A 499,013-nucleotide genomic window follows, 5' to 3' on the forward strand; every position below is an offset into this window, starting at 1 on the left:
TTACAATAGTATCTTAATCACATCTCTTCATACAACTAGGGGTTTGGATCATTTAGTGCTCCTTGGGTACCGCTGTATGACGGTATTTGTCCAGCGGTTGTCTAGTTGCCGAGTGACATATCTAGTCCATTAGCATTTCATCTGCTTTGCGACCAGTATCCCATCGCGTACTCTTGTATGCCTCCTTGTCCATTAGCTTATTTTGTGGTCTTTCAGCGTTATACCCATCATGTACATTTATATGGCATATTGGGAAACTAGTAATTTTTTGAATTTCATTTTCATACGAATACATGAGTACTAGTAGCACACAATTGTTGAACATTTTATACAAACGACAACAATGGGAAGTATATTTTGAAGAAATTATTCAGGCTCCATGTGGGTCATATTTTATTATCTTATTTTTATCGTGCCGTCCCCTAGCGAAGGTTGGTCACTACCAGGTCAAATCGCCTGCTACCCGAACAGTTCGGTGAAGCTGCACACTGCACGAATCACGGATGTTCTTAAGACGGTACTCCAGTGAAACGGCAAATAATTTTCAACTTACTATAGGTGCGACGAAATTTTGGACTCGCTGGCAATCGGAGTGCGAACGTCGAGCTGTGAACACGTCAATTTGTTTCGTGATGGCGACGGGGATATTAATTCTTAAATCGTGTAAAGATGACTAAAAAACGTTACCCATTTACTTGAAAAAGAAAACATGTCAATGATAATATTATTATTGTTACTAATAGAACAATAAACAGAACATTAAATGGACGCATGTTGGATTTATATAATTATATTTCGTTCGGCAACGTCATTTGCACAATCCGCGCATCGCCTAGCCACAATCTTTTTAGACCATGCCTCAACTGAAGTATAACCCTAATAAATATCGAATGGCCAATTAATGAGGGCACAACAGCTGTGCCGTCAGCGGTGAAAAAGTTTAAGCCACGAAATACGCCATCATCATCTGATATATTTACGATTGATCTAATCTCGGGTGACAAGTTAGAGAATGCTGTAGTTTTGTTATCTCATAATGTGGCATTGGTTTTTTTTTTTTTGTTTTACTATAAAAATAAACAACTAATCGGATTCAATTAGAATGGAACTTTATTCAGTTGATTTGACTCAATATTGATAGTTATTTTCTGACAATATAGATCTATAGTTTTAAAATAATTTAAGATACGAGCAATACAAAAATAAACAATGCAAAGTTAATATAAACTTGGTACCACACTGCTCATACTAGATAAGATATATGATCGTTTTACGTTGACATATTTACGTTTTTACTTGAAAGGCCGAGCTTTCCAACTAGGTGAGCTTCTACTGGGATATTATTAACATTAGAATTCTTGACCATATTCTCTCGCGTTCATGCCTCCCACACATAATCACTTCGTATGTATTTCACCAAAGATATATTTTTTGTATTTTATTACATTAAAGTTAAACCTTTTTCTTTAAAAACACGCAAATTCAATTTAATCTTTTATATTTCACGCCACAATAGATTTATTTTTTATTTACAATGGTATTAGGATTATTACTGACATTGTGAAATTTGTAAAACGGAGCACAATACCCCAATGTAATTATGATATAATGTAATTTTTATTTTATTACTAAACTTTTGTATTTATCTCCTAATAATAATAACTAGTGAATTGGATTGAATAAGAAGAATAATAATCGTATATTTAATTTATTTTATTAACGGTGCATGTACATAAGAAAGAAAATTTATGACATACATAAACTGTAAGACACAATAATAATAGCATATTACAGTCAGATAAAATATAATGTAAGTACAATAAAAAATAATTATAAATGTCATTAAATTAGAAATAAAAAAACGAAAAAAGTAAAATAAAATCAGCATAATATATAAAACCAATTATTTAGGTATCTACACCAAAATACAGTTAGTTTACTGCAGTGCCTGAACAGATGTATTGAATAATATGTTAATATAGTTCAGTTGCTGAGACATACTATGAGAGATGCAGCGTATTCTGTGGTTCGTTTACCTGAGACGATAGTATACACGAAAAAGTCACACAGACGATTATGTAGAATCCAAGGCGCCACCAAGTTATGGATCTGAAGAATGGGAGCCCCGGTAATTTTCCAGCATGTAACCGTAACTTTTCGTGTGTAATATTGTCTCAGGTAGACAAATCATAAAATAAACCGTGTTTCTAATAATATATAATATACGAAAAAAGTTACAGCATCTGTTCTAACAGAATAACTATTTGAAAAATAATAAATCCTTGGTTTTGAAGAATGATTAAAAAAGAAAAATCAACGTCAACTGCGTTATAGTATTTGTCGTCTATCTAATTAGGACACAAAGCTGGATCATGCTTAATAGTTTGGGATAATCGAATATTCAATGTACGGTTTTAAATACAACCAAAAGATCAGCTGTCGTTTTCTGTCTTGATTTTAGCACGGATAAATTAATTATATCTAACAAATTACTGTAGAATATAGATTCAGCCGAAATAACAAGCTTAAAATTAACACAATATAAATATATAAATATTTATGTTGAAGTATTGTATATTGTAGAAATACATAGAAATCTAATTGTTATGATGTTATTAAATTCCCAAGAGTACGCATGATAAAACCAATCATTTTATTAGCTTTAGAGGAAGTTGGGATATAATGTTATTTAAGAGATAGTTTCTGATTATATAAGAACGGTGATAGAGGGTCTTTATTAATGGAAAAGTTAAGCGTATAATTTTATTTAAACACATCTTAGATAAATAACAACTAGAAAAAATCTTGTTGAAAAAATACGAAGCCCCACGTCAAAATACTGTAACAATTGAGCTATGTGCGTCGGATTTACTTACAATGAAATTAACTATAGATCTACCATCATAAATTGGCATTTCAGCGAGGGCGCTAGTATGACATTGAAAATATTACCATAACTAACAAAAAAACGGTAATTTATAATTTTTTATTGGTAGTAGATTTCTGTACATATATTATGCAATCCATAATTCGAGAAACATGTTGTAAAATTAAATGGCATTTGTAACAAATTTATCCTCAATAGACAATTTTAGTTTCGAATTCGACCGGCTGCCAACTTACGATGGTAGATCTTTAGCTGTTTATTTTATCTTGCTTTACAAATCATATTATACCATATACACAGTATTTTCAATTCCCACATATAATCTAATAAATGAATAATTTTATAAAAAAAAATCATACTACAATATAATATATTATTACGAAATAATATTTTCAGAATGAACTACTTATAAATAAAACAAGAATACTTTCAACGTCGAGGATACACATTTCTAGATTTTTCTCTGAATTTATTTTAGTTTTACAACTTTAAAATAGATTTTCTCTCTGTGCTTGTTTTTCGGTAAAATAAGCCTTCGACCTAAGCTTTGAATAAGTTAGTAGCAGGGTTTTTTTATTTAGAAAAAAGCATACATCCTGTTGACAAAAGTCAGAAATATTCAGGGCTGATCTCAGATATTATATGTACAAAGGAGAAAGATATACGAAATGACATGGTGTTTTGTTTATTGATAAAAACAATATTAAAATATGTTATTTAATATAAAAATAAAACTTGACTGTAGAGCAACACTGTTTTGTTCATATTGTATTAGCATATTTTAAAAAAATGGTAAACTTGTAATACATTACATTTTATGAAGAACAAACTTCACAAATAAAAATATTTACGTTCGTAATCTAAACCAACACAATCAGCGTTAGCATATTTTCCATAATTTATGGGTCTATGTCTTGTTTCTACAAGCTTAGAGCCTGTGTTCACCTCATTACACGCACAATCATTTTCTTCTTCTGACAGTAGAATTTCTTTAGTACTTACTACTAATACAAATCGATCATTAACTTTTTGTGGCTTTCTTTTGTTGCTTATATTTTACTATTTAACTTACGTATGTCGACTAACCCTTTCATTATATATCGACTGTAGAAAAGCAAAAAGATTTAACCCTCAGTTTTTTTCAAAATATGTTTGTTAGATAATAACATTGCAAACGACTAAATACACGTAGTGTCCAAAGAATGTAAGCTGCTAAAGTCGAATTATTACCTTGATTTAGCTCGTATTTAAAAAAAAGAAAGAAGTGAAGTAAGAAAAAAGAATTAACTATCAATTTGTTGGTTTTACTTTAATTTACTCAATAATTAATATCAGAATGGGAAAATAAACGACAACATTATTAACTATTGAGCACTTGTATATTTTTAACTTTCACCAAAACATTTTTATGCCTCCAGTGAAATTGTAAGGGTTACGTCCTTTTGCCTTTTAACAGTCAAATGTGGGGGGGCATGCTCAGCGTAGATCAAAATGGAGCTTTTATTCTATTTTCAAAGCATGCTCCTGGACATTCCTTAAACGTTGTAGATAATCTATTTATATAATTTTTGAAGCTTTATTATCTATATTAAATAATAAAATGGCTAATTCTTGTCAAATTTGGGATCACAGAGATTATCAATATAATTTTTATCGTAAATATTTTACTATAATAATATCGATATAAATTATACTGATGGTTTTATAAATGCGTTTAAAAATTAATATATGTTAAACATTTTAACACCACTGCACATTTATGTACTGAAATATGACTATATTCTAAAACATTAGAGCGAGAGATTTAAAAGAATACTATTTTATGTAATAAAAATACTTTATGCAGTCATCAAATGTTTAAAATAAATATAAATGATAATAAGGCTTCAAAATTATATAAATAGATTATCTACAACGTTTAACGAATGTCCAGGATCATGCTTTGAAAAAAGAATAAAAGCTCCATTTTGACCTACGCTAAGCACGTCCGCCCTTAAGAATTTTTAATAATTAGACACCAATAAGGAGTATTATAAAAGAGCTACGTAAACTGCTCTTTATTCGCACCTATGTGCTCTTCATCTTCGTAAATTAACATTCTAAAATTATGGGCATTATTTGTTAAATAAAAAAAATAGTTTATTACATTATAAGCAAGTACAAGAAACGTTATAACAAAAAAATGAGTGATCCAGACACCTGTTAATAATTAAGGTAATTCAGTACTTTGATTTAAAATACAAAAAGCAGATCTTCAATAACTAACGCGATTTAGAATCCTTTTCAGAGAGTATTGCAAATACATTAGTTAACTTCGTCGCAATTACATTAGGTATGTATAGTTTAGTGGTCAGTGCACATGGGCGGGAATCCCATGGTATCGTATTTTTATAGATTTTTATTATTGTTTATATATTTCTCAGACGTATTTTCAAATTACGTATGCTACATATTTTTATTTTATAACATGTAATATATTATGGAATGTATTTTTTTAACAAAAAGAAGCAACAAAAAATATTTTTGTTTAAAAATCTTTCTACTACACAATGCTCTCCCGTACAGCGCTGTTTCGAGTAAAGTAAATGTTGGTAAGTATTTGAATTATGTGGCACGGATTGTTTCTGAACAAGTTGGAATATAATCGACTGCACCACTTTGGCAGTAGAGCAAAAGTAAATAGGTTCATAAAAAATATTTGCATTAAGAAAAAATATTTTTGATTTGATTTTTCTATAATATATATATAAGTACATTACCCACCGTAAATTCTCTGTTTAATTTTATGTTTTGGTGTTTAAGCTCTAAAACTAACTGATTATAAATGAGGTCAGAAATACCTTCATTTATTATGTCTATAATTGACTTTGAGGTTTGGTCGCCTACAGGAAATTTCGCTATTAGTAAGCAGTCTTCAGCACCGTAGATTGTATAAATTATTATAGTACCTAAATAAGAATTAAAATGTATAACATAATATAATGTTTTCGCTACAATTTTGTATCTTGTTCAATGTTGTCTGTATTAAACATAAGTAATGGTTTTACAGTCTGCGTGAAACTTTTGCGGAAATAAAGTGATAGATCTTTGAGTCGCTTATGATCAAATAATATGTAGATGATTTGAGATGATTTTCCTTATTATAATTTTAATTGTATATTATTATTATATGTATATTTGAAATTTTAGTATAGAGTTAACTGAAAATTATTTTCAATATATTGGTCGTTATATATCATAAAATCTAGAGAAACAGTTTTTGGATTCAGAAAAAGCAAAGAAGAAGAAAAGCGTCTGGGCGTGGATTGACCAAGCGAAAGACCTTACTGGGAGCAGATTTCAATCTAATCTATAGTAAAGGACCATAAAGTGACTGCTTTTCAAAATTGTCACAATCCTAAGCCACGAGGTAATGATCGAAAAGAAAATACTTGTATGTATTATAGGAAACTACAATATTTTATTTAAATGCATTTACAAAAACCAAATGTCTCTCATTTACATTAAAAAGTTTTTTTTTTTGGTGAACAGTCTTTTAAATTATTGGATAAATGCTGAATTGTTTAATATTTGACACCCTGTCTCAATTGCGTGAAACTTCTTTGCGACCTTCTCTTCAAATATATTTCCTTCATAATTGCTAGAACCATTCGTACACCTACCAAAATGTATATCTCTGTAAAGTAAGAGTCATTTCCAAAAGTATTATTTCTTGAAATCTTGTTCCTGGCAAGGTACTATGTAGGTACCTACTTGATCTTGACTTAATTATTCTCAGTAAAAAGCTTAACAGAAACTTTCACCATTCACTTTCCTTTGTGCAGTAAATGTTTAAACTTAGTTAGATTATAACAAAAATACATAATGCTCTAGTTCAGCGTTTCTTTAACATTTCCCCCGTGACCTGGTTGTTTTATACTTTCCTTCGTGACCCACGATTTTTATCGTCTATATTGGACATATAGTTAAAATAAAACAGATATAAGTATTTATACCTGGCGGCTCTCGTGGTGCAGTGCGTTAGGCACTTGCCTTCCACCCGGGAGTTCTGGGCTCAATTCCCGGTCAGGACACAATATTTATGTGTATTTATCAAAGCCTGGGTGTTTGTGATTGTTCAAAATTACTAACAACCACCTTGTACGAAAAAGCAAGGATATGGTTATTAATAATTAAAAAAAAAAAAAAAAGAAAGTATTTATACCGCGAAAGAGTGCAACCAGCCTGAAGAGACCTTCATCCAGAAAACGATAAATCCAGGTTGATGATGATGATGGTAAATGGTAATTCGTAGTAATTTACTTGTATTGATGTGGTCGTGGCACAATTTGGGTTACAATAACCGGTGGCGGCTCGTCCATATGCACTGCGGAACTGCAGCACCCCCAAGCAAATTGAGAAAAATGTAAAATTATAATATACATAAATCTATGTATATTATATGAAAATATAAATATTTTTATATAAATTATTAATATAAATTATTTAAGAGTCTATTAAGCTCGCTCGCGCACCGATACATCCAATAATTGTCATACATCTTGGTACTAACATCAGAAAGTGACGTATCGCGTAATTTTGTGCAGTACCTACCGTTTTCGATGGAATATACTCGAGTGGGCAAAGAAGGGGCGCGGGGAGCGGAGCTCACATATAGGAGCTCGGTCTGGTAGTGCCACTTTGGCAGTATTTCGTGTTGCGTGTGGGTGCAGGGGCTCTGAGCGCGATGCGGCGCGACAGCTGTCGAGAGCAAAGGAAAGATGAAAGGTTTCAAGGAAAAAAGACAGAAGAATCAATTTTATATAATTTTGATGTTATAATGAAATACAATCCAAATAAACATTTTTTTTATTTTTAATCAACCCCAGCACCCCCAGATATCATAAAAAGAAGAATATTATTATCTGGTAGTCAGTATTTCTTTATTATTTATTTAAAAATTGCCAATTTATTTTCAGTTATTTTGATTACAACCCACTACAACATTATTCTAATATTATCTTTAACAAAGTAAACGGACAGAGGTTAATAGTAAATTAGGATTATATAGTAATTATATAGTAATAATAGTTATTACAATACTCGTAAAATATATGAATATGTATAGTATAAAGAAATACAGAATTGCATTGAGATTTTGGCAAAATGTGTATAAATAAAAAACGGATTAATTGGATAAGAAAACAAACGTAAACAATTTATTAACATGTGCAATTACGTAAAAACTAAGTTTCGGAGGGATCTTGATGCCGGTTAACAAGTAAGGTAAATCACTATTATTGGTACTTTCCCATAAAAACTGATTGACAAAATTAATGTGATAATTGTTAAGCACTTCGAATATATACGATACCTACTAGTTATTTTCATTGTAATTAGATAAGTCGTGCGTGATTCAATTGGTAAATTAGATTAAAGCAAATCCAGTTGATGCGTGTTGGAATCCAGCTGGTCACTGTAATTTTTCAAAGATTTTTATATATCTGAGGTGTTTTCAAACTATGTATCTTCAATATCTTAAAATCTAACAAATCTTATGAATTAATCATTGCATAAAATTGTAATATTGTGTACCTATTTATAATACCCGATTAATATTTCAATTTCAAATTATGTATGATATGCTATGTATACATTAAATATAAATAAGCAGGATACCTTGCTCTAAAAGGAGACCGTCGCTCGAGTAACCTAGTAATCCAATGGTTCTTAAGTATAAAAGCCATTCACATAACCGAAATGACTGGAATCAACCTGCAGAGGTTTCATCAAATAGTGAAATGCTTATGATGGTGATATAAATAATGGGACGAAAATTTTTGGTGTATGGCCTCTCAGAAAAGATTTTTGGGCTTCCACGATAAAATCTTCTATTCAATGAGATTAATATCTGCCGTAAAGCCAATGGTGATGATGAAATTTTATATAATATAACTGGCCCTTGTCTTTTACCACCAATATAATACACTCCTTCATTTTTTATTGACACCTCTTACCGTTCCAGTATTCTGAGAAATCAATCTTAGTTTTAGTTCAGAAATTAATTATTTGATGAGTGATGTGCGGTTAATAGTTAAAACAGCTGTCAACATTCTCCGTTCGTCACCGTAGAATCAATCACAATGTTGGTTTCTTGCTATTTCTTAGCTTTAAACTCGTATTATAAATTATTATATATTAATAAATATATATATATAGCAATCATTCAAACACAAAAATAGTATGGGATATGATAATTTCAAGTAAATAACGTTGAAATTTTTCTGAGAAAATACATAAACCAGTGATCTTTTTTATTATTGTTATAACACTATTAGACTTATTCGCATCGCACATTGTAACATTATGAAAATATTTATTTAACTGGCTTGGGTTACGTATAGTAACGGTGTAATTGTACCAACATACCCAGCCATTAACGTTAACATCCGTCTAGCTCAGAACAAAGATGAAACGGCAAAGCACATGAAAAACCCCCTGTAGGAAACAAACCTTATTATTGTTGCTGGGTCGTGAGAACCGTTGTATGCGTTCATAACGTCATCAAGCTTCCAGTACACCTTTTAGAAAATAGTTATTCAGAGCAAAGAGTAAAGGGCGCCATTGCCCTGACTTCTCCAACGGAGTGTACCTGACACTGGGGAACAATCAAGGCAAAATGAAATTAAATAAAAAGATTAGTTTAGATAGAATCCAAGTCCGGAATCACAGATTTATTAAAACAATGAAATAGCAATGACACGTGGCACAAGCCAGCAAATATACTAAAAAGTGTTACAAAGGAAAATGAACAATGCCAGACAAATGATACATGTTCAAATACCAGGAGAGAATCGTCGTCCATTGTTGTGCGGCGTCCGATGGCCGACACAGCCGTCTCGTGCAAACTCGACTTCACTTGTTGCCGTCCAGATCTAGACTCACGGTCGATATTGACGGACGTGTTCGCGTCACGTCCCAGTAATACCAACGTACAAAAGTATGCCGCTCCAGTCTGGCATGTCAACGATGTTAAATTTCTGTGGCAAAATGTTGCCATTCTGTTCATAACGTATTTATTCCAGGGTACGAGAATAAATTACGTTACAACATATTATTTTTAAACAATATTACGTAAAATTTCCAGATTGATTTATTGAATTAAAAATATACATAAACATATTATATTATGTACGAGTAACATTTCCATATGTGGGATTTATTTAACAGTTAAAAAATATACATGCATGAGGCCATTGTGCCAAATAATGAAAATAGTATAATGAAACAGTTGTGTAGTAGTAGTAGATGTGAAAAAATCACAATTATATAAGCTTTGGTAAAATCCCGTAGATATATCAGGTACTTCACCTTACTTAGATTAAACCCAAAATGATTATTTTTCTGTTTTGAAATCGAGGGTATACTTGCAGAACGCATTAAGTGAGTTTTTGCTGTTTTTCTGTTTTAAATGCCAAAATTCTTAGAATTTTACGCTCTACGTTCTGGTAAAACGCACTTAGTCATAGGATATACTGGTAAGAAAATAGAAACTGCATTAAGTCATATTGTTATTTTTTTATACTGACAGAAAGCATTATATGACCTATAATGCGTTCTGTGTGTACAAAATACAGGACTTGTAACATGGCATATGCATTAAGTGTGACATAATGCATTCTGTCAGTACAAATTTTGTCAATAGATGTCACCATAGGGCATAGGCCATACCTTTGCAATTTTAATTCATCTGTCTTTAGTGATTAGTGAAACAATACAATGAACCATTTGAAGAATTTATTAGAATGGCTTTGTATCAAAGAGCAAAACATAATATATTAAAGATGTGTTGGAGTTGTTCTTATGATTGCAAAAAAGATTACATTCTAAAAAATGTTGAGATTGAAATCCCCGTTGATAGAAAACCAAGGAATGAAAAAAGGAAATCCAGACAAAACTAAAGTGTTATTTCTTTTTCAAGAGTGGACAAAAAGTCAGAGTCTGAAATTTTTTTTTAGAGTACTTTACACATTTCAAATAGATCAGTAATTCGCGCATTTAAAGGACAAGAAGACGTGGGAGTACAGTTTACGTTACACGATCGTAGACGTAAACATCCCCCTATTCACAAAACAAGCAATGAGAATTTAATCCATATAAAGTCTCACATAGAATCCTTCCCGTTTATGGAGTCACTACACGAGAAAGGACATATATATATATATAAGGTAATATTTAGACAGTAAATTAACAATTTGCAAAATGTATAGAATGTGTAAAGACTATTGCACAGAAAAAGGCGTATCACCATTGACACAGATAACCTATCATAGAGTGTTCTGCAAAAATTATAATTTATCGTTTTTCAAACCAAAAAAGGACCAGTGCACATTTTGTAATAAATACAAAGTAAGTTGCCCCGAAGACAACATCATAATGGAAGAGGATTTTCAGAGTCATTTGAAAAGGAAAAATGAATGTCATTCTGAAAAAGATAAGGATATGTCCAATAATGATTCCTTATTCATGACTGTAACATACGATCTTCAGAGTGTGTTACATATACCATATACAGAGGTTTCACTGCTCTATTATAAAAGAAAATTAAATATGTTTAACTTAACTATTTACGAAGGTCCAAAGCCGAATAAAGGATTTTGTTTGGCTTGGACCGAAATAAATGGAAAGCGAGGGAGTTGCGAAATAGGAAGTTGTCTCATGTGGTATCTCAAGCAGCTTCCATCGAGTGTAACTGAAATATCTTTCTTCTCCGATACATGCAGAGGCCATAATAGTATCTGCTCTTTTCTTGAATCTATGGAATGCAATTCTATGCATAGTGCCATAGAAAACAGGCAAAAGTGTGCGTCGATTTATTGTGCCAATGACTAAATGATTTTTGAATGTCTCGTTTCATTTCGAAAAAGAAACCATACGAAGCAAGCGAGCTAAAATATACTGACTTTTATGACCTCAAAATCAGTTAATAAAAAATAAAAACTTGGCGTAAATTGGCTAAAAATGAAATGTCTTAAATATGAAAAGGAAAAACCATTTACCATTCAATATAAATATAATTTTAGTGATGTGTACGAAACAATAAACGTTTTAAAAATTAGAAATGCTTCGCGTATCAACCAAATTTGTTTTGTAGAAATCTAAAACATTCCACAATTATAATATAAAAATCCATTAAAAATAAGTTGTGCCAAAAAAAAGGATTTGTGTGAAAAAAGTGTAATACTGGACATTTTTCATTGGTGGTTTCAACAATTATCTGCCGAGAATAACAGCCATCCAGACTTACTTCCGGAGCCCGATATAAATGATTCCGATGCCGAAAACGACGAATTATAATGAACATTCTTTTTTTTAAATATTAATACCGATACTAATCTAATTGTTTTCATGAATAAGTGCAATGTGCAAGTGCAAGGAAATGCAAAGAATGTCAATCAGAATTAAGGCTAGTCGTAATATGTAGCATACAATGCAATCTGCATACCCTTCAGAGAAATGTTATTGTAGTTTACGGTAAATAATTTAATTTAAAAAAAATCTGTTTAAAAATTATTGTGATTTACTATTATTTTCATTGTAGTTTTTCTATATTTCTCTAATTTGAAATAAATAATGTTATTTTCACTAAAAATATTATTTTTATTTGTATTATTATGTACCAATCTAATCATTAACATAAAAAATATAACAATAATGCATTGTCATTTATCTAATAATATGTCAAAGTTAGCGAATAGTTACTGACAGAATGCATTATGTCAGCGGTCACATTACATTTACATTTTTTAAAAAATATCCATACAACTTATCAACATCAAATCTTATGTTTTGTATGCCAAAAAGGTTATTCTTTATAATGTAGAAAAAAAATATGTAAAACATATAACATTCTACGTGGGAGAAAGCTTTGAAAAAAAAATTAAGCTATTAATGCGATTATCTCAGAACTTGTTTTAATGACTTAATGCTTTCTGTCAGTATACCCTCGAAATGATAGCAACGAGAAGAATAAACATATTTGTGGTGTAAAATTTCACCAGTATTTTTGTTGTCTGATCCTAATAAGATCATAATATATGCATCTACAGAGTTGAGGTTGGTATTAACAGATTTTTGTTTTTATGAACAATGAATGTTAGCCATTTGCTCAACATATTAGGTCCGTCATACTTTGGCTTCAAACACAAGTTAAAAAAGCAATAATTATTGTATTTTCCAAATCCAGCATTCAAACTTGGGATCCACGACATTATAATCTGACGCATAAGCCGCTCGGTCATCGTGTACACACACTGTAAAAATTATAACTAGTAATTTATAACCTCTTTAAACTATACCCACGAAACGAACATTTTAGCACCTGTCCATCGCAGACGCAAACACCCAGACAGTGTTAAATAAAAAACAAACAAATAATTAGAATTAATTGTATGTATTGTAATAATATAAGAAGTATATAAAAAACCCTGCCATTGTGTTGACTTTTTTTTTTTTTTATATTTTTGTTTCCCTTATTATTTTGTTTTCAAATAATATACGAATTATCGATAGTTTATAAACTACAATAAATCTATTTTTTGTCGTTATAATTATTGTTTTATTACAACACAACTTTCCCGGTATAGTATAATTATAATCAAGCAATAATGCCTGCAATGCCCAGTAATGAGTTTAATGTAATAAAATATTAGATCAACGTTACAATAATTTCTATAGCTTCCATTCCTGTAAATTAATTCAACACTATCATATTATTAGAAATGTTGAAAACTGTTTCAGAAAACAAACAAACAACATTAAATTAAATTTAATACTTTACATAAGCAATAAGTTGCAGCAACTTAGATAAGCGAGGCATGTGAATAATTTATAAAATATTACGAGATAGTACAATATGAAACGAGGGTTGCTCTACTGCAGCAATGGTGAACCTTATCCTTGAGGTGGGCCAATTCAATACAAAGTTTTGTACCAAATATCTAGTAAAATATTTAATTTGAAAAATTAAATAATAATAGTAAACTTGTCTTATTTAACTTTTCAATATAATTATATGGGCTAATTATGGCAGTTCAAATCCCATACAATACATACCTCTAGTTCGTCCAGGCATGTTATAAACAAGGAGTCATTCTTCAACCGTCTTAGCCTACGCACCTATAACCTGTAGAACATCAAGAAGTCATTACCAGCACTGGTTTTGAGGCGTTAATCGCCGCAACACAGAGTGACTCAACAAGAAGTAATCGTATGACCTTCATTACCACTAACGTTGTGCCTATCATCGATCATAAACTCACCTTCATCCCAAGATCAAGTGGAACGGCGACAGTGATAGTACTACTGGGGAGTGCTGGATCACGGTGCCAGCCCAGCTCGCCTGTCTTATCAACATTACAGGCTAGTGCCTGGAATCTCTCCATAACCACCCCCCCCAGCATCAACAATATCCCCTTCTTATTGCAATTTACTTAAAAGCGCCGCCATTAATATATAAACGAAATTACTATAAACTCAATATAAATTAAACAAATAATAATTATGTGATTGTTGCGGAAACAATTATTTTTTTAGAGGTAATAAAATACTGTGTATTTGATTATAGTCTATATACTTCATAACTTGTGGTTTTTGAACTTACACACGTAGCAGTAAATTTGTTTTTAAATCATTTTCGGAGAACATCCCCTTTTCATTCAGGCACTATATTCAAATTTAAAATTAATATCCGTTATTTAGATATTTATTTTTAGTGACTGTTTGTAAGTGTTGGGTATAGGGATAAACAACACAATCCATGCCAGCATATTGATCGGCGATATTAAATAACTGACCGCAATTATAAATTCCTTAATATCCATTTTCCGTATTGTCCAATTATGGCAAACTCAGTAAATAGCTGATTGCAATGATAATTTTGGCATATTTGTTTTTACACACATAGTTATTTCCTAAATATAATATTAATTTGATTGTGAGTACGTCAATAAATGGCGGATCATAATTCATTGGACATGTCACTTGAATATAAGTTCCCGGTCTGTTAGTGTCTCTGTATCGGTCCGCACAATAATTCATTCTACTGAGACTCGGACCTCGGAATAGTATCATAAGCATTCTAACATAACTACTGTAACATACTCTTGTACCGAATGTTTACGGTGCAAATAAAACTCGCTCCTCCATCCATCAAATCTCGACTTCTTCATCCACAAGACTAAGAGTCCCACAAGTATTTATAGAAAGGTTCGGAAGCAGAATAAACATATAAATAGGGATATATTATCATGACATTACATAATCAATATTAAGAGAGAGATTGAGTGTAAACACCTAGTGACACAGAACTCAGAAGAGAGATTTATGGAGAATATTTGTAAAATCGTTCATGGACCGTAATGAACTATGACGCCCACTCAAGTAGTTAAGTAAGTTTGTATAGTTGAACGGTTCTGAGCACGAGTTTATACACTGTAAACATCAATAATTGAAACAAAATTATGTCATCAGCTATTTAGGCCATTCTTCAAACGTAATTGATTTCTTTAATATTCAATAATAAACTATTTTTTTATCTACATGATTTAAGAATGTAACATTCTTTATTTACGCGTTTCAGTTAGTAAATTTCATTATAATTAGGTAGGATGGAGATGAATATACTGGTAAAGCACATTGGCCGAAATCCGATGAATGCTAGTTCGAGTCCCGCCCGGCAGAATATTTTGTTTACAAGGTTTTTTCTAATTTGTATTTGTACGTATTTTCAAATTATTCTTCATTTATTAATTATTTTTTATGCTATTTTCAATTCAGTAAAGTTTCAAAATATTTCTGCACATATGGGAAATGTGGCATTTCTTTAGAATCCGAATTATTTATATATACAATATCAAGTTTTGACAGCATGAATTTTTATGAATTGTTAATATAATTTACCCACATCAGAGAAGTTTTGTTCAGTTCTGTAAAATGGTGTGTGATATTTCATATTTATATTGAGTTTGAAAGTCATTCAAAATATGTAAATGAAGGTAAATTGTTGTCTCTTTATCTTAATCTTTTATGTAAAATGAGTCGTATTCTAGAAAGCAATAGTTATTAAACAATAGGCAATCAGAACGATTTATGTTATTTAAATTGCATCAGAAAAATTTTGCCAGATAGTCCAAAATAACAAAGCAGGCAAAGACATTGTTCAATAAAGTTTTTCATATTTTCATATTTAGATGTTTGGTAGGTAGATACCTACTAATATTAATGCTGAGCGTTGCAATTGGTAGAATTGATCAAATACATTGTAAGGCTGCAATAAAAGTGTATTTATTATACAAACGAAACTATTGGATCGGTAAAATAATACCATACAAATATTTATAATATAGTGTTGTGTTCGGCAACGGAAATCCTTACCAACGAGCTTCAATCTTTCACGTGGTCTAGTGGAAGATTTATCGAGTTTATCGAGTCATCGAGTCACCAATAAGACTGGATAGATGTTCATCTTGAGTGATATTTATTCGTCAATTAATTTCTAAGTATAGTTACTTGCTATAAATAAAAGGGAAAAAACTCGGGTGAGTTCAACCAGCTGTGAAACAACTCGGAGAGTAGAGCTGAGTTAAGTTTGAACAAGTTGAATGGTCCGAGTTAAATGATATTATAATCATTTACAGTATTATAAATATGAAATATGTAGTAAGGAAGTTATGTTAGTGATGCTTAGTTCATGTACAATGGTTTATAATTATGTGTGTAGTAACACAGCTATATAGAGGATAAATTGGGGTTAATCAATAATATAATATTGAGTAGGTACAATGCAATGGTCGAAGTACTGATCGAATATTTTTAACAACAGGTAGACTCATTTTTAAGAAGGTTTTGTGTAGAACGGCTCAAAATAATAGTTTAAACTAAAAGATTAAATACAAAAAAATTTAATTAAAATAACTGATAATACTGACTATTTATATCGGCCAATGGGTAGCCAGACTGCACTTATACATATAAAGAAAATTCTATCAGATAACAAATATTATGTTGGTGTTATTGACTGGCTTAAATGTTAAATTCACCTCTACTTAATTATTTACTTAGGGTGTTGATGAATTATTAAACAAAATACAATTTATTATCATTGGGGAGATATCATAGAGAGGGAAGTTATGGATACATAACAATAAGAAGGGCGATATATATCAGTAGTGTAGCTGCAGAATAATAGCGATCAAATATCTATTGTTTAAGATATCAAATTACTCTGCAGTAACATATTCCCAGCGAATTAATTTCCAGCAATCAATCTTAGCTAAATCAGCAAGTTGTTTGGTGACATTAGATACGGTATATTATTACATCATATCACAGCACATTATACCATTACGGTGTATTAGTCGAATAATCATTTTTCATGGTATCATATTTTCTTACAACTGTAATAACAAATAATATTTCATTTCACTACTCGATTTAAAACGCTGATTCTATAATTAGTCCAATATGATTATGTACCAGAATGTAATGTTAATGTGTTACTTTTTATTGTATAAATAACGAAGAATAATTGATCTAAATGTCACTCGAATCCAAGTACTCAGCTCGTAACTATCATGTATAATATACTATTGTACCGATACGCTGCTAATAAATCTCACCCTGCTACATAGTAGACTTCATTATCATCAATCTACACATCGAACACCATACTAGTGACCCAACAGTAGAAATACATAAACGTCAGAAAGTAAATCCCTGGCGAAGCTGGGTACAAATGCCAGAAATTTATAGAAACCTAATACTTTCTAAATGTATAGTGTGGGTAGATTGAAATCGTCACGCATGTTGCTGCATAGCCATGTAGGGATAATAGTTTGGCTATCGCTGCCCATCGTCTATATTTTATATCAGCTTATTATAATCTTTTAAATACACTGAATAAATGTTTCATTACATATTGTTTCCTTACATGCCACTCAAATTTTACACAAACACAACGTAAAATTTTGAGTAAAAGCTTAAAAGCAAGCTTAGCTATAGGGGAGGGGGTAGATTTAGGACCAATGTTATTTCCGTAGTTAAATAACAAAACGTATCACTAATATAATAGTCGATTTCAGTCGTCATAATTAGAAGTAAACCTTATGCTGGAATGCTATTGGTTAGTTGATCAGAGAACACAACTTTATTTTTGCCCATACTGCAATCATATAAACAATATAACTTATACATTACACACATCACCATGGCCCCCATATCCTGAAGCGGGCCACCAGGCCAGAATCTTTTTCGCTCCCTTACCTATCGCTAGGGTTAAAACCAGTGTAACACTCTACAGAAACGTTTTCCAAATGGTGTTCCAGTTAAAATTAAGGGTATTCAGTGTATTTTTTTAGCGAGTTTTTATATTTTTACGAAGTTTTCGAATATCGACACACAATAATTAAAATTTTCATCAGACAATCACATATTTTAAAATGTTAATATTTTACATGTAAGCAAATTTGTGTGTTTATCTCAATTATAAGGTAGAAGCGCCACGCGGACCCCCCCAGAGCCCGGACCCCCAGGCTAGAGCCCTGTTAGCCCCTCCTTGTGGGGGCCATGCACATCACCATGGTCTATCAATCAATCATTTTTTTCCGGTTCGGGCGTATCCGTCAGCACGAACATACCCAAATATGACCGACATGTCTACTACCTACTATTTCCTAACAGCGGAGTGAGAATTTAAATGGGATTCGCACCTTCTCTTTCTGTCATTCCTGCAGTAGGCCGTGAGTGATGCAATACGAATCAAGGCGTTGTGACCAGGTAATGCAGGTATCCTCATGGTTAGTTTTAAAACGAATTCTTTTGCAAACTAATCCTCAGTAATATATTATAGTCATTTTATATATTATAAATAAATTTTACAATGCATATTCAAAGCCTTCTTTTAAGGTTATCATCTCCAAAATTTTGTATAATTGCCATTAACTCTTTAATTTTATTTTTCTTATGAAATTTCTTTACATTTTATGTTATTCTTACTTTCTTTCTTTCTATCTTGTTAGGTTTAACTATGTTATAATTTATATATGAAAACTTTGCTGGTTGAAATATCTTTTCCCTAATGTATTTTTATATATTATATTTGTTATCAACTGTTTGTTTTCCTTAATAAATAAATATTAAAAAAATATTTGCGTAAAGCTTACTGCGCGATGGTATGGGTCAGTTTAATCCAATGGTAAGCATAAACACATTAATATATTGTATCATCATAATAATAATATTGATTATTTACCTACTTCTATTGTTTGTTTAGTGTTACAAATATAATTTCGGAGTGGTTACATGAAATCTAATTTAATCTTTACAATTAAAATTTATTGCTTTCATTCAAAATACACAGGTATCTTGTAACTGAAATATACACACAATAAAGATACAATAGACTCTGAAGGCCTAAGTATCTACCGATGATTGTAGGTCGAAATGTTTACAGGCTTCTGAAAGTAAGGTAATTTGACGCCATTGTATTCTGTTATCATGAGTCGTGATTTAAGTAAGTTAATTTTCAAAATGACCTCATTCCAATGGTGCTTCATAATAATGTAACCTAGTAAAGGTTAAAATAGCTGCACACCCTTACTTGTACACTGAGATTAAAATAGCATTTAATAAATTTTCTGCATGGGTTTATACTAATTAAACCATAATTAACGCTTACTGAAAGTTCTAAGGAAAACATTTTAATATGTTTTCTGATTATTTCTCAAGAATTCTCGAGACGAGATTTCTCTATAACAATTTCTAACTAGAATGCGGCCACTATGGATAAAAAAAATGGATAGCTGTTGGAGGAAGCCAGAACCCACTCCCGGTTATCGCCTTTTTTATCAACATTCAAAGAAAAGTATTTACTACAATTTGACGCAACTGTATCTTTTAATGTATTATGCGTTTATTTGTGTCGGTCATTTTTATTGCCATTTCTAACACTATATTGAAAATATAATTAATATTCTTGTCTGAGGTCTGTCAGTATTTAGAATATTGTCGAAGTTCATTTTGAATTCTACTTTGGCACTACACTTACGCCAGTAATTAATTTATATTATTAACTTCATTTGGGACTATTTATACCTATATATGATATGTAATAATATACTAGCTGCTCCGTACTACTCCCCATTAGAGTTAATGTGATGTGGTGTAAGACTGGTAATGAAAATAACATTAGAATACTGGAATCTAGTAAGCAGTATTAATTCTGCTGCCCACTAAATCTGCTATTTTTTATTGTTAGCGAGAAGCAACAGCCAATATTTTCTGTACTTATGGATGTGAATCCATGTAAGAGAGTTAGATTACGGATTACTTTATTTCAAAGACAAACACTTGACACTCATAAAAAAGTACAAACAACTCGGGTTTTGGCTAAATTTAATGTAATTGACCTAAGCTAGTTTATGGCCAAATCGACAGACTAAGGCCCCGTCCAGCGTAAGCGCGTACGGCGGAGCGTTGAGCGGCGCGCACAACTCAAACGTATAACCGTATAACCAAAAAAAGACATTGTCTGCGAACATTTTCACACACGGTTATACGTTTGAGTTGCGCGCGCCGCTCAACGCTTCGCCGAACACGCGTACGCTGGACGAGCGCTAAGTACGTTTTAGAAATATTGCTTTCTTCCTTTAATAGTAAATGGATTTGTTTTGAATATTTATCAGCAAGAATTGTTGAAGAAACATAATATATTTCGCGATAATATTAGATGATACGATAGTTTTTTTAAACTTGTATAAAATGAGTATTTTGGAACAATAAATTTTAAATTTGGAATATACAATGTAGAAGAAGTGGTTACATATATTTTAAACAATGGCATATAATAATTTGTTTCACCGAAATGAGCAAATAGCTCAGTTGTCGTTAGTCATTTAACACTACTAATGTCAGGTACAAAATTATTATATCCCACAGAAATTCCATAATTACTTGCACCGACAGCTCATTTTGAAGCCACAATACATCATGCATGTTAGTAATAATATTTTAACTTGTATTCTGGGACCTGTCCAAATCATTTAATAATTTTCAACAAGTATTATAAGCATGAAAAATCTTTTATATGTCTGTAACTGTAACCTTTATTTTATTTTCCTCGACGATCAAAAAAGTTTTGTTCTTTTTTGCAAGTTTTATCTGTGATAAATCAAGTTGAAACAATAAACTTTCGTAGCTTCCGTAGTAAAATAAAAGCATTTTCATTAACATGAGACAAGGTTAAATTTTAAAGCTCAGGAAAAGTTTAGCGTACCGTACCTTAAGATTAAAACTTTTGAAATGTTACAGACAATTTACACTTGAGTTACCTACATAAAATGTTTTACTGTGTACTAACATACTACATATTACATACTATGAATCATCGTCATCATCAGCCTGAATCTATCCACTGCTGGGTGAAGGCCTCTCCAAGCAGATTCTCTCGGTCCTGTGCGTTGACTTCCGCAGAATATGAATATGAATATTATATTATTGAATAAAATGTAGAAATATATAAATATATCATTAAATAATCGATTTTTAGGGGCTCATATTATTGCAAATTCTTTTAAGATATCGAGAATAAAGATAAAATCTAATAAATTAGTAGCAACAATATAGTCTACATACTAAAATAGATTCACTAATATTAGTCCAATATTTTACAATGTTTTTCTTAGGTTATATTCTTATTTGTTTGGTACAAATCTTGCAATCGATTTTTAACTAACTTCCCGACTAGCTAGACATTTGAAACTTTTAGAATATATCAGAACACGATGCCAATACATTTTTTTTTAAATATTTTTAGCCATCTTTAAGTAGAATTGAATTCATTATTAGTTAATTCTGTTTTTGTATGAAAAGTTATTTCGATACCATTATTGGTTGCTAAGGGGTCCTAGCAACTAAATTATTAAATAATATATACGTGCGTTACTATGGAAATTTATATGAAATGACATTTCATTATTCAGTATTTCTATCAAGTACAATTTTTTTTGATCGTTTAAGCTAGTCAAGTCAAGTTTATATTATGATTCAACAGACAATTTAAAAACGTTGTATATAAAAAGTTCTTTTTATCTTGTAATTATTTTAAGTTATAACCAAACAAATGGACAGGGAGACAGATACTACAATTTAATTATTAAGCCAATAAATGTTTATATCAAAATTGTGTATTATTTTTCAATATATGCACAGTTTCAATATAAGACAAAGATGCACTCAACGAGAATGCGGGTTGCTAAAAACAAATATATTCAAAAAAGTTTATTAAGATAAGAATCACTCTATACCTACTAAAAAGTCTACATGTACTATTTAGGGTTGGTTTATGACTAAGTAGCATTTTATTGTTGTTAGACAATATAATGTTAATGATATTTATGAATAACAATGTATATATTCGAACTTCAAGCATCAAAAGTAATGTATAAATAATTACAAGATAAAACTTTTTTTAAAGGACTTTTAATATACCAAGTTTTTAAATTTTCTGTTGAATCATATAAACTTGACAATACTATGTATTAATAAATACTTTTTTTGTACTTGATAGAAATACTGAATAAATATAGAAAACTGAAATGTCATTTTGACATTTCATATTGATTTCCATAGTAACGCACGTATATATTAATAATTTAGTTGCTAGGACCCCCTTAGCAACCAATAATAGTGTTTTACTTTTTACGAATATCTTCCGAGATAACTTTCCATACAAAACAGAATTAACTGATAATGAATTCAATTCTGCTTTAAAATGGCTAAAAGTATTAAAATAATGCATTGTCGTCGTGTTCTGATATAATCTAAAAGTTTCAAATGTCTAGCTAGTCGGAAAGTTAGTTAAAAATCTTCAATCGTCCAATACAAATCTTGGACAAACAAGAAAAAAATTGTAGTGGACAAACAAGAATACGAGCTAATAAAAACGTGGTAAAAAGTGCATTTAAAAATGTTGTCATTAAAATTTGTGAAAAACAAAAAAGACCGAAATATTTTGAAAATATCTCAGACATTAAAATAAAATCTTTCAAAAAATATGACACTGGGCAGGACACTCATTGGATTCGCGCCAATTTGTTTGAACGTTAAAATGGAGTTATAGTGTACGTTATATAAAAGATAGTTCAATGAATATTAAAATGAAATGATTAAAGTTTTGGCAAATTACTTTCACACATATTTTGAAAATTAGTGTGGGCGTTGTATGTATATTGAACATTAATAAAGCACCAAAGGGTATGTCAAATTAATAATAAATTCAGCAAAATAATACGCTGGTCATAATAATGTTACGTCTATTAGGTGGATTTTGGTAGACATCTAAACGAAGTTTGATTCAAAGTAATAATTTATTCATAATTCGGAAAGTGTGTTAGGAGTTTGGGTCGTCAATCAAAATTACGATAACATGAAATATGGGTATGCTTATACTAATATATATTATATTAAGTGTGATCGTTCAGCGGTAAATTAGTTATGGTAATATTGTACCTGAATAATTGAGGGATGTGCCTACCACAAAATATTAATTATTAAATTATCCGAAAAAAAAGAAAGAAAATATCAGGATTTTCAATATTGTTCCGAATTTTTTTAGATAATATAAAAGATAAATACGCTTTGCGACAATGGTTAGTCATTATTTTAAATTTACGTTTTAGTGAATTATTTGATTATAAAGATAACATTAAAGTGTTATAAAATCAATTATTGCCTGTAAAGTCGTGTATTTTTAGAATTTTTTTTTCGTCATTCCATATCGTCATTTTTTAAGTACGTGGTGGCGCTTTTAACAGTGAACTGTATAATTTGAATGTACTCGTGGATGGTAAATTACGGATCTAGGAAGGGGTGGAGTTTTAAAAGGATGACAGACACTAACTTTCGATGTTGAGAGGGCTGGCGCGCACTGAAACTGGTTCGATGTTCACGCAGTCACGCACTGGCAAACTGACGGTACACTTATGGATAGATGATATCGTATGAGATTGATGAATGATGATGATAAGTTCAGGATGGATGATTTCGACGCGACGTTCACTCAAACCGTAACAGATTTAGTGCAACGAAGGTCGAACAGATATGTTTTGAATCGCTCGGTAGTTTACGCGGCGCGACAATACGCACCCGTTCGTATCGTTGAGCTGACTCTTGAATCACTCTGTGGTGAACACGGCCTCGTTCGTATCGTAATGTTCTTCGCAACTACGATAGATTCCTGACCGGTAACTGTCGGTCACTTGGTCTTGTGACAACAATAAATAAGGGGATTTGAGTAGGTGGGGAATAAGGATGACGGCCTCCGCAATCGGCTTAACCATTACATTTTTATTCAATTAATTTAATCAACTCATTTAGTGCTCACACCATGACTAGCGCGTTAGCGTTACTTGGCCATTAGATATAATTAACATGCTATTTAAATGTGGTAATTAAATATTAAATAACAGGTCAGCAGTGATTGTGTTGCTAAATAAAGCAAAGATAAACAATATATGATCGTTTAAATATTTAAGGCTATTTTTCGTGATACAATTAAAATATTACAGACATGTGTCTTCTTATTTATTAAATTATTTTTAATTCATTTCGCATGAGTATAATATAGGACCTACGAATGAACTATGAAAATATTCGGCGCAAAAACAAAATACGGACCTCAATGCAGTTTAATTGCATTACGTGTACCGTGAAATTGAATTGAGATTCTAAGGTCAGCATACAAATAAAAAAAACACGACATCAAAATCTCTTCGGACAAAACCTGATTGATTTTTACAAAATTTCCGCTTTTACAACATAAATATCGATTACGTAAAGCCAGACTCGAAAAACAATAAATCAAGTAGGTATTCACAGTAGCACGAATATTTACCATTCCGACCGGTCATTCTTTTTTATTTGAGTTCAATATAAATTGAAAACAAAGGTTTTTTAGTAGGTACTTAATATATTTGTTTTAACAAAAAAATGGTCTATTAACTTTATTTCGCAGGTAGGTACATTTAATAGAATTAAAGTTCATCAGAATCGGTCCAATAAAATTTAGATTAAAATATTTTTATCTTATTAAAAAGTTGTAATTTATATGAATCAGGAAAATTATTAATAAAGCTTATTGAAAATATGAAAGAATACAGGACGCATTTTAAATAAAATAATTGGGTACCTAATACCTATGGATAAATTTTTTATTAATTTTTTAATATATTGTGATAAACAGACTTTTAGTATCGTTTGAGGTTGCTTTTAACCAAAGCTTTTAACATGTTTTTTTATGTAAACATATTTATATAAGTTTTCAACTCTATACATTAAGTTAAGTAGAATTAACAAAAATATCTTTGTTTCAAATCATTATAATGGAGCTCTAATACGTTAACGTCAGTTTAATTAATATGTAGATTGTAGATATTTTACTGTAGTTTATGAACATATCTCCGTATTATGACTATATTAATAAATTAAAATCTTGGAACCCATTTATTTCGATAAACGAGATAATGTTGATGATGTAAAATTGTAAATAAGCCTGAAAATAATATCATGAAATATAAAAAATAAATATCAGAAAAAATCATAGCTTACAAGGGCCGATAGTCTTGGCAAGAAATCAAGTCAACTTGGGGTTTATAAATCACGGCAACTCATTAATAGGTATCTCACGATTTGAATATTATAGTTTAAAAAACGATACATTATCTTGTTTATATATATATTACCATCTCCGATCCTAATAAGATCATGTGGGCCTCCACAGCGTGGAGGTTTTGTATTAACAGATTTTGTTTATATGAGAAATGGATGTTAGCCAATTGGGTCCAACCTATTAGGTCCATACTCTGACTAATATACAAATTGAAAAATAATATATACACTTGCTAAACCTTGGACTCACAATGTTGTAGGTTGACGCTTAAGCCACGCGGCCATCGTGGGCGTTAATGTATATATTATAATAACATGCTATTACAATAATTAATGGAATATTATTATACTATTGCAAAATAAAATATCTAATCGATTTTTTCATATCCAAATTTGAATCTATTATCAAGATTTACGTAGGTTTACATATAATATTGGACTGCAGGTAAATTATGAATCATGTGATATCAGTATAATACGACATAGGTGAGAAAGCTTTTTCAAAAAAAAAAATGCGACCAAGTTTTACGTCATTTTTTCTCTTCGTCTTACAACTTTGAGTTATCTGTACGAAAGTTTCCGGTCTTCGGAACCGATTCAGCAATAAAACAGATTTTGATTTTGATACACCGTTTGAATGCAAAGAGCAATTTTGAAAAGAAATATTAGTTGAGTGTTCAAATGTTTTTTTATTATAGATTTTCTCAAAAATATTAGAACTGAACTGATAATCTTTCATCATATAATATGAATATATACGAATAAGTCTTTTCCTAACCTCAGTAAGTAGTAAAGATATCTTCTTTCACCCTGTCACGACCCAATATTGGGGCATAGGGCAAACACAAGTTCACACCATTTCCCTCGATGCATCGTTAACCCTTGCGTCTCTCGCTATGCCAGACATGCAGCGCGTAGATTGTTTTTGTAGTACCGCTACAGGGTGAGGTAGGCCAGCCACTACGATGGAACTCTCGAGGCTGTGCCACACGTGTAAGAAGTGTCGCACTTTTTGGCGGTATCCGGAATACATGTCCCAGCCAGATAGAGCGTCTCTTCGTAATTACCTCAATCACCGAAGTTTACTGTGTCCGCTCACGAACTCGGGTGTTTATAACGCGGTTGTACCAATGTACCCCTAAGATTCGGTGGAGACATCGATTTCCAAAGCTCAAAAGCCGAGACCTTTGAAGCTTAGTAAGTCAAAACAGCCAAACAGGAGCTCAGGTAGCACGCACGCGTTACTAAAATACGTAATTAAAAATTAACATCAGCACATAGTTATGTAATGAAAAGATAATGAAAAAAAATGTATTTTTAAAAAACATTATAATATATACTAATATAGGTACCAGAATTTCTTTCGAATTCACGCACGTCTAATAATCAAGGTTTGGTTAATACATTGATTGAAAATTATAAAAGATTTTAATGCGATTTAAAATAACACCTCAGTTGCATATAGATAGAAAATTTTGTTGATAGCTTAATAGCTCCAGGCATGCGATAGTTATGGATTTATTCCATTTGATGAAAATAATTTTTATGTAGGTACATATTTTGTAAACAATCTTAGTGCCGAGCCACACCGGGCGACTCTGGTCGCCAGACCAGTCGCCGAGACCAGACCGATGCATGCAGTTATATGGAGCATGCCACACCTGGTCGCCCAGTAGTCGCGCAAGTAATAAAGTCGGGCGATCAGTAAAATCACGTTCTTGTGCTCGGTCTGGTCTAGCAGTCTCTCTGGTTGGGCAACCGGTAGCGATGTATGAAAACATATAGTTATGTATTAAGTGCTGCTACACTGGGCGATTAGTCGCGAGCAGCTACGCCGCGGAGAGGACGTATTTTTTGCATAACTTGCGTGTACATTCATTATCAGCCATGGCGTTCGATACGGATATGTTCATTATAGAGATACAAATGGGACGTATAGACTTCCGTAGGATAGTATCTTTGGTTAGTTCATTCTTGCACAGAGTCAATAATTAATCAAATGATGATATCGACATTCTAACGTAGTTGAAAAATTTGCCAGAGTATTTTCTTAAATCATCATACAACGTGATAAACACTCCAGACAGAAAGCGAGCTGCGACGAAAGGATGAGTCCAGATCCTTTTTTTCTTCTTCTTTTCCAAAAATCTTTTATGCCGCAAATACAGCACGAGTGCAACGTCTTTGACGTCTATCTTAAAAGTGAGCGGCAGTGTTGCCAAGTCAAAATCTAAAATTTCAGTAGATTTTGACAAAAAATTCAGTAGATTTCATAAAATATCAGTAGATTTTGGAAAATGTAGTATATTAGATATAATTTAAGACTAATAAGGATAAAAATAACTAATAATATTAATTTATTGTAAACAATGATGATATTAATGGGTAAAATGGCGCTCTTGGGTAGAGTTACAATGCTTTCTTCGTCAATTTAGAAGTGTAACACATTAAAATAGATCGTGCGTAAATCATTTCAAGTTTATTATTAAAATAATCATCAGTAAACTTACAATTATGGAGAAACACAAATATCAGTAGATTTCTTGAATTTCGAAAAAAAATCAAAAATTCAGTATATTGGCAAAAAATATCAGTAGATCTACTGAAATTTCAGTAGACATGGCAACACTGGTGAGCGGATTATTGGCTGCCTCCCGGTTGCCACGCGCGGAGAGAACGTATTTTTTGCATACTTGCGTAGGTACGTACATTCATTATTATTATTATTATTATTATTTATTGGCTGCCTCTCTGGTCGCCTGCAAGTCGCCCGAGTAAATCGCCCAGGAAGACCAGTCGCGCGACTGGTCTCGAGATCAGAGTCGCCCGGTGTGGCTCGGCTCTTAATCTCAAGTTGAATTATATCATAATATAATACATTCATTTCTTTAAACTATCGTCATTAACCAGGGTAGATTAATTATCAATCTCCCAGAATTAATCATCGATCGCTTAATTTTAGAATAGCCTGTACCTTTGGGCATCATTCTATTTATCCAGATAAATTATTTATTCTCAGAAATTTATCCAACGCATTGACACGTAAAGATTTCGGTGACATCTGACATACAAATATGTTTATTATTACATTTTAGTGACATTTTTTATTCTTCTGTATGTCCAACATGAATACGTCATTCAAGTTCGTCGAGCATAGCTCTTATATAAAATGAGGGATTCAAGTGCTATTTCAATAATATATATCTAAATCCTGTGACCACATATTGTAAGCTTAGTATTTTATTCTAACATATGTGCAGATAAATCTAGCTAGATAGACACCAGACTAGAAACCATTACCGCTAGTGTTAACATGTGCGTCCTTTCCAACTATTTAATACATCAAAAGCATCAGTAAAGATGTTTAATTTTTTTCAAAAGGGATGGTAACATATAATATGTGTTCGGCCAAATGTATTTATATATCAAAACTTCATAAATTGCATTTGATATGTGTACTTTATTTCATAAATTGTCAACACTGATTCACTATATCTTAATATTATAAAGATTTTTAATATTAGACATACAGACATATATTTTTTTCATATTCAATGAAACAATTATTGGTGCTGAAGTACTTGTCATTTTGGGTCATGTGCGGCCCGCGGGCCACAAATTATTTATGACGGCTTTAAACTCTCTGCACATCACGATTAGAGTTGGGTATTTCCCGAGAAAATCTCAATCTCGAGATTCGGGATTTCCCGAAATGATGAAATTTTGAATTCTCGAGATTCGGGATTTCCAGAAAATAATTCTTGATAATTCTCGAGACATCGAAGAAATTTTAAAAAAAAAACCTGTAATCCTAAAATCAGTGTAAAAACAGACGAATTAAAAAAAAGTGTTTTTTAAATTTAAGTAAGAAGACAAACAAATAGAAGTAGGAAAACAAAAATAATTCAAAATATTACTTATTAAAATAGAATTTCAAAAAACATAGACCGTCTATGGCTGCATCTGACAATCGCGTAGGCTTTTGAGACACAAAATTCCCTGATATTGGAAAATTGCGCTCATTTTGAGTCGACGTTGACTTAATAGTGTTAAATGCCCCGACTAGTCTTTGAACGTTTTGTGTTTCTGGCCACTTTTTTCATATACATTTAGTTCGTAATCGTATATCAATTTATGTAACTAAAATCACACGATTACACACTTGCACACACTCGAACTCAAATTTTGTTAATTTATTTCAATTAAATAAAATCGTTTTTTCAATTAATATTGGTAATAAAGAAATCTCGAATCTTGAGAAAAGATCCGGGATTTCCCGAAATGTTAAAAATTTAAATTCTCGAGATTCGGGATGGAAAATCTTGAAAAATTCTCCAGGATTCCCGTCGGGAAATTACAGAAACCCAACTCTAATCACGATGGCTAGCAAGATGTTACCAAAAATAACAGTAAGTCGTAAGTTTGCTGACCAATGTAGGGACATTTTGAACATGAATAAACTGGGTAAGGTAATGGTAGAGTATTGCACGCTTTTCATAATAGTATCAGGGGTTTCACCGACTAAAATTTGCATCTACGTACGAATACCCCGCCCAATATCTTCAAGTCTAAACCATTTCTATATTGAAAATCCAACCTGTGTCTCTGCTTTTTATGTCTGGCCATTGAAATGTGTATAGAGAGAAAAGCCAAAAACAGATTATTATCACGTGACGTGGGATCATATTTAAGAATCCTTGGAACATTTAAAAATAACACTGACAACCTATAAAAATATTGTATTAATAATTGCAATTTGTAACTCCCTTCCTATTCAGTTTTATTTAGTACAGATTTTACATACAAATAAAATGACGCTGCGCACTTCAATGACTTGAGCATACGTCAATTAGCGTGACGTGATAATAATCTGTTTATTAATGCACGATTTTTAACGCAAACGATGCAACAGATACCTGTTAATTCATCAGTCATAAAAAACACAGGTATATATTATAATTTGTAAAAAAGTAGTCTATTTACGCGAATAAAATTTATTAAATGTGATTATTTATGTATATAAAATAAAAATAGTAAATTGTTGGAATACACGGATTTATTTGGAAAGGTAGGGGGGTCTCAAAATCAGCGGGTGAGTGAGGCATTTACGTCACCTAAACGTGCCACTGCTGTTTCTGGCATTATACTTTGTCAAGTCATGTAGTGAAAGTGTTGAATTTATAATTTGAAATATTTAATCATGTTGGCATACTCAGTTAGAAATAGATCGGAACGCATCGGAGCACAGGTCCTGTGAAATCCCTGGGATTATCGCTCCGTCTCGTAGAAATATTAAATATTGCATTCCGTTTCGTGAATAATAAAAAAGTAATCTACTTTGTATAGGTATTTTTTTTTTTAAGTTTAAACGTAACTTGTTGGACTCATAGTAAAAAGAAAATATTAATGACATGACACTTTATATTGGTTTGCGGCACCGACAAAATTATGCCCAAATCTTGCATGCCATACGTTTAAATACAGTTATATCGAGATATAGAATTACAAATTAAATACCTATTTTCCATAGTATCAAATTATAGCAAACTCGGTTAGGAGCTGACCGAAATAATAACTAATTTTTCACTAAGTCAGTCATCCATTGACGCAAACGCCAGATAATAAATAGCTGACTCGATTATTTCAATAAAAAAATATTATTTTGATTGTATAAATAGCGAATAATAATTCATCGGAAATGTCACTCGAATTTAAGTGCCTGGTGCGTTACTATCTCAGTCTATGTACATACTATGTTTTTATATAATTGTACCAATTATACTCTTGTACTTATATAAACATTTATAAACTCTCACTCCTCCATCATCACGAATAACCACGATCGTCTTTCATCTAAAACACCATCGACTCCCACATCGAAGACTCCTACTTACAGTTATAATGCATTTATGGTTTTAAAGTTATCTAATATTTTCAAACACAAAATTAATACAGTCCATTAACTTTTGACTTACCTAGTTTTATCATTTTGTAGAGAAGGATATGTAGAATCATATTCAATAGCTATCTCAAAAACAGTGAAAATCAAGTTATCTAGTTATAGTATTGAGGTGATGATATGTAAGTATTTTCGGAAAATTATTGATGGCTGCTCCGGTTTGTAAAACCGTTCATTTCTAGCGTATCTAGGTACGATATCTTTACATACTGATGTCTGAAGATTTTTTGTTTCAAGAAAGTATTTTTATTTTATATTTTAAAAATATCATCTGAGCTGAATGATATTAGTTTTCGATACAGATTTATGATATTGGCCCTACCCTTGTCGTGTTTTCAGTAGTGTACGACCGAAAATTTCGAGATGCGCGAGCAGCCAGTAAATCAGACTCACTTTCAACGAAAAAACTCTAACAAATCCTACGCTGACATGTTTTTTGATTCAAAAAAATCTCAAAAGTAGGTGTGCCTACTTTATTACGTGCATTAATTTTTGAGGCGACAGGATTTGTTGGAAAAAGTAGCTTCGCATAAATATATCGAAACTATTTTTTGTGTGTTTTCTTTACTTTTTTACCTCTTTGATAAATAATAAGCTTCCAACTGTCAACAAATATTGATAGTCATATATAAAATTAATAATTTTGTATATATTAGGAACAATATAACTTAACAACATCAACAACTTTTATTAAAGCCGTATTACATTAATGCTATGTGAGTAATTTAAGCTTATTTTTAAAAATAGACGTCTATATTAATATTCAATAAGTATTTTTGGTACAACGTATTTATATGTTAAGAAGCGTAACTAATTGGTTATAACGTTATCATTTTTACATGGTATTAAATTTTGAAAAAAGAAAAATATCCTTACTCATTATAATAAGCTTTATTGAAATGCTCTAAGCAAATAAATAATTGGTTTATGTAAGTCATTAAGTATTTTCCCCCACGTTTTTGGCAACTTTTGGAATATATTATCGATATCCTATTTTAATAAGGAAACAACTCAAAATTTCAAGGTTTTGAGTTAATAATGGCATTTAATATACAAAAATATTTTCTTTATAATTCAGTAAAAAAACGAGTCGAAAATTTCTTCAATGTGTCTTAAATTCGAATACCTCTTTCTGAGATTAATCATCAATTCAATTATACACTGAAATATTTGGGTAATTAATTATTAGACTGTAAAATGTTATTGTGCATCGATTAAAAAAACATCCATTTTCCTCTTTTTGAAGGGTTTAAAATTAAAATAAGAATTCCTGTAAAAATTTCAAACGCCATTATGTTGGAACAAAGTTTTTTGAGTAGTGTTCCTATTAAAATGTGGTATCGTTATGTACATATATTTTATAGGTACACTGAATATGTACTATGTGTATTTATCACTTTTTAACAATCGATTGAAATTTACTATAAAATTATAGAAATTGATATAATAACGGTAGATAGAATCGGGATACTTAAGTATACTTATATGCGTTTTGGTGATTTAAGCAATGTTATGCATTATACAATCATTGTAGTTACAAATAAACAGAATTTATATAAATATTTTTTTTATATATAAAAACAACATCGTCTCAACATGTGTCTGAACTATGTATATATATTACAATATGTGAAAATCGGAAAACGTTCACAAAGTAATAGTAAAACGTTACGAGATCTTTTTTTATTTTCTTACAAGATGCGCCATATTTTCTTACATTATCGAAACGATTTCTTCACGATATTGTCGGTTTATTTGCAAATAAAATGACTGCGGAAATTGAAGATTTCACCGAACTTAGCTACGTTTCATAAGAATATTTTTAAACATAAATTCAGTGACATTTTTTTTACTATGCTTTACTAAATCAAAAAAAAGATTATCTCTGCAAATGCAATGACCTTAATGCAAAAAACATGTTTAGGTTTATTTATCTACTCATGAATAAAGTGTTTTCATTTCTTTTTTTCAACAATAGTCAATCTCTTTTAACTTAAGAAGATCTTTTCAATCTGTTTTAATATACCATTTTTTAAAGTAGGATACAAGTGGCTCAATTAGTAAAGCAAATTGGCGGCCGGAATCCAATGGGTACAGGTTCGAAGATTTTTTCTGGTTAGTAAGTCATTTTTTTTTGTTTAATTTATTGATCATAATATTTTTAATATGATATTTTTTTTCATCTGGTTATAGATTTATTCAGTCGTAATTTTTAGTGATGTTGTCAATTTAGCAGTTTATTTAATTTGCAACTGCTTTTTATAGATATTATATACTGTTCGTGCGGCTGTAGCCTATCCAACTAATAAAAATTTAATTAAAAATCTATTTTATCAATATAATTAATAGTCTTACCAATATGTTCTATTTCTCATACAGTATATAATTAATTTACTTACCTATTTATTAAATTTATCGATTACTGAAGTCTATGGCCGACTTCATAACCATTCCTCAGGATCTTTATCCACAAGTCTCTCTTTCAGTTGATCATATTCAGCATGGACGAACCGTCATGATGTTGTTCGCCCATCTTCTCCGAGAGCAGCATACTAAGTAAAGGGTTTCTTAATGAAACCATAATTTTATATGAAATTTTTCATTACCTAATTTTAATGAGTTCCAAACACTTAAGCCTAGTTCCATTTTTTGATCGCATATTACTACGGTTGTTGAACGTATTGATTAGTTGTGGGTAGTTTATTATAAATATTTACTAAGGTGTTTATGAACACAGAAAATTTTCAACACTAGTTTTTAGACTTACTTTATACTTAGTATGTTTTATGAACTTATTTTATGAATTTGTTATAGATAAAAGAAATAAATGTATTCTGTGTCGATGTGTATTTTTCATAGTGTATATAGTGCCTGAAGATGCAAAAAGCGAAACCCGGGTCACACGAAATTACTTAAATGGAATGGTACAAAAATTAAATCAATTAGCATTTAAATACTTTTATAATAACACATGTATATTTAATGACTTATCTTAATAATTTTAGGCTGTTTTCATTCACTTACACGTGCTCACATACACAATAAAACAAACCCGTTCACCAGTTCCGTTATAATATATAAATGGTTTTGGCTCAACGACCACCTGCAGATTATTGCTGCCAGATGGTAGTTTTTAATTTTAAACTCTTTCTTCGGAGATTTTTATTAAAAGCTTACTTGAAAAGTAAACTTGATTGTTGAAAAATCAAGGGCATTTTAATTTTCAGACGTTTTGTATATTTTAAATAATATATTAATATAATATGTCAAAAAAAGTTTTTCCAGTGAAAAAAAAACCCGTAAATGTAAGTTACAACTTCATAATAAATTCAAGCCAGCCAATACACAATTATAACAAGGAAGCTGGTATTTATTTAAAACGACGCTATAATTAAGTAAAAGTGGCAACAAAAACTTTTAAAGATAAAAAAGTTTGAAATTTTTGTCATTTTCTTACAAATCTTTTCCTTTTGCGGTTGAAAAACATTTTCTTAAATAAAAATATTGTTTCAAATTATATGCATAATTATATTATATGAACTAACTTTTTCTCTTATTAACAAATTTTCTTTTATCTATTTGATAAACAGCCTTGAATACAATTGGTTTTTTTCATTGTAAAAATTCGTGAATGACTGATATGATTGAAATTATAATATGGTTAATCATCCATGATTTGAAACACAATTAATCAATAATGTTTAGATTAAACGTGTTTTAAAATGAAAACAAAACAATATATGTAGTGCCCATAATAATATGAAGATGAAGTACAACTAGTAAGTACTAAATTTAGTAACCAAAGATTATTTAATTCAATAGTTACGACTATATACTTATTCTATTTTAATTGATAATACATAACTTCGATTAGTATTTGAAATATCTTCTTTTTTCTTTTATGATCATGTCTACTCCTTATTTATAGCCCATAGACACGACAAGCACCTCAAACAAGCCCTGTCACTCGCTAGCCTTCTTGTGTATTCCTCTTGTGGATGGTGTTTAGCAGGTTTGCAGGACGCTATGACTTTCAGGGTATCAGAAACATTAGAAATTAAGTACCTGGTGTTTTTTTCTTTAACGGTGTTAACTGTCAATTCTTAGTCAAAATATAATGTATTAAGTAATTTAATTAAGTCATAATATAATATACTTTTTGCTACTACCTACTTTTTCTACGTTCCAGGACTGCTATCGCCCACTTCAACAATACGTTTTTAACTGAAAAAAAAATTTAAAATAATACATCCAAATATTTATACTAGTAAATTTTAATACCAAAATTATTTATTGAAGATGCTATGCAAAATAATTAATAGTACTTCAAATAAATTCTCCATTTAAAAATAAATCAATTAAATTTACTTTTAAGAAAATGTAGTAAAATGATTTTAGTGTTACTATGTGAAGGTTCAGATCCATAACTAAATAATATTTATATATTATATAATTACAAGAAATTTATTTATGTATTTTTCGTGATGGGCCACTATACAATATTACAGAGAGCAGTCGGGAGGGGTGATGGCAGGTTGTTAAGATTTGACACATATAGTGTACACGAAACTTTGTCAGTCATACTTATTTGTTTTAATTGAACTGAGAATATAATTTGCAGGTGGTGATGGTTAGTTTTTAAAATTCAATTAAACCCTGCCTAAAACCAAACCATAATAGTTTATGTGTGCTATGGGCGATCCGATGAAATTGTGCATACTTTTTAGTCATACTCATTTTGTCTTCATTGAATTAAGAATACATAATACGAGATTACAGATAGTGTACAAGTAGGTTTATTAAATTAATTAGGCCCTGCATAACATCATATTCAATAAAAAATATTCTTCTATCTATAATATATCTGAAATTATGTATGGTTTAATGGCACAGATTATTTTAAATATTTTATAGATGAACGAATATTTTTTAATATTATCTACTATGGTTTGGATTAGGCAAGGTTTATTGAATTTTAGAAACTACCAAACACTATCTACACATTATAGTTTTAGTACAATGAAAACAAATGTATATGACTGACAAGTTTAGTGTGCACTATTTATGTAGAAGCTTAACAGCCTACCTCCATCCTTCGCCACTGACAGTGACTGATAGTCGGTATCTCAAGATATAATACACACATTAACCTTGTCTTAACCAGTTAGTACGTCTCAAGTGAGGTAATATACTAGACACCAAGCATAATGTTATGCTTATCTGTCTTCGTACCGAAGTCAACTGCAATATGGAGAACAAGGCAATCTAAACTACAATGTCTTGGTGAGAAATGATGTTTCCGGACACGTTAGGTAAGATTTAATTGAATTGTAGTCTCACGTAACAGTATATTCTCTGGGTGGTTCAGTTACTTGTATATTCAAGTCCAATTATCCAAAACGTCGCAAATATGATTTTTGCATTTTATATTCTCATGCATTTAATTTTTTCTCGTAGACGATCTCAAGGTGAGGTTCCTGCTTGAGTTTATTTATGAATATTTAAGAACAGGACTTGTCTGCCTAAAATTTAATAGAAATTAACCGATTTATTTTGCTAATTAATATTTTAAAAGCCTGATTTATATTGTTGGACTACCAATTACAATTCTTTAAAACTCAGATACGAAAGTTTGAAAAACATGTTTTTATTTTTAAACGTTTTGAAAAGAATAAAAAAACAATGTTCAAGGACGGAGAGTTTTATCATAGGATAGAAAAATAATTACTTTTTTATTAACCAGCGCAAGGCTTTCTTAATATCTGAATTTTTTTAATTATTTCTCACTGATCATTTTTTGAAGGCGAGTAACTGCCATTTGAATGCTTACTGCGGTCGTTTTATTAGAAACTCACTATATCTCGAATAAAAAAACTGATAGGTAATATCATAAATTAAATATTTTTATACATGTAATATACATACTGATACTTATATTATATTATCAAAGCAAATTTTGAAATAATTAAAAAATATGTAACTACTTTCATAAAGCTGATTGAAGCAGGCCAACAATAGCCGATAACTTACGAGAAATAGCGACGCAATAAAAAAAATCAGGGCATCACGGAAGATTTACTTTGGTCATTATAACGTACCCATATAATATAATGTTAACGTTCAAATTTTGCTACAAATTGATTACCAGCCCGCCCCACCATTCTTTTTCGCCAGACTAGCCTGCTTCACCATACTTTCATTATAACCTGCCCCCCCTAGTACGTGAGTACTACTACACATAATTCACATACCTCTTTAGTATTAATCATTATGTATATAAATAAACAAAATATTGCGTGTAATATAATATAATAATACATATTATATTCTTTAGTATAGAAATAGAGAAACCATTGTTATATGCGTTAAACTATGATTAAGTAATTACATTTCCAATATTATTAATGAAACTGAAGATAAGCATGTAGCGGGTACTCTGCTACAAGTAGAATACCTAACACAATCGTTGTATAGTACCTTAGTATATTCAAGAGTAGTGCATTGAATATTTAAATCTCCATAATAATCCGCTGACTCAGATACCTGAACGACACTCTTCAATTATTAGTTGTTGTCGTCATTTTTTTTTGATGGATCACTGTTTTAGTGATTGGATACGAAAACTTAAATAATTATCTCCACTATTTGAAAACAAAATACGCCTTGGGCTTCAATTAAACAATTATTTTTAAACCTAATGCAATTTTGTGATGATTTATTTTATACATCAAGCATTGCAGAGTTTTATTTTGTTCCTTTAATTTGAATTTGATTTTTGATGTCATTGGATATTAAAAATAAAAATATTATTCTTCTTGAATTGTTTCTAAATATATATACCATCATAAATCAGGAGGTGTTTAAATTTAGAACTAAACTCATTACAGTATAAAAAGTATTGAATTATATGTCAAATGTTAGCATGTGGCGCCCTTACTCAGCAGAAAAATTATACTGGTGGATCTATATTCTAAAGTATTTTATTCGTTAAAGCCCTTGCGGTCATTACTTCATTAAAAGCACACAATATATACACTGAGATAAATATTTTCATGAAGGTTTTAATAACCTTTACTTACCAATCAACAGTGCCATATGTTAACCGCAGCGCTACGGTGGATGGCTTTGCCTATTTTTAGTTTTTTTGCTGGTGACTTTTTAATAATAAATCGAATTTCTACTTCCTTTGAATTTCGATAAAGTAATGATTCAATACCATTAGGGATTGCAATACCGGTATTTTAAAACCGGTATTCCAGTATTTATAAATACCGAAATACCTTTTTTGAAAATCCAAAATACCGGAATTTTCGGTATTAAGAAAGCACACTCGTTTTCGTTTTTGAAAATGAATTATAAGTTATGTGCTGCTAAAATGCAAATATATTGAGTGAATCCAACATAGGTGAAAAAATAATGAAACAAATTTCATCAAATATATTTATATAAGTAATTGTCGCGATGAATCATCATAATATTATTTCGAAATAGAAAACATCCGTGACAAAAATTTTCAATAATTCTATAATTATTGATGACTGTACAAGTGTGGAATTTAAGAAGCTTTTCCTGCAGCTGGACTTATTTGCACTTTATGAATTTTTGAGGGCTTTTGTTATAAGTAATTATCAATATATTCAAATTATTTGTAAAAAATCACTAGTTCTACAATAATTATGATCAATACATATTTTTAAATGTCAACATAATAAATGTAGGTATGTAGGTTTTTGCTATAAAATAATATTTTTAAAAGATTTTAATAGCTATATTTTTATTGATAAGCACTTACTTCTTTTTTTAAGTTTAAGAAATACCGGTATTCAATAAGAAATACCGAAAAACCGGTATTGACATTTTAATTCGGTATTGCAATCCCTAGATACCATTATAGTAGTATGGCAAATGTAGTAGAGTCAACTTGGTTCTACCTTACTATAAGTAAATATTACTATAATATTATAATATTAAGTTATTTCAATATTATTTTAACTCAAGTTTATTTCTCTAAAAAATGTGTTGTAGATTTCTAACTTAGAAGTTATATAATTATTATGTAGATGTGTAATTTATAATAGAATGGCAAAATAATTCGTAAGTAAATATTATTAGAGATTAGGCCACAGGTGGCAAACCTGCGGGATTATAATATGCTATCAAGCGCGGTTTTTTTAGATGGATGCAAGTTATGCATAACTAATCCTTCTATTTTCATAAATATGTTTGAGGTCTTCTTTAATTATTTTCATTTTAAAATATCAACTAAACATGTTATATAAAATAAAAATATGCTTTTCAATCACTAATTGCGAATCTATGTTTTTATGCATTACCCAAAATAAAATACCCTTAATGTGGTAAATGGTAAAGGATGAAATTAATGAAATTGCAGAATATTAACCATACTGCTATATGTTCAAATTCTCCCCGAATAGCAGTCACAATAATTCGTAAAAGAGCTAGCTAACTTTGAAAATTTGCATTTCTTAATGTATATAAATTTGTCAAAATAAATGATTGGGTATAAAAATGTGATTATCAAAATGTAGCCAATAAAACCAAATTTGCTTACCTATTTATTGTTCCCAAATCGAATTACATCAAATTTTTTTTTTCGATTTAAAAAAAGTTTTAAGTGAATCTATTTTTTTTTTTACCATGTCCGATCCTAAGAGGATCATATGGTCCTAACAGAGTGGAAGTTTGTATTAACAGATTTTATTTTTACAAGAAATAGATGTCAGCCACTTGCTCAACCTGTTAGGTCTATACTCTGACTTATACACAAATTGAAAAACAATATGTGTACTTGCCAGACCCAGGATTCGAACCTGGGACCCTCGACACTATAGACCGGCGCTTAAGCCACGCGGTCATCGTGTGTGTCTAATTAAACTAAGAAAAAAGTGTGAATCTAATTAAAGTTTCTTAAATGCCACCTTACTAGGTTAGAGATAACTAAATATGGCTTACCACCGAGAAACATTTCCTCACTCCTGGACTAGACTAAAAATATAAGAATAAATAAATGTGTCCATGAAGCCATTATATCAATTTAGTAACCACCTGTTGAAAATGCGATAGAAATTATAAATAGAAATCTGGAGACTCATAATTTGTTGGATTAAATTCAACACAAAATGCTGTTGTTATTTTGTGATAAACGTGACGGTTATAACATAAAATTGATTCTCCGCGCGTTGTTAGTCATAAAAAAAAACTTTTGAATATATTTTTAAAACTTTAACGGTTAGATATATTTTTATTTAAAACAAATATTTTTTCTCAGGTTAATGCAAAATTAATCAATAAAAATAATAATTACTCAGAGACTTAAACTAACGAATCGAAATCGAATAACTTTTGTAAATGATAGATCTTTTCTTGGTGAAGACTTTTTTTAAATCATTTGTTTTTATTATTTTTCTTATATATTTTCATAAAGTCTGAATTTACTATAACAAAACCGTTACTATAACATTTATTAGGATTTAAATCCGTCACGATAGACTGGGAAATGTATTTAAATTGCATTTTTATTGCTTTCGCACAGAGATGTCTATCAAAGCGTTCCTTGTATTGGATTTAATATGGTTTGTCCATCAGTTAGTTGCTATTTGGAAAATTCAGTGCTCAATTTAACAAATTCCATCAAAGTTAAATCAGATTTAATTCCGTTATAAAGATTATTTGACTTTTCGTTCACACGCACAAATATATTAACATGTCTGTCAAATAGTAAAAAAATTCACTGATATTATATTCTTAGTCACATTAAATATAGTTACTATGCATATTACATTGAAACCATTGGACTTTAACATGAATGGTATATTGGTAATTTTAAGTTATAAAAGACAATTCGATGGTGGTGTAGTCAACCGCGGATTTCAATGGTCTGTAGTAGGGATTCCAATCCGGAGATCCCGAGCTATTTTCTACCTATGAATCCCGGGATTGATAAACATAATCCTGAAACTTTCGGGATTCATTTTTTTATCAATTTTTATGGAAAATAAAATAAAAACGAAAATATAACAGAAAAAATACTTTTAATAACACTAGAAATAAACTGAGTTTGAATGAAGTTTGATTTATACCCATATGTAAGTTGCCGATTCATTTTATTTTTTCACATAAATTAATAAAAATGAGAAAAATTGGGAAAATAAACAATGCTTGGCACTATTAACAAAGTAATTCCACCATGATCTCATACGTTTTACGGCAGTTTCATATTTGGCTGACTAATTAGATTTATGAAGCGGAAAGGCTATAAGTACACCATGATTTGCTTTACTATTTTAAATCTCGCTAACCCATTCATTAAGTGTTTACTATCAGAAGCAGCAATCTCATATTAAATTCACATTATTATTTATATTACAATATTATTTACTCCATTAAACTTATGTATTTCCAAGATTGAACTTATACAATATTAACAATAAATGTCTTAAATTGTATAAATTATACTAGATTTATTTTTGACCGATTTTATCAATGTTATTTGTAAATACAAAAATTTTATATTAACAATGGAAAAAAATGTCAATCCCGGGACCAGTCCTGGGATCCCGGGATTGTCAAATTGTAATCCCGAAATCCCGGGATCAGAATTTTGGTTAGGGATTGGATTCTCTAGTCTGAAGCACACGATTAAGAAAAAATACAATACGACTAGAAGCTAAGTAGATTAATATAGCTATATAATAGATGATTGAACTACTACATAGTACGGCTCTTGGTAGTTACCCTTTTGATCTGTGACCTAATTTAGGTTATTTTTAATCGATTTGGTTCGGGACCAAGGTAAAATAAATAAAGCTCATCAAAGTTTTATGCTATATTAGATAGGCTGCATCTTAGGTCTTCTTCTGGCTGCAGTCTAAAACAAAATTTGGATTTCAATACACTCAAAGCAGAAAATCCTGATTCGCAAATGTATGTTGTTGCAAAAGGCAGTAGTACAGAGTAGTAAGCAGAGAAGAGAACGTTGTCCCGAAAGAAATTATTAGATTTGACCACTGCGATCGTGTGAAACGTATACATTAAACAGTGTTGCCAGAATATTGTATTCAATACAACGTTCTTGCCAGCATGTATACTATAAATGCTGGCAAGAATATTTCGCGACTCACTAAATATACCAATCAATACAATTTTGGGTCGCGACCCATTGGTTAAGAAACCGTGTAAGTATGAGGAAATAAGTAACCAAGTCGAGTAAATATAGAATTCACCAATTATGCAACTGTTTGTATTAGATTATGTTATTAGATTATTATGTCTTATAATACTTATAATGTTGTTACACGTTTGAATTCCGCTTCATGTAAAAAAAGTCATGTTGTGATTTGAAAACAACTCCTGAATGATTTTTAAATTATATGTTCCTTGTAGTTGTTTAATAATCCAATACATTAATTATTTGTATTATAAAAAAGAATGGATAAATAATTAAAAATACATAATATTATGTTCTTAAAATTTTTATTAAGGTTTTTTATAAGAAAATAGTTTTCCTGGTGAATAGCAAAACATAATGATAAAAATAAATCTAGTTACATCTCCATGGTATCCGTATAAGGAATATTCAATTACATAATTTTATTCTTAGATTAAAATAAATTTTATATTGTCAATAGATCATATAATTGTATAATTCGATATGATAATTACAAGAGACTAATAATATATTTTTATAGCAATGAATAATTTTCAGGTAGGTACCAAAGATTAAAAGAAAAAAATAAAAAAATATTTAACTAAAGAAATATATATGTATTTATAAACAATGATAGAAAATACTAATTATAATACACATATTTATTTTTCAGCATTATTCAATACATAATAATGAAATTTTTCAAAGTTTTACATATTTTTATTCAATTTATAAGATATGGATTTACGCATAAAATGCTTTTACAATTTTAAATTTTATACGTAAATTAATCAATTTTAATTATAACTACACCACTCGTAATTATAGAAATACCTTATTTAAATAACATTGATAGGTTTTCATTCGATAATTGTTTTAGTCTAGACATACATCGTTGAAAGTTATAGGTGGAGTAATATATATATCCACACTATAATAAAACTGTAAAGTATCAGATTGTGATAATTTCGTTTCAGAATACATTTCATTGAATTTTTCAATTACAATCTAAAGAATAGCGCATGCGATATGGTAATCAATTAATGTATTTCTGTGAATATTTTTTGCGAACAAACATCTTTTCGTGTTAGTTAATGAAAATACAAAATTATTAAAAAGAAAGACGTTCTAAAAATAATAAAAAAATAATATGATTTTTTAGATACACATACTAGGTATATTATTTGTTACTAAAAGTATATTATAATAACTTAATAATATGGAAATTGTAATTAATTTAATATTTATTTCATTGTCTTTTTTATTTGAATGTTTATTTATTTAAATAACACTGCTATTTTTGGCACTTATTATCACAAGAAAAAAAACATATTAAAGCAATTTGGCAAGCACACGTTTTAAAAATATTATTAATTTATAATATATACTGTTTATCTATATTGGGTTTGTCAGTTTTCTTCAATTGAAAAGTTTACTCTTAACTTACACTTTGATAACTTTCAAGTATCTTCCCCATTCGTTGCATGTGTGACAGAGCTACACGGAGCCCTCGTAGACCTCGTAGAGCTACGGTGTAGCATTGACATTTGTTGATTACCCGACTGCTGGTTTGATAAAAGATTACCACTCTGCTTTTTTTTGCCTTTACAAGTACAAAATATAAGCTCTCTCGTACCTTTGCGAAAGTTGCGCGACAGGAAGGCGTACAAGAAGGGGTTAATTCCGGAGTTGAAATAAGTTATGAGAAACGTCAGTGGGGTGAAAAGGGTACTGAAGTCACTTTCACCCTGGTAGTTAGTAGACCAGTACTGCCACATTTTTCTTGCGTGGAATGGGAGATTGCAAACTGCAAATGTAAGAACTACGACAATTAACATTCGAATTACTCCTCGGCGAGCTCGCAGAACATTTTGCGATAGGTGTCCGAGATGGGTATTATTGGAGTTAGCTGTGCTACGTGACCGCCAAGTAGTCGTCACTACGTGAGTGCTACTGCTTCCAGAGTCGTTGGTTACCTATATCAAGAGAAAATAATCAACCATCAAAGTTTTATAGCATTAAAAATGTTTTGTCAAATGTCGTAGATTATAATATATACATAAATGATTATAATATTTTCCGAATATTCCAATAGGTACTTAATATGATTTAAAAACAAATTGTGATTATTGATTAAATCTTATTATCTGGTGATACCCAAAATATATAAAAATAATACCTAAAGGGAAACCAAGAGCCCGTTTGATCGATTAAATAATTAAGTTTAATTAAAAGGCTAAGGGTGGTTAAGAGGTGAAGGCATCAAGTGAAAGCTTTCAATGATCATGATGATGACACGTATTTGGTTTACGATAAAATTTCGCGTGGACTTGGTCACCTTCCAACTAGGTTTCTATAGTCATTCACTTAATCTATTTGTTAAATGCTATAAATCTTGCACCCACGCTCTCCTGGTTTGTAACGAGGTTACCTCTAAAGCTGTGAACCACAGTTTAAATCCCGCAATTGGGTACTGCAACTTCTACTCTGTGGATACTCATATTTTTCACTTAACTCGTTGCCCATCAGGTGTCCATTGGATATAATTAGCATGTTATTTAAATGTGGTAAATAAATATTAAAGGAAAGGTCGGCAGTGAATGGGTTTTAATGCCTAATATATATACAAATAACACTATGACTTTTATTTTTGATATTGTAAAAATAAAAATATTCAATTAACATAGGTAGGTACCCAATTGAAATAGTATTTGTTATTTCTTTTAACTATCATGATTTTTACCACGAAACAGCAGTGCCTAAATAAAATAATTATTATTTTTATTGGTTAAATACAACAGCCAAAATATTATTACAAGACTATTTTTTTTATTCAACGAATTTTCAAATTGAATTGCCTAGAGTCACAACTCACATATTCCTAAAACCGAGTATTGAAATAATCGCAAAAAATAGTACTCAGGTGGTTTTTAATAACTATTATTTTTAACTATTTTTCTTTATATATTGTTAATGCATTTAGAATCATTTAATTCAAAAATGACAAAATCGCAAAATGTGATTTATGATTATGACAAATTTAAAAAAAGACCTTTTCTCTTGGTTATATATTTCTCACATGTATTTTCAAATTATGTATGTTCAAAATGATTACGTTGATAGCTATATTGTCTTAAAATATACTTTAACCGTAGACTAGATAATTATTAGTATTACTAATAAACAATAATAAATAGATAGTAATTTATTTATATTCATATAAATTTTATAAACTGTTATAGTATAGCAGGCAAGAATATCTGTATCCAAAATACATAGCTACCTAAGTGATTAGGTAGTTAATTGAAAATGTGTTTTTTCGTTCAATCACTCGCGAGACATCTGGGTGTCTGTAAAACTCATTTGCTATACAGATAAGCCATAATTATTTAACTTGTGTTCGCACGCAAAACGGTCATAGATTTATCTTTGAAATAAATTGAAACAATGTTGTTCCAGACTAAAATGACGTCATCATAAAGACTAAACCGTAATATTATCAGCAAATCGAAAAACATCCTATTCTATAATATAAATTTTGAGTGTTTAATAATGTTTAATGAAAATTTATTTTATTTTATTAACTGTCAATTCACAGTGAACATACATTGTATTATTAATTTAATAAAAACGCAACATTATTATAGTACTTAGTCCACTTATAATAAATAAATTTGGACCAGCTTCGTCCACCTCAGAGGGACATTTTCAAGTAAATAATCTTTATACAACAGGCATTTATCAAAACAAATTCAAAATGTGACACAAATAATCTACTAATACATTAAAATATCCATCCAATAATATTTTGTCAAGAACAATTAAATTAAAATTAATGAAATTGGATATTAATATTGCATAATACATCATTATGGACACTAAACCAAATATTATAAATTATTAACATAAAACAAAATATGAAGCAATAGGCACTTAAAATAACACTGACTTAAGTTTTGCACTATTCCATTCCATTCAAATGGAATAGTACAAAACTTAATCCATTAGAATTTAAATTAAAATTCTATCAAGTACCTTTGGCCAATAGTATTAATATTATAAATATTTATGATTAATCAATATTTAATAACACAATACATTTGATTAATAATTCGTTTATAAAATTTACAATATTACTAATTGATAGAGAAATGAATATAAATACGAATAAAATGAAAATATAGCCTGGATTATTACATATATGATTGATGAGTTAAACATCTATGGAATGTGATGGTGATGTAAAAAATAATCCCGCTATTTGGAAAAAAAACCTAAGTTTATAGTGTGGAGCTTACCGCATAACCAGAGAAACAAAACCGTATGATTGTGAAAACAGAATTAAGTATATGAAAATAATATTCTGTCGATATTTATTTATATATTTAAATATAATAAAAAAAAAAAATTAACTATAGAAAACAAAAAATTCTGTACATAAATCAAAATTTAGGACATTCACAACATGCGATTTGCATTTTAATAAATATTATCCCCACAAGAGAGAAAAGGAAAAAATAAAAACAAACAATTTTGTACAGTAAAATAAAATTGTCTACACATCACATAAATTTATATCTTACGGGAGCTCGTTGACTACTCTTGCACCCCTCGCTAATGGTGCCTGATAAGCTTGACACGAGGAAACAGTTCTGACCCAGAATGGGTCATGGTTGCGACCACATAGACATTTGACAGGCGCGTATAAATAAAAAAATCTGTAGGAAACCAGGATTGGAAACCATTCCTCGTGATAGCAGGCAAACATTTCTCAAGACTTGAAGTGACTTACAAGATTCAAGAGAGTAAAAAGTGAGCATGCCTTGTAGAATGGCAGTCGGAAAGTGATCATTTGAAGAATTATTGGAAGGAAAATAATACTTAAAATAATGACACAGAAGATTTTTTTCTGATCGCGCTATAAAAGAAGCTTGTGGAAAACTTCATTAAGACTAAAGATAATTGACCCATATTCAAGAATACTGCGCACTAATGAGGCGTAAAGTGTACATATTAGATTTTTGAATAGTTTTGTATGTCTCATGATGAATTCTAGAAGCTTATTAGTTAGAATTAGCTAGAAGTTATATGCGAATGAAAAAATAATCAAGAGTCAACAATTATTATGCCACGATATTATGCCTCAGATTGGTGCTTTAATGAACTCTTTGCCATATATGACACATATATATATAATTCTATTTAAACGAAATTCTTATCTAGAAAAATTAATACAAAATTACTTGTGAGTATTAAATTCTAGTTTATTCTCCTATATTTATATTCCGATGTTAACATTTGGTTTGCGAATATAATTATTTACAATTAATATGCAAATAATATGTATACTTAAATTTATATGTATATGTATGTTTTTTCGGTTACCCATCGCTTACTTTTCTCGAACAGATACTCTTCGCTCACTTTATAATAATATAATATACGTAATGTAAAAATATATCATTCCATTTTTAATTCTCAGTGACCTATTGTATAAATAAAATAATATTAGATAAACAAGTATTATAGAAATCATCTTTGCAGCCTCTCACTAATTACGTAAGGGTTATAATTTTGTGCCTACGAGTGAATGAATGATTTTCTTCAAAAATATTTTGTATGTTTTTTAACAGTTATTTGAAAGTACTACTTTGTGTACTTATATCAGAGATTTTTTTTCAAATAAATGTTTCTTTTACTGCAAAGTATTCTTTTTTTCATCAGTGGGATTTTGCTTTGGGATTTCTTATTTTATGACTTCAACGTGATTTATTTGGTGTAACTTGTGCTCATCCTAATAAATTTTACAGCGGGTCAAACATTTCCGACGTGTCCGGAAAATTTTCGTACAATCCCAGAGGGCGTTGTATGAATGAGTGTTTTCCCTTTATCATGGTAATATTATATATTCATGTATTGCTCATCATAACGACGCATATTTTGTGAGGTAATTTCATTTATTTATAATAAAAACATAATAAGATTGTTACACTTATGAGTATACGACATTCAAATTTTATCCCAATAATCGAATTATTGGCAATGGGCATATTGAATTAGAATAAAAATAGCAACACGAGTGGGTCTATTCTGTACTTATCGATCGCTAAAGTGATAAATATTTAAGATAGGTTTGTATCAAAGTATTAGCACTTATTGTAACAATTAAAATACGTTGGTTGTAATTGTTGCAATAAGCGCTACATTTTAACAGCACATCTCTTGCTGCTGTTAAAATATAGCAGTTATTACAACAATTACAAGTATTACAACCGACTTATTATAATTGTTACAATAAGTGCTAATACTTTGATACAAACCTACCCTAAGTTTGATATCATTTATCACTTTATCACTTTTAGCGGTCGATAAGTATAGAATAGACCCAGAGGAAGGAAGAATTTTTTAAAGACACTAACATATAAAAAAAACAGTTGGTTTCACTACACTATTATCATAAAGAATATAATATATGTATTTGGGGATGATGAAGAGTGATGGGGATAAGGTCGTTGTTGCTTGGATGTTAGGAGGAGAAAGTTTATTTATCGATAAAAGAATAAATAAATACAATGAAAAAGATGATAAGATGAGAGTAATGTTATAATCGTGTGTACGTGTGTACTGATAAAATTGACTATATTATTGAATTGACTGGCGATGTATCGAGATATATATCCAAGAGACTGGACTCGAGTGGAATGACGATTGACTGTGTCGAGTGATGTGAGTGAGGATTTATGGATTTTCCTTGGTATTTATACAAATGCATTTCATGCAATTAAATCAATCATAATAGACCCCACTAATCTAGTTATGATTAAGGAAATAGTGACAATCGTTTCGCTCCATTGTTTTGTTTTGACAACAAAACATACATATTATTAAAGTGTGTCATCCTTATAACGCTGAGTAGTATGATTGCTACATATATAATATATATATATATATATTATTAGTACTTAAATACTTAAACATATAAAAAGTTCATATTAAAAATAATATGAACTATATTTTTTTTGCTAATTATAATTAATAATTATATGAAACCAAATAAAGCGATGATACATTAAACTAAAACATTTTTTTTTCAAAATGAAATAGGCATTCCCAACTTCTTTTTTATCAAGAAAAATAAATATTGTTTTAGTGGTTACATTTTATTGAAATGTCCATATTAATTGTTAATTATCCTGGTTCTTATGACTATCGATTTTTTTCTAAATGATTTTAACATCAAATCGTTTTTCATGACAACTATTTTCAATTAAAATAAATATAGGTTAAGTTTTCTCTTGCCAAACTTTCGAAATTTATTCCATGAAATTTTTTTTAGAAAATTAATAAATACCGAATAAATTTGCGTGTCCTTTTCAGTATTGAAGTGTGATATTATCATAAACATAAAATTGAATGAATAATTATTCATATATCAAAAATGTTTTAAAAATCATTCAATAATCTATATTAAACCGATTAATTTTGGTATTACTATACCAATAAAAGCAGATGAAGAAAAATAAAAAATATAATCGGTATATTTGCAGAAATACAACTTTAATCATTAACACAAGTGAAATCATAATATTAACGGAACCCATATGGATAAATATTGAATTTTCACAATTTATAATACGGCAGTTTTGTACACTATTCGTAAATGCGAAACATAAATGAAATTGTCAAACATGTTAAATTTATAGGTTCACACACGTTCTAATATTTTCGAAATGTTAGAATTCTCGTTATCACGTTAACAGTTTAAACAAATAGCGTCATAGGCGGGAGATAAACTTATTTATTACCTGTGTATCGATGGGGGTGAAATGGTGAGAACAATCCTGCCCCACACATGGAGTTGAAGGGGTGGATGCAGCCTTAGTCATCGCCACCCTCTCAATGCTGCGGGAGCTGCGCCAGAGAGCAACCGCTATGCGAGTGTATAGCAACTGTCAGTACAGTAAAATATTAGATTCAATCCACAAATCATATCTGTTACACTAAAAACATTTCTTATTATATTATACATACAAATATAGACCGGGAATTGTCGCCGGCTTTATATAAAGGCGTAACGTTAGGCTTTTGTATTTTGGAGTCAGTTCTTGGCGGTAGCATTTTCTTTGTTCGATATCAACGCCGCAAAATTCGTTTTCTGCGAAAGACATTACTCTACTCCTTTGTGTCTTCTATTTTGATCGTTATATTTTATTAGTTTTTCTGTACTTGCTATATTATTTAAAAATAGGTGAAATACAAATAAATAAGTAAATAAAAGCAAGTGTAATTGATTGAATATACATAATTTGAAAACATCTCATGCATATATACACGCTAGAAAAAATCATTTTGTAGAAAACAAATACGACACCCGACGGGACTTGTACCTGTATCTGCTGGATAGACGCCAATATGCCTTTAAATTTAAGCTACGGGCATCTTAGTTAATTAAGACGATTTTAACTAGTAGTTGTTACATGAAATGCTTATCGATCTGCGTTATATTGTTATAAATTAATAAGTAATGTTATATATTTGTTAATATCTAGATACATATTGATATTGTCTGCAATATGTTTTCATATTAATGATCAATATAAGTCATCAAAATCTTTTTAATATACAGCTAAGTAAAATAGTCTTTGTTTAAATTTTGTTAAAATAGTCATTGTTTGAATTACGTCTGTAATATTTGGAGAATACGTATATTATACATAATTTTGAATGTAGATTTTTTAATAACAAAAAAAATCTTTTATCCCAAAATAATATATTGGTCTGCTAACCTTTGTAAGAACTTAAACGTCATTGTCTCTTACTTAAATTTTAATTCAAATTGAACGAAATATCAGTAATAAAAAAAACATTATATATTTAGGGAGATATTTTGAAGGTCAATAAATGTGTACACGTTAATCCAAAAAACTATTAGTATTGGAAATAAGAGTCTTGATGTATTCTGTAAATATGCTCTAAAAATACTGGTTGAGTCGGATCTTAGATTAAATGTGCAAAAAATAGCTGTTTAAAAGTACAACGATACATTCATGAAATCGGAAAGATATCTTGGCAAGACAACAGCATCAAAGCGTCATCATACTGCAGCATAATAATGCGAGACCACTGCAAAATACAACCCAAGAAAATATGAAGCATGTTGACTGTAACTATTACCCTATTTACCATATTGGAATATTCTTTCAAATATGAAATATTTTGAAATGTCAAAAATGACAAAAATGTGTTAAAGTTCACCTCGGTAAAATGTACAGTAGCGAAGGGTGGAGATAAATGTTGTTAAGATCCGACATAAATATTGCATACAAATCTTTGTTAGTCAAATGTATTTGGTTTCATTGAACTAAGACTACAATGTGTACATAGTGTTTGTAAGTATTTAAAATTCAATTAAGTCCTGTCTAAACAAAAGCATAATAGTTTAAGTATGCTACGAGTGATCCGACAAAATAGTGCACATTTTTTCAGTCATACTTATTTATTTTCATTTTGCCCTGCATATATCATATGTCGATGTATTTCTTATGGCATACTTTTAGATATTATGTAGATAAACGAATATTATTTAACTATTATTTATCTATGAGTTAGATTAGGCAGTGTTTAATTAAATTTTAAAAACAAATACACACTATCTATATGTTGTTGTCTTAGTTCAATGAAAACAAATACGGTTGACTGACAAAGTTTAGTGTGCGCAATTTATGTCGCACCTTAGCAACCTACCTCCACTCTTTGTTACTGAATTATTTATATATATAGACTATTAGAAAGATGATTGAATTATTAAAATAACATTGATTAAAAAGTAAACAATCGATTCTAATGCCAATCAAAACATTTTTATTTATATATTATGCCGTAGATATTTTTTTCGCAGGGCTCATATAATTTCATCAGAAAAAATCATAACAACTCTCACTTTCGATTCTTTTTTCAAAACAACTTGTCATTATTATTAAAAGGAATATGAATACATTACAAGTAAATTATTTGTTATTTATAACTCTTGTTGTGGTCGGTACAACCTTCAAATGTAATTTTAGGGAAATAATTAAATGGTTATTTTGATTCGATTTCCTTAAAAAAATCGATTATTTTGTTTCGTAAAGTCGCCCACGGGTAAATTTCTGTACATGTTATTTTGTCTATGAGAAATGGGTGTTCGTTGATTGCTAAATTAATTTGATCAATGCTCTGGGTTCAAATACAAAAAATAAGATGTGAATTTTCCATACACGAGATTAGAATCCGTAACGCACGGCTTTTAATAGGAGCGGCTAGTTTATCACTCGTCCATTGCTAATAATATACCTAAATAATTGATTTGATAAGTAATCTATGTAGGTAAATTATTAATTTCTCCAAATTACTACGTTCAATTTGTTTTAGCCAAAATTCAGCACATTATGCGTCGAAAGTTAATTTGAATATATCATACCAACTAATATAACTACAAAGTTAATTTGATTGTGTTATTTGATATACTTGTACAGTATTGCAGAAAAACCACACGGTTGTAATTTATTGCATTTTGGTTATCAGAATTCAATATTGTGCTCGATATCTGAAATAAAATATTTAAATATCTGCAACACAATTGTTTGATTGGCTAAATAAATTGGAATGAGAAACCATGATTTATAACGGATGCAATAATAGTACATTTAATTGAAAATTTTGCAGGTGGTATTTAAATGTCAATATTGACATATTGGTGCAGTCAGATAATTAATGATAAGTGGTTAATTTTTGTATTTTAGGGACAATAGTTTGTAACAAATGCATAATTATTTAAAAATACCATTTTATAATTAAAATTGATTATAAAATAATAGTTATCCTTTCCTGCGGGAGTAATTACAAATTGGCGCTTTTGAGCTATTATTTACTATTTCAATTTATTAAAAAAATGATTGTTTGAAATTCCGTTTAATATTATGTATTGATTTTGATTATTTTTGAAGATTGTTGATTATTATGAATTGATTGAGTCGAATTTGTTTTCACTTAATAATAAAATTGAGGTCATCAGATTATATCACCATCGTTTTTCTATTTTTTGTAACGGAAAATGATCTTAAATCGTTTGTGATAAAAATGTATGTAATATTTACCTCTCTTCAGTAAAATCTATCATATTTATACAATTGGCCTAAGTATTTGCTAGCCAAAAGTCTACAGTATATATTATTTACCTACCAAAATCGCGTATATTTGGATTTACTCATCACAATAGATTAACGCAAAACTAATAAATCGCATTTATTTAATTAGTGTGACTAAATAAATAGAGGTCTCTAAATGGCAACAAATGAATATACTGTTTGTTACGAATTGTTTTGTTTCTCACTACCTATATTTTTTAGTTATAAGATACCACTAAAGTATTTTATATGTGAACGACAACCGAGATTTAACCTAGTCTTAAAACGTTGGGGTTTTATTGGATTTGATATATTATTTGGCAATGGCTGGCATTGGCAAAGGAAGTGAAACAAAGCCAGTCGTAACATGTGACTACTTACTTACAGCTTTATAAATAAATCACCCCTTAGACGTGCTTTCAGCGCGATTCAAATTTGGGTTTTTAAGAGAAAATACCCACCAAATATGAAAAAAAACTTAACAAAAGAATTTTATTGTTTAAGATAGGTTAAAAATATATTATGTTTTATCATAAACAATTAATAAATATAAATAATACAATCTCTATTTTATTTATATTATTATCAGTAACTCTTTTAGAATTACCATTGTCATAATAATATTATTATTATATATTTTAGTTACTTGGTAATGGTATTACGTATAATATTGTACAATACGGATTGTTACAAGGTTAACGAAAAAAAAATTCTATTGAAAAGGTGTTTCAATTAAAATATAAAGTTATCGTAAGGGATGGATGATGGGGGTAGGTTGATTTCAATGAATATAAGAATTTTGTGCGAATAGAGACACGTAATATGATATTTGAGTGATTTTTGACAGTTAATAATTACGGAGATGCGTCGTGAGAAAATTACTAATCGTTAGATCGTAGATTTGTCTGGATGTTAGAATGATTTGACGACTTGTGTTATTAGGTGTCTCGCTTTCTGAGTTTTTATACTGATTTTAGACAACGGAAATGCTATGTTAACTTTGCATTTCCGCGAACGACTTAAAGATGCATGTCATTGTTTACTGCATGACCGATGCAGAGTTCATACTCTGGTAAACAATTTACAGAAAACGACTCTTTTTGTATTACGAAATCGCGTTATAAAATAATTAATAATACATTTTATTATACAAAGTTGCAAGAAGTGCATTCTTCCACGATCGGACAAGTAATTTTCTTGTAATAACAATGATTCGATATTATCATGTTCGCATTCCGAATTATTATAAACAGTTGATTAAGCAAGAAAAATGTTGTGTGTTAATATGAAATCATCGTTGAGGCGATCTGCTTAATGAGTTTACTAACCGCAGAACGTGCCATTGAAAATGATTTGTAACTGTTATTAAAAGACATACATAACAACTAGCTTTCTTACAAAGTAACATAGGATCTAAGGTACTTAAACAAATTATGATGATAACTTAAATATACACTATGATTGAAGATCCATGGAGTTCCCACAAAGTTAATAGAATATAATATAAATATTATGAATACAATGTTAGGTAGTAATTAAATAAAATTTTATGTGTTTCAAAAGGTTATTAAAACTCAAATCAATTGAAGTTATGGTATTTTGTTAAAATTTCGATCAAGTCTCTTGGGCTTTAAGGGCTATAACTGAGATTAAAGTTACTCTATTTAAACTAAGTAGGTACTAAGAGTTTAAACGATTACGGTGAGCCTCGTAGAATAACTTTAATAATCGTATTATAGTAATAGTATAATATATTCACTACACGTAACAGAAGTTAATATTGTAGCTTTGGTTTACTATAACACTATATTATTATGATTCATTTGCATTGTGTCTGTAAAACAACATTATACTATATCAAATTTAATTTAACATTGTCAGTCAAACGTATTTGTTTTCATTGAACTAAAACTAAAATGTGTAGATAGTGTTTGTTAGATTTTTAAATTCAATTAAATCCTGCTTAATCCAAGCCATAGTAAAAAAATACTCATTTATCTATAAAATATCTAAAATTATGCCAATAAACTAAACATAATTTTAGATATAAGAATATGTTTTATCTATTATGGTTTGGTTAGGCAGGGCTTAATTGAATTTTAAAAACTTACTAGGACCATCTGCAAATTGTATTCAATGAAAACGAATAAGTATGACTGAGAAATTTTTGTATGCACTATATTTATGTCGAATCTTAAAAGCCCACCCCTACCTCTCACCACTGTAATTTATATTATTTATGAACGATAAGAACTAGTTTCATTCACTTAAAGACATATTCTAAATTAAACAAAATGTGAATAAATGCCACCCCGAGCAAAGTTATATTATAAATGTTTGAAATTTAGGTTATCATTATTATCTGATGGTATAATAAATAATGTTAATTAGGTATGCATTTAGTATAATCATAAAACATTTAGTATAATCATTTTTTTTTTAATATTAATTTATTTAGAAAGCAAACTTTAGTGAAGAAAAAATACACGTTATAAGTACGTACCTATTTAAAAAAATATATAAAATTGAAATTTTCACCATTCTCAGCAGACTAATTTAAAAGAAAACAACTATTTGAAGTGTAAATTGGTCAAATTAAATGTGAAAAACCACTTAATTTACAAATAGAGATATTGAGTGTTAAGAACAACAGGGTATGAAAATTTCATTTACACGTTTACTGTTTTAGAAGTCTTAGTTTCGGCGGCTGGGTTAGACAGTTGTTAAATTTATTCAATATCTGTCTGAAACACAGTCAACAGGATAATAATTATTGTGTAACATATAAAATAACTCAGTTTTTTCAATTACGATTTAATGCATCAAGATATTTTCATGGTGTATAAAATATTTAATCAATAAATAAAAACAATATTTTTTATGTCTAATTAAATAATAGTTATATTATATTCCAGATATTAACACATAAATACATTAAGATGTTCTATAATAGTGGTGCACAAGCTTTTTGAAAGAAGGGCCAATTTATCCAATTTCTAATTTTTCACGGGCCGCGAAGGGTAAAAGTGTTGAAAAATAATGATATATTATACTAGATGAAATATACATTTCATGTTTAATTTTCAATTTAATAGTTACATAATTTTATCAGCAACTTTAATCACACTCCGCATTACGTGCATATTTGCACGAATAGAATTAGTTCAGACACGATTAATTTGTTAGAAAACAATATAAGTACATAAAGAACTTTATATATGCACTATACATACATAATAATTATGTACACAAACAAATGTTTCTTAACCGAACTGTATTTTTTCTGTTAAGACAAACACTAAAATGCGCGTTTTGAAAACAATAATCTAAACATAGACTGCACCTGCACCACAGACTTGTGACTCATTGTAAAAAGATGAATTTCAGTCGAAAATCTATACCCGTGAAAATATAATCGTATTAAATAATAAAAAATAGCATTAAGTTTTCTATCAGTGACGAGTCAGACTATATACCGTTACTACTGCATAATTTGTTCACACATTGAATACAGATTTTTATCGTATTCAACGAAAAATTTGGTGATGAATACTTTTTATTTTGGGCCGCAATAAAATGCCATTTTGGGCCGCGTTTGTGCACCACAGTTCTATACTAACGGAATTTATCTTTGATAAAAGATACCAACAGAAAGAAGTTTTTATCATACTAGTTTATAAAATAAAATAAATTATTTTTATACGTCATTTTTGTAAAAAGTTTAGTAAATACGAATACTGAATTTTTAAACTCATTGGATCTGCCTGGCTTGCCACCGCACAATTTACAACTGAATGTTGGCTCAGTAGCCATCATGATTTGAAATCTAAACCAACCAAAACTATATAACGGAACGCGTTTGGTGGTGAGAAAACTCATGGGAAATGTGATTCACGCGACGATAATCAAAGGAATGTTCAAAGGTGAGGAAGTTCTCATTCTGAGAATTTAGATGATCCCAACCAATATGCCATTTGAGTTTAAACGAATTCAATTTCCAATTTGTCTTGCATTCGGCATGACGATCAAAAAATTACAAGGCCAATCCTTGAGTGTTTGTGGCCTGAATCTATAAAATGAATGTTTCTCTCACGGTCAATTGTACGTAGCAATATTCATGTGCTAACCATCATCTGACAACAAAACAAAAAATGTCGTATATCATAAGGTGCTTCAATGAAGGGAATCGACCCGAGTGCAACCCATCCAGCAAATAGTTTAACAGAAAGTAGTGCAACAATGCTACGCGAATCATTTCGATTCGCTTCAATAAAACAAATGCTTTGCTGCCACATGAATTACATTCTTTTTCTTTTGATCATGTCCGATCCTAATATGATCATATGGGCCTCCACAGTGTAGAGGTTTGTATTAACAGATTTTATTTTTACGAAAAATGGATGTCAGCCACTTTTTCAACCTATTAGGACCATACTCTGACTCATGCACAAATTGAAAAACAATATGTGAACTTGCCAGACCCAGGATTCGAACCTAAGACCCTCGATACTATAGACCGGCGCTTAATCCACGCGGTCATCGTGGGTGTACAGTTCAATGTAATTAAAATACTTTTCATTTTAATTTGATTTTTGCACATTTATTGAACTTATTCATTTTGAGTATTCATTTTAACTAAATAAAAAACTGAATTTAATTCAGCTAATAAGTTAATACAAGATTATTGATTCTGAGGCGGTAAGAAGTTCGCCGGGTCAGTGAGTATATAAATATTTTTATGTTAAAGTAACCAAAAAAATATAAAGAATGCCAAAATAAACACAATATATGTTTAATTACCCATAAATAACGGATAATGTAAGTTGGTAACATGTACCTACCTACAAACCTCCAGAATAATAACTTATCGTTACTATTTTTAAACATAAAAAGAACGTTTTATCGAGCGAAGATATTCAGATGAAATACTGTTTTCACTTGGGTTACTTTTCTTTCTTTTCAACTGTATAATTTTATTTATCTATTTTTTCTATTTTTTCAAGCTTTTCAGAATGGATAGATTTCGAAAAGTGTGAATTTTTATTATGAAAGTCTGTTCTTCTATAAATTTGATATTGATGAATATATAATAAATTATAAATACCTACTTGTTGTCGGAAAAATAAGTTTCAGCCAATGTGATTATTTTCTGCGGCTCAAAAAATATTGTAGAATAAATGAGATTCTATGGTTTTGTAAAAATATTCTTATTGTATAATTATATGAAAAATACATATGATTATATATGCAGCCATCAAGAAGAAAAGTTACTCATCTACCTAATTGTTTTGTTCTGACCATATCCGATCATAATAAGATCATATATAGGCCTCTAAAGAGTGGAGGTTTTTATTAAGAGATTTTGTTTTTACGAGAAATGGATGTTAGCCACTTGCTCAACCTATTAGATCCATACTATGACTGATACATAAATTGAAAAACGATATGTGTACTTGCCAGACCCAAGATTTAAACCTGGGACCCATGACACCATAGGCCGACGCTTAAACCACGCGGCCACTTAATTAACAAAATTATTACGTGAAAAATAATGCCAAGTTTATGATAATGTATATTGTATATAGTACGAGTAGGCTAAAAAAATATTTTATTCATAGTAACAAAACTTGATCATTTAAAACATATAGTAATCAACCAATGACATTAATATATGGACGAATCATCTGGAAAAGAAAATGACACTCACTTTATTGTCGGGTCTGCCGAATGGCATAATCTGTTCTAACACCATTACAATAAAGGTGATATTGCTATAAATTCCAGATGCTTTTTGTTGGGTCTGCCGAAAGTTTCGGCTCGAACGGGTTCGCTCAAATAAACATTGACATTAGAAACACTGCTCTGACGCCATCACAATAAAGGTCATATTGCTATAAATTCCCGATGCGTGATATCGCGTAATGGAATTGCGTGACGTCTTCGTAAACATGCGAATGCGCGAGTTTACTTGCTAGCTACTGTATTGAATGCGTCGTCCATTTAATAATGTCATTGTAATCAACACACATAGGTATACAATAAAACACATAGGTAATCTATGTAAAATATAAAAAAATGTAAAATTTAAAATAAAATATATCTATAAATATAAAACACATAGGTATCAACCAAAGGACATGTGTCAGCGTTGTGGCCAAAGCAAACTCTAGGCGGACTACATAGAAAATTGATTGTTCAAATTGTTATAAAAACTAATTTAAGTAAACCTCAAGATGGCAAAAGGGCGAAAATTTTAAGCGTCTACAATTTGGAAAAGTGTAGCTTGTGCTAAATGTGATATTTAATTTGTCCGTTTTTAATAAAAAAAACTTATTTTGATATGTAACAAAATTTTAAACTAGGTGTACTAAAACCATTCTCACTTATTTTTTTTAAAGAGGCTTCAGAAAGTTTAATCGTACGTATGTAGTATATAAGGAAATGTTAAAATTACTTTTCTTATAATGATATTCGTGTGGTTACTGCCAACAGTTGGTAAGTCTCGAAATCATGTTATGGAGTAATTGCAATTTTAAATTTGATAATATGCCCTCTAATATCAGGCATACTGCTAATTTCTTTTTGCTTTATGTTCATGTTCTACATATCGGATGAGCATGACTTTTTTTCAAACATTCATATTTATGTATAGACACATAATCATTTGTTAACTCTAAATACCTGAATTATCGACTTTAGTTTACTTACAAACTTTAGGCAGCAAATCTCACAATGTAATAATTGTGAAAACGGTGAAACTTTTTAAGCTCACTTTTTCACAGAAATATTACACTCAAAAGTAGGCCACAGGCAAAAAAAGGTTGAGAAACAAAAATACATTATATCCTATTAAATAAAACATAGGTCGAGATGCAAAACCATCTGAATAAATTTAAATAAAATAGACTAGCTGGTAAATTGCTAATTTAGCTCAGTAATTTTTTTGGTTAGGCATGTCTTGGTCGTATTTTAAATGGTTTCGTTCTGAGCCACTACTTTTTCCATAGATTGAATACCTGTCATATGACGTATTATTATGGATGGATACCTACTGTGGTTGACGCAATCTATGTTGCCGATATTGACCTTTTAATAATAGGCGCGAATTCTGGGGATTTACGCGTATCATTGAAATGATAGATGTATGGTGGTTATTATTTTAAATTTAATTAAACCTAACATTTAATTGTATGAATACATGTTTAATGAGTCATTTGACAATCAGCTTTGAATAAATTGTATTAAAGTATAATTAGTAATAATAATTTAATATATGAGTTGTATGGTAATTTATGTTTTAACTAACAGAATAATATATTGAATATACATAATTTAAAAAACCTCAGATATCTACTAGAAAAAATCTTTTTGTGAATAAATGCGACGTCCAATGGGGCTTGAATCTGTAGCCACTAGATTGAAGTCCCGTGTGACGTCGTATTTAAACATTTTTTTATAGTAAGTTTATTTGAGGTGTTTTTAAATTATGTATATTCAATATAAAGAATGTTACATTATCAAATATTGTAAAATATTCGTTGAATAAAAGAAATAGTTTAACAAAAAATATAGTTACTTTTAGAATTCTTTACCCATTTCGGTATCATTATGTCACGTATGTACGCTACTTGCGTACATATTGTCATATAATATATATTATATTATACTCTTTACTTGCATAAATACATTATTTGGTACACTATAAATTTGTCAGACATGTCTACAAGAAAACATCACCAGATATTAATCATCCTTATCACATTCGCAGACGTTTCGCGTTTGGATACTTTGAAAACTCTTTCAAGGAGGAGTCAAAAGTTGCAGTAAAAAGTCTGTAAGTGGATACGTAATGCGACTAAGTCGATTGAAAGCGTTTTATTTTTATTATAGTGACGTATGGAATAATGCAGAAGTAGTACGGAGATACGTGAACTGAATAATAAAATGGATGTTTTCTGAAAACACGATAGTTTTCTTTGTGAGGTATTTCAAGAGAACTTTTCAATTTATTTATAGTATGTACCTGAAGTAAGTACTTACGTATCTTAAATTATATCAACAATTACATTTATATTAACATTAGATAATTTATATATTTTTTTGCGATTATCATAATAATATCTACTAATATATGATAATAGTATATATAATACTATATAATATGTCGAATTTATTTTATTTTGTTAACTGTCAATTCATGGTGGAACTGCATTGTATTGTTGTTTTTATTTAATAAAACGCAATTTTTTTGAAAATTGAAAATAAAGAAGTTGAAAATGTCCCTCTGAGGCAGACGAAACCGGTCCTAATCTATTGTATAAAAGTGGAATAAGTACTACAAAAAAAATGCGTTTTATTAAATAAAAACAACAATAATATGTCGAAATTATTTCAAATGATTATGGAAATAAAATAAAAATATTTAGAATATTTATTAACAACAGTTACTTAATTTTAAATGTATTTTTTTAAAATTTTAACACTAATTAACAATGATATATTATTTTGATATAATCCAATTTTATATAGGCAGTTTTGTTATTGTACTCGTATTATTTATTTTAAATATTACTTAATTTTGCCTTTTTTTAAATTTGAATTTACTTATTACCTATGATAATAATCTTTAATGCTAAGTGCAGTGAGACTCTAGATTTACTGGATGTGTCAAATATCAAAATATGATGCAACTTAATACATTTTATTATTAATTTACATTTTAAAGATAATATTATAAAGAATGAATACATATTATGTGCCAGTAGCGTGCTGTGACGATTAGGCATGCTTTTCAGAATAAGTTTTTTTATCCATCAAAATAGCCATTTTTAGTTATCTATTCAATATTCATTATTTTAACTGTGAAAAGTTATTACAAAATGAATGAAAATTATACACAAAAATACTGAAATTACTATCAATTAAAGATATTCCACAGCGCACGCCACTAATATGTACCTATATATAAAGTTAAACAAGTAATAAATAATATATTTGTTCTATAATTAGGATTCTTTTGTCAAAAGTGTTAAATTTTGTTTATGAAAATCAGTACCTTCACCCACCTACAATTAACATTATAATGTATAAATACTAGATAGGGTTAAAAAATTGTAAATCTTTTAATTATAAAGAAATATTCCGATCACCTTCTGATCTATAGAAAAGTTTTTTAAACTATTTATAAAATTAAATTGATTTTCCCAAGCATCTAAAACCTAATCGCTATTACCCGATGTTTAACACCATTGTCATAAACGGTTTTTTAAAACTATCTTCAAATGATATAGGTTGCAGATTGATTATAAAGTTGAAAAGTATAATAGCATATTTTTGTCAATTCGTCGAAGGTCAAAATTGAGTTTTTATTGTATTTTCAAACCAATATCCTGGACACTCCTTAAACGTTGTAGATAATCTATTTATATAATTTTGAAGCCTTATTATCTTTTATAGTTATTTTAAACATTTGATGACTGCATAAAGTATTTTTGTTACATAAAATAGTATTCTTTTAAACCTCTCGCTCTAATGTTTTAGAATATAGTCATATTTTGGTACATAACTGTGCAGTGGTGTTTAGATTTTTTACATTTATTAATTTTTAGACACATTTATAAAACCATGAGTATAATTTATTACGAGATAATTTTTGTAAAATATTCACGATAAAAAATTATATTGATAATCTCTGTGATCCCAAATTTGACAAGAATTAGGCATTTTATTATTCAAAAAATCGGCATAATTAACACATTTGAAGATGATTCTAAAGATATTTATTATAAGCTATGTCTTTGACCATTTAAGTGTGATAAACATTTAATGAATAATGATTGCTTTATAATAATTATTGACCTAAGAATAAGGTAGTGTTTTTTTGAAATACGCCATTTATTTTGGCATTCCCCAGTGGTTAAGCTACAACATACGGCTGTAGCCATAAATTGACAAACTATAATTAAAGTAGGGAGTAAAATGATATTGACGCGCGTGTTTGAACATGTACCGTTTAAAAAAAAATAAAAAAAAATTCGGTTAGGTACATGTTCAAACACGCGCGTTAACATAATTACTACTAACTACTTTAATTATAGTTTGTCAATTTATGGCTACGGCCGTATGTTGTAGCAAAACCACTGGGGAATGCCAAAAGAAATGGCGTATTTCAAAAAAACACTACCTTATTCTTAGGTCAATAATTATTATAAAGCAATCATTATTCATAAGATGTTTATCACACTTGAATGGTCAAAAACATAGCTTATAATAAATGTCTTTAGAATTATCTTCAAATGTGTTAATTATGCCGATTTTTTGAATAATAAAATGCCTAATTCTTGTCAAAATTGGGATCACAGAGATTATCAATATAATTTTTATCGTAAATATTTTACAAAAATTATCTCTTAATAAATTATACTAATGGTTTTATAAATGCGTTTAAAAATTAATAAACGTAAAAAATCTTAACACCACTGCACAGTTATGTACCGAAATATGACCATATTCTAAAACATTAGAGCGAGAGGTTTAAAAGAATACTATTTTATGTAACAAAAATACTTTATGCAGTCATCAAATAATTAAAATAACTATAAAGGATAATAAAGCTTCAAAATTATATAAAAAGATTATCTACAACGTTTAAGGAGTGTCCAGGATCATGGTTTGAAAATACAATAAAAACTCAATTTTGACCTACGACGAGCACGTGGGCCGTTAAGCAAAGCATATTTTTGCAAAATCCATTATTTAAAAGGTTTTTTTTATATTGAACATAATATGAAGGTGTGTGTAAATAGTAAACAAGAATCAAAAAACAAAAATGTACTCACCGTCATTACACATAGTGGGGCAACATACAGTAGAGCAAAGTTTATCATATCGAAAACTTCAGAGTCATATTTCTTCCTGTGGGAGATGCAAATTGTTTCCAACTGACCATCCGCTAAAGCGTTTGTTATGGTTTGTACCCAAATAAACTTTGGGGCACTGTAAATGGCACTTGTTATCCACACCCCAATTATTACAAGCTGAAATAAAAGCATACATTTTGATTGTTTGCATATCGTTAATCTAAAATATATTAAGCATATTTATATAATACATTGTACAGTATATTTCAATGAATAATGTTGAGTACATGCACAAAATAAATATATAATGCACATAATTTATATTGAAATGATTTCGTCGGTTATTATATTGACTTAATAGTATTTGTTTCTTCCAGTCTAAAAAGAATACTTAAGGCCATGCATTAGTTGAGGCACGGTCTAAAAAGATCGTTGCTAGGCGATGCGCGGACTGCGGGTCGCGGGTGCAAATGACACCTGTCAAACGAAATATTATTTTTCATATAAATCCAAAATACGTTCATTTTATGTTCTGTTTATTGTTCTATTAGTAACGTCCTGTGGGACTGTCCACTTATGGGCCCCGAACGAGCGGAGTTGTTTGCCCGGGTCCGACCCCATTCGGACCCAATAGGACACGCGGACATGGTGGCAACCGAGGCCAATTTTGCGGCCTTTACTAAATTCGCCAGAGCGTACGGGGGGCGGGACACTCTCGACTCCCCTTGCGACTCTTCAAACTAAAGTCACTCTGATAGTTGCCATATAAATTAACATCATGCATTCGCACTTCGGTGCAAGGTTGCATCACCAGTCCCGTGCGGCTCTGCTCGGGACAAAATGAGGGCTTAAATTCTTTGATCTGGCACACGTAAGGGTTATGTTAGCCGGCCGCGTATGACGTGGCTGCATATACATAACGGGAGCGGAGGTGGGAATTTTACACACCATGTTCTATTAGTAACAATAATAATATATTCATTGACATGTTTTCTTTTTAAAGTAAATGGGTAACGTTTTTAGTCATCTTTACACGATTTTAGAATTAATTGACCCGTCGCCATCACGCAGCAAAGTGACGTGCTTCTGGCTCGAGATTCTCTCAGTGAATGGCAGCGAGCCCAAAATTTCGTCGCGCCTACAGTTGGAAATTAATTGGCGTTTCACTGATGCGTCACCTTAAGAAAATCACGCCATCGAAGATAACATTTAATATTTTAGAGAGTTACAACATTTAATTGTACTTTACCATTTTCCGGAAAAACCGTACTTATGATCGATACTTAAATACTGATTCTAAAGTACGGGTATTTATACGATTTATTAAATACTTATATACTAAATTAAATAATACTATTTCATTTTTGAACATAGAAATATGGCAAAGATAGTATAAGTACATAGATTTTTTTAGATAAATTCTATTTTTATAACCATTTTTATGATTCTTTTTAACATAACTGAGAACGCAAAAGATGCATTTGAGTCATTGATTGTTAAATTATTAATTTTTATCACAAATATTGTAAATATGCTTACCCTGAGACGTGTTGGAGTAAGTATTTGTTTGCACGTGATAGGATGAATAATTGCAAAATATCTTTCAGTACAAATAACAACCAGAATGAATATTGAAGCTGTGTAACTTAGTGAATGTATAAATTGATACATTTTACACAGAAAATCGCCAAAAATCCAACTGAAAAAAAAAATATATATACATGACAAATGTTTATATACACCATAATAATTTCAATGTATGGCAACAGTAGAATAACAAATAATACTGACTACATGTGCATTTTATCTTAGAGACTTAGCGTAAAGTCAGTTATTAATGTGGTGAAACATGCAGTCTTAGGCCTACCACGCATGGACGATTACATAACCGGCCAGTAGCATTAGGACAATCGTTGGTTTGCTCGCGCATGATCCAAATTATTACCGGCCAGTATGTTTGAGCGCGCATGGTGTGATATAGATCGGAGGCAATGCGCGCGCACTGAAGATATGCGTCCGCACCGAAAAATGGCGGACGCAATATAAGAAACGTCAAAATGGATTTTGTAGAGCTTATATTATATAATATATAGAGGTTTTGTATAGATTATCAAACTGTTTTAAAATGTGGGTGTATATATTATTAATTTATGAAGAAAAAAATTGAAAAAATGGGACTAGTACGCGCATGCAAAGCCAATAGGTACGCATCGATGAACTGTCAAGTCAAATGTGGATCTCATAACGGTTTGATGTATGCGTGCGCTCCATATGACCGCGTAACTTGTGCGTGCATGTATGAGTGCACTCTCGGCCGGCCATGACTTGTCATGCGTGGACTCTCATTTACAAGCATTGCCAATAGGACCCCGGCCGGTTCGAATCAGTGTAAAATTTTGTGTCTGAACACAGATTTTCAATTCGGCCGTTCGCTTGATCGTCCATGCGCGGGGTTGCATTGCAATACGATGGTTACAACTTCTCGATTGTTGACCGTACGATAGTAAATCGTTCATGCGCGGTAGGCCTTATGGTAATATGCCAAGCAGGGAATGGGACGACTGGCCTCCGGACAATTGGACGCCGCACTGTCGTAGACACGTGTAGACGAGGTATTTTAATCAGTTTCTGTCTACTATTTAGTAGTTTGAATTCATTTTACTCTTAACATAATGTATTCTTTATCGCGGATTGAGAATTACCATGCCTAAGGCTTTATATAAAATAAAAAACTCTTTTTTCGTTGGAACTTAAACATATGCACGATTAAATCATTGTTTACGTCTGCATATTTACATTCTCACCAACTATTAAATCATAATATCATCATTGAAATATAAATAATAATATTGAATATTTTTTTAAGTACCTATAAGTACCTAACATCTATTTATTTTCGAATTCCGTGGCGTCCAGTTGTCCGGTGCCAAATCGTCCTAGACCCGCCAAGCATGTTTAGTCAATATTTTAAACATTTACTTATATGAAAACACAGCTGTTTTTCATATATATTTTTGACAGGCATATTAATTGATCACATTACATACTACTGACTTCATAAGAGGTGTGCTATGGTTGCAACTAATCATTTCGACCAAAATGACGAATGATACTTAAACATGTAATAGTTTCCTTCTTTAAAATTTTCACTATTTATTAAAATTATTAGAATATAAAAATTTTAAGTAATAATTCCACCTAGTTTAATAAAAATCAGGACCATTTTCGTCCGCTTCAAAGAGACAATATTATCGACTGGTAGGTACAGAATATGCAAAATTATATATATTTTTTTAGTTTTAATATCTGTATTATTATATGTTCTGTACCAGTTGATAATATTTCTTTGAAACAAACGAAACAGGTCTAAATTACTATTATACTAACTGAAATTAGTACTATATATTGTGTTTTATTTTAATTAATACAATATAGGTATTTACACCAAGAGTTGAAAGTTAACACCAAAAGATAAAGAAAACTAGGTATTTATCTATAACATTGATAATGTTTTTTGAATTAAATTTCTGTTTTAAGCCTACATATTCAATATGACTGTAATTGAATCGATAATTTAAAAATAGTATTATTATGTTAGCGTATATACCGGTTAAAATATCGTTTGGTGATATTTTCGGAGTTATGTGGTACGAGATTAAATTAATCTAATTATTCATGTAAATATATTTAATAAAATATATACTTTAGGTAAATATTTTCTTACTTTTAAGAGGAATTACATTACTATTAAACATCGACATAAAAACTTTTGTAATGGATAGATAAGTGGAAAGCTTCATCAGATAAAATGCATCATGGATGTGAAAATAAACTATTTTTTGTATAATGCCTAAGTACATATTTTTGCTTTTAAGATATCTAATATTCACTGATAAAAACTGATAAAAGTTATCAAGAAACTTTTGTAAATGATAAAAAGAGCAAAAAACTTTTTTATAATACTTGCAAAAACTATTTTTCTGCTTTCGCTATGGTGTTAGTTCAAACAATACAATCTGAAATAGATTTTTTTGCCAACTGTTACATTTTTCTTTATTAGACGTGACGAAATGATAAAAGTTTCAAACTAGATCGTCCGATATTACCCACGTTTATGATATTATTATTACGACACGTAAAATATGAACCGATAATTTCAAAAGTTTATTTAATTTTTAATCATATATATCAGACATGTCCAATGTCGATTGCTCTATAATAGACTTTAAAAAAAAGTGTAGATGTATTATATTGTAATACAATATTATAATTTTATTGAGCTGATGTTAAAGAGTAAGCATTAACCATTCCTAATTTTATTTCTTTAACAAGCTTACGTGAGAATCCTTTCGAAATAGAGAAGTCCGAGTGATATCGTCATGTTACTTGATTTGTATTGCATCACTCATGGCCGCAAGATTGACAGTGAGAGGAGATACGAATCTCAATGCTTTAAACTGAAACATAGTTCCCCTTACCGTCTCGCAGTAGGCTCTTTGCATGGAAGGAAAATATTTTAATGATGGGTACAATATGTGTGTAAAAGAAGACTAAAACTTATAATTTTGAAATGGGAAGTTGAGTATTTCCATATGGTGAAGTGTTATCGTATAATTATTATTGTACTCAACCAAATCAAATGCGTTTGTTCAAGTTGAAAAATTACAAAGGATTGTGTTAGATCACTGCCAGTTTTTACACTGGATAGTAAATCACAGTCTATTTGAAGTTAGACATCCTTGATATAAATGATAAAAAAAAACTGTTCATTGGTCTATTGACTTACCAAACTAAGTTGAGTTGTCAAATAATGACGTCATGATTTTCTAACACGATTTTTTATTTGCAGTTTTGATTAGAAATATAACAAAGAGCAGGCCTTCCACTAGACGTATAAATAATTTTACATTGTTGAAACATTTAGCGTTTTGAAAATAATATGATGAGTAAATATTATCGTTTAATATTAATCGCCAAATTTTAGGTCGTTTACGAAAATGTGAATGTCGTATTAGATACCTACAGTTTTTTGCCGCCTATTTTACAGTTTTTTTTTTAAATTGAATAATATATTATTTTATTTATAATACAATATAGATTTTATAAATTCTGTCGATTTATTGTGTAAAATTGGAAATGACTTACTCTTTAGAATTTGACACAAAATTGTACATTTATTTTCACTTAAAACCTATCGAAAGGTCGGCCGTATTCAGTCGACCGAAATGAAAAAAATCAATTTGTTTAGATAAACGTACCTTGGCATAAGATAAATGGATAAGTTTTGGAAGACACAGAAAACCCCCACACAAAAGTCAGCCAGTGCCAAGTTAGCAAGGAAAAAATTCGTGATTGATCGTAATCTCCTGGAGAGCGTTACGACTAAAATGACCAAGAGATTTCCTGAAACACACTTAACACATTAGTATATTATATTCAAAAGTGACACGTAACTCTAACGATAACGCTATTTTCTTATTTTGAGATAGTTTTATATTTCAGAATACTGTTTTTTGTCATAAACATTATGATTTATTGTAATTTTATGTAGGTACCTATTTTTAATATCTAAAAATGAATTTATATTTAAAAAAAAATTGAATTATACTACTATTGACTTTTCTTTGTATGTGAATATTTGAATTATGATTTGCAATATAAAAATATATTCATTCTTTTAAAATAGCCTTTTGCAATTTACCGAACTTCAAAAATACGTTTCAAATGAAAAAAAAAACAATGTATTTATAGTTTTTTTGTTGATTTATTGAATGACACAGTCTAGTGCTGTCATAAAAGAAAAAATTTCTCTAATGAAATTCATGATTTAAGAGACAGTTTATGCGACATTATTTTTCAAAATAATTGTGTAATATTTCGTTGATATTTTAAATAGTTTATTAAAGTCAATATAATTTTTCTTACCAAAAAAGCAGCAACAAAAAACTAATGTATATAATGTTATAAATATCCCTCTGATATCTGTTCTATCAAATATATACTCCATCGGTATACTGGTAGCATTTTCTATCAATGAATACGACTCATTTCTATCATTCATCTGAGTTGGAGTCGTGGGTAATGCTGACGCTTCATGAAAATGCTTACTTCCGTTGTGTTCCATTCTTTCGGAAATGATTTCCGGCATTCTTGACACATCTGTGCTTGTTACAGAAGCATATGCATCTGCCCATGGCGACGTGTACATTTCCGCTTTCCTGTTCTAGTAATGCTGACAAATGAAAAACTCTCGGTGCAATGTCACGCCAATTGTCGGCGGTGACCATTACATTGACGCATTTTCAATTAACACCCTTTTGTTGCCAACGTGGTACAGCTGAAACAAAAAAAAAATGCACCATTTAATACTCACTGCTATTATACAAGTACATATTTATTTTATAAAGCTTTAGTTTGAATCTATCCATTTTTTCTTTAACGGTCAATTTTTAATGGAATGAATTAATTCTATTACAACAAAATATGTATAACTTATTCTACATCGTTTAATAATTATCAGAACCTATTTCATCCACGTCAATGGGATTAATTGATGATATTTTGACAATTTCCTACTGAAATGGACAGAAGTAGCCCTAGTGATTACAATACTTATTGATATTTTTCAATCGTAATTAATATTATCTGACTTTGTAAAACTTTTACATTAGATAGATTATCGTTTTAACCCAGATTTATCGTTTGATATTATTTTTATGTATATATTAATAGGTACTGCATTACTTCACAGTTTATTAGAATAGGGTCTACTTGAGTGACTCAGTGAACATCTCACTAGTGTTAGTATTTTTACAGATACACGTATTTCAATATTCACATGTTTTTTATTTAAAAAATCACTGAATACGCCAAATACCATGTTTTCTATAAATATTTAAAATTTATTAAATCATGTAAATATTCATTACGAATTTTAATATGTATACTTAAAAACAGCATAATTATATACTTAAAAAAATGAAAAATATGTAAGTAGGTATTGTTTTATTTAACTTAACTCAAGTCTGTACTACCTATTTCATTAAAACATAATAAAATACTATATAATAATATATAACCGTACAAAACAAAATAATGTCGACATAAATTATACTGATGGTTTTATAAATGCGTTTAAAAATTAATAAACGTAAAAAATCTTAACACCACTGCACATTTATGTACCGAAAAATGACTATATTCTTTAAAAGAATACTATTTTATGTGATAAAAATACTTTATGCAGTCATCAAAATGTTTAAAATAAATATAAGAGATAATAAGGCTTCAAAATTATGTAAATAGATTATCTATAACGTTTAAGGAATGTCCAGGATTATGCTTTGAAAATGCAATAAAAGTTCCATTTTGACCTACGTTGAGTCCCCCCAAAAAATCAATATTCACCAAAAGCACGAATTCAGAAGAGTTTTTGTTAATAAAATATCATATTTTATAATTATTAAATGTTAAAAAAATATAGTTTTTGTTTACCCTTTTTATTACTAAGTAAATGCTCGTATGTTTATCTAGTATTACCTATTTTCGATTCTATGTAGATTTATAATATACATATTTGGGGTGAATCATGTTTCGATTTTCATTCTATTAATCAAACATATTACGGGTAAGCTTTTAAATTGGAGAAGACAAGCATTAGGATTAAATACAGAAATAGACTACCGTAGGAGGTGTATTAGGGATGCTTTCAGTAAATTAAAAGATATCGTGTACCCTGATCTACCGCAATACCTCAAAACTAGGGTCTTCAATCAATTTGTGATCCCCGTGATGACATAAACATCGGATACATGGGCACTGACAGCTGGTTTAATAAATAAATTGAGACTGGCACAGGAAGCAACGAATAAATTTAGGGGGATAATAAAAAATTAAGATATTCTATCGGCAAACAAAATTTATAAGCTACAGATATATTATCTTATATTTATTTTAATGTAAATTGATTGTTAAAGATAGTAGAACGGATGAATAGTAAAGAATTAAGAATCTGAAATGGAACCATTGAACGGGACATTGAAGTATTGGAACACCCCCTGATAAATATACGTGTGACGTTATAAGAGTCAAAGGATTGAGTTGAATTAGGAAAGCAGAGTGCCAGACTGAATCGAAGTTAGGTGGTGGATGGATTCTACATGCTGAAGAAAACAACTAGAATTATAATAGTAAAACTATATTATTTAAATAAACATCCCTGAAAACTAATCAGGCATAAGAACCTTCTCGAATATAATTTAAACTCTAGCGGTTAGATAATAACAATGTTATAAACCTTTTTAGTCTTCCATTAATTAAAAGAAAATATCCAGTAGAATAATAGATTACAAATTCATTTGCACTAGCTTTTCAAATAGGTACATTAACATTGTGAATGATTTTTGGCTCGCATATGGTGTTTAAATTGTATTGTAATTAATTACCTTTTGCGTTCTTAATATACGGTTTTGGTATTTTTCCATTTTTTTATTGTAATACATGCTTCCTTCGATAAATTATTGTATAGACACTCACTTTCTTTGAATTATTTTTGGAGTAAACTGATGTTTTTCGTGTATTGTGGAATAAGATTAGTAATTTTAAAGTAAGTACCTAATGCTACATGCTCTTCACAACAATGAAAGTTATTTGATTATTAAAATGATTTTATTGACATGGTGTACAAATATTTATGTAATAATATTTGTATAATTATTAAAAAGTGTTTAGTATGGCAACCCTAACCTAGCTATCTCTTGCACTTGAATGTCAGTTGAACACATCAAGAGACTGCATGTTCTTTTCTACTTCATCCAGCCACTGGAGTGGTGGTTAATTATCTAACCCTGACTGTTCCGATGTCAAGCGCTTCATTATTTCTACAACTTTAATTCAACAAAGTTTATGGGATTTTATAAATTTCACGATATCCAGCTCATTGTAGACCCCATACAGTTCACTTTATCTCAGCTTTGTATGACAGTGTCGGTTTTAAGGCCTGAACAAAAATGAACCATAAGTGCGAGTGAGAAAGCATTCGGTACTGTTATATCTCTGCAATATGCGCTAGAGTTAGAAAATTTTTTACGGCTAAATTAAATATTGATTTGAATGACTAGTCATTTAAAAACTGCGAGCACGTGTTGCTGAAATTTATTGTTCTTATGTTAAATAAAAAATAAGTGATAATTATTTTTAGTTAATTTAGATTAGTTCAACTTTGGTAGCCGTACTGAGAAGCAACATGATGGTATAATGATTAATAGTTAAGTTAATAATAATAAAAAAGACTGTACGTCATATGCAAAAAGCACGGCTTAATTTTGCAGAACAATACACACTTTCTTTATATTATTACTCTGAGGTCGGTTACACGACAATTGTGTACAGCTGCATTATCACGTTTTGTTTATGTGGATATTGGTTTTTATTTATTTAATTTTAGTAAATCGTAGAAATGAAAATTCCAATTATGGATGATTACTTTGTGATATATTTATTTATTCTAAATATTTAAAAAAAAATCACAACGCGTATTAATGTATTATTCACTCATAAGTGAGGCCAAATACGTTGATGAGAAAAAGGAGCTATTGTGATTTTGGTAAAATTCAAAGCATACTATTGTAGGCAGGCTACCATGGATCAAAAACCAATCACCTTATTTTAAAGAAAAGTTATGGTTCATAAAATATTTTGATTTATTATCTATTTTAACGCCAGTCATAAAAATGTATGAGATGAAAAGAAATCAAAAAGGAGCGTTCCCCAGTCAACGTATTTAGGTACTTACGCTAACTTAAATATAAAAAAAATGTTTGATACGGAAAAATGATCTAGTCTTAGGATAATACTACCAACGTTATTTAGAGTATTTTCTCTTCTGTTTTTTTCAAAGAGTGTCGTAATAATTTCAAAGATAATTTTGTATATATACGAATGTGTACGCAGTACTGTGCAAATTAAATGGTAGGTACAAATACCATGTTATCTTTAAAATACTTTACCGCTTATAACTGCATACACATAAATACCTACCAAATTTTACGTGGGTTTGGCAAGTCGGTTTTAAATTTTTAACTATAAAACCGGACTAATAAAACACATTATTAATATTATGTAGATTAATAAAATGCAATCCACATTTAGCCTAAAAGTTTTCTATCGGATTTAGATCAGTGGGTCTAATCTATACTTATCGACCGTTAAAGTGATAAAGTGATAAATATTATCAAACTTAGGGTAGGCTTGTATCAAAATATTAGCACTTATTGTAAAAATTACACGAAGTTGGTTTTTATTGTTGCAATAAGTGCTATATTTTAACAGCACCTATCTTGCTGCTGTTAAAATATCGCACTTATTGCAACAATAAAAACCAACTTCGTGTACTTGTTACAATAAGTGCTAATATTTTGATACAAACCTACCCTAAGTTTGATACTATTTATCACTTTAGTGTTAGATAAGTATATAATAGACCCACAGGTCAGTATTCTATATTTATCAGTTTTTTAAGATTACATATTATATTTTTCATTTAATTTACACAGTTACAGAAATGGATGTTCGATATTTGCACAATCTATTAAATCGGCCATCGCGGGCGTATATAAGAATTTGTTGTTTATAATTCACTCTACCTTTATTTAGGAACATAGAGAAAAATGAGTAAATCCATTTCCTAAACCAAAATAAACACTCTCTCTATCAGTGTACTATAATATCCATAGCGGTCAATTTTTAGTTCATTTCATCAAGTTTACGGAAGTCATTGATAGCTCCAAGTAGCTTGTCACTACTTCTGCGTCCTATTGGATTACCCGAGATTACTCTAGTTACTATTGTTCATACGGTGTACATAACCTGGCCAGCGCAGACTTTTCATTTTAATTGATTACACGATACCATTGACGTATGCCCGCAGCTGCACAGATTTAGTAAATATTGTCCCACTGCTGCGGGCATCGGATATCTGCATCCCATCAAGCATATTCCAGTGTAACATTATAGAGTACACGCGCCAGGGTATCACTCTGTATAAGGCCATTTAATGTTTGCTGATGTAGGGTAGAATTCATGACTGACGCTCAACCCAGCATTGTACCGGTGTCATTGTCATCTTTAAGTAAAGTTTTATAATTACGATAACTATTGTTTGAAGGGATGCTTTTGAAATATACACATAGAAAATCCACCTCTTTTACTATTATCAAACCATTAGACAAAATATAGTTAAATTAAATTAACTATAGCATTGCCGGATAAATACACAATAATATTTCATTAATTATTTTAAGGCATGTTCCACATTTCCAGCGTCTATGAACAACACGTCAATAATATAATATAAAGCTGACTTCTTACAATACAATTATAATATAGTTATTAAGTACTTAGTGATGGCGTAACGTATGTTAAAAATCAGGAGAACAAAACAATCGTTCTCAATCACTACGATGATTCATAGTCATATAAAGTCAAGACATCGGACGACAGTACCACATAGAATTTTGTATATGTGAATGTGTGGTAGTGAACCTATAATAACTACAATACTGTTATAAGCTGCCATTTTCTTCATCGCGTCGGGTCTTCAATAGCTACAATGTGTCGCTTGAGAAGTAGCCGAAGGCAACACCATTTTCTTCGGCTTCTAGGATCTCGTCAAAATTTCAGCTTAATGGGCAAGGCTTGCATGAAAATGGATGTTCCATGCTTTTGTATTTTACCGCATTCGCAGGTTTAGTCATCGAAGAACCCGGATATCACCATGCTGTCTTGAATGCACTCAACCATGGTTCTCAGTCTGTTTAGGCCTTTTCATGTATGGTATCCGAGGCTAGCTCCGAGTGGGAACTACCTTGAAGTCGATGAACAGATTGTAGGTATGTGTTGATTAGATAATTCGTTACCGGTTTACCGATAGATATGGTTAAATTTCATTAGCGAATTATCGGTAAATTTATTTCTCATTATCAGTTAAAATTTGGTATTAATTATTAATGAAATTATTTGTAGCTGAAACGTCAGAGTTGTAAAGTTTTGATAATAGTCATGGCGTTTGGTTAAGAATAAGTTAATAGTCAAGATTTAACATCTTATATATATTTCAGCGTCTACATAACAGTCGGACTAGAAATTTTTACTCATTCTATAAATGGATATTCTCATTAGCAGGAGCAATCTACACAAACATTAGACACATTAAATTTGCCCTATTATTAGATTTTAAGGGCTTTTTCAATATCTGTTCATAAAAAGAATTATATAATTTAATTCCAATTATATGATAATATAATAGTTTTCATAATAGCATTAAAATTACTATATTAAAATTTATTCTAATAGTTTTTTACCTATTTTTACCCCTTCCACCCGAGAGTTCTGGGTTCGATTCCCGGTCATGACAAAAAAATTTATGTGTTTTTCTCAAAGCCTGGGTGTTTGTGATTGTTCAAAATTACCAACAACCACCTTGTACAAAAAAGCAAGGACATGGTTATTAATAATTCTAAAAAAAAAAATATTTTTATCACCTTAATAATTACCAGTAAAATACCGGTAAATCGATATTTTACCGTTTTATCGGTAATGGTGTTTTTCGGTAATTTTGTAAACTCTAATAATAGTGTAATGGATTTGGGTCATATTATTAAGAAACTAACTCAGTCTCATTTTTATGTGACATAAACTCGTTCGCCAAAGCCACATTTATAGTGTCAGAGTATTCTTTCTATAAATTAATCGGTACCTAGCTGGAATATTAAAATCAACAGCAGTTTGTATTACGACTTCAAGAGACTCTCTAAGTTTTCTATATTTACTCCACTGCAGTTGGTCTTATTTATTCATATCAATCATTCCCTCTGTTCCTTTGTCATCAAATTTTGCGAAGATTAGAGGATTAGACCATGCCATCATTATAAGTTTGCTCTACGGGTTATCTATTCCATGCATTGTGGTGATTTTTATCCTTGAGAGCGTACATAAATGAAACTGCAAATAATTTTCAACACTATATGGAACGACATTTCGGCCGCGTTGCCATTCGGAGAAGGATAGTCAATCTGTTCGCATGTCAATTTCTTTTGTGATTGTGTGGAGTTGGATGAATATATTCTTAAATCGTGTAAAGATGATTTAAAAACGTTCCGCATGTACTTGAAAAAGAAAACATGTCAATGAATATACTATTATTATTACGAATATAATATTAAACATAACATAAAAAGGACGCATGTTGAATTTTTATGACAAATTATATTTCGTTCGGTTCGCGTCATTTGCACCCGCGACCCGCAATCCGCGCATCGCCAAGTGACGATCTTTTTAGACCATGCCTCAGTTGAGGTATAGCCTTAAGGTGACACATTTTACTTTAATTATTGTCATTGGTTTTTTGTTAATGCCAGGGATCACGTAACGTACTGGGGTTCGTTTTTCAGTAATAATATTTCCTGCGAAACTGTGGGAAGTATTTAAATTTGGTCAAAAAGGTGGATATCGTTCTTTTCTTTAAGTACCATTCCATTGTTATGTTTATACATCGTGACACGATTCGTGAAACCCTTTATATCATTGTTTATTTTTCTGTAGAACCACAAAACTTTTTTGGGCTTTATCATAGTGAAGTCGGTTTATTTTTTTAGGTGGGTATCTACCTAATTACGTTTATTTTCGCTTAGTTTTTTTCTTTACGCCTGATCTTTTTCACTAGTCATCTAACGCTCGAGTTTTCATTTACAGTACCATTAAGTAAGATATAATAATAATATGAAATACCACTTATTGAATAAAGAAACTGAAGTATTTCACACGCCCAGCAGAATATATTTTTTGAGAGGATGTTTTTATATCTTTAGTATAGTATAATACTCAACTAGAGTATACTTGAATCATTCATGGATTAATTATACCGTCATAATTTATTAAAATTGATTAGTAATGGTTCATAAGCTAGTGTTGCCTATATTAATCACTTGTATATAATAAGAGTAGGCTTGTAAAAAAAGGAATTTGTTCTGGAATATTAAGCAATACAATTTGAATTATGTACTGAGAAAGCCTGCTAAACCCAATTGCTTCAAAACCTAATGTGGCTTATCTTTATGACATTTAAAGTATCTAAGTAGGTATTAACTAGAGCCGGAGAACAAAGAACCAAAACAACTTCATAGTGCTTTCGTGAAAGCACTCGCCCACATGATGAAAGTCCCTTCAATTATGGTTGTTTCCATGGAAATATCTTTGTAGTAGAGTAAAAAATATAAACACGGTGTATATAAAAGCTTCTGAATCAGTTTAAAGAGGTAAAGAAAATTAATAAAAGTTTCTGTAAGCTTTCTACCAAAAACTAATTATTTAGTAGTTATAGAATGTTTATTAATTTTTCCCATTGATCCCATTTCCCATCCGACTACAACTTTATATTTATAAGTGAGTACAAGTACCTATCGTCTGAAATAATAGTCAAAAAGCAATTAAACGCAATTTATTAAGATAGGAAGTTAATTGAAATTTAACTAAATACTACAAAGTTCTTTATGACAGGCTGTCAAACGTTTCACTACATCCTATAAAATATATATTATGAATTTTCCCCGTCATCACCTATCGGAGGTTGACCATTTTCATTTTATCGTCTGGTACCTGGAATAGTTTAATAAAGTTACACTCGTAAAAATCGCGGATGTTGTAAAGCTAAAATATGCGATGTTTTCTTGTGCTGCGTTTACCATTTTTTTTTTAGACAGTGAGTTGGTCAATGCTGTACTTTTGATATTATAACTTCTTTAATCGATCTGTTTTGCCTTACATCATGATTAAACGATTATAATAAACAAAATGAAATATTATATTTTATATAATATGTGTGGCGGTTAACAACCTTTAATTGATCAAATATTCATTTATTTAAATAGTGAGTCATAATTAATGAAATATCTGATGCAGAATCAGTATCTCAGTAGCAGTGCACTTTACAATCGTGCCTGGGACTCTAGCTTTCCTTCCACCGAGCCCCGGACCGCTAACATCTGCCTATCTCTCTTGCATATATTATTCTTGTACCACCTGTATCATTTACGCAGCCATAAATTTTCGCTCATTCATCCGAGCATCTCCAAAAACATCAACACCGCCAGACATGTAATATTTTTATCTGTGAGTAAATTGTTAAATAAAAAATTTAATATGTCAAATATACTGTTATAAAAACATTTTTTTCGCTTTCCAACTTTACGTTATTCTCTAACTCACAACAAAGTACCTGTGATTATCTCTAACATTGTCATATTCCTTCTTGTTCTCTTTGAATTTGAATATAAAAATTTTGTGCCGTGTCCTAAAAAAAACAATTCGGCACTTTTATTTTGTGAATACAACCTCCAGTTCTGACGATAAATACATATACTTAAATTTTATTCAGAACCACTTTTCTCATAAAATACATTTATAGCGATTTCCACTTCAATTTTTGTTCCAGTAAAGACAATTTTTTGTTTCTCTAAAAAAAAGCTTTTGTATATTATTTAATTTTGAGTAACAAAGTGGTAAAAATTGGCACATATGTAAAAAATGAGTTAAAGCAGTTATCACGTCACCAATCACCATGTCATATGTAACTGCTTTATATGAAAAGTTATAAGGTTTTTTAAAATTATCTCCTAAGCAATAATTGTGTCAAAAAGACTAACTTTTGATTGTAATAAACTTTGCAGTTATTTATCATCTTTCGAATAATTCAAAATTATTGCAAATTGAAATATTGTTATTGCTATTGTGTTATTGCTAACTTTAAGATTCAATATGTTAAAATTTTTGAAAGTAAACGACAAATGTTATCGACATATTCTTCTTGGTCGTGCACTCATGGCTGAGGATCGTGACCACATTAAAATTTTGCCATCCTTTGAGCGACCAAGACATTATTATCGACATATAGGTACCTACAAATAAAATATTTGGTTAACAAGATATAGGAATTATATATTTACTTAAAAATAAAATTCTGTCAGATTAAAAAGGATGTACTATTACCCACAGTAGCCGCGCGGCTTGAGCGTTGGACTATCTTGCCGTGGGTCTCAGGTTCGAATCGTGGGTCTGGCAAGTATACATATTGTTTTTCAATTTGTGTGTGAGTCAGGGTATGGACCTATGAGGTTAAGCAAGTGGCTGATATCCATTTCTCGTAAAAAACAAAATCTGTTAATACAAACCTCTACTCTGTGGAGGCCCATAAATGATCCTATTAGGATCGGACATGGTCGGAATTACAAGAGGTTTTTAGTGACAAAATATATGCATTTTGATACGTTTTATTGATAATTTACATATTAAGATGCTTTTAATGATCAATACCCATCTAAAAACATGAAAAAATATATTTCTACTTGGTTGTGTTGAAAAGATTTTGAGTAATTCGTAGTGTTAATGTTTTAATTTTTAATTTATTTTATTTTGTTTGAAAATGTCCATCTGAGGCGGACAAAACCGGTCAAATTTATTTATTAAAGTGGAATAAGTACTCTACAAAAAAACTTTGCGTTTTATTAAATCAAACAACAATTTTTATTCCAGAGTTAATAACGATCCATTAAATTACTATTATACGTAAGTTTTCTATCAATATAGCTTCCACTCTGTAGTGTCCCATATGCTCACTCGTAATTTACTTTTTTTTATTAAAATACTAAGCGTAGGTAGGTACTCATAGATACTAGTATGATAAATTAATTATGAATATAGAAATACGTTTTATTTTTCTGAGTGATCTATCTAACACTCAATTTCATCTGAAGTAATCTGACACCTGTCCAACAAGATAAATATAATATTTTTTTATCGCAAATAATTTCTTTGTTTAGGTAAAAATATTACCACGTACAAAATCAGTTGTTGCTTGATATCTACTCTCATACTTATAACTCCACATTGTTAGTATGTTCATAATAAGTAAAATACTTTTTTTTGGGTAATATGTAGTTTTATTAATTTTTGTATCTACCTACTAAAAATTATGAAAAATATTGTTTTTGTGTATTTGTTGAAACATTTATTAATAAAAAAATAAATGAATACTTAAAATAATAAAAAAAACATTGTCAACTATCAAAAATGATAAAAGTTATTACGACGCTAAATTACATCCCATGATGGCCGCATGGCTTAAGCGTCATGGGTCCAAGGTTCAAATCCTGCGTCTGACAAGAACACAATATTGTTTTTCAATTTGTGTATGAGTCAGAGTATGGGCCTAAGAGGTTGAGCAAGTGGCTGACATCCATTTCTCGTAAAAACAAAATCTGTTAATGCAAACCTCCACACTGTGGAGGCCCATTTTATCTTATTAGGATCAGACATGATCGAAAAAAAATTGCATACATAATAATATGTGCTATAGTAGTATCAATACAAGTTTAAAAGTCTACCTAGATCAAAATTCAATAAATGAGGCATATCTACTTGTGTATTTTATTTTACTTTTTACATAATGCAAAAAGACTTTATATTGATCTTACATAAAAATCCAATGTATACTAACAGGTATATACGTCTTATTTAAATTTAGTTGCCAATTGGTATTTAATAATGGTTTGTACCGAACAATTGATCGCATGTACAAACATACTCACAGGGATAATTTTACAAGTATAATTAAATAAAATTATTATCTAGTTACTGCGATATTGAATTTTTTAATGACTTATGATATAACAAAACACCAATTATTTTTGTCTACCATTTGAGTAATTTGATTCACTTCGAATACCGTTTAATTAAATAAATATTAATAATAAATAGAATGTTTCTTTTATAATAATTATTGTCGTACGTATTAAGCGTACGTATATCCAATTAAATAGGTTAAATACATTACCTAGTATTTTTTTCTATTTTTCTCTTCATGAATAACGAAGCAACCATGAAGTAAACAAAAATTACGGTAGGAAAATATCATGCACTTAAGTCGATCAATGTTCCGTGATCTGCGGGTAGTGGGGAAGACTCCTCACTAAACAGTGGCGATCACTCAAAAATAAACGAGTAGGTATTCAACAATAAATACATATCTTTAATTGTAAAAAAAATATTAACTATTCAAATATAACTAGTAGTAAAAAAAGTAATATCGATTTAAATTATAATTTGTACTATTCCATCCGAGTCATGTTTTGCGACCCGGGTTTCGGTGATTTCATTGAAATTAGGCAGTGACATCTCTTGCAAAAAACACGTTAATCGTTGCCCAATCCACGCTACAGAATCTAAATAAACACCCCTATGTCGCGGTCGTGACAAATAATATTCAAAATTGTATGAGTAAATTAGATGAATTTACACAAGCTTATGGCATACCGGAAGAATAAAGCTGTATATTTGAAAAGAAAGGTATGATAACAATTTGCTGACGGTGATTTTATCTTTCTCGACATTTTTATAGTTTTGGCTTTTATCTCACGTGCTTTTTATAGAACTCGCTGTAGTCGAGTTGATACAACTGCTATCTATGTAGTTGTGGGTCGCATATTTCGATCCAGAGGCTATACAAACGAAACTGTATACTATTGTCTTTCTGTAAAACAATATTTATTTAAAGAATATAAAATAAATTATTTTTATGCTCTGATCATGTCCAATCCTAATAGGATCATAATATGGGGAAGGAGGCGAGCAGAAGATTTGAACCTGGCACCCACGACGACCCACGACCCGAGAGGCCGTCGTGGGTATCATTTTTATGCTCAGTAAATTATATCTGTAAAATACTGAAAATGAAACAAATTTCAACTTCAAGTGCCATAAGTATGACTGATCTAGCCCTTCTCTTACCTCCTTGAAACAGGCATTCTTTTTCACTGGCTGGTGGTACTACTATTTTTTTCAAGGACTTTGAACGATAAGAAATATTTTAAAATGAGAAATTGAATTCGTTGGAAGAAATTTATAAATCCTCATCTAATGAAACAATGCGCCATTCACATGTCTAGATAATTGCAGTGTCTTCCGTTTCATCGCACAGTCGGATTCTTACACGATTTCATTAAAGTTTTTATTACATCCAAGCCGTAAGAAAATTTGTCTAGTATTACTTTTTACAGGTTTACGCTTTGTTTATATAATGGATACAGTGTTAAAATCTAAACATCCGCCTGAGCATAAAAAGCACCAGCCTATCTATAAATAATAAGCAAACATTTATTGCTGGTAAATATGTAAACAGTCAACAGTCGTATCGGATTTGCTCTCCTGATCATTTATTTTTCGCTAGTGATGCGTTGAATACCTACTTAAAATGTTTTTTTTTTTACCAAAGTAAAGCAAAGCGTTTGATGTTATCGCTACTTAAAAACTCTTTATAAACAGAACGGTTGCCTATAAACTTAATTAGTATATCATCTGAATATACTAGGTTTGATATTAAGCATTTTTATTTATCATCAGCTGTCAAGAAAATGAATTCCATGCTACCAATGTTGAAATAAATATTTGTATTCGCCGCGTGTATTTTATCAAAACTTAAAAAAAAACAGGAATGTCAATCATTCTCGTTTATAGCGAAAATGTTTAGATTTATATTAAATCCTGTTAAAACTTTCGACTTACTGACTATTATTCTATAATGTATATTTGAAAACTTAGTGATTGATGATGATGGGTTTTATGTATTGACTCATTTTCGGGTTATGTATATTTTGTTAACCATTTATAAAACAAGATAAACCAAATTTATTCCTGAATGCCAAATAATTCTTAAATTATGAATTAAATAATTAAATAAACAAATAAATACATAAATAAAAATTAGTTATTCTATTAATTGAATCACCGATTTATAAGATACCTACTTAAGTCCAAAAAAGTATATTCCGAGATAATCAAAGAAAAGTGTTTATTTCCCTAAAAATATGATAAAAAATTGTGAACTAATTATCTACTATAAATGAGCTGTTTAAAAATGCCAGACATAAGGTTTTTTAATTATCAAGCAAAAATATACTAAAATAAAAACATTAATTTTACCTACATATCTAGAAAAACTACTTTTACTATCATTTTTAATAAATTTGGTAACACATTTAATCTAAAACTTCGATTTCGTGTCTTTCTTCACTTTTTATCGTTTTTCAGTTGATTATTTCACTGTAAAAATCAAATACTGTTGAATCAATATGTTTCATTAAGCTTTTTATGTCATTATTTTATTTTCTTGTGTATTTGTACATAACCTAGAGGATAGGCCTTAGAAGTAGGCATTGTTTCTGGAATTATGCCATCCCGCAAACAAAATGTATGTTTTACAGGAATTCCAATAAATAGTCGAGTCCAGGACTTGTGTTGTGACTTATTTGCTTGGTTTTATACTAAAGATATGTTTAGCTGAAGTGATTTAATCTAGAATGCTAGATATTTATTGAAAATAATTTTTTAGAATATATTCCGAAATTTTGAATTTTGTGGCTTATGTTCTTTTAATTATAAGTGATTCAATTAATGAAATAGTGGTACTGTAATATAATATAGTGAACTTAAATTATTCTACAGTGACACCATGTGTACTTACAACAAAAGCAGTAGTTACCTATATTGGTATTGTTTGCTATAATGCCTGTTTCAATATTTGCAACTGCGTATTGGTTTTATCGTATCCATGTACCTACACTGCAGAATGATTCCAGTATGTATACTATATTATTGCTCCGAGTAAAATGTAAAATAAATAAGGTACTCGTAAATATACTGTAATTTTAAGCCAAAATAGTTAAAAAATACAATAGATACTTTTGAATGATTCAATACGGATAAATAGTTTATTCAGAAATAATATGTAATATTAAAAAGAAAAAATTGCATCACCTGATAGGAAAGTCTGTTAGAAACAACGATATGAGATTAATAAACCAAATAGAATGCTCGACGGGATTTAAGCCCGTATATCCAATGGTATCGCGCCAATATGGTTTAACCAATTATGCTACGAGCCTTCTACCTAATTGCGATAATTTAAACTAGTATGTCTTACATGAAAAGTGTATCAAATTGCATTATTATTGCGTATAGGTTTTTAATATTAATTAATTTAATGACTAACCGAGGTCCGGCTCTCGCCAAATATTTAATTAAAATGTCTACTTGAACTTGCTAACAATTTTATGTAGATATACGGATTAAAATCCCGTCGAGCATCGTATTTTATTCAAATGTGATTTTTTCTTGTGAGTATATCTGAAGTGTTTTCAAGTTATGTATATTCGATATAATATTAATCTACGTGCTGCACACTGTAGTTGCTCAATACTCAGATTCTTTGATATAACAAATAGAGTAATTTGATGGTTTATATTGAAAATAAATATTTGTTTTAAACATTTATTAAATAGCAAATTATAATTTATTAAAATGTCATATTCTATGAAAGATAATAAACAAATAATTACATGTTTTAATAAACACTTTTTTTGTATTTGATAGAAATACTGAATAAATATAGAATACTGAAATGTTATTTTGAAATTTCATATTGATTTCTATAGTAACGCACGTATATATTAATAATTTAGTTGCTAGGACCCCCTTAGCAACTAATAATAATGTTTTACTTTCTACAAATTTCTTCCGGTAATAACTTTCCATACAAAACAGAATTAACTGAAAATGAATTCAATTCTGCTTCAAAATGGCTAAAAGTATTAAAAGAATGCATTGTCATCGTGTTCTGATATATTCTAAAAGTTTCAAATGTCTAGCTAGTCGGAAAGTTAGTTAAAAATCTTCAATCGTCCAATATAAATCTTGGGCAAACAAGAAAAAATCTGTACTGGACAAACAAGAATACGAGCTAATAAAAACGTAATAAAAACACAATTTAGTTTAAACACTTGCAATTTTCATAAAATTATAATTTTGAACAGGATTGTTATTGAACCTAAGGCATTTTATAAATGAATCATAATATCATAACAAACAAGATTACCTGCATGAAATATTAAATATTATTATTTTTAATTTACAGCAACAATATTTCTTTCGCTTTCAATTTAAAAAGTAATTAGTCTTTCTAATTAAAAAAATCAACACATAATCAGTTACGAAATGAAATGAAAACATAAATTCGTTTTCAGTTGCACTAGAAAATAAATGAAATAAAAAACATCAGTGCAATAATTCTTATATAAGTATTTTAAATTATAGTACGTTGGAGAAATTCTATTAAACCTCTAATAGTCAAGAAAAACAATCTTAATTGTTACAATTTGGAAATAATTTACAGCTTAACTGAGGTTTGCAACATTCACAGAAAAATAAAAATATTCGTTGTCTTTAAGAAAAAGTATATCGTTCTAAAACAATTTAAATAAACTCTTACATATTAGTCAATTCATTTTTTTTATATATTTAGTATACACAATATTATTCTACTTATTAATTTTACCTCGATTTTATTAAAATAATATTTTTGTTTACGTTAATCGCTAAAACTTAATTGGTGTGATTTTTTAAACGTTTCATTATTATTAATAGTTTATTCATAACAATATCGATATTTATAAAACTAAAATTAAGTTCTAACATATTTAGAGAATTGTAAACCTAATACGAAAACATCTGTGAATATTGGTCGAGTATTAGAAAATTGTCATGGGTAATTAATAATTATAAAAATGTATCATTTTATTTTGATTTTTTAAAACTGGATTTACAACCAGACTTGTATATTGGCCGCCATACGAAGAGGTTTCGCAACAGACTTTTGTTTTGCGAGGAATGGATGTTAGCCATTTGCTAAGTCTATTAGTGAATGCAAGCTTTTATAAGCTGACACGTTAGCGCTCATTCAACATGAGCGGGTCATTTATATGAACGAAAAAAGGACGAGTCTGGAAATCAATCAAATTATATTTCTTGTCATTGATACCTTAGTACTTTTTATACTTATATGCTCTTTTTACTTTCTTTATATTCTGTTATTTTTAATAAATAAATAAATTAATTATCCGAATACCTCGAACAATGTGTTCAATATGTGCTATTATTGCCATTGCCGGCTGATCTTATCGTATTTTATTATTCGTCATATACCTAATCAAAACGCTATACATTATTAAGATTAGAAATAAAACTGTTTCTCTCATAACAAACACATATATATTGTAGTGAGTGTTTAAATATGTTTTGGGTGATGACTTGAACTATTTTTGCACTTATAAAAAATATTTTTAGCTACGCCACTAATCTTTTGACGATAGTGGAATAATAATTGGGCAATTTCCCTTGCTAACAAATTTAAAAATTGTTGTATTCTGTATTCCAGTATTAACGGTTTTAACAAACAAGATAATATTTTATATTTAGGTTTAATGAAATTTAAAAAAAGATAAAACTTATTATTCAAGGGATGATTTTGGGAAGCGAGGCCCCAACAGACGAATATCGTCCTAGTACAAGAATCTCATAGACTGGTTTGTGATCAGCAATACACCTCTGTTTGGGAAAAGATAGCCGAAAATCATCGCCGACATCCAATAATAGATAATATAGCACAGAAAGAAGAAAATACTGGTGCGCAATATAAAAAAATTAAAAAATTAAATTCAACAAAAATGTTTAATAAAATAAGAATACGATTAGTAATATTATAAAATTAAAAATAAATAAATTTTGATAAAATAGCATGATGATTAAAAGTATATAAAATACTAAGACATGCTGAATCCATCAGATAATCAAGTACATATTATAAGTACGTGGCAATTAAATTGAAAAAATAGGCAAATTAGGTAGAGACCTTCATCCAGTAGTAAGTCGAGAGTCGCATCGATAAAGATATAAAAACTCTTTATTTGTTTAACTCGTTAGATAAAAATATAGTTTAATAATACTGCTAATTGTTATTTTAATATATTAATAACATCACATTATACGTATAATGTCTCACAAACACTTTTATCAACCCTACAAACATCAATCAATTCTGTCATGAGAGTGAGAAAAAAACTTACCCCAAAACTAAAACTTGTATTAAAACAGTTTTATTATACGTATGATAAAAACTTTTTGGGAATTAACCCTTTAAAGATTATTTCACCATTAATTTATTAATTAGATCAATAATGAGAAAATTAATATCACAAGGACATAGTTATATTTCATTGAGATGAATTACCTATATAGAGACATCGAAATCTTTTCTAATATTTTAATATTGATAATTTAATTCATGAAATACATCAAATTATGTCATGAAATTGTTTAAAATTATATTGTAATACATACCTTCGAATAATAATTGTAGTTCTATTTTATTTATATAAATAACAACAAAAACTTTGCATAATGTCAATAGTTTAGGTTCAGTTAATTTATTATAAAAATATATTTTATAATTCACAAAACAAATTAAACTTAAAAAATAATATTGACGATATATTTTTGATTAAAAATTATTTTAAAACTATTAGTTATTTTGTTTATATGATTATAGACATTTGTTTCACTTATAATTTATGGTTTTCGGCCCCGTTTGGCATGCGCAGAATAAATTCGAAAATTTTCTAACAGAGCGCGCTGGTTGTCGTGTTTACCGTCGCGACGCCAATTCATAACTGAGGCGTCCACAGCAGCACCTCAGCGTCGATCCATACCCTATAAAACCAAATGCTGCCTCTAAATAACATTCGAACTTCGTATATGGTTGCAATAAACAAATGCACTAGGTACTCATAAATACATAAGAAGTTAGAACAATATTGACCAAATAAAATAACTCAGGCATACACGTATATATTTATTATTAATATGTATAATATATCGGAAAACTTTTAAATACAAATCTTACACTCTATTAATATGACTGTATATTACACGAAATTTTACTATGCTTATAATAACGTTAAAGGTATACAGAAAATAATACTTAACTTTTCGAGATATCAAGTCCTTACTAGGTATTTTGAAATTTATTTATTTATTAATATTGGTAATCATTCAAAATTATTAAACAAACGTATATAATACAATGTTTGTAAAATTATGTATAAGTATATTTAAGTACACCAAGTGAGATACCTACACAACATAATTTTATACATACACATTTTATTACATTTATAAAATGGTGTCCATTGAAATATGTGCTTACGCAAGTGGAATATATTCAAACTTCAAGCGATTTTATGTTTAAATACGGTACTTGCAGCGTTGCCAAATTACCGTTGTTCTTTGGCAGATCTACCATTTTTTCATCTGATGTAAAATTTAAGTATTTTGACACCGCAAACAACTCATCAATTTTCATAAAAATGTATCAGGTTTGCTTTAACCTTTTTGTTTTTTAATGATAGGCTTTTATGCCTTGTATTATCTCACCGATAAAATAACCTACAATATTTAAATGCTGATCAAATATCGTACCTGTATTATTTTTGGGCGTATAACTAATTTATCAGTTGTCGAATAATAAAGTTTTTTCATTTTTTTTCTCGTGAAAACAATGTTGATAGTTATAACCTGTTTTTTTTTTTTTTTTTAAATCCATGGAGTTTTGTTTCTTTTATTATCGTATCTGGTAGATATTTGTGAATAACAGTTGACATTATTGGGTACTTGCCCTTACAAATTGGTATTTTTTAAATCTCTATTCTATTTAACACATGTAAAAGGACTTATGATTGATTTTTCTTTTCAATATCTAGAGCGGCCGCCATCTTACATTCAAGATGCTACTAATGTCTAAAATGATTTTAGTATACCAATTTATTTATTTATAAAATACTATAACGGTATTAAAGCAATTGACTAATGCGCTATAATAAATCATAAAATATAATACAAAATTATAAATGGAATGATATTATAAATGGTCATAAAATGAATGACAATTAACAACCAAAGTAAAAAAAAGAAATCAAGTTCTTACATAACGTTAAAGTAAAACAATAAAAAAAGTAAAATAAAAACAATTATAAATTTAACATATAAACACGTCCACGAACATTATAACATAGTTTAAAAAAAAATCAACATTCAATTATCAATTAGAATCGCACGATATACAACATAATGAAATATAACATCTGTCCTACGACGAGGTATTATGAATATTGAATAGTTACGAGTGATATTGGCAGGAATGTGAAAATTAATACTTGCCAGGATAGATGGATTATAAATGAACCTCCAAAGAAGAAAAAAGAAATGCCTTAAAAGAGAAATCATTCTTCGATTTAAAGCAAAACACCGGATAAACCATGATTGTAGAGTATATAAGGAATGTATTTCAGGTACCATTCAATTTCTTCATATACAATCTTACAAAGTAAGTTTTGATTTTATTATAAATAATCAGTAAACAACTAAATTTTATTTTTTAAATTACCATTGCGATCATCATGATCATCAGCTGGATTAGATTCAATCCACTGCTTTATGAAGGCCGCCCCATAGCTCCCTAAATTTATCTCGGTCTCTAGTTTTTTGCTACCACGTACATCCATCAAACTTTATGAGTTCGTCTATCCAGCGGATTTTAAGGCATCCTCGTGGGCATTTAGTGCCCCTTGGGTACCATTGTATGACGGAATTTGTCCACTCGCCGAGCAAAATGTCCAGCCCATTGCATATTGTTATTATACCATTGCTATATTATTTAAAAAATGAGGTAACCGGTTATATATAAACATTGGTTTTAATTTTATAATATTGTGCAACCCTTTTCAAAAAATAGTTCAATTTTAATTAAATCAAATACCATTCGGTGCTATTTTGAGCAACATTTCATTTGCTTCTATGGTAGTCGATTGTCAAGTTTATTATGTTACCTTTTATACTTATAAGCTACCGAATCTCGTTCTCAAAGAAATCTTTAATCCCACAATTTGTCGCATTTATTTTTAGCCACTAATCCGAAAACTCTGTAGCCGTCCGTGACTATAATTTCAAGTGAAACTAAACAATACGGAAAATAGACAATTATTAACAAGAAGTGTTAGTCATATAGTTACATTTTTTTGTATTAAATAAGATGCTTGTTTTTATTATTGTTTGATAATATACAACATTGATATTGAATATTGAAAGGTTTTACACTAATCAAATACAAATTTCTACGTTTAAGAGCTAATAATATGCTACATTTAATACATAAAATAGACCTAAACATATTACACTTGGTAGTTTTTTTTCGTTTTGAAAGATAAATATATTTTTTTAAAATGCGATATTAAACCACGCTGTTTTAGTCAATAGTGAAAGAATATCTCTGCTGTTAACTAATAGCAAAGTAGCTATGTAATTAATACCTTCAAATTACCATATTAAAACGTTAATGTTAGCGATAAAGTAGTTACCAACGAATATTTGCTTCAAAAAAATAATATGTCATTCGACATATGAAAAAACCAAATTATTTATTAATTTAACTTATTAATTTAATCATTTATTTATCTTATACCGATAATAAATAACCACGAAAAGCCCAAGAAACATACATATTAAAATATCATAGAAAAAAATCTTGGACCAAGTGAGATTCAAATACGCGTAAATTTTTTTTACTGCCGAACTACTTGGGTTTACTGTAAAATCCTTTTCTCAAAAATCTAACGATATGTATGTGTATTCAAATCCCATTCAAATATTTCTAATATAATGTATATATATATTAATTGTTATAGGAAGATAATATTTTTTTATATTGAAAACATTTATTTGAATTGATAATATCAGTAATAATATAATAATTGAATCCTACTAATATGTATTTTCTTGCATATCACAATTTACTGTTTCTGAGGTATGAGAAATTTAAAAAATTATGAAAATATAAAAAAGGTACGAGGGTGGGTCAATAATTCCTTAGAAAAAAAGCATTAAAACAGTTTTTATATTTGTATTTTTTTTTATTTCTCAACATAATCTTCTTGGAGCTCAATACACTTGGTAAGACGTTTCTCATTTTTTTTAAACCGTCAGAAAAATAAGTTTTCGGAAGGTCCTCAAAATAAGCATTTGTCCGATCGATGACTTCTTCATTTGAAAAAAAACGTTGTCCACTTAGCCATTTTTTTAAGTTTGGGAAAAGGAAAAAGTCACTGGGGGCTAAATCTGGCGAATACGGTGGGTGGTCGACCAATTCGAACTTCAATTCTTCAATTTTAGCCATTGATCGTAAACATGTGTGAACACGGGCATTGTCTTGATGAAAGAGGATTTTTTTCCTGTTTAAATGAGGCCGTTTTTCTTCAATTTTGTTTTTTAGCTGGTCCAATAAAGATGCATAATAATCCCCTGTTATTGTTTTTCCTTTTTCCAAATAGTCAACGAAAATAATTCCACGTGCATCCCAAAATACAGTAGCCATAACCTTACCAGCTGATTTTACGGTTTTCGCCTTCTTTGGTCATGGTTTGCCTTCGCAATCCACAGCTTTGACTGTTCTTTCGTCTCGGGAGTATAGTGGTGTATCCATGTTTCATCTACAGTCACAAAGCGACGAAAAAATTCATCCGGATTGCGTTGCATGAGCGACAACAGGGCTTTAGAGGCCACCAACCTATTGCGTTTATTGTCGACTGTGAGCAAACGCGGCACCCATCTTGCAGAAATATTTTTCATGCCCAATTTGTCATGTAAAATAGAAATGACGCTACCTTTTGAGATCCCTGTAACCTCAATTATCTCACTCAACTTTAATCTTCGGTCATTTAACACCATATCGTAGATTTTATTGATCATTTCTGGTGTAGTCACCTCTACAAGACGTCCTGAGCGTGGTTCATCCTTTGTTGATGTACGACCACGTTTAAATTCATTTAACCAGTTATAAATAGTTGCAAGTGAAGGAGCAGATATGCCGTGAACTAAATCCAACTCATTTTTTATTTCCTTTGCTGTTAACCCTTTTATATTAAAATGTTTAATAACAGCTCTAAACTCAATTTTCTCCATTTTCCATTTTTCCATTTTCCACAAGCAAATTTTTTTTTTAATGTACGAGAAACACACAACAACCCGACCAATCTGATTGAAACTTCGCAGCATACTGAATCGGTAGTGCCGCTGCATGAAAACAAACCGCTTACAGTACTAGTCGCGCCACCTGTCGGCTTTTCTAAGGACTTATTGACCCACCCTCGTATTAAGAAAGCATACACGTATATGCTATTTTTTCATTACTTCATACTGCATTCTATATTAAATTAAGTTTCATCCTGCCTAAACGCAAATATATTGACCGGAAACCAATAAAAGTCAAATAATATTAAAACAAAATCCCTCAAATATACTTATAGGATTGTCGCGATGAATTAACATATTCCGAAAAAGAAAACATTAATGGCAAATATTTCCATTTATTGTAACCGATACTTCTAGTATTTGTAAAAAAATGCAGTTCTAAAGGTCATGGTAGGTACTTTATTAGGTTTCGATAAAATGGTGTTTTAAATAAATTGTAATAATTATATTTATTCATAGGTATGTACTTCTTTTTTCAATAATATTTTGACGAATACCGGTATTAAAACCAGTATTCGATAAGAAATACCGGTATTGATTATTCATTCGGTATTGCAATCCCCACTCTTATGTATCTGCTTACAATATCTTTGTTAACGATGGGTGACTAAAGTATTGTATCCCCTTCAGGCTATATGGCCAAAAAACTGCCGAACTCTTAGCATACACATTTAGAGAGTCGACCTTTCAATTTTTATTTTCCAGAATAGAGACATTTATTTCTTTGAAATCCATGTAAATCGAACACCACTTGTTAAAGGCATTAATCTTGACTAATTTTTCTTTTTAAGAACCATTTCAATACCATAAATAACTATATATAATAAGACATGATCTTGATGGCCAATTTTGATATGGCACAATTTTTTCTATGGCCGCGCATTTTTTCCGACTTATACGCGGTAAAAATGAGAACTCTACCATTCTTGGTAGTATTGACCTGTGTGTCCCTGATAACTGTCTAAGAAATAAGAAGCATCAGTTGTTTATTCTCCCAAGGTGCAGAATTAACCTGCCATTGGTAATGCCAATTGGGAGGGCAATAACTCTGTTCAACCAAATCACTTCAGATACTGACTAATTCCACCTGCACGAGGATGAGTATAGGTGGGCATTGTTTTATAAATTCATAAAATAGGTTTGCTTGGCTCATTCGGTGGACTTCCTTGTATCTTTTTTATTGTATTTACTCTTTTCTACTATTTGATAACTTTTATATAATATTTTTTTGTTTTTAAATGTCATGTTGTGAACGTCTTAAATCAATAATGTGTAATGTTGACTACATGTAAACAAACAATAAATAAAATTTTAATTTGAAATGTTTGGTTGGAAATTTTTTTTTATTTTACTTAAATATTCGATGGGTCGTTTTAAATGTCATAAAATGTATTTATTATTTTATTGAATGCATCGTGCGCTTGGAATTCTGCAGCTGAGTCAAATTAATATGTGATTTTTTCTATCATTATATGCGTATTTTGATTTTATATTCGGTGAAAAATTATAATTATGCTCAATTTTTAATTTAACCTTTCTCGTATCTTTATTGATAAATTAAAATTTCATTCATAATTACTTTCCAATGTTATTATAGTATTTCTCTAAAAAATGTTTAAACAGCTTTAGAGTTATTTCTGACGTAAATAAGGTAAAGCGTCAATTACATTGAGCTTTTTTACGAGCTGATTATTGGCAAATTTATAATCTGCCTGTAAATTCGCCCAGTGTAATCATCGAACAAGCTAATAAGCAGGTTGTAAACACTCCACCGAGAAAAGTTGAAAGCCGGTCAACTTTATAAGCTACACGCCGGCTTGTGGGCGTATCGCGTCTGCGCAGTAGAGCGATGGTGGTGGAAAAACGAACTACTCATTTTGAAATTTACCTTTTTGACGTTTAATGGAAACATTATTATGGAGCGTAGCGACCTCCCGGCAAAAAAACGAACTACGTTCCGTCAAAATCGCTCGCTGGCTTGTGGCTTATCAGCGAATGGAAAATTTTGTGTGTAATCATGAAATCGCAGTAGCTGAACCGCCCGCTTTTAAATTTGCCAATAATCAGCTCATAAAAAAGCTCAATGTAATTGACGCTTAAATGGCTAAATGGATATTTAAATCGGAAGTGTGTTTCAGGCATGCTATTTTGTTGGCGTGACAGCTTTTGTATGCCCACAACACGAACCGTAGAACAAAAAACTCAACACGGCGTTGTGTTTCTAGTAATGTAAAAAAAAATCGAAGCAAAATAAAATCATCGAAAGGTAAAAAATTTAAAGGAAAAGCTTACTAACAGTACTGCGGTAGCCAAAAAAAATGAGAGGGAAACAAGTTGTTTAAGCAGGTAAAAAATAAATGTACCTACAGTTCTAATTACAAGCCAAGCTAATTAATTTTTTTTGTGCAAATGAAGTATTCTTTTAAAACAAAAACAATACATTTTTTTCCAAAGTAGGTATTATAAACATAAAATACGAATATTATATAATAAAATACCGTATTTACTGAACAAGTTAATGCATTATAAGACATTATTAATCATTTAAAATTTTGATAAAACCACTTTCCTAAAATAAATTGTACTTACATTTTTTTAAAGCTTTGAACGTTTGCTATGTTTTTTATTTAAAATATAAACCTATACGCTATCATTCATATTTTGAAATAAATTAATAGAATATAACTATTTTTAAATAGTACAACAATTTTATTAGCTCGTATTCTTATTAGTCCGGTAGTTGTTTGTCCGGTAAAAATCTTGAAATCGATTTTTAACTAACTTTCCGTCTAGCTAGACATTTGAAATTTTTAGAATATATTAGAACACGATGCCAATGCATTTTTTAAATACTTTTAGCCATCATTAAGTATAATTGAATTAATTTTCAGTTAATTCTGTTTTATATGAAACGTTATTTCGGAAGAAATCCGTAATCCAATCCACTATTATTGGTTGCTAAGTGGGTGGTCCTAGCAACTAAATTATTAATATATACGTGCGTTACTATGGAAATCAAAATGACATTTCAGTATTCTATATCAGTTTGTTTTTTATTTACTTCATATCAAGTACAAGTTTGAGCATATTGAGCATAATAATTCAACAGAGAATTTAAAAACGTTGTATATAAAAAGTTCATTTTATCTTGTAGTTATTTTATATGAAATTACTAAACAATATTTAAATAATAAAAAAGTATAATAAATTGAACATTTACATATTTTCAAGATGAGATGATATAGAAAATCAATATTGTTGATGAGTTAATTTACCACCTACTTGATAATGTTTTTTTTTTTAATTTTCCAAGAATAAAAATAATTGACAATCCGTCTTTTCAAATTTTATTTTATTTACACGGATCCATCACAGAAACTAAGTTTGTTTTTAATATATTTTTGAGATTCTACACTTCTTAGTCATATAAACTGCTACATTTTTTTAAAAATTTGTGATTTTATATACCTACCTATTTATATCGTCATTATCATCATCAACCTGTATCAATCCACTGCAGGATGAAGGCTTCTTTAAGCTGATTCCACATTTTTAGGTTTTAATTCCTATTATTATCAAAATTGGTCTATTCCTCTCAGATATAATATGTATTTCTTTCTTATTTATCAACATTTGTCACAATATAAAAGTCCCGCACAGGGAAACTATGTTAGTTAAGGTTAAATTTGAATTAAAAATTTGATTTTTAAATATTATTCTATGGCTGCAGGCATTTATTTTTTATAGACAATGCAACAAAACAATGTTTAAATTTGTTTTTAATGCTACTAACCTTTTTTTATTATGTAAATGGTACCCGAAAGAGATTATTATTTGGATATATTGGATCGCTTTTAATGATATACACACAATATTGTTGTATATTCGAATGAATGAGATGTATAATTATTTATCATATTTAAATGCACATACCTACACATATATTGTATTAAAATTAAAATGTCATTGGTAGCAATCGGCGATTCTGCTAGGCCTAGCAGCCTGAAGTGGTGTCAGACGATATTGTGAAGGCCAGACTCCAGAATAGACTACGCATGTGACTCCAAATTTGTATTGACAGTGACGACATGCAAATCGTTAAACTGACAAATCAGCGAAATGTCAAAATGTCTGACGTAAATGAAAATCCATCCCAAAGGGAAAACTATGGCGCTGCCTATACATACTTTACAATTATATTAAAATCCAACACCATGTCATTATGACGAAAAGCTGTCTGCAAGACCTAGCGAGACAGACTGGCGAGAGCCATCTGGCTCAGCTAGTAATAATTATTGTTGATGTAATTGGTTTTTAGGTTGGTACCATGTATTCTTCCTTCTCTTTTCTTTGATGTGCTGGGCTTGTTAGAGAGACCACTTAAAAATACTGCGATGGAACACATGGCACTAATCATGTTTTGTAAAATAAACAATCAAAATATGCGTAACCTTATTGATATAAAAACGATGGGCGATGTTTGAAAACATTATAATATTTTGGCTCTTTCAGCAAAATACAATATCTGATCTGGCATATATATAATCTCAGTATAGTAAACTATCACTTGTACTAGGAGATAGAATACCACTCAGCTAACCTCACTACGTTTGCATTCACTTGACAGCATAGTTTAGTAAGATATCTCTTGAGAATAGTCTATGCAATGAGCTCAAAACGTTGAAAAAAGAAGGCGACACTGAAACAGCTTAAAATCTGAATTCGACAATAAGCATCCGTTAATATCTCAAGCAATATGTAATTGATGAAATTATATGCCAACATGTATTTTTAACATTTCTCATAAAGACGAGTTTTTTTTTCTAAAACTATTAAGTAAAACTAAATTTAATAATTTAGTATTTTCAGTAAATCTGAATTAATGGAAATATTTTTTTTTGGTATTTAAGTTGCTAATTTTTGTAATTTTGCCAACAAGGTTTCCACAGAATATTTGGCAAGCGAACGAATTTCCGCTCAAAAATATATCCGGCAAACAGTGCCTTAATAAGTAACAGAATTAGAATTTTCGTAATTCGAAAGTTTTGGCTTATTTTGGCCAAAGCCTAGAAAAATAATACTGATGCAAAATTATAAAGGTCCCAAATTCATATAGAGTAGACTTATGAAAACTTGTTATAGTAGAATAACATTGTCTATTTGCACAAACCAAATGTTAGCACCCGAGGTACAAAACAATGCATTTGCATAACATAAACAAAGTGGTCTGAACAATGTAAGTTCTTTTAAATAACATCCCTGATTGGAAATATGAATGGAATGGAATTCGTTACAAACATAAATCGATACAGTCTGAACTGTGTTTATTTTTAAAATAAGATAATTTCTAAATATTAATTATTAACAATGCAAATATACGGCTGTAAAATTACATGATATTATTATAATTACGGTATGGAATACCGGCATTTCAAAACCGGTATCCCAGTATTTTTCCATACCAAAATACTGGTTTTAAAAATCAGATAATACTGATGTATTCGGTAGGTATTGAAAGTGGAAAAAAATGTAATAATTAACGTAGAAGATTTACCATGACTGTATTTTTTGTCGGGTTACGTGACGTCTGGTTTACTTCGTTGCCCTTCAACGTCCTTGGAGACCAGCAATTTATATATATATATATTTATTGGTAGACACTTTTTGTTTTTTTTCCCATATATTTCACGAATACCGGTATTAATACTGGTATTTAATAAGAAATATCGAAATACCGGTATACGTGTTTTCACTCGGTATTGCCATCCCTAATTATAATATAATTTCAATACTATTAATTTTTCCTCGACTAAATAGAAACTTATTGTAGCGTTACATTGTTATTATTTTCAATATTCAATATAATGATTTAATTTCCAAGAAAAATATTGAAGTTTTAAATTATTATTTTACTAAGTAATTTTCCGTTTATAACAATTACTATCCCGCGCGTAAAATGTACCTATATTGCAGAATCTATATCATTCCACCTAGCCAAAGCGTAGCATGACTAATGGATCTCATAGAAATTGTATTGGATATACGTTTTGCGGAGTATTGTTATAAGTGACCGAAATAGTCCCGGCGTATGCAGTAAATCTATGCGTGGCGTGAATATGTTGATAAGTCTCAATATATCAATTTTCAGGGAAGCTATTTGTAAGGTTGGTTTTCTATGATAAATCAAAAATATTTTTAAATTTTAGTTTGCCGACAATTTACAAATATTTTACTAAAATTTATAAACAAATATAACCTGATTTACCACAGAAAGCCAAACGTCCTGATAATAGATGTTTTTAGACATATCAACATATTCACGCCATATTATACAAAAATTATGTTTTATCAATCTAGTGACAAAATATCTTTTCAATAGTAGGTAGTCAAATATTGTTACTTTTTAGTGGGTATACAAACCAGATGATTGCCGTTGTTATATCTTCTATATTTCGACGCAAAGTCTTAAAGTTTTGTTCCATTAATCTCAGAAAATTGGATAGTATAATCTATTTTTTGAAAGAATCATAATAATATATTAGTCTTATTAATAAGATGTCTGTTATGTATGTTGAAAACTTTTTGTGTTTCACTCATGTATCCTCTTAAGATTTTACGAATACTATCAATTTTAACATAAAAAACACAGCGTAACATATTTATTAAAACATCTGTGTGCTTGATAAAAACTTTTAAGCAAACAATCTAATTTGTAACAATTTAATAATATTTGAAAAAATAAATAATATTTCAGTTTTCAGCATTTTATTCACTTATATACGAACATTGTCATGTTGTTTTTATATGATCAATATTTATATTTGGGTCCTCGGCACGCTCTTGATTGATTGAGTGAATGACTAAGACCCCACGTACCGTACATAAGTCAAACATGAAGAAGTTGGGGTATTCTTGGGATATTTTTATATTATATTTAAATATTTTTTGTATGCTATTATAGTACCGTCAAATGGGGCGACATTGAAATCGAGGGGCTACTTTGATACTTTGAAAATGATTTTGAAATTGGCAACACAGTACCCACCGGAACGGTATAATTATAAGTTACCGGTCTATTTTAAAAGATATATCTATGGTCTACCTGTCAAACTACAAATACGGTAATTAAGTGTCCGATTTGTTGTATATCGGAATCCGTAAACATCAAGGTGAATTTGGTGTCTTATTTGAAGAGCTATAAAATGTGAGTACCCTTTTATTATCATCGTAGTAATCCAATGATTATTTAAATACTATAGTGATATCACTATTTCTTTTTCATATTTTAAATTCAAATTTATTGAGGTGAAGTACACTTTTGTGTAACATACTGATTTAGAGTATGGGGCGTCATTGATACAGGGTATCAAAGTCGCCCCCACACCTAATACCTATACTGAAGATGGTGTAGTTGCTAAATTTTAAGAATATTCTTGTGATTTTTTTTTAATTTCCATGTTTTTAATTTCAGAATAAGATGGTGCGACAGTACAAAAGAAAACTAAGTTCAAATTGTACAATTTTAAGTTTTATTGGTTATTTTGTATTGTAATTTTGGTCTCGTATAAAATTTTTCCTAGATATTTGTTGTTTACCCTGTACTTTTTTGATAACATGATGAATAAATGCTATAATGCAAATCTGTACATTTTTTTGTTTATTTTTTTGATTGAAAATACGTTTTCACATTTTTATTTTATTTAATGTAGCTTATAACTCCTGAAAAAAAATTGAATATTATTATTCGGTTGGTATTTATAATGCAATATTTAAATTATTTTTTCAGTCTATTCCTATAGTCGGTTTTCAAAATATCGTAAATATAAAATCAAAATCGATCAAAGTCACCCCACTTTACGGTACTCTATCTTTCCTCATCCTAGGAATCGATATTTCATGATTGTATTATAAAATATATTATTACCTAAACAAAAATACTACTTTATTTGCCATGATGGCTTAATTGTCCATTTTTTTCGTATTCAATTTAAAATTTCATTCATCGTATCTGCCTCCCAATGGAGTTAAATAAAATTATCATCATCAGTCAGGGTGGATGTATTGCTAGACAAAGGTTTCCACATATTTACGTCCATTTACCTCGGTCCCTACTTCTTGTACTTCCCTACTCAATCTCTTCCACCGAACTTGAAGTTTGTCGATTTAGTTTATTTTAATGTGGTCCTGTGATAGTTAAGGGTCCGTCTCTTGGGTACAATTCTGTATGAAAATCTTGTCTGGTAAATTGTAGGTATGAAATTTGCCTAAGACATTATCGCCGTATACCTTTGTAGCAAGAACAGTTGGTAGAATAACATTTAAACTAAATTTGTTGTTAACATTGTTCGTGGAGCATAGATTTAATTTTAATATAGCATTTGGTTTCAATGTTATACTGCCATTTATTACCGGTACCAAAGCTTACGGCATTTACGTATTCGGCGAACTGCATATGCACAATTTACATATAACAATAAAAAGGTGACGAGATGCCTGCGTCAACATAATAATTTTATTTTCGAACCAGCGTGATAGCGGAATACTGTAAATAATGTAAAAAATATTAATCAATTATTTAACTAAGACTACACTCAAATGAAAAAATAAAAAAAAACATTTGAGAGCATTTTCTATTACAATATATCATAATAAATTTGATTTATAAATAAAACGAATTATTATGATTCTATTGAAATAAAGATATATTGCCTCAACAACAATAACATTAAAGTATATGTTTTTCGAATTTCATTTTAGTTATAAAATATTAAAAGGTTACTTAAAACCCCTGTCAAATAAAATATCAAAGGTTTTGGTCTAGATATCGGAAAATGAAAGTGGTTTTGTTTTTTTATGTAGTAATAATATATATATATATATATATATATATATATATATATATATATATATATATATATTCTTAACTCTTTTGTTTTTTGATTCACATAAAAATTAGATTGCTAAAACATTAAAGAAGGCTGATGTTTTTGAACAACAAAGGATAATATTACATAGCCACGACTCAAACCATGAAATGAAAATTATTATAGGATAGGTAATGTCTTTTTACTCCTACTATAATATGTAGTAGATACGTGGGAAATCACACATACGAGGCTTTAAAAACTTTAACCTTTCGAAATGTGGTCAAACACATGTTCCGTGTCAGCTGGTAAAGAAAGTTATGAATGTTGAAATGATTGAAAAGAAAAAAGCTAAATACATAATAATGTAAGTAAAAATAGGGCAATATTTCTGGTAAGCAAGGCCATGAAAGACAAAGGTTATGACACAAGAATTTTAGAAACTGGTTTAAATTCAGAACTACATATCTATTTAAATCAGCGAACACGGAACTTTTACCGATATATTCAGCATTGAAGAAAGTGGAAACAAAATGTATTATATACATAAAAGACTTAACAAGACTCTAATATTTTTGTCGGTTTACGCGATGTCTGGTTTACTTCCGTGGTCTTTCATTGTCCTTGGTGACCAACAATTACACTTGCTATGTATTTTATTTATTGGTAGATACTTCTGTTTTTTTCAATTATTTTATGAATACCGGTATTGGTATTTTTATTCGGTATTGCAATCCTTACTCAAGCTATGTGTTGCATTTTTTTTATTAATTTGATTAGAAAAAATATCAATATTAAACTTACAAAATCATGAATAATAATTTATTTTAATTCTTCTGTGGGTTATTTCACACTACATATTATACGCTTTTAACAGTTGGGAAAAAAATCGAACGGTAAAATCCGAATTGGCAACAAGTTCATCACGTTATTTTCATACTATATGGTTTATACACGGTTTTCCGTCGCAAGCTCGATTTGTGGTTGAGTATTATGCTGGTCGTACGATTTAAAACCGTCTAATGTGAAAGCGTGTATTAGATTACGTACGCCACTGAGCTATCGGTGGTCGTCCGGGTGCCGTGAATACAGTGGAATCAACTGCTACTATACGGCGCTGTTACGGTTTTTAACTGTCGCCGTGTAATGTGAAAAAAGACATGCTCTGCTTCACGCCACTAAAAGAGTGTCGCCGTTCGATTTTTATCCGTACCGTCAAAACCGAATAATGTGAAAGTAGCGACGATTAGAAACGATGACTCGTTTGGATTTTATACATAAAAATATTTGCCACCACTTTGTACAGATATTTTGCAGATAGAAAACAAACTGAAAACCTTAATATAATAATATTATGTAGAAACTACACTTGAAAGTTGTATCATATTATTATTTTTTACGTCATAACTGTGTTACTAAGCACTTACTTATAGGTTTGTTTCTGAGTAAGCACACACTTGATACGTACGTACCTAATGATAATCTACACGCTCCTGATAATATAATTGTTTGTGCATTACTTGCATTTTTAATGGAAACTAAAAACTCTACCCAAGATAATAATATATTTTTTTTATAATCAACTGAATATGGCGTAGTCAATATTTTGCGTCACGGGCGTTAAAACTTTTTGGAGTTGAGAGCCATTAAAATTGAATAACCACCGCAGGTGAATATTTTCTGCAAAATATGTTAATACTTCTGTGTTGATTTTATTACTACCATAAAAATATACTTGTTGATAGTTAGGTACTATTGAATTAACTTATTTTCTCATAATATGTATTTACATTGAAAAAAATATTTGAATAATCGGTGTGGAGTTGAAATTGTACTCGTTGGATTCCGTCTAATGTGTTTAACCAGTGCAATACTAAAAACGGTATTTTTTTTAAAATATCGTCGTTGCGCCTGCAAAATCCGACAAACATTTTTTTTGCGTTTTTACATTTTTACGCTATGTGATAGAACGAGACGTGACGGAGGGGCCTGTAAAACCCGTTTTCTAATATCAACGCTAGTTTAGAAAAATGCAAAATAAGCTATGTATTTTCACTTAAAAATTGCTTGCAAAATACGCTATGAATATTCCGGTCACATATCGCATTTTAAAGTTAAAAAGATTACTATTAATTGCGCCTGTTAATGACACATGACGGAGTTTGCACTGACCTTTGCTTCAGAATGCGCTTTTTACTACCAGCGCTAGTGCACATAGCGGATTATTTACGTTTGTCGACAAATAATATTTAAGCAATAAAAAAGTGTAAAATTGCATTACATTGCACAATCATTTGTGTTTACTTAAAGAAGAGTGTTAATTTTAAAAGCCCGGTAAGTAGGTAGGTTATACAACTGTTTATTATAATCTAATGTAACTTTCTTGATGTGCTATAATAAAATTGTTTAATTATTTATCCATTTTTATTTCCCCTTCACTCGATAATTATTACTTATTGATATGTCAAATTTTGGCTGAAAAGATAAAGGTTTGTTTGATACAGACTATTGGCTTGGTTAAAGATGTTTTACGCATAGAATTAATATCATTAAATTATGCAATTATCATTTTTTACCCGGGGCAAAATCCGTTATGTCTAAAATACGCGTTAATTTAAATCCGCTATGTGCTGCCTCAACCACAAAACGGATTTAAAGACCCAAATAAAACAAGCTATGTGCCTACAAAAAAAAATATTACGACTAAAGTATTAAATATTGTGTTATGAAATATCATTTATACTGAATCCGAAGTAATTATCAAATTATCAGTTTATTTTCTTTGTAAAAAACGTGACGCATTGTTGAGTAAATCAGTTTTTTCCTTCTCCTGAAAAGTTGTGTTTTATTACATAGCGGATTTTGCAAGCGCGTCAACGATATGCTGTAATGATATAAGTATGCTTCTGAAGTGTTATTTTAAATTCCGTTAGTATATGCTACCGTGGTTTTTAATTTTGATTCAACATTATAGGTACTGTCCTCGATTTCAGGACTGCAAGTTAAATGTACTTGCTTTTTAAAATTATTATAATTTTTCTATGTATCTTTTAACTTTGCACTGTATGGTAGAAACTGTTACTAATGTGATGCAGTTATTAAAAGTTATACTTACGTCTAACTTAGGCTACTGAAATTGGCGACTTCTTTAATGCGAGAAAAATAAGTGATGTATTATTATTATCAGGATTTTTTAGTTGAGGTTTTCAGATTCACTGGAAATCGCTTTGCGATCGACCGTCTGAACACCCGTTTTTTACGTCTAATAAACACAATGTTTGCAGGCTTAGTAGTGAAAATTAGATTGCTAACAATATCGAAGAGCCCACGCTTGTTTCTATATTAGTAAAATGATAAAAAAGTTATCTAATGAAATCAATGGGAGGTGTATTTTTAGGAATTTTTGAAAGCCAACTAAGCGTAAATATTTATGAAACAATGTATATATTATTTTATGATTCTAATGAAAGTTAATAAAAATGATTTTAAAGACCGATCGTATAACAATAATTTGTCTGTTTTTTCATTCCGTTGAATTTAATTGACGTAGGTAGGCGTTATAAATTTAAAAGAAGTTTTAAATTTTCAGCTAATTTTATTTATGTAGCAAATTTAAAATAAGTTTTAATGCATTTGGTTTCATGCCATGAATGTTTAAGATAAACAATCATTTGTTATGTAAAATCTTGCTGATGTTAAGAGTGTGGCATTTTTTATAAACTCAGAATTGAGTATAAATACCAGAATATTACATCGTATTATTTAGTCGTCAGTGATATAACGGGCATGCGAAAATTCTAATCTATGTAAATAACTGAGACATATTTACGATCGACTTGTTGTTTTACAATTGAAATATATATTATTAATGATTTATCCTCTGCGGTTGTAATAATGCATATCAATATTATATTGGACAAGCTATTATTTTAACCAAAAGTTAAATTATAAGAAAGAATTTCAATCAATCGAACCATGAGTAGGCAAAAGGTGTGTTCACGTGTTGTAATTGCATTAAACCGATTTTGACTAATTTTTGGTTTGTTTTGGTTTTGGTCACAACTTGTATATTATAGTAGTACCAATAAATAGTTTGTATTTTGTTACTTAACTGTATTGAATAGTCAATTATACAGCATAGTTTTTCCACCTATCTATAGCAAGTTTTATTTAAAAGTTACGTTTAAAAATAAATAAGATGAAATGTATTATTAGTATATTATCACATTTATTGAATTGTATAAAATAGATTTCTTTGAAAATACCTCTTATTGAGATTTGTCTTTATGAAGGTATATTCAATGTTTCCTCTCTCTAATTTTAAACTCATATAATCTCGACTATGTTATATAATATATATATATATATATATATATATATTTAATAACATAAGAAGAGTGTAAATATATATGGTGGTGGTCCAAAAACTAACCAAAATATTATGTAAATTTAATTATATTCGTATTACATTTTGAGCCTGTCAGATAAGTTAGATATTCAAAGATGATAAAAATGTGTAGAAAATACCTTTTTAAAAATTTAACCGTGACCAATGTAAACTATTCAAAATTATAATAGGTACCAATGAATTAAACTTTCACTTACAAAATTTGTTCATGGTTTATATCATTGGAATTATTTCCTCTTGTTGATATTTTATTTTTAGTTATAAAACAACTCACCAAAGTGGTTTACATTGAGCGTGTGATTGTAAGATGATACGATTAGAGAGTATGGAGCAATATGCGATAAACTTAAATCGGTGTTAAAAATATATTATTTTTAATTAAGCATTAAAGTTTGCTAGATAAACGAACCATGTATTCAATATTGGTAATACTTAGGGTCTTTGTATTTATTGCGTTTAATGACCTAACTGGTATCATAAACCAGATCTGCTTTGAAAATCTTTGCTTTCGTATTTGTAAAGGGTTATCAAATAAGAGATAATATAATATATACTTAAGTTTTATCTCAATAAGCTGCTTGTATCATGAGCTGTATAGCATATTGCACCATTTTTTTGGAACCATATTCATCCAGATCAAAATCATTTAATTCATGTAACAAAAAATCAGTAACTATTATGTTTCTGTATCGTTCTTCATTGAAGATAACTGCATTGCCATTTGTGTCTCAAAAAAAACGGTCCAATTACACATCCATAACATAAACTACACCAAACTGTTAATTTTTATAGATGTAAAGGTGTTTCAGAAATAGCATATAGGTTTTCATTACTCCAAATGCAACAATTGTGCTAGTTACGAAACCATTTAATCTAAATCAAGCTTCATCGCTTAAGATGACTTTTTTATGTAATGGTGGGTCTGTATCAGTTGCTCTAAAGCCCAATCAGCAAAATTTTATCACCAAATCATTATTCGGCTCAAGTTCTTGTATTATTTGTATTTTATACGTCTTAAAATGCAAATCCTAATAAAGAATGTTCTATGTAGTGCCATAAGAATGTTTCAGTTCTTGAGAGCTTCGTGTACTTATTTCATTGTTCTGGATTTTCATCCACAATTTGATTCACAATATCTATATTTTCAGCAGTAAGTTTTTAACTGGTTGGATTTTTAACATTACAAATATTACCATTTGACTCAAATTTCCCAACTAAATTACGAATAGTAAGCTCTGGAGGCCAATTATTTTGACCATAAATTTCACGTAATACCTGAAACGTAGCTCTAATAGATTAATTATTGTTGTACGAGTAATGAAGTTAAAAAAATATTTGTATATACTGTACAACTTGTGTATATTTTCATGTTGATTTGTCAAACAATACTGAACGCAAATATCAATTTTGGTAGAAAATAGAAAAACAATATGACTACTATGACGTATTAAAAATCTATAGTACTAATTTTATGACTCTTTATTAAAGGCGGACGTGCTCAGCGTGGGTCAAAATGGAGCTTTTTTTCTATTTTTATAGCATTATCCTGGACATACCTTAAACGTTGTAGATATTCTATTTACATAATTTTGAAGCCTTATTATCCGTTATATTTATTTTAAACATTTGATGACTGCATCAAGTATTTTTATTACATAAAATAGTATTCTTTTAAGCCTCTTGCTCTAATGTTTTAGAATATAGTCATATTTCAGTACATAAATGTGCATTGATGTCAAAATTTTTTACATTTATTAATTTTTAAACGCATTTATAAAACTATCAGTATAATTTATATTTACATTATTGTAGTGAAATATTTACGATAAAAAATTATATTGATAATCTCTGTGATCCCAAATTTGACAAGAATTAGGCATTTTATTATTCAAAAAATGGGTAAGATTAACACATTTGAAGATGATTCTAAAGATATTCATTATAAGCTATGTCTTTGAACATTCAAGTGTGATAAACATACTACGAATAATGATTGCTTTATAATAAATATTGACCTAAGAATAAGGTAGTGTTTTTTTGAAATACGCCATTTATTTTGGCATTACCCAGTGGTTAAGCTACAACATACGGCCGTAGCCATAAATTGACAACCTATATGTGAAACACGCGCGTGTTTGAACATGTACCTAACCGATTTTTTTTTAAACGGTACATGTTCAATTAAATATAAAGGATAATAAGGCTTTGAAATTATATAAATAGATTATCTACAACGCTTAAGGTATGTCCAGGATCATGCTTTGAAAATAGAACAAAAGCTCTATTTCGACCTACGCTGAGCATGTCCCCCCTTAAGCTGTTCTGTGATAATTGCCAATTTAATCTATCACTTTCGTCATGAAACAGTTAGTTTGAAATATATGTGAAACTTTAATAATATGCACAGGAGAGCGTTTAAGAAGGTTAATACTTTCATAATAATAAAATTTCAAGTTTTATACTGCGGAAATAAAAAAGGAAAAACGATTAATTTTTCGTCATGCAGGTGTACTAAATTTTCAAGTCATATTTATATACCTACGATATATAGATGTAAATATGGATTTTTTTTTTAATAAAATAAGAGTAATGAAAAGTATGATAATACCTACTTAATAAAAGATTTTACAGTCTAGACACTTATTGAGGTTGATAATATTATCATAATTTGGTTTGAAATTGGCTTATCATTTAATTACCTATCCCGATTATTATAATAAATCTCAAATTCACTGAGAATTATTATACTGACTTGACAATATCACGCGTCCTTTTCTTTATATTCAAATGATTAATTTGATATTCATTTTATCTCGTTTGGTGATATGCTGACGGCACCTGATTTTGCCGTAATATTTGAAATATTATTTTACGTCAAAGTTATTTCTGAATTTGAAAGTATGAATCGTTTTAGAATGCTTTACATGATTCTTGTCCATAAAAATATTGAACACGCTATTTTTATTTAAATCTAAAACCGTTGTTTTTTTGTCATGACTCAGTGAAAATAAATTTAAACAGGTGAATAGTAAACTAGCTGTTTACGAATATTTATCTATTTTTATGTGAAATGAACAATTTATTAGTTAATATAATTTATTAATTGTAAATTGAAACACTAATAATAAAAACTCAACCGATGTTTTTCTACAATTCAATAATCATGGTAAGTTATGTGTACTTTGATTTCTTTGAAAACGAAACTTTTTTTTATTATGTAATGAATAATAAACAAAATTTATTAATGTAGTATTAGTTATTGAACACACATACTTTGTAATATCCCAGCAGTATATCTGGTTGCGATTTTCATAGTGGATTGTAATTGACTGGTGGAATGATTGTGATAGTGGATGCAGATGCTAGGGAAAGGAAGACGGTTACAAGGGAGTTAGTCCAGGCACTGACCTGATTGATGTTCAAATATCTGGCTGAAGCTGGTCCCTGGTGCATGCCTTCACGTCCTAATAGGCACTCGTGTGGTACAATTTTGATGAATGATATTATAAATGAGGAGACACCCTGTGCTGGTAACAGGACACAGGTGGTTTGATTAACAGAGTTTGCATGGAGACTCGGATAGAATTATGCTATATAATCACGACGGTTGCACTGTACACGCTTGTGGTATGCACTTTTTCAATAAGTCTGTATGCGCTTAGAATTACTCGTTAAACAATGGTCTAGCTGTAACAAGCTTACGTGCGCCTATTGTCTTGATGTAACTGAATGTTATTCAATCACGGTCGACTGATGACCCGTAGCTGCTGATCGCATAGACTCGCGACAAAAACTAAGGATTTGAGGTAGGAGAGAAATATAGGGCTACAATAATTGGCCCAACCAATACCTATTAGAAATAAAATAAATAGTGATACCGACTGGGATTCAAACCCACATTTATCGAATTCCGACAAATGTACACATACCTAATAACTACTTCCACTATATTACACATAATCACGCTGGAATGTACTAAAAATTATACTCGCGAGGCATAACCGCTCCATACCAATATTTTATGTTATGTTACATTATGCAATACCCACCTCCATTTAAGGGTTTCAGTGTACTTAATTACGCCACATAGTTCCGTTTGCTCCATTGTTCATCTGAAATCCTTATTGTTTTTATGATGCGTAATATAAATTGTCAATACCACGTGGTGTAACTCTTTATTTATAATTTTTTTCGTTATTAAGAAATCAAGTTAATTAGTTCAACAGCCGGCGCATGATGTACAATTAGAGGATATTCTTGAAAATTACATCCATGCGACCGAATGCTCTCCACGGAAATTTTGTTCAGTAGATAATTTCATTATGTACTTATATCATTATTTGTGGAAGCTTGTACGAGTATTATGATAATTTATTAGTAGGTACATGATAATATCGCCACTGTTCTGGCAGAAGACACTAATTTGAAAAAATGACATATTGAGTTAGTACCAAAATGTTCCTTATTTCAAACTTTACCGTCTGGAAACCTTCTTAATAAATAAACAGTCTTTATTTAAAAGTCATTCTTTTTACGATTACTTAATAAACTCACATGATAGACCATTATTTCAAATATTTTAACAACTTCAAAGTCAAAGTACTCAAAACTAGTATTCTCCAGTTAGTGTGTTCTGCCAGAACAGAGACGATTTAATATACAGTCAAAATTAAAATTTAAAAAGTATGTAATCTATTTAACTGACCAAACCAGTAAATACAATAATGTGTGAATATTAAACACAAAATTGTAGAAACTAAAGTTTAATTAAATTTTATTAGTTTGCTGACTTACTGCACAATATTTCACTTTATAAAGTATCATTACAACGTGTGAAGAATGATTTTTGTTAAGGTTTTGTGTAAACGAGCAATAGTACTTTTGTAATAAAAAATAATTTGCAAACGAAAAGCAAAATTTTAATAGTACTATTACCCAAAAATAAAACACAACCAGCATTATTATTTTAATATAATTTTAGCTTAATAACTTTTTAATTACCACGTATGAATTTAATTATGACAATATATATATATATATATAGGTACTTGTATATTATATGCCACATATTATAGAGCTAAGTTTACCGCATTATTCATAGAAAATTTAACAACCACATAATTTGGATATATTATTACAAATCCTGTATTTCTATTTACTATGTTGCACTTTTCTTTTACTCTATTCCGCATTTATTTTACCTAATATAATTCCAAACATAATATATTTTTATACACACACTTGATAATGTCATAGATGAGAATGAAATGAAAACGAGTTTAGTAATGGAACATAAAAAAAATATTTAATTAACCACGACTTATCATAAAGTGTATTTTAAATCAATTAATCAGATTGAAATTTTGATGAAAATAATATATTATATCGTCACCGTTTAGGCAAAAATCACTAACCCCAAAAACATCATTTCGAGATATCGCAATTTGATAGTTTGGAGATGAAGGAAAAATAAGATTTTAATGTTTTTAAAGTTTTATTTAAATTACATAATTTTCTCATGTATTTTAAATTTATTAGGCTACTTTTACTTTTTGATGCTAATAGTTAATATATCTGGAAGGTTTTGAAGGAGGCAAGGTGGCTAAATTGTGTTTAGGTGACTTTTCTTGTTAAGAATCTGTACCAAAGCGATCTCATTATGACAAGCTATTATTTATTAGTTTGACTAATTATTCCTATTTAGTTATTGTTGCCTGTTTCAGATAAGCATTAGAAGTTTTCAAATGACAAATCAGTAAAAGTCACCATACATAGTATATTAACGTTTGCTTAACTTGCTATAACGAAGAATTTATTTTTTATAATGTCAATAATATCTATCCGCCTATAATGACTTATAGTTGTTAAGAGTTTATCGAAAGTCATTTAGTGAAAAACAAATAATTCAGATTTAAGCAACATTTTACTAAGTAATGTACCGTGGTCACTTTTTCATCTAAAAGAACAAAATTTTACGCTTCGGTTAACATACTCCAATCAAAACTGCCTTTTTGGTGGTTGGTGACTTTTACCTGAACGGTGACGATATATATATATATGTTTTCTACATTTCTCAAATATATAATATAATACGAGTACTTTAAATTTATATAGATACTATTGCTAAATGTGTATATTTATCATACACTTCAATGGTATACTATTTTTAAGCTTTTCCGAGAACAAATAAATAAAAGGTATCTCAGTATTTATTCAGTTTAAACTTTATATGTCAAACATAAATAAAAATACACGCATAGCTTTCAAAAAACAGCAATATAATTTATCATATTATTTTATACATATTATATAAATATATACCTACTCTTTTCACATTTTTCTTTAATATTTTACTTTTTATCTTTCTAATACAATGACCAATCGATTACAGTTGCGTGTTACTAAAAAAAAATGTATATTGTGGAAAATGGCCAAGCCAATATATTTTTCTCAGTAGCTTTTGTCGATAAGTCGATTGTAATAAGTACACATTTATATTATAATCTTTTGTAACCAGAGAGAATTTAATGATTCGATAAAATAAATCACATTTAAAGCCATTAAAAGAATAGGTATAACTACATGTAATTTGACCTTATGTATAAAAACTACCTTCTGTATTCATTATTATAATAATTTTAAAGCCCATTAGTGTAAATTTAGTGGATGCGGGTTGGAGTCCCGTTAAGAGTCGTATTTTTTTATTTTATTTTTGTGTTTAAGTGTTTTCAAATTATATATCAAACTTGAAAAATGACTTGTCTACTAAGGGGGATCAATAAATTCTCTTTCAAATTTCTTGTGAAAACAATGTGCATAGTAATGATTTTGAGATGTTATTATTATCATTTTAAAAATGAGAAAATTTAACAGTTTTTCGTTAAATTATTTTTTATTTTATTACTCTATTTGGCATGTTTTTATCAATAGCGATTGGCAACAATACCTAACATATCTCCCCAAAAAAAGATAATACCTTTTTCAGGATAATCCTTAATAACTGAAATTGACGATGATTACAGTGAACATTGAAAAAAAATCAAGCTAAAAGATGGTCTCCTTTCAGAATTATGTATATATTTACATAATATAATATTATCGTCATCATCATTATCAGCCTGGATCATTCCACTTATAGATAAAGGCCTATCTCGATGTTGATTTTACCACAGATTTCAGGTATGTATATTTTAAGTTCTCCCTTATTTTTTTAAAGTTTAATTGAGTCACCAAATTGGGTGGCATAAGGTAAGCTTTTCTTAATAATACAACTTCAGCGTTTTAATATGACTTTGCATTTGGCACAAAGTCTCGGAATTTTTCTTATATTACGTTTATACTTGTTAAACATTTTGCGTTTTAGTAACAATAAAAAGTGATTCAAAAACCACTCCAGCTCCAAGCCCTATATTAAGTAATATTTAACAGAAAATTTATAAATTAAAATACATATATTAAATAACTTTCCTTAAATTTTCCGACAGATTTTTTCCTACCTCTCCCGTTTATCCACTATCTAGATACTTTTCATTACTCATCATATTATTGTCCACTAAATATAATATTATAAGAATATAAGGCTTCAAAATGAATATTAAATTCATAATTTATTACTTACAACTGCCCAGAATCTTATATCATATTTTGTCATCCACTGATGGAATGAGCAATGAAAGAGTCTCATATAGTACGTCGTAATGACAATGGGCTTACTGTTATAATGTATCTTAATCTTGATACAATAATATAATCTCTTACTTGGTATTTACCGTAGATACATGAGAAATGTAAACTAAATATACGTCGGTAAATTGAATGCGAATTAAAAAAAAAGCAAATAAACTGTGAATAATATATATATGAGTAGAAAACAAGTTAGATCTTATTCTGAAAAATCTCAGGATCTAATGAGTAATTTTTTTTAGTTTAGTAACGTATAACTTATTTATATATTTTCTAAACATAAATAAAATAAAATACAAAGCAAACATAGTTATTTGCACAGTTTATTAACAAACCTAGAAAATGTTGTTTTTTTTAAACTAATTGATGAGTACCTAAAATAACAAACCATTTTTTTGCCTGTAAAAATATATCATTTCCATTGTGATTTTTTTCCAATAAAAAATGGTATATGGCTTTTGTCAATAATAATAATATAAACGCTATTCTTCAGTCGTATCAATCGAAAAAAATTCCCAGAAATGTTTGCAATAACGAAGATATCGAAGAGAGAATTTTTCGGCATTTTTTTATAAAAATAATCATTGTTAAAATATTTTATACCTCACAATGAAAAATATCTATATAAATAATTATGTAAATCGTGGAATCAAGGAGCAATAAAGATTTTTTATTATTGTTGATACGTATTAAATCGGAAGTTTGCATTTATAATAATTGGGTTATTTTATTTAAATATTGTCTAGACTTCTAGTCTAGATTTAGTAACTACAATTTATAAAATGTGAAAAATTTATATGTGAATACACAAACACATCAACATAATAATTATCATTATTAATATTGCGGCATAACTAATTTATTATTAACACAAAAATAAAGCAAATGTTAAGCAGTAATAAAAACATGGTGTTAAGTCTGAGGATTTATTACTTCATTGTTATTTACCATCTTAGTCACACAACGATTCATAATTTAAAAAAAAACGGTACTGTTCGGTTATACCGGAGCCAGCGGAAAACGCATTTTGAAAATAGCCGATAAACTGGATTATTTGTTAGGTTAACCTAACCAAACCTAACCTAACCTAACCTAACCCAACCTAACCGAACCTAAACTAACCCAAACTAACAAATAATCCAGTTTATCGACTATTTTCAAAATGCGTTTTCCGCTGGCTCCGGTATAACCGAACAGTACCAAAAAAACTTCTCAAAAATAACATAATTGTTTTCACAATTATAGGTAAGGCAGTGGTAGAGAAGCGAGCGCATAGAAATTGAACAATGCTAATAATAATATGAATCAGCCTATTTTCTTCGTTTATCGCTGTCAACTTCATTTTTCCAGACATCACACAGACGAAGTCACTAGTCCACGTAGATAATATTTCATCGATTTCAAAAAAATATTTTTCTTGTTGTTTACTTATTTTATTTTAATTTTTATAGATGTTTCCAGGTTGAATACCTGCTCAACATGTTTTATGGTACACAAAAAATGATTAAGTATTTTCATACTAATTGAGTGCTTCAGATACTCTACCAAACGATGCTCACTAGTTTTCCTGCTAAATAATGGCCAATTTTACTCCAAAAGGCACGATATAATATTGGAGGGTTAGAGCCTAATATTTTTTAAATTTTATACACCTCGCCAAGTAAGCTGGTGATGCGGATGTGGTATAGCTCAGGTGAATGTGCCAACCATGGTTGCAATCCATTGTATACAGCTCCTTCTGATGTATAATCTTTCCACCGTGACAAGAAATTCCTAAGAGTTCAAGTACTGATGGTGTCGCTAGAGATATCAATAAATAACACAGCAAAGTATGGACTGCAGAATATACATAATATGTAGGCATTCCTGAGATAACTCAAACCATGGTACCAAAAGCAATTCACTAGTCTCTTGAAATAGCACACGTGATCATGATAATATACTAGAGAGCAGCAAGAGACACACAAGGTATCGTTCAAAAAAGTTACTTACTTATACAATCAATTAGTATATTTTTGATAATAATATTTTAACTTCACTCAGCTAATTGCTTGTTTATGAATATATCACATTTAAATTGTCAACGTCTTTTTTCATCTATTTTTATGTATCTATCTACTATAAGGAAAAAAAACTATAAAGCATTGTCATGAAAGAAACTACTTATTTTTAAGTTTTTATTAGGCCAAAATTAAGTCAATATGCTTATAATATGTCAAATATTGTATTACGCCCTCCATGTTACAAAGGTTGCTGACATCTGACCTAAAGATTTCAAATTTAGTATATAGAAACTAATGCGGTGACAATACACTTTCTAAACAAATAGGAAAAGTCTAGGGCTCTAAACATAGGATCCCCACATCGTAAAAAATAACATTTTTTTAATGATGCTACAATTTGTATCCTTCACCGATAGACACCTCAAAGGATTGAGTAATTTTGTTTACTTTTGAGTTAAATAAAAATAATATTACCTGAAATAATGTTAAGTTAACAATGATGCAAAAATAAAAGCCTTTTTCAATGATGATAACATATTATTTGAAATGGCGTTACATTTAATCGTATCCATTAATTCAATGAGCGTGTTAGTTGATTATCTTTCTATTTTACGAAACATTTGCCAATTTAGTTTATTGTTTTGAAAATATTTTTTTTATCTTGCATTTTACTATTTCTCAATGCTGTAAACCGAGTATAGAATGAAAAATCTGCACATAGAAGAGAATCCGATTGAATCCATCGGAAAATAATCAAATTAAAAATGCCAGCGTGCTCGGTTAGCAAAATATCTGAATAATTAGGGCTTTGGCGGATTTAATGGGTAGTTAGCATGCAAAAAGTGTATTTTTGTTCAGAATGGTCAGATTTTTTTAATAAAAATTCATAAGCAATCACATTACAAATAACGATGAAAAGTTATGAACAATACGGAAAAAATACAGAACTCTTTTGTTTAGTGTATATTTGTTACGTTATGTTTCGTATTTAAAGTTCATCATAATAATATATTATTTGATACTTCATTTAGTTGATGTAATCGTGATATTTTTTAAACTGATATCCTACCGTTATACATTCAAATCAATTTAATCTAAAATTAAATCTTTTAAAAGATATTGTTTTAATCAACAACTATAATTAAAGAGAAAGAGTGACCACTAAATGTGTTCTATGAATGGCAACACTAAAATATTGAAATTATTAAATTAAAATAAAAAAATAAATATATTTAAAAAAATCGATTACATATGAAACCGATTATGATTTAAAAACTATTACTCATTGACATAGTTGTTGGTATTTCTCTTAACCTTCATTTTTTTAAACTGTTGCATACTGTTTTAAATATTATATTACTATTTGCATGCATGCTGAACATAAAATGGTTGCACTTTCTAATCAAGTACAGATAAAAAACAAAAGTTTTGAGATTAACGAATTCAAAACAAGGATTTTAATAAAAAATCAAAACTATCAGTTGTTTGACAACGAAGATTAGAAAAACGAGAATATTCCCAGAATAAGTATCGTGAAGGAGATAAAAGAACGCACCAAACAGGCTCTCATCAAGCTGACAGCGAACAGACGACGTTGGACCTGGCTCGGCTACGTGCTGCGGATGCCAGAAGAGAACTTCAACCTGGCTTGCCGCTAAATACTATATTATGTAGAGTGTACACGGCGGACCTACGGGGTGCTGGTTTCACCTGGAACCTGGATGCAATAAAACTGCCGAGCAACAGAGATTCTTGGAGGCGCCGCGTGGTATCTATATACTTCAACTAAGGGGTGGATATGGCCAAAGAGAAAAAGTAGAGTCCATAATGATAACACTGTTTGTGGAGTTCTATAACCGTTTCCAGTAAAACTCACAAAACTTATTTAATAGTTTTTCGAGATAATAGCTATCAAAGGCTTTCTTTTATTTTTGATATGCTCAGGATTTTGTTGTACTGTACAATTTTGCTTTTGATGGTTATTTATTTGACCTCAGAATGACCACTCCTGAAATCGTTGGTCGCGGGCTCGAATCAAATGCCTGGAAAACTTGTATGTTATTTTTCAATATGCGTTTAGAACCAAAACAGGACATTAATACGTTTCGTGAATGGTGAATAACCATTTTATGTAAAAAGTATGAATTTACACCTCTCAATAAGCGGTGGCCAAACAATGGCACGGGACTCAATCCGGAAGAAAAATATGCCGGAATTTTAAACGGAAATGACAAGTCTCCGTAAAATCTCCAATTCAGGAAATATATTTTTCCGCTGAATAATCTGATGAAACGGATTTTTTTTTTGGAATGAATGAAAACAGAAAAAAAATTGAAAGAATTCTTAAAAAAAACTCTTATATTGCATTAGGGCGGATAAGCTGTTATTTTGAAAAAAAACACCGAGTACAGAAAAAATTAGTAAAAAAGTTAAATAAATTGATCGCCACCCACACGTGTGCGGTTTTTTTCTATGGATTAAGCGTAAAAAACTTGTATGGAAAAGAAAGGTCAAAAAACGTTGAAATTTACTCGATTGAAAAAAAAAACAGGACAGATTTTTTAAAGAAAATCAATCAGACATTAAAACGATAAAAAATGGGGTAGTTTTTGTTTTTTATTTGCATCTAAGCATAAAATGGTTTGCAACCAATGCTATATGCAGAGAAAAAAACACACCAGATTTAATATACCACCACCTAGAGTTGATAAATACTAAGAAAATCTGCAATACTATTCCAACATTATTTAAAATTAAAAAAATAAGCATTTTCATTAAAGTATGTATTTTTGATTATCTTCGTTTCAGGTCAAGAATGTTTGTTTGATTGCTGTAACGGAAAATTAAACATTTCCAAATACACGTTAGCATTTTTGATGTTTGGCCATAACTCATGTCACTTAAATTACACTCTTGGTAGATTTCTTTATTGAGCAATTTTTCATTTCAAAGAATTACAATATACCATTATTACACGCATACATAAGAGCTGTGGTATTCAGCATTCCCCCCATATTGGGTAAAAATATACCAAGTGCCACTCATATTATTGCGTACAATCGTGCGAATACATTAATTATTAACAGTTTGACCCAGAAGTAATAAAAAAAATAATCATTTTCATTATAATATTTCTAAAAAAAATCGTTTTTCACACAGGTACTCCACACCCACCGTGTAAAAATGGAACATTGTGTAGGTTTCAATTTATAAGTATTCCACGTCGACATTAGTTCATCAACATGATTTAATATAAAGGAGATTTTTTTTAACCGGTGTTCCGTAACTTTACGAGGTTACTTTTAGTTTACGTATCTATCTCTTGATTTATACAGACTACACAAGGTCACGTCTCATCAAATTAGCCATAATGAAAAGTTTATTTATTATGGTTTCTATAGTATATTTCCACTAAATCGGGATACTAAAGCTTGGAGATTGAATATTATTATGAATCCAGTTAAATGTTTAATATATTACTGGGAGTATTGAATGAAATAGGACGCTAGGGTATGAGTCTTTCATATGGAAGGTCATTAACAAGAGCGACTAAATGACTGAAAACTATAATAGATGGCTCAAACTTTGTCATCGTACCTATATGATATATAAATGAAAAAAAACCATGTTGAATGAAATCGCTTCGAATATTGATATATTCCACTTACGTGAGGTGAATTTAGGTGGACGTTGTTTTATAAGTTTTTAAGATAGAGTCTATCAACAGTTCACTATGTGTGCTTCATTCTACTTGTTATTTAATTTTTTATTTTATTATTTGTTGTATTATTAACTCACATTGCTCTGTATTTTTATTTGAAAAATTCTTTTCTTTATTAATTATAATTTATATTAATATTATATTTATAATTTGTTATATTCATCATATGTAAAATAAATAAATTTGAATTTGAAATAAAACAGACGTTCCAAAACGGCAAGTTCTAGAGCGGTAATTTTTACTAAAGATTCCTTGGTCGATTTTTAGATCAACGCAAATAGTTCGAGGTTATTATTAACATAGTGGTTGATATATGGGATTTTTTCTTTTTTCTTATATTAACAATAATTTAAAAAAGAGAAAACAATGAAAATGGAAATAAAAATGAAAATTTTAATTTATCGACTTGATAATATAATTATATGGAATAGTAAAAATACAGACACCTGAGAAAAAAACCTCGACAAATATGTTACTTATAAATATAGATTTTTTTTCAGTATACCTAATACCTATATAGGCAAATGATACTGAATGATGCTTGATGGAAATTGATTGAATTATGGGCGACCATTATAAATTGAATTTGTGACTATAAATCTGAGAAATATTTTGTTTTTTACGGCGTTGTTTTTCTCTTTTTTGTATATTCAATATCTTCGAGTGTTGAGATACAAAATCTAAATCTAAAGTGGAAATATGTACGAATAAAAAATGCTTTCTAAAAGTTCCATTGTAAACAGTTCAAATTGAATTCTATATATTCTTAATGCTTTTAACAAAATGATGCTTTTAAGAAACTGTCTTTTTAAATATATCACAAATATATCTACCAAATAACAGGGCCAAATATATCATTGTGTAAATATTTATTTGTGTGGAATATTTTTTGTTTATTAAAATAAAGTATGTTTACTTACTGTCATTTCATATGTATCATCAGGTTATTTAATAAATATGTTTATTTGTCAAAATTTATTTTTCTAAAATTTGTGAAGAAGAATTTTTATGTAATTGTACGTCTAGTAAACTGCGATACTTATTAATTATCGTAATACTATATTTCTTTTGGCCAGTCCGATCTTAATAGGATTATCATATTATGTTATGGACCAAAGAGTGGAGATTTTTGTTTTTACGATTAGTGGGTATTAGCCACTTGCTCAACCTATTAGGTTCATACTCTGACTCCAAACACAATGTATTTAGTCATGCACCTGGTCTCCAATCAATACATGACAACTTCCATGGCAGTCGAGGTAGTCGGCATCGATCAATCCATGACCATGGGATCCGACCGACCGGAGCTGTTTGCCAGGGTCCGTCCATACACGGGCCCGATTGGCCACGCTGACTTGATATCAACCAAGGTCATCTTTGAGGCATTCGAAAAATTTACTGCATCATATGGAGGACGGAATAATTCCGATTCCTCATTTGATTCATCTCTTTCAACTCTCGAATCCTCTGTTTCGGCAGAGTTTTAGTTTTAGACACTTCATGTCATTAAAGATAAATGACGGAAGAGCAAGTCAAGATTCTTTTTATTTTGTAAAACCCTTTCTTTAAGCACTAATGTGTATGGTTGCTATATCAGTCCCGTGCAGCATCGCTTCGGAACAAGGAAGTGTGGCACTAAAATCTTTTCATTCTGAAACGTTTATAGCGTCATGGAAGGCGGCCGTGCACAAACCGCGGCTGCATATACATGGCGGATGGAGATGGGGGAAACTCAAATCATTATTCTTATTAGTATTTTGAAGAAGATGCATTTCAAGTGTCGGTGCATTGTCATATATTAGGTATAAAGTGTTAAAATATAAAAAATTAATAGACAAATAATTATAGAATCACGAGTCTAGCAAATGTACAATGTATTTTTTCCATTAAGTGATTGAATATTTTTTAATTGGATTGAATGAAAACAAGTCATTTATTAATTTGGAAGTATCAAATTATTAGTTAAGTTGTGGTTTTACCTTTCTTACCATATTATTTATGGATTCAGAAACCATTCTTAAAAAATAATCATTCTTTCAAAGATACTTGGCTTTATCTCATATTTTTTGATACGGATTAGCACTCCAATCCCTATGTCCAAATATAGGACTAATGAGGATGTTCATTAATTGACTTTATTTTAGTTTCCTTTGAGATACGTTTTCATCTGAAATGTATCTGTAGACTATGGTAGAATTTGTTTATGTAATGCATACATGTTATGTATAATATACAAAAATGCTCTGAATTGGCAATGAAATATACGTTATATATTATATACAACAATATTAGAAGATATTGTTAAACTAAATTCAGAATGCGTTTACTTATCGTTAGTTACTTTGATAACAATTTTTAAAACTGCGAGTTTAATTATTAAAAGGTTCTTACCAATGAAATATAATACGAATTTTAATTAAAACTCCTTCTTTTTTTTTACAATAACGCATTTTCCGGCATCACAGAGTGAAGAAACTATAAAATCATGCACTAACCAGATTCAACCATATGATTCCTGACAAACGCTAACCTTCGTAAACTTCGAAAATACATACTTTTAGCTTCCGTTGATTATCAAGAAATCGAAAGAGTATTGCGTATTATTATTAATATTATAATAACTATCAAAATATCATACAAAATAAGATACGTCAGTGTTCAAACAAACATTTTTAACGAATACATTTCGTGCTTACTGTGAAGAAGTGTAATTTTTTTTCTGTACAAACATAATATTATATATTTAAAATAAAGTGAACATAATAGGCTTTTCATAGAGGTTTGTCATTTAAGGCTAAGAGTAAAATTTCTAGCAAAACCTGCATTATACTGATAACTTTCATTTTAAATAATTAATATGCATAGAAAAACATCAAAATATATTTTTTTAAGTACAAGAAATGCAGATGGTATGTGTACTTCGGACCTTATGAATAATGTAAAGGTTACAATGTCGTATGATAAGTTCTTTAAAAAGTCACACAGCGATTTTGGAAAGTCACAGTTTTAACGTATTCTCGTTTTAATTAAACAATATCGATTTTCATAAAAAATAAAAATGTGTAGGTACCTACCTTTATCTTGATTTTATCAAAGCTCAAATCGATATAAATTAAAAGAGTTTTAAGCTATGTTCATTCATATTTTACAGATAAATCGATATTGTAAAATTATAAACAATATAATATGTTAAAACTATGCATTTTTCAAAAACGTTTTTACACCTTCTAAAAAACTTATTAAACTACATTTTAATGATAAAAATATTCATAAAATAATACGTGATGATAAAAATCTATCTTGAAAATAATGCACAATTTTTTCATAATCGTAAGTTTATTTTTTATTAAATAAATCTTTTAATTGTTTTTAGATACGTACTTATTAATTATTTAAAGTGAAATAGCTATAACAATATTTTTTTTAAATTAAAGGTTTCAAATTCACTCGAAGAGAAATTGATATCGTTATTCGGAATTAATTTAAGATAACATAAAAGTTCTAACCCAGCTTAAGCAATTATAAGTTAGAGTCTTAGCAACTATACGTTTTCTATATTATAAATTAACTCATTTACTACCCACACCACAAAGTATTAAAAATAATAGTTATTTATTTAAAAACAAATAATGCTGCATATAATTAAACTAGGGATTGCAGTACCAAATGAAATTATCAATACCGGTATTTCGGTATTTTCTATTTAATACCGGTATTAATACCGGAATTCGTGAAATATATGGAAAATATATCTACCAATAAATATACCTATATATTATAAAGATCTCTTTAAAAATAATTAATATTTTATGGCAAAAATATATGAACATGTACAAATATAAACCTTTAAAAATAGGTAAAGAGATGCTGATGTTTACAAATACGTAGTATTTGAACTATTGGCAATTTCTTCATCACCAATCCAAATACAATATTGCCCACTGCTTTGTACAAAAAATATATATTTCTCCATTATTGTATAAGCTACCTATCCGTAGAAAACATCATAAAATATAAATATATATACTTACGCAAGTCTATTATTATTATGGTGTATAATTATCATTTCATAGTGAAATCTGACTACTTTCAATACTGAATATATCGGTATTGTCTGATTTTTCTGAAAGTTTGCCATGTGAGAAAAATACAATCTTTAGATGTGGTGAATACGAAGTAATAAAACCATTTCATATAAAAAAATAATAAGATTTAGTTTTTCCGATTTTTAAATAATTAGTAGGTACCTACTATCTTTTGTAAGTACCCATACTATTATACCATATTGATTTCTGTTTCAATGATTATTGTTATACTTTTTGTTTATCTGCTTTCAACGATAAGTCTTCTTCACTCATACATAGGACAGTTAGATCAGAAATAAAGACAAATAAGTTATGTACACTTAATAAAGTATACACTCGACATACATACATAGAGATAAAATAATACGCTATATTTTTAATATACTCCCGCTCTTTGTTTCTGTTTTTTCTCAAATATATTCAATAACATGTTTTTATTCTTTTATTATATAGTTGGAAATTGGATCACGAAAAGCACTTACCTTCTTTATTAAAACAACCTACGCTTTATTGTTATTTTTTAAATGAAATCGCAAAAAAAAACTTTGAACTCAAAAATAAGTTTGTAGTTTTCTTATAATTAATTTTATAAAACATACCTGGAATACAAGGTGTCAAATAAGTGATGAGACGAAAAACATTGTTTTTAATTACAAAAATACTCGGAAAATTATTTTCAGTTTTCGTTTATACGTTTGGAATCAAATTTATAAGATCAGTAAAATTATATTTATTAATTTAATACAGTTACTATCACAGTGTTCTAAAGTCACCGACTTTTTCCATAGATTGATAAATTCATAAATTTCTAAATTCCATTAAGATTACATAGATCCATTATCTGGAGTCCTTGTGAGGTTTCCTATAAGCTTGTTTTAGAGCGTGTTCAGAAGATTTTTATTCGACTTCTTTATTTTAATGAATATAAATATTTTCCTTTCAACAGTTTCACAAACGAGTATTGTTTGACCAGTTGTCTTCAAACTATCCTCGTCTTTCTTTCTCTCGAAGCTCGTAGGTCACTTCTGCTCCAAAAGAATTTTTCTCTGCTCTCACATGGTATAGTTTTAAATCCTGATATTCTGGAAAATTTGAATTTCTATGCACCCGTCAATTACATGCATGGGTGCAGCGCAGCCATGAGATGTTTTGGGTGAAAACTGTTTCTTCATGCCAGGCTCGCTAGGTACTAATAAGCGAGATTTATGCGGCTAGTCAATGCACTACCTAGATATGTAGACATTTTTAGCGATGTAATATATATGTATATATATACATTCTATTTTATTGTTTAATCTGTATATTTATTGAATTATTGTAGATTTTATTTTATTTCTTTTGCTATAAAATTATTTTTGGTTTAATTTTTTCTCTACAAATTTGCCCACGATGACCAAGCGGCTTAAACGATGGTTTATAATGTCGTTGGTCCCTGGTTCGAATCCTGGGTCTGACAAATACACATATTGTTTTTCAATTTGTGTTTGAAGTCAGAGTATGGACCTATTAGGTTGAGCAAGTGGCTAGCATCGATTTCTCATAAAAAATCTGTAAAAACAACCTCCACTCTGTGGAGGCCCATCCATAGGGTTTAACATGGTGAAGTAGTAGTAATTTGATTTACCTGTAATTTTTTATTCTAAATGTCATCTTGTGAACGCCTTGAATTAATAATTTGTTATGTGCTCAATGTGTCTTTTTTAAATATATTAAAAATTATAAAATTAAAAATAGAAATTAAAAAAAAAATATTGTCAAAGTAAACGTTGAATGTGGAAAAATATGAAATAAAGAATTTTTTTAATTGTTGATTTATATATGTATACCTATAAAATATAAAAAAAAACAAAAATCATATTTATTATATTTTATTTAATTATACTCGTACAATTTGTTAATTTCCTATTGATATTAATAGATAAATAGCATAAAAGGTTATCAAACGTATGTATCGGTTATTATTTAATTATGTTCTATCGTATCTTTGACACTTTTATTACAACTTTTACCATGACATTTTGTTTGGCCTATTTATTTTTACGTCGATCAAACTAAGAAAATTTATTGACACGTTTTCTCGACCAAACTTCGTAATTATGTAATACGTGTGACGTTATAAAGAAAAACAAATCACAACTCTTTTGCCGCAAATTGGGTTAAATATACAAAAACATTTTTATTTTAAAGTAGGTACCTACCTAAAATAACATTGTTTTTTTTACAAAAAAACGTAGATAGGTATATTTGAAATATCTCAGAAATTAATTGATGCCAATTTTTCAATTTGCATCAGACTAAAGATAATAAATTAGAGCACACTCATAATATAATATCATATCATGTGGAAATAGCCGCATGGATAAGATTACTAAAATACCAAAAAAATAAAGTTTTAGCTTTCATATTGTTTGTTTCAATCAATATAACTTTCACAGAATTATTTAATAACGTGTTTTATATTTATAAATTATGAAAGTACCAACATTATTAATATAGTAACTAAAAAAAAGTAGAAAGATGCATTGTTTCTTGTGTGTTTAATTTATTTTATATTGATGATTCTGGAATAGGTACTGCTGAATTTTGGATCAGCTGTCTCCGACTTGACCTATCTTTTGAAAGCCTTGTAGTGAATACGAATTCTAGTCACTCCACCTCGTCGGCATTATATTACATATTATTTCAGTTTACTATTTATTTCATTAAAATAAATGATCCACAAAATAAAAAAATATAATATCCTTCATTAAATACACATATTTTTTTATAAAAATTCACAAGTAAGCAATGTGGCCCCCAGGATGTGACGGTTATTGGTTCAGATCGGCTACATTCGGCATCATTCCTCTCAAAATTTTGTATTTAAAAATATAATTCACAACTAATGATATGGAACAAGTTTTGTGCATTTATACGCCGAAAATTGAAGAGTTTTTCTTTTAACCTTTAATTATAACTATGGTGTTATAAGGTGGTTGGTGGTTATATGGTGTTAGTTTATAATATTATTAAACATTAAATGTGATCGATTAGAACATAAATAATATATACCTATATTAAAGTGTTGCCATTATGCAATTAGGGATAACTAGCTTTTAACCATTGTATTATCGAATTATACAAGTTTTTCAATCATGCAAACATAGATTGAAATACAACATAAACTAATGTATATAATTTACTTTTTAGTATTTTGTGTCTGCCTCTATTAAATGATCTAACCATGATCTTCTATAAGGGTTGAATTTAAGTTGGTTACACTTTTTAAATTTTTAAGTAGTTCCCTACGTTAAGTAGGTAAGTATAACTTTAATCGGTAAATGTCAAACTGTGTTCTTGAGAAATGAATAAAAATACGTGACCAGGTGAAGAGGTTGACTGATGAAAATAAAGGCATTGCCTACAAAAAAAAACATTGCAAACGTTTACAAAAAATCAAAAAATAAAATATAGCTTTCAAAAAAATTCATAAATAATTATATAACATACTAAAAGACACTTATTAAAATTTTTATTCAACGTGTTTTTTTACCAATAATTTACCAACGAGGTGACATACTAATGACGACAAATTTTAACTTTAAAGTCTGTCGTCATTAGTATTTCACCTCGTAATATAGGGGATAATGCGCGGATTGGGGCGTAAACCCAGGAGATGCAGGTTCGATTCCTGCCGGGTGTCTTACTCAAAAAGTTTTTTCTATTGGTTATAATATATTTTCTCAGAAGTGTTTTTCAAAATTATATATGTTCAACAATTAGAATGGTACATTCTTAAATCTTGTGAATTATTCGTTGAATAAAAGAAATAGTTAAATATTTTTTTTATATAACATTGTTTAATGGAAAATATATACATAGAAAACCAAGAAACTTATATACCAAATATACGATTGATAAGAATCTATCACATTCAAATTTTGTAAGCAAAATATATTATTCAGTATTGAATTCAAATTTAAATTTAATCAATCCTTCAAAACAGTTTATTAAAATAATTTAAAGTGAATGACATAGCATATTATGAAAGTAAGCATTAAAACGATTCTTATTATTCAAATTGTATCTGAATATTATTATTATATTCAAATAATTTTACACAATATTAAACGTTTTAAGCATTATTAATTTTTAGTGATTAGAAAAAAGAGTCTTTAGATTTGAATTTAATTGATACTGCTTTCAGTTTTTAGTATAATAATAATTAAATAACTGATATTGTACTGAAAGTAATACTTCATTTTAAATGGCGGAAGTTTGAAAATGCCGCTAACTTGTAGACAGATTGATGTGTTTTACACTGTTATTTTTTTATTACGTTAATACTCTATGGTAAGGGAATGGATGATGGGAAAGGTTGTTTCCAATGAATAGAAGGAATATGCGTGATAAAGTAAGACCCAATTTATTTCTCTTAACCATAAATGATATAATTTTTAATACAGACACGATATTATAATATTTAAGTGATTTTTACAGTTAATAATTACGGAGATGCGTTGTGAGAAAATTATTAATCGTTGGATCGTGGACTCGACTGAATATTAGAATGACTTGATTACTTGTTTTGTTAGATCTCTCGCCCGCTTGAATTTTATAGTGATTTGAGACAAAGGAAATACTATGTTAGCTTGGGGCGAACGACCTGGGGATGCATGTAATTTTTTACTGCATGAGCGATATAGAATCCATGCCCTGGTAAACAATTCGTGGAAAAATGACTCTGTTTGCATTACTAAATCACGTTATAAATTAATAAATAATATATTTTATTATACAAAGTTGCACTATTCGCATTCTTTCACGATCGGACATATTATATGTTATTGTGAAATTACTGTCGAGGCGGTTTGCTCATCCGAGTTTGCTGACCGCAGAGTGTGCCGTTGACAAATGATTATTTGTAACTGATATTGAAAGACATACTTAATACTAGCTTTCTTACAAAGTAACATAGGTTCTAGGGTACTTAAACAAACTATAATGCTAACTTAAATACGCACTCTGCTTGTAGATCCGTGAAGTACCCACAACTCTAACATGGTGGCTTTACTCTTAAAACGCTAATGATATTATGTGGAACGCTTGGTGTTAACCAATTAGCCATTCATCACGCAGACATCTATAAATGTTTATATTTATTAAAATATGTGCAATGTTATTCAGGAAAAGATCAACGGTAAGCGTAGCAGAAGCTCGTGATTGGGTACGAGTGTAGATCTACGGAACTATGCTGAGTAGCAGACGATGCAGATAGAGCTTCCAATACTGAATGAAAATATTACCGGTATTTTGGTATGTCTTATTGAATACCGGTATCAATACCACTATTCGTTAAAATATATAGAAAAAAAAACAATAGTATCTATCAATAAATCTATATACCTACATAAATATTTTTGAAACATATATTTTATATCAAAAATATCTAAACACTTAATTTAAAATATGTATAAATTTGGCAAAGTTTTTGGTTTTTATAAATATTTTGATTTTATTGATAATTTGAATTAAAATACAAAGCTAGTTCGTCTTAGTGGAGTCTGCTAGTTTTGGCATTATCTTCGTGAAAATATGTCCGGCAGCAGGAAAAACTGTCTCAGATTCAATGCTTGTTGGAAGTATGATCACCGAATAACAACATTATAGAATATTTGCATATATGTGCTGTAAATGTTTTTCAATGTTGTATCACGAACAATTTTATACGGAAATTCGATGATTTTATTTTACTATTATTTCATTTTTAATGGATTTTGTAATTTTAGTTAAACATGTTTGTATTTTTAATACCAAGAAGATCCAATGTTTTGGAATTTTAAACCGGTATCTCAGTTTCCATAAATACTGAAATCACTGTTTAAAAAAACTGGTATTTCAATCTGTAGATACAAAATCCTACGATAAGCAATAGTATGAAAGCAGTCATTTAAACTAAAAAGTACTTTTTAAGATATATCTCACAATAGAAGAATACTATGTTCCTGTAATACAACTCTATAATATATACACACATATTAAGTATCTTCCCATTTAAGTATGTATTTTATTAGAGATGTAGGGATATGAAATTTGGTATCTACACATCAAAACATTGATTGGAAGCATATGGTATGTCAATAGTTCACAAAAAGCGTTACTTATGCCATTTCCATTTTATTAGTAGTAATATAATATAAATATTCTAAACCAGGGGTGGCAAACCTTTTCCTGTTAGAAGACCGCATTCATTCATCTTAAATCTTATTAGATTTTTAAGAAGCATACCTAAAAATACATCCCTCAATTTACGCGGTAGATGGGTTTCAAACAATTTTTTAAGAATAGTTTTTTTTATTTTATCTCGATCGCGTAAACCGAGGGATGATTAAACATTATTTTTTAAACGAAGGAAAACAATTCATTTTATTAATAATTTATTTATTTACGGGTTTATCCTTAAAAATGTATACATATGCGGATATAGTACATATTTAAAATTAATGAAAACTATTTATTAATTTCACTGCTTTTAATGACTGGGCTGTGTCTGCCTTTTCCTTGACAGCATTGGAATATTTGCTTACAGCGTACAGGTTCTCAGTTTCAGTTATTCCTCTAAATGGGATTTAATGAGTCTCAAAATAGGTAAATCTTTCATTGTATTCTACAATTATTAATACGTCAATAACAGCTGCATATTCTTCAAATGACTCGAATATAATATTATTATTTTGCTCATCAATGATCTTCGCTAACTAGGGGAAACGTTCATCGGAAATTACTTTTTGAAGAAGAAGTGTTTATAAAATAGATTGCTTTTTACGAAATGCCTGGATTTTTTTCCATATATTATCATATATAAACATAGTTTTATCTTGCAAGGAAATATTCAAGTAAAATTCATTAAACATGGTTTCACACACAATGCAACACAAATTCAACTATCTGTTCTCGGAGAGACAACATTTTGGCTAATACCTGTCCCTGCGATAGCCAACGTAATTTATAATGATATGGTAAATCCACACAGAATATCTCATCGTTCGACTTCAGTATATTACAAAACTGTCAATGCCGTGTTGCATGTGCACGAATATAAAAATAAAAGGGTTTATTTTATAAAATTTGGATTCAGTCAAAAGGCCACACTTCAGACCCTAATAGGCCGCAAGCTCGTCACCCCTGTTCTAAAATAAAGATACTAAAAGTCTAAACGATTTTTATATAAGCAATCAGATAGGAAATAGTTTTCCTGTAGCAAATAAATCGTTTTTCTTTAAGTAATCGTTTCATGTAAACTGTCAATAAAATTTCTTATAGCTGACACACAGACTTTCAATACACAGTAACAGTGAAAGGATCTTGATAGATACGAAAATATTTCGGTAGAATTTTACCTCATATTTATTTTTATTTTTCAACGCATCCATCATTCACCGTGTGTTATTTTTAAAACACTTGCTGGAAAAGTGTTTCGCAAATATGTATGTATATTTTACCAATTTGAAAAATGTTTGTTCATTTAGGTTGATGGGGGTTCCTGTGATACTTGTGTAAATATTTTCAGTAATTGCTTAAAACATTTTCCCGATATTTAGGTAATAATATATTATGTTGATGATGGTTTAGGATTTTGAATATATAAATGTACTAATTTTTTTTTTCAAAACACATACGTTTTTAATGAGATTTTTGTATAAATATATATCAGGATAAAATTTAGATTTTTTTTTTAAATTGTCAGTAAAAAATTTGCTTTTGAATATAATATTATAAGTATATAGTTACTGATATTTATACACGATTCCATAGAAAAAGTAAACACAAATACAGATCTATAAAAACATTTTTAGCCATTTCTTTACAATAATATCTGTCAGCGGCATACATTGAGAATCATTCAAGATGATGCCCACTTAGGGTAAAATGAATTCATCGGGTCTAAATTGAAAAGTCAATAAATTTTCCTCCATGAGGTACTAGAAGCCGTTAGAGATTTTCCCCAATGACAATCGCAATGGATGATACATAATAATATTATTGCTAGAAGTATTGTTGATATCAGACATGTGTTATGGATGTAGAGACAAGTAGACCGCCAGACCAACAAGTGAATGAGAGGGTAGTCTACGTAAGGTATTAATGACTGTGTTAAAGAAATTTTAGGATCTAAGGAGTAAGCTTGCCGAGTTGTACAAAATCAACTTAGCAACAGAAGAAAAATATTTTTTAAAGAACAAAGTACAATTTTCAAACCAAGATATTGAAACCGGAATTTGAATGACAACAACATTTTATAATGAAGCAGCTTGCATTCTATTAATATGATAAGTATTTATACGACGCTATTTTTTAATATAATATCTTTATTTTTTTAATTCTGTATCACTATAACGCAGTGGCGAATGGTGGAGGTAGGCTGTTAGGATCCGACATAAATAGTGCACACTAAACTTTGTCAGTCAATCGTATTTGTTTTCATTGGACTAAGACTACAATGTGTATATATAGTATTTGTTCAGATGTATATAATGTTTGTTCAGTGTATGAGTCAGATTATGAATCTAATATATTAAGCAAGTGCCCGACATCCATTTCTCGTAAAAACTAAATCTGTTAAGGGGGTACATGCTCGTCGTAGGTCAAAATTGAGTTTTTTTTGTATTTTAAAACCATGATCCTGGACATTCCTTAAACGTTGTAGATAATCTATTTATATAATTTTGAAGCCTAATTATCCTTTATATTTATTTTAAATATTTGATGACTGCATAAAGTATTTTTATTACATAAAATAGTATTCTTTTAAACCTCTCGCTCTAATATTTTAGAATATAGTTATATTTCGGTACATGAATGTGCAGTGGTGTTAAGATTTTTTTATATTTATTAATTATTAAACGTATTTATAAAACCATTATTATATGTTCAAATAAGCGCGTTAACATTATTTTACTCCCTACTTTAATTATAGTTTGTCAATTTATGGCTACGGCCGTATGTTATAGCTTAACCACTGGGGAATGCCAAAAGAAATGGCGTATTTCAAAAAAATACTACCTTATTCTTAGGTCAATAATTATTATAAAGCAATCAATATTCGTAGGATGTTTATCACACTTGAATGGCCAAAGACATAGCTTATAATTAGTATCTGTACAATTATCTTCAAATGTGTTAATCTTGCCGATCTTTTGAATAATAAAATGCCTAATTCTTGTAAAATTTGGGATCACAGAGATTATCAATATAATTTTTTATCGTAAATATTTTACTAAAATTATGTCGTCATTAATTATACTAATGGTTTTATAAATGAGTTTAAAAAATAATAAATGTTAAAAATCTTAACACCACTGCACATTCATGAACCGAAATATGACTATATTCTAAAACATTAGAGCGAGAGGTTTAAAAGAATACTATTTTATGTACTAAAAATACTTTATGCAGTCATCAAATGTTTAAAATAAATATAAAGGATAATAAGGCTTTAAAATTATATAAATAGATTATCTACAACGTTTAAGGAATGTCCAGGATCATGGTTTGAAAATACAAAAAAAACTAAATTTTGACCTACGACGAGCATGTCCCTCCATTTTGTGGAGGCCCACATTATTATGATCTTATTAGGATCGGACATGTGGTCGAAAAAAATATCTAAAACTATGCCATTAAACAATACATAATTTTTGATATTTTATAGATAGAAGAATATTTTTTATTGATTATAGGTTAATTTATGCAGGGATTAATGAAATTTATAAAACTTACCAACACCATCCGTAGTATATATTTTTAATTCGATGAAAACAAATAAGTATGACTAAAAAAGTATGCAAAATTGTTGTCGGATCACCCATAAAGTATCTAAACTATTATGGTTTGATTAGGTAGGGTTTATTTGAATTTTAAAAACTAACCAGCACCATATGAAAATTTAATTCTTAGTTTATAACATCACTAAGGTGTATGTTTTTTGTAAAACAGAATCATATGTCACGAGCATTCATACATGGTAAAAGGTGAAATACATTTTACTTTGCTTGTATTGAAAATTCTGTTAATATTTATTTTATAGTTATGTGACATACTTTATTTTTTTGTTTATTAAGTCGTAATTTTATTGTTCAATAAAAAAACAATATCGCACATTTTAATATATAAATACTATTATAAATTAACTATACTGTTTGTTATCTGGCACTGTCTCTTACTTGTAACTTTTAAAATAGTGATTGTATGTATGATATAAGAATGAAATCTGATTAGTGATATAATATTCATTGATTCGCCAAAGCGTTCGATAAAGTGATTTTATAAAATTCATAATGTTTTAAATAATTTTAACGTTAGTGAAATTTAATTATTTAAAACCAGTACTTTTTAAAACTTTAGTACAATGCCAGAACTGATGATTACCGAAAATCAAAAAAAAAATCCGTAAATTAGACACGTCTTGTAAAAAAATATCGACGGGTGATCTTGAATAATTACCATTAATAATTAACTGAATGTGACCTTCATTTAGAAGATTAAGGTTAGACAATTTACCTCAGTTAAGATGTTAATTAAATTATGTTAAAATTGATTGAGAATGTGCTCATTAAAATGGTATTGAAAATTTCAAGCTATAATACCAAAATTTTGGTGTCTTTGAAAATACTTTATATATATGTGTATATAAAATAAACGCCTGAGACAGACATTATTTTATAATATTTATTATTTCTTTAAGTAATTTTGGGTGAAATACAATATTATTCTTTTACCACCGGTTAAAGTTTGTCAAATGAATCTTTAATTATTCAAAAAAAAAAAGTATTTTTTTCTCAAATAACTTTGAAAGGTATATTCTATTAAGCAATATTTAATTCTTATAGAGTTACATTATTAAGCATAGATATTAATAATAATTTTAATGTACAATTAGAGTTATACAGAAATAAAATACGACTGCTTTTATTTCAACATCATATATAATTTAAATTAAAACACTTAAATAAAATAAGTAGACATTATTATAAACCTAATTTACCCGGTTACCATTATAAGCTTTGGGTAGTAACCAGGATTTTAATATTTAATTTGGTGAAATGAACAAATCCTTACAATTTACACGTTGATTTAATGACTAAGAAATGTTAAATAAATACAAAATGTTAAAATATTATAGTCTGCTTAAGCTTTGGTGAATTACTGAAATAATAATATTACGGAATTTTTGGTTTAAAAAACTAATTTCTATTGACTGGTGTTTATTCTTTGATTTTTATATAAGTATAAACGACGGATATTTAAATACATTAGCAAAGCTGTCTGTCTCTCTAGATAGTTGGATTAAATTGGAGTCCTAACCAGTAGTGTAGGGGTAGTAGTGGAGTTAAATATCGGTAATAATGAAATAAATATATAAAATAATGATAAGCCTTGGGGGAGTTCTTGGAATGCCTGGATTACTTTGTGTGTTTATGCTCCATTCTAAAAAGTTGTGTATAATTTGTTGAAGAAAAATAGTTTCATCAATACAAAATATAAATTGTATTAAAACTCTATTCTTATGTAGGTATTTTTTTGAAAGAATGAAAGTGAAAAAGTATTTTTATATAAAATTTAAGATATTTCAATTTCTTTCTGATCCTATTTTGGAACGAAACAAGTTTCAATATGAAGCTTGGAGAAAAATTTGTTTATATGAAAAAGTTTATTTTTGGTTCCATCTACTTTCTTATTATATTACTTTTCGATTGAACAAGCTTTATGACAAATTTCTAAATTTTTGTTTTAACACCATAATTTAATCACCAAGTTTAAAATTACTATAGTATCAATTTTATATTATTGTATATATAATAGTGTGAAGGGTTGCCAAGAGAAGAAAAAACAGAAAGTGGAATGAGACAAAGAAAAATGATGCAATATAGTGTAGGTACTTCTAATAGACATACCTACTTATGTTGTACTATAACTATTATAGTATGGTCGGAAACACTGGTGGACATTTTTATTTATTGAACTGTAGTTATTTAATACATTTTATTTTGAATTTTTATTACAAGTCTGCATAAATAAAATATATTAAGACTGTTAGGTGTAACAATATCTGCATAACAATATATTCACTGTAATATATTATTTACATTATCTTTTAATATCTGTAAAATTCACGTATGTAATAAAAAAGCATACCGCATAAGATAAGATATATCTTTGTTGTAGTATTGTAGGAATCATTGTCTTAAAAGTGCCTCACGAAAAATTCACGTCTAAATTTTACGTGCAACAATTCTTCCGTATTGTGATACTAATATTAAGAGACGGAAACATTTCACCAGGAATATGTAGAAAAATGTATGATTAAAATTTAAAATATCAAATAATTATTTCATGAAGTCAAACTATATTTATTTAACGACTCCGTTTGTTTAATTTTTGCAATTTGGTAAATCAATACATTAGATTATACTGACTATAAAAAGTATTTTATATTTCGAGTAGGTAATGAAACAAACAGTGTTTTTTCATGCCAATAATGATTTGAAACAACTACTGCCAGCATATACACTTGGCGCGCTTTTCAGTGGACTGTAATTGAGGTACATACTGGATGCTGGGGGAGAGCGGTTACACAGAGATTCAATCCAGGCACTAACTTTTAATGTTGATATGGCTGGCGCGCTGTTCTGGATCCATATTCATGTACTAGTAAACTGTTGGTGGTTTGCCACAATCATGATTACCCTTGTGGGATGAACGATGATGACAAGTTATCCACAAACCATATCAGATTTAGCGCAACGAAAGTCGAACAGTTACGTGATGGATGAGTCATTCGGTGTTATTAACGTGCATTCGGACATATTGTAGTAGATCACGGCGCGATGAAGGTCAAAAGAGTACTAGATAGATGAGTCACCTTTAAAACTTTACATGTGTTGAATTAACGGAGTTTGTAGTGTAACTAACTGCCATTTATTTATTAATGTATCTGGTATTACAGCGTCTGGATGGCGATAATGATTATGATACATAGGTATGAAATATTGGATCAGGTTAGGGATCGGATTAGGACCATAATTGGCCCAAACAATACTTTAAAACGAATTTCTTAGTTCTATTACTACCATCAACCATAATAAATATATTGAAAGATAATTATTTGTTCTCACAGATAATTTTTGACATTTTAAACATAGAGATTGTGGTAAGGTAGAGTATAATAGATTCTATGTGGTGATACTCCGAAGTAAAACAGCCCTGACGTGACTTCGTTGATTCGATTATATTAATTAATATGTGAAGATTGATGATGATGATGATGTCATAAGAATTGAAAGCTTCGAGTCGTAAAAACAACAATGGGTTGGATAGAAAACGGCGAGATTTGTTTACAACAAGATTGTAACAAATTACGGTGTGTTGCAATTGATAATATTCGATTATAATTATTCGGCGGCTATCTGAAATACAGCCGCGAGTGATTTTCACAATCCGAGATCCCTGTGGCAAGTACCTTTTCCATCCTAACGAGCAAAATAGGATTTTTTGCGAGTACTGAGCATGTAGTAGGGCTATTATAGTTAGACACATAGTCTCGCCCTGGAAACAAAATGTTTCTTTGTCAAAACTCACAATATTTTGCAACCGGCTGGGCTAATAAATAATAATATTTATAATATAGAAACAGCGCGCTTCTAAAGGAATTGTTGTATGATGAACTAAACAATACAATCTCAATACTACATGTTCTATTTTTATAACATCTTATGATTAACTTAATAGGTACTAAGGACAACAAATAGCTTGAATCTATCGACTTTAACCGTTAACATAGGGATTTTAATGCTGCAAGACGAATTGTTGAATGCAGATAATTAAAAAAAATGATACTATTTAATATTTTATCTATGGATTTATGCTGACACATTACGATTAGTTAGAACATACAGAAGGCTGCTTGCTGAATATCTACAATTCATTTATATTTATTATTGTAGGCTAATGTTTTATATACTGAAATGCTTACTTTAAGTTATAGAATAAGATACTAGTTTTAGAATTACGACTTATTTTTATGATTAACTATAACTTATATGGATGCTTGATTTTATAAGGCTTGTTTATAGAATTATTAATAACAAAAAATACAGGAAATTATATACATTAATGGTTCAACTCTACTAAACTGTTAATGACGTTACAAGTTGTCAAAGAGTGACTATAATATTACTGAAGTGTTAGATATTACTATGTCTCGTAGTATTTCTATAAGTCAGCTCGATAAAAAGTCTGGCTTTTTGATGACACTTTTGAAGGTGTTAGTGCAATCAAAAAATACTCGTTTCATTCTTCAATTCTAGTTTTATTTTTGGATATAGTAGTTAAAGTTTATATATATATACTATAAATTTATATATATAATAATCTAAATGGTGCGAGAATATAGAATAATAAATGTTCCAAAATTAAAGATGTGTTTCTTTTGATTGATATTCTCCCTAATTACAACTGTTACATCTATCGTATATTCATATGCAATGAATTATGAATCAAAATGAAAAAAATGATATATTAATTAAAAATTAAAAGAATAGTTTTATAATAATAATAATATACGCTATTTTAAAACCTTCATTGTCGAAATTTAAATAAGTGCCTATGATGTATGCCTGTCAATGATAATGTGTTTCTTAGTTTATTGTGTAGCATGTCTATAGTTTCCTTGAAACTTTTTAAAAAAATCGTTAAAACTTTATCTTTAAGAGAATGTTGGAAGCTACATTTTTTATAGAACAATTTAATGTCGTAAACTTAATAAATTAGCGATTGGTACGGTTTGTTCGCTTATATACAATTTATTCTGGGTAAAATGTTACAAAGTATCCTACAAGTATTTTTCTGTATAACACCACTCGACATTTCAGGTACAACAATGTCATAAAAAGAAAATCATTTTCCTTGGTAGGAAAATTTGGCGAACTATCCAACGAAAGAATGCGCATCATACTATGGAAATTTGCCTGTATTACATACTGAAAATACTTGAGGGTAGAGAAAACAACGAACGTGACTTGAGTGTGAAAATGTCGGTCTTGTGATCAGTCGTGGATATTGAAAAAAGAAAATCTTCGAATTGAACCCAGAGACAATATTCTGATCTTACTTCTTTCATTCGAATAACGCGACGTCCCATTTCAAACTACTTAAATTTAGTATCAAATAAAAATATGGCGCACTTGATACTGAAATTTACTTATAGTTATTTTTTTCATTGCAAACCTTAAATCTTATTTGATATCAAACTTTTATGCTATTTAAAAATATATTAAGAGATACTCAATATTATTATTAATAAGATGACTTACCTACTTATTTTTAAACATAAACTCTTTTGGTTTAATCAGGTCTCTAGGTCTACTTTGCGGACATTTTGTACCTCTTGGGTACCACTGGATAACTAAATTTGTCCAACGATTATCCCTTCATCAAACTATATGTCCAACCTATTTCAATCTAGCGAACCCTATTACATCGCAAACACCTGTCTATTTTCTTTTCCAATCATTCCGCTTTTTGTCCTTTCGCGTTATGCCCAGCATGCACTTCTCCACACCACGCTGTGCTACTGTAGGTTTATGGATCTCTCTTTTACTTAGGGTCCATGTTTCATACACATATGTTATTACAGTAAGCACACACTGGCTGAACACTTTGCGCTTTAGGCACAATGGGACGTCACTTTTGAAGAAATTATTCAGGTGGCCAAAAGCACTCCAACCGAGCTGTATTATGCGAATAATTTCATCAACTATACATCCATCTATAGACACGCTCGAGCTGATGTGGATCTCTTTTTGGCCCGCTAAGTACCTAAGTAGTTGACCATGACTTTCGTCTTTATTACATTTATTTTCAAGCCTACTTTGTTGCTAGCTTCAGCGAGCTCCTGCATTCTGCTTTGAAGGTCTTTTGAGTCTTGCGAGAAAATTAATATGTCATCGCCAAAGTTGTCAAGTTGTCTGAATAAGTTTCAAGGGTAACTGTAAATAGTTTAGGTGAGATTGTATCACCTTGTCGGACTCCTTTTCTGATAGGAAATCTGCGCGATAGTTTATGGATATTGACAGATGCTGTTGCGCTAGCGTATATTATATTATCTATGGGATTGGAAAACATTTTTACAAATTCGCACCTACTATTAATATCATTTATATGAAAATGCTGCAGCTCAACCTTATCACTATATATAATTATGTTGTAGATATTGTTAAATTATAAGTATTTAATAAAAAAAATAAAATATATACATAGGTACCTCATAGTACATAATACAATTTCATCAAAAAATTTAGCAGCACAATTTAAAAGAGAATTAAAAAAATATTTTATCGTTTTACTAATTAAAATAGTAAAAAGCTAATTTTCGTAGTGAAGGATCAAATTTTTAAGTAAAATAATTAAACGTAGCTATCTTGGATCTAAAAACTTTTCACTGTTTTATCTTCTCATTTAGAACAGTTTTTGCATTAGTGGGGCAAATGGTGATATTTTTACTTTCGCTGGCGTATTTGAAGCAATGAAATAAAACTGTTGAGTTACTTTATTACGTAAGTTTAAATGTCTCAAGTTAAAAATTGATCAACTCTAATTAAGAAAATTCGCGAAAAGTGAAAAATATACGGAATAGATTTTATTCAAAATTAATAATTATGACTCTTTTTAGTTTTACGTTTATTGTTTTTCATTACAGAATAACTACAAGAAATACAGTTTTTGTACAATTACATTTTGTTTATGCACCAACTTCATAATAATTATATCATAACGTTTCTTTAATTTTAATATAATGAAATACTTCGATGACTTGACATCAGTATTCAGTAGTCAGTATATAGTTTAGTGAGGATATCATAGGAATTGTAATTGATGAAAAATGTGAATTATAAGAATGATTAAATGAAAATGAAAATTATTTGTAAGCAGAAGTAAAATAATATTATGTTGTTTGAATTCGTAGCAATGGTATTGTTCGATTGTAATGTATTAAAAATTAATTCAAAAGGAAACGAGCTTCTGTACAGTTTTATGTCACTAATATACCATTTATTGTATTAATACTATCGACCGAGGGTACTTGATGAAATTTGAATTTAAATTCTAATATATTTAAGTTTTGTACTATTCCATTTGAGTCGTTTTTTTGTGTAAATTGCTATTGTTTTTCCCAGTATTTACGATTTTACACCTCTTGAATGTAATAATAGAATGTAGTGTAATTGATTATTATCTAATGATTTATTATTAGGGGTTTAACGATGTATACGCTTATTGATTGTATTATCAGCGTCGACGAGTTTTTTTACAAACACTTCAACTATTCATAATTTGTTTGTTATATTTTTTATTGTGATCCTTGACTTAATAGGTATGTGATAAAGTTTTTACCCACTTTATTGTATTAATTAACTATATTCGTTGTCAGTGGCTATTTACCTCTTAGTGAGTGCACATAGTGCCAAAAGGCAAAACCTGGGTTGCAAAGAACGACTCAATAATTGGAATAGCACTTATTATGGACTTAAAATAGCATTTATTATTATGGAAATTGTCACTGGTTAAATAAATTAGGTATTAATTCTTGTGAATAAGGTAAATGATTAAATTAGTAATCTATACACTGTGAGAAGTGAGGTATTATTTAAATCGGACATGATGTCCATATCTTTATACGCATATAACATTACATACTTGCACATCTTTGACGTTTGTCACTTTTACATAAATCAGGTAAATACGTAATTTAACTATAAATTCATGACACCATCCTAATATTATATGTTTGTATTATTACCTTATTGATGGCATTATCAGAACGCAATGCATTTATAAAATTTTTACATCGTATTCACAAAGTTCATAATAAATACCACGTGTGACTGCGTTAAATTATATTGGTCACTGCGTGAGAGAAATGTAAAAGCGTGACAGTATAAATAATATTCCAGTTACTCTAATTGGGATAGATAATTATTATTATTCTTAATTAAATTGTTTTTTTTATTAAAAAATATGAAATATCAGCATACTACTTTATTTTTTAAATAATTACCTTTAATATATTATGTTAGCTTAAGATGGCCGTGCGGTAAAATGTCAGCTTATAATATCGTGAATCCCGGGTTAGAATCCCGAGTCTGGCAATAAATTACATGATGATTTTTTCAGTGTTTATTTGGACCCACAGTATGGGGCTAATTGGTGAAACAAGACGTTGTGTTGACAAAAAAATGTTCGTGAGGCGGTCAATATCCACATCGAATTGTAGAGCTTGAGGCAACCAACGAGTTCTGTAAAAACCAAGCTTTGTCAGCATATAATTCCACGACATAGAAGGCGATATAAAATATATTATTATAAAATTATTTCAATGTACATTTTCACAGGTCTTCAAGTTTTCACTGGTCAATTTCAACAGTAATTATAATATTGTTTATTACATGGATTTAACATATAATTTCACACGCATCCAGTTAGTACTTACTTATAAAAAAGATCTCAATTAATATTTATTAAGTATTTTTAATATGCTTTTCTCACGCGGTCAGCCAATACCCAATAATGTGGTTCATCGAAATTCATTGGATATTCAGTGTTAGCATTATTCTAGTGAGAGGGTTTCAATAAATAGTCCATCTTGATTGAATGGAGATGCCATTGAGTATCGCCACGCCTCGGACTGAATATCTCACTTTGCTTTTATCTTGAATTATGTACGTCTTGTATAAACCAGTAAATAAACTCAATCTCAATCCACACTGCAAGTCTTCATATTACATCATCATCAACATAACACACACCTTGCATCCCAAAGTCGTCGAATCCCAAAAACCAATTATTTAAAAAAAAACTATATTAGTGTGGGTGTCAGTGTGAAAACATATTTATGAAACCATTATTCATGATAATAATATTATTATAAAGTAATGTTTCGGTAAGTCGTGCTAGGCTTAGTAATTTTATGTTTGTATCACTATTTTGTTTGCTTCAACTTTGCCAAAGTAAAGGCATCAATTTGATTACATTTTCTCTGGAGGGCATTGTAACAAATCACAACTTTCTGAATCACTCTTTGCCAGAGGCGCACGTACATTTTAGTGTTTTATTGTTGTGGGGTTTCTCCGAACTCGGGTATTAAAACATTCGTAGAGATCATTGGATAGGATCTACGAACCAGAGTAAAGTGCAATGGTATGCCACTGCTGCAATTAATAGTGATGGGTTACAGACTACACTGATATGCTTTTCCGGATTAAGTTATTTCAGAGTTTTCGAAGGTTTGCAATCCCACAAAATCCGTCGCCAGCAGCGTTAATAATATATTCATTGTGTACCCTCGCCTCATCAATTAGTTCGAGCACCTAACATACAACGATACATTTTTATACTTAACTACTAATTTTTTTATCGTTTTTCATTGTATATTATCTTCATTTTGCCTTTCATCAAAAACCATCGGTAAGTACCTAAGTAAAATACATTTTAAGAGATCCTGACGCCGTCTAGGAATTAATTGTTAATTAAAACCTTGATTATTCAATAACGGTATAAATATTTTTATAACAGAATTTAAGATAATAACTCGGCCGTATAATTGAAATAATATGTATGTTTCTAAGGTGCGATACAATTATGTTCAAATGCATAAACGTAATTAATCAAGTCAGTTTTATAATCAGTTTTTTATAATATTTTTATGTTCGTGACGTAAAGGAGGGCCTCCTTCATCCTGCAGCGGTACAAAAGCGCTACAAAAGCGATCTACGCGCTGCATATGTCGCATGGCGGGAGGCTCGAGGGTTGACGATGTACCAAAGGAAGTGGCGAAGGGTGAATGAAGAAGAAGACGTTTATAATATATTTTTCTTATATTTAAAACTACTTTATATTTTCCGTGTTACAAGCACTAATGTGCAACTCTGATTTTGAATTGGAATTAAACATATTAAAGAAAACGACGGATATCACAAAAAACTTAGTGAATATTATTGAGGAACAATAATAAAAACCCAATATTAATTTTATTTATTCAAAACTTGAGTCACCCAATGATAAGTTCTACAAATCCATTATTTTATAGGTAGGTACAATTTCAGAAAAAAATAGGTACCTTTTAAAGCATCACGATTTAAAAATACTTGGGCACGCATTTTAAAAAACACACCACATAGATCCACTATAAAAAGCAGTATTTATTTGTTGTGGTGTGAAAACTGTCCAGCAATTTATTTTGGTCAAATAGGAAGAAGTTTTGTTACCAAGGATGACGAGCACATGCAGCCATAGAGAATAGGTAAGGCCGATTTTCAGTTTCCAGGAACCAATTAGAGAATAGCCATATTATAGATCTAATCCATGGTCCTATACCAATTAATAAATTTATGTAATAAGGATCTTAAACCTTATGGAGCAAGTTAAGAAAAGCAAATACAATATGAAAACAGGTCCAGAGATATTGTTATTTGATTTACCTCAAAATATAACATTGAGAATATAAATATGTATTAAAATAGATGAGGACCACCGCACTGATATTAATATATCTACCCTCTTGTTATATTACAAGTGTCTGTAATTGGAAGAAGGTTGTCCGAATCTCCAACATCGGTAAAGTTGTATTCAACCGCCATGAAGACGGGTCCATGGTCCGAATTAGCTGTCGATAAAAACGTAGTATATTGTAATTAAATTTCTATTATTTTTATTGCTTTAATTTTAAAGATAAATATAAATTTTGTCTTAATCTGAACATATATTACCTAAAACAAATCATACAGATTTGATGATATGCTACTACTATATGATACTCCGATATGATGACTGCCTTCTGATGAAATTATCACATATGATAAATGTAATTAATGAACTGTAAAATATTTAGTTTACTGTCATAAATTTTAAGAGTTTTTCGATATAATAATACAAATTATATTAATTATCATATTGAATTATCTTGAATGAATTTTGTTTCAATTTACTGTATTTTTTCAAGACTAATCAAGGGTATATTGTTATTTTGAATTGCTATTAAAATGGAATATTTCATGATCATTCAACGTCTTCAGAATAATTTTGTATTTTTATTGTTCAATGAACAATTTAATGAAATTAATACATATTTTTTATTTCATAGATACAATTTTATTAACAAAGCATTTTACAAAATAAAATCAATACATATTTTTTTATGTTGCAAGCATACATTTTTAAGGTCTATTTTCTATCTATTATATTATCTTTTGGTATAGTCTACATTATTTACCTAATATTATCTACATCTACATTCAATAATTTTCTTTATTTTTTTGATATACACAGACATTTATCGCAGAATGTATGTTAAATTATTTTTATCGTTTTGCCTAACTTTTGTGACAACGAATACATAGAAATCACCCAGTCAAATCGTATTATATTAAAAAGAAAATGACGTAGGTAAAAAATATGCAAGGTTAATAAATATAATATCTTTCTCTACGTATTTTCTTTCGCATGATAAGTATTTGGAATTGGTTGGCTTAGCTGGTAATAAAAGAAAATGAAACTTGCTTTTTTTATAAGAAAACGTTTGACACAAATATATATTTCCAACGTATTCATTCAAATGGTTCATTTTACCAGCATACAAAGTGTTCACATCATTTATTGCATGTAAAGTCAAATAAAATACCATGTGAAAATAATAAATCCATTTCATTTAAGACTCAGCAATACAAAAAACATAAAATTCTGACACAATAATATTTTATGTGTAAACTTATAAAAGATATTTGTATTTTACTGGAGCTTTATTTCTAGAACATTTTTAACTAAATAATGTAGAAAATTGAAATAAATAAAAAGTATGTAAATTGCAAATGTAGGAAAGTGACAGATATAAATATATTAATCTGTGACTTTCCTTCATTCAGCATATTTTTTTTTTAATTCACTTCCCATTGTGTAGTATAATGAAGCAGAGATAGGAGAGTCGAATTTGCAATCAATGAGTTTCCTGTAAAAATCCAAATTGCTGAGTAAAAGTTATGTGTTTAATTGTCAATTAACATGTATAATTTAAGTATGTATAGTGGGCGTTTTTTGATAATTGACGAAATTTAATGATGATTTTCAAGTCGAATAACAATGCATATTTATATATTATTATTATGTATTAAATACTGAATATAATAATTACATATGGTTAAAAAATCTTTGATTCTTTAATATCTTTGAAAAACAACTTTGACTTTCCGGATAAGAGCTTTCGCTTCTAAGATCTCGATCTGTTAACGATTCATGCGATTTATTTATCGTAAAAGTAGATGGAAGCACACAGAACGAACTATTGATAGATCCTATCTTAAAAACTTATAAAACAACGTCCACCTAAATTTACCCTCACGTAAGTGGAATATATCAATATTCGAAGCAATTTCATTAAACATAGTTATTGCTCTCCTAATTGGCATCACTAATGGCAGGTTAGTTCTGCACCTTGCGAGAACAAACAACGGATACCCTTGATTCAAAAGGTAATTATCAGATACACAGAGACCAACACCACCAAGAATGGCAGAGTTCACATTTACGGCGCATATAAGTCGGAAAACATATGTAACTAAATAAAGATTCCTTATAAATTTTAAGCTACAGTAAGTATACCTAAGAGAAAGTCAGTCGGATAGAGCCACGGATAATATCCATACAGCCGAAAGAAAAAGAGTCTAAAAAATTTCTTTTAGACTCTCTCCACCATAAAGCCGTACTTCAACTGATGCGGGGCCCAAACAATAGACCCACTCTCAAGTCTGATTCTAACTACGGAGTTATAGAGAACTCTTATGTAGTAATACATAAAGAAATAGATAATATAGGGTAAAAAAAACTCTAGAATATGTTTATTTATATAAATATTATAATTGTGTCAAGTGATTTATAAGAAATGAAATAGGTACCTAAGTTATTTGCTTATCAGTGGAAACTTATTAATACTTAGTATATAAATTTTAGTCTTGCTTATGTGTCTTTGTTTGTTCTTACGTATATATTCGACCTGTCTTGTAAATACATATTATATATATTATACATATACGTTTAATTATAATAATATGGGATATGAATATCGTATCGTCAATTTAGTTATACTTTGAATGACATCAGATCAGCCAATGAAAAGGGGACTTTTGTCAATCTCTATTATTATTGACATTCATGGGTCTCTGAATTATTAATGGTATTTGATTTTCAATATTAATATATGCTTATTAAAATATCCCTTTAATATCACTTTAATCAAAGACTTATTCAATGTAATACCGTATGTTCATCACCATGACACCATTACCCAGAATATTGATAGTATTCAATTAATTAATTTAACGAATAATTAATAAAGCATTCAATTTAAATTTTAGGCATTGGCATAATATATTTAATACACGGTTTCTTACGAATATTTAACAAGATTTGAACATGTAACATTCTATATTTATTGAATAATTAAATTATTTTAAAACACATAGATATAATAGGTATATTTATACTAACTAAAAAAATACTACGCCCGATAGGATTTACTGGATTCGTGCCTAAGCAAAAGAAATTGTTTAAGGGGGAGGGTTGTACCTACAGAGGCACCTAGCAAAAAATATAAAGCTTGCAATTTGAGACATTTTTTTGATAATTTAACTGTATTAATTGTAATATGTATCTGAAAACGTCATTAAAAAGAAAAATATATTTTTTATAAGATACACTTACAATTATAAAAAAATGTTATAAAATGTGAATTTGTCACAGGACCACATCTTATTACTTATTACATTATATTTGATGGTCATATTTATTACTAAAGTTTAGTTTATTAAGTTTTCTATTTTTTATAGTACAGATTTTTGACTAATTCATAGTTTTAATATTTTTTATATTTATTTTAAAAAAACATCGATTGTTATAACAATATAAATGTCTATAGCTTGAATTCCTTTTTATTTATATCAAATCGAGCTTAAATATTGTGACCATACCTAAATAAGATCCAACGTTGGTCAAAATAGAGTTTTATGGTATTTTCAAAGCATTAGCCTGAACATTCCTTAAAGGTTGTAGATAATATATTTATATAATTTTGAAGCCTTATTATCCTATATATTTATTTTAAACATTTGATGACTGCATAAAGTATTTTTATTACATAAAATAGTATTCTTTTAAACCTCTCGATATTATGTTTTAGAATATAGTCATATTTCAGTACGTCCATGTGCAGTGGTGTTAAGATTTTTTAGATTTATTAACTTTTAAATGCATTTATAAAACCATTAGTAAAATTTATGTTGACATTATTATAGTGAAATATTTACGATAAAAAAATATATTTATAATCTCTGTGATCCCAAATTTTACAAGAATTAGGCATTTTATTATTCAAAAAATGGGCAAGATTTAAAAAAGAAAAGAATACTATTTTATGTAATAAAAATACTTTATGCAGTCATAAAATGTTTAAAAAAATATAAGGATAATAAGGCTTCAAAATTATATAAATAAATGATCTACAACGTTTAAGGAATGTTCAGGCTAATGCTTTGAAAATACCATAAAATCTCCAATTTGACCTTCGTTGGGCATGTGGGCCCTTAAGTATTGTATATTATACAACATAATAAAAAAAGAAAACATATTACCCACTGTATTACCGTACGATTAAACGAAGCTTAAAAGCTCCCCGAATTGAAATTAACGAAGTACATATGGAATGTAGTTTAAATGTTATTTGGAATGATATTTATTGATGATCATTGCATAATATAGTAGATAAAATAGGCCAATATCTTTTGTTTAAGGAATTTGTGAGGCGATACTGAACTTTAATCATAAATACTGTAATTGATTTTAAATGATAAACCACTAAAATCAGTATAAACTAGAGTATTTAGGATACTATTTCTCAAAGAGTATCTTATCTGAGCAGAGTTCATAATACTTTAAATTATTGGTTTCATCTTCCTAGGTAATAAATCTCAAAAACCCACAGCCACTCCTTTGGGACAAAACCGTAAGTCATTGATGTAATGGGTAAGCTATTCGATACTTTACAATTACAGTCTTAATATAGAAACACATGAGTATACAACGAGGTCGATACCGATCCGAAAAAATACGACCGTTATCTTATTCATACGACTCATACGGTCATGATTTTCTAGTTCGTTCTAGGCCTATTTATACACACATATATTATATATATATTAAATATAGAAGAATGAAAGCATCAATGGTGTATGAATTGATAAACGGGTTGTGGATAAACGAATAATTGGTCGTGTGTAGTCAAAAATCATGTTGCAAAGATATTGAAAAAAAATTCTATAGAAATGGAGCCTAAATGTATGAAATTGAAGTGAAAAGAGACCTCTGATCTACTGATTAAGTAAGTTGCAAGTGACTTTGTACTTGTAACTTGGTTAATTTGAAGATAACTTCACCTTTCTGCTATAATTTTAGATACACTAAATTTATTAAATGCATACATTATTGTAAGGTCTACAATTAAATTAAACATTAAAATTTCATGCATCTCATATATGAGGCGCCGAGCGCCAAAGGAGCTCAAGCGCCAACTTTACGATTTTTGACATTTGAATGTAGGTTTATTCTATAAATCGATATGTATCATGCCACAAAGTCTTATCGCTCAAATAATTATAGATATTTTACAATAGAGATTTATTTTCTGTGGCATAATTGTTTTGGTCGTTATGTCGGCACGCCACAGAAGCTTATCCGCCATTATACTATAGAGAGCGCGAGACCAAAACAGCTGTCAGATTTGTCTTATTGAACATACGTTCTCAACAGTGAAAAAAACTAAAAATGAGCTCAAGAAGGATTAGAAAAATAGTTTCCATGTGTGTTAAATCTGTAAACGAGGAAAATCGCGGTAAATTTAACATGTTTTATCCGTTTTTCTTTCACATACGCTGTTGTTTAAAATATTTTAGATTACTTTTGAAATATGGTTATTAACGTCATTTTAGTAATTATGTCTACTAAACTTTTACTTCCACGAAGGAAAATAACTCTTATTTCGAATTTCATCTTCTTTTATATCAAATTACGATTGATATACACTAAAAAAAGTATTTAAAAATCACCCGAATCCTTGAGAAAAAATGATGGTGTTAAATTTGAATAATGATTTTGTTATTTTGGCCAGTTTGGAGTAACGATTTAATTCAGTATTATTAATAATATTGGGTATATAGACGGTTATTACGAAAAAAACAATCCAAAGGCTTTGAAATCATTGCTGTAATGGCAAAAACGTATTCAATATTATAAGGCAAATTTTATGCCAAACAAACTCATGTAACAATCATAACAAATTTGACCATTTTTTCAGTGTTTATTTGGCATAATAAAATTTGTTTATATCAAAATGTTTTTTTATTGCAATCCAAACCCTAACATTAAAACATTTTTTATAAATGATTTATTTTTTTAATTAATGCCATTATTTGAATTTGAAAATGTTTATGCCACAGAAGCTTATGCAACAAAAAAAAGTATCAAGTGCCACCTTTTTTCATTTTTCTATATGCCAAAGGAGCTCAAACACCATTTTTTTTGGAATCCAATAGATATTTTTCATTAAATATTATTGCAAATAATACTTTGATTTTTTTAAATTTGCTTTGCTTAAAAAATAATTGTCCATTTCAACAATCAAGTTTAAAATTAAAAAACTAAATTCACTGAAAACTTGTCGGCCATTTTGTAGCACTTTTGTAAAATGGTGCTTGAGCTCCTTTGGCGCTCGGCGCCTCATATAACTGTATCACAGCAAACATTTTAATATAAATTTTAGCTATGTGTTCTGTTGAAAGATATTTTCTAGTAAATTATAGTATGTAGGCTACCAAAATCAATACATTTACGATTATTAGTAAAATTCATAATCACACAAATGTCGTAAATCACCGGAAATGTGTACGTAGGTTTTTTTTATTAAGCAACAGATTTCAAACCAGAACGCACCTTGCTATTTCGTTTTTAGGGTTGCTAATAGAAGAAAAAAATAATGAACTATCAATACGACCACGTGTATAATCGTTCGATTTGAAAATCAAACTGCCTACAAAATTCCAAATACAGCATGCGTGCGTGTATCTAGGGTAAATCTTTTTGACAGTTTTCGATCCAGTGCAAGGACATAATGAGTTGGGCGAACGGCTATCAACTATGGCTAATTTTTCGAATAGTGCACTAAAAAATAATTGTATAAATACCTAGCTAAAAAACAAACTAAAATATTAACACATTTGTTCCCTAAATAAAGTTCCAATAGAAGTGATAAAATTCTAAAACCTATACCCCGAATCCAGATAAGTATATAATATACAATTTCAAAAACAACATAATTAGATTTTTATGGTGTATTTCACCCATAGAGAAGAATTTTAAATAAAAAGCAATAATTATTGATAATTTACTTCTTTAGAAGTAAAATGTTTTGATTTGATGCTACGATATTTTGGCTAAAATGATTATTTTCAATGCAAATGGTTTATCACAAAAAGCAAATAATGATTCGAAAGGAAACTTTTCCTGGCATTAAAAATCTTTTTTCATTTTAGTCATCACACTTTCTATTTTTGTATGAAACTTTTTCTGCCATTAACCCTACCGTGTTATAGATTTTGTTTACAAAATATCTTATGCTATCATCAAACTTTTCAGAGTTCACATAACCAGGAATAAAATTTGAATAAACATAAAATAAATGTCCTGTTAGTAGCTCACCTTCTTACACATTATGTATAATATATCTATGAACTACATGTAAAAGTTTTATAGAATATCTCAACAATGAAATGTATATAATCGAATTTTCTGGTATTAAAAATTATTTAAATACTATACGCAATATCTGGGGTGGTTCCTTATTAATCCGTAAAAAAATATTGGGCGTTGCTAAAATTTATTAGGAATTAAATAATAAAAAAACCCATTTCCTTGAAACAATAAGATTTTTAAATTGAAAAGACAATTTGTAAAATCATTTAAAGGGCAATTCATTATCTTTGATAAAGGTTTTTTAATTGTTTCTATGTTGAATCGCAATGTCTTAATAGCACAAAATGTTGCCATAGTAGAGTATTCTCATTATAAAGAAATATTATTTCAATAAAATAAATATCTACCCAAATTAAAAATTGTTCCTAAAAATAAAATAGAACACATTTTAGCAGTGGGTATGTATTTATTTTTGTGTTATAATATAATCTTACGTTACTATGTCTATAAGATATATTATATTCTAAATAAAGATAAAGATAATGCTACTGATGTGTGCGAGAGATATTATGTACCCGTTCATTCTATCATGATTATCTGACAGAGTATTTGAAATCATTATACTGCAAACTATTATAGAATATTTGAAATTAACATATGGCAAAAATAATGCCGTATGGTTTTATGTGGGGATATTTTGCATGCATAATATATGATGGCAAAAACATACAATGATGGGCGTTTTCAGCTTGATTCCGCTATCAAAATGAGCAGGTTATGTCAAAGAAAAGGTAAGTAGGCTCATAATTCATCTACATTATTCAGGAACTTTAGGAGAGACAAAGGAAATCTACTTTCTAAAATCTAAAGTCTTGTAGTTAGACCACTAGAATTTAAATTATATAACTACCTAGTCAATACGCTACAATGAAAATCTCCTGTATGAAAACTTTAACCAACTTGAATATATAAAATCACAAACTAATAGTTATATCTTAAATACATAACAATTATTATATATCAGATTTATAAATAAGGCCGAGATGCATAGAATGTCGTGTAACGTCAATAAGTCATACATTGAAAAAAAATGAAATGTTTCAAATTCACATTCAAATTAATTTATTTACATATAATCAATATTACAAATAATAAATTAAAAACGTTAACTATATGACATAAAAAAAATTGTTAAAACAGTTTGGTTATTAAAAAAATAATAGTAAAATAGTAAATACAAAAATTATGAAGTACCTACATGGAATGCCGAATGACCTAAGTGGACCCGTTTTAAAAAATTTATAAAACAACATCAATAATATAATATTATCATCACCTCAATACTATAACTAGATAACTTGATTTTCACTGTATTTGAGATAGTTATTGAATATTATTCTACATTTCCCTCAATATAAAATCATAAAACTAGGCATGTCAGAAGTTAATGGGAACTGTATTAATTTTGTGTTTGAAAATCTTGAATAACTTTAAAACTATAAATGCATTAAATACATAAACTAATATATTATCTACAATATTTTTTCATTGGACATTATTTAATTGTTCCCAATTGTTTTTAATTGTTCCCACAATTTTCTATTTTTATTTTAAATAATAATTATAGCCTAGATTCATGTTAATCAAGTAAAGTGTAAATTTCATTTTCCCAACAATGACCAAACAGTTATTAGTTAATTGTAGTATTGAGGTGACGATATGATATTTTAAGTGACTTGGTTGAACACAGTTATTATTCACCCAATCTGCGTTATCAATGACAGGTTTGTTATGCACCTTGAAAGAACAAACAACTCATGTTCCCAACTTCTAATATAGTTCTCAGGGACATAAAGTGTCCCAAAATTCACGCAAGAAGTAATGTTGATAGAAAACATAGGTTTTCAATTAAAAATTGTAATTTTTTTATTGATTCATAAAGTATACAGTATAATATGTTATGTATGGAGTAGATTGGCCTCTACGGCTTTGCTGGCACATACGCACTCGTCATACTTGTCGAAATTTTCCATGACCGTTTTGCATAAATGTGGCTGAATTTCTTTGATACATCGCTCAATTTTCTCCTTCAACGCGTGGGTGGTCGTGGGCTTGTTGGCATAAACCTTAGGCATAAAACCCACCAAGAAAGCGCTCGGTGCGCTCACTACTGAGTAGACCCCCTCCAACCCGCGCATTACCCTTCACCTATGTAATAAGTGGCTCAAGCAGCACAAAATAATTATTATTATCAGCGTCTCTCATAACAAAGCAATAAAAATATTATTAAATTTCTCGGGGCTTGTAATTAAAATCGGACACGCAATAACTAAAGAAAGAGTTCGCTGTCCTTCATTATTGGCTTCTCGCCCGTCGCATCGACGACGTTTCGAGGAGCGTGATTTTGCTCGCCGTTTTCAATGAATGGATACGTTGTATTTTCGTTAATTCGTATCGCCGAGAAGCCAAAAAACGATGACTCATGGAGCAGGCGGGCATAATGCGTCGTCAAATTCAGTGTGCGCTGGCGTATTTGATTACGTTGTATTTTTGTTGATTTACGCGCCACTTGTAAAATTTTGCGCGAGAACCCCACTTGCTGCGTTAAGTGGGTTTTACGCCTTAGACTTCAAAAAACCCAAAAGAAAAAAGTCCGACCGGCCAATTCTGATCACCAGGTACACGGGAAATTACACGACCAGGAAATGACTCATGCAGTTATTGTATATGGTTGTGTGGTATATGGCTCCGTCTTGTTGAAATCACAATGACGTCCACATCCATATCTTGCAATTTAGGCACAAAAAACTGGATTATCATGTCGCGATAGCGAGCACCATTAACTGTTTTTGCTTGACCAGCCGCATTTTGGAAGAAGAATGGTCCAATGATGCCTCCAGCTAAAAATCCGCACCAAAAAGTGACACGTTGTGGATGCATTCTTTTCCCAACAATCATTCGTGGATTTTCTGAACCCCACATGTGACAATTTTGTCGATTAACGAAGCTATCAAGATGAAAATGAGCATCATCGCTAAAGATGATTTTCTTGAAAAAATCAGCGTCTACTTGTTGTTGTTTCATAAATTTATGGGCACCCGACATGCTACTCCATACATAACCCTAGACTATACTTTATGAATCACTCAAATTTTTGCAATTTTTGAGTAAAAATGTGTGTTTTCAATCAAAATTACTTCTTGCGTGAATTTTGGGACACCTATAATTATAGTACTAATAAAGGCAAAATTCGCATTTATACCACATACAAGTAAGAAAAAGAAAGTAGCCAAATATAGATCTCTTCTGACTTTGAGATTACAGTATGTCAGTGTGATCATTACAGCATGATCCTGGACATTCCATAAACGTTGTAGATAATTTATTTAAGTCATTTTGAAGAATTTTGATTTATATAATGTTAACGCGCGTGTTTGAACATGTACCGTTTAAAAAAAAAAGATTTTTTTTCGGTTAAGTATATGTTCAAACACGCGCGTTAACATGATCTTACTCCCTACTTCATTCATCGTTTGTCAATTTATGGCTACGGCCGTATATTGTAGCTTAACAACTGAGAAATGCCAATAGAGATGGCGTATTAAAAAAAAATACCACCTTATTCTTAGGTCAATAATTATTATAAAATAATCATTATTCGTAGGATGCTTATCATATTTGAATGGTCAAAAACATAGCTTATAATCAGTATCTTTATAATTATCTTGAAATGTGTTAATTGTGCCCATTTTTTGAATAATAAAATACCTAATTCTTGTCAAATTTGGGATCACAGAGATTATAAAATATAATTTTTTATCGTACATATTTCACTATATAATGTTAACATTAATTTTAGTAATAGTTTTATAAATGCGTTTAAAAATTAATAAACCTAAAAAATCTTAACACCACTGCACATGGATGTACTGAAATATGCATATATTCTAAAACATTAGATCCAGAGGTTTAAAAGAATACTGTTTTATTTAATAAAAATACTTTATGCAGTCTTCAAATGTATAAAATAAATATAAAGGATAATAAGGCTTCAAAATTATATAAATAGATTATCTACAACGTTTAAGGAATGCCCATGATCATGCTCTGAAAATACCATAAAATCTCCATTTTGACCTACGCGGCGCACGTGGACCCTTAAAAAGTCAATTGGATAAAGCCACATATAATATCTATACAACTTCAAATACATTAATCCCAAGGTTATTTATTATTCTGAGCCCTGTAATAAGGCTTATGATCAACTGATGCGGTGCTCAAGAAATAAACCCATATAGATGAATCCCAACATTATAAAAGTGCGAAAATAGTGAGTTTTTAATAGACTTCTTATTCATACTCGTTATAATACTCATGACTGAGAATTATTACTACTATGACATGCTGAATTAGCCCACACTAGTATACCTTATATTCTTCAAATTGATTGACTTTTCATTGACAAACAATGATAAAAGTATGTATACTGCAAAATAAAATCAAATAACCATACATTACAGGTTAATAATAAACTGTAAGTATTTAAATTGTTACTATATCATAGTTGTTAAAATGTAAATGCATTTAGGATCATTCGATTGATATCGTAAAAAAATCATATACTTACCTACTAAATTATAATTCCAGAATGGCTGTGTTTACGCAAATATTTGTCTATAATGTTGATAATATAATAAGTCAATAAGACATCTTTAATACTGCAGGTATTTTTGATTGATATTCAAAATAATTTTACGTTGTCTGAGACTATTACCTACACGACTATAAAAACTATATATTTTCGGTAATGTGACAGGTTTGCAGATTATTGGTTCCACGCGAAAATTGTTATATTATGCATGTTTCCTCTAACGCTTACCGATAATCATTAGAAAAACGGTCAATTAGTGTTTAGTGATTTCTGACATTACATGCATCTTAACCAAGATGTAAGTTGTTCTTGGTTTAAAAAAAATATACTTTTAATGCCTTTCGTGGGTAAGAGAAATCCAATATCTAAGGTATGGGCTAACGGTTTGAGAAAGTGGCATTCCGCTAACCCCTGTCAGAATAAATTGAAAAGAAAGTTTACCTGACATTATCGAATATATATTTTTATTCTATTCATCATGGTTTTCATTTAGGTACCAAGTATTATTATGTTATTATCAACCTTTTGGGGTTGACATGGATAGAGGCGCTGTACTAAAGGAATTGCCTGAATTTATCCTAATCTTATGCTATATATAGTTGAAGCGAGATTAAAGTGGACTAAGTAAGTATTATAGTTATTATAGGACCTATATTGTTTGATGATAAATTATCTTATACAAAAAAATACATCTACCTTTAAGCAGCATTTCTAAACCCGGTTCATGGTGCACTATTCAAATTACAAAAATTGTACCCAACACTTTTTTCGAACTTTAAAAAAAGTTTCTTATATATGCATCGTTATTAGAAAAAACCGCATGATGCATAGATGGGTCAATAGATTGAAGTATAGAACATTCACCCGGAAAGTGAAAAATGTTAGTTTGAGTTTTACTGGGTCCAAATTTTTTACGATTTGTCTCTCTGAGATTTTTCAAAAATATGTATTTTCTATAATATTGACTATAACATCCTTACACCTTATGTATTCCCGTATTTATTTTAAAAAAATAACTTAACATATTACAGTGAGATATTTACGTTTAGTGAGATATATGCGCGAAGATTTTTTTTATACCTGGCTCGATGCTTAAAAGACCATCTTATCAAGGAATTATAAAGATTAACTTTTTTTAATTCGTAATAGTAAAAAATATTGTTTAGTTGTAAATTCATCGTAAAAGAGTTTCTACTGTCCTTTTTCTAATAGAAGTTAATTTTTCCTTTCCGGTCAATCAGAAATTATACAACTGAATAACATTAAACTACGAGGGTTTGATTATTCCTAAAATTAAAGGGTTTTTATTTCATTAAAATATCAAAGTTTCCAACGTTTTGGAATATTGATCCAATCGGATTTTGATTTATACCGAACTTACGAGTGTCGATAAAATAATAATAGTCCTTCCCGTAAATCAAATGATGCTAAGATGTTTCTTTGACTCTTGTGCTTTTAATAGATTGCCAGTATTGGAATTAAAATACCCATTAAACATTTAAAAATAACTTGTATAACTTAATTTTTATCTTTTATACAAAAGTTTAATAAAAAATTTACTTTATGATACTTTCACACATTTTAATTTGCATTTTCATCAAATCCAACGAATTGCGCGACAATAAATTATTAATAAACGCTTTAGTTTTACTTAACGCATCAATATATTCACGGAACATTACTGTGGCACAGTATCTTGGTTGGTTAACTTTTCCACTTGTTTTTATATAAATCTTTAAAATATATGAGATTCATTTTATAAGCTAAAATCACACATATTATTAAAGTTATATTAATCATATAATTTGCCTGTTTGCCTGCTCGTTTATTTTTCATCAAGACTAACACTAAAGATTATAAGATTTCCACGAATAATAAAGAATAAAATAATAAAGGATTTCTATATATTCAAAAAAAAAATATATTTGTTGTAGATCATAGGATATAATATAAATTAGGCATATAAATAACTCCATCCAATAATTGAATTGTGTATATAGTTTCTTTCAAAAATAAATAAAGAATTGAATAATATTCTTCATTCTTTTTTTCTATTATGACACGTCTGATTGTAATGTAAGGGTCATAGTATTATGGAGCATAGAGTAGCGGTTTGTATTAATGGATTACGAGAAATAGGTCCATACTCTGATTCCAAACACAAATTGAAATACAATATGTATATATTTTAAAGACTCAAGATTCTAACCTGGGACCCACAAAATTATAAGGCGTCGCGCAAACTACTCGAATATCGTAGACTTGAATAATATACCAATGTGTATCTGATTAAATAAAGAAAATATTATCGCAAGCTAATCATCATTGAAAATAATTATGTAATTTAGCACGTTAAGTGCTAAAATTCTAGAGCGCCGTTTATCTCACAGAGCTTAAAATATTTTCCGCTTATCTAAGGTTAACAAGAAAATGTTTTAAGCTTGAATAATATTTCCTTTTCACCTCGTGATCTTTCAAGAAGTTTTAAACTCGTTCTTTACAAGGAAGTAAACTTTATATTTTTAAAGAATTAAGTAGTTCTTTAGGATATTATGTTTATTTAATTAATATATTCACTAAACTATCGACGTTAACTATTCTATAAAATTATATTTTGTTTTTCAGTAACATTCACGGTAATAAATGAGAAATATAATATCAACACTGATGTTTAAATTATACTCAACATTGACTATAATCAAACAATGTTACTCACATCTAGGGATTGCAATACCGGTATTTCAAAACCGGTATTCCAGTATTTTTCGATACCAAAATACCGGTTTTTAAGGAAGGGGGAAACAAAATGTTGTAATTAGCATAACAAGTTTAACAGGAATGTATTTTTTGTCAAGTACGCGATGTATTGTTTACTCACGTTGCCCATCGACGTTCTTGGTGACCAGCAATGACAAGTGCAGATTTGCGAAATACATTTACATTATAGATAGGTGCTTCCCTAATTTTTAATTAATAAATGTCACTCGAGAGTTTTCGAAGTTGTCAGGTGTATTTTTGACAGGTGAGAAGAGCACGTAGACTGAAAATAAAAAAAATGTTGTTAGTGACAACATTCTAAGTAGAGAGATCCTCATGTTAGCAATATGACAAAAGTGGCCTTTATGGCGACCAGGTCGGATAGTTCGATGTGCCCAATACCTGGTTAAGTGGTTAAGTGTCAGCAACAAAAGAAAGTTTTTTCTAATAATATTATTTTATATAATGTTAGAAGATTTTACAGTTATTTGCTATCGTAATAGATTTTTGGGTTATCACTGCGTGGAAAGAAAGAGAAAAACTCGTGGTGATAATCCATAAATTTATGACGATCATAATATTATATTGATTATTTAATGTTTTCGACGATTTTTTTTTATTATGATAGCAGTTATGTCATTTTGCCTACCGTTAGCTGTTTTAAATAATTGAAAATACATTCATTAAAAAAATCCAATTAAATAATATACCTAATTAAAACCAATTTTAACAAAACAAATTAATAAAAAGATATTGTGCTGTTTTTATTGAATCAATTTTCTGTTGACATAACTAGAATATTAAAACTATTAACCCAGAAAATGTAATGACGACGTTAGAGAGAATGGCACTTTTCAAAATTAAATTCTCTCAATTATTTTTTATTGAAGACCGTCCACTAAAAAGTCGTTTTTGGGCTTGAATTTTCTTTAAAAATATGTTTAGATTTCATGAAAGTAAACAAGTTTATTATTAAGGTAATTTAAATTTTTGTTACATTGCCTTACGTAACTTAATTGAAAAATTTTGTTATACATAATATATAATAATATTATGTATGTATATTATACATGTATTGAACAGATACTGGAAGCTTATTTAAACTTTATTAGTATTTTATCTGACAGAAATCTAAAGAAATATTCTTTTTCTTTGATTTATTAATTAAAAATAATAATGTGAATAAAATATGTTTTTGAATATAATATTTTTATTAATTTTAAGATGAAATTCAACTGTCGTCTGGACGTTATACGCAGACTCGTCAGTCTATCATTTTTCAGAAAGATTATTTTTCTTCTCAATTATTATAACAAATGATATCATTTTCTTTAATAAAAAAATATTTCTCTCTTTGTGAAATTTACAATATTATAAATACATCAGTGTGAAATATGTCTAAACTTATGTTTCATCACAATATTATCGTTTATAATATATTTTTGTTTATTAAAATAAAGGTTATTGTGTGGGTAGGTACCTATTCGCATTCATGTATAAACATTTTTCGAAGAATGAAGAAATCATTTCGATATTGGATTTTATTGGGATGAGTTATTAAAAAGATAAAATATTAATAGTTTTCCAAAATATTTCTTTTATTATTATTATTATTATTAAGCCGACTTATACAGATACCTATGTCATTTCACAAACTTAAATTATTATCAGATTCTATTGCAAATAGGGTTTTCTGAAAAGTTCAATAATTATTTTAATTATATCGTAGGTACGTCTTAATATTCTTATGCAAATACAATTATAACGAGCAATATCATAGAAATGTCAGATGATAATTTAACTTCTTCCAAAAGAAAGTTAAATAATAATAAAGAATATATAACACCAACACAAGCGCCTCGGAACACCGAACCCCTGGGAAAGGAGCGTGTGGAGGAAAATAATTGTAAAGGAGGCCAAATCCCGCCCCGGGATGTAGTGCCAAGAAAGAAGAAGAAGAAGAAGATATACCAAAGATACTTCTATGAGCTAGAGCTTTAACTAGAGCTTTCTATGATTTTTTTTGAAGGCAATTTCAATTTGATTTAAGCGCCACTTTGTATTAAAAAAATAAATATCTCTTCATATTTTCATTATGTGCATTAAAATTAGTGGTACTAATTTATAAGTGTACTACATAATTTAATATTTATTGCCATCGCTTTCATATGTTCCTATCTGTATCTATACAAAAAGGTATTCAACGTTTTTGAACAGTGTGAAGTGACTGTAGAAATCATAGTTTTTTTTACTGTAATATACATAATTATCACAAATTATTATAAGCAACGTTTACTATCATCCAGACCAGATATTTTTTTAACTCATACACATATTTTTTTACCAGTGTTAGCATTACAACAACTAAAATTCCACACGTAGGTAACACATGAGCTTTTGATAGTAATATCAACAATTGAAGCACCTAGTTTCAAATCCCCCTAAAACAGTCTGAAATTTTTTGTGTTAATATGTATTTTTTTCGACCATGTCCGATCCTAGTAGGATCATATGGGCCTCTACAGAGTAGTTTGTATTAACATATTTTATATTTTTTTACGAGAAACTCTAACCCACTTGCCACAAAGCCACTTGCTCAACCTTGGTTAAGTCCATACCCTGACACACACTAATTGAAAAACAATATGTGCACTTGCCAGACCCAGGATTTGAACATGAGACCCACAGCTTGATAGTCGAATGCTTAAGCCACACGGCCACCGTGGGTGTATGTATTTAGATGGAAATTTTTGTTATTTATATGATGGCCAAAGATTGAACTTAAAAAAATGCCAAAAACCGTCAATACGTATGATACAAAATTAGAGTAAATTTTAAAACCCGCTAAAATAATTAGGTGTGCTTTTCAAATACCCCTGAAATGGATAGCCAAAATACTCTTTAGAATATAACGAATTAAAAATAAAGTTTTCATCATTTTTCTTAAAACTACCTAAAATCGTTTTAGGGGCTTTTGAAACTAGGCGCTTCAATTAGACCATATCATTGATTTTTTGGTTGGTCCTGAAAAATATATTATAAATAAACGAGAAACTAAGTGAATAATAATTATTATTCTTTTACTTTCTGATATTAAAATCTCAAGTGGGTCTTGACCTTTTTCAGTATATTATGTCTCTATTCAGATCTTTCTCCCAATTTTGGCCATCCAGTAACTTTTAATTCTCCTCAACAATATGAATTCATCTTGGATTAAGTCGAGTAGGTTTTTATTTGTCTCCTGGCTTCCTGAATGTCAAATTATAAAAAAAATATTTTTTTTATTGAATTTATCAATGACGATTGCAAAGATACCGCGCAATATATTCCGCTCAAAAATGAGCCCAGCACTTTTAATATATTTCCAAGCCATGTCCAAAAAATAGTCTTATTAGTGTTTTTGTTGAAGATGATTTTCAAATATTGGTTTAATGTCTTAGAAAATAGTATCTTGATTAGGTTAGGGTTAGACCAAAGTAACGTTTAATGCGTAGCACAATACAATTATCCTGTTTATTCCATTTTTTACGCTCCTATTAATGTTCATGGATAAGTGATACTTTAAAAGCGCATAACACTGTTTCGTAGGTACTGTATATGAAAAAGAGATGCTCCACAATAAATTTAGTTATAATTAAACATATATTATCAAGAAATTCATCAGTAACTTGATGGTATCATTTGGCATTCAACCTATAGAAAAAAATACGTTTCGTATTTCGCTCACGTTTAAAGTTTTAGCAAGTATGAAGTAGAAATAAATTAAATATTAATAGCAACAATACGGCATATAATAATATATTTTTAAACCCTAATTAAGTCCATTTATATTTAAGGATTACCTGGAAATAATTCCCAAAAAAGAGGAGACTTTGGATATCTATATTTAGTGCGAATACCAAAATCAACTCTCGTGCACGCTATACTACGGTCACAAAAAAAATGTTGATGGTTGGAAAATGGCAGATGATTTTTGGTTTTTCAGCAATATCTCATTAATAGCTGAAAATAATGAAAAATATTTCAAACAGAAGTTGAAGAGAATTAACCAACAGCCAGATTTAATTTTGTTGTTAATTTTATAAGAGTGTACTGACATTATTTCAGCTTGTTTATTATTATATTATATTCAATATTTTTTGATAAAATGTTTGGTTATTGAAACATGTTGCTTTATAATTGAATCACTGATTATTAAAATATATTTAAGTGTATAAAAGCATATTCTAAGATAATCAAGAAAAACTGTTTAATTGACTTACAATTGTAAAAGAAATGAAATAATTGTGAGTTAATACAAAATAATTACAAGATAAAAAGAACGTTTTTATATATATTTTTTTAACGTTTTTAAATTTTCTGTTGAATCATATAACCTTGACACTATGTATTAATAAATACTTTTTTGTACTTGATAGAAATACTGAATAAATATAGAATATTGAAATGTCATTTTGAAATTTCATATGGATTTCCATAGTAACGCACGTATATATTAATAATTTATTGCTAGGACCCCCTTAGCAACGAATTTACTTTTTACAAATTTTTTCCGAAATAACTTTCCACACAAAACAGAATTAACTGAAAATGAATTCAATTCTGCTTAAAGATGGCTAAAAGTATTAAAAGTAAGCATTGTCGTCGTGTTCTGATATATTCTACAATCTTCAAATAGTAGGGAAGTTAGTTAAACATCGATTCCAAGATTTGTATTTGATAAACAAGAAAAAATTTGTACTGTACAAACATGAATACGATCTAATATAAACGTGGTAAAAAATATAAAAAATAATTGTACATAAAAAAAACAAATCGATGTTCGAATTAAATATATCAAATATCAATCTATAATTTGTGAATATAATTTTTAAATTATTTCGTAGATCTTATAGCTGGTGAATATAATTAATATAATAACTGAATCTTTTTGTTAGGTTTCAAGAGGTCTGTATTAATTTATATACACAAAATAATATGGAATATACTTTAAGCACATACAGTGTATATATTTCGCAATTGACTCACCGACCGTTGCAATTCAATGTGTCTCATTCTACAATCGTTTCTCATCTCCAGGATTCCAATTCTGCGCCACATTTATGAGATCTCATGAAATATTTTATTTATTTACTTCGAAGTAAGACGAAACGCTGCAACGTTTTCAATAATATTTCTTGGAGTTAACTTCGAGAAACGTACGTTCCTCTAGAGTCTAGAGTCTAAAAGATGAAAAGTAATATGTCGTAGGTACATTGAGAATATTAAAATCCGAAAAACAGTTTTAAAATGAAACCCGCAATAAGGTATTTTAACTTCAATATCATAAAACACACTTGAATAGTATTTATAACATCTTACATATTACTAACAAAGGAAAATTTCCGAATATTATATCATTTTAATTTTAACAATCAAACAAAATTTTAAATACATAGATACTAAAATTCTGAAGAAGGTGTGATAACTATTTGAGATTTTTTTTAATTTTATTTGAATTTTTATAGATGCTTGTGCTACGTTCATTATATCAATTATTTATTGATGCATCCTATTCATAACCGTTCTGAAAAACTTGTTAATTTCAATACTGAGATTTTGTATTTATATGTATCGTGGTATATCAATGGAGATGATATGGTTTAAAATGTTGGGAATATCCATTACACTGTAGAAAATAAATCACAAATAAACACATATAATCTATAATGATTGTTATACTCTATTTACTACAAGTTATTTATGCTATAATCCACATATTCTTATTAAACAGGTTAGAGATCTGCGAGGTTATTCTAATATATGACTTAATATCCAAAAAGAGCTAGATACATGTTATAAATGTATCACATTTATCACTTTACGTATTCAGGCAGTTAATTATGTAAATAAGTTAACAGCCTAAACTGTCAAAAAGTGCTAACAGTCCCTCTCTTAGCTATGTTAACTTTTAGGGCGAAATAGTACGTCATATTTACATAATATTGAGAATTGAGTTGCAAGATCCGACTGTTTTGAAATATAATTACGTCACGGCCGCCATCTTAATTTATAGTTCCCCGCGAGCTGTCAAATATCGAGTTACTAGAGTAGTAGCTAGTAGTAATATAATATTAGTTTCACTGCAATTATATTTGTGATTGCAGACGGATTGCCTTCCCGCGTTAATTTAGACCAATGAAAATAACGGAGACTTGCTAAATTAATAACTATTAAAAATAGCTAGCTGCGCTGATATGGCAAAACACGCTGACATCAGAGAGAAATGGCCCGACCCTGTGATTGCCCCTTACTTTAATGTTGGAACGAGAAAAATGTGGAAATAGTAAAATAAAGAATAACGATCAAAATAAAGTATTTAATATTTGATTTTTAGTGTTTTAGTTTATTATCCACTAAGAAATAAGTGTGATTAAATTAAGATGAAGATTAAACATAGTTTACGTACATACCTAAAGCTTTTATTACTAAACACTAAAGTTTTAGTGAAATTTTGAAATATAATTTAATAATAACATGTAGTAATTTAGTATATGAACTGACATAATAATGTTTAATATAACATTATTTTTTATGTTAATATTTCCATTGGACATTTTCTAGATTTTCAAGAAGGCGTTAGGGTATCTAGTAAAAATAATAATTCTGAAAAACAATTTTCTATCAAAAACCATAAAAGTTACACTATTAGCTGTTATCGGAATATAATCAGATCGTTTTTATCATGTATAACGCTAATACTAAAAAATATTGTCTCTAGATTTTAGACTAAATTTTAGAAGGTCAATTTACCGAAGAAGTATACATAAATTATTTGAAATTCATTGAAAGGATTCCCAAAAAAAGAACAATATAAATATTTATTTTAATATATTATGATATAGGTTTTCCGCTTAACAAGTCAACCTTTGTTATTACTTCAGGTATATTGAATAAACATACAAAGAATAAAAATATATTTTCTCTTGATCTTTCTTTGAAATTAAAAACTTTACAATTCTAGTCCTAAAAAAAATAAAATTTACAATTGTACGAATTTATGAAGATATATAAGAAAATTTTATTTAAAATTCAAAAAGCATATCCATTCAAAATAGTAAATAGAGATCGCCAAAACCATCACCGAAACATATTAAAATATTTTTTTTCCTTGACTTCAACGTGGATCTTGGCTGACTCACGAAGAGGCTATGAAAGTTACCCATTTGCTCAACTTACTAATTCCATGCGTTAGATTCGAACATACATTGAAAAACAACAAGTATCCTTAACCGATACGAGATCCGAGCCCGACATCCACGACTTCATAAGTAGACAAGTTGCCACTCCTTTATCACGTGCGCTAAAATAAAAAAAACAACGATAATATAACAAAATATACCTACTATCAATTTGATTTTCAGTAATATATTTCGTAATATAGTCGTGATCAGAGCCACGGGTTTTTGCCACCCTAAAACAATCGAAGAGCTGAAAATTAAGAAGATCAAGTCTAATTAACGTGTGACTACAAATTATGTATTTTTCTCATATTTTTTTCTTTTTATTTACTAGTGTTTGAAGGCGTAAGTACTGGTTGGGCCATTTATAGTCCCATTCCACTCCTTATCTCCTCACCCACCTCCTAATCCCCAGTGTTATTGTTACCAGACAATCAAAAGGCAATTAAGGGTCATGAGAGATGGTGTTACAAAGAACATTCAGTTGCATCTCGATAGCGGGCGTGTGCAGGCTTCTAATAGCTTTCCGTCGCTTAAGTGATTGACTCAATAGATACAGCTTCATTCAGAATCTATCATCATCATTCATACACCCTCACATATAATCCATAAAACTGTGTCACAAGTGCGTGAGTGTACGAACCGGGTGACCCAAAACAACAAAACCGCGCGAGCGAAAGTTGAAACCAGACCACGGAGCCATCATCCATCATCACAAAGGTCATTATCTGGCATTCTATTCCATTGCCACCACTCCTAGATCCGACCTTCTCATCTTCCCTTAAAATAATTACAGTCCACTTAAAGCTCAACCAAGTACACGACGTCAGGCAAAGTATTCAAATAAGTTTCATTGGTATAAAAATAATAGTATAAGTATGCTCGTAAGTAGACTTGGATAACGCAGGATTAATGAAAAAGTTAATTTCTGTATACGTGGTAACGCAATTTACAGGACCGAGAGGAATTGAAACGCCATGAAAAAACCTTCTTTTATATTTTGATGATAATTATAAAGGAAGTCTATGGGTGTATTATTATAAAAAAATACTAATTATAACTTTTATACAACACAGTTATTATGTTATTGAATTATTTGGTTATGTGAAAACTGTTTTTGACACATATGTACTTACATAATAATATCACTTTTTGTACTCCTTTACCTCAATTATATAATATAATACGATTTTCATAGAAAAAATATTATTAAACATACCAAAAATTTGTAACTAAATTTTCAACGTTAATTATTTATTCGTAGCCATGAATGGCTACATTACAATGGCTACGATTTTATATAAAAAATAAGAATGACAGGTTAACAATGAAATGGATCACTCTGGTAACAAAATGAGGTTTATTTTGCATATAAATAGCAAGTTGAAAAAATAATTCTTCGAGTATTTTAAATGTTGTTTGAATGAAAATACTGATGCAAAACGAAATAAATACTGTTAAATAGCTGTTTTCAATGTAATTATATGATTAAATAAAATATTCTACTTATCCATGAGATTGACAGGATTGAATTTATTTCTATTTATTTTGATACACAAAGGCCCCTGTACTAAAAAAGAATTATATTATTTGAATAAAAATATTTCCTCTTTAAAAAATCAATATAAAAAAGATTTTGTTTGCAGATCAGTATGATGATCTATGTTTTTTTAAAGTCATAAATACTGACGGATCACAAAAAAATAGATAGGTATAGTATTATATAATATAAAAGATAAGTAATCCATGAAGTACTTTTTTAAATAAATTTCCACAAAAATAAGTTGCGCAAAAAACACTGACGCAGGGAACACATACATAAAATCACTTAGTCAAGATAGTTCCAAACTAAAATTTACCACAATCTTTGTAGTATATAGACTGGTTGATATGATGGTTGTCTCTAAAGTGGTAATTTGTATGTGCGATCCCGCAACTGGACAAAAAATGCACGTTGTTCAATATATTAAAAGTGTGTGAGCCAGTTATAGATTCTGATGGTGCTAAGTTAAAGGCTAATAACAATTCATCGTACATGCCTTGATATGTATGGGTTTATATTGGGGGTTTATTTATACTTTATTACTGTTACGTAGGTGTATTACGCTTTTAAAACAAGTCACATGAATTAATTATTATCAACATTTTTTTACGTTCACGCACACTTTGGCGCAAAAAAGTGGCAAATTGTATTCAGGCGTGATGGTCAAGGCTCGAGAGTAGGTTCCCGACTAGCCGTACCTACTCTCGGTCCTTCATCTGCGCAGAAACAAACAACGGTATTTTTCTTTTTGTTTGTTTCGCTGTGCATCCTGGTCTAACCTCGACTCATTTACAGTAAAGTTACAATAATATTATTATCTTCCAATCTCTGTCAATTATTGAAGGATTTTTGATGAGGGATTTAGTTATTGTGATATTTGGTATCAAGCCCCCCATTTTATTTTGCCTTTAATCCATTATCGAGAATCAGACATAGTTGAGGGCAAAAACACACACAGACAAACGTATTGACTATTTATGGGTTCTAACGGTTCGCAGAGGGTTAGGGCAATTTATTAAACTGATTTGCGTCACTGATGGTTCTCAGCGTGGTTAGCCCCTTCAGCCGTGGGAGTGCCATGACTGCCAAGTTACGTCCTGCGAGGAGTTACCTCAGCCGGCACCGGTAGTATTGAAATTGGAGCTCTTAGTCAATGCTATATACCTACTTACAATTTAATAAAAAAAAATCAATCTAAAATGAGCGTTCATTGAAAGTCGGACTTCTGATATTGACATATTGTTCCACTTGCGTGAGGATGAGTATATTAATAGTAGGTGGGCATTATTTAATAAATTCTTAAAACACGGTCTGCTTTGCTCGTTTGATGTATTTCCTTGTATCTAATTTATGATTTTTGTATTTATACTTTTCTACTGTTTAATAATTTAATACTGACATATTATTTTTTCATATAATACAGTTTTAATAATATTTCTTTGTTTCTATTTGTCATGTTATGAACGTCTTAAATCAATAGTTTGTAAAATTAAAAGTCTAAAATAAAGTTATTTCGAAGGTTATGTAAAGATTTTTGAATAGTTAGTTCATTTAAAGTATTACTTTTGATTTTTAAAAACAAAATAAAAATCTGTGTAAAAAGAAACGGGACTCTAAACTCATATCTTTCTCTGTTGAGTTGGGTGAGTGCTTTTATCATTTGAGCTATCGGCCCGCCCATGCATCATGTGAATTAAATCTAATATCGTTGTCATCAATAGTGTTTCAAACTTCGCCGAGGTAATCAAGGTAATGATGATAGAATTACTAACACGATGTCATGATGGCGCCAGGAATTAGCCAAATATATTTATGATGTATTTATGCTTGCAATAAATTATTAAATTATAATTATTTCATATTCAATGCTGAATACAAGCAAGACGTATTGAAACATTACTATTGACACTACATAATTTTATTTTGAAAGACTTGGACGATAATTAGACATCTGACATAATAAAAAATGTCATAATATTAAAATAATTAGGTAATTAAATCTACATTGATTAAAATATTAACGTAAAGAAAAAGAAAAATGTGTCGTGATTTTCATTTACATTTTTACAATACGGATTACAATCAGGAATATACGAGAGAAATATTACACAAACTACTTACGAAAGAAAACGAAAACTTTTAGTCATTCGAAAGGTTTAGAAAACTTTATATGTAAAGAGAGATGTTTCATAGAAAATTTCACTTGAAATAAATGAAAATAGAACACATTGCTTCAGGAAGTACACTTTGCAAGAGCGTCAGAATTTAGAAAACTCATTTCCAATATGCGTAACACTACTGAGCCCTTTTCCAGTATCAAGTTGAAATCTACGGGGAATAAAATTGAGTGACACTTTTCACGTACCGAAAGCTACGGTAACTCAATAGCCCAGGATTTACGACGTGTTTACCTTAAAACTCTTTTTTATCGAAAGTTTTTATGACATTTTTCTCTGGAGAAAAATAATACACCGAACTTGATTAGAGTATTAAATTTCTCCATTTAACCTGAAATAGAAACGTGACCAAACCTAAGAACCATTATTTATTTGATTTAATAATCAATTTATTTGTTACTCAAGTAGGTACTGACGTCAAGCTGTGAGTAGTATATTTATAATATGTGTCTTGGTCTAATTTTCGCTAGTATTAAGAGCCCACGTACCGTATTTATAAATGTCGAATATGAAGAATTTTGGATATATATGCTAAGTCTGTACAATCTTTAGTCTTTATACGAGATTTATTAATCTGTTTATATCAGTATGATGCCCTCTGCCTTTTTATCGACCATCACATTTATTAATTACATAGAATATATTTATAACATCACGGAGTATTATTTCAAAAATTATTGTTTTTTAATTTAATTAAAAATCGATGTACCTACCTATATATTATCTAAAGGTTCATTTATACACAGTGTAAAAATCTAAGTCTAATCTAAAGTCTCGTAAATTATTTATTGAATCAAAAATAGTTTACCAAAAAGATATTTACAAATGCAAGTACGTTAAAACTTAAATCTGGAAAGATTCCGACACCGTTTATGAATCAAAGTTAATACATTGATACTAATTTACAAAGGATATGTAGATAGTCGCCAATATTAACAGACTATGAAATTACAGCTCGTCTGCATGTCGTTAGCAAATGACGTGATTAATGATTTAAGGTTTATTGATTAAACATAGCATCTGTATTTATATGTAGTTATATGTAGAAGTTCCAAATAATTTATGGATCGTAATATTGAGGGAATATGCCAAAAAAGTCAAACGTACCGTTACCAAATAGTACTCAGCAACCATATTAATATTGTCATGGAAATGTAGTATTATACTTTTTACTTGGCTATTAGGTCAATTTTTGCCTTAGAGCATAAAATAATGAATAGCACTTGTCATCGGTTAGACATGGATTGTAATCTCACTTATTTTACTAAGTACTTAATTCACTCTGTCACGCTTCAGGATTTGAGTATTTCCGTCATGACCCACCTGTAACTATACCCGATGGCGGCCGGTGGTCTTCAGAATAGCATTTTCTGGTAGTGCGCAATGGTTTACTTTCTATACCCAGCATTAGAGCATAGAGCAAGCACAAGTTCGCACCACTTCCCTCGGTCTAACGCCAACTCTTGCGCCTCCCGCCATGTCAGACCTGCAGCACGTAGGTTGCTTTTGTAGCACCGTTTCAGGGTAAGGAAGGGCCGGCCATGGCAACGGGATCCTTGAGGCTGTGCCATAAGAGTATGAAGTGTCACACTCTTTGGCAGCATCAGGAACACTTGTCTTAGCCACGTAAAGATCGTAAAGCGTCTCTTCATGATTACCTTAATCACCGAAGGCTGCCGTGTCAATAATCTAAGATAATATCTTAGTGTATAATGACTGAAATGTCGAACTTCTCAGAAGGTAAATTAAATATGCCTTTGTTTATTTATTCTATTTCTTAAAAAAGTTTTTAAACTGAATGATTTAATATCAATAAAGAAAAATAAATGTCACGGTTTATGGCTTTAAGCTCCGAACAATGAATGCGTCAGCCAAATATGAACCGTCGTAAAAACGGAGACGTACACTGGGTCACTTTGTTAATAGTGCATAGCAGTATGTTTATTTCTTAAATTTCACATTATTATTAATTTATGTGAAATTATAAAATTAACTAACATTGCGTGGGTAATATTTATATTGTAAATCAGCGTTCCTTCGAACTCAGATTTATTTATAATGTATTTATATGTCAATAAAAGTATGTTTCTCTTATATTATCGTTCTTATTTATTATTCAGCTACGACCTACTACTCATGTAGTGCTGCTGTGTTTTTTTATTATATAGAATGTATTTGAGTGGCTTAGAAATAAATGCGGCAGTTTGTATTTTTGTAAAAGTTTGGCGATTCATTAAATCTTAAATGTGAAATTGTTAAAAATTAACTCGCCAACATTGTTACAAAATAGAAACTGGCGTTTTTGTTTCTAGAGTCCTAATTTCATGCGCCGATCATAAAATGTGTAAAAAATGCTACACAAAACACTACCACAGGAACATTGAACTACCGTTTAAGAAGTATACAATGGCATTGTAATCCTGTGCAAACTGAGAATCCATTTGGATCGCAATCGCTTTGCGCACATGAACGGAGTACTGTTCATAATACTGCTACATGTTCTACTTCGCGAAGTGAGTGATACACATATGAATAACAATGAAAAGTTGAGTGATGTCTTCAAAAATGCAGGCAGTGCGTAGCACTTGGATGGTATTAGAGGAGCCGCCGCTGACTATATCATAAGAATGCGAAATATTGTCGTAGGCAAATAGGCACATACGTTCGTCTGCTCATGAACTCCAATATTTGTGATGCATCAATGTTTGTGATGTACTAATGTATCGCCTATGATAGTGTTTCTCAAACTTTTTTATACCACGGCTCCCTAAATCAGAAAAAAATCCAAGGCTCCCCTCCCCAAAATTTTTAGTCTTTAGTGACCAACAGTACAGCAAAAATAAAAAATAAATTAACTTGCAATTTATTACAGCTGCATATTTTTACATAATAAATCAATATACGGTACAATGTTTGAAATGCTAATTCGCAGGGTTTGCTCCAAAGTCTCCATTGAAAGACACGATCTGTGTTTATTTTTTATTACTATTACAAATTAATAAGCTAAAAAATCTAAATATTAGTACTTGAATTATCCATGGATAAAGTATTTTGATCGTGTGAAAATTCGACTTCGAGATTTTGACTGATTTGTATCAGGTATCGTCCGTCGATCACGTTTTTATGTTTTTTTTTCAAATACTGATATATTTCGCGGCTCTCTGGTAGGAGTTCCAAGAGGGGGTCACGTCTCCCAGTTTGAGAAGTACTGACCTATGCGACAAAAATATTCTCAAAATAAAAAAATATAGGTACAGTTATAAATAGGTAACGCGTTCTCACAGAATACGGCAAAGAATACATACAATTTATTTTTTATTTATTTATTTATTTGAAAAAGACACGTTGAGTACATAACAAATTATTAATTCAGGACGTTCACAACATGACATTTAGAATAAAAATTACAAGTAATTACAATAATTGAATCTAATCATATTGATGTGAGCTGGATAATATATAATATAAGTATTACTAAAGATACCATGATGCAATGCATGTTATTCTAATATTAGATTTTTTCTAATATTAAAGTTTATTAGAGAATATTGGAGTTTTTATGTTTATGCGATTTTATGAGAAAAAGATTTTTCTCCCTAATTATTTATTAAATGATGGCGTAATGAAACACAGAACAAAATACAATTTATCATTAAATTTGAAATCAAAAAAGTTTTTCTGCACATACATTGCTTATTGTGTCAGTCATGCGATTTAAGTGTGAAAATTTTGTTTGACTACGATTTTATTATTAAAAATCCCATCTTGGGTATTAACAGTCAAATTCAATGAACAAACAAACAAAATAAATCCCATAACAAAAACAAAGAACTAATGGAAAATTCATTATCTTAGTCTCTGAAATGGTTTCGCTGAAACGGTATAGGATACACGACCCGGCGGCTGAAAAGATTAATCACCTCAAGAACACCTGGAAATATAATATAACTATTTTACAAAGTTAGTACAAACTATTAATGCTTTATAAATTCTCATAACATTTATCTAGTGATAATGGATTCAGAATGATTACCTATTTAATAGTAATGTAAAATAATAATATTAATATTAAGTAGAGTAGCTACATTTAGTCTGGGAATTCTCGGTAAAATGCGAGTGTTTTGCAACCTTTGACAAAAGAGCGGGATTTGCAAAAAAATAAATCAACTTATGTTATCTACCTGCATTATTATCTATCTTAATTAGTAGCGAGGGTTGGAGGTAAGCTGTTGAGCACTAATGCACAATCGAATTTTTAGATCTTAAGGTGACGCATCAGTGAAACGCCAAATAATGTTCAACTGTACGCGCGACGAAAATTTGTACTTGCTTCGCATTCATTGAGAAAACGTGGAGTCGGACGCACGTCACTTTGCTGCGTGATGGCGACGGGCCAATTAATTCTAAAATCGTGTAAAGATGACTAAAAACTTTACCCATTTACTTTAAAAAGCAAACATGTCAATGAATATATTATTATTGATACTAATAGAATAATAAACAGAACATAAAATGGACGTATGTTGGATTTATATGAGAAATAATATTTCGTTTGACAGGCGTCATTTTCACCCGCGACCCGCAATCCGCACATCGCCTAGCAACGATCTTTTTAGACCGTGCCTCAACTAATGCATGGCCTTAAGGATAAGTTGCCGAAAAGGATGACTTACCCATATACTATACTGACTATAGAGTTAAGGAATCCTTAACCATAGACTACTTTTGTTATGAACACGCCCCCTTCTATATTACCACTGACAGAATAATATGTCAAAATAAATTTGCGTGTCTATAAAACAGTCCATAAACACAAATTGATTTTAAAAAATATCTCGATATGTATATTGATAGTGTTAATTCGTTTGGCATGCACATGAAGAATATGCATATACAGTTTGCACATATGCAGAAATACGAAAACGCCAAAGATAGAAATGATTTCGTTCAGCAGCTTGACGCTAGTGTTACCACGTTAAAAAAATATCTTGCGGGGCCTGTGAAATTACGTATAACGGAAACTCATGAGAATTATAATAAAATATTAATTGTGTATTTATAGTTATTGCATTTATAAAGTGCAGTTGTCATATTTTTGTCACCGTTTAACAATTACAAAATAATTTACCTAAACTATAGGAAAGAGAATTTTTAAATATGGTATTATTTTCAATAGAAAAAGCAAACGAAGCTTTTAGGACAAGGTGAACCATAGACTCATAACTAAGGACGGTGTTTCCGCATAGTGTTTTGTGCTAAGGAAATTTTAATTATGACAGATTTTTCTGCATTCTGCATTTCTGTATTGGTTAGTTTTTAAGTTAAATTAAACCCTGTCTAGAGCAAATCATTATGGAAGAGGTAGGGTGTGGAGCTCCGACAACAATAATGCACATTTTTTTAGTCATAGTTATTTGTTTTTATTGAGCTAAGAATATAAATTGCAGATAATGTTGGTTAGTTTTTAAAATTTAATTAAATCCTAACAAATCATAATGGATAAAAAAAAATACTTTTAAAAGTCTAAAGTTATGTGTCATTTAGGCATAATTTAGGATATTTTATAGATAGAGAATTATTTTTAACCTCAAATCTATTACGATTTGCTTTTTATATCAAGTATCTGCATGATTGACTGATTTGTCATATGCTCAATCCAAAAAAACACGAAATATTCGACGCTAGCTAATATTTTATTTCGAAGGCATAAATTTCCTTACGTTTTCTTTTTCTCAGAGTCCGTGACTACTTTACAAAAATATGGAGAACACTAATATTTGAACAGACAATGTTTTGTAGTAAAATAAGATAATTCAACAGTACTAAATTTTATTGTTAGCATTGTGTCGTAAAATTTATTAATGTTAAATGGGTGATAAATTAACGAAAAAGTTACATTATGAAATATACGAATATACGTATTAATTTTTCAACCGAGGTTTTTAGAAAGAGGATTGGTACATTTTATCTACATTTAGTTTATTATCCATTCTAGTATAGTCAACATGATATTTTTCAACTACCTACGTGAAATTGTTACGTAACATTTAAAGGACACCTCGATATTTATTTCGGTTGTAAAACACTATTATCAACAATAAAAAATCAAACTAACTTTGTACCCATAAGTATAATTAACTATTTTTTTATTCATCGAATAATTCACAAGATTTAAGAATGTAACATTATTTTTATAGAACATACATAATTTGAAAACACTTCTGAGAAATATATAATCAATAGAAAAAATCTTTTTGAAAAATATATGACACCCAGAAAGAATCGAACCTGCGTCTCTAGGGATTCACGCCCCCGCGCATTGACCACAATTCTATAGGCATCTTATCTAATTGCGATGAATTTCAACTAATGGTTCTTACAATACTCTCTGAAGCTCTTTCTAAATCGAGTTACTATGGGCAATCGGCTTTTGTATTTTAAATCAAAGTAGGTATTAATTACCTTAATTTCTAACCGACGTCACGGATCACTCCAAGATTTTTTGTTGTAACTTACTTGAACTTGCTAATAATTTAATTAACTATTTATTTATTCAACAAATAATTCACAAGATTTAAGAATGTAACCTTTTCTGCAGGGTATCGTATTTTTTCAAAAAAGATTTTTTCTATTGGTTATATATTTATCAGAAATAGTTTAAACTTTACCAATTAAGTTACGGATTTCCTATCTTATAACGACAAAATAAACTAGTAGTTTTTGAAATACTTATCTATTAATTTTATTTCTAGCTATCAGGTTTTCTATCTTAAATCAAGGTATCAATTGACTGTCCTAATTACTCACCGTTGCTCGTATCACTACAAATTTTATTTAAAACTTCGTTGCATTTGATAATAATTTAATAAACTATTTTTAGCATGGAACATGCTTTTGGCTTGTCCACCCGGGCGGATTCGTTACGAAAACATCGCACAGGCAGCGGTAACGAAAACAAAATAATAAAATCACGAAAGTAGCGCGGCGCCGGCCGGAGTGGCTTCAGTCGGCCGCAAACGGCGCTTCGGGAATGACATGTGACCCGCGACCCGCAATTTATTTTATTTTCCTTCAAATTTGGACAACCAGCATTCCAGAGAATCAGTAGGCAATGCATTTTCCATGTTTAATAATTTTAGCCATCAAGGTTTAAGTAACCATCGTTTGAAGGGCTCAGGGGCGTAAAGTTTCCCCCCCCACGAGGCGCAAAGCGCCGAGTTTTATTCAACAAAAATGATTCACAAGATTTAAGAATATCACATTATTTATATTGATAATTTGAAAACAATTCAGATATATACCTATTAGAAAAAATCAGAACATTCAGGACTTGAACCTATATTATACTGGATTTGCGCCAAAGTAAAAGAAATAGTGTAATAATATTGATATTAAATTGTATAAGTACTAAATTAAAAAAGCAACGCGTGGAAAATGAGGTATTCATTTATTATCTTAAATGAAATAGTATTCAAGAAAAATTATGTATTTTCTTTAAAAAACTAATTGCTTACTTTTCACTACATGCGCATTAAAATACATTTTTCGCGTGGTATTAGTTTTCTCACATGTGATCAAGATAATATTGTTAACAACTTAGAAAGAATAGCAAAAGAAAGCAAAACGAATAATTGGATTATCTTTAAGAGGATACGTTTTTCTTCTGACCACTTTCGATATCTATAACAAACATTTAATGAAAGAAATATATTACCATTATCTTATATTCCAATGATTTTATTATAAATTATTTTGTCGAAGTTATCAAACAAAATATTTTCAAGGGAGAGGGGGTTTGAAAACGTTGCTAAATATATATATTTTTTTTTACTAAATATCGAATAAATTGAAGCGGTATGTAATCGTATGTTTATGTATAATCTTGTTCTATTATTGAACAATACAATATATACAATTATTTCGTTTTTTTATTCACTTAGATATATTGCTCACATATTATATTTTTTCATTCCATTGCATTCAACGTAGAACTAAGTGATTTTAGTAACCGCTAACTTATCAAAGATATTTTTTTCAGCGCTAATTCTCCAATTTCAGCAAAAAATCAATCTTTATCTCACTCAACAGTACAGTGTAAAAATTCATTCGAAATAACTTAAAAATATAAAATTATAAAAATGAAATTGTTTTTTTTACATAAAATTTTATTTATATTAAATTGCACACGATTATTAGTGTGCAAGACAGTATCATTTTATCCAAATAATAATTAGTCATATTATGGTGGCGCTTTTAGCAATGGACTATAATTTGAAAGTGATGGTAGATTACGGATCAAGAGGGGGGTTTGCACATGATGCCAGACACTCACCTTAATGTTGAGAGGGCTGGCGCGCACTGGGGCCGAATCCGTGTCACGCACTCACCCACTGACGGTAAACGGACGGTTCAGAATGTCACACTCGCGGTTTTACTTAGTTTTGGGATGAATGATGACGACAAGTTCATGATGGATGATAGACGCGATGTTTGCTCAAACCGTATCAGGCTTAGCGCAACGAAGGTCGAACATAATATGTTATGCACATATTATGTGTTTTGATTTACTCTGTTGTTAAAGCGGCCTCATTTATATCGTATCTGTCTGTCAGGCTGTCTTGAAATAACTAAATAATATTCTTTTATCACGGTCGCTCATGACCCGTGACTGGTGGTCTTGTGACAATAATTGGGGATTTAAGGTAGGTGGAAAGTATTAATGCGAATATAATTGGTTTGTATAATTAACTGTAATTAATATAATTAATTTATAAATCGATGCAATTGAAAAAGGTTATCCCGGAAATACGAGTATAATGGGTTATTTAATTTTTTTTTCGCTGTTAGAATTTTATTTATAATTAATTATCTGAATTACTCTCATTTCAATTATTTCGGATAGTTGACGTTTTAATATGCATAGTTTTTGTAATAATTTTATCGTACGTTATTACTACCCATAAAAGAAGGTCGCTTATAATAGTATATTATATACCCCTTCTTTACTCTTATTTCTTGTTCAATGTTCAAGCCTGTTTTTTTTATTGTTGACAAAAACGCAGGTGATATTCTCATTTCTTTAGACACACTTGATTTACTTCTTACTAATAAATAATATATGCATATTACCTGTATCCTGTAGATCAGTGCTTCCTAACCGCTGATTCGCGGATCAGTACCGGTCCGCAAATAGTTTAAAAATTTGAAGCAAATCCTTATTCAAAAAAACTAATCTCTTCATGGAAAATGACAATCAATGCGCAATTATTGATAGTCAAGAATAAGAAAATCTAATCGAGTTGTCTTCTGATGCCAATTTGGTATATACACATTTTTTCATAACAAACCTATTAAATTATTGTCCACATTTTCGACTAGATACTATTCAGGTGAGAAGATTTTTTCAGTTATGCCAGTAAAAAAAAACGAAACGGAGATACAGAATGGATGACAATTTCTCCGAAACAACACTGAAACCATAGTGATCAACTATTCCAGCAATGATGCAGCTGTAGATTTCGCATTTTTTTAATACTAAATTTCTAGAAGTAAGTACTATTATACCAATTTATTTATTGATTGGTTTCCGATTATTTTAATTAATAATAGAATTTTCATGCAAAATTATTTGTGTTTACGAACAAACTATTTTATAATATGCCATGTATGTATATATGTTAATAAATAGAAACGAATAAATGAAATACTATATTAATAAAAGATTTATTTACGTCAACGGTCCATAAAGTATTTATCCTATTTTTACCGGTCCGCAGGTATCAAAAGGTTGGATAACACTGCTGCAGCTGACAAAGTTAATACCCAATATATATCTGTGTGGAAATTGGACGCCTGGAAACTTCATCATTGGTTCTATGGCCAGATGAGAGTTCCTCACTCCACGTGCCTTCCATTTACGGTGACAGATGTTTATAATGTAATTGTATTTATTGAATAAGTCGGAGTTTGGTATAAAAAAAATAAGAAAATATTATTTCGTCTTATATTTAAAACCACCAATCTCATTGTCACAAAAATCATTCATCGTTCTTTGATATGAGCTTGTGTAACACATGTGATTATAGAGGGTGGGTCAATAATTCCTTAGAAAAAAGCATTAAAACAGTTTTTATTTTTGTATTTTTATTTTATTTCTCAACATAATCTCCTTGGAGCTCAATACACTTGGTTAGACGTTTCTCAATTTTTTTTAAACCGTCAGAAAAATAAGTTTTCGGAAAGTCCTCAAAATAAGCATTTGTCCGATCGATGACTTCTTCATTTGAAAAAAAACGTTGTCCACTTAGCCATTTTTTTAAGTTTGGGAAAAGGAAAAAGTCACTGGGGGCTAAATCTGGCGAATACGGTGGGTGGTCGACCAATTCGAACTTCAATTCTTCAATTTTAGCCATTGATCGTAAACATGTGTGAACACGGGCATTGTCCTGATAAAAGAGGATTTTTTTCCTGTTTAAATGAGGCCGTTTTTCTTCAATTTCGTTTTTTAGCTGGTCCAATAAAAATGCATAATAATCCCCTGTTATTGTTTTTCCTTTTTCCAAATAGTCAACGAAAATAATTCCACGTGCATCCCAAAATACAGTAGCCATAACCTTACCAGCTGATTTTACGGTTTTTGCCTTCTTTGGACATGGTTCGCCTTTCGTAATCCACTGCTTTGACTGTTCTTTCGTCTCGGAAGTATAGTGGTGTATCCATGTTTCATCTACAGTCACAAAGCGACGAAAAAATTCATCCGGATTGCGTTGCATGAGCGACAACAGGGCTTTAGAGGCCACCACCCTATTGCGTTTATTGTCGACTGTGAGAAAACGCGGCACCCATCTTGCAGAAACTTTTTTCATGCCCAATTTGTCATGTAAAATAGAAATGACGCTACCTTTTGAGATCCCTGTAACCTCAATTATCTCACTCAACTTTAATCTTCGGTCACTTAACACCATATCGTGGATTTTATTGATCATTTCTGGTGTAGTCACCTCTACAGGACGTCCTGAGCGTGGTTCATCCTTTGTTGATGTACGACCACGTTTAAATTCATTTAACCAGTTATAAATAGTTGCAAGTGAAGGAGCAGATATGCCGTGAACTAAATCCAACTCATTTTTTATTTCCTTTGCTGTTTACCCTTTTATATTAAAATGTTTAATAACAGCTCTAAACTCAATTTTCTCCATTTTTGTAAACAAGCAATTTTTTTTTTTAAATGTACAAAAATAAAAACCAACAACCCGACCAATCTGATTGAAACTTCGCAGCATACTGAATCGGTAGTGCCGCTGCATGAAAACAAACCGCTTACAGTACTAGTCGCGCCACCTGTCGGCTTTTCTAAGGACTTATTGACCCACCCTCGTATATAGATATTGAAAGATTTATTATTTTATTTTATTTTATTTGAAAATATATTTTTAGATTGATTTAAACCACATACGAATATATTGAATGTTTAGAAGAAATAGATAAGGTTAAGGTTTATTGTTTTGTTGTCAGCGATAACGTTTGCCAGCAAAAATATATTACAACATGTCTACCAGTATAATACTTCCACACATTTTATTAGACCAAAATAAAATGAAAATAAAAGGTTTTTTTGTGATTTGAGATGTACAAACAAGTTACAATAGTTCAAGTAAGTTACTTTAATAGACAATAAGAAAAGTTATATCAAACAAAATATTTGAATCACATTGGCTTTCAATCCAAGCGAGGAATTCGTAAAATATTTTTAGATATTCCTGTTTTGAATTTATAAAGTATCTAAGGATATATTTTTTGTCGAATATTTGAAATATTTTTGAATAAGCTAAATAATAAGTATATTTTTGTTTTCAAGATTTGTGAGGAAAAAAATATTACTCATAATACTAGTGAATAAAGAAAAAAACTGCAGAATAGTCATGGAAATATATTTTTTAGTTTTGCAATAACTGCATATTTCAAAATAAAAATTCTATGATTTTTAAAAACAATTTATTTGAATAATTCGATTCGAATGAGCCTCTGTTTTGAGAATTTTTGCTGGAATCGGTCATCGCTTTTCTGACAGAACATGTGAGTATCTGATAAAGCAAATAGGCATAAAAATCCAAAGAGGTAATACAATCAATGTTTTAGGTATTGTTGAAGTTAACAAGGGACGGGTGGAACTAATTTAATATAGGTACTATTAAAGAATTTTTTATTAATATGTTTTTGTATTTATCCTTATAATAATTTGACTGTAACCCATTGCTATTTTGCTATATTGCTTTATTATTTTTTATATAACTATTTTGTCATATTATTATATGCTAATAAATAATTTGTAAATACTAAGGAATAAGCTTATTTGAAAAAAAATAGTATTTCTACCTCTCAATAAGAATATAGATGTTAACAGCGCGTAAAAATATTATTTATAATTTCTATGATGATTGATTGTGAGGTAGGTATTTGAGGCTTTTAGTTTCAATGTCGGTAATCTCCATATTCCACAATTTCGGAATGATCGCAAAAACGGTTATGCAAACTTTGGACTGCGCATATTTATTTTTATTTTTGCAAACATAATATTATTAAATAATTATAAAATGCGAATATTAAAATTGTATGTTGCCAATTTTATAGGAAATCATAAAAAAATGTTAAAAGTTAGTCGTAAAGTATAATAAATGGTGGCTGGAAAATGTACTTACAGAATCAGAGCCAAGAAAAATATCTAAACAGTAAAAATTGACGTTGCCAACTTTGAAACTAATAGCTTCATTTGTTCAGTCCTTTTGAAACTATTGAAATAAATTAAGTAAAAAGTATAGAAATTATTTGAAACAGTAGGATTTAAACCAGTGATCAAAATATGCTGAAATTTGTGCGTTAGTCAATATTAATAAATACTAATTATTGTGTTTTGAATAAATCACTCAAAATAATAAAATAATATGATTTAAATCCGAAACAAGTACTATAAATATTTTGTAGACTTATAATGTAACATACCAAACATGTATATACATATTTGATAGTACTCGTAAAGCATTTTTCCTAAGCGATATTGTTTGCCAATTTATACGTGCTACTTATCAAAGCGAGTCATTTATTCAATACTGAACTGATATCAAATATTCAATAATGTGTCAATTCAGTATGCTAAACAAATACAACTGCTCAATAACTATGTTATTTTTATTTTAGGAATATATCAAATTGTTATTTTTTCAGCTTTGTTTAGTAAGTACTCAATTATTTAGGCAAAGAATGATGATTGCTTAGCTTGGACCAATAAAAGTTGCAACACTGAGAAATTAATTTGTTTCAATTATTTACATTATATTATTATATACTTACCTACTTCTTCTTTTTTCTTCTGAAGCATTCAATTTATTTCAATTTTTTTTTTAACATATTGTGGACATTACCAATTATAAGTTTAAGACGTTCACAACATGATATTTAGAAATAAAGATATATAAATATAACAGTTTTACATAAAAAAAGAGATAGATCGGTAGATAAATTAGATAGGTACAAGGAAGTACACCGGATGAGTTAAGCAGACCATATTTTAAGAATTTATAAAACAACGTCTACCTTAACTCATTCTCACGTAGGTGGAATATATCAACACCCGAAGCAATTTCGTTGAACATAGTTATCGCCCTCCCAATTGGCATTACCAGTGGCAGGTTGGTTCTGCACCTTGGGAGAATAAACAACTGATGGTCTCTATTTCCAAGATAGTTATCAGGGACACACAGGTCAACACTGCCCAGAATGGCAGAGTTCTCATTATTTTATACCTCGCATAAGTCAAAAAAAATACGTAGCTTAATAAAGATTTCTTCTAAATTGCAGACTGCAGTATGTAAGCATGCCTAAGAGAAAGTCAGTTGGATAAAGCCACCAATAGTATCCATACAACCTCAAGTAAAGGAGCATGATTCTACATAGTCATGAATATTTAAATAATTAATCTATGTGAATCTCACTTGAATAATAATATTAAACGATTAATATTATGTAAAATATTCATCACTATATCCTGTAAAAATATTTAATAAATGGTGATGCATTTAAAAGAAAACAAACTATATAATATTTATTATAGTATTTACGAGTACCTACCGGAGGTTGGTTACTATCAGGATGATTTTTGTTTTATAATCCGCTATGCGGAATAATGTAGTAGACTTGCATTCCTAACAATTGCGGAAGTTTTAAAACACGAAATGGGGCATTTTATTAATTGACTTTACATGACATTTACTTGGTAGAATTCCATTTTACAAGAAATGAACATATAAATAACATTAAAATCTACAGATTTTTTAAAAAAAATTTTGTCGATAGCTATTTCGGTTGTAACACCATTATTAAGACTATTCAGATAGGCCGTTTGCCTTTGCCTAAATACTATACGTATAGATACAGTCAGAATACATTTTCTTATTTCAGGACGTTTTACTTTGCTACATTGAAGTTAAAGTCCCTCCACCAAACCCGCCCCGTACCACCCTCGGTCTTAATCGAGAGTATCACGGGACCCATCAATTGGTGATGTGAAGCATCTAAGAATTGGCCTGGGAGTGTCCTGGGAGAAGATGCCCAAGACTTAGATTGCTACGCTCAAAGTGAGCTCTGACTGAGTTTACTGAGTTTACTCTAATGCAAAGTGCCAGGGAGAGAAAAAGCACATGGAAATTACTAAAAAGAAAATGAACCTACTTGTTTATTAAATTAAAGAACGAAGCTAATCATACAGGCAGCAAAATTTATGTGAAGAGATCTTCACGCCCGTAGTAAGACGCCGCAAATTTTTTGAAAGCAAGATAATTGGCCTTAGTAGCAACCAGGTCGGACGGGCCGATGGGTCCAACAGCTGGTTGGACCGACCTGAGCATTTCCTCCCGTTCGGAGCACATACTCAGACACTCCCATAGGATGTGGTTGGCATCCTGTATTTCCCCTCCGCATGGACATGTCGGACGGCTTACAAGTCCAAGCTCGAAGAGCTTGCCAGCGAATCCACCATGACCAGTCACAAATTGACTGGTGTAATGGTCTGGAGTCAGATATTTGGTTATCTCCATTCGCCACTGTATGTTTGGAAAAAACGTATATGTGTGCCGGCCCTTGGTCGATTCGTCCCACTTTCGCTGCCAGGTCGTAATGGCCGCGTTAAGCGACATGAGTCTAATTCTGCGCCTCAATAATGCTACTCCTTCGCCAGCTAGCCGAGGGGGAGGGACGAGGTGAAAATCACCAACGTCGGCCTCCTCGCCCTTGAGGAGCAATATTGAAGCGCCGCTGACCTGAATATGCAGGTCAAGTGGGAGAATGCCGGCCAGGACCGGGAGCGCGTCAGTTGAGGTAGTACGGTAGGCCTTGGTAATGGACAGAAGCGCGATGCGCTGTCCTCTTAAAAGAGAGATTCTAAGTTTGACACTTTTGGGAATGCGCGGGCACCAAGCACTGGCGGCATAAGCCGCGATTCCCATAAAAATGGCGCCGTAGGCGATCTTGAGCGCCCTTACTTTTAAGCCCCATCCTTCACCAGCCATGCGGCCGATCCTCTGGAAGGCCACCCCAGCCTTGTGGACTTGGGTTTCGGCATGGTGTAGGAAATTTAACATTGTGTCCATTTTGACGCCTAGATAGGTGACGATCTTCGACACTTTCACTCTCGTGTCACCGAATCGGACTGTGGGTAGTCTCGAACAGCTAAGTCGTCTCGGTCCTTTAAGGACAATGGCTTCTGTCTTGGAAGGTGCGAATGATAGTCTAGTTAATCTACCCCAAGCCTCAATTGATGCTAAAGCTTCGCCAACGGTGCTCTCAATCTTCGCCCTGCTGTCGGCCTCGACCAGCAGCAGCGCATCGTCTGCGTAGGCAATGACAGTACAGTCGGTTGGAAGCGGAATTCTAAGGAGATCGTCGAAGAGTACGTTCCAGAGAAGGGGCCCGAGGACTGAGCCCTGGGGACATCCCATGCTGGTGTTCCTCTTTATTGTGGTTGAACCAACTCGAAACTCGATCGATCTATTGGTGAAATAACTTTGAATTGACGCGAACAAATTTCCTGGTAGTCTCTTCAGCCGGAGCTTTCGGAGTATAAGAGGCCAAGACGCACTATCAAACGCACCTGAAATGTCCAGGAAAACTCCTAGGACGTATTTACGGCGAGAATTTTCAGCAATGGCAATCACGTTCCTTATGGCGTCGACTGTTGATTTGCCTCTTCTGAATCCAAATTGCTTATCGGAAAGCGGCGAGTGTGTCTCCAGGTGGGCTTCAATCCTGTGGCACAGTAGCTTCTCCAGCACTTTGCCCAGAGCGGGCAGAAGTGTTAGAGGGCGGTAGGTTTTGGGGCTAGACGGTTCTCGGCTGCCAGTTTTGGGGATTACCTTAAGTAAGCCCCTCTTCCAGCAGTCGGGGAACGTGCCGCTTCTGATGCAGTCACTGAGGAGGGCTGTAATCTCTGGCGCGGCGATGGCCCATGTGCGTTTGACAAGTAAATTGTCAATGCAGTCCGGGCCCGGGGCCTTGCCAGCAATCAACGTGCGTATGATGTGGTTGATCTCCTGTTCGGAAGGCAACGATGAGTGATCCGTGTCGATGGGAAGAGAAGCCTCAAAGCGGGCCATCCTCATGGCGTTATCATCCCTGGATTCGTCATCCAGGGGGATGAGGGCCTCGAGTAGGACCGCAGCCGTTTCAGACTCGGTACTGGTGAATCCGCCACCCGGTTTCTCGATGCCGCACAAGAGGCTCGTCGGTCTGAGTCCCAGCCTCAGTGCACGGTATGGAGGACCCCAGGGGTCCGAACCTCCCTCAATGGTGACGAAGTTACGCCAGTAGTCTTTCTTGGCTTGAGTAATCGCTTTCTTGTATTCCATTCGGGTGGATTTGGCCATGGTTGCAAGGGGATCGATGGAGGCAGGTGGTTGCTTGCGCAGGCGTGCACGTTGATGGGCCTTGCGTGCTTTTCTGAAAAGGTCACGCAGGCGCGAAACATGCTGCGTCCACCACGGCGACTGGCTTGGTGGCTTGGGCTTGCAGCGTCCGAGTGAAGCTTCGGCTGATCCGGTGATGTCTTCAGTCAGTCGTGAGGCGGCCGAGTGTAGGTCCGGAAATCGGGTTCTAGATGTCCTGTCAAGCTTTTTGGAAAGCACCTCTTCAAACTTTTCCCAATTCCCGTCGCGTGTTCTAAATCGCGTGGGCGGGGGTGGGGATACGTCAGAGACGCCATCGTGCGAGGAGTCAGAGGCCAGCTCAAAAGTGATCAACCGGTGATCACTCATGGAAGCGCTCTCATGGACTCTCCAGCCGCTGATTCGTCTCGCGACGGACTCAGTGGCCAGGGTGATGTCGATGTGGGTGCTTCCGGAGTTTGCGTGCGACACAAAAGTCGGCATGCTGTTGGGGTCGTTGAGGACGACCAGGTTGTGCTGGTGAACCAACTCCTCGATGACGTCCGCGTCGCACAGGGGGATATCCACGGGCGCCCAGAGGGGGGATTGCGAGTTTGCATCCGCACAGATGATGACATCCCTGCCACCAACTGCGCGTAAGATGCCGTCGAGCACTGATGCCACGTGTTCCTTTGTGCTCTTAAAGCTGAAGTAGGCGGAGATAACCACCACGCTGCCTCCTCCGGGAAAGCTTATATCTGCATACGCGACTAGCTCAGTTGACAGGTGCGAGAGCGACAGCACGCCAAGGCGAGGGTCAAGAGCGAAGACGCAGGCTTTTGGCTCTAAACATCTGGCGCTGACGACAAGGCCCGCGCACCCGAGTCCCTTTTCAGTGACCTTGGGGCCCTTTTCAGAGCCCCAGTGGTACGGTTCCTGCACCAGTGCCAGAGACAAGCCTGTGGCCCGCATAGTCTCAATTAGCTCCGCCGAGCCGGCGTCGCTCAGGTTGACGTTCAACTGAGCGAAGGCAATCATCGCGTGGCAGTGTAGTCCACCATCGCCCTCTCGCGCAGCTCAGCGTGTAGCCTTGCTGGGCAATCGAGACTGCCGGTGGAATGGTCAGACGGCTGACAATTTCCATTCATGCTTTAATAAATTGGGAAAAACTGTAGTTTTGTCCTCGCATAATGTGGCCGATATATTATGATAATATTATCCGCCACCTGTAGCTTTAAATGATTTTGATTGCAATTATTATTTAAGTTTTATAAGATGATCTCTCTTGGTATTTTTCTACGTAAGCTATCAATTAGCGAAACAAGTTGCTCTCTCAGCTGTGCTGTATTTGTTTGCTGAACTGTGAAAAACAATTCGTTGAGACACGAGTATTTTGTCAAGCCTGGTATATAGCGGAGTGCAAAAAATGGCCACAGTTAAAAGAACTTGTCTCAAAGATTTGTCTGCGGCTTCAATTTTGACCTTGAGGTTATTTTTAAAACGGTTTACGTGCTTTAGCGTAATTCGCGAAAAGCTTTGAAGGAAACCTCGGCATTATGCTGAGTATCGTGACAATGGTACAGAAACATACAAACAACTTCAGAAAACTTTTTCCTAAAAAACAATTCAATAATAATAAAAACTTTGAAAAGGTGAAGTTATTAAAATATCATTATTACGCAACAATTACGTGCTTGGTAAAATAATAATATGCCTTCGTAAATAAAAAAAACTTTTCATAACATTTCGTTGTGTATTATATATATCTCGATAGATTTAAAAACAAAAGGGTACTTTTACGACAATAAGAGAAAAAGATTTCACTGTAGCCTCAAATTATGATTTAATAATATGTACCTAAGTGTTATTCAAATACCTACGTTTATTTTCATTATACATTATATCACATCAAAAAGATCATTAGGGCTTCCACAGAATGGAAGTTGTTTTATGATGTTTGTTTTTACAATAAATATAATGTTAGTCACTTACGTCTTTTTTTATTCTGACTCTAAACACGCATTGAAAAACAGTATGTAAATGATAAGGAACCCATAAAATTATAAGCCAACACTTTAATCTACATATTATATTTAAAATGTTGCTCTTCAGAACTTTGATAATTTTCAGAAGATTATTACAATAACAACTATAGAATATTAGCGGTATTTCTCAGTGTAAAAGAGAAGAAAATATTTTTTGGAGAATTGGCAGACTGGGATGTACTATAAGTATTATCAAAGAAGGTAAGAAACAGAACATGTGTTTGTATTATCACCATCAACATCAGCTTAAATCTATCGACTACTGGACAAAGGTCTGCCCAAACTGATTCTATTTCTCTCAGTATTTTCATGTATATACTCTTGCAGAACTATAATATTTACTTTAGATCTTCCATTAAGTATTTTTTTACTTCTTGAGTACCAGTAAATGGTCCAGCAATCCTAAAAATGTCCAGCAATTTTGGTTTTGAGAAATTTTTATATTCATTGCTAAATGGCAGTTTATTTGCACTCCTTAATTTTTTCATCATCAGCTGCCAGTGTTGGAAACACAAATAGTTAGGACATTAAAACTAACAATTATGTAGCAATTTAATAATTTATGTATGTTTATTATATACGCACATATAAAAAATAATAATTTTAAATTATCAAAGAAGCAAAGAACAACTATGTTTTTTTGGTCTCTATTCACGGATACGCTGTCATCCACTTTTCAGGAGATTCTTGGAATTTTTATATCATTATGTGGTATATTTGAAGGTTTTTTTTTTACTATACTTTTTTGATCTTTGTACGGAATATTTTATCATAATAATTGATTCGGCAAAACTCATTAGTTTTACTTGCATATCACAAAATTCACAACTTACATGATGTAAAAAACTGCAGATATGACATAAAGCCTACGGATGTAGTTATTAACACAAAGTATAAAAGCACGTTTATACATATTAGTACAGTGTAGTATAATATACTATTATATTATATTATAATATCTACGTAGTCAATATCTTGAGGGTGCGAAGACTCAGATGGGTCAGTCACGTTGTTAGGTACGATAGATTTAGAGCACTCTTATAAAGGTTTATGGAGAAACATCTTTAAGCATTTGGCCTCTGAGGAGCGAGGTGGGATATGGATGAGATTGGCAGGTAACGTCAAGAAGAACGAATGGCTTATTATAGAGATTGAGTGTGATACATAGAGATGCCTGGGTGAGAATTACATGGATAGAAAACGGATATTGATATTAATTTTTCATTTCGGTGTTCTCTTCAGCGGGAATCACTCTAAGAGTGTAAAAAGCTTTACTTTTAATCAATAATATTACCGCTACAAGTATACCACGCTGCATAATAAATTATACAGCGCAGTTCAAGTAAACACTTTAGGTATAAATAATTTCAAAAAGCTCACTGTGGCTCATTTTTATTTAAGCAACAAACAAAAGCGTGTTGTACAAATTTCAAGTCGGTACATATTTTATTTCTTCTAAGTTTCTGAAAGCTCGTAGGTATTGAATGATTTTAAACTTTTGAGACTTGAATGAAAGTTAAATGGTTTTCGTACAAGTATTCGAGTTTGGGTACTTGCTCATTAGTTTTGCTATTGTTTTATTTAAGTTCGTTTTTGATATATATGGTACATAAGATTACCATTATTTCTCAGAAACTGTCAATTTAATATTCTTAAAGATAAATATATAGTACAACTCAAATCTACTCACATAATGTTCAATACCAGCATTTATTTTTCTCTTTTTGCAATAAAAATGTACTGCAATGGTGATTTTTAAAGTAATATCTGAGTACAAAAATCTACATTGATTTTTTTAAAATAATGATCAACAACATGAACAACAAATTGTCATTCAAATTGAAAATACAAAATAATATTTTATGAAATACAAAATAATACACGATGGCGTTCTTACTAGCAATAATTAGCACGACTTGTAGATAGATCATAAGTTGTTAGTTAGGTAATGCATGAGATCGCTCGTCCTAACAGTGCACAATGTAAAAATCCTAGTTGATCCTTTTTTTCTATAAAATTTTCTTATTGGGATATTTCTAAGATTTTTAAAAATTGCGTATAGTAATAAGTTGATCGTAACAATGACTGGATACTTTAATGACACCCTGACCGTAAAAACCAATTATAATTTTCTATGTTAAATACCCAAACTTTTAATCCTGGACCATTTTGTGGCCATTATCGAAGATCAAAGATTCGGTAGATTATTAGATTTTTTTTAAGAATTCGGTTTTCAAGAAATGGCAAGCTAGATATAAAATACCACATAATCATATATTTCGATAGTTTCGACAAAAAAAATATGACGTAGTTAGACCGGCGCCGAGCGAGAGGAAATGATGCAATAGGCTTAAGACGCTAATTCAGTTATATTATAATTATCAACTATAGGTGCGACTGGCTGGCAATCGGAGAGCAAAAGTCGAGCTGTGAACACGTCAATTACTTTTGTGATGGCGACGAGGGAATTAATTCTTAAATCGTTTAAAGATGACTAAAAAACTTTACCCATTTACTTGAAAAAGAAAACATGTCAATGAATATATTATTATTATTAGTATTATTATAACAATAAACATAACATTAAATGGACGCATGTTGACTTTTTATGACAAATTATGTTTTGTTCTGCATGCGTCATTTGCACTATCTTCGTGTCGCGTAGTCACGATCGTTTTAGACCGTGCCCCAGCTGAAATATAGCCTTAATGTAAGATCAGTTGGAAATGATAATTAAATTTACTATATATTATTATTTAATTCGTGCGCAGTAGAAAAAATCGTAATCTGTGCAATTTTAAGGTTTCCACTATAGTAATAAAATTGCGTATTTACTTTCATATTTCCTGAAACAATGAGATCGAATCATTTTGCTTAATTAAAAGTAAAAACGTAAAATAGCGTTGTTAAAAAAATTAAACTACCTAATTCAAGTGTCATTTTTTCTTAACAAGTCTTATATATAAAATAGGGATGAGATTGGTTGAAAAAAATTAAAAACTACTAGCTGATAATTAATATTATTACCGAGTTTGCAACCAACCTCTGGTTGTAATACTATTCAACTAAAAATGGATCTAGATTTAATATTAATGCATTTATATACCACTAAAAGTGTTTTGACAACCAACATCATAAAAATATCAAAAAGGTGGAGATAACTGAATTTAAAATCAAATGACTCATAATGACTCACTTGAAAAACTATTCATACATTGTTGTTATTTACTTTGTTCATACATTCACTGAATAGCGGTGGATAAATGATACCAATTTCAATATTTGGTTTGATGCAATGTACTTTAATAGGGTTGATATGTTTTAATGTGTTGTGTATAACAATATTTGAGTTGAGATTTTGTCAATATACATTTGAACTTCGTTTAATAAAGCATATGGTACAAATCGTTTTTGAAATTTTAAAATTTTGCAAATAAAGTGTCAGTACCGAGAAATTCCACACTATTTTTATTTACACTTGTTAAAAAATGGTTACTCGAATAATAATAATATTTTATTTTAATTTATACGATTTAATTATTTTTTAATTACGTACTGAACACACAACATACAAAATATTTTTATTTTTATAATGCGTTCTATTTCCTATGAGGCTATAATATATAATATAATCTAATTTTAACAAGTTTGGATGTTTCTGTGATTGATATGTATTTTGAGACCTACTATAGTGTATAATTAACTATTCCTTTTATTCAAACGAATAATTCACAAGATTTATGAATATATCATTTGGATTATTGAACATTATATAATTTAGAAAAATACTTTCTGAGAGAGTATAATTATTATCACCAATAGAAAAAATCATAGATATCATAGATATCATAGAATCATAGAATCAAAAAATCAGTGATAATATACTCTCTCAGAAAGTGTTTTTATAAATTATATAATGACCTATTACATATTGGACCTATTACATAACTCTTGGTCGGGAAATCCCGTACAGACCTCAAACGAGTCCCAAAACCCAAAAGGACGGTCAGACTCGATGTGGAAAAACTGAAAAGTACCCGTGTGCGTGCAACCTATGAGCTGGAGCTGCAGAAGCGCTTATATGATGCTAGAACTCTCACGTCTTCCATCGACTCGGATCCCTTAGAAGGAAAATGGATATTATTCCGGGATGCTATAATGAGCTCCGCAACTACTGCATTAGGAGAGCGGCATATGCACAGACCGGACTGGATGTCACCTCATACATGGGAGATGATTGAGAAGAGGAAGCTCCTGAAAGAATTGCGAGACAATGGTACATACGACCCACAGCGCAGCGCGGAATACCAGACAATGGACCGCGTGGTAAAGCGTTCTGCCCGCCGCGATAAGCGCCGATGCCTGGATGACCTCATTCGGGATGCGGAATCTGCTGCCTGCAAGAATAATCCAAGTGCTCTCTTCCGCATCACCAGAGCAATTTGCGGTAAAAAACGTCCAGTGGTCACTGCATTACGCAACTCTGACGGAGTGACAGTCACCGAACCTGCAAAGGTCCAGGAGCTATGGCGCCAACATTTCAGTGATGTCCTGAATCGCCCACCTCCATTGCATCCCTTCGATATTCCGTCGGAGATCACTGCCCTCGGAATCACTACTGCATCGGGATTCTGCGAAGATCCTCCGACAACTGCTGAAGTTAAAGAGGCTGTCAAAAGACTGAAGCGCAGGAAAGCTCCTGGAGATGATGGCATCCATGCAGAATTTCTGCTATGCGGACTGAGCGCTGTATTGCCGTCCTTGTGTGACCTTCTGCACGAGGTGTGGGAAAGGGAGCAGTGCCCCAAAGCCTGGAGAGATGGTACCGTTGTTACTCTGCACAAAAAGGGTAACCCACAAGACTGTAATAATTACAGAGGAATCACTCTCCTCAGCGTTCCCGGGAAGGTGTTGGCGCAGATTCTCCTGTACAGGATTAGAAGTCCCATGCTGGACGTTTTGCGTGCGCAGCAGAGTGGATTTGTCCCGGGGAAGTCCTGCTCAGAGCATATTTCAACTCTCCGAAGCCTTCTGCAACAGTACCAAGAGATGAATATACCTGTCGCCTGCTGCTTCGTGGACTATGAAAAGGCATTTGACAGTCCTCATCGTGAATCTCTGTGGCAAATTCTGCTAGGATATGGTGTCCCACGGAAACTGGTCGCCGTGATAAGTGCTCTCTACACCAATACAGAGTGTCGCGTGAGAGCAGCCGGAACATCCTCTGACCTCTTTGAAATCACGTCAGGAGTCAAGCAAGGATGTGTACTTGCGCCCTTTCTTTTTATCATCATGATGGATTTCATAATGCGTAAGACGGTTTGCCCCGACAGTGGGATACGCCTACATCATGATGACACAAGCGATCTATGCGAAGAAAGACTGTGCGACTTGGAGTATGCAGACGACGCAGTCGTGTTTGACTCGACGATCGAGAGGTTGGAGGTGACCGTGAACAGGCTAGCCGCGAACTCGATGCGTGTGGGTCTTCATCTGAATGCCGCTAAGACCAAATCCATGTGCAGTGCTGCTTGCATCGACGCCGACACTCCTCTGCGGGTTTCTGGTCTGCCCGTCGAGCTGGTGTCCAGATTCAAGTACTTGGGTGCCACGGTTGCCGATGATGGTGGTATTTCTAGTGAGCTTGGAATCCGCATGGGTGTGGTGGGCTCTGCGTTCAACCAACTTGGATTCGCATGGAGGTCAAGGCTGTATTCTGTGAGGACCAAATGTCGTTTGTTTAACGCGTGCGTGCTACCTGTGCTCCTGTATGGCTGTGAGACATGGCATCTTACTAAGCTTCAAGAGTCACGGCTTTTGAGCTTTGAGAATCGATGTCTCCGCAGAATCTTAGGGGTACATTGGTACGACCGCGTTACAAATATCCGAGTTCGTGAGCAGACACAACAGCCTTCGGTGATTGAAGTTATCACGAAGAGACGATTCACGTGGCTGGGACATGTATTCCGGATGCCGCCAAAGAGTGCGGCACTTCGTACCCTTGTGGCACAGCCTCAAGGGTTCCGTCGACGTGGCCGGCCCTCCCTCACCCTGCAGCGATGCTACAAAAGCGACCTACGTGCTGCAGGTCTGACATGGCGGGAGGCACAGGAGTTGGCGATGGACCGAGGGAAGTGGCGCCAACTTGTGCTTGCCCTATGCCCCAATGTTGGGACGTGACAGGGTGAAAGAAGAAGAAGAAGAAGAATTACATATTAAACGTATAGTTTATTTTTTTTTCTACTATCGAACCAAAGATCAAGTCTACTGTCTTATTCTTGTCTTGATTGCGATACATCCACAAAATATTTTTTTATCAAAATACATTTTTCACGACGTTATCGATTGTATATATTCATTTAATTTTATTTTTTTTTTTATTCAAGTAATACTTCACAAGATTTAAGAATATAATATTATTTATAGAACATACATAATTCTCAGAAACACACCTATTTTTCTTAACAAATAACGGTAAAGCACATTGACCGGAATCCGTTGAAAAAGTGTCTCGTCGAGTCTTGTCCAGCACCTATATTGTTAAAGATATTTTCTATAATGAGCGTTTCCGAATTATTTATGTCCCTCATTCATCAATGCGTAAGGTACTAACCTTTTATCTGTAGGCTCCGAGTTTATTTCCCGGTGATATCACGATATATTATTATTTATGTGATTTTTTGAAAGATGTTGAACACATGCTTTGGAATTGCCCGCTTATGGAACTCGAATGAGCGGAGCTGTTTGCCAGGGTCCGTCCTTACACGGGACATGGAGATCTGATAGCAACCGAGGCCAACTTTGCGGCATTCGAGAAATTTGCAGGGTCGTATGGGGAGCAGTATAGTCCCGACTCCTCTGTAAACTCAACCATTTTAATTCGTGACACTCAGTATACGGGTACACAAGACAGCAAAGCCAGTCCAAAAACAAAAAAAAATCTTTCTTTACTTTCCTTTTTTAAGCACTACGGTGCATAGTTGCAGCATCAGTCTCGTACGGCTCCGTCTCGGGACGGAATGAGCACTTAAAATCACTTCTTTCAGACACGTTTAAAGCGTCATGGAAAGCGACCGTGCATATCCACGGCTGTGCATATATGACGGGTGGTGGTGGGAATTTTATAAGTCTAAGTGTTTGTGATTGTTTCACTTCTAACACTAACCAGACTATTGAATTACAACACTACTATCATATGACCCCGTAGCCTGTTGCAGTATTAAAACGAATATATATTTTTTAAACTCATAAACCTTTTGAATTTCAGTTAAATAAAAAAAATAGTAGAATAATATATTTTTAAAAATTCACATTTCTATTCGTAGTAAACAAGTTATCATCTTTTTTAATGCACGAATAATAATTTCTTGAAAAAAAAATGATAATAATATATTGAAAACAAGTAAAATTGGTAAACCATTATCTTTTGATAGCTTAGAAAAAAAAACGTCGACTGTTTACAATGAACAAAGAAAATGCGGTTCTTTGATCGTACAACTTTTTTAATCTCTTACACGAAGCGATGGTAATGTAGAATATTATAGCAGAAACTGTTTGTTTTTAAGCGCATGCAGCACTTCCGATTTCGTAATAATGTACCCATACCATTTCTCACAACCGCGTAATCAAAAGAATTTCATTAGATAGGCAGAAATTTATTAGGTAGGTATATAATGATATATATTATATACGTAGCTGTTTATTGCCGAGAAAAAATATTTTACACACAAATAATATTCAAATCTTATTACCACCATCAACCGGGGTCGATCCACTGCTGGATGAAAACATTCTCTAGTTCCCTTTACTTTTATCTAGTTCTTTACTGCTACAAACATCTAGCGTATAGGTAAATCGTTTTACAGTGGCACCATGGGTACGGAAAATACGGCTTGCAGTTGTAGTAGTATTGTTTGCTAGCATTGAAACAGGCATTGTCGCAAGCAATTCTATACACGCACGAATCGCCTACGGTGTCACTGTAGAATGATTTACCTATACTTTAGGAGTTCGTCGGTTAGGCAGGTTTTATGGCGTAACTGTGGTCGTTTGGTGCCTATTTTACCAGCAGTTATTCACTTGCCGAGCGATTTGTTCAATCCATTGCCATTTTATCTGCTTGGTGGCTTCTAATGTATAATATAACATACTCTAGTCTGCTTCATTATTCTTTTGTGGTGTTTCCAAGTTATGTTCAGCATGCACATTTCAATGCTATTTTTTATTTCTATTAGATTAAGGGTCCATGCAGCACACATTGGTTGAACACTTTATACAAGACACTATAGGAGGTCACTTTTTAAGATAATATTCAGGCGCCTTAATGCACTCCATGTCATTTTTGTCCTTCAATCAATCTCATCACACATGTTGGCATTCATAATTGACATCCGAAATAGACGTAGTTGTTGAGTTGCTCGACTTGAGTACTATTGATGGGGATCGCTTTTCGTTCAGAAAAGCAGTTTATCATTTATCCTATAGTCGAGATATATTATCTTTATCATCTCATCATCATCTGCATCCGGAAGGTCTTCGGGACACTTCGCAATACAAAAAACCTACTGTATTATACAGGTGACAGCGGTATTAAAAGTAATACATATCACACTTAATAAAACATCCTGCATATTTAATAATTTGTTAAGCAACCAACAAACCCAAAATATGAACACTTTTGATTTATGTAAAACTTTACGTGATACAATTTAACCCAATTACCTAAGGTCACGGTAAAATATTAATTTATTCACAAAGGGGTGTACAAAATAAGAACCGTATAAAACAAGTTAGTGACCTAATTGGTAAGTGGATCGCTGTACCAAGTAGATTAAATATTATTTATATTAATAATGTATTTTGGAAGATAATTAATTTTCATACAGTTCATTTATTAGGCATCTTTATGAAGTAAATTATACTTTCTGGCTTTGAACGGAATTGCGGTTTTACGATGAGCATTAAGAAAATAAAATAACAATTTGTGTTACTTAAGAATAAAAGAATTAATTCTTTGCATTGATATTGTTACGCAGGCAAATGTTTACATAAAGGAATTATTATAACGTATCTTGAGGACGAATTGTTATACCATCTCTTTCAAAGTTTAAATCTTCAAAATTATTATTATATCTTATACAGAGTAATACAAGGAAATGGTAAACACTAACTTTCTGTTTTCATAGTATAACTTTATCCATATTTCGAAAGGGGTATAAGAAATTGTAGCATTAAAACTTTTTAATGAAAATTTTGTGACATAGTCTTAAAAGTTTTTTAAAATCAGTTTTATCGTTTAAATATACTTTTTAATACATATAATTAAACAATATAAAAATAATTTGTTTATTCACTTGAATAGTGATAGAATGAATAAGATAGTGTTATTAAAAAAGTATACTCACAGTAACACAAAATCACACATTCACTACACAAAACGTCAATGACAGCACGTTTTTATCAGCTCGGTGGACGGTGAGTCCCTAACGTTTAATAACAAAACCATTGATATGTACAACAATACATAATATATATATATGTTTTTACCATGCCCGATCCTAATATGGTAATATGGGCATCCACAGAGTGAAGGTTTTATATTAACAGATCTTGTTTTTACGAGAAATGGATGTTAGCCACTTGCTCAACTTATTAGGTCCATACTCTGACTCATACACAACTTGAAAAACAATATGTGTATTTGCCAGACTCAGGATTCAAACCTGGGATCCACGACGTTATAGGCTGACACTTGAGCCGCGCGGACCATCGTGGGCGTCAAAATTATAAAATTAACCAATATAATATATATAACGAGAAAGATTTAAAATATACTCATAAAATAACAAGTAATACAGTTTTTCATTACTAGTATAATATAAAACAAAATTAATTGAGCAAATACCAGAAAAAGCGTTAACGCTTAACAATGGCCATAGATTTAGCAGTATGCATATTCATCTCATCGTAAAAAAGAGAATTCACAAGTTAATGTGACAACTACATATCTAACCATGTTACTCATCCGTAAATAATTCACAAGATTGATGCACTAAAATGCGTCATTTGAGAATATTTTACCTTCACAATTTGTTTATATAATATGGAGAAAGAGATAAAAAGAACGACAGAAGACAGCTGTGTGAAAAAATGTTGCTAGAGGCGGATGCTGAAAGTCTTGTGCTAAAACTAAACTAAACGGAAAAACGAGTCAATAATTAACAAACTCTCGATTCGAGACATGAATTAGTAATGCTACGGGTTTTCAATTGACATAAGCCCTGCATACCTCTAGATGCCAAGAAAGACGTAGATAAAGCTAAGAAAAAACTGTCCGCTAGTCAAATAATCTAGGTCAAGAAGAATAATATGTAAATAAGTGTGTGTATTAGACCAGTAGCGTGTTATACAATAATGCATGTCGGGCGTTTCGCACGGGAATCGCAAGTAAAATAAATGGGCCGGAAGAAAACTACTGTGATGTCAAAATATAATAAAAAGAAAACTACTGTTTGAGTCTGTAAATAATATTTTAAATAGAGGTAAAGTGGCTCTGAAAAATATGTTAGCCTGAGGTCTAAAAACTTAACTTACCTTTGCGCTACATAATACCGAGGCTCTCTCCCTATAGGTAGCGAAAAACTGGATAAGTCAAGAATGATAACTCTCTGTAGTAGAAGAAAATTGTCAGATAACGTTACTTATTTCGACATCTTCGTGGATAAAAAACAAACTTTCATTTTTAGAACACGCAAAAAAGTTGTGGGAAGGGTAGTTACAGCTTACCTCCGCATCGCCTGACTAGCCGCGACAATACTTTTGTGTTGAAAAAATCTTAAAGTTATGGTATTTCTAAAAAAGTATCATTATCATTATCAGCCATTATTTTCCTACTTTAAAATGTAGTAATTGTAATAAAATTATTGTTCTTTTAACAATTTTATATATCACCATAAAAATAAGTAGGTACCTACTACATAGTTTTTCTACTAACCAAACCATCCCGGCACCATACCAAGTATTAATCTGATATATGACGAGGTACGTACTTAGTTTTGATATGAGGGATTTTGAGTTCTTCATACCTAGGAATGTTTCAGGTGCATTTAGCCAAGACTAAGGTCACAATGCATTACTATGTTTTTTGACTGAGTTTCTAAGATTTTAGAGTCTCCATAGAAGAGTGGAGTGCATTAAATTACAACAATATTCGATCCTAAAAGGATATACCTATGTACTCGTATTAACAAATTATTACGAGGAATGAATATTAGTCACTCATTTAAGCTCAACCAAAGTTAATATTAGCCAAACTATGAATCCTGCATAGTATGGAAAGGATCTTCTTGGGATGATTCGAATTACAAATTTTCTTCATCACAGTACGATATAGTTCTGAAAGAGTATGATGGTAGAAGGATAGCGTAAATGTAATGAAAGAGCCGATGATCTGGCAAAGGAATTTGGCCATTCAGGGGTGCCATATCAGTCGATACCAGAAAACCTGGACTGGAATGAGGCTATAAACAAAATGTGCTAAAGTATGTGGATCGATTTTCACCGTAGGGTTTCATTAGACAAAGGGAAATGGAGTAAGTCTATTCTACCATCACCACGGTTGGTGCCCTGGTTTGTAGAGTCTTCTTTGACGAGAAACGAGCTTAAGTTAATACTGAGGCTGAAAATAGGGCACACAATCGGCAAAAGATTTGATGTCCTTATGGAAATAAGCGAATCGCAGCTCTGCGATGAATGTCATGCTTTAGAGGACATTATATATAAAGCACTACAATGCCCTAAATATGAATTTCAATGAGTACAGCTGCGAATTGCGGATATCTATGAGAATGTCGATGAATTCAAAGGTGCCCTGGCAGTGGGTAAGACGGAAGAGCTAGGCAAAATTGTAAAGTTCTTTAACAGAATATGAGTGAGGACCTGATCGGCGGATCCCATTCTAGAAGAGAAGAGGCGATATGACAGCCAGTTGCAGTCAAAGCCTCGGTAAAATCACAAAAAAAGGATAGCGTATATCAAAGCATACGATGCTAAGTGAAATTGGTCAAGACATACTGGTTAGAAGTTCTTCGCTAGACCATACCTACCACCATTCAATGGCATGCAACTGATGCTAACTAGAGTATAGATTGATGGCATACACATAATATTATGTTTGAATATGTTCATGGATATTATGTATATGTAGTGAAACTTACTTCAATCAGTACACTGAATATATCATTTATTTAGGTAATATCTTATTGTAATAATTTATTATCGATCTAGTGGTGTCATGCACCAGATTGTATTGATTACAATATCATATAAAATATATACCACCACCTGTATATTTTACCACAATATAACTATGAGTAAAATATTAAAGCTTTTATCGTCTATAGTGATACAATTGAATAAAAATAGTCCTCACAGGGCATATTGTAAGTTAAAAATAATGACAGTGATTAATTAATTTTCCTTTTAAAGTTATTTTTGTACCAAAAAAGTAGCACGATGAAAATAATATTTTTATCACCTTAATTTCACATTTTTCGTGGCGTATATGAGGTTAGAAGCGTCTAGATGGAGATTTAACTCCATCTGAAAAACATTTTAATGAAAACTGACATCAGCTCACACCTTAACCGAGAAAGTGTTGAAATTAACTTTCACAAAATCCTACCAGTCTTTGATATAAAATATTATGAAGACGTAAATATTTTAAAATACTTAATCTACTACTTTTAATTGACTATAATCTTAATTTATGAACTTATACTATATGAGTAAAGCACAACCTTTTCATTAGCAGGGGTAGGGGCAATTTAATAATTTAATAATTGTTATCTGGTTGTACAGGGTGTCGATAATAATGATTTATTCTCATGTAATTCTAGATATATTATAATTTTTATTGGAAGGCAGGTATTCCAGGATTTTCCTGGACCTTCCTTTACAACAAGGACTATTTTGATTTGAATACAGGTTTATTATATTAAAGTTTCATCAAGGAAGATTATGAACTGTCTGTGATTAAATTGTTTTGTTTTAATAAAGTCCGCTGTTGGAGTATAGGGTAAGGTAAGGTATTTTGGCAGTATAGGTAATTTGGCAGTAGTTTTTGAAAAATTACTGCTAAATAACCTATCGCTATATACGCTTTAAAGACTCGCCGATAGATGGAAAAATATCTAATAATATTAAAATAATTTACAGACAACGATTATCACACGTGTCTTCGCTGGTACAAAACAGTAAAGGGTTTGTCTTGTTGAAACATACGTATTTTGTAGATTTCGAGGAAACCTGTTTTATTTAATTTACTCTAATGTCATGACTTTTACAACTGAAATCAATTTATACTAGTGCGATTAAGAAATAAACATAGATTTTTGTTGTGAAACTATTTTGAATGTAACATTTAGTATTTTGCTGTGATTGCTTAGCTAATAGCGTGAAAATATTAACTTTTTAACTTCAAAATTATAAGTGCCCGTTATAATAATTTTTCAAAGGTAAAATTTTATCGATTTTATTTAATTTCTAGATAGTATAAAATACTGTTATATGTATTACGATATATTTAATGATATTTCATCACAATTGAGTTAAATAATTACCTATAATGTTTATACTACATACATTTGCTATTTTTTTTCAGCATAACAAAAAAAATGCCTAATTCTAATAAAATGCTGAAGTATTTGAAGAATGGTTGAGATTTTTCATAACCAGTATCTCTCAGATGTCAGAAAGAAAAGTATTACGTCATGGATTCAGAGCTCGTATTGCTATGTTCCTTATCATATACGCTGCCAAGACGAGTCAACAAAAGAAGGTATTTTCATGTGTGATAAGGGCAGTGGATCCATGAATTCGGATAATGATGAATAGTAGTTATAAACGAAATAATATTTTAAATATTTGTGTACTTGATCATAGTGCCAGATTACCTAGCCATTGATGATGCATTAATAAGTTACAAATAACTTTATCAATATTTTCTTCTATTCATACATTTTTAACATTATAATCATTATGTCATTCCTTAAAAAGAATAAAACTTTTTATTTTAAAGTGTTCATTTTTTACATTCACTCAAAATACTGCCAAATTACCTTACCTTACCCTAATACGTTTTATAACTTTGCACTTTTTAATACACATTGCCTGATTACCTCGCATAAAATTAGATCAAATATTATTCACTTGCATTAATATAATATGTATTAATAAATATATAATAATAATGAATATTTTTAGAATATATTACATAATTTTATCCTAAAGTCGGGGTGCAAAATTATAAAGCTTATATTCTACTCCAAATATAGTTAAAACAGATTTTGGAGTATTTTTAAGATTCAAATTTGAATGCAAATTTTTCGTTAAACGCGCTACAAATCAAGCTATCTTAAAAATAATATAACTATACACTACAACATATGCCGTTTATAAATTAAATCTGTTCACCCACCAAAATATTAATCGTCAACTAAATGTGGAACTATTCTAACATACAATTATTTGATTTTTTTTTTACGAGAGAGAGTTCTTTGAAATAACTTCTTGAAGTTATTTATTATTTTTATGGATAAATGTACGCATCATATTATTTTAGTATGATTATTGACAAAAAAATGGTGCATACACTTGTGTATATAAATAATAAATAACTAAAGTAAGCTGTTTCAAAAAACTCTTCTGCAAAATATTTCAAATGCGAGTTAGAATAGTTTTTCATTCAGCTGACGATTTGCATTTTGTTTTTTTATTAGACATTGGTTATGCGAGAAAATGACTCAAACCTTGATTAAATTATTAATACTTTATTGTAGTTTCCGCTCAATATATAAAAAAAACTATTTAAGTATGTGAAACTGATAATGTAGTTTAGAGTATTTGCTGCATTTTTTTTTATAAACGGCATGGCGAGTTGTGCACTACTGGAAAATACTAACATAACGACTATACTAAATAAAAAAACGATATTGTGCAATTTTTTACGTCAGTAGTGACGTATTTTTAGTTCATGTGTATAGAAAATTCCATTTTCCATGTGAGTGCATATTTTGTAACATATCTTTGACGTTTAGTGTATAGTGTCGCAGAAAATAGCTAGCGCATTGCGATAAACAAAACATATTGTCAAAGATAGGCAGAATATATACACATAGAATACATATGAATATATTTTATAAAATATTTTCATATACCTATGTAAATAGTTAGATAAATAATGTTTTTAATAATATTATCGTAACATCGGTATGCTATATAGCAATATTTGTGGATCTATGGCTTTTAATTTAAGAACTGATTAAGATAAAGTTTGAAATTTTTCTAACTTAAATTTTTTTTATTATACATAATTTATTATTAATAGATGAGTGATTGATAAAATAACTAAATTGTCACTCTTCGGCGATACGAGCGATAACAGTTTCCGACGGTCTTATAACAAGGAGTTGGCTACAATTTGGACAAATGTAACAAAAGTATGTAGTATCAAAAAATATATAAACCTAGGCATTAGACATAAAGTATGTAACAAATATTTTACCTGGTCCCCTAATTTCGGGAAAATAGGACTCGTTGGCATTCAATTGGCTTTTTTTTTTACAAATTTGTTGTTTATTAGATACAAATCTTCCCATCCATAATATCTCTGATTATAATAAAAAAAAATATGCGGTTCCGAAGCCAAAAGGATGTAAGAAACAATTTGCAATGTTACAGAAGAACAATAATTTAAAATAATAGTAGGTAGTCATATTATTCGTCATGGAATAATCTCTGTCGAGGCAATTTAATAAACAGTTTTATCCTATATTTTTAGTGTATATAACGCTTTTTTAGCATAGCAAAATTCTACCTTGATTGCGTGTATTAAAATATTTTATTAGGTACCTACCTAGCCTACATTATGTGTTATAAAAAATAAATGGTTTTTTTATTATACGAATAGTTCATACGTACTAACACATTTGTATTTTTTTATATAACAAATATTAATAATATAAATGTATGGCAACTGGCAACTAAGATAAATATTAAAACTTGAAATTATTTAGTATTATTTGAAAATGTGAAATATGATATATGGTTGGGCCAATTATGGTAGCCGTCATTTCTTATTTCCCCAACTACCTCACATCCTTATGTATTATTGTCGCAAGACCAGGCGTCCAGCAGTCACGGGTCATTAGTCGACCGTGGTGTAAGATACATTCAATTACATCTAGACAGCGGACGCGCCTAGGATTAATAAAGCTAACCCGTCGCTAACTGACGCTTGTGAAGTGTCCATAGACCACTGTGTGTATAAAATGATTCGTCCATCGAATACTCGTTAGACGTTAGAAGCAGTTATACCAAGACAACGGGCGCGTGTGGGTTTGTTACAGCTAAGCCCGAGTGAATCAGAAAAAAAGGATCTGCTTGACCTTCATTGCGCTAAATCTGATACGATTTGAGCAAACGTCGCGTCACCAGTATTATTTTACGATATAATATGAAAATTAAAATTAAATATTGTAATAATAGTGACGTCGAATGACATAATTACGAGAAATGGGATTACTTATGAAAATCTTTATAATATGAGCGAAATAATAAATTATAATAATGAAATGTTTAATACTTTCTACTGTAAGGTACGTATGGGTAGATAATTTATATATCACTGTTTTTAATATCGTGAAAATTTTAAATAGATATCATATTAGCGGATAGATATAAATTGAAACACATGTATTGTAAAAACAATAAAATATCATAAAAAATATACGGCCAATGTTTTATCTATTCAAAACAGTGCGATAGTAATGTGAATTTTATTAGAAAAACAATAAAGCGCACATAAAAAAACTCTGATATGCAGACATTTTTCTTACATCTGTCGAGTCGAGTTCGATTGCTAGAGGCTTCAAAAAGCTTTATCCGAATACACATTTAAAACATTTTATCGTTTAGCGATCAATTGAAATCACCCTCGCAATTTTATTTGAAGTAAATATCTTCTAAATAAAATAATGTATATTTATTTCCGTATTCAAGGATGTTTTCCAGTGAAATTATACTTAAAATATTACAATAAGTTCGTTTCAATGTAATATATGTGAGGAACAGCCAGTATAAAAATCAATTTCTTCGTATAAAGATTTTATAGGTTATTTGTTTTGAAGTGATATATTATTTTTAAGGAGAAATATGTCGTTATGAATTGGCAAAATTTGATGTAAAAAATTGTTTGAAAGTATTTTATTGGGTTTCGTAGAAATTATATTATACCTAACTTATAAATAGATGATTGATTAAAACTTTATCTAAACACGTGTACATCTTTATATTTATAAAAAATATATGCTTATATGTACATATATCAATTTTATTGCGTGTATATTTAAAATAATATTATACGAACATTTAATAAATTTCGAAAATATAAGAACCTATAGAAGTTTCTCAATCATCGTCATAGGCTAAGATTTTTATATGAAATTTATATGGAATATATTGAATTTATAATTATGTACTACTTCTGCTTAAAATGAAGCATGATTCATAACGCGGAAGTGTCTTAGAAGACTTCTTTTCTAAGAATTGGGTGGTAGTTATTTGAGCTAAAATTTATAACAAGTAAAAAGAAAACGATACCAAAACATATGCTTTTTTAAACGTGATGTAGAAGGTTGCATCTGTCTTACTTTAATTTATACGAAGATCAGTCTCAGCTATCTTTACATATTTTGAATAATATGCCAGCTAGATGGCGATCATAGTTTCGAACATCCTTTCTATGTATGCATTCGAGAATTTTCCTATTTTTCTCCATCTATCTTTTCTTGGTCGTACACTCACGGCGAAGGATTATGACCACTTTTAAATTTTCTCATCCTTTGAGCGACCAAAACTTTCCATCCTTCTCGATCTTTGCATGGCAGAATGAATGGCGCGCCCAGTCAGCTATTCCTCTGCTTCGCCTTCCCTGGAGGCCACACAAAACTACCAGTCTCTCCAGATTGTCCGGTCCGCACCGGCTGCAGAATTCGTCTCAGACATATTGTTGAGAGCCGCTCTTTGTCTGCAGTCTCTGGATGATTAACTGATTCGTCCTGTGCTCCGTCCAAGAAATACGAAGCATTCGGCGCCAACACCACATCTCAAAGGAATCAATTGGCTTCTATTCCCATGCCTTCAGAGTCTATGACTCGATTCCGTATAAAAATATAGAGAACACTAATGTTTGCACAAGCATCATTTTTCTAGCAATCGAAATTCTCCGATTCTTTTATATAGTGGGAAGGCGTGTCATCGCATTTTTTGCAATCTGTGTGCACCTTATTGTCACCGCTTCACATACGCCCTTTCCACGCACGCACTATTTATATAGAATCTTAACAGCCCACTTCCATCCCTCGCCACTGATTTATATAATATATATATTGATTACACGTAAGTGAATTAATATACCTACTTATAAATTTAGTTTATAGAGTATTATGAATTCTTAATTATTTAAATGAGTATTTAAAAAATATATATTTATCTCTGTTACATAATGTGTACTAATATGTTATTTTAAGAGTAATACATAATAGAATGCGCCCACGATAACCTAAAGGTGTCGTATCCGCATAATAAGTCATACTATATCTCGGGTTTAAACCCTGGATTTGTCAAATTGATATACTTATTATTTGTAATGTCTGCTTGGACACAGCGCAGACCTACTAGATTGAGCAAATGGATAACATCCATTTTTCGTAAAAAAAATCTGTGACCAAGAATTATCCACGTCGGAATATAAAAAATAGAAAAAAATATGGTAAATGATAAATGTCTTGGCTTTAAAAACTTATTATTATAAAAAGAGTTGATAATAATACATTGTTTTCCCATAAGATTTCTTCTATTTGGATGTAACATGAATAAAACAAAAATTGACTATTATGAGAGACGAGCCATTTTGTTTCAAGTATAAAATATTTTTATTTTATCATTTATGTCAAGGCACTGTTTACTGGTTTGCGGTTTCTTTTATAAAGCAAACACATACTAAAACTTTATCGTATTTTTTTTAGCATTTCTGATTTAGTTTGCATGCGAAGATTTTCGCCAATATTGTGAACAGCCATAATAACTTCAAGGATAGAATAAGCCAAAAAGTAGAAAATTTTCGTTCTTGTATTCATGCTTTATTTTCTAATATAAAATATTCCACCAAAACTTTTATCGATATGAGAATGTTTCAAATAAAAATAATTTGACTCAAGGATCATTTAGACGAGTCACTGCGGATACTTATCGTGGATGATCATCCGCAGTGAATTGAATGCAGGCATTCACTTTTAAATTACATTTGTGTCACCGAAAGTGAAATACTTAATTCATTTCAAAATGGCGTCAAGTGAAATTGCGGGGCAGGTTGGAATTCAAATAATTTGTGATTGTTTGTTATATGAATGCAGAAATTTCATCTAGAGAAAAACGAATAGAAAAGAGAGGCGTCGGTGGATAAACCATAGGTAATGTGACGTGATATCATGGGAAATATGATAATAGTACCTAATCAGGGGTGCAGCATTTTTGGAATTATTTATTATAGTGATCATTCACTTTTGATTCTGGATGATCACTTTCGATACATATAAATATTTACACAGGTCACAAAGGATGATTTCTCCGCGATGAACGTCAAAAATGAATCATGTAAACGGGGCTTAAAATGAGTTCAACGTATCTTAATTGCATGAAATGTATTTTTTTTAAATGTACTAATTAATGTTTTTTATTATTTATTTTGAATGACTTTCACATGACTTTTTAAATACTCTTCATTGAACATATTTTATTTTGCAAATATCGTACTTAATAAAAAATAAATCAACCGCAACCTTTCAATATTGAATACATTTTTAATTTTGTCTGACAAAAAACTGTCATTGAATTCGTTTCATCTCGACTAACCGATAATTTAAAATACGTTATAATGAAATATGTCAATCATCTATAAAAATACGTATATTTCAGAACTAAAACGTTTTTATCTATTAAAATTATACATAGCTAGATATTTCTCACTAAAAACAGTTAGGTTTGTCGTCTACGCATATATAATTATTGTAATTATATACCGATTGAAGTTTATAATATTACTCCAGAGATCATTAATGTGTTTGAATATAATATATGAAGTGTTAATTTATTTGTCATATTTCAAATAAACTCTCCTATACTCTTACTTTTATAAGGTACTTAACTCGAAAATCACTTCAAGTTTTATCTTTATGTTAACGATATTACCTTAGATGCATAAAAGTTTATGTGTATCAAAATTCTAGACTTATTTGTAAATACGTCACGATTTTCCAAGTTTCTTTATGTTATGAATTTACTTTGAAGTGAGTTTATAGTAATCAGCTCGTTCAAGCCAATGATTAAGAAGTCATCGAGGTTGAAGATTTCTAAAAAAAAACTATAAACGTTTATTATCTACTAGCTTGTCTATGGAAAGTGTAATGGGATACTTAATGCTGCATTAAGGGTGCAAAGAACTCTTAAAGTTTTCAAATTAACGCAGAGTGACTTACGTATATCGTAATAGGTACCAAAATTCAGTACTTTTCAAGGCATTTTTCATTGTAAGTAAAATATACTTGTACTATATGTGATCATACAGTCAAAAATGCTACGATAAACCTGCTGTCAACATTTTTTCATGTCTTTAATTTTTTGATTACATTTGTAATATGTCTTTCTTCTAATAAACTTATTAGAAATCTATAACATAAAGATTACTAAGATAATCTTAATCTTTTCAAAGAAACTATTAACCTTAGACCATTTGAGTGAAACACGTATCGTATAACAAATTTTATATGTAGTGAATACCAAGTGATAAGCTAATTTATCAATTAAATTTATATTATCTTAAAATTGGTTTGTAATATATTATTCATTAGATTTTACTTTAGAAATGGTTACTTATCTACTAAAAATAATAGTATTATTATCATCAGTTTGAACCTATCTACTGCAGGATAAAAATTACTACAATCTAATTCCAAGCATCTCAATTATTTGCGTTAAATCGACATATATTTTCACGTTCCATCTTTACAGTACCATTTGATGATTAAATATATCTACATAATAATTATGTCTAGTTTATTCCCATTTGTGGTAAGGTTCAAACTTAATTATATTGCATATATTCGTTTGTTTTCTTATTCAATCACTCCTTTATCCATCCATTTGCGTTATATCTAGCATACATCTCTCCATGCTACGCTGTTCAAACCAAGTTTCGGGATTTCTCTTTTACCGAGGATAAATATTTCATACGCATTTCCGGTTACTGAAAGTATACACTGGGTAAAAATTTTGCGTTTTAGTCACATAAAAGCAATTTAATTATATTAATCCATCAGAAATAGTATTAAAAATGCTGTTTATTCCATTTGAAACTCACTGATAAATTAAATTATTTTCCCGTTCGGGGATATAATCAGTCATTTAGTTATTCTCATGAGGTTAAAAGTTATGTCTAAAGTCGACAAACCAACGACAACAAAGTATTTAAGTGAGGTATTCATAAATAAATGGAATAGTTTGTTACAAGCCGTTCTAAACATGTCTAATATAAGTGGAGAATTGGTTGAATAAAAATAATACGTTTCCATTTATCATAGGGTAGTACTGTACAACATTGATTTTTTTTTCAATGGAGCGTTTACACAAAGTTACGGGCATAATTATTAAAAATGTGTTTTTTTTTTATCTAATCGTATTATGTACGAGTAGAGTTGGGTATTTCCCGAGAAAATCACAATCTCGAGATTCGGGATTTCTCGAAATGTTAAAAATTTCAATTCTACAGATTCGGGATGGATAATCTCGAAAATTTCTCGAGAATCCCCGTCAGGAAATTCCCAAAACCCAACTATATGTACAAGTATGTATATTATGTTTTTCATATTTTTAATATTCTCTCTGGTAATTAAAAGTCATAATATATAATACGAAGTAATTCGCTATATTTTTAATATCGTTATAAATAAAAATATGGTAACAGAAAATTTTCATTACTTCTATTTTATATATTTTATTACGTTTTAGGCAATGTGTATATTATTTATATTAAGTGTCTTATTATACTTTTTTCGTTGAAAATATTTACTCTACCGCCTTATTTATCTGCTTCAGTGTTTTAAAGATTCCTAACAAAAATATTTTTAAAAGCTTAATTTTAATATAAATTGTTTACGAGATAATATCACTATTATTCAACATTGTTTTTTGTGTTTTAAAACTTATTAAGTTTATATAGATCATTTATCTTAAACAGAAGAAGTGTATTAATTTATTTGTGTACCTATATACACTTGAAATTGTAATACTGAAGTTCATCAATTGAAGCTTTGCACTAGAAAAGTTTCTTTTTAATCCGCAGACCAGGCGCGTTGGATTTCATCATGTTTGATATCTTACTCTCCGAGTTGCCAGACTTCGTCCGTCGATCGCTATGCAAATTCGATTTGACATTAATACGCAATCATTTGGACCGCAAAAAAATCTGTAATTGTTTTAAATATTTTCATTGATAACAAATTAGAAAATGAGAGATTTAGCAATCATTTTTTTATATGTATTTATGAAATTCATAAAAGAAAACATAAAACGTGTGTTGTTTTTACTGCTATATTATTTTATGCAAGCCTACATATAAATAACACAAATTTATAGGATTATCGGAAGACATTTCGACTTTTTTATTCGTTCGTTGATCAGTAGCAGAGCATAGACAAATCGAACGATTTATTGTCCTCGGACTTTTGACTTGCCAATGGAGCGCTGGCATAAGAGCAGGTCCTCGTCTACTTAAGAGCGTACTTCAGTGGAAAATAATTTTCAACAGTAGGTGGGACAAAATTTGGCAGTCGTCGCCAATCGGAGACCGATAGGTGTGCGCACGTCGATTTGTTTTGTCATGATGTCGGATGTATATATTCTTAAATCGTGTAAAGATGACTAAAAAACTTTACGTATGTACTTGAAAAAGAAAACATGTCAATAAATATACAATTATTATTAGTAATATAACAATAAACATAACTTTAAATGGACGCATGTTGAATTTTTATGACAAATTATATTTAGTTCGGCAAGCGTCATTTGTACAATTCGCGCATCGCCTAGCCAATATCTTTTCAGACCATGCCTCAACTGAAGTATAGCCTTAAAGAATTGAACAAAAAGCTGAAACTGAAAAAAACTTAAAAATCTCTCCCTATCATGGGTAAGTAAGTGTCTTCCATGTGTCTGCACCGGGTGCTCTAGGGTCTTTGTTGACACTGTCTAACCACCGCTACTAATCGACCCCAAACCACCCGATCTGGTATCCAAGATTCCTCTCGGCGTTTGAGCACTATCCATTTTTACTTCATGGCTCGCTCATCGGAGTCTACCAAGTTTAACGAATATGTAAATATATTATTCTTGGAAGAGGTTATGGAGTTCCAGGTTAGACTGAATACGTCATTCTTCTCCTTCTAGTATGTACCCATATATTATTTATTGCAGCGTTTTTCAGTAGACTGTAATATGTCGGAATGATTTGGATGCTGGGGGGTATACCAAGGATGCAACGCACTGACCTTTAATGATGATGACCCTGGATCCGTGGTCTGGTTCTCACTCACTCATAGTACCACTCTCGCGAGTTACTGTTTATTGAGTCACCCTGAGTCAAAACCAATGCACGGAAATGATTTGACGCTTATTGTTTTACAGGTTACACAGCTGCAGAATGAATGTCTGTTAATAGTAAATATTGTAATAGTAATAATTGTAAAAAGTTGTATTAGGGCCGCCATAATTGGGCAAACCAATTTATTTATAAAATATTTTATGGAAGTAAATTTAATTAAATGACATTATATACATTTTTATGCTTTAGTAATTTTAAGATTTATATTTTTAAATACAAAATGTCACCGCGTATATTTTTAACCCATTTTCCTTCATCGTAGCATATTATTAAACTGTCAAATTAGTTTGAAAGTTTCGTAATTTTAAAGTTAACTCGTAAAATACTCATAAGTTTATCATTAAATAAAGCTTGTGACATATTGTATACTGAGACTGTGAAAGATGCTGGTAGTTTTCTTCATCGCATACTTATTTGATTTAAGTTTTCGCACAACGACATTAGTTTTAATGCACTATCTGATATTTATTTTCTGTAGAAACATATTTTAGTAACCATGATGTATACATTTACTTCCTAATACTTATACTGCAATACGAATAATTTATGTTTATTATTGTAAATTTTTAAAACATAATAACCATTCATATTTTTCTATAAGCAACTACCTACTGGACACATTCGATGGCTTAACAGAGTTTACGTTGAAAATTCAGTATAGAAACCTAAATATAATATATATACATATATATATATATTTCGATATTAATACTATCGACTGAAGGTACTTGATTTAATTTGAATTAAAATTTTAATGGATTTAAGTTTTGTACTATTCCATTTAGCCATTTAAGTCGTTTTTTGCGACCCGGGTTTCGCCTTTCGGTATTTTCATGCGCCGTGTACACTCACCAAAGGCAAACATACACCGACAACGAACACTCTTAACTCTAGCTTATATAATAAATCAATACAATAAAGTAATTAAAAACTCCATTACCTACCTATCAAGTCAAAGGTCACAAAAAATACAACAAATTATAGATAGTTAATACTTTGGACGCGGAAGACGCACACGGCGCGTAATGACCAGGCGGCCGATCGATGTAATTAACGTGCATTTTAAAGGGGGCAATTAAAATCTCTTTATCTCTTCAGCAGCGAAAGCGTTAAAGTGTCAGTAAAAACCCTAATTAGTAAAAATCCTATCTTATTAATAACAATACACTCCATAACAAAGATAAGACATTCAATATTTGTATAAAAACTGTTTACAAAGCTCTTCGTGTGGCAGCCAAGATTTGCATTGCACTATGAATCAACCCCGGGTTTTGTTTGATACAACAAAAATTGTGCAAAAATTATAATTAATACTCCATAATAGGTTTCAGATAAACTATGTAATCGCCTCTTATTATATTATTTTAAATATTTAATGCAACGGCACACATGATTTTCTCTCGCGTTAGGTTATATAATATAATATATATTATAATAAATCACCATTCCTCCATTTCTTAAGGCGTAGCATATATAGATCAGGATTGGCGAACCGTTCGCAGCGTGGCTTCTCCCGCCGCTCGCTAAGGTCATTGCCATAATATTATATAATGTTTGAGGCTTTCACGGTTGTTTTTTATCGTAGTATATTCTTGGGTTTTCACCGTGTCTCCTTCTTCCTTCTTTACTCGACGTTTCGGGCTCGTTGCAGAGGCCATTATCAAGAGATATGTTTTATGATGAAATGTGGTGTAGGTATGTGAATGTAAACGTTGCTCTAAGAATGTCAAAAGGAATCCGATTATCTAAGAGCAAACGTTGCTCAGAGTAATCTGTCAATCATTACGACCGGAGATACTGGCTCGAATATTAGATTTTGCTGATAGTGCCGGAAGCCATGACGTTTTTTAATCGTAATCCATCATCCCTATTAATGTTTTCAGGGTTTCTGTGGATTTCAATGGCCTCCTTTACCAATCGTGCGAAATATCCTTTATTCCGACCCAATATCTTGGTCTCGAAGTCAAATTTGTGCCCTGTATCCATCGAGTGCTCGGCAATTGCCGACATCGTGTAATGTTTAAGACGGTATGCTCTCTCGTGTTCACTCACACGCTTCTGTACCGTTCTAGAAGTCTGGCCTATATACTTTTTTGGGCATCGTCGTGGATGCCCAAAAAAGTATATAGGCCAGACCTCTAGAACGATACAGAAGCGTGTGAGTGAACACGAGAGAGCATACCGTCTTAAACATTACACGATGTCGGCAATTGCCGAGCACTCGATGGATACAGGGCACAAATTTGACTTCGAGACCAAGATATTGGGTCGGAATAAAGGATATTTCGCACGATTGGTAAAGGAGGCCATTGAAATCCACAGAAACCCTGAAAACATTAATAGGGATGATGGATTACGATTAAAAACGTCATGGCTTCCGGCACTATCAGCAAAATCTAATATTCGAGCCAGTATCTCCGGTCGTAATGATTGACAGATTACTCTGAGCAACGTTTGCTCTTAGATAATCGGATTCCTTTTGACATTCTTAGAGCAACGTTTACATTCACATACCTACACCACATTTCATCATAAAACATATCTCTTGATAATGGCCTCTGCAACGAGCCCGAAACGTCGAGTAAAGAAGGAAGAAGGAGACACGGTGAAAACCCAAGAATATACTACGGCCATAATATTATGTTGTGTGACGCATTGAACCTAACGATCGACCTATGAAATTTAAATTAAACATATGCTTATCCGCCTGCCATTTTTTATACAATGTGATCTATCATTTATGTATGAATTTTATCGTTTCACGATTGAAGTAGGTATACAATATATATTTATTTGTGGTAAACTTTGTGGTAAAAAAAATATTTTTTAAATTGTTACATCTATTTTTTTTTCTTCAATATAAAACATTCGCGTGCCATGAAAAAGAGTCTCCCGTGCCACCAGTGGCACGCGTGTCATAGATGCACCATCACTGAAGATTTTATATCATAGTGATAATGTTTATAACAGTTTTTACATAGGTTTTTATCTATCAACCTTATTTTGGAACCTATGGGCCACATTACGAGAAGACAAAAGTAGAGGATACCTCAACTTATTATCTATTCAACTCGAATCAGAATTATAACGAGTGTAAATAGTATTATTGTAAATATTCCACATTTATCTAGTTAGTAGACCGGCCATTTTTTTTGTATAAGCCGTGGGTCGCGCGTTTAATTGGTTGGTCAAAAATGCATATTATTGTTTTTAGAAGTGTATTTGAGTATGCCCACAATAACCGCGTGGTAATCTTTCGGCTTGTAATATCTTGGGTTCTGGGATTAAATTACGGGTCTGGCAAATATTATAGTTTTATTAACGTGTTGATTGGTAAAAATATTGTTAATACAACCTTCACTTCCCTTTAGGATCGAACATGGTGTTGTAAATTTGATCAAATGAGTTTTTAAATAACTAAATGTTCACCTCATAACTATTATATTCAGGCCGATTTGATCCATTTAGTAACGAACACAATATTTAACATTTTAAATTTACTCTCCTCATTTTGTTTTTATATAAGAAATGTTTTCATTTTTAATTTTAGTCATATTATTAAGTTACCTATTAAATTAAATGGATTACCTACAAATAACATGTATTTTATAAGCTTAGATAATATGTAATAATTCAGTTTTTCAATGAGTTAGATTACAAAATTACATGATATGTATATGTATAATTACATGGTTACTCATATGGAATTCTTAATTTTAAAACTGTGTTTTTAATAGTCTTATTTTTCTTGGCATTGCAACGATATCGATCTTGGCCTCCTATAATAGTATTTGCTTGCATATATTATGTAAGTCTATTCAAAGTCACTGTCCGTGCTTTGTTTTCATTTGATTGATTCTTTTCCTTCTTCAATAGAATTAGTTTTCTCAGAATGTCTTACATATTTATATCATGTTTCTGTAAAATCCATGTATTAAAACAAGATTAAAGCAATAAAAATATTTACTGTTTTAGTGATTATAAGCAGTCTTTAGTTTCACATAAATGTCGTATTAATTTATAAAAGCATGCTAAATATTTAATTATGAACTGGTTTATCTATTTCAATAACCAAATTAATATTATTTAAAATTTATTCTACATAATATGAAAAGAAAATAGGAATTTTATGAATAGTATAAGTTTAAAACTTGAATAATTTGACTATCGTCTGGTTTACTTAATTGATTTTTTTCTTTTTAGTTTACAAAAAAACCTTGCAAAAATTCATCATTATTTGATTATCAAGAATTAAATTCATTTTACCTAGGCTATTTTTAGGATCTAAAAGTTCATGGAAATCATGGCTGACTTTATACATGCCGTGATACTGAATTGTGAATTACGATGGTAGTGCTGGTTACTGATTATCTTCTAATACAATGCGGTAACGTGGTTGCAATCAATTGTTTTAAAATTAACAAATTGTTACCATTTATTTCAAAATGCAAAAATAATAATTTTCTACAAGTAGTTTAAAATATTACGTACGAACTATAAGTAATAACCAGCATTACCAGTTAGATTCGAGAACTTGAGTAGAACAATTGGTTCGAATACGAAGTAAAAGCAATCACAAGTGATAAGGTAAATTTCTGGAAGTCTGAAAAGAGGAATAATATATTGTGAATAGAACAAGAAGCCAGCCGGACTATACAGTAGATATTCGGGACATACTGTACAAATTAATATATTATTAATATTAGTAGGGAGCACGAGAGAATAATATTTATTGTTGTACACAAGTGATTGCGGTGGACGCGCGGGGAAGGCTTATTCATGCTGTTATGATACACGATCGCAAATATTGCGAGAATTTTTATATAAATAATAGAATAAATAGTAATATATAGTAAATAGAAGAATAAATAATAATAATATGGATAACGTTATGGTGGACTTCAATGAAACTAAAGAAGTTATGACGAAGAGGAAGCGATTGGAGAAAGAGAAGAAGAATGGCACACTGTGACCTCTGGGAAAAAAACCAGAAGAGACTCGGGGGACACTTCAAAGAGAAACGAAAATATTGTCATGATAGTGACCCTCCATAATGCAGGAGTGAAAGTACTGAAAATTTTCAGCAAAACAACTTGCATTCAAATCGAAAACAAGAAAGAAGTGGAGAGATTGAAACAAACTGGAGAGGTCAGAGATCTCGAGTTTATAGTTTAAAGAGAATAACTCCTTTACTTTTGAAGTAATAAGAAAAATCGATATACCTAGATATGGATCTCCAAGAACTTCAGATGGAGATCAAAAGTGAAGCGATAGTGATCAGCCTTATAAGGTTATTATGCATTAACTGCAAAGTAAACTACGCTGCAAACAGCCGAGAATGTCCAATGTAACAAAAAGAAGAGAAATGCAAAGCAGAAATTAAAAATATGAACATAACATTATGGTAAGCAAAAAAAATATCTTGACGTAGTAAAACAAAAAAAAAAGTGGAAGAAATGAAAGTGAAACAATTCTAAAATAAAGGAAAATAGAAGGAAAGAAGAAGTGGTGGGAGATGTTTCAGCCACAACAATAACAGCTTCAGTAGCAACAAACTAAGGTTTTTAAGAAAAATAGGAAAAAGAAAAAGGGGAAGATAAGAGGTTAACGCGATTGGGGAAATAATGAAAGTCTTGCTAAAACGTAGAGGCTAGCAGCTGATCATTAAGCAACTAATAAATAAAACAGTAGACTGGATATACCAAAACTTTAAAAAAGGACGTTTAGGAGAAATTTTAGGGCAGGTTCTGCAAGAAAATGGATAATCTGGATTAAATGCCAGAAGTATGAGGCAAAAAAAGAATGATAATATAGAACTATACTTAATATACGACAAAAAATATTAATAGCATTATTCTTGAGACTTGGTGACAAGGCCTGATCGGCGAATCTTTTTCTAGATAAGAAGAGGCAATATGACAGCAAGCCGCAGTCAAAGCCTCGGTAAAATCATAAAAAAATTACATTACCATAGAAGTTTACAGTTTTGTATCATGACCTGACTTTAATAGTGGGCCTTGATATCAATGAAATATACATTTAAAAGTCTGAAACTACTAGAAAATCTTGAAACGTTTGTAATTTCATGCATTATTCATCTACATGGCAACACCAGCCTATTAAACTGCTGATATATTCTCTATGTTATTCTTGGAGATATAATAAATTTATTAAGGGACCGCCTTTCATAGCTCACTATTTTAAACATATCGACTATCGAGTTATCTAATATATTATTAATCATATCACTCGATGTAGAAAAAAACATATTGAGGTCACTAGATGTTAGATAAATCTCGTATCATACCATGTGTCTCTATTATATTATAGTTAAAACTCTACCTTTAACAAAAACTTTTATTTAAATAAACTTCTATCTAATATATTATGGAAAATTTGTCACATGACTTGGGCTCCGTATGCATCATCAGTCGTGGTCAATCCACTGATGGATGAAGACATCCCCTAGCTTTTCCACACATCTCATTGTATAGATATTTGCTAACACGTACCTACTGAGCTTTATAAGTTTAGCGGGTTTTAAGGCATCCCTGTGGTTGTTTAGTACTTCTTGGTTACCACTATATGACGGAATTTATCCAGAGGTTGTCCATTGCCGAACAACATGTCTAGTCTATTGTCATTTCATATATTTACTAACCTCAATCACATCATGCACTTATGTTTGCTTCTTTAGATATTATTGTCTGTTCGCATTACGCCCAACATAAACCTTTCCATGGCACGTTCCGATAATCCCTTTTTTATTTCTCGTCCATTAAGGGTCCATGTTTCACATGTATCTATACGTTAGCACTGGTAGCACATTGGTTGAACAGTTTAGACTTAAAAATCAATGAAAGATCACTTTTGAAGATACTATGTAAATGCTAAAATTAAATGCGCACCATGCCTAGGTTCTGCGAAAAATCACCATTGACAATAATTTATTGTTATCCGAATATAAACATATAATTTAGTATTTTTCCCTTAAACTGTCAGCGGGTTTTTTGCACTATTTCCCGTATATTAAGCGACTTAATATATGTACTTAATAACGATACACGGGTGTTAATGCGGTGAAATTACATTATATTAAAATTTGGGGACAATCCAGGGCTGCAAAAATCTGGTCTCCATACAATATTAATTGAAAATAACTTAAATTTTTGTTAATAATGCCAATGATTCGAGACCTTCGATAATAATAGATTCTTCGTGGTATAGTTCCCTTGCACACGTGTATTGACTAAAATATGTCGATAATTTACCTAACATTACTTAACATTTTATAGCATAATTAATCAATATTGACACAATGAGCTAAGAAATGACCCAATCGTCAAATTCAATGGATTTTTTTTATGTTGACTACGTTTTTTACTTACTAAAGCTGCGTAGTATAAGTTGTTGACTTAAAAGCAACATAGAATTTATTTACCATATTGTAAATATAATTTATACGTATTATAATGTTAATATTGAAATAGGGTTTAATAAAAATACGACAGTTTTATTACTATTGTTTATTGACAAAATAATTTTGGAATGTAATATTTTTATATACAGTAAATACCATAAATATATATTATTTATAATTTTGAATCTATCTGAGAAACATTTAGATATCTGTATACTATATTATAATATCAGAGCAAAATCAACCAAAAAATATATTTGGCATCGTTTTATTTTTCGTTAAGTATAATATAATTATATTAATACAATATTACAACTAGATACATTATATTTACTTATACATGATAACAGTTCCACAAAGCATACTCATATAAATATTATAATACATATCCTTAGCAATCACAGTCAAAATATGTAACACTTCCTAATATTTTTATATAATAATATTATATTGATATTTTTACAATTATATTAATACGTTTTGATATGATATAATTATCTATTTTACCACGTTTTTATTAGCTCGTATTCTTGTTTGTCCAATAAAAATCTTACCGTCGATTTTTAGCCAACTTCCCGATTAGCTAGACATTTGAAACTTTTAGAATATATCAGAACATGATGATAATGCATTCTTTTTATACTTTTAGCCATATTTAAGCAGAAAGTCAAAATGAAATTTCAGTATTCTATATTTATTCAGTATTTCTATCAAGTACAAAAAAAAGTATTAATCCATAGAATTGTCAAGTTTATAATATGATTCAACAGAAAATTTAAAAACGTGGTATATAAAAATTTCTTTTTATCTTGTAATTATTTAAATATTATGTACAAAAGTATTTAAATTAAATTAATAGTATATACACTTTAATGTTATAAGATACCTATCACTCAAAAATGTTTTTTTTTATTCTGTTAAAAATATTTGTTTTCAAACAGACGAATTTCTAACTAGATCATCTGTATCTTTTGAAGGTAATTGCTATATTTCTTGCATTTCAAAGTTATTACCAGGAGATGAGCTTTTTGCCAATTTTCAAGAATCATTTCCATTTGGAACCACTGTCACTGTGCTACAAGGTGCTCGCGTAGATCTAGTTGAACTTCTCCTCAGCATACTAGGCTGATGATTACCTGATTGTTGATTTAACAGGAGCTGTTTTTGCTTCTTCTTCTGCGATCCGCGACAGTTACAGAACAAGAGTTCTCGCATGCCTTTCCGGAAGTTTCTTGAAAGGAATGCATACAACAGCGGATTTATTCCGGAGTTGAAGTACGATATGAGAAATGTTAATGGTGTTAGTAGCGTACTGAAATCGCTGTGCCCTTGATAATTTGTTGACCAGTATTGCCACATTTTACGGGCATGCAGAGGGAGATTGCACAAAGCAAAGGTGAGGACGACGACAATTAGCATTCGAATTACACCTCGCCGGGCGCGCAGCACGTTTTGCGACAGGTGACTGAAGTGACTTCCGTGTGAATGACCACCTCGCGCGCGCCACGTGGACACCACTGGCGCGTATCCGGCGTTCTTTTCACCCACTGTCACCTGTAAAAAAATATTTCATTATTCATAAAATTGCGCATATTTATTTTTTCTAAATTAAAAATATTACTTATACAGAAAAGTGTCCGCAGGTTAGTACAATATTAGCATATTTTAATGAAAAAAAAAGATAATATATAGGTACTGTATATTAAAATATTTCTTAACATTTTTTCGTCTCATTATTAAAATAATCGCTTAAAAATATTTTATCTTCTTGACTAATTTTATATTCCAATGTTTTTTTTCTAATAATATTCTAGTAATCTATATGAATATGTTATTCGATTACAAATAACTATACATATTTAACAAGTAAATTAGTAAGCCTAGATATAAATGAAACTATATGGTTTCAGTACCAAATAAAAAAATAATGATATAAAAGGGTTTATCACGCCATATGGAAATTAAGATTACATATGTTTTTGTGTCAAATATAAAAGTTATGAAAGTCTATAATGATTAAAAGAACTTTTCCTTTATCGTTAATAATTTTATTGTATTTAAACGATGAAAAAATGTGTACAAAACGTAGATTGGGAAACTACCCACCACAAGTCAAAGCTTCAAAGTTAATAGGATATTCTTACGAAAGTGTTTTTCCAATATTCCATTACAACCCTACAATACGTGGTGGTATTGATTTTTGTTCAATGTTTTCTTCTGTTTATAGTTTCAAATGGTATGACATATAATGTTATACCACATATAAACTATTTCGTACCTCATTACTTTCATTACTATAAACTAACTATACAAGCGTTAGGCTTGATGATTTTGACACAAGACAAGACATGGCTAGAAGGCTTGACATAAATAACCTTCATAATTACTGCATACTAGAAGAAATTATATCTGCGTATATTTATTACTAAAATTGATGATCCCAATATCATGAGTAGAAAAAGCTTTTCAAAGCTCTAACCTTGAAATCAGACACAATGCATATTGTATAACAGTAGTTTAATTATTATTAGTTCCATATTGACTACTGTAACATGTTTGGATTATTAAATTTGACGTCCTTAATACATAAATTATTTTCAATTTTATTTTATCGTAGCAACTACAAAGATTTTTAAAATATATTAAGATATTATTTTCATTTTTGAACTAACCGCTTAGGCTTAGAGTGTATTAAAACTATTTCATTCAAATTTAAAGTTTTTACTTTTCCCTTTGTATAAATTGCCTTCATTTTTCTAATTTTATTGAATTTAGAAGTAAATAGCAAAAGGGTATATATTCATTTTTTACAATATTGATAGAATTTTCATTAATATAAATGAATTTTTACAAATTTAGTCTACACCGTATGTACCTATGTATTTGATAAATATCTCTTATACGTTTTAACATTTTTTATTTAATATAGTTGTATTAGTAGCAGTGTAAAATATTTTTTATGAAAATTAGGTATTTTTTACAGCCTCAAAAACGGCTTAAACCATTTTCGTAAACGCAATGAATATAAAATAAAGTTGTCTCATATTCCATGAAAAAATACATTTAAAAACCTCTTATAAGATGCTGTTGCCAAACATTTATTTTTACGTTAGGTTGATAATAAAAAAATCGTCTACGATGATGTTAAAATTATGCGTTCATTTTTAAATGGCTAATTTATTCATTGGGTAACAAAAATAAGCCAAATCACTTTTAAAAGCTTTTTCGTTGACGTAATCATATTAGAAAATATTATTGTTTATTATTAAGTAAGTACCTGTTCGTACTTTAAATATTTCATTCACCTAAGCTTATTAACGATATTACAGAAATTGGCATTTAACCAGTGTTTCCCCGCGGAAGATTTTGTTTAATTTTATTCTTTAATCGTGTAATTTTACAAAAAAAATAAACTTTTGGCGCAATTTTCTCTGATATTCGATATCACTAACATCTCGAGTTTTTTTAGTTATCGATAATTATTGTTTATCTGTATTTTAGCATTTTTTGTCTGGTAAACTATATTATATGTTGACAATTAATGCTTAGCTTATAGAGACACCTAGCATTATAGTTGGAGACAATTTTCATTTTAGTCTTATGTAAAATCAATATGTTGGTAGGTATCTAAAAATATTTAAAAGAACATCAAATGTTTTTTAAAGTCAAAAATACACTTACAATATTAACAAAAACGATAATATTTTTTTTTTTGAGGATTTCATTTTATTATTACACATTATTTTATGGTTATTTTTATAATACAAATGTAGGTTTTATAACTTTTTAAATTATATAGAAAATATTTTTGAACAGTTCATAGTATTAATATAGTATTTTATATTTATTTAGAAAAAAAATAGATTTATTAAAAATGCAAATCTATACAACTAGAAAATTCTTTTATTCGTCTAAAATCAATCTCCAGGTCAATCAATCTCCAAGTGAAACTAATAATATGTGATGATAATAATATGATCTTTTAAAACTAATAAAAAGTGATCGAAATAATTATTATTCTTCAGCGTGTCGCAAAAATTTCATAATTTGAAAAGTGTACAGATTAAATCATTATTTACGTGTGCATATTTAAATTTTCACCAACTAATAAATCATAATATAATAATTTAAATATAAATAATAATATTAAATATATTTTTTTAAAGTAACAAACGTCTATTTATGCGTCCAGTTGTCCCGGCGCCAAATCGTCCTAGACCCGTACATTAACTGTGCAAAATAATAACTTTTAAATAAGTAGATATGTATTCACTATATAATAAGTATGGTATTTTTTAAAATTACTAAAATTGTTACTTTGACGTAGGTACTAATTATACAAGAGAAAATTAAGTATAACATCAATGTTTATATCAATTTAGAATGTACATTTTTTTTAATCTTATTCGAAAATGGCTGTAAATACATTTATTAATATGTAATTAGGAGGTATTTGCTGTTGTCATAAAATTTTGATGAAACAAAATTATAACTTGTTTCAAAATAATATTTTATTACATATTATTTGAAAGCTTTAAACTTTAATTTCTTTTTTAATATAACCTAGCTTAAAGAGAAAATATGTACCTAGGTAAATTTAATATTATACGGTATTCAATATTTATAACATAAATACAAAACATTTATATGATAACTTAGGTGGCTTGACAACAAATAATTTAGAAACAATTTAATAATATATTTAATAGTAGAATATTGAATATGTTACACGCGTTTATGAATTTCTGATACGATTGTCGATAGAGAATAATCCTGACATCCGATTACTGTGCACGCAAACAACCACAAACCAGTGAAGAACTTCCGGAATACAAATGAACAAGAGAACAATATCATTAGCCCGAAAAGCACGGTTTGTAATATCGCTTTCGATGTTCGAACCCCATAATTGATTAGTACCAAAGTAATAGTCTTTGATGTTGTTGGTACGGGCTTGGATTCAATATTATGAAAAATCACATTTTTTTCTTGAACCAGAATAAGGGGCCAATAATAATATATTAGGCGAAAGACTAACAACAACAGCAATCTAATATTTAGTTACAAAATATACAATTATACAGTTATTTATATAAACATTTTTTTAAAAACTAAGTAATTATATGATGTGATAATAATAATCAGATACGGAATTCTAAGTGTCCGGCCTGAGTGGACAGCGTTCGGCGGCGTGCGCAACTCAAACGTATAACCAAAAAAAGGACATTGTCTACAAACATTTTCACACACGGTTATACGTTTGAGTTGCACACGCCGCTCAACGCTCCGCCGAACGCTGTCCACTCAGGCTGTACACTTAGAACTTCTTAAATAAAGTCAATTAAATTTACCTAGATTTTTAGAAATACTTATGTATTTATAAGATAGATATTAATTTTCAGGCTGCATAAAATGGATATTGATACTTTAAAGCGCCGGCTAAATGGCAGCGACTTGCCTGCGTGGTATAGTTTGTGCAAACTAGATTTACAGCGCTTTTCGGTTTGCGCGAGCTACAGTTTTCCCGTCCATACATTCGGGCTTCCCGATACACACCGGTTTGCGCAGGTAAGCTTACGGTAAAGCATGAGCGTCTAGCCGGCGCTTAATATAATGTCAATTATGAGGAATTAAATCAATCGATAGTCGAAATTTAGTACAAGATCAAATCAATTTAACTTGATAGTTACTTTTTTCAGAATCTGGGCCTTCTTCGATTTGTCTCTCTTATAACGTCGATGATTAAAATGCATGATTCGATAAAAAGATATAAAATAGGTTTATTATTCTAGAATATTGCTCGTGGAAAGTATGTTAATATTTCTCCCACTCAATGATTAACTTAAGAACGAACATGATAATTTACTTTTATTCCATTTTTTTAAGTATTATTATTAGCACTTATTTTATTACGTATTCTTTTTACTAAAAGTCTTTAATTACATTGTTTTTGTACACTAGAATATGATGTCGGTAGTCACAGAAATATTCCGGTACATTTTATATATATTTTTCATGTAATATAATTCTGGTGGATTGGCTTATTGTTGCGATCGATTTTTACATAATAAAAATAGTTGACTATTATATTTATCTACCTTCTGACTTATTGATGTTTTGAAAAAAGGTTCATAGTACTTATACTAGTATATTAAAGAAGTTGTCATTCCAATTTTATGTGCCCAACAAATTGAACTATTATATTTGATAATTTAAGTTTTATAACAAATTAATATTTTTTTGAATTTTTATAATATATATATTAATTATCACTATATTTACAAAATTGATCAAAATAATTATTTTCTTAAACGAGTAAATTTTAATATTAATTAATTGTTTGACCAAACTATTATTTACGTGACAGATTATCGTGATTGGTTATTTTCTCAAATTCTACGATTATTTTTGAGTTATCTTGACAGATGTTTCAGGATACGAAGCCATATCCAGAATAGACTATCAACATAATATTATTAAAGTTGAATAACAAAAAAACAAAGATTAATATTCTACGTTTGAATGCTAAGATAGAGTGGGGGTGGATCAGATTCCTTTCTTCCCTTGTGTAATATGACAATGACATAGTGAAGTTTTTTTAAATTCTACATTTATATTGATTTACATATATTATGAAATTTTGCAGAGAGGAAATAAGTACAAATTTTTTTTTTTTTTATGTACAGTATAATTTTATGTAGGTACCGTGTTTCGGCAACATTTTCAGAATAATAAGTCTTATTCACCTTTGTTTTAATATAAAAGGCCACTTGTAATTATGATACGATTTGCAGCATTCAAATAATACTTTATAATGTGATTTTATTGGTGTTTTTTCTTAATCAAATTATTTGAAGGATAATCAATTTTAAAATCTGAGATGAAATTTGAATATGATAATAAAATTGGTTGATTCTAAAACTCATGACAAAATTATACTAGTTCATAAATTCATTATGTAGTAATTCCAAAATTTATATCTGTTGATAAATTATTGTTCTTTATTAAACGGGTTCAAAAACATTCTTTCTCAGTATTTAATATATTGTTGAAATTTCAGTTTATAAATATTCAATAATATCAATGAAATTGACTTTTTTGTTTGGTATTGTATCCGCAGCTACAGATTTTAGCATAATATTATAAAATGATTTGTCAATGTTTTTTTCATTGATTTTATTCATATAAAAATAATTCTAGATACTCAGCCAGCATGTTATGTCAGTAGGTATAGTCTACCTGTATTATTTTATGGATCGCAAACATGCACATTTGCACAGAATTAACCTGCGGGCCATCGGATTGCCTAATATTGCTTTATAATTTGTGTTGTCTATATCCTTGTCATATAGATTTTACCTAGAATATACTCGTAGCTAGTTTTGACGAGACAAGAAATTGAAAATTATTATTTGCTGTTGCGTTTAGTGAATTTCATTTATAGGGTTGTAGCTTTAAATAGCAATTTAAATAATTGTAGAATTAATATTGCTTTTATTATTTAATATAATCAGAAAAAACATCATTATTGCAATTTCTATTGAATAATTGTTTCATACATGGCTGTCAGTGGCGGTGCGTTGATCACAATGCCGGGAGCAGTGGGAAGCCAAACATGCCGCTGATGAGCAGGCAGGCCCCGTTGAAGGTACTGGAATGGGGGCTCTTGACACCCTCCTTTCCATGCTGCGAGCGCTTCGCCACAGGCCTACGGCGATCCGTGTGTAAAGCACCTGTCAAAAACAAAATACGGACGTCATTCCAAAGTTAACGCCCAGAGTATTTTCCTGAAAAAAAAATTTCACCAACTTTTCACTCGTCCATTTGCTTGACCAATCCGCAATGAAAATGTGAGTACATACGTGAAATGAATATAGGAAAAGCGCATTTAAGAAAACTTTTAACATACACAACACAGTGAGGGTAAATATTAGTAAAAGCTTTCAATGCTGGCGAAAAGTTTCATTCCGCGAATTGAATTTTAATGATCGGCAAACGTGGTTTGTATCCGATATTCACTGTATCGGAATAAATTTGCATACCTTGGCAGATCCGGTAATGTAAGCCTATTGAGTGATACGCTTCATGCTATCAATGGAATAACTTAAATAGTGACATTATGCTACACATCTGACAAAAACTTTAAAATTATGTAAACCCAGTAATTCATATCTACTTAAAAATGGCAAATAATTCACTCTGTACATAATTCTTATCCCCCTATTGTACATATTAATTATTTTATGATATTACAATTTTCATAAGACTTAAGAATAAGATATTTAAATCCCACAACCTAAAATATATTGCAATTAAAATTCTAATGGATTTAAGTTATGTACCATTTGAGTCGTTTTTTGCGATAAATTCATTAGAATTTAAATTCAAATTCCATCAAGTACCTACATTCAGTCGATAGTATTAATATATTGCAATTTTTTTAGTGAATTATGGTTTACGTTTAGATGTGCTTTTATTCATACCTGAGGACCGTGGCATTTACAAAATTTGGCCATATGATTGCTTGGATTCAACTCTCTTGACATTTAGTGACCTGACCCTATTATATAAAAATACGACAAAAAATGAATAGTTAGCCGCAGGTAAACCGAGATATGCCCGTGTCGAAGCTGGAAGTTGACTACAATGGAATCATTTTTTGTACATTTGGCTATCTACGAGATACAGCGTTTGTTTTCAGTACGACAAATAAAATGGGTTTAGTCTCTGCCTTTACAACCGTCCAATCTATAAAGGTATATTGTATAAAATATATATATGTATATATTGTCAAGACAATAATCCTTACTAATGTAGTAATAGTGAATAATTACACTGTAAACATCAACAATTATTTAAAATAATTTAATTTAGAAAAAAACACACTATTCCTTGGTTTATTTTATTTTTATACATGATAAAAATGATTAAATCATTTCATAATTTAACTGTATTTTTCGAAAAAAAAAATCCATGTTACAATGTGTTAAAATGATTACTGTATTGCATTAATAAATTACTGTTTTGTGCTTCAGGAATACTCTCGCCGTAAGAAAATGTGATAAAAAATGATGATAGTATTTATTACTAAGTGAGTAAAAAATAATGGAAAATATTTTTATAAGTATTGCATTTATGATACCAGAAGTCTTAATATTTGACTTATTTATTGTCTGTGCCTGATAAAATACGCTGGTATATTAACATAATACCTGTTACATCTGAAGTTATTTATTACAACTAGCAGAACCAGCTGGCGGTCGCCAGTCTGTCTCGCTAGGTCTTGCAAACCAGACAGCTTGACGTCCTAATTACATGGTGTTGGATTTTAATTGTATTGTGAAGAATGCATAGACGGCGCCATAGTTTTCCCTTCGGGATGGATTTTCATTCACCTCAGACAGTTTGACATTTCGCTGATTTGTCAGTTTTACGATTTGCAAGTCGTCACTTCCAATATAAATTTTGGGTCATATATTATGTAGTCTATTCGTCTGACACCACTTCAGACAGCTAGATCTAGCAGAACAGCTGGCAATCGCTGATTGCTATCACTGACATTTTAATACAATATATGTGTAGATATATAAATAGTTCGTCAAATCATGTGCATTTAAATACGATAAATAATTATATACATCTCAATCATTCGTATATACTATATATATATATAGCAGTAGATATGATTATCATAAATAGCGATCCAATATAACGTGAATATTAATCTCCCACGGGTCCCATTTAGATAATAGAAGAAGGTTAGCTCTGTAAAAAATAAATTTAAGCATTGCATTTATTTAAATGGCTGCAGGGGTAGAATAATATTTAAAAAAAAAATTAAATTTGAAATAAAATTTAACCTTAAGGGGGGACATGCTCAGCGTACGTCAAAATAGAGCTTTTGTTCTATTTTAAAAGCATGATCCTGGACATACCTTAAACGTTGTAGATAATCTATTTATATCATTTTGAAGCCTTATTATCCTTTATATTTATTTTAAACATTTGATGACTGCATAAAGTATTTTTATTAGGTACATAAAATAGTATTCTTTTAAACCTCTCGCTCTAATGTTTTAGAATATAGTCAAATTTCAGTACATAAATGTACAGTGGTGTTAAGATTTTTTACATTTATTAATTTTTATTCGCATTTTTATTTATAAAAGCATTAGTATAATTTATATCGACATTATTATAGTGAAATATTTACGGTAAAAAAATATATTGATAATCTCTGTGATCCCAAATTTGACAAGAATTGGGCAATTTATTATTCAAAAAATGGGCAAGATCAACACATTTGAAGATAATTCTAAAGATATTTATTACAAGTTATGTATTTGACCATTCAAGTGTGATAAACATTTTACGAATAATGATTGCTTTATAATAATTATTGACCTAAGAATAAGGTAGTGTTTTTTGAAATACGCCATTTCTTTTGGCATTCCCCAGTAGTTAAGCTACAACATACGGCCGTAGCCATAAATTGACAAACTATAATTGAAGTAGGGAGTAACATGATGTTAACGCGCGTGTTTGAACATGTACCTAACCGTTTTTTTTTTTTTTAAACGGTACATGTTTAAAGAATACTATTTCATGTAATAAAAATACTTTATGTAGTCATCAAATGTTTAAAATACATATAACGGATAATAAGGCTTCAAAATTATATAAATAGATTATTTACAACGTTTAAGGTATGTCCAGGATCATGCTTTGAAAATAGAAAAAAGCTCCATTTTGTCCCACGCTGAGCACGTCCGCCCTTAAAAAATATAGTTTCCCGGTGCGAGACATTCATATCGAAACAAATGTTAATAAATAAAGAAGCAATACATATATCTGAAAGGAATAGACCAATTATTATGAGAATAGGATTTTATAAGATTCAGAGGTGTGGAATCAGCTTAAAGAGGCCTTCATTCAGCAGTGGATTGATACAGGTTGATGACGATAATGACGATATAAATGGGTAGGTATAATATAAAATCACAAATTTTGAAAAATATAGCAATTTATATGAATGACCAAGAACAGTAGAATGAGGTTGGGATAAACTTCATCCAGCAGTGGATTGATCCTGGTTGATGATGATAATGACGATATGAATAAATATGGGTAAATATAATATCAGCAATTTCGATTTCAAATATAGCAATTCATATGACCGAAAAAAATACAAACAACTTTTAGAGAGGCCTTCATCCAGCAGTGGATTGATTCAAGCTCATTATGATAACGGAATTATAAATAGATACATATATAATATCACCGATTTTGATAATTATAGCAATTCATATGAAAGAAGGAAGTAGAATTAGGTTAGGGAGGCCTTTATTCAGCAGTGGATTGGTCCAGGTCGATGATGATAAAGACGTTAAAAATAGGTATGATATTACGAATTCGTATAACCAATAGTAGCATAATCAGATTGCGGAGCCCTTCATCCCTTAGTGGATAGATATATTATTATTACAATATTATAATATGACCCGTTGTTATAATAATTTGATGTCTATAGTTTCTGTGAATGTGTTTGAATCTATAGTTTCGAAAACATTACCGCAGTGCTAAAACCTGTACTAGACCATTATGGTAAATTTCATCAAATCCAGACCTTTAAAAACAGGCTTGTTTAAAAAAAACTTTGCATTTCTATGGAAGCTAAGTACGAATGTTTGCTTTTTAATACTGAAGTGAGGTGGTTACATTGGCGCACCCAGGAAGGGGGAGGGGGGGGGGGGGCAAGGGGCCCTGACACCCCCCAAACATGAAAATTATCAGAATGATTTTAACCATTGAAATTGAAAGCCAATAAACCTTTGGGCTTAGACAAATAAAGACACTGGCAAAAAAATGATTTGTAATACTCCAGCACCCTTTTTAGAACAATTTCTTAGATTTTAATTTCTAACACAAAAATTTCAAAACACTAATGTCAGGTTTTTTTAGAAACCCAATCCCTAATGGAACTGTCAAAAAATTCTCGGTGTCCACCCGAATTCCGGAGTGGTGTATGTCATGGCTGGGGAGGGCTGACAGGGCTCTAGCCTGGGAGACTGGGCTGTGGGAGGCCCGGCGTGTCGGGTTGACCAGATAAGTAAGATAAACACACATCATAAATTAGCTGTAGTAGTAAAAAAGTCACCTGCGGCGCTATTATACTTTATTATACTACATGGCCATGAACATTTTTAATTACTTATATAATTGTGCAATATATTTTTTGATTATTATGTGTCGATACTCGACAGCTCCATTATTAAAGTGGATGTATTGAAAATCGCCAATAATTCACTGTATAAGTACCCTTAATTTAAACTAAAGCACAATTTGAAAAACGTTCATGTAGTGTTTCACACTGCCTTTAATCTTAGCGATAGGTAAAGGGCCGCCAAATATCCTAGCCTGAGGGCCCGTTTCAGGATGTGGGGACCATGGTGTAGGTATACCGAGTGCAATAGACAACGAGAAATTAGGCTGTGAAGAAGAAAAAGAGCCTATGGGACTAATTTACATTCTCCTCCTTGCCCCCCCCCCCCAATATTAAATCCTGGGTGCGCTACTGGTCAGACGATATGTACATAGTGAATTGTAAGCCGACCGGATTCTGGCATCCTGGAAGTGGTGTATACGGCGAAGCTACGGGATGCTGGTTTGACCTGGTACAAAGCAAGAAGACTGGCGAGCGACAGGGATTCTTGGAGGGGAATTTTAAGAAGATTACAGTTTTCTCACCGGAAAAAATGCGTACAAAGTGACATTCGAATTAAAATAAAGGTCTTAAGCAACGAAGACGTCATTCTTTTGGGCGTTAAAAGTAATATGGCGAATCGAATATGATATGTAAGAAAATGTGGATTTTAAGCGTCACGTTTCTGTAAAATCATCAAATATTTCTCAAATTTGTTCAATTCAATCGGTAGATTAGCGCACATATCGAAATAAAGATCTGAAAATAACAATTAAGTGTCGTTTAAATGAGAAATTAGTGCGTTTTCTAAAATCTCTTAGGATAATAATAGTATTAGATCATACCGAATAGTAACCTTTTTTCTCTTAACATTACGTATGTCATAGTATTTCAATAGTCAGAGACGTTTACACATGATATACATTTTTAATAATCACTACTACTTTTTCCTATGAAAATTATTATATTTTATTTATCCATTGTTATAAAAAATTCAAATAGTAGTTCTAATACGTCATTAAATATCATACTTAGTGACTATTTTTTAAAATGATTTGTCTGTTAAGTGTTTAATATACTATAACTTGCGATAATAGTAGCGAGCATATATAATATATTATCATTTTGTTCAAGTGTGTGTGTGTATTAATAATGTTACATAATCCTAGTTGGGGTTTAGCATGCCCATTAACGGCTTATGGTAATTCTCAATTCAGTTGACATTGGCCATAATATTATAAACATAGCAGGAATAATTAAAATATATTTCGAAATATTGTAACCGATATTTTAATAGTGTGGCTAGGATTTTATAGCGATGTAAATTATTATTTACAACAATTTGAATATTGTATAGTTATTGTATGAAATTCTACAGCTTGTATACAAAACTAAATTTATTTATCATTAAGGGGGTACATGCTCAGCGTAGTTCAAAATGGAGCCTTTGTTCTATTTTCAAAGCATGAAGTGAAATGATGTTAACGCGCGTGTTTGAACATGTACCTAACCGATTTTTTTAAACGGTACATGTTCAAACACGCGCGTTAACATCATTTTACTACCTACTTCAATTGTAGTTTGTCAATTTATGGCTACGGCCGTATGTTGTAGCTTAACTACTGTGGAATGCGAAAATAAATGGCGTATTTCAAAAAAACACTACCTAATTCTAAGGTCAATAATTATTATAAAGCAATCATTATTAGTAGGACGTTTATCACACTTGAATGGTCAAAACATAGTTTATAATTAGTATCTTTAGAATTATCTTCAAATGTGTTGATCTTGCCCATTTTTTGAATAATAAAATGCCCAATTCTTGTCAAATTTGGGATCACAGAGATTATCAATATAATTTTTTATCGTAAATATTTCACTATAATAATGTCGATATAAATTATACTAATGGTTTTATAAATATAAATGCGTTTAAAAATTAATAAATGTAAAAAATCTTAACACCACTGCACATTTATGTACTGAAATATGACTATATTCTAAAACATTAGAGCGAGAGGCTTAAAAGAATACTATTTTATGTAATAAAAATACTTTATGCAGTCATCAAATGTTTAAAATAAATATAATGAAAAATAAGGCTTCAAAATTATATAAATAGATTATCTACAACGTTTAAGGTATGTCCAGGATCATGCTTCGAAAATAGAAAAAAGCTCCATTTTGACCCACGCTGAGCACGTCTGCCCTTAAGGCTATACTTCAGCTGGGGCACGGTCTAAAACGATCGTGACTACGTGACGCGATGATTGTGCAAACGACGCGTGCAGAACAAAACATAATTTGTCATAAAAATTCGACATGTGTCTATTTAATGTTATGTTTATTGTTCTAATAGTAGTAATAATAATATATTCATTGACATGTTTGTTTTTCAAGTAAATGGGTAAAGTTTTTTAGTCATCTTTAAATGATTTAAGAATTAATTCCCCCGTCGCCATCACAAAACGAATTGACGTGTTCACAGCTCGACTTTTGGTCTCCGATTGCCAGCCAGTTGCACTTATAGTTGATAATTATATGCCGCATCACTGAATTACCGTCTTAAGCCTATTGCATCGTTTCCTCTCGCTCGGCGCCGGTCTAACTACGTCATATTTTTTTTGTCAAAACTATCGAAATATATGATTATGTGGTATTTTATATCTAGCCTGCCATTTCTTGAAAACCGAATTCTTAATAAAAAATCTAATAGTAGATTATCTACCGAATCTTTGATCTTTGGTAATGGTCACAAAATGGACCAGGATTAAAAGTCTGGGTATTTAAAATAGAAAATTATAATTGGTTTTTACGATCAGGGTGTCATCAAAGTATCCATTGTTACGATCAACTTATTACTATACGCAATTTTTTAAAATCTTAGAAATATCTCAATAAGAAAATTTTATAGAAAAAAGGATCAACTAGGACTTTTACGTTGTGCACTGTTAGGACGAGCGATCTCATGCATTACCTAACTAACTAACTAACAACTTATTAGTTAGTAAATAGGTAACGTTTTTTAGTCATCTTTACACGATTTAAGAATTCATTCCCCCGATGCCATCACAAAACAAATTGACATGTTCACAGCTCGACTTTCGCTCTCCGATTGGCAGTGAATCCGAAATTTTGTCGCACCTATAGTTTAAAATTATTTGCCGTTTCACTGAAGTATGTTTGAAGAATGAAGTGGAAATTTCTAAGTTAACATGAGAAAAATTTGAAGTATGAATTTTTCTGGGTTGCTAATATATATTTCATTACGTTCCCTTGCATAAGTATTTATAAAACTTGCCGATGCACTTTTAAAAGGTTAAAAATGACATTCTAAATAAATTAATCTTATAAATATACACTAATAACTCCCGCTATAACGTCCCGTATGCTTTTATGACTTAATAACTTATAAAGACTTATTAATAAAAAATACCCCAGAGAAATATAATATAATCATTAAAAAAAAAATACGACACCCAGCGGGATTGAAACCCGTGCCCTGGGATTCGCGCCCATGTGTTCTACAATTTATTATAAATAAATATCACATTCTTAAATCTTGTCAATTAATCGTTGAATAAAAAAATGTTTATTAAAGTTAGTATGTTGTATGTACGATTTTGCAGTAAATGACTAAAGATTTTGTACATAAAGTATTATACCGTTATTCAAATTTGGAATTTATTCATAACTGAAACTTGATATCCTAAAACCAAAGAATCTATGACTATAGAAAAATATAAAATCATGTTTTAACAAAAGTGTGCTTTTTGGATATACAATTCATTTGAGAGCCATCAAAATATCACAGTGAATTTATGATATGAAATTTTCTTGTGTATCGTATTGAATAAAAAATGTTTTAAAGAAGTCATTAAATTACATTTGTACAAGATTTGGTCATTTATAACATTGAAATCGACCATTTATTGAGTAGTAAAAAAATATAGGGTATAATTAGATTGTTGGGCTATATTTTACTATTCAACTAAGCTTCGCCCCTTTGACTCAGCAAACACGTTATATTAATATATTATGTGTTTATATAAGAACTTAATGTTTTAATGAAAGACAATACCACACTGTTAATACCCACAACATTTTAAGTGTTATTCCATATTACAATTACTGTTATGTATACTACAGCCATTAAATATTTGGCTTGACTATGTTATTACTATTATTAGTAAATATATAAATGACTACACTAATTTATTTTATGTTTATTGTGTACTTTTTAAAAATCTAAACTAAAACAAGATTGTTTGAACATTTTTTTTACATAATAAATTAATTAAGTATAAGATACCAGTTATTACAAACCTTTTGACAGTCTAGGACTAGACTAAATGTATAGCTAATAAATTTATATGCCAATAATTACAAAAAAATGTTTGCAGTGTAATGCTACTAATAAAAAAATATTTGAGCTTGTCTATATGAAAGGTTTTGTTATTTATCTACCATGTCAATTGAAAGTTCGTTGAAATGCATTTCAAAATTTGTCGAATAGCCGTCAATTATTAAATTTTATAACTACAAAATATACCTGAAATAAAAAATAAGATTGAAATATTTGTTATTTACAATATATAACACTTCATCTTGATTTTACGGATTGCAATACCAAATAAAAAAGAAATACCGGTTTTTCGGTATTTATTATTGAATACCGCTATTTTTTACACATTAAAAAAACAGAAGTAGGTGCTTATCGATAAATATAGTTATTAAAATCTTTTTAAAATAATATTTTACAGACAAAACCTACATACCTACATTTATTATGTTGACATTTTAAAATACGTATTGATCATAATTGTAGAACTAGTGATTTTTTACAAATTATTTGAATATTATATTGATAATTTTAACTAAAGCCCTCAAAAGTTCATCAAGTGCAAATAAGTCTGGCTGCAGGAAAAACTTCTTAAATTAAACGCTTGTACAGTCATCACTAATAATTATAGAATAATTGAACATTTTTGTCACGGATATTTTCTATTTCGATATAATATTATGATAATTCATTGCGACAATTAAACTTATATAAATATATTTGATGAAATTTGTTTTATATTTTTTCACCTCTGTTGGATTCACTCAATGTATTTGCATTTTAGCAGCACTTATAATTCATTTTCAAAAACGTAAACGAGTGTGCTTTCTTAATACCGAAAATGCCGATATTTTGGATTTTTAAAACCGGTATTTTGGTATTGATAAATACTGGAATACCGGTTTTGAATTACCGGTAATGCAATCCCTACTTGATTTATTATATGCAGATACTATTTCAAATCGAAACGTACGTGTATTAATTCATTCTCTGATGCCGCGCACGTCGTTAATTTATCCCATCGTCCATTATCCTGGGATCCAGTCAGCGACGCTGAATTGTGCCATTCGTATTGTATTTATTAGTATAAGTATAATTTATTATAATCCGGACTATACTACAAAATTACTCCTGATCTCTTCCAAGAAATGTCTCCTCTTTATCTATACTAATCTCTTCCTTAACCGCAAGGCTCAAGGGTGTTGTATCTCTTTTTAGACAATATTACTATATCAGTTTAGGTCTTTTCAATCTGTTTTACCTTTTCTTTCTATTATATGAGCAGCTTCTTGGGTGGTTGGGTTGTTTTTCATCAACGAAGTTGCTACGCTTTTATATTGAAGACGATAGTGTGAGTATTATACTGTGCATATCCTTTGTAGTTTTATTTTCCTCGTGTTATGTCATCTTCACATACCGCCCTAATGATCTTACTAAAAATCTTCCTTTCAAAGATAATCCAGTATCTTTGCATATATATATATATTAGGTACATTTAGATTACAGTAATTAAAAGCTATAAATATTATTTTTGGCAAAACTTATTAATAATGTTTTCAAAAAAAAAAAAACAATAGCAATATTCCTTTCGAAAATTCTTTGAATGAGTAGGTATTTTCCAGATATATTTCTTCAAGGCGTACTCACTTTTTACTCTCAAAGCTTGTATGTATATTATGTTCTTAAAGCATTTTTCCATACTCTCACGTTGAATGATTTCAATCAACTTAACAACTTATTGTGACAATTACAACCTCTCGCCTCTCTTGCTGCTGTTAAAATACAGAACTTATTGCAACAATTACAAACAACTTATTGTAATTATTACAATAAGTGCTAATACTTTGATACAAACCTACCCTAAGTTTGGTCATATTTATCACGTTATCACTTTAGCGGTCAATAAGTATAGAATAGACCCACTGATGATATTTGATGGTTATTTTAGAAAAAAAATCAAAAGTCATAATCGACATAAGTAGCCGAATAATCCAAGGTAAATCCTAGCTTCTTTCAAGAACTTCCTCCATCTCCACCTATCCTGGGCCAATGTCTTTCAGGTATCTGCGCCGGCTGCTATTACATCTTTATTGACGCTGTCTATCCACCTGAGTTTAGGCCTATCAATTGACCTCCAACCATCCGGTTTGGTCAGGATTCTCGTTCCAACGAGTGCTTAACTTCCAAGTTAAGCACTGTTATTTCATGCTACGTAGGCCATCAAATTTATTCTAAAAATAATCAATAAGTCTTCTTGGAATATGATGTCGACCTCCAGGTTATACCGAATACGCCATTATTATTCTTCTTATATGGGCCCATTAATCCTCGTAGCACCTTTCTATAGAATATAATATAGCGCATACTCACCAGCCTTGATGAGAGTCCAGTATTCTTATTCGTAGGCCAGTAAATTGATGGAACAGCGTCTTTTTTATCAGAATTGTTGTACGATGGGAGAAGATGCGAAACTTTAGCGGAGTTTGTAAATCCAAAGTAGCACCACCCGTTTGGTGTTATGACGCCCGTTTTCTTTCCTCACTTATGACATTAGTATTAGTTATTAAAGAACCGAGGTACTAAAAATACACTCAAAAAGGTAGTCGTTGATTCAAAGTCATTGATATTGTTCAACATGTAGTAGAGAATTGGGGTTTACATCTTGGAGAGAGTACAAGAACAAAAGAGGGAGTATAAGAATAATAATTTAAAATGCTTATATTTTCATTCTGTAAAATTTTTAAAATAAGCCGTCTGTTGTGAAATCAAGTTGCTTTTTTCATTCTCCAGTTATTCATATTCAATACTAAAACGTATTAATTTGGAGATTCGTAACTCTGTCTTCGTTAGATACACTAATTTCATTTCAGAAGAGTCCGTGTAAATACGAAACGGAGATATAAAAATATTGTTTGACATTGGCATTGAGAGTATTTGTAACAAAGGTCAGAATCGCTTTACTAATCATGAATTCCATAAACCTTCTTACAAAAAATTTTTGCTTGTTTAAAATGGCTATCCTGAAATAATAAAGTTGTATGTATTGTTTTTTTTTTTTTGGTTTTTTTATGTTTTTGACAAATGTTGACAACGTGGTAGTTTTATTTTTACATTTAATATCTCTGAAGAGACGATCACGGATTTCAAAAAGCCATTTGTAGCTTACGAGTTATGATTTCTGGATTCCTGCCCTGCTGATTTTTTTTTTTTTTTTTGAGAATCTATATTTTTTCTAATCTAAAATTTTCAAGTTTAGCTCATTTGGGGTAATTTACTCTTGTTCACCGACCCTCACTGTAAACAGACAGCCATCACAACGATAAATTGTCTTTTACTACATTAATTCAAGAACAAATGAGATACGTATTTTTTACATTGCACGAACCAAAAAGATATATTTGATGTCTTTGACCTGAATTCGCATTTGCCTTTTAACTCACATTTAATTTTGTACAAACAGCATTTTTTTGAAACAGGAAAGAAATCAACATCATTAATTTTATTAAGGTTATGTATATTATACATTAAAATTATTAATACTCATTTGGTAACTTGAAATACTTCATTGTATGTAGGTAAATATCCAAATCTATGTATATCTTAATCTTTATATTATATATAAATAAATGGAAGCAGGGTATAGACAATAGCATATTACAAATATCCACAAATATATAACTATAGTTTCCAATACAATTAAAAAGCTAATGAGAAAATAGAGAGATATTGGTAAAGCTTTAGCTATCATGTTTTTGTCAACCTGGGCTCTGCTCTGTGGGAAAAGCGTAGTTGCAGATCATAGGTCTAAACAATTTGCTCAGTGATTTTAAATTTCCCGCATTCATACAAAAAATAAGGATCTAAACTCTATTTATGCGTGATATAGGTGCATATAGAACATTTTCGCCATGTTTGCTATTTAGACCGACAGAGTATTTACGATGTTGATCTGATATGATTCATAGGCTACCCGCAAGACTATTTTTTCTAAATGACAATTTCACAGTCTAAATTTCTGATATTCTTAGTATAAGACTTCTTTAAATTTTCTATTTATTTAAAAAAACTCTTCTTCCGCCACCCAGAATGGTTGAAATGATGGTAATATATTTTGTATTTTTTTATTTTTCTATGAATTGAGTATGAGGCGATTTAAAAATATTACAATATGTTTTAAAATAAATATACAGCTTTTATTGTACTTAATATACAACAAATCAACAGCCTTAAAATATTCAACCAATGATATTATATTTGACAATGTAATATAAATATTCACGACATTATTGGTTTTGAAAAAATGATTTGGTTAATTATTTTCCAATCCAAATACGATCATATGGGCCTCAACGGAGTGGAGGTTTGTATTAACAGATTTATGTTTTTACGAAAAATGGATGTCAGCCACTTGCTCAACCTATTAGGTGCATACTCTGACTAATACACAAATTGAAAAACAATATGTGTACTTGTCAGACCCAGGATTCGAACCTGGGACCTACGACGCTATTGACCGACTCTTAAGCCAGTCATGTATAATACCCCATACAAAGCCACTGACATACCTGCACGCTAATTGGCATCCAACACGTTTTGTAGTCGTACAACGTATAATATATTCGACAAATAAGTACACTGTAAACAACATGTTAAATGTATTATATTGTCTAGGGATGGACAATATTCACATTGGGTTGTATTACCGATAATATTGATATTAGTAATTCGCTCGCATCGTGTAAATTGAGCTTATGTTTTTTGTATAAGTTTTCAAATCAACGCGACGTATAATGGCGTCTTTATGATAATTTAATTTGAACTTCCCGCGAGTCATTTACTTCATACGCAAAATTATGTCAGCAAGAACTGAAAACAACTCACCGTCATTACAAACAGCGGCGTCACGTACAATAGTCCAAAGTTAATCATGTCAAAAAGTTCCGAGTCGTATTTCTTCCTGTGAGAAATGCATATGGTTTCCTTTTGCCCGTCCTCCAAGTCATTCGTTATTGTCTCCATCCATATAAATTTCGGCGCACTGTAAATTGCGCTTGTTATCCAAACACCCACAATTACTAGCTGTTGACAAAAAAAACACACATTTATTGTTATTTTTATACCTATAAATTTAGTAATACCAATAAAATATAAAATGGCACATCGTAGAGACAGTAAATTCTTTTTATTATCATTAATATAAATCTCTTTTTGTCTACTGTGATGGTAAAAACTATTTAAATCTTTAGTTAGAATACAGTGTAGATAAGTACTAAATGAAACAGTTATTACATTCAAAAATATATTATAGATAACAAACACGTCGTGTACTGAAAACACTATTATTAACCACAGAGCATAATTAATATAAGCCGCAAATATGAATAATTAATACTTGGGGTTCTGTTAGATCTATATAATATTAGTAGTTTATTATGACAATAGCTCAAAATCTAAGGATATAATGTGTACCTTGTTGTTTGCTTAACCTCTAGTTTTTTTCTAATAAATTATTTTTTGCACTGATTTTAGTGTACTGATCATTCATTTAAGGCAAGCCATCAAATACCGAAATGGATTAAATGGTTTTCGTATAGATTTAAATGTAATACGGAATTAAATCATATTAATATATCAGAAGTAAGTAGTTACTGGATAAATGGATGTTTTATTATTATACTATTGAAGAAATGGATACAACCCGTCTTAATTTATATTAAAATTGGATAATTATAAAACAATTAACAGTGCACAGGTTAATCGAAGATTGTCTATTGAGTTATTTTAATTGAAAACTTTGATTGGACATTGTACATTTATAATTTGAAAACACTTCTGAGAAATATATAACCAATAGAAAAAATCATTTTTGAAAAAAATAATTGGCACGTTATGTAAGTTCTATAAAAATGATGTTATATTCTTAAAACTTTTAAATAATTCATTTAAAAAAAATGTTAATACTTAATCATTCTATGTAAATAAAATATTTTTTTACAATAGTATTTGTTTTAAATAAAATTTCTTTAATCCGTAGTATTTTAAAAAAAAATAATTTTCATTCGTAGTTGGTTATTATTTTTAAGTGTTGAATAAATATGACGAAAATTATTTTTTTGTATTTTAATCAGACACTCCAGCTCAGATTCTCTATGAAAAATTATACAGTCTAAATATCTCTTTACTTTTAACGAAAACAAGAATATTAATATGCGTATTTTTTTACTTCTTTCTCAAGCCTTAGATTGATCACAGATATGTTAATATTTTCAACGGAATAAAACAACTTTTCAGGATGATAATTAGTATTATGACTGAAAAAAATTCGTGATTTATTGTCATTACATGTTAATATAATAATGATTATTATATTGTTTTGTTATATAAACATTCTAAATAAAAATAAGCTTAGATATATTTACTATTAGTAATGGAGAACCTTTTCAGAATGAATGATGTACTTGAATATATGATTATAATAAATATACGTTTTTTTTATTCATGTCTATAAAAAAACATAACTGTGCTTACCAAGCCGTTGCTAATGCTCTGTAAAAGGTACCTACTTTTCAATCGTCTTGATTGTTTTTTGATCGGTTTATGTTTACAGCATATGTTATTTTGCTAGTATTGATAATTATAATAATTAAACCATAATATAATATATTGTTTAACTTTGTAGCTACAATAAAATCTTCTACTTTCTTACTTTAAATGTCATAAAAAAATATATAGGATTATGTTTGAAGACTTGAAAAATGCTGATTATATTATTTATAAGCGTATTAGTTTTCTTTTGTATTGTCATTGTCTTTTTCAGTGATACTTTTGGCACAGTTTGATACAGCTTGGCGACTACGATAATAAAATCAAATAACAAGCCAACATCATTGCCACGATTGTTACGTGCTCTCTTGTTCAATTTTCATGCCAAGTTCAATTCAATCAGGCTAAAACAGAAATATTTGTATTAACGGCCCACATGCTCAGCGTAGGTCAAAATGGAGCTTTAATGGTTTTTTTCACAGCATAACCCTGGACATTCCTTAAACGTTGTAGATAATCTATTTATATAATTTTGAAGCCTTATTACCCTTTATATTTATTTTAAACATTTGATGACTGCATAAAGTATTTTTATTACATAAAATAATAATCTTTTAAACCTCTCGCTCTAATGTTTTAGAATATAGTCATATTTCAGTACGTCCATGTGAAGTGGTGTTAAGATTTTTTAGATTTATTAATTTTTAAACGCATTTACAAAACCACAAGTAAAATTAATGTGAACATTATATAATTTTACTATAAAAATATATTTTATGATCTTTTTGATCCCAAATTTGGCAAGAATTAGGCATTTTATTATTCAAAAATAGGCACGATTAACACATTTGAAGATAATTCTAAAGATACTGATTATAAGCTGTGTTTTCGACCATTCAAATGTGATAAACATCTTACGAATAATGCTTGCTTTATAATAATTATTGACCTAAGAATAAGGTAGTATATTTTTAAAATACGCCATTTCTATTGGCATTTCCCAATAACTAAGCTACAACATACGGCCGTAGCCATAAATTGACAAACTATAAATGAAGTAGGGAGTAAGATCATGTTAACGCGCGTCTTTGAACATATTGTACCTAACCGATTTTATTTATATTTTTTAATGGTAAAAGAAAAAGATTCTAAATGACATATCTCGATTGATTTAGATGGTCAGTGAGAGTTATCAAGTCGACTGATCGTGCAAATTGGGTGTAATAAATATTACATCTTGGTTTATGTTAACCGTGAATTTAACTAATTTTTTTTAAAATTCAATTTTATCTATTTTTAATCAACATTAACGATATTTTAAGCATATATTTGAACGAAGAAATGTTTTAGTCGTATTTTTCAAATATAATAATCAAACTATGATTACAGAAAAAAAATGTATTTTTTGTTCTGGGTTTTAAAATTCTACGGATATATTAGGGAAAATCATAATATTTTAGGGAAAAAAGTTGAAACCAATGTTCTTACGAGCTTAAGAAGAATGAAATATATCATAAAAAAATAATATTTTTACTAAAGCTTACAATACATATATATATATATATAATATCAAGACAATTACGTAATATAATTTAAATTGAACTCATGTAAGTACAGATAATACAAACTTAGGATTAATTAATTTGAAATATCAAACGTTATTGGAATAACAATATTATTTTTACTGTATTTTCTATGTAGTACTATTTCATTACGTACCTAATGGTATCTCAGTTCAGTGACAATTAGATACTGACATTTAAGGTAGAGTTTATTAAATAGGTTATAGAGATATCTAATTGCGGAATTACAAAACATGTAATGAATTAGAATTTACTGAAAAGTTACCTTAAACCAAATGAAATTATATAATTTGCATGATAAAACTAAGATTGTTATCCACTTTTGTAATAGTAATACTTGTAAATGGGTATTATAATTATTTTAAACAATTTAATTTTGTATCGCTTTTCATATTATTAGAAATACCAATAATTATTAGTGCTTTGTATGATGAAAATTACAAATATTCTTCTCACAAAAGAATTACTTGAGTATACATTAAAAAATATAAAAGAACCTAATCGAAAACATTTGAAAATTTCAATGTTTTGAGATAATGGTGCCATTCGATGTAGAATTTTTCTCTCTGAATTCAGTAAAAACGTTTTTTTTTTTTTTTTTAAATTAATCGTTATTTTTTAATCGACACCGGAATATCAAAGTTGATTTTTTATTCAACCGTAAAATAGCATTGCTTACAGGTAAATATTATATTGTGAGAAATTAAAAAAACCCTAAATATTATGTTCAGTTTTTGATTAAAATACAGTTTTTTGTAGTTATTCCGTATCTGGAGTATTATTATTTATGTGAAAAATCTGTACTTTTTTCAATACGTTGAAACTATAATTCAATAAAAATCTACAAGAGAAAAAATATTAAACTATATTCCGTTATAAAATTAATTATATTAAGGTTAATAGTAACCCAAATGAATGTTCAACGGTCATTTTATAATTTTAATTAGGTATCAGTTTTCCGGAAAACTTTTTAAAATAATTATTGTAGTATTACATAAGAAGCAAAGTCTCGTTTAAAAATGTATGTAAAATATATAAGCAAAGACATGCAATTTGTGTAATATACTATTATAGTCTCAATAGCAGTATACAACCGAAATAGCTATCGACTAAAATAAATTTATTTATGGTTCAAAGAATGTTTTGTTGAAAATATAATAATATAATCTTTCATTACCTAAATACGAAAATCCAGTGGCGCACCCAGGGGGGGCAGGGGGCCCTGCCATCGCCATGTATTGTGAAAATATGTAAAAATAATTATATGAAGAAGAAAAAAGCCTATGGAACTAATTTTCATTCTCCTCCTTGCCCCCCCCCCAATATTAAATCCTGGGTGCGCCACTGCCAGAATCAACCAAATTATGTATTTTTTGCATCAATACCAATAGCACTCTAGGCGCTGGAATAAATTAATAAATCATGCAACTGAAGTGTAAATAATAGCGGACATTAACGGAATTTTAAATAACATCTCGCATACATATTGTTAGAAAAAATCGTCATGATTAGTTTCGGTGCAAAAAATATATAAGTATTAATACGTATAACGAAAAATTATGTACTTTTATTTATAATTTTTATATTATTAATGCAGTATAATAATTGTTGTAAAATAATTTACTCACCCTTAATCTGGTTGGTGTCAGAATTTGTTTACACGTAATTGGGTGGATAATTGCAAAGTATCTCTCCATACAAATCACAACCAGTATAAAGATAGATGCAGTATAACTCAAAGAATGAACAAACTGGTACATCTTGCACAAAAAGTCACCAAACACCCAACTGTCAAAGAAAAGAATCATAATTAAGTATGTAGGTTCCAATGTTATAAATACGTCATGTTTCATGAAATTTAAAATTAAATTATATGTAAAAAAAAAATTGTAAATATACGTATTTAAGTTTACACATTAAAATATTTTTTTTAATTGCGGAATTAAGGTTACTTTTAAAAGGCCATATGCATATTATTTAGTATCGTCAAATTGAATTTTAGCAAAAGTAAGACGTCGGAAGGCAAGCAGACGTATTACAATTTTATGCATTCTACTGTACTGTTAATTTTATTACAGGCACATAGGTGAGTATTATTGATAGTAAATAAATGCACATGAGCTCCATGTATGCAATGCAATATAAGGTGGGTAATTGCACTTATCAACTATTGGGATCTTCACCCACACTTTTACTGACTAGAAAAATATACAAAAAAATTAAGCGACGATGAACAGGCGTTACGTAAATATATGAAAAACTAGACAAGTTTCATAAAATTCTAAAATTAAATTACGAATAATAAAATTATTAGAAGGCACGCTGTTTCTTAAAGCATTTGAGGTTATTAAATTCAAAGTCAGCTACTTACATTTTTACTTTTCTTGATTCTTAATCTCTAAGTACTTTTTCATAGAATGTATATTAATTTTATTAAAACTATCAAAGTCAGCTCCGTATGTAAACAAAATAGTATTAAACCAGAGGTATATTCATCAACCAACATTTTTTATATTCTTCGACCAACAGTAAGCATGTTTTTTTTTATAAATTCTAATTACTTTTAGACAATTTTATTTCACTATTTTCTATTTATTTATATGTTTGCAAAAAGAAAAATTATTTTATTTATAGTCCAAAATGTGCTTGACGGTTTTTCATCTCAAAATAGCGAAATATGGAGGTAACCGTGTTTGAAACTAATAACCTCGTTTATAAAATTATTTTATTTAAAAATAAATCTAGAGTTTTGGTGCACTGGTAAACTTTAGGGTATATAATATTATGCCGTAGTGTTTTCCAATCAGAGTGGATTCATCACTGGTGTGTCGTGATTTTTTTTTTCGAAAATAATATTTAAGCCAAAATCCTGAATTATGGGCAATAATTCTAGTGGTGTGTCTGTAGTAAACTTACATTTGAAAAAAAAAAAAACTTTTATATAATTATTCCATTAAAAATAATATTATTAGATAAAATTTATTTTAACTCCCCGACAATAATAATATAAATATGATTAAAAAGCATGGGGAAGTTTTAATGAAATAAACTAATTTTATGCCTTTTCATGCCCAAAGACGGTTAGTTCTGTAAATGTATTTATATAATTATTATTCATATAGTTTAAATGACATTTAATCTTATTTTATGAGATCTATTCATTAAAACAGAAAGTTTTATAATATTGAATTTAATTTGCGTACGTACAAAGTTTAGCAATTGAATAAGAGAACTTTTTCAAGAAAATTTTGTATTTAAACCAATTTGTATTTAAGACGCAGTAAATTAGTAATACTTTTTTTGAAATAATTCAAGTTTGCTTCTTGTTTAACAATGTTCCCGATTTAACGTTGTTTTTAATTACATTTCGACTTGTTTATAGGTTTTCCAGGTACCCTTTGAAACAAATATTTAATGAATTGAAAAAGTACATGATCAATTCGGTGGGATTATTTTGACGAAAGTAAAATGGAATTTAATGAATTCTAGTAAAAAATACCAATTGAATTTTATTAAAGAAAGGTATATATCTATATCATTCTTCGTATTTATGTTATTTTTTATTCGTTTGTTTATTATTTAAGGCTTATTGTATATTTACAATTGTGAATATAAGCAAACGATCTAAAAATCGGTTGAAAGCTTTCTATTTTCAAAAATAAAATAAAATACGTACAATAAATAGTTTAAAAAATATTATTATTTACATCAAAATATTATTATTGATATAAATAAACAAAAATATAAAGAATATAAAATAAATCTATCAGTAATTTTCTAACGGTCTATGATTCTTATATAAAAAAATAATAATAGGAACAGTCAGTTCAAATTGTTTTAAACTCTTGTTACAGGCATATTCAACTTGTATAAATCAATACTTCATTTTACACTTCGCTGAGCTATACTTCTCATGAAATAAATGTACAATAAAATGTTTTCGAGTCATAAAAAGTCTTTGAACGTTTCGAATTAATAATAGATGACAGCGCAAAAAGAATGATAAATTCTATGAATGATTTGTTTTTGAAATTTGTTTTATGCTGACATTTTAATAATATTATAAAGAATAATATTTTAATATGCTTCGATAAGTTAAAAATATGTTAATATTAGATTTTTATTATTTAATACATATTTTAGGTAAAAGTTAGTGAGATCAAAAGAACGTGATATTCTATAAACTAGATCCGTAAGTATTAGATTTTAATTATTTTAAAATACAAAATAAAGATAAGTGCTGATCTCGAACTTATATAATCATGCCTTTTAATATCACCTTTATGCATAACAAGATTAAATTGGTGTACAACCAATTCTTGTAAGTTATATTACTTCCAGAATTGTTGCGATACACATCGTTGAAATCTTATCTGCCTAAATGGCTTTGAAATACTATAGGTATTAATCAATTCTGTCTTACCTGGATATTAGATAAATTGATAGATTTTGGAAGACGCAGAATACTCCAACGCAGAGATCCGCGAAGGCCAGATTAGCGAGGAAGAAATTAGTTATGGATCTAAGCCGCCGTGACAGCGTCACGACCAGGATTACTAAGAGATTTCCTGTAACAATCAAACCAAAATGTTATAATTAATACACAGTTGATAAATTATATATGCTATGAAAATAATGCCAAAATATTATACTAGTACTAACAATTTAATTAAACAAGTGATTATAAATAGATACCTATAGTATACTAGGGCAGTTTGATAAGTAAGTTATATCAGATATAGTGGTTTTATATCATATTAACCTGAATTATGAAACTGTTATTTTGACCTATTTTTTTCAATTCTACACACCATTAAGTCACAGTATTTGGTAAGTAGCTAGATTTGAACATGGTATGTATTCTAATTTTTGAGATAAAAGGATTCACCGTCAAAAATATTAAAAAATAAAACGTCATCATTTAAACTTAAACCCATCCATTTTAATCCAGAATTAATATATCAATAATTAATTAATTAAATTAATCATACAATAAATTTTCACCATGATTTGACAGTTAACACAACAAAATATTGACATAAAAAAATAAATCTTAAAAAATATATGTGGTTCCAAAGGAAAACAAATACCACGTTCTTTTTCGTTTACGTCACTTATTAAACCACCTTCATACGTTAAGTAGGTAAGTAAATAGTGAGTATAATACATGAAAACTTTTACATATTTGCCAGTACTGGTATTTGCAGGCTTCAACAAGTTTGTTTGATTTATCTTGAAAGTTAATTTCGAATCCGAAAACTATTAAATTGCTCATATTATATTATATAGTTTCAAAACCATGGCTTAAATTGTACTTTCAATCATGTACGAGCCTAAGGTAATTTTTGATTATAGCAACTGAAAATTTTGTTGATAAAATGATATAATAACAAATTTAATATAATATTAGGTAAACATAAATAATGTGGACCATAATAGAAGGAGTCTTATACATTATATGTTACGACATTTGAAATCATTTACTAAGCAAATTAAGTGTGATTGAATTGGTAAACATTTACATTGAATTACGATTTATTAATACCGCAAATCAAATAATAGCTATCGATATTGAACGTGTTTGCGATGTTACTTACAAGTATGACCCCCATAAGGGAAACTGACATGGATCTACCGAGTAGAGGGAAAGTGGCGACGTGGCGGGTCGACCAGTTAAAAAACACATACCATAAATTAAATTTTGATCTAACAATAATATGATATGATTTGTATACATAAATGATAATTGGCTTGTAGAAATTTATTTTATTATTATTTTGAATGTGGTTCCTGACTAATAAAACGGCCATTTATTCAGTATGGAGCATGGTCAAATGTAACTTGGCTACCACAAAAGTTGAACGCGATCAATACTTTAAAATATGATGCCGAGTGCCAACGACTCAATAATTCAAGTGGATTTAATTAACACAAAAAATCGCTAAAAAATAACCCTTAATTTTACCAGCAGGAATCCTAGAAATTTGCGGAATATTATTCGGAGAACATTACAGTAGAACATCACGCTGCTCAATAATGCAAGTGAATTTATTTAACAAAATAAAAAAAATGCTATAAATTCATGGAATACCCTTAATTTTACCACGCGGAATCCTGGAGTTCCGCAGAATACTATTCAAGGATTATTACTGTAGAGTGTAAAACATCACGCTGCTCAATAAATACAGTGGATTTATTTAGAAATACAAAAAAAACGCTAAAAAAATCATGGAGTACCCTCAATTTTACCACGCGGAATCCTAGAGTTTCGTGGAATATTATTTGTGGAACATCACATTACCGTTAACCTCAGCAATAGGCAGATGGACCCGCTAAACATCCTGGCCTGGGGGCCTGTTTCAAATTTGAGGGCCATGCTCAGAGTAATGATACGCACAGTAGAACCTCGATTTTATTATTATCAACTTAACTATGAAACGTTATACCATCGTGTTGCTTCTCAGTACGGCTACCAAATTTAAACACAACATAGTTAACCATACTACTAAAATAACTTAAAAATAATTACCACTAACTTTATATTTAACACAAAAACAATAAATTTCAGCAACATGCCCTCGCAGTTTTTAAATTAATGTAATCAGTCAAATCCATATTTACCAGCGACGTTTTCAAAAAGTATTTAATTCAGCCATAGAAATTTTAGCTTACTCCAAAGGCTTGTTCAGACTGGTTGGGTGATTTAGTTAAGTAGCGAGTGGTTTGGTAAATAAACGTGTCTGAACAGACAGATTTAGTCGAGTAGTTTAGTAAAATTATCAGTCCAGTCGATCCATTTAATTCTATTATTTCGGCCGAGTAGCGACCCCCACCACCTCTTACTAAACACTAAACAAGCCACGAAACATGTCTGAACAGGCGAGTTCGGTAAATTATCTTGTAAGTTATATTCATTTATTATTCCGTTTATTTTGTATACTCAGTATAAAGGATATTGTTGTATGTTGGTAGGTAGTGTGAATAATTTGTTGATTAATACGTTGATAAATAATGGCAATATTTCATAAAAAAACTTATTGTTATTGAGAATAGGTAAAAATGTAGGTACAGATTATCCTAGTATTCATAAGAATAATTATAAGTTATATTCATTTATCATTCCGTTTATTTTGTATAGTCAGTAAGGACAATGGAGCATAAAGTACCCATTTATTACCTAAATCAACTACAAAAATTCATAGCTAAGCATACAAAAATTTATGAAACCTCAAAAAATAATAGGTATCCGATGTGAATTAGTATTCATCAATAGGAATTTGGAGCATAAATCGATTCAATTACGTCAACGCCGTTTTTGTATCTTGACATTAGAATTTTTTTTGAAGTTATAATTTTATCTGACAGACGGCAGCACTCTCGTATTGCGCAAAAGGTGTCCGTTTTGAAATATCCGTCGCTCTGTTATATTTACACGTCACTCACTAATGAACTGTGTTCGGACACTTTTCAGTTATTAATTCACTAAATCACTCGCCACTCGACTAAATCACTCGACCGGTCCAAACCGGCCTTAACGCATAGTGCGGAGACATTTTAAGTGCTTACTCACTCGCATTTATGGTTTGTTTTTGTTTAGGCCTTGGGGCCATGCTTACAAGTGTGCATTTAAAATTATTTTTTAATGATTTGTCAACTGAATAATAATGTCGATAGGTTGTATTATTGTCTGTTTATCTACTCACGGTGATTAGTTACCTAGATTGCATAGGTAAATGGTTTATTGTTTAATATATATTTTTATTAATAAAATAATACCGTATTAATATATTCTTAACAAATTCCAGTTTTCAATTACACTCGTATGTTTGAAATTGGCGCTTTAACCAAAATATAGTATTAATCATTCAATTTAATAATTTTATAATATTATCATAGACAATCTAAATTCATGTATTTTAAAGAATAAATTAACAATTAGTAATTAATAGTGAAAACGAGTTGGTTAATATTAGTATTGTATTTCGAATTGCGGATTACTTAGTAGCACGCTTCACTATTTTCCCCACATCTGTTACATATCGTTTAGCATTTCAACACAATTTTACATTCGCACAATCAATTGGTTCCATGACTTATTAAATATAAAGACATATTTCCAATATAAATTCACACAAAACTTGCATGCATAGTATAGAAGCATGATATATAATACAAAACTTAGCTAAGCATACGTATGACAAGCCAATCTGTCACCATGTATAGATAAACAGCCAATATTATGTTCTCTTTACGAAAATCTCAATAGATTCATCATATTCTACACAGGATACAACCCGCAAATTTTGATAAAGTTATATTGTAAAAAACACCTGGAGATGTCAGAAAAGGTATTGATAATAATGTCGGTATTGTAAAATTGAGAAAGTGGAAATTCTAGTAAAAATAAAAATCATTTAATACAACTTTCACTATAATATGGAGGTCCACGTGATCTTCGTAAGAATGAGTATAGTAATATTATTATTTATATGGGTTTATTTAGATTACCTATATACATGGCCCTATATCCTGAATTTTTGGTATTTTTAAATAAATACACTTTAATTGTCAGCTCGTGACCTTTTTTGTGATAGCAAAGTATAGTATAAAAAGTATAAAATAGCGCCGCAAGCAACTTACCATTAGAGCAAATTTGTAGTGTGTATTTATTTCACTTAACTGATCAACCCGCCACGCCAGGCTGGAGCCCTGTCAGCACCCCCTTGTGGGGGCCATACCTACGTATATTGATTCATTTAATTGCGGTTAGATTTTCTAAACAAAGCGACACGTATGTAATCAATACCCATATAAACAAATACGACGGAATTTCTGTAATGTATATAATTTATTCTATACATATTATTATTACATATTCTCTAAGAAACGTATTACGTTTCTTAGAGAATTACCATTAATAATGTACTTATTAACTTACTTTAATATGACTAAGATTACTGAAAGAGACTTGAAAAATGTGTTTTTAAAGAATTATGAGTTTTTGGATATTGTATATTAAAAAAATATCGTGCTTAATCGTGTTATATGCACTTTAATACTTTGCAGACTCTTAATATGAATAATGTATGTTATGCTAAAATTTAGTAAGTGCCTTATAACTCACATTTTAATATACTTGATAAAAACATAATATTTAAAATTCAATTTATATGATCCCTATAAAAAAATTTACGTTTTATTAAAGACCCACGCAAATATTAAAAAAACAATAAAATATGTATGTCATATAACATAATTATTTACTTTAATTTACATTGATAAGGAATTTATATACAAACATATTGAGAATTTATATATATTCAGTCAATACTGATTCAAAACCTTATATTGAATAAAAATAAATTAATATAAAACATAATTAATTTTGTTGTACAAAGGTTTCAAAAAACATGGCGATTTATAAGAACCCTTTTTCTCATTTACAAACTCGCTCTTTTAAAACAAAGCCGTTGTTAATTTAATCGAATTTCCTTGATGTATTAATTATAATCAGAAACAACAAAATTGCCTGACTAAAAATTTTACCTGTTTCCAATATTCAATTAATTTATTCAATTTACTTATTTGAAATTAGCCAAATCTCGACGTGTAATTATTTGGGATTATTAGAATATCCAAATCAAAGTATGACAATTTATTAAATGGTCCTTTTGATATTTTATTTCACGTTTTTTTGGATTTTATATTTTTTAATGGTTTTTTATTATTGCATCATAGAGTCAATAGTCCCTAATACATCTTTAAATTATAACATGCCTTCGTATCTATTATCTATGTTATATAACGTTTACTGAACAAGATTATGCAAGTATTAATAGAGTAACAGTAAAAGCGGCGATTTTATTCGACATGGATGACACAATAGAATTGTCGGAAGATTTAAAAGGTAACAGTTCAAAATCAGGCATACAATAATTATTGAATTATAAAAAAAATCTTAAATATTATTTTAATATGATCAGTCAATGCGTCGGTCTCTACGAATAAAAAAAGAAGGAATGAGCATATGTACAAATCATGGCAATCAGAAAGGTCGGCAAATATGGCCGACATTGCGTGATACACAAAATTACAAACACATACAAAGTTTATACGCACACGTACAGACCACGTGATGTTTTTTAATGCAAAATCATCGCTTTCCAAAATGGCGAATTTGGTTGCCCGTTTTTATACTGCAATGAATCAGTATATTCCTTCCTTTATTTTTTTATTCGTTGGTCGGGCCTCTACTTCACCAAACGCACCATTATTTGAACAGTAAACTTTTAAAATATAATATAGTCTGAATGCATACCAATATATGTATTTTATTTTATTGTGAATATGTTATAAAATCGTCGTAAATAAGTAATATTATATAAAAGAAATTTTGAAAGCGATGTAAAGGTATAACTACTTACATATTATTATATATTTGAAAATAATGACACGAATGGTTTTATTATAAACAATAACTTGTCGTCTACGTGATCTAGAAATGTATATAGGTACGTGAAATGTCTTATTTGTACGGTATAATACTCCTCTCATTTTTTTTGTAATTCAATATTACCTGCTATTACGAATCTGTTCAGTAGAGCGCTATTTCACATAATTTATATTGTATGAAATCATTAGGGCAGATCACATTATGTAGTTAGTCATAATAAAATACTGAGATATTATATTATATTCTTATAATTAAATGTTAGAAAATATTCCAGTTAAATTGTAATTATTTATAAAAAAAAAATATGATTGCTAATTAAGCGGCCATATATATTTATATATATATATATATGAAACTCTGTGTATTTATATATACATATATGAAAGTCTGTTCATAAAGTGAATTTAGTTTTTTCAATGTAGATTTTAGTAGAAGATCCCAATAAATTGGGCAAGTAGCCAACAACTATTCATTGTAAAAAGTTTATTAATCAAACCACCACTTTATAATGGAAGCCCATGTGTACTTTTTAGGATCGAGGATGCAAATTTATTTGAATATACAGTCAAAGACGATGGTGAAAAGAAAAACGAGGCAAGTATGCAACCCTATCTAACTTCGGTCATGTATAAGTCTTACCAATTTTTATACAGCATTCGATATTCTCATGCAAAAAATCAATAATGACAACCGTTTTTGGAGAAATCTCATATGTGCAGATCCAGAATCCTCCAAATAATTGAACTATCGATAGGCATTTTGTAATTCACGGGCATTGAGTTAATGATCTGGTCTACTCATGTAGAGAATGCCCGTTTAAGACCCCCGGGTAGGTCACCTGACTGGTTTTTATTAAGGATATAACATTACCTATTAGATACGTGCTATATTTACTTATATTTCAAGTCAAAAAGGTTATATTAATATAGGTAAGTACACTTTATTCTTGGTATATTTTTTATTGTTTCGCTAAATAAATATGAAAAATTCCAGATATTATGCTCAATATTTCTAATAATATTGTTACTAATAATAGTGTTACAAATGAAATAATAGTTATTGCCTTAAAACCTTATTTTGTGGAATTGAATATTAATAATATTGTAAATAAAATATTATTATGTAGGTAAATTAATATAAATAATTTTATTTTGAAGTAGTTTTTAAAACTATCAAATTCATGATTTTAGATACTATTTTAGTAATAGTATTTTAGAAACTATTACCTAATAATAAATATTAAATAGCGCTCTTGCATTTAATTGTCATAGCGTTGTTGTCAATTTGGGAGAAAGCCGTAAGAACCGCACATTTCATAGTTCAAAAGCCCTTGGCTGTATTTACCGCTGTGAAAGGCTAGCGGTAAATGTATAATACCTAGCAAACTTCATGTTGCAAAACGACCGACATTACAACTATAGATTAATATTATATTAATATTATAGGTGAGTATTTTCAATATTAAACCATTTTTAAAAAATAATAATATTTTTTTAATGTCAATAATATAGGAGTATATTATAAAAAAAATGTATATTTTATAGTTGTAAGTAATGGCAGTTAAATTAAAAATATTTTTAATTCAAATTTAATTGATAATACTTTTTCATGTTAACAATCCAAATACACTTTATTAATATAACTATTTTTAAAACTATCATTATATAGAGCTTATTACGTAAAGAGCTTAACTTTATTATATATCTCTGACAAATTAATTAATATGTAAATGCCAAATGGGAATCATATTTCACAACTTCATATAAAAGGTGTGTACACAAGGCTTTATCACAAAAAATAGCTTCGCATAAAAATATAATCAATTACGTACTTAGGCGTCATTAATTAAAACACTTGTATTAGCTACCATGTACAAATACTCAAATAAAAGAATATTGTATAATTAATTTGTAAAATATTATTTAATTATGCACTATAAACAGTTTATTTTAAATAGCAATTATAGTTTTGTATAATAAATTCGAATAAAAGTAGCTATTGGTAAATTTAATTATCCACTACATATATTTTTTTTTCCAAAAACACAATCTTTTAATTTAATTTTGTTTCTGTTTACTAGAATGATTTTCAACATTAAACAATTTTCCCAAACAAATATGTAGGGTTGTTAAATAAATAAAAAAAAAACAAGTAAATATCCTTTCCAATTATTCAAGCTGTCCTCCTTGCTTGTTTTGTCCTATAAATATTCATTTACTCGTTCAGTTGTGCGATTATATTTTGAATAATTACCAACGGCTTGAAAAATTGTATTTATCACTTCAAAGAAGATGATAAAATTGACATTTTGCTGAGAATATTTTTTTAAAGTACAATGTGCTGATTCTCTCTATATGTAAATTAATAAACTATGACGAATCAAGTGAAAATAAAAATGATAAATATGTTTATTTTTCCAGAGTTTTAATTGGATAAAATAAATTTATCGTGTAATAAAAAAACGACTTAAGTGTAATATTCTGTTAGTATTCGACCGCCAATTTTTCCGACACCCATGTTTACGTCATTTCCGGAGTAAACATCATTATGTGTGTTTTTAACGTTTTCACCGTGTTGTAGGAAAAAGTACAAACACGTATTGATACTCCTCGGGGAGATAATTTTCTTTTTTGAGAAGACTAAAAAAATGGGAACGAAGATAATTGAAAATATTGACTCTATTCTTTTAAACCGCGTTTCAGTTCTAGGTAATTTTATTTTATACCTACACTTAAGATTCCAATCGAATAAACATCACAAAATAATTTTAGTTTAATTAAAAACAAAATATATAAAACCACGAAGAAATTTGCAATGAAATAATCTGTTATTTTGAGTAAAAAAAATATTGGTAAACAAATGCAAATTTTTGTAGATACGGGTGCTTTATCAATTAGACTTCATTTGGTGCCTGTAATATACTCGTAGCATGATAATAATAATAATGAAACTACCAGTGGCGAAAATATACTTAAAAAAGACAGCATGCACTAAAATAGATATCTTACAAAAAGTTATGCCGAACCGGTAATCGAACTTGCGCTAAAAAACCTACGGTTAGCCACCAGAAGTTTGCCTATTATGCAAAAAGGTAGGTAGGCGTTATCTTGAAAACATTACCCGTTTCAGTAAACAGGACAAACATCATCAAAATTCATCATTTATTTTTGTTTGTTGAAAATTCGATAGACTTGGATACATTCTAATATAATATTCTAATATAATTATTGTAATTCTAAATTAGAGGCGGAAGGTTCTGCTACGTAAAGAATAAATATATCTCTAATATCTTCAGGTTATTTAAATTTATATTTCTTAAGAAGATAGACTTTAAATAATCGCCTAGTATGGAGTCTTTGCCACCGGTAACCACCCAAATATAAGAGCATGTATAATTAATGACTATTTAATTGTTCATGTTTAAAATGTGTACTGATTCTGCTTATCTTATAATATATATTACATTTGGAACAATTTTGCGGATAAGATTACATATTCAGTGAATATACTATTTCCGGAAATAATGCCCCTACCGTGATGCACCATACAAACAAACCGTTTCTGTACATCTTTACTTCTGAAACATTTTACCTGGCCTCGTTTACATAACATGACCCATATTCCGGACTACCATATGCTACTCTATGGGTAAATCTCTCCGAATCCTTTTATTTTTTAATTTATTGACTATACAAATTGTAGAGATACGTGCTTTGTTTTAAATGTTTTTATTCTGTTTAGCTAGAGTCGAAAAACTAATTATCTACACTGAATTGTCAATAAGCCGAAAAGAAATCACGATTTCTATAATTCTGTATATGAGAAGCAAATTACGGTAAGTTCATATTGACAATTTAGTGATTTTACCAGAATTAAACATCTGTTATTTTTTGATAAGCTTTAAGTACCTAAAATTTTCTTTCTAATAATGTTATCATTTGTGTTTTTTACAGTTTTAAATTATTTTTTATTTTTTAATGACATCAACTGGTTTATTAGGAGCATACTTCAGTGAAACGGCAAATAATTTTCAACTATAGGTGCGACAAAATTTCGGACTGGCTGTCAATCGGAGAGCAAAAGTCAAGCTGTGAACACGTCAATATGTTTTATGATGGCGTCGGGGGAATTAATTCTTAAATCGTATAAAGATGACTAAAAAACGTTACCCATTTACTTGAAAAAGAATGGTCAATGAATATATTATAATTATTACTCATATAACAATAAACATAACATTAAATGGACGCATGTTGAATTTTTATGACAAATTAGGTTTTGTTCTGCACGCGTTGTTTGCACAATCTTCGCGTCGCGTAGTCACGATCATTTTAGACCGTGCCCCAGCTTATAACCTTAAAGTTGATTATCAAGAATATTTTAATTTTTTCTTCTTATTCAAGAATTTATGTCTATTTTATTTGTTATTCAGGACGAAAAATTATAATATTTCAATATGGTAATATGCCATTACAACCAAATTTAGACATACTGTAGTTTATCTATTGCATACTACATTTTTATTCTCGGTTGTTTCTTTATGGCTGAAGACTGGTGATCCTAAAATGCAATCATCTTCTGAGTGACTTCCACTCTCCACGGTTCTCGATATAATTAAGGCTTTTCCCGGTAAGCTTCATCACATGACCGGGCCAGTGCTCTGCTTTTGTTTGCTTTCTCTGGAGACTACCCAAAACCATCAGTCTCTCTAGGTAATTTTGTTCGCGCTAAATAATGTATCTAACAAACTACAGAATGCGTCTCAACTATATTGTCGACAACTGCTTTTATGTATGGAGTCTCTGGATGATAAACCTGACTCTGTCCAAGCAATACAAATCACTCGAAGTGAAAACGATTTTTCTGTAATAACTTATTTACTTATTATTAGATCGAAAATATATTACACCAAATCATCAATCATCATGCACCTAATGTCTGTGCTTATTTTTTATAAAATATTAAACTAAAATCTCTCAAAAAAAGTTTTTTGCCTCTCCTGTAAAATTTGTTTTGTGAGGGTTACGCCCTTTTTCCTAAACACGGTCGATATCGAAGGCATCAATTGACTCCTGCCCTCTTGCTCTCAAGGTCTATCACTCGACACCATACACAAATATAGAGAATAACAATGTTTGCAAAAGCATTTTTCGTGGTAATTAAAATTCCGTGAACCTTCCATTGTAGTTTTTTTTTAATCTACACTGCTTATATTTTTGACTTTAAAGTATAATATTTATAATTAGGTATATGTAGATATTTTAGTACACAATATTATTAGATATAATATTTAAACTTAATTACTGTCTTCAACGATGATTATTAAAAATATATAAATTAGGTAGGTACATCATTAATATTAATGTCTTATTGTAATAATGCCAGTATTTTCTTATTATTTTATTCAGAAGAATATTGCGTATCACAGTTATATCACGTAATCTTATATTTTTTTGGTTGCTGTACCTACTTTATGTTATTTACGAATGAGGTCGTAGTTAATTATTAATTTATACTTATAATTGTATATTTTTGTCCTACTATTTGGATAAAAATAGTCAATTACGATTCGACTACCGCCAATATAAAATCAATAATGAATGAAAAATTCACAATTTTATTTATTTCCACAGAATACTCAAAAACAAAAGAAATCAACGCCTACTCTTAATCTAGAGTTAACCATTGTTTTATGAAATTAATACTGAAGACATAATATGAAAAAACAAAAACATTAATTGAACAATGGTAGTATCCAATTTAATAGTATTATCAATACCTTATCGAAGCATTTTTAATATTTGAATAGAAAGATTCACAAACTTATTTGGCACACTGCGCCCTTTGAGAAAAAAATAATCAAAGCTCCCTGGAAATCTTCCTACTTAAAGTGAACAAACAGAAAGACACAGTAACAACTTTGAGTTCTATTATGAATCAATATTTCTATGAATTCTGATGCTAATTATAAATTTGCTTATTCAACTCAATCAAAGTAATATTCGTATTAAAAAAACATATTATATATAATTAAAATTACAAATAATCCTAATAAGAAAGATAAATCTGATATATCATAATAATTGGAGCTTTATTATTATAAGCAGCTCTCTTAAAACACCGCAGTTAGATATTTGAAGTCATTTTTTTTGAAGTTAATTAAAAGATTTGTGCTCAAAATTAATTGACGAATAATCAATACGAATTTAACAGGTGTATGTTAAGGGCGGACGTGCTCAGCGTGGGTCAAAATGGAGCTTTTTTTCTATTTTCAAAGCATGATCCTGGACATAACTTAAGCGTTGTAAATAACCATTTTTTTTTAAACGGTACATGTTCAAATATGCGCGTTAAAATCATTTTACTCCCTAATTAAATTATAGTTTGTCAATTTATGGCTAAGGCCGTATGTTGTAGCTTAACCACTGGGGAATGCCAAAAGAAATGGCGTATTTTAAAAAAACACTACCTTTTTCTTAGGTCAATAATTATTATAAAGCAATCATTATTCGTAGGTTGTTTATCACACTTGAATGGTCAAAGATATAGCTTATAATTTTATGAGTATCTTTAGAATTATCTTCAAATGTGTAAATATTGCCCATTTTTTGATTAATAAAATGCCTAATTCTTGTCAAATTTGGGATCACAGAGATTATCAATATAATTTTTTATCGTAAATATTTCACTACAATAATGTCGATATAAATTATACTGATGGTTTTATAAATGCGTTTAAAAATTAATAAATATAAAAAATCTTAACACCACTGCACTTTTATGTACTGAAATATGACTCTATTCTAAAACATTAGAGCGAGAGGTTTAAAAGAATACTATTTTATGTAATAAAAATACTTTATGCAGTCATCAAATGTTTAAAATAAATATAAAAGATAATAAGGCTTTAAAATTATATAAATAGAATATCTACAACGTTTAAGGTTGTGTCCAGGATCATGCTTTGAACATAGAACAAAAGCTTCATTTGGACTTACACTGAGCATGTCCCCCCTTAAATAACACATGACACATGTTACGTACATACGAAAAGTTTTTCTCTTGATTTATTTTTGCTTCCACCACCTCCACATTAATTTAAAAACTACTAAATCACTCCAGCATCCACTGGGGACGACATTATTGGTTTCTAAATTTTGACATATTAACTATTTAGGTCTTTAAAAACGCGGTAATATGGATTTTCTTAACCGCGAATTCTAAAGTTTTCCTTTGACTCGATCTCAGCAATAATTATTGAAATATAATATAATAATGTCTAGGTACTAATTACTTAGATAATCGATTGTTACAATAATATTATAACTGACGGAAACATTCTCGGCTGAGAAACCCTTTTGCATTTCAGTTCAGACAGCACTTCACCAATCAATTATCTGCCTACGCTTACATTGTCAATTGCAAGTAGAAACGTTGGTATATTTTCATATGAGTTCTTGTATGATTTTCTAGCATAGTTAATTATCTTTATTGACTATACGTAACACCAGTTTCTTTTTAATAACATTGATAATTATTTAACGTTGCTAATTATTACTTTAATTTCTAACATAACTTCATATAAAATAACTATTTTGAAATAATTATTTACAAGTAATTATAACACCTAATTTTACAATTAAAGCGCACCAGTAAATAATTATAATGTCACAGAATTTTATCTGAGCCAAAAACCGATCGGGTCTGTCTCAGCAACTTGCTTGCAGATAGTAAAACGTTGGGTTGGAAATGTATTTAACATGTGAACCACGTGCATCTAAAATAGCGGCAGAAAACAGCGTCTGTTAGTATAAAAGCTAGTCAAAAGTGTCAGTTATTGAATTATATTATTATAAATATTATATTGTTTTGTTTATCATAATATTGGGTAAAATATTTTATAATTAAATACAAAAGTGAATTTGCGATTAAAAATGATTATGTTTTGAGATTTGAAAGGATCAAGATTTTTTATTAACAGTGAGAATAGTCTAGAAATCAAAATTAAAAGAAAAATATTGTGGTAGATAAAAATTGTCGCGTCTTTTTAATGTAGGTGCTACGTTCCAAGGTAACAAACTGACACTTACTAATAAGAACAGTTATCATTAGGGAGCGGATTTATATGCAACAAAATCATGATTATATGCATGCACGTATGCACTTAAAATCATTAAAATATGCACTGAAACCAGAGAAATATGCAATTAAAAATTTACATTATTCATGGAAAAAAAATTGTAAATACCCACTTTACCCAATATTACTGATAAAAAATCGAATAACAAATTAATAATCTTAATCAATATAATACAATAACAAAAAAAAAATACAAATAATCGATATAAAGTTAATCAATTACAATTTTTTTTAAAATAGTTTGTTTACAAGTACAAATAATTCAATAAGAAATGCAGTGTAAACTAAGCACAACTTTAAAAAACAAAAACGACACACTTAACTATTCCTAAATCCTATTTACCTACTGTTTTTTTTTTAGAACAAAAAATGTTACAATATTTTTTTCAATATTGTGCTCTGCCATTCGTTTTTTCCAGATATCTGTCAGTATTTTGTTTTGATGTGGAAAACGACCTGCACAGAGGTTATTGCGCACAAATTTAATAAAGGAAGATGAAATCGCGGGGCCGAATTTTTGGGCTCCGAAAATTGGAATCGGGCCCAACTTGACGCGGGGGCCCAAAATGCTTCGAACTTGCTGAGACGCGTACGCTATGGGCCTTGGCAGGTCCTACAAAAATAGCCCGACTTGACTTGACTTTTTCTGATAAATCCACAGCTCGGGGATGCCATTAAAATGCAAGGGCATCTAAACATTCTTATCTATCTGCCTACCTAATTTAGTTATATTCCGATAAACTATTTAAAAAAAAAACTATGATTATAAATGCAAGCCCTAAAATATGCAATTATTCATGAAATATGCACCAATATCTCAAATATGCATTTATATGCACAATACAATTTAATTTTTGGATTCTGCGTCTTTCAAAACGGATTTCTGTGTAACTCCCACAGCTGTGCATAAACCCTAACAAAACATGCACTAGCATATAAATCCGGGCCTTAGTTATCATAATATGGCTCGACGACCTGGTGTATGACTATAATCATGGAAAGAGTCTTGAGCGTAATTGAATGTAGCGTGCTGCGTGGTATCTTTGGACCCATCAATGACATATAATTGAGTTGGAAACGAATATGCAGGTGTACGCTTTATACGGGGTGCTGCGTTAAAGTGGGCTGCTTTATATAGCTGGGTTATTTACACAGGGTAGATGAGTTAGGAATGATAAAAAAACTGAAATTCTGGAAGCCGATTCTCGTACAAGATGGATGAATAGTGTCAAGTTGAATTTAAAAATATTGCATGTCATAAACTGAAGGAAACGGTTCTGGAAAGATCTGGATGAAGGCAGATGCTGGAGGAGGCCAAAAAAGGATTGTAGCGCCAGGAATAATGGTTTTATTGTTTAAACATTATCTAATTTTCAGAAAATATAAAAAGTTTATTAAAAGTTTGCTATGAATAAATTCAAAAGATTTTTTGTTGCAAATATACTAACATCCATTAAATTTATCCCCGTTCAGGAAACTAAGCCGAAACTGGTTTCAGATTGTCTTATAACAAAAAGTGTCTGCAACGCAGACAAACAACATTAATTATACGTTTTATTTAAATAGTGTCGTGAATATCCAAAACTAGGCATGAGATGTGTAACAAACATTTAAAAAAAAAATACAATACCGAGTAAGTGGGTTCCACAAATACCTACTTTGTGATATAATAGCGTGCATAATAAGGCATTCAGACCCCTCTCTTATCGGCATGAGTCACTATAACCAAATATTATATATAAACTGAATGCTAGCTGTTTTCCTCTGTGAAATATAAGCCGTTCTCCACTGTAGTTGTTGGTTTTTGTTTCCTCCCTCTCTCATCACAACAGTACCTACCTACTTATTTATTGTAAAAATATCTTCTATAATCCCATAGTAGCGCCTTTTAAGCTGACTGCTTCATAAAATAATATTTTTGTATAAAAAAAACACACCGTTTCTAACAACCGGATATTGTGAGTATGTTCAGGAAATTCGTTTGAAAAAAATGACTAAGGTTATTTTTTCGCATTTTAATCAACAATAAGCACACAAAAAATAATAAAAAATCAATATCTTTTTATTAGAGTAAAGAAAAAATGCCCGATTATGATCAAAGATATTAGTTTTTTTTAGTAAAATATTTCTATGAAAAAATAAGTTGATTTATGCTGCTAGTTTATGAACGTTGGTATAATGCATAAAAACCTCTAATTAGGTTATACGTTATACCAGTGTAGTTTTTATACAATTTGACATTTACTATTTGTCTATTCCTGTATGAACTAAGTGAATGTTTTAAAGTCTCTAGACATAACATAAAAAGAACTTTTTACATACAACGATCATATAAATTTGACTTGACAAGCTTAAACGATCAAAAAAAAATTGTACTTGACATGTCATATTGATTTCCATAGTAACGCACGTATATATATTATTAATTTAGTTGCTAGGACCCCAGAGGCCCTAGCAACCAATAATGGTGTCGAAATAACTTTTCATACAAAACAGAATTAACTGAAAATGAATTCAATTCTACTTAAAGATAGCTAAAAGTATTAAAAAATGCATTAGCGTCGTGTTTTGAAGTTTTAAATGTTAAGCTAGTCGGGAAGTTAGTTAAAAATTGATTGCAAGATTTGTACCGGACAAAAAACCACCGGATAAATAAGAATACGAGCTAAGAAAAACGTTGTAAAATGGAGGGAAGTGGTTTGAACAGAAACAGGAAACAGAGGCAGGTGCTGGAGGAGGTCAATACCTACATAGGGCTATAGCACCAGGAATCAAAAAAAAAAATACTATTTACAAGAGCAACGCAATTTTAAATAAATTTAGATAACCCTGGACGCCATTTAACAAAGATGATTGTGATTTATTGAATGAATTTGAAAACATTGGATTGCGTAGTTAATTGAATTAATTTATAAAAACCATAATATGCCTCGTACACACATGAGCACGGTATGTAATGCGGCATTTCACGGGCTGCACTTTCCTACTAATGCTCGTAGGTGTATACATAACTTAAACGATAAAAACACTCACCCGGACAATGAAAGATGAGGTTTAAATTCTAATCAATACAGCATTTTTTAGATTTCTGAGTTTTTTTAACATACTGCATTTACTAAATGTTTAAATAAAAAAGAAGTCAGTTACCTATTATATTATTAAAAACAGAAATATTTTTATAATATTATCTAAAAAACAGAAACTAGTAAATTATTCCAAATTGATAATTAAAAATTTCTGTCAAAATAAAAAACGGTAATAATTTAATATCATAATTATTGTGGAAAAGGGACAACAAATAAATTATTATCATTATCAAAGTATTTTTTTTTATAAATTTAAAAATAATAACAGAAATATACGCTTATGTTTTTTACTTATTCAGTTATAATAATAAAAGAGGATTATGAACGTGACCATAAATATTTAAAAAAAAAAATACTAGGAATGGTTTACACTCACCAAAAAAGCAGCAGCAGAACACGAGAGTGTAAAGTGTGATGAAAATCGCTCTGACGTCCGTCCTGTCGAATATGTACTCATTCTGCTCCATTATCATGGAAGTGTTTTCCATGTGCATACTGTTATTTCCCTCCATCTCTGCAACCATTGTTTCAAGATACGAGTACTTGAACAACGGCTCACTAGCATTGGCCGCCATTTTTGCACTGCTTTCTCCGACTACGTCTCCGTTCTGTGATTATTTTAAGTACTTTAGCTAATGCATCTTTACTTACTAGTACTATTCACTAGCACAGAATTTATGTATGAAAAAAGTTCATATTGAATTAATCATGAATATGTTCATTATTCAATATATTGTTTTTAATGGCACATCTAGAGCCTATTAAAATCACTTACTCATTTTTATCAACTTTTAACTGTTTATCCATCTTTTAATTCTTCCCTGTAACAAAAAAATAAATACAATAGTTATCATCGTTTACAATCTTGATTCAAAAATGAATAAAAGTGACCATAAATAATATTCCAATGCATTTATTTTTTTACTAATAATATTTCGACAATGTTGGTATTTTTAAATTTAACTTAATAATTATTTTTATCATAAAATTCTGTACTATAAATATAATGACCGTCCGTCTTTACGATGTTTTTTTTATTTGAGCACGGTATCTTTGATATATACCTACCTATTTATTCTATTGTAGAAAATACTAGAAAAAAAGTTTTGTCCTTTATTGTGAAAAAAAAAATATTTTTGTCGATTTTTTGTATTTTTATCATAAGAAAACGGAAGATGAAAAAAAGCTAAAAAAGGTGTGATCCTTGGTGTTGGTGACTTATTTTGTAAATTTTGGGCGAAAAATATTAGATAACTGAGTACACATTTTTTTGACAAGATTAACTTACTAAAATAAGGTCACGTCTTCGATTCCGGGGAAAAAATAGAAAAAAAAATATGGTTGGCAAAAAGTTCTCAACAATATGCTGCAAACAAGTACTTACAATTTTTGCGGAAATACTATTGTTTTAAAGGAAAAAGTTAGTTAGGTCGGACAGAAGGCTCAATATATTATAATTCAATTCATCATAAATATAAAACTTGTCTCAATAAAAGATATTTAATTAAATTATGTCCTATTTTTAAATGTTGTTATGGTAGGTTAATAGCCATAAACAATTAGGATACCAACCAAATCTATGTTGTTGTTTTTTGTCGCGAATTAAAGTCGATATTTCTACACAAAAAGATCTAAAAGCAATCACTTCTGTCAATTATTTTATGGGGATTTGCAAATACATCAATATTTTTTTTCGATCATGTTCGATCCTAATAAAATCACATGGGCCTCCACAGAGTAGAGATTTGTATTAACAGATTTTTGTTTTTACGAGAAATGGATGTCAGACACTTCTCAACCTATAAGGGCCATACTATGACTCATACACAAATTGAAAAACAATATATGTCAGACCCATAATTCGAACATGGGACCTACGACGCTATAGGCCGACGCTTAAGCCGAGCGGTCATCGTGGGTGTTAATGATGTTATTGCAAAATTATGCTGACTAGATTAAAAAAGCAAAATAGGCAATATTTTAAAATATCATATATTATTATTATTGTGATATCGTACAAGTTTATAAACATCAATAATATAAGCTATCTTTTTCATTTCTCGGGACCTTTTCATTTGATAGATCTGACTGTTGTAAACTTAAATAAGGTGAGAAGACGGAAAAAAAATCTTAGCTTGTTATTTTATTGGATCAATTTTTCAAATGTACCCAATTATTTTTATTCAGAATATTATTATCTACTTATAAATACTTTATACTATATCTACCTATATTTAAAGTACTGAGTTGTTTGTATTTCTCTTTGACGCAAAAGTTTTGTTAACAAAAGGATTTTTTTCTCACTATTATAATCATCATATTTCATTCAAAAATACATATTTTCAAGATAGAATAGTTTAGATATATTATTAAAATTAACTTTCACTACTGTTTTACGTTTGTAAAAGTCCACCGTAATCAAATAAATTTCATAATTGTGTTATATTACCTTGTGTACAAACCAAAATAAAACATTCCGTGTAAAATTTGTGGTGTTGAAAGACTTAAATATTTAAATTTTACAAATTTCAGACTGCTGGGAAGTCGTCCATCTAAAAAAATGGTATTTTAGAAGCAGAGAAGAGTTTAACAATACTATAACGAATAAGCTATGTTTCTAAAGTATTATACTTTTTGCGCTCAAAACACTCCCCCAATAGATGAAGATTATGCGATATTCTTTTGTTGTGTACATAAATATTTAAATATATTCTGTTTGTGAAATAAAATATTTTCCATATAAGTGAGATTAACTTTATTTTCTGAATTTGTTATAAATTTTGAGAAGTTGATTTTTAAACAACAGGCTTTAAAAAAATATTTTTATATGTTAGCTTTCTGTGATTTTTGCAGAAAGAAATAACTTAACATATTATTTTATAGGTACCTGTATAATAAAACAAGTAAACGGTGTTATGTAATTACTATCATAGTTAATACTCATCACCAAATCCTATAAATAATATAGAAAATACCTTGTTGATTTAAAAAAAAATATATGACGGAATACAGTTGTTTTTAAAAGTTAATACTCCACCTACTAGAGATACCAAGTGGAAAAACATGAAACTTCAATACGAAACTGCAATTTGAGACTTGTTGATAATTAACCCTATAAAGTGTTTTCATTAATAAATACGTATTTAAAAACATTACAAATAAAATATTTTTTATTTATAGTCAAAGATAAACTTACAATTAAAAAAAACGTTACAAACTGTAAATTCGTTCAAAGATTAAATCTTATTAATATGTAATACCGTTTGTGGTCACATTTATTATTTAAATTTAGTTTACTAAATTTAATATTATGTAATGTATATATTTTTAAATAGTTTTAAAGTCAATTTATTTTATTTAAAAAATAAAATGTGTATAATTAGAAATCTTTTTTATTTATTTCATTAAGTAGATTTTTGTGATAAAATATCGATTCTGATAGTAGACATAAATACCTAATATGTACGTGTACAAATATCTAAAAAAACACAAATTATTTTTATCTAATAAGCATGGTAAATTAATCATAATACATATTATAAGAGTAGAAGACATGACAAATAAATCAACGCCATTGAATCAGTAATTTTCACACGAGAACTTAGAGGTTCCCATATGAAGAAATCCAAAACAATTTTGACTCTCCTGAGAAGTAGTGATTTTAAACCTATCTCAATTTATACAGAATTTAATATATATATTTATATATATATATTATCAAAATAAATATTTATATTTATTGCATATTGGAAAATAATTAATACTTTTGTATGACAGACAACGGTCCTAAAAAAATCCTTAAACATAATTGCACTAAACTCAAAATCGCACTTTTGAATAATACTTTTTTCAATGCCGTCTGTATTATATTATGTTTATCGAATTTTTCAAGCATAAAGACAGAATTACTTAGAATTATATGAGTATTAGTACTGATGACAGTGTTACTCTAAGTAAGCGGATAACACCGGTTCTCATCATTACAAAAACGTCTTTAAATACTATGTATTGTTTTATTTAAATTAATTTGTTTAGTTTATTGTTTTTGCAAACAAACCTCTTTATACGAGACGATAATTGCTTCCGTAATAATTATTAGATATCAAAATTTTGTATTAATAATTTTCTAACTCTTGTTAATTTGTGAAAAGATTTTCTACAAAGCGTGATAAACACAAACATCATAAACAGCATCATTTCGTATAAATAATATTTTGAACTAAGACAATAAACCCTTCAGCAGGTATTGTCAAGTTTTATACCGAAAATTATTATTACTTTCATTGTATAAAATTTTCTAAAATTGTTTACCTGAAAATAAATTATATTTTTATGGTTTATTTCATTCACAATGGTAGGTTCATTTCCTCTCAGCGTTTCATTTTGTTGTCTATCCTATAAGAAACCATTCTGAAATGTTCACCGCGGTGAATAATAAAATTCTTAATATCGAAGCACTTTGTTGGAAGATTGTATCGTGGATTATAACAGCCTTCAATTTCTTGTTGAAACTATTATATAGGTAATATTGAAGTCTCTATCGACTCAATATTGGTCGATAAAAAAATCTTTATCTTCATATTATACTACTAACAATATAATATTATAATATCATTAGGGAATAATAATATGAGACGATGTACTATTGTATTTGGGAAGTATTTTACTAAATAGTGCGTTTAATTTTCTTTTTAAATTAAAGCTCAAAATTGAAAACTCTGTACTTGGTTTTTAAAAATCTATTTACACCCACGCATACAAAGATTCACCACTCCTGCATTACATGTACTTATTTATTTCAATAATAATAGTTGAAAGAAGATTGCTATTGAAGTCTTTACGATCTTCAATTGGGATGCTCAGTTAATGAAATCTGGTTTATACGGCAGACAATGCCTAAGCATTGAGTTAATTTGATTCATACAACGTAACAGAAGACTTCTTTTCATTTAGGCTCGAATTACATTTTTATTTTAGATGATTTTCACAACCAGACTCTTGAAAAATGATTTATGGACCTCTTCTCGTTACTTATATCATAGTATATCGTGAAATGTATGTAGATTTGTGACTATTGTTACATCAACTACTTAATAATATGAGAATTAAAATATCATCTGTCAATTTTTTATTAAAATGAATTATGAACTTTTCACTGTTACCTTTTTTCATGTACATAATATTGATAATTGAAGGGATGCTGTACCTACACTAAAATAAGAAGTTAAGTTAGTCGTTTCACAAAAGTTTTATTAGAAGTAAAATTTCTGTAGTCCAGATTTGTGAAAAAATATGAAAATCAAAATGTATATTGTAAAATGTATTTGTAACACATCGTTTATATTATGTTTTTTGACTATGTACGATCATACGAGCCTCCACAGAGTTGAGGGTTGTATTAATAGATCTTTGTTTTTACAATAAATGAATGGTAGTCACTTGATCAACCTAGTAGGTCTATACTTTGACTCTAAACGCACACTAAAAAACAATATGTATTTTTGCCAGACCCATGATTTGAAACTGGGATTCAAGATATTATAAGCCGATGCCTTAGTGCTTGTCCATTTTTATGACATGAAAAATAGATTTTAATATACTAAATTAACCCTTAGGTAGGTATGTGCCAAAACCATTTAATTATAAACAATAATAATATTACATTTTACTTTCTCCAAAATATTTTTTGTATGTACCTACTTATATAATATATTTTGATAAAATAAAAGACATTTATTTTTTTTCCGGTTATTAAGCCATGAAATACTATGATTTTTTGTGACTTGACTATGAATAAGAAATCAAAGTCAATACATTAATTTATTATTGGACATGGAAGTTTTACCGACACGTTCTTTTAATGCTCGGTAGATAATCAAGATCCTGAATGTAGTAATATTTTTGAAAGTGTTGTTAACATCCGCTGGGAATGGCCAACGATGAGAAAATAAAGGGAAAGAAATACCACAAAATGTGTTATCTAAGAGGCGTAGCGAGAAGATACTGGGTAAATCGTAGAGTACCCTTGGCATTTGAAAAAATATCGATTATTCAATTAACCTGGATTATGTTCTGCGGTATTTGATATAATATATATGATCATGTACAAAATTGACAGAGGTATACCTATTTTTAATAAGTTTTGTTCAATTCGATTGAAAAAACGATAGTATCAAAAAACATCACATTGAAAAATATCAGTTTTACACAACTTAAATAGGCCCAACTGATAATCGATAGAATTATATTATAATCTCAGTGTTTTAGTTGACTATAAATTTAATTTTAATTGTTCAGTGTTATTATACATTTTTATATTAATTTGTAATAAACTATTTCTTTTATAAATAATAATGTACAAGATTTGAGAATATCACATTCTTTATTTTAAAGATAACTTTTGTAATGAAAACACCTAATATAGATAAATAATTACGGAACTTTATTATTGATACCTTATTTAAAAACAATAAAACAAATAGGATAAAAACTGAATCTAATTAACGAAATTAAATTATTAATAGCATTTGATGTAAAAACTACTAGTAAATTTTATCGTTATTAGATATGACGCCCGTAGGTTAATAATATTATTATTTTTCCTAAAGCACATTGGCGCGAATCTAGTGGTTATAGGTTCAAGTCCTTTTGATCGTCATATTTTTATATAAAAAAATCTAGTAGATATATTATATCTGAAGTGTTTTAAAATTAAGTAGGTAACTGCGTATTTTCTTTATATTTTTATTACAAATATCGACATTAGTAAAATACCTATTTTTAAACGAAAAAAAATACTAAATAAAATTGACTGAAATGTTGAATCTGAATTCGAAAAGATTAAGAACACTGAGATTAATTTAAGAAGAATTGATGATATTTAAAATATATATTATGCAATACTGATTATGATTGGTACCTTTTTAATTGACTTTTAATCATTTTAAATGAATTAACTTTTTTAAAATATTTAAAAATATGTACTCACCGTGATTATTGTTAAGTAGGCATGTATTTCAAATTTTATTGAATTTTATAATTAGGTATTTGTTCAACACTATTGTTCTCAAATAAATATCGTGTTTTAATTAAGCGCTGCCTATTTTTTTAATTCGTCCAAATTGTCGCTTCGAAGCAGCCAATTGAAAAAAATAATTAGTATCGAGAATAAGCCAAAAAGGCATAAGTGAAAATTTGAAAATTTGAATTTTATTCGTTTCATCATCTTTCATTGTTCTTCACTAAGCACTGAACCAAAAAAATATATGTGGCTATGTCAAGAAATAATCAACAAAACTAATTTCAGAATTACATTTTAAATTTTGGGGTCAAGAAGTTTAATCGAATCCCAGAATTGAAAACCCTGGTATCTATAATATAATCAATAATTAAAATGTAATGTAATAAATAAAATACATATATTCTACATTATTTATACAGAAAACATAACTTTTGTGCCATCTAGAAAGTCTACTGTACACAAAACTGTATAAGAATTTTTCCACTGCACGTGAATTTAACAAATATGGATAGCGGTTTCGGTATAAACGTAAACTAATAAAGCGGAAAGGTTTTATGTGCAATATGTACAGTAACGTAATAAAAACTTGCAACACTTTGTCTGATATTAAGAAACAATATAAAAATTACGTACAGTGCCAACTGTATAAAAACAAATAAATGTCTGACCAACAAAAAAAATATGAATATAATTATATAATATTCATATATCACATGCGTAGAACAAATGAGACACCTACAAAGGGTTTATACTATTTCTTTGTTGGGTTATTTTATAAAGCAATTTCGTTGTATGTTAACATGGAATACTTAGTAAACGACAAAAGCACCACATTAATACCATTCCATGGCTAGCAACCGGAAGTTTCCCTGTTATTTTTGCGATATTAACCTTTTTGGTGAAATATTCTTGTAAAAAAATAATTCTTAGAATAGCGCTTTGTGTATGTGTCAACGGTCTTTTCTGTAAACCAAATAACCAACAGGAATTTTGACATGGATACAATATTTTGTATTCAACATTGTAAACATATAAAGTGTTACCTACTATGGTTTTATTCAGTTCCAATATTAGTGTTTCTTTTTTTGCAAAACAAATTATTATTGATTTTTCCACTCAATATTAATAAATAGCAGTTGATGGAGAAATTGTTTCATAAATTAAATATTTATTAGTAAAATCAGGGTTAGAATACTCGTATTATATCGGTGTTACTTACAGAAAATTGTTTGCAACTAGGTACCATAGGTCATACGGTTGCAGCTTCCTAACCGGTGTCCCCCGATAGATTGGGTAGTGTGCTGTAAACTGTTATTTAAAAACAGTAAAATTCAAGCTTTTAATCAATATTGCTCGATTGGTTGCATTTTGCTAATTATTTTGAGACATTATTATCTTAGACCAAATAAATAAGTAGAATTACTTCAAAAGCTAAATCTTAAAAACCTAATATCCAATTAACAAATTCTTTTGTACATCGAGAGCCTGTTATGTGAATAAGATTAATGTCAGATTTAATGTCAATACCTATTATGTGATATCATAAAAAATATTATCTTCATCAAATCATAACAGTTCCACATAACTAGCTTTATTTGGAAATTAATGCAAAGCGTATCTTAATTAATACTACCCTGTTGTTGCCATCAAACTTTCATGAGTTTTTATGTCATATATATATTTCATATGTATACTATGAAAAAACTTTACTACAAAAATCTCAGCTGGTTATTTTTTTAAGGTTAACATTTCACGTAATTTTACGTAAGTACTCCTCAGTTTCCAGCAAAAAGTTCATAATCCAAAATTGAATAAAAAGGGTAAGGAAGCATACTTTAAGTAATTCAAATTAATATTTAACAATTTAAAGCAAAATCTATAAAATATTATTGGCTCTACGATCCAATGAGGATTTTCGCTCCCCACGAAAAGGCTTTGTTATACACCTAGTTTCATTCTACGAGAAACGGATGTTAGCTACTTGCTCAACCTACTGTGTCCACCTTGTATAAAAAGTAAAGTAAAAAGTAAGAGCATCGTTTCTAATAACATAATTAAAAAAAAAACCCTTAATGGGTCCATGCTCTAGGTCCAAACACTAAACTTAATGAAAAACAACACTTAAATTTATTCTAACCCGAGATGCAAGATTTAATAATCGGATTATTCGGTCGTTGCGGGCGATTTACTAAATCAGTATGTCTAAATCTTATATGGCTAAAACTTAAATAAAATAATATAACACAAATATGGTTACATGTAAGTTGTACGTATGCAGTTAATCGTGGTACACTTATTCGTGCGCCGCAGTACGTAAAACATGAGTTCGTATAACATTTTATCAAATGACGAGTTCTTCGTTGAACATTTCACCGCGGAATACATTTTTACGTATCATAAAATATGTGGCGATTGTTTGCAAATGTAGTGTTCCAATTAAATTACCCCTAGCCTAACCTAGTAAAGACATCTCAAAAATTTTTTCACATGTTGTAGCATACGTATTGTGACGTTGCAGACGTCACCTACGGGCTAATTAACAATTTTAATTAGTGGAGAGGTTTTCTTCTCGCGGGCAACACAAAAATCCTGCGGTTGGTACTCCGAGCAGCCGGGTTTGATGAGTGGTGGAGAGGATCGTTCCTTGGCCGATCAACATCCGCTTGCATCATTTCTTTTTTGGTTGACCTTTGACACAAGAAGACGTGGGTTCAGCGAGTCCCGCTTGGCGGAATCGCCATGCGGCTGTAAATACATTTAAATTTTTTATTATTAATTAATCTTAAGTATTTGTTTTAATTATAACCTCACTCACATGTGGATATTTAGTTTAAGCTAGGTTAAGTTGCTGAGAATTTATTGTATAAATATCTTAGTTTGCAGACGATAGTGTGTCTTTTGTGTAACGTAAATATTCGTTTATGTATTATAACATCGTCGTTTATGAACGATGGTGGTTTGACTTCAGCGTTATACCTATCGCCATTTTGTACTTTCGTAATTATTTGTTATTACGATATAGTACCATTAATTTTTAAATACAATGTCATATTAAATACAATGAGGTTAAATTATCACGGTGTTTTATTTAATTTAATTGTATCCTGTAATATTATGTTCTTTTACGTTCTTTTGTTTCACAGAAAAGGCTTTGGCGTCCAGTTCGAGTTTAGTTTTCAATGCTCGCAATTAACCGCTGTAACAATATGATAAACATTATCCATCGGATACCAATTGATTCTGATGGTCCTTTCCATAACAGGATTGGAATTCATCAGAGAGATAGTGCGAAAACCCTGTACCCTGAGCTAGCGGTACCTGTTATCCACATAGACTTGGATAACAGTGTTAAATGGACCGTTAGATGTTATTTTCTATTTAACAGTACAAATATACTCCACGGTGAAATGTTCAACGAAGAATTCGTCATTTGATTAATAATGTTACACGAACTCGTGTTTCACGTACTGCGGCGCACGAATAAGTGTCTTGCGGTGAAATGTTTACGTACAAATTTCCGGATAAACAGAAATATAGGTAACCTAAGTACATAGTTTGTGTAAGCTATCTTATCGCAATAGTTTCTATTTGGCATAATAGGTTTCGCAACTAAGTGAAAATCAAAATGAAGATTTTTCAGAAGTATAATAGCAAAAGTAGTAATATTTCAAAATGTAGCCTTACCTATGATATTTCAAGTTAATGATATTGAATTGTACGCTTAAGAGCAAAAGAAAATTCTGAATTAAGTGAACTGTTTTCATAAAATACATTTATCATCGTACTCTCGACATTTGTAAAGGATCATAATGTAATATGGCAAAAATATTTTTCACTATTACCAACCATTACGGTCTATAATAATAATTATAACAGGTGTAAACAAAAGAAAATTTAAACTATATTATAATTAATTTAAAAAATATTTTCAACTAGAACTAAATAACCGTACATTGTATAAATAGCACATTAAAATAATTAAATCTATTATAATGATAATATTATGTTCGGTCTATAAGAACGATTTGGTACATAATGTTAGGACAACTAGACGTCGGACATCTGGAAAAATCCACGTACGTTATGTTTTGAACTCGAAAATAGACAAGTTTTATATAAAGTATCTAACTAAAATAATGTACAGTTTATGATTTTTGTGAATACTGCCTGTTAGACATAAGAATATTCAAATGCTTTTAATTATGAATGTATTAACATACTGTAAAAAAATAGACATCCTGGATTCATTGGACACAAAAAAAATATTTTAAATTGAGACTAAAATAGAAGAATCTTTGTAATGACAGTAATGCCCATTGAAGGCGAACATATTAGTCATCTGCGATTTGCAGACGACATTATTATATTTGCAAAATATCTACAAGGGCCGTGTTAAAGAAACACTAAGTTGCAGCATACAACAACTGCTTAGAATATTTACGCTTAGAAGTTGTAATGATTCAGAAGAAAAAGGTTGTAAATTAATTAAAATGTATATCTTTATTTAAATAGAGATATACATATGTGACCGTCAACAACCTCAGGCCATGTCAGCGCAATTGCGACAACGCGCTGATCAGCAAGTCATAAAAGTATGGCATATTACTTCAGTTACGGTCAGCACATTCTACAAGTGTGACATATTTCGATGACGGTCGACTACCTCAGGTTTTATCAGCAAAACGCCTCGGAATGGGAGCAGGTTACCCAACAGTGACCTGCATCAACAAAGACTTGCTGCATGTATTGAATATTTATTTAAATAAATAGCAAAAGACGATTAATAGAAAGACATTCGATCATAACACCTCAGTCTCTCAGTATCAGTGTATGTATCAATACCAGCGCAGTAATCATAGTAATACACTCTATCATCGAGCCTTGGACGTAGCCAATCTCACCGAGCGACACTTTAAGAGCTGCAGCGATATTGTTCAACAATATTTACAAATTGACCGATAATTAGTAAATTGCGACATATATTTTAACGAAAGTTTGATTTGCACAATATATTTCAAATATCTTAAATAATATGTTAATCAAATGACCAATAAAATTGTGCAATATTTTGAACTAGCGAAATATCGTTATTGAAACATTGTAGTTATTGATAAATATTATGCTAAATATTGATCGTTTTTGTCATCGTATTAAAGTACTGCGTTGCAACAATCAAAATGTCGCTCAAATACATTGCAAAATTTGTTAAATACTGATTCATTTCTAATGATTATTGCACAATATTGAAATGTTTCTGGACGTGATCGGTGAATGTCTTTGCAAACACCATAAAATTGACAAAATTTTCTACTTCGTGGTTAGCACTTTATTTTACCACGTTTTTATTAGCTCGCATTCTTGTTTGTCCAGTACAATTTTTTCTTGTTCGTCCAATACGAATCTTGTTTAACTAACTTCCCGACTAGCTAGACATTTGAAACTTGTAGAATATATCAGAACACGATGACAATATATTTTTTAATACTTTTAGCCACCTTTAAGCAGAATTGAATTAATTTTCAGTTAATTCTGTTTTGCATGGAAAGTTATTTCGGAAAAAAAATCGTAAAAAGTAAAACACTATTATTGGTTGCTAAGGGGATCCTAGCAAACTAAATTATTAAAATATACGTGCGTTACTATAGAAATTAATATGAAATGTCAAAATGACATTTCAGTGTTCTATATTTATTCAGTATTTCTATCTAGTACAAAAAAAGTATTTATTAATACATAGAATAAAATTGTCATGTTTATATGATTCAACAGAAAATTTAAAAACGTGGTATATAAAAAGTTATTTTTATCTTGTAATTATTTATAGATTTTTTCTACAGTTATGCATTTCAAAGATCATAGACTAGAAGCAAGGCCGCTCTAGTAAGGAAGAGGCCCGATTGGAATGTGTGAGTGAAACCCATGGGTATGGGGTACCGCTTATATTATATTATTGTCTCCAATAAAAGCACGAAAACTTAAGTTTTAAAAATCTTTATTAGTTTTTGGAATAACAATTTACAGGACAATCAATTATTAACGATTTAGAGATGTTTTCTTTTTTATATTCGAAAATTCTATAGGAATGGCAATTTTGGTCGGAGATATGCAGAATTGTAAATCCTTTCACGAAATTGAAATAAAAAAGTACAATTGCCGCATAACCGTGAATAATGATTTTGAAAGTTGGCAGCAGCTGGTGCTAGAAAATTGTAGACTCTAAAGCAGTAGTCCACGCTAATAAATATTTTTAACAATATTTAATTTGCCACTTAATATAACATGTACATATTTGAATATTAATACCATAACATAATAATATAATAAATAAAAAAAATACTGACCATGACATGAAACAAGCCAATTATAATATAAGTAAATATTATGACGTACAGGGAGGTGAGGTAAACAATTATAATTGTGTATTGTTAAAACGTAGATGATTTGTTTTGAATATTTCTAAATAATTTAACTGATTTTTTTTTAAGTAACAGTATAAAAATATTTTCCTTTTAAACGTGTTTACATATTTCAAGAATGTTTTAAAGAATTTAAAGTGTAGTGCCATAAGGGGCCCATGAGTCATTACTTGTGCACAACTGCTCCAGAGCTTTCAAAATAAATTATATTAAATAATTGCGTAGGTAGCTGAGGATGAAAGAGATACAAGTGGATAAGTAACCATTTTGAATAAATCGACTTAAAGCATGCGATTATAAATTATAAATAACTGCATGCATTAGTTTGTAAACATAGTTTGGTTCTCAAATGCTACATTATTTCTATGTCATGAAAAAATATCGATTAGTGTTTACAAAGAAAACACGTTTGGACTAAATATTGAAATACACTAAAGATTGGTTTGTATGAAATAATAACAATATTTTGTACAAATGTCGGCGTTTATCTAACGTAGTCAAATATTAGGAATATAATGCTTCGATCTTTTATACAAAACAATAAAGTTGATAATTTTCATCCATCATTATTTTTTACTTATATGTATTTTATAGGTCACCTTTTTTTCCTAGGTAGCTCAATAATAATTATTCACATTTAATGGAGATAAGATAATATATTTCTTACATATTTTAAAATAATAACAATGAAATGATTGTATATAAAATAAGAAATTTAAAAATAAAAAGGAAACTACTTTTTTTTCCTAAATTTTAAAGAATGTTTATAAATATTGAACTGATATGGATAAATGAGTTCGATATTATTATATAGATGAGATTTTCTATTTGTTCATTTCCTTACCAAACGTGGACTTGAAATAATATGTGTTTGATAATAAATTAACCAATACATCTATAACTCAATGACTTAGAAATTAAAAATGCATTTGGTTGAAGTATGTTTATTTGTATTTTATAATGTTGATAATAAAATATAGCTGATGTAATCAAATATTATATAAATCAAGAAGTTAAATTCTTATTATGAAATGAACGTTTCACACTTAAACATTAAAAAAATTATATTTTAAGAAAAGAATTACTTAGAAACCTAAGCATTATTCAAATTTTACAAAAAAAAAGATTTTTTATTTAGGGTAATGTTTTTATTTTCACAAATTGAACTTTATTTTTCCAGCGTTCAAAATGTAATAACATTAATGTCGGCAGGAAGAACGGGCACTTAAAATAAGATTGCTTCATAATCTGATCGTTCTTAATAAAGATTTTTCAGTATACTTCCACCTAATTCTGAGATTCTTAAAATATTCTCATAATTATCTACTAAAGTAATTGTTTTACGTAGCCATAATTTACAAACTACCTAACCCAATCAGTATTTTATATTGAAGCATAAACGATAATAATATGCTAATTTGTTTTCAAATATAAAATACTCAGTATTTTCATTCACTTTTCCTTTATCTCTTCCATGGCGAGTAGAAGCGCTTTACGTAAATAGTAGTTAATTAATTCTTTTGAAATACAATTTATATGAAGATTTTAATTAGAAATGATTTTGAGAGTTTTTACATGATGAAAATGTTATACAGATTTGTGAGTTATTTAATTTTATACAAAAAATACTTGTTTAAAAGATTATTTATTACTTAATTAGAATTTAACACTGTTGCTACGAGGGTGGGTCAATAATTCCTTAGAAAAAAGCATTAAAACAGTTTTTATTTTTGTATTTTTTTTTTACTTCTCAACATAATCTCCTTGGAGCTCAATACACTTGGTAAGACGTTTCTCAATATTTTTTAAACCGTCAGAAAAATAAGTTTTCGGAAGGTCCTCAAAATAAGCATTTGTCCGATCGATGACTTCTTCATTTGAAAAAAAACGTTGTCCACTTAGCCATTTTTTTAAGTTTGGGAAAAGGAAAAAGTCACTGGGGGCTAAATCTGGCGAATACGGTGGGTGGTCGACCAATTCGAACTTCAATTCTTCAATTTTAGCCATTGATCGTAAACATGTGTGAACACGGGCATTGTCCTGATGAAAGAGGATTTTTTTCCTGTTTAAATGAGGCCGTTTTTCTTCAATTTCGTTTTTTAGCTGGTCCAATAAAGATGCATAATAATCCCCTGTTATTGTTTTTCCTTTTTCCAAATAGTCAACGAAAATAATTTCACGTGCATCCCAAAATACAGTAGCCATAACCTTACCAGCTGATTTTACGGTTTTCGCCTTCTTTGGACATGGTTTGTCTTCGCAATCCACTGCTTTGACTGTTCTTTCGTCTCGGGAGTATAGTGGTGTATCCATGTTTCATCTACAGTCACAAAGCGACGAAAAAATTCATCCGGATTGCGTTGCATGAGCGACAACAGGGCTTTAGAGGCCACCACCCTATTGCGTTTATTGTCGACTGTGAGCAAACGCGGCACCCATCTTGCAGAAATATTTTTCATGCCCAATTCGTCATGTAAAATAGAAATGATGCTACCTTTTGAGATCCCTGTAACCTCAATTATCTCACTCAACTTTATTCTTCGGTCACTTAACACCATATCGTGGATTTTATTGATCATTTCTGGTGTAGTCACCTCTACAGGATGTCTTGAGCGTGGTTCATCCTTTGTTGATGTACGACCACGTTTAAATTCATTTAACCAGTTATAAATAGTTGCAAGTGAAGGAGCAGATATGCCGTGAACTAAATCCAACTCATTTTTTATTTCCTTTGCTGTTAACCCTTTTATATTAAAATGTTTAATAACAGCTCTAAACTCAATTTTCTCCATTTTCCATTTTTCCATTTTCCACAAGCAAATTTTTTTTTTAAATGTACGAAAAACACACAACAACCCGACCAATCTGATTGAAACTTCGCAGCATACTGAATCGGTAGTGCCGCTGCATGAAAACAAACCGCTTACAGTACTAGTCGCGCCACTTGTCGGCTTTTCTAAGGACTTATTGACCCACCCTCGTATTATATTAAATATTCTTTATACAACATATATTAGTAGTAAATAGGCTCTTTTCGTAGTTGCAATAGTTTCTAGCCAAAAATATTTTGGAGAATTGAATAAAATCATTAGTTTAAAAAATACTATTAAGATAGTTACCTGGGTATTTGGAGTATTTCGAATAAATGTAGCATGTATTTAGTAATATTGCATGATTTAGTTAAATATTAAAAAAAAACTGTAATACTTAAATAATTGGAAATGTTATAATTTTTATCAAACATATTTTATTTACTACGGAAATATTATTGTATTGTTTATATAGATATATTGTGACATGAAATATAGCTTCAAAACAAAACATTTTTATAAATATACATTTATAACTCTTTATGTACTTTTAACTTAATATTGCCAATAATTTATTTTTTCCGTATATTTTTTAATTTCACTCTTAAATTAATTAAAATTATTTTTCATCTTGTATTTTAAATGGGTATTCATACTATTTTAAGGCCTATTTGTTTACGAACTGGTTTAGAAAATATCTTTAAAAAAAATAACAAAGAAAGTAAGTACGTACCTAATCATATGTGGACTCATAATATAATATTGATTATTTGTAATATATAGGTACTTGTAATTAATGCTCAAGGCTAGAACTATTCAAATCAAAAAATATATTATAATACATACTGAAGTGATTTAATTACGGAAATAAAAATCTGCGACAGATGCACGAATGTTTTTAGAATATAGTAGCTCAATTTTACTTATACCTGTATTAACACCCACGATGGCCGCGGGGCTTAAGAGCCGGTCTATAGTGTCTAGGGTCCCAGGTTTAAATCCTGGGTCTGGCAAGTACACATATTGTTTTTCAATTTGTGTGTGAGTCAGAGTATGGACCTAATAAGTTGAGCAAATGACTGACATCCATTTCTCGTAAAAATAAAATCTGTTAATACAAACCTCCACTTCGTGGAGGCCCATAAATGATCATATTAGAATCGGACATGGTCGAAAAAAAAATATTACAAAGGTAAAAAAAAAAATTATTGATCACGAATACGCAACAAAGATAATAATATAATAAACTATGCCGTAAAACTACTCACTGTAAAAAAATAAGCACCCAAAAAAGACTTTAGGTAAAGTATTCCCATTTTTACTCATAGACAGAGCAAATAATATGCCTCTATAAAATGGATATTATCTTAGCAAAGATAATTTTTAAACGGTAAATTGATGTCATTAGTTATTTTTATAATAATATATTTATTCTTTGTTTTAAAATATAGGTACATCTACAAGTGACGCAATAAAAAATATAATAGATTACCACAATAAATATATATTTTTTTTTAATTTCCAAGAGTTTCCATAATGTGAGTGAAATATTTCATGCTGATTTTTTAAAATTGCCGTAGGAAACGCCTGATGGTCGATCAGGGGAGCATATTAATCTAAGTGAGTGGTGTCTGACATCTTAATACATTGGCACTCTTCTAGCACAACATTTTGTATTTTAATATCGAGTAATATTTTGGCGTGATGGGTTCTAATGGTAGTACCCAGTGGCGGCCGGTGATAATAAAATTAGGGAGTGCAAATAAAGACATGCATTTTTCTTTTCATGATATTGAAAAAAACTTTAATAGCCTTCGTGGTGGAGGTAGGCGTATGCTAAACGACGCTTACATTCACGGACAGCATTTTTTTGTTGCTAAAGTTACAAATTTCAAGCCTCTGGTATGATAAGTATGATGCAAAAGGCAATAGGTACCTACACATCTTTTTCGATTTTTATTGTACCTAATTACACTTCATATATGCCGACATAGTTACCACGTTTGTCACTCGTAACTTCCATAAATCGTAACTGATGTAAGTATTTTAGACATGACGTGTCATTGAGAAAAGCCACAAAATCCTCATTTGTCATCCCACATAATTCTCATATACGCGCGGTATCATTTTTATAAATACTAGGCATGGATCATTAATTTTCCAACGGGATATCACTTGTGTTAACAATTTGCTACTTTTGTACACCTCAACTCCAGAATTGCACTCCAAATGGGACTGATTTGAAAGACATTCAACGTCAAAAATAATAATAAGTATAAGTAGGTATATTTTATGTATTATGTTACTGACTTAATTTGCTGTAGATTTATAATAAAATTATTTAGTTTAAAATAATTAATAAGTTTAAAATATTAAAAAGTTTAATTTTGAAATGGAAAATAATTATAAAATCGTATTCGTATGGTGAGATGGCTGTACCTAACTCAATGATCACAATATTACTCTAATCGATATTTTGATTGATTCAATATTAACATGGCGCATCACACAACGGAGCGTTTACCTCATAACGTATGAAATAATAATATGCCTAGTATTTTTAAATACTGCGCGGGAACCTTTTACCTACTTGATACGTACGTACAATAATATTATTATAAACGCGCCAGTAAATCGCGACATCTGTTAGTTATACTTGAAGCACTAGGAGGGAGAACATTGCACAAAGCAAGGTAAAAATTGTACGTTTAGTGAGGTACATATATCGGCAGCATGCAAAAAAAATCGTCTACGGTCGGGCAGCACAGATCCTCTTTCGAACATTCAACAAATACTATGAAAGACGTACATGTATGCAGGCATCCAGCTCAGCGGCCGGTTAAAATACGCCAGAAATACGTACGTGGATGCGCGTAACGGACGGGCGACAAATTAAAGATAGTTTACAATAATTAATTATTACAATATGTAGGTATTTGAATACGTACATATTATTACATAATAATTTGGGAGATCAGTGCACATTTGCTCCTATACAAGAGCCGTCCCTGGTAGTACCTATATCTATCTTATACCTAAATGATGTAGAGTTGTAACAACATTGTGTGAAAATAAAGTAAGGTACATTGAAGTATGAGGATTTATGAAAGCTTTTTATAATGTCACCTTTATTTCAATTACAATATTTTATAGTCAAACGATTAAAACACATAATTCAAAAACATAGCATTATATAATTTACTATTTTTTTTATTCACCGAATAATTCACAAGGCTTAAAAATGTACCTTTCTAATTATTAAACATACATAATTTTAAAAAATATTTTCTGAGAAAATATATAAAAAGATTTTTTCTAATGGTTATAATATTATTATAACCAATAGAAAAAAACTTTTTTGAAAAAAGTAAGCCACCCCGGCAGAGAATCAAACCCTGCATCTCCTGGGTTTACGCCATTACCTCTTTGCTACGTGGTGACATACTAATTGCGACAAATTTTAACTACTGGCCATTTTTATTGGTTATAATATATTTTCTCAGAAAGTGTTTTTCAAAATTATGTGTGTTCAATAGCATAATATATTATTGGTAAATGTGCCGCAGAGGTGGATATGAGATTTTACAACTTTCGTTTAAGATCAAACCAAACCAAACCTAACCTAACCTAACCTACCACAATACCTCATATAATCTTAGTTTGTGATAATGGTGTATCAAAATGTATGAACAATTCAAATTTTCAATTAACGATTATTGGATCGAAAAGCCGATGACAAAAGCTCGTGTCCACCTCTGTGGCATAATTACCAAATTATTTAATACACATATATTTCCGTAACACATCATAAATATACAAATTTAATAAAAAAAATGACATTTCAAAATGTTTTCACCGAATATTATTTGAACCTACAAACATTTTTTAGCTTTATAAGAAGTGTGTATCTGACATTTTATAAAAAATGCGGATATTTATTTATGAAAAATACAGTATAAAATTTTTTATGGATTATTCACTTGACAATTATTAGCATGTGTATGTATGTCAAAGCTTAATTTTGGAAACATCCTGATGTTGGCTCAGCGAATCTGTGAATGTCTCTGAATCAATGTTGATTGAATCAATCGGGATATTAAATAATACATATTAGTTGTATGTTACGTGAATATATCGATAGTTTAAACGGTTAGTTTAAAAAATACTGAGAATGCGATGGTTGTGAATTCAAGTTCTATTTGGTGCAAATATTTTTAAATCGGTTTCTGATGTGCTACGAAAAAATAAATATGTTATGCTAAATGATATAATATAATATATATTATCTACATGGTTGATGACTGATATCATAATGTCAGTGTGTTGTTATAATCTACACTAAATAATAATTAACCAAAATGAATTTATAAAGCTAGTACAAACATTCAAAATCAACAATTAATTCAAAACATATAATATTATACTATGTGATCAGTAGAATATTTACTGTATAAAATTATTGTACACTATTGATAGTTGCTTTGTTATAATTAAACAATTTTACAAGTTTGTTGTATCAGATCAGTCCTTTATAACTTTACTCTTTTACTTTGATTGGTTTGCGTTCAAATTGATATCATAATAACAATTATAATATTATGTTATTTCTCAATAATTGTCGAAGTTATCATAGTTTTAACGATATTATTTAAAATTTCTGGCTAGCTTTTTACAAAGCTTTATTATAAACTGATTTTAGACTCTTTGACATAAAAATTTGTAATATTTTTTAGATTAAAAAAATCTATATAATTATATAAGTAGATACAAAAAGTGATATGAAAAAAATGTACTCAAAAATCCAGTCCGTTTAAGAAGAAAATATAGTGCTAAAACAGTCAATCTAAGATTAAATTGACTCCTAATAATATCAAGCCATGAAATCGTGGATGTGACTAACAGTGAAATATTTAACTGGATAGCAATAGAAATATAAAAGTGTATTAAATATTAATGTATATAAGTAAGTATATGAATAATATGGGCGCCAAATGTTATCTTCTAAATGTGAATACAATTAAATAATACAGATATTAAAGAAAACACTGTAATTTAGGTAAGCTGAAAAGAATTTATTATAAGAAAATAAGTATATAATATATATTATTATATAAATCAAATTATATTTAACGAAAAAAGAAGAGATATAGTATTTTTTTAAACTGAGATTTGTGATTTTTGGTTCGCAGACACAGTAAATTTATACAAACATTACATATAAAGAAGTACTTTATAAATAACTATTTCTTTTATTCAACGAATAATTCACGAGATTTTAAGAATGTACCATTCTAATTATTGAACATACACTTTCTGAGAAAATATAATATAAACGATAGAAAAAATCTTTTTTTGAAAAAAGTAAGCCACCCCGGCAGGGAATTGAACCCTGCATCTTCTGGGTTTACACCCCGTCCGTGCATTACATCTATAATACAAGGCGATGTACTAATTGCGACAAATTTTAACTATTGGCTTTTTTAATACCCACTCATCAGCGTTCTTCTAAATCATGCTACTTTGGCAATCGGTTTTTGTTTTTCTAAATCAAAGTAGATACCTATTACTTCAATTACTAACCGACGTCGTGGATTGCTCCAATATTTTTTATGATTCAATGCTCCATATGCTCCAATTTTCCCAATATTCCTCAAAATCTATGTATATGTATGTAATGGGTGATCCGTCAAAAATGATGTACAGTTTTTCAGTCATACTTTTATATATACATACATTTTTGTTGAATTAAGAGAATACTTAATATTACAGATGGTTGTGGTTACTGTTTTGACATTCATTAAGCTCAGCCAAACCAAACCATAATTGATAAAACTATTCTTCTATCTATATGGAATAGTTTTTTAGTTATATAGTTAATAGATATTTTATAGATACACGAATATTGACTATTATTTACTATTGCTTGGATAAGGCAGGGTTTAATTGAATTTTAGAGACCAACTTCGTCACTGTAATGTATAAAAAAATAAATTCCTTATTCTAGATTTTTCAGTTTTCTTGAAAAGAAACTTAGTTTATAACACTTTGATGGACGATTTTCGTAAACTATGCTAATTGGACTTCATCCACACTTGCAAAATGTTCAGTCATGAAACTTGAAAAAACTCAACAAAAAAGTTTTCACTTTCGGTGACATTTTTCACTGACATCTGGGAACATATATTTTAATTAAAAAACAAAAGAAAAACGGGAAAAGATTTTTTGCTATTGTACAATGTACCAAATATTCTTTAGTAGTGCTAAATCGTTACGTAAATACCTTTGAAATTGCCATGACAGGCTTCACGTTAATTATTACCATCTTTTTGTATTTTTTAAATTTATTAAAATAAAGTTTACTTAGACCTCTCTTCATATCATAATTTACAGCATGAATACTGCATGGAAAGAAAAATATTGTTATGTCATTAGTGTGTGAATTAGAAAGTTGACTGATCCATTTCAAATTCTATCTCAAGAGCTTTTAACAAAAAGCACATAAATCTTTATTATTTGACAATTACCATATTAAAACGATCTTTTGCAAATTATTTATCTTTTTAGAGCATCTATGTATAATCTAAATGCAGATAATGCCAGAGAAATTCAAAGATGACAGTTCATTCTTATAGCTTTTTTACTTTTAATAAATTTTAAATTATTACTATTTCATTATTGATTGATGTATGATTTAAAAAGCCGAATAAACTATAACAGATATTGAATAAAAATCTTTTTTTTTTGATTTGATTTCTATATATAATATAGTTAAATTGTATAGGTAACTACTACTGTTATAAGTATCTATGTGGGTCTTAGATTATGTCTATAAAATTATTCCATTCTTGACCGATTGCCACAACTTCCATTATTCTGCCCGAGCGTCACATAATAAGCGGTTCTTTTTACATAGTCTTACTTCTTAAGTTTATATCTCTCATTTATCTTTTTGTCATCCGGTCTATCCAAGAAGAGTCTCTTCGATGAGTGGATGTATTTTTTCATTAGGATATTAAGGGGGAGAGGCACGCCAGCAGAGAACCTAGCGGAAGAATTTGAAGCTTGCAATTTGAGATTTTTTTTGATAATTTACAATTTCAACTGTATTAATTAAATAATATGAATCTGAAAACATTAAAAGGATTTTTTAACTTTTTTTAAAATTAAAAGATAAACTTACAATTATAAAAAAATGTAATAAAATTTGAATTCGTTGCAGGATCACATCTTATTATTACATTATATTTATTTTTTTAATTTAGTTCATTAAGTTTTCAATTTTTCGTCGTTTAGAGTTTTGATTAATTCATCGTTTTAATATTTTTTATATTCATTTAAAAACATCAATTTTTATAAAAATACAAATGTGTATAACTTGAAATCCTTTTTGTTTATATCAAATTTAATTTTAGGTATGGTCCCAATATTGAAGCTTCATAATAAATATGACCATACAATATAATGTAGGTAATAATAAGATGTGACCCTGCGACGAATTCACATTTTATTACATTTTTTACAATTGTAAGTTTATCTTTAAATTAAAAAAAAAATCTTTTTAATGTTTTCAGATACATATTTATTAAAAATACAGCTGAAATTGTAAATTATCAAAAAAAACCCCTCAAATTGCAAGCTTCGTATTTTTCCGCTAATGGCTAAATGGAGAAATCTTCTTTCTAAAATGCCGACTATATAGATAAACTATACCTTCCTCCATACTTGCAATCTTCTCAGGAGACTCAACAAATAGCATTATTCTTTAAAAATATCCGGCTTCTATAATAAATGTTTTCAAATAATTCCTTTTTTATTCAAAGAATAATTCACAATATTTAATAATAAAACATTCCAATTATTGAACATACATATTTTTTGAAAACATTTCTGAGAAAATATATTAAAACCAATAGAAAAAATCTTTTTGAAAAAAGGCAGGAATCGAATCTGTATCTCTCGGGTTTCGCGCCCATGCACATAAGTACCTAAACATATGTACTAAAAGTACCATACTTAATTACGACAATTTTTAATTAATGGCTCTTATAATACTCTCTTGAGCATTTTCTAAATTGAGCCACTATTGATTATCGGCTTTTGTATTTTAATTAAATTATTGTTATATTATAATATATATATTATAATTGAATTATTTGTTGAATAAAAAAAGTAATTAATTAGCAAGTTCAAGAAAGAGACGACACTAAAATATCTTGGAGTGATCCATGACGTCGGTTAGTAATTTACTTACTAATTTAATTACTGGTACTTACTTTGATTTTGGGCGCGAAACCCGAGATGCATTCTTGCTTAATTTTTTCTAGTAGTTTTAATATATTTTCTCAGAAGTGTTTTCAAAAATTATGTACTTATGTTCAATATGTTTTAAATTATTATATACATTAATATGTAATTTAATTATACACTAAAAAGATAGATAGGCAATTGTGTAATGGCAAATGGTCTTTTACTCTAGTTATGGTGTATTTAATTTTTTTTAATAATATGCAGAATGAATTCGGTAAACTAGTGATACTCGAAGCATATAATACGGCCGCAAGGCAACCCCTAGGTATGCTAGGTTGACGAAATATTAGGAATAATACATGTTTGTATGTATATTCAAAATAATTTGAAACATCTCTAATATATTTTGATGAAAAAAATATATATACGTAACGAGCGGATAATTGTGTATTATTAATTGACAAAAAGAAATAAATTAAATTGTTATAATATACTACTCGTAGCTGACCCGGCAAACGTAGTTCTGCCATATAAATTATTTCTAGTGAATATTTTGGTTGTTAAATAAAAAATAAAGAATGTATCTAAGTGTGTGGGGATGGGATCTATGACAGAAAGATGAATAGAGCGCTGTAGACGATGACCGTCGATAAAAACAAATAAACATCAACCATTCATTTTCTCAATTCAAAATGAGTAATGATGTTCATAATGAATGAATTATCTGTGAGAGGATCTCGTTGTTTAATGTTTATGCAATATCCGTCTTGTCCCTTCCAGAAAATTAGCGGATATTGGAGAGCGTCGTATGAACGGTGTGTGTCAGCGATGAACTCCAGATTATTGTTTCTTCTTCGAATCACGATTTCTCGCGTCGATGTGCGGTTGCCAACCATGATTCCAGCAATGTCGTCAACAACAGGCACATTGAATCGACGCACGTGCTCTCCAGCTGGTGTTTTATCAGTATTGATGACAATAGCGTAATTGTCACTTTGCAATTCGTGCATGTGTGCTTTGAATAATTTCAATAATTCATTGTGCTCATTCAACAGGGCGTCTAGTTTGCCGACGATGCGCCTGGCATTAGGCAAATTGAGGCTATTGTAGCCGCAACGTGCATCCACACGATTGATGTCCTCACCGCCCATGAAGTAGATTTGTAAAAATTTATGTGGTTCGTTTGGCATTGGCAGCAATGAGCCTACTTTGTGGTATACTTGGCCTTTGATTTTGAACGTAGAATGGAATTGTTGACCATTTGCCGCAGTATTGTGAACTATTTCTGTTGCACCGAACGAAGTCATTTGGAAGCATGAATTGAATGTGCGAATGGACTTCAGGAACAGGTTTGAATCTGGAACCGTGCCGATGAGCAAGCCGTTCAATGGTTCTGGTGGTATCTCAATTTCTGGTAGTTGCACTTTTCCTGATGCGCAACACATCCCGGCTGACTCATGTTTGAATTTGAGCGCATGACAATGGGGACATTCTTTGTCCTTAGCACCAATCAGCACTTTCGGATGAGCGGATTATTCAATATCTGGCTCGTACTCGAATGCGAGACGAAGGAACGAAGCGGATGTAAATGTTCGATGTACTTGTTGGCGTTGTCGGTAATTTGCTCTGCGTGTGTTAACTACGAACCGGCGCGCTTGGCTCCGTTCCAATTGTTGTTGTTGATTTCGTTCAGCTCGTACCTCTTGTGATTGAGATGCACGCAATTGCGACATGCTTACACGCACATTTTTGTTTTCTTGTTGGATTTGTTTTTCTGTTCTTTCTGCTCTACTATTTTGCATGTTTGTTGCTTTATTCGTTCGACGGCTCAAATGGCCCCCCTTGCGTCTTGCTGGCATTGTGACTTTGATACACGCACATAAAAATAGATAAATTTAAATAAATCGTACAAAATTTTGCACGCACTGCGTTGTGATATGCCGAATGAAATGTCAAAATGACGTGACGCTTCTCTTGAATTCTTCTCGGACGTAGCGCCATCTGTCATTCAACAACATAAATAATTTCGTTCTGTTTGAAATACGAACGACGGTTAAATTTGTTCATACAAAAATAATAAAATCGCGATTAAAAAATGGGAGGGTGGGGGTAGAAAACTTGGGGTTGTAGGTATTTTTTTATGCCAAATAATAAAAAAATACAAAAAAAAATGTCAAAAAAATAAAAGAAATTTTTTCTGGATAGAGATACCCTAATCACCTAGCGGTATGAAATATACTTGTTGACCTATTCTCATACCTAACAAATATACATAAAATAATTCATAAAAATCGGTCGAGCCATTTCGGAGGAGTTCGACCACAAACATCGTGACACGAGATTTTTATATATAGAGATGGTAAAACAATTATCTGTATAAAATACTGATAAAATATCATTCAGTACTTTATTAATTATGCGTATAATTATATTTTCAATCCGGTGTTCATAAACCTTTTAATATGTAGATTAAATTTTGCATATGGGACCAATTTTCCAATCTACTATTAAATATTCTGACTCTATTGGGGGATCAACTAAGCTCTATTTAACATGGAATGAAGAAAACATGAGTTCATAATATTAATATATAAGTAAGCATAATAATATAGTTTATCGTTTTACCATGGTGAAGAAAATTCCATGCAAATTGAATTAGCGTACTAATGCGTATGACTAAATGGTACTGCGTAGGAATGATCTCCCATTTTGTTGTATTAGAGAAAATATAATGAAATCATTTAAGTGTAATAAAAGAGATTGAACTTTTTAAGTACTGAGTATTACGACAACAAGCTATTTGTATTAAAACTTAATAGCCCCTCCAGAAACTATTTTGTTTGGTTAATTTAGTAATTACAGAAAAAAATATATTTTCATTGGCAACATTGAAGTATTTTTATTATTTACGTAATACAAAAGAAAAGTTCAGGCTGCTGTTGAAAGATTGATTTAGTCACTTACTTACGCAATATTATTTTCTACGCATACTTAATTCTAATCAATCGAAGTACTTGAAATATTTATACAAGGTGTATCAGTAGAATTGTAAATACTATGATAACATATTATATGTAAAATTTGCTATACATAAAAATAAATGAACATTATTTTTTAATTTACTTTAAAATCCGATGAAGATCTTAGCAACCTTACGAAGAGGTTACTTTTTACGAAAATCTCAATACTCAACTAACTAGGTCTATGCTTTAGATCAAAATACATATTATTAAATAACATCCAAATTTACCAGGCACTGGATTCTCTATCGTGACCACAATGCAATGCTACTTGATTTTATTTTAATAATTAGGCTTGATTTTTACTTTTCATATCTGATTTGAAGAAATTTTGTTTCAACATCTTGAAGGTATGTATCATTTTTTTTAATTAACTAGAATTTATCAAATATAAGGCTATACCTCAGGTGAGGCATGGTGTAAAAAGATCGTGACTAGGCGATGCGCGGATTGTGCAAATGACGCGAGCCGAACGAAATATAATTTGTCATAAAAATCCAATATGCGTCCATTTAATGTTATGTTTATTGTTATATTACTAATAATAATAGTACATTCATTGACATGTTTTCTTTTTCAAGTACATGCGGAACGTTTTTTAGTCATCTTTACACGATTTAAGAATATATTCCTACGATGCCATCACAAAACAAATTGACGTGCTCACAAGTCGAATGACGCTCTTCGAATGGCAACGCGGCCAAAATTACGTCCCACATAGTGTTGAAAATTATTTGAGGTTTCACTTATGTACGCTCTTAATGAACTAAACATATTATGTAAGAGCCTTCTCTATGACCTTGAACCGATTCGATAAAGGGCCGCAGTTTGTCTTTGCAACAAAGAGGTTTGAAATAGTTCTGCTACTAGAATGGATGAAAATTTGTATGAGGGTCAATAATTAGGGTGCCTTGCAAAAAGAAAAAAAGCTTGAAATGATAAATAAATAAAGTTTATTTTTGCACATAAAGGTGTAATTGAAAGCTATAAAAACAAATTAAAAGCAGTCATTATCATCATGGCAATAATATATTAGAAAAAGACGATAGTCAAAAAAGAAAGAAACGAGTTGTTTAATAAATGATTATTTTGATTAGGGCTTTTGATTTATAGACTATTTTTGATTCTCGAGATTTTCAAATGAAGTGGTAAACAATTTATTGAAGATTTTTCATACTCATTTTTTTTTTAATTATCTCCAATCGGAATCAAAGATGAGAGCTTTTTTTATATTTATTTACTTTTTTGTTTTATTTTGTATTAACAAGTTATAGGTTTCAAAGATTGAATATTTACTTAATTTATATAGGTATAGTCACGCCCACTATAACCGAGCAGCTCACGAGTTGGTTTTTAATGTCGTGGGTCCCAGTTTCGAATCCTGAGTCTGGCAAATACACAGAGTCACAGTATGGAGATAATAGGTTGAGCAAGTGGCTAACATTTATTTCTCGTTAAAAAATCTGTTAATACAAACCCTCTGTATGGTATTACGATTTAATTAGAATCGGACATGGTAAAAAGAAAAAATAGTAAAGAAAACTCTCCCTTCAGTATTTCTAAATTTCATAAAAAAAAATCAAAAATTCTCAAGAATTCTCGATCACGTACTCTAGCTGAGAAATCATAGATAATAAAAACCATATAACATATAAAAAAAGATTAAAAGAAGAGTGCACGTGCAAAAGGAATGAGAAAAAGATATATTGCTGAAAAGGGTAGCGAGCGCGCAGCTTATATATTCAAGGAATTTAAACAAATAGCTCGGGTTATGTGTATCTACATAATATAGTAGGCCATTTTAATAAAAAGTATATATACCATAAGAATATATTAATTTTTATCCAACACTCCGCATGAAATATGAGAATGGATAAATATAATCATTATTGACAAAACTGAAGTTAAAGCAAGATGAAAACTATACTTAAAAAAAAAACAGTGTAAAAAGTAACCTAACCATGTAAAATACCTAACTATGTATGGAGTAGCCATGTAACATACCTAAAGATAAAACGTGATTCAGATTTAGTGTTGTAACCTTTTATATGTAAATTACAGTACATGGGCGTAAATATTTACTATTTCACCCTTTTTGCAAGATCAAAACTATTGTAGTACGGTTCTTCAAACCTTTTCAGACATAAACGTAGATGTTTAAACTGTATCCATATGGCTAAAACAGTGAAAGGAGCTAGCAATAGACTGATTTGGCCAAAATCTACAATGAGTTATATCACCGATGTAAATTTTATTTATTCTGGAATGTCCTGCAAGATACTGAAAGATTGCTGCAATCTTTTCAAACGTCCAACGAATTGTTCGTCCATTCTGAATTTTTGGTTACAAGAGATAATTAAATTACCTACATTTAAAAGAGAGAACGAGTAAATAAGTTTCAACTCAAGAAACTTCTAAAATATTTGTGTATTGAGTATGGATCGTCATAATAAATAGGGTTTGCGTTTTTTCGTTTTTGCGTAATTACGACTGAAACATGCTCATGTTGTTAAATTGATGAATACATTATAAAAATAAAAGGTATACAAAGCCAGCGCATCTATTGTATACACAAGACTGCTTTCAGCCCGCTACGGCAGCTAACTAGGGTAGGAAAGTATCGAAATATTAACACTTATTGTAACAATTACACTGAGTTAGCCGTCTAAACAGTAAAAACTGACCATCTCGCTCTGAAATTTGTCATAGCCAAGAGATGCGCTGTTAAAACATAGCACTTATTATAACAATTACAACTAACGTATTGTAATTGTTACAATAAGTGCTAATATTTTAATACTTTCCTACCCTATATAGCTGATGTAGCGGCCGAAAGCAGTATTATTTACAGAATAGATGCGCAGAACTAACCGAGTATGTCACATTAAAAAATATATATTCATTGTTTATATTATGTCTACTTTCAAAATCAATAAACCATTATATGCAATTAAAAAATATAATTTAATTATTAATATTATATTATATATTGTTCTAAAAGCAATTCGCAATCAACCGTTATAATCACAATACATCGTGTATGCTCTTGTTATAATTAATAATGTTGGAACGTCTTTGGTGTGAAATGTGTGCCATTTAATGTAATATTGTATATACATTGAAACTAGGTAACGTATTAATACAAATATATCATTTCCTAGTTACGTTGGTATTATAACAAATAAATACAAGAGACTCTCATAGAGAAGTGGGTCGAAAATTACGAATTTAATATAGGTTAACCCAGAATAATTCACAAATAGGATTTAATATAATATTTATGTCGCTATGATGCTCGATATTTTCTCGTCGGGTTTGGGTCGAAATCCCGAAGGCCAAAATCCCGAAGGCCGAAATCCCGAATGCCGAAATCCCGAATGGCCGAAATCCCGAACGGCCGAAATCCCGAATGGCCGAAATCCCGAATGGCCGGAATCCCGAAGGCCGAAATCCCGAAAAATAAAAAAATATAAACAATAATAATTTTCAACAAGCGGTACCCAAATAGGCGGCTCTTTAACTTGCGTGTGTAATTTACCGAGATAGTAAAAATAGTTTTATAAAAACTATTATTAATTATGGAATCAACCATAAAAATAATTTTCAACCAGCGGTACCCAAATAGGCGGCGCTTTTTCTTGAGTGTGTAATTTACCAAAATAATAAAAATAGTTTTATAAAAACTATTATTAATTATGGATTGAAGCATAAAAATAATTTTTAACCAGCGGTACCCAAATAGGCGGCTCTTTTTCTTGCATGTGTAATTTACCATGATAATAAAAATAGTTTTATAAAAACTATTATTAATTATGGATTGAAGCATAAAAATTATTTTCAACCAGCGGTACCCAAATAGGCGGCGCATTTTCTTGGGTGTGTAATTTACCAAAATAATAAAAATAGTTTTATAAAAACTATTATTAATTATGGATTGAAGCATAAAAATAATTTTCAACCAGCGGTACCCAAATAGGCGGCTATTTTTCTTGCGTGTGTAATTTACCATGATAATAAAAATAGTTTTAAAAAAACTATTATTAATTATGGATTGAAGCATACAAATATTTTTCAACCAGCGGTACCCAAATAAGCGGCGCTTTTTCTTGAGTGTGTAATTTACCAAGATAATAAAAATTGTTTTATAAAAACTATTATTAATTATGGTATGAAGCATAAAAATAATTTTCAACCAGCGGTACCCAAATAGGCGGCTTTTTTTCTTGCGTGTGTAATTTACCATGATAATAAAAATAGTTTTATAAAAACTATTATTAATTATGGATTGAAGCATAAAAATATATTTCAACCAGCGGTACCCAAATAGGCGGCTCTTTTTCTTGCGTGTGTAATTTACCAAGATAATAAAAATTGTTTTATAAAAACTATTATTAATTATGGTATGAAGCATAAAAATAATTTTCAACCAGCGGTACCCAAATAGGCGGAGCTTTTTTTTGAGTGTGTAATTTTACAAGATAATAAAAATAGTTTTATAAAAACTATTATTAATTATGGTATGAAGCATAAAAATAATTTTCAACCAGCGGTACCCAAATAGGCGGCGCTTTTTCTTGAGTGTGTAATTTACCAAAATAATAAAAATAGTTTTATAAAAACTATTATTAATTATGGATTGAAGCATAAAAATAATTTTCAACCAGCGGTACACAAATAGGCGGCTCTTTTTCTTGCGTGTGTAATTTACCATGATAATAAAAATAGTTTTATAAAAACTATTATTAATTATGGATTGAAGCATAAAAATATTTTTCAACGAGCGGTACCCAAATAGGCGGCTCTTTTTCTTGCGTGTGTAATTTACCGAAATAATAAAAACAGTTTTATAAAACTATTATTAATTATGGAATGAAGCCCAAAAATAATTTTCATTTTAAATATCATTTTAGATGGGTAATTACCTAATCATAATTATCAAATGCGCTTGTAATACAAGCCTTGTATATTGATTATAGGTTTTTCAAAAATGAAATATAGAAAGTATGATTTATTCAAAAATATTTTTATTAAATTCAACAAACTTATCACACTTCATTTTAGTGATAAAAATACTGATAAAATCTGATACCTATAATAATCAAAGACGGGTGTTGAACGAGCGCACATTTTACGACGGTTTTTTTAAATTGTGAGTTTTAAGAAACGTACATATTGATTAGTTAAAATACAAAAAAATGTTATTAAATTGGATGCTAGGTTTTAGAGTGGTGAAGGGTGGAAGTGAGCTGTTAGGATCTGACATAAATGATGCAGGTTTGAATCCTGGGTCTGTGCAAGTACACATATTGCCTTTTCAATTTGTGTATGAGTCAGAGTATGGACCTAATGAGTTGAGGAAGTGGCTGACATCCATTTCTCGTAAAAAAATAAACCTGGATCGGACATGGTTGAAAAAAGAAATAAAACTTACAGATTGAGTTTGGAACATGACTACGTATTAACAAAGCTAATGAAAATGTTATGTTTACCTGATAATTATTAATAAAAGACAGCTTTATCACTTTCGTTCTCAGATAAGACCACATTGAACTGTCCATCATCAGAAATCAAATTCCGATAAAACCTATAATCAATATACAAGGCTTGTATAACAAGCGCATTTGATAATTATGATTAGGTAATTACCCATCTAAAATGATATTTAAAATGAAAATTATTTTTGGGCTTCATTCTATAATTAATAATAGTTTTATAAAACTGTTTTTATTATCTCGGTAAATTACACACGCAAGAAAAAGAGCCGCCTATTTGGGTACCGCTGGTTGAAAAATATTTTTATGCTTCAATCCATAATTAATAATAGTTTTTATAAAACTATTTTTATTATCATGGTAAATTACATACGCAAGAAAAAGAGCCGCCTATTTGTGTACCGCTGGTTGAAAATTATTTTTATGCTTCAATCCATAATTAATAATAGTTTTTATAAAACTATTTTTATTATTTTGGTAAATTACACACTCAAGAAAAAGCGCCGCCTATTTGGGTACCGCTGGTTGAAAATTATTTTTATGCTTCATACCATAATTAATAATAGTTTTTATAAAACTATTTTTATTATCTTGTAAAATTACACACTCAAGAAAAAGCTCCGCCTATTTGGGTACCGCTGGTTGAAAATTATTTTTATGCTTCATACCATAATTAATAATAGTTTTTATAAAACAATTTTTATTATCTTGGTAAATTACACACTCAAGAAAAAGCGCCGCCTATTTGGGTACCGCTGGTTGAAAATTATTTTTATGCTTCATACCATAATTAATAATAGTTTTTATAAAACTATTTTTATTATCTTGGTAAATTACACACTCAAGAAAAAGCGCCGCCTATTTGGGTACCGCTGGTTGAAAATTATTTTTATGCTTCAATCCATAAATATTAATAGTTTTTATTAAACTATTTTTATTATCTTGGTAAATTACACACTCAAGAAAAAGCGCCGCTTATTTGGGTACCGCTGGTTTAAAATTATTTTTGTGCTTCATTTCATAAATAATAATAGTTTTTATAAAACTATTTTTACTATCTTGTAAAATTACACACTCAAGAAAAAGCGCCGCCTATTTGGATACCGCTGGTTGAAAATTATTTTTGTGCTTCATACCATAATTAATAATAGTTTTTATAAAACTATTTTTATTATCTCGGTAAATTACACACGCAAGAAAAAGAGCCGCATATTTGGGTACCGCTGGTTTAAAATTATTTTTATGCTTCAATCCATAATTAATAATAGTTTTTATAAAACTATTTTTATTATCTTGTAAAATTACACACTCAAGAAAAAGCGCCGCCTATTTGGATACCGCTGGTTGAAAATTATTTTTGTGCTTCATACCATAATTAATAATAGTTTTTATAAAACTATTTTTATTATCTTGGTAAATTACACATGCAAGAAAAAGAGCCGCCTATTTGGGTACCGCTGGTTGAAAAATATTTTTATGCTTCAATCCATAATTAATAATAGTTTTTATAAAACTATTTTTATTATCATGGTAAATTACATACGCAAGAAAAAGAGCCGCCTATTTGTGTACCGCTGGTTGAAAATTATTTTTATGCTTCAATCCATAATTAATAATAGTTTTTATAAAACTATTTTTATTATTTTGGTAAATTACACACTCAAGAAAAAGCGCCGCCTATTTGGGTACCGCTGGTTGAAAATTATTTTTATGCTTCATACCATAATTAATAATAGTTTTTATAAAACTATTTTTATTATCTTGTAAAATTACACACTCAAGAAAAAGCTCCGCCTATTTGGGTACCGCTGGTTGAAAATTATTTTTATGCTTCATACCATAATTAATAATAGTTTTTATAAAACAATTTTTATTATCTTGGTAAATTACACACTCAAGAAAAAGCGCCGCCTATTTCGGTACCGCTGGTTGAAAATTATTTTTATGCTTCATACCATAATTAATAATAGTTTTTATAAAACTATTTTTATTATCTTGGTAAATTACACACTCAAGAAAAAGCGCCGCCTATTTGGGTACCGCTGGTTGAAAATTATTTTTATGCTTCAATCCATAAATATTAATAGTTTTTATTAAACTATTTTTATTATCTTGGTAAATTACACACTCAAGAAAAAGCGCCGCTTATTTGGGTACCGCTGGTTTAAAATTATTTTTGTGCTTCATTTCATAAATAATAATAGTTTTTATAAAACTATTTTTACTATCTTGTAAAATTACACACTCAAGAAAAAGCGCCGCCTATTTGGATACCGCTGGTTGAAAATTATTTTTGTGCTTCATACCATAATTAATAATAGTTTTTATAAAACTATTTTTATTATCTCGGTAAATTACACACGCAAGAAAAAGAGCCGCATATTTGGGTACCGCTGGTTTAAAATTATTTTTATGCTTCAATCCATAATTAATAATAGTTTTTATAAAACTATTTTTATTATCTTGTAAAATTACACACTCAAGAAAAAGCGCCGCCTATTTGGATACCGCTGGTTGAAAATTATTTTTGTGCTTCATACCATAATTAATAATAGTTTTTATAAAACTATTTTTATTATCTTGGTAAATTACACATGCAAGAAAAAGAGCCGCCTATTTGGGTACCGCTGGTTGAAAAATATTTTTATGCTTCAATCCATAATTAATAATAGTTTTTATAAAACTATTTTTATTATTTTGGTAAATTACACACGCAAGAAAAAGAGCCGCCTATTTGGGTACCGCTGGTTTAAAATTATTTTTATGCTTCAATCTATAATTAATAATAGTTTTTATTAAACTATTTTTATTATATTGGTAAATTACACACGCAAGAAAAAGCGCCGCCTTTTTGGGTACCGCTGGTTGAAAATTATTTTTATGCTTCAATCCATAATTAATAATAGTTTTTATAAAACTATTTTTATTATCTTGGTAAATTACACACTCAAGAAAAAGCGCCGCCTATTTGGATACCGCTGGTTGAAAATGATTTTTGTGCTTCATTCCATAATTAATAATAGTTTTTATAAAACTGTTTTTATTATCTCTGTAAATTACACACGCAAGAAAATGAGCCGCTTATTTGGGTACCGCTGGTTTAAAATTATTTTTATGCTTCAATCCATAATTAATAATAGTTTTTATAAAACTATTTTTATTATCTTGGTAAATTACACACGCAAGAAAAAGCGCCGCCTTTTTGGGTACCGCTGGTTGAAAATTATTTTTATGCTTCAATCCATAATTAATAATAGTTTTTATAAAACTATTTTTATTATCTTGTAAAATTACACACTCTCGAAAAAGCGCCGCCTATTTGCGTACCGCTGGTTAAAAATTATTATTGTTTATATTTTTTTATTTTTCGGGATTTCGGCCTTCGGGATTCCGGCCATTCGGGATTTCGGCCATTCGGGATTTCGGCCGTTCGGGATTTCGTCCATTCGGGATTTCGGCATTCGGGATTTCGGCCTTCGGGATTTCGGCCTTCGGGATTTCGTCCGGTACCCTTTCTCGTCATACCCTGTACCTGCATAATATTATAGTAATGAATGTATAGCATAGTACCTCTAATTTCGAACAATTTAAAAAATTCAACATTTATACATAGTAGTTCGATGACTAATGCATTTTTTATGAATAGGATGGGATAATATAAATATAATTTACTAAGAGATGCATCAAAAAAAAAATAGAAACATGTGGGATAATGTACCTACTTTTTATTACAACTTTTTTCTTAGCTCGTATTCTTATTTGTCCGGTAGTTCTTTGTCCGGCAGAAATCTTGCAATCGATTTTTAACTAACTTCCCGACTAGCTAGACATTTGAAACTTTTAGAATATATCAGAACACGATGCCAATGCATTTTTTAATACTTTTAGCCATCTTTAAGTAGAATTGAATTCATTTTCAGTTAATTCTGTTTTATATGAAAAGTTATTTCGACACCATTATTGGTTGCTAGGGGTCTGGGGTCCTAGCAACTAGATTATTAATATATACGTGCGTTACTATGTAAATCAATATGGCATGTCGAAATGACATTTCAGTATTATTTCTATCGAGTATAAATGTTTTTGATCGTTTAAGCTAGTCAAGTCAAGTTTATATGATTCAACAGAAAATTTAAAAACGTTGTATATAAAAAGTTCTTTTTATCTTGTAAATATAAATATTATTGTTCTTTCAAAATTAGGTAAAAAACTAATGCGATTATTAAATAATAAATTAAAGCGCCCACGATTGCCGTATTGGCTTATAAAGTTACGGGTTTTGGTTTCAAATCCCACGATGAGAAAATGTATATGTTGTATTTTAATGTGTGTTAAGACTCAAAGCTTGGATTTAATAAATGAAACAAGTGGCTAACATCCACTTTTCGTAAAACGAAAATCTGTTCGTAAGCTCCAATAGTTATACACGTCGGATTGTAGAACCAAGCAAAAATACGAACTAAAATTTTTTGAAGTATTCTCAGTGCTTCTTCTTATAATTGGAAAGATGATTAAGTTAATGTTTATAAGAAAAAATATGTTTATTTTTTTTAATAATATAAGAAAATGAAGATCAACTTTTTGCCATAAAAAAAGAAACCGAAGAAATATCAGTCAATCATAAAAAATATCTCGAAATTATATTTTTTAGGAACGGTATCTTATTGTTTACTTATTGACTTTTTTCATCATTGTGAGCATCGGTACCTACTTTAAAAATTAACGGGAAACGAGTACAAAGGTTTTCAAAAATAAAACCGGAAGAAAAAAACAGGTTTTGAATATTTTTAATTTTCCAGTCTACTAACAGTTTCAACAGCCCGTAGAGTATTGTAGATTTATATCCCTTATCTGTTAGGGCCACATTTCAGGATCTGTTGGAAGAGCGGTCTTGTTAAAAAAAAAGATGTCTTGGGATACGCATATTTTTAAAATAATACCACTTATCTTCGTTAAAAGATAATTGTTACGTCGTAGCATATAAACCGATAAAATTAAAGACAAACTAAGGGAAGTCTATCGCATATGAGATAGATTGTTAATACGCCTTGATACTCAACTTTTAATTTTTTCTTTTTACAACACAGCTTTTTTTTGCAAAATTTAAAATATATCAGATAACGTAATTACATTCAACTATTTGTTATAAATTTTTGATGAGAATTGGTAACCATGTTTTCTTATTGCTAAAATATTCCATAAGGTTTGGTAGTAGTAGCAATGAAATAATCACAAAAATAGTCTTATTCTAAGAAAATCACATATTATATTTTCTTTTCTTTCATTATATCAACTGTCAAATTATGGCGGAAATGCGTTGTATTATTAATTAAAATAAAACGCAAATTTTATCATTGTGATTCCACTTTTATTAAATAACTGGACCGGTTTCATCCGTCTCAGTTGAAAATGTCCCCCGGACAAAAAACTAGACCCTCCCCATTGGGTTGCGATGGCCATGCAGAGAAATAAGCAGTATTATCCATAATAAAATTTATAAAATGCTTGCTACTAGATAATTGGTAGACATTGCGAACATCTCTGGTACAGCTATGAGAAATAGTGACAAGCGGCGGTTCGCTTTCTGATGGCATTCGCCCTCCTCCATCACCTGAACTCTCCCCCTTCAGGAAACGTGTATTAATGTAATCTCTAAATTCTATTATCTTGATAAGTAAATTGATGACACCAGGGAACTCAGAAAAAATGGGAAATGAAATACTTAACGGGTGTGGAGTAACAGGCAACCGATCTCGTGTGTAGAAGAATTTGTGATAAACTTAAACACGTGAAAAAGATACTCTTGCCCTTCATTTTGACAACACTGCTCCCGGTTTATGCACTGACGCTCATTCAATATTTGTGTATTTAAAGGTTGAAACACACACTATTACATGTCTACAATGTGTGGTTAATTTTTGTAGGACATTCACACATTTAAAACCTTGCGTCAAAATTTTGTGTATTGGGTATAGCCTATCAGAATTCTATTTATTAATCTATATGGATGCCACCTTTGGTTTTCATAACATTTTCATTCAGAAACCGTTTACCTAAAATCATTATTGAAGGTTTCAGATTTATATTAATTACAATTAACAAAAAAAAATATAAGTACCCATGTTTGGAGTACTGGACCGCCCTTAAATGTTATTAGAATGTTTTCTTGTCGCATTAAAAGCCATATATCGAATTTAAACTCTCTGGGTACATGAAAAATGTGCAACAATTGAGAATACGACAATTGAGGTATGGGGGGGGGGTTATAGCAATACACAAAAAATAAACAACATCCACTTAAACTCACTCTTACGAAAATGGAATATATCATCACTGATCAAGCTGAACACAAGTATTGCTCTAGTAATCAGTATGTATCACCAATGAATGGTAGGTATGTTTTGTACATTGGAAGATCAAATAACTTATGTCTACAATTTATTATAATATAGTTTTAAGGACACAAAACACCATTTATGTATAACTATTTTTCTACAACGTGTATATTATGGAAATAGGTCGCGTGACTTTAAATCACACGAGAATGTTTGCTGCATGGGAAATGGGGAATAATCGTAAAAAATACCTTCCCAAAGAAATTTGCTCACATTCAGTTTTTTTTAAGTTACACATTTTTTATAAAATAAATATACAATATAAAGTACCGAAAGGGATACAATGTGAATTGGTTTTGGTTTTGGTAGATAAATTGTTAACCTGTCTACATAATATTATAGTGTACCTAAATGACATGATGCAAAACCTTTTTATCAGTACAACCAACTATTTATTTATCCATTTTATAATAGTTTTAGCAGACCTCACAGGGTACAAGTATCGCGAATAATAATATCTTCTCTCAAATGTCTAAAAATGTTATTATTTTAAATTAAGGCAATGCCTCTACCTACCAGAGGTACCTAGCGGAAAAATACGATGCTTGCAATTTGAGACATTTTTTTCATAATTAACAATTTAAACTATATTAATAATATGTAGGTATCTGAAAACATTAATAAGAAAAATATTTTTTGTTTTAAGTCAAATATAAACTTACACTTGTGTTATAAAATGTCACAAATGTTATAAAATGTAAATTTGTCAAAGAATCCTATTTTATTATAACATATATTTTATGGTCATATGTATTTTTAAAATTTAGTTTATAGTTAGTTTCGTGTATAATTTATTATAGTATAATTAGTTTAGTGTATAACTTGAAATCCTTTTTATTTATATCAAATCGAGCTCCAATACTGGGACCATACCTGAATAAGAAACTAAAGAGATAAATAATGCCTCAATTAACGTTTATTATATCAGGCTAAGCCCCAAGAGTCAAAAGGGCTGTATACTTCCTTTATTTATTTCTATAATCTTGATGGGCTCCATAATGCGTACGACTGTGCAATTTAGAGTACGTAAATGACGCACTTATGTATGACTCGACGATCTAACGATTTTGGGTAACCGTTAATAGTCTCGCCTTGATCTCAAACCGTTTAGATCTTTATATGTATACGGCGATAATATATGAATCCATGCGCAGTGCTACATGCATTGACGCCAACACTCTTCTGTAGGTTTTTTTTTAGTATGTCTGTCAATCTAGGTGACCATGTTCAAATACTTAGGTACCACAGTTGCCAACGATGGCAGTCTTTCTAGTAAACTTGGAATCTGTATGGGTGTGGCGGGATCTGCACTCAGATAACTTGGAGTCACATGGAAGTTAAGGTTGTATTTTTTGAGGATCAACTGTTGTTTATTTAATGCATGCATGCTACCTGTGCTTCAAAGGTATCGACTATTGAGGTTTGAAAATTGATGTATTCGCCGAATCTTAAGAGTACATTTGAACGACCGCGTTACAAACACTCGAGCTTCTGAGCAAATATGACCAGAGAGTGCGACACTTTGAAACCTTGTGGCATAATCTCACCGTTACTAACCTACAGTGCTACAAAAGAGATTCACATGGCTTGAATTGCAAGGAGTAACGATGTACTGAGAGAAATAGCGCGATCTTGTTCTTGCCCTATGACTCAACATTAGGGCGTGGGAAGGTGAAATATGTAAGTAATTTCGGGTCTGAAGTATAAAGCCTAATGAAATTTGTTCTCTGAAGGTTTCTGAAATTATAAAATAGTGAAGCAATCCTTGTATTTATTAAAAATATTCTCAATGTCTTCCCAATGTCAATCCCAATTTCCCATTTTGATATTAACGTCGATAAAATTGACAATCAAACGATGTTGCTGATAATTTATTAGACCTATATAGAAACATATGGATTTAATAACACAATACATTGAGCTACTATATAGTGTATAATAGATACAGGCACAGACTTAGAATATCCTTCCGGATTTATTTGAAATCACTTGAATAAAATGTATTGGATTTCTTTTATCTTGTTTTATTTTACGTATGCCCTTTACGGTAGCTAGGATATAGGTAATTAACAAGAGTCTAGGTAGGTAATTGTATTAAGATACGCTAGAAACCTTTTTGCATATTTTATTTAGTAAGTGGGTACATGAGGTAAGGTTGTGAATAACTACTGTAGGTATAGTATAGGTTTAATTATGTGTTACTCTATTGTGATAAAGGTTTTATGAAAAGAGCGATTTCAAAGTTTTCCACTTTACCGTCGTCCATGTGTGATAATATTTAAAACAATTTTGGCGTCCATGCCAAATCTTAACTTGACTTGACTTCTAGAAACTTATGTAATCCATGTGTGGGAAGTCATTTTCAGACTGGCGATGAAACTTTATAATAAAGTCGTGTTGTAATACAAAGTGATGGATGGTCAAATAAACATTATAACGGGTTATTAACTTTTGCCTATAATTTCAAACATTTCACCCTTGCTTTTGCGCCTATAAAAATTTATTGCTCGTAAATTTATACGATATATTATGGTAATTGGTATGGCTGGATATTGAATTTTAGTGTACCGTATTTAGGATTTTCAGAAATCAAAATATTATACAGTATTTTTTTGGAATATAAATATAGGGAGATAGATAATTAATACACGCAGATGGTGTAATTAATACCGTTCTGAAGTAACGTAATATAACTCAATATTATAATACAAATAATATAGCAGACTGCGCAAAAATATGTTGAGAGTAGAGACAAAAAAAATGAAAGCCAGAGGGTTTCAAACTTTTTCATTTCACGGCACGTTTCGTCTATTATTTTTTTCATGACACTCTAAATAAAATTTCCGAAAAAATTATAGCTGAGTTAAGTTATATCTGGTAAAATGATATTATATGATATTATAAATACTATGATATTATAAATAGTGGTAGGTACCTTTTTAAGCTTTTATAAAAGGTTTTCAGATAACAATCATATTCAATTTTGATTATAAGCATAATATTTGTGATAAAGGAAGAGCAGTTATCGTCCTGTCATATGATCTCCTAAATTTTAGAGTAACACATATTGGTTTTCAATTTGTGTGTGAGTCAGAGTATGGACCTTATAGGTTGAGCAAATGGCTGACATTCATTTCTCGTAAAAACAAAAATCTGTTAATACAAACGTCTACTCTGTGGAGGCCCATATGATCCTATTAGGATCTGACATGATCGAAAAAAAAAGAATACATATCAAAGCTAATGAAATACCTGCCAAACTTAACAAGATGATAAGGGGGTAATAAATAATATCCATAAGATGATGCAATACCTACAAAATTATACTAACTTGATAAACACAAGTGTGGGCTAACATACGGTCATAAGACTATGGACCCACACCCGGATATCATATACAAAAAGTCAATAAACTAATTCATATGGTATCACCAAAATATATAAAAAAAGCACGAGTCTTGCGCCTCGTCTATTATATATTTTACTCACCATCTAGTCTAAACACATCTCTAATCATATATACATACATCATAAATCACCTAACAGATACCTTTAAGACGACGGTATTTAAATGAAACAGCTGTGCATACTACTCAAGAACCGCACAGAAATCTTCAAAATTCCTTTGAACACAAGTGCCCTGATTCGTGTGCCTTCTTCCCTGAGGGGCGTATCAGTAAAAAAACAGCCACACACAGCCGCATTTAAATCAATCATTATGATAATGCATCAGCGCATTGATTTAACATTGTCCAGTGGGTTTTTTAAGACAAAGGAAGAAAAAAACCATCATACCACCTTAGGTTCTTTTGAACACAAGTGCCCTGATTCTTGTGCCTTCTTCCCTGAGGGGCGTAACAGTAAAAAAACAGCCACACACAGCTCATATAAATCTATCATTATGATGATGCATCAGCGCATTGATTTAACATTGTCCAGTGGGTTTTTTAAGACAAAGGAAGGAAAAAACCATCATACCACGTTAGGTTCCTTTGAACACAAGTGCCCTGATTCTTGTGCCTTCTTCCCTGAGGGGCGTAACAGCCCAAAGAAAACAGCCACACGCAGCCGCATACAAATCTATCGATATGATAATGCATCAGGGCATTGATTTAACATTGTCCAGTGGATTTTTAAGACAAAGGAAGGAAAACGCTATCATACTACCTCAGGTTCCTTTGAACACAATTGCCCTGATTCTTGTGCCTTCTTCCTTGAGGGGCGTTACAGCCCAAAGAAAACAGCCACACACAGCTCATATAAATCTATCATTATGATAATGCATCAGCGCATTGATTTAACATTGTCCAGTGGGTTTTTTTAAGACAAAGGAAGGAAAACACTATCATACCACCTGAGCTTCCTTTGAACACAAGTGCCCAGATTCTTGTGCCTTCTTCCCTGAGGGGCGTAACAGTCCAAAAAAAACAGCCACACACAGCCCATACAAATCTATCAATATGATAATGCATCAGCGCATTGATTTAATATTGTCCAGTGGTTTTTTTAAGACAAAGGAATGAAAACACTATCATACTACCTCAGGTTCCTTTGAACACAATTTCCCTAATTCTTGTGCCTTCTTCCTTGAGGGGCATTACAACCCGAAGAAAACAGCCACACACAGCCGCATTTAAATCAATCATTATGATAATGCATCAGCGCATTGATTTAACATTGTCCAGTGGTTTTTTTTTAGACAAAAGAAGGAAAACACTATCATACCACCTCAGGTTCCTTTGAACACAAGTGCCTTCTTCCCTGAGGGGCATAACAGCCCGAAGAAAACAGCCACACATAGCCGCATACAAAGCTATCATTATGATAATGCATCAGCACATTGATTTAACAATGTCCAGTGGTTTTTTTTTTGTAAAACCTGGGATTGCCTACAAATTAGTCGTCACTATAAGGTGACATGGCGAATACTTTGAATACCGCTATTCTAATCAATATCGGTTAAAAAAAGAAATCCTTGCTCATTAAATAAGTAAAATCAAGCCTAAGATAATATTTAAAATGTTAAACAACATCAACTCAATGTTAGTACATCTTCGTCATCAATGGAGATTAACATTTTTTGAAAAAATGTTGTGTGATGATCGCATATTCTGTCACTCCATCGTCATTTTTTTTTAGTTCACGGAGAATACGCAAAAAAGATGTTAGCAGTTTAAATACATAACTATAAATACATCAAGACCAATACACCAAAATGACGTAAGTGACAATCTGCAACTTTATGAAAAGGCAATTGAAAATTGAATTTTATCAGATCCATCATATCCACGTTAGCAAAAAAAAACAGAATAATTTTTACTGAGACACTTTTCTAACACTAAAAAGAGTATTATAACAAAATCTAACCCATGAATAACACATTTTTACTCAAACGACCCTTTTTGTTTAATACTATTGATGTCATGACGTAAAATCAAAGATAAGTTAAGGTAAAAAAAATACATACATCACAAAATATAGCAAGGTTTACATACGTGCCAACATAAAAACTTCATCAATTTTACAGTTATAATGTAAAGAAAATATTGTATATTGAATAACTATATCGTCAACGCCCAAACAGTTTTCGTATATATATATTATATAGCAGCAACACATCAAGCACTATAAACTCAGAACACAGATCACAGGCATATACGCATAAGATCAGTCTCTTTATTATCGATCTCTTTAAAATGAAACAAAATCGGTAATTCAGCCTGGGACGCTTTGTTTAATACTGGGTTACGTACTACTCTATATATATTATAAACTATTGACTAAACTAATCACTTGTAAAACGAGAAATAAATTATATCTAAGTATCGTACTTCTAGATTGTGTTAATAGTTTGAACATTCTCTGATTTATTAGTAAAGTAATACTACAGAATAATTACAATACTGTTCAATTATGATATTAGAGTTATCTATAAATCAACTGTTCTATTCATGAGAGTCATTTTAAAATTTACAAACAGTGATAAGTTTTATTTGATGCTTTAAAATAATTAAAAAAAAAAAATTGTTGTCAAATATGGTGTATATTTAAGTATAAAGAAGAATGACGTTAAACCATTTAAAAGGATCTCTGATTTATTCGTTATTCGTATAAATTGGAGATATCAAGAAATTAAAAATGGTGGATCTTTAATAAATTTTATTACGATAAAGTATTTTTTTGTGTTGAAATTTGATATAAACTTTATAACTAAGATATTCCAGATATAAGTAAAACTGAAAAGTCGTTTTTTAAGTTAAGATAGTTTTAATGCGCAATAAGATAGAAACAAAACTATGGCGATAAGCTGTCCATTGTACAATTTATACAATTTATGATAATCCCGGTTTATATTTTTGAATATTTACATTAAATATAAATCTACCTCATATTGTATAAAGAATTAATTAAAATATTTTAAAACAACTTTTTATATCATATTTAAGTTGTATAAGTATTTTCTGTTAATTGAAAAAATGTCACATGAAGGTACCTATTTCAAAAAAATATTTACCAATTGAACGTCAACCCTGCGCACTGATTCGGTTTTTATTTTCATATATCGTGAGAGGAAACTTATTCGAGGATAAATAAATCAGAGAATTCGAATCGACAGGAAATGTATCATTCTCTCGATATTTTTCCACCTGAACAAATGGGCAAAAGAATTTATTTTTCCATTACCTCGAAAATCCTGTTTCAACAAAAAAGACAAACAGATAATATCCCGTCATTTTATCTCTTCAACACATTTACAGAGAAACAATAAAAAGGTGTAAAATAGTTTAATGAATGTATTGCAAGATAAATAACATAGTCTATGTATATCATTTAATTTTTTTTTAAATGTGAAATTATGAATATTTAGTGAAATGTTGTAGTACCTATTTGTTCGATTTATCTTTCATAATAAGTTAGTCTGATATTATGATTCTATAACATCGCACCATATAACCAATAATCAATAAATAAAATTAATGTTTTTTTTCACCTGAATTAACTATCATTTTTTTTAAACGATAAATTTACCCATGGTTATGACAAAGTATTAAGTTCCATAATAGTAATCATAATATTTCTATAAAACAAATTTTTTACTTACATTTTTGTCAATAACTTAAGTTACGATATTTTATGTACGTATATGAAGTACAGATGTTTGAAAAATAATCACTCAAACACTTCCAGAGTTATTTTTTATAGTTGTTGAACAAATAATATTTTCAAACGATTCACACGATTTTTTTTAAATCGTAATATTTATCTAAGAGACTAAAATTAATAACTGTTTTTTTCTCATGTAATTGAAGAAAAATAATAAACTTTAAAATTTATATAGTTAAGTAGTATATGCACTGACAGTTGACTGGGTTAATCGCTGTTTTTAACCAATCGTAAAAGCGCATGAGCGACGCGAGAAATATAGACGTCAGCGTGCAGACCGCCGCGACGCCAAAATGTGACTGAAAATCGAGCGCAGCTATTCTCGCCGTGAAACCTCTACAGCCTTAACCCTCGTATACTGACCTAAAGTCACTGTAAATTATTATTTTTTTGGAAAAGCTTCCCTAGTCGATTATAGAAATCATAATAATTCATCAACAGCGCTTAATTTACTTATTTTAGCTTCACCTGTTCAAATTGATTATAATAATATTATAATATATGTTTACAGACATTATTTAAAATACACTTTGTATATCTGTAAGTATTGATTATAATTATATTTCATATTTTGTAATTCATAGAAAATATAATATATTTAATTATTTTTATATGGTTTCTATAAAAAATATTATATTATACTCTAATAAAATATATCTTCAGCACAATAAGGTAGCCACATATATATTTAAATGGTCAAACTTTTATATTTAGTTGGTCTAAGCCTTTATATGCCACTTTAGTGTGAAGTTTGATAGTTTTGATATAAAACTAGATATCGAGATAAAGTGATCTAATATTCCTTATATACATTCAATATAATATACAATACCAACCATAATGATAATCATATCTGCCCTATATAATTACTGCGCACTATAAAAATTTCATTTGCGCATATTCAAGATTAAATTGTTCCACTAAAGAGAAATATTTATTATTTTCAAAATAATTAAAATATTTGACTTCCCACCCCTAATGAATTGTTTATAAATTCGTGTAAATGCGGTGGTGTATTAAAGGTAAGTACATAGTTTTTTTTAAAATTAAAAATCATTTTATTTTAAATTAAACCCCTCTTAAAAATACTCTGATACTTTCTTTTAACTGCTGCCATAATTTGTTGATTTTCTAAAATATTCGCTGCGTGAAAATAAAACAGCAGAAAGAAACCTCTTTGTGTTTTGAACCAAAATAACAAAATAATCTAATCATTTAAATATCGTGTCTTTTATTATTAATTAATTCTATAAAATAATATACAAATGACTAGCATGTTGATTTTCAATCAAATCTAGTATAATTACTGTAATCTATTTTTGGTGTCGAATAACGTTAAATTTAACGACAAACGTCTGATAAGTAAATATGACAATGGACTTAGTAACGTAAGTAAGTAATGTTTTATGTTACATCCTAAGATAAATATTTTCTAATCTGAATCAAAAATACATTCATATTGTAAATAAAGTTATTTTAACTCAAACGAAGTCAATTTATTTAGAAATATTTAATTAACATCGCAAAGTAACGTCTTTGTATTTTTGATGTGATGACGCAACGATTTGGTTTTTATGCTATTATCATATTATTAAGTACACCGATTTATATTGCATTAGTGACAAATAACTTTTTTATTTTGTCATTGAATCATATCAATAAATTTAATGATTTTGCTCATGTGAGCATTGCTCAATGATACCATGTATACAGGATCTTAATTGGGAAATGTATTTTACAGTGTTTTTACTTGGTAAATTTCATAAATTTAAAAAATCATTGAATAAACAGTGTTCAATGATTGCACACTTATCTAGATATGCAGAGAATATAAAGGTCCTAATTCAAATACATTTATGATAGATATCCATTATGTCAGTTCAAAAATGCAAAAAAAAACATTTTGGAAAAATATGGTTTATGATACAGTATTTCTACTTAGGACAGCCGTATTGGCATGAAAATCAGTTTGTTAAATCGGCATTTGAAACAAAATGACGTGGAAACTTTGTATAAAAAAGGAACGAACTTGTCCATTTATGTAATTTTACATTTCATTACTAGTGTAGACGTGTACATTTCGTAGGTAAGGATTTACGTCACGGTACTTATTGTATTTATAATTACATGCGATAATGTTATCTGCGAGAGAAATAAATTTTTCATAAAATAAATTTTCATTATTCCACACAGTCACTGTTTATGAATTACGTCAAAACAGTGGCTATTTTTAAATGAAACAGCTTTTACTTTCTGCTTGAAAAAATCTTTTACAAGATAAAAAAAAAACAATAACATTATATACGATAGATTAAGTGAGTTATGTTTTGACAGTCTTTTGATTTTATATTATAAATAGTAGGTACCTACATATTTTATTGCTTTTTAAGAACAATTTGGATTATTCAATTTAAACGAATTATTCATTCGTTTAGATTACTAGACTTAAATTCTTAAAAAGTTCAAAACCTTACAAATAATATAATTGAAACTGGAAACCCGCAACAAATTTGAAAATTCCGTAACAAATTTATTGTTTTTCAAGAAATATAGTTTATATATACTTAATGGAAAGGGGAAAATCCATTTCTTTATGACGGAATTTTTTGTGCCTACCTATTAACTGTCGTTCATTTTATTTGTATAAAAGAAATATTTTAGGAAAATTTAATTTGTTTTTTCTCCTTCCAAGGTACCTACGCATAATATCACTATATTGTAACCGTATAAGCAATATATTATGAAATATGTTTTACGGTCACATATTTTTGAATTTTTGTTTATTAATTATTAAAGCTTAGGTACAATTTTATAATCCATTTTTTGTAGGTATATATTCTGTACACGACAGCCTGATAATCTTATCTATAAAAATAACTTAAAATTGTCTGGACCATTAATGTTACTGCACTTTAAGAATTTATGATGTCTTTTTTTAATACAATCAAAGTGTGAATTGGGCTTTCCATATATGATAATTTCTTTAAAAAATGTTCATTTATCACATTTTCCGAAAAAAATGAACTTCAGGGTATAGTTTATTTATTTGTTTAAGAAAACAAACCATTGTGGACAAAACAAATTAAAATGCAGGACGATCACTACATGAGATTTACATTATAACAAAAAATATTACCCTCACAAGAGAGAAAAAGAAAAAAGAAAAAATACATAAACAATAAAATTATTGTACAGTATTACAGTAAAATAAATTTCAAAAACAAAATACATAGCATATCACTGAAAATTTTTCTGGCTTTGGGGAGCACATTGACTAGTCTTGCACCCCTCGCTAATGGTGCCTGATAGGTTTGACTCGAGGAAACAGTTCTGACCCAGAGTAGTAATTAATTTAACTAAAAATTCAATTTAACCTTACCATTATTATATGTAAGAATACATATATAAATAAAATAATGTATATATTATGCTCATAAAATCATCAAAGAGAACAATACATAAAATTAAGTAGTTTTATTAAAATAATAACATGACACGTCATCAAAGTTAAACCAATAAAATCAAATAAAAAGCACATTTTCCTCCTACGTAACAACGCCCCTTTCATCTTTTACACGGAAATTTCAAACAACACTTTAGTTAACAAAGCTTTCAACAGCTCAAAACAACGGTAAAATTATGTGCGTGAAGGTAACATGCAATAATAAATAAAGTAGATGAGAAGTAAAGCAAAAAGTATCAAAGCTCAAATTTTTAATACAAAACAAAAAACATACCTACGTAATAATTATGTCTTTGTCAGATTCTGGTTCGGCGGAGGATAGGTATTGCAGATGAAAAATGCTAGTAGTTGTTCGTGATGATGGAGGAAGCGAGAATTTATTTACTGTTTCAAATAACTACAAGGGTACAATCGATATAATAAATATAACGGTAATTCGGTGCGATGTGTCTCTAAAGGAAACGTATAATTGAGTGAGATGTCCAATTGATTCTGAACCGCTAGTTAGGTATTGACCGGCCGCATTATGAAATAATATTTTGAAATTATTATGAAATAATATTAATTCGCTATCTCATAACATTATGAAATCATATTATATATAGGTACAGACTGATTGTACGTAAAAAATGAATATTTAATAAATAATAATATAATTGAGATCTGGATTACAGGAATCCACCATTAGCCTCATCTTTATTACCTATGTATCTTTCATAAAATCTGTGGTCCCGAGGTAAAAGTTCTTAAGTTAGAATACCTGAAACTGTTGATAACATTGTGCATTTTTAAAAGTAGTCAAGTAATAGTCTTAAATATTTAAATTGACTTCAAATAATTTTCAAGAGATTTTCATGACATATGTGTACAGAACTTTTAACCATTTATAAGTAAGACAATTAAAAAAAATGGTGTCAAAAAATATATGTAATTTCAAAACCATTATTTGAAAAAAATATTGTCATGAATATTTAAAATAATAATCATCACTATTTATTAGGTTATTTCCAATTTTAGAATAACAACACAATATAATTTTTCACTACCGTATATATAATTAAATATTTATATACCTAGTCAACACTTTACTTTCAGTTTCACTCTCTTGAATCTCGTAGGTTACTTCGCTGTTGAGAAATTGAAGAAAGAAAGAAAGAATTTGATTTTACATGCGCCTGTCAATTACCTAAATATGGCATATTCTGGGTCGGAACCGTTTCCTTCTGCCAAGTCTATCAAGTACCATTAGCGAAAGGTTCAAGACTAGTCAATGCGCTTCTTAAAGACATTCAGTGATGTGCTGTGTATTTTACTTTTAAAATTTTATTTTACCGTATAAAATGGTTTATGTGTTTTTTATTTTTTCTTCTTCTCTCTTATGAGGGTAATATTTTGTTATAATGTAAATTTATTGTTGTGAATGTCCTGAATTTTGATTTGTTATATCCACAATGTTTTGTTTCCTTAAATAAATAAATCAACATAGATTGATTTCTAGTATTATTATAATGAGAATAATGATTTTACATGGTACCTCAAAAAACATTTTTTGTGAACTTTCCATTACCCCTCCAGGCATTTAATTAAATATTAAAAAATACTTTTATAAGTAGGTACAAATTATTGATTTCAATACTAAAATAACTGATTTTTATTTTTAAATAGTAATTTAAAATGTTTTGTTTACGATACCTTTAATAGTACAAAACATCAAGAATTTAAGTATACTTTGCTGATATAACATAATCAACAAAGAGTTATTAATGAAATTGACAACTACAATAAATGTGATCATTATAAATATAATTAATATCCTTATATGGGGCGGCTCTCGTGGTGCAGTTGGTAAGGCGCTCGCCTTCCACCCGAGAGTTCCTGGGTTCGATTCCCGGTCACGACAAAAACATTTATGTGTTTTTCTCAAAGCCTTGGTGTTTGTGACTGTTCAAAATTACTAACAACCACCTTGTACGAAAAAGCAAGGACATGGTTATTAATAATTCTAAAAAAAAAAAAAAATATCCTTATATGTACGTCCATACATTAAATTAACTTTACTTCAAATTAGAAATGGTTCTTCCATTTTAAATAATTATTATTTCCTGCTGTAACACTATTTTGCTGATATTATTTACTTATATTAAAAAAATCTGTGATACATAAATAAGAGCAGATATATCTTTCATATGCTGATTATAGTACAAAGGTGCAACAAAAAAAAGTTCGTTAAAAAAGTAATTCTGAAAAAGCTTATAGTACATGAACAGTTTTCGTCTTGAATTCTTCAAAATTATAGCATTTTGACATATTTCGCTTGAAATTATATTATTTTACATTTTTTGCGAAATCAAAATTATAATATTGTACCCAGATCTGCAGAAATATGAATCAAATGTGTGACTAATCTCAAATAAGAAATTTTGATAGAAAATGGTGTGTCCGTAAAAAAATGAAAACGAAAAATCAAACTATTTTGGTTTTATTTTATATTTAACTTACCTATTTATTATAATACTCGATCGTTGATTTTCAAATATTTCAAGAATTTCTTTGAAAAACAAACAAATAACTTCAGATTAATGGAATTCATTTATATCGAATAAGTTGCTTTTAATTATAATTGTTTTAGAGGTATTTTGTTATACTATCTACCAATTTATTTCTCTATCGTTTTTGTGTCAGCCAACATTTAGAGGTTTTCTATTAAAACGTGTGCACATCCTAGACAAAAGTCACTTGAAAAGTGGCCGTAAAAATATATCTTCCATGGAAAACAAAAGTCGTTCTCAGAAACAATCCGATTCAAGAAAAGACCAATGTCTTCCGTATTTCCGGTTTAAAGTTTTAGAAATATACTATTGTTTTGTACCTATTCAACTATCCATTTCCATTGTAGAATACGTTTCATCGACCATTTCTATCTATAAAATAAACATTTGAAAATAATATAACCGTAGTCTTGCAGCTAACCAAAGTGGAATGAAGGTTATGTGGACGCGGTTCTGGCGAGTGTTATCAGCCAATATATAATAGTAAACAAGTTTAATATATAAATAGCTTTAAAAAAAGTAAAAAATCAACACAACTTTCAAACAACTTTCTATTTCAATTTTAAAACCATGATATTTGATGGACATTTAATATTTTAATTTGGGTAAACAAAATTTATCAATACTCAATGAAAGTTCACAGTTCAATAGAGAATAGAAATCAGATTTTCCGGTATAGAATTAATATGCCAATTAATCACATAAAGGGTTATTTAAGTAGAAAGAATCATTATACGTAAAATTATAACATTAACTCAAAACTTTTAGTTGTAGAGTTGTTTCATTATAGAGATTTACTATAATAGCACGAACCACACGCTACTCGCGTTTAGCTAATACAAAATAAAATACGATAATAAACTTAATGTTAAATATAATGTAACGAGTTGATAATAGAGGCTTTGCATTTTTAAAGTTGGTATTATAAATAAGATCAAACTACAAAAATTCTCTATCATTCTATATTAAAGATTATTAAACTACCTTGATTATAATTTATATTAATTAAATACCTACATAAATCATTATATTCTCGTTTTAATGTGGATAAATCCAATATTTTTTTTTTAAATAAGTATGTTTATTTTGCGCCTAAACTTGAGACTTTTACAGTTTCCACAAAGATTACCATACTAGGTACTTTTGGTGGGCTCCAAGTTTTATGGACACCTGCGGCTTATAAAATGCTGTAGTTTTATTTATAGGTACTCTATGGGTCATTATAATATTTTGCTTAATAAAGATAAACAAAAAAGCAATCATTTTTTTCTAGTTTATTCTATTACAACGACAATGAGCATATGCCACTGTTGCAAAGAGTTACACAATTTGAATACGTGTATTAAATAAGGTTCTAAGTACCAAAAAGTAGTATTGCCTGTAGTTACAAAATACCGAGTCATTGCAGTAAAATTTCATGAAGCAGACCTTTTGAAAAATGTAGTTTTACAGTGTGAATCAATCACGGCAGCTTCTATAATTTTAGGTATTAAGAACTCGCAAGTGTCAACACACTATCGTCAGCTATTTTATATTGAACGCCGTTGACCACTGCAGTGCTACTTACACCATTATAAATAAAACACGCCAACGAACTTACAACGTCGACAGGTTTAATTATTTTGCTGTATTTTTTTGACTTGCTTGAGGCACTTAGACTATAGTTGAAGTTATTGGCGTTGGTATGTAGAACATTTTTCTATAAAAATGTCAGTTTTTATGTTTTTGGTACTTAGCGCCTTAATTAATACACGTATTTATTTATTAAAAGGTCTATCTCTAAAAAAATATATTCCAATATAAAGCATGCGAATTTCTTTAGTATGGAAGTATCTCAACAGATGTTTTACAAAAATTAAAAATTCGTTGTCAGCCTTTTAGTCAACCTATTGGACATGCTCAAAATAGATAGGTGCATATTATAACAATATATTTACTGAAATATAAAGATACAATTTAATCACCTAATATAGACCATGTATATTATTATACGAGTATAAGCAAATGGGGCACCTGCCAAATTTTCGGTTGGTTGTGGTATTAATGGTATTAATTATACTTGATAAAGTCTAGTACCTATTTTAGTTAAACATATGATATTTAAAATTATTACAAGTAATATAAATACATAAAACGTATATTTTATAAATAACAATCAAGTTAACCATGATTCTGTTCAAGTAGGTAAATATTTATCATTACTTTGCTGAGAGATTTGAATAATTGTATATGGATAACATAATATGTAATATGCGACTTTTTAAAATTTATTGCATTTAAAGAAAAATACCAATCATTTCGTAAACAGTAATAGGTACTGATATTATAAAGCTTATAATGCCACAAAGTACCATTATTTTAATAAAAAAAAATGATAAAACTGTATAGATGAGATAGCTAAAAAAGTTACCATCCACAAGGGAGTCTAGGATCCTAGCTCCAGTAGTCAACAAAATAAAACTTCTGCTGGAAGTCACTCTCACTGGAATATACCGATATCCGAAGTGATATCATTAAATATTGTAAGTAATATCCGTCCATAGTGAATACTGTTGGTCAGTCAATTCAATATTTTGAGCGAAGAAACAAATTAATATATTATTTCTCTACGTCTTCAAATAAAATTATAAAATTGATATTTTTTTTATTGAATACTAAAAATAAGAATGTTTTTCTTTATTACCTATAGAGAAAATCTCAATTTCAAATGAATTATTGTTTTTACTATATTAATTATACACTCAGAGAATATAATATATTACAATTGTTTATAATTTTTTAAAGCCTTACATTTTTGAAGATTTTAATACCCATTGTTGTTTATTATTAGTATGTGTTATAATATTATTGGTATATTATCTCATTAGTTAACTCAATTAAATTCCCAATACGTTACCTAGAGCCATGTTTTTCCTCAGTAAATACGATTTAACTTCTATTGAATGTATTATTTGATTAGTTATCTAATGATCTATTATGTAGGGTTTTGACTATTTATACAGCTATTGCATTTATTATTAGTGATTAGGTATCTAATGATCTATTAGGTGGGGTTTTTATAAACACTTTCACAATTTGTTTGTTATATTTTTTTTGCAATCCTTGACTTAATAGGTAGGTTATAAAGTTTTTACCCACTTTATTGTATTAAACTACTCAAATGGAATAGTACACATCTTAAATCAATCAGAAATTATTGGAAATACATTATATTTACTGACCAAAGTTATTAAAATAGTTATTGATGAATTTTTCTACCATATAACAATCAAACTCTAACCCTTAACTAAAGTACTTTTCAAAGTTAACAACACGTGCCAGTTGTATGTAACATACAATTTTATATAAAACTTGATAAAATAATGATTCAACTGATTTCTTACATTAATTCAACATTAAGAAAAATATACAATTTCAGGTGTATATTTTTAGGAAAAAAATTAAATATGTATAATTAATAGTAATAATAGGTTCGATACTTACAAAGCTTGAACCTACGCTTTATTGTAATTTTATTATTCACCTCTATTTTCTTTATACTATTTTATAAAATATTTATAATATGCATTCCAGGAAGAATGTATTGATAGATTCGTTAAACTTAGTAGGCTCTTATAGACGGCTTATGTAGCAAGAATGAACTGTACCCAACCGCCTAGTTACATGTAAATTATACGTATACAGTTCATCGTCAGCTTATGTACCGGAAACAGATGTCAGTATATCATTGAGATCAAATGACGCGTTGTTCGTGAAACATTTTTGAGCGAATGAACGTTTTGCACACTTTTTTCTAACACAACGTTTATTTTCTGGAGAGTGAGTGATGTTCCAATTTTATTTAAATAGATAATTTGAAATTAATATTCATCAAATATTTTATACTTTTACCTATGGTATGTTATAAGGGATTTTTGGGGATTCAGATTTTTTTTCGGTACGGTATATTTGTTTTATTATAAATATAATATTATGATTGTGTGGCATTCCTTACGATATGATTCAGAATTTTTGAGTAAATCAAGATTCAAGGTTTAATTTGATAGATTGGTAGGAGTGTATAATTTAGGGGAGTAAAGATCTAAGAGAAAAGATAGAAACTACATAAATTTCTGATATCTAACTAATAGCAATTCAAGGAGTATAATATGCTTATAATATTCTGTAGAAAAAACAAAAATGCAATATAGCATTTTTGTTTGACTTGTCAGTAATAATAATTAATTCTTCTTTTCTGGAGCATATGGTTACCATACGGTGCCTCCAAGAATCCCTGTCGCTTACCTGTTTTCTTGCGTTATTCCAGGTCATAATATCAGTATCCCGTAGCTCAGCCGTATACACTCTACATAATACAATATAACCGGAATTCGGTTGGCTTGAAGAAAAAACAAACCAGGTTGAGGTTCTCTTCTAGCATTCGCAGCACATGGCCGAGCTAGGTCCAAGTTTGCCTCTTCACTCTCAGTGTAATGAGAGGCTGCTTGGTTCGTTCTCTTATCTCCTCGTCACATATCCCGTCTCCGTCGCAAACATGTTCTCGAAGCTTAGTATACGGTTGCTCTGAGCCTTCATAAGATGCCATGAATCGCTACTGTAAAGCAGCACCTGCAGAATACAGGCGTAGAGTAAATTTTAAACAAGTGTCTTCATGGGGATTCATGCCATAATAAAAAAAATATTTCTGTCTTTTATTTTTGTCACTGTCAATACTTGTGTTAAAAGTCGAAAATAATATTCAACCATAAATATACAATTCTTCTTATTGGAATAAATATTCTTACTGTTCACTCTAAGTTTTTCTTTATAACCAGCCGAAAAATATTAAAAGAGCACTAGAAAGCCTCCTGGGGGAATGGAGCGATTTCGGCGTCGCCAGCAGAGTTTCGCGATCTTGATATCATGAAAACCGAAAAAATGCCATCTGGATGCTATTAATGATGAATGAAATGCTTAATCTAATAATATAGAGAATTCATCTAATAAAGAAATTTTAATATAAACTATAAAGAGAAAATAATTTATGTGATGCTTGGTGATGTGATCTAATATGATAAAAAAATATACTCACTACGTAGAAAAGTACGAGTATTTTATTACAATCACAATAAATTCATAACATACAATATTCATTCACTGTGTAAAACTTTTTTATTACTTATATATTATTTTCAAGACTTCATAATTGTTCAACCGAAAAATTCTTAGGAAACGTATACTTTGAAAGTACTTTTATCATACTCATGGTTCCAATCACCATCATAATATATATAACGATAAACCAAACGGATCTAAGTAATGAATAAAAAAAATGTTACTGATTCTGACTGGTAGTAAGTTACTTCTTTGTTACGTTTCGTTTAGTTTTTTTTCTACTTTGAAATGGTTTTAGGAAATAAGTTTTTCATGTAGCTATAGTTACACACTATAGTGTATTTATATAAAGGGTCAAACCATGCGGGTGGGTTATTTTTGACTCACGGATTATAGGTTGTCCACCAGTTACATATATTCACTAATCAATGAAAGTGGGTTTTGTAGACAAAATTTAGTATTTTATAATTTTTGGCTGAAGTATATTATTTAAAAGGTATTATCAAAATAATTATTATCATATTAGGAAAATTATTATATTAGGAAAAATGTTTTCATGGAATTTGCAAATTTAGCGGGAGGCAGGCTTATAAAATTTACTCTTACAATGAGTGAGACGATAATTTGATTTGAGTGATTTCCTCAAACCACGATAATTCGTTGAAACGACCTCGCAAACGCCATAAGTACTAAAATTATTTACTGTGGTTACTTTATTAAGTTTTTATGAATAAAATTTTGTATGTACTGTAAGAATTTTTAATATAATTTTAATCATTATTTTATTATTAAAATATCTTTCCAACATAGCGTCTTATAATGGTAAAATATATATTTATAACAACTATAATAATACAATGCACGTAAATAAGATTATAAAATTTTTAATAATATATAAATTATGATTACATAATGCAAAAAAAAAAATCTCGATATTTTTTCTTACCAATACACATATTTCTATCACGTTTTTAACTATGTTATGATAAATATTCCCCGACAGGTAGAATATTTCTCACAACTCTCTTTCCGGTATCTTGTATTCTCAAGAGAGCGGTTGCATATTATTTTTGAATTTTAATATAAATTCACCAGTTTTTTCCACTATTAGACGACCAATTTCCACCACCGTTTTAAATGCAGAGGGTCTCCATTATCCAAACGCTCCGAATCTCATAAGACAGAAAGTATAATTGAGTTCAGCGTTTCGTATTTTAGTCAAGTAAACTACTGATGTAGAGCTGGACTAAATGTATAGCCAAGTGAGAAGGCACTAGTATATCAACAACAGTAGCATTCGATAACATATATATATGTCTTCCTTCCATAGTATCATCGTGATATTACCAGGTCTTTTGGCATCCTGACGAGAAACTTCTAAAGATTCCAGTTTGAACAGCATCCCCGACAACATCAGTAAACGACAAAGTAAATTGCTGATGGTAGTGTGACTACATATTGTATTTATCAGACGTCTGATAGCTTAAGGTCGGACGTGCTCAGCGTGGGTAAAAATGGAGCTTTTTTTCTATTTTCAAAGCATGATCCTGGACATACCTTAAACGTTGTAAATAATAAGATAAAGACAAAGCTTATAATGAGTATCTTTAGAATTATCTTCAAATGTGTTAATCTTGCCCATTTTTTGAATAATAAAATGCCTAATTCTTGTCAAATTTGGGATCACAGAGATTATCAATATAATTTTTATAGTAAATATTTCACTACAATAATGTCGATATAAATTATATTGATAGTTTTATAAATGCGTTTAAAAGTTAATACATGTAAAAAATCTTAACACCACTGCACATTAAATTTATTTACTGAAATATGACTATATTCTAAAACAATAGAGAGAGAGGTTTAACAGAATACTATTTTATGTAATAAAAATACTTGATGTAGTCATAAAATGTTTAAAATAAATATAAAGGATAATAAAGCTTCAACATTATATAAATAGATTATCTACAACGTTTAAGGTATGTCCAGGATCATGCTTTGAAAATAGAACAAAAGCTCCATTTTTACCTACGCTGAGCATGTACCCCTTTAAGCCAAGATGCCATGACACAGAAAAGTTAAGATTTTTTGTTATCGAAATTTATCTATATTACTATAAGAAAGAAACGAGAAAAAAGGAAATACCGTAAAAAAGAAAATATACATATAGATCGACTACGATTCAGGTCATTTATACGATATATTGAAAACGGGGTATCGTGAAATAGATTGTTGAATAACCGTCTAACATATGTATAGATTTTATAATAGTAATTGAATCTATATATCATCAATCGCTTTGGGACATAATTTTTAAACGGCTTACTTTAAATACACCACAATTATTATAATGGCCTTGATATAGGTTCAATAAATAGTACATAATTTTTTTATATTTGAAAGTCAAAATTTCATTTTGTTGGACGTAGAACAATTCACAAAGAAATGACACCGAATAATTAGGAGTAGTATGAATTACCTAGTTAGTATCTTAAAAGCCGTCAGCGTGACAAGAATTCGAGGCAATCAAATAATCAGCGCTACCGCCCATGTAATTTATGTCTAATACAAACATCCATACCACAACCTACCGAGTTTGTCAATAATCGTGTCTGTGTGTGTAAAGTTGAAGTACGCTTGAAGACAAGTCAGCAGTCACAATCGTGTCAACATCAAAAATAGTGCCCGCGATACCCCACTTCGACTTATCCTATTCTCAATACAGTCCATTATTTTACAACCTTAAATATTATTGCAATAATTTATTTACTTTAATACGTAATACTTAATAATCATAATTGGGGAAAAACACTATGTGTGATTGTAATTATATAAGTGAATATTTAGTAACTTATCTAATTAAATCAAATGTAAATCAATTGTAAAATTGAAGATATTAATATAATAATAAATAATAATAAAGGTATGAAATAAATATTTTTTACTGTTCATTCTAGTTTGTGAGGTTTTAATTCGGGTAATTAAGTTTTCATTGGAACGTCATTTTAATGTATGCTAAACCTTAAGAGGATTGATTAATTAGCATTAGAGCCTACAATAACATCATCCACTCAAAATTACCACTCAGACATTACTTTCACCATTTTCTTAATCTTACTTAAAATTTAGTTTAAATCGATTTCCATTGTCGACAAAAAATAGTTCTAAGCATCTACTATATCCTTTTATTTCCAGAAAGCATTTGATAACGTTTTTTGTTCGGTAATATAGTACGTATTGCAATGGCGTATAATGGCTTCGATAAGCTGTTTTGTAGTACTGCACTAGTTTGTCGGGTTGTTTATCCAAATGCAATAACACCTATTGTAAAATACTGCCATTGGATTTTCTGGTTTGGTACCGACGTAATGGCTGCATTGTTTTATCTTAATTATTTTTGCGAGCAGGACCAAATATACAGTTTGAGAGACCATGTGCTGATAATATGTTTGAGGTGACGCAAAAACAGCTTATTAAAACGTAATTATAAATGTGAATTTTTTCCTTATTTTTATTCAAAACCTAACCTAACCTAACCAAAACATTTTTTTTTCATCGAAAGCCATTCTATTAGTCATTCTATTAAATGAGTGTCACTTGACCAACTCTAGCTAATATTGCGACAAAAATAATATATAATTTATGTTAATGTAGGAAAAGACTTATTGAATTGATTAAAGGTATACGGCAGATGGCATTTTGCAGAAACATCTCGTTATACAAAAAGGAGTGGCTAGAAAAACATTCACCTCGATAACGAGTGTCTAGGACTCATGATTATTCTTGGTCAAAACCAAATGCCGCCTATTCGACGCTTGCATTCTGACAGTGCTGTTTTATGGTAGTGAAGCATGGCACATTACGAAGACTCAGAGTAACCATATAATGAGCTTCGAGAATAGATGAAAATGTATACGGCAGAGCTACGGGATGCTGGTATGACTTGGAATGATACAAGAAGAAATCTTGGAAAGGTACTTAATAATCATAAATCGTCAGGTGTTTGAATTTAGAACTAAGCTCATCTCAGTATAAAAAGTATAACATGATATCGATGTTCTAACATTGACACCTCGTATCTGACATTCAATATGTTTGACAGGGGCGTGTTAAAATGTTAAATAAAATCAAGTAATCAAATCAAATAAAAACAAAAATACAGTTATATTAAAAATAAACTAAATTATTTTTGCACTAAGCGTATTTTTGTTTTTATTTAATATTATCATTTCATAGTTTTTGTATAACATTTTAACCACCCCCTGTCAAAAAAATTGAATATAAGATACGAGGTATCAATGTTAGATCATCGATATGTCAAATGTTAGTATGTGGCGCCCTCACTCAGCAGACAAGTTATACTGGTAGATCTATATTCCATAAAATTTACCGAATTTTTTATTATACTTTTCAGTCCCTGGAGCCTCATTGGCTTATTTTCTGATGTATATTCCTTTTATTGCTATGATAAATTTGGTTCTATTTTTGTGTTCAACTTTACTAATTGTAATGTGCTCTATCATGTTGCATTATCGACTAATTTAAAATAGAGATAGATACTAAATGTTAGATAATATTGAAAATGTTATGGATTTGAAGTAAAATACTACAGCTGTAAATAAAGACAAAACAATAAAAACTGTCTTTCACTCGGCCCTGATAGTAATAGAATTTATGAAAAAAATATATTTATCCAAAGTCCTTAGGTATTCTACTATGCCACGATTTTCATTTATGATGGACATATAAAAAGAAAATGTCTCTTAGCTTTGGTTTACTAAACCCACACTTTATCACACCAAAAAATAGTAAATTGACCTTCAAAGTTTTTCTATGGAAAACACGTACATTGTGAATTATCTACACTAAAATACAACAAATTAAGTTTTTTTTTGTCAAATTTGAATTCATTTTAATGTATACATGATAGAAATTATAATTATTATATAAACGTAAATTACATAAAACATTCTACATTATATTATAAAAGTACATAATATATTTCAAATAAGGTAAAATAAATATTCATTTATTAAACATAATAATCAATTCAAATATATCACTCCTTTGTGTTTTTTCTCATTCAATAGAGAGACCTTTTTATTCATATTCTAATAATAGTAGAGACCGAATCAGGATGGGGTAAATACAGGTTGGAATTGATTTAAATGGCTAAAAAGCTTCTCAACCAATATTTCAGGGGGTGCGACAAAGAGACATATTATATAGGTCAGATATCGTAGAAGTTAAAAAAACCATTACTAGGGTAAATATAATAGAATTTAAGTTGGAATAATAGAAATCTATCAAGAACAGGCGGATAAAAATCAGAAAAAACTTATTTTGATAAAATCACGAATGAGAAGCAGGAAGCAGTCGAATGTTATTTTTCACAGTTAGAAAAAAATGTAATTACTTACTCAATTTAAATTTGTAATTTGGAAGTTAAAAAAAACATTTTTTTAGTTCATTTTGTTCATCCTAAAAATTCAGTTATTCAAAAATTAACTCAATTTTAATTAGCTATCATTTAAATATAATTTTATTGGAGTACAAACATTATTCAAATATCTACTAATGGTGCCAGGCATAGTAAATATTAACAATCTTGGAAATGATAAAAACAAAACTACATAATATAATATAAACAAAATGTTTGTTTGAACTATTATGTTCATAAATCAAGCATCATACACATGGAAACATACGATTAGGAAACTTCTCATAAATAAATAAAAATTTATTGTGTATTTTTTCCATTTTTGGAGGCATAGTAGACTAAGATACAATGTTCAACGTTTACAAAATTCACGAAATGTTAGGTTTCAATTTATTCTATAATCACCACAGAATTCCTTAAAAAATAATAGTAGGATAAAATTTTTTTATAAATGTAGCAGTGTAGTAAGCATATTTTTATCATTGTTTTCCCTATTATAAATTTAAAATTTGTCCAGTAAATACCCAATTTTGTTCACTTTCTTCTAAATCTATCGATTCAATTGATTTTGTTTGTTAATTTTTTTGTTTGCCTCTTTAGATGTCTGAAAATTGTAACTATTTGGATTAAGACTGGGTAGATATATTTACCATATTTCAACCCATTTATTATACCCCGATAAACTTGTTCGAGAAAACATAATATATGCACAGTATTTTCCACATTTATTCTTAGTAGCTTATGTCATTTGTAAGTAAACAAATAATTTATTTGATGGATAGTTAAGAACTTATAAAAATATTATAAGATAATTTACTTTGACTTAACTTAAAAAAATAAGAATTTGAGGTATCTCAGGTATCACTTATTATAGTCATTGTCGATCTATTATTATACTGTAAAAATATTCTACAGTGTCGCGGTAAAGAAAAACCACGCCTCAATTTAATGCACGAGAACTAGCATAATCCTTTTCCCACACTTCAAGTGATGCAAAATAAATCAAGCGATACCACGATATCACGCGGGTTTCCTCGTGGTAAATATGAAAACGATTTTCACGTACGTACAAATGAGAATAGTTAAAGCTTTTCCTTCAAATTATCAGTGCACTCATATTATATTACAACCAGTAAATATATAAATAAGTGTGTTAGATTTTCTATTATATGGCCTATCTAGCTTAGACGGTCAAATTATTTATTCCCCGAGATGGAGCGATAATTTTACCGATTTCACGAACAAGAATGGCGCTCCGGTGCGTTCCAGTCCATTTCGAGCCCTGATTACAACTGAATATACTTACAAAATTTTGATGACTACATTGTTATGGGCCTAAAGTGCAATAGACTAAAATCTATTACGCGATCGACGGATTGGACTTTCTTGGTAAATTACTCATACTTTAGGATACTTTGGTGTTTGCAAACATAGTTGTATCTAGCGGCGGCTCGTCCATATGCACTGCGGAACTGCAGCACCCCCAAGGATATTGATAAAAATGGAATATTATAATATACATAAATTTGTGTATATTATATGAAAACATTAATATTATTTAGGCGTGAATTAAGCTCGCCCGCGCACCGATATATTCAATAATAATCATACACTGCGGTACTGCAGTACCGTTTTCAAACAAATATGCTTGAATGGGTGCAAGAGGGGTAAGAGGAGCGTGACACGAAGCTGGGAGCTTGATCGTTACTGCAGGCCTGACAGTGTATCGCCATTTCTGCGTTTGTACATGAGCACGCGCGTGACAGCGGAGGAAAGAAATATAGCTTTAATGATTTATTAACATTGTTAAAATTTATTTCTGCAAGTAATTTATGCAAAGTTCTTTATTTAAATTACTTATTAATATAATTAATAATTTATGTTTAATTTTGATGTAATAGTAAAATATAATCCAAATAACCTTTTTTATTTTTAATCAACCGCAGCACCCCCAGATATCTTATCCACGAGCCGCCACTGGTTGTATCCCATATATCATTCAGCCAATATAAACGGTTTACGTGTATCGAAATATAATTAATAACACCATGGTACGTTATAAGAGTCTGGTGACTATGAGCTTTCTAGTATTCTTATTCTAATTTTCTCCATTAAACTACAATTAGGAGTAAAAGTACTCTATGTACGAAAAAAGTTCAAAGGATCTGAAACCAACAATGATTTAATTAAAATCTCATCTCTTCCTTTGAATTTCAAAATGAAACCCGTTGCCCAAACAATTTATTTTTTAGAAAAAAAAGGAAAAAAACACCACAGGCAATAATAAATAAATATGTGACGCATTGTCATTACTTTTGCAGTTCATCACAATAACAGTGGCGAGGGGTGGAGATAGACTGTTAAGATTCGATATAAATAGTGCATACTGAACTTTGTCAGTCATACTTATTTGTTTTCATTAAGCTAAGAACACAATTTGCAGATGGCGCTGGTTTGTTTTTAAAATTCAATTAAACCCTGCCTAAGCCAAAATTAGTTTAGGTATGCTATGGGAAATTCGACAATATTGCACACTTTTTAGGCATACTCATTTGTTTTCATTAAATTAATAAACATTTCACTGATGATGCTGTTGGCTATTTTTTTTAATTCATTATAATATATTCCTATAACAAACTATAATCCATAAAAAATATTTTTCTATTTATAAAATAACGAGTTATGCGTGATTTATTGGCATAATTTTATATGTTTTATAGATAGACTAATATGTTTTAGCTATTATCTATTAATTATGGCTTGGCTTATGCAGGGTTTAATTGAATTTTTAAAACTAACCAACAATATCTGCAATGTGTCGTCTTGCTTCAATGAAAAAAATACGTACGACTGACAATGTTTAGTGTGCACTATTAATGTCAGATCTTAACAGCCTACCCCCACCTATGCCACTGTACAATAGTATTCAAATATTTTGTATAATATGTAAATCTATTAATGAGATTTCCTAGTTTTGTATTGTCTTGAAAAACATAAATATATCTTCCAATTAAAACAAACTAATACGTATTATAAATCACTTAATTTTCTAAATGCTTATAAAATAATACCATAGTATGCCTATTGTTACAAAATTTCTTATTTAGGTTATTTTACCTAATAAATAAAACTTTAAATTCTAAAATGTGTTATTTATTATTCTTATTTATTGTATTTTATTGTGAGATCTTAATAATAAACCACTAAAAATCCATAGATTGGTAAAAAATATTTAACAGGTTTATACAAGTGTAGTGACGTCACATCAAAAGAAAAAGAATCCATACATGTGGGTTTATTCTAAACACAAGGCGGTTATCGACGGTAGTTTATCATATTTATATATTGAGGTATTATAATTGTTACAATAAGTTATCCGTATAAACTGTCAAAACTGTCTAGCTCGCTCTTTTAAAGTTAACACAGCCAAGAGACGGGCTGTTAAAACATAGCACTTTTTGACAGTTTAGACGATTAACTTATTGTAATAATTAACTGCCTGAATACATTTAGTGATAAATGTGATGTATTTATTACATGTAGCTCTTTTTTGATTTTAAGTGATATGTTAGACTTTTGAACCAACTTATTGTAACAATTAACTGCCTCAATACATAAAAATTATAAACTACCAACAATAGCCGCATTGTGTATAGAGTAGACCCACTGGTATGGGTATCAAAAGAAAATATCGATGCCAAATAGTATCGCGAAGGATTTTTTACCAAAAAAACGCAAAATATCGGCATCAGCATCGAAAGAAACTATCGATATATCAAAGTCTCTATACTCATTTGACAGCCCTAAAAGTGTGCGTACAGTGCGTGTAACCACTTTACGACTACTATATTTACCGAGCTGAGAAAAATTAAAAAAAGACACTGATGGTTTAACTATTAAATGTAATTACCTTTAACTTTTTAGACATAAAAATAACCACCACTGAAGTCTTTATGATAGACCTATGTTTCATTACCAATCACTAAATTATAAAAAAAATATGTGTCTTTACCCAGAACCTCTAATTTATCTTGTAAGCCTACTTTTAAATTTACTTTAAAGTTTGAAGAGAAGGGCTTGCTATAAACTACAATCATGCGTTCAGGAATCTCTATTGACTTTCATCGAACGGTATTACAAATCGACTCTTTTTAGTACATTCATAATAGGATCCGCTTGTCATGCTGTTACTTTTAATGTCAAAACCATGCTGAGCTGAAACTCTTCATGCAAGATAATTAGTCAAAATACGCATATACTTGCAATGCTTTTAATATTTTCTTTAACACTGGTAGATAAACTAACGAACCTCGTACGTAGTTGCTTTTACTATCATGAAGTAATCTGAATCACTACTGAAGGACGAGAAAACAGCGATTCGAAAACATAATAATATTATGCTTTTGTGAATATTCCAAATATATTTTTATACATATTTTTTCTCATCTCCGACATTTCAAATACTTCATTATTTACGTGTTGTTTTCGTACTTATCATAAAACTCGGCAATGTCTTTATTTCAGCGAGTGTTTTAGTATTATATTTACGTAAATAGCATTCTTTTGTAAATGTTTTGTTTTTAAATTTCATTATTTTATTTGCTTAAATTATATATTAAAAATAACATTCGCAGCGCTTTTCTTTATTGCAAAAAATGAATGTACGAAGAATAGGTATTCTAAAACGGTTAATAAATATTGCTGCTTCAAATGATATAGACATCCACAGTATAAAAATAAATTATTAAGACTCTTTATGATACTTGCCGGTTTTTTCAGCCTTATATTTATTGAATACAGCACAATATGCATTTTGATTCAGTTTCTAAATTTAATAAAAAAAAAAAACAAACAATCTAAGATCGACACATGTGTTATGCAATTTATAAAATTAGGGAAATTCAGTAATTTTGCGGATATCATAAATTCAAAATTAAATTTTATAAGATTGCTAATTATAAAATAGAAACACCTCGAGTTTTATTATTTATTTAGATTTCACAGAGATTGATTAATAATAAAATAGAATATTTCAAACGCTCGAGCCAATGAGCAGATGAACTTGCCAAAGGATTAGTTTACTTCAGATGTGTATCACATTTGAAAACTAGATAACCACACTTAGCACTAGAAATGGATCTCAGTAGTGTTAAGTGCTTAATATCAAAATAGAGGACCTGTATGACCAAAAGAGTTAGAGCTAATCAAACTAAGCTGAAGCTGAGCAATTGTGAGTGTAGATTACAAAGTGAACATAGGGTTAAATCCTATTCCGTCTGCATAATGCTTGCGATTTTCAGGAAAATAGGTAGCGCCATCTGCGAGTTTCTTTTCAAACTCGTTTCCGCTATAATTTATATATTATCACTGAAAACCATTAAAATCAGTAGGTATATTATGATATTAAATGTATCAAGGCCATGAACTAAAATTGATATATCGCTTACATTTTAGCTTGAATTATCAATTAATTAATACACTAAATATGATAATATAGAAATGGTATAACTACCTTATAACACACTCCGAAAAATGTGTCTGTTATACCTTTTTATCATAATCTTCGATTAAATAAAATTATATGATGGAAAATGGGACGTTAACGCGTAAATCCGAGGTGAAAGATCTTAGCATTCGTTTACTAAAACATTATCTTTTCACTCACACATCACTTACACAGCTTAACGTATGTACAAGTAAGTTTGTACGATTGATCATGTAAGATAAGTCATTTAAGAAATCATATGTCTTACGTACATTCAACGCGTAATGTAGGTAAGTATGTAGTATCCATGAATTTAGGTCCAATAACTGAATTCCTTACAAACTTTCATACAAGCTTATTTCTATTTTATACGTTTTCTCACTAAACTTGTGCATTTTGTGCAGCTGTCAATAGTATACCTCGTCTATTCAATTCTAAACTATCCTAAACGCCAATTTTTTGAAATACGTTTTTTTACATCAATCGATTCTCTATGAAATTTTCAACACATCTGTATAAACCTAAATGCATAGGATTATATTGAATTTAAGAAACAATTATTTTAATGCCACTTCTTAAGTATCCTAAGTGACATTGTTTGCCAATGTATTGAATTTTTCATAGATTTGAAATTGGAAAATATTCCCCAAAATTTATTATAATTTGAAACATAAAAAATAATTTTTTAATATTTCGATATTACAGAACTAAATCGAATTAAGTATAGGTTCATAATTTCTAAATTTCGCTTTCCTGCACATTTTATGATTTGGCGTTTAGGATAGTTTAGAATTGAATAGACGACCTACAACTCAATTTTTGACTGGTCATGATGAATAATTTGCTACCAAGTTCTTCAAACTTGTCACCCAACAACATGTAAATTTGATGGAGAACTATATGTTACAAACCATATCTTCTGGGAGTGTCCCAGAATGTGCTCCGAAAGAGAAGAGAAACTCAAGTTGGCCCAACCTTATGTAAGTCTCACTAGGCCGTCTAAATTGGTAGCCAAAAATGACAATTTTATTGCGATTAAAAAGTTTGTGGTATCTTATATGGGACGTGAAGCATAAATTGTGTTTAAAAAAAATATTGATTGATTTTTTTCCATGACTGATATTTGGTGTATTTATATTATTACTTAGGTTCTATAATACAAAATTTTTACATTCACTAAATGTCATTTTTTAAACATATTGCTATCAAAGTACCCAAAGTTCGTAATATATTGAAAATATATTTTTAAAATACATACTTACTCTTTTATAAAATAATTTTATGATGGAAGAAGATAAAAACTGCGATAAAATAACGTTAATACTATAGCACGTATTTTTTTTTATTGTATTGTATACCTTTTTGCAGGGCACTTTTATTATTCTATATTATTTTATCATTAACAAGTATTTAAAATAGTTCTGTCACGTCTGTTACAGTTAACGTTTTTTGTTATATCATAGTTTTAAAGATTTTTTTAAAAATAAAATATACTTAACAGTATTTAAAAAATATTTTTTTCTATATAATAAAATTGTATAGGTATACATAAAAGAGAATTAAATTGTTTTAAATTTCATATTTATTCCTTTTGTAAAGCTACAGGAGCACTGCATTTTGAAAAACAGAATGTGCAAATAAATAACCCGCTTCGTTGTAATGTAGGTACATGAAAATCAATCTAAGTATATAAATTATGACGAAATGGGTAAATTTTTTTAATGGTGATGGTTGTATCTATTGTAGTAGTTCAACAAATTAGGTTACTTAGCTTAGCAACGAGAAATAATAAAATTATCTAGTCCTTCTTGCTTATCTCTCTATACCTGGTGCTTATTTAGTGCCTATAGGCTTAAAGCATACCTCTCATGATTATTTAATGATGTATTCTGCTCACGTATACAATCAAAGTATTATTTTGCGGATTCCTAGACTATTTTAAACATTCCTCCACTGGTTTGTATTTATTTTGTAAAATTCAATAATCAATAAAAACTATGATTGATATTCTTTACTAGATCAAGTACTGCGTAAGATAAAGCACATACTAAAGGTTATTAATTTATTAATAACGAATACATAAGAACACATTGAAATATTTCGTCAGACTATTGAATTTTAATAATTATTATATTGAATATTATTCATTATGTCATGTCTTATCGTTATACCCTTTTATAATTATGCTACAATAAAAATATACATCAGGGTTAAAATAGACAGATGTAAGAATATGGCACTAGACGAGACAAAATATCACAACATTATAATTGTATAATGATCTAAGATTGCAATTTTTAAGGGCAAAGTAAATGTATGTGTGGATGAAAAAAGGAATAAGTCTAAGAATAATAAAATAAGAGATTGAATGATATGCTAAATTAACTAAATGAATATGCGTACTATGGCTTAACAGAGAAAGGAAATACGATTAATCAACGTCGCAGACATAGTTGTCCAAAACTGATTTTCTTATGGTTCTTAATTTTAGACTTGTCTTCGCATTTATGTTTAGTTTAACTTCATAAAATACTACTCACTTGCTGCACTCTGTTACACTCCAGCATATTTTATGCATAAGGGAAGCACAAGGTCTCGCCACTCCCCTCTGACTATTGCCACGTTTTGCATCTACTGCCATGTGAAACCCGCAGTGCGTAAATTGATTTTGATTTACCTCTTAACATGGTGAGGGAGGGTTGGTCGCGTCCACGAAATCTGCTCTGTTAAAAGATTACAAGGTGTTGCACTCTCTAAGGGACTTTTTGCGATCAATTCAATCATTTAGTACTGAAGGATCATCTTACGAAATTGAGTATTGTAATGTAGTCCTATTAGTGTTCCCCTAAGATATGACGGACACATCGATTCTCATTGCTTCAAAATCTACCTACATAGAAATCAGATATACCTACTTGAAGTTTTTATTTTCTATTTTTCTTATCTCCATATTATGTCAGGGGTTGTTGATTACCATATAAGATGGTAGCGAAGGTTTCTTTACTCTACTGAAAAGCTTTAAAACTTATGTATTCCCAATAACTTATTTACAATCTATACTTTTACCAATTCTTCTATATAATTAGATTTTCATCACAGCATCTCAAATTCTAATGTTCCAATAATATCAATGGTAGATTTTTTATTGGTTGTAATTAGGTCATATATATTTCTTGTAAATTTTCAATACAATTTTGAATTATTACAATTAATTTTAGCCAGCACTGATTTGTTAGAAATTTGGCCTTCAATAAGTGAAAAATGTTGTTTATCTCTGTCAACACTATCTATCTCGAGCATTGTCTACAGAAAAACATAATATTCTTTGTGTTTTTTGTTCAAACCATTCTCATTCGAATTGTTCCATTCTCTTTTTGCAATCCCTAAAAGGAAATTTTAATTGTACACATACAGTTAATTGGAAGTTTATTAGAAGGTGGACAAATAAAACCACTTAAATTACTTTCACCCACAATAAATTGTAGCCAGGTAGGCTAACAATTCGCATTTTTTCTCACTTTGAATAAGACTTGACTAACGAGAGGTCTGTCAACATTGAACTTACTTAATTACTCTAGGGTAACAAGTTTTAATTTATCGCCTTTGTCAACTTGAGACAAGTGCTGTTTTGCAGGCTTTTTATTTAACTTAATTATGTAGATACGTAAAGTAAGTAATTAAAATAATTACATCCATTAATTTTTAATTTAAAAAAAAATAAGCTTTCAATTGTATGTAAGACCCATTTGACTAATTCAGTAGAAATAGTTTTACACTCATATTAATATTATAATATGTAATTTCCTTTTCGTTTTATTCTACATTTATGAAAAGCTTTTACATTTTTAACTAAGCCATCTCTTTTTTATTCGATGTTTAATTATTAATAATTTCACAATCAAGCATTCTTTTCATTAAATTCAGCGTTTACTTGGTAGTGATATAAAATGCATTATCACTTGATATTCACCACACAAAACATTTCATAATAGTTTTTATCACATGACATTTTAAATTTTAATGATAAATATTTACATAATTTTGTTATGTATGAATAATAATTAATCATAACAGATTACTGTATTTTCTTTTTACATGTATACTTATTTTTTAGTTTGATATTCATAACATTTTTTTTAACAATAAAGTATTCTTATACTATTCTAATATCTGTAATTCCCAATTTCTAAAAAATATGTGTTACCTAACAACACTCATAAGGATGTTTTTGAATTGAATCGTGTCATTATTGATTATGTTCCCGTCTAACAATACCTTCAAATACTACTTCTTGAATCACTTTGAATAGTTTCTCGTATAATATTCATAATATCAGTTTGTAAATAGATACGTAATGTTAAAGAGCTAATATGCCAAAATATACCTTAACAATATGAATGACATTGTCTGAAGAAATCGTTTGAAGGCGGAAATAATAATATAGGGAAGCGCGTTGGAGTGGATAACTAGTTTATAAATATATTGGCATGTAAACAAGATCTACTAGTGAAACAATAATGATTTATTATTGTTTATTAAGTATAATAGCGCATGTAAACGTGCATGGATTTACTAACACCAATAGTGTATATTATAAACTATCGCCATAATAACTTTTTACACGTAAAAGTGCTGACTCCAATCTCATTCTTCAAGAGTAAGTGGGTCGCGATGTTATCATTTTTTGGTGCCATTTTGACAGTCGTAAAAATCGGTTAACCTCAAAATGAGTCTCTGCACAGTGTAGTTTGTCTTATTCCGGCAAGTTTGTCACTATCGTTCTACTGCGCAGGCGCAGATATCAACCAGGTCCCAACTGTTGCATGAACATTCAGAAGCTTCTTTGATACATGCATGCAATCTTGCAACGTGCAGGATAATATATGTGTACACGTGCATTTTCTTGTTATGGCTGCGATAATACGTACTATCACCAGTAAATCCATGAACATGTAAACGGGGTATTGGGATACCAATATTATTTATACACGCATTTTTTTACATAATTAGAAAAGTTTTTTCAGTATAACACGGCATTTTTTGATGTTGACCTATACAAAATACTATGATGTATTTATAACCTTAAAAACAATTGATTATCATATCACTACTAATGTATAATGATTCAATTGATTTTTTTACTATGTATTAATATCATACTTACGATGGCCGAGCGGCTAAAGCGTCGGCTTTTAATGTCGTGAGTCCCAGGTTTGAATTTTGGGTCTGGAAAATACACATATTATATTTAAACTTGTGTTTGGAGTCAGAGTATGGACCTAACAGGTTGGCTAACATCCATTTCTCATAAAAAATAGAAATCTGTTAATACAACCTCCACTCTGTTGTGGCCTATAATATGATAGGATCGAACATGGTGAAGTAGTAGTAGTAGTGAGTAGGGATTCCAATCCCGGGATCCCGAGCTATTTTGGAAACTTATGAATCCCGGGATTGGTAAACATAATCGCGAAGATTTCGGGATTGATTTTTTATCAAATTTTATGGAAAATAAAATAAAAACAAAAATATAACAGAAAAAATACTTTTAATAACAAACTCAGTTTGAATGAAGTTTGATTTATACTCACATGTAAGTTGCCGATTAATTTTATTTTATTAATTAATAAAAATGAGAAAAATTGGAAAAAACAGTAATTCCACCATGATCTCATACGTTTTACGGCAGTTTCATATTTGGCTGACTAATTAGATTTATGAAGCGGAAAGGCCATACACCACAATTTGATTTACTATTTTAAATCTCGCTAACCCATTCATTAAGTCTTTACTATCAGAAACACCAATCTCTTATTAAATTTACATTATTATTTATATTACAATATTATTTACTCCATTAAACTTATGTATTTTCAAGATTGAACGTACACAATATTAACAATAAAAATGTCTTAAATAGTATAAACTATACTAGATTTATTTTTGACCGATTTTATCAAAGTTATTTGTAAATAAAAAAAATATATATTAACTATGGAACAAATGCCAATCCCGGGATTTCGGGATTGTGAAATTGTAATCCCGAAATCCCGGGATTACAATTTTGGCTCGGGATTTGATTCCCTAATAGTGAGTTATAATAACCTTGTTTTCATTTCCTTCTAAAATTTATATTATAGTGTTTTGCGATGTGTAGTAGGCGGTTAAGATACACATTGGCTTACTTATAATAATTTTACACTGCTACTTCTTGTTATGATGTTATACTTTTATTATTATTAATAATAATATATATGCGATATATACAATCGAAGCTAATATCATCCCAACACCCACAGCCAAATCATACAATAAGATAAAAATAAATTATATTAGATTTCTAATGTACTGAAAAGTACCTTGGGTATTATTTATTCAGAGACAAGTTTGGCTTAAAAATAGTAAAATAATTTTAAATTTACATTACATTAATGGATAGAATATTTATTCTAACTGACTAAACTTTTACGAGATTATTTATCCATAAAATCTGAACGTGAAAAAAACCTTTTAAGATTTTAATGGACATCACTATAAAAAATATTTCAGAATAAAAATAATCTCTTTACTCAGCCTATCGGAATATTTTATTTCTATTTAGATTTAGTTCGAGAGCGAAATTAGTAAGAATAATATTTTCAACTAAACATAATTTTCCGAAAAAAGTGGACAACTCTTTTATATAATAATGTTCTGTAATTATGATCGATTTTTTAAATTATGTTGTAAGCATTTTGTTTCATGACACATACTAACTGGCATGCATTTTAACGTCAGGTGAATTGAACAGCTAGTTAAACTAATATTAATGATTAAAATAATATATATATATCTATAATATATTAACTTCCTTAAAAATAATTTTAATATATTATTTTAAAGTTGTTCACCGAATCAATACATACGATTATGATCTCCAAATAAATTAAATAAAGATCAAGGTATATTTTAAATCTAGAAAAAATAATAATTGCATCGTAAATACGTCAAAAGGATTTGAAAAATGCACCAGTGTAAGCTAAATATTATAATGTGAACTAAGTTATCTTTCACCGTTAATTTATAAATTAATCTATGGCACTGGATCACTTAAATATTAATATAATATTTTATCACCAGTTATTTAGCATGATGTGTACCAAATTTTACATTTTTGCGTATACGGTAAAATGCTAGAAAAGCCGTTGAAAATTAAATACATACATAAATATAATAATTCTTTTTTAACACAAAAGTCTCACATTCTTGAGACCAGAATTGTGCAATGAAAGAAAAACGCGGATAATAAACAATTATTGTTTTCCAAAAACTACAGGTGTCAGGTGCTACAGTCGCAGAATCTTGTAAAATTTCTTTAACCTAATCAACAAGAATGGAATCTGACCACGTGACAATAATCATGAGCTTTAGAAGCTCTTTGTTTAGTCAGACGTTGTCAAAATTATCAAGAAAGAAAATTGTGTGCAAGAAAGTTGATCAACTAAAGACGAAAATGTGAAGGAGTCTGCTTGAGACGATGCCGATATGTAGTACCTACAAAAGTAAGGGGTTCTGGGTGTGGTTAGAAGAAGGTATGGCTCACGAATGTAAAGAAATATGAGATAAACACGTGTTGAAGATAATGGTATTTACGCCTGTATAATATGCTTTTAAGTTTATCACGTAAACGAAACACGCATTTGAAGTTCTGCCTTCAAAGTATTGGTTAATGGCGACTGGCTTTCAAATTTATATTTTATCATTCTTTTATATGGTAGTATCAAAGCATATTATTGTCTACGAGTTATTTTTCAACTTTCCTTTTATTAGACTATATCTAGAAAAAAATTATTTCAGTGAAGTTATACTATATTCTGTTATGTTTCAAAATTTACATTTATCAATCAGCAATATAAAATGTAAATATTTAAAGCTATGAGTAAGACTGTATAATATTTTCTAGTCGTCTGTATGTAAATGTGTACAAAGTGAATGGAGAATTGAAAGTTACAAAATTCTACGAACTAAAGGAAATTTCAATGACTTCCTGCATATCTTCGCCGTCTTTTCTTTAAGTGAAGTTAGTTTAAAATATAAATGAAGCTAGATTTTCTCCTCGATTTACTAGATATGTTTACCTAAATACAAAACCCACGGTGGCCGCGCGGCATAAGCGTTGGACTATCATGCCGTGGGTCCCAGGTTCGAATCCTGGGTCTGGCAAGTACACATATTGTTTTTCAATATGTGTGTGAGTCAGGGTATGGACCTAATAGGTTGAGCAAGTGGCTGACATCCATTTCTCGTAAGAAAAATCTGTTAATACAAACCTCTACTCTGTGGAGGCCCATATGATCCTATTAGGATCGACATGGTCGAAAAAAAAAAGACAAAGGGTTTTACGTAATATTTATATATGTCTCTATTATGATTAGAATTTTTATAATAGTACGATCTTGTTATCAGTGGCCTTGTTATATATATTTGTTTAGTCTCATTATTATGGATATAAAATCAGTCATCTTATAATGTAAAAAAACTGCATTGTAAACAGAAAATGAAGATAGAATTTCAAATCAGTCAGTGAATAAAATTGCAAAAAAAATGTAAAGGCTCATCATCATCTAATGTTAGTTTATTTAAAAAATGATATTTTTTTTACATTTAAGGTTTTAATAAGCTCGATGACAATATAAACAATCATACGTGGTATTTAGAGGGGTATATAAATTTTCACCCCAATATTTAAAATTTTAAAGACTGTATATTGATTACTCACTCGATGATACATTTTTCAATGCAGTCGCATTAAGTACTAGAAATAATTACTGATGAAATTATGAATGTAAAAATTTGTCAGTTCTGTCTCAAAATAATCACAAACTGTAAATCATGGAATACTCATTTTATTTTGCACTACCAAAAAGTCCAACACCACATAGTGTATTTTTTTAAATCAACGAACTTAATAATAATTAATCAATACTTATATAAACGGTTTAATGAAATAAAATTCATTGTACCTAGCAGGAAAATAAATTATATTGGGTTACCGATACCAACAAATATTATATCATAGGTACCTAATCATAATTATTTTTAATTATTATAAAAAATATAGTAATAATACAAGTTATTTTAGTTTACTTTAGTATTTAAGTTAATTAAATTTAATAATGCCACTTTTAATATCATTATTTTTGATTATTTAAAAAAAATACACTTCATCAAGGTAAAATTTAACTATTCTTACTTCAAAATATCATTTTTTATAATCTAATTAATAATTATATAATTTTCACTTTTATAAAAAATTATTTTCGGGTTTGAAAAATTTGCTGAACAGAGCGTACTATGCTTTAAATGAATTTAAGAATAAATTAATTACGTTTTATAATAAAAAAAGAATGAACCCGATGTATTACTGAGAATCAGAAACATACATATTAGAGAAATTATTTTAAAACTTTTAGATTGAGTAAGATTCGATATTTTTATTTCAGTAATGAGTATAGTATTTATTTTTTGAGAGTTATCATTTTTAAAAACAAATAAATAATAATCTTGTCAACAAAATATAAACTTAACTCATATACCTATATAAATTTAATTAAGTACATTTAATTCAGAACTAGAATTGCTTATACAAATATATCTAAGCTCGAGTTAATTTATCAAGATTATATCGTCATGTTAAACGTACAAAGCAGAATGTTTTAAGAAGTTTTTAAGCATATTATGAGATATTTTAATAAAAAATACCAAAAAAATATGAAAAAGATCCATTTTCTTAGTATGTCAATGCGTATTAAATTATTGATGAATTTTATTTCCTAATAAAAGTTTAATGGGTGTGACTTAAATAATATTAATCTTATTGAAGTTAATTTGAAGTGCTTTAAAATTGGAAGCTTCAATATAATCCAATCGTGAAAACAACAAAAGTTTGCACATAATCCTTAAAACTTGCCATTTTAGTAGAAAGTTTGGAGACAAAACTGAACATCATTTCAAGTTAAACATTTTAATAGAACATCGGTTGAAACATACCACATTGGTAACTTTTAAGTAACATAAAATAATTTTATCCAAATATCATTAAATGTTCATAAATATTACTTACTTTTGTATAATTTAATAATATTAAATTATTTATTTACTACTTGTGGTTTGTTACTTTTATAATACTTAGCTATATAAGAGAGATAAAAACACATTCGATGTCTTATTGTAAACTTTGCTAAACTTTTAGGAATATTTCGTAAAAGAAATTTTTTGAAATAATTTCCGATAACGTTTTTTCATGCAATACCCATTTTTTGCATAATCATCATCATTATCATCACATTTCCCAAAAAAATAGTTTTCGGCAAATCGTTTCTACTCTCTAAACGCGAAAGATGATATTATGTAACTTTCTACACGGTGAAAAAATCTGTGATAATATCCTTTATCGTTTGTTTTCCACTTCGATCTATTAAAAATATACGACATCAGATTGGTTTTCATGTGATCTAATGCTTTTCTCTTCACAATGTATCTACATTCTGGTTACAAATGGCGTGCACATGATTGCATACTGTACAGGAATAAGCTCTAGTTGATCCATTTTCATAATGCATACCGATGTAAGACAATAAAAAATGACTGTATAATACTTGGTGATATCTATACTTTGGTATTTTGGTGAATAAATAAGTGGAGTTAGCTACAGTATAATATATAATGCAGTGTTTTATTGTTATATATATATCTGTTAAAATTGTATCATTTTTTTTTGCCTAGAGCCTTAGTATTCAATTATTTGGCGGCTCTCGTGGTGGAGCGCGTAAGGCGCTGACCTTCCACTCGAGAGTTATGGGTAAGATTCCCGGTTTGTGTATTTATGTATTTTTATCAAAGTCTGGGTGTTTGTGATTGTTCAAAATTACTAACAACTACCTTATACGAAAAAGCAAGGATATGGTTATTAATAATTCTAAAAAAAATATCCAATTCTTCCAAAAAAGCTCAGCCCCGACAGAAATCGTGGATGAAGACAGATATGGTGGGATCTGTTACTTGGGCAGGGATACTTGGCATTTAATGCTTGCTCAATATTTACATATATTATATACTTTTAATTTACTTTGAATAAAAAATATAATTTTCAACTAGACGTTGTAAGATGTTTGTACCTGTCTTACACCGAATCTAGATAATAAGCAGATACCGGCTCAGGATCTTGTCGTAGGCTTTATCGATCTTTTTTTCAGCGATGAGTGCAGAGCTGAAAACACTGCACACACGCGCGTCAATATCATTTTACTCCCTACATAAATTATAGTTTGTCAATTTATGGCTACGGCCGTATGTTGTAGTTTAACCACTGGGGAATGACAAAATAAATGGCGTATTTCAAAAAAACACTACCTTATTCTTAGGTCAATAATTATTATAAAGCAATCATTATTCGTAGAATGTTTATCACACTTGAATGGTAAAAAACATAACTTATAATACATATCTTTAGAATCATCTTCAAATGTGTTAATTTTGCCGATTTTTTGAATAATAAAATGCCTAATTCTTGTCAAATTTGGGATCACAGAGATTATCAATATAATTTTTTATCGTGAATATTTTACAAAAATTATCTCGTAATAAATTATACTAATGGTTTTATAAATGCGTTTAAAAATTAATAAATGTAAAAAATCTTAACACCACTGCACAGTTATGTACCGAAATATGACTATATTCTAAAACATTAGAGCGAGAGGTTTAAAAGAATACTATTTTATGTAACAAAAATACTTTATGCAGTCATCAAATGTTTAAAATAACTATAAAGGATAATAAGGCTTCAAAGTTTTATAAATAGATTATCTACAACGTTTAAGGAGTGTCCAGGATCATGGTTTGAAATTACAATAAAAACTAAATTTTGACCTACGACGAGCACGCTGGCCACTATCTGCAACATAATTGTGTCATCCGTATAATACTACGCGTTACAATACGCATGTTAATTTGCATGTATAGGTACTATCCTCACCTTCCACCATTTTAACACACCAGCTTAAAGACACTTACCAGTATCTTCATCTGAAAGGATTACGGATTCATGATTGTCTTCTAATATTGCTTATTTTAATAATATAAATGTAAAATTATTAAGATATCTTAAATGACCAACTTAGCTTTCCTAATTAATTCCTAAATAATAGCTATATTCTATATGATTGTTTATATGCGAAACTATATGGTCAATGGTATTTATATACAACATTGATATATACTCATTATGTATGAGGATGTTTGTATGTATACGTATGTGTATATATTATATATATACTCGTATATTAGGTAGATTTATTTGTGGATTTGTTATATTTAAGAAAATAGTCTTATAAAAAAGTAGGTATCATGTAAGAATATTATTGAATATTAATTGTTTAACTAATAACTTTTATCATAGATATAAAATCTCATAAGTTAACTCCATTAATTCCCAATACGTTGCCATTGTTCCCAGAATGGACAATTTTACACCTCTTGGGTGTAGTATTTTTATTGTTCATAATTACTAATGATCTATTATTAGGTTTTGACGATTTATTATATGTTTATCGAGTGTATTTATTACTGATGAGATAGGGAGTTTTTTTACAAACACTTCAACTAGGTATTCATAACTTGTTTGTTAAATTTTTTATTGAGACCCTTGACATGATAGATAGGTAATGGAGTTTTTAACTACTTTATTGTATTGATTGGTTATATAAGTTAGAGTTAATAACATTTGTTGTAAGCATTTATTTACCTTTTGGTGAGTGTATACAGTGCCTGAAGATGCCGAAAGGCGAAACTCGGCTCGCAAAAAACGACTAAAACGGAATAGTACAAAACGTAAATCCATTAGAATTTAAATTCAAATTCCATCAAGTACCTTAGGTCGATAGTATTAATATAGTAAAATTATTAGTTTATTTTTAAAATACTTGCACTAATGCATACACTCATAATTAATATAGAAATCATTATTATCACTGAGTGTTAGCTACCACTTCTATATTATTTAATGAACTTGGAATGTTGATTAATTTTGAAAAAGGCATTTTATATTCCTTTTTAATTACTACGCCATATTGAAAATTCATAAGTGTACTTGAGATTTCATTCCATAAGCATCGGCGTTGGTTCGATCATTATTTCCATTTCGTTTGATTCTGCTCTTGTATTTTCAATAATGCAAATAGGTAACTATAGATGAAACTTTTATATTAACTTCATAATGGCATAATCCTTCTTATATTGATTGACAATTGTTAATTTAAAAAAAAGAGATTTCATCTTAATGTTTTTGGTGATAATTTAGTTTATTTATGTTACACAATATTGTAATAAACTATTTTTTTATTCAACAAATAATTCACAAGAATTGAAAGTTTAACAACTTTATTTAACAAGCATAATTTGATACCTTAAAATTTTAAATTTGGAAATTCTGACGCTTGGCAAGCAATTAAAGTAAGTACCTATCATTGGAACCTTGATTCAAACCCAAAAAACCTGATTCCCGAAATTAACGCAATTTGCTAAGCGCTTCAGATACTGTATATTATACTATTAGTTCACTTCATCGTAATTATGTAGGACGTACGTAGGTCAATTATTGATAAACAACATTCTTCTGGTAAGTATTATATATCTGAGGTGTTTTAAAATTATTTGTATACAATGCATATTTCTTCCTATTTTAACCCACGGTGGCGGAGCGAGTAAAGCGTCGGGTTTTAATGTCCATAGCCAGAATTTGATCTCTGATTCTATCGAATATATATGTGATTTCCCAATTCATGTTTAGATTCAGAGTATGGAACTGTTGGGTTAAGCAAGTGGATAATATCCATTTATTTTTAAAACAAAATGCGGAATCATTTCTTAAGATCGAACATTTCACATCATTTGGTATAAATTATTTAATTATATAAAATAAATAACAAGTATGTAAAATATATCTAAAACTTAATATTCTTCACTTATATAAATTATTTTATACGATACTGTCTTGTATCACTCACTTGGTGAGTTTTATCAGGTATATGACGTGTACTTGGTAAAGCTCCTGTTTATTTTTACATATTAAGTATTGACAAACAATGTCAAGGTAAACATACAACTAGAGTGACATGTCTGCCATGCAATAACAAGTAGGTAAGTACATCTTAATGGAGTCTGAAACAAGCAAGTACAAATTAACTAAAACTTTGATAGATAGGACGGATATTAGTATATCACCCTACGTAACAGCGTGATAGATCAAGACACATTAACATATATATTGGTAGTAACTCGAAATTGATGAAACACAAATTGCACAGTAATGGCATACTGACCTTGGCACTGTATTTACTATTTTAATAGATAATATTAGTATTTGAGGCGTCCAATTACAAAAAGCGACATGTTCAAAATTCGATATTTGCGGGAAACAAGGTTTTTATGTTTCAAGCTTCAATTATTTGTTTTAACGTGAGATTATTTTTTTCGTTGTATTATATGTCAAAATTAGAACCAAATGGCAATTTTTTTCAGCTGATAAACTCTTAAATGTAATCAATATAGGCAAAATAAAATTGGACGTAGCGCTAGTTGTATCTCACTTTAAAAAATTTTCTCCATAAGGCACATATTTCCGTGGCACGTTATGAATTTACTGGATGCTACAGCATGAGAGACGCCATTTTTAATATTGAACGTTCCCTTATTGGCTGAATTAAACACGCGCGAAATCAACCAAGCTTTAAATAATATGAAACACGGACATGGCGTTTTTGTAATAAATCTAGACTTAAAATATTTTTTTTCATAGGGTTTTGTCACGTTTTGGAATTTTTCGATCAATACATATTGTGTAAAATTACACAAAGAATACGTGCGTATTTTTTCTCGACTTTGACCAGATGTGGACTTATCGTTTTTTGGAATTGCATCATTTGTTTTTTTTTTAATTATTAATATAACAACCCTAATAAAAAAAAAACAGCTATTCAACAGATGAAACAGATTATATACAAATTACGATGACATAGACATAATTTATAACTTCAGTTAAGTTGGTGCGAACTATTATATTATATTTTATTTTAAATACTGACGGATGAGTTTATATTATGATACCATCTCTACAAAGTATATACTTGTATATTTTACGAGAAAAAGCTTTTACACCCTTCCATAACGCCAAGTTTGCAGGACATTTGGAAATTTTTGTGGATTTTCATTCTCACTCTACTTACGTTTTATTGTTGCATCAGTGGTATAATGTTATTTAAAAATTCCCTCTAGGCTAGTTTCAAGAAACTTTTCGGTATTTCAAAAGAGACTAAATTTATTTCATTCTAAAATTCTGGATGTTATGAATGTCTCAAGGACGTATATCTTAGCATTAATTAATCTAAATAGCTCTCTTGTATCCACTACGCTTTTAACAAAATCTGTTTTTTCTATATTTTAGTATTCTGTAGTACTTTTAACTTTTATCACTTTAAATTATTCTCTTACGTACGGTACGTACCGACTTAGTAAGAAAAGTCGACGTTAATGATAATTAACATATATTATATATATATATATACATATTATTATTACCTATATCATATTCAACCCAACCAAAATAATAATATGTGTAACTTCGACCCTTAACTTGATAACTAATTTGTTCCATAATGTTCCGTTTGGTTTAGCATCCACAGTACCTAATATTTTTTAACTTTGTTTTTCGAAGGCTGGTGAGCATCACTTTGCATAATTTGCTTGATGCGCACTTATATTGACAAACAAACAACAAAAATACTCTGTTAAAAATAAATAAAACAGTTAGGTACCTACTAAAATGCAATATTATATTAGGATAATATAATTAAAAATATTACAGTATTATCTAATTAGCACTATCAAATTGACCTGTGTTTGGCCTAATATAGATTGTAGCAAGAAGGGTATGAGAGATAAACCTTTATTTTTTAAGTAAACACTCTCAGTAATACAACTAGAATAGCATATTTTATATTATATAGTGTATTTCAAAGCCTAAATATTTCTTAATCAAATTTTCATTTTGCATCAAGATTCAGGCGAATGATATAATAATTACAAGGTAAGAAGAACTTTTTATATACCACGTTTTTAAATTTTCTGTTGAACCATATAAACTTGACAATTCTATGTATTAATAAATAATATAGAATACTGAAATTTCATTTTGACATTTCATATTGATTTCCATAGTAACGCACGTATATATTAATAATTATTTAGTTGCTAGGACCCACTTATCAATCAATAATAGTGTTTTATGTATAAATGTGATTTATAAATGTACCATTGATATAAACGCAGAATATACACATACTCGTACATAGTCTTATTCTACCGGCATATATGAAAATGGTAATATACACTGGTAATATGAAAAATTATAAAAACACAGAGAAAGAAAATCACTGTTTCCACTCCAAGACAGAAAATATGAATCTTCATATAGTAAAGGTTAGTAGATGGGTATCTACCTAAACATACTTTATGATGGCAGGTTTTTACTGCTTAGTTTCATGATATGGATGTTGAAGACACAATTATTATAACATTAATTTACTAACACATTAAGAGTGAGCGTACTTTATTTCGACAAGGTAATTGTATATATTAAGTTATTATATCAGCCCAAAGATACCAACCAATGTTTGACCATATGTTTGTATATATTTCGTTATTATGTCAGACCAACGATACCAACCAATTTTTGACCATATATTTGTATATATTACGTTATTATGTTAGCCCAAATATACCAACTAATGTTTGACCATATATTTGTATATATTACGTTATTATGTCAGCCCAAAGATACCAAACAGTAAAACCTGGATCATAATATCAACATCAATGGCAAAAATCGCAACAATTTATAACCAACCATTATTGTTTATTATATTTCTTTGTGGAAATTTATCAAAGTAAACATTAATATTTATATGACCATATACATTCGCTAATAATTGTAACAATAATTACAATAATTTAGCCGTCTAAATAATCTCAACTGTCTATCTCGCTCTAAGATTTATCACAGCCAAGAGATGTGCCGTTAAAATATAGTACTTATTGTAAAAATTACAACTAACTTATTGCAATTGTTACAATAAATGCTAATCCTTCGATACAAATAATGAAAAACTACCCTCTATAGCTGCCGATAGCGGCCTATAGTAGTCTTGTTTATAGAATAAATGCGTAATAAATGGTACAGTACCCAACATAATTAATATTATAATATTTTGTAACCAACAGCGAATGGTGCATTCGATAAATCATAAAATACGATGCAGATACACAGAAGACAGTATTTTCTGATGCCAGCTCATATTATATTGAGTAATAGGTTCAAGGTCATATCTGGAAAACCTTCAGCAGTGTCGCCAAAACCACATCTTGGATATGTTGATAATTTCTGGAATTTTATTTTCCTTGTCTCGTTATGTCTAAAATTTCACCCCATATATGAAAATGAAGAACACTCAGGTCTGCACATACCATATATTTTTATTTGTTAAGATCTTGAGAAAAAAAATGGTATGAATACTGTTGCATTTGTTTCTGGAAAACCTTCAGCAGTGTCGCCAAAACCACATCTTGGATATGTTGATAATTTCTGGAATTTCATTTTCCTTGTCTCGTAATGTCTAAAATTTCACCCCGTATATGAAAATGAAGAACACTCAGGTCTGCACATACCATATATTTTTATTTGTTAAGATCTTGAGAAAAAAAATGGTATGAATACTGTTGCATTTGTTTCATTACATGTCATATTAATGTACAAGCTTAAAATATAAGATTAATTTTAATCACACACCATTTTTAGTAGATCACTTATTTTTTAATATTCACGATATATTCAATCGCAAAAATCAAATAAAAAGGTACTAACATTTATTGGAAAAATCTCAAAAACACATTTATTACAAAAATCCTAGATAAAAGGTGAGCGTGATGAAATTCGCATTTTTCACTTTCATGATGAATGTTTTAACCTTTGCAAGTGAATGTCAACTTTTTTGTAAGAAGGAACCCTTGAAGTATTTTGTAAAATCTCGCGGAACTAGTCCAGGAAAGAAAAAAAAATACACTCAAAATGTCACCTCTCACAATATGCAATCACAATTCGTATGCAAAACAATGAGCTACAGATATAGGTGAAAAATTTTCTACCATTACGAAATTTACTATGAAAGGTTATGATTCCTATCTTAATTTTGTGCCCTGTTAAAATGTGATTGATTTTATTGATTATTAGGTAGATACCTATATATCGAGGGTATACTGACAGAACGCATTAAGTCATTAAAACAAGTTCTGAGATAATCGCATTAAGACCTAAAATTTTTTTTCAAAGCTTTCTCCCGCGTAGAATGTTTTATGATTTATATATTTTTTTTTCTACATTATAAAGAATAACCTTTTTGGCATACAAAACAAAAGATTTGATGTTGATAAGTTGTATGGATATTTTTTTAAAAATGTAATTGTAATGTGACCGCTGACATAATGCATTCTGTCAGTAACTATTCGCTAACTTCGACGTATTATTAGATAAATGATAACAATGCAATGATTAGATTGGTATAATATAAATTAAAATAATACTTTGAATGAAAATAATATCATTTATGTTAAACATTGTTTATTTAAAATTAGAAAAATATAGAAAAAATACAATGAAAATAATAATAAATCACAATAATTTTTAAACAGATTTTTTTGAAATTAAATTATTCACTGTAAACTACAATAACATTTCTCTGAAGGGTATGCAGATTAGATAGTATGTCACATATTACGACTAGTCTTAATTCTGATTGACATTATTTGCATTTCCTTGCACTTTACACCCATACATGAAAACAATTAGATTAGTATCAGTATTAATATTTAAAAAAAAAAATGTTGATTATTATGCATCGTTTTCGGCATTGGAATCATTTATATCGGGCTCCGGAAGTAAGTCTGGATGGCTGTTATTCTCGGCAGATAACTATTGAAACCACCAATGAAAAATGTCCGGTATTACACTTTTTTCACACAAATCCTTTTTTTTGGCACAACTTATTTTTAATGGATTTTTATATTATAATTGTGGAATGTTTTCGATTTCTACAAAACAAATTTGGTTGATACGCGAAGCATTTCTAATTTTTAAAACGTTTATTGTTTCGTACACATCACTAAAATCATATTTATATTGAATGGTAAATGGTTTTTCCTTTTTATATTTAAGACATTTCATTTTTAGCCAATTTACGCCAAGTTTTTATTTTTTATTACCTAACTGATTCGATAAAAATTTGAGGTTATAAAAGTCAGTATATTTTAGCTCGCTTGCTTTGTATGGTTTCTTTTTCGAAATGAAACGAGACATTCAAACATCATTTAACCAGTCATTGGCACAATAAATCGACGCAAACTTTTGCCTGTTTTCTATGGCACTATGCATAGAATCGCATTCCATAGATTCAAGAAAAGAGCAGATACTTGCAAATTTCTATTATGGCCTCCGCATGTATCGGAGAAGAAAGATATTTCAGTTACACTCGATGGAAGCTGCTTGAGATACCACATGAGACAACTTCCTATTTTGCAACTCCCTTGCTTTCCATTTATTTCGGTCCAAGCCAAACAAAATCCTTTATTCGGCATTGGACCTTCGTAAATAGTTAAGTTAAACATATTTAATTTTCTTTTATAATAGAGCAGTGAAACCTCTGTGGATGGTATATGTAACACACTCTGAAGATCGTATGTTACAGTCATGAATAAGGAATCATTATTGGACATATCCTTATCCTTTTCTATTTCAGAATGACATTCATTTTTCCTATTCAAATGACTCTGAAAATCCTCTTCCATTATGATGTTGTCTTCGGGCCAACTTACTTTGTATTTATTACAAAATGTGCACTGGTCCTTTTTTGGTTTGAAAAACGAACACTCTACGATAGGTTATCTGTGTCACTGGTAATACGCCTTTTTCTGTGCAATAGTCTTTACACAGGCTATACATTTTGCAAATTGTTAATTTACTGTCTAAATATTACCTTATATATATATATATATGTCCTTTCTCGTGTAGTGACTCTCCATAAACGGGAAGGATTCTATGTGAGACTTTATATGGATTAAATTCTCATTGCTTGTTTTGTGAATAGGGGGATGTTTACCTCTACGATCGTGTAACGTAAACTGTACTCCCACGTCTTCTTGTCCTTTAAATGCGTGAATTACTGATCTATTTAAAATGTGTAAAGTACTCTAAAAAAAATTTTCACACTCTGACTTTTTGTCCACTCTTGAAAAAGAAATAACTCTTTAGTTTTGTCTGGATTTCCTTTTTTCATTCCTTGGTTTTCTATCAACGGGAATTTTAATCTCAACATTTTTTAGAATGTAATCTTTTTTGCGATCATAAGAACAACTCCAACACATCTTTAATATATTATGTTTTGCTCTTTGAGACGAAGCCATTCTAATAAATTCTTCAAATGGTTCAATGTATTGTTTCACTAATCACTAAAGACAGATGAATTAAAATTGCAAAGGTATGGGCTATGCCCTATAGTGAAATCAATTGACAAAATTTGTACTGACAGAATGCATTATGTCATACTTAATGCATATGCCATGTTACAAATCCTGTATTTTGTACACACAGAACGCATTATAGGTCATATAATGCTTTCTGTCAGTATAAAAAAATAACAATATGACTTAATGCAGTTTCTATTTTCTTACCAGTATATCCTATGACTAAGTGCGTTTTACCAGAACATAGAGCGTAAAATTCTAAGAATTTTGGCATTTAAAACAGAAAAACAGCAAAAACTCACTTAATGCGTTCTGCAAGTATACCCTCGAATGTTTAAAATATACATTAAACGAGTAGTCAATGTATTGTCTACTCTTCGGTCACACGATCTATCTTAACATTCTTCCAAGTAATAGGAAAATCAATATGCACATCAACGTATTTCTGAATCTCAAACGTTAACATGCAAAGCTTAAAAGCTTTGAAAAAACAAAATGACCAGTGCGTAGTAGGAGGTGACATTCAATAATGGCAACTGTTATTTAATTTTTTATTTCTTCATTTCTTGTTGCTACAAAAATGTCAAACTACTGTAGTATTTTAGAATAGACCACGTTAAACGTTATGATTATCCTACTTCCAAAAATATTTTAAGTTCTACTTTTTGGCACACCTTTCGGACCCTTAAGATTCGACGAGTTTCAGTTGGGAATCATCGCTTTTAGCTATCGAGTCGATATATTTCTGAGGTTATTCAAAATGACATATTATGAACCAGTATAAAAAATCTAATATTCCTAAATCTTCTATGTATTCAGTAGGTATTGAATAAAAAAATAATAGACGGAAACCACATGTGGTATAATAATATTAAACTTATGATTTCTGTTCATAGAAATATTTTTTTTACTAAATATAATATAATCTGACCGTATCCGTTTATATACCCATTCCAATGAGTCGGAAAATATTAGTCTTTTTTATCATATTTTCTTTTCAGTCTGAATACATTATGAGCCGGGTCGAACAAGATTACACCAAATCGCTTATATTAGTATTCATACTCTTGTACCAGGATCATGAATTTGTATGCCAGATGACACATCCCGAGACTAATAATATTACACAGGCGTTCGCGAATCGCTAATAGCCCGTGAAATACGCGCTATACGTTACCTTTAGTGTTTGTTTATCAATTTTAACTTTTAAAACAAGATGGCGAAACACTTCATAATATAGATTATATATTATAAAATGCATATACATAATAATATATAAGTTTATCATGACATGCTGAAAAACACACCTAACTCGAGCATTTAATTTAATATTCTCTTAGCATGTATTAAAAGCTGTCAACAATATTATTTTGTATCTGAAAAAAAAATTCAAGCATTTTTGATTATAAATGCTCATATAAGCTTTATTCTGACGAGTTCAACTCTCATTTTGACAGTCGTATCTTTTATATATTGTATTGTGATGCCGTCAAATTTATTTTTCTCTTCACATAACATATCTTGCATACCGACTATCGCATGCTATATTCGTGGGGTTGCAGCCAAAAGTTGGTAAGTCGATAATTAATGTATTTAGAGTTAACAACGAATTATGTGTCTATATTTATAGTAGAAAAATTCAATGTAATCCAATATATAAAACATGCGCATAAATCAAAAAGAAATAAGCATTTTACCTGATTTTCGAAGAAACGTCAAACTTAAAATTGCAATTACTCCATAACGCAATTTCGAGACTTACCAACTTTTGGAAATAAAACCGCGATATTTTCTATTAAACGTTAAAAACAGATTCGCATCGCAACCGAAAATATTTTTAATAAAAAGCGTAATTCAATGGAAACCCAATATTACATGCTGAAAATTAACTTAAAAATTAAATTAATGTACTTACTTATATTTTATTTTATTTTTCTTATTTGGATTTTTTTTAAACTTTGAAATATTCATTAAAATTAAAAATTAAAATTAAATATAGGTACACAATAATATCAATACAAATACTAAAATATAATAACAGTGAGTAAGGGTGTAAAATTAAGTGATATACTTAAGTACATAATATTTTATATAAATTAATATTTATAAAACTTTTTTTAGTCTTGGTTTATCGTAGTACCTATATACATGAATTTTCTCCATTTTCTCGATTTCAATGCTTATTTCCTGTCTCAGGTACTCATCGGTTTTATTAGTCAAGCAACAACCGATCTCAGAAACCTTTTTCAAAGCAGAGGGTCCCCAAGGTCCAAATGTCTCGAGACCCAGACGACAGATGATATTATTTGAAGATACCATAATATATTTTTATATAAGTTGTACCAATTTTACAAATGGATTGTTAATGAATATTTTTAGCATTTTTATGGAATTAATTCTTATTAATTATGAATGAAATTTATGATATATTTATTAAATTTATATAATACACTGTAAAATATTGTGTATTTGGTATATAATTAAATAATTTAACAAATCTGTTTTATTCGTTCATTATGTTTTATCATTCTCTATGTCCATCTCTATAATAGGTGGTGCACATCAGATATAAATCCTTATATATATAATTTTTAAACAAAAATGTACTTAATATAAAGCCTGCTCCATTGCTTTGCCTTTAAAAAAAATACCGTACTCAGAAAATTATTGTTATATTCGGTCACGTGTACCCAATATTGTCTTTCATTCTTTATCGATATATTACGAAGAATGTACAAATATATTCAGTTTATAAAAAAATATACAACAGGATTGGACTTATCACCTGCCTCTTCTCGTCTGAAGCTATTTCTGGCAGCGGAAAGCCACGGGGAATAAATGTGGTGAAAAGTTTTCTTGTGTAGTTTTATGAAAATAAATAAGAAACGTAGCAGATATATCTTATTTTAAAATTAATCCCTATTTATATCATTAACCTCTATATTTAAAAAAAATTACGCGTACTGTTAAAATATTACGATTATAATATACATTAATTCAATCAAAGTTTTTCTCTCTTATGTATAAAACGATTTTTTTATACATCTAGACATATGTATTATTTTCCAATAAACTTTTGTTTGTAATACGTATATTTACTTTCCTTGTGTACTTGACCACACATCATTATGTACACTTGACTAAACCATATTGAAAGTGGTATTGTGCAACATCCATTAGGTTTCTCACCAGACCAAAACAAATTACAAAGTTTACCCTGGGACCAGACCTATATATAGGTATTATAGTTTTATTTTGGTGTGTTATAATATATAATAATAAATACTGCCTAACACAATGTAGAGGTAATATTATATTATATAAAGTTATAGTAATTTGTTTTTGTTACAAAAATGAACATAATTATGACGTATTTCTATATGAATTATTGTTAGAATAGTATAGAAAGTTTTATATTATATTATGTTGTATTTTCAAGGCAACTGAATTGTAGACCAAATCTGCAAATTTGTATTAAAATTACGATAAGTAGATAAATTTGATTTACTTATGAGAGAAAATGGGACTAGAAAAGTAGCACATTTTTTTTTGATAAACCAGACACTGATTCTCACTCTCCTACAAGACAAATATATGAGTTATATAGGTCTTGAATCTATCATTCGTCTCTCAATTACCGAGACCGTCTGTGCATGGTGCCAGCACCACATCTACTGAGAAGTGATCCTGTATTGCGGAACATAGGTACTGTGCTGTGCAATTATTCGTACATACTGATGTAAAGTGGATTAGGTGGACTTCGGTACAGCGTACATTTAAATAACAGAAGACGTGGTCGCCTTCAATGGCTCCGATAGTGTAAAGTGGACAGCAAACCAGAAACTACTGCATAAACTGTATACTCGTACCTTGTAATTATTATTATAGCAAATTTAAATAATTGTACGAACCTTGAAAAGGGTAAAAAAACTTAAAATTACCTCTCTAAGATCTGTCACTCTATAAAATACTTTTACAATAATTCAAAGAATGGCTTAGTGACTAATGAATTGACGAAATAGTTTCTGCAGAAGTACGTAGCTATATATTGCACAGGACCGCGAGGAGTGGGAATTATTATGAAATAATTTCCATATACCAGTGGCTAGTCAGCCCTCTACTACTGATGATGATATTTGAGTATTGTGGTTTGTTTTCATAGTCTCGAGAAAAATTGAGAAAACCTGTGGCCGCTATGTAATCAACATAGAGATTTCAGTGTTGTAATGAAAAAGTAGATCATTAAAAATATTTTAAAATACAATAATTAGTTATCTTAAATTATTGGTAGATCGCCAAATAGGGAGTTAACATGATTTTAACTGAACTGTTCGATTGTCACATATGAATATACTGAGGAAACTTAGGGCATAAAACAAATTAATGATATAATTTATTGTTATTGTAATTGATTAGAGTGAGTTACCATTATGTAATAGCAACAGGCACAATTAAGCATACAAATGTGATTCTTTTTAAAAAATATTTAATAGTATATTGCTATTTTAAAATTTATATAAATTGGCATTGAAACTCAATTTATGTATAAGCATACGATTCAATTATATCAGTTTTCTAATAGAAAACTCTATTGTGGAGTAAATGATTGAAGATAGATGAGACATCATTATGTTTACTTATTTATTTACAATTAGGTATATATTATTTATACAGCTTTGAATAATATATTGTAAACCAATAAGCTTTTCAATCTATCTCAGCGTTTCTGAGCTCTGAAACATGCGCTGTAATGGATTACTATACAACATTATATAGGCGGACCCAACAATTTTATTACGGTACACACTTTCTCCGAACTCATTTTCTTCACGAATTTTAATTTTTCTTCTTTTCATCAAACGGCCATTATGACTAGTTGAACGTTTTCATCAATTAATCTAAAAGGTACGTAGTATTTAAATTTTAGCTGATCATGGCAGATGTTTTAAGCGATTATTAATTTGGCTGAGCAAAACACTTTTAGCTTTTAAAATAAATATTATATATAAATCTCGTAAAAGTAATATTATATTTCACGATTTTGCTTTTTTACTAATAAGGTATATCTAAATTTTTACTCACGATATGTATATAAATTTATCCTATAGATAAATTATTGTGAAGCTCAATTATGATCAACCAAATTTCTTTACATAGTTATATCTTCCACCTGCGTAAAAATGAGTACAGGTGGACGCTATTTTACAATTTCTTAAAATTGGGCCTACTACATTATATGTACCTATTTTATAATTGTTGTATTATTTTATGCTGTTTTTCCAATACAACTTTTATTTATAATTATTTGTTTTTTTATGTCATGCTGTGAACGTCTTAAATTAGTATTTTTTTAATTTAATATTTAGAGAAAAAGGAGCACTAAGAAAGAATATTGAAAATTAATACTCATTCCTTGGATCCAAATAAATAATAATATGTACAAATTTGTTAGAAAAATATGAATTTCATCTCAAACTTAAGCCCACTGATAGTAAGCCCGACGGTTTACCCTCAGCTCAAAAAGTGTGTCTTACGCGTCATGATGATTATGAAGCGCTAGGTGAATTAAGTTTTGAAGTAAAACGTTTTTTACGTATAATACAGAATCGACAACGGTCAGTCGTGAACCGGGGACCTCTCAATCTGCAGATCGTGCACGCTGCTAATTACGCTATTCTGGCCATCGCGTGATTGATATTTTTTACCAATATCATTGTCATGGTGGATTAAATATTGAATTTCCAATACAAATTATCAATCACTGATAGCTGAGCATAGGTACGTTTTACATCTAATATATATAAAAAGATTGCGCTTTCGCAGTCTAAGCGAGATGTGATTAATTACGATTTAAATTATTAATAAAAGAAGGCAGGTGGCAGTATTGCGTATTACGATTTTTGTTTATGAGATAACGTCAAAAAATTATATTACCTACCTACATGTATATTTAATTATTTTGATTTATTTTATATCTTATTCAAACAATTATAATTAAACTTTCGTCATATTTTTATGAAGTTTAATTCCTACTGTGCATGCCTTGTGTGCTAGGTGCTGCATCTATGTGTGCTATGTGCTGCATCTATTTTATAGATGATACAGATTTATTTTTAAAATAGTTTTACATTTAGTATTTTAGTGACAAATGCATTCTAATTTTTCTATATATAAATAGTATACATGTGATATCTATACATAAATCGTAACTTTATCCTACAGATACGAAGAATAAAAATATTTTTTTTTTTACTTTCCTATCCGTACCTTGAAGGAAAAAATTTTAACTAAAAATCGACATACACATAAAAAAAAGTATATAACATAATGTAATATTAAGTGCCTGTCTACAACATTGATATATTCGTAAAGTTTTTCGACTTCACATCTGATCAAAAGTTAATTAGATTTTTCAATTTAGACTAAGAAAGTTTTAAATGTTCAGATTTTTTTATATCGTTTCTATTGATTCTGCTTCTACGAATCAATTGAAATTTAAATATCTTTTTCTAACTTAGGTAGGTACTTCTTTGACTAATATAAACCATTTGTGAATATTTTATTATACTTTACAGATTCAAATAATGCTCTAAAACCGATTTTACTAACCTATTTTCTTTGTAAGTAAATAAATATTATTATTATTTTATTATTTAGTCGAAAATTAAAAAAAAAACTATTATTATTGTCATCGTCGAAATTTTTTAAAAATAAAATTAAAACTATTAAAATATAAGCTATCAGACCCTCAAATGAATGTACGAGGGTGGGTCAATAAGTCCTTAGAAAAGCCGACAGGTGGCGCGACTAGTACTGTAAGCGGTTTGTTTTCATGCAGCGGCACTACCGATTCAGTATGCTGCGAAGTTTCAATCAGATTGGTCGGGTTGTTGTGTGTTTCTCGTACATTTAAAAAAAAATTTGCTTGTGGAAAATGGAGAAAATTGAGTTTAGAGCTGTTATTAAACATTTTAATATAAAAGGGTTAACAGCAAAGGAAATAAAAAATGAGTTGGATTTAGTTCACGGCATATCTGCTCCTTCACTTGCAACTATTTATAACTGGATAAATGAATTTAAACGTGGTCGTACATCAACAAAGGATGAACCACGCTCAGGACGTCCTGTAGAGGTGACTACACCAGAAATGATCAATAAAATCCACGATATGGTGTTAAGTGACCGAAGATTAAAGTTGAGTGAGATAATTGAGGTTACAGGGATCTCAAAAGGTAGCGTCATTTCTATTTTACATGACAAATTGGGCATGAAAAAAATTTCTGCAAGATGGGTGCCGCGTTTGCTCACAGTCGACAATAAACGCAATAGGGTGGTGGCCTCTAAGGCTCTGTTGTCGCTCATGCAACGCAATCCGGATGAATTTTTTCGTCGCTTTGTGACTGTAGATGAAACATGGATATACCACTATACTCCCGAGACGAAAGAACAGTCAAAGCAGTGGATTGCGAAAGGCGAACCATGTCCAAAGAAGGCGAAAACCGTAAAATCAGCTGGTAAGGTTATGGCTACTGTATTTTGGGATGCACGTGGAATTATTTTCGTTAACTATTTGGAAAAAGTAAAAACAATAACAGGGGATTATTATGCATCTTTATTGGACCAGCTAAAAAACAAAATTGAAGAAAAACGGCCTCATTTAAACAGGAAAAAAATCCTCTTTCATCAGGACAATGCCCGTGTTCACACATGTTTACGATCAATGGCTAAAATTGAAGAATTGAAGTTCGAATTGGTCGACCACCCACCGTATTCGCCAAATTTAGCCCCCAGTGACTTTTTCCTTTTCCCAAACTTAAAAAAATGGCTAAGTGGACAACGTTTTTTTTCAAATGAAGAAGTCATCGATCGGACAAATGCTTATTTTGAGGACCTTCCAAAAACTTATTTTTCTGACGGTTTAAAAAAATTGAGAAACGTCTAACCAAGTGTATTGAGCTCCAAGGAGATTATGTTGAGAAATAAAAAAAAAATACAAAAATAAAAACTGTTTTAATGCTTTTTTCTAAGGAATTATTGACCCACCCTCGTATCTTTGGACTAAAATATCATTGAATCTTGTTGAAAATGCATGTTTATAAAATATCTGCAATTTCCCGTTCTGCGAGAAAATATTTTCGGGATGACAACACTATATTATGTATAGTATATCATTTTATGCTTGGAAGCTTGTCTTTGTTATATAAGATGCTGCTAGAAGTCGGGGGAGGTATTTTACTTGTTGGGGGTTACATAGTTTGTCACCGATAACATTTTAAAACTAAAACATGTCATTTACTTAAATCATATTTTTGTATTATTTTATATTATCTTAACACTCAATATTATATCTTCTATATATATAAAACAAAGTCGGGTTAGTTACACCATTTATAACTCAAGAACGGCTGGACCAATTTTTATGATCTTTGATTTGTTGGATTTGTCTCCGCCCCGAATATCAGAATAACTATTAAAACATCGGATAAATCACGGAAAAAATAAATTAAGGGGACGCATCAGTGAAACGGCAAATAATTTTCAACTGTAGGCACGACGAAATTTTGGACTCGCTCGCATTCAGTGAGAGAACGTCGAGCTAGAAACACGTTACTTTGCTTCGTGTTGGCGACGGGCCAATTAATTCTTAAATCGTGTAAAGATGACTAAAAACGTTACCCATTTACTTTAAAAAGAAAACATGTCAATGAATATATTATTATTGTTACTAATAGAACAATAAACAGAACATAAAATGGACGTATGTTGGATTTATATGACAAATAATATTTCGTTTGACAGGCGTCATTTGCACCCGCGACCGCAATCCGCGCATCGCCTAGCAACGATCTTTTTAGACCGTGCCTCAACTGGTACGGCCTTAAGAAGAAAATTCATTTTCTCATATATTTTGTATGGAACGGCTTTTGACTGATATCGATCAGTTCCTGATCATATGGATGTGCGTTTTGCTGATGCTCTTGGTCGCATTTACACAGTTCATCCGAAGAATGACGAATGCTTCTACTTGCGGTTGTTGCCGGTAAATGTTCGTGGGCCGACATCATTTGAATCACTTCAAACTGTCAATGGTGTAGTGTGCCCAATATTTCGTGCTTCATGTCAACAGCTAAATTTGCTTGAAAACGATACTCATTGGGATATGACAATCGCTGAAGCAATTGTTTCTGCATCTCCAAGTCAGATACGCACATTATTTGCTATCATTATTTCGACATGCCTCCCATCGAATCCACCTCAACTGTGAAACAAGTACAAGGATGACATGTCAGAAGACATTTTACATCGAATTCGTATTAGTTCAGGGAATCCCGATCTCGAGGTGAATGAGGAGATACATAACCAGGCTTTGCTTTTGATCGAATACATGTGTTACCTCATGTGCGGCAGTTTGTTAGTCAAGTTTGGAATGCCAACGCCACATCGTGGAATGAACGACGCTTTCGATCGAGAATTGGAACGTAAACGTGAATATGATCGAGATGCATTGAACCAATTTCAAACGAATGTACCACTGTTGAACTCCCAACAAAAAAAAAGTGTACGATACGTTAATGAAGGCAATTGATGATGGAAATGGTGGCTTATTTTTCCTCGACGCGCCCGGTAGAACTGGGATAACATTCCTCATGTCATTGATTTTGGCTACTGTTCGTGCGAGATCCGAAAATGCTGTAGCAGTTGCGTCTTCTGGGATAGCGGCCACGTTGCTAGAAGGATGCCAAACGTCTCATTATACGTTGAAATTGCCCTCAAACCTTCAAACGACTGAAAAACCGACCTGCAACATTACGAAACACTCAGAAATGGCCAAAGTTTTGGTAGCAAGTAAAATTATCACCTGGGATGAATGCACAATGGCGCACAAACGCGCATTGAAAGCACTTAATTGAACTATGAAAGGTCTGCGCAATTACTTAAGAAGTTTTGGAGGTGCAATGACTCTACTATCTGGCGATTTCCGCCAAACACTACCAGTCATTCCAAGATCGACCGCTGCCGACGAAATAAATGCCTGCCTCAAATCATCGACTCTGTGGCGCTATGTGAAGAAACTTCAGCTGACGACAAACATGCGAGTTGCATTGCTAAACGATCTATCTGCCGAAGATTTCTCCAAGCAATTGCTGACTATCGGTAACGACCGTTTTTCTGTCGATGAATCGAACGGATTGATTTCGTTTCCGCTGAATTTTTGCAATTTCGTCTCAACTAAGGACGAACTCATCAAAAAAGTGTTCCCGAACATCATTGCTAACCACAAAAATCACAATTGGTTGAGTGAACGAGCATTCTTGCGGCAAATAACAAAGATTTGGATCACTTAAACTTCACAACTCAAAATCAAATCGTTGGTCCACTGCATTCTTTCAAATCTATCGACTGTGTAACAAACGAAGACGAAGCAACTAACAATCCAATTGAATTTTTAAACTCATTGGATCTGCCTGGCTTGCCACCGCACAATTTTTGGTTGGCTCGGTAGTCATCATGCTTTGAAATCTGAACCAACCAAAACTATGTAACGGAACGCGTTTGGTGGTGAGAAAACTCATGGGCAATGTGATTCACGCGACGATAATCAAAGGAATGTTCAAAGGTGAGGAAGTTCTCATTCCAAGAATTTTGATGATCCCAACCGATATGTCATTCGAGTTTAAACGAATTCAATTTCCAATTCGTCTAGCATTTGGCATGATGATAAGGGAATCGACCCTAGTGCAACCCATCCAGCAAATAGTTTAACAGAAAGTAGTGCAACAATGCTACGCAAATCATTTCAATTCGCTTCAATAAAGCAAATGCTTTGCTGCCACGTGAATTACATTCTTTTTTTTTCTTTTGACCATGTCCGATCCTAATAGGATCATATGAGCCTCCACAGAGTGGAGGTTTGCATTAACAGATTTTATTTTTTACGAGAAATGGATGTCAGCCCCTTGCTCAACCTATTAGGACCATACTCTGACTCATGCACAAATTGGTAAAAAAACAATATGTAAACTTGCCAGACCCAGGATTCGAACCTGGGGCCCTCGACACTATAGACCGGCGCTTAATCCACGAGGTCATCGTGGGTGTACAGTGTGTACAGTTCAATGTAATTAAAATACTTTTCATTTTGATTTGATTTTGGCACATTTATTGAACTTATTCATTTTGAGTATTCATTTTAACTTAATAAAAAACTGAATTTAATTCAGCTAATAAGTTAACACAAGTTTATTGATTCTGAGGCGGTACGAAGTTCGCCGTGTCAGCTAGTTTATAATAAAATATATGCACACATATACATTATAAGATTAATACTATTTTAGCTTTATAATCATAATACGTAATAATTATACTGATAATATAAAGTATTTTGTAGATATATTTAAAATTAGATACATATTAAAGTGTTTTATATAAAGTAAGTAATTTTATTTTGTTGACTACATATTATTATATTTACGTCTTAATAAACACGTTTTACAACATGGGTACATATATCAATACTATTATTATTCTGTAAGTCTGAATTTATCAAGAAAGGTGTTCTCTAAATTAGATAAAATAGATTTATTTACGTGCGATCGTATCAGATTTCAATAACAATATAAAATGGGGTTGTCTTGATAAATTTTCCTTTTCAAATATAAATACCTGAATGTGTTCATTTGACACAAGGATATCTCCCACTCAATTTCAAGACGATTGTTTTCAAATGCTTCTAATATCCGATGAATCAACGAAATAATGTTGGAACTTTATTTATTTCGACAGTGAGATAGAATAAACATTTCGTGTTTTGTTTATTATGCTTCAGGTGTGTTTATTTTTATAAAATTTATATGTTTCACTACTGATAAAATAGATGGCAAATACTTGAAAATTGTATATGCTCATAAGAAATAATTAAATATCCTACACAAACATACATATTTACGAATCACAAATCAACAAAGAATCTTTTATTCATTTCCATGTACTACGCATTGTATGTTGATGTGCTGATTTAATATAAAATGATTTTATAGTTTTTGTAAGAAAAATATCTTAACCGAAACGATGGATGTTTGAAATGGACACAACTTTTTGATACATTATTATAACAATTTTGTTTTCTGTTTAAATATATAATACATTTTTAATCTTTCCATTAAAATATGTATTATAAAATAAAATAAATAAATGATAAGAGTTAGTTGTCAATTTGAGAAAAAATTCTTACCAAAATATTTATAATAATTCTTAATACTTCTTTAGGCGCGTTTTGAAAATCAGATCAGAGTGTATTTTTGGCGTGTGACATGTAACACATAATTTATTTTTTCACATGAAAAAAAACGCACTCGATTGGATTCGAACCACCGATCATCAGCTACTCCACTCCAGTATAATAATATTATAGTTTAGAATTATTCCGTTTCTATGCAGCATTTATTATTGTCGGCCATTTGCAATTCCTTACGTAAACAAACAATTAAACGTCATAGAGGCAGATGTTACTTTAAAAATAAAAACAACGAAAAATATCTATATTATTTAGTAATATTAGTTAAAGTGTATAGAAATAAACCAACGGCGTTCCAATAAGCGGTCTTTTTTTTTGAGTGTGTAATTTAACAAGATAATTAAGAGCTAGTCGAAGAATATAGTTTATCACAAGTTTTGTTTTTGTTTTGTTACGCCAAAGAAATATAAATTTTAACGCGCGTTCAAAAGTACACACGCCGATTTATTTTTATAATAAATGGTTTATCTATATTTTAAATCAACTTTCAAATTTTTAAGTGTGTATGAAAATAGCCGTCATTATGTCGTCGGTGTTTTGTAAAAAGGGCGAATCAACCATTTTGGCGAAATCGAGATTTTAATGAAAATACAATATGTACCCCACTAGCTATGTTGTGTAAAAACGGCGAATTTTTATCTCCACAGGAAAGTACTTAAAAACGATAATCGACTAAAATTAAATTAATTAAAATTACGAAATAAAAAGCAAATGTGACATATTAGGCCTTTTAAAATATTATATAATAATACCTATTATAATGACAGTATTCTTTCTAAGCTTTATTATAAACTTGTTAGATATTTATAATCATCTACAGGTAAAAAACAAATAAATGTCAAAAGTTAAAAATCCTCCTCCTGTAAAGTAGCATTTTGGTTAATTCGCCCTTTTTACAAAACACCGACGATGTAAACATCCATCTATGCATATTATATATACTTTGCTTAGGAGCAAACAGGGTATTAATTTAACAAATGATTATACAACAACTTAATATCTGATTACAATACATCAAGATCCATGTCATTGTCATCATACTGGATGAATTTACTGCTAAATAAAGGCATCTTAAGGCTGAATTAATACCTCTTGGTTGGGTCACCATGTCATTCCGAAGAAGATAAGTATTTCATCACTCCAGCAGCCTGTAGAGTTATTTTGTGTAAAGAAAATATTTTACCTCTTGACATACTTGACAACCTGGACCATTAGTAAAAGTGAGGTCCAGAAAATATTGTTGGTAATATTTGGACAAAGAAGTAAACTAGGTTACTTATAAGATAATATATTATAGTGTTAAGCGCGAAATATATTATGGTGCATATCGCATACTATCACGTGAAGTCACAGTAAGTTGGCGCTACAGGAAAAGTGTTTAATGTCGTTTTTCTTGGTGTTTAAAATGTTATCAGACTGATGCTCCCATCCCGTAGCACATTTTGAACCTTTAAACAAACATTATCAGTTAACAAAATCTGCCGATATCACCAGAACAACAACGAGGTCACCTCACGTTGTACCGCACTGCATCGACACCTGTATGACTCAATGAACGTTTTTTTATCATTTTATACATGCCTACACATTTTAGTATTTGCCTACATGTTTTTTTGTTTTTAGCGGTTGGCACTATGTATTTTCTATGATAATGCTGTCTATTATCTATGGTCTTCAGGTTGGGTTCTGTTTAAAATATTATCTATTGATGTAAAGTAATTTTAACGTACGCAAATGTAGAAACTGTTATTAGCATGAATAATGAATAATAATTCAAAATATTAATACATTAGAGTTGGCACTCTCCATCATCGAATTTACCAAGGTGATGATCGTTAAAAATATTCTGCAAACTGACAAATTTGTCGCCTTTACAGCGTGACAGTACGCGACGTGCATCTCAATATAATCACAGCTTCAACAACCTTAAATAGAAATAGGCAGGATTTATTTCTCTAAGAGGCACTCTCCATCATCGAATTTACCAAGGAGATGATCGTTAAAAATATTCTGCAAACTGACAAATTTGTCGCCTTTACAGCGTGACAGTACGCGACGTGCATCTCAATATAATCACAGCTTCAACAACCTTAAATAGAAATAGGCAGGATTTATTTCTCTAAGAGGCACTCTCCATCATCGAATTTACCAAGGAGATGATCGTTAAAAATATTCTGCAAACTGACAAATTTGTCGCCTTTACAGCGTGACAGTACGCGACGTGCATCTCAATATAATCACAGCTTCAACAACCTTAAATAGAAATAGGCAGGATTTATTTCTCTAAGAGGCACTCTCCATCATCGAATTTACCAAGGAGATGATCGTTAAAAATATTCTGCAAACTGACAAATTTGTCGCCTTTACAGCGTGACAGTACGCGACGTGCATCTCAATATAATTACAGCTTCAACAACCTTAAATAGAAATAGGCAGGATTTATTTCTCTAAGAGTATACAAGTTGTATTAGTATAATTTTATATTGCATTAAGACTTTACGATGTATTATATCAAATAGAAGTTTCAGATGCAACGAATTAAAGAAACTTTTTAGATTAAAAATAGCAAGTTTTTTTAAATATGCCCTTTTCAGAATATACGAGTATCGTATTAAAAAAATCTTATTCAGAATTTGTTTCGAAATATCTTAATGACCCTTGGGTTAGACTAAGGGCACTTTTTGACTCGTCTGTCATTAGTTTCACGTACGGAGAAACAATAAAACCAATTCTCTCAGTTGGTAGTGCACTAATATATCTTTGTAAAAGATTAGATTAACATGTGATATGTATCACACCATTAAAACCAAGAGCTTTTTTTTATTTTATAGAACCTTTTACAACTACATGTTATTTATACTTTTATTTATTATCTGTATACATGTGAAGTTTATTTTTAAATAGAATGTTAAGTATTTGAGTGAAGTATTGTTAAAACTATAAAATAAAAAAAAATGTTATTAAGCTTCATCTTAAGAACCGTTATGTTTTCACGTTGTACATTTTTTAGTTTCACGAAGTGTTGTATAAAACTAACTAACTTAACTCTTTCATTATACCAAATGCTAAAAAAACTGCACTAATGTATTTAGGTACAGTTTTTGTTGTCTATTTTTTTTACTTTGTTCAGTAAGTACAACATATAAAGCCAAAAACAATACGTATCTCTCTCACATTTTCTTGCTTTATCGATAATAAACATATCATGTAATATGGCACATTAGAAGTGATGTATATATGAACAACAAGAGTGACTAGCATATATTATATGTATATAGATATTTTCAAAATGCGATTACTAGATATAGAATAATATGCAACATAGTAGATTAGCGAAATAACAATGAATTAATTTAGAGTGACTTATTAAGTAATAATTCTCAACAACTACCAACCCGAAAGCAAAAAATACTACTTTTTATAAAAGAAAATGCAATATCTTGAATTGCGCAAAGTTTACAGGAGAGACAAAAAACCATTTTTTGTGGAAAAATAGAAACTAAGATATTAATAATTGTCAAAATATAATTTATTTATATATATGTTTTTATTACTGTTTGTATTTTTTTATTATTCGGGTTTTCGGCCTTTGGTATTTCGGCCATTAGGGATTTCAACATTCTGGATTTCGGTCTTCGGAATTCCGGCCTTCGGTATTTCGATCCAAACCTGGTGTCCTCATTGTTGTTCTGGTGATTTTGGTAGATTTTTCTAACTGAAAATGTTCGTTTAAATGTTAAAAATGTGCTACGGGATAGAAGGATCAGTCTGATAAAATTTTAAATACCTACTAAGGAAAACGATATTATAAACTTTTTTCCCAAAGCGGCAGCTTACTGTGACAGCACGTGATAGCACATAACTTGATCATAATATATTTGAACCCTTACTCTCCTAGTACGCACATAAATATAGTTGATCCCGACAGGTTTAGTAAATGCTCCATTTGATTAAATAGAATGCCAGTAGCATTATTAAACAAAAGTTTTAGGGAAAACTAACCGTGAAAATAGACACTTACAAAACTAGGTAGCAGATGTTTAAACATGAAATAATTTATTCCATTGATATTTAAATACGATATAGTTTCACGCAATTCAGAAAATGTACTACTGGATACCGTCTAAATAGCTTATAGTTTTGAAGATTTCCCTACTCGATTTTCAGTGAAAGATAACAATCAAGTACCATTGAAATATTGGAATATCTTTTTGCGTATTTTCTTGAAAAATAGCGACGAAACCTTTATAGCAACATTTAAAAAATTTGTCGTTGTAAAAAATACTTTTCTCTCCCGCGATAAACTTGAATTATCCAGGAGAAACTTTGTTTTTTCCATATTATTTTTTCAAAAACGATCGACGTGCTTTTCTTACATGACATAATGAAGTAAAAGTTTTTGCATTACACATTCTCAAAGTTTCAGTCAACCGTTTTTAGTATCATTCCTCAATGAATATAAACAAGAAACTTTTACAGCTATAAACACTCCTCGTGTTATAAACGGTACGGTATCCCCAAAATGAGATCGATACTCATGGTAACTATTATTTTGGCATGTACGTATTTTATTTTGTTATTGGAATAATCGATATGACATTAAATCAAAATATTATCAAAGACTGGGCATATTATATCAAAATAGAATGACGTACAAAATATTACAATAGTTAAAGTATGAAAACAGCTCAATATAAGTTAATCAATAATCATAAATAAATTAATAGTTATTCTTCTTCTTCTTCCACGGCGCTACATCCCGGGGTAGGATTTGGCCTCCTTCTTTCTTCTTTCCACTCACTCTAGTCTCTCGCCACACTTCTCCAGTTACCGGGTCTTCCTATATGAAGTCAGTCTACTTCTACGGCGTCAGCCCATCTCCTTCTTGGATGGCCTCTGGGCCTCTTCCGTTGGGGTAGCCACTTCGTCATGATCCTTGACGCTCTAACTTCAGGCACTCTCTCCACATATCCCGCCTATCGTAGTCTTTGGGACTTACAGTATCTTATGATTGTTTGCTGTTCAATCAGCTCTTCCAACTCATGGTTCATTTTTATTCTGTAGTTCCCATTTTCCAACGTGGGTCCAAAGATTTTTCGGAGTATTTTGCGCTAGAAGACAGCTAATTTGTTTTCCTCGTCTTGAGTTAAGCACCAAGTCTCACAGCCATAAGTGACCACTGGCCTTATAATTGTTTTATATATTATACGTTTACTTCTTCGGCCTAGAATTTTCGACCCCACCAGTCGCTTGCAGGCATGCCAGCATTTATTCCCGGAGATAAGGTGGATTTTTATCTCCTCTGCTGTCTTATTTTGGGTATTTAGGCTGGATCCGAGATACGTGAACTTGTCCACCCCTTCATATGCACGCTGTTCTAAGTCTATATTCTGCAGCAGTACCTGATCGCGTGTGCTGATCATATATTTAGTTTTTGACTGGTTTATTTGCAGCCCAGCGTTTTCTGCTTTTATTTTTATAGTGCCACCATGGTCAATCATCCTTTGTTTGGATCTGCTTGTAATAATTAATAGTTATTATAAACTTTAAATAATTCAATGGTAATTAATTAAAATAAAATACAATATTATGCAGTACTTATCCTACTTAGTGTCATAACAATGTGGACAGGATTCATTCCCTTGAAAGTAGCATTATTGTCAATATGACAATATAATCACCAGTTGATAATGTCCATTTGAAACAAACAAAACCGATCTTGATTATTAAGTGGAATAAGCACTTAGTATATATATTTATTTTAATTTATTTTAATAAACACAGTGTATTTGCAGTTCAGTGTCAAGAAAAAAATATTAACTTGTCATCTCTTATAACATGGATCAAATCCTGCGGCGGAGTGAAATTCATACAAATATTACTTGTGTGTTTAGATCGAGTGTATGGAATCAATATGTTAAAAGAATAAGTACCAAAGAAGGTTAATAATATCTGTATTGGAATGGGCGTATAAATTTACCATTTTATATACATATAGGTATTCGATTTATATTATTTTAAAACACTAATTTGAAATATATTTATTGCAATCATCTTCATGTCTTAACATTATTATTCAAATAAATAAGAAACAAATACAAATGCATCACACGACATATTACATACATTTGAATAAACAAAGTTTAGTTTTAGTATATTATATCAGCGGGTATTTTCACAGGAGACAGATTTCTTAGAATTTAAATCTATTCGCTCGAAAGTTTAACCTTTCCATGTCAAAAACATGTCAGCTTTATCAAATACAACTAAGATTAGAAATCGCCTTAGATGTTCTTTGAAGTGAAGTTGATATCACAGTAGACGCTTCATTTACATACTCATTTGAGGTCACTGATACAAATATTGTTACTAATAGTTAAATGTTATTTTATTTATTTTTACTATTTGTTATTTTTTCTTTAATTATTTTATCTGTTTTCTCTTTCATCCGAGCCTCTTGAATAATGATCGTGACGTTATCAAGAGTTCAGTACAGGAAAACGTAGCATAATTTGGCTTGAATGTATGAATTTCATTGAATGATATCGGTCGATAATTTTATTATTTGTCTTTTAATAATATTATCTGTCTAATAACATTAATGTTTACACAACCATAATTTTCGTGGTAATTGAAATTCTTAGATCCTTTCATTTAGTGGTAATATATATCATCGCATTTTTCGCAATCTGTATACCTACACCTTATTTCTGCTTCACATCTGCGTTCTCCAATAGTGGTGATCACATATACACAAACTTATCCAATGTTTTTAGGTCTCTGAGTGTACTTACTGCTGGTAGAAGGTTAGGCCGATCAATAGTTGTTAACTTGGTTTTATTACTACTATTGATAAGAAGGATTTTAAACTCTCTCCCTCTACTTAGTATATTGCTCTGTAACTACCTATTGTATCGATTTATGAAACGAACAAACTGATTTATCAATAATATTTATTGATCACTAAGTATTTAAATAAGTGCCATATTATAATAAGACTTAATATTTAATCGTCAAAATTGTTGTTTTGTTTCCCTAGCAGAAAAGATTAAGTATCCATTTGACCGATAATTGATGTTTTCTTGATACCTACCCTCTTATATAGAACAAACTCGTCTCATATAAAACTAAATAAACAAACAATACGCGTGTCATAAATACATACTGAGCTAAAAAAAGAATTCAATGTGAATATAGGTATATCAAATTTCTAATGGCGATATTCTACTTTTATTTTTAATTAAATTACATTGTAGCGTAAAAAATAGTGGATGGTTAATTTGAGATACCTACTATTAGGTTTATTTTGTCCTTCATATTATATCTTTCAGGTAGGTATTAAAACACTTAAGGGGGGGCTGAAGAGCTCGATATTCAAATATAATTTAGTAGAAAAAGGACCTCGGCGTCGTAAGTGCGTTAATTTAAATCAATCTTTTCGCAAAAATCACTAATCATCGGAGATTTTATTCCAAGAAACATTATTATTATTATTGATATTGTCCGCCGCTGAACATTATTATTATTTTATAAACACCTGCAAGATGTACGCCGATCAGAAAACAGGGCTGTCAAAATAATATTATGAATTCATATTTTTAAAATGTTAATTTCATCATAGTTTTTAATCAAACCTGTGCAAGTACGTACTGATAACTTGGGTGGATTTTCTAGCAAACATACTATTGATATATATACGGGTATATTATTATTATAACCCAATTCAAATTGAACATAGGTTGATACTCAAATACTATTATAGTATGTTTATGATTTCGAGAAAATAATACGATGGTATAATTAATCCATATCAATTATTTGAAAACATTACATTCGCACTTTGCAAGATAAAATCAAAATGTGTATAAACTTATCTAAATTACGAATGACATTCATGAGTGAGCACGGCTGAAAGCTTGGAAATGTGTTTTTTTTTATTTCAAAATCTTTTAATTGTGTATTATTTTATTACAGATTCAAGTCCAACTTCATATCTAATATATAAAAATTAATATTTGTGTGTTTGTTTGTTCGTATTGAATGCGCAGCCACACCGTTCATCCGATTGCAATAAAACTTTGTAAACTTATTGCTTGCACTTGCGGGAAGAGTATAGGCTATACTAATATATAAAAATGAATGTCTGTCTGTCTGTATGTCTGTCTGTCTGTGTGTCTGTCCCGTATGCGTTCCTATACCATTCATCCGATTGCGATGAAATTTTGGTAAGTGATTATATGCACACCCATGAAGGTTTCTGAATTAAAAAAATCATCATCATCTTCTTCTTCTTCATTCAATTTTTTTTTATTCGTATGGTTCCTATACCATTCATCCGATTGCAATAAAATTTTGGTAAATGGTTGTATGCACACCCATTAAGGTTTCTGAATTAGAAAAAATATCATCTTCTTCTTCTTCTTCATTCTATCTTCTTTTATTCGTATGGTTCCTATACCATTCATCCGATTGCGATGAAACCTTCGTCAGTTGTTGTGTTAACACCCGCAAAGGTTTCTGAAATAGTACAACCATCTTCTTCTTCTTCTTTTTCTTCATTCTATCTTCTTTTATTCGTATGGTCCCTATACCATTCATCCAATTGCAATGAAACTTCGTCAGTTGTTGTGGTAACACCCGCAATGGTTTTTGAATTAGTACAACCATCTTCTTCTTCTTCTTCTATTCATATGCGTTCTAATTCCATTCATCCGATTGCAATAAAATTTTCGTCAGTAATTGTGCCAACACCCGCGAGGTTTCTGAATTTTACAACCATCTTCTTCTTCTTCTTCATTCTATCTTCTTTTATTCGTATGGTCCTTATACCATTCATCCAATTGCAATGAAATTTTCGTCAGTGATTGTGCCAACACCCGCGAAGGTTTCTGAATTAGTACAACCATCTTCTTCTTCTATTATATCTTCTTCTATTCGTATGCGTTCCTATACCATTCATCCGATTGCAATGAAATTTTGATCAAGTGTTGTGCTCACGCCGCAAAGGTTTCTGAATTGATACAACTATTTTCTTTTTCTTCTATTCTATCTTCTTCTATTTGTATGCGTTCTTATACCATTCATCCGATTGCGATGAAATCTTGAACAATTGTTGTGAGCACGCCCGCGAAAGGTTCTGAATTAGTACAACCATCTTCTTCTTCTTCTATTCGTATGCAATCCTATACCATTCATCCGATTGCAATGAAAATTTGATCAAGTGTTGTGTTTACGCCCGCAATCTGAATTGATACAACCATTTTCTTTTTCTTCTATTCTATCTTCTTCTATTCGTATGCGTTCTTATACCATTCATCCAACTGCGATGAAATTTTGACCAGTTATTGTGCGCAAGCCCGCAAAGGTTTCTGAATTAGTACAACCATCTTCTTCTTCTATTCTATCTTCTTCTATTCGTATGCGTTCCTATACCATTCATCCGATTGCAATGAAATTTTGATCAAGTGTTGTGCTCACGCCGCAAAGGTTTCTGAATTGATACAACTATTTTCTTTTTCTTCTATTCTATCTTCTTCTATTTGTATGCGTTCTTATACCATTCATCCGATTGCGATGAAATCTTGAACAATTGTTGTGAGCACGCCCGCGAAAGGTTCTGAATTAGTACAACCATCTTCTTCTTCTTCTATTCGTATGCGTTCCTATACCATTCATCCGATTGCAATGAAAATTTGATCAAGTGTTGTGTTTACGCCCGCAATCTGAATTGATACAACCATTTTCTTTTTCTTCTATTCTATCTTCTTCTATTCGTATGCGTTCTTATACCATTCATCCAACTGCGATGAAATTTTGACCAGTTGTTGTGCGCACGCCCGCAAAGGTTTTTGAATTAGTACAACCATCTTCTTCTTCTTCTATTCGTATGTGTTCCTATTCCATTAATTCGACTGCAATGAAACTTTGGTGAGTTGTCATGTGCATGCCCACGAAGATTTCTGAATTAGAAAATCATCTTCTTCTACTATTCGTATGCGTTCCTATACCAATCATCCGATTGCGATGAAACTTTTGTCAGTTGGTGTGCGCACACCTGCAAAGGTTTCTAAATTATTATTATATAAAATACAAAGTTTGTTGTTTGTTTGTTCCATCCAATTTTGATTTTTTTTTTTACTACATATTAATAACATTAATAACGTTTTAATATTTTGGATTCGATTTTAATTTAGTGTTCTTATGTTTGACCTTTACTCCTATTAGAATTATTTTCATATTGCCATATTGTATTACACAGATATTTTAATATTAAAAAAATAATTACCTCTTATTATTTTTCAAATATCTAAGATAAATATAACCACGAAGCGACCCTGTGCGAAGCCGGGTACTTCAGCTAGTAACTAATAAAAAATACTGTTTGTTTCAACGAATAAAAAAAACAGGAAGGAAGATGTGTACAAATCACGGCAATCAGAAAGGCCGGCAAATATGGCCGACAATGCGTGATACACAAATATAAAATACACAAAATTAAAAACACATTCGAAGTTTGCCGCACACGTACAGACCACGTGATATTTGTTTACGCAAAATCGTCGCTTTTCAAAATGGCGAATTCGATTGCCAGATTTTACTGCGATGAATCAGTATGTTCCTTCTTGTCTTTTTTTATTCGTAGGTTTGTTTACTATGTACACCGAGAAATTTCCATTTATAAAATCGGAAACGATTTTCACAGAAGAGTTTTGGAATATAATGCAATCAAAACTGGAAAAAATTCTATCATGGGTGTTGACTTCGTGAATTAGTTAACCCCAGGTCTATGCCACTACGTGAACCACAGTGGATATTAAGCCATTTCCACACTGGCAACAAGTTGCTGGCAACCTCATTAAATTTTACGATACTTACCATAATTCCTTAAGAAATTTTACGATAATCATCATAATTATCGTAAAATCTAACGAGGTTGCCAGCAACTTAACTTGTTGCCAGTGTGGACCCGGCATTAGATGCACAAAACTTAAATAATATATATTATAAATAAATATTTAAAATTATAAATATTTATGATTTATGTCTTCGACAGCCCTGATGAAATATGAGTCGGATCGAGTCATAGAGCAAATTTATTGATACAAACAACTTTGACACGACCTTTTTATATTAACTAGTAGACCAGATATTATGGACCACATGTTAAAAAATCATATTTTCAATTCTCAAGGCCAATTCTGTAGAACATCCCCTTAAGATAAGTATATATTAAATAGGTAAGTATTTACATTAATTAGGTTATCTTTGGTATGTTTTCTAATGTATTTATTTAGTTAATCGACCCTCTTACTCTCCAGCACTTTCATCTTTGAGTCATTCATATAAGAATCAATAAATAATACATATCATGAAATCTCACTACGCCACTGCTGTATGTATTCTAGTCTAGTATTAATTGTAATCTAGCTTCAAATTTAAACTGGATATTATCGTTCGATGTTAAGATATTATACTTTAGTTAAAGTTGAATCATTCTCATGTGTTATAGTCCGAAACGGCTATCAATAATTGGATGAGCTTTTAAGTGGACTGTAATTATTTTAAGGGAAGATGAGGAGGTCGGATCTAGGGGCGGGGGTGATGGAACAGAATGCAAGATACTGACCTTTTTGATGATGTTTGATGGCTCCGTGGTCTGGTTTCAACTGTCACTCGGGTAGTATCGTTGTTTTGGGTCACCCGGTTTGTACACTCCCGCACTTTGTGACACAGTTTATGGATTATATCTGAGGGTGTATGAATGATGATAATAGTTTATGAATGAGTCTGTATCTATTGAGCCAATTACTTAAGCGACGGAAAGCTATTAGAGGCCCGCACGCGTCCGCTGTCGAAATGCAACTCAATGTTCTTTGTAACACCGTCTCTTATGACCCCTAATTGCTTATTGAATGTCTTGTAACAATAACCCTGGGGATTAGGAGGTGGGTGAAGAGATAAGGAGTGGAATGGGTCTATAAACGGCCCAATCAATAATCATAACTCAAAAATAATTACAAGTGTTGGGAATAGTGGATCGTTTAAGGATCGTAAATTATCAACGTAGTTAAATGATTAACTTTATTTATTACCAACTTCATGAATAATAATATACCTACAGAGTTATTACAGAGATTACATTTTATTATGCGCGCGTTACAATAGACCTTCAAGTACTCACTGGTATCATGCCGTACACACAGGTGAAGCATAGAACAGTAATCAGTATTTAGCAGTGGCGCGCAGCCAGTGCTAGAGTTAAACACGTATTTATTTTATTCTTGTATTATTACTTATAATATTTAATTATGTTGTTATATAAGACGGCTTTACATCAACAACAAGATAAAAAGAACTTTTTATATACCACATTTTTGAATTTTCTGTTGAATCATATAAACTTGACAATTATATGTATTAATAAATATTTTTTTTGTACTTGATAGAAATACTGAATAAATATAGAATACTGAAATGTCAAAGTGACATTTCATATTGATGTCCATAGTAACGCACATTTTTATTAATAATTTAGTTGCTAGTACCCCCTTAGCAACCAATAATATTATTTTACTTTACTTACTTACTTTTAACGAATTTTTTCCGATACATACAAAACAAAATTAACTGAAAATGCTTAAAGATGGCCAAAAGTATTAAAAGAATGCATTGTCATCGTATTCTGATATATTCTAAAAGTTTCAAATGTCTAGCTAGTCGGGAAGTTAGTTAAAAATCTTCAATCGTCCAATACAAATCTTGGACAAACAAGAAAAAAAATTATAGAATTATCTAATCTTATTTTGTGAATTATCTTACAGGTACTATTTGCTTATATTTAAAACAATATCTAGATTCTTGTTCGGAATACCGGTACAAGTATTACATTGAACAAATTTTCATTCTATGGTTGGCATTAGGGATTGCAATACCGAATGAAAATGCCAGTACCGGTATTTCAGAATTTCCTATTTAATACCGGTATTCTTGAAATATATGAGAAAAAAACAAAAGTACTAATAAAGATACTTAAAAATAAAAATCTCTTAAAATATTAATATTTTATAGCAAAAAATTCTAAATATGTGCATAGAAGCAAACTTTTAAAAATAAGTAAAGGTAGATATTATGTACTACCCTGATAAGTAAAAATGCAGTGTATATTTAGAGATTATGTCAACAATCCAATAATTTTACATAATATTATATAATAAAAGGTAGTTTAAGAAAACTTGTCAACTTTTTACTTAGCAGGGCAGTATAAAGATATGTCCTGTTAAACCTTTTATGTCAATTAATACATTTATTCCACTTCAATAAACAATACATCGGTGATATCTGATTTTTAAAACCTGTATCGTAAAATATTGGGATACCGGTTTTGAAATACCTGTATTATAATCCCTAGTTAGCATGTAGTAGTTTAAGTTATTTGGTTTATCACAACTTTGATAGGTACCAACCGTAGTTAGCACTAATTAATAGAAGTATGAAATTGTAATAAATATTATGTTGGGAGGTACTTATTTTATTACATGAATATTATTATAATAAATCGCTTATAAGTACGAGTACCTACTTACGAAATGTTTTGAAAACAATTTTCTTATTACAGCTATTTTTCCATTTAAAAACATTAAACGAAATTTTCTGTAATCCAATAAATATTTCTACGTACTTAACTAAACACAAAATATTCGTAAACTCTATTCATTGGGTAAAAGTCTTAAGACTATTTTGAAATGTATTTTTTCTCATTCTATTCAATTTTTAAATTTGATGATTATATAATCAAGAAATATTATAACTACTAAAAAATTGATAAACGTTAATTTTTTATAAATAATATAACTAGCATCTGTGTCCAACTTTCTGTCGAGTCTTGTCTTTAGCATTAGTGTATTTTTACTCTTTAATTATTACTCTATGAACTGAAAATAATGAATCTTGTGTTGGTTCTCTTATCCAGAGTATCAAGACTTTATAGATTCTGATTCTGATTTTTCTTAGTAGTTAATTTCCCCAAAGATATTTTTGAGCGTATAGTCTTGTTTAGAATTTTTTGTCATCTTTCACCATAAATTAACCATGAGATAAATCACGTAAGTTATTTCTTGCCAAATTGAATCATTGGTCTTAACACTACTATTGTCTCAATGGCAAAATCAAGGCAAATTATTGAGGATTGGAGTTGGTTGAAGCTATAGGGTTATGAGAAAAAACTACAATGTAAGAATAAGTACCTAGACTTTGAAAAAACTTAAAATATTAATATATTTATTTTATATTACCTATTACATATTCAACGAATAATTCACAAGATTTGAGTGATCCGTGACATCGGTTAGTATTTAAGGCATTTAATTGATATCAACCTTGATTTGATAAAAACCAATAGCCAGCTTTGTAACGCAATTTGATCATATACTACTAGTTAAAATCATCGTAATTAAGTAGGATGCCCGTAGCTTAATTGGAAAAGCACACTAGCATGAATCTAGCAGTTACAGATACAAGTCTCGCCGGGTGTCATATTTTTTCTAAAAAAGATTTGTTTCTAGTATATGCATGAGATGTTTTCAAATGATTTATGTTCAATATATAGAATGTTATGTCATATCTTTGCGAAGTAAGTTTTTCACCGCTCATGGAAATGACACAATAAAAGCAGTTACGATTAGAGATTGTCGATGTGACTCTGTGTTTGCTTATATAATTTTTAGAACCACGTTTCGACATAATTCTATCTCAAAAATAATTGTATTCTTCCATTAATAAAATCTACATAAATAAATAAATAAAAAAACAATTAAAAAATATTTATATTAATATATATTTATATAAGTATATTCTTTTTACGCTACAGTGTCTATTGTAGTGTAAAATCGAATATTAAAGAAATCGAAACTCACAGATGAACGAGCAGCGCCTTACTCACTGCAATACCAGAAATAAAAATTTAATAAAATATTTAAAAAATATATATATTTTCTATCTACATATTATTACATAATGTATTATATGTTGATAAAACAACATTATTTTATTATGACATGTACTAAGAATATTTTTTTTTATTCATATTAATAACATAATTACATAATACAATATTTTGGGGATATCTATTCGATGTGCTACAAAATAAATTCCCCTTCCCCAGTATGTCGTAAGGTAAAAAAGTTTGATAATATATACTGGTATATATAAATAAGTCATATATTTATATTATAATATTCTGGTATATGAAATATTTATTACGAATATGTTGTCTATCAAAGCAGACTAATGCCAAAAACAAGAGAAAACTGTCTATCAATATACTTTTATTTTATAAAGAGGGAATTTTTTCAAACATATTTTTATATATTTAATATTTCTTATGCAACGTAACTCTTTATTTGTATTCAGATTACGCTTATTAAATTTCCTTACGTGTCACGCATCATGGTCCAAAAGTGCTACGTCATAAATCATTGTCTATGAAATTTCCTATCTCACAAAATGTATGGTCGAACTACCACTCCGTGAAGCGTGTAGCTTATGGGCCAGTTTTAAAACTGACAGTCCCCACGAAACTGTGCCATAAATAATGCAATTGGATCGGTGTAAGGCTCACCACCAAAAAGCAGGTCTCCCATTTCAAAACTTATCGAAAGTATATTGTATAATTATGAAAGAATGTGGTACAGTATTATACTGAGTATTTTTCTTATTGCTAGCTTACCGATTGGGCCATTTGGGCCCATATTGGGCCAAATAGATAATTCAAAAAAATCCAGGTAGTTGCGTTAGCTTATAATAAAAAGTTTTTAGTTGGTTTTTAGTTCATTGGATTTGTTACGGTGGATTGTTGTTATACGTTATACTATTATATTCATATAAAATTATAAAAAAGTCAAATAATAGTCAGTCAAAAATACTACATTATCTAACACATCTATTATTTTTAACCTGATGTCGAACTACTCTTCGTGAACACTTATTATCTGCACGAAATCTGTAAATCACACATTTTGCCATTTTTAAGATTACGCAAAACTAAGTATAGTACCAACATTAGTAATTATTCTGTCACTGTTTTAAATAACAGGGCTAAACATACTAATACAGTCTAAATTCGGACTTTAAAAAGGACGAGATCTCCTTCATCAAGAGAATAAGTAAGAGGTACATCCACGTTAAAAACATTAGACACATTACTTATTAATATATATCATGTACGACTGATTATTCATTATCCTGATTCCGGACGGAAAAGATCTATAACATCCAAGTGACCGCTCACAAAAGAAAGTTTTTACAAAAAATATAACATTGGATTTTCGCCTCTGCATATACAAAGATGGCTCATTAAGATGAAATGAGAAAGCACGCCGAGGTCTCTAGCGGTACTACCATAAACTGGTTAACACTGAAATGATCATAAGATGTCTTCATCTGGTGACAATTGTTGTATATAAAAATAAACATTACAAAGACTCAAAAAACAAGGCTTTTGTTATATTTATCTTAATTTTGTTTTCTACCGGGAGAACGCAACTGAAATATTATTAATGACCTGAGTTACACCACCAAAGCGTAGTACCTTTTACAAGATTGTAAGTATTAATAATTTTTGCGAAACAAAAGTAACAATGAAGCAGTGTTTTTAACAATTTTACCCTTATGACCGGGCAGTTGTACTTAGTAATTAATCATTCACTGATTGAAATGTTTTTTTCTGGTACCTACTTGGTATTATTCTTACCAACTTTATGCGAGGCTTGACGATATTATCAGAATTTAGCATAGGTATTTTTATACCAATAATTAGTGTTATAAATGCAAATCTGCCATCAAAAATCCCTTAAAAGATAGCATAGAGAGAAAAATATTTAACTTTTATTCATATTTGTAATTTGAATACATCTTTACTCTCTTACAGCATATCATATATTTAGAATTTAAACATAACGGCAAAAATATTTTTACTCCATAGTTACCCCTGCATGGCTTGGCTACTGAATGATACGTGTTTATCATCCTAGAGCCCCGGAATCGCCACCCAGGCGCGTCTGAAAAATCTAGACATGCGACCTTTCGCGCCAAACGCACGTACTAGAATATATTTAAATAATAAACTCGGAAACCAAATATCCTTAAACTCAGTATGTAAGGTAAATAAATAATATGTTTTTCATTCCTAACGGCAAATAAAGTGCCCGTGACATCTTGACAATTATTAAATAATCTTTCATCTGTGTTTTGTTGCTTCCATAAACGTGTCTGTTATAAAATATTCAATTTCCCTGAATCTGTGATTTTAATTTCAGTCAAAACAAGCTCCTCAACATTTAATTCTTGGTATTATTACATATTGCAAATTAACTTTATAAATAGGTAGGTAACTTACTTTTTACTTTTACTTTATAAAAATCGACAGAGTTAGAGAGATAAGTATTTAACTTGTAATAATATATTTTGTTATTTTGAAACGTGATACTAATAGTGCCAAATAACAAAATAAATAATTCTAAGAATTTTAACATAACGAACTAATTGTAGTTACTGCCACTTTTGCATAATTTCAAGAAAAAGATAACCACCGCCGCTTAGGCGCATCCAAAGCAAATTCGCCACTTTTTTACGCGTATCTACCGGCCTAGCTTTAATAATAATTTTTAATCTAAATGTAAAGATCTTAAAAATCGGTGTGTGTACTTATATACGCGCGTTTGAAGTTATACTTCTCTATTAGTCTATTAGACTAGTCTATTAATATAACAGTGGATTAGGTTGATGAAAACGTACGCGATTCATCTGTATCTCATATAGCACATGATAATTGTAATTTTAATTATTGTATTACATCAATACTCACCTATGCCATACAGCGGTTATAATCGATTCGGAAGTGCCCATGATGAAATGATAAAAAATCAAATTTTAATATATTTTTTGTATTATTTACTAACTCGACATTCACAAAATTTATTTATTTATTGATCTATAATTTTACTTACTTTAATACTTACATAAATATAGCCTTAAATCTTGATACATAATCTTTACAATGAAAAATAAATATATACTCCAATATAAATAAATTTTTATGAATATAAATTAACAGTGTAGAAATATTGGTAATATTTACAACACGTGCTGTTTTTTGGTTGTATTGAACGACTAACTAAGTGACACTATGCGCATGCGCATGTACCTTTGAGACCAAAATGAATATAATCATAATAATAAATTATGTTTCATCGGCGCGCGCAACTTCGTCACACGCCATTAATACACTCTGGTCTGTTTTCCCAAACGCGCCAAAAGAAGTATAACTTCAATAAATATTAACCAATATATACGAGTATAATCAAATAAAACAGTATATTTCATCCCTAATAATATCAACTGTCAATCTATTAGGTCCATACTCTGATTCATAACAAGTTAAAAACAATATGACGTGTACTTGCCAGACCCCGAATTCGCACCTGGGACCCACGACGTTATAGGCCAAAACTTAAGCCGCGCGGTCATCGTGGGTATATGAATATATTGTTATGAATATGTGTGTTTAATTAAAGTCAAGACGAATGCAGTTTTATTCATAAAGAAATATAGCAAGCAAATATGGTTTTGAAACTAAATGGCTCCAAATACTTTATAGCGATGCAGCAATTCTGTAATGGAACATTATTTCGAATGATAGAGTCACGATAAGTGCTGCTCGCTACCTTGAATTTATTCAATACACGGGCTTATGGCCTCACTATTCAAAAGGGTGCTGCAGTAAAAATAAAGACTAACAAAAACCTAATAAAGTTGGTCAAACATTTGAGAAGATGTATGTAATTCTACTATAGAAGCCTTTTCGAAAATCCTGCGGTACTATCAAATACGCTAAATCCTAATCCAAAATGTCTGAGAGGCTTTTTGGAAGAAGTTCATTGCTAAGCATATAGTACGTACCTTTAAGTAAATGTATCAACCTTTTTTTATCACCTGCTTGTAGTGAAATGTTCGTATTTTATTCATGGTATCTGACAAAGTAGACGACTCTTTAGATAAAAAAACTGTTAAAATGATCTGAACTAATAACTTTGTTTCTATTATGGTTATGGTATTTCATTAAAATGTTCTTACTATTTTTATTTATTTCTTAATTATGAGAGATAAGTACTTTAAAATTTAAGATTTACTTTAAGCGATTAACATTTAAATTAGTTTATTGTAAAATATGAAATGGTTTCTTACTTTTACAACCAATAAAACGTTATCCAGTTTGCCATTTAGTATTACATGAAAAATTTAAATAAGTTTTGAAGCACCAGATGTTTTGTAAAAATGGTACAGAGAACTCTCGTTTAGCCATTCCAGTGTCGTATATGTTACTTAATAAATTGCTGATTAATTATGACAATTTTGAATGGTAAGATTGAATAGGTTCACAAATATTGAAAAACTGTCACTAGCACAATGTGATTAAAATGTTCGGTACTTACCCAGTAACAATGTAGAATAATATGCGTATTCAAAAGCAAAATTATTATTATTTTAAGGAATACTACCTTGGAAAGCAAAAAAAAATGCGAAGAAAATAATAATATAATTATTTTTCACAAAACTATTCAATTGTACGATTATCATATATCTTTCTTTGTTAATATTTCCAGTAGCAATCCATTTATTATTTTGATGAGCTTTGCTATTTTATATTCTTTGTTATATACATAATTTCTTGGAATTTATTTTAACAATACTATTATTATTTTGTTTAACGAATTACCATTACTTATTAAAAATGATTATTTTTCCACTTCTGAAATATGAAAGGTTTTTATTATATTATATATTACTATGGATTACGTTGTATGAACATATAATATAAAGTAGATGCATTATAAAACGCCATTATATTATTAAGTTCCATATAATTATATATACTGGACGATAAAGGATTTGTATATCAACAGATTGGAAGCATTCGAGATGTGGCTGTTGTCAAATTAGAAAAATGCAAGTGTAAAATGTATATACCTAGTATGAATGATAGTAAAAGAAGTTTAATAATTGTAATGCACAATTATCAAACATAGAGTGCCAACTAATTCAATCAATAAAACATGAACTATTTAATACTTTTAATCTCACAGCTTATAAGATTCGGCTTTCTGCCAACTTAACCCTGTGTAAAGAATGCTTTATAACTCATTTGTCTACCTCAAATAAAATGTCATTTGTAAACTCGTTGAAATATTAAATTATAATTTTTGGGCGCCTTGAAAGATGTGTAATTACAAATTAAATATAACAGTATAAAAATAAGAACACAGCTAATCGTTAAAAGTGTCATTTAATTACACAAACCATTGAAATTTAAGAATGATACAAAAAAAAATACAATTTGAGAAGCGTTGCTTGGTATGGGCATAGAGAAATTTCTTGGAAGATGGTAACTATTACTTAACTTTATGTTTAAATTGTGATGGCTGGAACTTCATCTTGGCTGGAATTATGAACTGCGAATCCTTCTTCCTGTCCGAGAGGAAGTAACTACAAATGGCGTTGAAACTGTATCTATACTTTAACCGGTGACACCCGTTCGGCAATGAATCTAAACTTGGAGTGAGGATCTTGCGGGCGGAAATAATTTATTTGTTGACAAGACGCTTTCAAAAAGGCGGGAATGAATCCGATTGGCCTATTTTTAACCGTCATTGTCTTGGAAACAAGGGTTGACACACACTTTTTAACAAGGTTGTGCCAAATTTTGTTATTTAATTAACATTATTTTTTTTAATATCTGCGTTTGAAAAGTAGTCATGTTACGTAAAATGTAACATGACACTGTATCACCATACTATGAGCATACATTTCCTGAATTGATGACATTTGAAATAAAGAGATTTTAAGACGAATTAATAACACAATCACTGCGTACCTTTTACTTAATTTTTAATTATCACATTTAAATACCATGCTAATTGCATCTAATGACCGTTTAACGGGGACACGGCAGCCGTGTCGTCCGCATCGAACGATTATCTTTAATTATCTTTAATTAATAACATTTCCTTTAAAATTTGTTAGTATGAATAATTTGTAATATAGTGTACATATATTATTTTATATCAGTAGTTGACAATATCACATTAAAGCGGACGAAACCAATCCTAGTGATTACTCCTACTAGTTCTACTAGTGATTAAAAAAAAATGTGGAATAATAATACTATAATATAGTGTAAATTTATAATTAGCATTAAATATGCGCAAAATAGAGCGCTTAGTATTTGTTTTATTATTACATCCTACATTGCAACGCTGTAGAGGGCTATCTATTAAGTATATAAAAATATATTTTAAATAATAGTTGTATGAAATTATGTTTTCTACAAAATCGATAATAACTTTTTTTATCCGTGTCTCTACTGGTGAAGAGATATTCTAAAAAACTGTTTTGTGCGCCATTTACCAGATGTCTTCCCATACTTATACAAAAATCAAAACAGCCGTATCTGTTACATAGTAAAAATATGTACCGCGCTACTGGCCTATTATTATAATATCTACTGTAACTATCAAATGCAAAAAAGTTGCATTCGTCGGGAAAAAATTTCCGCGACGAAAAATATGATTTAACCTCTTAATTAATATTAATTAGGTGTAGGAAAAGAGGAATTCTTTTGGCTATACAACATTTACAGCTGACATAACGCCCAAAGCATTTTTTGTCTGATAAACCAATGGCGCATTTAGTGACGTAGAGGTTCGAAGCATTGATTCATTTTGAGGCCCGTAGCGATAAAAAAATAATAATTTCATATCCACGAAGACTACATAATATTGACAATGTCCGCATGATCTGTCTACTCTCATGTGACGTCACCAATTTTAGCATTGTTAAATAATGATGATAGTTGAGCGTGTATTCTGTGAATTTTAACCGATAATCACTGCCAAAATTAACTAAACAAAGCATGTATTTCGCATCAGGCAATGGACGAGTTAACTTGTGCATTCTCGTAAACACCATAACTTCTGAATGAACTGTTTGTGTATATTTTCTAAACAATATTTATCATTTTAGTGTGAAAATATTCACGATAAACTTAAGAAACATATTGATTTGTAAGTTTTTACAAATATCTATCATTGTTCCTATTTCATAGTTTTCAAGGGATTTATTTTATTCCAAAAATATCTGGATCAAAAATATTCGGTAAAAATTGGCTGACAGTGATAAGGTTAATATTAGAAACCTAAATCATGAATTTTTGTAAAATGCGTATCTTTTATAGCTTCTGGTATTTTTAAAACTGGTTTGTGGTAATTGGAGGCCTCCTTCTATTTTTTTGACGAACCTTTTGCGTTATTTGCGTCAAATAAAATCGCTACTGGAAACGGAAACTTAATAAGAATATACTATATTGCAGTTTCGTCCTTTGCCAATATTCAATAAAAGAAAGCACTAAAATGACACTAAATAATCCTTATAAGTTCTAATAGTATAATTTTAAAATTTTCACCTTTATTTATATCTTGCAGCAGATATTTATTTTATAAAAGGAATAAATAGCTTAATATTAATTATAATACTCATCTTCTCTATTTTAAATTGTCCTCAAATTTAGTCTTCTAAATTAAAAGCAATCTTCTGCCACTTTACAATTTCCCTGGATATTTCATACAGTGTGATTGCCATCCTGTCCTCTTCCGTTTATATGTCAGCTTCGTCTCCGTTGAAATCATATTTCTTCAATCTTCACAGTTCAACATATTCTGTAGGTATAACATCATCATTATTAACCGGGGTTGATCTCCCGCTTGATAAATTTCCCCCGTGCTTTTTTCACTCACGTTGGTTACTAGCTTTTCGCTGGCACAATTTTCTGCCAAACTTAATAAATTCGAAAATCCCACGGATGTTAGGTAAATTTTGTGGCTACTATATATATTTTGGATACCGCTTTATAACGGCATGTCTTTACAATTATCGACACAACAAGCAACATCCATCACATTGTCATTTTAGCAGATTAGTGATAATAATAATTATCAGATTGTCTACTCCTGTTTGTAGTATCCAATATTTTTGTTAATTTATTTTATTTGACATTTTAATTTATTTTTTAATATCATTTTGCATTACTACGAGTACTATTTTACAACGTTTTTCTTAGCTCGTATTTTTATTTATCCGGTACAAATCTTGCAATCGATTTTTAAGTAACTTTCCGACTAGCTAGACATTTGAAACTTTTAGAATATATCAGAACACGATGACAATGCATTTTTTAATACTTTTAGCTATCTTTAAGTAGAATTGAATTCATTTTCAGTTAATTCTGTTTTGTATGAAAAGTTATTTCGACACCATTATTGGTTGCTAGGGCTCTGGGATCCTAGCAATTAAATTATTAATATATACGTGCGTTACTATGGAAATCATTATGACATGTCAAGTACAATTTTTTTTGATCGTTTAACGGGCCCACATGCTTGTCGTAGGTCAAAATTGAGTTTTTATTGTATTTTAAAACCATGATCCTGGACACTCCTTAAACGTTGTAGATAATCTATTTATATAATTTTGAAGCCTTATTATCTCTTATATTTATTTTAAACATTTGATGACTGCATAAAGTATTTTTATTACATAAAATAGTATTCTTTTAAGCCTCTCGCTCTAATGTTTAAGAATATAGTCATATTTCGGTACATGAATGTGCAGTGGTGTTAAGATTTTTTACATTTATTAATTTTTAATCGCATTTATAAAACCATTAGTATAATTTATGACGAGATAATTTTAGTAAAATATTTACGATAAAAAATTATATTGATAATCTCTGTGATCCTAAATTTGACAAGAATTAGACATTTTATTATTCAAAAAATCGGCAAGATTAACACATTTGAAGATGATTCTAAAAATATTAATTATGAGGTATGTTTTTGACCATTCAAGTGTAATAAAGATCTTATGAATAATGATTGCTTTATAATAATTATTGACCTAAGGATAAGGTAGTGTTTTTTTGAAATACGCCATTTCTTTTGTCATTCCCCAGTGGTTAAGCTACAACATACGGCCGTAGCCATAAATTGACAAACTATAATTAAAGATAATTAAAGATAATTATATTATAATTAAAGATAATTCTACAGATAATAATTATAAGCTATGTCTTTGACCATTCAAGTGTGATAAACATCCTACGAATATTGATTGCCTTACAATCATTATTGTCCTAAGAATAAGGTAGTGTTTTTTTTAAATACGCCATTTCTTTTGTCATTCCCCAGTGGTTAAGCTACAAACTACCTTATTCTTAGGTGAAAAATGATTATAAAGCAATCAATATTCGTAGGATGTTTATCACACTTGAATGGTCAAAGACATAGCTTATAATTATTATCTGTAGAATTATCTTCAAATGTGTTAATCTTGCCGATCTTTTGAATAATAAAATGCTCAATTCATGTAAAATTTGGGATCACAGAGATTATCAATATAATTTTTTATCGTAAATATTTTACTAAAATTATCTCGTCATTAATTATACTAATGGTTTTATAAATGCGTTTAAAATTAATAAATGTTAAAAATCTTAACACCACTGCACATTCATGTACCGAAATATGACTATATTCTAAAACATTAGAGCGAGAGGCTTAAAAGAATACTATTTTATGTAATAAAAATACTTTATGCAGTCATCAAAAGTTTAAAATAAATATAAAAGAAAATAAGGCTTCAAAATTATATAAATAGATTATCTATAACGTTTAAGGTATGTCCAGGATCATGCTTTGAAAATAGAACAAAAGCTCTATTTTGACCTACACTGAGCATGTCCCCCCTTAAACAGAAAATTTAAAAACGTTGTATATAACAAGTTCTTTTTATCTTGTAATTATTTTGATATCCTTTTGTTTTTGAATTTCATAGTCTGATCGATTAAACTACTTTTTTCCCATCTATCTAAAATTAGCGTAGTAGGATTATCATTAACACAATTAACAATAACGCCTGTACAGTGCTTGGATTTACTTGCACCAATAATGTGTATTTTAAACTATCGCGATAACAACTGTTTACACGTAAAAGTGCTGACTGTCTCGCCGATTCCATTCTTCAAGAGTAAGAGCGAGACACGATGTTGTCATTATATGGTATTATTTGACCGTTCGTGAAAATCGGTTCACATTAAAATGAGTCTGCGTGGTGTAGTTATTTTTTTTACCACCAGGTTTGCCACTATCGTTATTTTGCGATGGCGCGGATATCGCACAGTCCAATTGTCAGAAGCTTCCGAACTTTTTTGTTCCATGCATGCAATCATACAATTTGCACGATAATATATGTTTCCACGTGATTTTTTTTGTTATGGCCGCGATAATATGTAAAATCACAAGTAAATAAATGCACGAGTAAACGGGTTATAATTCTTATTTTCTGAGACTTTATGACAAAAAAATATGGTTTCTCAGCATAATTAGTAATTGGTACTGATACAATATATTTAAAATCATAATAAATGACAATATTATGAAAGTAATAAAATAAAATTTGAATATATTATATAATTGTATATAGCACTACAACGAACTATTAGACATAATGATGGTGGTAAAATTGAACAGTAGGGTAATATTGTAGCTCAAACAATCACAGAAAAATCAACGCTTTGCGAAATCACATAGATAATATATTGTGACTGACGAGAATTGAATCCGGAAACAGAATGAGAAGAATAGCCAGTATTGTACGCATTGAATTTCTGACGCAGTATCTGATCGAGTGTATAATATTTTAATTTGAAGGTCGCATATAAACCTGAGTATTGTAATAATATGTTCTTGTGACAATTGTCGCGAACTTGCCATCATAAGATGGCATAATAGGTACAAGCTGAGTTAGACAATATGTAATATTCAATAGCACAAATAATTATTTTGTATAATCTGTTATTTGAAATAGATAACACAGCTAGTCAGATAGCACGTCCCACAAATACATTTCCATAATTGATATTCATACTCAGTCTGAATTGAATACTAATCTACCTGTATTAATATTTTTTTTTTGCATTGGCATAGTTACTCAAATATTATGTGAACATTAATCGATTGAAAACATAATTTGTTAATCAATTTCAATTATATCATTCCAAAATACATGAACTATTGAACAAAATCAACATTTATGTATGCATTTTATTTATCCATCAAAATTTCCTCTTGTTATTTCTCTCAATTATTTTGTTTGCGTAGTATCTACATTCTATAAAAAGGGTTATTCTTCAATATTTGAGAATAAAATTAAAATAACTATTGTAAACAATTTATTACTACTAATTTAATACTTCATCGGTTTTCCACACATTAAATAATACGTAGAGAGGACATTACTCTCCTAACTTTACTCATTAGCTTTGGTATCGATAATAACCATCATCAGGCTCAATCGTGTTCAGAAATACTTGTAAGACTACTCCTTAATTAAACATGTGAATAGCATAAGTTTGTTAAGGAATTTTGGAGAGAATAATACAGTTTGCTGCGCACACCCCTATTATATATAAGTACTATTGGCTAATAAACGTTACTCTTATGTGGAGAATGGTCTTATAGTATTAATTAAATTTTTAATGAGTTAATTTTGTCTTTTACACCATATTAAAATTATCAAGAAGGCAACGTTTGTGAGTTGTGTAAATAGTTATAATATATAGTTATATAATTGAAAGATGTAATGTTTGTTTAATACTATAGACATTTATTTATAAATTGTATATTTTATTAGATTATTTTAGAATTATATTGATACTAACTTTAGTATTTTACTTTTTACTTAGAATGTATAATAATGTTAACCCCATACTGGTCTATGAAACAAAGACGTTTTTTTTATCAAAATGTGATGATTAAATGTTAAGTTATTATTGAAGTTTACTGTTTTACCTATAAGTAAAACTTTATATTATATTAGTTGATTTTAGACCGAAATGTTCGTGCTCATACATTATCAAGCACGTATATATTGTCTGCTTTTCTTTGACCACGTTTACCTCTTAGTTGGAGTACACGGACATTACACAGCGATTCCAAGAATCTTAGTCGCTCGCAGGGCTTCTTGCATCTTATCAAGGAATGCCAGAGACCTCTAACTCTGCCGTATATACTTTATAGATGATTTTTAGCATATTTCCAGGTTGCCGATCTCCGGTTGAGTTAAAAAAACAGGCAAACTAGGCTTAAATTCTTACGTGACAATTCTTTTGCATGATGAGATGTTGCTTGGACTTTTTTCTTATCTTTTTGTTACTTCTGAAATTATAACACCGCATACTCAGTATTCGCCGCAAATAATTTTATTCTGAAAGCTCAGTGTATGGTTTATACGATTGTTCTGAGCATTGGTAAGGTGCTACCGGTAGTCCCAGAAGTACCCGACCTGACTTATAGATAGCAGTTGTTGTTTTTTAATAATGACCATGGTAAAAAGTAAAAAAGTACCAACCTTATAAAGCTTAAGTTTGAAGTTTGACGACGCTAAGTTGTTCAGTAATTATTTGTCAGCCATCAACAGTTCACTGTTCTCACTGGGGACCACGCCAGAAATGGTACCGAAAATCCACAAAATAGTATTGGATGAACGTCAACTGAAATTGCGCGAGCTAGCAAACATGTTAGGCATTTCAAAAAGTGCTGCACATCACATATTGACTGAAAATTTGGACATGAGAAAGCTGTGCGCAAGGTGGGTGCCGCGATTACTCACGATAGAACAAAAACAGCATCGGGAGGATGTTTCAATCGAGTGGTTGGCGAAGTTTCACAGCAATAAAGCAGAGTTTTTGCATCTATTCATAACCATAGATAAAACATGGGTCCATCACTTTACACCTGAGATGAAAAAACAGTCAAAACAATTGACTGAAAAGGGAAAATCGGCTCCAAAGAAGGCGACGAGAGTTCTATCTGCAAGCAAGGTCATGGCATCAGTTTTTTGGGATGCGAGTGGGTAATTTTCATTGATTATCTTCAGAAAGGAAAATCAATCAACGGCATGTATTATGCAAACTTATTGCAGCGTTTGAGTGATAAAATTAAGAAAAAACAACCGCATTTGGCGAAAAAGATAGTTTTGTTTCATCAGGACAATTCATCAGTTCACACATCCGTTATCGCGATGGCCAAAATTAATGAGTTAAAGTTCAAATTGCTTCCGTACGCACCCTATTTGCCAGATTTAGCCCCCTCAGATTATTTTCAGTTTCCAAACTTGAAAAAATGGCTCGGTGGTAAAAGATTTGCCAAAAATGAAGAGGTGGCGTCGGCGGTTGATGGCTACTTTGAGGAGCTCGACGATTGTCATTATAAACAGGGTATCAAAGCTATTCTGCCCCCATAAGCAAAAACACAGCTAATGGGAAAAAATGAAAAATTAAAGTAAGTATGAGGTGACATACTAGATAAAATTCTGAACATAATTGCATAACAAAATAAACTGCAAATCATTTATTTTAATATAGAAATCATCATAATTTGTTCATTACTTTTGCAAAAATGTTAGGCTTTTCGATGCAACAAAACAGTAAATAATGATTCATAAGCAAAAACACAGCACATCTATCGATTTGCTGTGTTTTATGCTTAAAAACGCTGGCCTACTGTTTTCTTGTTTATGATTCTAGAATTTTTACATAAACGTAATACCGCATGTAACTGGTAATAATGAGATAACCTCAAATTAATCATTCACTAACTTCATATCGCCCTACATTTTTAATGATATTTTAAGACTCAAAGGTGATTAAGTTCGAAATTGGACTAAGAATCGTGAAAAAAAGATTCTCAACCTTTTTTTGGAGAGGATGCAATTGGATAAACTTGATCAAAATGCTACAAAATCCAATAAAATTATAATGGCAAATAAAATGTTAATGACCAGTTAATTACTTTTTAATTACCACATTTAAATATCATGTTAATTATATCTAATCGCCAACTACTGAAAACGCTCCAGCCCGTTGTTAGCACTAAATGAGATTTATTAATTTTAATCTTAATCTATCATTAAACACATTTCTAACTATGTAGTCTTATTAAATTAATGATATTTGTACTTATGTCTAAAATTATATTTGATATTTAAAAATAATGCAAAAGGAAATAACTCAATATTCCTTTTTTCCAATGCGAGCCGCATGGCTGCTTCTAAGTTTAAATCTGTCAACTGGCTTCGATATTTGTTTTTTATGAAGTGCATTTCACTGAATAATCTTTCACAGTATACAGTAGTAGGAAAAATTGACAATATTAACTCATTTAGTGCTGACACTGCGACAGGCGCGTTTGGCGCGACTGGCCATTAGATATAATTGACATGATATTTAAATGTGGTAATTAAATATTAATTAACAGGTCAGCAGTTAATTGATCATTTTTGAGCGTGGAAAGAAATTTAAGACAAGTCATGTGTAATCAACCAATTTCATATTTTAAAAAATACATTTTTGAAATATTATCATGTGTGGCCGTGGTGGCCGCATGCGGCCACCACGGCCACACATGAAAACCACTGGTGTAGACCCTACATGAAGGACATGATGATTGTCAAAGCCGTCAGAGGCAATACATTTAAAATACAAAACTTCGTTTGATATCGCTTCTGCGTAGCACGATATGAGGTTTTTGACTAAAACTTCTCTCCTTAATATACCAAAACCTCAAGTGTACGTTGCACCATGTGGAGTAACAAAGGAAAATATAAATGCATAATTCAAAAATAAGGAAGAGTATTGCCTACAAATAGGATGACGTTTTGGGAGTCTTCCCACCAAAACTGACGAATTTTTGTATATTTAAAAATATATATAGTCATTCCAATATAATTTAATAAATAAAATACCATTACATTAAAAAATAAGTATTTATTTTTTCAAAAATATCCATTACAATTTAAATTATAAGCAAAAAAACATATTTACTGTTTTTTTCCTTATAAAACTGACATTATTCCATTCAAAATCATAAATAAAAAGACAATAGTGAAGTTTTATAATCAATGTTTTTGTAATTTTGCCATTTTTATGTAATCAAAATATCATTTTTTAAATAATCTATTATAAACCGAAACATTTATTAAAATTGGTTAACTTTTAATGAAGCAGCAATGAAAAACATGATAACCGCTATTTTCTCAAAATTGACTTTTTCCCATTAGCTGTGTTTTTGCTTATGGGGGCAGTATTGAACATCGCTGGAAAAAGTGTATCGACCTAAAAGGATACTACGTAGAGAAATAAAAAAATCCCAAATTTTTTGCGTTTTCTTTGTTAGGTCGGGTACTTCTGGGACCACCCTCGTATGACTCGCTAACGTAAAACAGCACCATCAAAATATAAGCGTCAAATAACTGGCATTTGGTTTTAACTTTTAAAGGAATAAAATATAAAATAAAGAGATTACAATGCCCACGATCCTTTAAACTAACTCCTTGCCTCAGAAGTTGATTACCTACTGAGATTAGACAAGTACAAAAATATTTGCAGTGCAATTTGGTTGTCAGACTTTGATACGGTAACAAAAAATGATGACAGAATTAAAGTGTGTATTAAAGAGATATATGTTTAGCAGGCATTATAATTATTTATAGTATATCCATGGTTTAAGCAAATATTAAAAATGGATAAAATTTACTATTATATGAACAAAAGTGAAAAAATTTAATAAGAAAATTAAAAGCACCCTACACAATATCTCTCCTTGATTTCTATCATTATTGTGGAAGAGCTAGATAGCTTTTTGTTTTTTGAAAGCATCAACTTTATAGTTTCGTTATATAACTGTTGTAATAATTGTTTTATTTATATAATAGAACATAACTTATGTTTCTTTTATATGGAAAACTTTTGCAATAATATGATATTTAGAGTAATAAATGTAACTGAATAATAACATTATTTTCAAGACGACTGCTGGAAGAACCTTTCATTGACTTATTCACTGCAGACCAGTTAATTGCTATTTAATTACCACATTTAAATAACATGATAATTATATTAAGCCAATTAATGAGGGCACAAACGGGTGTGCCGTCCGCGTGGAAAGGATTAAAAATAGATATTTTTTCAAAATGGACCTTCAAAAAAATCTGTATACACACTTTCCAGCTTTCAATATAAGTATATAACGCATTTCTAAAATAAACAAAGGGTACAAGTCAGTTATGGGGAAGCCGTCATAGCCGATTTTGGCAAAATTCATGAATAATTCAAGAATGAAAACCTAACCTAACCTAACTTAACCTAACATAAACTAACCTAAACTAACCCACTCTAACAAATAATACAGTATATCGGCTATTTTCAGAATGTGTTTGCCGCTGGCTTTCCCATAACCGACTTGTACCGAACAAAGTCTTTGTTTTGAAACCCGAGATTTCACATTTTTTTAAAAAGATTATCATTAAATTACTATATGGAAAAAATAACCCTTATTTAATGTTTGATTATGTCTACGATGATCAAGCATGCAATATTTTGAGTTAACAACGAATTATGTATGCTAGAGAAGCATTCAGGGTCATCCAGTATTACATAATATGCACATAAAGCACAAATAAATTAGCATTATGCTTGATTTTAGAGGGAATGTCAAACTTAAAATTGCAATTAGGTACTCCATAGCATAATTTCCAGACTTACTAACTTTTCGTCGCTGTATGATTGGTTTTTCGAATAGACCAAATGTCAAATGTTCAGGAGACAAAAACAAATTTCTATTCATTACAATGTAATTTAAAGAAAATGATGGTTCTGGTCCATTTAGACATAAAAAATTATTCTGCATTAAAAGATCGATTTCGACAAAATTGGATATTCGACAAACCAATCCTATAGCGACGTTTTGGCAATAACCCTATGACATGTTAAATTTTAATGTGTGTTATGGCCCAAGCTATAGACCTAATAGGTTGACCCAAAGGCTAACATTCATCTTCGGAAAAAAAAATTGTTAATACAACCCCCACTGTGTGGAGGCCCATATATTATAATCTTCTTACGATCGAACATGGTAGAAAAAATATTTGATTACACGTAATAAAAATGAAACCCATTACTTTTAGGTTAATATTACGTTAACATGTTCAATAAGGAAAGCGCTATAAATTTTAAGCTAGAAATATTTGATGATGTATTTTAGATTTTTTTCGAAATAATCTAGGTATACTACATTACAACCTTTCATCATCGACTTGACAATTTAATGTAATTATATATATCTCACTTTTTTTTACGATACATAGCCTGAACAAAAACGAACCATAAGTGCGAGTGAGAAAGCATTCAGAACGCTTATATTCCACAATACCTATGAGTTAGAGTAAGATGGAATTTCTACGGCTAAATTAAATATTTTTTGTACACGTTGCCGGTAACTATTGGTTCAAATGATTCCATTCATTCAAAAATTGTGGGCACGTATTGCTGAAAATTTTTTTTTTTGTGTCAAATATAAAGTTAGTGGTAATTATTTTTAGTTAATTTAATTGAACATATTATGGTTGACTATGTTGTGTTTAAATTTAGTAGCCGTACTGAAAAGCAATATGGTAGTATAACGTTTCATATTTATGTTAAAAATAATAAAGTCGAGGTTCTACTGTGCGTTATATACAAGAAACACGGCTTCATAATAGCTGAACAATACACACTCTCTTTATATTATTACTCTGAAATATTAGCCATTCACTCAGCCTAATATCATCGTTATGTTTTTATATCTTTTAATTTTTATAACTTTATAACTTTATATTATAACTTTTTTTAAATCAACTGATACTCGCGATCATTCTCTGTAAAAATGATTTCTCAAACCTTTATTTTTTATCTATCGGATTGAAACTTATTGTGGTTACTTATCGTTATCTATTGAAATGTTTTTTTTTGTTTCTTTGTTGAACACCACAACAGGCCGTGAAGCCCAATAATAGTGGTAAAACTCCCAAGCTTGAGGAATTTACATATTAGATTATGTAAATATATATTGACCACACCGGGAATCGAGCCCATAACTCGGGGATGGAAGGCCAGCGCCTTACGCACTGCACCAGAGAGCCGCAAAGTGCAAGCATAGAGTTTTAATGTCATATTTTAGTAATATATTATTATCCAATATTTTGACGCAGATATTTGATTTATCGTTTGCCATGACTTTTAAATAATCTATAATTTTTTAAAACTACACAAAAAATACTTTTCCCAAAAAAACATATTTTCTATATTTATTTGACATTACTATGCGAAAAAATGTACTCGTCTCGGTATTTTTTTTCCGTTTTCCACTTAACCTTTTTCTAAACCTTTTAAAAATAGGATATTAAAAAATTTGGACCATTTCAAATGTACTTACTTTACTCAAAATCCAAATCGAAACATATTAGCGTGTGATGTCTGTGGTGTATGAAATAATGTTTTTTATAAGAGTATATTATCACAATACGTCTCATTAGCAGACTTTGGAGGAAAATAACATGGATTATTTTAGGAAGTTTCATTTCTTCATAATTGTTCACACGCGCCTTAAAATAATATGGACTTAATGATCAATGTACTAGAGTCTAGCTAGATCAAAGTTTCTCAATTTTTTTTGGCTCGCCCTCCGATGTTCTTTCTTTCACAGATTTTTTTCTTGCAAGAAGGGAAAATTAGATGTTTATCTAAATGGATAATAAAGATATATTTTTATTAGTCATTATAATATAACATATTGTAATGTTTAAAAACACTCGATAGAACTCGAAGAAAGGTGTGAATTGAAAGAAAATAGCTAGTTTATATTTATATTTATATTATATTAAACAAAAAAATCTAGCGGTGAAGTTAAGAAATTCCATCTGGAATCTGATCAGGTTTTTTTCAAACTATTACGAGATATTTTTTTTAGTCGTGAAGTTATTTTTCTTGGTAGCAATTCCTCGAATTCTCGCAATTCTTATTGATGATTTCTTCAAAAAATTGATGAAAATATACTTTTCGAGAATCGAGATATATAGATATCTCTTCAATCAATTCTCATTATTCGGGTGCTTGTGATATTGACACATTTGGATGTTCGGAAAAGCTAAAAAATACATTAAATCTAATATCGTTGGATTGACCAAAAATCTTGTTTTTAAGTCATAAAATAAAGGAATAAAAAAAAAGAATAACGTTATGCTTTGTTTTGTATTTTCGCAAGATACGCAGTTTTCCTGTTTTCAATTTTCCCGGCGTTCCAAGTGAATATACGTTTTCGTAAAGCATAACATTATTTTCTGACGGATGTCAGTTTTGCTGACACTTGTCATCGCGATTTTGCAAATACTATCAAATGCAAATCTTCCGCAACGAATCAGAATTTTCTGTTTAAACCTCAAATTTATTAAATAGAATAGATTATATACAATCATAATATTCTTATAGTAAAACTTTATATTACAAAATCTTACTCATTAGTTCAGTGATTAAAATCATAATAATCATATGACTTAATAATATAATTATTAATTGTCCACCATTTTCAATCGCTATCATTAAATTATTATATAGGTAGGTACATCATAATATTATGTAAGAAAGAAGAACTGTGTAGGAAGGGACACTGAGGTTAAGGCAGTATAAGCAACTTAGATAAATTACGTGTGAAGATATTTATTTTCTAGAATACATTATAGTGTAGTGCCAATGATAATAATATTAAGGGGGGACATGCTCGTCGAAGGTCAAAATTGAGTTTTTATTGTATTTTCAAACCATGATCCTGGACACTCCTTAAACGTTGTAGATAATCTATTTATATAATTTTGAACATGTACCTAACCGATTTTTTTTTAATTTTTTTTTAAACGGTACGGTTTTAAAAATCTTAACACCACTGCACAGTTATGTACCGAAATATGACTATATTCTAAAACATTAGAGCGAGAGGTTTAAAAGAATACTATTTTATGTAACAAAAATACTTTATGCAGTCATCAAATGTTTAAAATAACTATAAAGGATAATAAGGCTTTAAAATTATATAAATAGATTATCTAAAACGTTTAAGGAGTGTCCAGGATCATGGTTTGAAAATACAATAAAAACTCAATTTTGACCTTCGACGAGCATGTCCCCTCATATTTTCTTCTTTGTCGGGACCTCATGACTAAGAATCATGACCGAGATTATTTGGCCACATCTGGCAGCTTTCCATGAGTCAATAATTCCTTTTGGCGTTCAGTGGCATGCACGATTTTTGTTAACGTGAAATCTGTAGAACTCTTAATTTGGTCTGTCCATATGGAAGAAGCTTTTCAACGCTCCCTCCGACTTTTGACCTGACCCTACATGAGCTTTTCAAAAAGTCATCTTGTCTCCGGTTTACTTACGGAAATTTTACTAACCGAATGTATTTCAACCGAGAAAAATTTTAGTGAGTAATACAGTCAAATGCACCCTAATAGATCACTGAATTATGTACAAACACTTAATTAAAAAATAACGAAATTATTAAAAATTATGGATTTTTTTTAAATGACTAGAGAAATTTCAAAGAAAGGTTGGAAAGGTAAGATTTTCATTTGTATTAAGTATCCTCAAATATGCCAGCATTATTTTTAGTCCTTACAAGTCCGTCCAAATATTAGTTGGGTCGAGTTCAAAATAAATTTCTTCAATTTTTAGACTTACGACAATCAAAATAGTTTTCCGACTTGTTTTCTTCTGGGTCTATGAATGCAATCCTTGTCCACGCGAAGAGTGATTGCTCCTTTAAGTCATTTCACTTTACTTCTTCGTTGGTTAATTTACAATCAATCTATACTGGAAAATATCACTTGTCACTCTGCGGTCTTCATAATAACCTGTTGCAGAATTTGATCAAACCACAAAGGTGGTTTTTGTTAGAACTATATTATAATGTTTGTAGATGTGTTAAATATGTTTAATTAATATTATTTTATATGAATACTAAATTTTATGTTTTTTCTTTTTTCCATTTTATATTGGTTGATATTAGTAATTAAGTGTTTTTATTCATTACATGACTATTTATAATTTCAAACTATTTGTACTCTATTGTTTTATATTATATTATAATTCATTGACGAATAGATGTAATGCCATAATAATCTCTTTCAATAAATAAATAAATACTTATTTATAAAATGAAATAAATAATATGGTATGTTTTTTTTAATATTAATTCATTGTTTGGTTTTTTAGTTGTTTTGAACGAACCCTGTGAAATCATAAGAAATCTACGTCAACAATAATTGTTTTGGAATTTTATAGTTGACGTGTTTTTTACAGGAGCTTTCACCAGACATTTAATTATCTAGAAACCAGCGGACATGAGGGAATTTTGAAATTACACCACTAATGTGACATTATCACGATTTCATGCTATTTACTCGCAAATATTCACAATGACGAATATAATCATAAAATATTTCGAAAACACAGCATCGCTACCATTATCAAGTAAATAATAGCATTCAGTATATTTATTACAGCGATAAAAACGTTTGTTATGTTGATTATTATATTAATTGCCTTTTGGCGTATTTTTCTATTACGTTACGTTATTTTTCACGATGTTTTTTTTTTGGTTTATTCAACCGAACGTGGGTGAATATTGCAAGAATTCAAAAATATATTTTGTTTTTTAACATCGGTAAAAATTTTAAGTACCCCATCTAAGTAAATAATAAATTTATTTAAATGGCGTATAAAAATACTGTATTTGTAAAAAAATCACTTCAAAATAATTCGCAATAATATTTTATATTTTTTTGACGAAGTATAATTTATTAAAATAAAATATTCATAAAGTTTTATAAAATAAATGAGGAATTTTTATGATTCTTAAATTTACATAATTAGTGAATAAATAATTCAAGTAGGTACTTCAGATTATACAATTCAACTGAATCCATACTATGACGATACAATATTATCAGTATATTTATAACCAGGTAGCAACCATTTTTTACTTTATCATAATCAGACAGACTCAATCCACTCCTGGATGAAGGCATCCCATAGCACTCTTCTTGGTCCCTAGTTCTTTGCTAACATGTAGGTACATCCACCAATTTAATTTTTTTTTATTCAAGAAAACAAAACATTGTGGTCATAACAAATCTAAATTCAAGACGTTCACAACATGAGATTTATTATAACAAATATTACCCACACAAGATAGAAGAAGAAAATAATATATAACAAAAATACAGTTTTATATATAAAAATAAAATTTCTGAAACAAAATACATAAATGTCACTGAAAATGTCCATGTCTATGGGGAGCGTATTGACCAGTTTTTTACCCTTCGCCAATGGTATAAGATAGGCTTAACATGAGGAAACGGCTCCAATGCAGAAGGGCTCCAACGCAGAAGGGCTGCAACCATGTAGGTTATTAAAAGGCGCATGTAAAGTCAAATTCATTAGGACACCATGATTGAAAAACCATCCCTCGCGATACCAGGCAAAAATTTCTCAAGAGTAGAAGAGACCTAAGAGATTCAAGAGAGTGACAAGTAAGCATGCTTTGTAAAAAGGGAGTCAGTAAATAATCATTTGATGAATTATCAAAAGAAAAATAGTTATAGTCTTAAAATAAAAAAATTTCTTGCTCTAAAATAAGCTTGTAAGAAATTTTATAAGGACACCAGATAGTCGACCCATATTCGAGAGTACTATGCACTAACGAGACGTCAAGTATACGTATGACATTTGGATTCTTGAATGGTTTGGCTTGTCACATGATGAATCCTAGAAGCTTACTCGCACGTAGGGCTGTAGAAATTATATGTGTCTGAAAAGCTAATGAAGAGTCAAAATTTATCCTAAGATCTTTCGCCTTAGATTGACGCTTTAGTGTACTTTTTGACATAATATAATTATATTTAATCGGAGTTCTTGATCTAGAAAAAGTAATACAGAAACACTTGTCCGTATTAAATTCTAGTTTATTCTTTATTGGCCAACTTTCAAGTGAACAGAGATTTCGTTGCAACATGTAACAGTCTAACTCATTGCGAATTGGCGCGTATAATTTTAAATCATCGTATGTTTGTCTATCCAAAGGTTTTTAGGGCACCCCCGCGGTTTTTTAGTGCCCTTGTATGACAGAACAGTTATCCACTCATCGCGCGATATGTCTAGCCTTTTGCCATTTTTTCATCTGCTTTATGACCTTTAGTTTATTACCTCGTAGCTGTTTTCTGCCTCCTTTTTTTGCTGTAAACGAGTATAATATTACCAACCTATATGCTCGTTGCTAAAACAATATTTATATTATTATCTACGATAATAACATTTTAAATTAAATTCCATATAATTAAAGACCAATGTCGAAATATGTTTTTTAAATTAAGTTTTTACTCTAATAAATATAAATAGTAATTCGAAAATTCTTTTAAATGAAAAGTAAAAATATATTTTGAAATCATTTATGCAAATGTCAAACGGTATTTTTCAATCAAAACCTTGGATGTGGAAACGCGAATTTCATCTCCATTTTTATTTCTGTGTGTTATTTGGTGAAAAAATTTACTAGTTTATTTAAAAGAGTCGTACTATATTACGTTTAACACTTTAGGTATATCATTAGCATTGGTTGGTATAATTTTAGCGGCCATCATATTTTTTTTTCGTTTGACAACATTATTTATTTGATGACGAATTAAAGCATAAAATTTTTGTGACGTGGGTGTATGAGTATTAAACGTATTTCAGAGTAATGAACAATAATTATTTTTTTTATTAACATGCATGGAAATACCATTTGAAAGACTAGAGTTTGTATTGACTAAAATTATATTCATTAAAAACCATAAATGCTCTTGTGATAAATTATAAAATTATTTTTTTTATTTCTATAATAAGTGTATAAGTACACTTTTTCTTTAAGTAATTAACTAGATTTTTGCGTTTTGTGAAGCCTCTAAATACCATCTACATGGCGTTTACGACTAAGCCACAACATACTCGTATGATACGAAAAATTCCAAGAAAATTGGCGGTGATAAATATATGTAGTACTTAGTGTACGTATACTTGGCCTAAGGAGTAAACATGGACTAAGAAAAAAAGAAAAATAATTCACATTTTTCTTCGCTTTCTCGCATGCTACTTCATGCTTTTTTATCTGCTACATGTATCCTTGATGTTTCCTTGAACAAAAAACTGAGAAATACTGTACTTTTTATGTCATAGTACCTATAGCCAAGTGACTGTATTTTTCTAGTTTTGATACTACGCAGAGTTTCAGTCGTCTCTAACTCGTTTGACAACATCAATATTTATCACCCAGTCAAGAATTTTGAATAAACTTCAATATAGTCACATTTCAAAAGCTCTAACTCCTCTGCTATATATGTATATATCCAAGTTATGTAAAAATATTGGGAGAACATAATTGTGAACGAATCATACGCAATTTGAAGTCTGGGTTAAGATTTCGATTGCTAATTAGATTTTCAAGAAGACAGTCTTTGGTTTTCATTTCTCATTGACTCATATTTCTATTGGTTTGCTGTTTATTAATATTATTATAAAGCTTGTGTTGAATATCATATTTTTTTTGAAACTGAGGAAGTTTAGATTTATTGAGCGTCGTTTATAAAAAATAAAAGTTGCTCACCTCGTAACTTATTCAACGATTATATTATAGTAAAATTATCATTTATCATCCCAACATCATCGATGTATGGTTTTTATTAACGATAATACGTTCCGATTTATCGTATAGCGTAGGTACTTATAAAATATACTTAAATTCAATTTAAAATACATGTTGTTATGATTTAAAATAATTTATATAAGAGATTGCCAACTATTTAAATTCAATGTAACCATTTAAAAAAAAATATTTTATATTATCCTGTGAAACCCCTACTTGTATCTACTAATATCCAGTGTGATAAATTACAAAATTGCCATATGAAACAATATGATGCAGGAATATATTATTATATAGGCAGAATATAGATCTTATGCAGATTCAAAATAATTATTATTTTAGCATCAGGTATTATCTTAATTAATTACCTAGCCACTAAATTTCATTATAATATTCTATGCATCATAAACGGATGCATGCAAATAAATTATTTAAAATTCTTATCGCTGTTGCTGCCAAAAGTTGGTAATTTATTCAAAAGGTGGTATCATTTTGCCATTTCATTATAATATATTGCCCTAAACAACGCATGACCTACCTACTGGTATAGAATATCACATTAAAAATAAGCACTCTATTGCTTTAATTAGTTATAGGTTACGTAAAACCTTATTTTTAATCAATTACAAAAGTAGGTTCCAAGGTGGAAATACTTTTTTAACAAGCTTTTACCCATTGGAAATCTTTGGTATATACATACAGTAACGATACATTAACGGTAATTAATTTAAAGGACTAAATTTTAATTAATTAAGCGATTCAATTTACTTGAGACATTTTACGGTCTCATTTTTTTATGCAGAAGTGTCGCGTGAGAGCAGCCGGAACATCCTCTGACCTCTTTGAAATCACGTCAGGAGTCAAGCAAGAATGTGTACTTGCGCCCTTTCTTTTTATCATCATGATGGATTTCATAATGCGTAAGACGGTTTGCCCCGAAAGTGGGATACGCCTACATCATGATGACACAACCGATCTATGCGAAGAAAGACTGTGCGACTTGGAGTATGCAGACGACGCAGTCGTGTTTGACTCGACGATCGAAAGGTTGGAGGTAACCGTGAATAGGCTAGCCGCGAACTCGATGCGTGTGGGTCTTCATCTGAATGCCGCTAAGACCAAATCCATGTGCAGTGCTGCATGCATCGACGCCGAAACTCCTCTTCGGGTTTCTGGTCTGCCCGTCAAGCTGGTGTCCAGATTCAAATACTTGGGTGCCACGGTTGCCGATAATGGTGGTATTTCTAGTGAGCTTGGAATCCGCATGGGTGTGGCGGGCTCTGCGTTCAACCAACTTGGAGTCGCATGGAGGTCAAAGCTGTATTCTGTGAGGACCAAATGTCGTTTGTTTAACGCGTGCGTGCTACCTGTGCTCTTGTATGGCTGTGAGACATGGCATCTTACTAAGCTTCGAGAGTCTCGGCTTTTGAGCTTTGAGAATCGATGTCTCCGCCGAATCTTAGGCGTACATTGGTACGACCGCGTTACAAACACCCGAGTTCGTGAGCAGACACAACAGCCTTCGGTGATTGAAGTTATCACGAAGAGAAGATTTACGTGGCTGGGACATGTATTCCGGATGCCGCCAAAGAGTGCGGCACTTCGTACCCTTGTGGCACAGCCTCAAGGGTTCCGTCGCCGTGGCCGCCCCTCCCTCACCCTGCAGCGATGCTACAAAAGCGACCTACGTGATGCAGGTCTGACATGGCGGGAGGCGCAGGAGTTGGCGTTGGACCAAGGGAAGTGGCGCCAACTTGTGCTTGCCCTATGCCCTAATGTTGGGACGTGACAGGGTGAAAGAAGAAGAAGATGTTTGATTAAAAAACTATTCTCTGAAAACTTTCGAAGCAAATTATAATTAAAAAAAAGTAAGTACTTTGAATTTAATAATAACTAAGTGCTTCAAAATCGATATGCTGTATTCAAACTCTACAATGAGATCGAACATTGATATAAGCACATTTTGCAATCCAATTTTGTGAACTTGACATTTCTTTTTACTTGCAAGGTTTCGTATACCAAAACTCCGTCTGACAGTAACAAGTAATCTCAAGTATTGAAAATTATCATAACGAATTAAATGGCATTAAACGTAAACTGATTATATTTAGATATACATTCTGAGAATGCATAGATTTATTATAAATAATATCATTATATGTTTAAATACCTTTTAGAAAATACATATTTTTTAAAAACATCTGAAATATTCTTAGAAAAATAATTGAATCCACTGGGACTTGAAGGTCTTTTATTTTCCGGGTGAGTGCTCTATCTTTAAGTTATCAATAATTCATATATATGATCCATGTGACTTATTTCTAATAACAGTGTTAATCTTATGTACCTACGTACTTCAAATTACACGAATTAGAAGGTGAACAAAATGGAATTCAAGTAATACTTACACACTTTTACTATTTATAAATATTGAAAATTTTAAGTTAAATAAATATAACATACATATTATTAAAGCTATGAATTATTCAACAATTTTTACTTTACAGAGAACTTAATAAACTAAACATTAATGGTAAAGAAATAAGACATTATCACGAAATATTGTGACCCTATGCAAAAATGATTCAAGGCTCCCACGCATTGTTTCTAAAAAAACTCACCCAAAATCGATATCAAAAGCTTTTTTTAGATTTCGTTTAATTTGTTTTCAGGTATCCTTGCTATTTATTTTTAATCTATATTTTTTTAACAATATAATTATACTGGTATTAAAGAATAGAAAATTCATTAACAAATATTGGGGTGATATTTGGGGGCTTTATCTGACTAGGCTTCAATGCTTTGTATGCTCTTGCAATGAAGTAGCTACGCTACCAAATTAGATCCACATGTTTTATAGTGTGTATATTTGACATTAAAGAATATTAATATTTATTCGTATTTTTAGGTACGTACGTGATTATTTAAAATGTAAAATTGCTATCAATTGTTTTAAATTGCACGCTTCGTACTTATGCCTCTAGTAGGCAAAGAATTCACCATAAATTGTGTTTATAATTTTGGAATTGGATAATAACAAGAATATATAATTTCAGGTATTTATATAATAACAAATTAAATTGTTACTTACATGATATCATTTAGCGGCGTATTAATACACGATTTTTAAAATAAATATTCAATCAGGCATTGAAATACAAATGAAAATATTATCGAATTATTTATATATATGATTTTATGTCTTATTTTTATGGTATTTTTCTATTATATTAAATTATATTGCTATACGTTTTCGCCAATAAACATTCAATATATTTTTCGTGCATCTAAAAGCTTCATGTCTGTCATCACTTGTGTATAAATTAATTAGCAGTGTACCCGTTTTTAAATAAATGGAAACTTTCATATTTCTCATAAAGCTGCCTTTACATTATATTTTATATGTAGTTTTACCATTTTACATTAACACCCACGATGGCCGTGTGGCTAGAGCGTTGGCCTATTGCGTCGTGGGTCTCAGGTTCGAATCCTGGGTCTGACAAGTACACATATTGTTTTTCAATTTGTGTATGAGTCAGAGTATGGACCTAATAGGTTGAGCAAGTGGCCGACATCCATTTCTCGTAAAAACAAAATCTGTCAATATAACCCTCCACTATGTGGAGGCCCATATGATCCTATTAGGATCGGACATGGTCGCATAGATATATAGATTTACCATAATTTACTTGGTTTTTTTCACTTTTATTAATAATTAAATATATTACACCAATATATCAAATTAAAACCTTTTTTTCGTAGAGGTGAAATAATAAAAGCGGGATTAATAAACAAGATTATAATATTATGGTCCGCTAAGATTTCATATGAAAAAAAAAATATTTTACCTAATATTATAACAAGGTCAATTACAATTTTTACTCCAAACTAGAATGTAATGTGAGCCATCACAAAGTGTAGATTACTATATTCTTACGTGGAATGGTTTTTAGCAATTATGTCGTTGTTTTGCATCAAACAAACAAGAGACATGCATTTTATTATTACTTCGGGAATTGGGGACAAATAGTATATAATTTAACTCTGTATAATAGTAGAAGATCAGTTTTGATATTGAATACGGTAGTTTAGCTGTTGTAATAAATGAGTTATTATTGCGACGAACACTTTACTTTGATATTCCTATATACACCCACTAAGCAGTATACTAAGTAGTAGAAATTTAATACATTTTACTGATAATTTTATTTTAAATAATCAATAGGTATTTAATGACGCTTATATATCGGATAGCACATTATTGGCAACATACGTGATAGATTATGTAATGAGAAACTAGTTCGTGCATATTTATTCAAATAACGTGGACATTTTGAGTCCCATGATCAATCAATAAAGGATAATATGATAAAACGAACAAAAATTAAACATTTTTTCAGAGAAACTGTTTTAAAACACACCCAAAAAACGGAGGAAAGAAAGAGAAATTGGAAATAATACATTCTTTTCCGAGAAACCAATAAAGTAAGCCATGTAGAAAAAATGCCCAAGAATTCAAACAATGAAATTGATAAAATAATGTTTCAATCAGATATTTTTTAAATATATAAAGAGTTATCGTATTAACTTTATATAGTTTCTGTTGGGTTAAATATCATCACAAGTGATAACTATCTAATATCAACTATGTGCTATTCAATTTGAATTATTTTTAGTCTCCCAAGTCCCAGTGAATAGACAACTGCAGCACAAAACTCAATTATAATTTTAATTTATTAATTGCACTCAGTAGATAGTATTTAATAACGTTATTAGGATTAAAAGAATATAAATGCAATGGTGACTAAGTTGAATTAATAAAGTTTAAAGTTAAATACACGATTATAAATTTTATATAACTTTTTCAACATTTTGTAAATGAGGTATCGTTCTCATATGTATAGTATGGGATATATTACAATGTGGCACTTTTTTATACCTTTCCATGCAAAACTGTAATATATTATTTAAATCCTGTTTCACACATAACTAAGTATGTGGTTATGTGAAAACTGATATATTAATATCTTGTCACTTATACTGGTCTTAAGCACCACAATCATTATCGTTATATAAATTTTTATAGATGTATGTCTTCATAAAATAATATTTAATGCTAAAGATATTTTATTATTCAATAAAAATCTTCTTTATTACATTCTAGGGTTATTATTTTTCTCACGATTATATTTATCTTAGTAAACTCCCGAGTTAGCGTTACCATTCAATTTAATTAGTGATTATTTAACCTGCTCTCTAAATTGGTATAGATTATTGGACGATACTATTTTTGTTGGGTTGTATTCATTCACTAGCTTAGTATGTCTAATCCAGACTAAGATACGAGTGTATGTGAATAATAAAGTACATTGAATACAACATAGTATAAATGTTGTATCAATACTTATTACCTATGTTAATTTCTGAATATTTAATATATAATGATCCAATTTATATAAATTTGTGTATTTTGCAATGAATGGAATAAATTGTTCATGTTCAGAATATCAATATATTATATTATATTATATTATATTATATTATATTATATTATATTATATTATATTATATTATATTATATTATATTATATTATATTATATTATATTATATTATATTATATTATATTATATTATATTATATTATATTATATTATATTATATTATATTATATTATATTATATTATATTATATTATATTATATTATATTATATTATATTATATTATATTATATTATATTATATTATATTATATTATATTATATTATATTATATTATATTATATTATATTATATTATATTATATTATATTATATTATATTATATTATATTATATTATATTATATTATATTATATTATATTATATTATATTATATTATATTATATTATATTATATTATATTATATTATATTATATTATATTATATTATATTATATTATATTATATTATATTATATTATATTATATTATATTATATTATATTATATTATATTATATTATATTATATTATATTATATTATATTATATTATATTATATTATATTATATTATATTATATTATATTATATTATATTATATTATATTATATTATATTATATTATATTATATTATATTATATTATATTATATTATATTATATTATATTATATTATATTATATTATATTATATTATATTATATTATATTATATTATATTATATTATATTATATTATATTATATTATATTATATTATATTATATTATATTATATTATATTATATTATATTATATTATATTATATTATATTATATTATATTATATTATATTATATTATATTATATTATATTATATTATATTATATTATATTATATTATATTATATTATATTATATTATATTATATTATATTATATTATATTATATTATATTATATTATATTATATTATATTATATTATATTATATTATATTATATTATATTATATTATATTATATTATATTATATTATATTATATTATATTATATTATATTATATTATATTATATTATATTATATTATATTATATTATATTATATTATATTATATTATATTATATTATATTATATTATATTATATTATATCAATAGTTTTTTTTTTAAATTTAAATAAGATACTCGTATTAATAATGCTATGCTGGGGTAAATATCCGAACAAGAGATTGATCTACTGATTCTAATCAGAGTATCGCAAAATTTAGTTTAGTAATTAAACTAGCATCTTACTGTGGAAGCAGTGGTAATCAATTATTTGTATAAACAATGTAATCTAAATCCATTATACAACCGATTTCAGCAACAAAAAGATATATTTTTGAAAAAAATATAAGTATCTTAAATTACCAATCACCAAGAAGTGCTGTAGATTTTTTTTCAAACAAACTACTTAATGCACTCTCTACCAAGTTTTCAAAACGTGTTTTTGCATCACTCTGCTGTGATTTTTAAACATCCTAGTCTCGTTCCTTAACATCATAACATTATCATAATGCCAGTTAACCTCATCGGATAAGGAAATATCAAAGGGTTAATGTTGTTTTTTTCCAAGTCGAATAATACTCATATTAAACTAATCTATAACAGTTTAATACAGTGTATTCATCGTAACAGAGCTCAATTGTATATTAATTGAAATAATTTCTTTTGAAATTCTTCTAAAACATATGTAGATATTAGAAAAATATGTTTTTTTTTTACTCAGCGAGATTTTTATACATCGAATACCAGCCAATGATCATTCCGATTAACAATCCCCGCAACCTTTTCTTTAGTTTGGTTACATCAAACTTTATCATCAAAACACCGCAAAGTTGCAAGACGCAGCTGGATATCCCAATGGAAAACTAAATCAATAATGACTATTATGATTTATTAAATCGCAACCTAGATAAACAATGACTCTTATAATTCTCTTCTTTTTAGCTGTCTCCATTTTTTTCTGGACTTACACTATACTTGACTAATATTCATCTATATAGTAGGAATTGGTCGATTTTTATGACTTCTTATACCACTGGATGATGATGGAACTAATAAATTGAGCAAATGCATTTCTCGTAAAACCAAAAATCTGTTCATACAATCTCCATTCTATGGAGGCATATATTATGATCTTCTTATGACCGAACATGGTTTAATTATAATATATATTGTTTACCCTCTCCCAGATATATTGTATATTACACTGGTTTCTCATTCGTCGGCTTAGAGTTCGATACCCGTTGAAAGCACAATACTTGTACAAGATTTTCTCAAAACTTTTTGTTTTTATTTTACTAATACTACCACATTACCTTTTGTATCACTGTTACTTTACTACTGCCATTGAGCCACCTGTCATGTTGCAGTATTATAAAAATAAGAAGAAGAATATAAATATATTTTTGATACTTGCGATTTATGCCCAACGTGCATATTTTTATACTTACAGCATTATGCTCCTTTTTATCAACCTTATAAATATTTTTTATATTTATATTTTTATAATTATTATACATACATACTTAAAATTTAATATTATAAACAAATCTAGATATTTTAAATTCATAATTTAATATCTCAGATCTATACTTTGCATTAGTGAAACGTTATTATATTAAATCTAAAAATAATAATATACACGTTTTATACTTCTGAAGTAAAACAAGCCACCGCACACTGTGGTCAGCTCTAGAAATGCTTAAACATGCATTCTCGTATATGTAAGAGGGATTTAAATTTATAAATTTAATGATACTTACACTGCAATTAATACACATAAACATTTACAAAGTTATCAAGTGATATTCTTAATTATTAATACAACAGATTACGTAGTATATAGCATACATGATTAATTAAAAGAGGATCAAAACCCGTTTAATAAACTGTCTTAAAGTCAATGCAATGGTTGTAAACTACTAATAAATAGACATGGCCTTTTTGCATGTTGATTATTCATATAAGACATGCATTCTGTCACAAAACAAATGAATTTAAATATATCATGCCTATGTAGAATATTAATACTGTTTATATTTATAATTATTATTATTTCAAGTTCATATTTGTTTTGATATTTGACATTATTTCTTATGAATAGGATTTGTCCTCACATGATCCATATTACAGATTTTATACTGTAAATATATATATACTAAATGATTTATTTGATAAAATCTTTTTGAAGTTATGATAGTATAATATAAGGTACCAAAATCAGGAATTCCAAATTTTTAAATATTGAAAATGAACAGAAGCGACAACACTATTTTATAATAATATACTGTATTTCTGTTCACTGTCATCTAAATTAGTTTAATAACACTCTCAATATTGGACAGATACCTATTTTAAAATTTTGCCTATCAATAAAAAATATTTTACGCTGGTTACTGTTAATATTGGAATATATGACGTATAAAAATGTTAAAAATTACTTCAATCTGAGTGTTATTTCAATTACCTACATGTGATAACGATTTTGACATTGTTAATATTAATAAGTTTCTATTCAATCGTTAATATACATACGATTAAAAACATTGCATTCTTTCTAAGATATATACAATCCTAGCTATCTTCCAAACAAATCTGGCAAACGCAATTTGTATGATCACATTCTATTCGTTACTAGATATTTTCTAGGATTCTATAATAATATTGACACCCTGGAAGTCCGGGTAGGGAGGAGAGTCGGGGCCGCACAGCCCGATACGACCTCCGCGCTCAGCTCTCCGGTCAACCTGACGTTAATGACGCCCTGGTAGCGTGCCGTCGGTCGATACGTGTGAGTCACACGACCAGCTTCCACCCTTCGACTAGCTCATTGATGTAATTGTTCAGGGCGGTCAATTGAAGCTGGTTTTTGGTTTGGTAGAGCACGTTCCGTGTAAGGTTAGGTCTTGACAGTTAGGGTAAAATATAGGATGCCGGGATGATAAAAGTGATGAACGCACCAATTAATCGACGCAAAAGTCAACGGTTTTTATTATTAATTATGGTTCACAAAAAGTTACATACACATCACAACACACTGGACACAATTATTAAGTTTACACAGTTTATAAAGTTACAGGCACATTTGAGATTAGAGGTCGGTCAAAAGATTGCTGAATATTAATTAAATTTTCACGAGTCGATTCATTTATATTTTTTTTCCACAGTGATCGCACGGCTACACTATTATTAATAGAAGAGTTATCTAAGTTAATTTCTCGATTTTTAAATTATCTAGACACCTCTGGGCGCCTTGTGTCGCCAGCAAATTCGCGTCACTTAACCGCTACAAGAAGTCGGTACTTAGTAAACACGTGTTGACTAACCGGATAGATTCCTGTCGATACAGAAATCGTTTTCAAAGAAAGTAGGTAAACAGCACAAATTATATTTTTCACAAAGTCGACTCTAAGCGGGACACAAAGTCCATCACGGATCGAAGGCTGGGGCTTTACTGCCCTGGCAGTCATCACCACTGGTTATGTCCCCGTTTCAGCCTTATCGCTGTCCCTCTCGATCTACCCCTGAATGCTCACTCTCTCTCTGTCATTCTCGCCCGTGGCGGAACGCTTGACCTTTACTTGGGTTTCACCTAAAGGGTCGTCCAAGTCACTTTTTTGCCAGGTAATCAAAAGTTACAGCGATTTCGGAGGGATCGAGCCCAAAAGAAATAACATTCGGTATGGTTTTTCAAATATTTGAATCACGACTATAAATACAAATCCTGCGTGACCAACCTTTATCTCGCCCATCTGGTAATTTGAACATTTTGAGTTAATAAATACAGAGCATTTTATTCATCGAGCGGCAATAGAAGGACATTTGGCTTGGCGGACTATAAGAAACATGAATGTGGCATCCATATCTTCGCTCGTACTTTGCCCTTAAGGGGTCCTCCATACACGTAGAAACGTGGAGGTATCAATATCATCGTATGTTTACAAGGTTTTCTTAAGTAACGTTAGATATAATAGTAACTATTCTCTTTTGCATAGCTGTAGTTACATTTTTGAATTTAATATTTATAAAAGAATATTTATTTTTATAACAACAAATATACATAATTAATGTATTATTGCCTAATATAATTGTTTTATGTAGTTGTCAGAATACAGTATTAAAGTTTAGTTTAATTTAACATACACAGTATTTTTAGAGCTTCTAGTAGTCGAAAGTCCTCCCGGTAAAATCTGTTTGGCGAAAGACCAAATTTCTTGAGAGTTAGTTGCTTATTAATTTTCATTTTGCATAATGTTACATATATTAAATTACCACCGCTTGTTCTATAATTTGAAGCTTTTTCGTGCATAGAAGCTTTGATGCTCAGTTCAGAAGCAGTTTTACCAAAATTTAAAGGGGTTTCATGCTTCAGACTTATGTAACTACTAACATACGAAAATATCCCATTTAATATATTCCAAAAATACTATTTTGTAGACTTATTTTATTAAGTTCAGCAAAATATAAAGTTTGTGTTATCTAAGCACGCAGGGTTTGTGTATTTATTTTTGGTATCATAGGTTTTAAGGATACTACAATTAATATTTTGTAATCAACCACAATAATTTTAATACCAATAAGAAATGATAATAAAATACTAAATTCTGCAAATAAGATTATTAGACGATTGCCGCTTTGATTAAAAAAACTTGAAAAAATTGTATGCGCTTTACGCATTTAGTTTGTGAAGAGTATTTTTATTCGTACCTATGTAAGACAAAGCGAAAGACTCATAAAAACCAGACATGAAAATCTATTAGAAATATAAAAAAACTTATTTTCAAAACAGTTTTTCAGGAATCTTATAAAGAAATTTCACCTATATATACTCTTATGTTGAAGCCCATATGATCCTGTCAGGATCGGACATGGTTAAAAGAAAGAAATATGCAATCAATTTTTGAATTTATAATATTTTTTTTAAATAGAAAACTCATATTTAGTTTATTGAATTACGTCGCTTTCTCTTAGAAGGCGCCCTATGTCTATCACCGAATATGTCTTGTTTTGCCAAGTATGTGAAGGTTGGTAATTTTTCATTTACGTAATGTAATTTTTAATTGAATACGTTACCAAAATAAGAAAATGTCTGAAGAGATGGAAAAAATATGTAATAATCTGTTTTACATTAATATCTTTAAAGTTGATAACGTTTTTATACATATTTTAATGATTTAATTAAATAGCTGAATGAATTATCTTGATTTTTCATAAGAGTACATCAAATAAAAAAAATCGTTTATTCTTATAGATAATGGTATTACAACCGAAATAAATATAGACTAAGAAACCAATCTGTATACTTTTTATTATCTCAATTAGTAATAAAAAATATAATAGAACCACAGTACTTACAGTAAGTAGGTATAGTATTTATTTTGTGTATATTTTTATTAGTGATTGTCATTTTCTTAAATACAAATAGGTAGGTATAACAATATGATGTGTGTAGTTAATTCAAAATTAAAACTGCCTTTTCATTATTGTTATTTTTTGCCTTAACTATAAATAAACTTGCCGGCCGGCATGTTTTCCAACCCGATGTTGGCATTCTGGAAAGTCACTAATCACCAGCCACATGTATATACAGCGGAGCTACGGGACGTTGGCATGTCTTTGGAAGATACAAAAAGACTCTGCATGGTGTCCATATCTTCCAAATGAGAAAACCAGACATGTATTGTGAAGACAAGAATATAATGTAATATATGCACATCGAAAAAAAAATAATAAAGGTGTTTTATAAATATTATATCTAATACATAAGCAGTAGAAAACATCAACATTAAAGATTTCTGGATTGATAAGATGTGTGTGTGTGTGAGTGGGTGGTGATCCAACGTACAAGATTGAGCGGAGTGGACACATCTTGGGATGTCCTTCATCCAGCGGTATATTCATGGTAATAATGATGAAATGAATTTATCGTTTTATTAATTATGTATACTTCATTTATGTAATACCCATAGCTTACGGGCCGCACAAAATTGTGTTTTTGCTAATTTAAAGGGCCCGTAAGCATTGTGTTAAGAGATTCATGATTTTAACCCCGTAGTTTTTTCATTATCCTTGACACGAAAATCTATTTATAATAAAAACGTAGTTTTACGAATACGTAAAATTTATTGCACCAGCTATTTCACCGTTTAATGGCCTACTGTTTGATCGATAAATTAATTTTAGATGCTATGAATACCGTAAATTTATATGTGCCTCTTCTTTCCATCATTACTGTGGCAAAATACAGTAGTTTTCAAACTTTTTCGTGTCGTGTCGCCCATCGTATCGAACATTGAATTTGTTCTAAAAAATTACAATTAGTGGCACAGATACACCTGGTTCTGTTATACTAATAACTGTAGGTATATATTCCACGAAGTTTTTAAATCATAGAATAAAACTAGACATGGTGATATATCTAAGCAAAGTGTCACGATTATGTAAAATGCCACGACAGATTAATTTTAGTCTTTGATATGCATATAGATAATATTATATTGCTAGCGCTGCAGGTAAAAAAAATATGTTGATTCGACGGAATATAATTTTAAATGTTGTAGGTAATATTTGAAATATTTCGTATTGTTTAAAAACCATTTTATACCTATATGAACAAACGGATGCAAAAATAGGATCTATCATTGTGGAATATAACAAAATAAATTCGTAGGTACCTATATAGTAAAAATTTCAAAGCTATTTTTAATGATACTCATTTTAACTATTGTATAATTAAATATATCGTACCACTACAATGACAATAAAATCAAATATTCGATTAAATGTTATTCATAATCAGTCACGAGTCACGACCTTCGAGCTATATCATTAATTAAATGGGTGTATTTTTCTGTAAATATATTATCAATCGACCCCTGATTATTTAACAGATATCTGTAAGTTATACACTACGTTAATTATGACAATATTTTTAAAAGCAAAAAAAAGAATAAAAGAAAAACATTACTTTCAATACTGTAGATTGTTTTCGTATTTCGTATCGTAGATCACGTGGGTGGTGTCTAAACAATTCGACAGGTAAACCTTGTTTTTGTATTATTATTTAAGCTTAAATGTCTTATATTTAATTATTTACATTAAGTACCTATTAAAAATTTCATTAACTATTTTATTCCTGTGAAGGTAAGAGGTTTACAATTTATTTTCCATGAAGACCGGTTAAGAAGATTTCAGATGAATTTAACTGAAGATAAAAATCAACCAAATGAAAGTGTCTGACAGACGAAAAGGAAAAAAATAAACCTTAAGTAAAAATAAGTCCAAAATACGTGGTATAATAAATAAAGTTGCGGAATACTCTAAGAAGCGTTCTAAGGAGAATAATATAGAACATACATCATTTTGAAAACACTTCTGAGAAAATATATTATTACTAATAGAAAAATCGTTTTCAAAAAAGTAAGACATCCCCCGAAGTGTTTCCAAAATTATGCATATTCAATAATTAGAATGTTACGTTCTTAAATATTGTGAATTATTCGTTAAATAAATAAAATAGTTAGGTAATTAAAATTATTAGCAAGTTCAAGTAAGTTATAACAAAAAATCTTGGAGTGATCCGTGACGTCGGTTAGTAATCAAAGTACCTACTTTGGTTTAAAATACAAAAACCGATCGCCAATAGTAGCTCAATTTGGAAAGCGCTTTAGAGAGTATTAAGAGCCATTAGCTTAAATTTGTCATAATTAAGTACTGCGCCTTTAGCACATTGGTCTATGTGCACGGGCGTAAAACCCGAGAGATGTAGGTTCGATTCCTGCGGGGTGTCTTACTTTTTTCAAAAATATTTTTTCTATTGGTTATAATATATTATTTTCTTATACATGTTTTCAAAATTATGTATGTTCAATAATTAGAATGCTACATTCTTAAATCTTGTGAATTATTCGTAAGATAAAAAAATAGTTAATGATAATAATATGTTTAATATATTTTATTTTTTACGATATTTAAGACAACTTTATAATTTCTCAAATGAGTCATTTATTATTATATAAATAATGCAACTATTTCTTTGTTATATAGACAATTATATTCTAGTATGGGTAATAACAATCAAAAGCTTCATTAGTACGAGACATGCTTAATCAAATAAATGGTTTGTTAACGGAATCCGGCAAACCTATTTAATTAGTCTAGCTAGTACAATCTATTCGATGTAATCGGCAATTCTAATTTATATGTTTGCTCATATAGGCATTCTCTTTTTAGATGATTTTAGTCAATGTGGTTTATATACATGAGCATCAATTTACCATTCGCGATAATTAATGACTTGATTCTACTTGTCGGCAAATAGTGGTGTTAATTGATAACCAATTTGGAATTATGTCATTTGAAATCCTTTAACAGGAATAAATTACAATTCATTCCATAAAAGTGATTTCTCGTGAAATTTAAATATATCGAAGTATTTTCTTTGCGTCGTTTTATATAGAAGGATGGCGATTAACCAGTTGGACCAGTCGTATCAGATCATCAACACTTTGGGCATTGAGTTATTTGCAAATATTGCGTAACCAACATAATCTACTTCTCTCTAATCTTCCTTGAGCATTATGTCATTCTTCTTATTTCGGAAAATTTGATCAAGTGCGCAGATTTTTCATGCCTAATTATACCTACAAGTTCTCTTATTTTATTGGATCGACAACCCCATGTGTGATGTGATCAGCTCAATAGATCTTGATGTTACGGCGATAGATCCACATATTTTAAGCCTCTCATATGCGCGGCTGCATATACATAATGGGTGGAGATTGGGTAAATCATATAATTCTTCTTATAATATGGTCCTTTACTTTAAAGTATAAGCTATGACTCCGTAAATCAGTGATGATAATATGATAATAATACCCTATAAAACTATAAACATATTTGTATCGTATGACATGCTGTAAACAATAATATAAATTAAGATGAATGAGGCCAGAATTCATATTTTCGGGAAACAACGTTTTTATATTTCAAGTTTCAATTATTTGTATTAACATGAGAATATTTTTTCCGTTGTATTCTATGTCAAAATTAGAACCAAATGGCATTTTTTTTCAGCCGATAAACTCTTAAATGTAATAAATATAGGCAAAATAAAATTGGACGTAGCGCTATTTGTACCTCACTTTTAAATTTATTCCGCATAAGGCACATATTTCCGTGGCACTGTCATGAGTTTACCAGATGCTATGCAGCATGGGAGACGCCCTTTTCAATATTGAACGTTCCCTTATTGGTTGACTTAAACACGCGCGAAATCAACCAAGCTTTAAATATTATGAAACACGGACTTGGCGCTTTTTGTAATAAATCGAGACTCAAAATATTTTTTTTCTTATGGTTATGTCGCGTTTTGGAATTTATAGATCAATACATATTGTGTAAAATTATACTAAGAATACGAGCGTATTTTTTTCTCGATTTTGACCAAATAAGGACTTATCGCTTTTTGGAATTAGACGCCTCGAATATCTTAATTCAAAATATAATAATAAAATATTATCCAAGCGTCATAAAAATACAATACTCCTGACGCCATCTACATATCAACGTTAATTTATAACTTTATTTACTTACTTACTTACTTCACCCTCTCACGAGCTCTGTGAGCTCTGCAGCGCTTAGATCTCATTATGCTGGCTTTATGAATAAATCAATATAAAAAGCAGTATTCTTAGAGTAACCAAGTGAATATTGCATATGTACAGAGTTGTAATTGGTGTTGATTTGTGTGTGTGAGAGTTGCCATGTAAGTGGATTTTTAGTAGGTAGCTATTTATTGGCAAAAACTGAAACCCTGAAAATATAAAAGTCATTTACAATGATCGATAATTCGATTCATAGCTGGATATAGTCTTTGCCAGGAACATCAAAGTTGTGACTCAGTTTATTTTTTTAATATTTTGTATCTTTCTGAGGTTGTTCAAACTAATGTATTTAATGAGATTAACTGTATATACTATTAATTAATTCATTTTAAATGTGTCTATATTAAATAACTAGCTGTTAATCTAATAATAGGTACATGAAGAATGAAAAAGAAATATCGCACAATTAAATTATTTCATTACAAGAAATTTTTTTCATGTAAAATTAATTTTTTAAATTTACAACTGTAGATCGCGAACCGCTTGGAAATACAATGCAAAAAGTGCTTATATTTTTTGATGAAACAAACATAGAAACACAACATTATTCCCCTTGAGATGTTGAATTAAACCAGTAAAACCGTCAAGGTTTGCGAGACAGGCGAGGGAAACAGATTTCAATAACTGCATTCCATCGGGTATTTTGTAATTAACTATTTCATGACACCTTAACCGCTGTGAACTATTAATTCAATTATTAAAATAAATATAAAATGCATTTCTTTTACTAATTTTTGTCAGAACCACCCTCATTGACTAATATTGTTCCTGTTCCATAAACTATCTAGGTTGATACATAATAAATTACCTATTCAAAACCAAAAGAATTCGATTCCAAATAGTTAAGCATTGGTTTACATTATACCTTATCATTTGACTTTAATACTCACTGAAAAGCTTCAATCTAAGCTTTATTGCATCATTTTCAAAAGCTTCCCAGCCCTTGTCGGTAGCCTTCCTAGGTAAGTTTTATCGCCGGGTATATCACGACTTAAGCAAGATCCGGAAACCGTTTTCAGGGATGATTCACTGCTCAAACCATAGTGTAAAAACACGCACACCTTAACGTATGTGCAATAACCTAAAACGAATGCTTTATCGTTAGGGTGGGAATCAGTAACGATTTCTTTGAGGCTTTTTCTATTCCCTTTCTATAGATTTTAATCATGAAATTGGTTGATAGTGATAGTAATAAAAATGCTATTTTTGTTAATCTAGGACGAAAAAAACGATATTCTTGCAAAAGGATTGTGTTGAATACATACTACAGGAAAAATGCTATAAATGTGTTGTCACATACGTGGTTATTTTCCATTTACTATGTTATTTAAATACAGAGACATAAATTTAACAAAAAAACATTCATTATTTTCTAAGAGGTACACATATATTTTTATTAGGTACTTACATACTTTTTAGTTAAACTTAGTTAATATTTTTTGCATACTTACCACAAAGACAGTTTAAATGTATACTTTTATAAACAAATAACGAAATATACTATCTTTACTGTCGTAGTTTCCTAGTCTTAGTAATAGTTTGGCGTTATAATTCTTATTAGCCACTTTCTCCTCAACATTCGTTACAATCTTTAGGTCAACAATGATCTAAAGATTCTTAGAGTGCAGGGGGGGGGAGCAAAATTTTTGGATGGAGGGCCAAATTCAAGAATTCAAGTAAAATACCATTTTTAGATATACACTATTTATTATCACGAAAAATAAACATAACAAAAAAATAATGAGAAGAATGAAACTGTTTACATTTTACATTACATTGTACATTTTTTAACATTTTTTAAAATTCAGGTATTAATTTTGTAGTTGATATTCTCAAAACTGCTTGTAAATGGGCATCGGAGAAATTTGATCGTAAAGATTTTTTCTTGAGATTCATGATTGAAAATATTTGTTCACATATATAGGTTGATCCAAAAATAACGAACATTTTTCTTGCATAATCGTTAAGTTGGTCGAATTTGTCTGAATTAAGGGCATTGTAAAATTTGGAGATTTCTTCACGACGATGCAATTCTCTTAAATCAGTGTCACACTGCAGATCAATAATCTCAAGTTGCAGCTCTGTCGGTACACTATCAATATATCGAAAATGGATCGCGTACTATTGCTAAACTTGTTTCAATTTTTCGGAAGTCACCAAATCTTCGTGAAAAATCGTCATTCAGAGCTTTAATAATTTTACCATATTCTTCAAATTTATATTCTGGTATATTCAGCAACTTCAAAGTTGGAAAGCGGTCCACGTTGTTATTTGATATTTGTCGAAGGAATAACTTGGGTTTTAATTAAAATCCATTCAAACTTTTTACCATATCATGGGGATATATTTTTTTTCCTTCCAACGCGGTGTTTAAAGTATTGAAATGTGTCACGATGTTCAACGTAGAAAATAGTGGTTACATAGTGTGAGACGAGACGCAAAGAAGACGTACTGAGATAATATATTTACGAAACAACAAATTCTTCAAATTTTATTGTCAATATTTAAAAAAAAATATATATAAAAAAGTTATTCGTAATCAGAAGCAAAAATCAAGCGTCTCTATAGAACTGAATGGGTAGTAGCGCCTACTTTGGAAAACCACGATTTATATTCACAATATTATATATAAGTAACGAATTGTGTGACTAATAGGTACTTACGTCTAGATGGATCGATTTGACTCACGCATAAAAACTCGCGCGCATTACAGGTACATATGACCTCATTGAGCCGTCCACGTGCACTCACGATGAGTCACCTCTCGCGCGCGGTCAAGGTACAGGTGATCTCATTGAGTCACATGCACTCACGAAGAAAATGCGTCGAGACGCGTCATCTGATCAAGCTCTTAGTATGACATAGAAGGCCGAGCGCTTTACGCACCAGCTTATAATGTTGTGGGCCCCAGGTTTCGAATTCCTTGTCTGGAAAAAAAATATTATTTTTTAAATTGTGTTTGGAGTCAGAGTCAGGTTGAGCAAGTGGCTAACATCAATTTCTCGTAAAAAATATATCTGTTAATACAAACCTCCACTCAGTGGAGGCTCGATCTTATTAGGATCGGATATGGTCAAAAAAAGTGTGACATTACACAATAATGAACGTATACTATCGACCAAGAGTACTCATACCTGAAGATGCCGAAACGCGAAACCTGTGTCACAAAAAACGACTGAATAGTAAAAAATTTAATCAATCATAATAATGAATATTATTAAACTCTTTACATTATTATTTACGTCACCAAGTTTGTTTTATTTTTTAAACTGATAAAATTTTATTCAACATAAACAATTCGAAAACACTTCTGAGAAATACATAACAAATAGAAAAAAGAAATTGAAAAAATACGACACTCAGCAGGAATTGAACCTACGCCCACGCACATTGACCACAATGCTATAGCATCTTATCTAATTGCGATGAACTTTCACTAATTATTCCTACAATACCTACTCTCTAAAGCACTTTCTAAATTGAATTACTATTAGCGAATCCTGAGAGAAGCAGGTTCTATTCCGGCTGGCTTTCGTATTTTTTTCAAAAAATATTTTTTCTATTGGTTGAGTATATATTTCTCATAAGTGTTTTTAAATTATGTATGTTCAATAAGAACAATGTTAACTTCTTAAATATTGTGAATTATTCGATGAATAAAAAAAATAGTTAATAAAATTTTATTCATTAATGTTGCATTTTTACTTTTTTATAAAATGATGACACTTAGTTGATTGTACGTACAGAAATAGGTTTATATTTTTTATTTTTCTTCATTATACTCGTAATATCCATATCATTTAATATAATATTCATGTATTTTAAAATGAACATCGATATATATATATATATAAAAAAAACCATAATAATTGTGTTGTCATACTTAATAATAATACTTTGGTAGATAACTATGACTGTGGTTTTTCTTCAGATTTTCTTGAAAGATTAAACACAATAATTCATACACCAGATACAGATGAATCATTATTAACAATTGAAGTGGTTTTTATTGTTATTCAAATTTTTATAATTTTTTATAACAATTTCAATGTAAAAATAAAAATAATATCATTTTAATGATTTCATGTATCTTTTAATGTAAACACGTGGGTATTTTTTGCATAAATATACGTATTTAAGCATAAAATCATATTTCAGAGTTGTATCTGAATCTCTTTGATATAATAAAAAATTTAATGACCATCCATAAAACTTTTAGGAAACTTTAAAATGCACTGATGAGGCAACGGGATTTCATTGCGTTTATTCAAAAGAGCGTTTTATTCTTTACAAAAAATTTACGGCTGTACTAAAATACGTAACATGAACTGCTCAGAGATTTAAATTTCCTATAACTTGTTTATAGACCAGTGTGAGATTAAACTAACCCATTAAATTTTCAATATCAGAAAAAATATTTTTTATCTAAAAATATAATTTCAAAATTTTGTATTACATTAAAAAAAGTAGTTCTCTGTGAATTACCAACCTTCCAATTTTATTTTATTTTTATTTTTTTATCCATAGATAAGTTTAAACCTTAAGTATAAAACGACAGCCCTGAGAATACTTAAGCCAACATAATAATATGTACCTAATGGAAACATTGAGAGAAGAGAAGCCTTAAATCAAAGGTTTTTGGTTGACCATAATCAATTCCAATTCAAAACATGGTGAAAGCTCGCTAACGTAAGCTTTAACGGGACATTCTAAAAGTAAAAATAACCTAGTATTATTGAATTATTAAATCATCAAAAAATTAAGCTCTTATTTTTTTACATTGCACAATGTAGTAAGCCGAGCTTATGGGGAGCTTTTCATCAATAAAAACACAACAGAGAGAAAATAGCCAAAAGTATGCCAGATCTGCATATTGATTTTTTTGTTGAGATATTTATGTCAGCTTAAATGTCATCTTGGTTTTATTTAGTACCTATGACTACATTGGTTTCAGCTGTATTTTAGTTTTAAAATAATGTCAGTATTTTTAATAAATTTTGTCTTTATCAGTAGTGATAATATTATTATAACTAGTTGCCAATAATATCGAGTATTTATATTGCATCAATCTATGTTTAGATCATTTTACCCGTCAAGATGGTCGGTCTTTAACAGATTGACCCAGTTGCATTTCTAGCATATAAATTTATGTGAGATTTCGAGTCGAGCTAGATTTTTAATAATTATTTTTAAGTAAATTGTAAAGTTATAAATCTTGAAACATTACAAAAAATGATATTTAATTAGTATTTAAGATTTTGTTTGACTGTGCGAGGCGGTAATTTTTATAATCCGACCCTTTGTTTCTTAGATCTACGCCACTGATATAAACTATTTTTTTTATACCTTATTTGATACGCATCACTTATATAATAGTATTACCGTCCCATATTTTTATTATGAGTTTATCGTATTACATTGTATTGTTCATATTTTCTTGTTAAATGTATTTATTAGTAATTACTTTTAACATTCTTTTTACAAAGTTTGATTTAATTCAAATTATTTAAATAAAAATATTTCTGCAGCGTTAAATAAGGCAGGTAAATTGACACGAAAACTAAATATGTGTAAACATTAGTGTCTTCCATATTTTTGTACGATATAGAACCCAAACGAAGGCATCGGAAGCCAATAATTGGTGACTTCAAAATGTGATTTCAGCGCCGAATACTTTGTGTTATTTGACATTTGAGTACAGGAAAAATCATTCAATCAACCAGAGATTTCAGATAAAAGAACGGCTCTCAGAAATATCTGAGACACATTCTGCATTGTTTGGACACGCTAATCAGTTAACGTCACTAGATTGTAAGCTAATTCAAAACAGAAGAAGAGCGACCAAGTGAAGGAGCTTACTAGGGCCAGTATTCCCTCTGCTCTGATAAACGAAAAGGATAATGAGGGATGAAGACTTTTATTCGCTGAGAAAATGACTGCATTTCAAGGTGGTCATAATCATGACCGATAAAAATATCTCATAGACGTAGCAATACTGTCGATAATTTTAAGAAATTTACGTACTATTTTTTATTATTATGAATAACTTATTTACATGATATGCGTATATTATTACTTCAGAAAACAAACTATCTATATTTAAATATTTATAAATGTATTTTTTTTAATTTTATTCTATTAACCACAAAATTAATATATTTTTTTTGAAGTTAGACTTCTTTAGGCGCGTTTGGGAAATCAGATCAGAGTGTATTTTTTGCGTCTGACAACACATAATTTATTTTTCATACGAAAAAAATCGCACTCGATTAGACTCGAGCCACCGATTGTTCGGTTATCAGCCAAACGCACTGCCAATACGCCACAGTATTATACAGTAATCGTGACGATTATACAGTATAATATAATAGTTTAGAATTGTTCTGTTACATAGGCAGCGAGTTTATTATTGTCAGAGTTGCTAGGCGATTGATATATTTATTTTAGTTTTTATAATGCCTTCAAAAATGCGGAGATATGTAAGAAATATCGCGAGCGTAATCAAGCAGAGAAAAGAAAAATAACAGCAGAACGTGTTCGAGCTCACAGGCTACAGGCTACGTCAAAAAATAATTGCAGAAAATAAAATTACACAAAAAAGTGAAACGTCGGCAAATGGTACTTCCAGTATTATTTCAAATCAAGACATCTGTGTAGTGACTCCCGGACCATCACGTCAGCAAGCTCATATTAGTCCAATACAGCATAATCGAAATATTATTTTTTTGTTACGCCAAAGAAGTATAACTTCTAACGCGCGTACATAAGTACACACACCGAATTTTTAAAAAAGTTTAAAATTCTAATAACCCATTGTTATTATTTATTCATATTTTTGGCATAATATATTATATAAATAACAAACTTGACTATTCAAAATTATTAAATATTCATTGCATGAAACTTTGGAATCTTGAACGTTGAACTTAAGATATTAATCTTATCAAAACCCGCAGTGTGCCATAATGGTTTAAATGATTTGATCTTGGATTTAGATGAGCTTAGAATTCTTCGATAATAACTATTTGCGTGTCAAATATTGCTGATCGAGAGAAAATAATATTGTCGGATTATTAATTGTGCATGGCGCATGTAAATATTGATGTCTGCTATTATTAAATTTCAAGTGGAAATTATTAATTTAAATATATTTTTTTATTTCGTTATGCGTGTTAATAATTCCAGCTAATAATGTTATTTACCTCGAATAGTTATAGAGTCGAACACATTTTAATTGGCGATATTTCAATTACAATTCTCACAATTAAACGTAGTTATTAGAATTAATTCTCTTCAGTCATACATGAATAAAAAGTTTAAAGGATTTAAAGAAAAGTTTATACGGAAAGTGAAAGATATCAATTCACATCAAACTAGGTCTAACTTTCTAATAAGATTCTTTAATATATAAACTATGTTTTTGAGTATTAAATGACTGAATAAAAAATAATAATTGTATTATAATAATTCAATAATTTCATTTCAATATTTTTTGTGTCATATTTTACACATTAATTTTCTACACAGAAGTCAGTTCTTCTACCCTAATTATATTTATCCAAAATTACTTTCGTATAGCCTATAAACAAGAGTATAATATTCCTATTTTAGTAGATATTCTAACACATTTAGACCAACGCAACACAGTCACTGCTGAACTGTTAATTAATATTAAATTACCATATTTAAATATCATGTTAATTATATCTAATGGCCAGGTAATGCAAACGCTCCAGTCGCATTGTTGGCACTAAATGAGTTAAGTTTACTATCGAGTAATTAATGCTCGTATAATATTATGACACACATATTGTATTTCAGACATTTATTTTACAGTTTTTACATAAAACATCATTTTTAAAATTAATTTATTACTCATGTATCTATTGGAATGTAAATTATTGTAACACTTCTAATAAGTATATCATATTATATTTTTTACCAAATTTAATAATTATTCTTGCTGTTACGTTATTGTTAAATTTTCCGGTATTTCTGCATTAATTTTCTTTTCTTAAAGGCACCGAGGAATGAGAATAACAAAATTTATATCACCACTTATTTTACTTTTTACCTCACAAAGCTATTTCATTGTTCAGTATGTGATGATTAATTGATACAATTATAATGCCATTGGGATAAAATTAGATTTTTTAAAGTAAGTATAAATTAGTTTGCTCTAATTTTTTATAATAATTTTAAATTACGAACGTTGTAGCATGTAATTCCTTTAAAACTAGGAATATTGTTTCCTTCTGTATCCTATTATATATGAAATTATATTTTTTTTGATTTAGATCTACGTAGGAAGATGTAAGAATATTTACTCCTCAGATTATAGTGTAGAATAATGAACAAAAATAGCCTCTTATTTTAAATAAATTAGAGTATTATAGAAATAATCCCACCCTCGATCCAGACAATTAATATTAAAGTGGTTCAAATGGAAAATATCCACACCCAAAATAGCCAATAACTAATATTTAAATAACCATCTTCTGCTGCTAAACTACTTTTTGACATAACAATTTAATATACTTTTGATTGTATTTAAATATATGTTTATTCATTAAAACGGTACCTCAATAAAAGACTACAATATCTACATTTTTTTTTAAATATCTTTCTATGAATGATTCCATCATTAAGACATATTCAATTGGGTATACGGATATATTAGAGTACGTAATAAGAAAAAAATGTGTAAATAATACTTACTAAATAAACTAATAAAATTAAGTGTTTGTTATTTCTTTATTAAAAAACTTTGTTTATTTTCCATACTAATATACTAAATAATAATAATAAACTGATATTTAGAAAAATAATACTTTCAACGGGATATTGAATGTATTTTATTTGATGAAAGTAATATACTTACATTATTCCATATGCAAGAATCGGTATTTATTACAATTAAGCTACTTACTGTTTATGAATTTACATATTATTAAAATGTCGTAAAAAAAATACATTATTAATTTTATACATACTATCAAAGTATTGGAAAGCCTTTAGCACAGGAAATGTCCAAAATTTTCCAATTTAATACTTTTCAATGTCTGAAAAATTCCTTAAGTTTTATAATTTAATTTTTATGATCTTTTAATAAGTAAGTTCAGTATGTAAACAATATTATTATGTATCAGTTGTATATGCTATAGGTACCATAGCGTCTAGTGTTATCAAAAAGTAAGAAACATGGCTAAAACTAATTCATAAGAAGTATTACAAGAGGTTTATCAATCAAAATGTATACTTATGTTTGATTCTGATAAAAGTCACGAAGTGCGGTCCCATTTCACCGACTGCGGGCATAGTCCAGTTTCATGTTTAAATTTTACCACTGCACATCATATTATCTAGAATAGTAGGGGCTAGTCGTCTTCTTATTATGGACATTACGAGGCGTATTCATGAATCCTTGTCACTCATCTGTCTTCTTTCTTCTTTATAGGTCATGCCAGTATCCTATATACATCCTTTAAAACTTTAAATGGTATTTAACGGACTTTTAGGAATCTAAACTCTGAGTGGTGATCAACGACTGATTATTTTTGCTATATTCTTCTGTGAATCTTATTCACCAGCATACTATCGAAAACGTCTCATAATAAGTAGCAAATAACTAACTATTTAGCTGATGGCTCTGCTGGGGAAGATTTCGAAGGCTTAGTCCGCACACATTCGTCCGTCTATATCTACTACGTGGGAAAATTTACACTTTTTGACGTAAATTCATTTTTACCAGCATGCCTTTTTTATCATGGGATTTATTTCTGCATTTCTCATAAGTACCTACATAGAATATTTGGCTGTTGTGGAAATGGAATTCTACAATACTTACAATAAAAAGAAACACAGTTAAAAAATATTTGTACACACGACGTTATTGTGCTGATTACAAAACATATATAAATTATTTATGACGATGTAGGGTTGGATACCTTTTCGTGTATAAATATTTCCTTCTTCATTATGTAGGCTTTTACGGCCCATGCGAACGTCATAAATTATATTCAAAATTCAAACAGTTTTTGTGGAGTACCTACTTACTTCTTTTCTCAGTGATAAAAAATGCTTCAAATAGCGATCGTTTACAAACGATACGTTTATAGGTGCCTTAAAATATGTATTCGTTAACACAATAAAACCTACTAATATTCGTCGTATAATATTTTATTCTAACCTATACAGGCAAGTCGCTATATTTTTATTGAATATAATATAGCTTGTTACATAAAATGATAACTTTGCTAAGGCTTTACAACTTAAGCTTCTTCCGTCAGATATATACTAAAGTTTTGGATATATTTTTCCTTTAATCTTTTAGATATCCCGATGTCAACTTATCAAGCGTAATCTGTCAAGGAAAATTAGAAAAGAAGTCATGTTTTTTTTATTACTTTTTACGTATTAATTTCATGTAAAATTTTAATATTTAGAAGTTTTCACCGTGTATTTTGTATTTTGTAAATCTCGTAATTAATGAGCGACAATATAAGAAAAGAATCTAAGTGTTTTTCGACATTAAATGATATCATTATAATAATTAAGTTAGTATCATAAACTATACGCATTGTTTAAAAAATAAATGGCAATTGTCATCCATCCGCGGAGTGGAAGTTATATAAATATGATTTAATACAAAAACTGGCTATTAACCATGTTATAAAACAAAAACCAAACATGAATTTTGTCAGATGCGCTATTTCAACCCCCGACCCGCGGCTTCAGAGGCTACTCCATAGAGCAGCGATTTCCAAACTGGGAGGCGCGAAAAGTTTAACACAATTAATGTAGTCACAGATTTGCAGTTTGCAAATGCATAGTTTATAAAACGGCCGCCAGTTATAAACTAAATAAAAAACAGTCCTATAAATGGTTGTTTGCAAACCTGTCTGAAAATATAGAGACTAATTTTATAATACCTCACGTCTATACTATCGTGAAGCGCGCTGGCTATCTCGTGAAAAAATGAAATAAAAGGGTCAAATAATGTTGAAATTTGAGGAAAATTTGTTTAGGAATGATAATTTTATAGTTAAATTTGTCTATTTGATTTAAATTTAAAAAAAAGAGTGAATAAATCAATGCAAGGACCACTAATGCATTCACTGATTTAAAAAATCAAAGTGAAGACATTCATAAAAAATTGGAGCTCTGGAAATCAAAATTGCAAAAAAATTAAGTTCGCCATGTGGAAACACTTTTAAATGATTTCTGCGCCAGATATGTTGAAGCAAACAAAAATTTATTTACTGAGTTCTTGGTTAGTTTGCTAATGCACTGTCACATTATTTTATTTTTAGTAAAAAAAATCGCTGCTTTGTTTCAAAACTATTGTCGCTGTGCATTGCAATTTGATGTGGTACCTATATGATGATTGATATACTTAAATGATAACTACCGTGTACAATTTGGGAAACACTACATTAGAGCACCACACTACTCTTAACCTCGGCGATAGGTAGGTGGACCCGCTTCAGGGTGTAGGGACCATGAAAGAATCCATTTGTCAATGAACGATGATGAATTTGGATTGACTACTAAACAAATTAATTTAAAAATGAATATAATATAAGTAGTAAAACCTAAGTAATAAAAGTGTTTATTTTTATATATTTTTTTCATTTTAGTATTAGTACATTGTTAACTATTTAAAAAGGTGTCTGTATTATTTAATGAAATAAAAAGGCGGAGGCGCCAAGATTAGTTTTTTTTTAAAGAAGGCGTAGTATCATAAAGTTTGGAAACCACTGCCATAGAGTATGGTAATAATTAGTAAATTCTTTATTGGTTTAAGATGACATTCAATTCCCAGATAACACACAAGAAAAATATTTCTACTTTTAAAATGTTTTTATGTGTATATAGGTTATATTAATAATAGTAGTACATACCAATTATATATTTTTTTATTAAAATTTAATTTATTACAATAATATAACAAACATATAGTTATATTAATCACTAAATTAAATACCCACATATACAATAATTGTCAAATATCTTAAAAAAATAATCATCTGCAGGAAAGTACCTTATATCTTTTTTACCTACTGTTTTGTTTTTTCTAGGTGAGAGTGGGGAAACATTCTGACAATTATCAAATCATAAATTTAAAAAATATTTTCAAATTGAACAAAACCAGCCATAATTATTATTAAATTAGATAAAATATTATGTATATGGTATATATTATTGTATTATAATTAATATTATGAACGTATATTGAGTTTATAAATTAATATATTGCACATACATACTATTACTTTACATAATATGTTTTGTGAGTGTTTAGTATCTTCTTTCCTCCACGTTTCGGGCACATTGCAGATGTCATTCTAAGGGACTATAACGCCGTGGGTCCCAGGTTCGAATCCTGGGTCTGGCAAGTACACATAATATTGTTTTTCAATTTGTGTGTGTCAGGGTATGGACCTAATAGATTGAGCAAGTGGCTGACATCCATTTCTCGTAAAAAACAAAATCTGTCAATACAAACCTCCGCTCTGTGGAGGCCCATATGATCCTATCAGGATCGGACATGGTCGAAAAAAAAATCAGAATGGCAATAATAACGAGAACAAAACATTAACGAACGGAAAAGGAAGAATATACGGTGACAATAAAAAAATCAAATATGATAACAAACAGATAGTCTCAAATAAAATATACTTATTAATTTGCAAATACATTACATTTAACAAATAGGTTTACTTTAAATATATAAATGTCAAGTTGTTTTTGCAAAATTTGAATATTTATTACTTTAAATATCTATTTAAATCCGCTTAAAACATTAATAACAGTAATATTTTCCATCACATTTCAAGGAAAAATATCACCCATCTCTGCGGTTGAAGTTTCCGCGTATTTTCCAATGTTTACTTCCTAATTTCATTCAAAAAGTCGGTCGTCTTTTTTTGCTGTAACATTATTTAATTTTATACAACCTCAGACAACGATTTTTTTGTCGGGCCACAAGCCGCAAATGGTCCAAGCATTAATTATTAAGTAGGGTTGATACGCACTCGCTTTATCTTAAGAGAAGTTTAGTATAACAGAAAGCTTCAAAAAGATACAGATGCACGCAGTAAAGTGAGCTATAAAATTGCTGATACTTTCAGCGGAAACAAAGAAGCTTACTGACTGACTATACAAGCAAGCTTTCGCAAAGCTTTGTATTAGTTCTCAAATAAAACCTCAAATTCTATATACATAAGACTAGGTTAGTATAGTGAGTTTGCAGTGTAACTGATATTGGATATATTATCTAACTCATGAAAAATGAATTAATATTCCATCGGGATCTAAAAGGATTTTTCACAATAAAATTGTTACTAATTAATTATTTTACGTAATATGGTATCTAGATAAATTTTATGTACCTACGTAAAAATCTGATGGATATAGATTCAAATTCTAATAGTCATCTTAGTTTTTTGAAGATTTTTTTTCTACTGCGTATGTTTTTTAAGTGATTTATACTTTACACTACGTGTAAGCCCAGTGCTGTTTTGTGGGGGTAGGCAGGTCATACAATGCATATAAAGAGCGGTGAATAAAGGAACACTTACAATTAATATTACAACTTCTGAGAACAGTGGCGATTTTACACCAAACAAACGATGCTTTTAGTTCGTTATATAAAATATTGATATGTTAGTTAGACATAAAATAATTCAAATATTGAAACGCTGAGAAAATTACTATTATTGTATTTTAATACCCAATACATAATTCAATGATGGTTTATCACACTTGTTACAAGGTTGCCTCCGTGGACCTCCGCGTACCTAAAACCATGACTGATTGATTCTTGAGATTGAGACACTGTTTCCAGGAAATGTCCTAATTCTCAGTATATAGTATGTATACAGGGGCGACTATCTTTAGGGTTTGTAAGGATCATCCATACATCGTTATCATGCCATTGTGATTAAGTAACGACTCATATAATCATTTAATTTATTTTGAAAAATTACCATTTTCTCATTAATAAAATCATATTTATGGTACGTAATGTATAATTTGAGAAAGTATGTAGGTTTGTATATTTAATAATTAATGAATAAACCCCGCCACCAAGAAAGTCGTCGAGCCACCACTGCATGTTTCTCTCACATCTCAAAATTTCAAATTTAAATTTATTGTGTAATATGCTAAGATAGTCGTAAATATTTAATTAAGTATGTAGGCAAGTATGAACCAAATGAATTAACAAACAATAATTTGAATCTAAAAATTGAAGGGAATTACATTCTAAGTCGGGTACTAAGAGGGACGTCACTGTGTAAGCTTTTCTTAAAGTATTTTCCATAATTATTAGTATTGATTTTGAATAATTGGATAGTGGGTAAAAACACTATTAGTCGTAAATATTTCAACTAATCGCAAAATAATATAATACGTAATAAACTTTTATTATTAGTAGAATAATAATAAACTTCATTTTATAATATTTTTAAACATTATGTTTCCTACGATATTCGTTTGTTATTTATGAATCAGCAGTGGCTGAAGTTTAGAGCACGTTTCATGTAGGTAGTCACGGCCAGTGCTGCAAACTGTCATTCACAAAAATATGCCAGATAGGATTAAAAAAATAAGCTGGATGGCAGAAACAAATCCTAGATTTTATCAACATTCAAAAAGTGTCTAGAAACTAAAAATTCAAAAATATAATATGTTATAATTATTAACATTGTTTTCAATTAATGAACAAAGATCCATGAAAAATTTAATATGTTACAACTAATAAAATAAATCATAAGATTAAAAATTAATGCGGATGAATGAAAATAGCCTTATTTTGTATGTAACATTTATTTAATTTATAGGTTGTAAAGTACAAAAGACCAACAATATTTAGTACCTATCAACAAATGCAGAAGGTATCTAAAAACGCTTGATTTAATGCCATACGCGAAATAAAATTTTTACAAGTTAGATGCATGTTTACAACGCTGGTCACGAGCGATAATTGCATTCCCGATGATAAATGAATTAATAGATCTTTATGTTTTTTTTTTAAATTTCATTATATTATTAACTTATTAGTTTGTTTAATTAGTGACAGGACAGTTATCCCTGGATGAAAATAGTCCATCAATACCTCCCTATATAAATAACCTCCTGGGAATTAACCAACTGTAAACAAAACCCATAAAACTGTATGTCACAATTTAAATTGTAAGCAGATTAAATTAGATATGACAATAAGAATTAATAAGTACTTACGTAAAATGACAAAATTTCGAATTGAAATTCTGCTATACGTTTCTGTGGTGCTGTTGAACTTTTGTATCTTCATACATATGTTTTTAAGCTTAATTGAGCTTAATTTGATATAATGATATCAAACTAGGTAAAATTCTTATTAACAATTTCAATGTAAGTAATTCCTTTTTCTTCCTCTTTCCATCTTCATAATATGCTTATTAAATGTTCGTATTGTATCCATTATTTGTTAAATTATTTGTTGTCGATGAAATTTTATTTAAAAAAAATTTATATACTTTTTTAAACGTTAAACGGAGTTAATGTCCGGGGAGATTTTTGATACAGAAGGTTATTAGCCGGGAGATAATGTAAGGGAGGTAATTGTCCTAGAACTGTTCAATTATATTATGCCATTATAGTTGTCAAATATTACCTGTAGAAGCGAAGTTAAATAGACTGGTAAATATTAGTAAGAACACGTTTGGCTTTTCATCGTCGAAATTTATAAAACGGTTACATTTTTTGAATCACACAATGAAGACACGTTTTACAATTTTTAACTCAAATAAATACGCAGAGTTGAGTCCCAGTTTTAATTCCTCATTTCAAAATCAATCATCCAATAATACAATATTATTTCCTTCAGCTTATAAATTGATCCTATAAATATTTTACAATGAAAATTGTGTTTGAAACAACATCTGCGTGTCACAAATTCTTTACTCCACTTTTGTGCGTACAAAAAAATCTAAATTCGGCATTTGATTTTTGTAAAAATAAATTTACGAGTCAATATCAATTTTATTATTTCACTTCCGCATCAATATAATAGAATTCTATCTTCGAGTTTCTTTTTGTTCATGTTTACAATTTACTTTTTCAAAGATATAATAAGATCTTCGAAATCGTGTCCACACGGTTTTTGTTTAATATTTACATATTATTAACCAGCTCTATCGTGTAAGTATATTTTATATCACATGAAAAGGGATCACGCACTCGATCATTTTTATTATGTTTTATTGGTAAACGATATGATAAAAAAATCTATTAATTTAACTGGTTTGTAAATGGTAGAGTTAGATTAAAACTATTTGTTAAATCTATATTTTCATAGTTTTAACAAAGACTTTTAAAAGATTATTTTATAGTTCAAAAAATTACCTTCAGTTAAGTAAGACGGATTAATAAAAAGAATAAATATTTATAATTTCACTGATAACTTAATGTCAATGATTATGTATAAATGCAATAATTGTAATTTCATTAAAACCCTACTTAAAAATGTAATATATTCAATTAAATATTTTTATTACCTTTATAATAAAATTTATTAGAGGTAATATAATATAAAATATCAAAATATTTGAAGTATTTCAACATTTACAACTACAGACTACGTAATAATAATACAAATGAGGTTTGTTTTAACCGAATAAATACAAATTTCTGTACCACAGACATCGGTTTGTGGTTGTAGATTATTGTAATTTTGACTTAAAACTTCATTCAATTTTGTGTCTAATTTTAAATTCGTAAAAGCTCTGCCCTATTTATTATGTACGTGTGGGCATGTGGTAAAATATTATTAATATTAATTAAAATACAACAAATATAATTTTCTAAATTCTCTCTACAGTCTGATAAAAACTTTGGTCGCCTTTTGAAGAGGTTTCTTAATAGATTAATGTTTAAAAAGTACCCACCTTATTTAAAATAACATCTAGTGTTTAATATATTATTAAGTATATAATATATTGATTTATATATTGTCTGGTTTCTTAAAAGAAAACAATAAAGCCAGGTCCGCATTTGTTACCACACCTCGCTCAGTTACCATGTCCTGTTACCTGGTAACAATCGTCGACAGTATCATATCTAATTAAAGTACTCACTCACTACTCACAACGTCACTGTTAGCGCAAACCGCATTCTTTTTTTCTCTGTCTTAAAAAAAACTCTACAGCATTCTGTGTCAGAAAGTGGTACCTTTTTATATTCCCTATGCCAGGAATGGCAAACCTTTATACGAACGAGTGCCAAAATTTCCTAAATAATATTTTTCGATTGTCTGATGTGTCAAGCAGTTTTTCATGGCGAAAAAAAGTTTTTTTAACAGATTTCTAAAAAAAATGGTTTTTAAGAATTCCATTAAAAAAGTTTAAAAATTACAAATGAGTTCTTGATAGTCAATCTTTCACCGTAATTCAAGCAAAAAGCATATCTTTTCTTCTTTGATTGTCTTGTTTTCAAATTTCTTAAAGAGATCGCGGAAGCATTTGAACCACTCTTACTTCATATTAAATTCTCCATCACTGAACGGTTTTCCATTATTAGAAATTATGTTAAGAGTCAAAATAACAAGCAGTTATTATATTTGAATGATTGCCGATACATAATTTCATAAAGTTTGTTTTATGCATGAATTCCGTCGTTTCCGTTTGCGCATCGATTGGTAAATACATATGAAAAACCAAAAAAAAATACACATGGTTATGTCGTAATTATTTTTTAATATTATATATAAGTATGTAGGTACTTAAGTAAGTATATTATGTATTATTTTATGTATAAAACTTTTCATAAAAAAATCTTTTTAAATAGGTATAATAAATTATATAAAATAGTAATTTCTTTTCTTTTCAAAATGAAACATTCGCGAGCCATGCAAAATCATCTCGTGTGCTACCAGTGGCACGCGTGCCATAGGTTCGCCATCCCTGCCTTATGCCTATAGTCTGTTCTTTATTGTAGGACACGTTTTCTTTGGTGTCAATAAAAAAATTTCCTCATATTATAATTGCCGATATTGCCAAAATAAATACTTCGGCGGGCTATTTCATCAATAATTTTGAAATTAGGTTATTCTTATTATATACATATCGAAAATACAAACCGCTTAAAACCTCATTTATTTTGGAACACAAAAGCTGAAACACAGTTACATGTAAATTGTACGTATTAGATTTTTTCATAGCATAGTACAACGTGAACTGTCTTGCAGGAATGAGATGGCCGTATAGCACTGAGATAAAAAATACGCGTTGTTCATGGAGCATCGCATTCACTGCATTCAGTAATGTTCTAATTTTATTAGAATCAATATGTGCAGTAATTTGATATTGATTTTAATTAAATATTTGATAATAACGCCGTCGTCTAATTCATACGATTTGATACATACGAGCGCCTACCAGAGTTCTATATAAACTATAGGTACCTACGATATGATTATATTTCTAATAATTACCTTTCTATTTTATCTGTTTGTTGTTCCCTTGTATTCCGGTTATTTTTATTACATATTATTATGTAAGTGTTTTACTTAGACATGCATTTTATCTTAATACTATACGGCGTATATCTTTGATACAACATCTCACGGCGAAGTGTGATAGGGCCAACTACATACCTACCCATTTCCGAACATGATAATCCACAGTATGGGTGCTACGCGATGTGACTGTTGGGCGACTGACGACATTCGTGCCTTAAATTCCTCTCTTACGCATGCTCATTTACCTTCTATCTACCTTATTGATTGCGATATCTTGAATAGTTTTTAGATTATCAATGTTTTAAATTACTTAAAATTTCGTTTGATCATGACACCACATACTCGTATTAATATGTACCATAAAGAAAGACTTTGTTATGCCTACGTGAAACATTTTTTGGAAAAATTAATTGTATAAACAGTCTGTCGCCTGCCTGTCAATAAGACACCGCTTTATTTTAATTTTACAAAATTTTACATCGTATAAATGAAACAGTGTTTTAAGAATCCTATCAATATTTTGTATTTAGAAAATATTTTGATTTGTTTGCCCTTTGCCGTTAATTGTATTCAATTGCGTATTAAAAAAATAGAAATTTTCACCCGATTTAATTTTCAAATGTATCATTCCATCGTAAATATTTACTGTAAACTATCTATGAGACACTAAAATTTCATTTATATATTTTTGAATGAATAGCCATTGACGTAAAAAACCTTTACTCTACTATATCTGATAATATATTAAGTAGTCTAGACTTCATATAACAAAAAATAAAATAATATTGTTTATATTATCTCATTTATGAAACAAAGCCCAATTTATCTTCAATCGTATGTGGGTAGGTACGATAACATTTCATTATACATAATATTATTATTATGTTAACAGTTTAAAATATCTTGTAATATTATTAAATGAATTGTATACGTCATTATGTTTTTAAAATAACATAGGTGACCTTTTCAAATGTATAGAGATATAATAAATACAAAAAAATATTAGATATGTACTTGTTCTACAAATACTGTTTTAGTTAGATCAATGTCTGAAAATAAAAGAAACCTTTTAAAAATTGTATACTTAGTTTTTTATTAATATACTGCGTGAATTCAAACAGATTTATTTTAGGAAAGGCTAGAGATACATCAATAATTATTAACAATTCTGGCACCTCACCCTGTAGGTAAGAATTGCACTACCGAATGAATATATCAATGCCGGTATTTCAATATTTTTTATTGAATACCGGTATTCGTCAAAACATATTATAGAAAAAATAAGTACATATCAATAAATCTGACTATTAAAATCTATTTAAAACATTATTTTATACCGTAATAATAATATTAAGCGAGTTTATATGTATAATTTTGTTTTTGTTAAAAAATAATGTTATAAAAGTAGGTACCTTGTAAGTAGTATTATTATAGACATCTCATTAGTTAATTCGATTAATTATTTTTCTTAGAATTGACGATTTACACCTCTTGAGTGTAGTATTTTTTATTGTTATAAAGAATTTTGACCTATTATTAGGTTTGACGATTTATTATTATAATATGCTGTCCAGTGTATTGTTATTAATAAGATAGGGTTTTTACTAATTGGGTTTTTTACTGACACTTCAGCTATTCATAATGTGTTTATTGTATTTTTTGTTGTAATTTCTGACTAAATAGGTAGGTAATGGAGTTTTTACCTACTTTATTGTATTGTTTTACTATATAAGGTAGAGTTAAGGGTGTTCATTGTCAGTGTGTGTTTGCCTTTGGTGAGTGTACACGACGCCTGAAGATGCCAAAAGGCGAAACCCGGGTCGCAAAAAACGACTTAAATGGAATAGTACAGAGCTTGAATCCATTAGAATTTAAATTCAAATTCCATCAAGTACCTTCGGTCGAAAGTATTAATAAATATTAATTTAATCATTACATTTACGTTTACAGATTGTAATTTAGATGGTGAAATCACGGTTATGCGTTCTGACGATTGCGAAAAATATTGATTTCATGTAATTAGTATTTTTATAATGATTCGATACAATAGGAAATGCTGCTATCACTACTTGAATATTTTGATAATCATGCTTTGTTGTGTAATGCATGGCTCGTTTATAAATAATTGATTTTAATATTTGAACAATTAAGAAGTTTTAATAATTAGGCAAGATTGATTTTCATATTTTAAACAATTTTTGTGCATATCATAATAAATCGTTTTGTAAATTATAAATAATTGATTAAATTATTTTTGCTAAATTAGCTTACTGTTAAAAATTGATTGATTCACATAAATCGCTTATTTTGATATTTCAACAATATTATGTTGCAAGGTACATTGTTATTATAAATTAATGGTTTCCTGCCGAGTCATGTAGATGGTAGGGTATTGACCTCCCTACAAATCAATAATAAGTAGATATCGAGTGAGATATATATACGTCACCATACTTCCAAGTTTTCGGTATTTGCCATGGACCTACGTCAAATCTCGTAATTCTTGCCATATTCTAGCAAGTGAAAGTTATTATCGTGATCTGATCCACCGCCGATAAATAATTATTGTTGGAATACTGTCATACAGGTATACTGATAAAATTCAGTGAATATATCGATTATAAAAACACAAATATCAGAACCTGTAAGCTTGAGATATCGCGTCTCATAGTCTACGTTTATGTACGACTGATTAAAATTAAATGAGACAGAAACTGCCGACTAATCAGTCGTACACAATATTCTAAGCGCATGCATCATAGTGTCTAGTGTTTTTTCTTAATTTATTTTGATGTATCAATTTATTTTATATAACTATACGTGCTGTGAATATGATGTCAGTCTAAACATAAACAAGATTGGTGTTAATAGAGTGGACGAATATGATTAGTAAAGTACAATTGTTACGATTGTATTGTAAGTAATGAATGAATTGCTCAAACCAACGTCTTTTATTATTAAGTAGCCTATTTCTTACTTAAAGTGTCTTTTATTTTTAGGACACAGCCAGCTGTACCTTCCGCAGTGGTTCAGCTCCAACCATTTAATCATTGAGTCAAGGATACGTGTATTTGTGTTGGCCGCATATACAGTGGCTAGGAAGCGCATAGTTTCAAATGCCCCTAAAACGGTTTTTGAAAATTTTGGATGGTCAAAGATTGAACTTTAAAAAACGCCAAAAACCGTCAATACGTATGATCAAACATTAGGGTAAATTTCAAAACCCGCTTAAATGGTTGGGTGTGCTTTTCAAATACCCCTAAAATGGAAAGCCAAAATACTCTACTATGTAACAAATTAAAAAATAAATAAGTACATACATAAAGTTCACAGATTTAATAGATTTGATTTTTTCTCATTTTCTTCAAAACTACCTAAAACCGTTTTTCTCATTTTTCTCAGAACTACCTAAAATCGTTTTAGGGGCTTTTGAAAGTAGGCGCTTCATGATAGTAGTGTACGTCTGCCTCATGGTAACATTATACATATATCTACATATTATTATATCTTACTTTGGATGGAATGTATGCAGATTGTCCGATAGGTTTCAGGTTTCCGGCAAGTATAAATTGTTGAAAATTGTAAGAATTATGTGCTCACTTTTTAAAATAGGTAATTGAATAATGACAAAATCTGGTATTGCATATTGTAACATAAAATAATTAACTATTATATTTTACATACATCATTTGAAAACCTTAGACATATTATAATATCTAAGTAGGTATTAGAAAATCGGGACCAATTTTTTGAAAATATTATGTGTATGGCCGGAGTGCTGTGTGAAGGTCAAAAATAAATAATTTGGAGAATCTTAGCGAGATTAGCCAGATATGTAGACTTTGTAGAAAAATCATTTATGAAATTATGATAACTTATCTTTTATCATCTTATAAATTAATATTTAATTACCACATTCAATATTTTATTATGATTAACAATTTTTTTGTACCGATCATCGTGTTAAAATTGAGAATGAAGCCATATTATTTGGTACCATTATTGAGGCTATTCTAACATAATATCACTTTAAAACTCGGAAGTCCAGGTAGGGAGGGGGTCGGGGCCGCACAGCCCGATCCGACCTCCGCGCTCAACTCTCCGGTCGGCCTGACGTTAATGACGCCCTCGTAGCGTGCCGTCGGTCGAACGTGTGAGTCACACGACCAGCTTCCACCCTTTGACTAGCTCAGTGATGTACATTGTTCAGAGCGGTCAATCGAAGCTGGGTTTTGGGTTGGTAGAGCAGGTTCAGTGTAAGGTTAGGTCTTGACAGTTGATTATGGTGGATATTCAAAATGAAACACACGTTGTTTGTAGCACACATCTAGCAGAAAGTTTTATTTTTAACAGTTTAGGTTCACAAAAAAAAGATTACTCGCTATACACACAGACACACAATTATTAAGTTTTTTCACATAGATAATTTGCAACAGCCCTAAATTTGATAATGATGGGCGCCGTGGGCTCAAATTACCGCGTCTCGAATCACTTGGTTCATAACACTAGCGAATACCTACAAGTACGTACACGCGAACTCCTTTCGCGATACGGTAACGTTTTTAAAAACAAAAATTATTTCTTCGCGAAGTCGATTAAAAGCGGGATACGCTGTCCATCACGTATCTAAGGCTTCCGCTAACTGCCTTGCCAGCCTGGACACCTACCGTGTGCCGCGGCCATGTCTCCTTTTTTTGGCTTCATCGCTGTCCCTCTCAATCTACCCCTGAACGTTCACCCCTCTCTATCATTCTCGCCCGCGGCGGGTACCTTCGTCTTTTACCCGCCATGGGTTTTTTTCCCGCCAGGTAGCCGTGTTACTGAATTCGGGGGATTGAGCTCAAAAGGAACAACATTAGGTATCTTAATATAAATACAATTTAAAACTAAAGTTATTTCCTTCGAGTCTTGATCATACCAATCTCGCATGACCAACCTTTATCTCGCCCATCTGGTAATTTGAACATTTTTTTAGTTAATAAATAAAGAGCATTTTATTCATCGAGCGGCGATAGAAGGACTTTTGGCTTGGCGGACTATAAGAAACATGAATGTGGCATCCATAGCTTTGCTCGTGCTTTGCTCTTAAGGGGTCCTCCATACACGTAGAAACGTGAAGGTATCAACTTAACATTCAAAAAGAGCTACATGTGATAAATACCTATATCAAATTTGCCTGAATCAGTTAAATATAACAATAAGTAACTATCTTTTCGTTACTATCTTTCAAAAGTGCTATCTTTTAACAGTCTCTGTCTTGGCTGTACTAGCTTTTAGAGCGAGATAGAGTACGTAAATTTTACATATTGAGAATTGAGATGCAAGATTCGATTGTAAAATAATTACGGCACGGCCGTCACCTTAATGTATAGTCTCTTGCGAGCTGTCAAATATCGATTAGCTGGTAGTAATATAATATTTGTTTTACTACATGCATTGCAACATGTAACAATAACAAGACTAATAAAATTGTAGGTTATGTATGACGTTTCAATACAAAATTTTGGTGTGGATACGCCTGCACAATAATACCCGAATTTGACAGAAATGTCTATCAACCTGAATTTTTGCCGTATTGCGAATTTACCAATTATTGTAGATAATCGCCGATAGCTGTCGATAGCCGTCAATTACCGCCTTGTGTATAATTTGGATCAATGAAAATAACGGAAACGTGCTAAAGTGCTAACTGTTAAGAATAGATGCGCAGCTGTCCGTAGTTATAGCACTGTTTCAAATTATTATTTTATTAAAACTGTTATGTATCCATAACTCGAATAATAATATTAAGTATTAAATAATAATATGAAGACTATTGCAATGTACCTACTCATCGACATTATATTATTGATCAACCCCAATTTATGCACCCTATCTAGCTGTATAGTAATACAGCTAGATATAAACACACATATAAACCGTTGCAAATGAACTAAGTGTCACTAATATTACTTACTTACATATTTATAATATTATAAATGATTCTAATATTATTCAACTTATTTAAACTTAATTCAGCTCTGCTCACCGAGTTGTTTCACTGCGGATCGAACTCTCCTATTTATTTTTACACCACGTAATTGTAAATTGAGATGTCATGGCAAATAAGAAGATTAACATTCATCGAGTCTTATTACTGACATATACCTTCCACTGGACTACGTGAAGGATAGGGGCCTTTTGGTAAGGGTTTCCGTTGCAACAATTCATGCACTATATCTTCCATTTTCATGACATTTATCAGATTATAGTTAAATATATTCCGTGAATTATTCAATGGAGTCTGTAATTAACTAGTAATTTTACCGTCTTATAATATACAAATATATACTTTGTGACAATTTTATATATAATTTGAAGGTTTCTTCTTATTCAAAAATCCTAAAATAATTAGAGAAAAGAATATTTTGTATTCCAAAATATGATTTTATAATAGAAAATGTTTTTTCATCGACGGTCTTATCAGACATATTGTGAATTCACGTTCTTTTATTAAACCATATTTTATAATATGAATTCATTTAATTTTAATACCTAACTATATTATATTATAATAGTTAACTATACTTTTGTAAACCACTTTTGAAAACGTAGCCGACAGTTTCAAATCCTGCATCTTTCATGACTCAATTGTGGGTTTTCGAGCAAATAGTGAATGCTCATTTACCTTTAAAATGTATGTACATATATATATTACATAACAATATAATATATTCTACTTAAACGGTAGGTTATAATATCTATACACTTAAAGAAGGCATTATTAAATTATATAGTTGTGAGTATTAAAACTTACCTACCGACAATGATTGTTACTTTCTATTATACCTATGTATTACATAACAACTAAACCATTTTGATGCAACTGATTTTAAACGGTTTTGATACAAACACGCACATTTTTGCTCGTTTTTATTACTTTATCATCTTGTTTTGATTTTATTTTATTATAATTCCTTTATTTGCTGATAAGCTTGTCACCTGTTTTGTTTTATTCTACGAGTTTACGAGTAGCTATAAATCTAGTGAGTGGCGTTGCCACGATCATGTCCATTATTTTTGTAATAAAAATAATATTATATTTACATTGATCACTACATTCACTACCATGACATTTACTGTAAATTATTATTATTAGCCTAAAAATAATAACTTGATTAAAATGTAAATTAAAAAATACCAATCACTATATAAATCATTAAAATTATCACAAAAATATTTCGTCTTCATACATAATTATCATTGGTTATCTGTATTAGACTCCAATTTTGTAATTAGTTTTTTAAATCGTATCATAATATGTATTATAAAATTCTAATCGATTTAAGCTTTGTGCTATTCCATTTGAGTAATTTTTGCAACCCGGGTATTACCTTTTGGAATTTTCCCGCACAATCTGCACTCACCAGTAAAAAACACACACTGACATAAAATACAAGTAATTATCAAGTATATAACAAATTAATAAAATCGCAGCAAAATACTCGAATGAAAGAGAAAAAAACTTTAATTAATTAGAATTTAAATTTAAGCGCCATCAATGTTCAATCGATATTATTATGTATGTATAGTTCATTCATCTTTAGCAGCGCTCGAGTGTCCGTCGTTTATTTATGTAGCTATCGTCAAGTTGTCATAAAGTTTTTATTATAATCTTTATAATTGTTCTAAAACGGACTACTACAAAAAATTATATTATTATCTATAAAACCTAATATACAACAGATAAACCATTTCTTTTAATCAATGAATAAATCACAAGACTTCAGAATGTAACATTGTATATATTGAATATACATAACTTGAAAACATCTCAGATATATACATACCAGAAAAAAACCCCATTGAAAAGAAAACGACACCCGACGGGATTTAAAGCTGAATCGCGCCAATGTGCTTTATCCAATGCTACGGGCATTCTATTTAATTACGATAATTTTAACTGGTGAACTACCAGATTTTTTTAGAAAATTACGTTATAATGTTGGCTGTGGGGTTTTGTATAACATATACCTATATAGATATATTATTATATACTATATAGTATACAGGCTTAGGTAAGTAAATAAGGCCCTGGATAAATGTCATAATATAGCCCAGAGATTCGTGACGCAATTAGCAGTTACTTATCAAAAGCCCGTATTTATTGCAAGAAATGCCACAAATTGTAAAGAAAAAAAGAAGCATGAAAATAAACCATTGTCTGGTAAACAATTATTAAAATTTAAAAATAAAATATTTTTCCGAAGAGATAATATTGTAACCGCCTAATAATACAACAAAGAATGTATGGTACACCACTTTGCATTCTGTATCCCGTCACATAAGCCTATTACCGACAAGCGGCTAACAAAAGAACTACCTACTTAAACGTTTTATAATTTTATTTATCGAAGCATAATATTCTGCATTCTGTGCAGAAAACTAAGCTTTTTAACCAACTTTCGACCTTCATGAGAACTTTGAGCAGCCAGCTGTGCGAGCGTAATTTCATACTTATAGATGTAATTATAAGCTTCCGTACTAGTTTTCTCTATGGCAACGTGGAGTTTACAAACCTATTCTTTCAGCCGACAAAAAAAACATTCAATTACAGAAACTGCTCAATATAAATTATATAAAACAAAATTATTTTATATAATTCAAGCGAAGAATAATAAATCTTCAAAGTATACGTTGTAAAATAATATAAATATGTTTTAGTGGACATGGTAATTTTATTGAGTTAACACATTGCAGAGAGAATTAATTTTTCAGGATCAATTACAAAGGAACACTGATTACTAAAATTGTTATAACTCATGTATTATTCATTCAATTCAAATAAATCTTTTAATTAGTTATGGGTTTTAAATGTTTCTATTAATTATTTACATTTTAAGTAAACTTTGTGTATTAGTGGGATGAAAAAAACATGTCAAATATAGTTTTTTGGGTTTTTTTAGCCTTTTTTTAAACAAAATGACATAGATAAAAAGTCTATGATATAAGTAAATAATAAAAGAAAGATATACTAAAACTGGAGCTTCATATAATGTTCTTCAAGATATTTAGAAGATGGAGGGCCATTTTATGTTTATTACTGTCTCAAACACCTCATACCTAGCGAACTGATCATTTCACAAATTTAAATAATATAAGATTTTATAAATCAAATATTTTTTTTAAATATATTGTACTGTATATAACTAACATCATAAAATGATAGCTATCATCTACATCTATTATTAAGTAATTTCAACTTTAAAAAAAATCAAAATATGATTAACGAGACACGAGACTCAGTATAGGTTTTTATTTGTAAATATTATAGTAACCATACTATATTAAAACTATAGGGTGTATTTTAAAATATAATTTATATATAGGTATATATAAAATATATGTAGGATATTTTTTCACGTCTAGTCACGCTGGATATTCCAATAATTGTCGATTAAATTATTTTTCAAAATTTTGTCACTTTTGCATTACTCACTAGTTTGTAGTGGGCAATCTAAATTTAATTAGCTTACGCACACTGGTTTGGAATGATCAATTTAATTTTTAGTAACATTTTAACAAATTACTTATTAAAAGTGATAGATTATAATAATATTCTACTTTTATGTAATATAATATTATTTTGTTCTATAGAGAGCAGCACCAGGCAGCTTTTCGGCATTAAAACATTATAATGAAAGCTTCTAGATAATTTCGTAGATAGTCAAATGCAGTGTACGTGTACCTAGTAATTTATATCTAAAAATGAGTGCATTACTTACAATAAACATTTGATATACGTACTTTATATAATATTTATTGATACAGCTTTTTTTCTCTTTGTATGTAATAAAACATATTATAGCAAGGACGAGCAGTAGAGCATTTATTTCTGAAACTGTGTTAACCTAAAATTTTGGTTAGAAGTGAGGTGGTCAAAATCCATATTAAATTGTAAAGTTCATAAAAAAAATACTATAAATACTACTGAAATTTATTATTAAATAATGAATCTACGTTGTATTGTAAAAAAAAACAAATATTCAATTATACTTTGTATTATAATGACAAACTTACAATTTTTAAGCCAAGTAAAAGGGTAAAAGGTAAAATTAATGTCACGCACCGACGTACTGATCTTTTTATCTCTCAATTAAAAAAAACAATGAAATATAAATTGTATTTCATACAATTGAATTGATGAAATATAATATATTGTCGGAGTAACTTGATTTAAAAAAAATATAGTATTCTCGTCGTAGACAAATGTGAAAAAAAACTAACAAAGTCCAACGATCAAATTTTATATAACACGTCTTGTAAATAGTTATTGTGTGAAAACATCAAAGAGTTTTGTAGCATATGTATTATTTTATCATATACATGCATATATAATATTATATATGTACAGTTTTGGTTGCTTTATAACCTTCGTTACGCCGCATGTTTAAATTTTCATTTGCTTTTTCATCCACGCCAAATGAAAGTTTCAAGTGAACAGCGCAATTTTTGCAGAGCCGTTTCATTTCAACCGACGAAATAGATGTGCCCGCTAAAAAATGAGCCCCCCTCTCTACGTATAATGAAGAATTTATTAAAAATATAAAAAAATGCGCCTACCAAGTGTTGAATATTTTTAATTAGGTACGCTTTGATGTTTCAAAGGTCTGCACGTTGAGTATGTCCACAGAGTGCACTTATACTTAAATTAATTTTCCTATGTCATTAAGTTACTTAATTAATAGTGAACAAAACATACTTTTGGCTATTAACTATCATTTCATAACAAATCATACTGTAATACTATTAAAAATGCAATAAAAATTTTATTTTTAGACATGATAAAATAAACGACAATAAATTCAGAGAAAATGTCACTCATAATTATAGTAAATATTTTTGAAAAATAGAGATACAATATATACTCTATTTTATGGAAGTTTTTTTTACTGTGGCGAGTCAGGAAGATTAAATTCAAGCATTGCGTATGCATACTAGCGAACCGACTCGGATGCCGTCCAATGTTTCCGATTCTGGAACTAGCCTCTCTTTATTTTTGGAGTATACGGTCACGTATTTACAAACTGACCACATTTAACCATCAGTCTTGTACGTTTATTTTTTTTATTTATTATAAACTAGCTGACCCAGCGAACTTCGTACCGCATCTGAATCAAAAAATCTTGTGTTAACTTATTAGCTGAATTTAATTCAGTTTTTATGAATACTCAAAATTAATTAAGTTCAATAAATGTGCAAAAATCAAATCAAAATGAAAAGTATTTTAATTACATTGAAATGAATGTAATTCACGTGGCAGCAAGGCATTTGCTTTATTGAAGCGAATAGATATGATTCGTGTAGAATTGTTGCACCACTTTTTGTTAAACTATTTGGTGGATGGGGTCGCGAGAACGAATAAAGTGGATGGTTTGCCGACACGTGATCATGCTACGTACAAATGACCGTGAGAGAAACATTCATTTTCTAGATTCAGGCCACAAACACTCAAGGATTAGCCTTGTGATTTGTTGATCGTGGCTAGCAATGATGTTCGGGAACACTTTGTTGATGAGGTCGTCCTTCGTTGAGACAAAATTACAAAAATTCAGCGGAAACGAAATCTATCCATTCGATTCGTCGACAGAAACACTGTCGTTACCGATAGTCAGCAATTGCTTGGAGAAATCTTCGGCAGATGGATCGTTTAGCAATGCAACGCATGTTTGTCGTCAGCTGAAGTTTCTTCACATAGCGCCACAGAGTCGATGATTTGAGGCAAGGGTTTATTTCATCGGCAGCGATCGATCTTGGAATGGCTGGTAGTGTTTGGCGGAAATCGCCAGATAGTAGAATCATTGCGCCTCCAAAACATCTTGATCGCAGATCTTTCATAGTTCGATTGAGTGCTTCCGATGCACGTATGTGCGCCATTGTGCATTCATGCCAGGTGATGATTTTACTTGCTTCCAAACCTTTGGCCATTGCTGAGTGTTTCGCAATGTTGCATGTCGGTTTTTGAGTCGTTTGAAGGTTTAATGGCAATTTCAACGCTGAATGAGTCGTTCAGCATCCTTCTAGCAACGTGGCCGCTATCCCGAAAGAAGCAACTGCTACATTAATTTCGGATCTCGCACGAACAGTGGCGAAATCATGAACATGAGGAATGTCTTCCCAGTTCTACCGTTCGCATCGAGGAAAAATAAGCCACCATTTTCATCATCAATTCCCTTCATTAACGTATCGTATTCTTCCTTCTGTTGGGGGTTCAACAATGGTACATTCGTTCGAATTGATTGGTTCAATGCATCTCAATCATATTCACGTTCACGTTCCAATTCTAGATTGAAAGAGTCGTTTATTCCACGATGTGGCGTTGGCATTCCTAACTTGACTAACAAACTGCCGCACATGAGGTAACACATATTATATTCGATCAAAAGCAAAGCCTGGTTATGTATCTCCTCATTCACCTTGAGATCGGGATTCCTTGAACTGACACGAATTCGATGTAAAATGTCTTCTGACATGTCATCCTTGTACTTGTTTTACAGTTCAGGTGGATTCGATGGGAAGCATGTCGAAATAATGATAGCAAATAATGTGCGTATTTGATTTGGAGATGTAGAAACAATTGCTTCAGCGATTGTCATATCCCAATGAGTATCGTTTTCAAGCAAATTGAGCTGTTGACATGAAGCACGAAATGTTGGGCACACCACACCATTGACAGTTAGACATTTCGACTATCATTCTTTCTTTTGTTTGTTTGTTTCTTATATATTGTTTCTGTCATGTATCAGAGATGGCGTTGTATATGGATTTAAATTTTTTGTGATTTTCTTTTATTTTCAAATGCGCGAGGTTCATTGTTCAAAATGTCAAAAATGTATGAGAAAATGAATTTTCTTCATAATTTATTTTTTCCGTAATTTATCCGATGTTTCTGCTATTCGGGGCAGAGACAAATTCAACAAATTAAGGATCATAAAAATCAGTCCAGCCGTTCTTGAGTTATAAATGGTGTAACTAACCCGACTTTGTTTTATATATATAGATAACCATCTTAGGGGTACATTGGTACGACCGCGTTACAAACACCCGAGTTCGTGAGCAGACACAACAGCCTTCGGTGATTGAAGTTATCACGAAGAGACGCTTTACGTGGCTGGGACGGATGCCGCCAAAGAATGCTGCACTTCGTACCCTTGTGGCACAGCTTCAAGAGTTCCGTCGCCGTGGCCGGCCGTCCCTCACCCTGAAGCGGTGCTGCAAGAGCGACCTGCGTGCTGCAGGTCTGACATGGCGGGAGGCGCAAGACTTGGTGATGGACCGAGGGAAGTGGCGCTAACTTGTGCTTGCCCTATGCCTTAATGTTGGGACGTGACAGGGTGGAAGAATAAGATAATTTATTGACTCGGGGATGGATAACATGAAATGTAAGAAGTGATAACATTATTTACTTTGACACAATTTATTGTTCCTATTTTGAGACATCATTTTGTTATTATAATCAAATATATACAAAGTAAAGGTACGTGCGAAAAAGAATACAAAATAGCGAGCTCAGGAATAATTGTATTGATAGTGGTTCCGGAATTGGTCGCCTCGGATAGTGCGCGCATCGTGTCGCTTGTGTGCAAATACGTCGCTTATTCTCTGTATTGTAGTATTTTAGTGTTATCGAATTGAATTCTACACTATACTACTACATTATTATTAGGTAACGGCACCGGTATCAAATATACAACAATATAAAATATATAATTTAAACATTAAACACAGCATTAACATGCCTGTAATATCTACGTATGTATTTTTTTTTTAATAATTGTTTTAATGTTTGCTTTTCTGAAAGTGACCAAGAAGCTAAACCAATGAAGAATAAATTACGCTTCAATATCTAATTTACTTAAATAAGGTGATTAAATCATAATTCGATGGCATTAATTGTACCACTATACTACTTAGCTAAACTTTAAGAGAATTTGATATATACTGCCAAGACTATTAAATTATATTGTTTCTAAAAATGAATTGAAAAAATTGTATTTAGTAATTATAAATCCAATAGATAAAATATTGCTACTACAAAATTTAGAAGAAGAATCAAATAACTGCACATAATAATATTGCTCTCATTTCCTTTACACTATTTTAAACATAGTCATCTATTTGGAATTCCAAGGAAATACTTTTCCCTTCTAAGTAAAAAAAATATTTTTGTTTCCCAAAGAAGTCTAAATTCTTTTTCGAATAACACTAATTTTAAAAATAATCAAGGTTACATTAATAAAGTTTATAATAAGTATATAAGCATGTTTTTGAAAGAAAGAATAATTTCAATATATTTTCGTGGGAAAAACAAAATCAAATTACATTCGCATAGCTTGATGTTTTTTAATTTAGTGGATGTAAACGAATTCCTTATTATTTTTATAAAATTTAATTAAAATTAATATTATCATTTAATATCAGGTAATATACAAATATTCTAAAAAGTAAACAATTCTTAAATCTTTGGTGGAAATGAAAAAAAAAACATTTTCATTTATCTGTAAATAACTTAGTTAGGTTGATAAAGGACATATATATTCTTTTAGCAATGTGGATACGCAGAAATCACTTTGGAAAACTGTTAGTGTCATAAGTAACAACATCAACACCTAAATGAGTCGCCTACACTGCCACAAGACTCTAAAACAATTTGACATAATTATGTATGGTCTGTATCTATAGTAATCTTTCAATGAACTATTCAAAAACACCTTCTTTTTTCAATTTAATTTAATATAAATGATTATACTGATAAGTACCTACGAGGGTTGTCCAAGAATTAAAGACCTTTATTCATTTTTGGCAACGCAGATGTTATTTCTCGAAAGATGGCAGCACTGACATGTAGCGTAGATTTCCCTCTCCAGAATGAATGGTGAGCCGTCTCGGTAGCTGCTTCAGTATGACAAGTATATTAGTCTATGATTATGACCTTTGGGTCCGTTTGAGAAGGACGCTCCGCTGTTGAATTCCGCCGCCTGTGAAGTGCATTCAATCATTCGATTTCTCAACGAGGAGGGAGATCCACCCTGTTGAAATCCATCGTCGTCTCACATCCAATTTTGGTAATGTAATGAATGTCAGGAAGTGGCGTACTAAGTTTTCTAGTGGTAAAACGAGTATTTATGTTGTGGAGGGGAGAGGTAGAAGGTCCTCAACTGGTGACGTTTTGTTGAAGAAAATCAATGGTAAAGTTTTGTGAATATCGATGTCTGACAGACAGTCCGTGATCTCGCAATTTTGATCCCAGACGTCAGTAAGTCTACCATACAAACGATATTGAGAGGAAAATTGGGGTAGGTATGCAAAGGTATGCTCGTTGGGTGCCGAAAATGTTAACGGAAGCTAACAAATAAAATCGTGTGAAATGAGCTTTTGGACTCATTCAAATGGGATGTCCTCCGTCATCCTACTCATAATCCCGACCTGGCGCCAAGTTATTTCCATCTTTTTCTTCACCCAAAGCAACATTTGGCCAGAAAACAAACGACGAAGACGTGGAGGAAGAGATGAGAACATTGTTGAGGTCGGCGTGGCCCTAGTGCCACGGCTAACTAAGTGCATTGATCGTAACGGAGACTACGTCAAAAATAGTGGGGATATGTACCTAAAATTTCGTATGCTTTTTTGTGAAAATAAATTTTTCCTGATTTTTAAAATAATAAAGGTCTTTAATTTTTACATATTTTTTTCTTCAATTAATTGCTATACTATGTGTGTAAACTTTGGCATAAGGGACGTTAAGATAATTTGATTGCCCATCAAAGTTATGAAAAAATACTTTCCTTGGCATGCACTACAGTGGGCGTTTCCTAGTTGATATTATGACCAAGGTTTGGTGCTGAGAGATATTCACAATATTCAATGGGTTTTGTTATAATATTGTAGAAAATATGAAAAAAAATGTTGACTAAATTAAATTCTGAAATGCTGCTATAAAATATTAAAACAATATTTAGTATATGAAAAAAATAATTGTTATATAATTTAAAATTAATAATGTGATATTATAATATTCGTTTCATTGAAAATACTAAATTTGGAAAACTAAACCTATTTTGAAAAAACTCTGAAATAAAGTGGACCAACTGTGGGTGGCATTTAAAATATCTAGCAAATTTAATTGAAATTATTTACATGAGTCACAAACAAACCGATAATTATTTGGATTCGAATCCCGCTATTTTAAATATGTTATCAAGGTTTTTTTAAACATGTAATTATGTTGTGACAAATGTAGGTAACTATTTACAATATCACATTAATATGCGTACAGTGTAATGTGGCCCATTTCTAATTTAGCAGAAAAGTTTTATTCAAAGTGTAGCAAATAAAAGCATGAATAGAATCTTATTCAACCCCAGTCACCCAAGAAATTGCTATAAAACACTTCCATAGTCGGCATAGCTTTTGCAAGAATTCCTAAATCTCTTTTTGTTAAATTTGAATGAAAGACGAAAAGGTTTGGCTCGAAGAATAATCAAAGTCATTCTATTTGTTTGCTCGCAAATACAGGCAAATTGGGACATTTTCCCTCTTCTGTATGGAAACATTTAGTAAGGCTGGGTATTTATCCTATGCACGTTCGCATATTTATTCTTCCTTTCAACGTTTTATGTGTTATATTACAATTGAAAGGACGCATTGGTTTTACGGTCATGATATTATATTTTACGTATCGATAACGGTTAAATACTTTCTGATCAGTTTATTCAATTGTATTGTGAATTTCATTTCTAACATGTTTTTTTTAACAATTAAATAAATTTAAAAAAATTAACTAACATATAACATAACATAACTAACCTAACCGATTTTTTTAAACGGTATTATATTTATTTTAAACATTTGATAATTGCATAAAGTATTTTTATGTAGTGCCTACCGTTTAAAAAAAATCTGTTAGGTACATGTTCAAACACGCGCATTAACATTATCTTACTCCCTACTTTATTTATCGTTTGTCAATGTATGGCTACGGCCGTATGTTGTAGCTTAACCACTGGGAAATGCCAATTGAAATGGCGTATTTAAAAAAAATACTACCTTATTCTTAGGCCAATAATTATTATAAAGCAATCATTAATCGTAGAATGTTTATCACATTTGAATGGTCAAAAACATAGCTTATAATGAGTATCTTTAGAATAATCTTCAAATGTATTAATCTTGCCCATTTTTTGAATAATAAAATGCCTAATGCTTATCAAATTTGGGATCACAGAGTATATCAATATAATTTTTTATCGTAAATATTTCACTATAATAATGTCGACATAAATTTTACTAATGGTTTTATAAATGCTTTTAAAAATGACTAAATATAATAAATCTTAACACTACTTCACATGGACGTACTGAAATATGACTTTATTCTAAAACATTAGAGCTAGAGGTTTAAAAGAATATTATGTTATGTAATAAAAATGCTTTATGCAGTCACAAAATTTTATAATATATATAAAGGATAATAAGGCTTCAAAATTATATTAATAGATTATTTACAACGTTTAAAGAATCTCCAATCTCCTGAAAATACCATTAAAGCTCCATTTTGACCTATGCTGAGCATGTGGGCCTTTGTGTTGGTATAGTAAAAATAATTATTCCTAATAATTGCTTAGTTAGTAATTGCCACGTTATAATAATTATTCATTATCATACTCAGTATCAGTAGATTAAACAATAACAATAGTCGACTGAACAATGTGAGTTGTAATCCCATTCAGTCCAACTATTTTTCTAAGATTTTTTTATATTATAATATCTATTTCTAGGACTTTTCATAACTATGTACGTATATTATATGATATTTTTTTGGCAATATGTTTCATCATATTATTAAAATCATCCTTAAATGTATATGTTGAAGGTTTTCATAAATATATATATTCATTATTAAAAATATAACAGTCTTTTTAATATTCATGATTGAATACAAAATAATAAATATTTCCTTTTTTTCCATTCAAGTAATTCGCCTTTAGTAAGTCCCATTAATTGACTAAGACCACAGACGAAGTCAGAACAGCATATTATGACTGTATCTTGCATCTCACTACATTTATATGAGATGCCCTCACATGTTAAGAATTCAGGTTTTACATCTTTGGATCACGCTTTGCTCACCAATATATTTCTGATGCATATACACTCCTTGCTTTGATTCCAGCGACGGAAATTTAGCTAGAAGAAGTAACCACTTGTAGGCTTTTTCAATTACTATTTTCTGCACACTGTTTTACCTACAAGTAACTTACAATATGTGCCAGAAATTCATATCCGACAAATCAACTAATTGCAATAGAATATTTTTGGTGACAGTGATAACCTATTATTTCTTTGAATCTTTGATTGGAGAAGTATCGCTGACATGGCTCTATAATATCTATGTTCAATCCTTCAATTGCGTCAATGAATTTTAATATAAACTTTTATTCGGTAGAATGGAATGTAGTAAAATAAAATGAAACAGATAAAAGCTAATAGCAGTGAAGTAATAGATAAACTTTTAATAGTATTTTTATGGTATATACAAATGTATATTATATGAACTGTATCTATCTGAGAATACAGCCAAAACTTTTTGGATAGAACTTTAACTACCCATTCATAGTAACATTGCGGGTAGGTTCTATTATATCTGATTAGATTCTAACTAAAGATTTTGAGGACTTTTGCCATTTCAAACAACCGCAAAATATTTTTTTTTTAATCGTATTATAAGAGTAATATTCATTAATTTTATAATATTCTCACAATCATTTATTATTTATTATTATTATTTATCATTATTTATTATTAATTAAAGTATTGTCAAATGTATTTTTCATGTTCCGCTTTTACGTTTACCTTCTAATTGGAGCATAATAATATATGAACCTTCAATAATACAGTGCCAATTTTACATGACTGACATATCGACACGGCTATATTTTCATCATGGTCTTTTTCAGTATTTTTTGCATACTGGTCGATTCATTGTCGCCACTTTCTAGTTGCTTTGGCTGCACATCCTTAAATTACCTCTAATTTTCAACCATCGAGGTTTTTTTTTCCACTCATGGGATGTGCACATAGATCGACTTGCTAGTTACTCTTACAGCACTCTATGCACGTGGTCAATCCAGCGCATCTTATGTATTATTAATATTGCTATAACTTGGTGTGGATCCTGGCCATCTCTAATATTCAACATTACTCAGCATCATCTTCTCCTTCTTGCTCTGTAATACCAGTTCAGATCATTTTCTATTCCATCCAGTCTTCAGGGTTTTCAACCATAAACCCTTTGATACTGATGAGATCATTTCTGGCGACCGTTTCTCCTATAAGAATAAACCAATTTTTACTATTAATTTGTAAATTTTAACATTTTTTCAATGAAGTCAAAGTAAACTTTATATATTTTAAATCGTTTTGTACAGAGCTGCATATTTTCTTTGTTCACCATGTTTGATCCCAACAAAATCATAATATGGGTCTCCACAGAGTGGAAGTTGTAATATTATTATGTATTTGTTTCTACGAGAAATAAATTTAACCACTTTCTCAACCTATTAAGTCCAAACAACATTAATTTGAACTTGTCAGACCCGAAATTATTCGTACTCAGGATCCAGACATTATAATTAAGTCTTACTATATAATACCAATTTTATAGTATTATACTAGTAGCGTATTGGAACAATATACATAATCTAAATGTTATATTTGACCTTACAATACTAGAGGGTATCATATTGTTATTGCAATGCTATTATAACCAATTATTCCAATATTAAAATATCCTCGTACTTACAAATTGAGAGTTTCAAGGGGTAAACTCGTTCAATTGAGTTTGCTAGCCTAGCGTTCGGTCGTAAGCCGATAGTTAAATATCAGAACGTGATCTTTAGACGACTAGTTCAAATCGTACCTGACGTGAGTTTAGCAGAGACATTATAGGAAAAAGCATTAATTAAATACCAAAGGGTGGTCAAATTTAACATCTAAGATTTTTTTTAATAAAAGCATTTTTAGTTCTCCTTAACTCTTAAATGTATTGATTCTTCCGGCATTCATTTGTATACCTTATAATGTAATGAATGATCTATCTTTTAAACCTATACGATAACTTATCATTTGCTATTGATCTAACATATTGTCTAATAATGTGATTGACCTCCGTAGGATATACTGTTTGGAGAATTGTTTTATATATCAGTATTTTAGTGTATATTCTCGAATCTTAAGATTTATACAAGAGATTGAATGGTTTTTATTTCGTGACTTCTTTGGATTTATTTAACTTTTGTGATATTGTATACAATATAATTAAAATTTTCAACGTTTAAACATTATAAATTTTCTAAAAAATACAACATTAGATATGTATTTTCTACTTCTTCTCTGTTATGATATCATTACGTTGGCAGATATTTTTCATCAAATTACATAATATTAGTTAACTTACCTATAAAACGTTATACTATCATCTTAATTATCAGTACAGCTACCAAATTTAAACAAAATAGAGTTAACCATCTTTTCTACCTAATTAACTAAAATATTTCACAGTAACGTTATATTTAGCATTATGTACATAAGTCAAACCAATATTTACCAGCTTAAGGGGGGACATGCTCAGCGTAGGTCAAAATGGAGCTTTTGTTCTATTTTCAAAGCATGATCCTGGACATACCTTAAACGTTGTAGATAATATATTTATATAATTTTGAAGCCTTATTATCCTTTATATTTATTTTAAACATTTGATGACTGCATAAAGTATTTTTATTACATAAAATAGTATTCTTTTAAACCTCTCGCTCTAATGTTTTAGAATATAGTCATATTTCAGTAATAACTATGCAGTGGTGTTAAGATTTTTTACATTTATTAATTTTTAAACGCATTTATAAAACTACCAGTATAATTTGTATTGACATTATTATAGTCAAATAATTATGATAAAAAATTATATTGATAATCTCTGTGATCCCAAATTTGACAAGAATTAGGCATTTTATTATCAAATGTTTAAAGGATAATAATGCTTTAAAACTATATAAATAGATTATCTACAACGTTTAAGGTATGTCCAGGATCATGCTTTGAAAATAGAAAAAAAGCTCGATTTTGACCCTCGCTGAGCACGTCCGCCCTTAATTTCTCCTTTCACTAAGTCGATTATTAATATGTCTTCTATTTTACTCTGGCGCATATTGTGAATACCAGTGACGGAGGGTGACTTTTGGAAAGAGATAAGCTGTAGAGATTAGAGAAAAAGAGCACACTTGGCAGGTAACTTACGGGAAATAAGATGATAATACTTACGATATTACTACTGATGAATAGGTGCACACTAATGACAACGCCACACTGGCCATAGGTTTCACCGCTTAATTTGTCATATCATTCAAATTACTTATGGCAGTAGAATTCCAAGCAAACTTTTCTTCAGCAAACAATACGCATGGCCAACAAAAAAGTTTGGTTAATGTATAACTGCCAGTTAAAAAAAATATTTATCATATAAATTGTTGTGAAAATGTCTAATATAAGTTTTTTTGCTGTATTCAAATCTAAATGAACCCTTGGAAGGTCAAGCTTTGATAATTTTTAATTTTTGAAGAAACGTTAAACTCGGCAATGATTTTTTTAAATGCAATCATTCGCACAAGAATCAGAACACTATACAATAATTTAATAAATACTTATATATACTTATATATTTTAAGCACTGACGAATGATTTCGGTACAATATGAGATAATTTAACCACATTCAAAACACAGTAATACACTGAATTTTGTATTATAAAATAAAACTTTATCACCGTCTTTGAAATGTCAATATGACATGAACTGTGAATAGCATGTTATGTTTGTCTATGACTGAAGTAACCTAAATAATAATCGCGAAATACAATATTTATTTTTAATAACAATTTATAAATTATATGTGATCGAACACAATAGTTTTTTTTTTTTTTTGAATCATCCTTATTATTTATTATTTGCTTAAAAAGATGGTCATCGACAATAAACAAATCAACAGAGTGTAAGCTTGTTCTGTAGCGCTTACAAGTCTGGAACAAATATGCAGACATGTACGAAGTTGGCAACGGAATCGCGGTAGAAAATTCCGCGTGGATTATGTTCGACATAATTCTAAAAATAGCACTCATGTCTGTGACCTTCCGTCATTTATTTTTGATTCGAAACTTGACTAAATTAAAGGCTCTACTTCTAAATTCTTCAATATTTTTATTATATTACCTAGTCCTAGACAATATAGATATTTATTTATTTAAATTAAATACTTAGCCTTCGCCACTAGTGAATACTATAGCTATACGTATGCCAAATGCTTTCTCACTCGCACTGACGGTTAGTTTTTGTTCAGACCTTGTTGGTACTAGACCGATAAATAACAAAGTTAAGAAGTTCGGAATACAATTTTGTATTTATACCACATATTTTCCAAGTGAATATTGACGCGTTGACGTCAAAAAGTCACTTATCACGCCTCGATGTTTCAAGCATAAATATTTAAAAATAAAAACCCAATCATTATATATTAAACAAATGTTTCTATGTAATATTTTTTAAATATCTGTATAATATTAATAATGTAGAAACTTTTAAATAATCAAAATATCTCTCAACGTTCGATATCTAATCTGTATTGAAGACAGTTCATATATTCTAGTGTTAAACATTCGGCCTATAGTTTTAACCACTGCCGGGATGCTCACCTACAAGTAAATGTGTGATCCTATGTAATATTAAAACATTCATTATCAAAAAATAAATAAAATTTAAATGCTGATTTGACTGAAATTAACTTCTTTTGAGTTTCATATCCATGTTAAATGAATAGGATAAAAATTCAATTATTTGTATTTCCATTATTAAATAATATAGTATTAATAATACTAGTTTTTATTTTATGAGTAAATACTATTATTAACAAGTTAGTCGTATCGTATATAGTCAAATGTATTTTCACACCAATAAAAACCTTTTTTTATAGACGTATAATGGTTTCGAAAATTAAATACAAAATCGTGTCAAATAATTTAAAAATACAGATATCTCAACACAGTAATCGATCGTACGGATGACAAATTTATCGGTCAGTGCCTGAGGATAAATCGTTTTTCAGAGGGAAAATAATGGCATGTTAAATTGTGTTTGATTTTTTTTAGAAATTTTGAAGTGTGAAAGTACCCTGGGGCATTATAAAATTAAATTTATATTTACAATATTATAATAAATTGAATCAAATAATTTTATTTTAAAAGTAGGTAATAATAAATGTTTAGGTGTTTTTTTTCCATATTCGGTGACTGGTCGGACAAGATAAGACAACTATAATGTAGGATAAATAAATAAATAAATATATACTTTAATTGCTTAACATATTTTGGAAAGATGATGCTCCAAATAGCAATTATCTGTCAAGGTGACTATTGGAGCGCAGATACATTATTGGTACAAGGTACAAGTCACTATGTTACCTGTCGCACACGAGATATCAGATCAAACGCAAAACGTTATTGATCGAGCACTAGCACATACCTTATACGTAATTTATAATAAATCTATGCTATATCTATTATGCCTTTCGCAATTTCTGTCTTCCAACGAAATATGTGCCAATTTTAATTATAGATTTAAATTTGTTAAGTTGGTTGATAATATTAAAACCAAAGACTGTTCGAATGCTGATGTGGAATTTTTTACTGTCTAAAGGTTTACTAACTTTAATACGTTAGTAAAAACATTGAAACATGTATTTATTCATAACAAAAACGGTAGATATATAAAAGATAGAAAAAAAATTAATAAAAAATATTCAAATTTATCAAACATATTATTATTATATTATAAGAAGTAAACAAAACAAAAAATTAAAAATTAACAAAAAAAATTTTTACCTTCATAAATTAAATAATCATGATATAAACTAAAATTTACGCATAAAATAAACTTAACATTTTACTTTTACATAACAATTATATTGCTGTGATATTTATTCAGTTTTATGGCAACACAAGAATGTCCAGTTATCAACAGCAAAAGTTACGAATAGGGTAGGTAACAATGTAATTATTACATGGTAGTTACAACTAAAAGCATGCTAGCTGGCTCTCACATCGAAACTTGGCTCGTTTGCCGCACAGCCATAAATCAAACCTTCCAATAACGGCGATCCGGTGCTGCATATGAAGATCGCGCAGATCTAGGTAACCCGCGTAACCTTCAAAACACCGTCGAATTACCAATTCGTTGGTGTTTATATACGTCCTAGCATATTCGACTCGAAGACCGAGAAGCATGCAACTTCTCAATCGTAACAGCAGATGTTTTTTTCAAACTAAACAGTCGCATTCGACCAATATGCGGAGCTCCATTTGGCAACGTGTGTTATGTGAATAACGATGAAGTCACATCGACGTATTCAACACGTTGTAGGCGAGACGATTTTTGATCTCAGATCCGGCTTAAGGTAGCTCTAGGTTCAATGGTTCAACTTCTACAGTTCCAGATTCAAAATATTATTATTTGAGGTGGAGACAATCCGTATCATAATATGAGATTTGTTCATAGTCTATGTAAAATAACTGTGCAACATGTAGCTTTTCAAGAGAAAGATCCGTGACATACCATGCATTGGTATAAATATGCAATACAAGACTTAATTCCAGAAGAAGCTTTTCGGCAATACCCACATCGTCCTTAAGGACTGACAACTATTTTAAGCAAATTTCAATGAAAAGTTAATAACGATTATGCCTACAAGTGCAGTCACTAAATGAAGAAGAATAATAATATGTATCAATATTTCTTTAAATGTATTAACTTCTACAATAAAATTTTAGGTTAGTCGGCCGTTTTTGAAAAGGGTGAATAGCAAATTTTATTTTTAGCTAACTAAATTAAACTCGTAATTTCCCATTCATTACGTCTCTTGTGAGTATTATTTTTAATTACACCATATTTTGTCTGACAGATTTACTTAATACACAAAGTCTGAATATGACATAGGTTCTACTAACTACATAATTTTAGGGTTAATATATTATAGTTTAATCCTTGGTTAAGTATACGGAAAATGTCACATTTAATTATTACACTGTTGAAGAAGTAATTTTAATAATTTAATGAGGATTATTTTAAATAGATCTGACTACAATTAAAGTCAAATTATCTGTCGAAATAAAATATGATACGCAAATAATATGTTTAATAAGACTCTTATGTGCCTACTTTAAAAGTTAGCCCGAGATATACCAAGCGCCTGCGGACTTATTTTATTTTTGTACATGACAGTGAATATTATAATATAATAAGTTGATACTCTCGACTAAGGGTATGTTATAGAAATTTAATTAAAATTATACTTTTCCATTAAAATCAAATTTAATTACTCGGGTATCATTAATTTTGTATCATAATTGAATCCAGGCATGTTATTAACACTCCTTTGGGCGAATTTAGTACTTATCCGTAGTAATAATATTTCACTATTGACTCATTTTTATCCAAAATTATAGTATATTAGAAATATTTCTTCTTATAAAAAAACAACATCAATGAAATAATAAATATTATATAAGCTCCCGACTTTTTTCTACACTACAATACACGACGAGACCCAATTACAGTGGTGTTGTAGTAGCAGTGCAGTTATTAGCCAGGCTTGAGAAAATCACAAAGATTTATTTTGAACTCACCGAGAATCGAACCTAGAACTCCGGTATGAGAAGCCAGTATCTAGCGCATTTGAGTACAATGGTAGCATACTAAAACAGAATAATAAATTATAAAATCCATTTTATGCTAACTATATAATATATAACCTAGAAAGTAAAATTATTAATAATTATTCCACTACAGCTTTATTAAAATTTGTTATTTTGTTAAACATTTTTTATATTATATTGTCGATATAGCGCCGTTACGTCAAACGAAGAAAGGTTGATGATGAATATTTAAAATTTTACTAAATGGGTTATCAGAGCTGTTAGATTCTTAGATATTGAAAACCCTATACACATACACAACTATTTTTTTTATTATTAAATTATAAAGGCTGATGCTCATTTAGTTATATATTTGTACATTTTTTTCTATATTTTATATTATTAATTGTACAAACAATACAAAACAAAATACTTATTATTTATAATGAGTTGATACATAATAATATTACATGTTACCTTCAACCTAAATGGTATTATAATTTAAACCTTTGGGTTATTTGCACTTTGCAAAATACTTAATTACAAAATTTTAATACACAAAAATGCTTTGTTGTTTAGCTGAGCCATAAACATATCAAGATTAAGTGGTAATTGATAATTTTCACTGCTAGTATTTTGAAAGAGCATTCGTGTTTGAAATACATAGCTATTAGCTATATTAGTATAGTATTTTATTTTAAATACAAAACAGAAAAAAGATGTCCATAGGTAGCCACAATTTTTTTTGGTATTTTACCATAATATTAGTATTTTTACGTTGACGTATAATATTCATTATGTATAATGATAATAATATAATATTACTGTAACTGGCTCCATTACGACTAAAATATTCAAGCGATATTAACAATGTCCAATCAATAAATCGGGGATGCTTGGTAGTCTGCGAAGGTATCATTTATAATAATTCTGATAACCTATTTTTATTCAATTCATATGATTTGATAATGTAACATCCTTTATTGAACATGCATATTTCGAAAACAGTTCAGCAATGTACATATATAGTTCAAGATTTTTTTCTGATGTATTTCCGAATTAAGCGTGTAGAATATTTCTTTCTGATTTCCTCAATCTAGTAAAGAATTTTCATGAAAATTAACTCCTTATATAAAAAAAGATTAAGTTGTAATTAACATACAATAAATATTTTCACGCAACGGGACATGTTTTAAAATTTGGAATGAAGAGGTCCTTACGGGCTAATAAATTATCAAAGTTGCTCTTAGATACATACAGGTTGAACACTACTGCTTCATATTGTATTTTTGACGGACAATTTAAAAAAAAATATGTAGATATATTTTTTATGAATTACGTTTTCAAACTTAATGGGTCCCAATGGATCCACTAGTTCATACGATATTTTATTAAATTGAATATAATATAAACAGTAGCATTTTCTTTTTTTTCAGTTTAGTATTTATTCAATTTTGGAACCCACCTACTGTCTCCTGATCAAGGAACACCACTATCAGGGCTCAATTCTAGTATTAATAGAGTATTAATAATAAATAATTACTAAGTATTCATACGTACATAAAATAACACATTAAAAACTCTAACAAATTGGAATATAATTCTTTCTTCTTTTGCCAAATCCGAACCCTTAACTGGAGCATAAGGACACCACGCGGCACCTCCAAGAATCCCTGTCGCTCGCCAGTCTTCTTTCTCCATTCCAGGTCAAACCACCATCCCGTAGCTCCGCCGTATACACTCTGTAGATTGTATTTAGCGGCCTTTAGGACGCCGGAATCCGTTCGGCTTGAAAAACAGGCAAGCCAGGTTGAAGTTCTCTTCTGGCATCCGTAGCACGTGGCCGAGTCAGGTCCAGCGTCGCCTCTTCACTTTCAGCATGATGAGAGGCTGCTTGGTGCGTTCTCTTATCTCCTCATTGCTCCTAAAGTCATACCACCGCACACCCAGTATTCGTCGCAAACATCTGTTTTCGAAGCTCAGTATACGGTTTTATGGTAGCGGCACTTTACGGAATATAATAGTAATCGATAAAGAAGAATTTTCTGACGGTTTTGTTGTCTGAATAATATTATTATAGAGATATTATTATTTATGACTCTTCCTGGAGCTCCAGCATTGTATACACGTGTTCTATAGTGTGGGTCGGTGATTGTTATTGCGATCAGATTATGCTTTGTGGGAGCTTTGTGCGGTGTAAACAGTATCCCCAGAAACCACTCTTATACGTGAACTGCCGCAATTCGGATCTAGATAAGGAAGTCTAGAAATCATTATAAAATCTCTGAAATATCCCCAGATATTAGCTATACAGTGTAAAGATATTTAAACAAGATTCGCATATGAATTGATTGTAATTAATTCCCTGTATATATAGAAGTCTTAGATAATCTTTGTTTGGCATATAATCGACACAAATTTAACTACAAATAATAAGCAATTAATATACTTCAATAAACTATTTCTTTTATTCAAAGAATAAGACACACAATTTAAAAATGTAACATTCTATCTATTGTATCATCTCATGCATATACACACTCATAGTTTATTAAAATATTTTAAAGTCTAAATACGTTATAGAAACTAAATAATGGAGTGATCCGCGACATCGGTTAGTAATTAAGGAATTAATTCATACCTACTTTAATTTAATGTACTAAAACCGATAGCCAACATTAAAACGCAATTCGATAAGAATTTCATGTAACGTCTATTAGTTATGATAGTCGTAATTAAGTAGAATGAACGTAGCTTTATTGGAAAAGCACACTGGTACGAATCCAGCAGATACAGGTTTAAGTCCCGTTGAGTGTCAATTTTTTTTTTCTACAAAAAGATTTTTTCTAGTAAGTGTGTATATGCATAAGATGTTTTTAAATTATATGTATTTTTAATAATTAAAATACTTAATTTCCATGAGGTTTGGTATTTTGGATCATAGCAAGACGTTTTTGAAAAGGAAGTTATAAGTAGTACAGTCGGCCCCATGCCTTTATAATATAAGAACAGTTGACAATAAAAATCAAATTGATCCTGCCCGATGACATTTTGTTTTTCCACTACGCTCTTACAAATGCAAACCGTACATTGTTCAATTTCGGTTTAGGCTACATAGCAATATAAAATTGTATTGGCCGAAAGCTGCTTCATAGTAATCAGTCGGCATCTCATTGACCGCTCATCACCTGATAACTAATAAGCTGATCAATGAACAACTCCGATTGGTTTATGAAATCTCAGAAACTTTTCAGTATTTACTACACATTTTAAATAGAACAAATGAACTATTGTTTGGTTTATTACTTTGAGATATTCAGTGCATCCCCTTCTCGAGTAATAAACAGCCGGGGGCCAAATATGGTCCGCTGAGCTTTCCATGGGTATATGGGTCATATCGGTTTTTTATCAGGACCCCTAACTTTAAAATCCCTAATGACCATTTTCCCGAAAACTCCTACCATTTGTCTTGTGCATAATATTTACAGATTATCAAGTTACACTACACCTCCCTATACTTGGAAGGTCGTATAATATCATCAACGCCTTGCACATTAAGCCATTAACATAATAGTATATGTTACGTATACTGTGTATACATAATTTGAAAACACCTCAGAGAAATATGACAATATAATTACTAGAAAAAATATTGTTGAAATAAATATGATGCACAGTGGGATTCGAACCCATGCTTCTGGGATTTTCTCCCATGTACTGTATGTATTAGGGATTCCAGTCCTGGGATCCCAAGCTATTTTTGATACCTATGAATCACGGAATTGGTAAACATAATCCCGAAGATTTCGGGATTGATTATATTATAATTTTTTATGGAAAATAAAATAAAACGAAAATATAACAGAAAAAATACTTTTAATAACAAATAACTAAATTATAAATAAACTGAGTTTTAATGAAGTTTGATTTATACCCATATGTAAGTTGCCGATTCATTTTATTTTTTCACATAAATTTAAAGTAATTCCACCATGATCTCGTACGTTTTACGACAGTTTCATATTTGGCTGGCTAATTGGATTTATTAAGCGGAAAGACCATACACTACGATTTGCTTTACTATTTTAAATCTCGAATACCTATTCATTAAGTATTTTCTATCATAAACAGCAATATCATATTAAATTCACATTAATATTTATATTACAATATTATTTACTCCGTTAAACTTATGTATTTTCAAGATTGAACGTACGCTATATTAACAATAAAAATGTCTTAAATACTCGTAGTATAAATTATACTAGATTTATTTTTGACCGAATTTATCAATGTTATTTGTAAATATAAAAAATATATTAACTATGGAAAAAATGCCAATCCCGGGACCAGTCCCAGTATTCCGGGATTATCAAATTGTAATCACAAAATCCCGGGGTCAGAATTTTGGCTCGGGATTGGATTCCCTAGTATGTATCAATTATGCTATCTGCATCCTATTTAATTGTGACGAAATTAACTAGTAGTTTTTACAATTCTCTCTGAATAACTTTTTAAATAGTTTACTATATAGTAGGTAGCCAAAAGAATCTCTTTCATTATAGACCTCTACTGCTTTTACATTCTGCCTCACTATGAACTGGAGTAAATCATATTATTTATAATTGTAGAAAATATGAGTGAAGTAGGTATTCTTTCAGCGCTTGATATTAGCTTTAAGTTTTCTCGGCTTACTGCCTTCTCTTAAAAGCTTATCATTGGTAATGTGATTAGACCGGGAAACTCACTACCTATTGAATTTTATAAAAATAATCTTTGGTAGACGCTCTCTTATTTCCCGTGAGAATATAGAGACTTTTGACTTTATGCGGTATTAGATTGGTTCATTTTTTAAAACCGCCTAATTAATAATTATGGTAGGTATTAACAATTCATTGTGAATTATTAATGAATATCGGCCAAGTTCTGTCCACCGCTTTAAGAAGGTCTTCCATAGCTCCTTCCTCTAATTCCTTGCCACCACGTACATTTATTCAACTTCATAGTTGGCCATGTATTTATTTATTTAAGAAAACAAAACATTGTGGACATAACAAATTTAAATTCAAGACGTGCACAACATGAGATTTACATTATAACCAATATATAAATAATAATAATGATAATAAAAAAAATAAAAAAAACATTCCTAAGTAGGTACAATTTTATACAAAAAATTAAATTTCGAATACAAAATACATAGCACGTCACCGAAAATGTTTACGTCTTTGGAGAGCGCATTGACTAGTCTTGCACCCCTCGCTAATGGTACCTGATAGGCTTGACACGAGGAAACGGTTCCGATTCAGAATAAATCATGGCTACGACCACGTAATTATTTGACAGGCACGTGTAAATTCAAATTTATTAGGACACCAGGATTAGAAACCATCCCTCGTGATAACAGAAAAAAGTGTTTCAAAATCAGAAGAGACTGAAAGAGTGAAAAGTCTAAAAATAATCATTTGACGAATAATCGAAAGGAAAAAAGTTATATATCTTAAAATAAAGACATCGAAGAAATTTATTCTGGACGTGTTCTAAAATAAGCGTATAGAAAACCTCATAAGGGCACCAGATAATCGACCCATATTCAAGAATGCTACGCACTAATGAGACGTAGAGTGTGCATAAGACGGATTCTTGAATGGTTTGGCTTATTGCATGATGAATCCTGGAAGCTTACTGTATGCATTTTTCCAACAGTAAGTTGCCCACTCACCAAATGACATATCTATCACACTGCCATTTCATCAGCTTAACGACACATATCACTTTGCGTACTCTAATCTGCCTCATAACTCATTAGTTTATTTAGTGATCTTTTTATGTTATGAATATCATGCGCCTTTCTATGCCAAGTTGTGCAACTCGTATTTTTTTGATTTAACATACATTTACTATCAGTAGCGAAGAGTGGAGGTAGGCTGTTAAGATCCGTCATAAAAGAGTACACATTAAGCTTTGTTTGTCATACGTATTTGTTTTTATTGAACCACAACTGAAATTCACCGATGGTATTGGTTAGTTTTTCAAAATCAATAGCTCAAACCAAACGATAATAGTTTTGGTATATTCGGGGCAATACGGCGAAATTGTGTACACTTTTTTATTCATACTTATTTGTTTTCGTTGGATTAAGAATACATATTGTTGGCTCATTTTTTCAATTTCATTAAGCCCTGCCTAAACCAAACTATAATAGATTTAAAAAAACATTTTTCTATCTATAAACTACCTTTCAATAGTTACGTATAATTTAATTGCATAATTTTAAATATTTTATAGATAGAAAAGTATTTTTTGATTATTATCTATTATGGCTTGGCTTTCGCAGGGTTTAATTGAATTAAAACCTAACTAACATCATTTGTAAATTGAAGTATTATTTCAATGAAAATAAAAACCTACGTATAACTGACAAAGCTTAATCTGCTCTGCCATAAATATGGCGGATGTTAACAGCGTACCTCCACCCTTCGCCACTGTTTACTATTATATTATTACTAAAAAAAATCTTGCCAATATTTCAAAACATTAATATTTAAAAAAAGATTTCGTGTTCGCTTCTACCATAGATAATATAATAGGTAATATACACCAGTGGCGAAGGGTGACTTTTGGAAAGAGGTAGGCTGTGGAGATAATGATGGATAAAAAGAACACACATGTCAGGTATACTTACGAGAAATAAGAAGATAATACGATATTACTACTAATGAATAAACACTAATGACGACACACTAATTTAATGAAACTTCAAAAACTCACTGACGACATAAAATTAAGCGATCAGTTTAAATTACATATTTTTTCAAAACATTTATACACATCAAAATTCATTTGATACAAGTTATTATATTATTTACTATATTAATTAATATTCTATTAAACACTATATAAATTATTTTTTTAAATTATCTAATTATTAATTATTTAGTTTTAGGCTCTGCGATCGGAGCTAACATTAGTTCATACAATTCGATAAACTAGGCGGGGCTACATGACGTAAAGACCATATGAAAAAAATTGAGAATTATTTGGAACATAATCCGACCTTTATTTACGTCAAGACAGATGGTGCGCTGTGGTATATTTTTGAAAACCATTGCAGATTTTTTAGTAATTATCTGTGTAATACATTCCTACACATACGGCATCTCTCGTTGGCAAAATAAATTATTTTATAGAATATATAATCAAGTGATTATATAAATAAGTCAATACGCAATTAAAAAATATTTTTCTTAAGAAGGTATGCTTCAAATAATCGCCTAGTATGGAGTCTTCGCCACTGATATACACTTTATTAATTCTTCTCTACCAACGTAGTTGTATGTATTTTATCCGCTATACATTGTTAACTAGCTCCAATCTCACTTGTTTGGATCTGAAGCCAATATGTACTTATAGTCTGATTTTGCCGAAACGGATTATATTATCTAATATTATTAGGAGGAAAGTTCACTTTCCCTGGTTAGTTATTACCGTTGGCTGGCTGACGGCTGATTATTTATCGCCCCACTGACGCCCATATTTTTCTCATGTTTATCACTTCTATATTTCGATCGGTCCACTGGTAATTCGACGACACCACCGTATTATTCAGGCAATTTTCTCGAATGCCTGGTACATTTTTATAATTTATGATTTATTAAGCCAAATTTAATGGTCCTGTTTGGAAGTATTTTTGATGCCGGCAATGTGCGTTATACTATTTTCGAAAAACGGCAAAAAATATCGAGAATTTTAAAAACTACGATCTAGAACAGGGGTTGGCTATTTAGTCAGGACTTCTACATCTTACTTTTAGTTTCGATAAAAAAATACTGTTTTAAAAATAAATACATTATCAATATACAATTTATAAGACTTAAAAACATTGAAATGAATAAATATTTTTGAGTAAAATCAAAAGTATTAGATTAAAAACAAAACACAGTTTGTGATCAATGTCTGTTTTTATGCGATGACTTTTTTAGCTATTAATTTTTTAACATCATCTTTAATCATTTTTTTTCAATGTCTAAATTTGAATTAATACATGCAAAAAGTTCATCACTCGACCAGGAAGAAAATAATATATTCTTTCAAAAACTCAATGTTTCTTTATATTGAAATTCTAAAATTTTTAACTCTTCATTCGTTAAACATTCGTTTGTTGATACCTACTTTTATAAAATTCCATTATTAATTTTTTTTTTTAAAAAATAGCTTATATAATCTTCAATTATAACTAGAATCAAGAACAACCATAATACTATGCTTGTTTATATTCATTATGAAACTGCAAATACAGATTCATAATTTATAAAGATAGATGATGTAAATTTTCTTCAGTGATTCATATAAATTGTATTATTAATTATTATTCGGCATACAGGCTGCGTATATAATAATAATAATTATAGTCTGTTTATTACTATATAATAATTATAGTCTGTTTATTACTTTATAATAATTATAGTCTGTTCAACCATTTATGGACCACAAAATATATTTTTTGACAGAATACGACCCGCGGTCTACCGGCTGCGGACCCCTTTCTCAGAACATGCTATTAAAAAAATCAATTCCAAATTTTAGATAAGAATTAGATTATAGGTAAAAAAACACGAAGTTTTAAGGCAAAACGACGATTTATTGACGAAAACTTATTTTATTATTTATGTATAATGTAATATAAACATCTGTGATATCGTTTTGATCATTATCATCACTATCATAATCCTTTCAACCATTCTCGATTCACTGCTCAATAAAATAATTTCGATGACCTCATAATATGTCGATATTTCCCCCTTTGTTTTTAAAATATCTTGGACATGATAAGATTTGTCCAGCGATGATATTTTCTTCGAACGATGTGACCCCGTCTGCATTTCAAGGTCTTTAGACTTTGTATTTAAGCCAACACTTTTGATTGTGGCGTTTTGTTGAATATTTTTTTTTTAATTTAAATACGTAGTGTTTTAAAGAAAAACTGTATTAATTAGTCTAGCTGAGATTAGTTGAATGAAAATAAATTTGTGTAAGTAATATAATCTACTTAGTCAAGTATTACTAATAACTAGATACGCCTTCGCAGGTGCTAAAACATGACAGTGTCAGATGGAATTCTCAAAGCGGCTCTTTGGATTTCTACATTATTAATTTGCTAAGCCATTAAATTTAATGCTTTACGCCAGCGTTACCTACTCCATTTTGGAACTTCCTAAGCGAAACTTTGCAAATGCACTTGTGTCAAGCTGTGCTTGAGGTTGAGTGGAGTATTTACCGGTAACATCTAGTGATAGAATTAAAAACATGGCATTAAAGATAATTTACACAAAGAAATAGCTGTCTTTATTTAATGACATATTATAAATTGTATTATAATTAATCAACCAACTAAGGATAATTGATGGATTTTGTATTTAAATACAATATAGTGATTTAAGTTTTGTAATATTTTTTTTTTCATTTTCAGTAATCCGGGCTTCGTTTTGCATTACTTAACTGACTCCATATACTTACCAATGCATGACACCTAATAAATAACACAATAAAATATCGTGAAAAGGCATTATTCGTAAGTAAAGAATTACTGAGAGAGAAAAACCCGGGTCGCTAAAAATAATTGTAATGTAATGGTAACAAACTTGAATCAATTATAATTTGGTTAATATAAAGATTATAATCTACTCTTTATCTCAGTACCATCAAAGATATTATTAATTATTCCAGACAACTTTCATAAGAATTGGATTATAAATTTGAAATCCTATTAATATAAAAATATTTAGTTTACCATGCCAAAAATTAATAAAAATACGAATTACCTATTTTAAATTTCAATGATACCCTGAAAAATCCGGTTACATGTTAATTGTACGCATTACATTTCATCGTAACACAGTTCGCATTAAGTTTTCTTATCGTAATAGCACCGAGATGATAAAAATACTCGTTGTTCGTGGAGCATTGCAGACAATGTTGTTCCAATTTTATTAGATCTTTACCTAACCTAACCTAACAAATAATCCAGTAAATTTGCTATTTTCAAAAAATTTTTGCCGCTGGTTTCCTGTAAACCGACAATAGCCGTGTTTCATTTAGACATCATGTCAGTACTATACGACCCAAAGAGGTTGGGCGGTCTTTAATACACGACCATATATTTCCGATACTACAGTTCATGGTGAAGTGTAATACGTCGAAATGCATACGTACCTACATATTTTTGGACAAGGAAAAATCCTGTAAATAATCATTATAAAGAGTTCAATAGTCGATAAATCTGAAATTACATTGTTCATTTGAAATCTCATATTTATCAGATAATAAAATTATTTTGATGATTTTCAATGTGTTATTTAAGAATATAAAATTAATTAATACGAGTCAAATTATTATAAAAGTAAAACTTTTTTATTAAATTTTTGATATTTTATGGTATCGTTATGGTGAATAAAATCTGCGACCGGCTCCAGAGACCTTGAAGCCCTAAAATTAAATTAATTTCTTATAAATTTTAAGACTCTGATAAATTTAATAACTATATCATAGTGCTTTTATTTTTTTAATTTGATTCTCCTGAGAATAATGACGTCGGAAATTATGTTTTGTTTTTATCATTAACTGTTTATCTATCATTACATTTTAATTTGAACTTCAATATTATTCATATTATTTCCAAATCCCAAAAATGTGATTTTACCAATTATAGCGATCTTTATACCCTCGAATATAATCAGGAATACTTTCAACCCATTTTAAATATTACAGATTAACCGTTTAAAAGGCGTTGTAATTCTTAAATTATGAATGAATTACGGAATGTGTGAAGTGGCATTATGTAATTATTGATAATAATATAAGATATTAATAATAAGGATTTGAAATTATACCCATTTATAGGGTTATTATAGGTATTTTTATAAAAATCGGTGTTTTTTTTAAATAATTATAAAAATATTAAAACTATAAATTAGTAAAAAAAAAATTTTCATTATAATATTATATGAAAAGCTTAATAAACTAAATTTTAGTGATAAATATGACAATAAAATAATATGTAGTAATAAGATAAAACTCTTTAACAAATTCACAATTTATACATTTTTTTATTGTATAAGTAATTGTAAGTTTATCTTTGACTTAAATTAATAAAAAAAATGTTTTCGGATACTTTCATATTTATTAATTAAAAAAGTTTAAATTGTTAATTATCAACAAAAAAATATCTCAAATTGCAAACTTCGTATATTTCCGCTAGGTGCTTCTGTTAGGTTGAGGTATCACCTTAATCATTTCCTGGATAATTTTATGAAATATAATAGATTTAAAATAATATGTTTTGTAGATGTTAAATGCGCACGAACGAGTATGTATAAAGTAGGTACCTACCTACGAAAATATATAGGTAATTTAATTTTCGAAATAATAATGAGATTAAATTAATCAAGCTGTATTTCAGTTAAGTATTTCACCATGATTTCAAGAGATGACTGTGTGTGTACAATATATTAAATTATTTGAAACAGTCAAACGGGATTAGTTTTATGAGTGTAAAATACAGCGTGTATACACTATGACCGGCCTTGCGTGCATGAGATTGTAAAGCGTGTAAACGTGCTTGTGACATACATCTAATTAAAAGATTTTGTGGGTTCCATACATTTATAATATATATTTGCAATTCTCTTGGAAAAGTAATATATGGCTTCAATATTTTGAAATCCCCTAGCTATAAAATCAGTATTTTTTATGATACTGTACAACTTACTATGCCCTTTTCTCATAAAAGTAACGTCTTTAGTAAGTAACATCATTCTCTTGTAACTTTTCTACTTTGCCTTTTTGTCAAAAATGATTTTTTTACATCATACCACTGTATTTTCGGACTTTTTCTCTTTTTGCTAAAATATGTAAGTACCTACTATCGGACATGTATTATTGATCTTCCTTCTTATGTTTACATATTGTAAGACAACAGAGGTATAACTTAACTATATTGTGTACAGTTTACTATTTGTAGTGCAGAACCAGAGACTATTCGCATATAAATGGTACATATATGTATTTTATTCTAATATTTATTCTAAAACATATAGACTAGTTAATATAATTAACTTATTTTTGTAAAAGAAGTCGACTTATTATACATGTATTTTCAACATGTATTATAATAATTAATACAATATAGAGTGTTTAGGATTATGGATATTGATTCCTAGTTTACTCTATGCTCTTATGACATAGCCTCACAAATTCTTTAAAAATGGCTAATAAAAATACTATAAAAGTGATACATACATACTGCAGGTCCCATATTACTTGAGACTATATAATACACAAACTAATATTTATATGGCTATCTATTAATACTAACACGGCTGATAGTTGAAATAAAAATCTACAATCCCACGATGGCCGCGCGGCTTAATCGTCGGCTTATAGCGTCGTGGATCCCAGGTTCGAATCCTGGGTCTAGAAAGTAAACATATTGTTTTTCAATTTGCGTATGAGTCAGAGTAATGTACCATATAATAGGTTAAGCATATGGCTGACATACATTTATCGTAAAAACAAAACCTATTAATACAACCCATATGATCTATTAGGATCAGAATTCAATGATAGATTAATTGTATTTATAGTTGAAATAAATGTCACTTACCCAATGTTAAGTGAAATTTATGCCCGGAATGGTGTTGTCAGCAGTGTGCGCCCTTGCCAATTAAAATGTTTATGAATCCATTTCGCATCGTTGATCGATAAAATCAAATCAATTTTTTGTTACAAATCAGAAATTTTCACTCTCTCTCAGAAATTTTCGTATATTCGATATAAAGTAATATTTGATATACCTTGTCACGATATTTCAACAAAGACTCGCCGAATGCTAAAACATAACTCTAACCTTGTTAAAATTAATTCAATATACAGTAATAAGTGGGTGGTGAAGACTATTTTCTATTAATAATCTATTTATCGAAATATATTTTATTTTCTATTGTTATAATTATACGAACCACTTCCGTTTATATAAAAAGCCTCTCTAATTTAAGAGAGAATTTAAATTGTCAAGAGTTGAAAGTATTTTTCATAATACAATGTACCTACTTACGAAAAGTAATGACTCTCGAAAAAAGGGAAGAAAGAATTTTCTGTATGTACCATTATTTGAAGAAAACATTTAAATAGAATGATTTCTGAAATATCTGTGAAGTATTTGATTGTAAAAAAATTCTTATGAAATCGATTTATTTTAGCCAACCAATAAGAATGAATCATGTTCTACGTATTTTTTCATTGTTTTATCGTAAAATCATTAAATGGAACGTATATTTTTAAAAACCAAACTCCAAAATTAAATATTTACGGTAAACGACGTGCTTGTGGTTTAAGCGTGAGTGATTGGTATTTAACATTGCTTCATTTTATTTTTAAAATAGAGCAATATACCCTTATTTTTTTATCTAGTAAAACCTTGTATTTGTAATCATGGTAGTCTAAGTAGCAGCTGTTATGAAACGATCGGTCGAGAATTCGATCCTGAAGCTGGACACAAAAATATGTATGCTCTTTTTCAATGTGCATTTTGGTTGGACGAATCGCTTACAATCATTCCTCGCAACACAATTTCTCAATATAACCTCTACTCTGTGACTATACCTATGCTCTGCATCATTTTATTTCATGCTGAGGTAGATAATGTTATAAACACCCTACATAGTTTATCTCATTTTCTATTACATATTTTTATATAAGTATCTAAATATCATGTTTTAAATGACTTGAATTATTAATTTGTAGTTTTCATTACATGGTAAAAATCATGTCATACAGTTTTAAATAAAAACGATTCGCAAAATTCACCGAATTATTGAAAAAAAGAACCCGAACTCTCCTCTAACAAGTGCTATTATCTAGGGGTGGTAGGTTATATGAAAGTGTTAATTTATATTTAATTCTTATGATGTTGTGTCAAATCTAACGTTTAAACCTAAAACCAGATGGCAAATAGCACCTTGTATAAACACGCATTCTTAACACATACATTAAGTGACTAAAGCTTTTCGAAGGCTTTGAAATATGTATTGTGCTTAATTTTATCCGCTAAGTAATACTTACAAGTCGTAGGTACATGGCACAAAGTGAATTCATGAAGAGAAGTGCAAACGACAAAACCAACGGAATTTCATTTATATCGACTCTGCTAAGACAAAACGTAATTAATGATAATTTGCAATGTTACAGAATAACAACTTGAAAAGGAATTTTATAGATTTCATCATTGTATATTAATGTACTCTAACTACTCTACAAAAAGTAAATAACTCTAAATTATTGTTATGACTAATGTGCTTTACTGTTTTATTTCTCTAAAATATTTATGTCACTTTTTCGTACTCATTTATCTATAGTTTGTATAAATATTTATTTTTATGTGCATGAGCTGTTTATGAATAAATACACATTATACTTTTTCTGACACATTTTTGAGATACTAAAGATGACATTCTAAATATTCTTGGCTTGGCACGCTTGATGTATATTATTTATAATATCTGTGTGTATGCGTCCTTAGGTTCAGGCAAAACTGAAATTTATAGTATATATATTATTTTTTACTATGAATGGTTACTTAATTGCATCTATATATTCATTTCTTCTCTGTCACTGTCACCCATGGTGGATCTAAGTTGCTATAAAAATATCCTGACTGTAGAACTATCACTGTACTCTATTTTATTTTAACACCCGATAGCGACTTACCGTATAGACAATATTTTTAGAAGGGAGCATCCAGACTTTTTAGCGCTTTATACAATCGTGTCTCTAAAATCGTCACAACTGTTCACCGTTCAAAACAATGTCAAAAGGTTACAATTCCGGAATATCAATATAATCATTTGATTTCATTTAGATCAAAATAAGTACTCTATTTATTGGATGAAAGAACTGGTAAACTAACTCAGTCAGTAGAATTCTAACTCACACATATACGATTGGATTTGATAGAGTAGGACAGGAGTTTTATACAATGAGTAGTCATTTTTTAATGACTGGTAAAAGTTTTTCTTTCTCAGTACTTATTTGTTTTTTTCTGTTTTTAAACAAGGCAAAATATAAGACACAATATTCTTTTTTTTCGACTACTAATGGCCATTTTTAAACAGATTATTATCGTTAAGAATTTCCACGACAATAAGAATATTTTTTTTGTTTATTAATTAATTCTTTTTAGAAGTTGTTATTCCTCACTACTGGTGGCAGCATCTCCAATGCCCAGAACAACGTCTTTATCCTCGACGATCCTCTGAAATCCTTTCCTACACTTCGCAGCTTTGAGAACCCAGGGGAGTGGGATGAAACTCTAGCGACTCAAATGATCCAAGTTCATTCTTTGATCTTTTGATTTTACCGATTACCACCAACTTCTACAAAATATTATAAGATAGACGTTGCTAAACTGATAAAATAGTAATATCAATCAGCAAATGAATAATCACTAGACAACTAAACAGTCATACTGTCATCTACTGTTAACCAATTATCACGATTTTTTGAACACCTTATAACTATTCATTTTTTAAATATTAATATTCACTTTACGTAGCCTAATTTTGTATTTAAATATGATTTTAATTATATTTTATAAAAAGACAGGAAACATATAAATTGATTTATTTTTGAACAGAGAATTTTCTAAAATTGTATTTAATTATTGGTCAGAGATATATTTAGTAAAATAAATAATTTGTTAATTATTTTATATTATGTACTTACCTATCGGTTGACAATGCCACTTTGAAGCGGACAAAACCGGTCTTATTGCCGATTGTATTTTATTTTAATTAATACAATATATTATTTTCACCAAATATTGATACTTAACAAAAAAAAAAAAAGTTATTTCGAAACTGTTGCATAAAATACAGGAGGAAAATTGTGTGTGTTTTTAAAGCAACTTATCCAATTTAAATATGTATTTTAAAATTTTTGATACTTCACTGCTAAAACTAAATTCTTGATCCTACTCTAAGGGAATATGAAACCCCTTTGAAACAGCTTGAGAGTAATGGCAGATTTTGAGGCGTCGACCTCCAGGTGCGTAACATGGAATTTAAGGGCCTAGAGTCAAGAAGATCTTCCTTAAAATTACTGGCCTAAAAATAAATATCCTTCCACGAAATTTCCAACGCCATAATAATATTTTTGTATATTTTCACACCTTTATGAAATTTTTATTTTAATATAATAGACGGATCCGCCATTTACCCTACCTATATAATAATTTAATATAATATTATCTTTAGAATCCTCAAGAGTATATTAAGGGGGAGAGGCACGCCAGCAGAGAACCTAGCGGAAAAATACGAAGCTTGCAATTTGAGAATATGTATCTGAAAACATTAAAAGGATTTTTAATTTTTTTTAATTTTAAGAAAAACTTACAATTGTAAAAAAAATGTAATAAAATGTGAATTCGTTGCAGGGTCACATATTATTATTACATTATATTTTATGGTCATATTATTTATTATTAAAATTTAGTTTATTAAATTTTAGATTTTTTGTCGTTTAGATTTTTGACTAATTCATCGTTTTAATATTTTTTATATTTACTTATTTTATTACTTGAAATCCTTTTTATTTATATCGAATCGAGTTTCAATATTGGGACCATGCCTAAAATAAAATTTGATATACTTAAATAAAAAACATGAAAAATTCTTAAGGTATGTACATTCTTATAGTACATATTTTAAATTATCAATACAATTAAGAACTAGCCAATCAGCATTGTAATTCTATTGAAATCATTCTTTATTTATTTGTAAAAGACACGTTGAGTATATAACAAATTATTAATTCAGGACGTTCACAAAATGACATTTAGAATAAAAATTACAAATAATCAGTTAGATAAAAAACCAGCTAGAGAAAAAAAAACAAAGCAAAAATAGTTTTATACCAAAGAAATAAAATAAAAAAACAATAATAATTCAAAATAATTACAAGATAAATAGAACTTTTTATATACAACGTTTTTAAATTTTCTATTGAATCATATAAACTTGACTTGACTAGCTTAAACGATCAAAAAAATTTGTACTTGTTAGAAATACAGAATAAATATACTGAAATGTCATATTGATTTCCATAGTAACGCACGTATATATTAATAATTTTAGTTGCTAGGACCCCAGACCCCTAGCAACCAATAATAGTGTTTTACTTTTTACGGATTTCTTCCGAAATAACTTTTCATACAAAACAGAATTAACTGAAAATGAATTCAATTCTACTTAAAGATGGCTAAAAGTATTAATGTTCTGATATATTCGAAAAGTTTCAAATGTCTAGCTAGTCGGAAAGTTAGTTAAAAATCGATTGCATGATTTGTATTGGATAAATAACCACCGGACAAACAAGAATACGACATAATAAAAACGTTGTAAAAAATACAAATTAAACAATAAAATAGAATTTAAAAACAGAATATATAATGGATTGCTAAAAAAAATCTACATCTCTAGAGAGTGCATTGACCAGCGCACCAGCCGAACAGCCACACAATAGCACACCCTTGCTATTGGTGCCTGGTAAGCTTGACACGAGGAAACAGCTTTCATCCAAAATAGGTCATGGATGCGACCACTCATGACGGGTGTAATTATTATCTACCATAACTATCTAAACATATTATTAATTGTTAATTCCTGATTATATAATGATCAGGAATCATAAAATTTCTTAATTACTTCCTCTCAAAATATTTTTTTATGTTATATAATTTTGTATTGCAGCAACATTATCTATTGTATTAAGCACTTATTAATTATTATATAATATACAATCTACATACTTTGGACTACTACAAGCTTTATCTAAAGCTTTTATATCTTGAACTATGTAATGAATGGAATAAAACTTTTGCCCAAATTATCTATATAACCCAGAAAGTTTATTATTGGATTTAAGCAATATTTGAAAACCTTTTTGATTGATAATATACTTATGGCATTATCATTCTATTGGTGAATTATAAATCCTGTATGCTTTGAATTTTAAAAATATTCATTTCAAATGTGTATAAAATATTATAAAATGAATAAGCGAGTCAAAATATTACACAAAGTTTCCATAATAGCTGAAAAGGCGAAACATTCCGTTGCAAATACGGTTTACCGAATCATAATATACATTATACATAGTCGGCTGTAAGCTCAATTCAATTCAAGTTCAATACTGACGTAATATTATAATGTTGCCTTTAGTAATAATAATATACTAGCAGAGCCAGCTGGCGGTCGCCAGTCTGTCTCGCTAGGTCTTGCAGACTGTTTGGCGGTATTGGATATTAATATAACTGTGAAGTATGCATAGACGGCGCCATCGTCGTCACTTCCAATATAAATTTGGGGTCATATGCGTAGTCTATTCTGGAGTTTGGCTTTCACAATGTCGTCTGACACCAAGACTGATAGGCCTAGCAGAACAGCTGGCAATCGCCGATTGCTACCACTGACATTTTAATAGAATATACCTAATATGTTTATATATTGCACTTTTTCATTCATATTTATTTGTTTTCGTTAAACTAAGAATACATAAGTTTTTTATAATTCATTAAACCCTGTCTAACCAAACAATAGTAGTAAACAATATTTATTTTTTCTATCTATTAAATATCCATAATGATGTATGATTTAATGGCATAATTTTAAATATTTTATAGACAGATGCGTATTATGGCTTGGTTTCCCAGGGTTTAATTGAATTTTAAAAACTAGCCAACATTATCTGTAAATTGTAATCTTATTTCAATATAAACAAATACGTATAACTGGCAAAGCTTAGTCTGTATGATAGGTACTGCATTCTATAGTCATTGTTACACGCTAAAAACGATTTGCAGTTGTGTTGGTGTTCTTTGGTAGTATTGACACAGTGTGTGGATGAAGTATTACGGTAAATAAGCATATTTTTATCACTTATTATTTTAATAAAATATGGAATAAAAATGCGTACATTTAAACATAGGTACCTATATATTCCTTATCCACTCATTCCTCTTTTTGTCCTTTCGCGTTATGCAGCAGACAAGGGTTTGCGATGTAATAGAGTTTATTAAAAGCCTTAAATGGAGATGGGCTGGACACATAGCTCGAAGAAGAGACAATCGTTGGACAAATCTAGTCATCCAGTGGTATCCAAGAAGTACAAAACGTCCACAAGGTAGACCTAGAGGCCGCTGGATCGATGAAATGATAAAGTTCTGCGGAAGTACGTGGCAACGCAATGCACAGGACCGAGAGAAGTGGAAGCAACTTGAAGAGGCCTTCATCCAGCAGTGGATAGATTCAGGCTGATGATGATGATGATGACCTATATATTATTTACTTATACTGCTAGTTACAATTCAATGAAACCATTATGTATAATTATTATTTATTTAGTTGGGATTGGGAATATACAATGTTTTCTTTTTCAAATTTATATATATATATATATTTATTTTAATTTATCAAAATCATCAATATTATTTTTTTTATTTTCAACTACCATCTTTTTAGGACTCGAAAGGGTCCCTGTTTTTGTTTTTATCTTAAAACACGCCAAACCGTTATTAAACCAACTCCTGATGCACCCGAAACTTCTATCACAATACTACTTTCAGTAAACATCTCGTTTTTATTTTTTATGTATGTATATATATTATTCACAACTTCCTTTGTTTGGGCATTAATATTATATTTAATTAAATGGGACAATATAATTCAGTATGCAAAATAGTTTCGATGACAATCACTATATGAACACACTGTAGACGACTGCAAAGAATGAGTTTATGACATGTTGTACCCTGTATTTCAAATAAGCATTAACAGATAGATGCCAGATAGGTTAAACAAATAAGTTGGATGGAAAAAAAATTAAAAAAATATCTAGCAATTACCATTAAAAAAAAAAAGTTGCAAATAAGTATTATTTTTTTTACGTGAAAAATAATTTAAAAGAATTTATTGCTTTACAATAATAAAAAAGTCGGACAACTAAAAATTATCCAGATACAAAATTCGATCGGCAAGATATAAGAAACAAAAAGCCTTCATCTTAATTTTTAAGCAACACTCCTGTAATATTTTAATCTTTTTATGAAACGTTTTAAGCTGCTTGTGGTGTTGAAAACACTACATTTTATGCCATACGCCAAAACGCTAGATGCAGTAAAGAAAACGCTGAGTGGAGAGCACTTAGTAGTTAAAATGTTGTTCCCACATAGAAAATATCCACCCCATCTAGTCAATTATTCGTTGGAAATTTATGATTACTAAAAATAGTTTTATTTTCAAAATGTGTCATTTCCTCTAAAAACTGTATGAAAATTTTTAGCAATATAATTGTCAATAATAAAATGTCGGTTTTTGTATAGGTCATGTTAATTTCAAACGGATTTTCTATGCAAGTCTTTTTTACCAAATTAATAATTAAAACTGAACGACATATAGTATATATTTCCATTCATATATATTAAATTTCTATTGACTGCATATTTCATATTACGATGAAATTGTTACAGGATATATAGTTTTCAGTGGTTAAACATGTCATAATTTAAATTAACGTTCAGCTAAACAATCCAGCTGTCGCTACATCAATGCATATCAAAAGCTTGTTATATTAAGTGATTTTTAGTTATTTAATTTATAATGAAACCTAAATGTTTTGTATATTTACTAAACAAACTATGGGAAATAATTATTTATATCATAACGTGTCGTCAGTTTTCTCTAAACAGAAAAAGGAAGACATTAAAAAATAGCATAACGTTCATAATGAATACATTAAATATGAACATAAAAATATATACATTTCATTTATGAGTTATCAATATATTATACAAACGGGACTACGTTTTGTCTATTAATTGTTCACTCAGACAATTACAATTTCATCAGTCAGGAAACTTCTATCAAACTCTTAGTTACCTCTATATTCATTGTTTTTGTATTGTCTTATCGCGTTATCCGCAACATTTACTTTCCTATACTACATTGTGTTATATCTTATTTTTTGATTTCTTAAAATGTAGTCAGAAATTATTCCCCAAATCTTCGCCACGTGGCCCAAATTACAAAAGTGGCCACATGTTTTTCTAAAATCTGCCGAATTGAAGAAATCATATACCTAGTTTGGTTAATCTACGTAACAACAAAGAGCTGGGGGCCAATAATAGTATGAAAATCTAGGGAAGCCTTTTTCAGCAAAGGATTAACTTCAGCCGATAATCTATACTATAATTTGAAGCATATATTTGCATGTTTGTATATTTGTTTGTACCGTCCTTTGGTTTTTCTTTATACAAATCCACACGCGCAGTCGGCTTTCGACAAAATTTTGACAGTAGACGGAGGCTGACGAGCCGGAGTATGTAGTGCCCCTTGCAACCCGGGGACAGTTTTATGGTTTTTGAGGAAAAACGTCGCCGCGTACATGGCCTTGAAACGCGGAAGTTAATGCTGCAACCCCCGTTTTTTATTAAAAATTTCGCTAGAATGTGTACATTTAAAAAATATTTCCGTTTATTTTAGATCGATCGGAGGTCAAATGGCAAAGTTAGGTGCAAATAATTGTGGTATTAGAATCGCTAATCGGCAGATTGGCGCAGGCAAAGCGTTATGCATGCTGCCACATTAGATTGGAACTTCACTCACGGACAATTATTGTACGTAGCGGCATCAAGAGTGGGGATTAGTAAAAATCTATATATTTTGGCACCAAATGGAAAAACCACAAACATTGTATATCGGAAAGCTCTGGAATGATGGATTGGATATTTATATTATGGATGGATATTTAGATTATATAGAAAAACTTTAAAATAATAAATTAAATATGTACTACTATTTAAGTTATTTAAATGCAATAAATATAGAAAAATATAATATCATATTATATTAAAAATCTCTAATATTTAATTTTTTACTTTTATAAATTCAATCCTTTGCACTATACGTATTAAATTTAAAATTTTTATTTTCTAATATTAAACCATTCCACTCCCGGGCAGCGCCGGGTGATACTGCTAGTACTTATATAACACTTACATTGAATTATCGAATACTCGAATGCTCGAACATATTTGAGCACATATATAAATTAATTTAAAAGCAATTTATTAAAATAATATAATATGGAATAAAAGTTCCATGAAAATCCACTTATTTCGCCCCTGCTCTAATGTTTCGCACAATTCACTTTGTAGCTTCGCTTTTCTGTTTATTTGTAGGGGTCTCAGTATGAGACCTCACCTTGACTTGACGAATGCTCCTTTCAAAGGTTTCCGCGTCATTCATTAAGAGGGTAAAACTCTCGCTACTTTATTTCGTTCTTCCATTCCACATCGCTATTCAAGTGTCGAGTTGTCGTTTGTATAGGTCATGCGAATTTAAAAAAAAATTACATATTCAGCTTAACAATTTTCTATTTCATTTTTTACGATTTCTCTGCATATTTAAAATAATCTACTTAATAAATAAATTATTTATTTCAAGTGGTGGTACTGGACCTAAAATTACATGATATTACGTAAAGTGGCAAAGTTGGTGTCCTATGTAAAATAGAGAAAAATTAAAAATTATGTATCTTTGGTTCTAAGAGGCCGAATTATAACATGACATAAAACGAAACCTAAATTTCTGTACACATATTAATAAAGATAATAATACTCATCTTAACAACGTACGTGTTATTTAATTAATGAATTGAGTCAGTGGTACGTGGTAAAATTCATGTAACCACATCATCCACTGCTGGATGAAAGCCTCTTCAAGCTGATTCCACTTCTCTCGGTCCTGTGCATTGCGTTGCCACGTACTTCCGCAGAACTTTATCATTTCATCGATCCAGCGGCCTCTAGGTCTACGTTGCGGACGTTTTGTACTTCTTGGATACCACTGGATGACTAGATTTGTCCAACGATCATCTCTTCTTTGAGCTATGTGTCCAGCCCATCTCCATTTAAGGCTTTTAATAAACTCTATTACATCGCAAACCCTTGTCTGCTTCCTTATCCACTCATTCCTCTTTTTGACCTTTCGCGTTATGCCCAGCATGCATCTCTCCATACCACGTTGTGCTACTCTAAGTTTCTGGATCTCTTTTTTACTTAAGGTCCATGCTTCACACGCATATGTGATCACGGGAAGCACACACTGGTTGAACACTTTGCGCTTTAGGCACAGTGGAAGGTTGCTTTTGAAGATATTATTCAGGCGGCCAAAAACACTCCAGCCTAGCTTCACTCTTAACCATATAATAATATGAATTATTTTAATTCTACTGGATGTACGTGTTAAGATTAGGATTAAATTGATTAAGCTGTTTTTGTTGTCACACCACTAACAAAACAACTGATAATATAGTTACAATTGAAATAGTTGTTGACTTCAATAAAACACCTCTAGAATTAATTAATCTATTGAGTATTATTATTTTGTAAAAGACGTGATGTAATGTATTTTTATATGTTGTGAATACTAATTTTTTACTTATAATTATACCAATATCTAATATAATCACATTTTTAAGCATAATTAGGAAAATAATTATTACTTTATTATAATGAATATATATTAAGCTTATATTATTATTGTATAATGATGTGATTTTATTTACAAATTTTATTATAAAACATGAATTTAATGTATTTAAAACGGGTATCATCATGACATGAGTGGCTTTAGAATATCAACGTATATTTTTTTAGTAATACACATATGTAACATTAAATTTTATTTTTTGAGTTTCTTTAATATTATATCAGAACCCTATCCTGTAAGCTATCCTCACCGTACCGTTTTTGTTCGTTGCCATTATTAAGGAGATTGCTCTCATTTGTTCACTGTCTCAAACTTGGCGAATTCATGTAGCTTCCATGCATGTTTACAGCAAACTTTCCCAATATAGTTTTTAATACCCTTCATATAGGTAGTACAGAGTATGGCCACAAGTAGCCATATACCGAACATAATTTATAACTTTATTTGTAGTTTCAGGGATGAAAATATATTATGTATTTAAACTTATGGTATTTAAGCATAAATTAATAAAATATATTTATTTTGTTTCAATAAATAAAGCCTATTCATGGTAATGATTTAAATAAATTTGTCACGTCTTAATGTTAACCATGCAAGCAAAACAAGTAAGCTTACTAAGTGATAAATTTATTTTATAATTTAGTATTACCAAATTACAATAAATATTAGCAGTTTTAAATAAACTTATAAAACCCTATAAAATGAGATAGTTACCAAAATACACATTATAGTTTTGACGTTTTGCATAATTTTTTTAAAAACATTATAAATATTGAATAGTCTCAGTTTTTAATTGAAACAATATTAAGAATATAATTCTTTTCTCAGAACGTAAAATATTAGGAAAATAATATTTTTTATTTTCTGGTATAATATTATACTAATTTATTATACAATTTCATTGAAACGTTACGCTTATTTACATAACTTTATACTAATAATTAATTCGGTCAAAATGATTTATTAAATAAAATTAGATAAAAAACATATTCATTATTATTTAAATGATGTATCCCTCTTACTATTTCTTTTAAGTTCTAAAAAAATCTGGCGTAGGAGAATTTCGAAATCCGAGAAATAGTCGAGTATCAAAGATATTACCTTCATTCAAGCTTAGAAAAAAATAGTGAATCGGTTTAAGTTTTATTTTTATCAAATATAAATCATATCAGTATATATTTTCATCTGTCGCGCTAAAAAAATACGGCAGTACTTATATTTTTATTTTATTTTAACAATCTACATATGTTTTTAGTCAAATGCTTATAACCAATTTTTATTGTACACTTTATACCCGCCTTCCATTTCCCAATATTATTATATCATAATAATAGTAAAGCCATTTAAGAATATTCAATAATTTGAAATATTTTGTTGTTGAATGTATAACACAATAATTCCGGAAATGAATAAAGTTTGTCCTGGAAGCAAGTACTATATTATGGAAATTATTTTGACAGTTTAGTATATTAACAAGATGTGACACTTAAATGATACCAAACACATTTATGAGCGGCATGTAAATTAATACATAGTATATTAATAGTTAATACTATATTAATATTAGGTATTTTAATTGTATTTTCTTATTGCAAAACGATTTAATTATTAATTTTCGATAATGTATGGTGTACGAGTTAACTATATACGAATAATAAAGAGTATAACCAAACATATTTAAGCCACATATACGTAGTTGTTATTTTAATATATTACGAGTATATTGTAGTTTTATTTTTTATTAAATATACATTATTGTAATATATTAATAGGTAAGTAATGTTGAATGAGAAAGTTGTCCGCCGGAGAACTCAAGTTCACCCAAGTGGCCGCATTACTTCTTTGGATGTTGATATATATATGCAACCTCAGATAATCACCTGAACATCATTCACATGTTTTGTTGGCAAACTAATAACTAACCTTCTTCAAAGCAGATAATTCAAATGTCCCATAAAAATTGTGACTGAAAATATAATTTAGTGACAAACAGTTGCATTTGTTTGGTGTTAATCGTTTAGTCAAGAGAGCGAAAGTGATCATGTTAACTCTACAGATGTTTTAAAGTAAAATTCTGTGAGAATATTCTTTGTGAAAGATTTCTCATGGTACATGATCTTGATATCCAGGCAGAATATAGAACACAGAAGTAGTTTCTTCCTAGACGGAACACCTAATCAAACAAGAGATTTTTATATCAAGTTATTATAATAATATGCTATCCAGTGTACCTTTTACCTACTCCATTGTATTGATTTACTATATAAGGTAGAGTTAAAGGTTTTCATTGTCAGTGTGTGTTTGCCTTTGGTGAGTGTACACGACGCCTGAAGATGCCGAAAGGCGAAACCCGGGTCGCGAGAAACGACTTAAATGGAATAGTACAGAGCTTGAATCCATTAGAATTTAAACTCAAATTCCATCAAGTACCTTCGGTCGAAAGTATTAATATTAATATGATGACAGAATTATTCCGACTAGGTCTTTCAGTCTAGGACAATCCTTTGAAAATTTCATAATGATCGACATGATTATCTCCCATCGGTCTCCCAACTTCTTCTTTCAACTTTTTCGACTTTTTCGACTTCTTTTTTCGACTTTCAACTTTCTTCTTCTTTCTTCATCGGTCTTTCAACAGTATTTGTAACATAAAAGTGAACCCAAACTACAAAGACATCCACACAACTTTAGATAGAGACCATATTATTTTGGTTATATTATACATAAATAATATATATGTATATTGTCAAAAGAATATAATAGTGTATTTATATGCATTATTCCAAGCAAAAAATATCTACTTCTTTCTCTTTATTTGGCATAAACGTATAAATTACATTTTTGATTATATTAGAGTGAAACTAAATACTAATTTTTATTGCTAATGTTAAAACTCTGAGTATGTACCATCTTTCTTCTGCTGTGAAAAATATTTTATAAAACTCTATATTTATTGTGTTTCACTATTTTATATTTTACGTAATGTATTTACTTTTTCTTGTATTTTATTTAATATCAATGGCGATATATAGATGGCAGCTTTTTAACCGTGTGATAAAACTCTTTAAAAATAATTGTAGGTGTATTAATAATTATATTATATTTTATTTTTATTACAATTATAACAAAATATTGATAGAATTATTATATTTTATATTGTACAGAACTCTTAATTTTTTTTTAAATTCTCACATAATCCTTTACTTATTACAAAATACTGTTATGTTTTTACATCTCTTTAATATTTGAAGGAGGATACGTAAGGTCTAAAAATTCAAATTTTCTACGGTTGCTATAAAAATATTAATGGCAATAGTCCACCCAATATAAGTAATAAAATGCTTAAGATATATTTCCATAAAAGGCAGTTACATGTTCATCCATACATAGGTATGTAGTAATGTGAAAACTGTTATTAATTATTTTTTTGTATTTATTTGATACTTGTTTTCATATTATTATCAGTAACTAAATTTATAATTATTCTAAATCGAGTATATTCAGTGTATGGCTTAAATTTCCATCTATACATTTTAAAACGTAGGTAAAATTACTTTGTTCTGACTACTATCGCATTATTCTACCAAGCGAAATATTAAAATAGGGTTAGAATTTCTACCCCTAGACTGAAAAATCCAGTGTTTTAGTATGAAAAACACTTGATAGATGTCAGTATTAAAAATATTTACTTGTACCTGTATTAAATTATATGATGTCAGGATTTATGAATAATCACAAATAAATTTACCACCAAATATTACCTGTAGTAGATTATAAATTCCATGTATTTAATGTTGAAATTTATATTGTAGGGAAGTTTATATGTGATAAAATAAAAAAGCTTTTTCATATGAATATCAATTCAACTTTATCGTAACATTTTATTCAAAATTTCATAGTATATAATTATTACCAAACAATTAATTAATATTTTTCAATTTCTACTTTTTTATTAATAATTAATGGGTATGCATAATTTAATTTATTTTTACAAGCATTATTCTGATAATTGGTCTGGAAACTATGTTCTTAGAATGTTACAAACGAAGCAATCGCTATGAAAACTATTTACATACAGAATTCATTTCATAAAAAAATATTTCCTCCAACTATTTTTCCACAACCATCATAATCTTACATTATAATAATCTTTATATTATCTCTATCATTGAAATGTTTATATTTGCGTAATTATTATAGTTACTGTTTATAATTTTATTTTAATTAATGTACCCTTTCATGCAAGATAAGCGATTAAATTAAGTTAAAATCTTAAATAAAATGAATGGAACATTTTTTTTATACTGATATATAGAATAGTTTTAAAATATCATGTTCGTATTAGTTTATGGTTCATTGAGCCTCATGAGACCGAAAACAAAGAACGTCATATTTCCAATTAAATATTCTTTAATATCAATTTAAAATAATGTACATAGTATTTATTATAGTTGTCAAAGTAAAAAGAGATTGTAATATATGAAAACTGTAGGTTAGTATATATTATTAGTCAAATCAGTTAAAATGTTTAATTTTAAATATTTTAATCGATTTATCGCTTAAGTAGAAAATGATATTATATGAATAAGAGTGATGAACTATTGCATAGCATTAATAAGAATTATTTTTTTTCTTTTTAATTTTACCTTTTTGGTCCAACATTGTATTCACACTATGCATAGTATTATAATATAATAAACACATGCATATTTGAAAAAAAAATACATATTTTCGGTTAACAATTATTTGACTGTAATAATATTATAATTATATAGAAGTTATTGTATTTTTAATTTACATGCAATATAGCTGAAATAATTACATCAAAACTCACTGAATTATAACAATTTAAATTTAAGTATCATAAAAATATTATATTGAAACTATTTTACATTGAATCTCAACTTCAACTTCTTCTCAAATCTTCACTTTTCATTATTAAATAATTATTTTATTGATTTTTACGGGGTTTCATATTATATTGTGCATTTATATTGGTAACAACTTTTTATTTTTATTTAAACTTTTACTTCACACTTATTACTTATTAATATAAATTTATTAAATATATCAAAAAAATCTTTTCAAGTAAAAAGAGATTGATAGATTTAGAATGAATAAATGTTGAATGTTTTCTCTAGGTAAACATTTACAATAATAATTATAAGAGGATTTATAGTATATTCCCTGCCTATAGCATTTTATTGCAGGTAAATAATATTTTCTTATGATTTTTATGATTAAAAAGTTATTTTATAAAGCAATAATCGACATAACTGCAATATCATAAATTAATACTTTGTATATGATGAATTTATTGAAAGGAAAATTTTTAATTCTTATTAAGGTGATATGTTTAATTAAGTCAGTCTAGCGTTTAAATACATATATATACGAACATTATTTAAATAGGTAAAGTGATTATTATTGATGCTTTCAAAAGATTTTCTAAACTATATGGGCAGTAAAAGCATACTATTAATTATTAATTATTCTGTAATTTTTAAATTTCTTTGGCCTCGATTATATTTTTACCTGTCTCAACAAAATATTACAAAAACTTAGTATACTCACTATTGTATCAAATTTTAATATTGATATGTATAAATATTATTGTGAATGAGAAATTTAAGATATTATTCAAATTTAAAGTTGCATCGCCTTGGTGTTAAATACCTTATTTACCTCTACAAAATTAAGAGATATAATATTGCAAATTTTTCATCTTAATAAACATATAATTTGATTTAATATTTTTTTTAAACAATGTTAAAACATCTTAGTTCTTTTCATTACACAGTAATTTGGTATTTTCTTTAAATAAAGCTGTTTTAATATGTAAGTATATTCACCATCAAGGCGACGATATAATCATGTACATGTATGGTCCTAAGTGAATACGTCTCACGAAATACTTCTCTATGTAGACCACAATTCCATAACCATAGTGATTTTTAAACTTTATGAATAAGTATAATATTATCATGGTTAAGAAATGTTCTAAAGTATTGTGAAATTAAAATAAGTAAATTTAATATACAGTTGACCAACAGTAATAATTCGTTTGTAACAATGAATGGACACCTACTTCATTGTGACCATGACCAAACATAGTATAAAAAAGAGTACACAGTATATTACAAAATAAGTAATTCTAATAATTTTAATTATTATTCGAACACCCCTGTGATTTGATTAACGTAGTATCTTTACAGAAACTTCGAGTATCTAGACATACTAAGATTTTTCAATAAGAAAACTGTAAAAATGTTATTCAAAGCATTACGCATAATAATTTCTTCTTTTTTGCTTAAATACACGACATCAGCAGCATCTTAATATTGTCCTCTTCATTATTTTTAAATATCATAACTATTTTAAGCGGACAAAACTAATCCGTTATTCATTCAAAAAACAATACAAACATAAAATTCTATTGTAGCATTTTTCTAATATTAAATGACTTCTCACCAACAATTAACAGTTAACAATATTAAAATACTTGCGCTTTTAATTTTTTTTTTATTTAAATGTATATTTTTTAAAATAATAATTGAAGATATATTTTTATATAATATATAATTTTAA

The 499,013-nt window shown here is 29.8% G+C and overlaps 3 protein-coding genes across 4 annotated transcripts; 1 reads left to right on the top strand and 2 right to left on the bottom strand.

Moving 5' to 3' along the window:
• Positions 1-43,971: 43,971 nt before the first annotated feature.
• Positions 43,972-389,279, bottom strand: LOC147066095 (trissin receptor-like). Of its 2 annotated transcripts, none has more exons than XM_085955488.1 (7): positions 389,145-389,279; positions 70,664-71,075; positions 69,997-70,141; positions 66,278-66,437; positions 64,718-64,915; positions 50,520-50,663; positions 43,972-44,690 (listed from the first exon to the last, which is right to left on the bottom strand). In XM_085955488.1, the coding sequence occupies exons 2-7, from the start codon at positions 70,944-70,946 to the stop codon at positions 44,175-44,177; spliced, it is 1,446 nt and encodes a 481-aa protein (XP_085811614.1). In that variant the 5' UTR covers positions 70,947-71,075; positions 389,145-389,279; the 3' UTR covers positions 43,972-44,174. The 2 variants fall into 2 exon arrangements, with proteins under 2 accessions (XP_085811614.1, XP_085811613.1); XM_085955487.1 differs by lacking the exon at positions 389,145-389,279 and adding an exon at positions 89,018-89,327.
• On the top strand, positions 193,805-228,291 carry LOC147066096 (uncharacterized). Its single transcript, XM_085955722.1, has 2 exons — positions 193,805-194,495; positions 228,284-228,291. The coding sequence occupies exons 1-2, from the start codon at positions 193,805-193,807 to the stop codon at positions 228,289-228,291; spliced, it is 699 nt and encodes a 232-aa protein (XP_085811848.1).
• Positions 228,393-267,762, bottom strand: LOC147066097 (trissin receptor-like). Its single transcript, XM_085955723.1, has 5 exons — positions 267,564-267,762; positions 249,933-250,077; positions 247,138-247,297; positions 242,265-242,462; positions 228,393-228,572 (listed from the first exon to the last, which is right to left on the bottom strand). The coding sequence occupies exons 1-5, from the start codon at positions 267,760-267,762 to the stop codon at positions 228,393-228,395; spliced, it is 882 nt and encodes a 293-aa protein (XP_085811849.1).
• Positions 389,280-499,013: the final 109,734 nt, after the last annotated feature.

Source organism: Rhyacophila brunnea, unplaced genomic scaffold, assembly GCF_057557595.1.
Source record: "Rhyacophila brunnea isolate RB1 unplaced genomic scaffold, BYU_Rbru_1.0 scaffold_5, whole genome shotgun sequence".
Lineage (NCBI taxonomy): Eukaryota > Metazoa > Arthropoda > Insecta > Trichoptera > Rhyacophilidae > Rhyacophila > Rhyacophila brunnea.

Bases quoted from the DNA above. Each gene is read 5' to 3' on its own strand.
- LOC147066095 (XM_085955488.1), bottom strand. From the start codon at position 70,946: ATGTACACGTCGCCATGGGCAGATGCATATGCTTCTGTAACAAGCACA. The intron at 70,142-70,663 runs GTAAGAAAAATT...AGTGTGTTTCAG, and splicing joins TTTTTGTTGCTGCTTTTTTG to GAAATCTCTTGGTCATTTTA. The intron at 50,664-64,717 runs GTGAGTACATTT...CTGTACTGACAG, and splicing joins CCCCACTATGTGTAATGACG to TTGCTATACACTCGCATAGC.
- LOC147066096 (XM_085955722.1), top strand. From the start codon at position 193,805: ATGAGCTCCGCAACTACTGCATTAGGAGAGCGGCATATGCACAGACCG.
- LOC147066097 (XM_085955723.1), bottom strand. From the start codon at position 267,762: ATGGCGGCCAATGCTAGTGAGCCGTTGTTCAAGTACTCGTATCTTGAA. The intron at 250,078-267,563 runs GTGAGTGTAAAC...TGATTGTTACAG, and splicing joins GTTCTGCTGCTGCTTTTTTG to GAAATCTCTTAGTAATCCTG. The intron at 247,298-249,932 runs GTAAGACAGAAT...TTTCTTTGACAG, and splicing joins TCAATTTATCTAATATCCAG to TTGGGTGTTTGGTGACTTTT.